Raw genomic sequence first — 487,587 nt, 5'->3', positions numbered from 1 at the left:
AGGCCGGGGTTCTCTGGACTCTGGGTCGGAGCCGGGTGTGCTGAGCTCCGTGGCAGCCTCAGACTGGGCCGCCGGCTGTATCCTGGGCGGTGTCTCGGCAGCAGGCCTTCCCCACCTCCGCGTCTCCCCCGGTGGGGCTGATGCCTCCGTGGGCACGCTGACCTGGAGCCTGCACTGGGCCTCACGGGCGGGCGGGTGGTGCTCCGACCCCTCCCTCTGGGAGCTGGATGGGGTGTCCCCGTCCTCGGCCTCATCACGTGGGAAGCTCTGCAACGACAGTGACCGTCAGCCAGCCATGCTGGGAGTTTTCCGAGCTGGGCCTGGCCAGTGGAGCCGCTGCTTCTGCCTGCTCGAACTTCTCTTCCCAGAAGGGTCAGAGACGTGTGTCTGCTCAGATCCCCACCCGGGAGGAAAGAGACCCATCTGAGGGTGTGAGGTCAGCCTGGCCGGTCGGCTCTGCCCACACTCTCCCCATCCCGCCCAGCCTGCTCTCCCCTGGGGTGTGGACACAACTTGTCCACAGGCTTCTGACCCCACATCTGCCTGGGCTTCCTTGAGGGAGACACAGCCCGAGAAACCCGCATCCCCACACACAGGCAAAGGACCCGGTGTTTCCGGGTGGCATGGGAGAGGTGGCCTGGCCCGGCCTGGGGCTCCCCGTGTTACCTTTCTGTTTCTCCGGGCAAAGGGCCAGAGGCCTCTCGGGGGTGTCCTGAGCCAACGTCGACAGGGTGCCTACGCACACTGCCTGTGAGCTCTCCTGAAGCCCCGGCCTCTGGGCAGGGGCAAACAGCAGAACATCTTGGCAGCAAGTGATCTGGCTGGGGGCTCCTCTCCGCTCTGGAGGCCTGGATACCCGGATTGCGGGTTCTGTTGGGTTCTGTTGCCGGCAGGTGACATCATTTCCTGGGGTTCGTGCTGAGGTCCCTTCCTCAAAACTTCCCAAGGGAATCTCTGGGTTTCTGACTGCTCGACCACCCCCCTTAGGCCATGTGCAGGCACAATGACACCCACACGGCCCAGCCCACAGCCCTGGGGAGGCCTGGGTTCAGCCAGGGCCTGAGCTCCGAGGACCATGCTGCTCTCAGACCAGGCTCCTTCTTCTCATAAGTGGTGTGGCCCTGGACAAGCATATGCCCCTCAGGGTTGCCCCAGTCTCTCCATCTGCAGAGTGGGGGTCATTCTCCCATCTGCTTCCTAGGTCTGTCGGCCTACGAGCAGCTCCATGCCTTTCCACCTGGGGCCGATATCACGTGGAGCTCGTGCGCTGAGACTTCAGAAAGAAAGATTCCATCCAGGGCTGACACAGCACAGAATGGGGCAGAACGAGGCCTGGATGCGCCGTGGAACCCAGGAAAAGGCACTCCCCCTCCTGACTGTTTTGAGACCCCGCATCCAAGTTGGAGGACCGAAAGGAAGACTCGAAGGTCTCCCTCTCTTATAGAAAAGAGTAGCCAACTTTCTGGTCCTCTGTTTCCATTGAGATTCTGTTCAAGGGTCCCAGCTCGGCTTCTGCGGGTGGCTGAGCTTCTAATGGCTCCCTGCGTTCTTGTCTTTTCCTCTCCAAACCTTCCGTCCTTTTCCCCCTTCTGGGGTGGAAGGGCGCTGTCATTGCTTCTACCTTCGAGACAGATTGAGGAAAAGTCTGGACCATCGACTCCTTTCCTCTCTTTGGTTCCGTGTCTCTCTCTGGCTGTGTCCCTCTCTTTTCCTTTCTCAATTCCGTCTGTGTCTTCCTCTTTCTCTCTCGTGTGTGGATGGATGGATGGATGCTAGGGATGCACATGTATATGATTAGATGAGGGTTATGTTTTAGGGATAGGTTAGAGGGAGAGAAAGGCTTTAGGTCAGAGTTGGTCATGGGGGAAGGGTCAAGGGTGGTGGTGGTGTTTCTTGGAATCTGAGTGCTGTGCATTCTTCGTCTCTTTCCATATGAACCCCTTCTCAGATGTCTCTCGTGTTCCGTTTCCTATCTTTTGCATTTGTGAATGCTTAGCCTCTCTGTTGTGAAGAGGTTCCATTGGATGGAAACCCAGTGGTGTACTTCGTTTACCTCTTTCCCTTACTTGAAGAGACCCATTTCGACCTCCGCCCAGCAAATGGCAAGGAGACTCTGATGTTAAGGAGCCTTTGACCTACGCTTCTTTCTAGCTATCTCATGACATCAGTCTTTAGGGTGAGGTTTTTCCCCGATATTGAGGTGGTATGAGATCAAAACCAATAGCGTTCTTCAGATGTAGCTGTCTGGTTTTCCCATGGACATTGATTGAAGAGGCTTTCTTGTTCCCATTTGGATATTCTCCCCGTCTGTGTCAGAGATGAGTTGACCATGGATGCTGGGGTTTGTTTCTGGACCCTCAACTTTATTCCATCGATCTGGATCTGTGTGTGTTGTTGTATTCCCAATAGCATACTGTCCTGCTGCTGCTGCTGCGGCTAAGTCACTTCAGTCGTGTCTGACTCTGCATGACCCCGTGGCCTGCAGCCTACCAGGCTCCTCCGTCCAGGACATTTTCCAGGCAAGAGTACTGGAGTGGGTCGCCATTGCCTCCTCCGATACTCTCCTGAGGATCCTAGTTTGGTCGTCTAATTTCCTTTCACACAACCTTGGATGTCCGTATCGGGGCTTTTTCGTCGGATTGTATTGACAATGTAGGCTCTTTTCTGTTTCCGTACCCCTTTTGCAATTCTTTGTTCGGTGCGAAAATGCATTGGCATTTTGGGAGGAATAGCATGGAAGCTGTGGATTGCCATGTGGGGCTGTGACATGATTTTCCCTATAGGAATTCTTTCAAGCCCTGAGCACAGCTTCTCTTTCCAGTGATTGGTGTGGGCTTGATCTTCCTCCTTCCATCTCTCGCCGTTTTGTGAGAACAGGTCCATCCTTCCCTTCTGGGGTAGATGGACTCGTGGGTATCACTTCAGTGAATGGCATTGTCAGTGGGGGTGATAATTCCCTTCTCATTGGAAGACTTTGCTGTGAGTATTAGAAATGCAAGTGACTTCTCTTCCCCTTCCTCCCTGTCCATGTCTCAGAGCCACCGGGAAACAGAGGCCTCATCCACGGTCACACAGGCCTGAGGGGGTGCAACTAGACTGTTGTTTCTTCAGGCCCTCAGTGCTGGACATCATCCGGGATACTCTGTGTGTGTCTTCCTCCGTCTGGTGTCCCTTCAGACCTTTCCCTAGTTTTCACAGGCTTGTTGTGTTGGCGTTCTTTGTCTGTTTGGAGACACATCCTTGATAAGCTTTGTGTTTCCACTCATTCGTCTCGCGATGTATGACCTGTCTTTTGCTTTTGTAATGAGGTCTTTCCCACAGTAGATATCTTTGATTTTGCAAAGTCCACTGTATTCTCTGGGTTTTTTTTGTGGACTGCCTTTTAGTTTTGTGTGTGAAGACTCAAAGCACGTGTCCGGTTTCTGCTCATTGTTCTTCTAGATTTGTGACAAGTTTTCATGGAAAGTTTGTCTAGGGATAACTGGAAGTGAACTCGGTGTAAGGTGTCAAGTCTCCATCTCCATTCATGTCATCCCCTGCAGTTTCCAATTCCCTGTTCCTGAGTGGTTTTGGAGATCTTGTGGAAGGTTGGTTGCACTGGAGTTTGCATTTCCACCTTGATTCGATTCACACTGTTCTGCCCTCAGGGACACTGTCAAGGGGGAGTGAGGAGCAGCCTGCACTTCCAGCAGTGACCACACGGTGGGGCGAGTGCTGCTCTCCCCTCTGGGAGCCCCAGGCCACAGGCATCCCAGTGAGGAGCCAGCTCTGTGCTCAGCTGAAAGGAGTTAGTCTCTCAGGAGCCTCGGAGCCCTTGCCTTTGGATCACCCAGGGTGGGCATTTACTGGGACAGAAAAAATTGCCCTGAATTCCATGGACGGAAGAGCCTGGCTGTGTAGAGTTGGTGAGTTGCCGTGAATCAGACACAACTGAGGACACAAAAATTCAATAGATTAAAACACATTTTGGGGGTGGGGGGGAGTGAAAGTGGGTGATGTGGGTTTTTTTGTCTTATATAATAGCCAAGGGAAATCTAGTTTAAACCTAAATTCACATAGATGGGAAAGGTATAGCTCTCCGTCACCCTATTTAAAAAAAAAAAAACTACTAAACTTTTCTGAAAGTTTATTTAGTAGCTTCCTTGAGCAGTTTATTGTGGAGCATTTTTTTTTCTGTGACATTGGCCTCATTAAAAATTATGGTTTGCCTTTAGTGGATAATTTTGTTCATTGGTTTCTTAGAGAACCTTGGTTATCTTTGAGTTTCCTGGGGAGTATGGTCACATGACCTGGCCCTGGCCAATCGGTGCGTTCCACCTCCCTGGCCACTGTGATTGGCTCCGGGCTGGGGCAGTGCCCAATCGGGGCCCAGGGCCGGGCCTCACGTTGGAAGCCAGGGGAAGACGAGCTCTCGTCCTGCTGGGGTAGGGGAAGGGGTGGGGCCGGGGCAGGTCAGGCTCCAGCAGTGGGAGGGGCTTGAGGTCCGCCTGCGGCAGTTGGTGACGTTCCTGCTCCCCTCAGGGCAGAGCCGCCGGCCTGAGAATGAGGGCGCTGCTGAGCTCAGGGGCTGGGATGGCCCGTTGCTGCTGTGGTCCCAGAGCTCCCCCCGAGACCTGAGGGAAGCCGTCTGCCCGTGAGTCCTCTCCCGCTTGTCTGTCAGCTTGTTTGAAGCATGCTGGGTTTTCTGCCCAGCTGGCTAAGGGGAGTCCCTGGAAATGCAAGGGTGTGGGTTTTGGCAGACTTCAGGGAAGACATGCCAGATGAGCCTGGGAGACTCCAGCTTAAGCTGGATTCAGGAGATATCTCTTCGGGCCAGCTAGTAATTGTAGGATAAGCCTAATGAGTCTTCACAGGATGAAGAGAGTAACGTGCCAAGGTAGCAATCGATGTCCTCATTCGAGAGGATGAAGCTGGTGCTCAGAGAAGGGGGGAACTTGGCCACAGCAAGGAGGTGTGCAACCAGACAGAACCCCCCAGATCCGGCCATTGGAGCTCAGGGAGGCCACTGGTGTGGCTTGTCCCTGTGGCAGGGCCCGAGGCAGGCAGCCCACCCTGATTCCTGCGGGGGCCTGACTTGGGAAGTGCCATCTGGTAGCTTTGAGACTCACCAAACCAAATTGCACTGGAGAGAGGAGGGACACCTTCCTTCATCCACCCCCCACCCCCGCCGGATTCCCACATACCCTGACCCCTTTCTCTCGATTTCGGAGCCATTTCCAGAGTCCCGCTCATATGACCTCATTTGAAGTGCACTGTGGACGGGCTGCCATCTGCAGCTGCTACCACAGCAGCCAAGGGCTTTAGCTCCCGACTACCTCCCTTCCTTTGGAACTTGGGGGCCCTCTACTCCCCACTTGCACACCACAGACCTTTGCTGAGGATTGTGGGGACCCTCACTCAGTTTGCAGCACGTTGTAGCCATCCCTGTCCTCCCTTGAAACTCAGCTTGTGAGCTCCTTTGGAGCAGCGTGGCCCACCTGGCTGCAACGGAAGAGACACAGCTGACAGTGAAACAACAGCTTAGATCTGAGAGCCGGAAAGCTCTGTCAAAAGGGACCTCCCTCTTCACACCGTAGAGGCTGTAGGAGCCGCCAGGCTTTCGGAACCAGTGCTGGGGCCAAAATGACTCCACAGCTGTTTTCCTTCCTGGGGAGGGTTCTGGCTCGAGTGGGAATGGCTCAAGTCTCCTAAGGTTCTGAAAGCCCACTGTGTGCAGATTCACGGTACACAGAGAGGAAAAGGTGGAGTCCTACCCTGGAGGTGGTCACAGCTCACGGATGAGCCAGGCAGGCAGGCAGGCAGGGCATGAGAACACCTGAGCTGCCTTCATGAGTGAATGGTGTGGGGGCAGAGGAAGAGAAGCCGGTCTGCTCCCTCGTGTGGTGCCCAGGGCAGGTTGTCCCCAGAGGAAACCCTTACGACGGTGAGGACTATCACTGCTGTTTCCCAAGGGGTTCCGTCGGTGCGTGTCTTCCCCGGAGCGGTCAGGCCGTCTCTCAAGTACACTGGCCATGGGCATTGCCTCTCCTTGGAACTTCCCATGTGTTTCTCTTTTTTATGGAACAGTGATTTTCTAGAGTGGTTCTGGGCCACAAGGATGTTGGGTCATTTTCTAGCCTTCTGTCATGAAGAACGCTTTCCTGGGCATGGGGGTGGTTTGTTGTTCCAGCTCCCTTTCTTGGCTTCTTTTGGGAGCTGGTGCAACAAGAGGAGCTCAGCCTCTGCCTTCTGGCTGAGATGTCACCCTTCAAACAGCAATGCCTGCCTGGAGATAATGATGGCAGTTGCCAAAAGGGCTTCGTTTGGCACATGGTATCTTGAAAGGACGTACACCGTCCTTTCAGCTATCAAAGGCTAGTTCAAATGACATAAAAATGAGAACTCTCCAATGGAGTCTTACAGTAGGTGGAGAGTCCGAAAAACACTCCTTCAGTCATTTCGCTGAGAGTCACTGATTGGGGACACCAAGAATATAGGAAGGAATGCAGAAAGAAAAGATGAAATTGTGTTCAGGATCGGGGGGAGGGATGAACAGGGCGTGCTTGCCTTGAATCCAGGCTTTGTTGGGGGGTGGGGCATAAAGATGGAACGGGTCTGAAACTACAAAGTGGTGATGGTAACACAGTATCACCAGAGTTACACAACAGTGTTCCCAGATTGCAACAATGATGAAACAGTTTACTAATCCCAACTTAACCAACAAAAATACAGGAAACCATACAAAAAATAAAACATCACCAGAAAGGTGGAAACAAACCACATGCAAAGCAGTTCAGGGGAAAGGAACTCCATGTCCCCTGGGGGCAGACCGAGTTGCCGGCATCCACGGTGAGCAGACAGGGATGGAGGCTGCAGAGCCGACCGCTCCCCTGGACGTGGTGTTTCCGGTAAGGGCTCTGGGTCTCTGTCCAGAGCGGGGGCTCTTTCTCCCTGCAGGGCTGGGTGAGTCATCGTGGGCGTCTGGGTGTTGCGCGGGAGCCAGGGCAGGCTCTCCCTGCCGAGGCGGTGACTCTTCCTCTGCCTCGGGTTCTCTTGCCAAAGCCCGAGCAGGTAGAGGTGCACGTGGAGGTGGAGGTTCTCGCTGAGGGGGTGGGACATCAGTGCCTGGGGCTGGGGGTCCTGCAGGCACGGAGATCCGATCTGCCCGGTGTGCTGGCCAGTACCCAGCTGGCCTGGTGTCTCTGCGAGGGCAAGTCTCGCTTCTCCATCTGCCCTCGGTGGATCCCTGGGTCCTGCACCTGGAGCCACCACCTCTTTAGGGACAGGTCTGGGAAGTGGAGCCTGGTTCCAGTTGGAGGCCAGTGCTAGAGCTGGGGGAGAAGCAAAGTTTGCCCACAGGCCAGCCTTGGCATGTGCGTACCCCGGGACAGAAACCTTCCAAGAGGTTCCCAAAGAATACCCAGCGTCAGATGTCTTTTGGGACTGAAGTGTGCAAGATGGGGGGCGGGGGGTGTGAGGCCAGCGCTTGCTGCAGGCCCAGCAGCAGCTTTCGAGGACTCGTCCCTGTGTAGCTCAGCACCCCTCCCCACACACTCCCGTGCACCAGCCCCAGCGTCCTCACCTCTGTGCTCTGGCGTGCTGGGCTCCAGGTCCTCCTGGTGCCTCAGAGGCCGGGGTTCTCTGGACTCTGGGTCGGAGCCGGGTGTGCTGAGCTCCGTGGCAGCCTCAGACTGGGCCGCCGGCTGTATCCTGGGCGGTGTCTCGGCAGCAGGCCTTCCCCACCTCCGCGTCTCCCCCGGTGGGGCTGATGCCTCCGTGGGCACGCTGACCTGGAGCCTGCACTGGGCCTCACGGGCGGGGGGGTGGTGCTCCGACCCCTCCCTCTGGGAGCTGGATGGGGTGTCCCCGTCCTCGGCCTCATCACGTGGGAAGCTCTGCAACGACAGTGACCGTCAGCCAGCCATGCTGGGAGTTTTCCGAGCTGGGCCTGGCCAGTGGAGCCGCTGCTTCTGCCTGCTCGAACTTCTCTTCCCAGAAGGGTCAGAGACGTGTGTCTGCTCAGATCCCCACCCGGGAGGAAAGAGACCCATCTGAGGGTGTGAGGTCAGCCTGGCCGGTCGGCGCTGCCCACACTCTCCCCATCCCGCCCAGCCTGCTCTCCCCTGGGGTGTGGACACAACTTGTCCACAGGCTTCTGACCCCACATCCGCCTGGGCTTCCTTGAGGGAGACACAGCCCGAGAAACCCGCATCCCCCCACACAGGCAAAGGACCCGGTGTTTCCGGGTGGCATGGGAGAGGTGGCCTGGCCCGGCCTGGGGCTCCCCGTGTTACCTTTCTGTTTCTCCGGGCAAAGGGCCAGAGGCCTCTCGGGGGTGTCCTGAGCCAACGTCGACAGGGTGCCCACGCACACTGCCTGTGAGCTCTCCTGAGGCCCCGGCCTCTGGGCAGGGGCAAACAGCAGAACATCTTGGCAGCAAGTGATCTGGCTGGGGGCTCCTCTCCGCTCTGGAGGCCTGGATACCCGGATTGCGGGTTCTGTTGGGTTCTGTTGCCGGCAGGTGACATCATTTCCTGGGGTTCGTGCTGAGGTCCCTTCCTCAAAACTTCCCAAGGGAATCTCTGGGTTTCTGACTGCTCGACCACCCCCCTTAGGCCATGTGCAGGCACAATGACACCCACACGGCCCAGCCCACAGCCCTGGGGAGGCCTGGGTTCAGCCAGGGCCTGAGCTCCGAGGACCATGCTGCTCTCAGACCAGGCTCCTTCTTCTCATAAGTGGTGTGGCCCTGGACAAGCATATGCCCCTCAGGGTTGCCCCAGTCTCTCCATCTGCAGAGTGGGGGTCATTCTCCCATCTGCTTCCTAGGTCTGTCGGCCTACGAGCAGCTCCATGCCTTTCCACCTGGGGCCGATATCACGTGGAGCTCGTGTGCTGAGACTTCAGAAAGAAAGATTCCATCCAGGGCTGACACAGCACAGAATGGGGCAGAACGAGGCCTGGATGCGCCGTGGAACCCAGGAAAAGGCACTCCCCCTCCTGACTGTTTTGAGACCCCGCATCCAAGTTGGAGGACCGAAAGGAAGACTCGAAGGTCTCCCTCTCTTATAGAAAAGAGTAGCCAACTTTCTGGTCCTCTGTTTCCATTGAGATTCTGTTCAAGGGTCCCAGCTCGGCTTCTGCGGGTGGCTGAGCTTCTAATGGCTCCCTGCGTTCTTGTCTTTTCCTCTCCAAACCTTCCGTCCTTTTCCCCCTTCTGGGGTGGAAGGGCGCTGTCATTGCTTCTACCTTCGAGACAGATTGAGGAAAAGTCTGGACCATCGACTCCTTTCCTCTCTTTGGTTCCGTGTCTCTCTCTGGCTGTGTCCCTCTCTTTTCCTTTCTCAATTCCGTCTGTGTCTTCCTCTTTCTCTCTCGTGTGTGGATGGATGGATGGATGCTAGGGATGCACATGTATATGATTAGATGAGGGTTATGTTTTAGGGATAGGTTAGAGGGAGAGAAAGGCTTTAGGTCAGAGTTGGTCATGGGGGAAGGGTCAAGGGTGGTGGTGGTGTTTCTTGGAATCTGAGTGCTGTGCATTCTTCGTCTCTTTCCATATGAACCCCTTCTCAGATGTCTCTCGTGTTCCGTTTCCTATCTTTTGCATTTGTGAATGCTTAGCCTCTCTGTTGTGAAGAGGTTCCATTGGATGGAAACCCAGTGGTGTACTTCGTTTACCTCTTTCCCTTACTTGAAGAGACCCATTTCGACCTCCGCCCAGCAAATGGCAAGGAGACTCTGATGTTAAGGAGCCTTTGACCTACGCTTCTTTCTAGCTATCTCATGACCTCAGTCTTTAGGGTGAGGTTTTTCCCCGATATTGAGGTGGTATGAGATCAAAACCAATAGCGTTCTTCAGATGTAGCTGTCTGGTTTTCCCATGGACATTGATTGAAGAGGCTTTCTTGTTCCCATTTGGATATTCTCCCCGTCTGTGTCAGAGATGAGTTGACCATGGATGCTGGGGTTTGTTTCTGGACCCTCAACTTTATTCCATCGATCTGGATCTGTGTGTGTTGTTGTATTCCCAATAGCATACTGTCCTGCTGCTGCTGCTGCGGCTAAGTCACTTCAGTCGTGTCTGACTCTGCATGACCCCATGGCCTGCAGCCTACCAGGCTCCTCCGTCCAGGACATTTTCCAGGCAAGAGTACTGGAGTGGGTCGCCATTGCCTTCTCCGATACTCTCCTGAGGATCCTAGTTTGGTCGTCTAATTTCCTTTCACACAACCTTGGATGTCCGTATCGGGGCTTTTTCGTCGGATTGTATTGACAATGTAGGCTCTTTTCTGTTTCCGTACCCCTTTTGCAATTCTTTGTTCGGTGCGAAAATGCATTGGCATTTTGGGAGGAATAGCATGGAAGCTGTGGATTGCCATGTGGGGCTGTGACATGATTTTCCCAATAGGAATTCTTTCAAGCCCTGAGCACAGCTTCTCTTTCCAGTGATTGGTGTGGGCTTGATCTTCCTCCTTCCATCTCTCGCCGTTTTGTGAGAACAGGTCCATCCTTCCCTTCTGGGGTAGATGGACTCGTGGGTATCACTTCAGTGAATGGCATTGGCAGTGGGTGTGATAATTCCCTTCTCATTGGAAGACTTTGCTGTGAGTATTAGAAATGCAAGTGACTTCTCTTCCCCTTCCTCCCTGTCCATGTCTCAGAGCCACCGGGAAACAGAGGCCTCATCCACGGTCACACAGGCCTGAGGGGGTGCAACTAGACTGTTGTTTCTTCAGGCCCTCAGTGCTGGACATCATCCGGGATACTCTGTGTGTGTCTTCCTCCGTCTGGTGTCCCTTCAGACCTTTCCCTAGTTTTCACAGGCTTGTTGTGTTGGCGTTCTTTGTCTGTTTGGAGACACATCCTTGATAAGCTTTGTGTTTCCACTCATTCGTCTCGCGATGTATGACCTGTCTTTTGCTTTTGTCATGAGGTTTTCCCACAGTAGATATCTTTGATTTTGCAAAGTCCACTGTATTCTCTGGGTTTTTTTGTGGACTGCCTTTTAGTTTTGTGTGTGAAGACTCAAAGCACGTGTCCGGTTTCTGCTCATTGTTCTTCTAGATTTGTGACAAGTTTTCATGGAAAGTTTGTCTAGGGATAACTGGAAGTGAACTCGGTGTAAGGTGTCAAGTCTCCATCTCCATTCATGTCATCCCCTGCAGTTTCCAATTCCCTGTTCCTGAGTGGTTTTGGAGACCTTGTGGGAAGGTTGGTTGCATTGGAGTTTGCATTTCCACCTTGATTCGATTCACACTGTTCTGCCCTCAGGGACACTGTCAAGGGGGAGTGAGGAGCAGCCTGCATTTCCAGCAGTGACCACACGGTGGGGCGAGTGCTGCTCTCCCCTCTGGGAGCCCCAGGCCACAGGCATCCCAGTGAGGAGCCAGCTCTGTGCTCAGCTGAAAGGAGTTAGTCTCTCAGGAGCCTCGGAGCCCTTGCCTTTGGATCACCCAGGGTGGGCATTTACTGGGACAGAAAAAATTGCCCTGAATTCCATGGACGGAAGAGCCTGGCTGTGTAGAGTTGGTGAGTTGCCGTGAATCAGACACAACTGAGGACACAAAAATTCAATAGATTAAAACACATTTTGGGGGTGGGGGGGAGTGAAAGTGGGTGATGTGGGTTTTTTTGTCTTATATAATAGCCAAGGGAAATCTAGTTTAAACCTAAATTCACATAGATGGGAAAGGTATAGCTCTCCGTCACCCTATTTAAAAAAAAAAAAAAAAACTACTAAACTTTTCTGAAAGTTTATTTAGTAGCTTCCTTGAGCAGTTTATTGTGGAGCATTTTTTTTTTTTCTGTGACATTGTCCTCATTAAAAATTAAGGTTTGCCTTTACTGGATAATTTTGTTCATTGGTTTCTTAGAGAACCTTGGTTATCTTTGAGTTTCCTGGGGAGTATGGTCACATGACCTGGCCCTGGCCAATCGGTGCGTTCCACCTCCCTGGCCACTGTGATTGGCTCCGGGCTGGGGCAGTGCCCAATCGGGGCCCAGGGCCGGGCCTCACGTTGGAAGCCAGGGGAAGACGAGCTCTCGTCCTGCTGGGGTAGGGGAAGGGGTGGGGCCGGGGGAGGTCAGGCTCCAGCAGTGGGAGGGGCTTGAGGTCCGCCTGCGGCAGTTGGTGACGTTCCTGCTCCCCTCAGGGCAGAGCCGCCGGCCTGAGAATGAGGGCGCTGCTGAGCTCAGGTGCTGGGATGGCCCGTTGCTGCTGTGGTCCCAGAGCTCCCCCCGAGACCTGAGGGAAGCCGTCTGCCCGTGAGTCCTCTCCCGCTTGTCTGTCAGCTTGTTTGAAGCATGCTGGGTTTTCTGCCCAGCTGGCTAAGGGGAGTCCCTGGAAATGCAAGGGTGTGGGTTTTGGCAGACTTCAGGGAAGACATGCCAGATGAGCCTGGGAGACTCCAGCTTAAGCTGGATTCAGGAGATATCTCTTCGGGCCAGCTAGTAATTGTAGGATAAGCCTAATGAGTCTTCACAGGATGAAGAGAGTAACGTGCCAAGGTAGCAATCGATGTCCTCATTCGAGAGGATGAAGCTGGTGCTCAGAGAAGGGGGGAACTTGGCCACAGCAAGGAGGTGTGCAACCAGACAGAACCCCCCAGATCCGGCCATTGGAGCTCAGGGAGGCCACTGGTGTGGCTTGTCCCTGTGGCAGGGCCCGAGGCAGGCAGCCCACCCTGATTCCTGCGGGGGCCTGACTTGGGAAGTGCCATCTGGTAGCTTTGAGACTCACCAAACCAAATTGCACTGGAGAGAGGAGGGACACCTTCCTTCATCCACCCCCCACCCCCGCCGGATTCCCACATACCCTGACCCCTTTCTCTCGATTTCGGAGCCATTTCCAGAGTCCCGCTCATATGACCTCATTTGAAGTGCACTGTGGACGGGCTGCCATCTGCAGCTGCTACCACAGCAGCCAAGGGCTTTAGCTCCCGACTACCTCCCTTCCTTTGGAACTTGGGGGCCCTCTACTCCCCACTTGCACACCACAGACCTTTGCTGAGGATTGTGGGGACCCTCACTCAGTTTGCAGCACGTTGTAGCCATCCCTGTCCTCCCTTGAAACTCAGCTTGTGAGCTCCTTTGGAGCAGCGTGGCCCACCGGGCTGCAACGGAAGAGACACAGCTGACAGTGAAACAACAGCTTAGATCTGAGAGCCGGAAAGCTCTGTCAAAAGGGACCTCCCTCTTCACACCGTAGAGGCTGTAGGAGCCGCCAGGCTTTCGGAACCAGTGCTGGGGCCAAAATGACTCCACAGCTGTTTTCCTTCCTGGGGAGGGTTCTGGCTCGAGTGGGAATGGCTCAAGTCTCCTAAGGTTCTGAAAGCCCACTGTGTGCAGATTCACGGTACACAGAGAGGAAAAGGTGGAGTCCTACCCTGGAGGTGGTCACAGCTCACGGATGAGCCAGGCAGGCAGGCAGGCAGGGCATGAGAACACCTGAGCTGCCTTCATGAGTGAATGGTGTGGGGGCAGAGGAAGAGAAGCCGGTCTGCTCCCTCGTGTGGTGCCCAGGGCAGGTTGTCCCCAGAGGAAACCCTTACGACGGTGAGGACTATCACTGCTGTTTCCCAAGGGGTTCCGTCGGTGCGTGTCTTCCCCGGAGCGGTCAGGCCGTCTCTCAAGTACACTGGCCATGGGCATTGCCTCTCCTTGGAACTTCCCATGTGTTTCTCTTTTTTATGGAACAGTGATTTTCTAGAGTGGTTCTGGGCCACAAGGATGTTGGGTCATTTTCTAGCCTTCTGTCATGAAGAACGCTTTCCTGGGCATGGGGGTGGTTTGTTGTTCCAGCTCCCTTTCTTGGCTTCTTTTGGGAGCTGGTGCAACAAGAGGAGCTCAGCCTCTGCCTTCTGGCTGAGATGTCACCCTTCAAACAGCAATGCCTGCCTGGAGATAATGATGGCAGTTGCCAAAAGGGCTTCGTTTGGCACATGGTATCTTGAAAGGACGTACACCGTCCTTTCAGCTATCAAAGGCTAGTTCAAATGACATAAAAATGAGAACTCTCCAATGGAGTCTTACAGTAGGTGGAGAGTCCGAAAAACACTCCTTCAGTCATTTCGCTGAGAGTCACTGATTGGGGACACCAAGAATATAGGAAGGAATGCAGAAAGAAAAGATGAAATTGTGTTCAGGATCGGGGGGAGGGATGAACAGGGCGTGCTTGCCTTGAATCCAGGCTTTGTTGGGGGGTGGGGCATAAAGATGGAACGGGTCTGAAACTACAAAGTGGTGATGGTAACACAGTATCACCAGAGTTACACAACAGTGTTCCCAGATTGCAACAATGATGAAACAGTTTACTAATCCCAACTTAACCAACAAAAATACAGGAAACCATACAAAAAATAAAACATCACCAGAAAGGTGGAAACAAACCACATGCAAAGCAGTTCAGGGGAAAGGAACTCCATGTCCCCTGGGGGCAGACCGAGTTGCCGGCATCCACGGTGAGCAGACAGGGATGGAGGCTGCAGAGCCGACCGCTCCCCTGGACGTGGTGTTTCCGGTAAGGGCTCTGGGTCTCTGTCCAGAGCGGGGGCTCTTTCTCCCTGCAGGGCTGGGTGAGTCATCGTGGGCGTCTGGGTGTTGCGCGGGAGCCAGGGCAGGCTCTCCCTGCCGAGGCGGTGACTCTTCCTCTGCCTCGGGTTCTCTTGCCAAAGCCCGAGCAGGTAGAGGTGCACGTGGAGGTGGAGGTTCTCGCTGAGGGGGTGGGACATCAGTGCCTGGGGCTGGGGGTCCTGCAGGCACGGAGATCCGATCTGCCCGGTGTGCTGGCCAGTACCCAGCTGGCCTGGTGTCTCTGCGAGGGCAAGTCTCGCTTCTCCATCTGCCCTCGGTGGATCCCTGGGTCCTGCACCTGGAGCCACCACCTCTTTAGGGACAGGTCTGGGAAGTGGAGCCTGGTTCCAGTTGGAGGCCAGTGCTAGAGCTGGGGGAGAAGCAAAGTTTGCCCACAGGCCAGCCTTGGCATGTGCGTACCCCGGGACAGAAACCTTCCAAGAGGTTCCCAAAGAATACCCAGCGTCAGATGTCTTTTGGGACTGAAGTGTGCAAGATGGGGGGCGGGGGGTGTGAGGCCAGCGCTTGCTGCAGGCCCAGCAGCAGCTTTCGAGGACTCGTCCCTGTGTAGCTCAGCACCCCTCCCCACACACTCCCGTGCACCAGCCCCAGCGTCCTCACCTCTGTGCTCTGGCGTGCTGGGCTCCAGGTCCTCCTGGTGCCTCAGAGGCCGGGGTTCTCTGGACTCTGGGTCGGAGCCGGGTGTGCTGAGCTCCGTGGCAGCCTCAGACTGGGCCGCCGGCTGTATCCTGGGCGGTGTCTCGGCAGCAGGCCTTCCCCACCTCCGCGTCTCCCCCGGTGGGGCTGATGCCTCCGTGGGCACGCTGACCTGGAGCCTGCACTGGGCCTCACGGGCGGGCGGGTGGTGCTCCGACCCCTCCCTCTGGGAGCTGGATGGGGTGTCCCCGTCCTCGGCCTCATCACGTGGGAAGCTCTGCAACGACAGTGACCGTCAGCCAGCCATGCTGGGAGTTTTCCGAGCTGGGCCTGGCCAGTGGAGCCGCTGCTTCTGCCTGCTCGAACTTCTCTTCCCAGAAGGGTCAGAGACGTGTGTCTGCTCAGATCCCCACCCGGGAGGAAAGAGACCCATCTGAGGGTGTGAGGTCAGCCTGGCCGGTCGGCTCTGCCCACACTCTCCCCATCCCGCCCAGCCTGCTCTCCCCTGGGGTGTGGACACAACTTGTCCACAGGCTTCTGACCCCACATCTGCCTGGGCTTCCTTGAGGGAGACACAGCCCGAGAAACCCGCATCCCCACACACAGGCAAAGGACCCGGTGTTTCCGGGTGGCATGGGAGAGGTGGCCTGGCCCGGCCTGGGGCTCCCCGTGTTACCTTTCTGTTTCTCCGGGCAAAGGGCCAGAGGCCTCTCGGGGGTGTCCTGAGCCAACGTCGACAGGGTGCCCACGCACACTGCCTGTGAGCTCTCCTGAGGCCCCGGCCTCTGGGCAGGGGCAAACAGCAGAACATCTTGGCAGCAAGTGATCTGGCTGGGGGCTCCTCTCCGCTCTGGAGGCCTGGATACCCGGATTGCGGGTTCTGTTGGGTTCTGTTGCCGGCAGGTGACATCATTTCCTGGGGTTCGTGCTGAGGTCCCTTCCTCAAAACTTCCCAAGGGAATCTCTGGGTTTCTGACTGCTCGACCACCCCCCTTAGGCCATGTGCAGGCACAATGACACCCACACGGCCCAGCCCACAGCCCTGGGGAGGCCTGGGTTCAGCCAGGGCCTGAGCTCCGAGGACCATGCTGCTCTCAGACCAGGCTCCTTCTTCTCATAAGTGGTGTGGCCCTGGACAAGCATATGCCCCTCAGGGTTGCCCCAGTCTCTCCATCTGCAGAGTGGGGGTCATTCTCCCATCTGCTTCCTAGGTCTGTCGGCCTACGAGCAGCTCCATGCCTTTCCACCTGGGGCCGATATCACGTGGAGCTCGTGCGCTGAGACTTCAGAAAGAAAGATTCCATCCAGGGCTGACACAGCACAGAATGGGGCAGAACGAGGCCTGGATGCGCCGTGGAACCCAGGAAAAGGCACTCCCCCTCCTGACTGTTTTGAGACCCCGCATCCAAGTTGGAGGACCGAAAGGAAGACTCGAAGGTCTCCCTCTCTTATAGAAAAGAGTAGCCAACTTTCTGGTCCTCTGTTTCCATTGAGATTCTGTTCAAGGGTCCCAGCTCGGCTTCTGCGGGTGGCTGAGCTTCTAATGGCTCCCTGCGTTCTTGTCTTTTCCTCTCCAAACCTTCCGTCCTTTTCCCCCTTCTGGGGTGGAAGGGCGCTGTCATTGCTTCTACCTTCGAGACAGATTGAGGAAAAGTCTGGACCATCGACTCCTTTCCTCTCTTTGGTTCCGTGTCTCTCTCTGGCTGTGTCCCTCTCTTTTCCTTTCTCAATTCCGTCTGTGTCTTCCTCTTTCTCTCTCGTGTGTGGATGGATGGATGGATGCTAGGGATGCACATGTATATGATTAGATGAGGGTTATGTTTTAGGGATAGGTTAGAGGGAGAGAAAGGCTTTAGGTCAGAGTTGGTCATGGGGGAAGGGTCAAGGGTGGTGGTGGTGTTTCTTGGAATCTGAGTGCTGTGCATTCTTCGTCTCTTTCCATATGAACCCCTTCTCAGATGTCTCTCGTGTTCCGTTTCCTATCTTTTGCATTTGTGAATGCTTAGCCTCTCTGTTGTGAAGAGGTTCCATTGGATGGAAACCCAGTGGTGTACTTCGTTTACCTCTTTCCCTTACTTGAAGAGACCCATTTCGACCTCCGCCCAGCAAATGGCAAGGAGACTCTGATGTTAAGGAGCCTTTGACCTACGCTTCTTTCTAGCTATCTCATGACATCAGTCTTTAGGGTGAGGTTTTTCCCCGATATTGAGGTGGTATGAGATCAAAACCAATAGCGTTCTTCAGATGTAGCTGTCTGGTTTTCCCATGGACATTGATTGAAGAGGCTTTCTTGTTCCCATTTGGATATTCTCCCCGTCTGTGTCAGAGATGAGTTGACCATGGATGCTGGGGTTTGTTTCTGGACCCTCAACTTTATTCCATCGATCTGGATCTGTGTGTGTTGTTGTATTCCCAATAGCATACTGTCCTGCTGCTGCTGCTGCGGCTAAGTCACTTCAGTCGTGTCTGACTCTGCATGACCCCGTGGCCTGCAGCCTACCAGGCTCCTCCGTCCAGGACATTTTCCAGGCAAGAGTACTGGAGTGGGTCGCCATTGCCTCCTCCGATACTCTCCTGAGGATCCTAGTTTGGTCGTCTAATTTCCTTTCACACAACCTTGGATGTCCGTATCGGGGCTTTTTCGTCGGATTGTATTGACAATGTAGGCTCTTTTCTGTTTCCGTACCCCTTTTGCAATTCTTTGTTCGGTGCGAAAATGCATTGGCATTTTGGGAGGAATAGCATGGAAGCTGTGGATTGCCATGTGGGGCTGTGACATGATTTTCCCTATAGGAATTCTTTCAAGCCCTGAGCACAGCTTCTCTTTCCAGTGATTGGTGTGGGCTTGATCTTCCTCCTTCCATCTCTCGCCGTTTTGTGAGAACAGGTCCATCCTTCCCTTCTGGGGTAGATGGACTCGTGGGTATCACTTCAGTGAATGGCATTGTCAGTGGGGGTGATAATTCCCTTCTCATTGGAAGACTTTGCTGTGAGTATTAGAAATGCAAGTGACTTCTCTTCCCCTTCCTCCCTGTCCATGTCTCAGAGCCACCGGGAAACAGAGGCCTCATCCACGGTCACACAGGCCTGAGGGGGTGCAACTAGACTGTTGTTTCTTCAGGCCCTCAGTGCTGGACATCATCCGGGATACTCTGTGTGTGTCTTCCTCCGTCTGGTGTCCCTTCAGACCTTTCCCTAGTTTTCACAGGCTTGTTGTGTTGGCGTTCTTTGTCTGTTTGGAGACACATCCTTGATAAGCTTTGTGTTTCCACTCATTCGTCTCGCGATGTATGACCTGTCTTTTGCTTTTGTAATGAGGTCTTTCCCACAGTAGATATCTTTGATTTTGCAAAGTCCACTGTATTCTCTGGGTTTTTTTTGTGGACTGCCTTTTAGTTTTGTGTGTGAAGACTCAAAGCACGTGTCCGGTTTCTGCTCATTGTTCTTCTAGATTTGTGACAAGTTTTCATGGAAAGTTTGTCTAGGGATAACTGGAAGTGAACTCGGTGTAAGGTGTCAAGTCTCCATCTCCATTCATGTCATCCCCTGCAGTTTCCAATTCCCTGTTCCTGAGTGGTTTTGGAGATCTTGTGGAAGGTTGGTTGCACTGGAGTTTGCATTTCCACCTTGATTCGATTCACACTGTTCTGCCCTCAGGGACACTGTCAAGGGGGAGTGAGGAGCAGCCTGCACTTCCAGCAGTGACCACACGGTGGGGCGAGTGCTGCTCTCCCCTCTGGGAGCCCCAGGCCACAGGCATCCCAGTGAGGAGCCAGCTCTGTGCTCAGCTGAAAGGAGTTAGTCTCTCAGGAGCCTCGGAGCCCTTGCCTTTGGATCACCCAGGGTGGGCATTTACTGGGACAGAAAAAATTGCCCTGAATTCCATGGACGGAAGAGCCTGGCTGTGTAGAGTTGGTGAGTTGCCGTGAATCAGACACAACTGAGGACACAAAAATTCAATAGATTAAAACACATTTTGGGGGTGGGGGGGAGTGAAAGTGGGTGATGTGGGTTTTTTTGTCTTATATAATAGCCAAGGGAAATCTAGTTTAAACCTAAATTCACATAGATGGGAAAGGTATAGCTCTCCGTCACCCTATTTAAAAAAAAAAAAAACTACTAAACTTTTCTGAAAGTTTATTTAGTAGCTTCCTTGAGCAGTTTATTGTGGAGCATTTTTTTTTCTGTGACATTGGCCTCATTAAAAATTATGGTTTGCCTTTAGTGGATAATTTTGTTCATTGGTTTCTTAGAGAACCTTGGTTATCTTTGAGTTTCCTGGGGAGTATGGTCACATGACCTGGCCCTGGCCAATCGGTGCGTTCCACCTCCCTGGCCACTGTGATTGGCTCCGGGCTGGGGCAGTGCCCAATCGGGGCCCAGGGCCGGGCCTCACGTTGGAAGCCAGGGGAAGACGAGCTCTCGTCCTGCTGGGGTAGGGGAAGGGGTGGGGCCGGGGCAGGTCAGGCTCCAGCAGTGGGAGGGGCTTGAGGTCCGCCTGCGGCAGTTGGTGACGTTCCTGCTCCCCTCAGGGCAGAGCCGCCGGCCTGAGAATGAGGGCGCTGCTGAGCTCAGGGGCTGGGATGGCCCGTTGCTGCTGTGGTCCCAGAGCTCCCCCCGAGACCTGAGGGAAGCCGTCTGCCCGTGAGTCCTCTCCCGCTTGTCTGTCAGCTTGTTTGAAGCATGCTGGGTTTTCTGCCCAGCTGGCTAAGGGGAGTCCCTGGAAATGCAAGGGTGTGGGTTTTGGCAGACTTCAGGGAAGACATGCCAGATGAGCCTGGGAGACTCCAGCTTAAGCTGGATTCAGGAGATATCTCTTCGGGCCAGCTAGTAATTGTAGGATAAGCCTAATGAGTCTTCACAGGATGAAGAGAGTAACGTGCCAAGGTAGCAATCGATGTCCTCATTCGAGAGGATGAAGCTGGTGCTCAGAGAAGGGGGGAACTTGGCCACAGCAAGGAGGTGTGCAACCAGACAGAACCCCCCAGATCCGGCCATTGGAGCTCAGGGAGGCCACTGGTGTGGCTTGTCCCTGTGGCAGGGCCCGAGGCAGGCAGCCCACCCTGATTCCTGCGGGGGCCTGACTTGGGAAGTGCCATCTGGTAGCTTTGAGACTCACCAAACCAAATTGCACTGGAGAGAGGAGGGACACCTTCCTTCATCCACCCCCCACCCCCGCCGGATTCCCACATACCCTGACCCCTTTCTCTCGATTTCGGAGCCATTTCCAGAGTCCCGCTCATATGACCTCATTTGAAGTGCACTGTGGACGGGCTGCCATCTGCAGCTGCTACCACAGCAGCCAAGGGCTTTAGCTCCCGACTACCTCCCTTCCTTTGGAACTTGGGGGCCCTCTACTCCCCACTTGCACACCACAGACCTTTGCTGAGGATTGTGGGGACCCTCACTCAGTTTGCAGCACGTTGTAGCCATCCCTGTCCTCCCTTGAAACTCAGCTTGTGAGCTCCTTTGGAGCAGCGTGGCCCACCTGGCTGCAACGGAAGAGACACAGCTGACAGTGAAACAACAGCTTAGATCTGAGAGCCGGAAAGCTCTGTCAAAAGGGACCTCCCTCTTCACACCGTAGAGGCTGTAGGAGCCGCCAGGCTTTCGGAACCAGTGCTGGGGCCAAAATGACTCCACAGCTGTTTTCCTTCCTGGGGAGGGTTCTGGCTCGAGTGGGAATGGCTCAAGTCTCCTAAGGTTCTGAAAGCCCACTGTGTGCAGATTCACGGTACACAGAGAGGAAAAGGTGGAGTCCTACCCTGGAGGTGGTCACAGCTCACGGATGAGCCAGGCAGGCAGGCAGGCAGGGCATGAGAACACCTGAGCTGCCTTCATGAGTGAATGGTGTGGGGGCAGAGGAAGAGAAGCCGGTCTGCTCCCTCGTGTGGTGCCCAGGGCAGGTTGTCCCCAGAGGAAACCCTTACGACGGTGAGGACTATCACTGCTGTTTCCCAAGGGGTTCCGTCGGTGCGTGTCTTCCCCGGAGCGGTCAGGCCGTCTCTCAAGTACACTGGCCATGGGCATTGCCTCTCCTTGGAACTTCCCATGTGTTTCTCTTTTTTATGGAACAGTGATTTTCTAGAGTGGTTCTGGGCCACAAGGATGTTGGGTCATTTTCTAGCCTTCTGTCATGAAGAACGCTTTCCTGGGCATGGGGGTGGTTTGTTGTTCCAGCTCCCTTTCTTGGCTTCTTTTGGGAGCTGGTGCAACAAGAGGAGCTCAGCCTCTGCCTTCTGGCTGAGATGTCACCCTTCAAACAGCAATGCCTGCCTGGAGATAATGATGGCAGTTGCCAAAAGGGCTTCGTTTGGCACATGGTATCTTGAAAGGACGTACACCGTCCTTTCAGCTATCAAAGGCTAGTTCAAATGACATAAAAATGAGAACTCTCCAATGGAGTCTTACAGTAGGTGGAGAGTCCGAAAAACACTCCTTCAGTCATTTCGCTGAGAGTCACTGATTGGGGACACCAAGAATATAGGAAGGAATGCAGAAAGAAAAGATGAAATTGTGTTCAGGATCGGGGGGAGGGATGAACAGGGCGTGCTTGCCTTGAATCCAGGCTTTGTTGGGGGGTGGGGCATAAAGATGGAACGGGTCTGAAACTACAAAGTGGTGATGGTAACACAGTATCACCAGAGTTACACAACAGTGTTCCCAGATTGCAACAATGATGAAACAGTTTACTAATCCCAACTTAACCAACAAAAATACAGGAAACCATACAAAAAATAAAACATCACCAGAAAGGTGGAAACAAACCACATGCAAAGCAGTTCAGGGGAAAGGAACTCCATGTCCCCTGGGGGCAGACCGAGTTGCCGGCATCCACGGTGAGCAGACAGGGATGGAGGCTGCAGAGCCGACCGCTCCCCTGGACGTGGTGTTTCCGGTAAGGGCTCTGGGTCTCTGTCCAGAGCGGGGGCTCTTTCTCCCTGCAGGGCTGGGTGAGTCATCGTGGGCGTCTGGGTGTTGCGCGGGAGCCAGGGCAGGCTCTCCCTGCCGAGGCGGTGACTCTTCCTCTGCCTCGGGTTCTCTTGCCAAAGCCCGAGCAGGTAGAGGTGCACGTGGAGGTGGAGGTTCTCGCTGAGGGGGTGGGACATCAGTGCCTGGGGCTGGGGGTCCTGCAGGCACGGAGATCCGATCTGCCCGGTGTGCTGGCCAGTACCCAGCTGGCCTGGTGTCTCTGCGAGGGCAAGTCTCGCTTCTCCATCTGCCCTCGGTGGATCCCTGGGTCCTGCACCTGGAGCCACCACCTCTTTAGGGACAGGTCTGGGAAGTGGAGCCTGGTTCCAGTTGGAGGCCAGTGCTAGAGCTGGGGGAGAAGCAAAGTTTGCCCACAGGCCAGCCTTGGCATGTGCGTACCCCGGGACAGAAACCTTCCAAGAGGTTCCCAAAGAATACCCAGCGTCAGATGTCTTTTGGGACTGAAGTGTGCAAGATGGGGGGCGGGGGGTGTGAGGCCAGCGCTTGCTGCAGGCCCAGCAGCAGCTTTCGAGGACTCGTCCCTGTGTAGCTCAGCACCCCTCCCCACACACTCCCGTGCACCAGCCCCAGCGTCCTCACCTCTGTGCTCTGGCGTGCTGGGCTCCAGGTCCTCCTGGTGCCTCAGAGGCCGGGGTTCTCTGGACTCTGGGTCGGAGCCGGGTGTGCTGAGCTCCGTGGCAGCCTCAGACTGGGCCGCCGGCTGTATCCTGGGCGGTGTCTCGGCAGCAGGCCTTCCCCACCTCCGCGTCTCCCCCGGTGGGGCTGATGCCTCCGTGGGCACGCTGACCTGGAGCCTGCACTGGGCCTCACGGGCGGGGGGGTGGTGCTCCGACCCCTCCCTCTGGGAGCTGGATGGGGTGTCCCCGTCCTCGGCCTCATCACGTGGGAAGCTCTGCAACGACAGTGACCGTCAGCCAGCCATGCTGGGAGTTTTCCGAGCTGGGCCTGGCCAGTGGAGCCGCTGCTTCTGCCTGCTCGAACTTCTCTTCCCAGAAGGGTCAGAGACGTGTGTCTGCTCAGATCCCCACCCGGGAGGAAAGAGACCCATCTGAGGGTGTGAGGTCAGCCTGGCCGGTCGGCGCTGCCCACACTCTCCCCATCCCGCCCAGCCTGCTCTCCCCTGGGGTGTGGACACAACTTGTCCACAGGCTTCTGACCCCACATCCGCCTGGGCTTCCTTGAGGGAGACACAGCCCGAGAAACCCGCATCCCCCCACACAGGCAAAGGACCCGGTGTTTCCGGGTGGCATGGGAGAGGTGGCCTGGCCCGGCCTGGGGCTCCCCGTGTTACCTTTCTGTTTCTCCGGGCAAAGGGCCAGAGGCCTCTCGGGGGTGTCCTGAGCCAACGTCGACAGGGTGCCCACGCACACTGCCTGTGAGCTCTCCTGAGGCCCCGGCCTCTGGGCAGGGGCAAACAGCAGAACATCTTGGCAGCAAGTGATCTGGCTGGGGGCTCCTCTCCGCTCTGGAGGCCTGGATACCCGGATTGCGGGTTCTGTTGGGTTCTGTTGCCGGCAGGTGACATCATTTCCTGGGGTTCGTGCTGAGGTCCCTTCCTCAAAACTTCCCAAGGGAATCTCTGGGTTTCTGACTGCTCGACCACCCCCCTTAGGCCATGTGCAGGCACAATGACACCCACACGGCCCAGCCCACAGCCCTGGGGAGGCCTGGGTTCAGCCAGGGCCTGAGCTCCGAGGACCATGCTGCTCTCAGACCAGGCTCCTTCTTCTCATAAGTGGTGTGGCCCTGGACAAGCATATGCCCCTCAGGGTTGCCCCAGTCTCTCCATCTGCAGAGTGGGGGTCATTCTCCCATCTGCTTCCTAGGTCTGTCGGCCTACGAGCAGCTCCATGCCTTTCCACCTGGGGCCGATATCACGTGGAGCTCGTGTGCTGAGACTTCAGAAAGAAAGATTCCATCCAGGGCTGACACAGCACAGAATGGGGCAGAACGAGGCCTGGATGCGCCGTGGAACCCAGGAAAAGGCACTCCCCCTCCTGACTGTTTTGAGACCCCGCATCCAAGTTGGAGGACCGAAAGGAAGACTCGAAGGTCTCCCTCTCTTATAGAAAAGAGTAGCCAACTTTCTGGTCCTCTGTTTCCATTGAGATTCTGTTCAAGGGTCCCAGCTCGGCTTCTGCGGGTGGCTGAGCTTCTAATGGCTCCCTGCGTTCTTGTCTTTTCCTCTCCAAACCTTCCGTCCTTTTCCCCCTTCTGGGGTGGAAGGGCGCTGTCATTGCTTCTACCTTCGAGACAGATTGAGGAAAAGTCTGGACCATCGACTCCTTTCCTCTCTTTGGTTCCGTGTCTCTCTCTGGCTGTGTCCCTCTCTTTTCCTTTCTCAATTCCGTCTGTGTCTTCCTCTTTCTCTCTCGTGTGTGGATGGATGGATGGATGCTAGGGATGCACATGTATATGATTAGATGAGGGTTATGTTTTAGGGATAGGTTAGAGGGAGAGAAAGGCTTTAGGTCAGAGTTGGTCATGGGGGAAGGGTCAAGGGTGGTGGTGGTGTTTCTTGGAATCTGAGTGCTGTGCATTCTTCGTCTCTTTCCATATGAACCCCTTCTCAGATGTCTCTCGTGTTCCGTTTCCTATCTTTTGCATTTGTGAATGCTTAGCCTCTCTGTTGTGAAGAGGTTCCATTGGATGGAAACCCAGTGGTGTACTTCGTTTACCTCTTTCCCTTACTTGAAGAGACCCATTTCGACCTCCGCCCAGCAAATGGCAAGGAGACTCTGATGTTAAGGAGCCTTTGACCTACGCTTCTTTCTAGCTATCTCATGACATCAGTCTTTAGGGTGAGGTTTTTCCCCGATATTGAGGTGGTATGAGATCAAAACCAATAGCGTTCTTCAGATGTAGCTGTCTGGTTTTCCCATGGACATTGATTGAAGAGGCTTTCTTGTTCCCATTTGGATATTCTCCCCGTCTGTGTCAGAGATGAGTTGACCATGGATGCTGGGGTTTGTTTCTGGACCCTCAACTTTATTCCATCGATCTGGATCTGTGTGTGTTGTTGTATTCCCAATAGCATACTGTCCTGCTGCTGCTGCTGCGGCTAAGTCACTTCAGTCGTGTCTGACTCTGCATGACCCCATGGCCTGCAGCCTACCAGGCTCCTCCGTCCAGGACATTTTCCAGGCAAGAGTACTGGAGTGGGTCGCCATTGCCTTCTCCGATACTCTCCTGAGGATCCTAGTTTGGTCGTCTAATTTCCTTTCACACAACCTTGGATGTCCGTATCGGGGCTTTTTCGTCGGATTGTATTGACAATGTAGGCTCTTTTCTGTTTCCGTACCCCTTTTGCAATTCTTTGTTCGGTGCGAAAATGCATTGGCATTTTGGGAGGAATAGCATGGAAGCTGTGGATTGCCATGTGGGGCTGTGACATGATTTTCCCAATAGGAATTCTTTCAAGCCCTGAGCACAGCTTCTCTTTCCAGTGATTGGTGTGGGCTTGATCTTCCTCCTTCCATCTCTCGCCGTTTTGTGAGAACAGGTCCATCCTTCCCTTCTGGGGTAGATGGACTCGTGGGTATCACTTCAGTGAATGGCATTGGCAGTGGGGGTGATAATTCCCTTCTCATTGGAAGACTTTGCTGTGAGTATTAGAAATGCAAGTGACTTCTCTTCCCCTTCCTCCCTGTCCATGTCTCAGAGCCACCGGGAAACAGAGGCCTCATCCACGGTCACACAGGCCTGAGGGGGTGCAACTAGACTGTTGTTTCTTCAGGCCCTCAGTGCTGGACATCATCCGGGATACTCTGTGTGTGTCTTCCTCCGTCTGGTGTCCCTTCAGACCTTTCCCTAGTTTTCACAGGCTTGTTGTGTTGGCGTTCTTTGTCTGTTTGGAGACACATCCTTGATAAGCTTTGTGTTTCCACTCATTCGTCTCGCGATGTATGACCTGTCTTTTGCTTTTGTCATGAGGTTTTCCCACAGTAGATATCTTTGATTTTGCAAAGTCCACTGTATTCTCTGGGTTTTTTTTGTGGACTGCCTTTTAGTTTTGTGTGTGAAGACTCAAAGCACGTGTCCGGTTTCTGCTCATTGTTCTTCTAGATTTGTGACAAGTTTTCATGGAAAGTTTGTCTAGGGATAACTGGAAGTGAACTCGGTGTAAGGTGTCAAGTCTCCATCTCCATTCATGTCATCCCCTGCAGTTTCCAATTCCCTGTTCCTGAGTGGTTTTGGAGACCTTGTGGGAAGGTTGGTTGCATTGGAGTTTGCATTTCCACCTTGATTCGATTCACACTGTTCTGCCCTCAGGGACACTGTCAAGGGGGAGTGAGGAGCAGCCTGCATTTCCAGCAGTGACCACACGGTGGGGCGAGTGCTGCTCTCCCCTCTGGGAGCCCCAGGCCACAGGCATCCCAGTGAGGAGCCAGCTCTGTGCTCAGCTGAAAGGAGTTAGTCTCTCAGGAGCCTCGGAGCCCTTGCCTTTGGATCACCCAGGGTGGGCATTTACTGGGACAGAAAAAATTGCCCTGAATTCCATGGACGGAAGAGCCTGGCTGTGTAGAGTTGGTGAGTTGCCGTGAATCAGACACAACTGAGGACACAAAAATTCAATAGATTAAAACACATTTTGGGGGTGGGGGGGAGTGAAAGTGGGTGATGTGGGTTTTTTTGTCTTATATAATAGCCAAGGGAAATCTAGTTTAAACCTAAATTCACATAGATGGGAAAGGTATAGCGCTCCGTCAACCTATTTAAAAAAAAAAAAAAAAACTACTAAACTTTTCTGAAAGTTTATTTAGTAGCTTCCTTGAGCAGTTTATTGTGGAGCATTTATTTTTTTTCTGTGACATTGGCCTCATTAAAAATTAAGGTTTGCCTTTACTGGATAATTTTGTTCATTGGTTTCTTAGAGAACCTTGGTAATCTTTGAGTTTCCTGGGGAGTATTGTCACATGACCTGGCCCTGGCCAATCGGTGCGTTCCACCTCCCTGGCCACTGTGATTGGCTCCGGGCTGGGGCAGTGCCCAATCGGGGCCCAGGGCCGGGCCTCACGTTGGAAGCCAGGGGAAGACGAGCTCTCGTCCTGCTGGGGTAGGGGAAGGGGTGGGGCCGGGGCAGGTCAGGCTCCAGCAGTGGGAGGGGCTTGAGGTCCGCCTGCGGCAGTTGGTGACGTTCCTGCTCCCCTCAGGGCAGAGCCGCCGGCCTGAGAATGAGGGCGCTGCTGAGCCCAGGGGCTGGGATGGCCCGTTGCTGCTGTGGTCCCAGAGCTCCACCCGAGACCTGAGGGAAGCCGTCTGCCCGTGAGTCCTCTCCCGCTTGTCTGTCAGCTTGTTTGAAGCATGCTGGGTTTTCTGCCCAGCTGGCTAAGGGGAGTCCCTGGAAATGCAAGGGTGTGGGTTTTGGCAGACTTCAGGGAAGACATGCCAGATGAGCCTGGGAGACTCCAGCTTAAGCTGGATTCAGGAGATATCTCTTCGGGCCAGCTAGTAATTGTAGGATAAGCCTAATGAGTCTTCACAGGATGAAGAGAGTAACGTGCCAAGGTAGCAATCGATGTCCTCATTCGAGAGGATGAAGCTGGTGCTCAGAGAAGGGGGGAACTTGGCCACAGCAAGGAGGTGTGCACCCAGACAGAACCCCCCAGATCCGGCCATTGGAGCTCAGGGAGGCCACTGGTGTGGCTTGTCCCTGTGGCAGGGCCCGAGGCAGGCAGCCCACCCTGATTCCTGCGGGGGCCTGACTTGGGAAGTGCCATCTGGTAGCTTTGAGACTCACCAAACCAAATTGCACTGGAGAGAGGAGGGACACCTTCCTTCATCCACCCCCCACCCCCGCCGGATTCCCACATACCCTGACCCCTTTCTCTCGATTTCGGAGCCATTTCCAGAGTCCCGCTCATATGACCTCATTTGAAGTGCACTGTGGACGGGCTGCCATCTGCAGCTGCTACCACAGCAGCCAAGGGCTTTAGCTCCCGACTACCTCCCTTCCTTTGGAACTTGGGGGCCCTCTACTCCCCACTTGCACACCACAGACCTTTGCTGAGAATTGTGGGGACCCTCACTCAGTTTGCAGCACGTTGTAGCCATCCCTGTCCTCCCTTGAAACTCAGCTTGTGAGCTCCTTTGGAGCAGCGTGGCCCACCTGGCTGCAACGGAAGAGACACAGCTGACAGTGAAACAACAGCTTAGATCTGAGAGCCGGAAAGCTCTGTCAAAAGGGACCTCCCTCTTCACACCGTAGAGGCTGTAGGAGCCGCCAGGCTTTCGGAACCAGTGCTGGGGCCAAAATGACTCCACAGCTGTTTTCCTTCCTGGGGAGGGTTCTGGCTCGAGTGGGAATGGCTCAAGTCTCCTAAGGTTCTGAAAGCCCACTGTGTGCAGATTCACGGTACACAGAGAGGAAAAGGTGGAGTCCTAGCCTGGAGGTGGTCACAGCTCACGGATGAGCCAGGCAGGCAGGCAGGCAGGGCATGAGAACACCTGAGCTGCCTTCATGAGTGAATGGTGTGGGGGCAGAGGAAGAGAAGCCGGTCTGCTCCCTCGTGTGGTGCCCAGGGCAGGTTGTCCCCAGAGGAAACCCTTACGACGGTGAGGACTATCACTGCTGTTTCCCAAGGGGTTCCGTCGGTGCGTGTCTTCCCCGGAGCGGTCAGGCCGTCTCTCAAGTACACTGGCCATGGGCATTGCCTCTCCTTGGAACTTCCCATGTGTTTCTCTTTTTTATGGAACAGTGATTTTCTAGAGTGGTTCTGGGCCACAAGGATGTTGGGTCATTTTCTAGCCTTCTGTCATGAAGAACGCTTTCCTGGGCATGGGGGTGGTTTGTTGTTCCAGCTCCCTTTCTTGGCTTCTTTTGGGAGCTGGTGCAACAAGAGGAGCTCAGCCTCTGCCTTCTGGCTGAGATGTCACCCTTCAAACAGCAATGCCTGCCTGGAGATAATGATGGCAGTTGCCAAAAGGGCTTCGTTTGGCACATGGTATCTTGAAAGGACGTACACCGTCCTTTCAGCTATCAAAGGCTAGTTCAAATGACATAAAAATGAGAACTCTCCAATGGAGTCTTACAGTAGGTGGAGAGTCTGAAAAACACTCCTTCAGTCATTTCGCTGAGAGTCACTGATTGGGGACACCAAGAATATAGGAAGGAATGCAGAAAGAAAAGATGAAATTGTGTTCAGGATCGGGGGGAGGGATGAACAGGGCGTGCTTGCCTTGAATCCAGGCTTTGTTGGGGGGTGGGGCATAAAGATGGAACGGGTCTGAAACTACAAAGTGGTGATGGTAACACAGTATCACCAGAGTTACACAACAGTGTTCCCAGATTGCAACAATGATGAAAAAGTTTACTAATCCCAACTTAACCAACAAAAATACAGGAAACCATACAAAAAATAAAACATCACCAGAAAGGTGGAAACAAACCACATGCAAAGCAGTTCAGGGGAAAGGAACTCCATGTCCCCTGGGGGCAGACCGAGTTGCCGGCATCCACGGTGAGCAGACAGGGATGGAGGCTGCAGAGCCGACCGCTCCCCTGGACGTGGTGTTTCCGGTAAGGGCTCTGGGTCTCTGTCCAGAGCGGGGGCTCTTTCTCCCTGCAGGGCTGGGTGAGTCATCGTGGGCGTCTGGGTGTTGCGCGGGAGCCAGGGCAGGCTCTCCCTGCCGAGGCGGTGACTCTTCCTCTGCCTCGGGTTCTCTTGCCAAAGCCCGAGCAGGTAGAGGTGCACGTGGAGGTGGAGGTTCTCGCTGAGGGGGTGGGACATCAGTGCCTGGGGCTGGGGGTCCTGCAGGCACGGAGATCCGATCTGCCCGGTGTGCTGGCCAGTACCCAGCTGGCCTGGTGTCTCTGCGAGGGCAAGTCTCGCTTCTCCATCTGCCCTCGGTGGATCCCTGGGTCCTGCACCTGGAGCCACCACCTCTTTAGGGACAGGTCTGGGAAGTGGAGCCTGGTTCCAGTTGGAGGCCAGTGCTAGAGCTGGGGGAGAAGCAAAGTTTGCCCACAGGCCAGCCTTGGCATGTGCGTACCCCGGGACAGAAACCTTCCAAGAGGTTCCCAAAGAATACCCAGCGTCAGATGTCTTTTGGGACTGAAGTGTGCAAGATGGGGGGCGGGGGGTGTGAGGCCAGCGCTTGCTGCAGGCCCAGCAGCAGCTTTCGAGGACTCGTCCCTGTGTAGCTCAGCACCCCTCCCCACACACTCCCGTGCACCAGCCCCAGCGTCCTCACCTCTGTGCTCTGGCGTGCTGGGCTCCAGGTCCTCCTGGTGCCTCAGAGGCCGGGGTTCTCTGGACTCTGGGTCGGAGCCGGGTGTGCTGAGCTCCGTGGCAGCCTCAGACTGGGCCGCCGGCTGTATCCTGGGCGGTGTCTCGGCAGCAGGCCTTCCCCACCTCCGCGTCTCCCCCGGTGGGGCTGATGCCTCCGTGGGCACGCTGACCTGGAGCCTGCACTGGGCCTCACGGGCGGGGGGGTGGTGCTCCGACCCCTCCCTCTGGGAGCTGGATGGGGTGTCCCCGTCCTCGGCCTCATCACGTGGGAAGCTCTGCAACGACAGTGACCGTCAGCCAGCCATGCTGGGAGTTTTCCGAGCTGGGCCTGGCCAGTGGAGCCGCTGCTTCTGCCTGCTCGAACTTCTCTTCCCAGAAGGGTCAGAGACGTGTGTCTGCTCAGATCCCCACCCGGGAGGAAAGAGACCCATCTGAGGGTGTGAGGTCAGCCTGGCCGGTCGGCGCTGCCCACACTCTCCCCATCCCGCCCAGCCTGCTCTCCCCTGGGGTGTGGACACAACTTGTCCACAGGCTTCTGACCCCACATCCGCCTGGGCTTCCTTGAGGGAGACACAGCCCGAGAAACCCGCATCCCCACACACAGGCAAAGGACCCGGTGTTTCCGGGTGGCATGGGAGAGGTGGCCTGGCCCGGCCTGGGGCTCCCCGTGTTACCTTTCTGTTTCTCCGGGCAAAGGGCCAGAGGCCTCTCGGGGGTGTCCTGAGCCAACGTCGACAGGGTGCCCACGCACACTGCCTGTGAGCTCTCCTGAGGCCCCGGCCTCTGGGCAGGGGCAAACAGCAGAACATCTTGGCAGCAAGTGATCTGGCTGGGGGCTCCTCTCCGCTCTGGAGGCCTGGATACCCGGATTGCGGGTTCTGTTGGGTTCTGTTGCCGGCAGGTGACATCATTTCCTGGGGTTCGTGCTGAGGTCCCTTCCTCAAAACTTCCCAAGGGAATCTCTGGGTTTCTGACTGCTCGACCACCCCCCTTAGGCCATGTGCAGGCACAATGACACCCACACGGCCCAGCCCACAGCCCTGGGGAGGCCTGGGTTCAGCCAGGGCCTGAGCTCCGAGGACCATGCTGCTCTCAGACCAGGCTCCTTCTTCTCATAAGTGGTGTGGCCCTGGACAAGCATATGCCCCTCAGGGTTGCCCCAGTCTCTCCATCTGCAGAGTGGGGGTCATTCTCCCATCTGCTTCCTAGGTCTGTCGGCCTACGAGCAGCTCCATGCCTTTCCACCTGGGGCCGATATCACGTGGAGCTCGTGCGCTGAGACTTCAGAAAGAAAGATTCCATCCAGGGCTGACACAGCACAGAATGGGGCAGAACGAGGCCTGGATGCGCCGTGGAACCCAGGAAAAGGCACTCCCCCTCCTGACTGTTTTGAGACCCCGCATCCAAGTTGGAGGACCGAAAGGAAGACTCGAAGGTCTCCCTCTCTTATAGAAAAGAGTAGCCAACTTTCTGGTCCTCTGTTTCCATTGAGATTCTGTTCAAGGGTCCCAGCTCGGCTTCTGCGGGTGGCTGAGCTTCTAATGGCTCCCTGCGTTCTTGTCTTTTCCTCTCCAAACCTTCCGTCCTTTTCCCCCTTCTGGGGTGGAAGGGCGCTGTCATTGCTTCTACCTTCGAGACAGATTGAGGAAAAGTCTGGACCATCGACTCCTTTCCTCTCTTTGGTTCCGTGTCTCTCTCTGGCTGTGTCCCTCTCTTTTCCTTTCTCAATTCCGTCTGTGTCTTCCTCTTTCTCTCTCGTGTGTGGATGGATGGATGGATGCTAGGGATGCACATGTATATGATTAGATGAGGGTTATGTTTTAGGGATAGGTTAGAGGGAGAGAAAGGCTTTAGGTCAGAGTTGGTCATGGGGGAAGGGTCAAGGGTGGTGGTGGTGTTTCTTGGAATCTGAGTGCTGTGCATTCTTCGTCTCTTTCCATATGAACCCCTTCTCAGATACACCACTTGCAAGGAGTCTCTCGTGTTCCGTTTCCTATCTTTTGCATTTGTGAATGCTTAGCTTCTCCGTTGTGAAGAGGTTCCATTGGATGGAAACCCAGTGGTGTACTTCGTTTACCTCTTTCCCTTACTTGAAGAGACCCATTTCGACCTCCGCCCAGCAAATGGCAAGGAGACTCTGATGTTAAGGAGCCTTTGACCTACGCTTCTTTCTAGCTATCTCATGACATCAGTCTTTAGGGTGAGGTTTTTCCCCGATATTGAGGTGGTATGAGATCAAAACCAATAGCGTTCTTCAGATGTAGCTGTCTGGTTTTCCCATGGACATTGATTGAAGAGGCTTTCTTGTTCCCATTTGGATATTCTCCCCGTCTGTGTCAGAGATGAGTTGACCATGGATGCTGGGGTTTGTTTCTGGACCCTCAACTTTATTCCATCGATCTGGATCTGTGTGTGTTGTTGTATTCCCAATAGCATACTGTCCTGCTGCTGCTGCTGCGGCTAAGTCACTTCAGTCGTGTCTGACTCTGCATGACCCCGTGGCCTGCAGCCTACCAGGCTCCTCCGTCCAGGACATTTTCCAGGCAAGAGTACTGGAGTGGGTCGCCATTGCCTCCTCCGATACTCTCCTGAGGATCCTAGTTTGGTCGTCTAATTTCCTTTCACACAACCTTGGATGTCCGTATCGGGGCTTTTTCGTCGGATTGTATTGACAATGTAGGCTCTTTTCTGTTTCCGTACCCCTTTTGCAATTCTTTGTTCGGTGCGAAAATGCATTGGCATTTTGGGAGGAATAGCATGGAAGCTGTGGATTGCCATGTGGGGCTGTGACATGATTTTCCCAGTAGGAATTCTTTCAAGCCCTGAGCACAGCTTCTCTTTCCAGTGATTGGTGTGGGCTTGATCTTCCTCCTTCCATCTCTCGCCGTTTTGTGAGAACAGGTCCATCCTTCCCTTCTGGGGTAGATGGACTCGTGGGTATCACTTCAGTGAATGGCATTGTCAGTGGGGGTGATAATTCCCTTCTCATTGGAAGACTTTGCTGTGAGTATTAGAAATGCAAGTGACTTCTCTTCCCCTTCCTCCCTGTCCATGTCTCAGAGCCACCGGGAAACAGAGGCCTCATCCACGGTCACACAGGCCTGAGGGGGTGCAACTAGACTGTTGTTTCTTCAGGCCCTCAGTGCTGGACATCATCCGGGATACTCTGTGTGTGTCTTCCTCCGTCTGGTGTCCCTTCAGACCTTTCCCTAGTTTTCACAGGCTTGTTGTGTTGGCGTTCTTTGTCTGTTTGGAGACACATCCTTGATAAGCTTTGTGTTTCCACTCATTCGTCTCGCGATGTATGACCTGTCTTTTGCTTTTGTAATGAGGTCTTTCCCACAGTAGATATCTTTGATTTTGCAAAGTCCACTGTATTCTCTGGGTTTTTTTTGTGGACTGCCTTTTAGTTTTGTGTGTGAAGACTCAAAGCACGTGTCCGGTTTCTGCTCATTGTTCTTCTAGATTTGTGACAAGTTTTCATGGAAAGTTTGTCTAGGGATAACTGGAAGTGAACTCGGTGTAAGGTGTCAAGTCTCCATCTCCATTCATGTCATCCCCTGCAGTTTCCAATTCCCTGTTCCTGAGTGGTTTTGGAGATCTTGTGGGAAGGTTGGTTGCATTGGAGTTTGCCTTTCCACCTTGATTCGATTCACACTGTTCTGCCCTCAGGGACACTGTCAAGGGGGAGTGAGGAGCAGCCTGCACTTCCAGCAGTGACCACACGGTGGGGCGAGTGCTGCTCTCCCCTCTGGGAGCCCCAGGCCACAGGCATCCCAGTGAGGAGCCAGCTCTGTGCTCAGCTGAAAGGAGTTAGTCTCTCAGGAGCCTCGGAGCCCTTGCCTTTGGATCACCCAGGGTGGGCATTTACTGGGACAGAAAAAATTGCCCTGAATTCCATGGACGGAAGAGCCTGGCTGTGTAGAGTTGGTGAGTTGCCGTGAATCAGACACAACTGAGGACACAAAAATTCAATAGATTAAAACACATTTTGGGGGTGGGGGGGAGTGAAAGTGGGTGATGTGGGTTTTTTTGTCTTATATAATAGCCAAGGGAAATCTAGTTTAAACCTAAATTCACATAGATGGGAAAGGTATAGCTCTCCGTCACCCTATTTAAAAAAAAAAAAAAAACTACTAAACTTTTCTGAAAGTTTATTTAGTAGCTTCCTTGAGCAGTTTATTGTGGAGCATTTTTTTTTCTGTGACATTGGCCTCATTAAAAATTATGGTTTGCCTTTAGTGGATAATTTTGTTCATTGGTTTCTTAGAGAACCTTGGTAATCTTTGAGTTTCCTGGGGAGTATGGTCACATGACCTGGCCCTGGCCAATCGGTGCGTTCCACCTCCCTGGCCACTGTGATTGGCTCCGGGCTGGGGCAGTGCCCAATCGGGGCCCAGGGCCGGGCCTCACGTTGGAAGCCAGGGGAAGACGAGCTCTCGTCCTGCTGGGGTAGGGGAAGGGGTGGGGCCGGGGGAGGTCAGGCTCCAGCAGTGGGAGGGGCTTGAGGTCCGCCTGCGGCAGTTGGTGACGTTCCTGCTCCCCTCAGGGCAGAGCCGCCGGCCTGAGAATGAGGGCGCTGCTGAGCCCAGGGGCTGGGATGGCCCGTTGCTGCTGTGGTCCCAGAGCTCCACCCGAGACCTGAGGGAAGCCGTCTGCCCGTGAGTCCTCTCCCGCTTGTCTGTCAGCTTGTTTGAAGCATGCTGGGTTTTCTGCCCAGCTGGCTAAGGGGAGTCCCTGGAAATGCAAGGGTGTGGGTTTTGGCAGACTTCAGGGAAGACATGCCAGATGAGCCTGGGAGACTCCAGCTTAAGCTGGATTCAGGAGATATCTCTTCGGGCCAGCTAGTAATTGTAGGATAAGCCTAATGAGTCTTCACAGGATGAAGAGAGTAACGTGCCAAGGTAGCAATTGATGTCCTCATTCGAGAGGATGAAGCTGGTGCTCAGAGAAGGGGGGAACTTGGCCACAGCAAGGAGGTGTGCACCCAGACAGAACCCCCCAGATCCGGCCATTGGAGCTCAGGGAGGCCACTGGTGTGGCTTGTCCCTGTGGCAGGGCCCGAGGCAGGCAGCCCACCCTGATTCCTGCGGGGGCCTGACTTGGGAAGTGCCATCTGGTAGCTTTGAGACTCACCAAACCAAATTGCACTGGAGAGAGGAGGGACACCTTCCTTCATCCACCCCCCACCCCCGCCGGATTCCCACATACCCTGACCCCTTTCTCTCGATTTCGGAGCCATTTCCAGAGTCCCGCTCATATGACCTCATTTGAAGTGCACTGTGGACGGGCTGCCATCTGCAGCTGCTACCACAGCAGCCAAGGGCTTTAGCTCCCGACTACCTCCCTTCCTTTGGAACTTGGGGGCCCTCTACTCCCCGCTTGCACACCACAGACCTTTGCTGAGGATTGTGGGGACCCTCACTCAGTTTGCAGCACGTTGTAGCCATCCCTGTCCTCCCTTGAAACTCAGCTTGTGAGCTCCTTTGGAGCAGCGTGGCCCACCTGGCTGCAACGGAAGAGACACAGCTGACAGTGAAACAACAGCTTAGATCTGAGAGCCGGAAAGCTCTGTCAAAAGGGACCTCCCTCTTCACACCGTAGAGGCTGTAGGAGCCGCCAGGCTTTCGGAACCAGTGCTGGGGCCAAAATGACTCCACAGCTGTTTTCCTTCCTGGGGAGGGTTCTGGCTCGAGCGGGAATGGCTCAAGTCTCCTAAGGTTCTGAAAGCCCACTGTGTGCAGATTCACGGTACACAGAGAGGAAAAGGTGGAGTCCTACCCTGGAGGTGGTCACAGCTCACGGATGAGCCAGGCAGGCAGGCAGGCAGGGCATGAGAACACCTGAGCTGCCTTCATGAGTGAATGGTGTGGGGGCAGAGGAAGAGAAGCCGGTCTGCTCCCTCGTGTGGTGCCCAGGGCAGGTTGTCCCCAGAGGAAACCCTTACGACGGTGAGGACTATCACTGCTGTTTCCCAAGGGGTTCCGTCGGTGCGTGTCTTCCCCGGAGCGGTCAGGCCGTCTCTCAAGTACACTGGCCATGGGCATTGCCTCTCCTTGGAACTTCCCATGTGTTTCTCTTTTTTATGGAACAGTGATTTTCTAGAGTGGTTCTGGGCCACAAGGATGTTGGGTCATTTTCTAGCCTTCTGTCATGAAGAACGCTTTCCTGGGCATGGGGGTGGTTTGTTGTTCCAGCTCCCTTTCTTGGCTTCTTTTGGGAGCTGGTGCAACAAGAGGAGCTCAGCCTCTGCCTTCTGGCTGAGATGTCACCCTTCAAACAGCAATGCCTGCCTGGAGATAATGATGGCAGTTGCCAAAAGGGCTTCGTTTGGCACATGGTATCTTGAAAGGACGTACACCGTCCTTTCAGCTATCAAAGGCTAGTTCAAATGACATAAAAATGAGAACTCTCCAATGGAGTCTTACAGTAGGTGGAGAGTCCGAAAAACACTCCTTCAGTCATTTCGCTGAGAGTCACTGATTGGGGACACCAAGAATATAGGAAGGAATGCAGAAAGAAAAGATGAAATTGTGTTCAGGATCGGGGGGAGGGATGAACAGGGCGTGCTTGCCTTGAATCCAGGCTTTGTTGCGGGGTGGGGCATAAAGATGGAACGGGTCTGAAACTACAAAGTGGTGATGGTAACACAGTATCACCAGAGTTACACAACAGTGTTCCCAGATTGCAACAATGATGAAAAAGTTTACTAATCCCAACTTAACCAACAAAAATACAGGAAACCATACAAAAAATAAAACATCACCAGAAAGGTGGAAACAAACCACATGCAAAGCAGTTCAGGGGAAAGGAACTCCATGTCCCCTGGGGGCAGACCGAGTTGCCGGCATCCACGGTGAGCAGACAGGGATGGAGGCTGCAGAGCCGACCGCTCCCCTGGACGTGGTGTTTCCGGTAAGGGCTCTGGGTCTCTGTCCAGAGCGGGGGCTCTTTCTCCCTGCAGGGCTGGGTGAGTCATCGTGGGCGTCTGGGTGTTGCGCGGGAGCCAGGGCAGGCTCTCCCTGCCGAGGCGGTGACTCTTCCTCTGCCTCGGGTTCTCTTGCTAAAGCCCGAGCAGGTAGAGGTGCACGTGGAGGTGGAGGTTCTCGCTGAGGGGGTGGGACATCAGTGCCTGGGGCTGGGGGTCCTGCAGGCACGGAGATCCGATCTGCCCGGTGTGCTGGCCAGTACCCAGCTGGCCTGGTGTCTCTGCGAGGGCAAGTCTCGCTTCTCCATCTGCCCTCGGTGGATCCCTGGGTCCTGCACCTGGAGCCACCACCTGTGTGGGGACAGGTCTGGGAAGTGGAGCCTGGTTCCAGTTGGAGGCCAGTGCTAGAGCTGGGGGAGAAGCAAAGTTTGCCCACAGGCCAGCCTTGGCATGTGCGTACCCCGGGACAGAAACCTTCCAAGAGGTTCCCAAAGAATACCCAGCGTCAGATGTCTTTTGGGACTGAAGTGTGCAAGATGGGGGGCGGGGGGTGTGAGGCCAGCGCTTGCTGCAGGCCCAGCAGCAGCTTTCGAGGACTCGTCCCTGTGTAGCTCAGCACCCCTCCCCACACACTCCCGTGCACCAGCCCCAGCGTCCTCACCTCTGTGCTGTGGCGTGCTGGGCTCCAGGTCCTCCTGGTGCCTCAGAGGCCGGGGTTCTCTGGACTCTGGGTCGGAGCCGGGTGTGCTGAGCTCCGTGGAAGCCTCAGACTGGGCCGCCGGCTGTATCCTGGGCGGTGTCTCGGCAGCAGGCCTTCCCCACCTCCGCGTCTCCCCCGGTGGGGCTGATGCCTCCGTGGGCACGCTGACCTGGAGCCTGCACTGGGCCTCACGGGCGGGCGGGTGGTGCTCCGACCCCTCCCTCTGGGAGCTGGATGGGGTGTCCCCGTCCTCGGCCTCATCACGTGGGAAGCTCTGCAACGACAGTGACCGTCAGCCAGCCATGCTGGGAGTTTTCCGAGCTGGGCCTGGCCAGTGGAGCCGCTGCTTCTGCCTGCTCGAACTTCTCTTCCCAGAAGGGTCAGAGACGTGTGTCTGCTCAGATCCCCACCCGGGAGGAAAGAGACCCATCTGAGGGTGTGAGGTCAGCCTGGCCGGTCGGCGCTGCCCACACTCTCCCCATCCCGCCCAGCCTGCTCTCCCCTGGGGTGTGGGCACAACTTGTCCACAGGCTTCTGACCCCACATCCGCCTGGGCTTCCTTGAGGGAGACACAGCCCGAGAAACCCGCATCCCCACACACAGGCAAAGGACCCGGTGTTTCCGGGTGGCATGGGAGAGGTGGCCTGGCCCGGCCTGGGGCTCCCCGTGTTACCTTTCTGTTTCTCCGGGCAAAGGGCCAGAGGCCTCTCGGGGGTGTCCTGAGCCAACGTCGACAGGGTGCCCACGCACACTGCCTGTGAGCTCTCCTGAGGCCCCGGCCTCTGGGCAGGGGCAAACAGCAGAACATCTTGGCAGCAAGTGATCTGGCTGGGGGCTCCTCTCCGCTCTGGAGGCCTGGATACCCGGATTGCGGGTTCTGTTGGGTTCTGTTGCCGGCAGGTGACATCATTTCCTGGGGTTCGTGCTGAGGTCCCTTCCTCAAAACTTCCCAAGGGAATCTCTGGGTTTCTGACTGCTCGACCACCCCCCTTAGGCCATGTGCAGGCACAATGACACCCACACGGCCCAGCCCACAGCCCTGGGGAGGCCTGGGTTCAGCCAGGGCCTGAGCTCCGAGGACCATGCTGCTCTCAGACCAGGCTCCTTCTTCTCATAAGTGGTGTGGCCCTGGACAAGCATATGCCCCTCAGGGTTGCCCCAGTCTCTCCATCTGCAGAGTGGGGGTCATTCTCCCATCTGCTTCCTAGGTCTGTCGGCCTACGAGCAGCTCCATGCCTTTCCACCTGGGGCCGATATCACGTGGAGCTCGTGCGCTGAGACTTCAGAAAGAAAGATTCCATCCAGGGCTGACACAGCACAGAATGGGGCAGAACGAGGCCTGGGTGCGCCGTGGAACCCAGGAAAAGGCACTCCCCCTCCTGACTGTTTTGAGACCCCGCATCCAAGTTGGAGGACCGAAAGGAAGACTCGAAGGTCTCCCTCTCTTATAGAAAAGAGTAGCCAACTTTCTGGTCCTCTGTTTCCATTGAGATTCTGTTCAAGGGTCCCAGCTCGGCTTCTGCGGGTGGCTGAGCTTCTAATGGCTCCCTGCGTTCTTGTCTTTTCCTCTCCAAACCTTCCGTCCTTTTCCCCCTTCTGGGGTGGAAGGGCGCTGTCATTGCTTCTACCTTCGAGACAGATTGAGGAATAGTCTGGACCATCGACTCCTTTCCTCTCTTTGGTTCCGTGTCTCTCTCTGGCTGTGTCCCTCTCTTTTCCTTTCTCAATTCCGTCTGTGTCTTCCTCTTTCTCTCTCGTGTGTGGATGGATGGATGGATGCTAGGGATGCACATGTATATGATTAGATGAGGGTTATGTTTTAGGGATAGGTTAGAGGGAGAGAAAGGCTTTAGGTCAGAGTTGGTCATGGGGGAAGGGTCAAGGGTGGTGGTGGTGTTTCTTGGAATCTGAGTGCTGTGCATTCTTCGTCTCTTTCCATATGAACCCCTTCTCAGATGTCTCTCGTGTTCCGTTTCCTATCTTTTGCATTTGTGAATGCTTAGCCTCTCTGTTGTGAAGAGGTTCCATTGGATGGAAACCCAGTGGTGTACTTCGTTTACCTCTTTCCCTTACTTGAAGAGACCCATTTCGACCTCCGCCCAGCAAATGGCAAGGAGACTCTGATGTTAAGGAGCCTTTGACCTACGCTTCTTTCTAGCTATCTCATGACATCAGTCTTTAGGGTGAGGTTTTTCCCCGATATTGAGGTGGTATGAGATCAAAACCAATAGCGTTCTTCAGATGTAGCTGTCTGGTTTTCCCATGGACATTGATTGAAGAGGCTTTCTTGTTCCCATTTGGATATTCTCCCCGTCTGTGTCAGAGATGAGTTGACCATGGATGCTGGGGTTTGTTTCTGGACCCTCAACTTTATTCCATCGATCTGGATCTGTGTGTGTTGTTGTATTCCCAATAGCATACTGTCCTGCTGCTGCTGCTGCGGCTAAGTCACTTCAGTCGTGTCTGACTCTGCATGACCTCGTGGCCTGCAGCCTACCAGGCTCCTCCGTCCAGGACATTTTCCAGGCAAGAGTACTGGAGTGGGTCGCCATTGCCTCCTCCGATACTCTCCTGAGGATCCTAGTTTGGTCGTCTAATTTCCTTTCACACAACCTTGGATGTCCGTATCGGGGCTTTTTCGTCGGATTGTATTGACAATGTAGGCTCTTTTCTGTTTCCGTACCCCTTTTGCAATTCTTTGTTCGGTGCGAAAATGCATTGGCATTTTGGGAGGAATAGCATGGAAGCTGTGGATTGCCATGTGGGGCTGTGACATGATTTTCCCAGTAGGAATTCTTTCAAGCCCTGAGCACAGCTTCTCTTTCCAGTGATTGGTGTGGGCTTGATCTTCCTCCTTCCATCTCTCGCCGTTTTGTGAGAACAGGTCCATCCTTCCCTTCTGGGGTAGATGGACTCGTGGGTATCACTTCAGTGAATGGCATTGTCAGTGGGGGTGATAATTCCCTTCTCATTGGAAGACTTTGCTGTGAGTATTAGAAATGCAAGTGACTTCTCTTCCCCTTCCTCCCTGTCCATGTCTCAGAGCCACCGGGAAACAGAGGCCTCATCCACGGTCACACAGGCCTGAGGGGGTGCAACTAGACTGTTGTTTCTTCAGGCCCTCAGTGCTGGACATCATCCGGGATACTCTGTGTGTGTCTTCCTCCGTCTGGTGTCCCTTCAGACCTTTCCCTAGTTTTCACAGGCTTGTTGTGTTGGCGTTCTTTGTCTGTTTGGAGACACATCCTTGATAAGCTTTGTGTTTCCACTCATTCGTCTCGCGATGTATGACCTGTCTTTTGCTTTTGTAATGAGGTCTTTCCCACAGTAGATATCTTTGATTTTGCAAAGTCCACTGTATTCTCTGGGTTTTTTTTGTGGACTGCCTTTTAGTTTTGTGTGTGAAGACTCAAAGCACGTGTCCGGTTTCTGCTCATTGTTCTTCTAGATTTGTGACAAGTTTTCATGGAAAGTTTGTCTAGGGATAACTGGAAGTGAACTCGGTGTAAGGTGTCAAGTCTCCATCTCCATTCATGTCATCCCCTGCAGTTTCCAATTCCCTGTTCCTGAGTGGTTTTGGAGATCTTGTGGAAGGTTGGTTGCATTGGAGTTTGCATTTCCACCTTGATTCGATTCACACTGTTCTGCCCTCAGGGACACTGTCAAGGGGGAGTGAGGAGCAGCCTGCACTTCCAGCAGTGACCACACGGTGGGGCGAGTGCTGCTCTCCCCTCTGGGAGCCCCAGGCCACAGGCATCCCAGTGAGGAGCCAGCTCTGTGCTCAGCTGAAAGGAGTTAGTCTCTCAGGAGCCTCGGAGCCCTTGCCTTTGGATCACCCAGGGTGGGCATTTACTGGGACAGAAAAAATTGCCCTGAATTCCATGGACGGAAGAGCCTGGCTGTGTAGAGTTGGTGAGTTGCCGTGAATCAGACACAACTGAGGACACAAAAATTCAATAGATTAAAACACATTTTGGGGGTGGGGGGGAGTGAAAGTGGGTGATGTGGGTTTTTTTGTCTTATATAATAGCCAAGGGAAATCTAGTTTAAACCTAAATTCACATAGATGGGAAAGGTATAGCTCTCCGTCACCCTATTTAAAAAAAAAAAAAAACTACTAAACTTTTCTGAAAGTTTATTTAGTAGCTTCCTTGAGCAGTTTACTGTGGAGCATTTTTTTTTCTGTGACATTGGCCTCATTAAAAATTATGGTTTGCCTTTAGTGGATAATTTTGTTCATTGGTTTCTTAGAGAACCTTGGTAATCTTTGAGTTTCCTGGGGAGTATGGTCACATGACCTGGCCCTGGCCAATCGGTGCGTTCCACCTCCCTGGCCACTGTGATTGGCTCCGGGCTGGGGCAGTGCCCAATCGGGGCCCAGGGCCGGGCCTCACGTTGGAAGCCAGGGGAAGACGAGCTCTCGTCCTGCTGGGGTAGGGGAAGGGGTGGGGCCGGGGGAGGTCAGGCTCCAGCAGTGGGAGGGGCTTGAGGTCCGCCTGCGGCAGTTGGTGACGTTCCTGCTCCCCTCAGGGCAGAGCCGCCGGCCTGAGAATGAGGGCGCTGCTGAGCCCAGGGGCTGGGATGGCCCGTTGCTGCTGTGGTCCCAGAGCTCCACCCGAGACCTGAGGGAAGCCGTCTGCCCGTGAGTCCTCTCCCGCTTGTCTGTCAGCTTGTTTGAAGCATGCTGGGTTTTCTGCCCAGCTGGCTAAGGGGAGTCCCTGGAAATGCAAGGGTGTGGGTTTTGGCAGACTTCAGGGAAGACATGCCAGATGAGCCTGGGAGACTCCAGCTTAAGCTGGATTCAGGAGATATCTCTTCGGGCCAGCTAGTAATTGTAGGATAAGCCTAATGAGTCTTCACAGGATGAAGAGAGTAACGTGCCAAGGTAGCAATTGATGTCCTCATTCGAGAGGATGAAGCTGGTGCTCAGAGAAGGGGGGAACTTGGCCACAGCAAGGAGGTGTGCACCCAGACAGAACCCCCCAGATCCGGCCATTGGAGCTCAGGGAGGCCACTGGTGTGGCTTGTCCCTGTGGCAGGGCCCGAGGCAGGCAGCCCACCCTGATTCCTGCGGGGGCCTGACTTGGGAAGTGCCATCTGGTAGCTTTGAGACTCACCAAACCAAATTGCACTGGAGAGAGGAGGGACACCTTCCTTCATCCACCCCCCACCCCCGCCGGATTCCCACATACCCTGACCCCTTTCTCTCGATTTCGGAGCCATTTCCAGAGTCCCGCTCATATGACCTCATTTGAAGTGCACTGTGGACGGGCTGCCATCTGCAGCTGCTACCACAGCAGCCAAGGGCTTTAGCTCCCGACTACCTCCCTTCCTTTGGAACTTGGGGGCCCTCTACTCCCCACTTGCACACCACAGACCTTTGCTGAGGATTGTGGGGACCCTCACTCAGTTTGCAGCACGTTGTAGCCATCCCTGTCCTCCCTTGAAACTCAGCTTGTGAGCTCCTTTGGAGCAGCGTGGCCCACCGGGCTGCAACGGAAGAGACACAGCTGACAGTGAAACAACAGCTTAGATCTGAGAGCCGGAAAGCTCTGTCAAAAGGGACCTCCCTCTTCACACCGTAGAGGCTGTAGGAGCCGCCAGGCTTTCGGAACCAGTGCTGGGGCCAAAATGACTCCACAGCTGTTTTCCTTCCTGGGGAGGGTTCTGGCTCGAGTGGGAATGGCTCAAGTCTCCTAAGGTTCTGAAAGCCCACTGTGTGCAGATTCACGGTACACAGAGAGGAAAAGGTGGAGTCCTACCCTGGAGGTGGTCACAGCTCACGGATGAGCCAGGCAGGCAGGCAGGCAGGGCATGAGAACACCTGAGCTGCCTTCATGAGTGAATGGTGTGGGGGCAGAGGAAGAGAAGCCGGTCTGCTCCCTCGTGTGGTGCCCAGGGCAGGTTGTCCCCAGAGGAAACCCTTACGACGGTGAGGACTATCACTGCTGTTTCCCAAGGGGTTCCGTCGGTGCGTGTCTTCCCCGGAGCGGTCAGGCCGTCTCTCAAGTACACTGGCCATGGGCATTGCCTCTCCTTGGAACTTCCCATGTGTTTCTCTTTTTTATGGAACAGTGATTTTCTAGAGTGGTTCTGGGCCACAAGGATGTTGGGTCATTTTCTAGCCTTCTGTCATGAAGAACGCTTTCCTGGGCATGGGGGTGGTTTGTTGTTCCAGCTCCCTTTCTTGGCTTCTTTTGGGAGCTGGTGCAACAAGAGGAGCTCAGCCTCTGCCTTCTGGCTGAGATGTCACCCTTCAAACAGCAATGCCTGCCTGGAGATAATGATGGCAGTTGCCAAAAGGGCTTCGTTTGGCACATGGTATCTTGAAAGGACGTACACCGTCCTTTCAGCTATCAAAGGCTAGTTCAAATGACATAAAAATGAGAACTCTCCAATGGAGTCTTACAGTAGGTGGAGAGTCCGAAAAACACTCCTTCAGTCATTTCGCTGAGAGTCACTGATTGGGGACACCAAGAATATAGGAAGGAATGCAGAAAGAAAAGATGAAATTGTGTTCAGGATCGGGGGGAGGGATGAACAGGGCGTGCTTGCCTTGAATCCAGGCTTTGTTGGGGGGTGGGGCATAAAGATGGAACGGGTCTGAAACTACAAAGTGGTGATGGTAACACAGTATCACCAGAGTTACACAACAGTGTTCCCAGATTGCAACAATGATGAAACAGTTTACTAATCCCAACTTAACCAACAAAAATACAGGAAACCATACAAAAAATAAAACATCACCAGAAAGGTGGAAACAAACCACATGCAAAGCAGTTCAGGGGAAAGGAACTCCATGTCCCCTGGGGGCAGACCGAGTTGCCGGCATCCACGGTGAGCAGACAGGGATGGAGGCTGCAGAGCCGACCGCTCCCCTGGACGTGGTGTTTCCGGTAAGGGCTCTGGGTCTCTGTCCAGAGCGGGGGCTCTTTCTCCCTGCAGGGCTGGGTGAGTCATCGTGGGCGTCTGGGTGTTGCGCGGGAGCCAGGGCAGGCTCTCCCTGCCGAGGCGGTGACTCTTCCTCTGCCTCGGGTTCTCTTGCCAAAGCCCGAGCAGGTAGAGGTGCACGTGGAGGTGGAGGTTCTCGCTGAGGGGGTGGGACATCAGTGCCTGGGGCTGGGGGTCCTGCAGGCACGGAGATCCGATCTGCCCGGTGTGCTGGCCAGTACCCAGCTGGCCTGGTGTCTCTGCGAGGGCAAGTCTCGCTTCTCCATCTGCCCTCGGTGGATCCCTGGGTCCTGCACCTGGAGCCACCACCTCTTTAGGGACAGGTCTGGGAAGTGGAGCCTGGTTCCAGTTGGAGGCCAGTGCTAGAGCTGGGGGAGAAGCAAAGTTTGCCCACAGGCCAGCCTTGGCATGTGCGTACCCCGGGACAGAAACCTTCCAAGAGGTTCCCAAAGAATACCCAGCGTCAGATGTCTTTTGGGACTGAAGTGTGCAAGATGGGGGGCGGGGGGTGTGAGGCCAGCGCTTGCTGCAGGCCCAGCAGCAGCTTTCGAGGACTCGTCCCTGTGTAGCTCAGCACCCCTCCCCACACACTCCCGTGCACCAGCCCCAGCGTCCTCACCTCTGTGCTCTGGCGTGCTGGGCTCCAGGTCCTCCTGGTGCCTCAGAGGCCGGGGTTCTCTGGACTCTGGGTCGGAGCCGGGTGTGCTGAGCTCCGTGGCAGCCTCAGACTGGGCCGCCGGCTGTATCCTGGGCGGTGTCTCGGCAGCAGGCCTTCCCCACCTCCGCGTCTCCCCCGGTGGGGCTGATGCCTCCGTGGGCACGCTGACCTGGAGCCTGCACTGGGCCTCACGGGCGGGGGGGTGGTGCTCCGACCCCTCCCTCTGGGAGCTGGATGGGGTGTCCCCGTCCTCGGCCTCATCACGTGGGAAGCTCTGCAACGACAGTGACCGTCAGCCAGCCATGCTGGGAGTTTTCCGAGCTGGGCCTGGCCAGTGGAGCCGCTGCTTCTGCCTGCTCGAACTTCTCTTCCCAGAAGGGTCAGAGACGTGTGTCTGCTCAGATCCCCACCCGGGAGGAAAGAGACCCATCTGAGGGTGTGAGGTCAGCCTGGCCGGTCGGCGCTGCCCACACTCTCCCCATCCCGCCCAGCCTGCTCTCCCCTGGGGTGTGGACACAACTTGTCCACAGGCTTCTGACCCCACATCCGCCTGGGCTTCCTTGAGGGAGACACAGCCCGAGAAACCCGCATCCCCACACACAGGCAAAGGACCCGGTGTTTCCGGGTGGCATGGGAGAGGTGGCCTGGCCCGGCCTGGGGCTCCCCGTGTTACCTTTCTGTTTCTCCGGGCAAAGGGCCAGAGGCCTCTCGGGGGTGTCCTGAGCCAACGTCGACAGGGTGCCCACGCACACTGCCTGTGAGCTCTCCTGAGGCCCCGGCCTCTGGGCAGGGGCAAACAGCAGAACATCTTGGCAGCAAGTGATCTGGCTGGGGGCTCCTCTCCGCTCTGGAGGCCTGGATACCCGGATTGCGGGTTCTGTTGGGTTCTGTTGCCGGCAGGTGACATCATTTCCTGGGGTTCGTGCTGAGGTCCCTTCCTCAAAACTTCCCAAGGGAATCTCTGGGTTTCTGACTGCTCGACCACCCCCCTTAGGCCATGTGCAGGCACAATGACACCCACACGGCCCAGCCCACAGCCCTGGGGAGGCCTGGGTTCAGCCAGGGCCTGAGCTCCGAGGACCATGCTGCTCTCAGACCAGGCTCCTTCTTCTCATAAGTGGTGTGGCCCTGGACAAGCATATGCCCCTCAGGGTTGCCCCAGTCTCTCCATCTGCAGAGTGGGGGTCATTCTCCCATCTGCTTCCTAGGTCTGTCGGCCTACGAGCAGCTCCATGCCTTTCCACCTGGGGCCGATATCACGTGGAGCTCGTGCGCTGAGACTTCAGAAAGAAAGATTCCATCCAGGGCTGACACAGCACAGAATGGGGCAGAACGAGGCCTGGATGCGCCGTGGAACCCAGGAAAAGGCACTCCCCCTCCTGACTGTTTTGAGACCCCGCATCCAAGTTGGAGGACCGAAAGGAAGACTCGAAGGTCTCCCTCTCTTATAGAAAAGAGTAGCCAACTTTCTGGTCCTCTGTTTCCATTGAGATTCTGTTCAAGGGTCCCAGCTCGGCTTCTGCGGGTGGCTGAGCTTCTAATGGCTCCCTGCGTTCTTGTCTTTTCCTCTCCAAACCTTCCGTCCTTTTCCCCCTTCTGGGGTGGAAGGGCGCTGTCATTGCTTCTACCTTCGAGACAGATTGAGGAAAAGTCTGGACCATCGACTCCTTTCCTCTCTTTGGTTCCGTGTCTCTCTCTGGCTGTGTCCCTCTCTTTTCCTTTCTCAATTCCGTCTGTGTCTTCCTCTTTCTCTCTCGTGTGTGGATGGATGGATGGATGCTAGGGATGCACATGTATATGATTAGATGAGGGTTATGTTTTAGGGATAGGTTAGAGGGAGAGAAAGGCTTTAGGTCAGAGTTGGTCATGGGGGAAGGGTCAAGGGTGGTGGTGGTGTTTCTTGGAATCTGAGTGCTGTGCATTCTTCGTCTCTTTCCATATGAACCCCTTCTCAGATACACCACTTGCAAGGAGTCTCTCGTGTTCCGTTTCCTATCTTTTGCATTTGTGAATGCTTAGCTTCTCCGTTGTGAAGAGGTTCCATTGGATGGAAACCCAGTGGTGTACTTCGTTTACCTCTTTCCCTTACTTGAAGAGACCCATTTCGACCTCCGCCCAGCAAATGGCAAGGAGACTCTGATGTTAAGGAGCCTTTGACCTACGCTTCTTTCTAGCTATCTCATGACATCAGTCTTTAGGGTGAGGTTTTTCCCCGATATTGAGGTGGTATGAGATCAAAACCAATAGCGTTCTTCAGATGTAGCTGTCTGGTTTTCCCATGGACATTGATTGAAGAGGCTTTCTTGTTCCCATTTGGATATTCTCCCCGTCTGTGTCAGAGATGAGTTGACCATGGATGCTGGGGTTTGTTTCTGGACCCTCAACTTTATTCCATCGATCTGGATCTGTGTGTGTTGTTGTATTCCCAATAGCATACTGTCCTGCTGCTGCTGCTGCGGCTAAGTCACTTCAGTCGTGTCTGACTCTGCATGACCCCGTGGCCTGCAGCCTACCAGGCTCCTCCGTCCAGGACATTTTCCAGGCAAGAGTACTGGAGTGGGTCGCCATTGCCTCCTCCGATACTCTCCTGAGGATCCTAGTTTGGTCGTCTAATTTCCTTTCACACAACCTTGGATGTCCGTATCGGGGCTTTTTCGTCGGATTGTATTGACAATGTAGGCTCTTTTCTGTTTCCGTACCCCTTTTGCAATTCTTTGTTCGGTGCGAAAATGCATTGGCATTTTGGGAGGAATAGCATGGAAGCTGTGGATTGCCATGTGGGGCTGTGACATGATTTTCCCAGTAGGAATTCTTTCAAGCCCTGAGCACAGCTTCTCTTTCCAGTGATTGGTGTGGGCTTGATCTTCCTCCTTCCATCTCTCGCCGTTTTGTGAGAACAGGTCCATCCTTCCCTTCTGGGGTAGATGGACTCGTGGGTATCACTTCAGTGAATGGCATTGTCAGTGGGGGTGATAATTCCCTTCTCATTGGAAGACTTTGCTGTGAGTATTAGAAATGCAAGTGACTTCTCTTCCCCTTCCTCCCTGTCCATGTCTCAGAGCCACCGGGAAACAGAGGCCTCATCCACGGTCACACAGGCCTGAGGGGGTGCAACTAGACTGTTGTTTCTTCAGGCCCTCAGTGCTGGACATCATCCGGGATACTCTGTGTGTGTCTTCCTCCGTCTGGTGTCCCTTCAGACCTTTCCCTAGTTTTCACAGGCTTGTTGTGTTGGCGTTCTTTGTCTGTTTGGAGACACATCCTTGATAAGCTTTGTGTTTCCACTCATTCGTCTCGCGATGTATGACCTGTCTTTTGCTTTTGTAATGAGGTCTTTCCCACAGTAGATATCTTTGATTTTGCAAAGTCCACTGTATTCTCTGGGTTTTTTTTGTGGACTGCCTTTTAGTTTTGTGTGTGAAGACTCAAAGCACGTGTCCGGTTTCTGCTCATTGTTCTTCTAGATTTGTGACAAGTTTTCATGGAAAGTTTGTCTAGGGATAACTGGAAGTGAACTCGGTGTAAGGTGTCAAGTCTCCATCTCCATTCATGTCATCCCCTGCAGTTTCCAATTCCCTGTTCCTGAGTGGTTTTGGAGATCTTGTGGGAAGGTTGGTTGCATTGGAGTTTGCCTTTCCACCTTGATTCGATTCACACTGTTCTGCCCTCAGGGACACTGTCAAGGGGGAGTGAGGAGCAGCCTGCACTTCCAGCAGTGACCACACGGTGGGGCGAGTGCTGCTCTCCCCTCTGGGAGCCCCAGGCCACAGGCATCCCAGTGAGGAGCCAGCTCTGTGCTCAGCTGAAAGGAGTTAGTCTCTCAGGAGCCTCGGAGCCCTTGCCTTTGGATCACCCAGGGTGGGCATTTACTGGGACAGAAAAAATTGCCCTGAATTCCATGGACGGAAGAGCCTGGCTGTGTAGAGTTGGTGAGTTGCCGTGAATCAGACACAACTGAGGACACAAAAATTCAATAGATTAAAACACATTTTGGGGGTGGGGGGGAGTGAAAGTGGGTGATGTGGGTTTTTTTGTCTTATATAATAGCCAAGGGAAATCTAGTTTAAACCTAAATTCACATAGATGGGAAAGGTATAGCTCTCCGTCACCCTATTTAAAAAAAAAAAAAAAACTACTAAACTTTTCTGAAAGTTTATTTAGTAGCTTCCTTGAGCAGTTTATTGTGGAGCATTTTTTTTTCTGTGACATTGGCCTCATTAAAAATTATGGTTTGCCTTTAGTGGATAATTTTGTTCATTGGTTTCTTAGAGAACCTTGGTAATCTTTGAGTTTCCTGGGGAGTATGGTCACATGACCTGGCCCTGGCCAATCGGTGCGTTCCACCTCCCTGGCCACTGTGATTGGCTCCGGGCTGGGGCAGTGCCCAATCGGGGCCCAGGGCCGGGCCTCACGTTGGAAGCCAGGGGAAGACGAGCTCTCGTCCTGCTGGGGTAGGGGAAGGGGTGGGGCCGGGGGAGGTCAGGCTCCAGCAGTGGGAGGGGCTTGAGGTCCGCCTGCGGCAGTTGGTGACGTTCCTGCTCCCCTCAGGGCAGAGCCGCCGGCCTGAGAATGAGGGCGCTGCTGAGCCCAGGGGCTGGGATGGCCCGTTGCTGCTGTGGTCCCAGAGCTCCACCCGAGACCTGAGGGAAGCCGTCTGCCCGTGAGTCCTCTCCCGCTTGTCTGTCAGCTTGTTTGAAGCATGCTGGGTTTTCTGCCCAGCTGGCTAAGGGGAGTCCCTGGAAATGCAAGGGTGTGGGTTTTGGCAGACTTCAGGGAAGACATGCCAGATGAGCCTGGGAGACTCCAGCTTAAGCTGGATTCAGGAGATATCTCTTCGGGCCAGCTAGTAATTGTAGGATAAGCCTAATGAGTCTTCACAGGATGAAGAGAGTAACGTGCCAAGGTAGCAATTGATGTCCTCATTCGAGAGGATGAAGCTGGTGCTCAGAGAAGGGGGGAACTTGGCCACAGCAAGGAGGTGTGCACCCAGACAGAACCCCCCAGATCCGGCCATTGGAGCTCAGGGAGGCCACTGGTGTGGCTTGTCCCTGTGGCAGGGCCCAAGGCAGGCAGCCCACCCTGATTCCTGCGGGGGCCTGACTTGGGAAGTGCCATCTGGTAGCTTTGAGACTCACCAAACCAAATTGCACTGGAGAGAGGAGGGACACCTTCCTTCATCCACCCCCCACCCCCGCCGGATTCCCACATACCCTGACCCCTTTCTCTCGATTTCGGAGCCATTTCCAGAGTCCCGCTCATATGACCTCATTTGAAGTGCACTGTGGACGGGCTGCCATCTGCAGCTGCTACCACAGCAGCCAAGGGCTTTAGCTCCCGACTACCTCCCTTCCTTTGGAACTTGGGGGCCCTCTACTCCCCGCTTGCACACCACAGACCTTTGCTGAGGATTGTGGGGACCCTCACTCAGTTTGCAGCACGTTGTAGCCATCCCTGTCCTCCCTTGAAACTCAGCTTGTGAGCTCCTTTGGAGCAGCGTGGCCCACCTGGCTGCAACGGAAGAGACACAGCTGACAGTGAAACAACAGCTTAGATCTGAGAGCCGGAAAGCTCTGTCAAAAGGGACCTCCCTCTTCACACCGTAGAGGCTGTAGGAGCCGCCAGGCTTTCGGAACCAGTGCTGGGGCCAAAATGACTCCACAGCTGTTTTCCTTCCTGGGGAGGGTTCTGGCTCGAGCGGGAATGGCTCAAGTCTCCTAAGGTTCTGAAAGCCCACTGTGTGCAGATTCACGGTACACAGAGAGGAAAAGGTGGAGTCCTACCCTGGAGGTGGTCACAGCTCACGGATGAGCCAGGCAGGCAGGCAGGCAGGGCATGAGAACACCTGAGCTGCCTTCATGAGTGAATGGTGTGGGGGCAGAGGAAGAGAAGCCGGTCTGCTCCCTCGTGTGGTGCCCAGGGCAGGTTGTCCCCAGAGGAAACCCTTACGACGGTGAGGACTATCACTGCTGTTTCCCAAGGGGTTCCGTCGGTGCGTGTCTTCCCCGGAGCGGTCAGGCCGTCTCTCAAGTACACTGGCCATGGGCATTGCCTCTCCTTGGAACTTCCCATGTGTTTCTCTTTTTTATGGAACAGTGATTTTCTAGAGTGGTTCTGGGCCACAAGGATGTTGGGTCATTTTCTAGCCTTCTGTCATGAAGAACGCTTTCCTGGGCATGGGGGTGGTTTGTTGTTCCAGCTCCCTTTCTTGGCTTCTTTTGGGAGCTGGTGCAACAAGAGGAGCTCAGCCTCTGCCTTCTGGCTGAGATGTCACCCTTCAAACAGCAATGCCTGCCTGGAGATAATGATGGCAGTTGCCAAAAGGGCTTCGTTTGGCACATGGTATCTTGAAAGGACGTACACCGTCCTTTCAGCTATCAAAGGCTAGTTCAAATGACATAAAAATGAGAACTCTCCAATGGAGTCTTACAGTAGGTGGAGAGTCCGAAAAACACTCCTTCAGTCATTTCGCTGAGAGTCACTGATTGGGGACACCAAGAATATAGGAAGGAATGCAGAAAGAAAAGATGAAATTGTGTTCAGGATCGGGGGGAGGGATGAACAGGGCGTGCTTGCCTTGAATCCAGGCTTTGTTGCGGGGTGGGGCATAAAGATGGAACGGGTCTGAAACTACAAAGTGGTGATGGTAACACAGTATCACCAGAGTTACACAACAGTGTTCCCAGATTGCAACAATGATGAAAAAGTTTACTAATCCCAACTTAACCAACAAAAATACAGGAAACCATACAAAAAATAAAACATCACCAGAAAGGTGGAAACAAACCACATGCAAAGCAGTTCAGGGGAAAGGAACTCCATGTCCCCTGGGGGCAGACCGAGTTGCCGGCATCCACGGTGAGCAGACAGGGATGGAGGCTGCAGAGCCGACCGCTCCCCTGGACGTGGTGTTTCCGGTAAGGGCTCTGGGTCTCTGTCCAGAGCGGGGGCTCTTTCTCCCTGCAGGGCTGGGTGAGTCATCGTGGGCGTCTGGGTGTTGCGCGGGAGCCAGGGCAGGCTCTCCCTGCCGAGGCGGTGACTCTTCCTCTGCCTCGGGTTCTCTTGCTAAAGCCCGAGCAGGTAGAGGTGCACGTGGAGGTGGAGGTTCTCGCTGAGGGGGTGGGACATCAGTGCCTGGGGCTGGGGGTCCTGCAGGCACGGAGATCCGATCTGCCCGGTGTGCTGGCCAGTACCCAGCTGGCCTGGTGTCTCTGCGAGGGCAAGTCTCGCTTCTCCATCTGCCCTCGGTGGATCCCTGGGTCCTGCACCTGGAGCCACCACCTGTGTGGGGACAGGTCTGGGAAGTGGAGCCTGGTTCCAGTTGGAGGCCAGTGCTAGAGCTGGGGGAGAAGCAAAGTTTGCCCACAGGCCAGCCTTGGCATGTGCGTACCCCGGGACAGAAACCTTCCAAGAGGTTCCCAAAGAATACCCAGCGTCAGATGTCTTTTGGGACTGAAGTGTGCAAGATGGGGGGCGGGGGGTGTGAGGCCAGCGCTTGCTGCAGGCCCAGCAGCAGCTTTCGAGGACTCGTCCCTGTGTAGCTCAGCACCCCTCCCCACACACTCCCGTGCACCAGCCCCAGCGTCCTCACCTCTGTGCTGTGGCGTGCTGGGCTCCAGGTCCTCCTGGTGCCTCAGAGGCCGGGGTTCTCTGGACTCTGGGTCGGAGCCGGGTGTGCTGAGCTCCGTGGAAGCCTCAGACTGGGCCGCCGGCTGTATCCTGGGCGGTGTCTCGGCAGCAGGCCTTCCCCACCTCCGCGTCTCCCCCGGTGGGGCTGATGCCTCCGTGGGCACGCTGACCTGGAGCCTGCACTGGGCCTCACGGGCGGGCGGGTGGTGCTCCGACCCCTCCCTCTGGGAGCTGGATGGGGTGTCCCCGTCCTCGGCCTCATCACGTGGGAAGCTCTGCAACGACAGTGACCGTCAGCCAGCCATGCTGGGAGTTTTCCGAGCTGGGCCTGGCCAGTGGAGCCGCTGCTTCTGCCTGCTCGAACTTCTCTTCCCAGAAGGGTCAGAGACGTGTGTCTGCTCAGATCCCCACCCGGGAGGAAAGAGACCCATCTGAGGGTGTGAGGTCAGCCTGGCCGGTCGGCGCTGCCCACACTCTCCCCATCCCGCCCAGCCTGCTCTCCCCTGGGGTGTGGGCACAACTTGTCCACAGGCTTCTGACCCCACATCCGCCTGGGCTTCCTTGAGGGAGACACAGCCCGAGAAACCCGCATCCCCACACACAGGCAAAGGACCCGGTGTTTCCGGGTGGCATGGGAGAGGTGGCCTGGCCCGGCCTGGGGCTCCCCGTGTTACCTTTCTGTTTCTCCGGGCAAAGGGCCAGAGGCCTCTCGGGGGTGTCCTGAGCCAACGTCGACAGGGTGCCCACGCACACTGCCTGTGAGCTCTCCTGAGGCCCCGGCCTCTGGGCAGGGGCAAACAGCAGAACATCTTGGCAGCAAGTGATCTGGCTGGGGGCTCCTCTCCGCTCTGGAGGCCTGGATACCCGGATTGCGGGTTCTGTTGGGTTCTGTTGCCGGCAGGTGACATCATTTCCTGGGGTTCGTGCTGAGGTCCCTTCCTCAAAACTTCCCAAGGGAATCTCTGGGTTTCTGACTGCTCGACCACCCCCCTTAGGCCATGTGCAGGCACAATGACACCCACACGGCCCAGCCCACAGCCCTGGGGAGGCCTGGGTTCAGCCAGGGCCTGAGCTCCGAGGACCATGCTGCTCTCAGACCAGGCTCCTTCTTCTCATAAGTGGTGTGGCCCTGGACAAGCATATGCCCCTCAGGGTTGCCCCAGTCTCTCCATCTGCAGAGTGGGGGTCATTCTCCCATCTGCTTCCTAGGTCTGTCGGCCTACGAGCAGCTCCATGCCTTTCCACCTGGGGCCGATATCACGTGGAGCTCGTGCGCTGAGACTTCAGAAAGAAAGATTCCATCCAGGGCTGACACAGCACAGAATGGGGCAGAACGAGGCCTGGGTGCGCCGTGGAACCCAGGAAAAGGCACTCCCCCTCCTGACTGTTTTGAGACCCCGCATCCAAGTTGGAGGACCGAAAGGAAGACTCGAAGGTCTCCCTCTCTTATAGAAAAGAGTAGCCAACTTTCTGGTCCTCTGTTTCCATTGAGATTCTGTTCAAGGGTCCCAGCTCGGCTTCTGCGGGTGGCTGAGCTTCTAATGGCTCCCTGCGTTCTTGTCTTTTCCTCTCCAAACCTTCCGTCCTTTTCCCCCTTCTGGGGTGGAAGGGCGCTGTCATTGCTTCTACCTTCGAGACAGATTGAGGAATAGTCTGGACCATCGACTCCTTTCCTCTCTTTGGTTCCGTGTCTCTCTCTGGCTGTGTCCCTCTCTTTTCCTTTCTCAATTCCGTCTGTGTCTTCCTCTTTCTCTCTCGTGTGTGGATGGATGGATGGATGCTAGGGATGCACATGTATATGATTAGATGAGGGTTATGTTTTAGGGATAGGTTAGAGGGAGAGAAAGGCTTTAGGTCAGAGTTGGTCATGGGGGAAGGGTCAAGGGTGGTGGTGGTGTTTCTTGGAATCTGAGTGCTGTGCATTCTTCGTCTCTTTCCATATGAACCCCTTCTCAGATGTCTCTCGTGTTCCGTTTCCTATCTTTTGCATTTGTGAATGCTTAGCCTCTCTGTTGTGAAGAGGTTCCATTGGATGGAAACCCAGTGGTGTACTTCGTTTACCTCTTTCCCTTACTTGAAGAGACCCATTTCGACCTCCGCCCAGCAAATGGCAAGGAGACTCTGATGTTAAGGAGCCTTTGACCTACGCTTCTTTCTAGCTATCTCATGACATCAGTCTTTAGGGTGAGGTTTTTCCCCGATATTGAGGTGGTATGAGATCAAAACCAATAGCGTTCTTCAGATGTAGCTGTCTGGTTTTCCCATGGACATTGATTGAAGAGGCTTTCTTGTTCCCATTTGGATATTCTCCCCGTCTGTGTCAGAGATGAGTTGACCATGGATGCTGGGGTTTGTTTCTGGACCCTCAACTTTATTCCATCGATCTGGATCTGTGTGTGTTGTTGTATTCCCAATAGCATACTGTCCTGCTGCTGCTGCTGCGGCTAAGTCACTTCAGTCGTGTCTGACTCTGCATGACCTCGTGGCCTGCAGCCTACCAGGCTCCTCCGTCCAGGACATTTTCCAGGCAAGAGTACTGGAGTGGGTCGCCATTGCCTCCTCCGATACTCTCCTGAGGATCCTAGTTTGGTCGTCTAATTTCCTTTCACACAACCTTGGATGTCCGTATCGGGGCTTTTTCGTCGGATTGTATTGACAATGTAGGCTCTTTTCTGTTTCCGTACCCCTTTTGCAATTCTTTGTTCGGTGCGAAAATGCATTGGCATTTTGGGAGGAATAGCATGGAAGCTGTGGATTGCCATGTGGGGCTGTGACATGATTTTCCCAGTAGGAATTCTTTCAAGCCCTGAGCACAGCTTCTCTTTCCAGTGATTGGTGTGGGCTTGATCTTCCTCCTTCCATCTCTCGCCGTTTTGTGAGAACAGGTCCATCCTTCCCTTCTGGGGTAGATGGACTCGTGGGTATCACTTCAGTGAATGGCATTGTCAGTGGGGGTGATAATTCCCTTCTCATTGGAAGACTTTGCTGTGAGTATTAGAAATGCAAGTGACTTCTCTTCCCCTTCCTCCCTGTCCATGTCTCAGAGCCACCGGGAAACAGAGGCCTCATCCACGGTCACACAGGCCTGAGGGGGTGCAACTAGACTGTTGTTTCTTCAGGCCCTCAGTGCTGGACATCATCCGGGATACTCTGTGTGTGTCTTCCTCCGTCTGGTGTCCCTTCAGACCTTTCCCTAGTTTTCACAGGCTTGTTGTGTTGGCGTTCTTTGTCTGTTTGGAGACACATCCTTGATAAGCTTTGTGTTTCCACTCATTCGTCTCGCGATGTATGACCTGTCTTTTGCTTTTGTAATGAGGTCTTTCCCACAGTAGATATCTTTGATTTTGCAAAGTCCACTGTATTCTCTGGGTTTTTTTTGTGGACTGCCTTTTAGTTTTGTGTGTGAAGACTCAAAGCACGTGTCCGGTTTCTGCTCATTGTTCTTCTAGATTTGTGACAAGTTTTCATGGAAAGTTTGTCTAGGGATAACTGGAAGTGAACTCGGTGTAAGGTGTCAAGTCTCCATCTCCATTCATGTCATCCCCTGCAGTTTCCAATTCCCTGTTCCTGAGTGGTTTTGGAGATCTTGTGGAAGGTTGGTTGCATTGGAGTTTGCATTTCCACCTTGATTCGATTCACACTGTTCTGCCCTCAGGGACACTGTCAAGGGGGAGTGAGGAGCAGCCTGCACTTCCAGCAGTGACCACACGGTGGGGCGAGTGCTGCTCTCCCCTCTGGGAGCCCCAGGCCACAGGCATCCCAGTGAGGAGCCAGCTCTGTGCTCAGCTGAAAGGAGTTAGTCTCTCAGGAGCCTCGGAGCCCTTGCCTTTGGATCACCCAGGGTGGGCATTTACTGGGACAGAAAAAATTGCCCTGAATTCCATGGACGGAAGAGCCTGGCTGTGTAGAGTTGGTGAGTTGCCGTGAATCAGACACAACTGAGGACACAAAAATTCAATAGATTAAAACACATTTTGGGGGTGGGGGGGAGTGAAAGTGGGTGATGTGGGTTTTTTTGTCTTATATAATAGCCAAGGGAAATCTAGTTTAAACCTAAATTCACATAGATGGGAAAGGTATAGCTCTCCGTCACCCTATTTAAAAAAAAAAAAAAACTACTAAACTTTTCTGAAAGTTTATTTAGTAGCTTCCTTGAGCAGTTTACTGTGGAGCATTTTTTTTTCTGTGACATTGGCCTCATTAAAAATTATGGTTTGCCTTTAGTGGATAATTTTGTTCATTGGTTTCTTAGAGAACCTTGGTAATCTTTGAGTTTCCTGGGGAGTATGGTCACATGACCTGGCCCTGGCCAATCGGTGCGTTCCACCTCCCTGGCCACTGTGATTGGCTCCGGGCTGGGGCAGTGCCCAATCGGGGCCCAGGGCCGGGCCTCACGTTGGAAGCCAGGGGAAGACGAGCTCTCGTCCTGCTGGGGTAGGGGAAGGGGTGGGGCCGGGGGAGGTCAGGCTCCAGCAGTGGGAGGGGCTTGAGGTCCGCCTGCGGCAGTTGGTGACGTTCCTGCTCCCCTCAGGGCAGAGCCGCCGGCCTGAGAATGAGGGCGCTGCTGAGCCCAGGGGCTGGGATGGCCCGTTGCTGCTGTGGTCCCAGAGCTCCACCCGAGACCTGAGGGAAGCCGTCTGCCCGTGAGTCCTCTCCCGCTTGTCTGTCAGCTTGTTTGAAGCATGCTGGGTTTTCTGCCCAGCTGGCTAAGGGGAGTCCCTGGAAATGCAAGGGTGTGGGTTTTGGCAGACTTCAGGGAAGACATGCCAGATGAGCCTGGGAGACTCCAGCTTAAGCTGGATTCAGGAGATATCTCTTCGGGCCAGCTAGTAATTGTAGGATAAGCCTAATGAGTCTTCACAGGATGAAGAGAGTAACGTGCCAAGGTAGCAATTGATGTCCTCATTCGAGAGGATGAAGCTGGTGCTCAGAGAAGGGGGGAACTTGGCCACAGCAAGGAGGTGTGCACCCAGACAGAACCCCCCAGATCCGGCCATTGGAGCTCAGGGAGGCCACTGGTGTGGCTTGTCCCTGTGGCAGGGCCCGAGGCAGGCAGCCCACCCTGATTCCTGCGGGGGCCTGACTTGGGAAGTGCCATCTGGTAGCTTTGAGACTCACCAAACCAAATTGCACTGGAGAGAGGAGGGACACCTTCCTTCATCCACCCCCCACCCCCGCCGGATTCCCACATACCCTGACCCCTTTCTCTCGATTTCGGAGCCATTTCCAGAGTCCCGCTCATATGACCTCATTTGAAGTGCACTGTGGACGGGCTGCCATCTGCAGCTGCTACCACAGCAGCCAAGGGCTTTAGCTCCCGACTACCTCCCTTCCTTTGGAACTTGGGGGCCCTCTACTCCCCACTTGCACACCACAGACCTTTGCTGAGGATTGTGGGGACCCTCACTCAGTTTGCAGCACGTTGTAGCCATCCCTGTCCTCCCTTGAAACTCAGCTTGTGAGCTCCTTTGGAGCAGCGTGGCCCACCGGGCTGCAACGGAAGAGACACAGCTGACAGTGAAACAACAGCTTAGATCTGAGAGCCGGAAAGCTCTGTCAAAAGGGACCTCCCTCTTCACACCGTAGAGGCTGTAGGAGCCGCCAGGCTTTCGGAACCAGTGCTGGGGCCAAAATGACTCCACAGCTGTTTTCCTTCCTGGGGAGGGTTCTGGCTCGAGTGGGAATGGCTCAAGTCTCCTAAGGTTCTGAAAGCCCACTGTGTGCAGATTCACGGTACACAGAGAGGAAAAGGTGGAGTCCTACCCTGGAGGTGGTCACAGCTCACGGATGAGCCAGGCAGGCAGGCAGGCAGGGCATGAGAACACCTGAGCTGCCTTCATGAGTGAATGGTGTGGGGGCAGAGGAAGAGAAGCCGGTCTGCTCCCTCGTGTGGTGCCCAGGGCAGGTTGTCCCCAGAGGAAACCCTTACGACGGTGAGGACTATCACTGCTGTTTCCCAAGGGGTTCCGTCGGTGCGTGTCTTCCCCGGAGCGGTCAGGCCGTCTCTCAAGTACACTGGCCATGGGCATTGCCTCTCCTTGGAACTTCCCATGTGTTTCTCTTTTTTATGGAACAGTGATTTTCTAGAGTGGTTCTGGGCCACAAGGATGTTGGGTCATTTTCTAGCCTTCTGTCATGAAGAACGCTTTCCTGGGCATGGGGGTGGTTTGTTGTTCCAGCTCCCTTTCTTGGCTTCTTTTGGGAGCTGGTGCAACAAGAGGAGCTCAGCCTCTGCCTTCTGGCTGAGATGTCACCCTTCAAACAGCAATGCCTGCCTGGAGATAATGATGGCAGTTGCCAAAAGGGCTTCGTTTGGCACATGGTATCTTGAAAGGACGTACACCGTCCTTTCAGCTATCAAAGGCTAGTTCAAATGACATAAAAATGAGAACTCTCCAATGGAGTCTTACAGTAGGTGGAGAGTCCGAAAAACACTCCTTCAGTCATTTCGCTGAGAGTCACTGATTGGGGACACCAAGAATATAGGAAGGAATGCAGAAAGAAAAGATGAAATTGTGTTCAGGATCGGGGGGAGGGATGAACAGGGCGTGCTTGCCTTGAATCCAGGCTTTGTTGGGGGGTGGGGCATAAAGATGGAACGGGTCTGAAACTACAAAGTGGTGATGGTAACACAGTATCACCAGAGTTACACAACAGTGTTCCCAGATTGCAACAATGATGAAACAGTTTACTAATCCCAACTTAACCAACAAAAATACAGGAAACCATACAAAAAATAAAACATCACCAGAAAGGTGGAAACAAACCACATGCAAAGCAGTTCAGGGGAAAGGAACTCCATGTCCCCTGGGGGCAGACCGAGTTGCCGGCATCCACGGTGAGCAGACAGGGATGGAGGCTGCAGAGCCGACCGCTCCCCTGGACGTGGTGTTTCCGGTAAGGGCTCTGGGTCTCTGTCCAGAGCGGGGGCTCTTTCTCCCTGCAGGGCTGGGTGAGTCATCGTGGGCGTCTGGGTGTTGCGCGGGAGCCAGGGCAGGCTCTCCCTGCCGAGGCGGTGACTCTTCCTCTGCCTCGGGTTCTCTTGCCAAAGCCCGAGCAGGTAGAGGTGCACGTGGAGGTGGAGGTTCTCGCTGAGGGGGTGGGACATCAGTGCCTGGGGCTGGGGGTCCTGCAGGCACGGAGATCCGATCTGCCCGGTGTGCTGGCCAGTACCCAGCTGGCCTGGTGTCTCTGCGAGGGCAAGTCTCGCTTCTCCATCTGCCCTCGGTGGATCCCTGGGTCCTGCACCTGGAGCCACCACCTCTTTAGGGACAGGTCTGGGAAGTGGAGCCTGGTTCCAGTTGGAGGCCAGTGCTAGAGCTGGGGGAGAAGCAAAGTTTGCCCACAGGCCAGCCTTGGCATGTGCGTACCCCGGGACAGAAACCTTCCAAGAGGTTCCCAAAGAATACCCAGCGTCAGATGTCTTTTGGGACTGAAGTGTGCAAGATGGGGGGCGGGGGGTGTGAGGCCAGCGCTTGCTGCAGGCCCAGCAGCAGCTTTCGAGGACTCGTCCCTGTGTAGCTCAGCACCCCTCCCCACACACTCCCGTGCACCAGCCCCAGCGTCCTCACCTCTGTGCTCTGGCGTGCTGGGCTCCAGGTCCTCCTGGTGCCTCAGAGGCCGGGGTTCTCTGGACTCTGGGTCGGAGCCGGGTGTGCTGAGCTCCGTGGCAGCCTCAGACTGGGCCGCCGGCTGTATCCTGGGCGGTGTCTCGGCAGCAGGCCTTCCCCACCTCCGCGTCTCCCCCGGTGGGGCTGATGCCTCCGTGGGCACGCTGACCTGGAGCCTGCACTGGGCCTCACGGGCGGGGGGGTGGTGCTCCGACCCCTCCCTCTGGGAGCTGGATGGGGTGTCCCCGTCCTCGGCCTCATCACGTGGGAAGCTCTGCAACGACAGTGACCGTCAGCCAGCCATGCTGGGAGTTTTCCGAGCTGGGCCTGGCCAGTGGAGCCGCTGCTTCTGCCTGCTCGAACTTCTCTTCCCAGAAGGGTCAGAGACGTGTGTCTGCTCAGATCCCCACCCGGGAGGAAAGAGACCCATCTGAGGGTGTGAGGTCAGCCTGGCCGGTCGGCGCTGCCCACACTCTCCCCATCCCGCCCAGCCTGCTCTCCCCTGGGGTGTGGACACAACTTGTCCACAGGCTTCTGACCCCACATCCGCCTGGGCTTCCTTGAGGGAGACACAGCCCGAGAAACCCGCATCCCCCCACACAGGCAAAGGACCCGGTGTTTCCGGGTGGCATGGGAGAGGTGGCCTGGCCCGGCCTGGGGCTCCCCGTGTTACCTTTCTGTTTCTCCGGGCAAAGGGCCAGAGGCCTCTCGGGGGTGTCCTGAGCCAACGTCGACAGGGTGCCCACGCACACTGCCTGTGAGCTCTCCTGAGGCCCCGGCCTCTGGGCAGGGGCAAACAGCAGAACATCTTGGCAGCAAGTGATCTGGCTGGGGGCTCCTCTCCGCTCTGGAGGCCTGGATACCCGGATTGCGGGTTCTGTTGGGTTCTGTTGCCGGCAGGTGACATCATTTCCTGGGGTTCGTGCTGAGGTCCCTTCCTCAAAACTTCCCAAGGGAATCTCTGGGTTTCTGACTGCTCGACCACCCCCCTTAGGCCATGTGCAGGCACAATGACACCCACACGGCCCAGCCCACAGCCCTGGGGAGGCCTGGGTTCAGCCAGGGCCTGAGCTCCGAGGACCATGCTGCTCTCAGACCAGGCTCCTTCTTCTCATAAGTGGTGTGGCCCTGGACAAGCATATGCCCCTCAGGGTTGCCCCAGTCTCTCCATCTGCAGAGTGGGGGTCATTCTCCCATCTGCTTCCTAGGTCTGTCGGCCTACGAGCAGCTCCATGCCTTTCCACCTGGGGCCGATATCACGTGGAGCTCGTGTGCTGAGACTTCAGAAAGAAAGATTCCATCCAGGGCTGACACAGCACAGAATGGGGCAGAACGAGGCCTGGATGCGCCGTGGAACCCAGGAAAAGGCACTCCCCCTCCTGACTGTTTTGAGACCCCGCATCCAAGTTGGAGGACCGAAAGGAAGACTCGAAGGTCTCCCTCTCTTATAGAAAAGAGTAGCCAACTTTCTGGTCCTCTGTTTCCATTGAGATTCTGTTCAAGGGTCCCAGCTCGGCTTCTGCGGGTGGCTGAGCTTCTAATGGCTCCCTGCGTTCTTGTCTTTTCCTCTCCAAACCTTCCGTCCTTTTCCCCCTTCTGGGGTGGAAGGGCGCTGTCATTGCTTCTACCTTCGAGACAGATTGAGGAAAAGTCTGGACCATCGACTCCTTTCCTCTCTTTGGTTCCGTGTCTCTCTCTGGCTGTGTCCCTCTCTTTTCCTTTCTCAATTCCGTCTGTGTCTTCCTCTTTCTCTCTCGTGTGTGGATGGATGGATGGATGCTAGGGATGCACATGTATATGATTAGATGAGGGTTATGTTTTAGGGATAGGTTAGAGGGAGAGAAAGGCTTTAGGTCAGAGTTGGTCATGGGGGAAGGGTCAAGGGTGGTGGTGGTGTTTCTTGGAATCTGAGTGCTGTGCATTCTTCGTCTCTTTCCATATGAACCCCTTCTCAGATGTCTCTCGTGTTCCGTTTCCTATCTTTTGCATTTGTGAATGCTTAGCCTCTCTGTTGTGAAGAGGTTCCATTGGATGGAAACCCAGTGGTGTACTTCGTTTACCTCTTTCCCTTACTTGAAGAGACCCATTTCGACCTCCGCCCAGCAAATGGCAAGGAGACTCTGATGTTAAGGAGCCTTTGACCTACGCTTCTTTCTAGCTATCTCATGACCTCAGTCTTTAGGGTGAGGTTTTTCCCCGATATTGAGGTGGTATGAGATCAAAACCAATAGCGTTCTTCAGATGTAGCTGTCTGGTTTTCCCATGGACATTGATTGAAGAGGCTTTCTTGTTCCCATTTGGATATTCTCCCCGTCTGTGTCAGAGATGAGTTGACCATGGATGCTGGGGTTTGTTTCTGGACCCTCAACTTTATTCCATCGATCTGGATCTGTGTGTGTTGTTGTGTTCCCAATAGCATACTGTCCTGCTGCTGCTGCTGCGGCTAAGTCACTTCAGTCGTGTCTGACTCTGCATGACCCCATGGCCTGCAGCCTACCAGGCTCCTCCGTCCAGGACATTTTCCAGGCAAGAGTACTGGAGTGGGTCGCCATTGCCTTCTCCGATACTCTCCTGAGGATCCTAGTTTGGTCGTCTAATTTCCTTTCACACAACCTTGGATGTCCGTATCGGGGCTTTTTCGTCGGATTGTATTGACAATGTAGGCTCTTTTCTGTTTCCGTACCCCTTTTGCAATTCTTTGTTCGGTGCGAAAATGCATTGGCATTTTGGGAGGAATAGCATGGAAGCTGTGGATTGCCATGTGGGGCTGTGACATGATTTTCCCAATAGGAATTCTTTCAAGCCCTGAGCACAGCTTCTCTTTCCAGTGATTGGTGTGGGCTTGATCTTCCTCCTTCCATCTCTCGCCGTTTTGTGAGAACAGGTCCATCCTTCCCTTCTGGGGTAGATGGACTCGTGGGTATCACTTCAGTGAATGGCATTGGCAGTGGGGGTGATAATTCCCTTCTCATTGGAAGACTTTGCTGTGAGTATTAGAAATGCAAGTGACTTCTCTTCCCCTTCCTCCCTGTCCATGTCTCAGAGCCACCGGGAAACAGAGGCCTCATCCACGGTCACACAGGCCTGAGGGGGTGCAACTAGACTGTTGTTTCTTCAGGCCCTCAGTGCTGGACATCATCCGGGATACTCTGTGTGTGTCTTCCTCCGTCTGGTGTCCCTTCAGACCTTTCCCTAGTTTTCACAGGCTTGTTGTGTTGGCGTTCTTTGTCTGTTTGGAGACACATCCTTGATAAGCTTTGTGTTTCCACTCATTCGTCTCGCGATGTATGACCTGTCTTTTGCTTTTGTCATGAGGTTTTCCCACAGTAGATATCTTTGATTTTGCAAAGTCCACTGTATTCTCTGGGTTTTTTTTGTGGACTGCCTTTTAGTTTTGTGTGTGAAGACTCAAAGCACGTGTCCGGTTTCTGCTCATTGTTCTTCTAGATTTGTGACAAGTTTTCATGGAAAGTTTGTCTAGGGATAACTGGAAGTGAACTCGGTGTAAGGTGTCAAGTCTCCATCTCCATTCATGTCATCCCCTGCAGTTTCCAATTCCCTGTTCCTGAGTGGTTTTGGAGACCTTGTGGGAAGGTTGGTTGCATTGGAGTTTGCATTTCCACCTTGATTCGATTCACACTGTTCTGCCCTCAGGGACACTGTCAAGGGGGAGTGAGGAGCAGCCTGCATTTCCAGCAGTGACCACACGGTGGGGCGAGTGCTGCTCTCCCCTCTGGGAGCCCCAGGCCACAGGCATCCCAGTGAGAAGCCAGCTCTGTGCTCAGCTGAAAGGAGTTAGTCTCTCAGGAGCCTCGGAGCCCTTGCCTTTGGATCACCCAGGGTGGGCATTTACTGGGACAGAAAAAATTGCCCTGAATTCCATGGACGGAAGAGCCTGGCTGTGTAGAGTTGGTGAGTTGCCGTGAATCAGACACAACTGAGGACACAAAAATTCAATAGATTAAAACACATTTTGGGGGTGGGGGGGAGTGAAAGTGGGTGATGTGGGTTTTTTTGTCTTATATAATAGCCAAGGGAAATCTAGTTTAAACCTAAATTCACATAGATGGGAAAGGTATAGCTCTCCGTCACCCTATTTAAAAAAAAAAAAAAAAACTACTAAACTTTTCTGAAAGTTTATTTAGTAGCTTCCTTGAGCAGTTTATTGTGGAGCATTTTTTTTTTTTTTCTGTGACATTGGCCTCATTAAAAATTAAGGTTTGCCTTTACTGGATAATTTTGTTCATTGGTTTCTTAGAGAACCTTGGTAATCTTTGAGTTTCCTGGGGAGTATGGTCACATGACCTGGCCCTGGCCAATCGGTGCGTTCCACCTCCCTGGCCACTGTGATTGGCTCCGGGCTGGGGCAGTGCCCAATCGGGGCCCAGGGCCGGGCCTCACGTTGGAAGCCAGGGGAAGACGAGCTCTCGTCCTGCTGGGGTAGGGGAAGGGGTGGGGCCGGGGGAGGTCAGGCTCCAGCAGTGGGAGGGGCTTGAGGTCCGCCTGCGGCAGTTGGTGACGTTCCTGCTCCCCTCAGGGCAGAGCCGCCGGCCTGAGAATGAGGGCGCTGCTGAGCCCAGGGGCTGGGATGGCCCGTTGCTGCTGTGGTCCCAGAGCTCCCCCCGAGACCTGAGGGAAGCCGTCTGCCCGTGAGTCCTCTCCCGCTTGTCTGTCAGCTTGTTTGAAGCATGCTGGGTTTTCTGCCCAGCTGGCTAAGGGGAGTCCCTGGAAATGCAAGGGTGTGGGTTTTGGCAGACTTCAGGGAAGACATGCCAGATGAGCCTGGGAGACTCCAGCTTAAGCTGGATTCAGGAGATATCTCTTCGGGCCAGCTAGTAATTGTAGGATAAGCCTAATGAGTCTTCACAGGATGAAGAGAGTAACGTGCCAAGGTAGCAATCGATGTCCTCATTCGAGAGGATGAAGCTGGTGCTCAGAGAAGGGGGGAACTTGGCCACAGCAAGGAGGTGTGCAACCAGACAGAACCCCCCAGATCCGGCCATTGGAGCTCAGGGAGGCCACTGGTGTGGCTTGTCCCTGTGGCAGGGCCCGAGGCAGGCAGCCCACCCTGATTCCTGCGGGGGCCTGACTTGGGAAGTGCCATCTGGTAGCTTTGAGACTCACCAAACCAAATTGCACTGGAGAGAGGAGGGACACCTTCCTTCATCCACCCCCCACCCCCGCCGGATTCCCACATACCCTGACCCCTTTCTCTCGATTTCGGAGCCATTTCCAGAGTCCCGCTCATATGACCTCATTTGAAGTGCACTGTGGACGGGCTGCCATCTGCAGCTGCTACCACAGCAGCCAAGGGCTTTAGCTCCCGACTACCTCCCTTCCTTTGGAACTTGGGGGCCCTCTACTCCCCACTTGCACACCACAGACCTTTGCTGAGGATTGTGGGGACCCTCACTCAGTTTGCAGCACGTTGTAGCCATCCCTGTCCTCCCTTGAAACTCAGCTTGTGAGCTCCTTTGGAGCAGCGTGGCCCACCGGGCTGCAACGGAAGAGACACAGCTGACAGTGAAACAACAGCTTAGATCTGAGAGCCGGAAAGCTCTGTCAAAAGGGACCTCCCTCTTCACACCGTAGAGGCTGTAGGAGCCGCCAGGCTTTCGGAACCAGTGCTGGGGCCAAAATGACTCCACAGCTGTTTTCCTTCCTGGGGAGGGTTCTGGCTCGAGTGGGAATGGCTCAAGTCTCCTAAGGTTCTGAAAGCCCACTGTGTGCAGATTCACGGTACACAGAGAGGAAAAGGTGGAGTCCTACCCTGGAGGTGGTCACAGCTCACGGATGAGCCAGGCAGGCAGGCAGGCAGGGCATGAGAACACCTGAGCTGCCTTCATGAGTGAATGGTGTGGGGGCAGAGGAAGAGAAGCCGGTCTGCTCCCTCGTGTGGTGCCCAGGGCAGGTTGTCCCCAGAGGAAACCCTTACGACGGTGAGGACTATCACTGCTGTTTCCCAAGGGGTTCCGTCGGTGCGTGTCTTCCCCGGAGCGGTCAGGCCGTCTCTCAAGTACACTGGCCATGGGCATTGCCTCTCCTTGGAACTTCCCATGTGTTTCTCTTTTTTATGGAACAGTGATTTTCTAGAGTGGTTCTGGGCCACAAGGATGTTGGGTCATTTTCTAGCCTTCTGTCATGAAGAACGCTTTCCTGGGCATGGGGGTGGTTTGTTGTTCCAGCTCCCTTTCTTGGCTTCTTTTGGGAGCTGGTGCAACAAGAGGAGCTCAGCCTCTGCCTTCTGGCTGAGATGTCACCCTTCAAACAGCAATGCCTGCCTGGAGATAATGATGGCAGTTGCCAAAAGGGCTTCGTTTGGCACATGGTATCTTGAAAGGACGTACACCGTCCTTTCAGCTATCAAAGGCTAGTTCAAATGACATAAAAATGAGAACTCTCCAATGGAGTCTTACAGTAGGTGGAGAGTCCGAAAAACACTCCTTCAGTCATTTCGCTGAGAGTCACTGATTGGGGACACCAAGAATATAGGAAGGAATGCAGAAAGAAAAGATGAAATTGTGTTCAGGATCGGGGGGAGGGATGAACAGGGCGTGCTTGCCTTGAATCCAGGCTTTGTTGGGGGGTGGGGCATAAAGATGGAACAGGTCTGAAACTACAAAGTGGTGATGGTAACACAGTATCACCAGAGTTACACAACAGTGTTCCCAGATTGCAACAATGATGAAAAAGTTTACTAATCCCAACTTAACCAACAAAAATACAGGAAACCATACAAAAAATAAAACATCACCAGAAAGGTGGAAACAAACCACATGCAAAGCAGTTCAGGGGAAAGGAACTCCATGTCCCCTGGGGGCAGACCGAGTTGCCGGCATCCACGGTGAGCAGACAGGGATGGAGGCTGCAGAGCCGACCGCTCCCCTGGACGTGGTGTTTCCGGTAAGGGCTCTGGGTCTCTGTCCAGAGCGGGGGCTCTTTCTCCCTGCAGGGCTGGGTGAGTCATCGTGGGCGTCTGGGTGTTGCGCGGGAGCCAGGGCAGGCTCTCCCTGCCGAGGCGGTGACTCTTCCTCTGCCTCGGGTTCTCTTGCCAAAGCCCGAGCAGGTAGAGGTGCACGTGGAGGTGGAGGTTCTCGCTGAGGGGGTGGGACATCAGTGCCTGGGGCTGGGGGTCCTGCAGGCACGGAGATCCGATCTGCCCGGTGTGCTGGCCAGTACCCAGCTGGCCTGGTGTCTCTGCGAGGGCAAGTCTCGCTTCTCCATCTGCCCTCGGTGGATCCCTGGGTCCTGCACCTGGAGCCACCACCTCTTTAGGGACAGGTCTGGGAAGTGGAGCCTGGTTCCAGTTGGAGGCCAGTGCTAGAGCTGGGGGAGAAGCAAAGTTTGCCCACAGGCCAGCCTTGGCATGTGCGTACCCCGGGACAGAAACCTTCCAAGAGGTTCCCAAAGAATACCCAGCGTCAGATGTCTTTTGGGACTGAAGTGTGCAAGATGGGGGGCGGGGGGTGTGAGGCCAGCGCTTGCTGCAGGCCCAGCAGCAGCTTTCGAGGACTCGTCCCTGTGTAGCTCAGCACCCCTCCCCACACACTCCCGTGCACCAGCCCCAGCGTCCTCACCTCTGTGCTCTGGCGTGCTGGGCTCCAGGTCCTCCTGGTGCCTCAGTGGCCGGGGTTCTCTGGACTCTGGGTCGGAGCCGGGTGTGCTGAGCTCCGTGGCAGCCTCAGACTGGGCCGCCGGCTGTATCCTGGGCGGTGTCTCGGCAGCAGGCCTTCCCCACCTCCGCGTCTCCCCCGGTGGGGCTGATGCCTCCGTGGGCACGCTGACCTGGAGCCTGCACTGGGCCTCACGGGCGGGCGGGTGGTGCTCCGACCCCTCCCTCTGGGAGCTGGATGGGGTGTCCCCGTCCTCGGCCTCATCACGTGGGAAGCTCTGCAACGACAGTGACCGTCAGCCAGCCATGCTGGGAGTTTTCCGAGCTGGGCCTGGCCAGTGGAGCCGCTGCTTCTGCCTGCTCGAACTTCTCTTCCCAGAAGGGTCAGAGACGTGTGTCTGCTCAGATCCCCACCCGGGAGGAAAGAGACCCATCTGAGGGTGTGAGGTCAGCCTGGCCGGTCGGCTCTGCCCACACTCTCCCCATCCCGCCCAGCCTGCTCTCCCCTGGGGTGTGGACACAACTTGTCCACAGGCTTCTGACCCCACATCTGCCTGGGCTTCCTTGAGGGAGACACAGCCCGAGAAACCCGCATCCCCACACACAGGCAAAGGACCCGGTGTTTCCGGGTGGCATGGGAGAGGTGGCCTGGCCCGGCCTGGGGCTCCCCGTGTTACCTTTCTGTTTCTCCGGGCAAAGGGCCAGAGGCCTCTCGGGGGTGTCCTGAGCCAACGTCGACAGGGTGCCTACGCACACTGCCTGTGAGCTCTCCTGAGGCCCCGGCCTCTGGGCAGGGGCAAACAGCAGAACATCTTGGCAGCAAGTGATCTGGCTGGGGGCTCCTCTCCGCTCTGGAGGCCTGGATACCCGGATTGCGGGTTCTGTTGGGTTCTGTTGCCGGCAGGTGACATCATTTCCTGGGGTTCGTGCTGAGGTCCCTTCCTCAAAACTTCCCAAGGGAATCTCTGGGTTTCTGACTGCTCGACCACCCCCCTTAGGCCATGTGCAGGCACAATGACACCCACACGGCCCAGCCCACAGCCCTGGGGAGGCCTGGGTTCAGCCAGGGCCTGAGCTCCGAGGACCATGCTGCTCTCAGACCAGGCTCCTTCTTCTCATAAGTGGTGTGGCCCTGGACAAGCATATGCCCCTCAGGGTTGCCCCAGTCTCTCCATCTGCAGAGTGGGGGTCATTCTCCCATCTGCTTCCTAGGTCTGTCGGCCTACGAGCAGCTCCATGCCTTTCCACCTGGGGCCGATATCACGTGGAGCTCGTGTGCTGAGACTTCAGAAAGAAAGATTCCATCCAGGGCTGACACAGCACAGAATGGGGCAGAACGAGGCCTGGATGCGCCGTGGAACCCAGGAAAAGGCACTCCCCCTCCTGACTGTTTTGAGACCCCGCATCCAAGTTGGAGGACCGAAAGGAAGACTCGAAGGTCTCCCTCTCTTATAGAAAAGAGTAGCCAACTTTCTGGTCCTCTGTTTCCATTGAGATTCTGTTCAAGGGTCCCAGCTCGGCTTCTGCGGGTGGCTGAGCTTCTAATGGCTCCCTGCGTTCTTGTCTTTTCCTCTCCAAACCTTCCGTCCTTTTCCCCCTTCTGGGGTGGAAGGGCGCTGTCATTGCTTCTACCTTCGAGACAGATTGAGGAAAAGTCTGGACCATCGACTCCTTTCCTCTCTTTGGTTCCGTGTCTCTCTCTGGCTGTGTCCCTCTCTTTTCCTTTCTCAATTCCGTCTGTGTCTTCCTCTTTCTCTCTCGTGTGTGGATGGATGGATGGATGCTAGGGATGCACATGTATATGATTAGATGAGGGTTATGTTTTAGGGATAGGTTAGAGGGAGAGAAAGGCTTTAGGTCAGAGTTGGTCATGGGGGAAGGGTCAAGGGTGGTGGTGGTGTTTCTTGGAATCTGAGTGCTGTGCATTCTTCGTCTCTTTCCATATGAACCCCTTCTCAGATGTCTCTCGTGTTCCGTTTCCTATCTTTTGCATTTGTGAATGCTTAGCCTCTCTGTTGTGAAGAGGTTCCATTGGATGGAAACCCAGTGGTGTACTTCGTTTACCTCTTTCCCTTACTTGAAGAGACCCATTTCGACCTCCGCCCAGCAAATGGCAAGGAGACTCTGATGTTAAGGAGCCTTTGACCTACGCTTCTTTCTAGCTATCTCATGACATCAGTCTTTAGGGTGAGGTTTTTCCCCGATATTGAGGTGGTATGAGATCAAAACCAATAGCGTTCTTCAGATGTAGCTGTCTGGTTTTCCCATGGACATTGATTGAAGAGGCTTTCTTGTTCCCATTTGGATATTCTCCCCGTCTGTGTCAGAGATGAGTTGACCATGGATGCTGGGGTTTGTTTCTGGACCCTCAACTTTATTCCATCGATCTGGATCTGTGTGTGTTGTTGTATTCCCAATAGCATACTGTCCTGCTGCTGCTGCTGCGGCTAAGTCACTTCAGTCGTGTCTGACTCTGCATGACCCCGTGGCCTGCAGCCTACCAGGCTCCTCCGTCCAGGACATTTTCCAGGCAAGAGTACTGGAGTGGGTCGCCATTGCCTCCTCCGATACTCTCCTGAGGATCCTAGTTTGGTCGTCTAATTTCCTTTCACACAACCTTGGATGTCCGTATCGGGGCTTTTTCGTCGGATTGTATTGACAATGTAGGCTCTTTTCTGTTTCCGTACCCCTTTTGCAATTCTTTGTTCGGTGCGAAAATGCATTGGCATTTTGGGAGGAATAGCATGGAAGCTGTGGATTGCCATGTGGGGCTGTGACATGATTTTCCCTATAGGAATTCTTTCAAGCCCTGAGCACAGCTTCTCTTTCCAGTGATTGGTGTGGGCTTGATCTTCCTCCTTCCATCTCTCGCCGTTTTGTGAGAACAGGTCCATCCTTCCCTTCTGGGGTAGATGGACTCGTGGGTATCACTTCAGTGAATGGCATTGGCAGTGGGGGTGATAATTCCCTTCTCATTGGAAGACTTTGCTGTGAGTATTAGAAATGCAAGTGACTTCTCTTCCCCTTCCTCCCTGTCCATGTCTCAGAGCCACCGGGAAACAGAGGCCTCATCCACGGTCACACAGGCCTGAGGGGGTGCAACTAGACTGTTGTTTCTTCAGGCCCTCAGTGCTGGACATCATCCGGGATACTCTGTGTGTGTCTTCCTCCGTCTGGTGTCCCTTCAGACCTTTCCCTAGTTTTCACAGGCTTGTTGTGTTGGCGTTCTTTGTCTGTTTGGAGACACATCCTTGATAAGCTTTGTGTTTCCACTCATTCGTCTCGCGATGTATGACCTGTCTTTTGCTTTTGTAATGAGGTCTTTCCCACAGTAGATATCTTTGATTTTGCAAAGTCCACTGTATTCTCTGGGTTTTTTTTGTGGACTGCCTTTTAGTTTTGTGTGTGAAGACTCAAAGCACGTGTCCGGTTTCTGCTCATTGTTCTTCTAGATTTGTGACAAGTTTTCATGGAAAGTTTGTCTAGGGATAACTGGAAGTGAACTCGGTGTAAGGTGTCAAGTCTCCATCTCCATTCATGTCATCCCCTGCAGTTTCCAATTCCCTGTTCCTGAGTGGTTTTGGAGATCTTGTGGAAGGTTGGTTGCATTGGAGTTTGCATTTCCACCTTGATTCGATTCACACTGTTCTGCCCTCAGGGACACTGTCAAGGGGGAGTGAGGAGCAGCCTGCACTTCCAGCAGTGACCACACGGTGGGGCGAGTGCTGCTCTCCCCTCTGGGAGCCCCAGGCCACAGGCATCCCAGTGAGGAGCCAGCTCTGTGCTCAGCTGAAAGGAGTTAGTCTCTCAGGAGCCTCGGAGCCCTTGCCTTTGGATCACCCAGGGTGGGCATTTACTGGGACAGAAAAAATTGCCCTGAATTCCATGGACGGAAGAGCCTGGCTGTGTAGAGTTGGTGAGTTGCCGTGAATCAGACACAACTGAGGACACAAAAATTCAATAGATTAAAACACATTTTGGGGGTGGGGGGAGTGAAAGTGGGTGATGTGGGTTTTTTTGTCTTATATAATAGCCAAGGGAAATCTAGTTTAAACCTAAATTCACATAGATGGGAAAGGTATAGCTCTCCGTCACCCTATTTAAAAAAAAAAAAAACTACTAAACTTTTCTGAAAGTTTATTTAGTAGCTTCCTTGAGCAGTTTATTGTGGAGCATTTTTTTTTCTGTGACATTGGCCTCATTAAAAATTATGGTTTGCCTTTAGTGGATAATTTTGTTCATTGGTTTCTTAGAGAACCTTGGTAATCTTTGAGTTTCCTGGGGAGTATGGTCACATGACCTGGCCCTGGCCAATCGGTGCGTTCCACCTCCCTGGCCACTGTGATTGGCTCCGGGCTGGGGCAGTGCCCAATCGGGGCCCAGGGCCGGGCCTCACGTTGGAAGCCAGGGGAAGACGAGCTCTCGTCCTGCTGGGGTAGGGGAAGGGGTGGGGCCGGGGGAGGTCAGGCTCCAGCAGTGGGAGGGGCTTGAGGTCCGCCTGCGGCAGTTGGTGACGTTCCTGCTCCCCTCAGGGCAGAGCCGCCGGCCTGAGAATGAGGGCGCTGCTGAGCCCAGGGGCTGGGATGGCCCGTTGCTGCTGTGGTCCCAGAGCTCCACCCGAGACCTGAGGGAAGCCGTCTGCCCGTGAGTCCTCTCCCGCTTGTCTGTCAGCTTGTTTGAAGCATGCTGGGTTTTCTGCCCAGCTGGCTAAGGGGAGTCCCTGGAAATGCAAGGGTGTGGGTTTTGGCAGACTTCAGGGAAGACATGCCAGATGAGCCTGGGAGACTCCAGCTTAAGCTGGATTCAGGAGATATCTCTTCGGGCCAGCTAGTAATTGTAGGATAAGCCTAATGAGTCTTCACAGGATGAAGAGAGTAACGTGCCAAGGTAGCAATCGATGTCCTCATTCGAGAGGATGAAGCTGGTGCTCAGAGAAGGGGGGAACTTGGCCACAGCAAGGAGGTGTGCAACCAGACAGAACCCCCCAGATCCGGCCATTGGAGCTCAGGGAGGCCACTGGTGTGGCTTGTCCCTGTGGCAGGGCCCGAGGCAGGCAGCCCACCCTGATTCCTGCGGGGGCCTGACTTGGGAAGTGCCATCTGGTAGCTTTGAGACTCACCAAACCAAATTGCACTGGAGAGAGGAGGGACACCTTCCTTCATCCACCCCCCACCCCCGCCGGATTCCCACATACCCTGACCCCTTTCTCTCGATTTCGGAGCCATTTCCAGAGTCCCGCTCATATGACCTCATTTGAAGTGCACTGTGGACGGGCTGCCATCTGCAGCTGCTACCACAGCAGCCAAGGGCTTTAGCTCCCGACTACCTCCCTTCCTTTGGAACTTGGGGGCCCTCTACTCCCCACTTGCACACCACAGACCTTTGCTGAGGATTGTGGGGACCCTCACTCAGTTTGCAGCACGTTGTAGCCATCCCTGTCCTCCCTTGAAACTCAGCTTGTGAGCTCCTTTGGAGCAGCGTGGCCCACCTGGCTGCAACGGAAGAGACACAGCTGACAGTGAAACAACAGCTTAGATCTGAGAGCCGGAAAGCTCTGTCAAAAGGGACCTCCCTCTTCACACCGTAGAGGCTGTAGGAGCCGCCAGGCTTTCGGAACCAGTGCTGGGGCCAAAATGACTCCACAGCTGTTTTCCTTCCTGGGGAGGGTTCTGGCTCGAGTGGGAATGGCTCAAGTCTCCTAAGGTTCTGAAAGCCCACTGTGTGCAGATTCACGGTACACAGAGAGGAAAAGGTGGAGTCCTAGCCTGGAGGTGGTCACAGCTCACGGATGAGCCAGGCAGGCAGGCAGGCAGGGCATGAGAACACCTGAGCTGCCTTCATGAGTGAATGGTGTGGGGGCAGAGGAAGAGAAGCCGGTCTGCTCCCTCGTGTGGTGCCCAGGGCAGGTTGTCCCCAGAGGAAACCCTTACGACGGTGAGGACTATCACTGCTGTTTCCCAAGGGGTTCCGTCGGTGCGTGTCTTCCCCGGAGCGGTCAGGCCGTCTCTCAAGTACACTGGCCATGGGCATTGCCTCTCCTTGGAACTTCCCATGTGTTTCTCTTTTTTATGGAACAGTGATTTTCTAGAGTGGTTCTGGGCCACAAGGATGTTGGGTCATTTTCTAGCCTTCTGTCATGAAGAACGCTTTCCTGGGCATGGGGGTGGTTTGTTGTTCCAGCTCCCTTTCTTGGCTTCTTTTGGGAGCTGGTGCAACAAGAGGAGCTCAGCCTCTGCCTTCTGGCTGAGATGTCACCCTTCAAACAGCAATGCCTGCCTGGAGATAATGATGGCAGTTGCCAAAAGGGCTTCGTTTGGCACATGGTATCTTGAAAGGACGTACACCGTCCTTTCAGCTATCAAAGGCTAGTTCAAATGACATAAAAATGAGAACTCTCCAATGGAGTCTTACAGTAGGTGGAGAGTCCGAAAAACACTCCTTCAGTCATTTCGCTGAGAGTCACTGATTGGGGACACCAAGAATATAGGAAGGAATGCAGAAAGAAAAGATGAAATTGTGTTCAGGATCGGGGGGAGGGATGAACAGGGCGTGCTTGCCTTGAATCCAGGCTTTGTTGGGGGGTGGGGCATAAAGATGGAACGGGTCTGAAACTACAAAGTGGTGATGGTAACACAGTATCACCAGAGTTACACAACAGTGTTCCCAGATTGCAACAATGATGAAACAGTTTACTAATCCCAACTTAACCAACAAAAATACAGGAAACCATACAAAAAATAAAACATCACCAGAAAGGTGGAAACAAACCACATGCAAAGCAGTTCAGGGGAAAGGAACTCCATGTCCCCTGGGGGCAGACCGAGTTGCCGGCATCCACGGTGAGCAGACAGGGATGGAGGCTGCAGAGCCGACCGCTCCCCTGGACGTGGTGTTTCCGGTAAGGGCTCTGGGTCTCTGTCCAGAGCGGGGGCTCTTTCTCCCTGCAGGGCTGGGTGAGTCATCGTGGGCGTCTGGGTGTTGCGCGGGAGCCAGGGCAGGCTCTCCCTGCCGAGGCGGTGACTCTTCCTCTGCCTCGGGTTCTCTTGCCAAAGCCCGAGCAGGTAGAGGTGCACGTGGAGGTGGAGGTTCTCGCTGAGGGGGTGGGACATCAGTGCCTGGGGCTGGGGGTCCTGCAGGCACGGAGATCCGATCTGCCCGGTGTGCTGGCCAGTACCCAGCTGGCCTGGTGTCTCTGCGAGGGCAAGTCTCGCTTCTCCATCTGCCCTCGGTGGATCCCTGGGTCCTGCACCTGGAGCCACCACCTCTTTAGGGACAGGTCTGGGAAGTGGAGCCTGGTTCCAGTTGGAGGCCAGTGCTAGAGCTGGGGGAGAAGCAAAGTTTGCCCACAGGCCAGCCTTGGCATGTGCGTACCCCGGGACAGAAACCTTCCAAGAGGTTCCCAAAGAATACCCAGCGTCAGATGTCTTTTGGGACTGAAGTGTGCAAGATGGGGGGCGGGGGGTGTGAGGCCAGCGCTTGCTGCAGGCCCAGCAGCAGCTTTCGAGGACTCGTCCCTGTGTAGCTCAGCACCCCTCCCCACACACTCCCGTGCACCAGCCCCAGCGTCCTCACCTCTGTGCTCTGGCGTGCTGGGCTCCAGGTCCTCCTGGTGCCTCAGAGGCCGGGGTTCTCTGGACTCTGGGTCGGAGCCGGGTGTGCTGAGCTCCGTGGCAGCCTCAGACTGGGCCGCCGGCTGTATCCTGGGCGGTGTCTCGGCAGCAGGCCTTCCCCACCTCCGCGTCTCCCCCGGTGGGGCTGATGCCTCCGTGGGCACGCTGACCTGGAGCCTGCACTGGGCCTCACGGGCGGGCGGGTGGTGCTCCGACCCCTCCCTCTGGGAGCTGGATGGGGTGTCCCCGTCCTCGGCCTCATCACGTGGGAAGCTCTGCAACGACAGTGACCGTCAGCCAGCCATGCTGGGAGTTTTCCGAGCTGGGCCTGGCCAGTGGAGCCGCTGCTTCTGCCTGCTCGAACTTCTCTTCCCAGAAGGGTCAGAGACGTGTGTCTGCTCAGATCCCCACCCGGGAGGAAAGAGACCCATCTGAGGGTGTGAGGTCAGCCTGGCCGGTCGGCGCTGCCCACACTCTCCCCATCCCGCCCAGCCTGCTCTCCCCTGGGGTGTGGACACAACTTGTCCACAGGCTTCTGACCCCACATCCGCCTGGGCTTCCTTGAGGGAGACACAGCCCGAGAAACCCGCATCCCCCCACACAGGCAAAGGACCCGGTGTTTCCGGGTGGCATGGGAGAGGTGGCCTGGCCCGGCCTGGGGCTCCCCGTGTTACCTTTCTGTTTCTCCGGGCAAAGGGCCAGAGGCCTCTCGGGGGTGTCCTGAGCCAACGTCGACAGGGTGCCCACGCACACTGCCTGTGAGCTCTCCTGAGGCCCCGGCCTCTGGGCAGGGGCAAACAGCAGAACATCTTGGCAGCAAGTGATCTGGCTGGGGGCTCCTCTCCGCTCTGGAGGCCTGGATACCCGGATTGCGGGTTCTGTTGGGTTCTGTTGCCGGCAGGTGACATCATTTCCTGGGGTTCGTGCTGAGGTCCCTTCCTCAAAACTTCCCAAGGGAATCTCTGGGTTTCTGACTGCTCGACCACCCCCCTTAGGCCATGTGCAGGCACAATGACACCCACACGGCCCAGCCCACAGCCCTGGGGAGGCCTGGGTTCAGCCAGGGCCTGAGCTCCGAGGACCATGCTGCTCTCAGACCAGGCTCCTTCTTCTCATAAGTGGTGTGGCCCTGGACAAGCATATGCCCCTCAGGGTTGCCCCAGTCTCTCCATCTGCAGAGTGGGGGTCATTCTCCCATCTGCTTCCTAGGTCTGTCGGCCTACGAGCAGCTCCATGCCTTTCCACCTGGGGCCGATATCACGTGGAGCTCGTGCGCTGAGACTTCAGAAAGAAAGATTCCATCCAGGGCTGACACAGCACAGAATGGGGCAGAACGAGGCCTGGGTGCGCCGTGGAACCCAGGAAAAGGCACTCCCCCTCCTGACTGTTTTGAGACCCCGCATCCAAGTTGGAGGACCGAAAGGAAGACTCGAAGGTCTCCCTCTCTTATAGAAAAGAGTAGCCAACTTTCTGGTCCTCTGTTTCCATTGAGATTCTGTTCAAGGGTCCCAGCTCGGCTTCTGCGGGTGGCTGAGCTTCTAATGGCTCCCTGCGTTCTTGTCTTTTCCTCTCCAAACCTTCCGTCCTTTTCCCCCTTCTGGGGTGGAAGGGCGCTGTCATTGCTTCTACCTTCGAGACAGATTGAGGAAAAGTCTGGACCATCGACTCCTTTCCTCTCTTTGGTTCCGTGTCTCTCTCTGGCTGTGTCCCTCTCTTTTCCTTTCTCAATTCCGTCTGTGTCTTCCTCTTTCTCTCTCGTGTGTGGATGGATGGATGGATGCTAGGGATGCACATGTATATGATTAGATGAGGGTTATGTTTTAGGGATAGGTTAGAGGGAGAGAAAGGCTTTAGGTCAGAGTTGGTCATGGGGGAAGGGTCAAGGGTGGTGGTGGTGTTTCTTGGAATCTGAGTGCTGTGCATTCTTCGTCTCTTTCCATATGAACCCCTTCTCAGATGTCTCTCGTGTTCCGTTTCCTATCTTTTGCATTTGTGAATGCTTAGCCTCTCTGTTGTGAAGAGGTTCCATTGGATGGAAACCCAGTGGTGTACTTCGTTTACCTCTTTCCCTTACTTGAAGAGACCCATTTCGACCTCCGCCCAGCAAATGGCAAGGAGACTCTGATGTTAAGGAGCCTTTGACCTACGCTTCTTTCTAGCTATCTCATGACCTCAGTCTTTAGGGTGAGGTTTTTCCCCGATATTGAGGTGGTATGAGATCAAAACCAATAGCGTTCTTCAGATGTAGCTGTCTGGTTTTCCCATGGACATTGATTGAAGAGGCTTTCTTGTTCCCATTTGGATATTCTCCCCGTCTGTGTCAGAGATGAGTTGACCATGGATGCTGGGGTTTGTTTCTGGACCCTCAACTTTATTCCATCGATCTGGATCTGTGTGTGTTGTTGTATTCCCAATAGCATACTGTCCTGCTGCTGCTGCTGCGGCTAAGTCACTTCAGTCGTGTCTGACTCTGCATGACCCCATGGCCTGCAGCCTACCAGGCTCCTCCGTCCAGGACATTTTCCAGGCAAGAGTACTGGAGTGGGTCGCCATTGCCTTCTCCGATACTCTCCTGAGGATCCTAGTTTGGTCGTCTAATTTCCTTTCACACAACCTTGGATGTCCGTATCGGGGCTTTTTCGTCGGATTGTATTGACAATGTAGGCTCTTTTCTGTTTCCGTACCCCTTTTGCAATTCTTTGTTCGGTGCGAAAATGCATTGGCATTTTGGGAGGAATAGCATGGAAGCTGTGGATTGCCATGTGGGGCTGTGACATGATTTTCCCAATAGGAATTCTTTCAAGCCCTGAGCACAGCTTCTCTTTCCAGTGATTGGTGTGGGCTTGATCTTCCTCCTTCCATCTCTCGCCGTTTTGTGAGAACAGGTCCATCCTTCCCTTCTGGGGTAGATGGACTCGTGGGTATCACTTCAGTGAATGGCATTGGCAGTGGGGGTGATAATTCCCTTCTCATTGGAAGACTTTGCTGTGAGTATTAGAAATGCAAGTGACTTCTCTTCCCCTTCCTCCCTGTCCATGTCTCAGAGCCACCGGGAAACAGAGGCCTCATCCACGGTCACACAGGCCTGAGGGGGTGCAACTAGACTGTTGTTTCTTCAGGCCCTCAGTGCTGGACATCATCCGGGATACTCTGTGTGTGTCTTCCTCCGTCTGGTGTCCCTTCAGACCTTTCCCTAGTTTTCACAGGCTTGTTGTGTTGGCGTTCTTTGTCTGTTTGGAGACACATCCTTGATAAGCTTTGTGTTTCCACTCATTCGTCTCGCGATGTATGACCTGTCTTTTGCTTTTGTCATGAGGTTTTCCCACAGTAGATATCTTTGATTTTGCAAAGTCCACTGTATTCTCTGGGTTTTTTTTGTGGACTGCCTTTTAGTTTTGTGTGTGAAGACTCAAAGCACGTGTCCGGTTTCTGCTCATTGTTCTTCTAGATTTGTGACAAGTTTTCATGGAAAGTTTGTCTAGGGATAACTGGAAGTGAACTCGGTGTAAGGTGTCAAGTCTCCATCTCCATTCATGTCATCCCCTGCAGTTTCCAATTCCCTGTTCCTGAGTGGTTTTGGAGACCTTGTGGGAAGGTTGGTTGCATTGGAGTTTGCATTTCCACCTTGATTCGATTCACACTGTTCTGCCCTCAGGGACACTGTCAAGGGGGAGTGAGGAGCAGCCTGCATTTCCAGCAGTGACCACACGGTGGGGCGAGTGCTGCTCTCCCCTCTGGGAGCCCCAGGCCACAGGCATCCCAGTGAGAAGCCAGCTCTGTGCTCAGCTGAAAGGAGTTAGTCTCTCAGGAGCCTCGGAGCCCTTGCCTTTGGATCACCCAGGGTGGGCATTTACTGGGACAGAAAAAATTGCCCTGAATTCCATGGACGGAAGAGCCTGGCTGTGTAGAGTTGGTGAGTTGCCGTGAATCAGACACAACTGAGGACACAAAAATTCAATAGATTAAAACACATTTTGGGGGTGGGGGGGAGTGAAAGTGGGTGATGTGGGTTTTTTTGTCTTATATAATAGCCAAGGGAAATCTAGTTTAAACCTAAATTCACATAGATGGGAAAGGTATAGCTCTCCGTCACCCTATTTAAAAAAAAAAAAAAAAAACTACTAAACTTTTCTGAAAGTTTATTTAGTAGCTTCCTTGAGCAGTTTATTGTGGAGCATTTTTTTTTTTTTCTGTGACATTGGCCTCATTAAAAATTATGGTTTGCCTTTACTGGATAATTTTGTTCATTGGTTTCTTAGAGAACCTTGGTAATCTTTGAGTTTCCTGGGGAGTATGGTCACATGACCTGGCCCTGGCCAATCGGTGCGTTCCACCTCCCTGGCCACTGTGATTGGCTCCGGGCTGGGGCAGTGCCCAATCGGGGCCCAGGGCCGGGCCTCACGTTGGAAGCCAGGGGAAGACGAGCTCTCGTCCTGCTGGGGTAGGGGAAGGGGTGGGGCCGGGGGAGGTCAGGCTCCAGCAGTGGGAGGGGCTTGAGGTCCGCCTGCGGCAGTTGGTGACGTTCCTGCTCCCCTCAGGGCAGAGCCGCCGGCCTGAGAATGAGGGCGCTGCTGAGCTCAGGGGCTGGGATGGCCCGTTGCTGCTGTGGTCCCAGAGCTCCCCCCGAGACCTGAGGGAAGCCGTCTGCCCGTGAGTCCTCTCCCGCTTGTCTGTCAGCTTGTTTGAAGCATGCTGGGTTTTCTGCCCAGCTGGCTAAGGGGAGTCCCTGGAAATGCAAGGGTGTGGGTTTTGGCAGACTTCAGGGAAGACATGCCAGATGAGCCTGGGAGACTCCAGCTTAAGCTGGATTCAGGAGATATCTCTTCGGGCCAGCTAGTAATTGTAGGATAAGCCTAATGAGTCTTCACAGGATGAAGAGAGTAACGTGCCAAGGTAGCAATCGATGTCCTCATTCGAGAGGATGAAGCTGGTGCTCAGAGAAGGGGGGAACTTGGCCACAGCAAGGAGGTGTGCAACCAGACAGAACCCCCCAGATCCGGCCATTGGAGCTCAGGGAGGCCACTGGTGTGGCTTGTCCCTGTGGCAGGGCCCGAGGCAGGCAGCCCACCCTGATTCCTGCGGGGGCCTGACTTGGGAAGTGCCATCTGGTAGCTTTGAGACTCACCAAACCAAATTGCACTGGAGAGAGGAGGGACACCTTCCTTCATCCACCCCCCACCCCCGCCGGATTCCCACATACCCTGACCCCTTTCTCTCGATTTCGGAGCCATTTCCAGAGTCCCGCTCATATGACCTCATTTGAAGTGCACTGTGGACGGGCTGCCATCTGCAGCTGCTACCACAGCAGCCAAGGGCTTTAGCTCCCGACTACCTCCCTTCCTTTGGAACTTGGGGGCCCTCTACTCCCCACTTGCACACCACAGACCTTTGCTGAGGATTGTGGGGACCCTCACTCAGTTTGCAGCACGTTGTAGCCATCCCTGTCCTCCCTTGAAACTCAGCTTGTGAGCTCCTTTGGAGCAGCGTGGCCCACCTGGCTGCAACGGAAGAGACACAGCTGACAGTGAAACAACAGCTTAGATCTGAGAGCCGGAAAGCTCTGTCAAAAGGGACCTCCCTCTTCACACCGTAGAGGCTGTAGGAGCCGCCAGGCTTTCGGAACCAGTGCTGGGGCCAAAATGACTCCACAGCTGTTTTCCTTCCTGGGGAGGGTTCTGGCTCGAGTGGGAATGGCTCAAGTCTCCTAAGGTTCTGAAAGCCCACTGTGTGCAGATTCACGGTACACAGAGAGGAAAAGGTGGAGTCCTACCCTGGAGGTGGTCACAGCTCACGGATGAGCCAGGCAGGCAGGCAGGCAGGGCATGAGAACACCTGAGCTGCCTTCATGAGTGAATGGTGTGGGGGCAGAGGAAGAGAAGCCGGTCTGCTCCCTCGTGTGGTGCCCAGGGCAGGTTGTCCCCAGAGGAAACCCTTACGACGGTGAGGACTATCACTGCTGTTTCCCAAGGGGTTCCGTCGGTGCGTGTCTTCCCCGGAGCGGTCAGGCCGTCTCTCAAGTACACTGGCCATGGGCATTGCCTCTCCTTGGAACTTCCCATGTGTTTCTCTTTTTTATGGAACAGTGATTTTCTAGAGTGGTTCTGGGCCACAAGGATGTTGGGTCATTTTCTAGCCTTCTGTCATGAAGAACGCTTTCCTGGGCATGGGGGTGGTTTGTTGTTCCAGCTCCCTTTCTTGGCTTCTTTTGGGAGCTGGTGCAACAAGAGGAGCTCAGCCTCTGCCTTCTGGCTGAGATGTCACCCTTCAAACAGCAATGCCTGCCTGGAGATAATGATGGCAGTTGCCAAAAGGGCTTCGTTTGGCACATGGTATCTTGAAAGGACGTACACCGTCCTTTCAGCTATCAAAGGCTAGTTCAAATGACATAAAAATGAGAACTCTCCAATGGAGTCTTACAGTAGGTGGAGAGTCCGAAAAACACTCCTTCAGTCATTTCGCTGAGAGTCACTGATTGGGGACACCAAGAATATAGGAAGGAATGCAGAAAGAAAAGATGAAATTGTGTTCAGGATCGGGGGGAGGGATGAACAGGGCGTGCTTGCCTTGAATCCAGGCTTTGTTGGGGGGTGGGGCATAAAGATGGAACGGGTCTGAAACTACAAAGTGGTGATGGTAACACAGTATCACCAGAGTTACACAACAGTGTTCCCAGATTGCAACAATGATGAAACAGTTTACTAATCCCAACTTAACCAACAAAAATACAGGAAACCATACAAAAAATAAAACATCACCAGAAAGGTGGAAACAAACCACATGCAAAGCAGTTCAGGGGAAAGGAACTCCATGTCCCCTGGGGGCAGACCGAGTTGCCGGCATCCACGGTGAGCAGACAGGGATGGAGGCTGCAGAGCCGACCGCTCCCCTGGACGTGGTGTTTCCGGTAAGGGCTCTGGGTCTCTGTCCAGAGCGGGGGCTCTTTCTCCCTGCAGGGCTGGGTGAGTCATCGTGGGCGTCTGGGTGTTGCGCGGGAGCCAGGGCAGGCTCTCCCTGCCGAGGCGGTGACTCTTCCTCTGCCTCGGGTTCTCTTGCCAAAGCCCGAGCAGGTAGAGGTGCACGTGGAGGTGGAGGTTCTCGCTGAGGGGGTGGGACATCAGTGCCTGGGGCTGGGGGTCCTGCAGGCACGGAGATCCGATCTGCCCGGTGTGCTGGCCAGTACCCAGCTGGCCTGGTGTCTCTGCGAGGGCAAGTCTCGCTTCTCCATCTGCCCTCGGTGGATCCCTGGGTCCTGCACCTGGAGCCACCACCTCTTTAGGGACAGGTCTGGGAAGTGGAGCCTGGTTCCAGTTGGAGGCCAGTGCTAGAGCTGGGGGAGAAGCAAAGTTTGCCCACAGGCCAGCCTTGGCATGTGCGTACCCCGGGACAGAAACCTTCCAAGAGGTTCCCAAAGAATACCCAGCGTCAGATGTCTTTTGGGACTGAAGTGTGCAAGATGGGGGGCGGGGGGTGTGAGGCCAGCGCTTGCTGCAGGCCCAGCAGCAGCTTTCGAGGACTCGTCCCTGTGTAGCTCAGCACCCCTCCCCACACACTCCCGTGCACCAGCCCCAGCGTCCTCACCTCTGTGCTCTGGCGTGCTGGGCTCCAGGTCCTCCTGGTGCCTCAGAGGCCGGGGTTCTCTGGACTCTGGGTCGGAGCCGGGTGTGCTGAGCTCCGTGGAAGCCTCAGACTGGGCCGCCGGCTGTATCCTGGGCGGTGTCTCGGCAGCAGGCCTTCCCCACCTCCGCGTCTCCCCCGGTGGGGCTGATGCCTCCGTGGGCACGCTGATCTGGAGCCTGCACTGGGCCTCACGGGCGGGCGGGTGGTGCTCCGACCCCTCCCTCTGGGAGCTGGATGGGGTGTCCCCGTCCTCGGCCTCATCACGTGGGAAGCTCTGCAACGACAGTGACCGTCAGCCAGCCATGCTGGGAGTTTTCCGAGCTGGGCCTGGCCAGTGGAGCCGCTGCTTCTGCCTGCTCGAACTTCTCTTCCCAGAAGGGTCAGAGACGTGTGTCTGCTCAGATCCCCACCCGGGAGGAAAGAGACCCATCTGAGGGTGTGAGGTCAGCCTGGCCGGTCGGCGCTGCCCACACTCTCCCCATCCCGCCCAGCCTGCTCTCCCCTGGGGTGTGGACACAACTTGTCCACAGGCTTCTGACCCCACATCCGCCTGGGCTTCCTTGAGGGAGACACAGCCCGAGAAACCCGCATCCCCACACACAGGCAAAGGACCCGGTGTTTCCGGGTGGCATGGGAGAGGTGGCCTGGCCCGGCCTGGGGCTCCCCGTGTTACCTTTCTGTTTCTCCAGGCAAAGGGCCAGAGGCCTCTCGGGGGTGTCCTGAGCCAACGTCGACAGGGTGCCCACGCACACTGCCTGTGAGCTCTCCTGAGGCCCCGGCCTCTGGGCAGGGGCAAACAGCAGAACATCTTGGCAGCAAGTGATCTGGCTGGGGGCTCCTCTCCGCTCTGGAGGCCTGGATACCCGGATTGCGGGTTCTGTTGGGTTCTGTTGCCGGCAGGTGACATCATTTCCTGGGGTTCGTGCTGAGGTCCCTTCCTCAAAACTTCCCAAGGGAATCTCTGGGTTTCTGACTGCTCGACCACCCCCCTTAGGCCATGTGCAGGCACAATGACACCCACACGGCCCAGCCCACAGCCCTGGGGAGGCCTGGGTTCAGCCAGGGCCTGAGCTCCGAGGACCATGCTGCTCTCAGACCAGGCTCCTTCTTCTCATAAGTGGTGTGGCCCTGGACAAGCATATGCCCCTCAGGGTTGCCCCAGTCTCTCCATCTGCAGAGTGGGGGTCATTCTCCCATCTGCTTCCTAGGTCTGTCGGCCTACGAGCAGCTCCATGCCTTTCCACCTGGGGCCGATATCACGTGGAGCTCGTGCGCTGAGACTTCAGAAAGAAAGATTCCATCCAGGGCTGACACAGCACAGAATGGGGCAGAACGAGGCCTGGATGCGCCGTGGAACCCAGGAAAAGGCACTCCCCCTCCTGACTGTTTTGAGACCCTGCATCCAAGTTGGAGGACCGAAAGGAAGACTCGAAGGTCTCCCTCTCTTATAGAAAAGAGTAGCCAACTTTCTGGTCCTCTGTTTCCATTGAGATTCTGTTCAAGGGTCCCAGCTCGGCTTCTGCGGGTGGCTGAGCTTCTAATGGCTCCCTGCGTTCTTGTCTTTTCCTCTCCAAACCTTCCGTCCTTTTCCCCCTTCTGGGGTGGAAGGGCGCTGTCATTGCTTCTACCTTCGAGACAGATTGAGGAAAAGTCTGGACCATCGACTCCTTTCCTCTCTTTGGTTCCGTGTCTCTCTCTGGCTGTGTCCCTCTCTTTTCCTTTCTCAATTCCGTCTGTGTCTTCCTCTTTCTCTCTCGTGTGTGGATGGATGGATGGATGCTAGGGATGCACATGTATATGATTAGATGAGGGTTATGTTTTAGGGATAGGTTAGAGGGAGAGAAAGGCTTTAGGTCAGAGTTGGTCATGGGGGAAGGGTCAAGGGTGGTGGTGGTGTTTCTTGGAATCGGAGTGCTGTGCATTCTTCATCTCTTTCCATATGAACCCCTCCTCAGATGTCTCTCGTGTTCCGTTTCCTATCTTTTGCATTTGTGAATGCTTAGCCTCTCTGTTGTGAAGAGGTTCCATTGGATGGAAACCCAGTGGTGTACTTCGTTTACCTCTTTCCCTTACTTGAAGAGACCCATTTCGACCTCCGCCCAGCAAATGGCAAGGAGACTCTGATGTTAAGGAGCCTTTGACCTACGCTTCTTTCTAGCTATCTCATGACATCAGTCTTTAGGGTGAGGTTTTTCCCCGATATTGAGGTGGTATGAGATCAAAACCAATAGCGTTCTTCAGATGTAGCTGTCTGGTTTTCCCATGGACATTGATTGAAGAGGCTTTCTTGTTCCCATTTGGATATTCTCCCCGTCTGTGTCAGAGATGAGTTGACCATGGATGCTGGGGTTTGTTTCTGGACCCTCAACTTTATTCCATCGATCTGGATCTGTGTGTGTTGTTGTATTCCCAATAGCATACTGTCCTGCTGCTGCTGCTGCGGCTAAGTCACTTCAGTCGTGTCTGACTCTGCATGACCCCGTGGCCTGCAGCCTACCAGGCTCCTCCGTCCAGGACATTTTCCAGGCAAGAGTACTGGAGTGGGTCGCCATTGCCTTCTCCGATACTCTCCTGAGGATCCTAGTTTGGTCGTCTAATTTCCTTTCACACAACCTTGGATGTCCGTATCGGGGCTTTTTCGTCGGATTGTATTGACAATGTAGGCTCTTTTCTGTTTCCATACCCCTTTTGCAATTCTTTGTTCGGTGCGAAAATGCATTGGCATTTTGGGAGGAATAGCATGGAAGCTGTGGATTGCCATGTGGGGCTGTGACATGATTTTCCCAATAGGAATTCTTTCAAGCCCTGAGCACAGCTTCTCTTTCCAGTGATTGGTGTGGGCTTGATCTTCCTCCTTCCATCTCTCGCCGTTTTGTGAGAACAGGTCCATCCTTCCCTTCTGGGGTAGATGGACTCGTGGGTATCACTTCAGTGAATGGCATTGGCAGTGGGTGTGATAATTCCCTTCTCATTGGAAGACTTTGCTGTGAGTATTAGAAATGCAAGTGACTTCTCTTCCCCTTCCTCCCTGTCCATGTCTCAGAGCCACCGGGAAACAGAGGCCTCATCCACGGTCACACAGGCCTGAGGGGGTGCAACTAGACTGTTGTTTCTTCAGGCCCTCAGTGCTGGACATCATCCGGGATACTCTGTGTGTGTCTTCCTCCGTCTGGTGTCCCTTCAGACCTTTCCCTAGTTTTCACAGGCTTGTTGTGTTGGCGTTCTTTGTCTGTTTGGAGACACATCCTTGATAAGCTTTGTGTTTCCACTCATTCGTCTCGCGATGTATGACCTGTCTTTTGCTTTTGTCATGAGGTTTTCCCACAGTAGATATCTTTGATTTTGCAAAGTCCACTGTATTCTCTGGGTTTTTTTGTGGACTGCCTTTTAGTTTTGTGTGTGAAGACTCAAAGCACGTGTCCGGTTTCTGCTCATTGTTCTTCTAGATTTGTGACAAGTTTTCATGGAAAGTTTGTCTAGGGATAACTGGAAGTGAACTCGGTGTAAGGTGTCAAGTCTCCATCTCCATTCATGTCATCCCCTGCAGTTTCCAATTCCCTGTTCCTGAGTGGTTTTGGAGACCTTGTGGGAAGGTTGGTTGCATTGGAGTTTGCATTTCCACCTTGATTCGATTCACACTGTTCTGCCCTCAGGGACACTGTCAAGGGGGAGTGAGGAGCAGCCTGCATTTCCAGCAGTGACCACACGGTGGGGCGAGTGCTGCTCTCCCCTCTGGGAGCCCCAGGCCACAGGCATCCCAGTGAGGAGCCAGCTCTGTGCTCAGCTGAAAGGAGTTAGTCTCTCAGGAGCCTCGGAGCCCTTGCCTTTGGATCACCCAGGGTGGGCATTTACTGGGACAGAAAAAATTGCCCTGAATTCCATGGACGGAAGAGCCTGGCTGTGTAGAGTTGGTGAGTTGCCGTGAATCAGACACAACTGAGGACACAAAAATTCAATAGATTAAAACACATTTTGGGGGTGGGGGGGAGTGAAAGTGGGTGATGTGGGTTTTTTTGTCTTATATAATAGCCAAGGGAAATCTAGTTTAAACCTAAATTCACATAGATGGGAAAGGTATAGCTCTCCGTCACCCTATTTAAAAAAAAAAAAAAAAAACTACTAAACTTTTCTGAAAGTTTATTTAGTAGCTTCCTTGAGCAGTTTATTGTGGAGCATTTTTTTTTTTCTGTGACATTGTCCTCATTAAAAATTAAGGTTTGCCTTTACTGGATAATTTTGTTCATTGGTTTCTTAGAGAACCTTGGTTATCTTTGAGTTTCCTGGGGAGTATGGTCACATGACCTGGCCCTGGCCAATCGGTGCGTTCCACCTCCCTGGCCACTGTGATTGGCTCCGGGCTGGGGCAGTGCCCAATCGGGGCCCAGGGCCGGGCCTCACGTTGGAAGCCAGGGGAAGACGAGCTCTCGTCCTGCTGGGGTAGGGGAAGGGGTGGGGCCGGGGGAGGTCAGGCTCCAGCAGTGGGAGGGGCTTGAGGTCCGCCTGCGGCAGTTGGTGACGTTCCTGCTCCCCTCAGGGCAGAGCCGCCGGCCTGAGAATGAGGGCGCTGCTGAGCTCAGGGGCTGGGATGGCCCGTTGCTGCTGTGGTCCCAGAGCTCCCCCCGAGACCTGAGGGAAGCCGTCTGCCCGTGAGTCCTCTCCCGCTTGTCTGTCAGCTTGTTTGAAGCATGCTGGGTTTTCTGCCCAGCTGGCTAAGGGGAGTCCCTGGAAATGCAAGGGTGTGGGTTTTGGCAGACTTCAGGGAAGACATGCCAGATGAGCCTGGGAGACTCCAGCTTAAGCTGGATTCAGGAGATATCTCTTCGGGCCAGCTAGTAATTGTAGGATAAGCCTAATGAGTCTTCACAGGATGAAGAGAGTAACGTGCCAAGGTAGCAATCGATGTCCTCATTCGAGAGGATGAAGCTGGTGCTCAGAGAAGGGGGGAACTTGGCCACAGCAAGGAGGTGTGCAACCAGACAGAACCCCCCAGATCCGGCCATTGGAGCTCAGGGAGGCCACTGGTGTGGCTTGTCCCTGTGGCAGGGCCCGAGGCAGGCAGCCCACCCTGATTCCTGCGGGGGCCTGACTTGGGAAGTGCCATCTGGTAGCTTTGAGACTCACCAAACCAAATTGCACTGGAGAGAGGAGGGACACCTTCCTTCATCCACCCCCCACCCCCGCCGGATTCCCACATACCCTGACCCCTTTCTCTCGATTTCGGAGCCATTTCCAGAGTCCCGCTCATATGACCTCATTTGAAGTGCACTGTGGACGGGCTGCCATCTGCAGCTGCTACCACAGCAGCCAAGGGCTTTAGCTCCCGACTACCTCCCTTCCTTTGGAACTTGGGGGCCCTCTACTCCCCACTTGCACACCACAGACCTTTGCTGAGGATTGTGGGGACCCTCACTCAGTTTGCAGCACGTTGTAGCCATCCCTGTCCTCCCTTGAAACTCAGCTTGTGAGCTCCTTTGGAGCAGCGTGGCCCACCGGGCTGCAACGGAAGAGACACAGCTGACAGTGAAACAACAGCTTAGATCTGAGAGCCGGAAAGCTCTGTCAAAAGGGACCTCCCTCTTCACACCGTAGAGGCTGTAGGAGCCGCCAGGCTTTCGGAACCAGTGCTGGGGCCAAAATGACTCCACAGCTGTTTTCCTTCCTGGGGAGGGTTCTGGCTCGAGTGGGAATGGCTCAAGTCTCCTAAGGTTCTGAAAGCCCACTGTGTGCAGATTCACGGTACACAGAGAGGAAAAGGTGGAGTCCTACCCTGGAGGTGGTCACAGCTCACGGATGAGCCAGGCAGGCAGGCAGGCAGGGCATGAGAACACCTGAGCTGCCTTCATGAGTGAATGGTGTGGGGGCAGAGGAAGAGAAGCCGGTCTGCTCCCTCGTGTGGTGCCCAGGGCAGGTTGTCCCCAGAGGAAACCCTTACGACGGTGAGGACTATCACTGCTGTTTCCCAAGGGGTTCCGTCGGTGCGTGTCTTCCCCGGAGCGGTCAGGCCGTCTCTCAAGTACACTGGCCATGGGCATTGCCTCTCCTTGGAACTTCCCATGTGTTTCTCTTTTTTATGGAACAGTGATTTTCTAGAGTGGTTCTGGGCCACAAGGATGTTGGGTCATTTTCTAGCCTTCTGTCATGAAGAACGCTTTCCTGGGCATGGGGGTGGTTTGTTGTTCCAGCTCCCTTTCTTGGCTTCTTTTGGGAGCTGGTGCAACAAGAGGAGCTCAGCCTCTGCCTTCTGGCTGAGATGTCACCCTTCAAACAGCAATGCCTGCCTGGAGATAATGATGGCAGTTGCCAAAAGGGCTTCGTTTGGCACATGGTATCTTGAAAGGACGTACACCGTCCTTTCAGCTATCAAAGGCTAGTTCAAATGACATAAAAATGAGAACTCTCCAATGGAGTCTTACAGTAGGTGGAGAGTCCGAAAAACACTCCTTCAGTCATTTCGCTGAGAGTCACTGATTGGGGACACCAAGAATATAGGAAGGAATGCAGAAAGAAAAGATGAAATTGTGTTCAGGATCGGGGGGAGGGATGAACAGGGCGTGCTTGCCTTGAATCCAGGCTTTGTTGGGGGGTGGGGCATAAAGATGGAACAGGTCTGAAACTACAAAGTGGTGATGGTAACACAGTATCACCAGAGTTACACAACAGTGTTCCCAGATTGCAACAATGATGAAAAAGTTTACTAATCCCAACTTAACCAACAAAAATACAGGAAACCATACAAAAAATAAAACATCACCAGAAAGGTGGAAACAAACCACATGCAAAGCAGTTCAGGGGAAAGGAACTCCATGTCCCCTGGGGGCAGACCGAGTTGCCGGCATCCACGGTGAGCAGACAGGGATGGAGGCTGCAGAGCCGACCGCTCCCCTGGACGTGGTGTTTCCGGTAAGGGCTCTGGGTCTCTGTCCAGAGCGGGGGCTCTTTCTCCCTGCAGGGCTGGGTGAGTCATCGTGGGCGTCTGGGTGTTGCGCGGGAGCCAGGGCAGGCTCTCCCTGCCGAGGCGGTGACTCTTCCTCTGCCTCGGGTTCTCTTGCCAAAGCCCGAGCAGGTAGAGGTGCACGTGGAGGTGGAGGTTCTCGCTGAGGGGGTGGGACATCAGTGCCTGGGGCTGGGGGTCCTGCAGGCACGGAGATCCGATCTGCCCGGTGTGCTGGCCAGTACCCAGCTGGCCTGGTGTCTCTGCGAGGGCAAGTCTCGCTTCTCCATCTGCCCTCGGTGGATCCCTGGGTCCTGCACCTGGAGCCACCACCTCTTTAGGGACAGGTCTGGGAAGTGGAGCCTGGTTCCAGTTGGAGGCCAGTGCTAGAGCTGGGGGAGAAGCAAAGTTTGCCCACAGGCCAGCCTTGGCATGTGCGTACCCCGGGACAGAAACCTTCCAAGAGGTTCCCAAAGAATACCCAGCGTCAGATGTCTTTTGGGACTGAAGTGTGCAAGATGGGGGGCGGGGGGTGTGAGGCCAGCGCTTGCTGCAGGCCCAGCAGCAGCTTTCGAGGACTCGTCCCTGTGTAGCTCAGCACCCCTCCCCACACACTCCCGTGCACCAGCCCCAGCGTCCTCACCTCTGTGCTCTGGCGTGCTGGGCTCCAGGTCCTCCTGGTGCCTCAGAGGCCGGGGTTCTCTGGACTCTGGGTCGGAGCCGGGTGTGCTGAGCTCCGTGGCAGCCTCAGACTGGGCCGCCGGCTGTATCCTGGGCGGTGTCTCGGCAGCAGGCCTTCCCCACCTCCGCGTCTCCCCCGGTGGGGCTGATGCCTCCGTGGGCACGCTGACCTGGAGCCTGCACTGGGCCTCACGGGCGGGCGGGTGGTGCTCCGACCCCTCCCTCTGGGAGCTGGATGGGGTGTCCCCGTCCTCGGCCTCATCACGTGGGAAGCTCTGCAACGACAGTGACCGTCAGCCAGCCATGCTGGGAGTTTTCCGAGCTGGGCCTGGCCAGTGGAGCCGCTGCTTCTGCCTGCTCGAACTTCTCTTCCCAGAAGGGTCAGAGACGTGTGTCTGCTCAGATCCCCACCCGGGAGGAAAGAGACCCATCTGAGGGTGTGAGGTCAGCCTGGCCGGTCGGCTCTGCCCACACTCTCCCCATCCCGCCCAGCCTGCTCTCCCCTGGGGTGTGGACACAACTTGTCCACAGGCTTCTGACCCCACATCTGCCTGGGCTTCCTTGAGGGAGACACAGCCCGAGAAACCCGCATCCCCACACACAGGCAAAGGACCCGGTGTTTCCGGGTGGCATGGGAGAGGTGGCCTGGCCCGGCCTGGGGCTCCCCGTGTTACCTTTCTGTTTCTCCGGGCAAAGGGCCAGAGGCCTCTCGGGGGTGTCCTGAGCCAACGTCGACAGGGTGCCTACGCACACTGCCTGTGAGCTCTCCTGAGGCCCCGGCCTCTGGGCAGGGGCAAACAGCAGAACATCTTGGCAGCAAGTGATCTGGCTGGGGGCTCCTCTCCGCTCTGGAGGCCTGGGTACCCGGATTGCGGGTTCTGTTGGGTTCTGTTGCCGGCAGGTGACATCATTTCCTGGGGTTCGTGCTGAGGTCCCTTCCTCAAAACTTCCCAAGGGAATCTCTGGGTTTCTGACTGCTCGACCACCCCCCTTAGGCCATGTGCAGGCACAATGACACCCACACGGCCCAGCCCACAGCCCTGGGGAGGCCTGGGTTCAGCCAGGGCCTGAGCTCCGAGGACCATGCTGCTCTCAGACCAGGCTCCTTCTTCTCATAAGTGGTGTGGCCCTGGACAAGCATATGCCCCTCAGGGTTGCCCCAGTCTCTCCATCTGCAGAGTGGGGGTCATTCTCCCATCTGCTTCCTAGGTCTGTCGGCCTACGAGCAGCTCCATGCCTTTCCACCTGGGGCCGATATCACGTGGAGCTCGTGTGCTGAGACTTCAGAAAGAAAGATTCCATCCAGGGCTGACACAGCACAGAATGGGGCAGAACGAGGCCTGGATGCGCCGTGGAACCCAGGAAAAGGCACTCCCCCTCCTGACTGTTTTGAGACCCCGCATCCAAGTTGGAGGACCGAAAGGAAGACTCGAAGGTCTCCCTCTCTTATAGAAAAGAGTAGCCAACTTTCTGGTCCTCTGTTTCCATTGAGATTCTGTTCAAGGGTCCCAGCTCGGCTTCTGCGGGTGGCTGAGCTTCTAATGGCTCCCTGCGTTCTTGTCTTTTCCTCTCCAAACCTTCCGTCCTTTTCCCCCTTCTGGGGTGGAAGGGCGCTGTCATTGCTTCTACCTTCGAGACAGATTGAGGAAAAGTCTGGACCATCGACTCCTTTCCTCTCTTTGGTTCCGTGTCTCTCTCTGGCTGTGTCCCTCTCTTTTCCTTTCTCAATTCCGTCTGTGTCTTCCTCTTTCTCTCTCGTGTGTGGATGGATGGATGGATGCTAGGGATGCACATGTATATGATTAGATGAGGGTTATGTTTTAGGGATAGGTTAGAGGGAGAGAAAGGCTTTAGGTCAGAGTTGGTCATGGGGGAAGGGTCAAGGGTGGTGGTGGTGTTTCTTGGAATCTGAGTGCTGTGCATTCTTCGTCTCTTTCCATATGAACCCCTTCTCAGATGTCTCTCGTGTTCCGTTTCCTATCTTTTGCATTTGTGAATGCTTAGCCTCTCTGTTGTGAAGAGGTTCCATTGGATGGAAACCCAGTGGTGTACTTCGTTTACCTCTTTCCCTTACTTGAAGAGACCCATTTCGACCTCCGCCCAGCAAATGGCAAGGAGACTCTGATGTTAAGGAGCCTTTGACCTACGCTTCTTTCTAGCTATCTCATGACATCAGTCTTTAGGGTGAGGTTTTTCCCCGATATTGAGGTGGTATGAGATCAAAACCAATAGCGTTCTTCAGATGTAGCTGTCTGGTTTTCCCATGGACATTGATTGAAGAGGCTTTCTTGTTCCCATTTGGATATTCTCCCCGTCTGTGTCAGAGATGAGTTGACCATGGATGCTGGGGTTTGTTTCTGGACCCTCAACTTTATTCCATCGATCTGGATCTGTGTGTGTTGTTGTATTCCCAATAGCATACTGTCCTGCTGCTGCTGCTGCGGCTAAGTCACTTCAGTCGTGTCTGACTCTGCATGACCCCGTGGCCTGCAGCCTACCAGGCTCCTCCGTCCAGGACATTTTCCAGGCAAGAGTACTGGAGTGGGTCGCCATTGCCTCCTCCGATACTCTCCTGAGGATCCTAGTTTGGTCGTCTAATTTCCTTTCACACAACCTTGGATGTCCGTATCGGGGCTTTTTCGTCGGATTGTATTGACAATGTAGGCTCTTTTCTGTTTCCGTACCCCTTTTGCAATTCTTTGTTCGGTGCGAAAATGCATTGGCATTTTGGGAGGAATAGCATGGAAGCTGTGGATTGCCATGTGGGGCTGTGACATGATTTTCCCTATAGGAATTCTTTCAAGCCCTGAGCACAGCTTCTCTTTCCAGTGATTGGTGTGGGCTTGATCTTCCTCCTTCCATCTCTCGCCGTTTTGTGAGAACAGGTCCATCCTTCCCTTCTGGGGTAGATGGACTCGTGGGTATCACTTCAGTGAATGGCATTGTCAGTGGGGGTGATAATTCCCTTCTCATTGGAAGACTTTGCTGTGAGTATTAGAAATGCAAGTGACTTCTCTTCCCCTTCCTCCCTGTCCATGTCTCAGAGCCACCGGGAAACAGAGGCCTCATCCACGGTCACACAGGCCTGAGGGGGTGCAACTAGACTGTTGTTTCTTCAGGCCCTCAGTGCTGGACATCATCCGGGATACTCTGTGTGTGTCTTCCTCCGTCTGGTGTCCCTTCAGACCTTTCCCTAGTTTTCACAGGCTTGTTGTGTTGGCGTTCTTTGTCTGTTTGGAGACACATCCTTGATAAGCTTTGTGTTTCCACTCATTCGTCTCGCGATGTATGACCTGTCTTTTGCTTTTGTAATGAGGTCTTTCCCACAGTAGATATCTTTGATTTTGCAAAGTCCACTGTATTCTCTGGGTTTTTTTTGTGGACTGCCTTTTAGTTTTGTGTGTGAAGACTCAAAGCACGTGTCCGGTTTCTGCTCATTGTTCTTCTAGATTTGTGACAAGTTTTCATGGAAAGTTTGTCTAGGGATAACTGGAAGTGAACTCGGTGTAAGGTGTCAAGTCTCCATCTCCATTCATGTCATCCCCTGCAGTTTCCAATTCCCTGTTCCTGAGTGGTTTTGGAGATCTTGTGGAAGGTTGGTTGCACTGGAGTTTGCATTTCCACCTTGATTCGATTCACACTGTTCTGCCCTCAGGGACACTGTCAAGGGGGAGTGAGGAGCAGCCTGCACTTCCAGCAGTGACCACACGGTGGGGCGAGTGCTGCTCTCCCCTCTGGGAGCCCCAGGCCACAGGCATCCCAGTGAGGAGCCAGCTCTGTGCTCAGCTGAAAGGAGTTAGTCTCTCAGGAGCCTCGGAGCCCTTGCCTTTGGATCACCCAGGGTGGGCATTTACTGGGACAGAAAAAATTGCCCTGAATTCCATGGACGGAAGAGCCTGGCTGTGTAGAGTTGGTGAGTTGCCGTGAATCAGACACAACTGAGGACACAAAAATTCAATAGATTAAAACACATTTTGGGGGTGGGGGGGAGTGAAAGTGGGTGATGTGGGTTTTTTTGTCTTATATAATAGCCAAGGGAAATCTAGTTTAAACCTAAATTCACATAGATGGGAAAGGTATAGCTCTCCGTCACCCTATTTAAAAAAAAAAAAAAACTACTAAACTTTTCTGAAAGTTTATTTAGTAGCTTCCTTGAGCAGTTTATTGTGGAGCATTTTTTTTTCTGTGACATTGGCCTCATTAAAAATTATGGTTTGCCTTTAGTGGATAATTTTGTTCATTGGTTTCTTAGAGAACCTTGGTAATCTTTGAGTTTCCTGGGGAGTATGGTCACATGACCTGGCCCTGGCCAATCGGTGCGTTCCACCTCCCTGGCCACTGTGATTGGCTCCGGGCTGGGGCAGTGCCCAATCGGGGCCCAGGGCCGGGCCTCACGTTGGAAGCCAGGGGAAGACGAGCTCTCGTCCTGCTGGGGTAGGGGAAGGGGTGGGGCCGGGGGAGGTCAGGCTCCAGCAGTGGGAGGGGCTTGAGGTCCGCCTGCGGCAGTTGGTGACGTTCCTGCTCCCCTCAGGGCAGAGCCGCCGGCCTGAGAATGAGGGCGCTGCTGAGCCCAGGGGCTGGGATGGCCCGTTGCTGCTGTGGTCCCAGAGCTCCACCCGAGACCTGAGGGAAGCCGTCTGCCCGTGAGTCCTCTCCCGCTTGTCTGTCAGCTTGTTTGAAGCATGCTGGGTTTTCTGCCCAGCTGGCTAAGGGGAGTCCCTGGAAATGCAAGGGTGTGGGTTTTGGCAGACTTCAGGGAAGACATGCCAGATGAGCCTGGGAGACTCCAGCTTAAGCTGGATTCAGGAGATATCTCTTCGGGCCAGCTAGTAATTGTAGGATAAGCCTAATGAGTCTTCACAGGATGAAGAGAGTAACGTGCCAAGGTAGCAATCGATGTCCTCATTCGAGAGGATGAAGCTGGTGCTCAGAGAAGGGGGGAACTTGGCCACAGCAAGGAGGTGTGCAACCAGACAGAACCCCCCAGATCCGGCCATTGGAGCTCAGGGAGGCCACTGGTGTGGCTTGTCCCTGTGGCAGGGCCCGAGGCAGGCAGCCCACCCTGATTCCTGCGGGGGCCTGACTTGGGAAGTGCCATCTGGTAGCTTTGAGACTCACCAAACCAAATTGCACTGGAGAGAGGAGGGACACCTTCCTTCATCCACCCCCCACCCCCGCCGGATTCCCACATACCCTGACCCCTTTCTCTCGATTTCGGAGCCATTTCCAGAGTCCCGCTCATATGACCTCATTTGAAGTGCACTGTGGACGGGCTGCCATCTGCAGCTGCTACCACAGCAGCCAAGGGCTTTAGCTCCCGACTACCTCCCTTCCTTTGGAACTTGGGGGCCCTCTACTCCCCACTTGCACACCACAGACCTTTGCTGAGGATTGTGGGGACCCTCACTCAGTTTGCAGCACGTTGTAGCCATCCCTGTCCTCCCTTGAAACTCAGCTTGTGAGCTCCTTTGGAGCAGCGTGGCCCACCTGGCTGCAACGGAAGAGACACAGCTGACAGTGAAACAACAGCTTAGATCTGAGAGCCGGAAAGCTCTGTCAAAAGGGACCTCCCTCTTCACACCGTAGAGGCTGTAGGAGCCGCCAGGCTTTCGGAACCAGTGCTGGGGCCAAAATGACTCCACAGCTGTTTTCCTTCCTGGGGAGGGTTCTGGCTCGAGTGGGAATGGCTCAAGTCTCCTAAGGTTCTGAAAGCCCACTGTGTGCAGATTCACGGTACACAGAGAGGAAAAGGTGGAGTCCTAGCCTGGAGGTGGTCACAGCTCACGGATGAGCCAGGCAGGCAGGCAGGCAGGGCATGAGAACACCTGAGCTGCCTTCATGAGTGAATGGTGTGGGGGCAGAGGAAGAGAAGCCGGTCTGCTCCCTCGTGTGGTGCCCAGGGCAGGTTGTCCCCAGAGGAAACCCTTACGACGGTGAGGACTATCACTGCTGTTTCCCAAGGGGTTCCGTCGGTGCGTGTCTTCCCCGGAGCGGTCAGGCCGTCTCTCAAGTACACTGGCCATGGGCATTGCCTCTCCTTGGAACTTCCCATGTGTTTCTCTTTTTTATGGAACAGTGATTTTCTAGAGTGGTTCTGGGCCACAAGGATGTTGGGTCATTTTCTAGCCTTCTGTCATGAAGAACGCTTTCCTGGGCATGGGGGTGGTTTGTTGTTCCAGCTCCCTTTCTTGGCTTCTTTTGGGAGCTGGTGCAACAAGAGGAGCTCAGCCTCTGCCTTCTGGCTGAGATGTCACCCTTCAAACAGCAATGCCTGCCTGGAGATAATGATGGCAGTTGCCAAAAGGGCTTCGTTTGGCACATGGTATCTTGAAAGGACGTACACCGTCCTTTCAGCTATCAAAGGCTAGTTCAAATGACATAAAAATGAGAACTCTCCAATGGAGTCTTACAGTAGGTGGAGAGTCCGAAAAACACTCCTTCAGTCATTTCGCTGAGAGTCACTGATTGGGGACACCAAGAATATAGGAAGGAATGCAGAAAGAAAAGATGAAATTGTGTTCAGGATCGGGGGGAGGGATGAACAGGGCGTGCTTGCCTTGAATCCAGGCTTTGTTGGGGGGTGGGGCATAAAGATGGAACGGGTCTGAAACTACAAAGTGGTGATGGTAACACAGTATCACCAGAGTTACACAACAGTGTTCCCAGATTGCAACAATGATGAAACAGTTTACTAATCCCAACTTAACCAACAAAAATACAGGAAACCATACAAAAAATAAAACATCACCAGAAAGGTGGAAACAAACCACATGCAAAGCAGTTCAGGGGAAAGGAACTCCATGTCCCCTGGGGGCAGACCGAGTTGCCGGCATCCACGGTGAGCAGACAGGGATGGAGGCTGCAGAGCCGACCGCTCCCCTGGACGTGGTGTTTCCGGTAAGGGCTCTGGGTCTCTGTCCAGAGCGGGGGCTCTTTCTCCCTGCAGGGCTGGGTGAGTCATCGTGGGCGTCTGGGTGTTGCGCGGGAGCCAGGGCAGGCTCTCCCTGCCGAGGCGGTGACTCTTCCTCTGCCTCGGGTTCTCTTGCCAAAGCCCGAGCAGGTAGAGGTGCACGTGGAGGTGGAGGTTCTCGCTGAGGGGGTGGGACATCAGTGCCTGGGGCTGGGGGTCCTGCAGGCACGGAGATCCGATCTGCCCGGTGTGCTGGCCAGTACCCAGCTGGCCTGGTGTCTCTGCGAGGGCAAGTCTCGCTTCTCCATCTGCCCTCGGTGGATCCCTGGGTCCTGCACCTGGAGCCACCACCTCTTTAGGGACAGGTCTGGGAAGTGGAGCCTGGTTCCAGTTGGAGGCCAGTGCTAGAGCTGGGGGAGAAGCAAAGTTTGCCCACAGGCCAGCCTTGGCATGTGCGTACCCCGGGACAGAAACCTTCCAAGAGGTTCCCAAAGAATACCCAGCGTCAGATGTCTTTTGGGACTGAAGTGTGCAAGATGGGGGGCGGGGGGTGTGAGGCCAGCGCTTGCTGCAGGCCCAGCAGCAGCTTTCGAGGACTCGTCCCTGTGTAGCTCAGCACCCCTCCCCACACACTCCCGTGCACCAGCCCCAGCGTCCTCACCTCTGTGCTCTGGCGTGCTGGGCTCCAGGTCCTCCTGGTGCCTCAGAGGCCGGGGTTCTCTGGACTCTGGGTCGGAGCCGGGTGTGCTGAGCTCCGTGGCAGCCTCAGACTGGGCCGCCGGCTGTATCCTGGGCGGTGTCTCGGCAGCAGGCCTTCCCCACCTCCGCGTCTCCCCCGGTGGGGCTGATGCCTCCGTGGGCACGCTGACCTGGAGCCTGCACTGGGCCTCACGGGCGGGCGGGTGGTGCTCCGACCCCTCCCTCTGGGAGCTGGATGGGGTGTCCCCGTCCTCGGCCTCATCACGTGGGAAGCTCTGCAACGACAGTGACCGTCAGCCAGCCATGCTGGGAGTTTTCCGAGCTGGGCCTGGCCAGTGGAGCCGCTGCTTCTGCCTGCTCGAACTTCTCTTCCCAGAAGGGTCAGAGACGTGTGTCTGCTCAGATCCCCACCCGGGAGGAAAGAGACCCATCTGAGGGTGTGAGGTCAGCCTGGCCGGTCGGCGCTGCCCACACTCTCCCCATCCCGCCCAGCCTGCTCTCCCCTGGGGTGTGGACACAACTTGTCCACAGGCTTCTGACCCCACATCCGCCTGGGCTTCCTTGAGGGAGACACAGCCCGAGAAACCCGCATCCCCACACACAGGCAAAGGACCCGGTGTTTCCGGGTGGCATGGGAGAGGTGGCCTGGCCCGGCCTGGGGCTCCCCGTGTTACCTTTCTGTTTCTCCGGGCAAAGGGCCAGAGGCCTCTCGGGGGTGTCCTGAGCCAACGTCGACAGGGTGCCCACGCACACTGCCTGTGAGCTCTCCTGAGGCCCCGGCCTCTGGGCAGGGGCAAACAGCAGAACATCTTGGCAGCAAGTGATCTGGCTGGGGGCTCCTCTCCGCTCTGGAGGCCTGGATACCCGGATTGCGGGTTCTGTTGGGTTCTGTTGCCGGCAGGTGACATCATTTCCTGGGGTTCGTGCTGAGGTCCCTTCCTCAAAACTTCCCAAGGGAATCTCTGGGTTTCTGACTGCTCGACCACCCCCCTTAGGCCATGTGCAGGCACAATGACACCCACACGGCCCAGCCCACAGCCCTGGGGAGGCCTGGGTTCAGCCAGGGCCTGAGCTCCGAGGACCATGCTGCTCTCAGACCAGGCTCCTTCTTCTCATAAGTGGTGTGGCCCTGGACAAGCATATGCCCCTCAGGGTTGCCCCAGTCTCTCCATCTGCAGAGTGGGGGTCATTCTCCCATCTGCTTCCTAGGTCTGTCGGCCTACGAGCAGCTCCATGCCTTTCCACCTGGGGCCGATATCACGTGGAGCTCGTGCGCTGAGACTTCAGAAAGAAAGATTCCATCCAGGGCTGACACAGCACAGAATGGGGCAGAACGAGGCCTGGATGCGCCGTGGAACCCAGGAAAAGGCACTCCCCCTCCTGACTGTTTTGAGACCCCGCATCCAAGTTGGAGGACCGAAAGGAAGACTCGAAGGTCTCCCTCTCTTATAGAAAAGAGTAGCCAACTTTCTGGTCCTCTGTTTCCATTGAGATTCTGTTCAAGGGTCCCAGCTCGGCTTCTGCGGGTGGCTGAGCTTCTAATGGCTCCCTGCGTTCTTGTCTTTTCCTCTCCAAACCTTCCGTCCTTTTCCCCCTTCTGGGGTGGAAGGGCGCTGTCATTGCTTCTACCTTCGAGACAGATTGAGGAAAAGTCTGGACCATCGACTCCTTTCCTCTCTTTGGTTCCGTGTCTCTCTCTGGCTGTGTCCCTCTCTTTTCCTTTCTCAATTCCGTCTGTGTCTTCCTCTTTCTCTCTCGTGTGTGGATGGATGGATGGATGCTAGGGATGCACATGTATATGATTAGATGAGGGTTATGTTTTAGGGATAGGTTAGAGGGAGAGAAAGGCTTTAGGTCAGAGTTGGTCATGGGGGAAGGGTCAAGGGTGGTGGTGGTGTTTCTTGGAATCTGAGTGCTGTGCATTCTTCGTCTCTTTCCATATGAACCCCTTCTCAGATGTCTCTCGTGTTCCGTTTCCTATCTTTTGCATTTGTGAATGCTTAGCCTCTCTGTTGTGAAGAGGTTCCATTGGATGGAAACCCAGTGGTGTACTTCGTTTACCTCTTTCCCTTACTTGAAGAGACCCATTTCGACCTCCGCCCAGCAAATGGCAAGGAGACTCTGATGTTAAGGAGCCTTTGACCTACGCTTCTTTCTAGCTATCTCATGACCTCAGTCTTTAGGGTGAGGTTTTTCCCCGATATTGAGGTGGTATGAGATCAAAACCAATAGCGTTCTTCAGATGTAGCTGTCTGGTTTTCCCATGGACATTGATTGAAGAGGCTTTCTTGTTCCCATTTGGATATTCTCCCCGTCTGTGTCAGAGATGAGTTGACCATGGATGCTGGGGTTTGTTTCTGGACCCTCAACTTTATTCCATCGATCTGGATCTGTGTGTGTTGTTGTATTCCCAATAGCATACTGTCCTGCTGCTGCTGCTGCGGCTAAGTCACTTCAGTCGTGTCTGACTCTGCATGACCCCGTGGCCTGCAGCCTACCAGGCTCCTCCGTCCAGGACATTTTCCAGGCAAGAGTACTGGAGTGGGTCGCCATTGCCTTCTCCGATACTCTCCTGAGGATCCTAGTTTGGTCGTCTAATTTCCTTTCACACAACCTTGGATGTCCGTATCGGGGCTTTTTCGTCGGATTGTATTGACAATGTAGGCTCTTTTCTGTTTCCATACCCCTTTTGCAATTCTTTGTTCGGTGCGAAAATGCATTGGCATTTTGGGAGGAATAGCATGGAAGCTGTGGATTGCCATGTGGGGCTGTGACATGATTTTCCCAATAGGAATTCTTTCAAGCCCTGAGCACAGCTTCTCTTTCCAGTGATTGGTGTGGGCTTGATCTTCCTCCTTCCATCTCTCGCCGTTTTGTGAGAACAGGTCCATCCTTCCCTTCTGGGGTAGATGGACTCGTGGGTATCACTTCAGTGAATGGCATTGGCAGTGGGTGTGATAATTCCCTTCTCATTGGAAGACTTTGCTGTGAGTATTAGAAATGCAAGTGACTTCTCTTCCCCTTCCTCCCTGTCCATGTCTCAGAGCCACCGGGAAACAGAGGCCTCATCCACGGTCACACAGGCCTGAGGGGGTGCAACTAGACTGTTGTTTCTTCAGGCCCTCAGTGCTGGACATCATCCGGGATACTCTGTGTGTGTCTTCCTCCGTCTGGTGTCCCTTCAGACCTTTCCCTAGTTTTCACAGGCTTGTTGTGTTGGCGTTCTTTGTCTGTTTGGAGACACATCCTTGATAAGCTTTGTGTTTCCACTCATTCGTCTCGCGATGTATGACCTGTCTTTTGCTTTTGTCATGAGGTTTTCCCACAGTAGATATCTTTGATTTTGCAAAGTCCACTGTATTCTCTGGGTTTTTTTGTGGACTGCCTTTTAGTTTTGTGTGTGAAGACTCAAAGCACGTGTCCGGTTTCTGCTCATTGTTCTTCTAGATTTGTGACAAGTTTTCATGGAAAGTTTGTCTAGGGATAACTGGAAGTGAACTCGGTGTAAGGTGTCAAGTCTCCATCTCCATTCATGTCATCCCCTGCAGTTTCCAATTCCCTGTTCCTGAGTGGTTTTGGAGACCTTGTGGGAAGGTTGGTTGCATTGGAGTTTGCATTTCCACCTTGATTCGATTCACACTGTTCTGCCCTCAGGGACACTGTCAAGGGGGAGTGAGGAGCAGCCTGCATTTCCAGCAGTGACCACACGGTGGGGCGAGTGCTGCTCTCCCCTCTGGGAGCCCCAGGCCACAGGCATCCCAGTGAGGAGCCAGCTCTGTGCTCAGCTGAAAGGAGTTAGTCTCTCAGGAGCCTCGGAGCCCTTGCCTTTGGATCACCCAGGGTGGGCATTTACTGGGACAGAAAAAATTGCCCTGAATTCCATGGACGGAAGAGCCTGGCTGTGTAGAGTTGGTGAGTTGCCGTGAATCAGACACAACTGAGGACACAAAAATTCAATAGATTAAAACACATTTTGGGGGTGGGGGGGAGTGAAAGTGGGTGATGTGGGTTTTTTTGTCTTATATAATAGCCAAGGGAAATCTAGTTTAAACCTAAATTCACATAGATGGGAAAGGTATAGCTCTCCGTCACCCTATTTAAAAAAAAAAAAAAAAACTACTAAACTTTTCTGAAAGTTTATTTAGTAGCTTCCTTGAGCAGTTTATTGTGGAGCATTTTTTTTTTTTCTGTGACATTGTCCTCATTAAAAATTAAGGTTTGCCTTTACTGGATAATTTTGTTCATTGGTTTCTTAGAGAACCTTGGTTATCTTTGAGTTTCCTGGGGAGTATGGTCACATGACCTGGCCCTGGCCAATCGGTGCGTTCCACCTCCCTGGCCACTGTGATTGGCTCCGGGCTGGGGCAGTGCCCAATCGGGGCCCAGGGCCGGGCCTCACGTTGGAAGCCAGGGGAAGACGAGCTCTCGTCCTGCTGGGGTAGGGGAAGGGGTGGGGCCGGGGGAGGTCAGGCTCCAGCAGTGGGAGGGGCTTGAGGTCCGCCTGCGGCAGTTGGTGACGTTCCTGCTCCCCTCAGGGCAGAGCCGCCGGCCTGAGAATGAGGGCGCTGCTGAGCTCAGGGGCTGGGATGGCCCGTTGCTGCTGTGGTCCCAGAGCTCCCCCCGAGACCTGAGGGAAGCCGTCTGCCCGTGAGTCCTCTCCCGCTTGTCTGTCAGCTTGTTTGAAGCATGCTGGGTTTTCTGCCCAGCTGGCTAAGGGGAGTCCCTGGAAATGCAAGGGTGTGGGTTTTGGCAGACTTCAGGGAAGACATGCCAGATGAGCCTGGGAGACTCCAGCTTAAGCTGGATTCAGGAGATATCTCTTCGGGCCAGCTAGTAATTGTAGGATAAGCCTAATGAGTCTTCACAGGATGAAGAGAGTAACGTGCCAAGGTAGCAATCGATGTCCTCATTCGAGAGGATGAAGCTGGTGCTCAGAGAAGGGGGGAACTTGGCCACAGCAAGGAGGTGTGCAACCAGACAGAACCCCCCAGATCCGGCCATTGGAGCTCAGGGAGGCCACTGGTGTGGCTTGTCCCTGTGGCAGGGCCCGAGGCAGGCAGCCCACCCTGATTCCTGCGGGGGCCTGACTTGGGAAGTGCCATCTGGTAGCTTTGAGACTCACCAAACCAAATTGCACTGGAGAGAGGAGGGACACCTTCCTTCATCCACCCCCCACCCCCGCCGGATTCCCACATACCCTGACCCCTTTCTCTCGATTTCGGAGCCATTTCCAGAGTCCCGCTCATATGACCTCATTTGAAGTGCACTGTGGACGGGCTGCCATCTGCAGCTGCTACCACAGCAGCCAAGGGCTTTAGCTCCCGACTACCTCCCTTCCTTTGGAACTTGGGGGCCCTCTACTCCCCACTTGCACACCACAGACCTTTGCTGAGGATTGTGGGGACCCTCACTCAGTTTGCAGCACGTTGTAGCCATCCCTGTCCTCCCTTGAAACTCAGCTTGTGAGCTCCTTTGGAGCAGCGTGGCCCACCGGGCTGCAACGGAAGAGACACAGCTGACAGTGAAACAACAGCTTAGATCTGAGAGCCGGAAAGCTCTGTCAAAAGGGACCTCCCTCTTCACACCGTAGAGGCTGTAGGAGCCGCCAGGCTTTCGGAACCAGTGCTGGGGCCAAAATGACTCCACAGCTGTTTTCCTTCCTGGGGAGGGTTCTGGCTCGAGTGGGAATGGCTCAAGTCTCCTAAGGTTCTGAAAGCCCACTGTGTGCAGATTCACGGTACACAGAGAGGAAAAGGTGGAGTCCTACCCTGGAGGTGGTCACAGCTCACGGATGAGCCAGGCAGGCAGGCAGGCAGGGCATGAGAACACCTGAGCTGCCTTCATGAGTGAATGGTGTGGGGGCAGAGGAAGAGAAGCCGGTCTGCTCCCTCGTGTGGTGCCCAGGGCAGGTTGTCCCCAGAGGAAACCCTTACGACGGTGAGGACTATCACTGCTGTTTCCCAAGGGGTTCCGTCGGTGCGTGTCTTCCCCGGAGCGGTCAGGCCGTCTCTCAAGTACACTGGCCATGGGCATTGCCTCTCCTTGGAACTTCCCATGTGTTTCTCTTTTTTATGGAACAGTGATTTTCTAGAGTGGTTCTGGGCCACAAGGATGTTGGGTCATTTTCTAGCCTTCTGTCATGAAGAACGCTTTCCTGGGCATGGGGGTGGTTTGTTGTTCCAGCTCCCTTTCTTGGCTTCTTTTGGGAGCTGGTGCAACAAGAGGAGCTCAGCCTCTGCCTTCTGGCTGAGATGTCACCCTTCAAACAGCAATGCCTGCCTGGAGATAATGATGGCAGTTGCCAAAAGGGCTTCGTTTGGCACATGGTATCTTGAAAGGACGTACACCGTCCTTTCAGCTATCAAAGGCTAGTTCAAATGACATAAAAATGAGAACTCTCCAATGGAGTCTTACAGTAGGTGGAGAGTCCGAAAAACACTCCTTCAGTCATTTCGCTGAGAGTCACTGATTGGGGACACCAAGAATATAGGAAGGAATGCAGAAAGAAAAGATGAAATTGTGTTCAGGATCGGGGGGAGGGATGAACAGGGCGTGCTTGCCTTGAATCCAGGCTTTGTTGGGGGGTGGGGCATAAAGATGGAACAGGTCTGAAACTACAAAGTGGTGATGGTAACACAGTATCACCAGAGTTACACAACAGTGTTCCCAGATTGCAACAATGATGAAACAGTTTACTAATCCCAACTTAACCAACAAAAATACAGGAAACCATACAAAAAATAAAACATCACCAGAAAGGTGGAAACAAACCACATGCAAAGCAGTTCAGGGGAAAGGAACTCCATGTCCCCTGGGGGCAGACCGAGTTGCCGGCATCCACGGTGAGCAGACAGGGATGGAGGCTGCAGAGCCGACCGCTCCCCTGGACGTGGTGTTTCCGGTAAGGGCTCTGGGTCTCTGTCCAGAGCGGGGGCTCTTTCTCCCTGCAGGGCTGGGTGAGTCATCGTGGGCGTCTGGGTGTTGCGCGGGAGCCAGGGCAGGCTCTCCCTGCCGAGGCGGTGACTCTTCCTCTGCCTCGGGTTCTCTTGCCAAAGCCCGAGCAGGTAGAGGTGCACGTGGAGGTGGAGGTTCTCGCTGAGGGGGTGGGACATCAGTGCCTGGGGCTGGGGGTCCTGCAGGCACGGAGATCCGATCTGCCCGGTGTGCTGGCCAGTACCCAGCTGGCCTGGTGTCTCTGCGAGGGCAAGTCTCGCTTCTCCATCTGCCCTCGGTGGATCCCTGGGTCCTGCACCTGGAGCCACCACCTCTTTAGGGACAGGTCTGGGAAGTGGAGCCTGGTTCCAGTTGGAGGCCAGTGCTAGAGCTGGGGGAGAAGCAAAGTTTGCCCACAGGCCAGCCTTGGCATGTGCGTACCCCGGGACAGAAACCTTCCAAGAGGTTCCCAAAGAATACCCAGCGTCAGATGTCTTTTGGGACTGAAGTGTGCAAGATGGGGGGCGGGGGGTGTGAGGCCAGCGCTTGCTGCAGGCCCAGCAGCAGCTTTCGAGGACTCGTCCCTGTGTAGCTCAGCACCCCTCCCCACACACTCCCGTGCACCAGCCCCAGCGTCCTCACCTCTGTGCTCTGGCGTGCTGGGCTCCAGGTCCTCCTGGTGCCTCAGAGGCCGGGGTTCTCTGGACTCTGGGTCGGAGCCGGGTGTGCTGAGCTCCGTGGCAGCCTCAGACTGGGCCGCCGGCTGTATCCTGGGCGGTGTCTCGGCAGCAGGCCTTCCCCACCTCCGCGTCTCCCCCGGTGGGGCTGATGCCTCCGTGGGCACGCTGACCTGGAGCCTGCACTGGGCCTCACGGGCGGGCGGGTGGTGCTCCGACCCCTCCCTCTGGGAGCTGGATGGGGTGTCCCCGTCCTCGGCCTCATCACGTGGGAAGCTCTGCAACGACAGTGACCGTCAGCCAGCCATGCTGGGAGTTTTCCGAGCTGGGCCTGGCCAGTGGAGCCGCTGCTTCTGCCTGCTCGAACTTCTCTTCCCAGAAGGGTCAGAGACGTGTGTCTGCTCAGATCCCCACCCGGGAGGAAAGAGACCCATCTGAGGGTGTGAGGTCAGCCTGGCCGGTCGGCTCTGCCCACACTCTCCCCATCCCGCCCAGCCTGCTCTCCCCTGGGGTGTGGACACAACTTGTCCACAGGCTTCTGACCCCACATCTGCCTGGGCTTCCTTGAGGGAGACACAGCCCGAGAAACCCGCATCCCCACACACAGGCAAAGGACCCGGTGTTTCCGGGTGGCATGGGAGAGGTGGCCTGGCCCGGCCTGGGGCTCCCCGTGTTACCTTTCTGTTTCTCCGGGCAAAGGGCCAGAGGCCTCTCGGGGGTGTCCTGAGCCAACGTCGACAGGGTGCCTACGCACACTGCCTGTGAGCTCTCCTGAGGCCCCGGCCTCTGGGCAGGGGCAAACAGCAGAACATCTTGGCAGCAAGTGATCTGGCTGGGGGCTCCTCTCCGCTCTGGAGGCCTGGATACCCGGATTGCGGGTTCTGTTGGGTTCTGTTGCCGGCAGGTGACATCATTTCCTGGGGTTCGTGCTGAGGTCCCTTCCTCAAAACTTCCCAAGGGAATCTCTGGGTTTCTGACTGCTCGACCACCCCCCTTAGGCCATGTGCAGGCACAATGACACCCACACGGCCCAGCCCACAGCCCTGGGGAGGCCTGGGTTCAGCCAGGGCCTGAGCTCCGAGGACCATGCTGCTCTCAGACCAGGCTCCTTCTTCTCATAAGTGGTGTGGCCCTGGACAAGCATATGCCCCTCAGGGTTGCCCCAGTCTCTCCATCTGCAGAGTGGGGGTCATTCTCCCATCTGCTTCCTAGGTCTGTCGGCCTACGAGCAGCTCCATGCCTTTCCACCTGGGGCCGATATCACGTGGAGCTCGTGCGCTGAGACTTCAGAAAGAAAGATTCCATCCAGGGCTGACACAGCACAGAATGGGGCAGAACGAGGCCTGGATGCGCCGTGGAACCCAGGAAAAGGCACTCCCCCTCCTGACTGTTTTGAGACCCCGCATCCAAGTTGGAGGACCGAAAGGAAGACTCGAAGGTCTCCCTCTCTTATAGAAAAGAGTAGCCAACTTTCTGGTCCTCTGTTTCCATTGAGATTCTGTTCAAGGGTCCCAGCTCGGCTTCTGCGGGTGGCTGAGCTTCTAATGGCTCCCTGCGTTCTTGTCTTTTCCTCTCCAAACCTTCCGTCCTTTTCCCCCTTCTGGGGTGGAAGGGCGCTGTCATTGCTTCTACCTTCGAGACAGATTGAGGAAAAGTCTGGACCATCGACTCCTTTCCTCTCTTTGGTTCCGTGTCTCTCTCTGGCTGTGTCCCTCTCTTTTCCTTTCTCAATTCCGTCTGTGTCTTCCTCTTTCTCTCTCGTGTGTGGATGGATGGATGGATGCTAGGGATGCACATGTATATGATTAGATGAGGGTTATGTTTTAGGGATAGGTTAGAGGGAGAGAAAGGCTTTAGGTCAGAGTTGGTCATGGGGGAAGGGTCAAGGGTGGTGGTGGTGTTTCTTGGAATCTGAGTGCTGTGCATTCTTCGTCTCTTTCCATATGAACCCCTTCTCAGATGTCTCTCGTGTTCCGTTTCCTATCTTTTGCATTTGTGAATGCTTAGCCTCTCTGTTGTGAAGAGGTTCCATTGGATGGAAACCCAGTGGTGTACTTCGTTTACCTCTTTCCCTTACTTGAAGAGACCCATTTCGACCTCCGCCCAGCAAATGGCAAGGAGACTCTGATGTTAAGGAGCCTTTGACCTACGCTTCTTTCTAGCTATCTCATGACATCAGTCTTTAGGGTGAGGTTTTTCCCCGATATTGAGGTGGTATGAGATCAAAACCAATAGCGTTCTTCAGATGTAGCTGTCTGGTTTTCCCATGGACATTGATTGAAGAGGCTTTCTTGTTCTCATTTGGATATTCTCCCCGTCTGTGTCAGAGATGAGTTGACCATGGATGCTGGGGTTTGTTTCTGGACCCTCAACTTTATTCCATCGATCTGGATCTGTGTGTGTTGTTGTATTCCCAATAGCATACTGTCCTGCTGCTGCTGCTGCGGCTAAGTCACTTCAGTCGTGTCTGACTCTGCATGACCCCGTGGCCTGCAGCCTACCAGGCTCCTCCGTCCAGGACATTTTCCAGGCAAGAGTACTGGAGTGGGTCGCCATTGCCTCCTCCGATACTCTCCTGAGGATCCTAGTTTGGTCGTCTAATTTCCTTTCACACAACCTTGGATGTCCGTATCGGGGCTTTTTCGTCGGATTGTATTGACAATGTAGGCTCTTTTCTGTTTCCGTACCCCTTTTGCAATTCTTTGTTCGGTGCGAAAATGCATTGGCATTTTGGGAGGAATAGCATGGAAGCTGTGGATTGCCATGTGGGGCTGTGACATGATTTTCCCTATAGGAATTCTTTCAAGCCCTGAGCACAGCTTCTCTTTCCAGTGATTGGTGTGGGCTTGATCTTCCTCCTTCCATCTCTCGCCGTTTTGTGAGAACAGGTCCATCCTTCCCTTCTGGGGTAGATGGACTCGTGGGTATCACTTCAGTGAATGGCATTGTCAGTGGGGGTGATAATTCCCTTCTCATTGGAAGACTTTGCTGTGAGTATTAGAAATGCAAGTGACTTCTCTTCCCCTTCCTCCCTGTCCATGTCTCAGAGCCACCGGGAAACAGAGGCCTCATCCACGGTCACACAGGCCTGAGGGGGTGCAACTAGACTGTTGTTTCTTCAGGCCCTCAGTGCTGGACATCATCCGGGATACTCTGTGTGTGTCTTCCTCCGTCTGGTGTCCCTTCAGACCTTTCCCTAGTTTTCACAGGCTTGTTGTGTTGGCGTTCTTTGTCTGTTTGGAGACACATCCTTGATAAGCTTTGTGTTTCCACTCATTCGTCTCGCGATGTATGACCTGTCTTTTGCTTTTGTAATGAGGTCTTTCCCACAGTAGATATCTTTGATTTTGCAAAGTCCACTGTATTCTCTGGGTTTTTTTTGTGGACTGCCTTTTAGTTTTGTGTGTGAAGACTCAAAGCACGTGTCCGGTTTCTGCTCATTGTTCTTCTAGATTTGTGACAAGTTTTCATGGAAAGTTTGTCTAGGGATAACTGGAAGTGAACTCGGTGTAAGGTGTCAAGTCTCCATCTCCATTCATGTCATCCCCTGCAGTTTCCAATTCCCTGTTCCTGAGTGGTTTTGGAGATCTTGTGGAAGGTTGGTTGCACTGGAGTTTGCATTTCCACCTTGATTCGATTCACACTGTTCTGCCCTCAGGGACACTGTCAAGGGGGAGTGAGGAGCAGCCTGCACTTCCAGCAGTGACCACACGGTGGGGCGAGTGCTGCTCTCCCCTCTGGGAGCCCCAGGCCACAGGCATCCCAGTGAGGAGCCAGCTCTGTGCTCAGCTGAAAGGAGTTAGTCTCTCAGGAGCCTCGGAGCCCTTGCCTTTGGATCACCCAGGGTGGGCATTTACTGGGACAGAAAAAATTGCCCTGAATTCCATGGACGGAAGAGCCTGGCTGTGTAGAGTTGGTGAGTTGCCGTGAATCAGACACAACTGAGGACACAAAAATTCAATAGATTAAAACACATTTTGGGGGTGGGGGGGAGTGAAAGTGGGTGATGTGGGTTTTTTTGTCTTATATAATAGCCAAGGGAAATCTAGTTTAAACCTAAATTCACATAGATGGGAAAGGTATAGCTCTCCGTCACCCTATTTAAAAAAAAAAAAAACTACTAAACTTTTCTGAAAGTTTATTTAGTAGCTTCCTTGAGCAGTTTATTGTGGAGCATTTTTTTTTCTGTGACATTGGCCTCATTAAAAATTATGGTTTGCCTTTAGTGGATAATTTTGTTCATTGGTTTCTTAGAGAACCTTGGTTATCTTTGAGTTTCCTGGGGAGTATGGTCACATGACCTGGCCCTGGCCAATCGGTGCGTTCCACCTCCCTGGCCACTGTGATTGGCTCCGGGCTGGGGCAGTGCCCAATCGGGGCCCAGGGCCGGGCCTCACGTTGGAAGCCAGGGGAAGACGAGCTCTCGTCCTGCTGGGGTAGGGGAAGGGGTGGGGCCGGGGCAGGTCAGGCTCCAGCAGTGGGAGGGGCTTGAGGTCCGCCTGCGGCAGTTGGTGACGTTCCTGCTCCCCTCAGGGCAGAGCCGCCGGCCTGAGAATGAGGGCGCTGCTGAGCTCAGGGGCTGGGATGGCCCGTTGCTGCTGTGGTCCCAGAGCTCCCCCCGAGACCTGAGGGAAGCCGTCTGCCCGTGAGTCCTCTCCCGCTTGTCTGTCAGCTTGTTTGAAGCATGCTGGGTTTTCTGCCCAGCTGGCTAAGGGGAGTCCCTGGAAATGCAAGGGTGTGGGTTTTGGCAGACTTCAGGGAAGACATGCCAGATGAGCCTGGGAGACTCCAGCTTAAGCTGGATTCAGGAGATATCTCTTCGGGCCAGCTAGTAATTGTAGGATAAGCCTAATGAGTCTTCACAGGATGAAGAGAGTAACGTGCCAAGGTAGCAATCGATGTCCTCATTCGAGAGGATGAAGCTGGTGCTCAGAGAAGGGGGGAACTTGGCCACAGCAAGGAGGTGTGCAACCAGACAGAACCCCCCAGATCCGGCCATTGGAGCTCAGGGAGGCCACTGGTGTGGCTTGTCCCTGTGGCAGGGCCCGAGGCAGGCAGCCCACCCTGATTCCTGCGGGGGCCTGACTTGGGAAGTGCCATCTGGTAGCTTTGAGACTCACCAAACCAAATTGCACTGGAGAGAGGAGGGACACCTTCCTTCATCCACCCCCCACCCCCGCCGGATTCCCACATACCCTGACCCCTTTCTCTCGATTTCGGAGCCATTTCCAGAGTCCCGCTCATATGACCTCATTTGAAGTGCACTGTGGACGGGCTGCCATCTGCAGCTGCTACCACAGCAGCCAAGGGCTTTAGCTCCCGACTACCTCCCTTCCTTTGGAACTTGGGGGCCCTCTACTCCCCACTTGCACACCACAGACCTTTGCTGAGGATTGTGGGGACCCTCACTCAGTTTGCAGCACGTTGTAGCCATCCCTGTCCTCCCTTGAAACTCAGCTTGTGAGCTCCTTTGGAGCAGCGTGGCCCACCTGGCTGCAACGGAAGAGACACAGCTGACAGTGAAACAACAGCTTAGATCTGAGAGCCGGAAAGCTCTGTCAAAAGGGACCTCCCTCTTCACACCGTAGAGGCTGTAGGAGCCGCCAGGCTTTCGGAACCAGTGCTGGGGCCAAAATGACTCCACAGCTGTTTTCCTTCCTGGGGAGGGTTCTGGCTCGAGTGGGAATGGCTCAAGTCTCCTAAGGTTCTGAAAGCCCACTGTGTGCAGATTCACGGTACACAGAGAGGAAAAGGTGGAGTCCTACCCTGGAGGTGGTCACAGCTCACGGATGAGCCAGGCAGGCAGGCAGGCAGGGCATGAGAACACCTGAGCTGCCTTCATGAGTGAATGGTGTGGGGGCAGAGGAAGAGAAGCCGGTCTGCTCCCTCGTGTGGTGCCCAGGGCAGGTTGTCCCCAGAGGAAACCCTTACGACGGTGAGGACTATCACTGCTGTTTCCCAAGGGGTTCCGTCGGTGCGTGTCTTCCCCGGAGCGGTCAGGCCGTCTCTCAAGTACACTGGCCATGGGCATTGCCTCTCCTTGGAACTTCCCATGTGTTTCTCTTTTTTATGGAACAGTGATTTTCTAGAGTGGTTCTGGGCCACAAGGATGTTGGGTCATTTTCTAGCCTTCTGTCATGAAGAACGCTTTCCTGGGCATGGGGGTGGTTTGTTGTTCCAGCTCCCTTTCTTGGCTTCTTTTGGGAGCTGGTGCAACAAGAGGAGCTCAGCCTCTGCCTTCTGGCTGAGATGTCACCCTTCAAACAGCAATGCCTGCCTGGAGATAATGATGGCAGTTGCCAAAAGGGCTTCGTTTGGCACATGGTATCTTGAAAGGACGTACACCGTCCTTTCAGCTATCAAAGGCTAGTTCAAATGACATAAAAATGAGAACTCTCCAATGGAGTCTTACAGTAGGTGGAGAGTCCGAAAAACACTCCTTCAGTCATTTCGCTGAGAGTCACTGATTGGGGACACCAAGAATATAGGAAGGAATGCAGAAAGAAAAGATGAAATTGTGTTCAGGATCGGGGGGAGGGATGAACAGGGCGTGCTTGCCTTGAATCCAGGCTTTGTTGGGGGGTGGGGCATAAAGATGGAACGGGTCTGAAACTACAAAGTGGTGATGGTAACACAGTATCACCAGAGTTACACAACAGTGTTCCCAGATTGCAACAATGATGAAACAGTTTACTAATCCCAACTTAACCAACAAAAATACAGGAAACCATACAAAAAATAAAACATCACCAGAAAGGTGGAAACAAACCACATGCAAAGCAGTTCAGGGGAAAGGAACTCCATGTCCCCTGGGGGCAGACCGAGTTGCCGGCATCCACGGTGAGCAGACAGGGATGGAGGCTGCAGAGCCGACCGCTCCCCTGGACGTGGTGTTTCCGGTAAGGGCTCTGGGTCTCTGTCCAGAGCGGGGGCTCTTTCTCCCTGCAGGGCTGGGTGAGTCATCGTGGGCGTCTGGGTGTTGCGCGGGAGCCAGGGCAGGCTCTCCCTGCCGAGGCGGTGACTCTTCCTCTGCCTCGGGTTCTCTTGCCAAAGCCCGAGCAGGTAGAGGTGCACGTGGAGGTGGAGGTTCTCGCTGAGGGGGTGGGACATCAGTGCCTGGGGCTGGGGGTCCTGCAGGCACGGAGATCCGATCTGCCCGGTGTGCTGGCCAGTACCCAGCTGGCCTGGTGTCTCTGCGAGGGCAAGTCTCGCTTCTCCATCTGCCCTCGGTGGATCCCTGGGTCCTGCACCTGGAGCCACCACCTCTTTAGGGACAGGTCTGGGAAGTGGAGCCTGGTTCCAGTTGGAGGCCAGTGCTAGAGCTGGGGGAGAAGCAAAGTTTGCCCACAGGCCAGCCTTGGCATGTGCGTACCCCGGGACAGAAACCTTCCAAGAGGTTCCCAAAGAATACCCAGCGTCAGATGTCTTTTGGGACTGAAGTGTGCAAGATGGGGGGCGGGGGGTGTGAGGCCAGCGCTTGCTGCAGGCCCAGCAGCAGCTTTCGAGGACTCGTCCCTGTGTAGCTCAGCACCCCTCCCCACACACTCCCGTGCACCAGCCCCAGCGTCCTCACCTCTGTGCTCTGGCGTGCTGGGCTCCAGGTCCTCCTGGTGCCTCAGAGGCCGGGGTTCTCTGGACTCTGGGTCGGAGCCGGGTGTGCTGAGCTCCGTGGCAGCCTCAGACTGGGCCGCCGGCTGTATCCTGGGCGGTGTCTCGGCAGCAGGCCTTCCCCACCTCCGCGTCTCCCCCGGTGGGGCTGATGCCTCCGTGGGCACGCTGACCTGGAGCCTGCACTGGGCCTCACGGGCGGGGGGGTGGTGCTCCGACCCCTCCCTCTGGGAGCTGGATGGGGTGTCCCCGTCCTCGGCCTCATCACGTGGGAAGCTCTGCAACGACAGTGACCGTCAGCCAGCCATGCTGGGAGTTTTCCGAGCTGGGCCTGGCCAGTGGAGCCGCTGCTTCTGCCTGCTCGAACTTCTCTTCCCAGAAGGGTCAGAGACGTGTGTCTGCTCAGATCCCCACCCGGGAGGAAAGAGACCCATCTGAGGGTGTGAGGTCAGCCTGGCCGGTCGGCGCTGCCCACACTCTCCCCATCCCGCCCAGCCTGCTCTCCCCTGGGGTGTGGACACAACTTGTCCACAGGCTTCTGACCCCACATCCGCCTGGGCTTCCTTGAGGGAGACACAGCCCGAGAAACCCGCATCCCCCCACACAGGCAAAGGACCCGGTGTTTCCGGGTGGCATGGGAGAGGTGGCCTGGCCCGGCCTGGGGCTCCCCGTGTTACCTTTCTGTTTCTCCGGGCAAAGGGCCAGAGGCCTCTCGGGGGTGTCCTGAGCCAACGTCGACAGGGTGCCCACGCACACTGCCTGTGAGCTCTCCTGAGGCCCCGGCCTCTGGGCAGGGGCAAACAGCAGAACATCTTGGCAGCAAGTGATCTGGCTGGGGGCTCCTCTCCGCTCTGGAGGCCTGGATACCCGGATTGCGGGTTCTGTTGGGTTCTGTTGCCGGCAGGTGACATCATTTCCTGGGGTTCGTGCTGAGGTCCCTTCCTCAAAACTTCCCAAGGGAATCTCTGGGTTTCTGACTGCTCGACCACCCCCCTTAGGCCATGTGCAGGCACAATGACACCCACACGGCCCAGCCCACAGCCCTGGGGAGGCCTGGGTTCAGCCAGGGCCTGAGCTCCGAGGACCATGCTGCTCTCAGACCAGGCTCCTTCTTCTCATAAGTGGTGTGGCCCTGGACAAGCATATGCCCCTCAGGGTTGCCCCAGTCTCTCCATCTGCAGAGTGGGGGTCATTCTCCCATCTGCTTCCTAGGTCTGTCGGCCTACGAGCAGCTCCATGCCTTTCCACCTGGGGCCGATATCACGTGGAGCTCGTGTGCTGAGACTTCAGAAAGAAAGATTCCATCCAGGGCTGACACAGCACAGAATGGGGCAGAACGAGGCCTGGATGCGCCGTGGAACCCAGGAAAAGGCACTCCCCCTCCTGACTGTTTTGAGACCCCGCATCCAAGTTGGAGGACCGAAAGGAAGACTCGAAGGTCTCCCTCTCTTATAGAAAAGAGTAGCCAACTTTCTGGTCCTCTGTTTCCATTGAGATTCTGTTCAAGGGTCCCAGCTCGGCTTCTGCGGGTGGCTGAGCTTCTAATGGCTCCCTGCGTTCTTGTCTTTTCCTCTCCAAACCTTCCGTCCTTTTCCCCCTTCTGGGGTGGAAGGGCGCTGTCATTGCTTCTACCTTCGAGACAGATTGAGGAAAAGTCTGGACCATCGACTCCTTTCCTCTCTTTGGTTCCGTGTCTCTCTCTGGCTGTGTCCCTCTCTTTTCCTTTCTCAATTCCGTCTGTGTCTTCCTCTTTCTCTCTCGTGTGTGGATGGATGGATGGATGCTAGGGATGCACATGTATATGATTAGATGAGGGTTATGTTTTAGGGATAGGTTAGAGGGAGAGAAAGGCTTTAGGTCAGAGTTGGTCATGGGGGAAGGGTCAAGGGTGGTGGTGGTGTTTCTTGGAATCTGAGTGCTGTGCATTCTTCGTCTCTTTCCATATGAACCCCTTCTCAGATGTCTCTCGTGTTCCGTTTCCTATCTTTTGCATTTGTGAATGCTTAGCCTCTCTGTTGTGAAGAGGTTCCATTGGATGGAAACCCAGTGGTGTACTTCGTTTACCTCTTTCCCTTACTTGAAGAGACCCATTTCGACCTCCGCCCAGCAAATGGCAAGGAGACTCTGATGTTAAGGAGCCTTTGACCTACGCTTCTTTCTAGCTATCTCATGACCTCAGTCTTTAGGGTGAGGTTTTTCCCCGATATTGAGGTGGTATGAGATCAAAACCAATAGCGTTCTTCAGATGTAGCTGTCTGGTTTTCCCATGGACATTGATTGAAGAGGCTTTCTTGTTCCCATTTGGATATTCTCCCCGTCTGTGTCAGAGATGAGTTGACCATGGATGCTGGGGTTTGTTTCTGGACCCTCAACTTTATTCCATCGATCTGGATCTGTGTGTGTTGTTGTATTCCCAATAGCATACTGTCCTGCTGCTGCTGCTGCGGCTAAGTCACTTCAGTCGTGTCTGACTCTGCATGACCCCATGGCCTGCAGCCTACCAGGCTCCTCCGTCCAGGACATTTTCCAGGCAAGAGTACTGGAGTGGGTCGCCATTGCCTTCTCCGATACTCTCCTGAGGATCCTAGTTTGGTCGTCTAATTTCCTTTCACACAACCTTGGATGTCCGTATCGGGGCTTTTTCGTCGGATTGTATTGACAATGTAGGCTCTTTTCTGTTTCCGTACCCCTTTTGCAATTCTTTGTTCGGTGCGAAAATGCATTGGCATTTTGGGAGGAATAGCATGGAAGCTGTGGATTGCCATGTGGGGCTGTGACATGATTTTCCCAATAGGAATTCTTTCAAGCCCTGAGCACAGCTTCTCTTTCCAGTGATTGGTGTGGGCTTGATCTTCCTCCTTCCATCTCTCGCCGTTTTGTGAGAACAGGTCCATCCTTCCCTTCTGGGGTAGATGGACTCGTGGGTATCACTTCAGTGAATGGCATTGGCAGTGGGGGTGATAATTCCCTTCTCATTGGAAGACTTTGCTGTGAGTATTAGAAATGCAAGTGACTTCTCTTCCCCTTCCTCCCTGTCCATGTCTCAGAGCCACCGGGAAACAGAGGCCTCATCCACGGTCACACAGGCCTGAGGGGGTGCAACTAGACTGTTGTTTCTTCAGGCCCTCAGTGCTGGACATCATCCGGGATACTCTGTGTGTGTCTTCCTCCGTCTGGTGTCCCTTCAGACCTTTCCCTAGTTTTCACAGGCTTGTTGTGTTGGCGTTCTTTGTCTGTTTGGAGACACATCCTTGATAAGCTTTGTGTTTCCACTCATTCGTCTCGCGATGTATGACCTGTCTTTTGCTTTTGTCATGAGGTTTTCCCACAGTAGATATCTTTGATTTTGCAAAGTCCACTGTATTCTCTGGGTTTTTTTTGTGGACTGCCTTTTAGTTTTGTGTGTGAAGACTCAAAGCACGTGTCCGGTTTCTGCTCATTGTTCTTCTAGATTTGTGACAAGTTTTCATGGAAAGTTTGTCTAGGGATAACTGGAAGTGAACTCGGTGTAAGGTGTCAAGTCTCCATCTCCATTCATGTCATCCCCTGCAGTTTCCAATTCCCTGTTCCTGAGTGGTTTTGGAGACCTTGTGGGAAGGTTGGTTGCATTGGAGTTTGCATTTCCACCTTGATTCGATTCACACTGTTCTGCCCTCAGGGACACTGTCAAGGGGGAGTGAGGAGCAGCCTGCATTTCCAGCAGTGACCACACGGTGGGGCGAGTGCTGCTCTCCCCTCTGGGAGCCCCAGGCCACAGGCATCCCAGTGAGGAGCCAGCTCTGTGCTCAGCTGAAAGGAGTTAGTCTCTCAGGAGCCTCGGAGCCCTTGCCTTTGGATCACCCAGGGTGGGCATTTACTGGGACAGAAAAAATTGCCCTGAATTCCATGGACGGAAGAGCCTGGCTGTGTAGAGTTGGTGAGTTGCCGTGAATCAGACACAACTGAGGACACAAAAATTCAATAGATTAAAACACATTTTGGGGGTGGGGGGGAGTGAAAGTGGGTGATGTGGGTTTTTTTGTCTTATATAATAGCCAAGGGAAATCTAGTTTAAACCTAAATTCACATAGATGGGAAAGGTATAGCGCTCCGTCAACCTATTTAAAAAAAAAAAAAAAACTACTAAACTTTTCTGAAAGTTTATTTAGTAGCTTCCTTGAGCAGTTTATTGTGGAGCATTTATTTTTTTTCTGTGACATTGGCCTCATTAAAAATTAAGGTTTGCCTTTACTGGATAATTTTGTTCATTGGTTTCTTAGAGAACCTTGGTAATCTTTGAGTTTCCTGGGGAGTATTGTCACATGACCTGGCCCTGGCCAATCGGTGCGTTCCACCTCCCTGGCCACTGTGATTGGCTCCGGGCTGGGGCAGTGCCCAATCGGGGCCCAGGGCCGGGCCTCACGTTGGAAGCCAGGGGAAGACGAGCTCTCGTCCTGCTGGGGTAGGGGAAGGGGTGGGGCCGGGGCAGGTCAGGCTCCAGCAGTGGGAGGGGCTTGAGGTCCGCCTGCGGCAGTTGGTGACGTTCCTGCTCCCCTCAGGGCAGAGCCGCCGGCCTGAGAATGAGGGCGCTGCTGAGCCCAGGGGCTGGGATGGCCCGTTGCTGCTGTGGTCCCAGAGCTCCACCCGAGACCTGAGGGAAGCCGTCTGCCCGTGAGTCCTCTCCCGCTTGTCTGTCAGCTTGTTTGAAGCATGCTGGGTTTTCTGCCCAGCTGGCTAAGGGGAGTCCCTGGAAATGCAAGGGTGTGGGTTTTGGCAGACTTCAGGGAAGACATGCCAGATGAGCCTGGGAGACTCCAGCTTAAGCTGGATTCAGGAGATATCTCTTCGGGCCAGCTAGTAATTGTAGGATAAGCCTAATGAGTCTTCACAGGATGAAGAGAGTAACGTGCCAAGGTAGCAATCGATGTCCTCATTCGAGAGGATGAAGCTGGTGCTCAGAGAAGGGGGGAACTTGGCCACAGCAAGGAGGTGTGCACCCAGACAGAACCCCCCAGATCCGGCCATTGGAGCTCAGGGAGGCCACTGGTGTGGCTTGTCCCTGTGGCAGGGCCCGAGGCAGGCAGCCCACCCTGATTCCTGCGGGGGCCTGACTTGGGAAGTGCCATCTGGTAGCTTTGAGACTCACCAAACCAAATTGCACTGGAGAGAGGAGGGACACCTTCCTTCATCCACCCCCCACCCCCGCCGGATTCCCACATACCCTGACCCCTTTCTCTCGATTTCGGAGCCATTTCCAGAGTCCCGCTCATATGACCTCATTTGAAGTGCACTGTGGACGGGCTGCCATCTGCAGCTGCTACCACAGCAGCCAAGGTCTTTAGCTCCCGACTACCTCCCTTCCTTTGGAACTTGGGGGCCCTCTACTCCCCACTTGCACACCACAGACCTTTGCTGAGAATTGTGGGGACCCTCACTCAGTTTGCAGCACGTTGTAGCCATCCCTGTCCTCCCTTGAAACTCAGCTTGTGAGCTCCTTTGGAGCAGCGTGGCCCACCTGGCTGCAACGGAAGAGACACAGCTGACAGTGAAACAACAGCTTAGATCTGAGAGCCGGAAAGCTCTGTCAAAAGGGACCTCCCTCTTCACACCGTAGAGGCTGTAGGAGCCGCCAGGCTTTCGGAACCAGTGCTGGGGCCAAAATGACTCCACAGCTGTTTTCCTTCCTGGGGAGGGTTCTGGCTCGAGTGGGAATGGCTCAAGTCTCCTAAGGTTCTGAAAGCCCACTGTGTGCAGATTCACGGTACACAGAGAGGAAAAGGTGGAGTCCTAGCCTGGAGGTGGTCACAGCTCACGGATGAGCCAGGCAGGCAGGCAGGCAGGGCATGAGAACACCTGAGCTGCCTTCATGAGTGAATGGTGTGGGGGCAGAGGAAGAGAAGCCGGTCTGCTCCCTCGTGTGGTGCCCAGGGCAGGTTGTCCCCAGAGGAAACCCTTACGACGGTGAGGACTATCACTGCTGTTTCCCAAGGGGTTCCGTCGGTGCGTGTCTTCCCCGGAGCGGTCAGGCCGTCTCTCAAGTACACTGGCCATGGGCATTGCCTCTCCTTGGAACTTCCCATGTGTTTCTCTTTTTTATGGAACAGTGATTTTCTAGAGTGGTTCTGGGCCACAAGGATGTTGGGTCATTTTCTAGCCTTCTGTCATGAAGAACGCTTTCCTGGGCATGGGGGTGGTTTGTTGTTCCAGCTCCCTTTCTTGGCTTCTTTTGGGAGCTGGTGCAACAAGAGGAGCTCAGCCTCTGCCTTCTGGCTGAGATGTCACCCTTCAAACAGCAATGCCTGCCTGGAGATAATGATGGCAGTTGCCAAAAGGGCTTCGTTTGGCACATGGTATCTTGAAAGGACGTACACCGTCCTTTCAGCTATCAAAGGCTAGTTCAAATGACATAAAAATGAGAACTCTCCAATGGAGTCTTACAGTAGGTGGAGAGTCCGAAAAACACTCCTTCAGTCATTTCGCTGAGAGTCACTGATTGGGGACACCAAGAATATAGGAAGGAATGCAGAAAGAAAAGATGAAATTGTGTTCAGGATCGGGGGGAGGGATGAACAGGGCGTGCTTGCCTTGAATCCAGGCTTTGTTGGGGGGTGGGGCATAAAGATGGAACGGGTCTGAAACTACAAAGTGGTGATGGTAACACAGTATCACCAGAGTTACACAACAGTGTTCCCAGATTGCAACAATGATGAAAAAGTTTACTAATCCCAACTTAACCAACAAAAATACAGGAAACCATACAAAAAATAAAACATCACCAGAAAGGTGGAAACAAACCACATGCAAAGCAGTTCAGGGGAAAGGAACTCCATGTCCCCTGGGGGCAGACCGAGTTGCCGGCATCCACGGTGAGCAGACAGGGATGGAGGCTGCAGAGCCGACCGCTCCCCTGGACGTGGTGTTTCCGGTAAGGGCTCTGGGTCTCTGTCCAGAGCGGGGGCTCTTTCTCCCTGCAGGGCTGGGTGAGTCATCGTGGGCGTCTGGGTGTTGCGCGGGAGCCAGGGCAGGCTCTCCCTGCCGAGGCGGTGACTCTTCCTCTGCCTCGGGTTCTCTTGCCAAAGCCCGAGCAGGTAGAGGTGCACGTGGAGGTGGAGGTTCTCGCTGAGGGGGTGGGACATCAGTGCCTGGGGCTGGGGGTCCTGCAGGCACGGAGATCCGATCTGCCCGGTGTGCTGGCCAGTACCCAGCTGGCCTGGTGTCTCTGCGAGGGCAAGTCTCGCTTCTCCATCTGCCCTCGGTGGATCCCTGGGTCCTGCACCTGGAGCCACCACCTCTTTAGGGACAGGTCTGGGAAGTGGAGCCTGGTTCCAGTTGGAGGCCAGTGCTAGAGCTGGGGGAGAAGCAAAGTTTGCCCACAGGCCAGCCTTGGCATGTGCGTACCCCGGGACAGAAACCTTCCAAGAGGTTCCCAAAGAATACCCAGCGTCAGATGTCTTTTGGGACTGAAGTGTGCAAGATGGGGGGCGGGGGGTGTGAGGCCAGCGCTTGCTGCAGGCCCAGCAGCAGCTTTCGAGGACTCGTCCCTGTGTAGCTCAGCACCCCTCCCCACACACTCCCGTGCACCAGCCCCAGCGTCCTCACCTCTGTGCTCTGGCGTGCTGGGCTCCAGGTCCTCCTGGTGCCTCAGAGGCCGGGGTTCTCTGGACTCTGGGTCGGAGCCGGGTGTGCTGAGCTCCGTGGCAGCCTCAGACTGGGCCGCCGGCTGTATCCTGGGCGGTGTCTCGGCAGCAGGCCTTCCCCACCTCCGCGTCTCCCCCGGTGGGGCTGATGCCTCCGTGGGCACGCTGACCTGGAGCCTGCACTGGGCCTCACGGGCGGGGGGGTGGTGCTCCGACCCCTCCCTCTGGGAGCTGGATGGGGTGTCCCCGTCCTCGGCCTCATCACGTGGGAAGCTCTGCAACGACAGTGACCGTCAGCCAGCCATGCTGGGAGTTTTCCGAGCTGGGCCTGGCCAGTGGAGCCGCTGCTTCTGCCTGCTCGAACTTCTCTTCCCAGAAGGGTCAGAGACGTGTGTCTGCTCAGATCCCCACCCGGGAGGAAAGAGACCCATCTGAGGGTGTGAGGTCAGCCTGGCCGGTCGGCGCTGCCCACACTCTCCCCATCCCGCCCAGCCTGCTCTCCCCTGGGGTGTGGACACAACTTGTCCACAGGCTTCTGACCCCACATCCGCCTGGGCTTCCTTGAGGGAGACACAGCCCGAGAAACCCGCATCCCCACACACAGGCAAAGGACCCGGTGTTTCCGGGTGGCATGGGAGAGGTGGCCTGGCCCGGCCTGGGGCTCCCCGTGTTACCTTTCTGTTTCTCCGGGCAAAGGGCCAGAGGCCTCTCGGGGGTGTCCTGAGCCAACGTCGACAGGGTGCCCACGCACACTGCCTGTGAGCTCTCCTGAGGCCCCGGCCTCTGGGCAGGGGCAAACAGCAGAACATCTTGGCAGCAAGTGATCTGGCTGGGGGCTCCTCTCCGCTCTGGAGGCCTGGATACCCGGATTGCGGGTTCTGTTGGGTTCTGTTGCCGGCAGGTGACATCATTTCCTGGGGTTCGTGCTGAGGTCCCTTCCTCAAAACTTCCCAAGGGAATCTCTGGGTTTCTGACTGCTCGACCACCCCCCTTAGGCCATGTGCAGGCACAATGACACCCACACGGCCCAGCCCACAGCCCTGGGGAGGCCTGGGTTCAGCCAGGGCCTGAGCTCCGAGGACCATGCTGCTCTCAGACCAGGCTCCTTCTTCTCATAAGTGGTGTGGCCCTGGACAAGCATATGCCCCTCAGGGTTGCCCCAGTCTCTCCATCTGCAGAGTGGGGGTCATTCTCCCATCTGCTTCCTAGGTCTGTCGGCCTACGAGCAGCTCCATGCCTTTCCACCTGGGGCCGATATCACGTGGAGCTCGTGCGCTGAGACTTCAGAAAGAAAGATTCCATCCAGGGCTGACACAGCACAGAATGGGGCAGAACGAGGCCTGGATGCGCCGTGGAACCCAGGAAAAGGCACTCCCCCTCCTGACTGTTTTGAGACCCCGCATCCAAGTTGGAGGACCGAAAGGAAGACTCGAAGGTCTCCCTCTCTTATAGAAAAGAGTAGCCAACTTTCTGGTCCTCTGTTTCCATTGAGATTCTGTTCAAGGGTCCCAGCTCGGCTTCTGCGGGTGGCTGAGCTTCTAATGGCTCCCTGCGTTCTTGTCTTTTCCTCTCGAAACCTTCCGTCCTTTTCCCCCTTCTGGGGTGGAAGGGCGCTGTCATTGCTTCTACCTTCGAGACAGATTGAGGAAAAGTCTGGACCATCGACTCCTTTCCTCTCTTTGGTTCCGTGTCTCTCTCTGGCTGTGTCCCTCTCTTTTCCTTTCTCAATTCCGTCTGTGTCTTCCTCTTTCTCTCTCGTGTGTGGATGGATGGATGGATGCTAGGGATGCACATGTATATGATTAGATGAGGGTTATGTTTTAGGGATAGGTTAGAGGGAGAGAAAGGCTTTAGGTCAGAGTTGGTCATGGGGGAAGGGTCAAGGGTGGTGGTGGTGTTTCTTGGAATCTGAGTGCTGTGCATTCTTTGTCTCTTTCCATATGAACCCCTTCTCAGATACACCACTTGCAAGGAGTCTCTCGTGTTCCGTTTCCTATCTTTTGCATTTGTGAATGCTTAGCCTCTCTGTTGTGAAGAGGTTCCATTGGATGGAAACCCAGTGGTGTACTTCGTTTACCTCTTTCCCTTACTTGAAGAGACCCATTTCGACCTCCGCCCAGCAAATGGCAAGGAGACTGTGATGTTAAGGAGCCTTTGACCTACGCTTCTTTCTAGCTATCTCATGACATCAGTCTTTAGGGTGAGGTTTTTCCCCGATATTGAGGTGGTATGAGATCAAAACCAATAGCGTTCTTCAGATGTAGCTGTCTGGTTTTCCCATGGACATTGATTGAAGAGGCTTTCTTGTTCCCATTTGGATATTCTCCCCGTCTGTGTCAGAGATGAGTTGACCATGGATGCTGGGGTTTGTTTCTGGACCCTCAACTTTATTCCATCGATCTGGATCTGTGTGTGTTGTTGTATTCCCAATAGCATACTGTCCTGCTGCTGCTGCTGCGGCTAAGTCACTTCAGTCGTGTCTGACTCTGCATGACCCCGTGGCCTGCAGCCTACCAGGCTCCTCCGTCCAGGACATTTTCCAGGCAAGAGTACTGGAGTGGGTCGCCATTGCCTTCTCCGATACTCTCCTGAGGATCCTAGTTTGGTCGTCTAATTTCCTTTCACACAACCTTGGATGTCCGTATCGGGGCTTTTTCGTCGGATTGTATTGACAATGTAGGCTCTTTTCTGTTTCCGTACCCCTTTTGCAATTCTTTGTTCGGTGCGAAAATGCATTGGCATTTTGGGAGGAATAGCATGGAAGCTGTGGATTGCCATGTGGGGCTGTGACATGATTTTCCCAATAGGAATTCTTTCAAGCCCTGAGCACAGCTTCTCTTTCCAGTGATTGTTGTGGGCTTGATCTTCCTCCTTCCATCTCTCGCCGTTTTGTGAGAACAGGTCCATCCTTCCCTTCTGGGGTAGATGGACTCGTGGGTATCACTTCAGTGAATGGCATTGGCAGTGGGGGTGATAATTCCCTTCTCATTGGAAGACTTTGCTGTGAGTATTAGAAATGCAAGTGACTTCTCTTCCCCTTCCTCCCTGTCCATGTCTCAGAGCCACCGGGAAACAGAGGCCTCATCCACGGTCACACAGGCCTGAGGGGGTGCAACTAGACTGTTGTTTCTTCAGGCCCTCAGTGCTGGACATCATCCGGGATACTCTGTGTGTGTCTTCCTCCGTCTGGTGTCCCTTCAGACCTTTCCCTAGTTTTCACAGGCTTGTTGTGTTGGCGTTCTTTGTCTGTTTGGAGACACATCCTTGATAAGCTTTGTGTTTCCACTCATTCGTCTCGCGATGTATGACCTGTCTTTTGCTTTTGTCATGAGGTTTTCCCACAGTAGATATCTTTGATTTTGCAAAGTCCACTGTATTCTCTGGGTTTTTTTTGTGGACTGCCTTTTAGTTTTGTGTGTGAAGACTCAAAGCACGTGTCCGGTTTCTGCTCATTGTTCTTCTAGATTTGTGACAAGTTTTCATGGAAAGTTTGTCTAGGGATAACTGGAAGTGAACTCGGTGTAAGGTGTCAAGTCTCCATCTCCATTCATGTCATCCCCTGCAGTTTCCAATTCCCTGTTCCTGAGTGGTTTTGGAGACCTTGTGGGAAGGTTGGTTGCATTGGAGTTTGCATTTCCACCTTGATTCGATTCACACTGTTCTGCCCTCAGGGACACTGTCAAGGGGGAGTGAGGAGCAGCCTGCATTTCCAGCAGTGACCACACGGTGGGGCGAGTGCTGCTCTCCCCTCTGGGAGCCCCAGGCCACAGGCATCCCAGTGAGGAGCCAGCTCTGTGCTCAGCTGAAAGGAGTTAGTCTCTCAGGAGCCTCGGAGCCCTTGCCTTTGGATCACCCAGGGTGGGCATTTACTGGGACAGAAAAAATTGCCCTGAATTCCATGGACGGAAGAGCCTGGCTGTGTAGAGTTGGTGAGTTGCCGTGAATCAGACACAACTGAGGACACAAAAATTCAATAGACTAAAACACATTTTGGGGGTGGGGGGGAGTGAAAGTGGGTGATGTGGGTTTTTTTGTCTTATATAATAGCCAAGGGAAATCTAGTTTAAACCTAAATTCACATAGATGGGAAAGGTATAGCTCTCCGTCAACCTATTTAAAAAAAAAAAAAAAAAACTACTAAACTTTTCTGAAAGTTTATTTAGTAGCTTCCTTGAGCAGTTTATTGTGGAGCATTTTTTTTTTTCTGTGACATTGGCCTCATTAAAAATTAAGGTTTGCCTTTACTGGATAATTTTGTTCATTGGTTTCTTAGAGAACCTTGGTAATCTTTGAGTTTCCTGGGGAGTATGGTCACATGACCTGGCCCTGGCCAATCGGTGCGTTCCACCTCCCTGGCCACTGTGATTGGCTCCGGGCTGGGGCAGTGCCCAATCGGGGCCCAGGGCCGGGCCTCACGTTGGAAGCCAGGGGAAGACGAGCTCTCGTCCTGCTGGGGTAGGGGAAGGGGTGGGGCCGGGGCAGGTCAGGCTCCAGCAGTGGGAGGGGCTTGAGGTCCGCCTGCGGCAGTTGGTGACGTTCCTGCTCCCCTCAGGGCAGAGCCGCCGGCCTGAGAATGAGGGCGCTGCTGAGCCCAGGGGCTGGGATGGCCCGTTGCTGCTGTGGTCCCAGAGCTCCCCCCGAGACCTGAGGGAAGCCGTCTGCCCGTGAGTCCTCTCCCGCTTGTCTGTCAGCTTGTTTGAAGCATGCTGGGTTTTCTGCCCAGCTGGCTAAGGGGAGTCCCTGGAAATGCAAGGGTGTGGGTTTTGGCAGACTTCAGGGAAGACATGCCAGATGAGCCTGGGAGACTCCAGCTTAAGCTGGATTCAGGAGATATCTCTTCGGGCCAGCTAGTAATTGTAGGATAAGCCTAATGAGTCTTCACAGGATGAAGAGAGTAACGTGCCAAGGTAGCAATCGATGTCCTCATTCGAGAGGATGAAGCTGGTGCTCAGAGAAGGGGGAAACTTGGCCACAGCAAGGAGGTGTGCACCCAGACAGAACCCCCCAGATCCGGCCATTGGAGCTCAGGGAGGCCACTGGTGTGGCTTGTCCCTGTGGCAGGGCCCGAGGCAGGCAGCCCACCCTGATTCCTGCGGGGGCCTGACTTGGGAAGTGCCATCTGGTAGCTTTGAGACTCACCAAACCAAATTGCACTGGAGAGAGGAGGGACACCTTCCTTCATCCACCCCCCACCCCCGCCGGATTCCCACATACCCTGACCCCTTTCTCTCGATTTCGGAGCCATTTCCAGAGTCCCGCTCATATGACCTCATTTGAAGTGCACTGTGGACGGGCTGCCATCTGCAGCTGCTACCACAGCAGCCAAGGGCTTTAGCTCCCGACTACCTCCCTTCCTTTGGAACTTGGGGGCCCTCTACTCCCCACTTGCACACCACAGACCTTTGCTGAGAATTGTGGGGACCCTCACTCAGTTTGCAGCACGTTGTAGCCATCCCTGTCCTCCCTTGAAACTCAGCTTGTGAGCTCCTTTGGAGCAGCGTGGCCCACCTGGCTGCAACGGAAGAGACACAGCTGACAGTGAAACAACAGCTTAGATCTGAGAGCCGGAAAGCTCTGTCAAAAGGGACCTCCCTCTTCACACCGTAGAGGCTGTAGGAGCCGCCAGGCTTTCGGAACCAGTGCTGGGGCCAAAATGACTCCACAGCTGTTTTCCTTCCTGGGGAGGGTTCTGGCTCGAGTGGGAATGGCTCAAGTCTCCTAAGGTTCTGAAAGCCCACTGTGTGCAGATTCACGGTACACAGAGAGGAAAAGGTGGAGTCCTAGCCTGGAGGTGGTCACAGCTCACGGATGAGCCAGGCAGGCAGGCAGGCAGGGCATGAGAACACCTGAGCTGCCTTCATGAGTGAATGGTGTGGGGGCAGAGGAAGAGAAGCCGGTCTGCTCCCTCGTGTGGTGCCCAGGGCAGGTTGTCCCCAGAGGAAACCCTTACGACGGTGAGGACTATCACTGCTGTTTCCCAAGGGGTTCCGTCGGTGCGTGTCTTCCCCGGAGCGGTCAGGCCGTCTCTCAAGTACACTGGCCATGGGCATTGCCTCTCCTTGGAACTTCCCATGTGTTTCTCTTTTTTATGGAACAGTGATTTTCTAGAGTGGTTCTGGGCCACAAGGATGTTGGGTCATTTTCTAGCCTTCTGTCATGAAGAACGCTTTCCTGGGCATGGGGGTGGTTTGTTGTTCCAGCTCCCTTTCTTGGCTTCTTTTGGGAGCTGGTGCAACAAGAGGAGCTCAGCCTCTGCCTTCTGGCTGAGATGTCACCCTTCAAACAGCAATGCCTGCCTGGAGATAATGATGGCAGTTGCCAAAAGGGCTTCGTTTGGCACATGGTATCTTGAAAGGACGTACACCGTCCTTTCAGCTATCAAAGGCTAGTTCAAATGACATAAAAATGAGAACTCTCCAATGGAGTCTTACAGTAGGTGGAGAGTCCGAAAAACACTCCTTCAGTCATTTCGCTGAGAGTCACTGATTGGGGACACCAAGAATATAGGAAGGAATGCAGAAAGAAAAGATGAAATTGTGTTCAGGATCGGGGGGAGGGATGAACAGGGCGTGCTTGCCTTGAATCCAGGCTTTGTTGGGGGGTGGGGCATAAAGATGGAACGGGTCTGAAACTACAAAGTGGTGATGGTAACACAGTATCACCAGAGTTACACAACAGTGTTCCCAGATTGCAACAATGATGAAACAGTTTACTAATCCCAACTTAACCAACAAAAATACAGGAAACCATACAAAAAATAAAACATCACCAGAAAGGTGGAAACAAACCACATGCAAAGCAGTTCAGGGGAAAGGAACTCCATGTCCCCTGGGGGCAGACCGAGTTGCCGGCATCCACGGTGAGCAGACAGGGATGGAGGCTGCAGAGCCGACCGCTCCCCTGGACGTGGTGTTTCCGGTAAGGGCTCTGGGTCTCTGTCCAGAGCGGGGGCTCTTTCTCCCTGCAGGGCTGGGTGAGTCATCGTGGGCGTCTGGGTGTTGCGCGGGAGCCAGGGCAGGCTCTCCCTGCCGAGGCGGTGACTCTTCCTCTGCCTCGGGTTCTCTTGCTAAAGCCCGAGCAGGTAGAGGTGCACGTGGAGGTGGAGGTTCTCGCTGAGGGGGTGGGACATCAGTGCCTGGGGCTGGGGGTCCTGCAGGCACGGAGATCCGATCTGCCCGGTGTGCTGGCCAGTACCCAGCTGGCCTGGTGTCTCTGCGAGGGCAAGTCTCGCTTCTCCATCTGCCCTCGGTGGATCCCTGGGTCCTGCACCTGGAGCCACCACCTGTGTGGGGACAGGTCTGGGAAGTGGAGCCTGGTTCCAGTTGGAGGCCAGTGCTAGAGCTGGGGGAGAAGCAAAGTTTGCCCACAGGCCAGCCTTGGCATGTGCGTACCCCGGGACAGAAACCTTCCAAGAGGTTCCCAAAGAATACCCAGCGTCAGATGTCTTTTGGGACTGAAGTGTGCAAGATGGGGGGCGGGGGGTGTGAGGCCAGCGCTTGCTGCAGGCCCAGCAGCAGCTTTCGAGGACTCGTCCCTGTGTAGCTCAGCACCCCTCCCCACACACTCCCGTGCACCAGCCCCAGCGTCCTCACCTCTGTGCTGTGGCGTGCTGGGCTCCAGGTCCTCCTGGTGCCTCAGAGGCCGGGGTTCTCTGGACTCTGGGTCGGAGCCGGGTGTGCTGAGCTCCGTGGAAGCCTCAGACTGGGCCGCCGGCTGTATCCTGGGCGGTGTCTCGGCAGCAGGCCTTCCCCACCTCCGCGTCTCCCCCGGTGGGGCTGATGCCTCCGTGGGCACGCTGACCTGGAGCCTGCACTGGGCCTCACGGGCGGGCGGGTGGTGCTCCGACCCCTCCCTCTGGGAGCTGGATGGGGTGTCCCCGTCCTCGGCCTCATCACGTGGGAAGCTCTGCAACGACAGTGACCGTCAGCCAGCCATGCTGGGAGTTTTCCGAGCTGGGCCTGGCCAGTGGAGCCGCTGCTTCTGCCTGCTCGAACTTCTCTTCCCAGAAGGGTCAGAGACGTGTGTCTGCTCAGATCCCCACCCGGGAGGAAAGAGACCCATCTGAGGGTGTGAGGTCAGCCTGGCCGGTCGGCGCTGCCCACACTCTCCCCATCCCGCCCAGCCTGCTCTCCCCTGGGGTGTGGGCACAACTTGTCCACAGGCTTCTGACCCCACATCCGCCTGGGCTTCCTTGAGGGAGACACAGCCCGAGAAACCCGCATCCCCACACACAGGCAAAGGACCCGGTGTTTCCGGGTGGCATGGGAGAGGTGGCCTGGCCCGGCCTGGGGCTCCCCGTGTTACCTTTCTGTTTCTCCGGGCAAAGGGCCAGAGGCCTCTCGGGGGTGTCCTGAGCCAACGTCGACAGGGTGCCCACGCACACTGCCTGTGAGCTCTCCTGAGGCCCCGGCCTCTGGGCAGGGGCAAACAGCAGAACATCTTGGCAGCAAGTGATCTGGCTGGGGGCTCCTCTCCGCTCTGGAGGCCTGGATACCCGGATTGCGGGTTCTGTTGGGTTCTGTTGCCGGCAGGTGACATCATTTCCTGGGGTTCGTGCTGAGGTCCCTTCCTCAAAACTTCCCAAGGGAATCTCTGGGTTTCTGACTGCTCGACCACCCCCCTTAGGCCATGTGCAGGCACAATGACACCCACACGGCCCAGCCCACAGCCCTGGGGAGGCCTGGGTTCAGCCAGGGCCTGAGCTCCGAGGACCATGCTGCTCTCAGACCAGGCTCCTTCTTCTCATAAGTGGTGTGGCCCTGGACAAGCATATGCCCCTCAGGGTTGCCCCAGTCTCTCCATCTGCAGAGTGGGGGTCATTCTCCCATCTGCTTCCTAGGTCTGTCGGCCTACGAGCAGCTCCATGCCTTTCCACCTGGGGCCGATATCACGTGGAGCTCGTGCGCTGAGACTTCAGAAAGAAAGATTCCATCCAGGGCTGACACAGCACAGAATGGGGCAGAACGAGGCCTGGGTGCGCCGTGGAACCCAGGAAAAGGCACTCCCCCTCCTGACTGTTTTGAGACCCCGCATCCAAGTTGGAGGACCGAAAGGAAGACTCGAAGGTCTCCCTCTCTTATAGAAAAGAGTAGCCAACTTTCTGGTCCTCTGTTTCCATTGAGATTCTGTTCAAGGGTCCCAGCTCGGCTTCTGCGGGTGGCTGAGCTTCTAATGGCTCCCTGCGTTCTTGTCTTTTCCTCTCCAAACCTTCCGTCCTTTTCCCCCTTCTGGGGTGGAAGGGCGCTGTCATTGCTTCTACCTTCGAGACAGATTGAGGAATAGTCTGGACCATCGACTCCTTTCCTCTCTTTGGTTCCGTGTCTCTCTCTGGCTGTGTCCCTCTCTTTTCCTTTCTCAATTCCGTCTGTGTCTTCCTCTTTCTCTCTCGTGTGTGGATGGATGGATGGATGCTAGGGATGCACATGTATATGATTAGATGAGGGTTATGTTTTAGGGATAGGTTAGAGGGAGAGAAAGGCTTTAGGTCAGAGTTGGTCATGGGGGAAGGGTCAAGGGTGGTGGTGGTGTTTCTTGGAATCTGAGTGCTGTGCATTCTTCGTCTCTTTCCATATGAACCCCTTCTCAGATACACCACTTGCAAGGAGTCTCTCGTGTTCCGTTTCCTATCTTTTGCATTTGTGAATGCTTAGCCTCTCTGTTGTGAAGAGGTTCCATTGGATGGAAACCCAGTGGTGTACTTCGTTTACCTCTTTCCCTTACTTGAAGAGACCCATTTCGACCTCCGCCCAGCAAATGGCAAGGAGACTCTGATGTTAAGGAGCCTTTGACCTACGCTTCTTTCTAGCTATCTCATGACCTCAGTCTTTAGGGTGAGGTTTTTCCCCGATATTGAGGTGGTATGAGATCAAAACCAATAGCGTTCTTCAGATGTAGCTGTCTGGTTTTCCCATGGACATTGATTGAAGAGGCTTTCTTGTTCCCATTTGGATATTCTCCCCGTCTGTGTCAGAGATGAGTTGACCATGGATGCTGGGGTTTGTTTCTGGACCCTCAACTTTATTCCATCGATCTGGATCTGTGTGTGTTGTTGTATTCCCAATAGCATACTGTCCTGCTGCTGCTGCTGCGGCTAAGTCACTTCAGTCGTGTCTGACTCTGCATGACCCCATGGCCTGCAGCCTACCAGGCTCCTCCGTCCAGGACATTTTCCAGGCAAGAGTACTGGAGTGGGTCGCCATTGCCTTCTCCGATACTCTCCTGAGGATCCTAGTTTGGTCGTCTAATTTCCTTTCACACAACCTTGGATGTCCGTATCGGGGCTTTTTCGTCGGATTGTATTGACAATGTAGGCTCTTTTCTGTTTCCGTACCCCTTTTGCAATTCTTTGTTCGGTGCGAAAATGCATTGGCATTTTGGGAGGAATAGCATGGAAGCTGTGGATTGCCATGTGGGGCTGTGACATGATTTTCCCAATAGGAATTCTTTCAAGCCCTGAGCACAGCTTCTCTTTCCAGTGATTGGTGTGGGCTTGATCTTCCTCCTTCCATCTCTCGCCGTTTTGTGAGAACAGGTCCATCCTTCCCTTCTGGGGTAGATGGACTCGTGGGTATCACTTCAGTGAATGGCATTGGCAGTGGGGGTGATAATTCCCTTCTCATTGGAAGACTTTGCTGTGAGTATTAGAAATGCAAGTGACTTCTCTTCCCCTTCCTCCCTGTCCATGTCTCAGAGCCACCGGGAAACAGAGGCCTCATCCACGGTCACACAGGCCTGAGGGGGTGCAACTAGACTGTTGTTTCTTCAGGCCCTCAGTGCTGGACATCATCCGGGATACTCTGTGTGTGTCTTCCTCCGTCTGGTGTCCCTTCAGACCTTTCCCTAGTTTTCACAGGCTTGTTGTGTTGGCGTTCTTTGTCTGTTTGGAGACACATCCTTGATAAGCTTTGTGTTTCCACTCATTCGTCTCGCGATGTATGACCTGTCTTTTGCTTTTGTCATGAGGTTTTCCCACAGTAGATATCTTTGATTTTGCAAAGTCCACTGTATTCTCTGGGTTTTTTTTGTGGACTGCCTTTTAGTTTTGTGTGTGAAGACTCAAAGCACGTGTCCGGTTTCTGCTCATTGTTCTTCTAGATTTGTGACAAGTTTTCATGGAAAGTTTGTCTAGGGATAACTGGAAGTGAACTCGGTGTAAGGTGTCAAGTCTCCATCTCCATTCATGTCATCCCCTGCAGTTTCCAATTCCCTGTTCCTGAGTGGTTTTGGAGACCTTGTGGGAAGGTTGGTTGCATTGGAGTTTGCATTTCCACCTTGATTCGATTCACACTGTTCTGCCCTCAGGGACACTGTCAAGGGGGAGTGAGGAGCAGCCTGCATTTCCAGCAGTGACCACACGGTGGGGCGAGTGCTGCTCTCCCCTCTGGGAGCCCCAGGCCACAGGCATCCCAGTGAGGAGCCAGCTCTGTGCTCAGCTGAAAGGAGTTAGTCTCTCAGGAGCCTCGGAGCCCTTGCCTTTGGATCACCCAGGGTGGGCATTTACTGGGACAGAAAAAATTGCCCTGAATTCCATGGACGGAAGAGCCTGGCTGTGTAGAGTTGGTGAGTTGCCGTGAATCAGACACAACTGAGGACACAAAAATTCAATAGATTAAAACACATTTTGGGGGTGGGGGGGAGTGAAAGTGGGTGATGTGGGTTTTTTTGTCTTATATAATAGCCAAGGGAAATCTAGTTTAAACCTAAATTCACATAGATGGGAAAGGTATAGCTCTCCGTCACCCTATTTAAAAAAAAAAAAAAAAAAACTACTAAACTTTTCTGAAAGTTTATTTAGTAGCTTCCTTGAGCAGTTTATTGTGGAGCTTTTTTTTTTTTTCTGTGACATTGTCCTCATTAAAAATTAAGGTTTGCCTTTACTGGATAATTTTGTTCATTGGTTTCTTAGAGAACCTTGGTTATCTTTGAGTTTCCTGGGGAGTATGGTCACATGACCTGGCCCTGGCCAATCGGTGCGTTCCACCTCCCTGGCCACTGTGATTGGCTCCGGGCTGGGGCAGTGCCCAATCGGGGCCCAGGGCCGGGCCTCACGTTGGAAGCCAGGGGAAGACGAGCTCTCGTCCTGCTGGGGTAGGGGAAGGGGTGGGGCCGGGGGAGGTCAGGCTCCAGCAGTGGGAGGGGCTTGAGGTCCGCCTGCGGCAGTTGGTGACGTTCCTGCTCCCCTCAGGGCAGAGCCGCCGGCCTGAGAATGAGGGCGCTGCTGAGCTCAGGGGCTGGGATGGCCCGTTGCTGCTGTGGTCCCAGAGCTCCCCCCGAGACCTGAGGGAAGCCGTCTGCCCGTGAGTCCTCTCCCGCTTGTCTGTCAGCTTGTTTGAAGCATGCTGGGTTTTCTGCCCAGCTGGCTAAGGGGAGTCCCTGGAAATGCAAGGGTGTGGGTTTTGGCAGACTTCAGGGAAGACATGCCAGATGAGCCTGGGAGACTCCAGCTTAAGCTGGATTCAGGAGATATCTCTTCGGGCCAGCTAGTAATTGTAGGATAAGCCTAATGAGTCTTCACAGGATGAAGAGAGTAACGTGCCAAGGTAGCAATCGATGTCCTCATTCGAGAGGATGAAGCTGGTGCTCAGAGAAGGGGGGAACTTGGCCACAGCAAGGAGGTGTGCAACCAGACAGAACCCCCCAGATCCGGCCATTGGAGCTCAGGGAGGCCACTGGTGTGGCTTGTCCCTGTGGCAGGGCCCGAGGCAGGCAGCCCACCCTGATTCCTGCGGGGGCCTGACTTGGGAAGTGCCATCTGGTAGCTTTGAGACTCACCAAACCAAATTGCACTGGAGAGAGGAGGGACACCTTCCTTCATCCACCCCCCACCCCCGCCGGATTCCCACATACCCTGACCCCTTTCTCTCGATTTCGGAGCCATTTCCAGAGTCCCGCTCATATGACCTCATTTGAAGTGCACTGTGGACGGGCTGCCATCTGCAGCTGCTACCACAGCAGCCAAGGGCTTTAGCTCCCGACTACCTCCCTTCCTTTGGAACTTGGGGGCCCTCTACTCCCCACTTGCACACCACAGACCTTTGCTGAGGATTGTGGGGACCCTCACTCAGTTTGCAGCACGTTGTAGCCATCCCTGTCCTCCCTTGAAACTCAGCTTGTGAGCTCCTTTGGAGCAGCGTGGCCCACCTGGCTGCAACGGAAGAGACACAGCTGACAGTGAAACAACAGCTTAGATCTGAGAGCCGGAAAGCTCTGTCAAAAGGGACCTCCCTCTTCACACCGTAGAGGCTGTAGGAGCCGCCAGGCTTTCGGAACCAGTGCTGGGGCCAAAATGACTCCACAGCTGTTTTCCTTCCTGGGGAGGGTTCTGGCTCGAGTGGGAATGGCTCAAGTCTCCTAAGGTTCTGAAAGCCCACTGTGTGCAGATTCACGGTACACAGAGAGGAAAAGGTGGAGTCCTAGCCTGGAGGTGGTCACAGCTCACGGATGAGCCAGGCAGGCAGGCAGGCAGGGCATGAGAACACCTGAGCTGCCTTCATGAGTGAATGGTGTGGGGGCAGAGGAAGAGAAGCCGGTCTGCTCCCTCGTGTGGTGCCCAGGGCAGGTTGTCCCCAGAGGAAACCCTTACGACGGTGAGGACTATCACTGCTGTTTCCCAAGGGGTTCCGTCGGTGCGTGTCTTCCCCGGAGCGGTCAGGCCGTCTCTCAAGTACACTGGCCATGGGCATTGCCTCTCCTTGGAACTTCCCATGTGTTTCTCTTTTTTATGGAACAGTGATTTTCTAGAGTGGTTCTGGGCCACAAGGATGTTGGGTCATTTTCTAGCCTTCTGTCATGAAGAACGCTTTCCTGGGCATGGGGGTGGTTTGTTGTTCCAGCTCCCTTTCTTGGCTTCTTTTGGGAGCTGGTGCAACAAGAGGAGCTCAGCCTCTGCCTTCTGGCTGAGATGTCACCCTTCAAACAGCAATGCCTGCCTGGAGATAATGATGGCAGTTGCCAAAAGGGCTTCGTTTGGCACATGGTATCTTGAAAGGACGTACACCGTCCTTTCAGCTATCAAAGGCTAGTTCAAATGACATAAAAATGAGAACTCTCCAATGGAGTCTTACAGTAGGTGGAGAGTCCGAAAAACACTCCTTCAGTCATTTCGCTGAGAGTCACTGATTGGGGACACCAAGAATATAGGAAGGAATGCAGAAAGAAAAGATGAAATTGTGTTCAGGATCGGGGGGAGGGATGAACAGGGCGTGCTTGCCTTGAATCCAGGCTTTGTTGGGGGGTGGGGCATAAAGATGGAACGGGTCTGAAACTACAAAGTGGTGATGGTAACACAGTATCACCAGAGTTACACAACAGTGTTCCCAGATTGCAACAATGATGAAACAGTTTACTAATCCCAACTTAACCAACAAAAATACAGGAAACCATACAAAAAATAAAACATCACCAGAAAGGTGGAAACAAACCACATGCAAAGCAGTTCAGGGGAAAGGAACTCCATGTCCCCTGGGGGCAGACCGAGTTGCCGGCATCCACGGTGAGCAGACAGGGATGGAGGCTGCAGAGCCGACCGCTCCCCTGGACGTGGTGTTTCCGGTAAGGGCTCTGGGTCTCTGTCCAGAGCGGGGGCTCTTTCTCCCTGCAGGGCTGGGTGAGTCATCGTGGGCGTCTGGGTGTTGCGCGGGAGCCAGGGCAGGCTCTCCCTGCCGAGGCGGTGACTCTTCCTCTGCCTCGGGTTCTCTTGCCAAAGCCCGAGCAGGTAGAGGTGCACGTGGAGGTGGAGGTTCTCGCTGAGGGGGTGGGACATCAGTGCCTGGGGCTGGGGGTCCTGCAGGCACGGAGATCCGATCTGCCCGGTGTGCTGGCCAGTACCCAGCTGGCCTGGTGTCTCTGCGAGGGCAAGTCTCGCTTCTCCATCTGCCCTCGGTGGATCCCTGGGTCCTGCACCTGGAGCCACCACCTCTTTAGGGACAGGTCTGGGAAGTGGAGCCTGGTTCCAGTTGGAGGCCAGTGCTAGAGCTGGGGGAGAAGCAAAGTTTGCCCACAGGCCAGCCTTGGCATGTGCGTACCCCGGGACAGAAACCTTCCAAGAGGTTCCCAAAGAATACCCAGCGTCAGATGTCTTTTGGGACTGAAGTGTGCAAGATGGGGGGCGGGGGGTGTGAGGCCAGCGCTTGCTGCAGGCCCAGCAGCAGCTTTCGAGGACTCGTCCCTGTGTAGCTCAGCACCCCTCCCCACACACTCCCGTGCACCAGCCCCAGCGTCCTCACCTCTGTGCTCTGGCGTGCTGGGCTCCAGGTCCTCCTGGTGCCTCAGAGGCCGGGGTTCTCTGGACTCTGGGTCGGAGCCGGGTGTGCTGAGCTCCGTGGCAGCCTCAGACTGGGCCGCCGGCTGTATCCTGGGCGGTGTCTCGGCAGCAGGCCTTCCCCACCTCCGCGTCTCCCCCGGTGGGGCTGATGCCTCCGTGGGCACGCTGACCTGGAGCCTGCACTGGGCCTCACGGGCGGGGGGGTGGTGCTCCGACCCCTCCCTCTGGGAGCTGGATGGGGTGTCCCCGTCCTCGGCCTCATCACGTGGGAAGCTCTGCAACGACAGTGACCGTCAGCCAGCCATGCTGGGAGTTTTCCGAGCTGGGCCTGGCCAGTGGAGCCGCTGCTTCTGCCTGCTCGAACTTCTCTTCCCAGAAGGGTCAGAGACGTGTGTCTGCTCAGATCCCCACCCGGGAGGAAAGAGACCCATCTGAGGGTGTGAGGTCAGCCTGGCCGGTCGGCGCTGCCCACACTCTCCCCATCCCGCCCAGCCTGCTCTCCCCTGGGGTGTGGACACAACTTGTCCACAGGCTTCTGACCCCACATCCGCCTGGGCTTCCTTGAGGGAGACACAGCCCGAGAAACCCGCATCCCCCCACACAGGCAAAGGACCCGGTGTTTCCGGGTGGCATGGGAGAGGTGGCCTGGCCCGGCCTGGGGCTCCCCGTGTTACCTTTCTGTTTCTCCGGGCAAAGGGCCAGAGGCCTCTCGGGGGTGTCCTGAGCCAACGTCGACAGGGTGCCCACGCACACTGCCTGTGAGCTCTCCTGAGGCCCCGGCCTCTGGGCAGGGGCAAACAGCAGAACATCTTGGCAGCAAGTGATCTGGCTGGGGGCTCCTCTCCGCTCTGGAGGCCTGGATACCCGGATTGCGGGTTCTGTTGGGTTCTGTTGCCGGCAGGTGACATCATTTCCTGGGGTTCGTGCTGAGGTCCCTTCCTCAAAACTTCCCAAGGGAATCTCTGGGTTTCTGACTGCTCGACCACCCCCCTTAGGCCATGTGCAGGCACAATGACACCCACACGGCCCAGCCCACAGCCCTGGGGAGGCCTGGGTTCAGCCAGGGCCTGAGCTCCGAGGACCATGCTGCTCTCAGACCAGGCTCCTTCTTCTCATAAGTGGTGTGGCCCTGGACAAGCATATGCCCCTCAGGGTTGCCCCAGTCTCTCCATCTGCAGAGTGGGGGTCATTCTCCCATCTGCTTCCTAGGTCTGTCGGCCTACGAGCAGCTCCATGCCTTTCCACCTGGGGCCGATATCACGTGGAGCTCGTGTGCTGAGACTTCAGAAAGAAAGATTCCATCCAGGGCTGACACAGCACAGAATGGGGCAGAACGAGGCCTGGATGCGCCGTGGAACCCAGGAAAAGGCACTCCCCCTCCTGACTGTTTTGAGACCCCGCATCCAAGTTGGAGGACCGAAAGGAAGACTCGAAGGTCTCCCTCTCTTATAGAAAAGAGTAGCCAACTTTCTGGTCCTCTGTTTCCATTGAGATTCTGTTCAAGGGTCCCAGCTCGGCTTCTGCGGGTGGCTGAGCTTCTAATGGCTCCCTGCGTTCTTGTCTTTTCCTCTCCAAACCTTCCGTCCTTTTCCCCCTTCTGGGGTGGAAGGGCGCTGTCATTGCTTCTACCTTCGAGACAGATTGAGGAAAAGTCTGGACCATCGACTCCTTTCCTCTCTTTGGTTCCGTGTCTCTCTCTGGCTGTGTCCCTCTCTTTTCCTTTCTCAATTCCGTCTGTGTCTTCCTCTTTCTCTCTCGTGTGTGGATGGATGGATGGATGCTAGGGATGCACATGTATATGATTAGATGAGGGTTATGTTTTAGGGATAGGTTAGAGGGAGAGAAAGGCTTTAGGTCAGAGTTGGTCATGGGGGAAGGGTCAAGGGTGGTGGTGGTGTTTCTTGGAATCTGAGTGCTGTGCATTCTTCGTCTCTTTCCATATGAACCCCTTCTCAGATGTCTCTCGTGTTCCGTTTCCTATCTTTTGCATTTGTGAATGCTTAGCCTCTCTGTTGTGAAGAGGTTCCATTGGATGGAAACCCAGTGGTGTACTTCGTTTACCTCTTTCCCTTACTTGAAGAGACCCATTTCGACCTCCGCCCAGCAAATGGCAAGGAGACTCTGATGTTAAGGAGCCTTTGACCTACGCTTCTTTCTAGCTATCTCATGACCTCAGTCTTTAGGGTGAGGTTTTTCCCCGATATTGAGGTGGTATGAGATCAAAACCAATAGCGTTCTTCAGATGTAGCTGTCTGGTTTTCCCATGGACATTGATTGAAGAGGCTTTCTTGTTCCCATTTGGATATTCTCCCCGTCTGTGTCAGAGATGAGTTGACCATGGATGCTGGGGTTTGTTTCTGGACCCTCAACTTTATTCCATCGATCTGGATCTGTGTGTGTTGTTGTATTCCCAATAGCATACTGTCCTGCTGCTGCTGCTGCGGCTAAGTCACTTCAGTCGTGTCTGACTCTGCATGACCCCATGGCCTGCAGCCTACCAGGCTCCTCCGTCCAGGACATTTTCCAGGCAAGAGTACTGGAGTGGGTCGCCATTGCCTTCTCCGATACTCTCCTGAGGATCCTAGTTTGGTCGTCTAATTTCCTTTCACACAACCTTGGATGTCCGTATCGGGGCTTTTTCGTCGGATTGTATTGACAATGTAGGCTCTTTTCTGTTTCCGTACCCCTTTTGCAATTCTTTGTTCGGTGCGAAAATGCATTGGCATTTTGGGAGGAATAGCATGGAAGCTGTGGATTGCCATGTGGGGCTGTGACATGATTTTCCCAATAGGAATTCTTTCAAGCCCTGAGCACAGCTTCTCTTTCCAGTGATTGGTGTGGGCTTGATCTTCCTCCTTCCATCTCTCGCCGTTTTGTGAGAACAGGTCCATCCTTCCCTTCTGGGGTAGATGGACTCGTGGGTATCACTTCAGTGAATGGCATTGGCAGTGGGGGTGATAATTCCCTTCTCATTGGAAGACTTTGCTGTGAGTATTAGAAATGCAAGTGACTTCTCTTCCCCTTCCTCCCTGTCCATGTCTCAGAGCCACCGGGAAACAGAGGCCTCATCCACGGTCACACAGGCCTGAGGGGGTGCAACTAGACTGTTGTTTCTTCAGGCCCTCAGTGCTGGACATCATCCGGGATACTCTGTGTGTGTCTTCCTCCGTCTGGTGTCCCTTCAGACCTTTCCCTAGTTTTCACAGGCTTGTTGTGTTGGCGTTCTTTGTCTGTTTGGAGACACATCCTTGATAAGCTTTGTGTTTCCACTCATTCGTCTCGCGATGTATGACCTGTCTTTTGCTTTTGTCATGAGGTTTTCCCACAGTAGATATCTTTGATTTTGCAAAGTCCACTGTATTCTCTGGGTTTTTTTTGTGGACTGCCTTTTAGTTTTGTGTGTGAAGACTCAAAGCACGTGTCCGGTTTCTGCTCATTGTTCTTCTAGATTTGTGACAAGTTTTCATGGAAAGTTTGTCTAGGGATAACTGGAAGTGAACTCGGTGTAAGGTGTCAAGTCTCCATCTCCATTCATGTCATCCCCTGCAGTTTCCAATTCCCTGTTCCTGAGTGGTTTTGGAGACCTTGTGGGAAGGTTGGTTGCATTGGAGTTTGCATTTCCACCTTGATTCGATTCACACTGTTCTGCCCTCAGGGACACTGTCAAGGGGGAGTGAGGAGCAGCCTGCATTTCCAGCAGTGACCACACGGTGGGGCGAGTGCTGCTCTCCCCTCTGGGAGCCCCAGGCCACAGGCATCCCAGTGAGGAGCCAGCTCTGTGCTCAGCTGAAAGGAGTTAGTCTCTCAGGAGCCTCGGAGCCCTTGCCTTTGGATCACCCAGGGTGGGCATTTACTGGGACAGAAAAAATTGCCCTGAATTCCATGGACGGAAGAGCCTGGCTGTGTAGAGTTGGTGAGTTGCCGTGAATCAGACACAACTGAGGACACAAAAATTCAATAGATTAAAACACATTTTGGGGGTGGGGGGCAGTGAAAGTGGGTGATGTGGGTTTTTTTGTCTTATATAATAGCCAAGGGAAATCTAGTTTAAACCTAAATTCACATAGATGGGAAAGGTATAGCGCTCCGTCAACCTATTTAAAAAAAAAAAAAAAAACTACTAAACTTTTCTGAAAGTTTATTTAGTAGCTTCCTTGAGCAGTTTATTGTGGAGCATTTATTTTTTTTCTGTGACATTGGCCTCATTAAAAATTAAGGTTTGCCTTTACTGGATAATTTTGTTCATTGGTTTCTTAGAGAACCTTGGTAATCTTTGAGTTTCCTGGGGAGTATTGTCACATGACCTGGCCCTGGCCAATCGGTGCGTTCCACCTCCCTGGCCACTGTGATTGGCTCCGGGCTGGGGCAGTGCCCAATCGGGGCCCAGGGCCGGGCCTCACGTTGGAAGCCAGGGGAAGACGAGCTCTCGTCCTGCTGGGGTAGGGGAAGGGGTGGGGCCGGGGCAGGTCAGGCTCCAGCAGTGGGAGGGGCTTGAGGTCCGCCTGCGGCAGTTGGTGACGTTCCTGCTCCCCTCAGGGCAGAGCCGCCGGCCTGAGAATGAGGGCGCTGCTGAGCCCAGGGGCTGGGATGGCCCGTTGCTGCTGTGGTCCCAGAGCTCCACCCGAGACCTGAGGGAAGCCGTCTGCCCGTGAGTCCTCTCCCGCTTGTCTGTCAGCTTGTTTGAAGCATGCTGGGTTTTCTGCCCAGCTGGCTAAGGGGAGTCCCTGGAAATGCAAGGGTGTGGGTTTTGGCAGACTTCAGGGAAAGACATGCCAGATGAGCCTGGGAGACTCCAGCTTAAGCTGGATTCAGGAGATATCTCTTCGGGCCAGCTAGTAATTGTAGGATAAGCCTAATGAGTCTTCACAGGATGAAGAGAGTAACGTGCCAAGGTAGCAATCGATGTCCTCATTCGAGAGGATGAAGCTGGTGCTCAGAGAAGGGGGGAACTTGGCCACAGCAAGGAGGTGTGCACCCAGACAGAACCCCCCAGATCCGGCCATTGGAGCTCAGGGAGGCCACTGGTGTGGCTTGTCCCTGTGGCAGGGCCCGAGGCAGGCAGCCCACCCTGATTCCTGCGGGGGCCTGACTTGGGAAGTGCCATCTGGTAGCTTTGAGACTCACCAAACCAAATTGCACTGGAGAGAGGAGGGACACCTTCCTTCATCCACCCCCCACCCCCGCCGGATTCCCACATACCCTGACCCCTTTCTCTCGATTTCGGAGCCATTTCCAGAGTCCCGCTCATATGACCTCATTTGAAGTGCACTGTGGACGGGCTGCCATCTGCAGCTGCTACCACAGCAGCCAAGGTCTTTAGCTCCCGACTACCTCCCTTCCTTTGGAACTTGGGGGCCCTCTACTCCCCACTTGCACACCACAGACCTTTGCTGAGAATTGTGGGGACCCTCACTCAGTTTGCAGCACGTTGTAGCCATCCCTGTCCTCCCTTGAAACTCAGCTTGTGAGCTCCTTTGGAGCAGCGTGGCCCACCTGGCTGCAACGGAAGAGACACAGCTGACAGTGAAACAACAGCTTAGATCTGAGAGCCGGAAAGCTCTGTCAAAAGGGACCTCCCTCTTCACACCGTAGAGGCTGTAGGAGCCGCCAGGCTTTCGGAACCAGTGCTGGGGCCAAAATGACTCCACAGCTGTTTTCCTTCCTGGGGAGGGTTCTGGCTCGAGTGGGAATGGCTCAAGTCTCCTAAGGTTCTGAAAGCCCACTGTGTGCAGATTCACGGTACACAGAGAGGAAAAGGTGGAGTCCTAGCCTGGAGGTGGTCACAGCTCACGGATGAGCCAGGCAGGCAGGCAGGCAGGGCATGAGAACACCTGAGCTGCCTTCATGAGTGAATGGTGTGGGGGCAGAGGAAGAGAAGCCGGTCTGCTCCCTCGTGTGGTGCCCAGGGCAGGTTGTCCCCAGAGGAAACCCTTACGACGGTGAGGACTATCACTGCTGTTTCCCAAGGGGTTCCGTCGGTGCGTGTCTTCCCCGGAGCGGTCAGGCCGTCTCTCAAGTACACTGGCCATGGGCATTGCCTCTCCTTGGAACTTCCCATGTGTTTCTCTTTTTTATGGAACAGTGATTTTCTAGAGTGGTTCTGGGCCACAAGGATGTTGGGTCATTTTCTAGCCTTCTGTCATGAAGAACGCTTTCCTGGGCATGGGGGTGGTTTGTTGTTCCAGCTCCCTTTCTTGGCTTCTTTTGGGAGCTGGTGCAACAAGAGGAGCTCAGCCTCTGCCTTCTGGCTGAGATGTCACCCTTCAAACAGCAATGCCTGCCTGGAGATAATGATGGCAGTTGCCAAAAGGGCTTCGTTTGGCACATGGTATCTTGAAAGGACGTACACCGTCCTTTCAGCTATCAAAGGCTAGTTCAAATGACATAAAAATGAGAACTCTCCAATGGAGTCTTACAGTAGGTGGAGAGTCCGAAAAACACTCCTTCAGTCATTTCGCTGAGAGTCACTGATTGGGGACACCAAGAATATAGGAAGGAATGCAGAAAGAAAAGATGAAATTGTGTTCAGGATCGGGGGGAGGGATGAACAGGGCGTGCTTGCCTTGAATCCAGGCTTTGTTGGGGGGTGGGGCATAAAGATGGAACGGGTCTGAAACTACAAAGTGGTGATGGTAACACAGTATCACCAGAGTTACACAACAGTGTTCCCAGATTGCAACAATGATGAAAAAGTTTACTAATCCCAACTTAACCAACAAAAATACAGGAAACCATACAAAAAATAAAACATCACCAGAAAGGTGGAAACAAACCACATGCAAAGCAGTTCAGGGGAAAGGAACTCCATGTCCCCTGGGGGCAGACCGAGTTGCCGGCATCCACGGTGAGCAGACAGGGATGGAGGCTGCAGAGCCGACCGCTCCCCTGGACGTGGTGTTTCCGGTAAGGGCTCTGGGTCTCTGTCCAGAGCGGGGGCTCTTTCTCCCTGCAGGGCTGGGTGAGTCATCGTGGGCGTCTGGGTGTTGCGCGGGAGCCAGGGCAGGCTCTCCCTGCCGAGGCGGTGACTCTTCCTCTGCCTCGGGTTCTCTTGCCAAAGCCCGAGCAGGTAGAGGTGCACGTGGAGGTGGAGGTTCTCGCTGAGGGGGTGGGACATCAGTGCCTGGGGCTGGGGGTCCTGCAGGCACGGAGATCCGATCTGCCCGGTGTGCTGGCCAGTACCCAGCTGGCCTGGTGTCTCTGCGAGGGCAAGTCTCGCTTCTCCATCTGCCCTCGGTGGATCCCTGGGTCCTGCACCTGGAGCCACCACCTGTGTGGGGACAGGTCTGGGAAGTGGAGCCTGGTTCCAGTTGGAGGCCAGTGCTAGAGCTGGGGGAGAAGCAAAGTTTGCCCACAGGCCAGCCTTGGCATGTGCGTACCCCGGGACAGAAACGTTCCAAGAGGTTCCCAAAGAATACCCAGCGTCAGATGTCTTTTGGGACTGAAGTGTGCAAGATGGGGGGCGGGGGGTGTGAGGCCAGCGCTTGCTGCAGGCCCAGCAGCAGCTTTCGAGGACTCGTCCCTGTGTAGCTCAGCACCCCTCCCCACACACTCCCGTGCACCAGCCCCAGCGTCCTCACCTCTGTGCTCTGGCGTGCTGGGCTCCAGGTCCTCCTGGTGCCTCAGAGGCCGGGGTTCTCTGGACTCTGGGTCGGAGCCGGGTGTGCTGAGCTCCGTGGCAGCCTCAGACTGGGCCGCCGGCTGTATCCTGGGCGGTGTCTCGGCAGCAGGCCTTCCCCACCTCCGCGTCTCCCCCGGTGGGGCTGATGCCTCCGTGGGCACGCTGACCTGGAGCCTGCACTGGGCCTCACGGGCGGGGGGGTGGTGCTCCGACCCCTCCCTCTGGGAGCTGGATGGGGTGTCCCCGTCCTCGGCCTCATCACGTGGGAAGCTCTGCAACGACAGTGACCGTCAGCCAGCCATGCTGGGAGTTTTCCGAGCTGGGCCTGGCCAGTGGAGCCGCTGCTTCTGCCTGCTCGAACTTCTCTTCCCAGAAGGGTCAGAGACGTGTGTCTGCTCAGATCCCCACCCGGGAGGAAAGAGACCCATCTGAGGGTGTGAGGTCAGCCTGGCCGGTCGGCGCTGCCCACACTCTCCCCATCCCGCCCAGCCTGCTCTCCCCTGGGGTGTGGACACAACTTGTCCACAGGCTTCTGACCCCACATCCGCCTGGGCTTCCTTGAGGGAGACACAGCCCGAGAAACCCGCATCCCCACACACAGGCAAAGGACCCGGTGTTTCCGGGTGGCATGGGAGAGGTGGCCTGGCCCGGCCTGGGGCTCCCCGTGTTACCTTTCTGTTTCTCCGGGCAAAGGGCCAGAGGCCTCTCGGGGGTGTCCTGAGCCAACGTCGACAGGGTGCCCACGCACACTGCCTGTGAGCTCTCCTGAGGCCCCGGCCTCTGGGCAGGGGCAAACAGCAGAACATCTTGGCAGCAAGTGATCTGGCTGGGGGCTCCTCTCCGCTCTGGAGGCCTGGATACCCGGATTGCGGGTTCTGTTGGGTTCTGTTGCCGGCAGGTGACATCATTTCCTGGGGTTCGTGCTGAGGTCCCTTCCTCAAAACTTCCCAAGGGAATCTCTGGGTTTCTGACTGCTCGACCACCCCCCTTAGGCCATGTGCAGGCACAATGACACCCACACGGCCCAGCCCACAGCCCTGGGGAGGCCTGGGTTCAGCCAGGGCCTGAGCTCCGAGGACCATGCTGCTCTCAGACCAGGCTCCTTCTTCTCATAAGTGGTGTGGCCCTGGACAAGCATATGCCCCTCAGGGTTGCCCCAGTCTCTCCATCTGCAGAGTGGGGGTCATTCTCCCATCTGCTTCCTAGGTCTGTCGGCCTACGAGCAGCTCCATGCCTTTCCACCTGGGGCCGATATCACGTGGAGCTCGTGCGCTGAGACTTCAGAAAGAAAGATTCCATCCAGGGCTGACACAGCACAGAATGGGGCAGAACGAGGCCTGGATGCGCCGTGGAACCCAGGAAAAGGCACTCCCCCTCCTGACTGTTTTGAGACCCCGCATCCAAGTTGGAGGACCGAAAGGAAGACTCGAAGGTCTCCCTCTCTTATAGAAAAGAGTAGCCAACTTTCTGGTCCTCTGTTTCCATTGAGATTCTGTTCAAGGGTCCCAGCTCGGCTTCTGCGGGTGGCTGAGCTTCTAATGGCTCCCTGCGTTCTTGTCTTTTCCTCTCGAAACCTTCCGTCCTTTTCCCCCTTCTGGGGTGGAAGGGCGCTGTCATTGCTTCTACCTTCGAGACAGATTGAGGAAAAGTCTGGACCATCGACTCCTTTCCTCTCTTTGGTTCCGTGTCTCTCTCTGGCTGTGTCCCTCTCTTTTCCTTTCTCAATTCCGTCTGTGTCTTCCTCTTTCTCTCTCGTGTGTGGATGGATGGATGGATGCTAGGGATGCACATGTATATGATTAGATGAGGGTTATGTTTTAGGGATAGGTTAGAGGGAGAGAAAGGCTTTAGGTCAGAGTTGGTCATGGGGGAAGGGTCAAGGGTGGTGGTGGTGTTTCTTGGAATCTGAGTGCTGTGCATTCTTTGTCTCTTTCCATATGAACCCCTTCTCAGATACACCACTTGCAAGGAGTCTCTCGTGTTCCGTTTCCTATCTTTTGCATTTGTGAATGCTTAGCCTCTCTGTTGTGAAGAGGTTCCATTGGATGGAAACCCAGTGGTGTACTTCGTTTACCTCTTTCCCTTACTTGAAGAGACCCATTTCGACCTCCGCCCAGCAAATGGCAAGGAGACTGTGATGTTAAGGAGCCTTTGACCTACGCTTCTTTCTAGCTATCTCATGACATCAGTCTTTAGGGTGAGGTTTTTCCCCGATATTGAGGTGGTATGAGATCAAAACCAATAGCGTTCTTCAGATGTAGCTGTCTGGTTTTCCCATGGACATTGATTGAAGAGGCTTTCTTGTTCCCATTTGGATATTCTCCCCGTCTGTGTCAGAGATGAGTTGACCATGGATGCTGGGGTTTGTTTCTGGACCCTCAACTTTATTCCATCGATCTGGATCTGTGTGTGTTGTTGTATTCCCAATAGCATACTGTCCTGCTGCTGCTGCTGCGGCTAAGTCACTTCAGTCGTGTCTGACTCTGCATGACCCCGTGGCCTGCAGCCTACCAGGCTCCTCCGTCCAGGACATTTTCCAGGCAAGAGTACTGGAGTGGGTCGCCATTGCCTTCTCCGATACTCTCCTGAGGATCCTAGTTTGGTCGTCTAATTTCCTTTCACACAACCTTGGATGTCCGTATCGGGGCTTTTTCGTCGGATTGTATTGACAATGTAGGCTCTTTTCTGTTTCCGTACCCCTTTTGCAATTCTTTGTTCGGTGCGAAAATGCATTGGCATTTTGGGAGGAATAGCATGGAAGCTGTGGATTGCCATGTGGGGCTGTGACATGATTTTCCCAATAGGAATTCTTTCAAGCCCTGAGCACAGCTTCTCTTTCCAGTGATTGGTGTGGGCTTGATCTTCCTCCTTCCATCTCTCGCCGTTTTGTGAGAACAGGTCCATCCTTCCCTTCTGGGGTAGATGGACTCGTGGGTATCACTTCAGTGAATGGCATTGGCAGTGGGGGTGATAATTCCCTTCTCATTGGAAGACTTTGCTGTGAGTATTAGAAATGCAAGTGACTTCTCTTCCCCTTCCTCCCTGTCCATGTCTCAGAGCCACCGGGAAACAGAGGCCTCATCCACGGTCACACAGGCCTGAGGGGGTGCAACTAGACTGTTGTTTCTTCAGGCCCTCAGTGCTGGACATCATCCGGGATACTCTGTGTGTGTCTTCCTCCGTCTGGTGTCCCTTCAGACCTTTCCCTAGTTTTCACAGGCTTGTTGTGTTGGCGTTCTTTGTCTGTTTGGAGACACATCCTTGATAAGCTTTGTGTTTCCACTCATTCGTCTCGCGATGTATGACCTGTCTTTTGCTTTTGTCATGAGGTTTTCCCACAGTAGATATCTTTGATTTTGCAAAGTCCACTGTATTCTCTGGGTTTTTTTTGTGGACTGCCTTTTAGTTTTGTGTGTGAAGACTCAAAGCACGTGTCCGGTTTCTGCTCATTGTTCTTCTAGATTTGTGACAAGTTTTCATGGAAAGTTTGTCTAGGGATAACTGGAAGTGAACTCGGTGTAAGGTGTCAAGTCTCCATCTCCATTCATGTCATCCCCTGCAGTTTCCAATTCCCTGTTCCTGAGTGGTTTTGGAGACCTTGTGGGAAGGTTGGTTGCATTGGAGTTTGCATTTCCACCTTGATTCGATTCACACTGTTCTGCCCTCAGGGACACTGTCAAGGGGGAGTGAGGAGCAGCCTGCATTTCCAGCAGTGACCACACGGTGGGGCGAGTGCTGCTCTCCCCTCTGGGAGCCCCAGGCCACAGGCATCCCAGTGAGGAGCCAGCTCTGTGCTCAGCTGAAAGGAGTTAGTCTCTCAGGAGCCTCGGAGCCCTTGCCTTTGGATCACCCAGGGTGGGCATTTACTGGGACAGAAAAAATTGCCCTGAATTCCATGGACGGAAGAGCCTGGCTGTGTAGAGTTGGTGAGTTGCCGTGAATCAGACACAACTGAGGACACAAAAATTCAATAGACTAAAACACATTTTGGGGGTGGGGGGGAGTGAAAGTGGGTGATGTGGGTTTTTTTGTCTTATATAATAGCCAAGGGAAATCTAGTTTAAACCTAAATTCACATAGATGGGAAAGGTATAGCTCTCCGTCAACCTATTTAAAAAAAAAAAAAAAAACTACTAAACTTTTCTGAAAGTTTATTTAGTAGCTTCCTTGAGCAGTTTATTGTGGAGCATTTTTTTTTTTCTGTGACATTGGCCTCATTAAAAATTAAGGTTTGCCTTTACTGGATAATTTTGTTCATTGGTTTCTTAGAGAACCTTGGTAATCTTTGAGTTTCCTGGGGAGTATGGTCACATGACCTGGCCCTGGCCAATCGGTGCGTTCCACCTCCCTGGCCACTGTGATTGGCTCCGGGCTGGGGCAGTGCCCAATCGGGGCCCAGGGCCGGGCCTCACGTTGGAAGCCAGGGGAAGACGAGCTCTCGTCCTGCTGGGGTAGGGGAAGGGGTGGGGCCGGGGCAGGTCAGGCTCCAGCAGTGGGAGGGGCTTGAGGTCCGCCTGCGGCAGTTGGTGACGTTCCTGCTCCCCTCAGGGCAGAGCCGCCGGCCTGAGAATGAGGGCGCTGCTGAGCCCAGGGGCTGGGATGGCCCGTTGCTGCTGTGGTCCCAGAGCTCCCCCCGAGACCTGAGGGAAGCCGTCTGCCCGTGAGTCCTCTCCCGCTTGTCTGTCAGCTTGTTTGAAGCATGCTGGGTTTTCTGCCCAGCTGGCTAAGGGGAGTCCCTGGAAATGCAAGGGTGTGGGTTTTGGCAGACTTCAGGGAAGACATGCCAGATGAGCCTGGGAGACTCCAGCTTAAGCTGGATTCAGGAGATATCTCTTCGGGCCAGCTAGTAATTGTAGGATAAGCCTAATGAGTCTTCACAGGATGAAGAGAGTAACGTGCCAAGGTAGCAATCGATGTCCTCATTCGAGAGGATGAAGCTGGTGCTCAGAGAAGGGGGAAACTTGGCCACAGCAAGGAGGTGTGCACCCAGACAGAACCCCCCAGATCCGGCCATTGGAGCTCAGGGAGGCCACTGGTGTGGCTTGTCCCTGTGGCAGGGCCCGAGGCAGGCAGCCCACCCTGATTCCTGCGGGGGCCTGACTTGGGAAGTGCCATCTGGTAGCTTTGAGACTCACCAAACCAAATTGCACTGGAGAGAGGAGGGACACCTTCCTTCATCCACCCCCCACCCCCGCCGGATTCCCACATACCCTGACCCCTTTCTCTCGATTTCGGAGCCATTTCCAGAGTCCCGCTCATATGACCTCATTTGAAGTGCACTGTGGACGGGCTGCCATCTGCAGCTGCTACCACAGCAGCCAAGGGCTTTAGCTCCCGACTACCTCCCTTCCTTTGGAACTTGGGGGCCCTCTACTCCCCACTTGCACACCACAGACCTTTGCTGAGAATTGTGGGGACCCTCACTCAGTTTGCAGCACGTTGTAGCCATCCCTGTCCTCCCTTGAAACTCAGCTTGTGAGCTCCTTTGGAGCAGCGTGGCCCACCTGGCTGCAACGGAAGAGACACAGCTGACAGTGAAACAACAGCTTAGATCTGAGAGCCGGAAAGCTCTGTCAAAAGGGACCTCCCTCTTCACACCGTAGAGGCTGTAGGAGCCGCCAGGCTTTCGGAACCAGTGCTGGGGCCAAAATGACTCCACAGCTGTTTTCCTTCCTGGGGAGGGTTCTGGCTCGAGTGGGAATGGCTCAAGTCTCCTAAGGTTCTGAAAGCCCACTGTGTGCAGATTCACGGTACACAGAGAGGAAAAGGTGGAGTCCTAGCCTGGAGGTGGTCACAGCTCACGGATGAGCCAGGCAGGCAGGCAGGCAGGGCATGAGAACACCTGAGCTGCCTTCATGAGTGAATGGTGTGGGGGCAGAGGAAGAGAAGCCGGTCTGCTCCCTCGTGTGGTGCCCAGGGCAGGTTGTCCCCAGAGGAAACCCTTACGACGGTGAGGACTATCACTGCTGTTTCCCAAGGGGTTCCGTCGGTGCGTGTCTTCCCCGGAGCGGTCAGGCCGTCTCTCAAGTACACTGGCCATGGGCATTGCCTCTCCTTGGAACTTCCCATGTGTTTCTCTTTTTTATGGAACAGTGATTTTCTAGAGTGGTTCTGGGCCACAAGGATGTTGGGTCATTTTCTAGCCTTCTGTCATGAAGAACGCTTTCCTGGGCATGGGGGTGGTTTGTTGTTCCAGCTCCCTTTCTTGGCTTCTTTTGGGAGCTGGTGCAACAAGAGGAGCTCAGCCTCTGCCTTCTGGCTGAGATGTCACCCTTCAAACAGCAATGCCTGCCTGGAGATAATGATGGCAGTTGCCAAAAGGGCTTCGTTTGGCACATGGTATCTTGAAAGGACGTACACCGTCCTTTCAGCTATCAAAGGCTAGTTCAAATGACATAAAAATGAGAACTCTCCAATGGAGTCTTACAGTAGGTGGAGAGTCCGAAAAACACTCCTTCAGTCATTTCGCTGAGAGTCACTGATTGGGGACACCAAGAATATAGGAAGGAATGCAGAAAGAAAAGATGAAATTGTGTTCAGGATCGGGGGGAGGGATGAACAGGGCGTGCTTGCCTTGAATCCAGGCTTTGTTGGGGGGTGGGGCATAAAGATGGAACGGGTCTGAAACTACAAAGTGGTGATGGTAACACAGTATCACCAGAGTTACACAACAGTGTTCCCAGATTGCAACAATGATGAAACAGTTTACTAATCCCAACTTAACCAACAAAAATACAGGAAACCATACAAAAAATAAAACATCACCAGAAAGGTGGAAACAAACCACATGCAAAGCAGTTCAGGGGAAAGGAACTCCATGTCCCCTGGGGGCAGACCGAGTTGCCGGCATCCACGGTGAGCAGACAGGGATGGAGGCTGCAGAGCCGACCGCTCCCCTGGACGTGGTGTTTCCGGTAAGGGCTCTGGGTCTCTGTCCAGAGCGGGGGCTCTTTCTCCCTGCAGGGCTGGGTGAGTCATCGTGGGCGTCTGGGTGTTGCGCGGGAGCCAGGGCAGGCTCTCCCTGCCGAGGCGGTGACTCTTCCTCTGCCTCGGGTTCTCTTGCTAAAGCCCGAGCAGGTAGAGGTGCACGTGGAGGTGGAGGTTCTCGCTGAGGGGGTGGGACATCAGTGCCTGGGGCTGGGGGTCCTGCAGGCACGGAGATCCGATCTGCCCGGTGTGCTGGCCAGTACCCAGCTGGCCTGGTGTCTCTGCGAGGGCAAGTCTCGCTTCTCCATCTGCCCTCGGTGGATCCCTGGGTCCTGCACCTGGAGCCACCACCTGTGTGGGGACAGGTCTGGGAAGTGGAGCCTGGTTCCAGTTGGAGGCCAGTGCTAGAGCTGGGGGAGAAGCAAAGTTTGCCCACAGGCCAGCCTTGGCATGTGCGTACCCCGGGACAGAAACGTTCCAAGAGGTTCCCAAAGAATACCCAGCGTCAGATGTCTTTTGGGACTGAAGTGTGCAAGATGGGGGGCGGGGGGTGTGAGGCCAGCGCTTGCTGCAGGCCCAGCAGCAGCTTTCGAGGACTCGTCCCTGTGTAGCTCAGCACCCCTCCCCACACACTCCCGTGCACCAGCCCCAGCGTCCTCACCTCTGTGCTGTGGCGTGCTGGGCTCCAGGTCCTCCTGGTGCCTCAGAGGCCGGGGTTCTCTGGACTCTGGGTCGGAGCCGGGTGTGCTGAGCTCCGTGGAAGCCTCAGACTGGGCCGCCGGCTGTATCCTGGGCGGTGTCTCGGCAGCAGGCCTTCCCCACCTCCGCGTCTCCCCCGGTGGGGCTGATGCCTCCGTGGGCACGCTGACCTGGAGCCTGCACTGGGCCTCACGGGCGGGCGGGTGGTGCTCCGACCCCTCCCTCTGGGAGCTGGATGGGGTGTCCCCGTCCTCGGCCTCATCACGTGGGAAGCTCTGCAACGACAGTGACCGTCAGCCAGCCATGCTGGGAGTTTTCCGAGCTGGGCCTGGCCAGTGGAGCCGCTGCTTCTGCCTGCTCGAACTTCTCTTCCCAGAAGGGTCAGAGACGTGTGTCTGCTCAGATCCCCACCCGGGAGGAAAGAGACCCATCTGAGGGTGTGAGGTCAGCCTGGCCGGTCGGCGCTGCCCACACTCTCCCCATCCCGCCCAGCCTGCTCTCCCCTGGGGTGTGGGCACAACTTGTCCACAGGCTTCTGACCCCACATCCGCCTGGGCTTCCTTGAGGGAGACACAGCCCGAGAAACCCGCATCCCCACACACAGGCAAAGGACCCGGTGTTTCCGGGTGGCATGGGAGAGGTGGCCTGGCCCGGCCTGGGGCTCCCCGTGTTACCTTTCTGTTTCTCCGGGCAAAGGGCCAGAGGCCTCTCGGGGGTGTCCTGAGCCAACGTCGACAGGGTGCCCACGCACACTGCCTGTGAGCTCTCCTGAGGCCCCGGCCTCTGGGCAGGGGCAAACAGCAGAACATCTTGGCAGCAAGTGATCTGGCTGGGGGCTCCTCTCCGCTCTGGAGGCCTGGATACCCGGATTGCGGGTTCTGTTGTGTTCTGTTGCCGGCAGGTGACATCATTTCCTGGGGTTCGTGCTGAGGTCCCTTCCTCAAAACTTCCCAAGGGAATCTCTGGGTTTCTGACTGCTCGACCACCCCCCTTAGGCCATGTGCAGGCACAATGACACCCACACGGCCCAGCCCACAGCCCTGGGGAGGCCTGGGTTCAGCCAGGGCCTGAGCTCCGAGGACCATGCTGCTCTCAGACCAGGCTCCTTCTTCTCATAAGTGGTGTGGCCCTGGACAAGCATATGCCCCTCAGGGTTGCCCCAGTCTCTCCATCTGCAGAGTGGGGGTCATTCTCCCATCTGCTTCCTAGGTCTGTCGGCCTACGAGCAGCTCCATGCCTTTCCACCTGGGGCCGATATCACGTGGAGCTCGTGCGCTGAGACTTCAGAAAGAAAGATTCCATCCAGGGCTGACACAGCACAGAATGGGGCAGAACGAGGCCTGGGTGCGCCGTGGAACCCAGGAAAAGGCACTCCCCCTCCTGACTGTTTTGAGACCCCGCATCCAAGTTGGAGGACCGAAAGGAAGACTCGAAGGTCTCCCTCTCTTATAGAAAAGAGTAGCCAACTTTCTGGTCCTCTGTTTCCATTGAGATTCTGTTCAAGGGTCCCAGCTCGGCTTCTGCGGGTGGCTGAGCTTCTAATGGCTCCCTGCGTTCTTGTCTTTTCCTCTCCAAACCTTCCGTCCTTTTCCCCCTTCTGGGGTGGAAGGGCGCTGTCATTGCTTCTACCTTCGAGACAGATTGAGGAATAGTCTGGACCATCGACTCCTTTCCTCTCTTTGGTTCCGTGTCTCTCTCTGGCTGTGTCCCTCTCTTTTCCTTTCTCAATTCCGTCTGTGTCTTCCTCTTTCTCTCTCGTGTGTGGATGGATGGATGGATGCTAGGGATGCACATGTATATGATTAGATGAGGGTTATGTTTTAGGGATAGGTTAGAGGGAGAGAAAGGCTTTAGGTCAGAGTTGGTCATGGGGGAAGGGTCAAGGGTGGTGGTGGTGTTTCTTGGAATCTGAGTGCTGTGCATTCTTCGTCTCTTTCCATATGAACCCCTTCTCAGATACACCACTTGCAAGGAGTCTCTCGTGTTCCGTTTCCTATCTTTTGCATTTGTGAATGCTTAGCCTCTCTGTTGTGAAGAGGTTCCATTGGATGGAAACCCAGTGGTGTACTTCGTTTACCTCTTTCCCTTACTTGAAGAGACCCATTTCGACCTCCGCCCAGCAAATGGCAAGGAGACTCTGATGTTAAGGAGCCTTTGACCTACGCTTCTTTCTAGCTATCTCATGACATCAGTCTTTAGGGTGAGGTTTTTCCCCGATATTGAGGTGGTATGAGATCAAACCCAATAGCGTTCTTCAGATGTAGCTGTCTGGTTTTCCCATGGACATTGATTGAAGAGGCTTTCTTGTTCCCATTTGGATATTCTCACCGTCTGTGTCAGAGATGAGTTGACCATGGATGCTGGGGTTTGTTTCTGGACCCTCAACTTTATTCCATCGATCTGGATCTGTGTGTGTTGTTGTATTCCCAATAGCATACTGTCCTGCTGCTGCTGCTGCGGCTAAGTCACTTCAGTCGTGTCTGACTCTGCAAGACCCCATGGCCTGTAGCCTACCAGGCTCCTCCGTCCAGGACATTTTCCAGGCAAGAGTACTGGAGTGGGTCGCCATTGCCTTCTCCGATACTCTCCTGAGGATCCTAGTTTGGTCGTCTAATTTCCTTTCACACAACCTTGGATGTCCGTATCGGGGCTTTTTCGTCGGATTGTATTGACAATGTAGGCTCTTTTCTGTTTCCGTACCCCTTTTGCAATTCTTTGTTCGGTGCGAAAATGCATTGGCATTTTGGGAGGAATAGCATGGAAGCTGTGGATTGCCATGTGGGGCCGTGACATGATTTTCCCAGTAGGAATTCTTTCAAGCCCTGAGCACAGCTTCTCTTTCCAGTGATTGGTGTGGGCTTGATCTTCCTCCTTCCATCTCTCGCCGTTTTGTGAGAACAGGTCCATCCTTCCCTTCTGGGGTAGATGGACTCGTGGATATCACTTCAGTGAATGGCATTGTCAGTGGGGGTGATAATTCCCTTCTCATTGGAAGACTTTGCTGTGAGTATTAGAAATGCAAGTGACTTCTCTTCCCCTTCCTCCCTGTCCATGTCTCAGAGCCACCGGGAAACAGAGGCCTCATCCACGGTCACACAGGCCTGAGGGGGTGCAACTAGACTGTTGTTTCTTCAGGCCCTCAGTGCTGGACATCATCCGGGATACTCTGTGTGTGTCTTCCTCCGTCTGGTGTCCCTTCAGACCTTTCCCTAGTTTTCACAGGCTTGTTGTGTTGGCGTTCTTTGTCTGTTTGGAGACACATCCTTGATAAGCTTTGTGTTTCCACTCATTCGTCTCGCGATGTATGACCTGTCTTTTGCTTTTGTAATGAGGTCTTTCCCACAGTAGATATCTTTGATTTTGCAAAGTCCACTGTATTCTCTGGGTTTTTTTTGTGGACTGCCTTTTAGTTTTGTGTGTGAAGACTCAAAGCACGTGTCCGGTTTCTGCTCATTGTTCTTCTAGATTTGTGACAAGTTTTCATGGAAAGTTTGTCTAGGGATAACTGGAAGTGAACTCGGTGTAAGGTGTCAAGTCTCCATCTCCATTCATGTCATCCCCTGCAGTTTCCAATTCCCTGTTCCTGAGTGGTTTTGGAGATCTTGTGGGAAGGTTGGTTGCATTGGAGTTTGCATTTCCACCTTGATTCGATTCACACTGTTCTGCCCTCAGGGACACTGTCAAGGGGGAGTGAGGAGCAGCCTGCACTTCCAGCAGTGACCACACGGTGGGGCGAGTGCTGCTCTCCCCTCTGGGAGCCCCAGGCCACAGGCATCCCAGTGAGGAGCCAGCTCTGTGCTCAGCTGAAAGGAGTTAGTCTCTCAGGAGCCTCGGAGCCCTTGCCTTTGGATCACCCAGGGTGGGCATTTACTGGGACAGAAAAAATTGCCCTGAATTCCATGGACGGAAGAGCCTGGCTGTGTAGAGTTGGTGAGTTGCCGTGAATCAGACACAACTGAGGACACAAAAATTCAATAGATTAAAACACATTTTGGGGGTAGGGGGGAGTGAAAGTGGGTGATGTGGGTTTTTTTGTCTTATATAATAGCCAAGGGAAATCTAGTTTAAACCTAAATTCACATAGATGGGAAAGGTATAGCTCTCCGTCACCCTATTTAAAAAAAAAAAAAAACTACTAAACTTTTCTGAAAGTTTATTTAGTAGCTTCCTTGAGCAGTTTATTGTGGAGCATTTTTTTTTTTCTGTGACATTGGCCTCATTAAAAATTATGGTTTGCCTTTAGTGGATAATTTTGTTCATTGGTTTCTTAGAGAACCTTGGTAATCTTTGAGTTTCCTGGGGAGTATGGTCACATGACCTGGCCCTGGCCAATCGGTGCGTTCCACCTCCCTGGCCACTGTGATTGGCTCCGGGCTGGGGCAGTGCCCAATCGGGGCCCAGGGCCGGGCCTCACGTTGGAAGCCAGGGGAAGACGAGCTCTCGTCCTGCTGGGGTAGGGGAAGGGGTGGGGCCGGGGGAGGTCAGGCTCCAGCAGTGGGAGGGGCTTGAGGTCCGCCTGCGGCAGTTGGTGACGTTCCTGCTCCCCTCAGGGCAGAGCCGCCGGCCTGAGAATGAGGGCGCTGCTGAGCCCAGGGGCTGGGATGGCCCATTGCTGCTGTGGTCCCAGAGCTCCACCCGAGACCTGAGGGAAGCCGTCTGCCCGTGAGTCCTCTCCCGCTTGTCTGTCAGCTTGTTTGAAGCATGCTGGGTTTTCTGCCCAGCTGGCTAAGGGGAGTCCCTGGAAATGCAAGGGTGTGGGTTTTGGCAGACTTCAGGGAAGACATGCCAGATGAGCCTGGGAGACTCCAGCTTAAGCTGGATTCAGGAGATATCTCTTCGGGCCAGCTAGTAATTGTAGGATAAGCCTAATGAGTCTTCACAGGATGAAGAGAATAACGTGCCAAGGTAGCAATTGATGTCCTCATTCGAGAGGATGAAGCTGGTGCTCAGAGAAGGGGGGAACTTGGCCACAGCAAGGAGGTGTGCACCCAGACAGAACCCCCCAGATCCGGCCATTGGAGCTCAGGGAGGCCACTGGTGTGGCTTGTCCCTGTGGCAGGGCCCGAGGCAGGCAGCCCACCCTGATTCCTGCGGGGGCCTGACTTGGGAAGTGCCATCTGGTAGCTTTGAGACTCACCAAACCAAATTGCACTGGAGAGAGGAGGGACACCTTCCTTCATCCACCCCCCACCCCCGCCGGATTCCCACATACCCTGACCCCTTTCTCTCGATTTCGGAGCCATTTCCAGAGTCCCGCTCATATGACCTCATTTGAAGTGCACTGTGGACGGGCTGCCATCTGCAGCTGCTACCACAGCAGCCAAGGGCTTTAGCTCCCGACTACCTCCCTTCCTTTGGAACTTGGGGGCCCTCTACTCCCCACTTGCACACCACAGACCTTTGCTGAGGATTGTGGGGACCCTCACTCAGTTTGCAGCACGTTGTAGCCATCCCTGTCCTCCCTTGAAACTCAGCTTGTGAGCTCCTTTGGAGCAGCGTGGCCCACCTGGCTGCAACGGAAGAGACACAGCTGACAGTGAAACAACAGCTTAGATCTGAGAGCCGGAAAGCTCTGTCAAAAGGGACCTCCCTCTTCACACCGTAGAGGCTGTAGGAGCCGCCAGGCTTTCGGAACCAGTGCTGGGGCCAAAATGACTCCACAGCTGTTTTCCTTCCTGGGGAGGGTTCTGGCTCGAGCGGGAATGGCTCAAGTCTCCTAAGGTTCTGAAAGCCCACTGTGTGCAGATTCACGGTACACAGAGAGGAAAAGGTGGAGTCCTAGCCTGGAGGTGGTCACAGCTCACGGATGAGCCAGGCAGGCAGGCAGGCAGGGCATGAGAACACCTGAGCTGCCTTCATGAGTGAATGGTGTGGGGGCAGAGGAAGAGAAGCCGGTCTGCTCCCTCGTGTGGTGCCCAGGGCAGGTTGTCCCCAGAGGAAACCCTTACGACGGTGAGGACTATCACTGCTGTTTCCCAAGGGGTTCCGTCGGTGCGTGTCTTCCCCGGAGCGGTCAGGCCGTCTCTCAAGTACACTGGCCATGGGCATTGCCTCTCCTTGGAACTTCCCATGTGTTTCTCTTTTTTATGGAACAGTGATTTTCTAGAGTGGTTCTGGGCCACAAGGATGTTGGGTCATTTTCTAGCCTTCTGTCATGAAGAACGCTTTCCTGGGCATGGGGGTGGTTTGTTGTTCCAGCTCCCTTTCTTGGCTTCTTTTGGGAGCTGGTGCAACAAGAGGAGCTCAGCCTCTGCCTTCTGGCTGAGATGTCACCCTTCAAACAGCAATGCCTGCCTGGAGATAATGATGGCAGTTGCCAAAAGGGCTTCGTTTGGCACATGGTATCTTGAAAGGACGTACACCGTCCTTTCAGCTATCAAAGGCTAGTTCAAATGACATAAAAATGAGAACTCTCCAATGGAGTCTTACAGTAGGTGGAGAGTCCGAAAAACACTCCTTCAGTCATTTCGCTGAGAGTCACTGATTGGGGACACCAAGAATATAGGAAGGAATGCAGAAAGAAAAGATGAAATTGTGTTCAGGATCGGGGGGAGGGATGAACAGGGCGTGCTTGCCTTGAATCCAGGCTTTGTTGGGGGGTGGGGCATAAAGATGGAACGGGTCTGAAACTACAAAGTGGTGATGGTAACACAGTATCACCAGAGTTACACAACAGTGTTCCCAGATTGCAACAATGATGAAACAGTTTACTAATCCCAACTTAACCAACAAAAATCCAGGAAACCATACAAAAAATAAAACATCACCAGAAAGGTGGAAACAAACCACATGCAAAGCAGTTCAGGGGAAAGGAACTCCATGTCCCCTGGGGGCAGACCGAGTTGCCGGCATCCACGGTGAGCAGACAGGGATGGAGGCTGCAGAGCCGACCGCTCCCCTGGACGTGGTGTTTCCGGTAAGGGCTCTGGGTCTCTGTCCAGAGCGGGGGCTCTTTCTCCCTGCAGGGCTGGGTGAGTCATCGTGGGCGTCTGGGTGTTGCGCGGGAGCCAGGGCAGGCTCTCCCTGCCGAGGCGGTGACTCTTCCTCTGCCTCGGGTTCTCTTGCCAAAGCCCGAGCAGGTAGAGGTGCACGTGGAGGTGGAGGTTCTCGCTGAGGGGGTGGGACATCAGTGCCTGGGGCTGGGGGTCCTGCAGGCACGGAGATCCGATCTGCCCGGTGTGCTGGCCAGTACCCAGCTGGCCTGGTGTCTCTGCGAGGGCAAGTCTCGCTTCTCCATCTGCCCTCGGTGGATCCCTGGGTCCTGCACCTGGAGCCACCACCTGTGTGGGGACAGGTCTGGGAAGTGGAGCCTGGTTCCAGTTGGAGGCCAGTGCTAGAGCTGGGGGAGAAGCAAAGTTTGCCCACAGGCCAGCCTTGGCATGTGCGTACCCCGGGACAGAAACCTTCCAAGAGGTTCCCAAAGAATACCCAGCGTCAGATGTCTTTTGGGACTGAAGTGTGCAAGATGGGGGGCGGGGGGTGTGAGGCCAGCGCTTGCTGCAGGCCCAGCAGCAGCTTTCGAGGACTCGTCCCTGTGTAGCTCAGCACCCCTCCCCACACACTCCCGTGCACCAGCCCCAGCGTCCTCACCTCTGTGCTGTGGCGTGCTGGGCTCCAGGTCCTCCTGGTGCCTCAGAGGCCGGGGTTCTCTGGACTCTGGGTCGGAGCCGGGTGTGCTGAGCTCCGTGGAAGCCTCAGACTGGGCCGCCGGCTGTATCCTGGGCGGTGTCTCGGCAGCAGGCCTTCCCCACCTCCGCGTCTCCCCCGGTGGGGCTGATGCCTCCGTGGGCACGCTGACCTGGAGCCTGCACTGGGCCTCACGGGCGGGCGGGTGGTGCTCCGACCCCTCCCTCTGGGAGCTGGATGGGGTGTCCCCGTCCTCGGCCTCATCACGTGGGAAGCTCTGCAACGACAGTGACCGTCAGCCAGCCATGCTGGGAGTTTTCCGAGCTGGGCCTGGCCAGTGGAGCCGCCGCTTCTGCCTGCTCGAACTTCTCTTCCCAGAAGGGTCAGAGACGTGTGTCTGCTCAGATCCCCACCCGGGAGGAAAGAGACCCATCTGAGGGTGTGAGGTCAGCCTGGCCGGTCGGCGCTGCCCACACTCTCCCCATCCCGCCCAGCCTGCTCTCCCCTGGGGTGTGGGCACAACTTGTCCACAGGCTTCTGACCCCACATCCGCCTGGGCTTCCTTGAGGGAGACACAGCCCGAGAAACCCGCATCCCCACACACAGGCAAAGGACCCGGTGTTTCCGGGTGGCATGGGAGAGGTGGCCTGGCCCGGCCTGGGGCTCCCCGTGTTACCTTTCTGTTTCTCCGGGCAAAGGGCCAGAGGCCTCTCGGGGGTGTCCTGAGCCAACGTCGACAGGGTGCCCACGCACACTGCCTGTGAGCTCTCCTGAGGCCCCGGCCTCTGGGCAGGGGCAAACAGCAGAACATCTTGGCAGCAAGTGATCTGGCTGGGGGCTCCTCTCCGCTCTGGAGGCCTGGATACCCGGATTGCGGGTTCTGTTGGGTTCTGTTGCCGGCAGGTGACATCATTTCCTGGGGTTCGTGCTGAGGTCCCTTCCTCAAAACTTCCCAAGGGAATCTCTGGGTTTCTGACTGCTCGACCACCCCCCTTAGGCCATGTGCAGGCACAATGACACCCACACGGCCCAGCCCACAGCCCTGGGGAGGCCTGGGTTCAGCCAGGGCCTGAGCTCCGAGGACCATGCTGCTCTCAGACCAGGCTCCTTCTTCTCATAAGTGGTGTGGCCCTGGACAAGCATATGCCCCTCAGGGTTGCCCCAGTCTCTCCATCTGCAGAGTGGGGGTCATTCTCCCATCTGCTTCCTAGGTCTGTCGGCCTACGAGCAGCTCCATGCCTTTCCACCTGGGGCCGATATCACGTGGAGCTCGTGCGCTGAGACTTCAGAAAGAAAGATTCCATCCAGGGCTGACACAGCACAGAATGGGGCAGAACGAGGCCTGGATGCGCCGTGGAACCCAGGAAAAGGCACTCCCCCTCCTGACTGTTTTGAGACCCCGCATCCAAGTTGGAGGACCGAAAGGAAGACTCGAAGGTCTCCCTCTCTTATAGAAAAGAGTAGCCAACTTTCTGGTCCTCTGTTTCCATTGAGATTCTGTTCAAGGGTCCCAGCTCGGCTTCTGCGGGTGGCTGAGCTTCTAATGGCTCCCTGCGTTCTTGTCTTTTCCTCTCCAAACCTTCCGTCCTTTTCCCCCTTCTGGGGTGGAAGGGCGCTGTCATTGCTTCTACCTTCGAGACAGATTGAGGAATAGTCTGGACCATCGACTCCTTTCCTCTCTTTGGTTCCGTGTCTCTCTCTGGCTGTGTCCCTCTCTTTTCCTTTCTCAATTCCGTCTGTGTCTTCCTCTTTCTCTCTCGTGTGTGGATGGATGGATGGATGCTAGGGATGCACATGTATATGATTAGATGAGGGTTATGTTTTAGGGATAGGTTAGAGGGAGAGAAAGGCTTTAGGTCAGAGTTGGTCATGGGGGAAGGGTCAAGGGTGGTGGTGGTGTTTCTTGGAATCTGAGTGCTGTGCATTCTTCGTCTCTTTCCATATGAACCCCTTCTCAGATACACCACTTGCAAGGAGTCTCTCGTGTTCCGTTTCCTATCTTTTGCATTTGTGAATGCTTAGCCTCTCTGTTGTGAATAGGTTCCATTGGATGGAAACCCAGTGGTGTACTTCGTTTACCTCTTTCCCTTACTTGAAGAGACCCATTTCGACCTCCGCCCAGCAAATGGCAAGGAGACTCTGATGTTAAGGAGCCTTTGACCTACGCTTCTTTCTAGCTATCTCATGACATCAGTCTTTAGGGTGAGGTTTTTCCCCGATATTGAGGTGGTATGAGATCAAACCCAATAGCGTTCTTCAGATGTAGCTGTCTGGTTTTCCCATGGACATTGATTGAAGAGGCTTTCTTGTTCCCATTTGGATATTCTCACCGTCTGTGTCAGAGATGAGTTGACCATGGATGCTGGGGTTTGTTTCTGGACCCTCAACTTTATTCCATCGATCTGGATCTGTGTGTGTTGTTGTATTCCCAATAGCATACTGTCCTGCTGCTGCTGCTGCGGCTAAGTCACTTCAGTCGTGTCTGACTCTGCATGACCCCGTGGCCTGCAGCCTACCAGGCTCCTCCGTCCAGGACATTTTCCAGGCAAGAGTACTGGAGTGGGTCGCCATTGCCTCCTCCGATACTCTCCTGAGGATCCTAGTTTGGTCGTCTAATTTCCTTTCACACAACCTTGGATGTCCGTATCGGGGCTTTTTCGTCGGATTGTATTGACAATGTAGGCTCTTTTCTGTTTCCGTACCCCTTTTGCAATTCTTTGTTCGGTGCGAAAATGCATTGGCATTTTGGGAGGAATAGCATGGAAGCTGTGGATTGCCATGTGGGGCTGTGACATGATTTTCCCTATAGGAATTCTTTCAAGCCCTGAGCACAGCTTCTCTTTCCAGTGATTGGTGTGGGCTTGATCTTCCTCCTTCCATCTCTCGCCGTTTTGTGAGAACAGGTCCATCCTTCCCTTCTGGGGTAGATGGACTCGTGGGTATCACTTCAGTGAATGGCATTGTCAGTGGGGGTGATAATTCCCTTCTCATTGGAAGACTTTGCTGTGAGTATTAGAAATGCAAGTGACTTCTCTTCCCCTTCCTCCCTGTCCATGTCTCAGAGCCACCGGGAAACAGAGGCCTCATCCACGGTCACACAGGCCTGAGGGGGTGCAACTAGACTGTTGTTTCTTCAGGCCCTCAGTGCTGGACATCATCCGGGATACTCTGTGTGTGTCTTCCTCCGTCTGGTGTCCCTTCAGACCTTTCCCTAGTTTTCACAGGCTTGTTGTGTTGGCGTTCTTTGTCTGTTTGGAGACACATCCTTGATAAGCTTTGTGTTTCCACTCATTCGTCTCGCGATGTATGACCTGTCTTTTGCTTTTGTAATGAGGTCTTTCCCACAGTAGATATCTTTGATTTTGCAAAGTCCACTGTATTCTCTGGGTTTTTTTTGTGGACTGCCTTTTAGTTTTGTGTGTGAAGACTCAAAGCACGTGTCCGGTTTCTGCTCATTGTTCTTCTAGATTTGTGACAAGTTTTCATGGAAAGTTTGTCTAGGGATAACTGGAAGTGAACTCGGTGTAAGGTGTCAAGTCTCCATCTCCATTCATGTCATCCCCTGCAGTTTCCAATTCCCTGTTCCTGAGTGGTTTTGGAGATCTTGTGGAAGGTTGGTTGCATTGGAGTTTGCATTTCCACCTTGATTCGATTCACACTGTTCTGCCCTCAGGGACACTGTCAAGGGGGAGTGAGGAGCAGCCTGCACTTCCAGCAGTGACCACACGGTGGGGCGAGTGCTGCTCTCCCCTCTGGGAGCCCCAGGCCACAGGCATCCCAGTGAGGAGCCAGCTCTGTGCTCAGCTGAAAGGAGTTAGTCTCTCAGGAGCCTCGGAGCCCTTGCCTTTGGATCACCCAGGGTGGGCATTTACTGGGACAGAAAAAATTGCCCTGAATTCCATGGACGGAAGAGCCTGGCTGTGTAGAGTTGGTGAGTTGCCGTGAATCAGACACAACTGAGGACACAAAAATTCAATAGATTAAAACACATTTTGGGGGTGGGGGGGAGTGAAAGTGGGTGATGTGGGTTTTTTTGTCTTATATAATAGCCAAGGGAAATCTAGTTTAAACCTAAATTCACATAGATGGGAAAGGTATAGCTCTCCGTCACCCTATTTAAAAAAAATAAAAACTACTAAACTTTTCTGAAAGTTTATTTAGTAGCTTCCTTGAGCAGTTTATTGTGGAGCATTTTTTTTTCTGTGACATTGGCCTCATTAAAAATTATGGTTTGCCTTTAGTGGATAATTTTGTTCATTGGTTTCTTAGAGAACCTTGGTAATCTTTGAGTTTCCTGGGGAGTATGGTCACATGACCTGGCCCTGGCCAATCGGTGCGTTCCACCTCCCTGGCCACTGTGATTGGCTCCGGGCTGGGGCAGTGCCCAATCGGGGCCCAGGGCCGGGCCTCACGTTGGAAGCCAGGGGAAGACGAGCTCTCGTCCTGCTGGGGTAGGGGAAGGGGTGGGGCCGGGGGAGGTCAGGCTCCAGCAGTGGGAGGGGCTTGAGGTCCGCCTGCGGCAGTTGGTGACGTTCCTGCTCCCCTCAGGGCAGAGCCGCCGGCCTGAGAATGAGGGCGCTGCTGAGCCCAGGGGCTGGGATGGCCCGTTGCTGCTGTGGTCCCAGAGCTCCACCCGAGACCTGAGGGAAGCCGTCTGCCCGTGAGTCCTCTCCCGCTTGTCTGTCAGCTTGTTTGAAGCATGCTGGGTTTTCTGCCCAGCTGGCTAAGGGGAGTCCCTGGAAATGCAAGGGTGTGGGTTTTGGCAGACTTCAGGGAAGACATGCCAGATGAGCCTGGGAGACTCCAGCTTAAGCTGGATTCAGGAGATATCTCTTCGGGCCAGCTAGTAATTGTAGGATAAGCCTAATGAGTCTTCACAGGATGAAGAGAGTAACGTGCCAAGGTAGCAATCGATGTCCTCATTCGAGAGGATGAAGCTGGTGCTCAGAGAAGGGGGGAACTTGGCCACAGCAAGGAGGTGTGCAACCAGACAGAACCCCCCAGATCCGGCCATTGGAGCTCAGGGAGGCCACTGGTGTGGCTTGTCCCTGTGGCAGGGCCCGAGGCAGGCAGCCCACCCTGATTCCTGCGGGGGCCTGACTTGGGAAGTGCCATCTGGTAGCTTTGAGACTCACCAAACCAAATTGCACTGGAGAGAGGAGGGACACCTTCCTTCATCCACCCCCCACCCCCGCCGGATTCCCACATACCCTGACCCCTTTCTCTCGATTTCGGAGCCATTTCCAGAGTCCCGCTCATATGACCTCATTTGAAGTGCACTGTGGACGGGCTGCCATCTGCAGCTGCTACCACAGCAGCCAAGGGCTTTAGCTCCCGACTACCTCCCTTCCTTTGGAACTTGGGGGCCCTCTACTCCCCACTTGCACACCACAGACCTTTGCTGAGGATTGTGGGGACCCTCACTCAGTTTGCAGCACGTTGTAGCCATCCCTGTCCTCCCTTGAAACTCAGCTTGTGAGCTCCTTTGGAGCAGCGTGGCCCACCTGGCTGCAACGGAAGAGACACAGCTGACAGTGAAACAACAGCTTAGATCTGAGAGCCGGAAAGCTCTGTCAAAAGGGACCTCCCTCTTCACACCGTAGAGGCTGTAGGAGCCGCCAGGCTTTCGGAACCAGTGCTGGGGCCAAAATGACTCCACAGCTGTTTTCCTTCCTGGGGAGGGTTCTGGCTCGAGTGGGAATGGCTCAAGTCTCCTAAGGTTCTGAAAGCCCACTGTGTGCAGATTCACGGTACACAGAGAGGAAAAGGTGGAGTCCTAGCCTGGAGGTGGTCACAGCTCACGGATGAGCCAGGCAGGCAGGCAGGCAGGGCATGAGAACACCTGAGCTGCCTTCATGAGTGAATGGTGTGGGGGCAGAGGAAGAGAAGCCGGTCTGCTCCCTCGTGTGGTGCCCAGGGCAGGTTGTCCCCAGAGGAAACCCTTACGACGGTGAGGACTATCACTGCTGTTTCCCAAGGGGTTCCGTCGGTGCGTGTCTTCCCCGGAGCGGTCAGGCCGTCTCTCAAGTACACTGGCCATGGGCATTGCCTCTCCTTGGAACTTCCCATGTGTTTCTCTTTTTTATGGAACAGTGATTTTCTAGAGTGGTTCTGGGCCACAAGGATGTTGGGTCATTTTCTAGCCTTCTGTCATGAAGAACGCTTTCCTGGGCATGGGGGTGGTTTGTTGTTCCAGCTCCCTTTCTTGGCTTCTTTTGGGAGCTGGTGCAACAAGAGGAGCTCAGCCTCTGCCTTCTGGCTGAGATGTCACCCTTCAAACAGCAATGCCTGCCTGGAGATAATGATGGCAGTTGCCAAAAGGGCTTCGTTTGGCACATGGTATCTTGAAAGGACGTACACCGTCCTTTCAGCTATCAAAGGCTAGTTCAAATGACATAAAAATGAGAACTCTCCAATGGAGTCTTACAGTAGGTGGAGAGTCCGAAAAACACTCCTTCAGTCATTTCGCTGAGAGTCACTGATTGGGGACACCAAGAATATAGGAAGGAATGCAGAAAGAAAAGATGAAATTGTGTTCAGGATCGGGGGGAGGGATGAACAGGGCGTGCTTGCCTTGAATCCAGGCTTTGTTGGGGGGTGGGGCATAAAGATGGAACGGGTCTGAAACTACAAAGTGGTGATGGTAACACAGTATCACCAGAGTTACACAACAGTGTTCCCAGATTGCAACAATGATGAAACAGTTTACTAATCCCAACTTAACCAACAAAAATACAGGAAACCATACAAAAAATAAAACATCACCAGAAAGGTGGAAACAAACCACATGCAAAGCAGTTCAGGGGAAAGGAACTCCATGTCCCCTGGGGGCAGACCGAGTTGCCGGCATCCACGGTGAGCAGACAGGGATGGAGGCTGCAGAGCCGACCGCTCCCCTGGACGTGGTGTTTCCGGTAAGGGCTCTGGGTCTCTGTCCAGAGCGGGGGCTCTTTCTCCCTGCAGGGCTGGGTGAGTCATCGTGGGCGTCTGGGTGTTGCGCGGGAGCCAGGGCAGGCTCTCCCTGCCGAGGCGGTGACTCTTCCTCTGCCTCGGGTTCTCTTGCCAAAGCCCGAGCAGGTAGAGGTGCACGTGGAGGTGGAGGTTCTCGCTGAGGGGGTGGGACATCAGTGCCTGGGGCTGGGGGTCCTGCAGGCACGGAGATCCGATCTGCCCGGTGTGCTGGCCAGTACCCAGCTGGCCTGGTGTCTCTGCGAGGGCAAGTCTCGCTTCTCCATCTGCCCTCGGTGGATCCCTGGGTCCTGCACCTGGAGCCACCACCTGTGTGGGGACAGGTCTGGGAAGTGGAGCCTGGTTCCAGTTGGAGGCCAGTGCTAGAGCTGGGGGAGAAGCAAAGTTTGCCCACAGGCCAGCCTTGGCATGTGCGTACCCCGGGACAGAAACCTTCCAAGAGGTTCCCAAAGAATACCCAGCGTCAGATGTCTTTTGGGACTGAAGTGTGCAAGATGGGGGGCGGGGGGTGTGAGGCCAGCGCTTGCTGCAGGCCCAGCAGCAGCTTTCGAGGACTCGTCCCTGTGTAGCTCAGCACCCCTCCCCACACACTCCCGTGCACCAGCCCCAGCGTCCTCACCTCTGTGCTCTGGCGTGCTGGGCTCCAGGTCCTCCTGGTGCCTCAGAGGCCGGGGTTCTCTGGACTCTGGGTCGGAGCCGGGTGTGCTGAGCTCCGTGGCAGCCTCAGACTGGGCCGCCGGCTGTATCCTGGGCGGTGTCTCGGCAGCAGGCCTTCCCCACCTCCGCGTCTCCCCCGGTGGGGCTGATGCCTCCGTGGGCACGCTGACCTGGAGCCTGCACTGGGCCTCACGGGCGGGCGGGTGGTGCTCCGACCCCTCCCTCTGGGAGCTGGATGGGGTGTCCCCGTCCTCGGCCTCATCACGTGGGAAGCTCTGCAACGACAGTGACCGTCAGCCAGCCATGCTGGGAGTTTTCCGAGCTGGGCCTGGCCAGTGGAGCCGCTGCTTCTGCCTGCTCGAACTTCTCTTCCCAGAAGGGTCAGAGACGTGTGTCTGCTCAGATCCCCACCCGGGAGGAAAGAGACCCATCTGAGGGTGTGAGGTCAGCCTGGCCGGTCGGCGCTGCCCACACTCTCCCCATCCCGCCCAGCCTGCTCTCCCCTGGGGTGTGGACACAACTTGTCCACAGGCTTCTGACCCCACATCCGCCTGGGCTTCCTTGAGGGAGACACAGCCCGAGAAACCCGCATCCCCACACACAGGCAAAGGACCCGGTGTTTCCGGGTGGCATGGGAGAGGTGGCCTGGCCCGGCCTGGGGCTCCCCGTGTTACCTTTCTGTTTCTCCGGGCAAAGGGCCAGAGGCCTCTCGGGGGTGTCCTGAGCCAACGTCGACAGGGTGCCCACGCACACTGCCTGTGAGCTCTCCTGAGGCCCCGGCCTCTGGGCAGGGGCAAACAGCAGAACATCTTGGCAGCAAGTGATCTGGCTGGGGGCTCCTCTCCGCTCTGGAGGCCTGGATACCCGGATTGCGGGTTCTGTTGGGTTCTGTTGCCGGCAGGTGACATCATTTCCTGGGGTTCGTGCTGAGGTCCCTTCCTCAAAACTTCCCAAGGGAATCTCTGGGTTTCTGACTGCTCGACCACCCCCCTTAGGCCATGTGCAGGCACAATGACACCCACACGGCCCAGCCCACAGCCCTGGGGAGGCCTGGGTTCAGCCAGGGCCTGAGCTCCGAGGACCATGCTGCTCTCAGACCAGGCTCCTTCTTCTCATAAGTGGTGTGGCCCTGGACAAGCATATGCCCCTCAGGGTTGCCCCAGTCTCTCCATCTGCAGAGTGGGGGTCATTCTCCCATCTGCTTCCTAGGTCTGTCGGCCTACGAGCAGCTCCATGCCTTTCCACCTGGGGCCGATATCACGTGGAGCTCGTGCGCTGAGACTTCAGAAAGAAAGATTCCATCCAGGGCTGACACAGCACAGAATGGGGCAGAACGAGGCCTGGATGCGCCGTGGAACCCAGGAAAAGGCACTCCCCCTCCTGACTGTTTTGAGACCCCGCATCCAAGTTGGAGGACCGAAAGGAAGACTCGAAGGTCTCCCTCTCTTATAGAAAAGAGTAGCCAACTTTCTGGTCCTCTGTTTCCATTGAGATTCTGTTCAAGGGTCCCAGCTCGGCTTCTGCGGGTGGCTGAGCTTCTAATGGCTCCCTGCGTTCTTGTCTTTTCCTCTCCAAACCTTCCGTCCTTTTCCCCCTTCTGGGGTGGAAGGGCGCTGTCATTGCTTCTACCTTCGAGACAGATTGAGGAATAGTCTGGACCATCGACTCCTTTCCTCTCTTTGGTTCCGTGTCTCTCTCTGGCTGTGTCCCTCTCTTTTCCTTTCTCAATTCCGTCTGTGTCTTCCTCTTTCTCTCTCGTGTGTGGATGGATGGATGGATGCTAGGGATGCACATGTATATGATTAGATGAGGGTTATGTTTTAGGGATAGGTTAGAGGGAGAGAAAGGCTTTAGGTCAGAGTTGGTCATGGGGGAAGGGTCAAGGGTGGTGGTGGTGTTTCTTGGAATCTGAGTGCTGTGCATTCTTCGTCTCTTTCCATATGAACCCCTTCTCAGATGTCTCTCGTGTTCCGTTTCCTATCTTTTGCATTTGTGAATGCTTAGCCTCTCTGTTGTGAAGAGGTTCCATTGGATGGAAACCCAGTGGTGTACTTCGTTTACCTCTTTCCCTTACTTGAAGAGACCCATTTCGACCTCCGCCCAGCAAATGGCAAGGAGACTCTGATGTTAAGGAGCCTTTGACCTACGCTTCTTTCTAGCTATCTCATGACCTCAGTCTTTAGGGTGAGGTTTTTCCCCGATATTGAGGTGGTATGAGATCAAAACCAATAGCGTTCTTCAGATGTAGCTGTCTGGTTTTCCCATGGACATTGATTGAAGAGGCTTTCTTGTTCCCATTTGGATATTCTCCCCGTCTGTGTCAGAGATGAGTTGACCATGGATGCTGGGGTTTGTTTCTGGACCCTCAACTTTATTCCATCGATCTGGATCTGTGTGTGTTGTTGTATTCCCAATAGCATACTGTCCTGCTGCTGCTGCTGCGGCTAAGTCACTTCAGTCGTGTCTGACTCTGCATGACCCCATGGCCTGCAGCCTACCAGGCTCCTCCGTCCAGGACATTTTCCAGGCAACAGTACTGGAGTGGGTCGCCATTGCCTTCTCCGATACTCTCCTGAGGATCCTAGTTTGGTCGTCTAATTTCCTTTCACACAACCTTGGATGTCCGTATCGGGGCTTTTTCGTCGGATTGTATTGACAATGTAGGCTCTTTTCTGTTTCCGTACCCCTTTTGCAATTCTTTGTTCGGTGCGAAAATGCATTGGCATTTTGGGAGGAATAGCATGGAAGCTGTGGATTGCCATGTGGGGCTGTGACATGATTTTCCCAATAGGAATTCTTTCAAGCCCTGAGCACAGCTTCTCTTTCCAGTGATTGGTGTGGGCTTGATCTTCCTCCTTCCATCTCTCGCCGTTTTGTGAGAACAGGTCCATCCTTCCCTTCTGGGGTAGATGGACTCGTGGGTATCACTTCAGTGAATGGCATTGGCAGTGGGGGTGATAATTCCCTTCTCATTGGAAGACTTTGCTGTGAGTATTAGAAATGCAAGTGACTTCTCTTCCCCTTCCTCCCTGTCCATGTCTCAGAGCCACCGGGAAACAGAGGCCTCATCCACGGTCACACAGGCCTGAGGGGGTGCAACTAGACTGTTGTTTCTTCAGGCCCTCAGTGCTGGACATCATCCGGGATACTCTGTGTGTGTCTTCCTCCGTCTGGTGTCCCTTCAGACCTTTCCCTAGTTTTCACAGGCTTGTTGTGTTGGCGTTCTTTGTCTGTTTGGAGACACATCCTTGATAAGCTTTGTGTTTCCACTCATTCGTCTCGCGATGTATGACCTGTCTTTTGCTTTTGTCATGAGGTTTTCCCACAGTAGATATCTTTGATTTTGCAAAGTCCACTGTATTCTCTGGGTTTTTTTTGTGGACTGCCTTTTAGTTTTGTGTGTGAAGACTCAAAGCACGTGTCCGGTTTCTGCTCATTGTTCTTCTAGATTTGTGACAAGTTTTCATGGAAAGTTTGTCTAGGGATAACTGGAAGTGAACTCGGTGTAAGGTGTCAAGTCTCCATCTCCATTCATGTCATCCCCTGCAGTTTCCAATTCCCTGTTCCTGAGTGGTTTTGGAGACCTTGTGGGAAGGTTGGTTGCATTGGAGTTTGCATTTCCACCTTGATTCGATTCACACTGTTCTGCCCTCAGGGACACTGTCAAGGGGGAGTGAGGAGCAGCCTGCATTTCCAGCAGTGACCACACGGTGGGGCGAGTGCTGCTCTCCCCTCTGGGAGCCCCAGGCCACAGGCATCCCAGTGAGAAGCCAGCTCTGTGCTCAGCTGAAAGGAGTTAGTCTCTCAGGAGCCTCGGAGCCCTTGCCTTTGGATCACCCAGGGTGGGCATTTACTGGGACAGAAAAAATTGCCCTGAATTCCATGGACGGAAGAGCCTGGCTGTGTAGAGTTGGTGAGTTGCCGTGAATCAGACACAACTGAGGACACAAAAATTCAATAGATTAAAACACATTTTGGGGGTGGGGGGGAGTGAAAGTGGGTGATGTGGGTTTTTTTGTCTTATATAATAGCCAAGGGAAATCTAGTTTAAACCTAAATTCACATAGATGGGAAAGGTATAGCTCTCCGTCACCCTATTTAAAAAAAAAAAAAAAAAACTACTAAACTTTTCTGAAAGTTTATTTAGTAGCTTCCTTGAGCAGTTTATTGTGGAGCATTTTTTTTTTTTTTTCTGTGACATTGGCCTCATTAAAAATTATGGTTTGCCTTTACTGGATAATTTTGTTCATTGGTTTCTTAGAGAACCTTGGTAATCTTTGAGTTTCCTGGGGAGTATGGTCACATGACCTGGCCCTGGCCAATCGGTGCGTTCCACCTCCCTGGCCACTGTGATTGGCTCCGGGCTGGGGCAGTGCCCAATCGGGGCCCAGGGCCGGGCCTCACGTTGGAAGCCAGGGGAAGACGAGCTCTCGTCCTGCTGGGGTAGGGGAAGGGGTGGGGCCGGGGGAGGTCAGGCTCCAGCAGTGGGAGGGGCTTGAGGTCCGCCTGCGGCAGTTGGTGACGTTCCTGCTCCCCTCAGGGCAGAGCCGCCGGCCTGAGAATGAGGGCGCTGCTGAGCTCAGGGGCTGGGATGGCCCGTTGCTGCTGTGGTCCCAGAGCTCCCCCCGAGACCTGAGGGAAGCCGTCTGCCCGTGAGTCCTCTCCCGCTTGTCTGTCAGCTTGTTTGAAGCATGCTGGGTTTTCTGCCCAGCTGGCTAAGGGGAGTCCCTGGAAATGCAAGGGTGTGGGTTTTGGCAGACTTCAGGGAAGACATGCCAGATGAGCCTGGGAGACTCCAGCTTAAGCTGGATTCAGGAGATATCTCTTCGGGCCAGCTAGTAATTGTAGGATAAGCCTAATGAGTCTTCACAGGATGAAGAGAGTAACGTGCCAAGGTAGCAATCGATGTCCTCATTCGAGAGGATGAAGCTGGTGCTCAGAGAAGGGGGGAACTTGGCCACAGCAAGGAGGTGTGCAACCAGACAGAACCCCCCAGATCCGGCCATTGGAGCTCAGGGAGGCCACTGGTGTGGCTTGTCCCTGTGGCAGGGCCCGAGGCAGGCAGCCCACCCTGATTCCTGCGGGGGCCTGACTTGGGAAGTGCCATCTGGTAGCTTTGAGACTCACCAAACCAAATTGCACTGGAGAGAGGAGGGACACCTTCCTTCATCCACCCCCCACCCCCGCCGGATTCCCACATACCCTGACCCCTTTCTCTCGATTTCGGAGCCATTTCCAGAGTCCCGCTCATATGACCTCATTTGAAGTGCACTGTGGACGGGCTGCCATCTGCAGCTGCTACCACAGCAGCCAAGGGCTTTAGCTCCCGACTACCTCCCTTCCTTTGGAACTTGGGGGCCCTCTACTCCCCACTTGCACACCACAGACCTTTGCTGAGGATTGTGGGGACCCTCACTCAGTTTGCAGCACGTTGTAGCCATCCCTGTCCTCCCTTGAAACTCAGCTTGTGAGCTCCTTTGGAGCAGCGTGGCCCACCTGGCTGCAACGGAAGAGACACAGCTGACAGTGAAACAACAGCTTAGATCTGAGAGCCGGAAAGCTCTGTCAAAAGGGACCTCCCTCTTCACACCGTAGAGGCTGTAGGAGCCGCCAGGCTTTCGGAACCAGTGCTGGGGCCAAAATGACTCCACAGCTGTTTTCCTTCCTGGGGAGGGTTCTGGCTCGAGTGGGAATGGCTCAAGTCTCCTAAGGTTCTGAAAGCCCACTGTGTGCAGATTCACGGTACACAGAGAGGAAAAGGTGGAGTCCTAGCCTGGAGGTGGTCACAGCTCACGGATGAGCCAGGCAGGCAGGCAGGCAGGGCATGAGAACACCTGAGCTGCCTTCATGAGTGAATGGTGTGGGGGCAGAGGAAGAGAAGCCGGTCTGCTCCCTCGTGTGGTGCCCAGGGCAGGTTGTCCCCAGAGGAAACCCTTACGACGGTGAGGACTATCACTGCTGTTTCCCAAGGGGTTCCGTCGGTGCGTGTCTTCCCCGGAGCGGTCAGGCCGTCTCTCAAGTACACTGGCCATGGGCATTGCCTCTCCTTGGAACTTCCCATGTGTTTCTCTTTTTTATGGAACAGTGATTTTCTAGAGTGGTTCTGGGCCACAAGGATGTTGGGTCATTTTCTAGCCTTCTGTCATGAAGAACGCTTTCCTGGGCATGGGGGTGGTTTGTTGTTCCAGCTCCCTTTCTTGGCTTCTTTTGGGAGCTGGTGCAACAAGAGGAGCTCAGCCTCTGCCTTCTGGCTGAGATGTCACCCTTCAAACAGCAATGCCTGCCTGGAGATAATGATGGCAGTTGCCAAAAGGGCTTCGTTTGGCACATGGTATCTTGAAAGGACGTACACCGTCCTTTCAGCTATCAAAGGCTAGTTCAAATGACATAAAAATGAGAACTCTCCAATGGAGTCTTACAGTAGGTGGAGAGTCCGAAAAACACTCCTTCAGTCATTTCGCTGAGAGTCACTGATTGGGGACACCAAGAATATAGGAAGGAATGCAGAAAGAAAAGATGAAATTGTGTTCAGGATCGGGGGGAGGGATGAACAGGGCGTGCTTGCCTTGAATCCAGGCTTTGTTGGGGGGTGGGGCATAAAGATGGAACGGGTCTGAAACTACAAAGTGGTGATGGTAACACAGTATCACCAGAGTTACACAACAGTGTTCCCAGATTGCAACAATGATGAAACAGTTTACTAATCCCAACTTAACCAACAAAAATACAGGAAACCATACAAAAAATAAAACATCACCAGAAAGGTGGAAACAAACCACATGCAAAGCAGTTCAGGGGAAAGGAACTCCATGTCCCCTGGGGGCAGACCGAGTTGCCGGCATCCACGGTGAGCAGACAGGGATGGAGGCTGCAGAGCCGACCGCTCCCCTGGACGTGGTGTTTCCGGTAAGGGCTCTGGGTCTCTGTCCAGAGCGGGGGCTCTTTCTCCCTGCAGGGCTGGGTGAGTCATCGTGGGCGTCTGGGTGTTGCGCGGGAGCCAGGGCAGGCTCTCCCTGCCGAGGCGGTGACTCTTCCTCTGCCTCGGGTTCTCTTGCCAAAGCCCGAGCAGGTAGAGGTGCACGTGGAGGTGGAGGTTCTCGCTGAGGGGGTGGGACATCAGTGCCTGGGGCTGGGGGTCCTGCAGGCACGGAGATCCGATCTGCCCGGTGTGCTGGCCAGTACCCAGCTGGCCTGGTGTCTCTGCGAGGGCAAGTCTCGCTTCTCCATCTGCCCTCGGTGGATCCCTGGGTCCTGCACCTGGAGCCACCACCTCTTTAGGGACAGGTCTGGGAAGTGGAGCCTGGTTCCAGTTGGAGGCCAGTGCTAGAGCTGGGGGAGAAGCAAAGTTTGCCCACAGGCCAGCCTTGGCATGTGCGTACCCCGGGACAGAAACCTTCCAAGAGGTTCCCAAAGAATACCCAGCGTCAGATGTCTTTTGGGACTGAAGTGTGCAAGATGGGGGGCGGGGGGTGTGAGGCCAGCGCTTGCTGCAGGCCCAGCAGCAGCTTTCGAGGACTCGTCCCTGTGTAGCTCAGCACCCCTCCCCACACACTCCCGTGCACCAGCCCCAGCGTCCTCACCTCTGTGCTCTGGCGTGCTGGGCTCCAGGTCCTCCTGGTGCCTCAGAGGCCGGGGTTCTCTGGACTCTGGGTCGGAGCCGGGTGTGCTGAGCTCCGTGGAAGCCTCAGACTGGGCCGCCGGCTGTATCCTGGGCGGTGTCTCGGCAGCAGGCCTTCCCCACCTCCGCGTCTCCCCCGGTGGGGCTGATGCCTCCGTGGGCACGCTGATCTGGAGCCTGCACTGGGCCTCACGGGCGGGCGGGTGGTGCTCCGACCCCTCCCTCTGGGAGCTGGATGGGGTGTCCCCGTCCTCGGCCTCATCACGTGGGAAGCTCTGCAACGACAGTGACCGTCAGCCAGCCATGCTGGGAGTTTTCCGAGCTGGGCCTGGCCAGTGGAGCCGCTGCTTCTGCCTGCTCGAACTTCTCTTCCCAGAAGGGTCAGAGACGTGTGTCTGCTCAGATCCCCACCCGGGAGGAAAGAGACCCATCTGAGGGTGTGAGGTCAGCCTGGCCGGTCGGCGCTGCCCACACTCTCCCCATCCCGCCCAGCCTGCTCTCCCCTGGGGTGTGGACACAACTTGTCCACAGGCTTCTGACCCCACATCCGCCTGGGCTTCCTTGAGGGAGACACAGCCCGAGAAACCCGCATCCCCACACACAGGCAAAGGACCCGGTGTTTCCGGGTGGCATGGGAGAGGTGGCCTGGCCCGGCCTGGGGCTCCCCGTGTTACCTTTCTGTTTCTCCGGGCAAAGGGCCAGAGGCCTCTCGGGGGTGTCCTGAGCCAACGTCGACAGGGTGCCCACGCACACTGCCTGTGAGCTCTCCTGAGGCCCCGGCCTCTGGGCAGGGGCAAACAGCAGAACATCTTGGCAGCAAGTGATCTGGCTGGGGGCTCCTCTCCGCTCTGGAGGCCTGGATACCCGGATTGCGGGTTCTGTTGGGTTCTGTTGCCGGCAGGTGACATCATTTCCTGGGGTTCGTGCTGAGGTCCCTTCCTCAAAACTTCCCAAGGGAATCTCTGGGTTTCTGACTGCTCGACCACCCCCCTTAGGCCATGTGCAGGCACAATGACACCCACACGGCCCAGCCCACAGCCCTGGGGAGGCCTGGGTTCAGCCAGGGCCTGAGCTCCGAGGACCATGCTGCTCTCAGACCAGGCTCCTTCTTCTCATAAGTGGTGTGGCCCTGGACAAGCATATGCCCCTCAGGGTTGCCCCAGTCTCTCCATCTGCAGAGTGGGGGTCATTCTCCCATCTGCTTCCTAGGTCTGTCGGCCTACGAGCAGCTCCATGCCTTTCCACCTGGGGCCGATATCACGTGGAGCTCGTGCGCTGAGACTTCAGAAAGAAAGATTCCATCCAGGGCTGACACAGCACAGAATGGGGCAGAACGAGGCCTGGATGCGCCGTGGAACCCAGGAAAAGGCACTCCCCCTCCTGACTGTTTTGAGACCCTGCATCCAAGTTGGAGGACCGAAAGGAAGACTCGAAGGTCTCCCTCTCTTATAGAAAAGAGTAGCCAACTTTCTGGTCCTCTGTTTCCATTGAGATTCTGTTCAAGGGTCCCAGCTCGGCTTCTGCGGGTGGCTGAGCTTCTAATGGCTCCCTGCGTTCTTGTCTTTTCCTCTCCAAACCTTCCGTCCTTTTCCCCCTTCTGGGGTGGAAGGGCGCTGTCATTGCTTCTACCTTCGAGACAGATTGAGGAAAAGTCTGGACCATCGACTCCTTTCCTCTCTTTGGTTCCGTGTCTCTCTCTGGCTGTGTCCCTCTCTTTTCCTTTCTCAATTCCGTCTGTGTCTTCCTCTTTCTCTCTCGTGTGTGGATGGATGGATGGATGCTAGGGATGCACATGTATATGATTAGATGAGGGTTATGTTTTAGGGATAGGTTAGAGGGAGAGAAAGGCTTTAGGTCAGAGTTGGTCATGGGGGAAGGGTCAAGGGTGGTGGTGGTGTTTCTTGGAATCGGAGTGCTGTGCATTCTTCATCTCTTTCCATATGAACCCCTCCTCAGATGTCTCTCGTGTTCCGTTTCCTATCTTTTGCATTTGTGAATGCTTAGCCTCTCTGTTGTGAAGAGGTTCCATTGGATGGAAACCCAGTGGTGTACTTCGTTTACCTCTTTCCCTTACTTGAAGAGACCCATTTCGACCTCCGCCCAGCAAATGGCAAGGAGACTCTGATGTTAAGGAGCCTTTGACCTACGCTTCTTTCTAGCTATCTCATGACATCAGTCTTTAGGGTGAGGTTTTTCCCCGATATTGAGGTGGTATGAGATCAAAACCAATAGCGTTCTTCAGATGTAGCTGTCTGGTTTTCCCATGGACATTGATTGAAGAGGCTTTCTTGTTCCCATTTGGATATTCTCCCCGTCTGTGTCAGAGATGAGTTGACCATGGATGCTGGGGTTTGTTTCTGGACCCTCAACTTTATTCCATCGATCTGGATCTGTGTGTGTTGTTGTATTCCCAATAGCATACTGTCCTGCTGCTGCTGCTGCGGCTAAGTCACTTCAGTCGTGTCTGACTCTGCATGACCCCGTGGCCTGCAGCCTACCAGGCTCCTCCGTCCAGGACATTTTCCAGGCAAGAGTACTGGAGTGGGTCGCCATTGCCTTCTCCGATACTCTCCTGAGGATCCTAGTTTGGTCGTCTAATTTCCTTTCACACAACCTTGGATGTCCGTATCGGGGCTTTTTCGTCGGATTGTATTGACAATGTAGGCTCTTTTCTGTTTCCATACCCCTTTTGCAATTCTTTGTTCGGTGCGAAAATGCATTGGCATTTTGGGAGGAATAGCATGGAAGCTGTGGATTGCCATGTGGGGCTGTGACATGATTTTCCCAATAGGAATTCTTTCAAGCCCTGAGCACAGCTTCTCTTTCCAGTGATTGGTGTGGGCTTGATCTTCCTCCTTCCATCTCTCGCCGTTTTGTGAGAACAGGTCCATCCTTCCCTTCTGGGGTAGATGGACTCGTGGGTATCACTTCAGTGAATGGCATTGGCAGTGGGGGTGATAATTCCCTTCTCATTGGAAGACTTTGCTGTGAGTATTAGAAATGCAAGTGACTTCTCTTCCCCTTCCTCCCTGTCCATGTCTCAGAGCCACCGGGAAACAGAGGCCTCATCCACGGTCACACAGGCCTGAGGGGGTGCAACTAGACTGTTGTTTCTTCAGGCCCTCAGTGCTGGACATCATCCGGGATACTCTGTGTGTGTCTTCCTCCGTCTGGTGTCCCTTCAGACCTTTCCCTAGTTTTCACAGGCTTGTTGTGTTGGCGTTCTTTGTCTGTTTGGAGACACATCCTTGATAAGCTTTGTGTTTCCACTCATTCGTCTCGCGATGTATGACCTGTCTTTTGCTTTTGTCATGAGGTTTTCCCACAGTAGATATCTTTGATTTTGCAAAGTCCACTGTATTCTCTGGGTTTTTTTTGTGGACTGCCTTTTAGTTTTGTGTGTGAAGACTCAAAGCACGTGTCCGGTTTCTGCTCATTGTTCTTCTAGATTTGTGACAAGTTTTCATGGAAAGTTTGTCTAGGGATAACTGGAAGTGAACTCGGTGTAAGGTGTCAAGTCTCCATCTCCATTCATGTCATCCCCTGCAGTTTCCAATTCCCTGTTCCTGAGTGGTTTTGGAGACCTTGTGGGAAGGTTGGTTGCATTGGAGTTTGCATTTCCACCTTGATTCGATTCACACTGTTCTGCCCTCAGGGACACTGTCAAGGTGGAGTGAGGAGCAGCCTGCATTTCCAGCAGTGACCACACGGTGGGGCGAGTGCTGCTCTCCCCTCTGGGAGCCCCAGGCCACAGGCATCCCAGTGAGGAGCCAGCTCTGTGCTCAGCTGAAAGGAGTTAGTCTCTCAGGAGCCTCGGAGCCCTTGCCTTTGGATCACCCAGGGTGGGCATTTACTGGGACAGAAAAAATTGCCCTGAATTCCATGGACGGAAGAGCCTGGCTGTGTAGAGTTGGTGAGTTGCCGTGAATCAGACACAACTGAGGACACAAAAATTCAATAGATTAAAACACATTTTGGGGGTGGGGGGGAGTGAAAGTGGGTGATGTGGGTTTTTTTGTCTTATATAATAGCCAAGGGAAATCTAGTTTAAACCTAAATTCACATAGATGGGAAAGGTATAGCTCTCCGTCACCCTATTTAAAAAAAAAAAAAAAAAAACTACTAAACTTTTCTGAAAGTTTATTTAGTAGCTTCCTTGAGCAGTTTATTGTGGAGCATTTTTTTTTTTTCTGTGACATTGTCCTCATTAAAAATTAAGGTTTGCCTTTACTGGATAATTTTGTTCATTGGTTTCTTAGAGAACCTTGGTTATCTTTGAGTTTCCTGGGGAGTATGGTCACATGACCTGGCCCTGGCCAATCGGTGCGTTCCACCTCCCTGGCCACTGTGATTGGCTCCGGGCTGGGGCAGTGCCCAATCGGGGCCCAGGGCCGGGCCTCACGTTGGAAGCCAGGGGAAGACGAGCTCTCGTCCTGCTGGGGTAGGGGAAGGGGTGGGGCCGGGGGAGGTCAGGCTCCAGCAGTGGGAGGGGCTTGAGGTCCGCCTGCGGCAGTTGGTGACGTTCCTGCTCCCCTCAGGGCAGAGCCGCCGGCCTGAGAATGAGGGCGCTGCTGAGCTCAGGGGCTGGGATGGCCCGTTGCTGCTGTGGTCCCAGAGCTCCCCCCGAGACCTGAGGGAAGCCGTCTGCCCGTGAGTCCTCTCCCGCTTGTCTGTCAGCTTGTTTGAAGCATGCTGGGTTTTCTGCCCAGCTGGCTAAGGGGAGTCCCTGGAAATGCAAGGGTGTGGGTTTTGGCAGACTTCAGGGAAGACATGCCAGATGAGCCTGGGAGACTCCAGCTTAAGCTGGATTCAGGAGATATCTCTTCGGGCCAGCTAGTAATTGTAGGATAAGCCTAATGAGTCTTCACAGGATGAAGAGAGTAACGTGCCAAGGTAGCAATCGATGTCCTCATTCGAGAGGATGAAGCTGGTGCTCAGAGAAGGGGGGAACTTGGCCACAGCAAGGAGGTGTGCAACCAGACAGAACCCCCCAGATCCGGCCATTGGAGCTCAGGGAGGCCACTGGTGTGGCTTGTCCCTGTGGCAGGGCCCGAGGCAGGCAGCCCACCCTGATTCCTGCGGGGGCCTGACTTGGGAAGTGCCATCTGGTAGCTTTGAGACTCACCAAACCAAATTGCACTGGAGAGAGGAGGGACACCTTCCTTCATCCACCCCCCACCCCCGCCGGATTCCCACATACCCTGACCCCTTTCTCTCGATTTCGGAGCCATTTCCAGAGTCCCGCTCATATGACCTCATTTGAAGTGCACTGTGGACGGGCTGCCATCTGCAGCTGCTACCACAGCAGCCAAGGGCTTTAGCTCCCGACTACCTCCCTTCCTTTGGAACTTGGGGGCCCTCTACTCCCCACTTGCACACCACAGACCTTTGCTGAGGATTGTGGGGACCCTCACTCAGTTTGCAGCACGTTGTAGCCATCCCTGTCCTCCCTTGAAACTCAGCTTGTGAGCTCCTTTGGAGCAGCGTGGCCCACCTGGCTGCAACGGAAGAGACACAGCTGACAGTGAAACAACAGCTTAGATCTGAGAGCCGGAAAGCTCTGTCAAAAGGGACCTCCCTCTTCACACCGTAGAGGCTGTAGGAGCCGCCAGGCTTTCGGAACCAGTGCTGGGGCCAAAATGACTCCACAGCTGTTTTCCTTCCTGGGGAGGGTTCTGGCTCGAGTGGGAATGGCTCAAGTCTCCTAAGGTTCTGAAAGCCCACTGTGTGCAGATTCACGGTACACAGAGAGGAAAAGGTGGAGTCCTAGCCTGGAGGTGGTCACAGCTCACGGATGAGCCAGGCAGGCAGGCAGGCAGGGCATGAGAACACCTGAGCTGCCTTCATGAGTGAATGGTGTGGGGGCAGAGGAAGAGAAGCCGGTCTGCTCCCTCGTGTGGTGCCCAGGGCAGGTTGTCCCCAGAGGAAACCCTTACGACGGTGAGGACTATCACTGCTGTTTCCCAAGGGGTTCCGTCGGTGCGTGTCTTCCCCGGAGCGGTCAGGCCGTCTCTCAAGTACACTGGCCATGGGCATTGCCTCTCCTTGGAACTTCCCATGTGTTTCTCTTTTTTATGGAACAGTGATTTTCTAGAGTGGTTCTGGGCCACAAGGATGTTGGGTCATTTTCTAGCCTTCTGTCATGAAGAACGCTTTCCTGGGCATGGGGGTGGTTTGTTGTTCCAGCTCCCTTTCTTGGCTTCTTTTGGGAGCTGGTGCAACAAGAGGAGCTCAGCCTCTGCCTTCTGGCTGAGATGTCACCCTTCAAACAGCAATGCCTGCCTGGAGATAATGATGGCAGTTGCCAAAAGGGCTTCGTTTGGCACATGGTATCTTGAAAGGACGTACACCGTCCTTTCAGCTATCAAAGGCTAGTTCAAATGACATAAAAATGAGAACTCTCCAATGGAGTCTTACAGTAGGTGGAGAGTCCGAAAAACACTCCTTCAGTCATTTCGCTGAGAGTCACTGATTGGGGACACCAAGAATATAGGAAGGAATGCAGAAAGAAAAGATGAAATTGTGTTCAGGATCGGGGGGAGGGATGAACAGGGCGTGCTTGCCTTGAATCCAGGCTTTGTTGGGGGGTGGGGCATAAAGATGGAACGGGTCTGAAACTACAAAGTGGTGATGGTAACACAGTATCACCAGAGTTACACAACAGTGTTCCCAGATTGCAACAATGATGAAACAGTTTACTAATCCCAACTTAACCAACAAAAATACAGGAAACCATACAAAAAATAAAACATCACCAGAAAGGTGGAAACAAACCACATGCAAAGCAGTTCAGGGGAAAGGAACTCCATGTCCCCTGGGGGCAGACCGAGTTGCCGGCATCCACGGTGAGCAGACAGGGATGGAGGCTGCAGAGCCGACCGCTCCCCTGGACGTGGTGTTTCCGGTAAGGGCTCTGGGTCTCTGTCCAGAGCGGGGGCTCTTTCTCCCTGCAGGGCTGGGTGAGTCATCGTGGGCGTCTGGGTGTTGCGCGGGAGCCAGGGCAGGCTCTCCCTGCCGAGGCGGTGACTCTTCCTCTGCCTCGGGTTCTCTTGCCAAAGCCCGAGCAGGTAGAGGTGCACGTGGAGGTGGAGGTTCTCGCTGAGGGGGTGGGACATCAGTGCCTGGGGCTGGGGGTCCTGCAGGCACGGAGATCCGATCTGCCCGGTGTGCTGGCCAGTACCCAGCTGGCCTGGTGTCTCTGCGAGGGCAAGTCTCGCTTCTCCATCTGCCCTCGGTGGATCCCTGGGTCCTGCACCTGGAGCCACCACCTGTGTGGGGACAGGTCTGGGAAGTGGAGCCTGGTTCCAGTTGGAGGCCAGTGCTAGAGCTGGGGGAGAAGCAAAGTTTGCCCACAGGCCAGCCTTGGCATGTGCGTACCCCGGGACAGAAACCTTCCAAGAGGTTCCCAAAGAATACCCAGCGTCAGATGTCTTTTGGGACTGAAGTGTGCAAGATGGGGGGCGGGGGGTGTGAGGCCAGCGCTTGCTGCAGGCCCAGCAGCAGCTTTCGAGGACTCGTCCCTGTGTAGCTCAGCACCCCTCCCCACACACTCCCGTGCACCAGCCCCAGCGTCCTCACCTCTGTGCTCTGGCGTGCTGGGCTCCAGGTCCTCCTGGTGCCTCAGAGGCCGGGGTTCTCTGGACTCTGGGTCGGAGCCGGGTGTGCTGAGCTCCGTGGAAGCCTCAGACTGGGCCGCCGGCTGTATCCTGGGCGGTGTCTCGGCAGCAGGCCTTCCCCACCTCCGCGTCTCCCCCGGTGGGGCTGATGCCTCCGTGGGCACGCTGATCTGGAGCCTGCACTGGGCCTCACGGGCGGGCGGGTGGTGCTCCGACCCCTCCCTCTGGGAGCTGGATGGGGTGTCCCCGTCCTCGGCCTCATCACGTGGGAAGCTCTGCAACGACAGTGACCGTCAGCCAGCCATGCTGGGAGTTTTCCGAGCTGGGCCTGGCCAGTGGAGCCGCTGCTTCTGCCTGCTCGAACTTCTCTTCCCAGAAGGGTCAGAGACGTGTGTCTGCTCAGATCCCCACCCGGGAGGAAAGAGACCCATCTGAGGGTGTGAGGTCAGCCTGGCCGGTCGGCGCTGCCCACACTCTCCCCATCCCGCCCAGCCTGCTCTCCCCTGGGGTGTGGACACAACTTGTCCACAGGCTTCTGACCCCACATCCGCCTGGGCTTCCTTGAGGGAGACACAGCCCGAGAAACCCGCATCCCCACACACAGGCAAAGGACCCGGTGTTTCCGGGTGGCATGGGAGAGGTGGCCTGGCCCGGCCTGGGGCTCCCCGTGTTACCTTTCTGTTTCTCCGGGCAAAGGGCCAGAGGCCTCTCGGGGGTGTCCTGAGCCAACGTCGACAGGGTGCCCACGCACACTGCCTGTGAGCTCTCCTGAGGCCCCGGCCTCTGGGCAGGGGCAAACAGCAGAACATCTTGGCAGCAAGTGATCTGGCTGGGGGCTCCTCTCCGCTCTGGAGGCCTGGATACCCGGATTGCGGGTTCTGTTGGGTTCTGTTGCCGGCAGGTGACATCATTTCCTGGGGTTCGTGCTGAGGTCCCTTCCTCAAAACTTCCCAAGGGAATCTCTGGGTTTCTGACTGCTCGACCACCCCCCTTAGGCCATGTGCAGGCACAATGACACCCACACGGCCCAGCCCACAGCCCTGGGGAGGCCTGGGTTCAGCCAGGGCCTGAGCTCCGAGGACCATGCTGCTCTCAGACCAGGCTCCTTCTTCTCATAAGTGGTGTGGCCCTGGACAAGCATATGCCCCTCAGGGTTGCCCCAGTCTCTCCATCTGCAGAGTGGGGGTCATTCTCCCATCTGCTTCCTAGGTCTGTCGGCCTACGAGCAGCTCCATGCCTTTCCACCTGGGGCCGATATCACGTGGAGCTCGTGCGCTGAGACTTCAGAAAGAAAGATTCCATCCAGGGCTGACACAGCACAGAATGGGGCAGAACGAGGCCTGGATGCGCCGTGGAACCCAGGAAAAGGCACTCCCCCTCCTGACTGTTTTGAGACCCTGCATCCAAGTTGGAGGACCGAAAGGAAGACTCGAAGGTCTCCCTCTCTTATAGAAAAGAGTAGCCAACTTTCTGGTCCTCTGTTTCCATTGAGATTCTGTTCAAGGGTCCCAGCTCGGCTTCTGCGGGTGGCTGAGCTTCTAATGGCTCCCTGCGTTCTTGTCTTTTCCTCTCCAAACCTTCCGTCCTTTTCCCCCTTCTGGGGTGGAAGGGCGCTGTCATTGCTTCTACCTTCGAGACAGATTGAGGAAAAGTCTGGACCATCGACTCCTTTCCTCTCTTTGGTTCCGTGTCTCTCTCTGGCTGTGTCCCTCTCTTTTCCTTTCTCAATTCCGTCTGTGTCTTCCTCTTTCTCTCTCGTGTGTGGATGGATGGATGGATGCTAGGGATGCACATGTATATGATTAGATGAGGGTTATGTTTTAGGGATAGGTTAGAGGGAGAGAAAGGCTTTAGGTCAGAGTTGGTCATGGGGGAAGGGTCAAGGGTGGTGGTGGTGTTTCTTGGAATCGGAGTGCTGTGCATTCTTCATCTCTTTCCATATGAACCCCTCCTCAGATGTCTCTCGTGTTCCGTTTCCTATCTTTTGCATTTGTGAATGCTTAGCCTCTCTGTTGTGAAGAGGTTCCATTGGATGGAAACCCAGTGGTGTACTTCGTTTACCTCTTTCCCTTACTTGAAGAGACCCATTTCGACCTCCGCCCAGCAAATGGCAAGGAGACTCTGATGTTAAGGAGCCTTTGACCTACGCTTCTTTCTAGCTATCTCATGACATCAGTCTTTAGGGTGAGGTTTTTCCCCGATATTGAGGTGGTATGAGATCAAAACCAATAGCGTTCTTCAGATGTAGCTGTCTGGTTTTCCCATGGACATTGATTGAAGAGGCTTTCTTGTTCCCATTTGGATATTCTCCCCGTCTGTGTCAGAGATGAGTTGACCATGGATGCTGGGGTTTGTTTCTGGACCCTCAACTTTATTCCATCGATCTGGATCTGTGTGTGTTGTTGTATTCCCAATAGCATACTGTCCTGCTGCTGCTGCTGCGGCTAAGTCACTTCAGTCGTGTCTGACTCTGCATGACCCCGTGGCCTGCAGCCTACCAGGCTCCTCCGTCCAGGACATTTTCCAGGCAAGAGTACTGGAGTGGGTCGCCATTGCCTTCTCCGATACTCTCCTGAGGATCCTAGTTTGGTCGTCTAATTTCCTTTCACACAACCTTGGATGTCCGTATCGGGGCTTTTTCGTCGGATTGTATTGACAATGTAGGCTCTTTTCTGTTTCCATACCCCTTTTGCAATTCTTTGTTCGGTGCGAAAATGCATTGGCATTTTGGGAGGAATAGCATGGAAGCTGTGGATTGCCATGTGGGGCTGTGACATGATTTTCCCAATAGGAATTCTTTCAAGCCCTGAGCACAGCTTCTCTTTCCAGTGATTGGTGTGGGCTTGATCTTCCTCCTTCCATCTCTCGCCGTTTTGTGAGAACAGGTCCATCCTTCCCTTCTGGGGTAGATGGACTCGTGGGTATCACTTCAGTGAATGGCATTGGCAGTGGGGGTGATAATTCCCTTCTCATTGGAAGACTTTGCTGTGAGTATTAGAAATGCAAGTGACTTCTCTTCCCCTTCCTCCCTGTCCATGTCTCAGAGCCACCGGGAAACAGAGGCCTCATCCACGGTCACACAGGCCTGAGGGGGTGCAACTAGACTGTTGTTTCTTCAGGCCCTCAGTGCTGGACATCATCCGGGATACTCTGTGTGTGTCTTCCTCCGTCTGGTGTCCCTTCAGACCTTTCCCTAGTTTTCACAGGCTTGTTGTGTTGGCGTTCTTTGTCTGTTTGGAGACACATCCTTGATAAGCTTTGTGTTTCCACTCATTCGTCTCGCGATGTATGACCTGTCTTTTGCTTTTGTCATGAGGTTTTCCCACAGTAGATATCTTTGATTTTGCAAAGTCCACTGTATTCTCTGGGTTTTTTTTGTGGACTGCCTTTTAGTTTTGTGTGTGAAGACTCAAAGCACGTGTCCGGTTTCTGCTCATTGTTCTTCTAGATTTGTGACAAGTTTTCATGGAAAGTTTGTCTAGGGATAACTGGAAGTGAACTCGGTGTAAGGTGTCAAGTCTCCATCTCCATTCATGTCATCCCCTGCAGTTTCCAATTCCCTGTTCCTGAGTGGTTTTGGAGACCTTGTGGGAAGGTTGGTTGCATTGGAGTTTGCATTTCCACCTTGATTCGATTCACACTGTTCTGCCCTCAGGGACACTGTCAAGGGGGAGTGAGGAGCAGCCTGCATTTCCAGCAGTGACCACACGGTGGGGCGAGTGCTGCTCTCCCCTCTGGGAGCCCCAGGCCACAGGCATCCCAGTGAGGAGCCAGCTCTGTGCTCAGCTGAAAGGAGTTAGTCTCTCAGGAGCCTCGGAGCCCTTGCCTTTGGATCACCCAGGGTGGGCATTTACTGGGACAGAAAAAATTGCCCTGAATTCCATGGACGGAAGAGCCTGGCTGTGTAGAGTTGGTGAGTTGCCGTGAATCAGACACAACTGAGGACACAAAAATTCAATAGATTAAAACACATTTTGGGGGTGGGGGGGAGTGAAAGTGGGTGATGTGGGTTTTTTTGTCTTATATAATAGCCAAGGGAAATCTAGTTTAAACCTAAATTCACATAGATGGGAAAGGTATAGCTCTCCGTCACCCTATTTAAAAAAAAAAAAAAAAAAACTACTAAACTTTTCTGAAAGTTTATTTAGTAGCTTCCTTGAGCAGTTTATTGTGGAGCTTTTTTTTTTTTTCTGTGACATTGTCCTCATTAAAAATTAAGGTTTGCCTTTACTGGATAATTTTGTTCATTGGTTTCTTAGAGAACCTTGGTTATCTTTGAGTTTCCTGGGGAGTATGGTCACATGACCTGGCCCTGGCCAATCGGTGCGTTCCACCTCCCTGGCCACTGTGATTGGCTCCGGGCTGGGGCAGTGCCCAATCGGGGCCCAGGGCCGGGCCTCACGTTGGAAGCCAGGGGAAGACGAGCTCTCGTCCTGCTGGGGTAGGGGAAGGGGTGGGGCCGGGGGAGGTCAGGCTCCAGCAGTGGGAGGGGCTTGAGGTCCGCCTGCGGCAGTTGGTGACGTTCCTGCTCCCCTCAGGGCAGAGCCGCCGGCCTGAGAATGAGGGCGCTGCTGAGCTCAGGGGCTGGGATGGCCCGTTGCTGCTGTGGTCCCAGAGCTCCCCCCGAGACCTGAGGGAAGCCGTCTGCCCGTGAGTCCTCTCCCGCTTGTCTGTCAGCTTGTTTGAAGCATGCTGGGTTTTCTGCCCAGCTGGCTAAGGGGAGTCCCTGGAAATGCAAGGGTGTGGGTTTTGGCAGACTTCAGGGAAGACATGCCAGATGAGCCTGGGAGACTCCAGCTTAAGCTGGATTCAGGAGATATCTCTTCGGGCCAGCTAGTAATTGTAGGATAAGCCTAATGAGTCTTCACAGGATGAAGAGAGTAACGTGCCAAGGTAGCAATCGATGTCCTCATTCGAGAGGATGAAGCTGGTGCTCAGAGAAGGGGGGAACTTGGCCACAGCAAGGAGGTGTGCAACCAGACAGAACCCCCCAGATCCGGCCATTGGAGCTCAGGGAGGCCACTGGTGTGGCTTGTCCCTGTGGCAGGGCCCGAGGCAGGCAGCCCACCCTGATTCCTGCGGGGGCCTGACTTGGGAAGTGCCATCTGGTAGCTTTGAGACTCACCAAACCAAATTGCACTGGAGAGAGGAGGGACACCTTCCTTCATCCACCCCCCACCCCCGCCGGATTCCCACATACCCTGACCCCTTTCTCTCGATTTCGGAGCCATTTCCAGAGTCCCGCTCATATGACCTCATTTGAAGTGCACTGTGGACGGGCTGCCATCTGCAGCTGCTACCACAGCAGCCAAGGGCTTTAGCTCCCGACTACCTCCCTTCCTTTGGAACTTGGGGGCCCTCTACTCCCCACTTGCACACCACAGACCTTTGCTGAGGATTGTGGGGACCCTCACTCAGTTTGCAGCACGTTGTAGCCATCCCTGTCCTCCCTTGAAACTCAGCTTGTGAGCTCCTTTGGAGCAGCGTGGCCCACCTGGCTGCAACGGAAGAGACACAGCTGACAGTGAAACAACAGCTTAGATCTGAGAGCCGGAAAGCTCTGTCAAAAGGGACCTCCCTCTTCACACCGTAGAGGCTGTAGGAGCCGCCAGGCTTTCGGAACCAGTGCTGGGGCCAAAATGACTCCACAGCTGTTTTCCTTCCTGGGGAGGGTTCTGGCTCGAGTGGGAATGGCTCAAGTCTCCTAAGGTTCTGAAAGCCCACTGTGTGCAGATTCACGGTACACAGAGAGGAAAAGGTGGAGTCCTACCCTGGAGGTGGTCACAGCTCACGGATGAGCCAGGCAGGCAGGCAGGCAGGGCATGAGAACACCTGAGCTGCCTTCATGAGTGAATGGTGTGGGGGCAGAGGAAGAGAAGCCGGTCTGCTCCCTCGTGTGGTGCCCAGGGCAGGTTGTCCCCAGAGGAAACCCTTACGACGGTGAGGACTATCACTGCTGTTTCCCAAGGGGTTCCGTCGGTGCGTGTCTTCCCCGGAGCGGTCAGGCCGTCTCTCAAGTACACTGGCCATGGGCATTGCCTCTCCTTGGAACTTCCCATGTGTTTCTCTTTTTTATGGAACAGTGATTTTCTAGAGTGGTTCTGGGCCACAAGGATGTTGGGTCATTTTCTAGCCTTCTGTCATGAAGAACGCTTTCCTGGGCATGGGGGTGGTTTGTTGTTCCAGCTCCCTTTCTTGGCTTCTTTTGGGAGCTGGTGCAACAAGAGGAGCTCAGCCTCTGCCTTCTGGCTGAGATGTCACCCTTCAAACAGCAATGCCTGCCTGGAGATAATGATGGCAGTTGCCAAAAGGGCTTCGTTTGGCACATGGTATCTTGAAAGGACGTACACCGTCCTTTCAGCTATCAAAGGCTAGTTCAAATGACATAAAAATGAGAACTCTCCAATGGAGTCTTACAGTAGGTGGAGAGTCCGAAAAACACTCCTTCAGTCATTTCGCTGAGAGTCACTGATTGGGGACACCAAGAATATAGGAAGGAATGCAGAAAGAAAAGATGAAATTGTGTTCAGGATCGGGGGGAGGGATGAACAGGGCGTGCTTGCCTTGAATCCAGGCTTTGTTGGGGGGTGGGGCATAAAGATGGAACGGGTCTGAAACTACAAAGTGGTGATGGTAACACAGTATCACCAGAGTTACACAACAGTGTTCCCAGATTGCAACAATGATGAAACAGTTTACTAATCCCAACTTAACCAACAAAAATACAGGAAACCATACAAAAAATAAAACATCACCAGAAAGGTGGAAACAAACCACATGCAAAGCAGTTCAGGGGAAAGGAACTCCATGTCCCCTGGGGGCAGACCGAGTTGCCAGCATCCACGGTGAGCAGACAGGGATGGAGGCTGCAGAGCCGACCGCTCCCCTGGACGTGGTGTTTCCGGTAAGGGCTCTGGGTCTCTGTCCAGAGCGGGGGCTCTTTCTCCCTGCAGGGCTGGGTGAGTCATCGTGGGCGTCTGGGTGTTGCGCGGGAGCCAGGGCAGGCTCTCCCTGCCGAGGCGGTGACTCTTCCTCTGCCTCGGGTTCTCTTGCTAAAGCCCGAGCAGGTAGAGGTGCACGTGGAGGTGGAGGTTCTCGCTGAGGGGGTGGGACATCAGTGCCTGGGGCTGGGGGTCCTGCAGGCACGGAGATCCGATCTGCCCGGTGTGCTGGCCAGTACCCAGCTGGCCTGGTGTCTCTGCGAGGGCAAGTCTCGCTTCTCCATCTGCCCTCGGTGGATCCCTGGGTCCTGCACCTGGAGCCACCACCTGTGTGGGGACAGGTCTGGGAAGTGGAGCCTGGTTCCAGTTGGAGGCCAGTGCTAGAGCTGGGGGAGAAGCAAAGTTTGCCCACAGGCCAGCCTTGGCATGTGCGTACCCCGGGACAGAAACGTTCCAAGAGGTTCCCAAAGAATACCCAGCGTCAGATGTCTTTTGGGACTGAAGTGTGCAAGATGGGGGGCGGGGGGTGTGAGGCCAGCGCTTGCTGCAGGCCCAGCAGCAGCTTTCGAGGACTCGTCCCTGTGTAGCTCAGCACCCCTCCCCACACACTCCCGTGCACCAGCCCCAGCGTCCTCACCTCTGTGCTGTGGCGTGCTGGGCTCCAGGTCCTCCTGGTGCCTCAGAGGCCGGGGTTCTCTGGACTCTGGGTCGGAGCCGGGTGTGCTGAGCTCCGTGGAAGCCTCAGACTGGGCCGCCGGCTGTATCCTGGGCGGTGTCTCGGCAGCAGGCCTTCCCCACCTCCGCGTCTCCCCCGGTGGGGCTGATGCCTCCGTGGGCACGCTGACCTGGAGCCTGCACTGGGCCTCACGGGCGGGCGGGTGGTGCTCCGACCCCTCCCTCTGGGAGCTGGATGGGGTGTCCCCGTCCTCGGCCTCATCACGTGGGAAGCTCTGCAACGACAGTGACCGTCAGCCAGCCATGCTGGGAGTTTTCCGAGCTGGGCCTGGCCAGTGGAGCCGCTGCTTCTGCCTGCTCGAACTTCTCTTCCCAGAAGGGTCAGAGACGTGTGTCTGCTCAGATCCCCACCCGGGAGGAAAGAGACCCATCTGAGGGTGTGAGGTCAGCCTGGCCGGTCGGCGCTGCCCACACTCTCCCCATCCCGCCCAGCCTGCTCTCCCCTGGGGTGTGGGCACAACTTGTCCACAGGCTTCTGACCCCACATCCGCCTGGGCTTCCTTGAGGGAGACACAGCCCGAGAAACCCGCATCCCCACACACAGGCAAAGGACCCGGTGTTTCCGGGTGGCATGGGAGAGGTGGCCTGGCCCGGCCTGGGGCTCCCCGTGTTACCTTTCTGTTTCTCCGGGCAAAGGGCCAGAGGCCTCTCGGGGGTGTCCTGAGCCAACGTCGACAGGGTGCCCACGCACACTGCCTGTGAGCTCTCCTGAGGCCCCGGCCTCTGGGCAGGGGCAAACAGCAGAACATCTTGGCAGCAAGTGATCTGGCTGGGGGCTCCTCTCCGCTCTGGAGGCCTGGATACCCGGATTGCGGGTTCTGTTGTGTTCTGTTGCCGGCAGGTGACATCATTTCCTGGGGTTCGTGCTGAGGTCCCTTCCTCAAAACTTCCCAAGGGAATCTCTGGGTTTCTGACTGCTCGACCACCCCCCTTAGGCCATGTGCAGGCACAATGACACCCACACGGCCCAGCCCACAGCCCTGGGGAGGCCTGGGTTCAGCCAGGGCCTGAGCTCCGAGGACCATGCTGCTCTCAGACCAGGCTCCTTCTTCTCATAAGTGGTGTGGCCCTGGACAAGCATATGCCCCTCAGGGTTGCCCCAGTCTCTCCATCTGCAGAGTGGGGGTCATTCTCCCATCTGCTTCCTAGGTCTGTCGGCCTACGAGCAGCTCCATGCCTTTCCACCTGGGGCCGATATCACGTGGAGCTCGTGCGCTGAGACTTCAGAAAGAAAGATTCCATCCAGGGCTGACACAGCACAGAATGGGGCAGAACGAGGCCTGGGTGCGCCGTGGAACCCAGGAAAAGGCACTCCCCCTCCTGACTGTTTTGAGACCCCGCATCCAAGTTGGAGGACCGAAAGGAAGACTCGAAGGTCTCCCTCTCTTATAGAAAAGAGTAGCCAACTTTCTGGTCCTCTGTTTCCATTGAGATTCTGTTCAAGGGTCCCAGCTCGGCTTCTGCGGGTGGCTGAGCTTCTAATGGCTCCCTGCGTTCTTGTCTTTTCCTCTCCAAACCTTCCGTCCTTTTCCCCCTTCTGGGGTGGAAGGGCGCTGTCATTGCTTCTACCTTCGAGACAGATTGAGGAATAGTCTGGACCATCGACTCCTTTCCTCTCTTTGGTTCCGTGTCTCTCTCTGGCTGTGTCCCTCTCTTTTCCTTTCTCAATTCCGTCTGTGTCTTCCTCTTTCTCTCTCGTGTGTGGATGGATGGATGGATGCTAGGGATGCACATGTATATGATTAGATGAGGGTTATGTTTTAGGGATAGGTTAGAGGGAGAGAAAGGCTTTAGGTCAGAGTTGGTCATGGGGGAAGGGTCAAGGGTGGTGGTGGTGTTTCTTGGAATCTGAGTGCTGTGCATTCTTCGTCTCTTTCCATATGAACCCCTTCTCAGATACACCACTTGCAAGGAGTCTCTCGTGTTCCGTTTCCTATCTTTTGCATTTGTGAATGCTTAGCCTCTCTGTTGTGAAGAGGTTCCATTGGATGGAAACCCAGTGGTGTACTTCGTTTACCTCTTTCCCTTACTTGAAGAGACCCATTTCGACCTCCGCCCAGCAAATGGCAAGGAGACTCTGATGTTAAGGAGCCTTTGACCTACGCTTCTTTCTAGCTATCTCATGACATCAGTCTTTAGGGTGAGGTTTTTCCCCGATATTGAGGTGGTATGAGATCAAACCCAATAGCGTTCTTCAGATGTAGCTGTCTGGTTTTCCCATGGACATTGATTGAAGAGGCTTTCTTGTTCCCATTTGGATATTCTCACCGTCTGTGTCAGAGATGAGTTGACCATGGATGCTGGGGTTTGTTTCTGGACCCTCAACTTTATTCCATCGATCTGGATCTGTGTGTGTTGTTGTATTCCCAATAGCATACTGTCCTGCTGCTGCTGCTGCGGCTAAGTCACTTCAGTCGTGTCTGACTCTGCAAGACCCCATGGCCTGTAGCCTACCAGGCTCCTCCGTCCAGGACATTTTCCAGGCAAGAGTACTGGAGTGGGTCGCCATTGCCTTCTCCGATACTCTCCTGAGGATCCTAGTTTGGTCGTCTAATTTCCTTTCACACAACCTTGGATGTCCGTATCGGGGCTTTTTCGTCGGATTGTATTGACAATGTAGGCTCTTTTCTGTTTCCGTACCCCTTTTGCAATTCTTTGTTCGGTGCGAAAATGCATTGGCATTTTGGGAGGAATAGCATGGAAGCTGTGGATTGCCATGTGGGGCCGTGACATGATTTTCCCAGTAGGAATTCTTTCAAGCCCTGAGCACAGCTTCTCTTTCCAGTGATTGGTGTGGGCTTGATCTTCCTCCTTCCATCTCTCGCCGTTTTGTGAGAACAGGTCCATCCTTCCCTTCTGGGGTAGATGGACTCGTGGATATCACTTCAGTGAATGGCATTGTCAGTGGGGGTGATAATTCCCTTCTCATTGGAAGACTTTGCTGTGAGTATTAGAAATGCAAGTGACTTCTCTTCCCCTTCCTCCCTGTCCATGTCTCAGAGCCACCGGGAAACAGAGGCCTCATCCACGGTCACACAGGCCTGAGGGGGTGCAACTAGACTGTTGTTTCTTCAGGCCCTCAGTGCTGGACATCATCCGGGATACTCTGTGTGTGTCTTCCTCCGTCTGGTGTCCCTTCAGACCTTTCCCTAGTTTTCACAGGCTTGTTGTGTTGGCGTTCTTTGTCTGTTTGGAGACACATCCTTGATAAGCTTTGTGTTTCCACTCATTCGTCTCGCGATGTATGACCTGTCTTTTGCTTTTGTAATGAGGTCTTTCCCACAGTAGATATCTTTGATTTTGCAAAGTCCACTGTATTCTCTGGGTTTTTTTTGTGGACTGCCTTTTAGTTTTGTGTGTGAAGACTCAAAGCACGTGTCCGGTTTCTGCTCATTGTTCTTCTAGATTTGTGACAAGTTTTCATGGAAAGTTTGTCTAGGGATAACTGGAAGTGAACTCGGTGTAAGGTGTCAAGTCTCCATCTCCATTCATGTCATCCCCTGCAGTTTCCAATTCCCTGTTCCTGAGTGGTTTTGGAGATCTTGTGGGAAGGTTGGTTGCATTGGAGTTTGCATTTCCACCTTGATTCGATTCACACTGTTCTGCCCTCAGGGACACTGTCAAGGGGGAGTGAGGAGCAGCCTGCACTTCCAGCAGTGACCACACGGTGGGGCGAGTGCTGCTCTCCCCTCTGGGAGCCCCAGGCCACAGGCATCCCAGTGAGGAGCCAGCTCTGTGCTCAGCTGAAAGGAGTTAGTCTCTCAGGAGCCTCGGAGCCCTTGCCTTTGGATCACCCAGGGTGGGCATTTACTGGGACAGAAAAAATTGCCCTGAATTCCATGGACGGAAGAGCCTGGCTGTGTAGAGTTGGTGAGTTGCCGTGAATCAGACACAACTGAGGACACAAAAATTCAATAGATTAAAACACATTTTGGGGGTAGGGGGGAGTGAAAGTGGGTGATGTGGGTTTTTTTGTCTTATATAATAGCCAAGGGAAATCTAGTTTAAACCTAAATTCACATAGATGGGAAAGGTATAGCTCTCCGTCACCCTATTTAAAAAAAAAAAAAAACTACTAAACTTTTCTGAAAGTTTATTTAGTAGCTTCCTTGAGCAGTTTATTGTGGAGCATTTTTTTTTTTCTGTGACATTGGCCTCATTAAAAATTATGGTTTGCCTTTAGTGGATAATTTTGTTCATTGGTTTCTTAGAGAACCTTGGTAATCTTTGAGTTTCCTGGGGAGTATGGTCACATGACCTGGCCCTGGCCAATCGGTGCGTTCCACCTCCCTGGCCACTGTGATTGGCTCCGGGCTGGGGCAGTGCCCAATCGGGGCCCAGGGCCGGGCCTCACGTTGGAAGCCAGGGGAAGACGAGCTCTCGTCCTGCTGGGGTAGGGGAAGGGGTGGGGCCGGGGGAGGTCAGGCTCCAGCAGTGGGAGGGGCTTGAGGTCCGCCTGCGGCAGTTGGTGACGTTCCTGCTCCCCTCAGGGCAGAGCCGCCGGCCTGAGAATGAGGGCGCTGCTGAGCCCAGGGGCTGGGATGGCCCATTGCTGCTGTGGTCCCAGAGCTCCACCCGAGACCTGAGGGAAGCCGTCTGCCCGTGAGTCCTCTCCCGCTTGTCTGTCAGCTTGTTTGAAGCATGCTGGGTTTTCTGCCCAGCTGGCTAAGGGGAGTCCCTGGAAATGCAAGGGTGTGGGTTTTGGCAGACTTCAGGGAAGACATGCCAGATGAGCCTGGGAGACTCCAGCTTAAGCTGGATTCAGGAGATATCTCTTCGGGCCAGCTAGTAATTGTAGGATAAGCCTAATGAGTCTTCACAGGATGAAGAGAATAACGTGCCAAGGTAGCAATTGATGTCCTCATTCGAGAGGATGAAGCTGGTGCTCAGAGAAGGGGGGAACTTGGCCACAGCAAGGAGGTGTGCACCCAGACAGAACCCCCCAGATCCGGCCATTGGAGCTCAGGGAGGCCACTGGTGTGGCTTGTCCCTGTGGCAGGGCCCGAGGCAGGCAGCCCACCCTGATTCCTGCGGGGGCCTGACTTGGGAAGTGCCATCTGGTAGCTTTGAGACTCACCAAACCAAATTGCACTGGAGAGAGGAGGGACACCTTCCTTCATCCACCCCCCACCCCCGCCGGATTCCCACATACCCTGACCCCTTTCTCTCGATTTCGGAGCCATTTCCAGAGTCCCGCTCATATGACCTCATTTGAAGTGCACTGTGGACGGGCTGCCATCTGCAGCTGCTACCACAGCAGCCAAGGGCTTTAGCTCCCGACTACCTCCCTTCCTTTGGAACTTGGGGGCCCTCTACTCCCCACTTGCACACCACAGACCTTTGCTGAGGATTGTGGGGACCCTCACTCAGTTTGCAGCACGTTGTAGCCATCCCTGTCCTCCCTTGAAACTCAGCTTGTGAGCTCCTTTGGAGCAGCGTGGCCCACCTGGCTGCAACGGAAGAGACACAGCTGACAGTGAAACAACAGCTTAGATCTGAGAGCCGGAAAGCTCTGTCAAAAGGGACCTCCCTCTTCACACCGTAGAGGCTGTAGGAGCCGCCAGGCTTTCGGAACCAGTGCTGGGGCCAAAATGACTCCACAGCTGTTTTCCTTCCTGGGGAGGGTTCTGGCTCGAGCGGGAATGGCTCAAGTCTCCTAAGGTTCTGAAAGCCCACTGTGTGCAGATTCACGGTACACAGAGAGGAAAAGGTGGAGTCCTAGCCTGGAGGTGGTCACAGCTCACGGATGAGCCAGGCAGGCAGGCAGGCAGGGCATGAGAACACCTGAGCTGCCTTCATGAGTGAATGGTGTGGGGGCAGAGGAAGAGAAGCCGGTCTGCTCCCTCGTGTGGTGCCCAGGGCAGGTTGTCCCCAGAGGAAACCCTTACGACGGTGAGGACTATCACTGCTGTTTCCCAAGGGGTTCCGTCGGTGCGTGTCTTCCCCGGAGCGGTCAGGCCGTCTCTCAAGTACACTGGCCATGGGCATTGCCTCTCCTTGGAACTTCCCATGTGTTTCTCTTTTTTATGGAACAGTGATTTTCTAGAGTGGTTCTGGGCCACAAGGATGTTGGGTCATTTTCTAGCCTTCTGTCATGAAGAACGCTTTCCTGGGCATGGGGGTGGTTTGTTGTTCCAGCTCCCTTTCTTGGCTTCTTTTGGGAGCTGGTGCAACAAGAGGAGCTCAGCCTCTGCCTTCTGGCTGAGATGTCACCCTTCAAACAGCAATGCCTGCCTGGAGATAATGATGGCAGTTGCCAAAAGGGCTTCGTTTGGCACATGGTATCTTGAAAGGACGTACACCGTCCTTTCAGCTATCAAAGGCTAGTTCAAATGACATAAAAATGAGAACTCTCCAATGGAGTCTTACAGTAGGTGGAGAGTCCGAAAAACACTCCTTCAGTCATTTCGCTGAGAGTCACTGATTGGGGACACCAAGAATATAGGAAGGAATGCAGAAAGAAAAGATGAAATTGTGTTCAGGATCGGGGGGAGGGATGAACAGGGCGTGCTTGCCTTGAATCCAGGCTTTGTTGGGGGGTGGGGCATAAAGATGGAACGGGTCTGAAACTACAAAGTGGTGATGGTAACACAGTATCACCAGAGTTACACAACAGTGTTCCCAGATTGCAACAATGATGAAACAGTTTACTAATCCCAACTTAACCAACAAAAATCCAGGAAACCATACAAAAAATAAAACATCACCAGAAAGGTGGAAACAAACCACATGCAAAGCAGTTCAGGGGAAAGGAACTCCATGTCCCCTGGGGGCAGACCGAGTTGCCGGCATCCACGGTGAGCAGACAGGGATGGAGGCTGCAGAGCCGACCGCTCCCCTGGACGTGGTGTTTCCGGTAAGGGCTCTGGGTCTCTGTCCAGAGCGGGGGCTCTTTCTCCCTGCAGGGCTGGGTGAGTCATCGTGGGCGTCTGGGTGTTGCGCGGGAGCCAGGGCAGGCTCTCCCTGCCGAGGCGGTGACTCTTCCTCTGCCTCGGGTTCTCTTGCCAAAGCCCGAGCAGGTAGAGGTGCACGTGGAGGTGGAGGTTCTCGCTGAGGGGGTGGGACATCAGTGCCTGGGGCTGGGGGTCCTGCAGGCACGGAGATCCGATCTGCCCGGTGTGCTGGCCAGTACCCAGCTGGCCTGGTGTCTCTGCGAGGGCAAGTCTCGCTTCTCCATCTGCCCTCGGTGGATCCCTGGGTCCTGCACCTGGAGCCACCACCTGTGTGGGGACAGGTCTGGGAAGTGGAGCCTGGTTCCAGTTGGAGGCCAGTGCTAGAGCTGGGGGAGAAGCAAAGTTTGCCCACAGGCCAGCCTTGGCATGTGCGTACCCCGGGACAGAAACCTTCCAAGAGGTTCCCAAAGAATACCCAGCGTCAGATGTCTTTTGGGACTGAAGTGTGCAAGATGGGGGGCGGGGGGTGTGAGGCCAGCGCTTGCTGCAGGCCCAGCAGCAGCTTTCGAGGACTCGTCCCTGTGTAGCTCAGCACCCCTCCCCACACACTCCCGTGCACCAGCCCCAGCGTCCTCACCTCTGTGCTGTGGCGTGCTGGGCTCCAGGTCCTCCTGGTGCCTCAGAGGCCGGGGTTCTCTGGACTCTGGGTCGGAGCCGGGTGTGCTGAGCTCCGTGGAAGCCTCAGACTGGGCCGCCGGCTGTATCCTGGGCGGTGTCTCGGCAGCAGGCCTTCCCCACCTCCGCGTCTCCCCCGGTGGGGCTGATGCCTCCGTGGGCACGCTGACCTGGAGCCTGCACTGGGCCTCACGGGCGGGCGGGTGGTGCTCCGACCCCTCCCTCTGGGAGCTGGATGGGGTGTCCCCGTCCTCGGCCTCATCACGTGGGAAGCTCTGCAACGACAGTGACCGTCAGCCAGCCATGCTGGGAGTTTTCCGAGCTGGGCCTGGCCAGTGGAGCCGCCGCTTCTGCCTGCTCGAACTTCTCTTCCCAGAAGGGTCAGAGACGTGTGTCTGCTCAGATCCCCACCCGGGAGGAAAGAGACCCATCTGAGGGTGTGAGGTCAGCCTGGCCGGTCGGCGCTGCCCACACTCTCCCCATCCCGCCCAGCCTGCTCTCCCCTGGGGTGTGGGCACAACTTGTCCACAGGCTTCTGACCCCACATCCGCCTGGGCTTCCTTGAGGGAGACACAGCCCGAGAAACCCGCATCCCCACACACAGGCAAAGGACCCGGTGTTTCCGGGTGGCATGGGAGAGGTGGCCTGGCCCGGCCTGGGGCTCCCCGTGTTACCTTTCTGTTTCTCCGGGCAAAGGGCCAGAGGCCTCTCGGGGGTGTCCTGAGCCAACGTCGACAGGGTGCCCACGCACACTGCCTGTGAGCTCTCCTGAGGCCCCGGCCTCTGGGCAGGGGCAAACAGCAGAACATCTTGGCAGCAAGTGATCTGGCTGGGGGCTCCTCTCCGCTCTGGAGGCCTGGATACCCGGATTGCGGGTTCTGTTGGGTTCTGTTGCCGGCAGGTGACATCATTTCCTGGGGTTCGTGCTGAGGTCCCTTCCTCAAAACTTCCCAAGGGAATCTCTGGGTTTCTGACTGCTCGACCACCCCCCTTAGGCCATGTGCAGGCACAATGACACCCACACGGCCCAGCCCACAGCCCTGGGGAGGCCTGGGTTCAGCCAGGGCCTGAGCTCCGAGGACCATGCTGCTCTCAGACCAGGCTCCTTCTTCTCATAAGTGGTGTGGCCCTGGACAAGCATATGCCCCTCAGGGTTGCCCCAGTCTCTCCATCTGCAGAGTGGGGGTCATTCTCCCATCTGCTTCCTAGGTCTGTCGGCCTACGAGCAGCTCCATGCCTTTCCACCTGGGGCCGATATCACGTGGAGCTCGTGCGCTGAGACTTCAGAAAGAAAGATTCCATCCAGGGCTGACACAGCACAGAATGGGGCAGAACGAGGCCTGGATGCGCCGTGGAACCCAGGAAAAGGCACTCCCCCTCCTGACTGTTTTGAGACCCCGCATCCAAGTTGGAGGACCGAAAGGAAGACTCGAAGGTCTCCCTCTCTTATAGAAAAGAGTAGCCAACTTTCTGGTCCTCTGTTTCCATTGAGATTCTGTTCAAGGGTCCCAGCTCGGCTTCTGCGGGTGGCTGAGCTTCTAATGGCTCCCTGCGTTCTTGTCTTTTCCTCTCCAAACCTTCCGTCCTTTTCCCCCTTCTGGGGTGGAAGGGCGCTGTCATTGCTTCTACCTTCGAGACAGATTGAGGAATAGTCTGGACCATCGACTCCTTTCCTCTCTTTGGTTCCGTGTCTCTCTCTGGCTGTGTCCCTCTCTTTTCCTTTCTCAATTCCGTCTGTGTCTTCCTCTTTCTCTCTCGTGTGTGGATGGATGGATGGATGCTAGGGATGCACATGTATATGATTAGATGAGGGTTATGTTTTAGGGATAGGTTAGAGGGAGAGAAAGGCTTTAGGTCAGAGTTGGTCATGGGGGAAGGGTCAAGGGTGGTGGTGGTGTTTCTTGGAATCTGAGTGCTGTGCATTCTTCGTCTCTTTCCATATGAACCCCTTCTCAGATACACCACTTGCAAGGAGTCTCTCGTGTTCCGTTTCCTATCTTTTGCATTTGTGAATGCTTAGCCTCTCTGTTGTGAATAGGTTCCATTGGATGGAAACCCAGTGGTGTACTTCGTTTACCTCTTTCCCTTACTTGAAGAGACCCATTTCGACCTCCGCCCAGCAAATGGCAAGGAGACTCTGATGTTAAGGAGCCTTTGACCTACGCTTCTTTCTAGCTATCTCATGACATCAGTCTTTAGGGTGAGGTTTTTCCCCGATATTGAGGTGGTATGAGATCAAACCCAATAGCGTTCTTCAGATGTAGCTGTCTGGTTTTCCCATGGACATTGATTGAAGAGGCTTTCTTGTTCCCATTTGGATATTCTCACCGTCTGTGTCAGAGATGAGTTGACCATGGATGCTGGGGTTTGTTTCTGGACCCTCAACTTTATTCCATCGATCTGGATCTGTGTGTGTTGTTGTATTCCCAATAGCATACTGTCCTGCTGCTGCTGCTGCGGCTAAGTCACTTCAGTCGTGTCTGACTCTGCATGACCCCGTGGCCTGCAGCCTACCAGGCTCCTCCGTCCAGGACATTTTCCAGGCAAGAGTACTGGAGTGGGTCGCCATTGCCTCCTCCGATACTCTCCTGAGGATCCTAGTTTGGTCGTCTAATTTCCTTTCACACAACCTTGGATGTCCGTATCGGGGCTTTTTCGTCGGATTGTATTGACAATGTAGGCTCTTTTCTGTTTCCGTACCCCTTTTGCAATTCTTTGTTCGGTGCGAAAATGCATTGGCATTTTGGGAGGAATAGCATGGAAGCTGTGGATTGCCATGTGGGGCTGTGACATGATTTTCCCTATAGGAATTCTTTCAAGCCCTGAGCACAGCTTCTCTTTCCAGTGATTGGTGTGGGCTTGATCTTCCTCCTTCCATCTCTCGCCGTTTTGTGAGAACAGGTCCATCCTTCCCTTCTGGGGTAGATGGACTCGTGGGTATCACTTCAGTGAATGGCATTGTCAGTGGGGGTGATAATTCCCTTCTCATTGGAAGACTTTGCTGTGAGTATTAGAAATGCAAGTGACTTCTCTTCCCCTTCCTCCCTGTCCATGTCTCAGAGCCACCGGGAAACAGAGGCCTCATCCACGGTCACACAGGCCTGAGGGGGTGCAACTAGACTGTTGTTTCTTCAGGCCCTCAGTGCTGGACATCATCCGGGATACTCTGTGTGTGTCTTCCTCCGTCTGGTGTCCCTTCAGACCTTTCCCTAGTTTTCACAGGCTTGTTGTGTTGGCGTTCTTTGTCTGTTTGGAGACACATCCTTGATAAGCTTTGTGTTTCCACTCATTCGTCTCGCGATGTATGACCTGTCTTTTGCTTTTGTAATGAGGTCTTTCCCACAGTAGATATCTTTGATTTTGCAAAGTCCACTGTATTCTCTGGGTTTTTTTTGTGGACTGCCTTTTAGTTTTGTGTGTGAAGACTCAAAGCACGTGTCCGGTTTCTGCTCATTGTTCTTCTAGATTTGTGACAAGTTTTCATGGAAAGTTTGTCTAGGGATAACTGGAAGTGAACTCGGTGTAAGGTGTCAAGTCTCCATCTCCATTCATGTCATCCCCTGCAGTTTCCAATTCCCTGTTCCTGAGTGGTTTTGGAGATCTTGTGGAAGGTTGGTTGCATTGGAGTTTGCATTTCCACCTTGATTCGATTCACACTGTTCTGCCCTCAGGGACACTGTCAAGGGGGAGTGAGGAGCAGCCTGCACTTCCAGCAGTGACCACACGGTGGGGCGAGTGCTGCTCTCCCCTCTGGGAGCCCCAGGCCACAGGCATCCCAGTGAGGAGCCAGCTCTGTGCTCAGCTGAAAGGAGTTAGTCTCTCAGGAGCCTCGGAGCCCTTGCCTTTGGATCACCCAGGGTGGGCATTTACTGGGACAGAAAAAATTGCCCTGAATTCCATGGACGGAAGAGCCTGGCTGTGTAGAGTTGGTGAGTTGCCGTGAATCAGACACAACTGAGGACACAAAAATTCAATAGATTAAAACACATTTTGGGGGTGGGGGGGAGTGAAAGTGGGTGATGTGGGTTTTTTTGTCTTATATAATAGCCAAGGGAAATCTAGTTTAAACCTAAATTCACATAGATGGGAAAGGTATAGCTCTCCGTCACCCTATTTAAAAAAAAAAAAAACTACTAAACTTTTCTGAAAGTTTATTTAGTAGCTTCCTTGAGCAGTTTATTGTGGAGCATTTTTTTTTCTGTGACATTGGCCTCATTAAAAATTATGGTTTGCCTTTAGTGGATAATTTTGTTCATTGGTTTCTTAGAGAACCTTGGTAATCTTTGAGTTTCCTGGGGAGTATGGTCACATGACCTGGCCCTGGCCAATCGGTGCGTTCCACCTCCCTGGCCACTGTGATTGGCTCCGGGCTGGGGCAGTGCCCAATCGGGGCCCAGGGCCGGGCCTCACGTTGGAAGCCAGGGGAAGACGAGCTCTCGTCCTGCTGGGGTAGGGGAAGGGGTGGGGCCGGGGGAGGTCAGGCTCCAGCAGTGGGAGGGGCTTGAGGTCCGCCTGCGGCAGTTGGTGACGTTCCTGCTCCCCTCAGGGCAGAGCCGCCGGCCTGAGAATGAGGGCGCTGCTGAGCCCAGGGGCTGGGATGGCCCGTTGCTGCTGTGGTCCCAGAGCTCCACCCGAGACCTGAGGGAAGCCGTCTGCCCGTGAGTCCTCTCCCGCTTGTCTGTCAGCTTGTTTGAAGCATGCTGGGTTTTCTGCCCAGCTGGCTAAGGGGAGTCCCTGGAAATGCAAGGGTGTGGGTTTTGGCAGACTTCAGGGAAGACATGCCAGATGAGCCTGGGAGACTCCAGCTTAAGCTGGATTCAGGAGATATCTCTTCGGGCCAGCTAGTAATTGTAGGATAAGCCTAATGAGTCTTCACAGGATGAAGAGAGTAACGTGCCAAGGTAGCAATCGATGTCCTCATTCGAGAGGATGAAGCTGGTGCTCAGAGAAGGGGGGAACTTGGCCACAGCAAGGAGGTGTGCAACCAGACAGAACCCCCCAGATCCGGCCATTGGAGCTCAGGGAGGCCACTGGTGTGGCTTGTCCCTGTGGCAGGGCCCGAGGCAGGCAGCCCACCCTGATTCCTGCGGGGGCCTGACTTGGGAAGTGCCATCTGGTAGCTTTGAGACTCACCAAACCAAATTGCACTGGAGAGAGGAGGGACACCTTCCTTCATCCACCCCCCACCCCCGCCGGATTCCCACATACCCTGACCCCTTTCTCTCGATTTCGGAGCCATTTCCAGAGTCCCGCTCATATGACCTCATTTGAAGTGCACTGTGGACGGGCTGCCATCTGCAGCTGCTACCACAGCAGCCAAGGGCTTTAGCTCCCGACTACCTCCCTTCCTTTGGAACTTGGGGGCCCTCTACTCCCCACTTGCACACCACAGACCTTTGCTGAGGATTGTGGGGACCCTCACTCAGTTTGCAGCACGTTGTAGCCATCCCTGTCCTCCCTTGAAACTCAGCTTGTGAGCTCCTTTGGAGCAGCGTGGCCCACCTGGCTGCAACGGAAGAGACACAGCTGACAGTGAAACAACAGCTTAGATCTGAGAGCCGGAAAGCTCTGTCAAAAGGGACCTCCCTCTTCACACCGTAGAGGCTGTAGGAGCCGCCAGGCTTTCGGAACCAGTGCTGGGGCCAAAATGACTCCACAGCTGTTTTCCTTCCTGGGGAGGGTTCTGGCTCGAGTGGGAATGGCTCAAGTCTCCTAAGGTTCTGAAAGCCCACTGTGTGCAGATTCACGGTACACAGAGAGGAAAAGGTGGAGTCCTAGCCTGGAGGTGGTCACAGCTCACGGATGAGCCAGGCAGGCAGGCAGGCAGGGCATGAGAACACCTGAGCTGCCTTCATGAGTGAATGGTGTGGGGGCAGAGGAAGAGAAGCCGGTCTGCTCCCTCGTGTGGTGCCCAGGGCAGGTTGTCCCCAGAGGAAACCCTTACGACGGTGAGGACTATCACTGCTGTTTCCCAAGGGGTTCCGTCGGTGCGTGTCTTCCCCGGAGCGGTCAGGCCGTCTCTCAAGTACACTGGCCATGGGCATTGCCTCTCCTTGGAACTTCCCATGTGTTTCTCTTTTTTATGGAACAGTGATTTTCTAGAGTGGTTCTGGGCCACAAGGATGTTGGGTCATTTTCTAGCCTTCTGTCATGAAGAACGCTTTCCTGGGCATGGGGGTGGTTTGTTGTTCCAGCTCCCTTTCTTGGCTTCTTTTGGGAGCTGGTGCAACAAGAGGAGCTCAGCCTCTGCCTTCTGGCTGAGATGTCACCCTTCAAACAGCAATGCCTGCCTGGAGATAATGATGGCAGTTGCCAAAAGGGCTTCGTTTGGCACATGGTATCTTGAAAGGACGTACACCGTCCTTTCAGCTATCAAAGGCTAGTTCAAATGACATAAAAATGAGAACTCTCCAATGGAGTCTTACAGTAGGTGGAGAGTCCGAAAAACACTCCTTCAGTCATTTCGCTGAGAGTCACTGATTGGGGACACCAAGAATATAGGAAGGAATGCAGAAAGAAAAGATGAAATTGTGTTCAGGATCGGGGGGAGGGATGAACAGGGCGTGCTTGCCTTGAATCCAGGCTTTGTTGGGGGGTGGGGCATAAAGATGGAACGGGTCTGAAACTACAAAGTGGTGATGGTAACACAGTATCACCAGAGTTACACAACAGTGTTCCCAGATTGCAACAATGATGAAACAGTTTACTAATCCCAACTTAACCAACAAAAATACAGGAAACCATACAAAAAATAAAACATCACCAGAAAGGTGGAAACAAACCACATGCAAAGCAGTTCAGGGGAAAGGAACTCCATGTCCCCTGGGGGCAGACCGAGTTGCCGGCATCCACGGTGAGCAGACAGGGATGGAGGCTGCAGAGCCGACCGCTCCCCTGGACGTGGTGTTTCCGGTAAGGGCTCTGGGTCTCTGTCCAGAGCGGGGGCTCTTTCTCCCTGCAGGGCTGGGTGAGTCATCGTGGGCGTCTGGGTGTTGCGCGGGAGCCAGGGCAGGCTCTCCCTGCCGAGGCGGTGACTCTTCCTCTGCCTCGGGTTCTCTTGCCAAAGCCCGAGCAGGTAGAGGTGCACGTGGAGGTGGAGGTTCTCGCTGAGGGGGTGGGACATCAGTGCCTGGGGCTGGGGGTCCTGCAGGCACGGAGATCCGATCTGCCCGGTGTGCTGGCCAGTACCCAGCTGGCCTGGTGTCTCTGCGAGGGCAAGTCTCGCTTCTCCATCTGCCCTCGGTGGATCCCTGGGTCCTGCACCTGGAGCCACCACCTGTGTGGGGACAGGTCTGGGAAGTGGAGCCTGGTTCCAGTTGGAGGCCAGTGCTAGAGCTGGGGGAGAAGCAAAGTTTGCCCACAGGCCAGCCTTGGCATGTGCGTACCCCGGGACAGAAACCTTCCAAGAGGTTCCCAAAGAATACCCAGCGTCAGATGTCTTTTGGGACTGAAGTGTGCAAGATGGGGGGCGGGGGGTGTGAGGCCAGCGCTTGCTGCAGGCCCAGCAGCAGCTTTCGAGGACTCGTCCCTGTGTAGCTCAGCACCCCTCCCCACACACTCCCGTGCACCAGCCCCAGCGTCCTCACCTCTGTGCTCTGGCGTGCTGGGCTCCAGGTCCTCCTGGTGCCTCAGAGGCCGGGGTTCTCTGGACTCTGGGTCGGAGCCGGGTGTGCTGAGCTCCGTGGCAGCCTCAGACTGGGCCGCCGGCTGTATCCTGGGCGGTGTCTCGGCAGCAGGCCTTCCCCACCTCCGCGTCTCCCCCGGTGGGGCTGATGCCTCCGTGGGCACGCTGACCTGGAGCCTGCACTGGGCCTCACGGGCGGGCGGGTGGTGCTCCGACCCCTCCCTCTGGGAGCTGGATGGGGTGTCCCCGTCCTCGGCCTCATCACGTGGGAAGCTCTGCAACGACAGTGACCGTCAGCCAGCCATGCTGGGAGTTTTCCGAGCTGGGCCTGGCCAGTGGAGCCGCTGCTTCTGCCTGCTCGAACTTCTCTTCCCAGAAGGGTCAGAGACGTGTGTCTGCTCAGATCCCCACCCGGGAGGAAAGAGACCCATCTGAGGGTGTGAGGTCAGCCTGGCCGGTCGGCGCTGCCCACACTCTCCCCATCCCGCCCAGCCTGCTCTCCCCTGGGGTGTGGACACAACTTGTCCACAGGCTTCTGACCCCACATCCGCCTGGGCTTCCTTGAGGGAGACACAGCCCGAGAAACCCGCATCCCCACACACAGGCAAAGGACCCGGTGTTTCCGGGTGGCATGGGAGAGGTGGCCTGGCCCGGCCTGGGGCTCCCCGTGTTACCTTTCTGTTTCTCCGGGCAAAGGGCCAGAGGCCTCTCGGGGGTGTCCTGAGCCAACGTCGACAGGGTGCCCACGCACACTGCCTGTGAGCTCTCCTGAGGCCCCGGCCTCTGGGCAGGGGCAAACAGCAGAACATCTTGGCAGCAAGTGATCTGGCTGGGGGCTCCTCTCCGCTCTGGAGGCCTGGATACCCGGATTGCGGGTTCTGTTGGGTTCTGTTGCCGGCAGGTGACATCATTTCCTGGGGTTCGTGCTGAGGTCCCTTCCTCAAAACTTCCCAAGGGAATCTCTGGGTTTCTGACTGCTCGACCACCCCCCTTAGGCCATGTGCAGGCACAATGACACCCACACGGCCCAGCCCACAGCCCTGGGGAGGCCTGGGTTCAGCCAGGGCCTGAGCTCCGAGGACCATGCTGCTCTCAGACCAGGCTCCTTCTTCTCATAAGTGGTGTGGCCCTGGACAAGCATATGCCCCTCAGGGTTGCCCCAGTCTCTCCATCTGCAGAGTGGGGGTCATTCTCCCATCTGCTTCCTAGGTCTGTCGGCCTACGAGCAGCTCCATGCCTTTCCACCTGGGGCCGATATCACGTGGAGCTCGTGCGCTGAGACTTCAGAAAGAAAGATTCCATCCAGGGCTGACACAGCACAGAATGGGGCAGAACGAGGCCTGGATGCGCCGTGGAACCCAGGAAAAGGCACTCCCCCTCCTGACTGTTTTGAGACCCCGCATCCAAGTTGGAGGACCGAAAGGAAGACTCGAAGGTCTCCCTCTCTTATAGAAAAGAGTAGCCAACTTTCTGGTCCTCTGTTTCCATTGAGATTCTGTTCAAGGGTCCCAGCTCGGCTTCTGCGGGTGGCTGAGCTTCTAATGGCTCCCTGCGTTCTTGTCTTTTCCTCTCCAAACCTTCCGTCCTTTTCCCCCTTCTGGGGTGGAAGGGCGCTGTCATTGCTTCTACCTTCGAGACAGATTGAGGAATAGTCTGGACCATCGACTCCTTTCCTCTCTTTGGTTCCGTGTCTCTCTCTGGCTGTGTCCCTCTCTTTTCCTTTCTCAATTCCGTCTGTGTCTTCCTCTTTCTCTCTCGTGTGTGGATGGATGGATGGATGCTAGGGATGCACATGTATATGATTAGATGAGGGTTATGTTTTAGGGATAGGTTAGAGGGAGAGAAAGGCTTTAGGTCAGAGTTGGTCATGGGGGAAGGGTCAAGGGTGGTGGTGGTGTTTCTTGGAATCTGAGTGCTGTGCATTCTTCGTCTCTTTCCATATGAACCCCTTCTCAGATGTCTCTCGTGTTCCGTTTCCTATCTTTTGCATTTGTGAATGCTTAGCCTCTCTGTTGTGAAGAGGTTCCATTGGATGGAAACCCAGTGGTGTACTTCGTTTACCTCTTTCCCTTACTTGAAGAGACCCATTTCGACCTCCGCCCAGCAAATGGCAAGGAGACTCTGATGTTAAGGAGCCTTTGACCTACGCTTCTTTCTAGCTATCTCATGACCTCAGTCTTTAGGGTGAGGTTTTTCCCCGATATTGAGGTGGTATGAGATCAAAACCAATAGCGTTCTTCAGATGTAGCTGTCTGGTTTTCCCATGGACATTGATTGAAGAGGCTTTCTTGTTCCCATTTGGATATTCTCCCCGTCTGTGTCAGAGATGAGTTGACCATGGATGCTGGGGTTTGTTTCTGGACCCTCAACTTTATTCCATCGATCTGGATCTGTGTGTGTTGTTGTATTCCCAATAGCATACTGTCCTGCTGCTGCTGCTGCGGCTAAGTCACTTCAGTCGTGTCTGACTCTGCATGACCCCATGGCCTGCAGCCTACCAGGCTCCTCCGTCCAGGACATTTTCCAGGCAACAGTACTGGAGTGGGTCGCCATTGCCTTCTCCGATACTCTCCTGAGGATCCTAGTTTGGTCGTCTAATTTCCTTTCACACAACCTTGGATGTCCGTATCGGGGCTTTTTCGTCGGATTGTATTGACAATGTAGGCTCTTTTCTGTTTCCGTACCCCTTTTGCAATTCTTTGTTCGGTGCGAAAATGCATTGGCATTTTGGGAGGAATAGCATGGAAGCTGTGGATTGCCATGTGGGGCTGTGACATGATTTTCCCAATAGGAATTCTTTCAAGCCCTGAGCACAGCTTCTCTTTCCAGTGATTGGTGTGGGCTTGATCTTCCTCCTTCCATCTCTCGCCGTTTTGTGAGAACAGGTCCATCCTTCCCTTCTGGGGTAGATGGACTCGTGGGTATCACTTCAGTGAATGGCATTGGCAGTGGGGGTGATAATTCCCTTCTCATTGGAAGACTTTGCTGTGAGTATTAGAAATGCAAGTGACTTCTCTTCCCCTTCCTCCCTGTCCATGTCTCAGAGCCACCGGGAAACAGAGGCCTCATCCACGGTCACACAGGCCTGAGGGGGTGCAACTAGACTGTTGTTTCTTCAGGCCCTCAGTGCTGGACATCATCCGGGATACTCTGTGTGTGTCTTCCTCCGTCTGGTGTCCCTTCAGACCTTTCCCTAGTTTTCACAGGCTTGTTGTGTTGGCGTTCTTTGTCTGTTTGGAGACACATCCTTGATAAGCTTTGTGTTTCCACTCATTCGTCTCGCGATGTATGACCTGTCTTTTGCTTTTGTCATGAGGTTTTCCCACAGTAGATATCTTTGATTTTGCAAAGTCCACTGTATTCTCTGGGTTTTTTTTGTGGACTGCCTTTTAGTTTTGTGTGTGAAGACTCAAAGCACGTGTCCGGTTTCTGCTCATTGTTCTTCTAGATTTGTGACAAGTTTTCATGGAAAGTTTGTCTAGGGATAACTGGAAGTGAACTCGGTGTAAGGTGTCAAGTCTCCATCTCCATTCATGTCATCCCCTGCAGTTTCCAATTCCCTGTTCCTGAGTGGTTTTGGAGACCTTGTGGGAAGGTTGGTTGCATTGGAGTTTGCATTTCCACCTTGATTCGATTCACACTGTTCTGCCCTCAGGGACACTGTCAAGGGGGAGTGAGGAGCAGCCTGCATTTCCAGCAGTGACCACACGGTGGGGCGAGTGCTGCTCTCCCCTCTGGGAGCCCCAGGCCACAGGCATCCCAGTGAGAAGCCAGCTCTGTGCTCAGCTGAAAGGAGTTAGTCTCTCAGGAGCCTCGGAGCCCTTGCCTTTGGATCACCCAGGGTGGGCATTTACTGGGACAGAAAAAATTGCCCTGAATTCCATGGACGGAAGAGCCTGGCTGTGTAGAGTTGGTGAGTTGCCGTGAATCAGACACAACTGAGGACACAAAAATTCAATAGATTAAAACACATTTTGGGGGTGGGGGGGAGTGAAAGTGGGTGATGTGGGTTTTTTTGTCTTATATAATAGCCAAGGGAAATCTAGTTTAAACCTAAATTCACATAGATGGGAAAGGTATAGCTCTCCGTCACCCTATTTAAAAAAAAAAAAAAAAAACTACTAAACTTTTCTGAAAGTTTATTTAGTAGCTTCCTTGAGCAGTTTATTGTGGAGCATTTTTTTTTTTTTTTCTGTGACATTGGCCTCATTAAAAATTATGGTTTGCCTTTACTGGATAATTTTGTTCATTGGTTTCTTAGAGAACCTTGGTAATCTTTGAGTTTCCTGGGGAGTATGGTCACATGACCTGGCCCTGGCCAATCGGTGCGTTCCACCTCCCTGGCCACTGTGATTGGCTCCGGGCTGGGGCAGTGCCCAATCGGGGCCCAGGGCCGGGCCTCACGTTGGAAGCCAGGGGAAGACGAGCTCTCGTCCTGCTGGGGTAGGGGAGGGGGTGGGGCCGGGGGAGGTCAGGCTCCAGCAGTGGGAGGGGCTTGAGGTCCGCCTGCGGCAGTTGGTGACGTTCCTGCTCCCCTCAGGGCAGAGCCGCCGGCCTGAGAATGAGGGCGCTGCTGAGCTCAGGGGCTGGGATGGCCCGTTGCTGCTGTGGTCCCAGAGCTCCCCCCGAGACCTGAGGGAAGCCGTCTGCCCGTGAGTCCTCTCCCGCTTGTCTGTCAGCTTGTTTGAAGCATGCTGGGTTTTCTGCCCAGCTGGCTAAGGGGAGTCCCTGGAAATGCAAGGGTGTGGGTTTTGGCAGACTTCAGGGAAGACATGCCAGATGAGCCTGGGAGACTCCAGCTTAAGCTGGATTCAGGAGATATCTCTTCGGGCCAGCTAGTAATTGTAGGATAAGCCTAATGAGTCTTCACAGGATGAAGAGAGTAACGTGCCAAGGTAGCAATCGATGTCCTCATTCGAGAGGATGAAGCTGGTGCTCAGAGAAGGGGGGAACTTGGCCACAGCAAGGAGGTGTGCAACCAGACAGAACCCCCCAGATCCGGCCATTGGAGCTCAGGGAGGCCACTGGTGTGGCTTGTCCCTGTGGCAGGGCCCGAGGCAGGCAGCCCACCCTGATTCCTGCGGGGGCCTGACTTGGGAAGTGCCATCTGGTAGCTTTGAGACTCACCAAACCAAATTGCACTGGAGAGAGGAGGGACACCTTCCTTCATCCACCCCCCACCCCCGCCGGATTCCCACATACCCTGACCCCTTTCTCTCGATTTCGGAGCCATTTCCAGAGTCCCGCTCATATGACCTCATTTGAAGTGCACTGTGGACGGGCTGCCATCTGCAGCTGCTACCACAGCAGCCAAGGGCTTTAGCTCCCGACTACCTCCCTTCCTTTGGAACTTGGGGGCCCTCTACTCCCCACTTGCACACCACAGACCTTTGCTGAGGATTGTGGGGACCCTCACTCAGTTTGCAGCACGTTGTAGCCATCCCTGTCCTCCCTTGAAACTCAGCTTGTGAGCTCCTTTGGAGCAGCGTGGCCCACCTGGCTGCAACGGAAGAGACACAGCTGACAGTGAAACAACAGCTTAGATCTGAGAGCCGGAAAGCTCTGTCAAAAGGGACCTCCCTCTTCACACCGTAGAGGCTGTAGGAGCCGCCAGGCTTTCGGAACCAGTGCTGGGGCCAAAATGACTCCACAGCTGTTTTCCTTCCTGGGGAGGGTTCTGGCTCGAGTGGGAATGGCTCAAGTCTCCTAAGGTTCTGAAAGCCCACTGTGTGCAGATTCACGGTACACAGAGAGGAAAAGGTGGAGTCCTAGCCTGGAGGTGGTCACAGCTCACGGATGAGCCAGGCAGGCAGGCAGGCAGGGCATGAGAACACCTGAGCTGCCTTCATGAGTGAATGGTGTGGGGGCAGAGGAAGAGAAGCCGGTCTGCTCCCTCGTGTGGTGCCCAGGGCAGGTTGTCCCCAGAGGAAACCCTTACGACGGTGAGGACTATCACTGCTGTTTCCCAAGGGGTTCCGTCGGTGCGTGTCTTCCCCGGAGCGGTCAGGCCGTCTCTCAAGTACACTGGCCATGGGCATTGCCTCTCCTTGGAACTTCCCATGTGTTTCTCTTTTTTATGGAACAGTGATTTTCTAGAGTGGTTCTGGGCCACAAGGATGTTGGGTCATTTTCTAGCCTTCTGTCATGAAGAACGCTTTCCTGGGCATGGGGGTGGTTTGTTGTTCCAGCTCCCTTTCTTGGCTTCTTTTGGGAGCTGGTGCAACAAGAGGAGCTCAGCCTCTGCCTTCTGGCTGAGATGTCACCCTTCAAACAGCAATGCCTGCCTGGAGATAATGATGGCAGTTGCCAAAAGGGCTTCGTTTGGCACATGGTATCTTGAAAGGACGTACACCGTCCTTTCAGCTATCAAAGGCTAGTTCAAATGACATAAAAATGAGAACTCTCCAATGGAGTCTTACAGTAGGTGGAGAGTCCGAAAAACACTCCTTCAGTCATTTCGCTGAGAGTCACTGATTGGGGACACCAAGAATATAGGAAGGAATGCAGAAAGAAAAGATGAAATTGTGTTCAGGATCGGGGGGAGGGATGAACAGGGCGTGCTTGCCTTGAATCCAGGCTTTGTTGGGGGGTGGGGCATAAAGATGGAACGGGTCTGAAACTACAAAGTGGTGATGGTAACACAGTATCACCAGAGTTACACAACAGTGTTCCCAGATTGCAACAATGATGAAACAGTTTACTAATCCCAACTTAACCAACAAAAATACAGGAAACCATACAAAAAATAAAACATCACCAGAAAGGTGGAAACAAACCACATGCAAAGCAGTTCAGGGGAAAGGAACTCCATGTCCCCTGGGGGCAGACCGAGTTGCCGGCATCCACGGTGAGCAGACAGGGATGGAGGCTGCAGAGCCGACCGCTCCCCTGGACGTGGTGTTTCCGGTAAGGGCTCTGGGTCTCTGTCCAGAGCGGGGGCTCTTTCTCCCTGCAGGGCTGGGTGAGTCATCGTGGGCGTCTGGGTGTTGCGCGGGAGCCAGGGCAGGCTCTCCCTGCCGAGGCGGTGACTCTTCCTCTGCCTCGGGTTCTCTTGCCAAAGCCCGAGCAGGTAGAGGTGCACGTGGAGGTGGAGGTTCTCGCTGAGGGGGTGGGACATCAGTGCCTGGGGCTGGGGGTCCTGCAGGCACGGAGATCCGATCTGCCCGGTGTGCTGGCCAGTACCCAGCTGGCCTGGTGTCTCTGCGAGGGCAAGTCTCGCTTCTCCATCTGCCCTCGGTGGATCCCTGGGTCCTGCACCTGGAGCCACCACCTGTGTGGGGACAGGTCTGGGAAGTGGAGCCTGGTTCCAGTTGGAGGCCAGTGCTAGAGCTGGGGGAGAAGCAAAGTTTGCCCACAGGCCAGCCTTGGCATGTGCGTACCCCGGGACAGAAACCTTCCAAGAGGTTCCCAAAGAATACCCAGCGTCAGATGTCTTTTGGGACTGAAGTGTGCAAGATGGGGGGCGGGGGGTGTGAGGCCAGTGCTTGCTGCAGGCCCAGCAGCAGCTTTCGAGGACTCGTCCCTGTGTAGCTCAGCACCCCTCCCCACACACTCCCGTGCACCAGCCCCAGCGTCCTCACCTCTGTGCTCTGGCGTGCTGGGCTCCAGGTCCTCCTGGTGCCTCAGAGGCCGGGGTTCTCTGGACTCTGGGTCGGAGCCGGGTGTGCTGAGCTCCGTGGAAGCCTCAGACTGGGCCGCCGGCTGTATCCTGGGCGGTGTCTCGGCAGCAGGCCTTCCCCACCTCCGCGTCTCCCCCGGTGGGGCTGATGCCTCCGTGGGCACGCTGATCTGGAGCCTGCACTGGGCCTCACGGGCGGGCGGGTGGTGCTCCGACCCCTCCCTCTGGGAGCTGGATGGGGTGTCCCCGTCCTCGGCCTCATCACGTGGGAAGCTCTGCAACGACAGTGACCGTCAGCCAGCCATGCTGGGAGTTTTCCGAGCTGGGCCTGGCCAGTGGAGCCGCTGCTTCTGCCTGCTCGAACTTCTCTTCCCAGAAGGGTCAGAGACGTGTGTCTGCTCAGATCCCCACCCGGGAGGAAAGAGACCCATCTGAGGGTGTGAGGTCAGCCTGGCCGGTCGGCGCTGCCCACACTCTCCCCATCCCGCCCAGCCTGCTCTCCCCTGGGGTGTGGACACAACTTGTCCACAGGCTTCTGACCCCACATCCGCCTGGGCTTCCTTGAGGGAGACACAGCCCGAGAAACCCGCATCCCCACACACAGGCAAAGGACCCGGTGTTTCCGGGTGGCATGGGAGAGGTGGCCTGGCCCGGCCTGGGGCTCCCCGTGTTACCTTTCTGTTTCTCCGGGCAAAGGGCCAGAGGCCTCTCGGGGGTGTCCTGAGCCAACGTCGACAGGGTGCCCACGCACACTGCCTGTGAGCTCTCCTGAGGCCCCGGCCTCTGGGCAGGGGCAAACAGCAGAACATCTTGGCAGCAAGTGATCTGGCTGGGGGCTCCTCTCCGCTCTGGAGGCCTGGATACCCGGATTGCGGGTTCTGTTGGGTTCTGTTGCCGGCAGGTGACATCATTTCCTGGGGTTCGTGCTGAGGTCCCTTCCTCAAAACTTCCCAAGGGAATCTCTGGGTTTCTGACTGCTCGACCACCCCCCTTAGGCCATGTGCAGGCACAATGACACCCACACGGCCCAGCCCACAGCCCTGGGGAGGCCTGGGTTCAGCCAGGGCCTGAGCTCCGAGGACCATGCTGCTCTCAGACCAGGCTCCTTCTTCTCATAAGTGGTGTGGCCCTGGACAAGCATATGCCCCTCAGGGTTGCCCCAGTCTCTCCATCTGCAGAGTGGGGGTCATTCTCCCATCTGCTTCCTAGGTCTGTCGGCCTACGAGCAGCTCCATGCCTTTCCACCTGGGGCCGATATCACGTGGAGCTCGTGCGCTGAGACTTCAGAAAGAAAGATTCCATCCAGGGCTGACACAGCACAGAATGGGGCAGAACGAGGCCTGGATGCGCCGTGGAACCCAGGAAAAGGCACTCCCCCTCCTGACTGTTTTGAGACCCCGCATCCAAGTTGGAGGACCGAAAGGAAGACTCGAAGGTCTCCCTCTCTTATAGAAAAGAGTAGCCAACTTTCTGGTCCTCTGTTTCCATTGAGATTCTGTTCAAGGGTCCCAGCTCGGCTTCTGCGGGTGGCTGAGCTTCTAATGGCTCCCTGCGTTCTTGTCTTTTCCTCTCCAAACCTTCCGTCCTTTTCCCCCTTCTGGGGTGGAAGGGCGCTGTCATTGCTTCTACCTTCGAGACAGATTGAGGAAAAGTCTGGACCATCGACTCCTTTCCTCTCTTTGGTTCCGTGTCTCTCTCTGGCTGTGTCCCTCTCTTTTCCTTTCTCAATTCCGTCTGTGTCTTCCTCTTTCTCTCTCGTGTGTGGATGGATGGATGGATGCTAGGGATGCACATGTATATGATTAGATGAGGGTTATGTTTTAGGGATAGGTTAGAGGGAGAGAAAGGCTTTAGGTCAGAGTTGGTCATGGGGGAAGGGTCAAGGGTGGTGGTGGTGTTTCTTGGAATCGGAGTGCTGTGCATTCTTCATCTCTTTCCATATGAACCCCTCCTCAGATGTCTCTCGTGTTCCGTTTCCTATCTTTTGCATTTGTGAATGCTTAGCCTCTCTGTTGTGAAGAGGTTCCATTGGATGGAAACCCAGTGGTGTACTTCGTTTACCTCTTTCCCTTACTTGAAGAGACCCATTTCGACCTCCGCCCAGCAAATGGCAAGGAGACTCTGATGTTAAGGAGCCTTTGACCTACGCTTCTTTCTAGCTATCTCATGACATCAGTCTTTAGGGTGAGGTTTTTCCCCGATATTGAGGTGGTATGAGATCAAAACCAATAGCGTTCTTCAGATGTAGCTGTCTGGTTTTCCCATGGACATTGATTGAAGAGGCTTTCTTGTTCCCATTTGGATATTCTCCCCGTCTGTGTCAGAGATGAGTTGACCATGGATGCTGGGGTTTGTTTCTGGACCCTCAACTTTATTCCATCGATCTGGATCTGTGTGTGTTGTTGTATTCCCAATAGCATACTGTCCTGCTGCTGCTGCTGCGGCTAAGTCACTTCAGTCGTGTCTGACTCTGCATGACCCCGTGGCCTGCAGCCTACCAGGCTCCTCCGTCCAGGACATTTTCCAGGCAAGAGTACTGGAGTGGGTCGCCATTGCCTTCTCCGATACTCTCCTGAGGATCCTAGTTTGGTCGTCTAATTTCCTTTCACACAACCTTGGATGTCCGTATCGGGGCTTTTTCGTCGGATTGTATTGACAATGTAGGCTCTTTTCTGTTTCCATACCCCTTTTGCAATTCTTTGTTCGGTGCGAAAATGCATTGGCATTTTGGGAGGAATAGCATGGAAGCTGTGGATTGCCATGTGGGGCTGTGACATGATTTTCCCAATAGGAATTCTTTCAAGCCCTGAGCACAGCTTCTCTTTCCAGTGATTGGTGTGGGCTTGATCTTCCTCCTTCCATCTCTCGCCGTTTTGTGAGAACAGGTCCATCCTTCCCTTCTGGGGTAGATGGACTCGTGGGTATCACTTCAGTGAATGGCATTGGCAGTGGGGGTGATAATTCCCTTCTCATTGGAAGACTTTGCTGTGAGTATTAGAAATGCAAGTGACTTCTCTTCCCCTTCCTCCCTGTCCATGTCTCAGAGCCACCGGGAAACAGAGGCCTCATCCACGGTCACACAGGCCTGAGGGGGTGCAACTAGACTGTTGTTTCTTCAGGCCCTCAGTGCTGGACATCATCCGGGATACTCTGTGTGTGTCTTCCTCCGTCTGGTGTCCCTTCAGACCTTTCCCTAGTTTTCACAGGCTTGTTGTGTTGGCGTTCTTTGTCTGTTTGGAGACACATCCTTGATAAGCTTTGTGTTTCCACTCATTCGTCTCGCGATGTATGACCTGTCTTTTGCTTTTGTCATGAGGTTTTCCCACAGTAGATATCTTTGATTTTGCAAAGTCCACTGTATTCTCTGGGTTTTTTTTGTGGACTGCCTTTTAGTTTTGTGTGTGAAGACTCAAAGCACGTGTCCGGTTTCTGCTCATTGTTCTTCTAGATTTGTGACAAGTTTTCATGGAAAGTTTGTCTAGGGATAACTGGAAGTGAACTCGGTGTAAGGTGTCAAGTCTCCATCTCCATTCATGTCATCCCCTGCAGTTTCCAATTCCCTGTTCCTGAGTGGTTTTGGAGACCTTGTGGGAAGGTTGGTTGCATTGGAGTTTGCATTTCCACCTTGATTCGATTCACACTGTTCTGCCCTCAGGGACACTGTCAAGGGGGAGTGAGGAGCAGCCTGCATTTCCAGCAGTGACCACACGGTGGGGCGAGTGCTGCTCTCCCCTCTGGGAGCCCCAGGCCACAGGCATCCCAGTGAGGAGCCAGCTCTGTGCTCAGCTGAAAGGAGTTAGTCTCTCAGGAGCCTCGGAGCCCTTGCCTTTGGATCACCCAGGGTGGGCATTTACTGGGACAGAAAAAATTGCCCTGAATTCCATGGACGGAAGAGCCTGGCTGTGTAGAGTTGGTGAGTTGCCGTGAATCAGACACAACTGAGGACACAAAAATTCAATAGATTAAAACACATTTTGGGGGTGGGGGGGAGTGAAAGTGGGTGATGTGGGTTTTTTTGTCTTATATAATAGCCAAGGGAAATCTAGTTTAAACCTAAATTCACATAGATGGGAAAGGTATAGCTCTCCGTCACCCTATTTAAAAAAAAAAAAAAAAAAACTACTAAACTTTTCTGAAAGTTTATTTAGTAGCTTCCTTGAGCAGTTTATTGTGGAGCTTTTTTTTTTTTTCTGTGACATTGTCCTCATTAAAAATTAAGGTTTGCCTTTACTGGATAATTTTGTTCATTGGTTTCTTAGAGAACCTTGGTTATCTTTGAGTTTCCTGGGGAGTATGGTCACATGACCTGGCCCTGGCCAATCGGTGCGTTCCACCTCCCTGGCCACTGTGATTGGCTCCGGGCTGGGGCAGTGCCCAATCGGGGCCCAGGGCCGGGCCTCACGTTGGAAGCCAGGGGAAGACGAGCTCTCGTCCTGCTGGGGTAGGGGAAGGGGTGGGGCCGGGGGAGGTCAGGCTCCAGCAGTGGGAGGGGCTTGAGGTCCGCCTGCGGCAGTTGGTGACGTTCCTGCTCCCCTCAGGGCAGAGCCGCCGGCCTGAGAATGAGGGCGCTGCTGAGCTCAGGGGCTGGGATGGCCCGTTGCTGCTGTGGTCCCAGAGCTCCCCCCGAGACCTGAGGGAAGCCGTCTGCCCGTGAGTCCTCTCCCGCTTGTCTGTCAGCTTGTTTGAAGCATGCTGGGTTTTCTGCCCAGCTGGCTAAGGGGAGTCCCTGGAAATGCAAGGGTGTGGGTTTTGGCAGACTTCAGGGAAGACATGCCAGATGAGCCTGGGAGACTCCAGCTTAAGCTGGATTCAGGAGATATCTCTTCGGGCCAGCTAGTAATTGTAGGATAAGCCTAATGAGTCTTCACAGGATGAAGAGAGTAACGTGCCAAGGTAGCAATCGATGTCCTCATTCGAGAGGATGAAGCTGGTGCTCAGAGAAGGGGGGAACTTGGCCACAGCAAGGAGGTGTGCAACCAGACAGAACCCCCCAGATCCGGCCATTGGAGCTCAGGGAGGCCACTGGTGTGGCTTGTCCCTGTGGCAGGGCCCGAGGCAGGCAGCCCACCCTGATTCCTGCGGGGGCCTGACTTGGGAAGTGCCATCTGGTAGCTTTGAGACTCACCAAACCAAATTGCACTGGAGAGAGGAGGGACACCTTCCTTCATCCACCCCCCACCCCCGCCGGATTCCCACATACCCTGACCCCTTTCTCTCGATTTCGGAGCCATTTCCAGAGTCCCGCTCATATGACCTCATTTGAAGTGCACTGTGGACGGGCTGCCATCTGCAGCTGCTACCACAGCAGCCAAGGGCTTTAGCTCCCGACTACCTCCCTTCCTTTGGAACTTGGGGGCCCTCTACTCCCCACTTGCACACCACAGACCTTTGCTGAGGATTGTGGGGACCCTCACTCAGTTTGCAGCACGTTGTAGCCATCCCTGTCCTCCCTTGAAACTCAGCTTGTGAGCTCCTTTGGAGCAGCGTGGCCCACCTGGCTGCAACGGAAGAGACACAGCTGACAGTGAAACAACAGCTTAGATCTGAGAGCCGGAAAGCTCTGTCAAAAGGGACCTCCCTCTTCACACCGTAGAGGCTGTAGGAGCCGCCAGGCTTTCGGAACCAGTGCTGGGGCCAAAATGACTCCACAGCTGTTTTCCTTCCTGGGGAGGGTTCTGGCTCGAGTGGGAATGGCTCAAGTCTCCTAAGGTTCTGAAAGCCCACTGTGTGCAGATTCACGGTACACAGAGAGGAAAAGGTGGAGTCCTAGCCTGGAGGTGGTCACAGCTCACGGATGAGCCAGGCAGGCAGGCAGGCAGGGCATGAGAACACCTGAGCTGCCTTCATGAGTGAATGGTGTGGGGGCAGAGGAAGAGAAGCCGGTCTGCTCCCTCGTGTGGTGCCCAGGGCAGGTTGTCCCCAGAGGAAACCCTTACGACGGTGAGGACTATCACTGCTGTTTCCCAAGGGGTTCCGTCGGTGCGTGTCTTCCCCGGAGCGGTCAGGCCGTCTCTCAAGTACACTGGCCATGGGCATTGCCTCTCCTTGGAACTTCCCATGTGTTTCTCTTTTTTATGGAACAGTGATTTTCTAGAGTGGTTCTGGGCCACAAGGATGTTGGGTCATTTTCTAGCCTTCTGTCATGAAGAACGCTTTCCTGGGCATGGGGGTGGTTTGTTGTTCCAGCTCCCTTTCTTGGCTTCTTTTGGGAGCTGGTGCAACAAGAGGAGCTCAGCCTCTGCCTTCTGGCTGAGATGTCACCCTTCAAACAGCAATGCCTGCCTGGAGATAATGATGGCAGTTGCCAAAAGGGCTTCGTTTGGCACATGGTATCTTGAAAGGACGTACACCGTCCTTTCAGCTATCAAAGGCTAGTTCAAATGACATAAAAATGAGAACTCTCCAATGGAGTCTTACAGTAGGTGGAGAGTCCGAAAAACACTCCTTCAGTCATTTCGCTGAGAGTCACTGATTGGGGACACCAAGAATATAGGAAGGAATGCAGAAAGAAAAGATGAAATTGTGTTCAGGATCGGGGGGAGGGATGAACAGGGCGTGCTTGCCTTGAATCCAGGCTTTGTTGGGGGGTGGGGCATAAAGATGGAACGGGTCTGAAACTACAAAGTGGTGATGGTAACACAGTATCACCAGAGTTACACAACAGTGTTCCCAGATTGCAACAATGATGAAACAGTTTACTAATCCCAACTTAACCAACAAAAATACAGGAAACCATACAAAAAATAAAACATCACCAGAAAGGTGGAAACAAACCACATGCAAAGCAGTTCAGGGGAAAGGAACTCCATGTCCCCTGGGGGCAGACCGAGTTGCCGGCATCCACGGTGAGCAGACAGGGATGGAGGCTGCAGAGCCGACCGCTCCCCTGGACGTGGTGTTTCCGGTAAGGGCTCTGGGTCTCTGTCCAGAGCGGGGGCTCTTTCTCCCTGCAGGGCTGGGTGAGTCATCGTGGGCGTCTGGGTGTTGCGCGGGAGCCAGGGCAGGCTCTCCCTGCCGAGGCGGTGACTCTTCCTCTGCCTCGGGTTCTCTTGCCAAAGCCCGAGCAGGTAGAGGTGCACGTGGAGGTGGAGGTTCTCGCTGAGGGGGTGGGACATCAGTGCCTGGGGCTGGGGGTCCTGCAGGCACGGAGATCCGATCTGCCCGGTGTGCTGGCCAGTACCCAGCTGGCCTGGTGTCTCTGCGAGGGCAAGTCTCGCTTCTCCATCTGCCCTCGGTGGATCCCTGGGTCCTGCACCTGGAGCCACCACCTCTTTAGGGACAGGTCTGGGAAGTGGAGCCTGGTTCCAGTTGGAGGCCAGTGCTAGAGCTGGGGGAGAAGCAAAGTTTGCCCACAGGCCAGCCTTGGCATGTGCGTACCCCGGGACAGAAACCTTCCAAGAGGTTCCCAAAGAATACCCAGCGTCAGATGTCTTTTGGGACTGAAGTGTGCAAGATGGGGGGCGGGGGGTGTGAGGCCAGCGCTTGCTGCAGGCCCAGCAGCAGCTTTCGAGGACTCGTCCCTGTGTAGCTCAGCACCCCTCCCCACACACTCCCGTGCACCAGCCCCAGCGTCCTCACCTCTGTGCTCTGGCGTGCTGGGCTCCAGGTCCTCCTGGTGCCTCAGAGGCCGGGGTTCTCTGGACTCTGGGTCGGAGCCGGGTGTGCTGAGCTCCGTGGAAGCCTCAGACTGGGCCGCCGGCTGTATCCTGGGCGGTGTCTCGGCAGCAGGCCTTCCCCACCTCCGCGTCTCCCCCGGTGGGGCTGATGCCTCCGTGGGCACGCTGATCTGGAGCCTGCACTGGGCCTCACGGGCGGGCGGGTGGTGCTCCGACCCCTCCCTCTGGGAGCTGGATGGGGTGTCCCCGTCCTCGGCCTCATCACGTGGGAAGCTCTGCAACGACAGTGACCGTCAGCCAGCCATGCTGGGAGTTTTCCGAGCTGGGCCTGGCCAGTGGAGCCGCTGCTTCTGCCTGCTCGAACTTCTCTTCCCAGAAGGGTCAGAGACGTGTGTCTGCTCAGATCCCCACCCGGGAGGAAAGAGACCCATCTGAGGGTGTGAGGTCAGCCTGGCCGGTCGGCGCTGCCCACACTCTCCCCATCCCGCCCAGCCTGCTCTCCCCTGGGGTGTGGACACAACTTGTCCACAGGCTTCTGACCCCACATCCGCCTGGGCTTCCTTGAGGGAGACACAGCCCGAGAAACCCGCATCCCCACACACAGGCAAAGGACCCGGTGTTTCCGGGTGGCATGGGAGAGGTGGCCTGGCCCGGCCTGGGGCTCCCCGTGTTACCTTTCTGTTTCTCCGGGCAAAGGGCCAGAGGCCTCTCGGGGGTGTCCTGAGCCAACGTCGACAGGGTGCCCACGCACACTGCCTGTGAGCTCTCCTGAGGCCCCGGCCTCTGGGCAGGGGCAAACAGCAGAACATCTTGGCAGCAAGTGATCTGGCTGGGGGCTCCTCTCCGCTCTGGAGGCCTGGATACCCGGATTGCGGGTTCTGTTGGGTTCTGTTGCCGGCAGGTGACATCATTTCCTGGGGTTCGTGCTGAGGTCCCTTCCTCAAAACTTCCCAAGGGAATCTCTGGGTTTCTGACTGCTCGACCACCCCCCTTAGGCCATGTGCAGGCACAATGACACCCACACGGCCCAGCCCACAGCCCTGGGGAGGCCTGGGTTCAGCCAGGGCCTGAGCTCCGAGGACCATGCTGCTCTCAGACCAGGCTCCTTCTTCTCATAAGTGGTGTGGCCCTGGACAAGCATATGCCCCTCAGGGTTGCCCCAGTCTCTCCATCTGCAGAGTGGGGGTCATTCTCCCATCTGCTTCCTAGGTCTGTCGGCCTACGAGCAGCTCCATGCCTTTCCACCTGGGGCCGATATCACGTGGAGCTCGTGCGCTGAGACTTCAGAAAGAAAGATTCCATCCAGGGCTGACACAGCACAGAATGGGGCAGAACGAGGCCTGGATGCGCCGTGGAACCCAGGAAAAGGCACTCCCCCTCCTGACTGTTTTGAGACCCCGCATCCAAGTTGGAGGACCGAAAGGAAGACTCGAAGGTCTCCCTCTCTTATAGAAAAGAGTAGCCAACTTTCTGGTCCTCTGTTTCCATTGAGATTCTGTTCAAGGGTCCCAGCTCGGCTTCTGCGGGTGGCTGAGCTTCTAATGGCTCCCTGCGTTCTTGTCTTTTCCTCTCCAAACCTTCCGTCCTTTTCCCCCTTCTGGGGTGGAAGGGCGCTGTCATTGCTTCTACCTTCGAGACAGATTGAGGAAAAGTCTGGACCATCGACTCCTTTCCTCTCTTTGGTTCCGTGTCTCTCTCTGGCTGTGTCCCTCTCTTTTCCTTTCTCAATTCCGTCTGTGTCTTCCTCTTTCTCTCTCGTGTGTGGATGGATGGATGGATGCTAGGGATGCACATGTATATGATTAGATGAGGGTTATGTTTTAGGGATAGGTTAGAGGGAGAGAAAGGCTTTAGGTCAGAGTTGGTCATGGGGGAAGGGTCAAGGGTGGTGGTGGTGTTTCTTGGAATCGGAGTGCTGTGCATTCTTCATCTCTTTCCATATGAACCCCTCCTCAGATGTCTCTCGTGTTCCGTTTCCTATCTTTTGCATTTGTGAATGCTTAGCCTCTCTGTTGTGAAGAGGTTCCATTGGATGGAAACCCAGTGGTGTACTTCGTTTACCTCTTTCCCTTACTTGAAGAGACCCATTTCGACCTCCGCCCAGCAAATGGCAAGGAGACTCTGATGTTAAGGAGCCTTTGACCTACGCTTCTTTCTAGCTATCTCATGACATCAGTCTTTAGGGTGAGGTTTTTCCCCGATATTGAGGTGGTATGAGATCAAAACCAATAGCGTTCTTCAGATGTAGCTGTCTGGTTTTCCCATGGACATTGATTGAAGAGGCTTTCTTGTTCCCATTTGGATATTCTCCCCGTCTGTGTCAGAGATGAGTTGACCATGGATGCTGGGGTTTGTTTCTGGACCCTCAACTTTATTCCATCGATCTGGATCTGTGTGTGTTGTTGTATTCCCAATAGCATACTGTCCTGCTGCTGCTGCTGCGGCTAAGTCACTTCAGTCGTGTCTGACTCTGCATGACCCCGTGGCCTGCAGCCTACCAGGCTCCTCCGTCCAGGACATTTTCCAGGCAAGAGTACTGGAGTGGGTCGCCATTGCCTTCTCCGATACTCTCCTGAGGATCCTAGTTTGGTCGTCTAATTTCCTTTCACACAACCTTGGATGTCCGTATCGGGGCTTTTTCGTCGGATTGTATTGACAATGTAGGCTCTTTTCTGTTTCCATACCCCTTTTGCAATTCTTTGTTCGGTGCGAAAATGCATTGGCATTTTGGGAGGAATAGCATGGAAGCTGTGGATTGCCATGTGGGGCTGTGACATGATTTTCCCAATAGGAATTCTTTCAAGCCCTGAGCACAGCTTCTCTTTCCAGTGATTGGTGTGGGCTTGATCTTCCTCCTTCCATCTCTCGCCGTTTTGTGAGAACAGGTCCATCCTTCCCTTCTGGGGTAGATGGACTCGTGGGTATCACTTCAGTGAATGGCATTGGCAGTGGGGGTGATAATTCCCTTCTCATTGGAAGACTTTGCTGTGAGTATTAGAAATGCAAGTGACTTCTCTTCCCCTTCCTCCCTGTCCATGTCTCAGAGCCACCGGGAAACAGAGGCCTCATCCACGGTCACACAGGCCTGAGGGGGTGCAACTAGACTGTTGTTTCTTCAGGCCCTCAGTGCTGGACATCATCCGGGATACTCTGTGTGTGTCTTCCTCCGTCTGGTGTCCCTTCAGACCTTTCCCTAGTTTTCACAGGCTTGTTGTGTTGGCGTTCTTTGTCTGTTTGGAGACACATCCTTGATAAGCTTTGTGTTTCCACTCATTCGTCTCGCGATGTATGACCTGTCTTTTGCTTTTGTCATGAGGTTTTCCCACAGTAGATATCTTTGATTTTGCAAAGTCCACTGTATTCTCTGGGTTTTTTTTGTGGACTGCCTTTTAGTTTTGTGTGTGAAGACTCAAAGCACGTGTCCGGTTTCTGCTCATTGTTCTTCTAGATTTGTGACAAGTTTTCATGGAAAGTTTGTCTAGGGATAACTGGAAGTGAACTCGGTGTAAGGTGTCAAGTCTCCATCTCCATTCATGTCATCCCCTGCAGTTTCCAATTCCCTGTTCCTGAGTGGTTTTGGAGACCTTGTGGGAAGGTTGGTTGCATTGGAGTTTGCATTTCCACCTTGATTCGATTCACACTGTTCTGCCCTCAGGGACACTGTCAAGGGGGAGTGAGGAGCAGCCTGCATTTCCAGCAGTGACCACACGGTGGGGCGAGTGCTGCTCTCCCCTCTGGGAGCCCCAGGCCACAGGCATCCCAGTGAGGAGCCAGCTCTGTGCTCAGCTGAAAGGAGTTAGTCTCTCAGGAGCCTCGGAGCCCTTGCCTTTGGATCACCCAGGGTGGGCATTTACTGGGACAGAAAAAATTGCCCTGAATTCCATGGACGGAAGAGCCTGGCTGTGTAGAGTTGGTGAGTTGCCGTGAATCAGACACAACTGAGGACACAAAAATTCAATAGATTAAAACACATTTTGGGGGTGGGGGGGAGTGAAAGTGGGTGATGTGGGTTTTTTTGTCTTATATAATAGCCAAGGGAAATCTAGTTTAAACCTAAATTCACATAGATGGGAAAGGTATAGCTCTCCGTCACCCTATTTAAAAAAAAAAAAAAAAAAACTACTAAACTTTTCTGAAAGTTTATTTAGTAGCTTCCTTGAGCAGTTTATTGTGGAGCTTTTTTTTTTTTTCTGTGACATTGTCCTCATTAAAAATTAAGGTTTGCCTTTACTGGATAATTTTGTTCATTGGTTTCTTAGAGAACCTTGGTTATCTTTGAGTTTCCTGGGGAGTATGGTCACATGACCTGGCCCTGGCCAATCGGTGCGTTCCACCTCCCTGGCCACTGTGATTGGCTCCGGGCTGGGGCAGTGCCCAATCGGGGCCCAGGGCCGGGCCTCACGTTGGAAGCCAGGGGAAGACGAGCTCTCGTCCTGCTGGGGTAGGGGAAGGGGTGGGGCCGGGGGAGGTCAGGCTCCAGCAGTGGGAGGGGCTTGAGGTCCGCCTGCGGCAGTTGGTGACGTTCCTGCTCCCCTCAGGGCAGAGCCGCCGGCCTGAGAATGAGGGCGCTGCTGAGCTCAGGGGCTGGGATGGCCCGTTGCTGCTGTGGTCCCAGAGCTCCCCCCGAGACCTGAGGGAAGCCGTCTGCCCGTGAGTCCTCTCCCGCTTGTCTGTCAGCTTGTTTGAAGCATGCTGGGTTTTCTGCCCAGCTGGCTAAGGGGAGTCCCTGGAAATGCAAGGGTGTGGGTTTTGGCAGACTTCAGGGAAGACATGCCAGATGAGCCTGGGAGACTCCAGCTTAAGCTGGATTCAGGAGATATCTCTTCGGGCCAGCTAGTAATTGTAGGATAAGCCTAATGAGTCTTCACAGGATGAAGAGAGTAACGTGCCAAGGTAGCAATCGATGTCCTCATTCGAGAGGATGAAGCTGGTGCTCAGAGAAGGGGGGAACTTGGCCACAGCAAGGAGGTGTGCAACCAGACAGAACCCCCCAGATCCGGCCATTGGAGCTCAGGGAGGCCACTGGTGTGGCTTGTCCCTGTGGCAGGGCCCGAGGCAGGCAGCCCACCCTGATTCCTGCGGGGGCCTGACTTGGGAAGTGCCATCTGGTAGCTTTGAGACTCACCAAACCAAATTGCACTGGAGAGAGGAGGGACACCTTCCTTCATCCACCCCCCACCCCCGCCGGATTCCCACATACCCTGACCCCTTTCTCTCGATTTCGGAGCCATTTCCAGAGTCCCGCTCATATGACCTCATTTGAAGTGCACTGTGGACGGGCTGCCATCTGCAGCTGCTACCACAGCAGCCAAGGGCTTTAGCTCCCGACTACCTCCCTTCCTTTGGAACTTGGGGGCCCTCTACTCCCCACTTGCACACCACAGACCTTTGCTGAGGATTGTGGGGACCCTCACTCAGTTTGCAGCACGTTGTAGCCATCCCTGTCCTCCCTTGAAACTCAGCTTGTGAGCTCCTTTGGAGCAGCGTGGCCCACCTGGCTGCAACGGAAGAGACACAGCTGACAGTGAAACAACAGCTTAGATCTGAGAGCCGGAAAGCTCTGTCAAAAGGGACCTCCCTCTTCACACCGTAGAGGCTGTAGGAGCCGCCAGGCTTTCGGAACCAGTGCTGGGGCCAAAATGACTCCACAGCTGTTTTCCTTCCTGGGGAGGGTTCTGGCTCGAGTGGGAATGGCTCAAGTCTCCTAAGGTTCTGAAAGCCCACTGTGTGCAGATTCACGGTACACAGAGAGGAAAAGGTGGAGTCCTACCCTGGAGGTGGTCACAGCTCACGGATGAGCCAGGCAGGCAGGCAGGCAGGGCATGAGAACACCTGAGCTGCCTTCATGAGTGAATGGTGTGGGGGCAGAGGAAGAGAAGCCGGTCTGCTCCCTCGTGTGGTGCCCAGGGCAGGTTGTCCCCAGAGGAAACCCTTACGACGGTGAGGACTATCACTGCTGTTTCCCAAGGGGTTCCGTCGGTGCGTGTCTTCCCCGGAGCGGTCAGGCCGTCTCTCAAGTACACTGGCCATGGGCATTGCCTCTCCTTGGAACTTCCCATGTGTTTCTCTTTTTTATGGAACAGTGATTTTCTAGAGTGGTTCTGGGCCACAAGGATGTTGGGTCATTTTCTAGCCTTCTGTCATGAAGAACGCTTTCCTGGGCATGGGGGTGGTTTGTTGTTCCAGCTCCCTTTCTTGGCTTCTTTTGGGAGCTGGTGCAACAAGAGGAGCTCAGCCTCTGCCTTCTGGCTGAGATGTCACCCTTCAAACAGCAATGCCTGCCTGGAGATAATGATGGCAGTTGCCAAAAGGGCTTCGTTTGGCACATGGTATCTTGAAAGGACGTACACCGTCCTTTCAGCTATCAAAGGCTAGTTCAAATGACATAAAAATGAGAACTCTCCAATGGAGTCTTACAGTAGGTGGAGAGTCCGAAAAACACTCCTTCAGTCATTTCGCTGAGAGTCACTGATTGGGGACACCAAGAATATAGGAAGGAATGCAGAAAGAAAAGATGAAATTGTGTTCAGGATCGGGGGGAGGGATGAACAGGGCGTGCTTGCCTTGAATCCAGGCTTTGTTGGGGGGTGGGGCATAAAGATGGAACGGGTCTGAAACTACAAAGTGGTGATGGTAACACAGTATCACCAGAGTTACACAACAGTGTTCCCAGATTGCAACAATGATGAAACAGTTTACTAATCCCAACTTAACCAACAAAAATACAGGAAACCATACAAAAAATAAAACATCACCAGAAAGGTGGAAACAAACCACATGCAAAGCAGTTCAGGGGAAAGGAACTCCATGTCCCCTGGGGGCAGACCGAGTTGCCGGCATCCACGGTGAGCAGACAGGGATGGAGGCTGCAGAGCCGACCGCTCCCCTGGACGTGGTGTTTCCGGTAAGGGCTCTGGGTCTCTGTCCAGAGCGGGGGCTCTTTCTCCCTGCAGGGCTGGGTGAGTCATCGTGGGCGTCTGGGTGTTGCGCGGGAGCCAGGGCAGGCTCTCCCTGCCGAGGCGGTGACTCTTCCTCTGCCTCGGGTTCTCTTGCCAAAGCCCGAGCAGGTAGAGGTGCACGTGGAGGTGGAGGTTCTCGCTGAGGGGGTGGGACATCAGTGCCTGGGGCTGGGGGTCCTGCAGGCACGGAGATCCGATCTGCCCGGTGTGCTGGCCAGTACCCAGCTGGCCTGGTGTCTCTGCGAGGGCAAGTCTCGCTTCTCCATCTGCCCTCGGTGGATCCCTGGGTCCTGCACCTGGAGCCACCACCTCTTTAGGGACAGGTCTGGGAAGTGGAGCCTGGTTCCAGTTGGAGGCCAGTGCTAGAGCTGGGGGAGAAGCAAAGTTTGCCCACAGGCCAGCCTTGGCATGTGCGTACCCCGGGACAGAAACCTTCCAAGAGGTTCCCAAAGAATACCCAGCGTCAGATGTCTTTTGGGACTGAAGTGTGCAAGATGGGGGGCGGGGGGTGTGAGGCCAGCGCTTGCTGCAGGCCCAGCAGCAGCTTTCGAGGACTCGTCCCTGTGTAGCTCAGCACCCCTCCCCACACACTCCCGTGCACCAGCCCCAGCGTCCTCACCTCTGTGCTCTGGCGTGCTGGGCTCCAGGTCCTCCTGGTGCCTCAGAGTCCGGGGTTCTCTGGACTCTGGGTCGGAGCCGGGTGTGCTGAGCTCCGTGGCAGCCTCAGACTGGGCCGCCGGCTGTATCCTGGGCGGTGTCTCGGCAGCAGGCCTTCCCCACCTCCGCGTCTCCCCCGGTGGGGCTGATGCCTCCGTGGGCACGCTGACCTGGAGCCTGCACTGGGCCTCACGGGCGGGGGGGTGGTGCTCCGACCCCTCCCTCTGGGAGCTGGATGGGGTGTCCCCGTCCTCGGCCTCATCACGTGGGAAGCTCTGCAACGACAGTGACCGTCAGCCAGCCATGCTGGGAGTTTTCCGAGCTGGGCCTGGCCAGTGGAGCCGCTGCTTCTGCCTGCTCGAACTTCTCTTCCCAGAAGGGTCAGAGACGTGTGTCTGCTCAGATCCCCACCCGGGAGGAAAGAGACCCATCTGAGGGTGTGAGGTCAGCCTGGCCGGTCGGCGCTGCCCACACTCTCCCCATCCCGCCCAGCCTGCTCTCCCCTGGGGTGTGGACACAACTTGTCCACAGGCTTCTGACCCCACATCCGCCTGGGCTTCCTTGAGGGAGACACAGCCCGAGAAACCCGCATCCCCACACACAGGCAAAGGACCCGGTGTTTCCGGGTGGCATGGGAGAGGTGGCCTGGCCCGGCCTGGGGCTCCCCGTGTTACCTTTCTGTTTCTCCGGGCAAAGGGCCAGAGGCCTCTCGGGGGTGTCCTGAGCCAACGTCGACAGGGTGCCCACGCACACTGCCTGTGAGCTCTCCTGAGGCCCCGGCCTCTGGGCAGGGGCAAACAGCAGAACATCTTGGCAGCAAGTGATCTGGCTGGGGGCTCCTCTCCGCTCTGGAGGCCTGGATACCCGGATTGCGGGTTCTGTTGGGTTCTGTTGCCGGCAGGTGACATCATTTCCTGGGGTTCGTGCTGAGGTCCCTTCCTCAAAACTTCCCAAGGGAATCTCTGGGTTTCTGACTGCTCGACCACCCCCCTTAGGCCATGTGCAGGCACAATGACACCCACACGGCCCAGCCCACAGCCCTGGGGAGGCCTGGGTTCAGCCAGGGCCTGAGCTCCGAGGACCATGCTGCTCTCAGACCAGGCTCCTTCTTCTCATAAGTGGTGTGGCCCTGGACAAGCATATGCCCCTCAGGGTTGCCCCAGTCTCTCCATCTGCAGAGTGGGGGTCATTCTCCCATCTGCTTCCTAGGTCTGTCGGCCTACGAGCAGCTCCATGCCTTTCCACCTGGGGCCGATATCACGTGGAGCTCGTGCGCTGAGACTTCAGAAAGAAAGATTCCATCCAGGGCTGACACAGCACAGAATGGGGCAGAACGAGGCCTGGATGCGCCGTGGAACCCAGGAAAAGGCACTCCCCCTCCTGACTGTTTTGAGACCCCGCATCCAAGTTGGAGGACCGAAAGGAAGACTCGAAGGTCTCCCTCTCTTATAGAAAAGAGTAGCCAACTTTCTGGTCCTCTGTTTCCATTGAGATTCTGTTCAAGGGTCCCAGCTCGGCTTCTGCGGGTGGCTGAGCTTCTAATGGCTCCCTGCGTTCTTGTCTTTTCCTCTCCAAACCTTCCGTCCTTTTCCCCCTTCTGGGGTGGAAGGGCGCTGTCATTGCTTCTACCTTCGAGACAGATTGAGGAAAAGTCTGGACCATCGACTCCTTTCCTCTCTTTGGTTCCGTGTCTCTCTCTGGCTGTGTCCCTCTCTTTTCCTTTCTCAATTCCGTCTGTGTCTTCCTCTTTCTCTCTCGTGTGTGGATGGATGGATGGATGCTAGGGATGCACATGTATATGATTAGATGAGGGTTATGTTTTAGGGATAGGTTAGAGGGAGAGAAAGGCTTTAGGTCAGAGTTGGTCATGGGGGAAGGGTCAAGGGTGGTGGTGGTGTTTCTTGGAATCTGAGTGCTGTGCATTCTTCATCTCTTTCCATATGAACCCCTTCTCAGATGTCTCTCGTGTTCCGTTTCCTATCTTTTGCATTTGTGAATGCTTAGCCTCTCTGTTGTGAAGAGGTTCCATTGGATGGAAACCCAGTGGTGTACTTCGTTTACCTCTTTCCCTTACTTGAAGAGACCCATTTCGACCTCCGCCCAGCAAATGGCAAGGAGACTCTGATGTTAAGGAGCCTTTGACCTACGCTTCTTTCTAGCTATCTCATGACCTCAGTCTTTAGGGTGAGGTTTTTCCCCGATATTGAGGTGGTATGAGATCAAAACCAATAGCGTTCTTCAGATGTAGCTGTCTGGTTTTCCCATGGACATTGATTGAAGAGGCTTTCTTGTTCCCATTTGGATATTCTCCCCGTCTGTGTCAGAGATGAGTTGACCATGGATGCTGGGGTTTGTTTCTGGACCCTCAACTTTATTCCATCGATCTGGATCTGTGTGTGTTGTTGTATTCCCAATAGCATACTGTCCTGCTGCTGCTGCTGCGGCTAAGTCACTTCAGTCGTGTCTGACTCTGCATGACCCCATGGCCTGCAGCCTACCAGGCTCCTCCGTCCAGGACATTTTCCAGGCAACAGTACTGGAGTGGGTCGCCATTGCCTTCTCCGATACTCTCCTGAGGATCCTAGTTTGGTCTTCTAATTTCCTTTCACACAACCTTGGATGTCCGTATCGGGGCTTTTTCGTCGGATTGTATTGACAATGTAGGCTCTTTTCTGTTTCCGTACCCCTTTTGCAATTCTTTGTTCGGTGTGAAAATGCATTGGCATTTTGGGAGGAATAGCATGGAAGCTGTGGATTGCCATGTGGGGCTGTGACATGATTTTCCCAATAGGAATTCTTTCAAGCCCTGAGCACAGCTTCTCTTTCCAGTGATTGGTGTGGGCTTGATCTTCCTCCTTCCATCTCTCGCCGTTTTGTGAGAACAGGTCCATCCTTCCCTTCTGGGGTAGATGGACTCGTGGGTATCACTTCAGTGAATGGCATTGGCAGTGGGGGTGATAATTCCCTTCTCATTGGAAGACTTTGCTGTGAGTATTAGAAATGCAAGTGACTTCTCTTCCCCTTCCTCCCTGTCCATGTCTCAGAGCCACCGGGAAACAGAGGCCTCATCCACGGTCCCACAGGCCTGAGGGGGTGCAACTAGACTGTTGTTTCTTCAGGCCCTCAGTGCTGGACATCATCCGGGATACTCTGTGTGTGTCTTCCTCCGTCTGGTGTCCCTTCAGACCTTTCCCTAGTTTTCACAGGCTTGTTGTGTTGGCGTTCTTTGTCTGTTTGGAGACACATCCTTGATAAGCTTTGTGTTTCCACTCATTCGTCTCGCGATGTATGACCTGTCTTTTGCTTTTGTCATGAGGTTTTCCCACAGTAGATATCTTTGATTTTGCAAAGTCCACTGTATTCTCTGGGTTTTTTTTGTGGACTGCCTTTTAGTTTTGTGTGTGAAGACTCAAAGCACGTGTCCGGTTTCTGCTCATTGTTCTTCTAGATTTGTGACAAGTTTTCATGGAAAGTTTGTCTAGGGATAACTGGAAGTGAACTCGGTGTAAGGTGTCAAGTCTCCATCTCCATTCATGTCATCCCCTGCAGTTTCCAATTCCCTGTTCCTGAGTGGTTTTGGAGACCTTGTGGGAAGGTTGGTTGCATTGGAGTTTGCATTTCCACCTTGATTCGATTCACACTGTTCTGCCCTCAGGGACACTGTCAAGGGGGAGTGAGGAGCAGCCTGCATTTCCAGCAGTGACCACACGGTGGGGCGAGTGCTGCTCTCCCCTCTGGGAGCCCCAGGCCACAGGCATCCCAGTGAGGAGCCAGCTCTGTGCTCAGCTGAAAGGAGTTAGTCTCTCAGGAGCCTCGGAGCCCTTGCCTTTGGATCACCCAGGGTGGGCATTTACTGGGACAGAAAAAATTGCCCTGAATTCCATGGACGGAAGAGCCTGGCTGTGTAGAGTTGGTGAGTTGCCGTGAATCAGACACAACTGAGGACACAAAAATTCAATAGATTAAAACACATTTTGGGGGTGGGGGGGAGTGAAAGTGGGTGATGTGGGTTTTTTTGTCTTATATAATAGCCAAGGGAAATCTAGTTTAAACCTAAATTCACATAGATGGGAAAGGTATAGCTCTCCGTCACCCTATTTAAAAAAAAAAAAAAAAAAACTACTAAACTTTTCTGAAAGTTTATTTAGTAGCTTCCTTGAGCAGTTTATTGTGGAGCATTTTTTTTTTTTCTGTGACATTGTCCTCATTAAAAATTAAGGTTTGCCTTTACTGGATAATTTTGTTCATTGGTTTCTTAGAGAACCTTGGTTATCTTTGAGTTTCCTGGGGAGTATGGTCACATGACCTGGCCCTGGCCAATCGGTGCGTTCCACCTCCCTGGCCACTGTGATTGGCTCCGGGCTGGGGCAGTGCCCAATCGGGGCCCAGGGCCGGGCCTCACGTTGGAAGCCAGGGGAAGACGAGCTCTCGTCCTGCTGGGGTAGGGGAAGGGGTGGGGCCGGGGCAGGTCAGGCTCCAGCAGTGGGAGGGGCTTGAGGTCCGCCTGCGGCAGTTGGTGACGTTCCTGCTCCCCTCAGGGCAGAGCCGCCGGCCTGAGAATGAGGGCGCTGCTGAGCTCAGGGGCTGGGATGGCCCGTTGCTGCTGTGGTCCCAGAGCTCCCCCCGAGACCTGAGGGAAGCCGTCTGCCCGTGAGTCCTCTCCCGCTTGTCTGTCAGCTTGTTTGAAGCATGCTGGGTTTTCTGCCCAGCTGGCTAAGGGGAGTCCCTGGAAATGCAAGGGTGTGGGTTTTGGCAGACTTCAGGGAAGACATGCCAGATGAGCCTGGGAGACTCCAGCTTAAGCTGGATTCAGGAGATATCTCTTCGGGCCAGCTAGTAATTGTAGGATAAGCCTAATGAGTCTTCACAGGATGAAGAGAGTAACGTGCCAAGGTAGCAATCGATGTCCTCATTCGAGAGGATGAAGCTGGTGCTCAGAGAAGGGGGGAACTTGGCCACAGCAAGGAGGTGTGCAACCAGACAGAACCCCCCAGATCCGGCCATTGGAGCTCAGGGAGGCCACTGGTGTGGCTTGTCCCTGTGGCAGGGCCCGAGGCAGGCAGCCCACCCTGATTCCTGCGGGGGCCTGACTTGGGAAGTGCCATCTGGTAGCTTTGAGACTCACCAAACCAAATTGCACTGGAGAGAGGAGGGACACCTTCCTTCATCCACCCCCCACCCCCGCCGGATTCCCACATACCCTGACCCCTTTCTCTCGATTTCGGAGCCATTTCCAGAGTCCCGCTCATATGACCTCATTTGAAGTGCACTGTGGACGGGCTGCCATCTGCAGCTGCTACCACAGCAGCCAAGGGCTTTAGCTCCCGACTACCTCCCTTCCTTTGGAACTTGGGGGCCCTCTACTCCCCACTTGCACACCACAGACCTTTGCTGAGGATTGTGGGGACCCTCACTCAGTTTGCAGCACGTTGTAGCCATCCCTGTCCTCCCTTGAAACTCAGCTTGTGAGCTCCTTTGGAGCAGCGTGGCCCACCTGGCTGCAACGGAAGAGACACAGCTGACAGTGAAACAACAGCTTAGATCTGAGAGCCGGAAAGCTCTGTCAAAAGGGACCTCCCTCTTCACACCGTAGAGGCTGTAGGAGCCGCCAGGCTTTCGGAACCAGTGCTGGGGCCAAAATGACTCCACAGCTGTTTTCCTTCCTGGGGAGGGTTCTGGCTCGAGCGGGAATGGCTCAAGTCTCCTAAGGTTCTGAAAGCCCACTGTGTGCAGATTCACGGTACACAGAGAGGAAAAGGTGGAGTCCTAGCCTGGAGGTGGTCACAGCTCACGGATGAGCCAGGCAGGCAGGCAGGCAGGGCATGAGAACACCTGAGCTGCCTTCATGAGTGAATGGTGTGGGGGCAGAGGAAGAGAAGCCGGTCTGCTCCCTCGTGTGGTGCCCAGGGCAGGTTGTCCCCAGAGGAAACCCTTACGACGGTGAGGACTATCACTGCTGTTTCCCAAGGGGTTCCGTCGGTGCGTGTCTTCCCCGGAGCGGTCAGGCCGTCTCTCAAGTACACTGGCCATGGGCATTGCCTCTCCTTGGAACTTCCCATGTGTTTCTCTTTTTTATGGAACAGTGATTTTCTAGAGTGGTTCTGGGCCACAAGGATGTTGGGTCATTTTCTAGCCTTCTGTCATGAAGAACGCTTTCCTGGGCATGGGGGTGGTTTGTTGTTCCAGCTCCCTTTCTTGGCTTCTTTTGGGAGCTGGTGCAACAAGAGGAGCTCAGCCTCTGCCTTCTGGCTGAGATGTCACCCTTCAAACAGCAATGCCTGCCTGGAGATAATGATGGCAGTTGCCAAAAGGGCTTCGTTTGGCACATGGTATCTTGAAAGGACGTACACCGTCCTTTCAGCTATCAAAGGCTAGTTCAAATGACATAAAAATGAGAACTCTCCAATGGAGTCTTACAGTAGGTGGAGAGTCCGAAAAACACTCCTTCAGTCATTTCGCTGAGAGTCACTGATTGGGGACACCAAGAATATAGGAAGGAATGCAGAAAGAAAAGATGAAATTGTGTTCAGGATCGGGGGGAGGGATGAACAGGGCGTGCTTGCCTTGAATCCAGGCTTTGTTGGGGGGTGGGGCATAAAGATGGAACGGGTCTGAAACTACAAAGTGGTGATGGTAACACAGTATCACCAGAGTTACACAACAGTGTTCCCAGATTGCAACAATGATGAAACAGTTTACTAATCCCAACTTAACCAACAAAAATACAGGAAACCATACAAAAAATAAAACATCACCAGAAAGGTGGAAACAAACCACATGCAAAGCAGTTCAGGGGAAAGGAACTCCATGTCCCCTGGGGGCAGACCGAGTTGCCGGCATCCACGGTGAGCAGACAGGGATGGAGGCTGCAGAGCCGACCGCTCCCCTGGACGTGGTGTTTCCGGTAAGGGCTCTGGGTCTCTGTCCAGAGCGGGGGCTCTTTCTCCCTGCAGGGCTGGGTGAGTCATCGTGGGCGTCTGGGTGTTGCGCGGGAGCCAGGGCAGGCTCTCCCTGCCGAGGCGGTGACTCTTCCTCTGCCTCGGGTTCTCTTGCCAAAGCCTGAGCAGGTAGAGGTGCACGTGGAGGTGGAGGTTCTCGCTGAGGGGGTGGGACATCAGTGCCTGGGGCTGGGGGTCCTGCAGGCACGGAGATCCGATCTGCCCGGTGTGCTGGCCAGTACCCAGCTGGCCTGGTGTCTCTGCGAGGGCAAGTCTCGCTTCTCCATCTGCCCTCGGTGGATCCCTGGGTCCTGCACCTGGAGCCACCACCTCTTTAGGGACAGGTCTGGGAAGTGGAGCCTGGTTCCAGTTGGAGGCCAGTGCTAGAGCTGGGGGAGAAGCAAAGTTTGCCCACAGGCCAGCCTTGGCATGTGCGTACCCCGGGACAGAAACCTTCCAAGAGGTTCCCAAAGAATACCCAGCGTCAGATGTCTTTTGGGACTGAAGTGTGCAAGATGGGGGGCGGGGGGTGTGAGGCCAGCGCTTGCTGCAGGCCCAGCAGCAGCTTTCGAGGACTCGTCCCTGTGTAGCTCAGCACCCCTCCCCACACACTCCCGTGCACCAGCCCCAGCGTCCTCACCTCTGTGCTCTGGCGTGCTGGGCTCCAGGTCCTCCTGGTGCCTCAGAGTCCGGGGTTCTCTGGACTCTGGGTCGGAGCCGGGTGTGCTGAGCTCCGTGGCAGCCTCAGACTGGGCCGCCGGCTGTATCCTGGGCGGTGTCTCGGCAGCAGGCCTTCCCCACCTCCGCGTCTCCCCCGGTGGGGCTGATGCCTCCGTGGGCACGCTGACCTGGAGCCTGCACTGGGCCTCACGGGCGGGGGGGTGGTGCTCCGACCCCTCCCTCTGGGAGCTGGATGGGGTGTCCCCGTCCTCGGCCTCATCACGTGGGAAGCTCTGCAACGACAGTGACCGTCAGCCAGCCATGCTGGGAGTTTTCCGAGCTGGGCCTGGCCAGTGGAGCCGCTGCTTCTGCCTGCTCGAACTTCTCTTCCCAGAAGGGTCAGAGACGTGTGTCTGCTCAGATCCCCACCCGGGAGGAAAGAGACCCATCTGAGGGTGTGAGGTCAGCCTGGCCGGTCGGCGCTGCCCACACTCTCCCCATCCCGCCCAGCCTGCTCTCCCCTGGGGTGTGGACACAACTTGTCCACAGGCTTCTGACCCCACATCCGCCTGGGCTTCCTTGAGGGAGACACAGCCCGAGAAACCCGCATCCCCCCACACAGGCAAAGGACCCGGTGTTTCCGGGTGGCATGGGAGAGGTGGCCTGGCCCGGCCTGGGGCTCCCCGTGTTACCTTTCTGTTTCTCCGGGCAAAGGGCCAGAGGCCTCTCGGGGGTGTCCTGAGCCAACGTCGACAGGGTGCCCACGCACACTGCCTGTGAGCTCTCCTGAGGCCCCGGCCTCTGGGCAGGGGCAAACAGCAGAACATCTTGGCAGCAAGTGATCTGGCTGGGGGCTCCTCTCCGCTCTGGAGGCCTGGATACCCGGATTGCGGGTTCTGTTGGGTTCTGTTGCCGGCAGGTGACATCATTTCCTGGGGTTCGTGCTGAGGTCCCTTCCTCAAAACTTCCCAAGGGAATCTCTGGGTTTCTGACTGCTCGACCACCCCCCTTAGGCCATGTGCAGGCACAATGACACCCACACGGCCCAGCCCACAGCCCTGGGGAGGCCTGGGTTCAGCCAGGGCCTGAGCTCCGAGGACCATGCTGCTCTCAGACCAGGCTCCTTCTTCTCATAAGTGGTGTGGCCCTGGACAAGCATATGCCCCTCAGGGTTGCCCCAGTCTCTCCATCTGCAGAGTGGGGGTCATTCTCCCATCTGCTTCCTAGGTCTGTCGGCCTACGAGCAGCTCCATGCCTTTCCACCTGGGGCCGATATCACGTGGAGCTCGTGCGCTGAGACTTCAGAAAGAAAGATTCCATCCAGGGCTGACACAGCACAGAATGGGGCAGAACGAGGCCTGGATGCGCCGTGGAACCCAGGAAAAGGCACTCCCCCTCCTGACTGTTTTGAGACCCCGCATCCAAGTTGGAGGACCGAAAGGAAGACTCGAAGGTCTCCCTCTCTTATAGAAAAGAGTAGCCAACTTTCTGGTCCTCTGTTTCCATTGAGATTCTGTTCAAGGGTCCCAGCTCGGCTTCTGCGGGTGGCTGAGCTTCTAATGGCTCCCTGCGTTCTTGTCTTTTCCTCTCCAAACCTTCCGTCCTTTTCCCCCTTCTGGGGTGGAAGGGCGCTGTCATTGCTTCTACCTTCGAGACAGATTGAGGAAAAGTCTGGACCATCGACTCCTTTCCTCTCTTTGGTTCCGTGTCTCTCTCTGGCTGTGTCCCTCTCTTTTCCTTTCTCAATTCCGTCTGTGTCTTCCTCTTTCTCTCTCGTGTGTGGATGGATGGATGGATGCTAGGGATGCACATGTATATGATTAGATGAGGGTTATGTTTTAGGGATAGGTTAGAGGGAGAGAAAGGCTTTAGGTCAGAGTTGGTCATGGGGGAAGGGTCAAGGGTGGTGGTGGTGTTTCTTGGAATCTGAGTGCTGTGCATTCTTCGTCTCTTTCCATATGAACCCCTTCTCAGATGTCTCTCGTGTTCCGTTTCCTATCTTTTGCATTTGTGAATGCTTAGCCTCTCTGTTGTGAAGAGGTTCCATTGGATGGAAACCCAGTGGTGTACTTCGTTTACCTCTTTCCCTTACTTGAAGAGACCCATTTCGACCTCCGCCCAGCAAATGGCAAGGAGACTCTGATGTTAAGGAGCCTTTGACCTACGCTTCTTTCTAGCTATCTCATGACCTCAGTCTTTAGGGTGAGGTTTTTCCCCGATATTGAGGTGGTATGAGATCAAAACCAATAGCGTTCTTCAGATGTAGCTGTCTGGTTTTCCCATGGACATTGATTGAAGAGGCTTTCTTGTTCCCATTTGGATATTCTCCCCGTCTGTGTCAGAGATGAGTTGACCATGGATGCTGGGGTTTGTTTCTGGACCCTCAACTTTATTCCATCGATCTGGATCTGTGTGTGTTGTTGTATTCCCAATAGCATACTGTCCTGCTGCTGCTGCTGCGGCTAAGTCACTTCAGTCGTGTCTGACTCTGCATGACCCCATGGCCTGCAGCCTACCAGGCTCCTCCGTCCAGGACATTTTCCAGGCAACAGTACTGGAGTGGGTCGCCATTGCCTTCTCCGATACTCTCCTGAGGATCCTAGTTTGGTCGTCTAATTTCCTTTCACACAACCTTGGATGTCCGTATCGGGGCTTTTTCGTCGGATTGTATTGACAATGTAGGCTCTTTTCTGTTTCCGTACCCCTTTTGCAATTCTTTGTTCGGTGTGAAAATGCATTGGCATTTTGGGAGGAATAGCATGGAAGCTGTGGATTGCCATGTGGGGCTGTGACATGATTTTCCCAATAGGAATTCTTTCAAGCCCTGAGCACAGCTTCTCTTTCCAGTGATTGGTGTGGGCTTGATCTTCCTCCTTCCATCTCTCGCCGTTTTGTGAGAACAGGTCCATCCTTCCCTTCTGGGGTAGATGGACTCGTGGGTATCACTTCAGTGAATGGCATTGTCAGTGGGGGTGATAATTCCCTTCTCATTGGAAGACTTTGCTGTGAGTATTAGAAATGCAAGTGACTTCTCTTCCCCTTCCTCCCTGTCCATGTCTCAGAGCCACCGGGAAACAGAGGCCTCATCCACGGTCACACAGGCCTGAGGGGGTGCAACTAGACTGTTGTTTCTTCAGGCCCTCAGTGCTGGACATCATCCGGGATACTCTGTGTGTGTCTTCCTCCGTCTGGTGTCCCTTCAGACCTTTCCCTAGTTTTCACAGGCTTGTTGTGTTGGCGTTCTTTGTCTGTTTGGAGACACATCCTTGATAAGCTTTGTGTTTCCACTCATTCGTCTCGCGATGTATGACCTGTCTTTTGCTTTTGTCATGAGGTTTTCCCACAGTAGATATCTTTGATTTTGCAAAGTCCACTGTATTCTCTGGGTTTTTTTTGTGAACTGCCTTTTAGTTTTGTGTGTGAAGACTCAAAGCACGTGTCCGGTTTCTGCTCATTGTTCTTCTAGATTTGTGACAAGTTTTCATGGAAAGTTTGTCTAGGGATAACTGGAAGTGAACTCGGTGTAAGGTGTCAAGTCTCCATCTCCATTCATGTCATCCCCTGCAGTTTCCAATTCCCTGTTCCTGAGTGGTTTTGGAGACCTTGTGGGAAGGTTGGTTGCATTGGAGTTTGCATTTCCACCTTGATTCGATTCACACTGTTCTGCCCTCAGGGACACTGTCAAGGGGGAGTGAGGAGCAGCCTGCATTTCCAGCAGTGACCACACGGTGGGGCGAGTGCTGCTCTCCCCTCTGGGAGCCCCAGGCCACAGGCATCCCAGTGAGGAGCCAGCTCTGTGCTCAGCTGAAAGGAGTTAGTCTCTCAGGAGCCTCGGAGCCCTTGCCTTTGGATCACCCAGGGTGGGCATTTACTGGGACAGAAAAAATTGCCCTGAATTCCATGGACGGAAGAGCCTGGCTGTGTAGAGTTGGTGAGTTGCCGTGAATCAGACACAACTGAGGACACAAAAATTCAATAGATTAAAACACATTTTGGGGGTGGGGGGGAGTGAAAGTGGGTGATGTGGGTTTTTTTGTCTTATATAATAGCCAAGGGAAATCTAGTTTAAACCTAAATTCACATAGATGGGAAAGGTATAGCTCTCCGTCACCCTATTTAAAAAAAAAAAAAAAACTACTAAACTTTTCTGAATGTTTATTTAGTAGCTTCCTTGAGCAGTTTATTGTGGAGCATTTTTTTTTTTTCTGTGACATTGTCCTCATTAAAAATTAAGGTTTGCCTTTACTGGATAATTTTGTTCATTGGTTTCTTAGAGAACCTTGGTTATCTTTGAGTTTCCTGGGGAGTATGGTCACATGACCTGGCCCTGGCCAATCGGTGCGTTCCACCTCCCTGGCCACTGTGATTGGCTCCGGGCTGGGGCAGTGCCCAATCGGGGCCCAGGGCCGGGCCTCACGTTGGAAGCCAGGGGAAGACGAGCTCTCGTCCTGCTGGGGTAGGGGAAGGGGTGGGGCCGGGGCAGGTCAGGCTCCAGCAGTGGGAGGGGCTTGAGGTCCGCCTGCGGCAGTTGGTGACGTTCCTGCTCCCCTCAGGGCAGAGCCGCCGGCCTGAGAATGAGGGCGCTGCTGAGCTCAGGGGCTGGGATGGCCCGTTGCTGCTGTGGTCCCAGAGCTCCCCCCGAGACCTGAGGGAAGCCGTCTGCCCGTGAGTCCTCTCCCGCTTGTCTGTCAGCTTGTTTGAAGCATGCTGGGTTTTCTGCCCAGCTGGCTAAGGGGAGTCCCTGGAAATGCAAGGGTGTGGGTTTTGGCAGACTTCAGGGAAGACATGCCAGATGAGCCTGGGAGACTCCAGCTTAAGCTGGATTCAGGAGATATCTCTTCGGGCCAGCTAGTAATTGTAGGATAAGCCTAATGAGTCTTCACAGGATGAAGAGAGTAACGTGCCAAGGTAGCAATCGATGTCCTCATTCGAGAGGATGAAGCTGGTGCTCAGAGAAGGGGGGAACTTGGCCACAGCAAGGAGGTGTGCAACCAGACAGAACCCCCCAGATCCGGCCATTGGAGCTCAGGGAGGCCACTGGTGTGGCTTGTCCCTGTGGCAGGGCCCGAGGCAGGCAGCCCACCCTGATTCCTGCGGGGGCCTGACTTGGGAAGTGCCATCTGGTAGCTTTGAGACTCACCAAACCAAATTGCACTGGAGAGAGGAGGGACACCTTCCTTCATCCACCCCCCACCCCCGCCGGATTCCCACATACCCTGACCCCTTTCTCTCGATTTCGGAGCCATTTCCAGAGTCCCGCTCATATGACCTCATTTGAAGTGCACTGTGGACGGGCTGCCATCTGCAGCTGCTACCACAGCAGCCAAGGGCTTTAGCTCCCGACTACCTCCCTTCCTTTGGAACTTGGGGGCCCTCTACTCCCCACTTGCACACCACAGACCTTTGCTGAGGATTGTGGGGACCCTCACTCAGTTTGCAGCACGTTGTAGCCATCCCTGTCCTCCCTTGAAACTCAGCTTGTGAGCTCCTTTGGAGCAGCGTGGCCCACCTGGCTGCAACGGAAGAGACACAGCTGACAGTGAAACAACAGCTTAGATCTGAGAGCCGGAAAGCTCTGTCAAAAGGGACCTCCCTCTTCACACCGTAGAGGCTGTAGGAGCCGCCAGGCTTTCGGAACCAGTGCTGGGGCCAAAATGACTCCACAGCTGTTTTCCTTCCTGGGGAGGGTTCTGGCTCGAGCGGGAATGGCTCAAGTCTCCTAAGGTTCTGAAAGCCCACTGTGTGCAGATTCACGGTACACAGAGAGGAAAAGGTGGAGTCCTAGCCTGGAGGTGGTCACAGCTCACGGATGAGCCAGGCAGGCAGGCAGGCAGGGCATGAGAACACCTGAGCTGCCTTCATGAGTGAATGGTGTGGGGGCAGAGGAAGAGAAGCCGGTCTGCTCCCTCGTGTGGTGCCCAGGGCAGGTTGTCCCCAGAGGAAACCCTTACGACGGTGAGGACTATCACTGCTGTTTCCCAAGGGGTTCCGTCGGTGCGTGTCTTCCCCGGAGCGGTCAGGCCGTCTCTCAAGTACACTGGCCATGGGCATTGCCTCTCCTTGGAACTTCCCATGTGTTTCTCTTTTTTATGGAACAGTGATTTTCTAGAGTGGTTCTGGGCCACAAGGATGTTGGGTCATTTTCTAGCCTTCTGTCATGAAGAACGCTTTCCTGGGCATGGGGGTGGTTTGTTGTTCCAGCTCCCTTTCTTGGCTTCTTTTGGGAGCTGGTGCAACAAGAGGAGCTCAGCCTCTGCCTTCTGGCTGAGATGTCACCCTTCAAACAGCAATGCCTGCCTGGAGATAATGATGGCAGTTGCCAAAAGGGCTTCGTTTGGCACATGGTATCTTGAAAGGACGTACACCGTCCTTTCAGCTATCAAAGGCTAGTTCAAATGACATAAAAATGAGAACTCTCCAATGGAGTCTTACAGTAGGTGGAGAGTCCGAAAAACACTCCTTCAGTCATTTCGCTGAGAGTCACTGATTGGGGACACCAAGAATATAGGAAGGAATGCAGAAAGAAAAGATGAAATTGTGTTCAGGATCGGGGGGAGGGATGAACAGGGCGTGCTTGCCTTGAATCCAGGCTTTGTTGGGGGGTGGGGCATAAAGATGGAACGGGTCTGAAACTACAAAGTGGTGATGGTAACACAGTATCACCAGAGTTACACAACAGTGTTCCCAGATTGCAACAATGATGAAACAGTTTACTAATCCCAACTTAACCAACAAAAATACAGGAAACCATACAAAAAATAAAACATCACCAGAAAGGTGGAAACAAACCACATGCAAAGCAGTTCAGGGGAAAGGAACTCCATGTCCCCTGGGGGCAGACCGAGTTGCCGGCATCCACGGTGAGCAGACAGGGATGGAGGCTGCAGAGCCGACCGCTCCCCTGGACGTGGTGTTTCCGGTAAGGGCTCTGGGTCTCTGTCCAGAGCGGGGGCTCTTTCTCCCTGCAGGGCTGGGTGAGTCATCGTGGGCGTCTGGGTGTTGCGCGGGAGCCAGGGCAGGCTCTCCCTGCCGAGGCGGTGACTCTTCCTCTGCCTCGGGTTCTCTTGCCAAAGCCCGAGCAGGTAGAGGTGCACGTGGAGGTGGAGGTTCTCGCTGAGGGGGTGGGACATCAGTGCCTGGGGCTGGGGGTCCTGCAGGCACGGAGATCCGATCTGCCCGGTGTGCTGGCCAGTACCCAGCTGGCCTGGTGTCTCTGCGAGGGCAAGTCTCGCTTCTCCATCTGCCCTCGGTGGATCCCTGGGTCCTGCACCTGGAGCCACCACCTCTTTAGGGACAGGTCTGGGAAGTGGAGCCTGGTTCCAGTTGGAGGCCAGTGCTAGAGCTGGGGGAGAAGCAAAGTTTGCCCACAGGCCAGCCTTGGCATGTGCGTACCCCGGGACAGAAACCTTCCAAGAGGTTCCCAAAGAATACCCAGCGTCAGATGTCTTTTGGGACTGAAGTGTGCAAGATGGGGGGCGGGGGGTGTGAGGCCAGCGCTTGCTGCAGGCCCAGCAGCAGCTTTCGAGGACTCGTCCCTGTGTAGCTCAGCACCCCTCCCCACACACTCCCGTGCACCAGCCCCAGCGTCCTCACCTCTGTGCTCTGGCGTGCTGGGCTCCAGGTCCTCCTGGTGCCTCAGAGGCCGGGGTTCTCTGGACTCTGGGTCGGAGCCGGGTGTGCTGAGCTCCGTGGCAGCCTCAGACTGGGCCGCCGGCTGTATCCTGGGCGGTGTCTCGGCAGCAGGCCTTCCCCACCTCCGCGTCTCCCCCGGTGGGGCTGATGCCTCCGTGGGCACGCTGACCTGGAGCCTGCACTGGGCCTCACGGGCGGGGGGGTGGTGCTCCGACCCCTCCCTCTGGGAGCTGGATGGGGTGTCCCCGTCCTCGGCCTCATCACGTGGGAAGCTCTTCAACGACAGTGACCGTCAGCCAGCCATGCTGGGAGTTTTCCGAGCTGGGCCTGGCCAGTGGAGCCGCTGCTTCTGCCTGCTCGAACTTCTCTTCCCAGAAGGGTCAGAGACGTGTGTCTGCTCAGATCCCCACCCGGGAGGAAAGAGACCCATCTGAGGGTGTGAGGTCAGCCTGGCCGGTCGGCGCTGCCCACACTCTCCCCATCCCGCCCAGCCTGCTCTCCCCTGGGGTGTGGACACAACTTGTCCACAGGCTTCTGACCCCACATCCGCCTGGGCTTCCTTGAGGGAGACACAGCCCGAGAAACCCGCATCCCCCCACACAGGCAAAGGACCCGGTGTTTCCGGGTGGCATGGGAGAGGTGGCCTAGCCCGGCCTGGGGCTCCCCGTGTTACCTTTCTGTTTCTCCGGGCAAAGGGCCAGAGGCCTCTCGGGGGTGTCCTGAGCCAACGTCGACAGGGTGCCCACGCACACTGCCTGTGAGCTCTCCTGAGGCCCCGGCCTCTGGGCAGGGGCAAACAGCAGAACATCTTGGCAGCAAGTGATCTGGCTGGGGGCTCCTCTCCGCTCTGGAGGCCTGGATACCCGGATTGCGGGTTCTGTTGGGTTCTGTTGCCGGCAGGTGACATCATTTCCTGGGGTTCGTGCTGAGGTCCCTTCCTCAAAACTTCCCAAGGGAATCTCTGGGTTTCTGACTGCTCGACCACCCCCCTTAGGCCATGTGCAGGCACAATGACACCCACACGGCCCAGCCCACAGCCCTGGGGAGGCCTGGGTTCAGCCAGGGCCTGAGCTCCGAGGACCATGCTGCTCTCAGACCAGGCTCCTTCTTCTCATAAGTGGTGTGGCCCTGGACAAGCATATGCCCCTCAGGGTTGCCCCAGTCTCTCCATCTGCAGAGTGGGGGTCATTCTCCCATCTGCTTCCTAGGTCTGTCGGCCTACGAGCAGCTCCATGCCTTTCCACCTGGGGCCGATATCACGTGGAGCTCGTGCGCTGAGACTTCAGAAAGAAAGATTCCATCCAGGGCTGACACAGCACAGAATGGGGCAGAACGAGGCCTGGATGCGCCGTGGAACCCAGGAAAAGGCACTCCCCCTCCTGACTGTTTTGAGACCCCGCATCCAAGTTGGAGGACCGAAAGGAAGACTCGAAGGTCTCCCTCTCTTATAGAAAAGAGTAGCCAACTTTCTGGTCCTCTGTTTCCATTGAGATTCTGTTCAAGGGTCCCAGCTCGGCTTCTGCGGGTGGCTGAGCTTCTAATGGCTCCCTGCGTTCTTGTCTTTTCCTCTCCAAACCTTCCGTCCTTTTCCCCCTTCTGGGGTGGAAGGGCGCTGTCATTGCTTCTACCTTCGAGACAGATTGAGGAAAAGTCTGGACCATCGACTCCTTTCCTCTCTTTGGTTCCGTGTCTCTCTCTGGCTGTGTCCCTCTCTTTTCCTTTCTCAATTCCGTCTGTGTCTTCCTCTTTCTCTCTCGTGTGTGGATGGATGGATGGATGCTAGGGATGCACATGTATATGATTAGATGAGGGTTATGTTTTAGGGATAGGTTAGAGGGAGAGAAAGGCTTTAGGTCAGAGTTGGTCATGGGGGAAGGGTCAAGGGTGGTGGTGGTGTTTCTTGGAATCTGAGTGCTGTGCATTCTTCGTCTCTTTCCATATGAACCCCTTCTCAGATGTCTCTCGTGTTCCGTTTCCTATCTTTTGCATTTGTGAATGCTTAGCCTCTCTGTTGTGAAGAGGTTCCATTGGATGGAAACCCAGTGGTGTACTTCGTTTACCTCTTTCCCTTACTTGAAGAGACCCATTTCGACCTCCGCCCAGCAAATGGCAAGGAGACTCTGATGTTAAGGAGCCTTTGACCTACGCTTCTTTCTAGCTATCTCATGACCTCAGTCTTTAGGGTGAGGTTTTTCCCCGATATTGAGGTGGTATGAGATCAAAACCAATAGCGTTCTTCAGATGTAGCTGTCTGGTTTTCCCATGGACATTGATTGAAGAGGCTTTCTTGTTCCCATTTGGATATTCTCCCCGTCTTTGTCAGAGATGAGTTGACCATGGATGCTGGGGTTTGTTTCTGGACCCTCAACTTTATTCCATCGATCTGGATCTGTGTGTGTTGTTGTATTCCCAATAGCATACTGTCCTGCTGCTGCTGCTGCGGCTAAGTCACTTCAGTCGTGTCTGACTCTGCATGACCCCATGGCCTGCAGCCTACCAGGCTCCTCCGTCCAGGACATTTTCCAGGCAAGAGTACTGGAGTGGGTCGCCATTGCCTTCTCCGATACTCTCCTGAGGATCCTAGTTTGGTCGTCTAATTTCCTTTCACACAACCTTGGATGTCCGTATCGGGGCTTTTTCGTCGGATTGTATTGACAATGTAGGCTCTTTTCTGTTTCCGTACCCCTTTTGCAATTCTTTGTTCGGTGCGAAAATGCATTGGCATTTTGGGAGGAATAGCATGGAAGCTGTGGATTGCCATGTGGGGCTGTGACATGATTTTCCCAATAGGAATTCTTTCAAGCCCTGAGCACAGCTTCTCTTTCCAGTGATTGGTGTGGGCTTGATCTTCCTCCTTCCATCTCTCGCCGTTTTGTGAGAACAGGTCCATCCTTCCCTTCTGGGGTAGATGGACTCGTGGGTATCACTTCAGTGAATGGCATTGGCAGTGGGGGTGATAATTCCCTTCTCATTGGAAGACTTTGCTGTGAGTATTAGAAATGCAAGTGACTTCTCTTCCCCTTCCTCCCTGTCCATGTCTCAGAGCCACCGGGAAACAGAGGCCTCATCCACGGTCACACAGGCCTGAGGGGGTGCAACTAGACTGTTGTTTCTTCAGGCCCTCAGTGCTGGACATCATCCGGGATACTCTGTGTGTGTCTTCCTCCGTCTGGTGTCCCTTCAGACCTTTCCCTAGTTTTCACAGGCTTGTTGTGTTGGCGTTCTTTGTCTGTTTGGAGACACATCCTTGATAAGCTTTGTGTTTCCACTCATTCGTCTCGCGATGTATGACCTGTCTTTTGCTTTTGTCATGAGGTTTTCCCACAGTAGATATCTTTGATTTTGCAAAGTCCACTGTATTCTCTGGGTTTTTTTTGTGGACTGCCTTTTAGTTTTGTGTGTGAAGACTCAAAGCACGTGTCCGGTTTCTGCTCATTGTTCTTCTAGATTTGTGACAAGTTTTCATGGAAAGTTTGTCTAGGGATAACTGGAAGTGAACTCGGTGTAAGGTGTCAAGTCTCCATCTCCATTCATGTCATCCCCTGCAGTTTCCAATTCCCTGTTCCTGAGTGGTTTTGGAGACCTTGTGGGAAGGTTGGTTGCATTGGAGTTTGCATTTCCACCTTGATTCGATTCACACTGTTCTGCCCTCAGGGACACTGTCAAGGGGGAGTGAGGAGCAGCCTGCATTTCCAGCAGTGACCACACGGTGGGGCGAGTGCTGCTCTCCCCTCTGGGAGCCCCAGGCCACAGGCATCCCAGTGAGGAGCCAGCTCTGTGCTCAGCTGAAAGGAGTTAGTCTCTCAGGAGCCTCGGAGCCCTTGCCTTTGGATCACCCAGGGTGGGCATTTACTGGGACAGAAAAAATTGCCCTGAATTCCATGGACGGAAGAGCCTGGCTGTGTAGAGTTGGTGAGTTGCCGTGAATCAGACACAACTGAGGACACAAAAATTCAATAGATTAAAACACATTTTGGGGGTGGGGGGGAGTGAAAGTGGGTGATGTGGGTTTTTTTGTCTTATATAATAGCCAAGGGAAATCTAGTTTAAACCTAAATTCACATAGATGGGAAAGGTATAGCTCTCCGTCACCCTATTTAAAAAAAAAAAAAAAACTACTAAACTTTTCTGAATGTTTATTTAGTAGCTTCCTTGAGCAGTTTATTGTGGAGCATTTTTTTTTTTTCTGTGACATTGTCCTCATTAAAAATTAAGGTTTGCCTTTACTGGATAATTTTGTTCATTGGTTTCTTAGAGAACCTTGGTTATCTTTGAGTTTCCTGGGGAGTATGGTCACATGACCTGGCCCTGGCCAATCGGTGCGTTCCACCTCCCTGGCCACTGTGATTGGCTCCGGGCTGGGGCAGTGCCCAATCGGGGCCCAGGGCCGGGCCTCACGTTGGAAGCCAGGGGAAGACGAGCTCTCGTCCTGCTGGGGTAGGGGAAGGGGTGGGGCCGGGGCAGGTCAGGCTCCAGCAGTGGGAGGGGCTTGAGGTCCGCCTGCGGCAGTTGGTGACGTTCCTGCTCCCCTCAGGGCAGAGCCGCCGGCCTGAGAATGAGGGCGCTGCTGAGCTCAGGGGCTGGGATGGCCCGTTGCTGCTGTGGTCCCAGAGCTCCCCCCGAGACCTGAGGGAAGCCGTCTGCCCGTGAGTCCTCTCCCGCTTGTCTGTCAGCTTGTTTGAAGCATGCTGGGTTTTCTGCCCAGCTGGCTAAGGGGAGTCCCTGGAAATGCAAGGGTGTGGGTTTTGGCAGACTTCAGGGAAGACATGCCAGATGAGCCTGGGAGACTCCAGCTTAAGCTGGATTCAGGAGATATCTCTTCGGGCCAGCTAGTAATTGTAGGATAAGCCTAATGAGTCTTCACAGGATGAAGAGAGTAACGTGCCAAGGTAGCAATCGATGTCCTCATTCGAGAGGATGAAGCTGGTGCTCAGAGAAGGGGGGAACTTGGCCACAGCAAGGAGGTGTGCAACCAGACAGAACCCCCCAGATCCGGCCATTGGAGCTCAGGGAGGCCACTGGTGTGGCTTGTCCCTGTGGCAGGGCCCGAGGCAGGCAGCCCACCCTGATTCCTGCGGGGGCCTGACTTGGGAAGTGCCATCTGGTAGCTTTGAGACTCACCAAACCAAATTGCACTGGAGAGAGGAGGGACACCTTCCTTCATCCACCCCCCACCCCCGCCGGATTCCCACATACCCTGACCCCTTTCTCTCGATTTCGGAGCCATTTCCAGAGTCCCGCTCATATGACCTCATTTGAAGTGCACTGTGGACGGGCTGCCATCTGCAGCTGCTACCACAGCAGCCAAGGGCTTTAGCTCCCGACTACCTCCCTTCCTTTGGAACTTGGGGGCCCTCTACTCCCCACTTGCACACCACAGACCTTTGCTGAGGATTGTGGGGACCCTCACTCAGTTTGCAGCACGTTGTAGCCATCCCTGTCCTCCCTTGAAACTCAGCTTGTGAGCTCCTTTGGAGCAGCGTGGCCCACCTGGCTGCAACGGAAGAGACACAGCTGACAGTGAAACAACAGCTTAGATCTGAGAGCCGGAAAGCTCTGTCAAAAGGGACCTCCCTCTTCACACCGTAGAGGCTGTAGGAGCCGCCAGGCTTTCGGAACCAGTGCTGGGGCCAAAATGACTCCACAGCTGTTTTCCTTCCTGGGGAGGGTTCTGGCTCGAGCGGGAATGGCTCAAGTCTCCTAAGGTTCTGAAAGCCCACTGTGTGCAGATTCACGGTACACAGAGAGGAAAAGGTGGAGTCCTAGCCTGGAGGTGGTCACAGCTCACGGATGAGCCAGGCAGGCAGGCAGGCAGGGCATGAGAACACCTGAGCTGCCTTCATGAGTGAATGGTGTGGGGGCAGAGGAAGAGAAGCCGGTCTGCTCCCTCGTGTGGTGCCCAGGGCAGGTTGTCCCCAGAGGAAACCCTTACGACGGTGAGGACTATCACTGCTGTTTCCCAAGGGGTTCCGTCGGTGCGTGTCTTCCCCGGAGCGGTCAGGCCGTCTCTCAAGTACACTGGCCATGGGCATTGCCTCTCCTTGGAACTTCCCATGTGTTTCTCTTTTTTATGGAACAGTGATTTTCTAGAGTGGTTCTGGGCCACAAGGATGTTGGGTCATTTTCTAGCCTTCTGTCATGAAGAACGCTTTCCTGGGCATGGGGGTGGTTTGTTGTTCCAGCTCCCTTTCTTGGCTTCTTTTGGGAGCTGGTGCAACAAGAGGAGCTCAGCCTCTGCCTTCTGGCTGAGATGTCACCCTTCAAACAGCAATGCCTGCCTGGAGATAATGATGGCAGTTGCCAAAAGGGCTTCGTTTGGCACATGGTATCTTGAAAGGACGTACACCGTCCTTTCAGCTATCAAAGGCTAGTTCAAATGACATAAAAATGAGAACTCTCCAATGGAGTCTTACAGTAGGTGGAGAGTCCGAAAAACACTCCTTCAGTCATTTCGCTGAGAGTCACTGATTGGGGACACCAAGAATATAGGAAGGAATGCAGAAAGAAAAGATGAAATTGTGTTCAGGATCGGGGGGAGGGATGAACAGGGCGTGCTTGCCTTGAATCCAGGCTTTGTTGGGGGGTGGGGCATAAAGATGGAACGGGTCTGAAACTACAAAGTGGTGATGGTAACACAGTATCACCAGAGTTACACAACAGTGTTCCCAGATTGCAACAATGATGAAACAGTTTACTAATCCCAACTTAACCAACAAAAATACAGGAAACCATACAAAAAATAAAACATCACCAGAAAGGTGGAAACAAACCACATGCAAAGCAGTTCAGGGGAAAGGAACTCCATGTCCCCTGGGGGCAGACCGAGTTGCCGGCATCCACGGTGAGCAGACAGGGATGGAGGCTGCAGAGCCGACCGCTCCCCTGGACGTGGTGTTTCCGGTAAGGGCTCTGGGTCTCTGTCCAGAGCGGGGGCTCTTTCTCCCTGCAGGGCTGGGTGAGTCATCGTGGGCGTCTGGGTGTTGCGCGGGAGCCAGGGCAGGCTCTCCCTGCCGAGGCGGTGACTCTTCCTCTGCCTCGGGTTCTCTTGCCAAAGCCCGAGCAGGTAGAGGTGCACGTGGAGGTGGAGGTTCTCGCTGAGGGGGTGGGACATCAGTGCCTGGGGCTGGGGGTCCTGCAGGCACGGAGATCCGATCTGCCCGGTGTGCTGGCCAGTACCCAGCTGGCCTGGTGTCTCTGCGAGGGCAAGTCTCGCTTCTCCATCTGCCCTCGGTGGATCCCTGGGTCCTGCACCTGGAGCCACCACCTCTTTAGGGACAGGTCTGGGAAGTGGAGCCTGGTTCCAGTTGGAGGCCAGTGCTAGAGCTGGGGGAGAAGCAAAGTTTGCCCACAGGCCAGCCTTGGCATGTGCGTACCCCGGGACAGAAACCTTCCAAGAGGTTCCCAAAGAATACCCAGCGTCAGATGTCTTTTGGGACTGAAGTGTGCAAGATGGGGGGCGGGGGGTGTGAGGCCAGCGCTTGCTGCAGGCCCAGCAGCAGCTTTCGAGGACTCGTCCCTGTGTAGCTCAGCACCCCTCCCCACACACTCCCGTGCACCAGCCCCAGCGTCCTCACCTCTGTGCTCTGGCGTGCTGGGCTCCAGGTCCTCCTGGTGCCTCAGAGGCCGGGGTTCTCTGGACTCTGGGTCGGAGCCGGGTGTGCTGAGCTCCGTGGCAGCCTCAGACTGGGCCGCCGGCTGTATCCTGGGCGGTGTCTCGGCAGCAGGCCTTCCCCACCTCCGCGTCTCCCCCGGTGGGGCTGATGCCTCCGTGGGCACGCTGACCTGGAGCCTGCACTGGGCCTCACGGGCGGGGGGGTGGTGCTCCGACCCCTCCCTCTGGGAGCTGGATGGGGTGTCCCCGTCCTCGGCCTCATCACGTGGGAAGCTCTTCAACGACAGTGACCGTCAGCCAGCCATGCTGGGAGTTTTCCGAGCTGGGCCTGGCCAGTGGAGCCGCTGCTTCTGCCTGCTCGAACTTCTCTTCCCAGAAGGGTCAGAGACGTGTGTCTGCTCAGATCCCCACCCGGGAGGAAAGAGACCCATCTGAGGGTGTGAGGTCAGCCTGGCCGGTCGGCGCTGCCCACACTCTCCCCATCCCGCCCAGCCTGCTCTCCCCTGGGGTGTGGACACAACTTGTCCACAGGCTTCTGACCCCACATCCGCCTGGGCTTCCTTGAGGGAGACACAGCCCGAGAAACCCGCATCCCCCCACACAGGCAAAGGACCCGGTGTTTCCGGGTGGCATGGGAGAGGTGGCCTAGCCCGGCCTGGGGCTCCCCGTGTTACCTTTCTGTTTCTCCGGGCAAAGGGCCAGAGGCCTCTCGGGGGTGTCCTGAGCCAACGTCGACAGGGTGCCCACGCACACTGCCTGTGAGCTCTCCTGAGGCCCCGGCCTCTGGGCAGGGGCAAACAGCAGAACATCTTGGCAGCAAGTGATCTGGCTGGGGGCTCCTCTCCGCTCTGGAGGCCTGGATACCCGGATTGCGGGTTCTGTTGGGTTCTGTTGCCGGCAGGTGACATCATTTCCTGGGGTTCGTGCTGAGGTCCCTTCCTCAAAACTTCCCAAGGGAATCTCTGGGTTTCTGACTGCTCGACCACCCCCCTTAGGCCATGTGCAGGCACAATGACACCCACACGGCCCAGCCCACAGCCCTGGGGAGGCCTGGGTTCAGCCAGGGCCTGAGCTCCGAGGACCATGCTGCTCTCAGACCAGGCTCCTTCTTCTCATAAGTGGTGTGGCCCTGGACAAGCATATGCCCCTCAGGGTTGCCCCAGTCTCTCCATCTGCAGAGTGGGGGTCATTCTCCCATCTGCTTCCTAGGTCTGTCGGCCTACGAGCAGCTCCATGCCTTTCCACCTGGGGCCGATATCACGTGGAGCTCGTGCGCTGAGACTTCAGAAAGAAAGATTCCATCCAGGGCTGACACAGCACAGAATGGGGCAGAACGAGGCCTGGATGCGCCGTGGAACCCAGGAAAAGGCACTCCCCCTCCTGACTGTTTTGAGACCCCGCATCCAAGTTGGAGGACCGAAAGGAAGACTCGAAGGTCTCCCTCTCTTATAGAAAAGAGTAGCCAACTTTCTGGTCCTCTGTTTCCATTGAGATTCTGTTCAAGGGTCCCAGCTCGGCTTCTGCGGGTGGCTGAGCTTCTAATGGCTCCCTGCGTTCTTGTCTTTTCCTCTCCAAACCTTCCGTCCTTTTCCCCCTTCTGGGGTGGAAGGGCGCTGTCATTGCTTCTACCTTCGAGACAGATTGAGGAAAAGTCTGGACCATCGACTCCTTTCCTCTCTTTGGTTCCGTGTCTCTCTCTGGCTGTGTCCCTCTCTTTTCCTTTCTCAATTCCGTCTGTGTCTTCCTCTTTCTCTCTCGTGTGTGGATGGATGGATGGATGCTAGGGATGCACATGTATATGATTAGATGAGGGTTATGTTTTAGGGATAGGTTAGAGGGAGAGAAAGGCTTTAGGTCAGAGTTGGTCATGGGGGAAGGGTCAAGGGTGGTGGTGGTGTTTCTTGGAATCTGAGTGCTGTGCATTCTTCGTCTCTTTCCATATGAACCCCTTCTCAGATGTCTCTCGTGTTCCGTTTCCTATCTTTTGCATTTGTGAATGCTTAGCCTCTCTGTTGTGAAGAGGTTCCATTGGATGGAAACCCAGTGGTGTACTTCGTTTACCTCTTTCCCTTACTTGAAGAGACCCATTTCGACCTCCGCCCAGCAAATGGCAAGGAGACTCTGATGTTAAGGAGCCTTTGACCTACGCTTCTTTCTAGCTATCTCATGACCTCAGTCTTTAGGGTGAGGTTTTTCCCCGATATTGAGGTGGTATGAGATCAAAACCAATAGCGTTCTTCAGATGTAGCTGTCTGGTTTTCCCATGGACATTGATTGAAGAGGCTTTCTTGTTCCCATTTGGATATTCTCCCCGTCTTTGTCAGAGATGAGTTGACCATGGATGCTGGGGTTTGTTTCTGGACCCTCAACTTTATTCCATCGATCTGGATCTGTGTGTGTTGTTGTATTCCCAATAGCATACTGTCCTGCTGCTGCTGCTGCGGCTAAGTCACTTCAGTCGTGTCTGACTCTGCATGACCCCATGGCCTGCAGCCTACCAGGCTCCTCCGTCCAGGACATTTTCCAGGCAAGAGTACTGGAGTGGGTCGCCATTGCCTTCTCCGATACTCTCCTGAGGATCCTAGTTTGGTCGTCTAATTTCCTTTCACACAACCTTGGATGTCCGTATCGGGGCTTTTTCGTCGGATTGTATTGACAATGTAGGCTCTTTTCTGTTTCCGTACCCCTTTTGCAATTCTTTGTTCGGTGCGAAAATGCATTGGCATTTTGGGAGGAATAGCATGGAAGCTGTGGATTGCCATGTGGGGCTGTGACATGATTTTCCCAATAGGAATTCTTTCAAGCCCTGAGCACAGCTTCTCTTTCCAGTGATTGGTGTGGGCTTGATCTTCCTCCTTCCATCTCTCGCCGTTTTGTGAGAACAGGTCCATCCTTCCCTTCTGGGGTAGATGGACTCGTGGGTATCACTTCAGTGAATGGCATTGGCAGTGGGGGTGATAATTCCCTTCTCATTGGAAGACTTTGCTGTGAGTATTAGAAATGCAAGTGACTTCTCTTCCCCTTCCTCCCTGTCCATGTCTCAGAGCCACCGGGAAACAGAGGCCTCATCCACGGTCACACAGGCCTGAGGGGGTGCAACTAGACTGTTGTTTCTTCAGGCCCTCAGTGCTGGACATCATCCGGGATACTCTGTGTGTGTCTTCCTCCGTCTGGTGTCCCTTCAGACCTTTCCCTAGTTTTCACAGGCTTGTTGTGTTGGCGTTCTTTGTCTGTTTGGAGACACATCCTTGATAAGCTTTGTGTTTCCACTCATTCGTCTCGCGATGTATGACCTGTCTTTTGCTTTTGTCATGAGGTTTTCCCACAGTAGATATCTTTGATTTTGCAAAGTCCACTGTATTCTCTGGGTTTTTTTTGTGGACTGCCTTTTAGTTTTGTGTGTGAAGACTCAAAGCACGTGTCCGGTTTCTGCTCATTGTTCTTCTAGATTTGTGACAAGTTTTCATGGAAAGTTTGTCTAGGGATAACTGGAAGTGAACTCGGTGTAAGGTGTCAAGTCTCCATCTCCATTCATGTCATCCCCTGCAGTTTCCAATTCCCTGTTCCTGAGTGGTTTTGGAGACCTTGTGGGAAGGTTGGTTGCATTGGAGTTTGCATTTCCACCTTGATTCGATTCACACTGTTCTGCCCTCAGGGACACTGTCAAGGGGGATTGAGGAGCAGCCTGCATTTCCAGCAGTGACCACACGGTGGGGCGAGTGCTGCTCTCCCCTCTGGGAGCCCCAGGCCACAGGCATCCCAGTGAGGAGCCAGCTCTGTGCTCAGCTGAAAGGAGTTAGTCTCTCAGGAGCCTCGGAGCCCTTGCCTTTGGATCACCCAGGGTGGGCATTTACTGGGACAGAAAAAATTGCCCTGAATTCCATGGACGGAAGAGCCTGGCTGTGTAGAGTTGGTGAGTTGCCGTGAATCAGACACAACTGAGGACACAAAAATTCAATAGATTAAAACACATTTTGGGGGTGGGGGGGAGTGAAAGTGGGTGATGTGGGTTTTTTTGTCTTATATAATAGCCAAGGGAAATCTAGTTTAAACCTAAATTCACATAGATGGGAAAGGTATAGCGCTCCGTCAACCTATTTAAAAAAAAAAAAAAAAACTACTAAACTTTTCTGAAAGTTTATTTAGTAGCTTCCTTGAGCAGTTTATTGTGGAGCATTTATTTTTTTTCTGTGACATTGGCCTCATTAAAAATTAAGGTTTGCCTTTACTGGATAATTTTGTTCATTGGTTTCTTAGAGAACCTTGGTAATCTTTGAGTTTCCTGGGGAGTATTGTCACATGACCTGGCCCTGGCCAATCGGTGCGTTCCACCTCCCTGGCCACTGTGATTGGCTCCGGGCTGGGGCAGTGCCCAATCGGGGCCCAGGGCCGGGCCTCACGTTGGAAGCCAGGGGAAGACGAGCTCTCGTCCTGCTGGGGTAGGGGAAGTGGTGGGGCCGGGGCAGGTCAGGCTCCAGCAGTGGGAGGGGCTTGAGGTCCGCCTGCGGCAGTTGGTGACGTTCCTGCTCCCCTCAGGGCAGAGCCGCCGGCCTGAGAATGAGGGCGCTGCTGAGCCCAGGGGCTGGGATGGCCCGTTGCTGCTGTGGTCCCAGAGCTCCCCCCGAGACCTGAGGGAAGCCGTCTGCCCGTGAGTCCTCTCCCGCTTGTCTGTCAGCTTGTTTGAAGCATGCTGGGTTTTCTGCCCAGCTGGCTAAGGGGAGTCCCTGGAAATGCAAGGGTGTGGGTTTTGGCAGACTTCAGGGAAGACATGCCAGATGAGCCTGGGAGACTCCAGCTTAAGCTGGATTCAGGAGATATCTCTTCGGGCCAGCTAGTAATTGTAGGATAAGCCTAATGAGTCTTCACAGGATGAAGAGAGTAACGTGCCAAGGTAGCAATCGATGTCCTCATTCGAGAGGATGAAGCTGGTGCTCAGAGAAGGGGGGAACTTGGCCACAGCAAGGAGGTGTGCACCCAGACAGAACCCCCCAGATCCGGCCATTGGAGCTCAGGGAGGCCACTGGTGTGGCTTGTCCCTGTGGCAGGGCCCGAGGCAGGCAGCCCACCCTGATTCCTGCGGGGGCCTGACTTGGGAAGTGCCATCTGGTAGCTTTGAGACTCACCAAACCAAATTGCACTGGAGAGAGGAGGGACACCTTCCTTCATCCACCCCCCACCCCCGCCGGATTCCCACATACCCTGACCCCTTTCTCTCGATTTCGGAGCCATTTCCAGAGTCCCGCTCATATGACCTCATTTGAAGTGCACTGTGGACGGGCTGCCATCTGCAGCTGCTACCACAGCAGCCAAGGTCTTTAGCTCCCGACTACCTCCCTTCCTTTGGAACTTGGGGGCCCTCTACTCCCCACTTGCACACCACAGACCTTTGCTGAGAATTGTGGGGACCCTCACTCAGTTTGCAGCACGTTGTAGCCATCCCTGTCCTCCCTTGAAACTCAGCTTGTGAGCTCCTTTGGAGCAGCGTGGCCCACCTGGCTGCAACGGAAGAGACACAGCTGACAGTGAAACAACAGCTTAGATCTGAGAGCCGGAAAGCTCTGTCAAAAGGGACCTCCCTCTTCACACCGTAGAGGCTGTAGGAGCCGCCAGGCTTTCGGAACCAGTGCTGGGGCCAAAATGACTCCACAGCTGTTTTCCTTCCTGGGGAGGGTTCTGGCTCGAGTGGGAATGGCTCAAGTCTCCTAAGGTTCTGAAAGCCCACTGTGTGCAGATTCACGGTACACAGAGAGGAAAAGGTGGAGTCCTAGCCTGGAGGTGGTCACAGCTCACGGATGAGCCAGGCAGGCAGGCAGGCAGGGCATGAGAACACCTGAGCTGCCTTCATGAGTGAATGGTGTGGGGGCAGAGGAAGAGAAGCCGGTCTGCTCCCTCGTGTGGTGCCCAGGGCAGGTTGTCCCCAGAGGAAACCCTTACGACGGTGAGGACTATCACTGCTGTTTCCCAAGGGGTTCCGTCGGTGCGTGTCTTCCCCAGAGCGGTCAGGCCGTCTCTCAAGTACACTGGCCATGGGCATTGCCTCTCCTTGGAACTTCCCATGTGTTTCTCTTTTTTATGGAACAGTGATTTTCTAGAGTGGTTCTGGGCCACAAGGATGTTGGGTCATTTTCTAGCCTTCTGTCATGAAGAACGCTTTCCTGGGCATGGGGGTGGTTTGTTGTTCCAGCTCCCTTTCTTGGCTTCTTTTGGGAGCTGGTGCAACAAGAGGAGCTCAGCCTCTGCCTTCTGGCTGAGATGTCACCCTTCAAACAGCAATGCCTGCCTGGAGATAATGATGGCAGTTGCCAAAAGGGCTTCGTTTGGCACATGGTATCTTGAAAGGACGTACACCGTCCTTTCAGCTATCAAAGGCTAGTTCAAATGACATAAAAATGAGAACTCTCCAATGGAGTCTTACAGTAGGTGGAGAGTCCGAAAAACACTCCTTCAGTCATTTCGCTGAGAGTCACTGATTGGGGACACCAAGAATATAGGAAGGAATGCAGAAAGAAAAGATGAAATTGTGTTCAGGATCGGGGGGAGGGATGAACAGGGCGTGCTTGCCTTGAATCCAGGCTTTGTTGGGGGGTGGGGCATAAAGATGGAACGGGTCTGAAACTACAAAGTGGTGATGGTAACACAGTATCACCAGAGTTACACAACAGTGTTCCCAGATTGCAACAATGATGAAAAAGTTTACTAATCCCAACTTAACCAACAAAAATACAGGAAACCATACAAAAAATAAAACATCACCAGAAAGGTGGAAACAAACCACATGCAAAGCAGTTCAGGGGAAAGGAACTCCATGTCCCCTGGGGGCAGACCGAGTTGCCGGCATCCACGGTGAGCAGACAGGGATGGAGGCTGCAGAGCCGACCGCTCCCCTGGACGTGGTGTTTCCGGTAAGGGCTCTGGGTCTCTGTCCAGAGCGGGGGCTCTTTCTCCCTGCAGGGCTGGGTGAGTCATCGTGGGCGTCTGGGTGTTGCGCGGGAGCCAGGGCAGGCTCTCCCTGCCGAGGCGGTGACTCTTCCTCTGCCTCGGGTTCTCTTGCCAAAGCCCGAGCAGGTAGAGGTGCACGTGGAGGTGGAGGTTCTCGCTGAGGGGGTGGGACATCAGTGCCTGGGGCTGGGGGTCCTGCAGGCACGGAGATCCGATCTGCCCGGTGTGCTGGCCAGTACCCAGCTGGCCTGGTGTCTCTGCGAGGGCAAGTCTCGCTTCTCCATCTGCCCTCGGTGGATCCCTGGGTCCTGCACCTGGAGCCACCACCTCTTTAGGGACAGGTCTGGGAAGTGGAGCCTGGTTCCAGTTGGAGGCCAGTGCTAGAGCTGGGGGAGAAGCAAAGTTTGCCCACAGGCCAGCCTTGGCATGTGCGTACCCCGGGACAGAAACCTTCCAAGAGGTTCCCAAAGAATACCCAGCGTCAGATGTCTTTTGGGACTGAAGTGTGCAAGATGGGGGGCGGGGGGTGTGAGGCCAGCGCTTGCTGCAGGCCCAGCAGCAGCTTTCGAGGACTCGTCCCTGTGTAGCTCAGCACCCCTCCCCACACACTCCCGTGCACCAGCCCCAGCGTCCTCACCTCTGTGCTCTGGCGTGCTGGGCTCCAGGTCCTCCTGGTGCCTCAGAGGCCGGGGTTCTCTGGACTCTGGGTCGGAGCCGGGTGTGCTGAGCTCCGTGGCAGCCTCAGACTGGGCCGCCGGCTGTATCCTGGGCGGTGTCTCGGCAGCAGGCCTTCCCCACCTCCGCGTCTCCTCCGGTGGGGCTGATGCCTCCGTGGGCACGCTGACCTGGAGCCTGCACTGGGCCTCACGGGCGGGGGGGTGGTGCTCCGACCCCTCCCTCTGGGAGCTGGATGGGGTGTCCCCGTCCTCGGCCTCATCACGTGGGAAGCTCTGCAACGACAGTGACCGTCAGCCAGCCATGCTGGGAGTTTTCCGAGCTGGGCCTGGCCAGTGGAGCCGCTGCTTCTGCCTGCTCGAACTTCTCTTCCCAGAAGGGTCAGAGACGTGTGTCTGCTCAGATCCCCACCCGGGAGGAAAGAGACCCATCTGAGGGTGTGAGGTCAGCCTGGCCGGTCGGCGCTGCCCACACTCTCCCCATCCCGCCCAGCCTGCTCTCCCCTGGGGTGTGGACACAACTTGTCCACAGGCTTCTGACCCCACATCCGCCTGGGCTTCCTTGAGGGAGACACAGCCCGAGAAACCCGCATCCCCACACACAGGCAAAGGACCCGGTGTTTCCGGGTGGCATGGGAGAGGTGGCCTGGCCCGGCCTGGGGCTCCCCGTGTTACCTTTCTGTTTCTCCGGGCAAAGGGCCAGAGGCCTCTCGGGGGTGTCCTGAGCCAACGTCGACAGGGTGCCCACGCACACTGCCTGTGAGCTCTCCTGAGGCCCCGGCCTCTGGGCAGGGGCAAACAGCAGAACATCTTGGCAGCAAGTGATCTGGCTGGGGGCTCCTCTCCGCTCTGGAGGCCTGGATACCCGGATTGCGGGTTCTGTTGGGTTCTGTTGCCGGCAGGTGACATCATTTCCTGGGGTTCGTGCTGAGGTCCCTTCCTCAAAACTTCCCAAGGGAATCTCTGGGTTTCTGACTGCTCGACCACCCCCCTTAGGCCATGTGCAGGCACAATGACACCCACACGGCCCAGCCCACAGCCCTGGGGAGGCCTGGGTTCAGCCAGGGCCTGAGCTCCGAGGACCATGCTGCTCTCAGACCAGGCTCCTTCTTCTCATAAGTGGTGTGGCCCTGGACAAGCATATGCCCCTCAGGGTTGCCCCAGTCTCTCCATCTGCAGAGTGGGGGTCATTCTCCCATCTGCTTCCTAGGTCTGTCGGCCTACGAGCAGCTCCATGCCTTTCCACCTGGGGCCGATATCACGTGGAGCTCGTGCGCTGAGACTTCAGAAAGAAAGATTCCATCCAGGGCTGACACAGCACAGAATGGGGCAGAACGAGGCCTGGATGCGCCGTGGAACCCAGGAAAAGGCACTCCCCCTCCTGACTGTTTTGAGACCCCGCATCCAAGTTGGAGGACCGAAAGGAAGACTCGAAGGTCTCCCTCTCTTATAGAAAAGAGTAGCCAAATTTCTGGTCCTCTGTTTCCATTGAGATTCTGTTCAAGGGTCCCAGCTCGGCTTCTGCGGGTGGCTGAGCTTCTAATGGCTCCCTGCGTTCTTGTCTTTTCCTCTCCAAACCTTCCGTCCTTTTCCCCCTTCTGGGGTGGAAGGGCGCTGTCATTGCTTCTACCTTCGAGACAGATTGAGGAAAAGTCTGGACCATCGACTCCTTTCCTCTCTTTGGTTCCGTGTCTCTCTCTGGCTGTGTCCCTCTCTTTTCCTTTCTCAATTCCGTCTGTGTCTTCCTCTTTCTCTCTCGTGTGTGGATGGATGGATGGATGCTAGGGATGCACATGTATATGATTAGATGAGGGTTATGTTTTAGGGATAGGTTAGAGGGAGAGAAAGGCTTTAGGTCAGAGTTGGTCATGGGGGAAGGGTCAAGGGTGGTGGTGGTGTTTCTTGGAATCTGAGTGCTGTGCATTCTTTGTCTCTTTCCATATGAACCCCTTCTCAGATACACCACTTGCAAGGAGTCTCTCGTGTTCCGTTTCCTATCTTTTGCATTTGTGAATGCTTAGCCTCTCTGTTGTGAAGAGGTTCCATTGGATGGAAACCCAGTGGTGTACTTCGTTTACCTCTTTCCCTTACTTGAAGAGACCCATTTCGACCTCCGCCCAGCAAATGGCAAGGAGACTGTGATGTTAAGGAGCCTTTGACCTACGCTTCTTTCTAGCTATCTCATGACATCAGTCTTTAGGGTGAGGTTTTTCCCCGATATTGAGGTGGTATGAGATCAAAACCAATAGCGTTCTTCAGATGTAGCTGTCTGGTTTTCCCATGGACATTGATTGAAGAGGCTTTCTTGTTCCCATTTGGATATTCTCCCCGTCTGTGTCAGAGATGAGTTGACCATGGATGCTGGGGTTTGTTTCTGGACCCTCAACTTTATTCCATCGATCTGGATCTGTGTGTGTTGTTGTATTCCCAATAGCATACTGTCCTGCTGCTGCTGCTGCGGCTAAGTCACTTCAGTCGTGTCTGACTCTGCATGACCCCGTGGCCTGCAGCCTACCAGGCTCCTCCGTCCAGGACATTTTCCAGGCAAGAGTACTGGAGTGGGTCGCCATTGCCTTCTCCGATACTCTCCTGAGGATCCTAGTTTGGTCGTCTAATTTCCTTTCACACAACCTTGGATGTCCGTATCGGGGCTTTTTCGTCGGATTGTATTGACAATGTAGGCTCTTTTCTGTTTCCGTACCCCTTTTGCAATTCTTTGTTCGGTGCGAAAATGCATTGGCATTTTGGGAGGAATAGCATGGAAGCTGTGGATTGCCATGTGGGGCTGTGACATGATTTTCCCAATAGGAATTCTTTCAAGCCCTGAGCACAGCTTCTCTTTCCAGTGATTGGTGTGGGCTTGATCTTCCTCCTTCCATCTCTCGCCGTTTTGTGAGAACAGGTCCATCCTTCCCTTCTGGGGTAGATGGACTCGTGGGTATCACTTCAGTGAATGGCATTGGCAGTGGGGGTGATAATTCCCTTCTCATTGGAAGACTTTGCTGTGAGTATTAGAAATGCAAGTGACTTCTCTTCCCCTTCCTCCCTGTCCATGTCTCAGAGCCACCGGGAAACAGAGGCCTCATCCACGGTCACACAGGCCTGAGGGGGTGCAACTAGACTGTTGTTTCTTCAGGCCCTCAGTGCTGGACATCATCCGGGATACTCTGTGTGTGTCTTCCTCCGTCTGGTGTCCCTTCAGACCTTTCCCTAGTTTTCACAGGCTTGTTGTGTTGGCGTTCTTTGTCTGTTTGGAGACACATCCTTGATAAGCTTTGTGTTTCCACTCATTCGTCTCGCGATGTATGACCTGTCTTTTGCTTTTGTCATGAGGTTTTCCCACAGTAGATATCTTTGATTTTGCAAAGTCCACTGTATTCTCTGGGTTTTTTTTGTGGACTGCCTTTTAGTTTTGTGTGTGAAGACTCAAAGCACGTGTCCGGTTTCTGCTCATTGTTCTTCTAGATTTGTGACAAGTTTTCATGGAAAGTTTGTCTAGGGATAACTGGAAGTGAACTCGGTGTAAGGTGTCAAGTCTCCATCTCCATTCATGTCATCCCCTGCAGTTTCCAATTCCCTGTTCCTGAGTGGTTTTGGAGACCTTGTGGGAAGGTTGGTTGCATTGGAGTTTGCATTTCCACCTTGATTCGATTCACACTGTTCTGCCCTCAGGGACACTGTCAAGGGGGAGTGAGGAGCAGCCTGCATTTCCAGCAGTGACCACACGGTGGGGCGAGTGCTGCTCTCCCCTCTGGGAGCCCCAGGCCACAGGCATCCCAGTGAGGAGCCAGCTCTGTGCTCAGCTGAAAGGAGTTAGTCTCTCAGGAGCCTCGGAGCCCTTGCCTTTGGATCACCCAGGGTGGGCATTTACTGGGACAGAAAAAATTGCCCTGAATTCCATGGACGGAAGAGCCTGGCTGTGTAGAGTTGGTGAGTTGCCGTGAATCAGACACAACTGAGGACACAAAAATTCAATAGACTAAAACACATTTTGGGGGTGGGGGGGAGTGAAAGTGGGTGATGTGGGTTTTTTTGTCTTATATAATAGCCAAGGGAAATCTAGTTTAAACCTAAATTCACATAGATGGGAAAGGTATAGCTCTCCGTCAACCTATTTAAAAAAAAAAAAAAAAACTACTAAACTTTTCTGAAAGTTTATTTAGTAGCTTCCTTGAGCAGTTTATTGTGGAGCATTTTTTTTTTCTGTGACATTGGCCTCATTAAAAATTAAGGTTTGCCTTTACTGGATAATTTTGTTCATTGGTTTCTTAGAGAACCTTGGTAATCTTTGAGTTTCCTGGGGAGTATGGTCACATGACCTGGCCCTGGCCAATCGGTGCGTTCCACCTCCCTGGCCACTGTGATTGGCTCCGGGCTGGGGCAGTGCCCAATCGGGGCCCAGGGCCGGGCCTCACGTTGGAAGCCAGGGGAAGACGAGCTCTCGTCCTGCTGGGGTAGGGGAAGGGGTGGGGCCGGGGCAGGTCAGGCTCCAGCAGTGGGAGGGGCTTGAGGTCCGCCTGCGGCAGTTGGTGACGTTCCTGCTCCCCTCAGGGCAGAGCCGCCGGCCTGAGAATGAGGGCGCTGCTGAGCCCAGGGGCTGGGATGGCCCGTTGCTGCTGTGGTCCCAGAGCTCCCCCCGAGACCTGAGGGAAGCCGTCTGCCCGTGAGTCCTCTCCCGCTTGTCTGTCAGCTTGTTTGAAGCATGCTGGGTTTTCTGCCCAGCTGGCTAAGGGGAGTCCCTGGAAATGCAAGGGTGTGGGTTTTGGCAGACTTCAGGGAAGACATGCCAGATGAGCCTGGGAGACTCCAGCTTAAGCTGGATTCAGGAGATATCTCTTCGGGCCAGCTTGTAATTGTAGGATAAGCCTAATGAGTCTTCACAGGATGAAGAGAGTAACGTGCCAAGGTAGCAATCGATGTCCTCATTCGAGAGGATGAAGCTGGTGCTCAGAGAAGGGGGAAACTTGGCCACAGCAAGGAGGTGTGCAACCAGACAGAACCCCCCAGATCCGGCCATTGGAGCTCAGGGAGGCCACTGGTGTGGCTTGTCCCTGTGGCAGGGCCCGAGGCAGGCAGCCCACCCTGATTCCTGCGGGGGCCTGACTTGGGAAGTGCCATCTGGTAGCTTTGAGACTCACCAAACCAAATTGCACTGGAGAGAGGAGGGACACCTTCCTTCATCCACCCCCCACCCCCGCCGGATTCCCACATACCCTGACCCCTTTCTCTCGATTTCGGAGCCATTTCCAGAGTCCCGCTCATATGACCTCATTTGAAGTGCACTGTGGACGGGCTGCCATCTGCAGCTGCTACCACAGCAGCCAAGGGCTTTAGCTCCCGACTACCTCCCTTCCTTTGGAACTTGGGGGCCCTCTACTCCCCACTTGCACACCACAGACCTTTGCTGAGGATTGTGGGGACCCTCACTCAGTTTGCAGCACGTTGTAGCCATCCCTGTCCTCCCTTGAAACTCAGCTTGTGAGCTCCTTTGGAGCAGCGTGGCCCACCTGGCTGCAACGGAAGAGACACAGCTGACAGTGAAACAACAGCTTAGATCTGAGAGCCGGAAAGCTCTGTCAAAAGGGACCTCCCTCTTCACACCGTAGAGGCTGTAGGAGCCGCCAGGCTTTCGGAACCAGTGCTGGGGCCAAAATGACTCCACAGCTGTTTTCCTTCCTGGGGAGGGTTCTGGCTCGAGTGGGAATGGCTCAAGTCTCCTAAGGTTCTGAAAGCCCACTGTGTGCAGATTCACGGTACACAGAGAGGAAAAGGTGGAGTCCTAGCCTGGAGGTGGTCACAGCTCACGGATGAGCCAGGCAGGCAGGCAGGCAGGGCATGAGAACACCTGAGCTGCCTTCATGAGTGAATGGTGTGGGGGCAGAGGAAGAGAAGCCGGTCTGCTCCCTCGTGTGGTGCCCAGGGCAGGTTGTCCCCAGAGGAAACCCTTACGACGGTGAGGACTATCACTGCTGTTTCCCAAGGGGTTCCGTCGGTGCGTGTCTTCCCCGGAGCGGTCAGGCCGTCTCTCAAGTACACTGGCCATGGGCATTGCCTCTCCTTGGAACTTCCCATGTGTTTCTCTTTTTTATGGAACAGTGATTTTCTAGAGTGGTTCTGGGCCACAAGGATGTTGGGTCATTTTCTAGCCTTCTGTCATGAAGAACGCTTTCCTGGGCATGGGGGTGGTTTGTTGTTCCAGCTCCCTTTCTTGGCTTCTTTTGGGAGCTGGTGCAACAAGAGGAGCTCAGCCTCTGCCTTCTGGCTGAGATGTCACCCTTCAAACAGCAATGCCTGCCTGGAGATAATGATGGCAGTTGCCAAAAGGGCTTCGTTTGGCACATGGTATCTTGAAAGGACGTACACCGTCCTTTCAGCTATCAAAGGCTAGTTCAAATGACATAAAAATGAGAACTCTCCAATGGAGTCTTACAGTAGGTGGAGAGTCCGAAAAACACTCCTTCAGTCATTTCGCTGAGAGTCACTGATTGGGGACACCAAGAATATAGGAAGGAATGCAGAAAGAAAAGATGAAATTGTGTTCAGGATCGGGGGGAGGGATGAACAGGGCGTGCTTGCCTTGAATCCAGGCTTTGTTGGGGGGTGGGGCATAAAGATGGAACGGGTCTGAAACTACAAAGTGGTGATGGTAACACAGTATCACCAGAGTTACACAACAGTGTTCCCAGATTGCAACAATGATGAAACAGTTTACTAATCCCAACTTAACCAACAAAAATACAGGAAACCATACAAAAAATAAAACATCACCAGAAAGGTGGAAACAAACCACATGCAAAGCAGTTCAGGGGAAAGGAACTCCATGTCCCCTGGGGGCAGACCGAGTTGCCGGCATCCACGGTGAGCAGACAGGGATGGAGGCTGCAGAGCCGACCGCTCCCCTGGACGTGGTGTTTCCGGTAAGGGCTCTGGGTCTCTGTCCAGAGCGGGGGCTCTTTCTCCCTGCAGGGCTGGGTGAGTCATCGTGGGCGTCTGGGTGTTGCGCGGGAGCCAGGGCAGGCTCTCCCTGCCGAGGCGGTGACTCTTCCTCTGCCTCGGGTTCTCTTGCTAAAGCCCGAGCAGGTAGAGGTGCACGTGGAGGTGGAGGTTCTCGCTGAGGGGGTGGGACATCAGTGCCTGGGGCTGGGGGTCCTGCAGGCACGGAGATCCGATCTGCCCGGTGTGCTGGCCAGTACCCAGCTGGCCTGGTGTCTCTGCGAGGGCAAGTCTCGCTTCTCCATCTGCCCTCGGTGGATCCCTGGGTCCTGCACCTGGAGCCACCACCTGTGTGGGGACAGGTCTGGGAAGTGGAGCCTGGTTCCAGTTGGAGGCCAGTGCTAGAGCTGGGGGAGAAGCAAAGTTTGCCCACAGGCCAGCCTTGGCATGTGCGTACCCCGGGACAGAAACCTTCCAAGAGGTTCCCAAAGAATACCCAGCGTCAGATGTCTTTTGGGACTGAAGTGTGCAAGATGGGGGGCGGGGGGTGTGAGGCCAGCGCTTGCTGCAGGCCCAGCAGCAGCTTTCGAGGACTCGTCCCTGTGTAGCTCAGCACCCCTCCCCACACACTCCCGTGCACCAGCCCCAGCGTCCTCACCTCTGTGCTGTGGCGTGCTGGGCTCCAGGTCCTCCTGGTGCCTCAGAGGCCGGGGTTCTCTGGACTCTGGGTCGGAGCCGGGTGTGCTGAGCTCCGTGGAAGCCTCAGACTGGGCCGCCGGCTGTATCCTGGGCGGTGTCTCGGCAGCAGGCCTTCCCCACCTCCGCGTCTCCCCCGGTGGGGCTGATGCCTCCGTGGGCACGCTGACCTGGAGCCTGCACTGGGCCTCACGGGCGGGCGGGTGGTGCTCCGACCCCTCCCTCTGGGAGCTGGATGGGGTGTCCCCGTCCTCGGCCTCATCACGTGGGAAGCTCTGCAACGACAGTGACCGTCAGCCAGCCATGCTGGGAGTTTTCCGAGCTGGGCCTGGCCAGTGGAGCCGCTGCTTCTGCCTGCTCGAACTTCTCTTCCCAGAAGGGTCAGAGACGTGTGTCTGCTCAGATCCCCACCCGGGAGGAAAGAGACCCATCTGAGGGTGTGAGGTCAGCCTGGCCGGTCGGCGCTGCCCACACTCTCCCCATCCCGCCCAGCCTGCTCTCCCCTGGGGTGTGGGCACAACTTGTCCACAGGCTTCTGACCCCACATCCGCCTGGGCTTCCTTGAGGGAGACACAGCCCGAGAAACCCGCATCCCCACACACAGGCAAAGGACCCGGTGTTTCCGGGTGGCATGGGAGAGGTGGCCTGGCCCGGCCTGGGGCTCCCCGTGTTACCTTTCTGTTTCTCCGGGCAAAGGGCCAGAGGCCTCTCGGGGGTGTCCTGAGCCAACGTCGACAGGGTGCCCACGCACACTGCCTGTGAGCTCTCCTGAGGCCCCGGCCTCTGGGCAGGGGCAAACAGCAGAACATCTTGGCAGCAAGTGATCTGGCTGGGGGCTCCTCTCCGCTCTGGAGGCCTGGATACCCGGATTGCGGGTTCTGTTGGGTTCTGTTGCCGGCAGGTGACATCATTTCCTGGGGTTCGTGCTGAGGTCCCTTCCTCAAAACTTCCCAAGGGAATCTCTGGGTTTCTGACTGCTCGACCACCCCCCTTAGGCCATGTGCAGGCACAATGACACCCACACGGCCCAGCCCACAGCCCTGGGGAGGCCTGGGTTCAGCCAGGGCCTGAGCTCCGAGGACCATGCTGCTCTCAGACCAGGCTCCTTCTTCTCATAAGTGGTGTGGCCCTGGACAAGCATATGCCCCTCAGGGTTGCCCCAGTCTCTCCATCTGCAGAGTGGGGGTCATTCTCCCATCTGCTTCCTAGGTCTGTCGGCCTACGAGCAGCTCCATGCCTTTCCACCTGGGGCCGATATCACGTGGAGCTCGTGCGCTGAGACTTCAGAAAGAAAGATTCCATCCAGGGCTGACACAGCACAGAATGGGGCAGAACGAGGCCTGGGTGCGCCGTGGAACCCAGGAAAAGGCACTCCCCCTCCTGACTGTTTTGAGACCCCGCATCCAAGTTGGAGGACCGAAAGGAAGACTCGAAGGTCTCCCTCTCTTATAGAAAAGAGTAGCCAACTTTCTGGTCCTCTGTTTCCATTGAGATTCTGTTCAAGGGTCCCAGCTCGGCTTCTGCGGGTGGCTGAGCTTCTAATGGCTCCCTGCGTTCTTGTCTTTTCCTCTCCAAACCTTCCGTCCTTTTCCCCCTTCTGGGGTGGAAGGGCGCTGTCATTGCTTCTACCTTCGAGACAGATTGAGGAATAGTCTGGACCATCGACTCCTTTCCTCTCTTTGGTTCCGTGTCTCTCTCTGGCTGTGTCCCTCTCTTTTCCTTTCTCAATTCCGTCTGTGTCTTCCTCTTTCTCTCTCGTGTGTGGATGGATGGATGGATGCTAGGGATGCACATGTATATGATTAGATGAGGGTTATGTTTTAGGGATAGGTTAGAGGGAGAGAAAGGCTTTAGGTCAGAGTTGGTCATGGGGGAAGGGTCAAGGGTGGTGGTGGTGTTTCTTGGAATCTGAGTGCTGTGCATTCTTCGTCTCTTTCCATATGAACCCCTTCTCAGATACACCACTTGCAAGGAGTCTCTCGTGTTCCGTTTCCTATCTTTTGCATTTGTGAATGCTTAGCCTCTCTGTTGTGAAGAGGTTCCATTGGATGGAAACCCAGTGGTGTACTTCGTTTACCTCTTTCCCTTACTTGAAGAGACCCATTTCGACCTCCGCCCAGCAAATGGCAAGGAGACTCTGATGTTAAGGAGCCTTTGACCTACGCTTCTTTCTAGCTATCTCATGACATCAGTCTTTAGGGTGAGGTTTTTCCCCGATATTGAGGTGGTATGAGATCAAACCCAATAGCGTTCTTCAGATGTAGCTGTCTGGTTTTCCCATGGACATTGATTGAAGAGGCTTTCTTGTTCCCATTTGGATATTCTCACCGTCTGTGTCAGAGATGAGTTGACCATGGATGCTGGGGTTTGTTTCTGGACCCTCAACTTTATTCCATCGATCTGGATCTGTGTGTGTTGTTGTATTCCCAATAGCATACTGTCCTGCTGCTGCTGCTGCGGCTAAGTCACTTCAGTCGTGTCTGACTCTGCAAGACCCCATGGCCTGTAGCCTACCAGGCTCCTCCGTCCAGGACATTTTCCAGGCAAGAGTACTGGAGTGGGTCGCCATTGCCTTCTCCGATACTCTCCTGAGGATCCTAGTTTGGTCGTCTAATTTCCTTTCACACAACCTTGGATGTCCGTATCGGGGCTTTTTCGTCGGATTGTATTGACAATGTAGGCTCTTTTCTGTTTCCGTACCCCTTTTGCAATTCTTTGTTCGGTGCGAAAATGCATTGGCATTTTGGGAGGAATAGCATGGAAGCTGTGGATTGCCATGTGGGGCCGTGACATGATTTTCCCAGTAGGAATTCTTTCAAGCCCTGAGCACAGCTTCTCTTTCCAGTGATTGGTGTGGGCTTGATCTTCCTCCTTCCATCTCTCGCCGTTTTGTGAGAACAGGTCCATCCTTCCCTTCTGGGGTAGATGGACTCGTGGATATCACTTCAGTGAATGGCATTGTCAGTGGGGGTGATAATTCCCTTCTCATTGGAAGACTTTGCTGTGAGTATTAGAAATGCAAGTGACTTCTCTTCCCCTTCCTCCCTGTCCATGTCTCAGAGCCACCGGGAAACAGAGGCCTCATCCACGGTCACACAGGCCTGAGGGGGTGCAACTAGACTGTTGTTTCTTCAGGCCCTCAGTGCTGGACATCATCCGGGATACTCTGTGTGTGTCTTCCTCCGTCTGGTGTCCCTTCAGACCTTTCCCTAGTTTTCACAGGCTTGTTGTGTTGGCGTTCTTTGTCTGTTTGGAGACACATCCTTGATAAGCTTTGTGTTTCCACTCATTCGTCTCGCGATGTATGACCTGTCTTTTGCTTTTGTAATGAGGTCTTTCCCACAGTAGATATCTTTGATTTTGCAAAGTCCACTGTATTCTCTGGGTTTTTTTTGTGGACTGCCTTTTAGTTTTGTGTGTGAAGACTCAAAGCACGTGTCCGGTTTCTGCTCATTGTTCTTCTAGATTTGTGACAAGTTTTCATGGAAAGTTTGTCTAGGGATAACTGGAAGTGAACTCGGTGTAAGGTGTCAAGTCTCCATCTCCATTCATGTCATCCCCTGCAGTTTCCAATTCCCTGTTCCTGAGTGGTTTTGGAGACCTTGTGGGAAGGTTGGTTGCATTGGAGTTTGCATTTCCACCTTGATTCGATTCACACTGTTCTGCCCTCAGGGACACTGTCAAGGGGGAGTGAGGAGCAGCCTGCACTTCCAGCAGTGACCACACGGTGGGGCGAGTGCTGCTCTCCCCTCTGGGAGCCCCAGGCCACAGGCATCCCAGTGAGGAGCCAGCTCTGTGCTCAGCTGAAAGGAGTTAGTCTCTCAGGAGCCTCGGAGCCCTTGCCTTTGGATCACCCAGGGTGGGCATTTACTGGGACAGAAAAAATTGCCCTGAATTCCATGGACGGAAGAGCCTGGCTGTGTAGAGTTGGTGAGTTGCCGTGAATCAGACACAACTGAGGACACAAAAATTCAATAGATTAAAACACATTTTGGGGGTAGGGGGGAGTGAAAGTGGGTGATGTGGGTTTTTTTGTCTTATATAATAGCCAAGGGAAATCTAGTTTAAACCTAAATTCACATAGATGGGAAAGGTATAGCTCTCCGTCACCCTATTTAAAAAAAAAAAAAAACTACTAAACTTTTCTGAAAGTTTATTTAGTAGCTTCCTTGAGCAGTTTATTGTGGAGCATTTTTTTTTTTCTGTGACATTGGCCTCATTAAAAATTATGGTTTGCCTTTAGTGGATAATTTTGTTCATTGGTTTCTTAGAGAACCTTGGTAATCTTTGAGTTTCCTGGGGAGTATGGTCACATGACCTGGCCCTGGCCAATCGGTGCGTTCCACCTCCCTGGCCACTGTGATTGGCTCCGGGCTGGGGCAGTGCCCAATCGGGGCCCAGGGCCGGGCCTCACGTTGGAAGCCAGGGGAAGACGAGCTCTCGTCCTGCTGGGGTAGGGGAAGGGGTGGGGCCGGGGGAGGTCAGGCTCCAGCAGTGGGAGGGGCTTGAGGTCCGCCTGCGGCAGTTGGTGACGTTCCTGCTCCCCTCAGGGCAGAGCCGCCGGCCTGAGAATGAGGGCGCTGCTGAGCCCAGGGGCTGGGATGGCCCGTTGCTGCTGTGGTCCCAGAGCTCCACCCGAGACCTGAGGGAAGCCGTCTGCCCGTGAGTCCTCTCCCGCTTGTCTGTCAGCTTGTTTGAAGCATGCTGGGTTTTCTGCCCAGCTGGCTAAGGGGAGTCCCTGGAAATGCAAGGGTGTGGGTTTTGGCAGACTTCAGGGAAGACATGCCAGATGAGCCTGGGAGACTCCAGCTTAAGCTGGATTCAGGAGATATCTCTTCGGGCCAGCTAGTAATTGTAGGATAAGCCTAATGAGTCTTCACAGGATGAAGAGAGTAACGTGCCAAGGTAGCAATCGATGTCCTCATTCGAGAGGATGAAGCTGGTGCTCAGAGAAGGGGGGAACTTGGCCACAGCAAGGAGGTGTGCACCCAGACAGAACCCCCCAGATCCGGCCATTGGAGCTCAGGGAGGCCACTGGTGTGGCTTGTCCCTGTGGCAGGGCCCGAGGCAGGCAGCCCACCCTGATTCCTGCGGGGGCCTGACTTGGGAAGTGCCATCTGGTAGCTTTGAGACTCACCAAACCAAATTGCACTGGAGAGAGGAGGGACACCTTCCTTCATCCACCCCCCACCCCCGCCGGATTCCCACATACCCTGACCCCTTTCTCTCGATTTCGGAGCCATTTCCAGAGTCCCGCTCATATGACCTCATTTGAAGTGCACTGTGGACGGGCTGCCATCTGCAGCTGCTACCACAGCAGCCAAGGGCTTTAGCTCCCGACTACCTCCCTTCCTTTGGAACTTGGGGGCCCTCTACTCCCCACTTGCACACCACAGACCTTTGCTGAGGATTGTGGGGACCCTCACTCAGTTTGCAGCACGTTGTAGCCATCCCTGTCCTCCCTTGAAACTCAGCTTGTGAGCTCCTTTGGAGCAGCGTGGCCCACCTGGCTGCAACGGAAGAGACACAGCTGACAGTGAAACAACAGCTTAGATCTGAGAGCCGGAAAGCTCTGTCAAAAGGGACCTCCCTCTTCACACCGTAGAGGCTGTAGGAGCCGCCAGGCTTTCGGAACCAGTGCTGGGGCCAAAATGACTCCACAGCTGTTTTCCTTCCTGGGGAGGGTTCTGGCTCGAGCGGGAATGGCTCAAGTCTCCTAAGGTTCTGAAAGCCCACTGTGTGCAGATTCACGGTACACAGAGAGGAAAAGGTGGAGTCCTAGCCTGGAGGTGGTCACAGCTCACGGATGAGCCAGGCAGGCAGGCAGGCAGGGCATGAGAACACCTGAGCTGCCTTCATGAGTGAATGGTGTGGGGGCAGAGGAAGAGAAGCCGGTCTGCTCCCTCGTGTGGTGCCCAGGGCAGGTTGTCCCCAGAGGAAACCCTTACGACGGTGAGGACTATCACTGCTGTTTCCCAAGGGGTTCCGTCGGTGCGTGTCTTCCCCGGAGCGGTCAGGCCGTCTCTCAAGTACACTGGCCATGGGCATTGCCTCTCCTTGGAACTTCCCATGTGTTTCTCTTTTTTATGGAACAGTGATTTTCTAGAGTGGTTCTGGGCCACAAGGATGTTGGGTCATTTTCTAGCCTTCTGTCATGAAGAACGCTTTCCTGGGCATGGGGGTGGTTTGTTGTTCCAGCTCCCTTTCTTGGCTTCTTTTGGGAGCTGGTGCAACAAGAGGAGCTCAGCCTCTGCCTTCTGGCTGAGATGTCACCCTTCAAACAGCAATGCCTGCCTGGAGATAATGATGGCAGTTGCCAAAAGGGCTTCGTTTGGCACATGGTATCTTGAAAGGACGTACACCGTCCTTTCAGCTATCAAAGGCTAGTTCAAATGACATAAAAATGAGAACTCTCCAATGGAGTCTTACAGTAGGTGGAGAGTCCGAAAAACACTCCTTCAGTCATTTCGCTGAGAGTCACTGATTGGGGACACCAAGAATATAGGAAGGAATGCAGAAAGAAAAGATGAAATTGTGTTCAGGATCGGGGGGAGGGATGAACAGGGCGTGCTTGCCTTGAATCCAGGCTTTGTTGGGGGGTGGGGCATAAAGATGGAACGGGTCTGAAACTACAAAGTGGTGATGGTAACACAGTATCACCAGAGTTACACAACAGTGTTCCCAGATTGCAACAATGATGAAACAGTTTACTAATCCCAACTTAACCAACAAAAATACAGGAAACCATACAAAAAATAAAACATCACCAGAAAGGTGGAAACAAACCACATGCAAAGCAGTTCAGGGGAAAGGAACTCCATGTCCCCTGGGGGCAGACCGAGTTGCCGGCATCCACGGTGAGCAGACAGGGATGGAGGCTGCAGAGCCGACCGCTCCCCTGGACGTGGTGTTTCCGGTAAGGGCTCTGGGTCTCTGTCCAGAGCGGGGGCTCTTTCTCCCTGCAGGGCTGGGTGAGTCATCGTGGGCGTCTGGGTGTTGCGCGGGAGCCAGGGCAGGCTCTCCCTGCCGAGGCGGTGACTCTTCCTCTGCCTCGGGTTCTCTTGCCAAAGCCCGAGCAGGTAGAGGTGCACGTGGAGGTGGAGGTTCTCGCTGAGGGGGTGGGACATCAGTGCCTGGGGCTGGGGGTCCTGCAGGCACGGAGATCCGATCTGCCCGGTGTGCTGGCCAGTACCCAGCTGGCCTGGTGTCTCTGCGAGGGCAAGTCTCGCTTCTCCATCTGCCCTCGGTGGATCCCTGGGTCCTGCACCTGGAGCCACCACCTCTTTAGGGACAGGTCTGGGAAGTGGAGCCTGGTTCCAGTTGGAGGCCAGTGCTAGAGCTGGGGGAGAAGCAAAGTTTGCCCACAGGCCAGCCTTGGCATGTGCGTACCCCGGGACAGAAACCTTCCAAGAGGTTCCCAAAGAATACCCAGCGTCAGATGTCTTTTGGGACTGAAGTGTGCAAGATGGGGGGCGGGGGGTGTGAGGCCAGCGCTTGCTGCAGGCCCAGCAGCAGCTTTCGAGGACTCGTCCCTGTGTAGCTCAGCACCCCTCCCCACACACTCCCGTGCACCAGCCCCAGCGTCCTCACCTCTGTGCTCTGGCGTGCTGGGCTCCAGGTCCTCCTGGTGCCTCAGAGGCCGGGGTTCTCTGGACTCTGGGTCGGAGCCGGGTGTGCTGAGCTCCGTGGCAGCCTCAGACTGGGCCGCCGGCTGTATCCTGGGCGGTGTCTCGGCAGCAGGCCTTCCCCACCTCCGCGTCTCCCCCGGTGGGGCTGATGCCTCCGTGGGCACGCTGACCTGGAGCCTGCACTGGGCCTCACGGGCGGGCGGGTGGTGCTCCGACCCCTCCCTCTGGGAGCTGGATGGGGTGTCCCCGTCCTCGGCCTCATCACGTGGGAAGCTCTGCAACGACAGTGACCGTCAGCCAGCCATGCTGGGAGTTTTCCGAGCTGGGCCTGGCCAGTGGAGCCGCTGCTTCTGCCTGCTCGAACTTCTCTTCCCAGAAGGGTCAGAGACGTGTGTCTGCTCAGATCCCCACCCGGGAGGAAAGAGACCCATCTGAGGGTGTGAGGTCAGCCTGGCCGGTCGGCGCTGCCCACACTCTCCCCATCCCGCCCAGCCTGCTCTCCCCTGGGGTGTGGACACAACTTGTCCACAGGCTTCTGACCCCACATCCGCCTGGGCTTCCTTGAGGGAGACACAGCCCGAGAAACCCGCATCCCCACACACAGGCAAAGGACCCGGTGTTTCCGGGTGGCATGGGAGAGGTGGCCTGGCCCGGCCTGGGGCTCCCCGTGTTACCTTTCTGTTTCTCCGGGCAAAGGGCCAGAGGCCTCTCGGGGGTGTCCTGAGCCAACGTCGACAGGGTGCCCACGCACACTGCCTGTGAGCTCTCCTGAGGCCCCGGCCTCTGGGCAGGGGCAAACAGCAGAACATCTTGGCAGCAAGTGATCTGGCTGGGGGCTCCTCTCCGCTCTGGAGGCCTGGATACCCGGATTGCGGGTTCTGTTGGGTTCTGTTGCCGGCAGGTGACATCATTTCCTGGGGTTCGTGCTGAGGTCCCTTCCTCAAAACTTCCCAAGGGAATCTCTGGGTTTCTGACTGCTCGACCACCCCCCTTAGGCCATGTGCAGGCACAATGACACCCACACGGCCCAGCCCACAGCCCTGGGGAGGCCTGGGTTCAGCCAGGGCCTGAGCTCCGAGGACCATGCTGCTCTCAGACCAGGCTCCTTCTTCTCATAAGTGGTGTGGCCCTGGACAAGCATATGCCCCTCAGGGTTGCCCCAGTCTCTCCATCTGCAGAGTGGGGGTCATTCTCCCATCTGCTTCCTAGGTCTGTCGGCCTACGAGCAGCTCCATGCCTTTCCACCTGGGGCCGATATCACGTGGAGCTCGTGTGCTGAGACTTCAGAAAGAAAGATTCCATCCAGGGCTGACACAGCACAGAATGGGGCAGAACGAGGCCTGGGTGCGCCGTGGAACCCAGGAAAAGGCACTCCCCCTCCTGACTGTTTTGAGACCCCGCATCCAAGTTGGAGGACCGAAAGGAAGACTCGAAGGTCTCCCTCTCTTATAGAAAAGAGTAGCCAACTTTCTGGTCCTCTGTTTCCATTGAGATTCTGTTCAAGGGTCCCAGCTCGGCTTCTGCGGGTGGCTGAGCTTCTAATGGCTCCCTGCGTTCTTGTCTTTTCCTCTCCAAACCTTCCGTCCTTTTCCCCCTTCTGGGGTGGAAGGGCGCTGTCATTGCTTCTACCTTCGAGACAGATTGAGGAAAAGTCTGGACCATCGACTCCTTTCCTCTCTTTGGTTCCGTGTCTCTCTCTGGCTGTGTCCCTCTCTTTTCCTTTCTCAATTCCGTCTGTGTCTTCCTCTTTCTCTCTCGTGTGTGGATGGATGGATGGATGCTAGGGATGCACATGTATATGATTAGATGAGGGTTATGTTTTAGGGATAGGTTAGAGGGAGAGAAAGGCTTTAGGTCAGAGTTGGTCATGGGGGAAGGGTCAAGGGTGGTGGTGGTGTTTCTTGGAATCTGAGTGCTGTGCATTCTTCGTCTCTTTCCATATGAACCCCTTCTCAGATGTCTCTCGTGTTCCGTTTCCTATCTTTTGCATTTGTGAATGCTTAGCCTCTCTGTTGTGAAGAGGTTCCATTGGATGGAAACCCAGTGGTGTACTTCGTTTACCTCTTTCCCTTACTTGAAGAGACCCATTTCGACCTCCGCCCAGCAAATGGCAAGGAGACTCTGATGTTAAGGAGCCTTTGACCTACGCTTCTTTCTAGCTATCTCATGACATCAGTCTTTAGGGTGAGGTTTTTCCCCGATATTGAGGTGGTATGAGATCAAAACCAATAGCGTTCTTCAGATGTAGCTGTCTGGTTTTCCCATGGACATTGATTGAAGAGGCTTTCTTGTTCCCATTTGGATATTCTCCCCGTCTGTGTCAGAGATGAGTTGACCATGGATGCTGGGGTTTGTTTCTGGACCCTCAACTTTATTCCATCGATCTGGATCTGTGTGTGTTGTTGTGTTCCCAATAGCATACTGTCCTGCTGCTGCTGCTGCGGCTAAGTCACTTCAGTCGTGTCTGACTCTGCATGACCCCGTGGCCTGCAGCCTACCAGGCTCCTCCGTCCAGGACATTTTCCAGGCAAGAGTACTGGAGTGGGTCGCCATTGCCTCCTCCGATACTCTCCTGAGGATCCTAGTTTGGTCGTCTAATTTCCTTTCACACAACCTTGGATGTCCGTATCGGGGCTTTTTCGTCGGATTGTATTGACAATGTAGGCTCTTTTCTGTTTCCGTACCCCTTTTGCAATTCTTTGTTCGGTGCGAAAATGCATTGGCATTTTGGGAGGAATAGCATGGAAGCTGTGGATTGCCATGTGGGGCTGTGACATGATTTTCCCTATAGGAATTCTTTCAAGCCCTGAGCACAGCTTCTCTTTCCAGTGATTGGTGTGGGCTTGATCTTCCTCCTTCCATCTCTCGCCGTTTTGTGAGAACAGGTCCATCCTTCCCTTCTGGGGTAGATGGACTCGTGGGTATCACTTCAGTGAATGGCATTGTCAGTGGGTGTGATAATTCCCTTCTCATTGGAAGACTTTGCTGTGAGTATTAGAAATGCAAGTGACTTCTCTTCCCCTTCCTCCCTGTCCATGTCTCAGAGCCACCGGGAAACAGAGGCCTCATCCACGGTCACACAGGCCTGAGGGGGTGCAACTAGACTGTTGTTTCTTCAGGCCCTCAGTGCTGGACATCATCCGGGATACTCTGTGTGTGTCTTCCTCCGTCTGGTGTCCCTTCAGACCTTTCCCTAGTTTTCACAGGCTTGTTGTGTTGGCGTTCTTTGTCTGTTTGGAGACACATCCTTGATAAGCTTTGTGTTTCCACTCATTCGTCTCGCGATGTATGACCTGTCTTTTGCTTTTGTAATGAGGTCTTTCCCACAGTAGATATCTTTGATTTTGCAAAGTCCACTGTATTCTCTGGGTTTTTTTTGTGGACTGCCTTTTAGTTTTGTGTGTGAAGACTCAAAGCACGTGTCCGGTTTCTGCTCATTGTTCTTCTAGATTTGTGACAAGTTTTCATGGAAAGTTTGTCTAGGGATAACTGGAAGTGAACTCGGTGTAAGGTGTCAAGTCTCCATCTCCATTCATGTCATCCCCTGCAGTTTCCAATTCCCTGTTCCTGAGTGGTTTTGGAGACCTTGTGGGAAGGTTGGTTGCATTGGAGTTTGCATTTCCACCTTGATTCGATTCACACTGTTCTGCCCTCAGGGACACTGTCAAGGGGGAGTGAGGAGCAGCCTGCATTTCCAGCAGTGACCACACGGTGGGGCGAGTGCTGCTCTCCCCTCTGGGAGCCCCAGGCCACAGGCATCCCAGTGAGAAGCCAGCTCTGTGCTCAGCTGAAAGGAGTTAGTCTCTCAGGAGCCTCGGAGCCCTTGCCTTTGGATCACCCAGGGTGGGCATTTACTGGGACAGAAAAAATTGCCCTGAATTCCATGGACGGAAGAGCCTGGCTGTGTAGAGTTGGTGAGTTGCCGTGAATCAGACACAACTGAGGACACAAAAATTCAATAGATTAAAACACATTTTGGGGGTGGGGGGGAGTGAAAGTGGGTGATGTGGGTTTTTTTGTCTTATATAATAGCCAAGGGAAATCTAGTTTAAACCTAAATTCACATAGATGGGAAAGGTATAGCTCTCCGTCACCCTATTTAAAAAAAAAAAAAAAAAAACTACTAAACTTTTCTGAAAGTTTATTTAGTAGCTTCCTTGAGCAGTTTATTGTGGAGCATTTTTTTTTTTTTTCTGTGACATTGGCCTCATTAAAAATTATGGTTTGCCTTTACTGGATAATTTTGTTCATTGGTTTCTTAGAGAACCTTGTTAATCTTTGAGTTTCCTGGGGAGTATGGTCACATGACCTGGCCCTGGCCAATCGGTGCGTTCCACCTCCCTGGCCACTGTGATTGGCTCCGGGCTGGGGCAGTGCCCAATCGGGGCCCAGGGCCGGGCCTCACGTTGGAAGCCAGGGGAAGACGAGCTCTCGTCCTGCTGGGGTAGGGGAAGGGGTGGGGCCGGGGGAGGTCAGGCTCCAGCAGTGGGAGGGGCTTGAGGTCCGCCTGCGGCAGTTGGTGACGTTCCTGCTCCCCTCAGGGCAGAGCCGCCGGCCTGAGAATGAGGGCGCTGCTGAGCTCAGGGGCTGGGATGGCCCGTTGCTGCTGTGGTCCCAGAGCTCCCCCCGAGACCTGAGGGAAGCCGTCTGCCCGTGAGTCCTCTCCCGCTTGTCTGTCAGCTTGTTTGAAGCATGCTGGGTTTTCTGCCCAGCTGGCTAAGGGGAGTCCCTGGAAATGCAAGGGTGTGGGTTTTGGCAGACTTCAGGGAAGACATGCCAGATGAGCTCACTGCCTGTGAGCTCTCCTGAGGCCCCGGCCTCTGGGCAGGGGCAAACAGCAGAACATCTTGGCAGCAAGTGATCTGGCTGGGGGCTCCTCTCCGCTCTGGAGGCCTGGATACCCGGATTGCGGGTTCTGTTGGGTTCTGTTGCCGGCAGGTGACATCATTTCCTGGGGTTCGTGCTGAGGTCCCTTCCTCAAAACTTCCCAAGGGAATCTCTGGGTTTCTGACTGCTCGACCACCCCCCTTAGGCCATGTGCAGGCACAATGACACCCACACGGCCCAGCCCACAGCCCTGGGGAGGCCTGGGTTCAGCCAGGGCCTGAGCTCCGAGGACCATGCTGCTCTCAGACCAGGCTCCTTCTTCTCATAAGTGGTGTGGCCCTGGACAAGCATATGCCCCTCAGGGTTGCCCCAGTCTCTCCATCTGCAGAGTGGGGGTCATTCTCCCATCTGCTTCCTAGGTCTGTCGGCCTACGAGCAGCTCCATGCCTTTCCACCTGGGGCCGATATCACGTGGAGCTCGTGCGCTGAGACTTCAGAAAGAAAGATTCCATCCAGGGCTGACACAGCACAGAATGGGGCAGAACGAGGCCTGGGTGCGCCGTGGAACCCAGGAAAAGGCACTCCCCCTCCTGACTGTTTTGAGACCCCGCATCCAAGTTGGAGGACCGAAAGGAAGACTCGAAGGTCTCCCTCTCTTATAGAAAAGAGTAGCCAACTTTCTGGTCCTCTGTTTCCATTGAGATTCTGTTCAAGGGTCCCAGCTCGGCTTCTGCGGGTGGCTGAGCTTCTAATGGCTCCCTGCGTTCTTGTCTTTTCCTCTCCAAACCTTCCGTCCTTTTCCCCCTTCTGGGGTGGAAGGGCGCTGTCATTGCTTCTACCTTCGAGACAGATTGAGGAAAAGTCTGGACCATCGACTCCTTTCCTCTCTTTGGTTCCGTGTCTCTCTCTGGCTGTGTCCCTCTCTTTTCCTTTCTCAATTCCGTCTGTGTCTTCCTCTTTCTCTCTCGTGTGTGGATGGATGGATGGATGCTAGGGATGCACATGTATATGATTAGATGAGGGTTATGTTTTAGGGATAGGTTAGAGGGAGAGAAAGGCTTTAGGTCAGAGTTGGTCATGGGGGAAGGGTCAAGGGTGGTGGTGGTGTTTCTTGGAATCTGAGTGCTGTGCATTCTTCGTCTCTTTCCATATGAACCCCTTCTCAGATGTCTCTCGTGTTCCGTTTCCTATCTTTTGCATTTGTGAATGCTTAGCCTCTCTGTTGTGAAGAGGTTCCATTGGATGGAAACCCAGTGGTGTACTTCGTTTACCTCTTTCCCTTACTTGAAGAGACCCATTTCGACCTCCGCCCAGCAAATGGCAAGGAGACTCTGATGTTAAGGAGCCTTTGACCTACGCTTCTTTCTAGCTATCTCATGACCTCAGTCTTTAGGGTGAGGTTTTTCCCCGATATTGAGGTGGTATGAGATCAAAACCAATAGCGTTCTTCAGATGTAGCTGTCTGGTTTTCCCATGGACATTGATTGAAGAGGCTTTCTTGTTCCCATTTGGATATTCTCCCCGTCTGTGTCAGAGATGAGTTGACCATGGATGCTGGGGTTTGTTTCTGGACCCTCAACTTTATTCCATCGATCTGGATCTGTGTGTGTTGTTGTATTCCCAATAGCATACTGTCCTGCTGCTGCTGCTGCGGCTAAGTCACTTCAGTCGTGTCTGACTCTGCATGACCCCATGGCCTGCAGCCTACCAGGCTCCTCCGTCCAGGACATTTTCCAGGCAAGAGTACTGGAGTGGGTCGCCATTGCCTTCTCCGATACTCTCCTGAGGATCCTAGTTTGGTCGTCTAATTTCCTTTCACACAACCTTGGATGTCCGTATCGGGGCTTTTTCGTCGGATTGTATTGACAATGTAGGCTCTTTTCTGTTTCCGTACCCCTTTTGCAATTCTTTGTTCGGTGCGAAAATGCATTGGCATTTTGGGAGGAATAGCATGGAAGCTGTGGATTGCCATGTGGGGCTGTGACATGATTTTCCCAATAGGAATTCTTTCAAGCCCTGAGCACAGCTTCTCTTTCCAGTGATTGGTGTGGGCTTGATCTTCCTCCTTCCATCTCTCGCCGTTTTGTGAGAACAGGTCCATCCTTCCCTTCTGGGGTAGATGGACTCGTGGGTATCACTTCAGTGAATGGCATTGGCAGTGGGGGTGATAATTCCCTTCTCATTGGAAGACTTTGCTGTGAGTATTAGAAATGCAAGTGACTTCTCTTCCCCTTCCTCCCTGTCCATGTCTCAGAGCCACCGGGAAACAGAGGCCTCATCCACGGTCACACAGGCCTGAGGGGGTGCAACTAGACTGTTGTTTCTTCAGGCCCTCAGTGCTGGACATCATCCGGGATACTCTGTGTGTGTCTTCCTCCGTCTGGTGTCCCTTCAGACCTTTCCCTAGTTTTCACAGGCTTGTTGTGTTGGCGTTCTTTGTCTGTTTGGAGACACATCCTTGATAAGCTTTGTGTTTCCACTCATTCGTCTCGCGATGTATGACCTGTCTTTTGCTTTTGTCATGAGGTTTTCCCACAGTAGATATCTTTGATTTTGCAAAGTCCACTGTATTCTCTGGGTTTTTTTTGTGGACTGCCTTTTAGTTTTGTGTGTGAAGACTCAAAGCACGTGTCCGGTTTCTGCTCATTGTTCTTCTAGATTTGTGACAAGTTTTCATGGAAAGTTTGTCTAGGGATAACTGGAAGTGAACTCGGTGTAAGGTGTCAAGTCTCCATCTCCATTCATGTCATCCCCTGCAGTTTCCAATTCCCTGTTCCTGAGTGGTTTTGGAGACCTTGTGGGAAGGTTGGTTGCATTGGAGTTTGCATTTCCACCTTGATTCGATTCACACTGTTCTGCCCTCAGGGACACTGTCAAGGGGGAGTGAGGAGCAGCCTGCATTTCCAGCAGTGACCACACGGTGGGGCGAGTGCTGCTCTCCCCTCTGGGAGCCCCAGGCCACAGGCATCCCAGTGAGAAGCCAGCTCTGTGCTCAGCTGAAAGGAGTTAGTCTCTCAGGAGCCTCGGAGCCCTTGCCTTTGGATCACCCAGGGTGGGCATTTACTGGGACAGAAAAAATTGCCCTGAATTCCATGGACGGAAGAGCCTGGCTGTGTAGAGTTGGTGAGTTGCCGTGAATCAGACACAACTGAGGACACAAAAATTCAATAGATTAAAACACATTTTGGGGGTGGGGGGGAGTGAAAGTGGGTGATGTGGGTTTTTTTGTCTTATATAATAGCCAAGGGAAATCTAGTTTAAACCTAAATTCACATAGATGGGAAAGGTATAGCTCTCCGTCACCCTATTTAAAAAAAAAAAAAAAAACTACTAAACTTTTCTGAAAGTTTATTTAGTAGCTTCCTTGAGCAGTTTATTGTGGAGCATTTTTTTTTTTTTTCTGTGACATTGGCCTCATTAAAAATTATGGTTTGCCTTTACTGGATAATTTTGTTCATTGGTTTCTTAGAGAACCTTGGTAATCTTTGAGTTTCCTGGGGAGTATGGTCACATGACCTGGCCCTGGCCAATCGGTGCGTTCCACCTCCCTGGCCACTGTGATTGGCTCCGGGCTGGGGCAGTGCCCAATCGGGGCCCAGGGCCGGGCCTCACGTTGGAAGCCAGGGGAAGACGAGCTCTCGTCCTGCTGGGGTAGGGGAAGGGGTGGGGCCGGGGGAGGTCAGGCTCCAGCAGTGGGAGGGGCTTGAGGTCCGCCTGCGGCAGTTGGTGACGTTCCTGCTCCCCTCAGGGCAGAGCCGCCGGCCTGAGAATGAGGGCGCTGCTGAGCTCAGGGGCTGGGATGGCCCGTTGCTGCTGTGGTCCCAGAGCTCCCCCCGAGACCTGAGGGAAGCCGTCTGCCCGTGAGTCCTCTCCCGCTTGTCTGTCAGCTTGTTTGAAGCATGCTGGGTTTTCTGCCCAGCTTGGCTAAGGGGAGTCCCTGGAAATGCAAGGGTGTGGGTTTTGGCAGACTTCAGGGAAGACATGCCAGATGAGCCTGGGAGACTCCAGCTTAAGCTGGATTCAGGAGATATCTCTTCGGGCCAGCTAGTAATTGTAGGATAAGCCTAATGAGTCTTCACAGGATGAAGAGAGTAACGTGCCAAGGTAGCAATCGATGTCCTCATTCGAGAGGATGAAGCTGGTGCTCAGAGAAGGGGGGAACTTGGCCACAGCAAGGAGGTGTGCAACCAGACAGAACCCCCCAGATCCGGCCATTGGAGCTCAGGGAGGCCACTGGTGTGGCTTGTCCCTGTGGCAGGGCCCGAGGCAGGCAGCCCACCCTGATTCCTGCGGGGGCCTGACTTGGGAAGTGCCATCTGGTAGCTTTGAGACTCACCAAACCAAATTGCACTGGAGAGAGGAGGGACACCTTCCTTCATCCACCCCCCACCCCCGCCGGATTCCCACATACCCTGACCCCTTTCTCTCGATTTCGGAGCCATTTCCAGAGTCCCGCTCATATGACCTCATTTGAAGTGCACTGTGGACGGGCTGCCATCTGCAGCTGCTACCACAGCAGCCAAGGGCTTTAGCTCCCGACTACCTCCCTTCCTTTGGAACTTGGGGGCCCTCTACTCCCCACTTGCACACCACAGACCTTTGCTGAGGATTGTGGGGACCCTCACTCAGTTTGCAGCACGTTGTAGCCATCCCTGTCCTCCCTTGAAACTCAGCTTGTGAGCTCCTTTGGAGCAGCGTGGCCCACCTGGCTGCAACGGAAGAGACACAGCTGACTGTGAAACAACAGCTTAGATCTGAGAGCCGGAAAGCTCTGTCAAAAGGGACCTCCCTCTTCACACCGTAGAGGCTGTAGGAGCCGCCAGGCTTTCGGAACCAGTGCTGGGGCCAAAATGACTCCACAGCTGTTTTCCTTCCTGGGGAGGGTTCTGGCTCGAGTGGGAATGGCTCAAGTCTCCTAAGGTTCTGAAAGCCCACTGTGTGCAGATTCACGGTACACAGAGAGGAAAAGGTGGAGTCCTAGCCTGGAGGTGGTCACAGCTCACGGATGAGCCAGGCAGGCAGGCAGGCAGGGCATGAGAACACCTGAGCTGCCTTCATGAGTGAATGGTGTGGGGGCAGAGGAAGAGAAGCCGGTCTGCTCCCTCGTGTGGTGCCCAGGGCAGGTTGTCCCCAGAGGAAACCCTTACGACGGTGAGGACTATCACTGCTGTTTCCCAAGGGGTTCCGTCGGTGCGTGTCTTCCCCGGAGCGGTCAGGCCGTCTCTCAAGTACACTGGCCATGGGCATTGCCTCTCCTTGGAACTTCCCATGTGTTTCTCTTTTTTATGGAACAGTGATTTTCTAGAGTGGTTCTGGGCCACAAGGATGTTGGGTCATTTTCTAGCCTTCTGTCATGAAGAACGCTTTCCTGGGCATGGGGGTGGTTTGTTGTTCCAGCTCCCTTTCTTGGCTTCTTTTGGGAGCTGGTGCAACAAGAGGAGCTCAGCCTCTGCCTTCTGGCTGAGATGTCACCCTTCAAACAGCAATGCCTGCCTGGAGATAATGATGGCAGTTGCCAAAAGGGCTTCGTTTGGCACATGGTATCTTGAAAGGACGTACACCGTCCTTTCAGCTATCAAAGGCTAGTTCAAATGACATAAAAATGAGAACTCTCCAATGGAGTCTTACAGTAGGTGGAGAGTCCGAAAAACACTCCTTCAGTCATTTCGCTGAGAGTCACTGATTGGGGACACCAAGAATATAGGAAGGAATGCAGAAAGAAAAGATGAAATTGTGTTCAGGATCGGGGGGAGGGATGAACAGGGCGTGCTTGCCTTGAATCCAGGCTTTGTTGGGGGGTGGGGCATAAAGATGGAACGGGTCTGAAACTACAAAGTGGTGATGGTAACACAGTATCACCAGAGTTACACAACAGTGTTCCCAGATTGCAACAATGATGAAACAGTTTACTAATCCCAACTTAACCAACAAAAATACAGGAAACCATACAAAAAATAAAACATCACCAGAAAGGTGGAAACAAACCACATGCAAAGCAGTTCAGGGGAAAGGAACTCCATGTCCCCTGGGGGCAGACCGAGTTGCCGGCATCCACGGTGAGCAGACAGGGATGGAGGCTGCAGAGCCGACCGCTCCCCTGGACGTGGTGTTTCCGGTAAGGGCTCTGGGTCTCTGTCCAGAGCGGGGGCTCTTTCTCCCTGCAGGGCTGGGTGAGTCATCGTGGGCGTCTGGGTGTTGCGCGGGAGCCAGGGCAGGCTCTCCCTGCCGAGGCGGTGACTCTTCCTCTGCCTCGGGTTCTCTTGCCAAAGCCCGAGCAGGTAGAGGTGCACGTGGAGGTGGAGGTTCTCGCTGAGGGGGTGGGACATCAGTGCCTGGGGCTGGGGGTCCTGCAGGCACGGAGATCCGATCTGCCCGGTGTGCTGGCCAGTACCCAGCTGGCCTGGTGTCTCTGCGAGGGCAAGTCTCGCTTCTCCATCTGCCCTCGGTGGATCCCTGGGTCCTGCACCTGGAGCCACCACCTCTTTAGGGACAGGTCTGGGAAGTGGAGCCTGGTTCCAGTTGGAGGCCAGTGCTAGAGCTGGGGGAGAAGCAAAGTTTGCCCACAGGCCAGCCTTGGCATGTGCGTACCCCGGGACAGAAACCTTCCAAGAGGTTCCCAAAGAATACCCAGCGTCAGATGTCTTTTGGGACTGAAGTGTGCAAGATGGGGGGCGGGGGGTGTGAGGCCAGCGCTTGCTGCAGGCCCAGCAGCAGCTTTCGAGGACTCGTCCCTGTGTAGCTCAGCACCCCTCCCCACACACTCCCGTGCACCAGCCCCAGCGTCCTCACCTCTGTGCTCTGGTGTGCTGGGCTCCAGGTCCTCCTGGTGCCTCAGAGGCCGGGGTTCTCTGGACTCTGGGTCGGAGCCGGGTGTGCTGAGCTCCGTGGCAGCCTCAGACTGGGCCGCCGGCTGTATCCTGGGCGGTGTCTCGGCAGCAGGCCTTCCCCACCTCCGCGTCTCCCCCGGTGGGGCTGATGCCTCCGTGGGCACGCTGACCTGGAGCCTGCACTGGGCCTCACGGGCGGGCGGGTGGTGCTCCGACCCCTCCCTCTGGGAGCTGGATGGGGTGTCCCCGTCCTCGGCCTCATCACGTGGGAAGCTCTGCAACGACAGTGACCGTCAGCCAGCCATGCTGGGAGTTTTCCGAGCTGGGCCTGGCCAGTGGAGCCGCTGCTTCTGCCTGCTCGAACTTCTCTTCCCAGAAGGGTCAGAGACGTGTGTCTGCTCAGATCCCCACCCGGGAGGAAAGAGACCCATCTGAGGGTGTGAGGTCAGCCTGGCCGGTCGGCGCTGCCCACACTCTCCCCATCCCGCCCAGCCTGCTCTCCCCTGGGGTGTGGACACAACTTGTCCACAGGCTTCTGACCCCACATCCGCCTGGGCTTCCTTGAGGGAGACACAGCCCGAGAAACCCGCATCCCCACACACAGGCAAAGGACCCGGTGTTTCCGGGTGGCATGGGAGAGGTGGCCTGGCCCGGCCTGGGGCTCCCCGTGTTACCTTTCTGTTTCTCCGGGCAAAGGGCCAGAGGCCTCTCGGGGGTGTCCTGAGCCAACGTCGACAGGGTGCCCACGCACACTGCCTGTGAGCTCTCCTGAGGCCCCGGCCTCTGGGCAGGGGCAAACAGCAGAACATCTTGGCAGCAAGTGATCTGGCTGGGGGCTCCTCTCCGCTCTGGAGGCCTGGATACCCGGATTGCGGGTTCTGTTGGGTTCTGTTGCCGGCAGGTGACATCATTTCCTGGGGTTCGTGCTGAGGTCCCTTCCTCAAAACTTCCCAAGGGAATCTCTGGGTTTCTGACTGCTCGACCACCCCCCTTAGGCCATGTGCAGGCACAATGACACCCACACGGCCCAGCCCACAGCCCTGGGGAGGCCTGGGTTCAGCCAGGGCCTGAGCTCCGAGGACCATGCTGCTCTCAGACCAGGCTCCTTCTTCTCATAAGTGGTGTGGCCCTGGACAAGCATATGCCCCTCAGGGTTGCCCCAGTCTCTCCATCTGCAGAGTGGGGGTCATTCTCCCATCTGCTTCCTAGGTCTGTCGGCCTACGAGCAGCTCCATGCCTTTCCACCTGGGGCCGATATCACGTGGAGCTCGTGCGCTGAGACTTCAGAAAGAAAGATTCCATCCAGGGCTGACACAGCACAGAATGGGGCAGAACGAGGCCTGGGTGCGCCGTGGAACCCAGGAAAAGGCACTCCCCCTCCTGACTGTTTTGAGACCCCGCATCCAAGTTGGAGGACCGAAAGGAAGACTCGAAGGTCTCCCTCTCTTATAGAAAAGAGTAGCCAACTTTCTGGTCCTCTGTTTCCATTGAGATTCTGTTCAAGGGTCCCAGCTCGGCTTCTGCGGGTGGCTGAGCTTCTAATGGCTCCCTGCGTTCTTGTCTTTTCCTCTCCAAACCTTCCGTCCTTTTCCCCCTTCTGGGGTGGAAGGGCGCTGTCATTGCTTCTACCTTCGAGACAGATTGAGGAAAAGTCTGGACCATCGACTCCTTTCCTCTCTTTGGTTCCGTGTCTCTCTCTGGCTGTGTCCCTCTCTTTTCCTTTCTCAATTCCGTCTGTGTCTTCCTCTTTCTCTCTCGTGTGTGGATGGATGGATGGATGCTAGGGATGCACATGTATATGATTAGATGAGGGTTATGTTTTAGGGATAGGTTAGAGGGAGAGAAAGGCTTTAGGTCAGAGTTGGTCATGGGGGAAGGGTCAAGGGTGGTGGTGGTGTTTCTTGGAATCTGAGTGCTGTGCATTCTTCGTCTCTTTCCATATGAACCCCTTCTCAGATGTCTCTCGTGTTCCGTTTCCTATCTTTTGCATTTGTGAATGCTTAGCCTCTCTGTTGTGAAGAGGTTCCATTGGATGGAAACCCAGTGGTGTACTTCGTTTACCTCTTTCCCTTACTTGAAGAGACCCATTTCGACCTCCGCCCAGCAAATGGCAAGGAGACTCTGATGTTAAGGAGCCTTTGACCTACGCTTCTTTCTAGCTATCTCATGACCTCAGTCTTTAGGGTGAGGTTTTTCCCCGATATTGAGGTGGTATGAGATCAAAACCAATAGCGTTCTTCAGATGTAGCTGTCTGGTTTTCCCATGGACATTGATTGAAGAGGCTTTCTTGTTCCCATTTGGATATTCTCCCCGTCTGTGTCAGAGATGAGTTGACCATGGATGCTGGGGTTTGTTTCTGGACCCTCAACTTTATTCCATCGATCTGGATCTGTGTGTGTTGTTGTATTCCCAATAGCATACTGTCCTGCTGCTGCTGCTGCGGCTAAGTCACTTCAGTCGTGTCTGACTCTGCATGACCCCATGGCCTGCAGCCTACCAGGCTCCTCCGTCCAGGACATTTTCCAGGCAAGAGTACTGGAGTGGGTCGCCATTGCCTTCTCCGATACTCTCCTGAGGATCCTAGTTTGGTCGTCTAATTTCCTTTCACACAACCTTGGATGTCCGTATCGGGGCTTTTTCGTCGGATTGTATTGACAATGTAGGCTCTTTTCTGTTTCCGTACCCCTTTTGCAATTCTTTGTTCGGTGCGAAAATGCATTGGCATTTTGGGAGGAATAGCATGGAAGCTGTGGATTGCCATGTGGGGCTGTGACATGATTTTCCCAATAGGAATTCTTTCAAGCCCTGAGCACAGCTTCTCTTTCCAGTGATTGGTGTGGGCTTGATCTTCCTCCTTCCATCTCTCGCCGTTTTGTGAGAACAGGTCCATCCTTCCCTTCTGGGGTAGATGGACTCGTGGGTATCACTTCAGTGAATGGCATTGGCAGTGGGGGTGATAATTCCCTTCTCATTGGAAGACTTTGCTGTGAGTATTAGAAATGCAAGTGACTTCTCTTCCCCTTCCTCCCTGTCCATGTCTCAGAGCCACCGGGAAACAGAGGCCTCATCCACGGTCACACAGGCCTGAGGGGGTGCAACTAGACTGTTGTTTCTTCAGGCCCTCAGTGCTGGACATCATCCGGGATACTCTGTGTGTGTCTTCCTCCGTCTGGTGTCCCTTCAGACCTTTCCCTAGTTTTCACAGGCTTGTTGTGTTGGCGTTCTTTGTCTGTTTGGAGACACATCCTTGATAAGCTTTGTGTTTCCACTCATTCGTCTCGCGATGTATGACCTGTCTTTTGCTTTTGTCATGAGGTTTTCCCACAGTAGATATCTTTGATTTTGCAAAGTCCACTGTATTCTCTGGGTTTTTTTTGTGGACTGCCTTTTAGTTTTGTGTGTGAAGACTCAAAGCACGTGTCCGGTTTCTGCTCATTGTTCTTCTAGATTTGTGACAAGTTTTCATGGAAAGTTTGTCTAGGGATAACTGGAAGTGAACTCGGTGTAAGGTGTCAAGTCTCCATCTCCATTCATGTCATCCCCTGCAGTTTCCAATTCCCTGTTCCTGAGTGGTTTTGGAGACCTTGTGGGAAGGTTGGTTGCATTGGAGTTTGCATTTCCACCTTGATTCGATTCACACTGTTCTGCCCTCAGGGACACTGTCAAGGGGGAGTGAGGAGCAGCCTGCATTTCCAGCAGTGACCACACGGTGGGGCGAGTGCTGCTCTCCCCTCTGGGAGCCCCAGGCCACAGGCATCCCAGTGAGAAGCCAGCTCTGTGCTCAGCTGAAAGGAGTTAGTCTCTCAGGAGCCTCGGAGCCCTTGCCTTTGGATCACCCAGGGTGGGCATTTACTGGGACAGAAAAAATTGCCCTGAATTCCATGGACGGAAGAGCCTGGCTGTGTAGAGTTGGTGAGTTGCCGTGAATCAGACACAACTGAGGACACAAAAATTCAATAGATTAAAACACATTTTGGGGGTGGGGGGGAGTGAAAGTGGGTGATGTGGGTTTTTTTGTCTTATATAATAGCCAAGGGAAATCTAGTTTAAACCTAAATTCACATAGATGGGAAAGGTATAGCTCTCCGTCACCCTATTTAAAAAAAAAAAAAAAAAACTACTAAACTTTTCTGAAAGTTTATTTAGTAGCTTCCTTGAGCAGTTTATTGTGGAGCATTTTTTTTTTTTTTCTGTGACATTGGCCTCATTAAAAATTATGGTTTGCCTTTACTGGATAATTTTGTTCATTGGTTTCTTAGAGAACCTTGGTAATCTTTGAGTTTCCTGGGGAGTATGGTCACATGACCTGGCCCTGGCCAATCGGTGCGTTCCACCTCCCTGGCCACTGTGATTGGCTCCGGGCTGGGGCAGTGCCCAATCGGGGCCCAGGGCCGGGCCTCACGTTGGAAGCCAGGGGAAGACGAGCTCTCGTCCTGCTGGGGTAGGGGAAGGGGTGGGGCCGGGGGAGGTCAGGCTCCAGCAGTGGGAGGGGCTTGAGGTCCGCCTGCGGCAGTTGGTGACGTTCCTGCTCCCCTCAGGGCAGAGCCGCCGGCCTGAGAATGAGGGCGCTGCTGAGCTCAGGGGCTGGGATGGCCCGTTGCTGCTGTGGTCCCAGAGCTCCCCCCGAGACCTGAGGGAAGCCGTCTGCCCGTGAGTCCTCTCCCGCTTGTCTGTCAGCTTGTTTGAAGCATGCTGGGTTTTCTGCCCAGCTTGGCTAAGGGGAGTCCCTGGAAATGCAAGGGTGTGGGTTTTGGCAGACTTCAGGGAAGACATGCCAGATGAGCCTGGGAGACTCCAGCTTAAGCTGGATTCAGGAGATATCTCTTCGGGCCAGCTAGTAATTGTAGGATAAGCCTAATGAGTCTTCACAGGATGAAGAGAGTAACGTGCCAAGGTAGCAATCGATGTCCTCATTCGAGAGGATGAAGCTGGTGCTCAGAGAAGGGGGGAACTTGGCCACAGCAAGGAGGTGTGCAACCAGACAGAACCCCCCAGATCCGGCCATTGGAGCTCAGGGAGGCCACTGGTGTGGCTTGTCCCTGTGGCAGGGCCCGAGGCAGGCAGCCCACCCTGATTCCTGCGGGGGCCTGACTTGGGAAGTGCCATCTGGTAGCTTTGAGACTCACCAAACCAAATTGCACTGGAGAGAGGAGGGACACCTTCCTTCATCCACCCCCCACCCCCGCCGGATTCCCACATACCCTGACCCCTTTCTCTCGATTTCGGAGCCATTTCCAGAGTCCCGCTCATATGACCTCATTTGAAGTGCACTGTGGACGGGCTGCCATCTGCAGCTGCTACCACAGCAGCCAAGGGCTTTAGCTCCCGACTACCTCCCTTCCTTTGGAACTTGGGGGCCCTCTACTCCCCACTTGCACACCACAGACCTTTGCTGAGGATTGTGGGGACCCTCACTCAGTTTGCAGCACGTTGTAGCCATCCCTGTCCTCCCTTGAAACTCAGCTTGTGAGCTCCTTTGGAGCAGCGTGGCCCACCTGGCTGCAACGGAAGAGACACAGCTGACTGTGAAACAACAGCTTAGATCTGAGAGCCGGAAAGCTCTGTCAAAAGGGACCTCCCTCTTCACACCGTAGAGGCTGTAGGAGCCGCCAGGCTTTCGGAACCAGTGCTGGGGCCAAAATGACTCCACAGCTGTTTTCCTTCCTGGGGAGGGTTCTGGCTCGAGTGGGAATGGCTCAAGTCTCCTAAGGTTCTGAAAGCCCACTGTGTGCAGATTCACGGTACACAGAGAGGAAAAGGTGGAGTCCTAGCCTGGAGGTGGTCACAGCTCACGGATGAGCCAGGCAGGCAGGCAGGCAGGGCATGAGAACACCTGAGCTGCCTTCATGAGTGAATGGTGTGGGGGCAGAGGAAGAGAAGCCGGTCTGCTCCCTCGTGTGGTGCCCAGGGCAGGTTGTCCCCAGAGGAAACCCTTACGACGGTGAGGACTATCACTGCTGTTTCCCAAGGGGTTCCGTCGGTGCGTGTCTTCCCCGGAGCGGTCAGGCCGTCTCTCAAGTACACTGGCCATGGGCATTGCCTCTCCTTGGAACTTCCCATGTGTTTCTCTTTTTTATGGAACAGTGATTTTCTAGAGTGGTTCTGGGCCACAAGGATGTTGGGTCATTTTCTAGCCTTCTGTCATGAAGAACGCTTTCCTGGGCATGGGGGTGGTTTGTTGTTCCAGCTCCCTTTCTTGGCTTCTTTTGGGAGCTGGTGCAACAAGAGGAGCTCAGCCTCTGCCTTCTGGCTGAGATGTCACCCTTCAAACAGCAATGCCTGCCTGGAGATAATGATGGCAGTTGCCAAAAGGGCTTCGTTTGGCACATGGTATCTTGAAAGGACGTACACCGTCCTTTCAGCTATCAAAGGCTAGTTCAAATGACATAAAAATGAGAACTCTCCAATGGAGTCTTACAGTAGGTGGAGAGTCCGAAAAACACTCCTTCAGTCATTTCGCTGAGAGTCACTGATTGGGGACACCAAGAATATAGGAAGGAATGCAGAAAGAAAAGATGAAATTGTGTTCAGGATCGGGGGGAGGGATGAACAGGGCGTGCTTGCCTTGAATCCAGGCTTTGTTGGGGGGTGGGGCATAAAGATGGAACGGGTCTGAAACTACAAAGTGGTGATGGTAACACAGTATCACCAGAGTTACACAACAGTGTTCCCAGATTGCAACAATGATGAAACAGTTTACTAATCCCAACTTAACCAACAAAAATACAGGAAACCATACAAAAAATAAAACATCACCAGAAAGGTGGAAACAAACCACATGCAAAGCAGTTCAGGGGAAAGGAACTCCATGTCCCCTGGGGGCAGACCGAGTTGCCGGCATCCACGGTGAGCAGACAGGGATGGAGGCTGCAGAGCCGACCGCTCCCCTGGACGTGGTGTTTCCGGTAAGGGCTCTGGGTCTCTGTCCAGAGCGGGGGCTCTTTCTCCCTGCAGGGCTGGGTGAGTCATCGTGGGCGTCTGGGTGTTGCGCGGGAGCCAGGGCAGGCTCTCCCTGCCGAGGCGGTGACTCTTCCTCTGCCTCGGGTTCTCTTGCCAAAGCCCGAGCAGGTAGAGGTGCACGTGGAGGTGGAGGTTCTCGCTGAGGGGGTGGGACATCAGTGCCTGGGGCTGGGGGTCCTGCAGGCACGGAGATCCGATCTGCCCGGTGTGCTGGCCAGTACCCAGCTGGCCTGGTGTCTCTGCGAGGGCAAGTCTCGCTTCTCCATCTGCCCTCGGTGGATCCCTGGGTCCTGCACCTGGAGCCACCACCTCTTTAGGGACAGGTCTGGGAAGTGGAGCCTGGTTCCAGTTGGAGGCCAGTGCTAGAGCTGGGGGAGAAGCAAAGTTTGCCCACAGGCCAGCCTTGGCATGTGCGTACCCCGGGACAGAAACCTTCCAAGAGGTTCCCAAAGAATACCCAGCGTCAGATGTCTTTTGGGACTGAAGTGTGCAAGATGGGGGGCGGGGGGTGTGAGGCCAGCGCTTGCTGCAGGCCCAGCAGCAGCTTTCGAGGACTCGTCCCTGTGTAGCTCAGCACCCCTCCCCACACACTCCCGTGCACCAGCCCCAGCGTCCTCACCTCTGTGCTCTGGTGTGCTGGGCTCCAGGTCCTCCTGGTGCCTCAGAGGCCGGGGTTCTCTGGACTCTGGGTCGGAGCCGGGTGTGCTGAGCTCCGTGGCAGCCTCAGACTGGGCCGCCGGCTGTATCCTGGGCGGTGTCTCGGCAGCAGGCCTTCCCCACCTCCGCGTCTCCCCCGGTGGGGCTGATGCCTCCGTGGGCACGCTGACCTGGAGCCTGCACTGGGCCTCACGGGCGGGCGGGTGGTGCTCCGACCCCTCCCTCTGGGAGCTGGATGGGGTGTCCCCGTCCTCGGCCTCATCACGTGGGAAGCTCTGCAACGACAGTGACCGTCAGCCAGCCATGCTGGGAGTTTTCCGAGCTGGGCCTGGCCAGTGGAGCCGCTGCTTCTGCCTGCTCGAACTTCTCTTCCCAGAAGGGTCAGAGACGTGTGTCTGCTCAGATCCCCACCCGGGAGGAAAGAGACCCATCTGAGGGTGTGAGGTCAGCCTGGCCGGTCGGCGCTGCCCACACTCTCCCCATCCCGCCCAGCCTGCTCTCCCCTGGGGTGTGGACACAACTTGTCCACAGGCTTCTGACCCCACATCCGCCTGGGCTTCCTTGAGGGAGACACAGCCCGAGAAACCCGCATCCCCACACACAGGCAAAGGACCCGGTGTTTCCGGGTGGCATGGGAGAGGTGGCCTGGCCCGGCCTGGGGCTCCCCGTGTTACCTTTCTGTTTCTCCGGGCAAAGGGCCAGAGGCCTCTCGGGGGTGTCCTGAGCCAACGTCGACAGGGTGCCCACGCACACTGCCTGTGAGCTCTCCTGAGGCCCCGGCCTCTGGGCAGGGGCAAACAGCAGAACATCTTGGCAGCAAGTGATCTGGCTGGGGGCTCCTCTCCGCTCTGGAGGCCTGGATACCCGGATTGCGGGTTCTGTTGGGTTCTGTTGCCGGCAGGTGACATCATTTCCTGGGGTTCGTGCTGAGGTCCCTTCCTCAAAACTTCCCAAGGGAATCTCTGGGTTTCTGACTGCTCGACCACCCCCCTTAGGCCATGTGCAGGCACAATGACACCCACACGGCCCAGCCCACAGCCCTGGGGAGGCCTGGGTTCAGCCAGGGCCTGAGCTCCGAGGACCATGCTGCTCTCAGACCAGGCTCCTTCTTCTCATAAGTGGTGTGGCCCTGGACAAGCATATGCCCCTCAGGGTTGCCCCAGTCTCTCCATCTGCAGAGTGGGGGTCATTCTCCCATCTGCTTCCTAGGTCTGTCGGCCTACGAGCAGCTCCATGCCTTTCCACCTGGGGCCGATATCACGTGGAGCTCGTGCGCTGAGACTTCAGAAAGAAAGATTCCATCCAGGGCTGACACAGCACAGAATGGGGCAGAACGAGGCCTGGGTGCGCCGTGGAACCCAGGAAAAGGCACTCCCCCTCCTGACTGTTTTGAGACCCCGCATCCAAGTTGGAGGACCGAAAGGAAGACTCGAAGGTCTCCCTCTCTTATAGAAAAGAGTAGCCAACTTTCTGGTCCTCTGTTTCCATTGAGATTCTGTTCAAGGGTCCCAGCTCGGCTTCTGCGGGTGGCTGAGCTTCTAATGGCTCCCTGCGTTCTTGTCTTTTCCTCTCCAAACCTTCCGTCCTTTTCCCCCTTCTGGGGTGGAAGGGCGCTGTCATTGCTTCTACCTTCGAGACAGATTGAGGAAAAGTCTGGACCATCGACTCCTTTCCTCTCTTTGGTTCCGTGTCTCTCTCTGGCTGTGTCCCTCTCTTTTCCTTTCTCAATTCCGTCTGTGTCTTCCTCTTTCTCTCTCGTGTGTGGATGGATGGATGGATGCTAGGGATGCACATGTATATGATTAGATGAGGGTTATGTTTTAGGGATAGGTTAGAGGGAGAGAAAGGCTTTAGGTCAGAGTTGGTCATGGGGGAAGGGTCAAGGGTGGTGGTGGTGTTTCTTGGAATCTGAGTGCTGTGCATTCTTCGTCTCTTTCCATATGAACCCCTTCTCAGATGTCTCTCGTGTTCCGTTTCCTATCTTTTGCATTTGTGAATGCTTAGCCTCTCTGTTGTGAAGAGGTTCCATTGGATGGAAACCCAGTGGTGTACTTCGTTTACCTCTTTCCCTTACTTGAAGAGACCCATTTCGACCTCCGCCCAGCAAATGGCAAGGAGACTCTGATGTTAAGGAGCCTTTGACCTACGCTTCTTTCTAGCTATCTCATGACCTCAGTCTTTAGGGTGAGGTTTTTCCCCGATATTGAGGTGGTATGAGATCAAAACCAATAGCGTTCTTCAGATGTAGCTGTCTGGTTTTCCCATGGACATTGATTGAAGAGGCTTTCTTGTTCCCATTTGGATATTCTCCCCGTCTGTGTCAGAGATGAGTTGACCATGGATGCTGGGGTTTGTTTCTGGACCCTCAACTTTATTCCATCGATCTGGATCTGTGTGTGTTGTTGTATTCCCAATAGCATACTGTCCTGCTGCTGCTGCTGCGGCTAAGTCACTTCAGTCGTGTCTGACTCTGCATGACCCCATGGCCTGCAGCCTACCAGGCTCCTCCGTCCAGGACATTTTCCAGGCAAGAGTACTGGAGTGGGTCGCCATTGCCTTCTCCGATACTCTCCTGAGGATCCTAGTTTGGTCGTCTAATTTCCTTTCACACAACCTTGGATGTCCGTATCGGGGCTTTTTCGTCGGATTGTATTGACAATGTAGGCTCTTTTCTGTTTCCGTACCCCTTTTGCAATTCTTTGTTCGGTGCGAAAATGCATTGGCATTTTGGGAGGAATAGCATGGAAGCTGTGGATTGCCATGTGGGGCTGTGACATGATTTTCCCAATAGGAATTCTTTCAAGCCCTGAGCACAGCTTCTCTTTCCAGTGATTGGTGTGGGCTTGATCTTCCTCCTTCCATCTCTCGCCGTTTTGTGAGAACAGGTCCATCCTTCCCTTCTGGGGTAGATGGACTCGTGGGTATCACTTCAGTGAATGGCATTGGCAGTGGGGGTGATAATTCCCTTCTCATTGGAAGACTTTGCTGTGAGTATTAGAAATGCAAGTGACTTCTCTTCCCCTTCCTCCCTGTCCATGTCTCAGAGCCACCGGGAAACAGAGGCCTCATCCACGGTCACACAGGCCTGAGGGGGTGCAACTAGACTGTTGTTTCTTCAGGCCCTCAGTGCTGGACATCATCCGGGATACTCTGTGTGTGTCTTCCTCCGTCTGGTGTCCCTTCAGACCTTTCCCTAGTTTTCACAGGCTTGTTGTGTTGGCGTTCTTTGTCTGTTTGGAGACACATCCTTGATAAGCTTTGTGTTTCCACTCATTCGTCTCGCGATGTATGACCTGTCTTTTGCTTTTGTCATGAGGTTTTCCCACAGTAGATATCTTTGATTTTGCAAAGTCCACTGTATTCTCTGGGTTTTTTTTGTGGACTGCCTTTTAGTTTTGTGTGTGAAGACTCAAAGCACGTGTCCGGTTTCTGCTCATTGTTCTTCTAGATTTGTGACAAGTTTTCATGGAAAGTTTGTCTAGGGATAACTGGAAGTGAACTCGGTGTAAGGTGTCAAGTCTCCATCTCCATTCATGTCATCCCCTGCAGTTTCCAATTCCCTGTTCCTGAGTGGTTTTGGAGACCTTGTGGGAAGGTTGGTTGCATTGGAGTTTGCATTTCCACCTTGATTCGATTCACACTGTTCTGCCCTCAGGGACACTGTCAAGGGGGAGTGAGGAGCAGCCTGCATTTCCAGCAGTGACCACACGGTGGGGCGAGTGCTGCTCTCCCCTCTGGGAGCCCCAGGCCACAGGCATCCCAGTGAGAAGCCAGCTCTGTGCTCAGCTGAAAGGAGTTAGTCTCTCAGGAGCCTCGGAGCCCTTGCCTTTGGATCACCCAGGGTGGGCATTTACTGGGACAGAAAAAATTGCCCTGAATTCCATGGACGGAAGAGCCTGGCTGTGTAGAGTTGGTGAGTTGCCGTGAATCAGACACAACTGAGGACACAAAAATTCAATAGATTAAAACACATTTTGGGGGTGGGGGGGAGTGAAAGTGGGTGATGTGGGTTTTTTTGTCTTATATAATAGCCAAGGGAAATCTAGTTTAAACCTAAATTCACATAGATGGGAAAGGTATAGCTCTCCGTCACCCTATTTAAAAAAAAAAAAAAAAAACTACTAAACTTTTCTGAAAGTTTATTTAGTAGCTTCCTTGAGCAGTTTATTGTGGAGCATTTTTTTTTTTTTTCTGTGACATTGGCCTCATTAAAAATTATGGTTTGCCTTTACTGGATAATTTTGTTCATTGGTTTCTTAGAGAACCTTGGTAATCTTTGAGTTTCCTGGGGAGTATGGTCACATGACCTGGCCCTGGCCAATCGGTGCGTTCCACCTCCCTGGCCACTGTGATTGGCTCCGGGCTGGGGCAGTGCCCAATCGGGGCCCAGGGCCGGGCCTCACGTTGGAAGCCAGGGGAAGACGAGCTCTCGTCCTGCTGGGGTAGGGGAAGGGGTGGGGCCGGGGGAGGTCAGGCTCCAGCAGTGGGAGGGGCTTGAGGTCCGCCTGCGGCAGTTGGTGACGTTCCTGCTCCCCTCAGGGCAGAGCCGCCGGCCTGAGAATGAGGGCGCTGCTGAGCTCAGGGGCTGGGATGGCCCGTTGCTGCTGTGGTCCCAGAGCTCCCCCCGAGACCTGAGGGAAGCCGTCTGCCCGTGAGTCCTCTCCCGCTTGTCTGTCAGCTTGTTTGAAGCATGCTGGGTTTTCTGCCCAGCTTGGCTAAGGGGAGTCCCTGGAAATGCAAGGGTGTGGGTTTTGGCAGACTTCAGGGAAGACATGCCAGATGAGCCTGGGAGACTCCAGCTTAAGCTGGATTCAGGAGATATCTCTTCGGGCCAGCTAGTAATTGTAGGATAAGCCTAATGAGTCTTCACAGGATGAAGAGAGTAACGTGCCAAGGTAGCAATCGATGTCCTCATTCGAGAGGATGAAGCTGGTGCTCAGAGAAGGGGGGAACTTGGCCACAGCAAGGAGGTGTGCAACCAGACAGAACCCCCCAGATCCGGCCATTGGAGCTCAGGGAGGCCACTGGTGTGGCTTGTCCCTGTGGCAGGGCCCGAGGCAGGCAGCCCACCCTGATTCCTGCGGGGGCCTGACTTGGGAAGTGCCATCTGGTAGCTTTGAGACTCACCAAACCAAATTGCACTGGAGAGAGGAGGGACACCTTCCTTCATCCACCCCCCACCCCCGCCGGATTCCCACATACCCTGACCCCTTTCTCTCGATTTCGGAGCCATTTCCAGAGTCCCGCTCATATGACCTCATTTGAAGTGCACTGTGGACGGGCTGCCATCTGCAGCTGCTACCACAGCAGCCAAGGGCTTTAGCTCCCGACTACCTCCCTTCCTTTGGAACTTGGGGGCCCTCTACTCCCCACTTGCACACCACAGACCTTTGCTGAGGATTGTGGGGACCCTCACTCAGTTTGCAGCACGTTGTAGCCATCCCTGTCCTCCCTTGAAACTCAGCTTGTGAGCTCCTTTGGAGCAGCGTGGCCCACCTGGCTGCAACGGAAGAGACACAGCTGACTGTGAAACAACAGCTTAGATCTGAGAGCCGGAAAGCTCTGTCAAAAGGGACCTCCCTCTTCACACCGTAGAGGCTGTAGGAGCCGCCAGGCTTTCGGAACCAGTGCTGGGGCCAAAATGACTCCACAGCTGTTTTCCTTCCTGGGGAGGGTTCTGGCTCGAGTGGGAATGGCTCAAGTCTCCTAAGGTTCTGAAAGCCCACTGTGTGCAGATTCACGGTACACAGAGAGGAAAAGGTGGAGTCCTAGCCTGGAGGTGGTCACAGCTCACGGATGAGCCAGGCAGGCAGGCAGGCAGGGCATGAGAACACCTGAGCTGCCTTCATGAGTGAATGGTGTGGGGGCAGAGGAAGAGAAGCCGGTCTGCTCCCTCGTGTGGTGCCCAGGGCAGGTTGTCCCCAGAGGAAACCCTTACGACGGTGAGGACTATCACTGCTGTTTCCCAAGGGGTTCCGTCGGTGCGTGTCTTCCCCGGAGCGGTCAGGCCGTCTCTCAAGTACACTGGCCATGGGCATTGCCTCTCCTTGGAACTTCCCATGTGTTTCTCTTTTTTATGGAACAGTGATTTTCTAGAGTGGTTCTGGGCCACAAGGATGTTGGGTCATTTTCTAGCCTTCTGTCATGAAGAACGCTTTCCTGGGCATGGGGGTGGTTTGTTGTTCCAGCTCCCTTTCTTGGCTTCTTTTGGGAGCTGGTGCAACAAGAGGAGCTCAGCCTCTGCCTTCTGGCTGAGATGTCACCCTTCAAACAGCAATGCCTGCCTGGAGATAATGATGGCAGTTGCCAAAAGGGCTTCGTTTGGCACATGGTATCTTGAAAGGACGTACACCGTCCTTTCAGCTATCAAAGGCTAGTTCAAATGACATAAAAATGAGAACTCTCCAATGGAGTCTTACAGTAGGTGGAGAGTCCGAAAAACACTCCTTCAGTCATTTCGCTGAGAGTCACTGATTGGGGACACCAAGAATATAGGAAGGAATGCAGAAAGAAAAGATGAAATTGTGTTCAGGATCGGGGGGAGGGATGAACAGGGCGTGCTTGCCTTGAATCCAGGCTTTGTTGGGGGGTGGGGCATAAAGATGGAACGGGTCTGAAACTACAAAGTGGTGATGGTAACACAGTATCACCAGAGTTACACAACAGTGTTCCCAGATTGCAACAATGATGAAACAGTTTACTAATCCCAACTTAACCAACAAAAATACAGGAAACCATACAAAAAATAAAACATCACCAGAAAGGTGGAAACAAACCACATGCAAAGCAGTTCAGGGGAAAGGAACTCCATGTCCCCTGGGGGCAGACCGAGTTGCCGGCATCCACGGTGAGCAGACAGGGATGGAGGCTGCAGAGCCGACCGCTCCCCTGGACGTGGTGTTTCCGGTAAGGGCTCTGGGTCTCTGTCCAGAGCGGGGGCTCTTTCTCCCTGCAGGGCTGGGTGAGTCATCGTGGGCGTCTGGGTGTTGCGCGGGAGCCAGGGCAGGCTCTCCCTGCCGAGGCGGTGACTCTTCCTCTGCCTCGGGTTCTCTTGCCAAAGCCCGAGCAGGTAGAGGTGCACGTGGAGGTGGAGGTTCTCGCTGAGGGGGTGGGACATCAGTGCCTGGGGCTGGGGGTCCTGCAGGCACGGAGATCCGATCTGCCCGGTGTGCTGGCCAGTACCCAGCTGGCCTGGTGTCTCTGCGAGGGCAAGTCTCGCTTCTCCATCTGCCCTCGGTGGATCCCTGGGTCCTGCACCTGGAGCCACCACCTCTTTAGGGACAGGTCTGGGAAGTGGAGCCTGGTTCCAGTTGGAGGCCAGTGCTAGAGCTGGGGGAGAAGCAAAGTTTGCCCACAGGCCAGCCTTGGCATGTGCGTACCCCGGGACAGAAACCTTCCAAGAGGTTCCCAAAGAATACCCAGCGTCAGATGTCTTTTGGGACTGAAGTGTGCAAGATGGGGGGCGGGGGGTGTGAGGCCAGCGCTTGCTGCAGGCCCAGCAGCAGCTTTCGAGGACTCGTCCCTGTGTAGCTCAGCACCCCTCCCCACACACTCCCGTGCACCAGCCCCAGCGTCCTCACCTCTGTGCTCTGGCGTGCTGGGCTCCAGGTCCTCCTGGTGCCTCAGAGGCCGGGGTTCTCTGGACTCTGGGTCGGAGCCGGGTGTGCTGAGCTCCGTGGCAGCCTCAGACTGGGCCGCCGGCTGTATCCTGGGCGGTGTCTCGGCAGCAGGCCTTCCCCACCTCCGCGTCTCCCCCGGTGGGGCTGATGCCTCCGTGGGCACGCTGACCTGGAGCCTGCACTGGGCCTCACGGGCGGGGGGGTGGTGCTCCGACCCCTCCCTCTGGGAGCTGGATGGGGTGTCCCCGTCCTCGGCCTCATCACGTGGGAAGCTCTGCAACGACAGTGACCGTCAGCCAGCCATGCTGGGAGTTTTCCGAGCTGGGCCTGGCCAGTGGAGCCGCTGCTTCTGCCTGCTCGAACTTCTCTTCCCAGAAGGGTCAGAGACGTGTGTCTGCTCAGATCCCCACCCGGGAGGAAAGAGACCCATCTGAGGGTGTGAGGTCAGCCTGGCCGGTCGGCGCTGCCCACACTCTCCCCATCCCGCCCAGCCTGCTCTCCCCTGGGGTGTGGACACAACTTGTCCACAGGCTTCTGACCCCACATCCGCCTGGGCTTCCTTGAGGGAGACACAGCCCGAGAAACCCGCATCCCCACACACAGGCAAAGGACCCGGTGTTTCCGGGTGGCATGGGAGAGGTGGCCTGGCCCGGCCTGGGGCTCCCCGTGTTACCTTTCTGTTTCTCCGGGCAAAGGGCCAGAGGCCTCTCGGGGGTGTCCTGAGCCAACGTCGACAGGGTGCCCACGCACACTGCCTGTGAGCTCTCCTGAGGCCCCGGCCTCTGGGCAGGGGCAAACAGCAGAACATCTTGGCAGCAAGTGATCTGGCTGGGGGCTCCTCTCCGCTCTGGAGGCCTGGATACCCGGATTGCGGGTTCTGTTGGGTTCTGTTGCCGGCAGGTGACATCATTTCCTGGGGTTCGTGCTGAGGTCCCTTCCTCAAAACTTCCCAAGGGAATCTCTGGGTTTCTGACTGCTCGACCACCCCCCTTAGGCCATGTGCAGGCACAATGACACCCACACGGCCCAGCCCACAGCCCTGGGGAGGCCTGGGTTCAGCCAGGGCCTGAGCTCCGAGGACCATGCTGCTCTCAGACCAGGCTCCTTCTTCTCATAAGTGGTGTGGCCCTGGACAAGCATATGCCCCTCAGGGTTGCCCCAGTCTCTCCATCTGCAGAGTGGGGGTCATTCTCCCATCTGCTTCCTAGGTCTGTCGGCCTACGAGCAGCTCCATGCCTTTCCACCTGGGGCCGATATCACGTGGAGCTCGTGCGCTGAGACTTCAGAAAGAAAGATTCCATCCAGGGCTGACACAGCACAGAATGGGGCAGAACGAGGCCTGGGTGCGCCGTGGAACCCAGGAAAAGGCACTCCCCCTCCTGACTGTTTTGAGACCCCGCATCCAAGTTGGAGGACCGAAAGGAAGACTCGAAGGTCTCCCTCTCTTATAGAAAAGAGTAGCCAACTTTCTGGTCCTCTGTTTCCATTGAGATTCTGTTCAAGGGTCCCAGCTCGGCTTCTGCGGGTGGCTGAGCTTCTAATGGCTCCCTGCGTTCTTGTCTTTTCCTCTCCAAACCTTCCGTCCTTTTCCCCCTTCTGGGGTGGAAGGGCGCTGTCATTGCTTCTACCTTCGAGACAGATTGAGGAAAAGTCTGGACCATCGACTCCTTTCCTCTCTTTGGTTCCGTGTCTCTCTCTGGCTGTGTCCCTCTCTTTTCCTTTCTCAATTCCGTCTGTGTCTTCCTCTTTCTCTCTCGTGTGTGGATGGATGGATGGATGCTAGGGATGCACATGTATATGATTAGATGAGGGTTATGTTTTAGGGATAGGTTAGAGGGAGAGAAAGGCTTTAGGTCAGAGTTGGTCATGGGGGAAGGGTCAAGGGTGGTGGTGGTGTTTCTTGGAATCTGAGTGCTGTGCATTCTTCGTCTCTTTCCATATGAACCCCTTCTCAGATGTCTCTCGTGTTCCGTTTCCTATCTTTTGCATTTGTGAATGCTTAGCCTCTCTGTTGTGAAGAGGTTCCATTGGATGGAAACCCAGTGGTGTACTTCGTTTACCTCTTTCCCTTACTTGAAGAGACCCATTTCGACCTCCGCCCAGCAAATGGCAAGGAGACTCTGATGTTAAGGAGCCTTTGACCTACGCTTCTTTCTAGCTATCTCATGACCTCAGTCTTTAGGGTGAGGTTTTTCCCCGATATTGAGGTGGTATGAGATCAAAACCAATAGCGTTCTTCAGATGTAGCTGTCTGGTTTTCCCATGGACATTGATTGAAGAGGCTTTCTTGTTCCCATTTGGATATTCTCCCCGTCTGTGTCAGAGATGAGTTGACCATGGATGCTGGGGTTTGTTTCTGGACCCTCAACTTTATTCCATCGATCTGGATCTGTGTGTGTTGTTGTATTCCCAATAGCATACTGTCCTGCTGCTGCTGCTGCGGCTAAGTCACTTCAGTCGTGTCTGACTCTGCATGACCCCATGGCCTGCAGCCTACCAGGCTCCTCCGTCCAGGACATTTTCCAGGCAAGAGTACTGGAGTGGGTCGCCATTGCCTTCTCCGATACTCTCCTGAGGATCCTAGTTTGGTCGTCTAATTTCCTTTCACACAACCTTGGATGTCCGTATCGGGGCTTTTTCGTCGGATTGTATTGACAATGTAGGCTCTTTTCTGTTTCCGTACCCCTTTTGCAATTCTTTGTTCGGTGCGAAAATGCATTGGCATTTTGGGAGGAATAGCATGGAAGCTGTGGATTGCCATGTGGGGCTGTGACATGATTTTCCCAATAGGAATTCTTTCAAGCCCTGAGCACAGCTTCTCTTTCCAGTGATTGGTGTGGGCTTGATCTTCCTCCTTCCATCTCTCGCCGTTTTGTGAGAACAGGTCCATCCTTCCCTTCTGGGGTAGATGGACTCGTGGGTATCACTTCAGTGAATGGCATTGGCAGTGGGGGTGATAATTCCCTTCTCATTGGAAGACTTTGCTGTGAGTATTAGAAATGCAAGTGACTTCTCTTCCCCTTCCTCCCTGTCCATGTCTCAGAGCCACCGGGAAACAGAGGCCTCATCCACGGTCACACAGGCCTGAGGGGGTGCAACTAGACTGTTGTTTCTTCAGGCCCTCAGTGCTGGACATCATCCGGGATACTCTGTGTGTGTCTTCCTCCGTCTGGTGTCCCTTCAGACCTTTCCCTAGTTTTCACAGGCTTGTTGTGTTGGCGTTCTTTGTCTGTTTGGAGACACATCCTTGATAAGCTTTGTGTTTCCACTCATTCGTCTCGCGATGTATGACCTGTCTTTTGCTTTTGTCATGAGGTTTTCCCACAGTAGATATCTTTGATTTTGCAAAGTCCACTGTATTCTCTGGGTTTTTTTTGTGGACTGCCTTTTAGTTTTGTGTGTGAAGACTCAAAGCACGTGTCCGGTTTCTGCTCATTGTTCTTCTAGATTTGTGACAAGTTTTCATGGAAAGTTTGTCTAGGGATAACTGGAAGTGAACTCGGTGTAAGGTGTCAAGTCTCCATCTCCATTCATGTCATCCCCTGCAGTTTCCAATTCCCTGTTCCTGAGTGGTTTTGGAGACCTTGTGGGAAGGTTGGTTGCATTGGAGTTTGCATTTCCACCTTGATTCGATTCACACTGTTCTGCCCTCAGGGACACTGTCAAGGGGGAGTGAGGAGCAGCCTGCATTTCCAGCAGTGACCACACGGTGGGGCGAGTGCTGCTCTCCCCTCTGGGAGCCCCAGGCCACAGGCATCCCAGTGAGAAGCCAGCTCTGTGCTCAGCTGAAAGGAGTTAGTCTCTCAGGAGCCTCGGAGCCCTTGCCTTTGGATCACCCAGGGTGGGCATTTACTGGGACAGAAAAAATTGCCCTGAATTCCATGGACGGAAGAGCCTGGCTGTGTAGAGTTGGTGAGTTGCCGTGAATCAGACACAACTGAGGACACAAAAATTCAATAGATTAAAACACATTTTGGGGGTGGGGGGGAGTGAAAGTGGGTGATGTGGGTTTTTTTGTCTTATATAATAGCCAAGGGAAATCTAGTTTAAACCTAAATTCACATAGATGGGAAAGGTATAGCTCTCCGTCACCCTATTTAAAAAAAAAAAAAAAAAAACTACTAAACTTTTCTGAAAGTTTATTTAGTAGCTTCCTTGAGCAGTTTATTGTGGAGCATTTTTTTTTTTTTTCTGTGACATTGGCCTCATTAAAAATTATGGTTTGCCTTTACTGGATAATTTTGTTCATTGGTTTCTTAGAGAACCTTGGTAATCTTTGAGTTTCCTGGGGAGTATGGTCACATGACCTGGCCCTGGCCAATCGGTGCGTTCCACCTCCCTGGCCACTGTGATTGGCTCCGGGCTGGGGCAGTGCCCAATCGGGGCCCAGGGCCGGGCCTCACGTTGGAAGCCAGGGGAAGACGAGCTCTCGTCCTGCTGGGGTAGGGGAAGGGGTGGGGCCGGGGGAGGTCAGGCTCCAGCAGTGGGAGGGGCTTGAGGTCCGCCTGCGGCAGTTGGTGACGTTCCTGCTCCCCTCAGGGCAGAGCCGCCGGCCTGAGAATGAGGGCGCTGCTGAGCTCAGGGGCTGGGATGGCCCGTTGCTGCTGTGGTCCCAGAGCTCCCCCCGAGACCTGAGGGAAGCCGTCTGCCCGTGAGTCCTCTCCCGCTTGTCTGTCAGCTTGTTTGAAGCATGCTGGGTTTTCTGCCCAGCTGGCTAAGGGGAGTCCCTGGAAATGCAAGGGTGTGGGTTTTGGCAGACTTCAGGGAAGACATGCCAGATGAGCCTGGGAGACTCCAGCTTAAGCTGGATTCAGGAGATATCTCTTCGGGCCAGCTAGTAATTGTAGGATAAGCCTAATGAGTCTTCACAGGATGAAGAGAGTAACGTGCCAAGGTAGCAATCGATGTCCTCATTCGAGAGGATGAAGCTGGTGCTCAGAGAAGGGGGGAACTTGGCCACAGCAAGGAGGTGTGCACCCAGACAGAACCCCCCAGATCCGGCCATTGGAGCTCAGGGAGGCCACTGGTGTGGCTTGTCCCTGTGGCAGGGCCCGAGGCAGGCAGCCCACCCTGATTCCTGCGGGGGCCTGACTTGGGAAGTGCCATCTGGTAGCTTTGAGACTCACCAAACCAAATTGCACTGGAGAGAGGAGGGACACCTTCCTTCATCCACCCCCCACCCCCGCCGGATTCCCACATACCCTGACCCCTTTCTCTCGATTTCGGAGCCATTTCCAGAGTCCCGCTCATATGACCTCATTTGAAGTGCACTGTGGACGGGCTGCCATCTGCAGCTGCTACCACAGCAGCCAAGGGCTTTAGCTCCCGACTACCTCCCTTCCTTTGGAACTTGGGGGCCCTCTACTCCCCACTTGCACACCACAGACCTTTGCTGAGGATTGTGGGGACCCTCACTCAGTTTGCAGCACGTTGTAGCCATCCCTGTCCTCCCTTGAAACTCAGCTTGTGAGCTCCTTTGGAGCAGCGTGGCCCACCTGGCTGCAACGGAAGAGACACAGCTGACAGTGAAACAACAGCTTAGATCTGAGAGCCGGAAAGCTCTGTCAAAAGGGACCTCCCTCTTCACACCGTAGAGGCTGTAGGAGCCGCCAGGCTTTCGGAACCAGTGCTGGGGCCAAAATGACTCCACAGCTGTTTTCCTTCCTGGGGAGGGTTCTGGCTCGAGTGGGAATGGCTCAAGTCTCCTAAGGTTCTGAAAGCCCACTGTGTGCAGATTCACGGTACACAGAGAGGAAAAGGTGGAGTCCTACCCTGGAGGTGGTCACAGCTCACGGATGAGCCAGGCAGGCAGGCAGGCAGGGCATGAGAACACCTGAGCTGCCTTCATGAGTGAATGGTGTGGGGGCAGAGGAAGAGAAGCCGGTCTGCTCCCTCGTGTGGTGCCCAGGGCAGGTTGTCCCCAGAGGAAACCCTTACGACGGTGAGGACTATCACTGCTGTTTCCCAAGGGGTTCCGTCGGTGCGTGTCTTCCCCGGAGCGGTCAGGCCGTCTCTCAAGTACACTGGCCATGGGCATTGCCTCTCCTTGGAACTTCCCATGTGTTTCTCTTTTTTATGGAACAGTGATTTTCTAGAGTGGTTCTGGGCCACAAGGATGTTGGGTCATTTTCTAGCCTTCTGTCATGAAGAACGCTTTCCTGGGCATGGGGGTGGTTTGTTGTTCCAGCTCCCTTTCTTGGCTTCTTTTGGGAGCTGGTGCAACAAGAGGAGCTCAGCCTCTGCCTTCTGGCTGAGATGTCACCCTTCAAACAGCAATGCCTGCCTGGAGATAATGATGGCAGTTGCCAAAAGGGCTTCGTTTGGCACATGGTATCTTGAAAGGACGTACACCGTCCTTTCAGCTATCAAAGGCTAGTTCAAATGACATAAAAATGAGAACTCTCCAATGGAGTCTTACAGTAGGTGGAGAGTCCGAAAAACACTCCTTCAGTCATTTCGCTGAGAGTCACTGATTGGGGACACCAAGAATATAGGAAGGAATGCAGAAAGAAAAGATGAAATTGTGTTCAGGATCGGGGGGAGGGATGAACAGGGCGTGCTTGCCTTGAATCCAGGCTTTGTTGGGGGGTGGGGCATAAAGATGGAACGGGTCTGAAACTACAAAGTGGTGATGGTAACACAGTATCACCAGAGTTACACAACAGTGTTCCCAGATTGCAACAATGATGAAACAGTTTACTAATCCCAACTTAACCAACAAAAATACAGGAAACCATACAAAAAATAAAACATCACCAGAAAGGTGGAAACAAACCACATGCAAAGCAGTTCAGGGGAAAGGAACTCCATGTCCCCTGGGGGCAGACCGAGTTGCCGGCATCCACGGTGAGCAGACAGGGATGGAGGCTGCAGAGCCGACCGCTCCCCTGGACGTGGTGTTTCCGGTAAGGGCTCTGGGTCTCTGTCCAGAGCGGGGGCTCTTTCTCCCTGCAGGGCTGGGTGAGTCATCGTGGGCGTCTGGGTGTTGCGCGGGAGCCAGGGCAGGCTCTCCCTGCCGAGGCGGTGACTCTTCCTCTGCCTCGGGTTCTCTTGCCAAAGCCCGAGCAGGTAGAGGTGCACGTGGAGGTGGAGGTTCTCGCTGAGGGGGTGGGACATCAGTGCCTGCTGCTGGGGGTCCTGCAGGCACGGAGATCCGATCTGCCCGGTGTGCTGGCCAGTACCCAGCTGGCCTGGTGTCTCTGCGAGGGCAAGTCTCGCTTCTCCATCTGCCCTCGGTGGATCCCTGGGTCCTGCACCTGGAGCCACCACCTCTTTAGGGACAGGTCTGGGAAGTGGAGCCTGGTTCCAGTTGGAGGCCAGTGCTAGAGCTGGGGGAGAAGCAAAGTTTGCCCACAGGCCAGCCTTGGCATGTGCGTACCCCGGGACAGAAACCTTCCAAGAGGTTCCCAAAGAATACCCAGCGTCAGATGTCTTTTGGGACTGAAGTGTGCAAGATGGGGGGCGGGGGGTGTGAGGCCAGCGCTTGCTGCAGGCCCAGCAGCAGCTTTCGAGGACTCGTCCCTGTGTAGCTCAGCACCCCTCCCCACACACTCCCGTGCACCAGCCCCAGCGTCCTCACCTCTGTGCTCTGGCGTGCTGGGCTCCAGGTCCTCCTGGTGCCTCAGAGGCCGGGGTTCTCTGGACTCTGGGTCGGAGCCGGGTGTGCTGAGCTCCGTGGCAGCCTCAGACTGGGCCGCCGGCTGTATCCTGGGCGGTGTCTCGGCAGCAGGCCTTCCCCACCTCCGCGTCTCCCCCGGTGGGGCTGATGCCTCCGTGGGCACGCTGACCTGGAGCCTGCACTGGGCCTCACGGGCGGGCGGGTGGTGCTCCGACCCCTCCCTCTGGGAGCTGGATGGGGTGTCCCCGTCCTCGGCCTCATCACGTGGGAAGCTCTGCAACGACAGTGACCGTCAGCCAGCCATGCTGGGAGTTTTCCGAGCTGGGCCTGGCCAGTGGAGCCGCTGCTTCTGCCTGCTCGAACTTCTCTTCCCAGAAGGGTCAGAGACGTGTGTCTGCTCAGATCCCCACCCGGGAGGAAAGAGACCCATCTGAGGGTGTGAGGTCAGCCTGGCCGGTCGGCGCTGCCCACACTCTCCCCATCCCGCCCAGCCTGCTCTCCCCTGGGGTGTGGACACAACTTGTCCACAGGCTTCTGACCCCACATCCGCCTGGGCTTCCTTGAGGGAGACACAGCCCGAGAAACCCGCATCCCCACACACAGGCAAAGGACCCGGTGTTTCCGGGTGGCATGGGAGAGGTGGCCTGGCCCGGCCTGGGGCTCCCCGTGTTACCTTTCTGTTTCTCCGGGCAAAGGGCCAGAGGCCTCTCGGGGGTGTCCTGAGCCAACGTCGACAGGGTGCCCACGCACACTGCCTGTGAGCTCTCCTGAGGCCCCGGCCTCTGGGCAGGGGCAAACAGCAGAACATCTTGGCAGCAAGTGATCTGGCTGGGGGCTCCTCTCCGCTCTGGAGGCCTGGATACCCGGATTGCGGGTTCTGTTGGGTTCTGTTGCCGGCAGGTGACATCATTTCCTGGGGTTCGTGCTGAGGTCCCTTCCTCAAAACTTCCCAAGGGAATCTCTGGGTTTCTGACTGCTCGACCACCCCCCTTAGGCCATGTGCAGGCACAATGACACCCACACGGCCCAGCCCACAGCCCTGGGGAGGCCTGGGTTCAGCCAGGGCCTGAGCTCCGAGGACCATGCTGCTCTCAGACCAGGCTCCTTCTTCTCATAAGTGGTGTGGCCCTGGACAAGCATATGCCCCTCAGGGTTGCCCCAGTCTCTCCATCTGCAGAGTGGGGGTCATTCTCCCATCTGCTTCCTAGGTCTGTCGGCCTACGAGCAGCTCCATGCCTTTCCACCTGGGGCCGATATCACGTGGAGCTCGTGCGCTGAGACTTCAGAAAGAAAGATTCCATCCAGGGCTGACACAGCACAGAATGGGGCAGAACGAGGCCTGGGTGCGCCGTGGAACCCAGGAAAAGGCACTCCCCCTCCTGACTGTTTTGAGACCCCGCATCCAAGTTGGAGGACCGAAAGGAAGACTCGAAGGTCTCCCTCTCTTATAGAAAAGAGTAGCCAACTTTCTGGTCCTCTGTTTCCATTGAGATTCTGTTCAAGGGTCCCAGCTCGGCTTCTGCGGGTGGCTGAGCTTCTAATGGCTCCCTGCGTTCTTGTCTTTTCCTCTCCAAACCTTCCGTCCTTTTCCCCCTTCTGGGGTGGAAGGGCGCTGTCATTGCTTCTACCTTCGAGACAGATTGAGGAAAAGTCTGGACCATCGACTCCTTTCCTCTCTTTGGTTCCGTGTCTCTCTCTGGCTGTGTCCCTCTCTTTTCCTTTCTCAATTCCGTCTGTGTCTTCCTCTTTCTCTCTCGTGTGTGGATGGATGGATGGATGCTAGGGATGCACATGTATATGATTAGATGAGGGTTATGTTTTAGGGATAGGTTAGAGGGAGAGAAAGGCTTTAGGTCAGAGTTGGTCATGGGGGAAGGGTCAAGGGTGGTGGTGGTGTTTCTTGGAATCTGAGTGCTGTGCATTCTTCGTCTCTTTCCATATGAACCCCTTCTCAGATGTCTCTCGTGTTCCGTTTCCTATCTTTTGCATTTGTGAATGCTTAGCCTCTCTGTTGTGAAGAGGTTCCATTGGATGGAAACCCAGTGGTGTACTTCGTTTACCTCTTTCCCTTACTTGAAGAGACCCATTTCGACCTCCGCCCAGCAAATGGCAAGGAGACTCTGATGTTAAGGAGCCTTTGACCTACGCTTCTTTCTAGCTATCTCATGACCTCAGTCTTTAGGGTGAGGTTTTTCCCCGATATTGAGGTGGTATGAGATCAAAACCAATAGCGTTCTTCAGATGTAGCTGTCTGGTTTTCCCATGGACATTGATTGAAGAGGCTTTCTTGTTCCCATTTGGATATTCTCCCCGTCTGTGTCAGAGATGAGTTGACCATGGATGCTGGGGTTTGTTTCTGGACCCTCAACTTTATTCCATCGATCTGGATCTGTGTGTGTTGTTGTATTCCCAATAGCATACTGTCCTGCTGCTGCTGCTGCGGCTAAGTCACTTCAGTCGTGTCTGACTCTGCATGACCCCATGGCCTGCAGCCTACCAGGCTCCTCCGTCCAGGACATTTTCCAGGCAAGAGTACTGGAGTGGGTCGCCATTGCCTTCTCCGATACTCTCCTGAGGATCCTAGTTTGGTCGTCTAATTTCCTTTCACACAACCTTGGATGTCCGTATCGGGGCTTTTTCGTCGGATTGTATTGACAATGTAGGCTCTTTTCTGTTTCCGTACCCCTTTTGCAATTCTTTGTTCGGTGCGAAAATGCATTGGCATTTTGGGAGGAATAGCATGGAAGCTGTGGATTGCCATGTGGGGCTGTGACATGATTTTCCCAATAGGAATTCTTTCAAGCCCTGAGCACAGCTTCTCTTTCCAGTGATTGGTGTGGGCTTGATCTTCCTCCTTCCATCTCTCGCCGTTTTGTGAGAACAGGTCCATCCTTCCCTTCTGGGGTAGATGGACTCGTGGGTATCACTTCAGTGAATGGCATTGGCAGTGGGGGTGATAATTCCCTTCTCATTGGAAGACTTTGCTGTGAGTATTAGAAATGCAAGTGACTTCTCTTCCCCTTCCTCCCTGTCCATGTCTCAGAGCCACCGGGAAACAGAGGCCTCATCCACGGTCACACAGGCCTGAGGGGGTGCAACTAGACTGTTGTTTCTTCAGGCCCTCAGTGCTGGACATCATCCGGGATACTCTGTGTGTGTCTTCCTCCGTCTGGTGTCCCTTCAGACCTTTCCCTAGTTTTCACAGGCTTGTTGTGTTGGCGTTCTTTGTCTGTTTGGAGACACATCCTTGATAAGCTTTGTGTTTCCACTCATTCGTCTCGCGATGTATGACCTGTCTTTTGCTTTTGTCATGAGGTTTTCCCACAGTAGATATCTTTGATTTTGCAAAGTCCACTGTATTCTCTGGGTTTTTTTTGTGGACTGCCTTTTAGTTTTGTGTGTGAAGACTCAAAGCACGTGTCCGGTTTCTGCTCATTGTTCTTCTAGATTTGTGACAAGTTTTCATGGAAAGTTTGTCTAGGGATAACTGGAAGTGAACTCGGTGTAAGGTGTCAAGTCTCCATCTCCATTCATGTCATCCCCTGCAGTTTCCAATTCCCTGTTCCTGAGTGGTTTTGGAGACCTTGTGGGAAGGTTGGTTGCATTGGAGTTTGCATTTCCACCTTGATTCGATTCACACTGTTCTGCCCTCAGGGACACTGTCAAGGGGGAGTGAGGAGCAGCCTGCATTTCCAGCAGTGACCACACGGTGGGGCGAGTGCTGCTCTCCCCTCTGGGAGCCCCAGGCCACAGGCATCCCAGTGAGAAGCCAGCTCTGTGCTCAGCTGAAAGGAGTTAGTCTCTCAGGAGCCTCGGAGCCCTTGCCTTTGGATCACCCAGGGTGGGCATTTACTGGGACAGAAAAAATTGCCCTGAATTCCATGGACGGAAGAGCCTGGCTGTGTAGAGTTGGTGAGTTGCCGTGAATCAGACACAACTGAGGACACAAAAATTCAATAGATTAAAACACATTTTGGGGGTGGGGGGGAGTGAAAGTGGGTGATGTGGGTTTTTTTGTCTTATATAATAGCCAAGGGAAATCTAGTTTAAACCTAAATTCACATAGATGGGAAAGGTATAGCTCTCCGTCACCCTATTTAAAAAAAAAAAAAAAAAAACTACTAAACTTTTCTGAAAGTTTATTTAGTAGCTTCCTTGAGCAGTTTATTGTGGAGCATTTTTTTTTTTTTCTGTGACATTGGCCTCATTAAAAATTATGGTTTGCCTTTACTGGATAATTTTGTTCATTGGTTTCTTAGAGAACCTTGGTAATCTTTGAGTTTCCTGGGGAGTATGGTCACATGACCTGGCCCTGGCCAATCGGTGCGTTCCACCTCCCTGGCCACTGTGATTGGCTCCGGGCTGGGGCAGTGCCCAATCGGGGCCCAGGGCCGGGCCTCACGTTGGAAGCCAGGGGAAGACGAGCTCTCGTCCTGCTGGGGTAGGGGAAGGGGTGGGGCCGGGGGAGGTCAGGCTCCAGCAGTGGGAGGGGCTTGAGGTCCGCCTGCGGCAGTTGGTGACGTTCCTGCTCCCCTCAGGGCAGAGCCGCCGGCCTGAGAATGAGGGCGCTGCTGAGCTCAGGGGCTGGGATGGCCCGTTGCTGCTGTGGTCCCAGAGCTCCCCCCGAGACCTGAGGGAAGCCGTCTGCCCGTGAGTCCTCTCCCGCTTGTCTGTCAGCTTGTTTGAAGCATGCTGGGTTTTCTGCCCAGCTGGCTAAGGGGAGTCCCTGGAAATGCAAGGGTGTGGGTTTTGGCAGACTTCAGGGAAGACATGCCAGATGAGCCTGGGAGACTCCAGCTTAAGCTGGATTCAGGAGATATCTCTTCGGGCCAGCTAGTAATTGTAGGATAAGCCTAATGAGTCTTCACAGGATGAAGAGAGTAACGTGCCAAGGTAGCAATCGATGTCCTCATTCGAGAGGATGAAGCTGGTGCTCAGAGAAGGGGGGAACTTGGCCACAGCAAGGAGGTGTGCACCCAGACAGAACCCCCCAGATCCGGCCATTGGAGCTCAGGGAGGCCACTGGTGTGGCTTGTCCCTGTGGCAGGGCCCGAGGCAGGCAGCCCACCCTGATTCCTGCGGGGGCCTGACTTGGGAAGTGCCATCTGGTAGCTTTGAGACTCACCAAACCAAATTGCACTGGAGAGAGGAGGGACACCTTCCTTCATCCACCCCCCACCCCCGCCGGATTCCCACATACCCTGACCCCTTTCTCTCGATTTCGGAGCCATTTCCAGAGTCCCGCTCATATGACCTCATTTGAAGTGCACTGTGGACGGGCTGCCATCTGCAGCTGCTACCACAGCAGCCAAGGGCTTTAGCTCCCGACTACCTCCCTTCCTTTGGAACTTGGGGGCCCTCTACTCCCCACTTGCACACCACAGACCTTTGCTGAGGATTGTGGGGACCCTCACTCAGTTTGCAGCACGTTGTAGCCATCCCTGTCCTCCCTTGAAACTCAGCTTGTGAGCTCCTTTGGAGCAGCGTGGCCCACCTGGCTGCAACGGAAGAGACACAGCTGACAGTGAAACAACAGCTTAGATCTGAGAGCCGGAAAGCTCTGTCAAAAGGGACCTCCCTCTTCACACCGTAGAGGCTGTAGGAGCCGCCAGGCTTTCGGAACCAGTGCTGGGGCCAAAATGACTCCACAGCTGTTTTCCTTCCTGGGGAGGGTTCTGGCTCGAGTGGGAATGGCTCAAGTCTCCTAAGGTTCTGAAAGCCCACTGTGTGCAGATTCACGGTACACAGAGAGGAAAAGGTGGAGTCCTACCCTGGAGGTGGTCACAGCTCACGGATGAGCCAGGCAGGCAGGCAGGCAGGGCATGAGAACACCTGAGCTGCCTTCATGAGTGAATGGTGTGGGGGCAGAGGAAGAGAAGCCGGTCTGCTCCCTCGTGTGGTGCCCAGGGCAGGTTGTCCCCAGAGGAAACCCTTACGACGGTGAGGACTATCACTGCTGTTTCCCAAGGGGTTCCGTCGGTGCGTGTCTTCCCCGGAGCGGTCAGGCCGTCTCTCAAGTACACTGGCCATGGGCATTGCCTCTCCTTGGAACTTCCCATGTGTTTCTCTTTTTTATGGAACAGTGATTTTCTAGAGTGGTTCTGGGCCACAAGGATGTTGGGTCATTTTCTAGCCTTCTGTCATGAAGAACGCTTTCCTGGGCATGGGGGTGGTTTGTTGTTCCAGCTCCCTTTCTTGGCTTCTTTTGGGAGCTGGTGCAACAAGAGGAGCTCAGCCTCTGCCTTCTGGCTGAGATGTCACCCTTCAAACAGCAATGCCTGCCTGGAGATAATGATGGCAGTTGCCAAAAGGGCTTCGTTTGGCACATGGTATCTTGAAAGGACGTACACCGTCCTTTCAGCTATCAAAGGCTAGTTCAAATGACATAAAAATGAGAACTCTCCAATGGAGTCTTACAGTAGGTGGAGAGTCCGAAAAACACTCCTTCAGTCATTTCGCTGAGAGTCACTGATTGGGGACACCAAGAATATAGGAAGGAATGCAGAAAGAAAAGATGAAATTGTGTTCAGGATCGGGGGGAGGGATGAACAGGGCGTGCTTGCCTTGAATCCAGGCTTTGTTGGGGGGTGGGGCATAAAGATGGAACGGGTCTGAAACTACAAAGTGGTGATGGTAACACAGTATCACCAGAGTTACACAACAGTGTTCCCAGATTGCAACAATGATGAAACAGTTTACTAATCCCAACTTAACCAACAAAAATACAGGAAACCATACAAAAAATAAAACATCACCAGAAAGGTGGAAACAAACCACATGCAAAGCAGTTCAGGGGAAAGGAACTCCATGTCCCCTGGGGGCAGACCGAGTTGCCGGCATCCACGGTGAGCAGACAGGGATGGAGGCTGCAGAGCCGACCGCTCCCCTGGACGTGGTGTTTCCGGTAAGGGCTCTGGGTCTCTGTCCAGAGCGGGGGCTCTTTCTCCCTGCAGGGCTGGGTGAGTCATCGTGGGCGTCTGGGTGTTGCGCGGGAGCCAGGGCAGGCTCTCCCTGCCGAGGCGGTGACTCTTCCTCTGCCTCGGGTTCTCTTGCCAAAGCCCGAGCAGGTAGAGGTGCACGTGGAGGTGGAGGTTCTCGCTGAGGGGGTGGGACATCAGTGCCTGGGGCTGGGGGTCCTGCAGGCACGGAGATCCGATCTGCCCGGTGTGCTGGCCAGTACCCAGCTGGCCTGGTGTCTCTGCGAGGGCAAGTCTCGCTTCTCCATCTGCCCTCGGTGGATCCCTGGGTCCTGCACCTGGAGCCACCACCTCTTTAGGGACAGGTCTGGGAAGTGGAGCCTGGTTCCAGTTGGAGGCCAGTGCTAGAGCTGGGGGAGAAGCAAAGTTTGCCCACAGGCCAGCCTTGGCATGTGCGTACCCCGGGACAGAAACCTTCCAAGAGGTTCCCAAAGAATACCCAGCGTCAGATGTCTTTTGGGACTGAAGTGTGCAAGATGGGGGGCGGGGGGTGTGAGGCCAGCGCTTGCTGCAGGCCCAGCAGCAGCTTTCGAGGACTCGTCCCTGTGTAGCTCAGCACCCCTCCCCACACACTCCCGTGCACCAGCCCCAGCGTCCTCACCTCTGTGCTCTGGCGTGCTGGGCTCCAGGTCCTCCTGGTGCCTCAGAGGCCGGGGTTCTCTGGACTCTGGGTCGGAGCCGGGTGTGCTGAGCTCCGTGGCAGCCTCAGACTGGGCCGCCGGCTGTATCCTGGGCGGTGTCTCGGCAGCAGGCCTTCCCCACCTCCGCGTCTCCCCCGGTGGGGCTGATGCCTCCGTGGGCACGCTGACCTGGAGCCTGCACTGGGCCTCACGGGCGGGCGGGTGGTGCTCCGACCCCTCCCTCTGGGAGCTGGATGGGGTGTCCCCGTCCTCGGCCTCATCACGTGGGAAGCTCTGCAACGACAGTGACCGTCAGCCAGCCATGCTGGGAGTTTTCCGAGCTGGGCCTGGCCAGTGGAGCCGCTGCTTCTGCCTGCTCGAACTTCTCTTCCCAGAAGGGTCAGAGACGTGTGTCTGCTCAGATCCCCACCCGGGAGGAAAGAGACCCATCTGAGGGTGTGAGGTCAGCCTGGCCGGTCGGCGCTGCCCACACTCTCCCCATCCCGCCCAGCCTGCTCTCCCCTGGGGTGTGGACACAACTTGTCCACAGGCTTCTGACCCCACATCCGCCTGGGCTTCCTTGAGGGAGACACAGCCCGAGAAACCCGCATCCCCACACACAGGCAAAGGACCCGGTGTTTCCGGGTGGCATGGGAGAGGTGGCCTGGCCCGGCCTGGGGCTCCCCGTGTTACCTTTCTGTTTCTCCGGGCAAAGGGCCAGAGGCCTCTCGGGGGTGTCCTGAGCCAACGTCGACAGGGTGCCCACGCACACTGCCTGTGAGCTCTCCTGAGGCCCCGGCCTCTGGGCAGGGGCAAACAGCAGAACATCTTGGCAGCAAGTGATCTGGCTGGGGGCTCCTCTCCGCTCTGGAGGCCTGGATACCCGGATTGCGGGTTCTGTTGGGTTCTGTTGCCGGCAGGTGACATCATTTCCTGGGGTTCGTGCTGAGGTCCCTTCCTCAAAACTTCCCAAGGGAATCTCTGGGTTTCTGACTGCTCGACCACCCCCCTTAGGCCATGTGCAGGCACAATGACACCCACACGGCCCAGCCCACAGCCCTGGGGAGGCCTGGGTTCAGCCAGGGCCTGAGCTCCGAGGACCATGCTGCTCTCAGACCAGGCTCCTTCTTCTCATAAGTGGTGTGGCCCTGGACAAGCATATGCCCCTCAGGGTTGCCCCAGTCTCTCCATCTGCAGAGTGGGGGTCATTCTCCCATCTGCTTCCTAGGTCTGTCGGCCTACGAGCAGCTCCATGCCTTTCCACCTGGGGCCGATATCACGTGGAGCTCGTGCGCTGAGACTTCAGAAAGAAAGATTCCATCCAGGGCTGACACAGCACAGAATGGGGCAGAACGAGGCCTGGATGCGCCGTGGAACCCAGGAAAAGGCACTCCCCCTCCTGACTGTTTTGAGACCCCGCATCCAAGTTGGAGGACCGAAAGGAAGACTCGAAGGTCTCCCTCTCTTACAGAAAAGAGTAGCCAACTTTCTGGTCCTCTGTTTCCATTGAGATTCTGTTCAAGGGTCCCAGCTCGGCTTCTGCGGGTGGCTGAGCTTCTAATGGCTCCCTGCGTTCTTGTCTTTTCCTCTCCAAACCTTCCGTCCTTTTCCCCCTTCTGGGGTGGAAGGGCGCTGTCATTGCTTCTACCTTCGAGACAGATTGAGGAAAAGTCTGGACCATCGACTCCTTTCCTCTCTTTGGTTCCGTGTCTCTCTCTGGCTGTGTCCCTCTCTTTTCCTTTCTCAATTCCGTCTGTGTCTTCCTCTTTCTCTCTCGTGTGTGGATGGATGGATGGATGCTAGGGATGCACATGTATATGATTAGATGAGGGTTATGTTTTAGGGATAGGTTAGAGGGAGAGAAAGGCTTTAGGTCAGAGTTGGTCATGGGGGAAGGGTCAAGGGTGGTGGTGGTGTTTCTTGGAATCTGAGTGCTGTGCATTCTTCATCTCTTTCCATATGAACCCCTTCTCAGATGTCTCTCGTGTTCCGTTTCCTATCTTTTGCATTTGTGAATGCTTAGCCTCTCTGTTGTGAAGAGGTTCCATTGGATGGAAACCCAGTGGTGTACTTCGTTTACCTCTTTCCCTTACTTGAAGAGACCCATTTCGACCTCCGCCCAGCAAATGGCAAGGAGACTCTGATGTTAAGGAGCCTTTGACCTACGCTTCTTTCTAGCTATCTCATGACCTCAGTCTTTAGGGTGAGGTTTTTCCCCGATATTGAGGTGGTATGAGATCAAACCCAATAGCGTTCTTCAGATGTAGCTGTCTGGTTTTCCCATGGACATTGATTGAAGAGGCTTTCTTGTTCCCATTTGGATATTCTCCCCGTCTGTGTCAGAGATGAGTTGACCATGGATGCTGGGGTTTGTTTCTGGACCCTCAACTTTATTCCATCGATCTGGATCTGTGTGTGTTGTTGTATTCCCAATAGCATACTGTCCTGCTGCTGCTGCTGCGGCTAAGTCACTTCAGTCGTGTCTGACTCTGCATGACCCCATGGCCTGCAGCCTACCAGGCTCCTCCGTCCAGGACATTTTCCAGGCAACAGTACTGGAGTGGGTCGCCATTGCCTTCTCCGATACTCTCCTGAGGATCCTAGTTTGGTCGTCTAATTTCCTTTCACACAACCTTGGATGTCCGTATCGGGGCTTTTTCGTCGGATTGTATTGACAATGTAGGCTCTTTTCTGTTTCCGTACCCCTTTTGCAATTCTTTGTTCGGTGTGAAAATGCATTGGCATTTTGGGAGGAATAGCATGGAAGCTGTGGATTGCCATGTGGGGCTGTGACATGATTTTCCCAATAGGAATTTTTTCAAGCCCTGAGCACAGCTTCTCTTTCCAGTGATTGGTGTGGGCTTGATCTTCCTCCTTCCATCTCTCGCCGTTTTGTGAGAACAGGTCCATCCTTCCCTTCTGGGGTAGATGGACTCGTGGGTATCACTTCAGTGAATGGCATTGTCAGTGGGGGTGATAATTCCCTTCTCATTGGAAGACTTTGCTGTGAGTATTAGAAATGCAAGTGACTTCTCTTCCCCTTCCTCCCTGTCCATGTCTCAGAGCCACCGGGAAACAGAGGCCTCATCCACGGTCACACAGGCCTGAGGGGGTGCAACTAGACTGTTGTTTCTTCAGGCCCTCAGTGCTGGACATCATCCGGGATACTCTGTGTGTGTCTTCCTCCGTCTGGTGTCCCTTCAGACCTTTCCCTAGTTTTCACAGGCTTGTTGTGTTGGCGTTCTTTGTCTGTTTGGAGACACATCCTTGATAAGCTTTGTGTTTCCACTCATTCGTCTCGCGATGTATGACCTGTCTTTTGCTTTTGTCATGAGGTTTTCCCACAGTAGATATCTTTGATTTTGCAAAGTCCACTGTATTCTCTGGGTTTTTTTTGTGGACTGCCTTTTAGTTTTGTGTGTGAAGACTCAAAGCACGTGTCCGGTTTCTGCTCATTGTTCTTCTAGATTTGTGACAAGTTTTCATGGAAAGTTTGTCTAGGGATAACTGGAAGTGAACTCGGTGTAAGGTGTCAAGTCTCCATCTCCATTCATGTCATCCCCTGCAGTTTCCAATTCCCTGTTCCTGAGTGGTTTTGGAGACCTTGTGGGAAGGTTGGTTGCATTGGAGTTTGCATTTCCACCTTGATTCGATTCACACTGTTCTGCCCTCAGGGACACTGTCAAGGGGGAGTGAGGAGCAGCCTGCATTTCCAGCAGTGACCACACGGTGGGGCGAGTGCTGCTCTCCCCTCTGGGAGCCCCAGGCCACAGGCATCCCAGTGAGGAGCCAGCTCTGTGCTCAGCTGAAAGGAGTTAGTCTCTCAGGAGCCTCGGAGCCCTTGCCTTTGGATCACCCAGGGTGGGCATTTACTGGGACAGAAAAAATTGCCCTGAATTCCATGGATGGAAGAGCCTGGCTGTGTAGAGTTGGTGAGTTGCCGTGAATCAGACACAACTGAGGACACAAAAATTCAATAGATTAAAACACATTTTGGGGGTGGGGGGGAGTGAAAGTGGGTGATGTGGGTTTTTTTGTCTTATATAATAGCCAAGGGAAATCTAGTTTAAACCTAAATTCACATAGATGGGAAAGGTATAGCTCTCCGTCAACCTATTTAAAAAAAAAAAAAAAACTACTAAACTTTTCTGAAAGTTTATTTAGTAGCTTCCTTGAGCAGTTTATTGTGGAGCATTTTTTTTTTTTTCTGTGACATTGTCCTCATTAAAAATTAAGGTTTGCCTTTACTGGATAATTTTGTTCATTGGTTTCTTAGAGAACCTTGGTTATCTTTGAGTTTCCTGGGGAGTATGGTCACATGACCTGGCCCTGGCCAATCGGTGCGTTCCACCTCCCTGGCCACTGTGATTGGCTCCGGGCTGGGGCAGTGCCCAATCGGGGCCCAGGGCCGGGCCTCACGTTGGAAGCCAGGGGAAGACGAGCTCTCGTCCTGCTGGGGTAGGGGAAGGGGTGGGGCCGGGGCAGGTCAGGCTCCAGCAGTGGGAGGGGCTTGAGGTCCGCCTGCGGCAGTTGGTGACGTTCCTGCTCCCCTCAGGGCAGAGCCGCCGGCCTGAGAATGAGGGCGCTGCTGAGCTCAGGGGCTGGGATGGCCCGTTGCTGCTGTGGTCCCAGAGCTCCCCCCGAGACCTGAGGGAAGCCGTCTGCCCGTGAGTCCTCTCCCGCTTGTCTGTCAGCTTGTTTGAAGCATGCTGGGTTTTCTGCCCAGCTGGCTAAGGGGAGTCCCTGGAAATGCAAGGGTGTGGGTTTTGGCAGACTTCAGGGAAGACATGCCAGATGAGCCTGGGAGACTCCAGCTTAAGCTGGATTCAGGAGATATCTCTTCGGGCCAGCTAGTAATTGTAGGATAAGCCTAATGAGTCTTCACAGGATGAAGAGAGTAACGTGCCAAGGTAGCAATCGATGTCCTCATTCGAGAGGATGAAGCTGGTGCTCAGAGAAGGGGGGAACTTGGCCACAGCAAGGAGGTGTGCAACCAGACAGAACCCCCCAGATCCGGCCATTGGAGCTCAGGGAGGCCACTGGTGTGGCTTGTCCCTGTGGCAGGGCCCGAGGCAGGCAGCCCACCCTGATTCCTGCGGGGGCCTGACTTGGGAAGTGCCATCTGGTAGCTTTGAGACTCACCAAACCAAATTGCACTGGAGAGAGGAGGGACACCTTCCTTCATCCACCCCCCACCCCCGCCGGATTCCCACATACCCTGACCCCTTTCTCTCGATTTCGGAGCCATTTCCAGAGTCCCGCTCATATGACCTCATTTGAAGTGCACTGTGGACGGGCTGCCATCTGCAGCTGCTACCACAGCAGCCAAGGGCTTTAGCTCCCGACTACCTCCCTTCCTTTGGAACTTGGGGGCCCTCTACTCCCCACTTGCACACCACAGACCTTTGCTGAGGATTGTGGGGACCCTCACTCAGTTTGCAGCACGTTGTAGCCATCCCTGTCCTCCCTTGAAACTCAGCTTGTGAGCTCCTTTGGAGCAGCGTGGCCCACCTGGCTGCAACGGAAGAGACACAGCTGACAGTGAAACAACAGCTTAGATCTGAGAGCCGGAAAGCTCTGTCAAAAGGGACCTCCCTCTTCACACCGTAGAGGCTGTAGGAGCCGCCAGGCTTTCGGAACCAGTGCTGGGGCCAAAATGACTCCACAGCTGTTTTCCTTCCTGGGGAGGGTTCTGGCTCGAGTGGGAATGGCTCAAGTCTCCTAAGGTTCTGAAAGCCCACTGTGTGCAGATTCACGGTACACAGAGAGGAAAAGGTGGAGTCCTAGCCTGGAGGTGGTCACAGCTCACGGATGAGCCAGGCAGGCAGGCAGGCAGGGCATGAGAACACCTGAGCTGCCTTCATGAGTGAATGGTGTGGGGGCAGAGGAAGAGAAGCCGGTCTGCTCCCTCGTGTGGTGCCCAGGGCAGGTTGTCCCCAGAGGAAACCCTTACGACGGTGAGGACTATCACTGCTGTTTCCCAAGGGGTTCCGTCGGTGCGTGTCTTCCCCGGAGCGGTCAGGCCGTCTCTCAAGTACACTGGCCATGGGCATTGCCTCTCCTTGGAACTTCCCATGTGTTTCTCTTTTTTATGGAACAGTGATTTTCTAGAGTGGTTCTGGGCCACAAGGATGTTGGGTCATTTTCTAGCCTTCTGTCATGAAGAACGCTTTCCTGGGCATGGGGGTGGTTTGTTGTTCCAGCTCCCTTTCTTGGCTTCTTTTGGGAGCTGGTGCAACAAGAGGAGCTCAGCCTCTGCCTTCTGGCTGAGATGTCACCCTTCAAACAGCAATGCCTGCCTGGAGATAATGATGGCAGTTGCCAAAAGGGCTTCGTTTGGCACATGGTATCTTGAAAGGACGTACACCGTCCTTTCAGCTATCAAAGGCTAGTTCAAATGACATAAAAATGAGAACTCTCCAATGGAGTCTTACAGTAGGTGGAGAGTCCGAAAAACACTCCTTCAGTCATTTCGCTGAGAGTCACTGATTGGGGACACCAAGAATATAGGAAGGAATGCAGAAAGAAAAGATGAAATTGTGTTCAGGATCGGGGGGAGGGATGAACAGGGCGTGCTTGCCTTGAATCCAGGCTTTGTTGGGGGGTGGGGCATAAAGATGGAACGGGTCTGAAACTACAAAGTGGTGATGGTAACACAGTATCACCAGAGTTACACAACAGTGTTCCCAGATTGCAACAATGATGAAACAGTTTACTAATCCCAACTTAACCAACAAAAATACAGGAAACCATACAAAAAATAAAACATCACCAGAAAGGTGGAAACAAACCACATGCAAAGCAGTTCAGGGGAAAGGAACTCCATGTCCCCTGGGGGCAGACCGAGTTGCCGGCATCCACGGTGAGCAGACAGGGATGGAGGCTGCAGAGCCGACCGCTCCCCTGGACGTGGTGTTTCCGGTAAGGGCTCTGGGTCTCTGTCCAGAGCGGGGGCTCTTTCTCCCTGCAGGGCTGGGTGAGTCATCGTGGGCGTCTGGGTGTTGCGCGGGAGCCAGGGCAGGCTCTCCCTGCCGAGGCGGTGACTCTTCCTCTGCCTCGGGTTCTCTTGCCAAAGCCCGAGCAGGTAGAGGTGCACGTGGAGGTGGAGGTTCTCGCTGAGGGGGTGGGACATCAGTGCCTGGGGCTGGGGGTCCTGCAGGCACGGAGATCCGATCTGCCCGGTGTGCTGGCCAGTACCCAGCTGGCCTGGTGTCTCTGCGAGGGCAAGTCTCGCTTCTCCATCTGCCCTCGGTGGATCCCTGGGTCCTGCACCTGGAGCCACCACCTCTTTAGGGACAGGTCTGGGAAGTGGAGCCTGGTTCCAGTTGGAGGCCAGTGCTAGAGCTGGGGGAGAAGCAAAGTTTGCCCACAGGCCAGCCTTGGCATGTGCGTACCCCGGGACAGAAACCTTCCAAGAGGTTCCCAAAGAATACCCAGCGTCAGATGTCTTTTGGGACTGAAGTGTGCAAGATGGGGGGCGGGGGGTGTGAGGCCAGCGCTTGCTGCAGGCCCAGCAGCAGCTTTCGAGGACTCGTCCCTGTGTAGCTCAGCACCCCTCCCCACACACTCCCGTGCACCAGCCCCAGCGTCCTCACCTCTGTGCTCTGGCGTGCTGGGCTCCAGGTCCTCCTGGTGCCTCAGAGGCCGGGGTTCTCTGGACTCTGGGTCGGAGCCGGGTGTGCTGAGCTCCGTGGCAGCCTCAGACTGGGCCGCCGGCTGTATCCTGGGCGGTGTCTCGGCAGCAGGCCTTCCCCACCTCCGCGTCTCCCCCGGTGGGGCTGATGCCTCCGTGGGCACGCTGACCTGGAGCCTGCACTGGGCCTCACGGGCGGGGGGGTGGTGCTCCGACCCCTCCCTCTGGGAGCTGGATGGGGTGTCCCCGTCCTCGGCCTCATCACGTGGGAAGCTCTGCAACGACAGTGACCGTCAGCCAGCCATGCTGGGAGTTTTCCGAGCTGGGCCTGGCCAGTGGAGCCGCTGCTTCTGCCTGCTCGAACTTCTCTTCCCAGAAGGGTCAGAGACGTGTGTCTGCTCAGATCCCCACCCGGGAGGAAAGAGACCCATCTGAGGGTGTGAGGTCAGCCTGGCCGGTCGGCGCTGCCCACACTCTCCCCATCCCGCCCAGCCTGCTCTCCCCTGGGGTGTGGACACAACTTGTCCACAGGCTTCTGACCCCACATCCGCCTGGGCTTCCTTGAGGGAGACACAGCCCGAGAAACCCGCATCCCCCCACACAGGCAAAGGACCCGGTGTTTCCGGGTGGCATGGGAGAGGTGGCCTGGCCCGGCCTGGGGCTCCCCGTGTTACCTTTCTGTTTCTCCGGGCAAAGGGCCAGAGGCCTCTCGGGGGTGTCCTGAGCCAACGTCGACAGGGTGCCCACGCACACTGCCTGTGAGCTCTCCTGAGGCCCCGGCCTCTGGGCAGGGGCAAACAGCAGAACATCTTGGCAGCAAGTGATCTGGCTGGGGGCTCCTCTCCGCTCTGGAGGCCTGGATACCCGGATTGCGGGTTCTGTTGGGTTCTGTTGCCGGCAGGTGACATCATTTCCTGGGGTTCGTGCTGAGGTCCCTTCCTCAAAACTTCCCAAGGGAATCTCTGGGTTTCTGACTGCTCGACCACCCCCCTTAGGCCATGTGCAGGCACAATGACACCCACACGGCCCAGCCCACAGCCCTGGGGAGGCCTGGGTTCAGCCAGGGCCTGAGCTCCGAGGACCATGCTGCTCTCAGACCAGGCTCCTTCTTCTCATAAGTGGTGTGGCCCTGGACAAGCATATGCCCCTCAGGGTTGCCCCAGTCTCTCCATCTGCAGAGTGGGGGTCATTCTCCCATCTGCTTCCTAGGTCTGTCGGCCTACGAGCAGCTCCATGCCTTTCCACCTGGGGCCGATATCACGTGGAGCTCGTGCGCTGAGACTTCAGAAAGAAAGATTCCATCCAGGGCTGACACAGCACAGAATGGGGCAGAACGAGGCCTGGATGCGCCGTGGAACCCAGGAAAAGGCACTCCCCCTCCTGACTGTTTTGAGACCCCGCATCCAAGTTGGAGGACCGAAAGGAAGACTCGAAGGTCTCCCTCTCTTATAGAAAAGAGTAGCCAACTTTCTGGTCCTCTGTTTCCATTGAGATTCTGTTCAAGGGTCCCAGCTCGGCTTCTGCGGGTGGCTGAGCTTCTAATGGCTCCCTGCGTTCTTGTCTTTTCCTCTCCAAACCTTCCGTCCTTTTCCCCCTTCTGGGGTGGAAGGGCGCTGTCATTGCTTCTACCTTCGAGACAGATTGAGGAAAAGTCTGGACCATCGACTCCTTTCCTCTCTTTGGTTCCGTGTCTCTCTCTGGCTGTGTCCCTCTCTTTTCCTTTCTCAATTCCGTCTGTGTCTTCCTCTTTCTCTCTCGTGTGTGGATGGATGGATGGATGCTAGGGATGCACATGTATATGATTAGATGAGGGTTATGTTTTAGGGATAGGTTAGAGGGAGAGAAAGGCTTTAGGTCAGAGTTGGTCATGGGGGAAGGGTCAAGGGTGGTGGTGGTGTTTCTTGGAATCTGAGTGCTGTGCATTCTTTGTCTCTTTCCATATGAACCCCTTCTCAGATACACCACTTGCAAGGAGTCTCTCGTGTTCCGTTTCCTATCTTTTGCATTTGTGAATGCTTAGCCTCTCTGTTGTGAAGAGGTTCCATTGGATGGAAACCCAGTGGTGTACTTCGTTTACCTCTTTCCCTTACTTGAAGAGACCCATTTCGACCTCCGCCCAGCAAATGGCAAGGAGACTGTGATGTTAAGGAGCCTTTGACCTACGCTTCTTTCTAGCTATCTCATGACATCAGTCTTTAGGGTGAGGTTTTTCCCCGATATTGAGGTGGTATGAGATCAAAACCAATAGCGTTCTTCAGATGTAGCTGTCTGGTTTTCCCATGGACATTGATTGAAGAGGCTTTCTTGTTCCCATTTGGATATTCTCCCCGTCTGTGTCAGAGATGAGTTGACCATGGATGCTGGGGTTTGTTTCTGGACCCTCAACTTTATTCCATCGATCTGGATCTGTGTGTGTTGTTGTATTCCCAATAGCATACTGTCCTGCTGCTGCTGCTGCGGCTAAGTCACTTCAGTCGTGTCTGACTCTGCATGACCCCGTGGCCTGCAGCCTACCAGGCTCCTCCGTCCAGGACATTTTCCAGGCAAGAGTACTGGAGTGGGTCGCCATTGCCTTCTCCGATACTCTCCTGAGGATCCTAGTTTGGTCGTCTAATTTCCTTTCACACAACCTTGGATGTCCGTATCGGGGCTTTTTCGTCGGATTGTATTGACAATGTAGGCTCTTTTCTGTTTCCGTACCCCTTTTGCAATTCTTTGTTCGGTGCGAAAATGCATTGGCATTTTGGGAGGAATAGCATGGAAGCTGTGGATTGCCATGTGGGGCTGTGACATGATTTTCCCAATAGGAATTCTTTCAAGCCCTGAGCACAGCTTCTCTTTCCAGTGATTGGTGTGGGCTTGATCTTCCTCCTTCCATCTCTCGCCGTTTTGTGAGAACAGGTCCATCCTTCCCTTCTGGGGTAGATGGACTCGTGGGTATCACTTCAGTGAATGGCATTGGCAGTGGGGGTGATAATTCCCTTCTCATTGGAAGACTTTGCTGTGAGTATTAGAAATGCAAGTGACTTCTCTTCCCCTTCCTCCCTGTCCATGTCTCAGAGCCACCGGGAAACAGAGGCCTCATCCACGGTCACACAGGCCTGAGGGGGTGCAACTAGACTGTTGTTTCTTCAGGCCCTCAGTGCTGGACATCATCCGGGATACTCTGTGTGTGTCTTCCTCCGTCTGGTGTCCCTTCAGACCTTTCCCTAGTTTTCACAGGCTTGTTGTGTTGGCGTTCTTTGTCTGTTTGGAGACACATCCTTGATAAGCTTTGTGTTTCCACTCATTCGTCTCGCGATGTATGACCTGTCTTTTGCTTTTGTCATGAGGTTTTCCCACAGTAGATATCTTTGATTTTGCAAAGTCCACTGTATTCTCTGGGTTTTTTTTGTGGACTGCCTTTTAGTTTTGTGTGTGAAGACTCAAAGCACGTGTCCGGTTTCTGCTCATTGTTCTTCTAGATTTGTGACAAGTTTTCATGGAAAGTTTGTCTAGGGATAACTGGAAGTGAACTCGGTGTAAGGTGTCAAGTCTCCATCTCCATTCATGTCATCCCCTGCAGTTTCCAATTCCCTGTTCCTGAGTGGTTTTGGAGACCTTGTGGGAAGGTTGGTTGCATTGGAGTTTGCATTTCCACCTTGATTCGATTCACACTGTTCTGCCCTCAGGGACACTGTCAAGGGGGAGTGAGGAGCAGCCTGCATTTCCAGCAGTGACCACACGGTGGGGCGAGTGCTGCTCTCCCCTCTGGGAGCCCCAGGCCACAGGCATCCCAGTGAGGAGCCAGCTCTGTGCTCAGCTGAAAGGAGTTAGTCTCTCAGGAGCCTCGGAGCCCTTGCCTTTGGATCACCCAGGGTGGGCATTTACTGGGACAGAAAAAATTGCCCTGAATTCCATGGACGGAAGAGCCTGGCTGTGTAGAGTTGGTGAGTTGCCGTGAATCAGACACAACTGAGGACACAAAAATTCAATAGACTAAAACACATTTTGGGGGTGGGGGGGAGTGAAAGTGGGTGATGTGGGTTTTTTTGTCTTATATAATAGCCAAGGGAAATCTAGTTTAAACCTAAATTCACATAGATGGGAAAGGTATAGCTCTCCGTCACCCTATTTAAAAAAAAAAAAAACTACTAAACTTTTCTGAAAGTTTATTTAGTAGCTTCCTTGAGCAGTTTATTGTGGAGCATTTTTTTTTTTCTGTGACATTGGCCTCATTAAAAATTATGGTTTGCCTTTAGTGGATAATTTTGTTCATTGGTTTCTTAGAGAACCTTGGTAATCTTTGAGTTTCCTGGGGAGTATGGTCACATGACCTGGCCCTGGCCAATCGGTGCGTTCCACCTCCCTGGCCACTGTGATTGGCTCCGGGCTGGGGCAGTGCCCAATCGGGGCCCAGGGCCGGGCCTCACGTTGGAAGCCAGGGGAAGACGAGCTCTCGTCCTGCTGGGGTAGGGGAAGGGGTGGGGCCGGGGGAGGTCAGGCTCCAGCAGTGGGAGGGGCTTGAGGTCCGCCTGCGGCAGTTGGTGACGTTCCTGCTCCCCTCAGGGCAGAGCCGCCGGCCTGAGAATGAGGGCGCTGCTGAGCCCAGGGGCTGGGATGGCCCGTTGCTGCTGTGGTCCCAGAGCTCCACCCGAGACCTGAGGGAAGCCGTCTGCCCGTGAGTCCTCTCCCGCTTGTCTGTCAGCTTGTTTGAAGCATGCTGGGTTTTCTGCCCAGCTGGCTAAGGGGAGTCCCTGGAAATGCAAGGGTGTGGGTTTTGGCAGACTTCAGGGAAGACATGCCAGATGAGCCTGGGAGACTCCAGCTTAAGCTGGATTCAGGAGATATCTCTTCGGGCCAGCTAGTAATTGTAGGATAAGCCTAATGAGTCTTCACAGGATGAAGAGAGTAACGTGCCAAGGTAGCAATTGATGTCCTCATTCGAGAGGATGAAGCTGGTGCTCAGAGAAGGGGGGAACTTGGCCACAGCAAGGAGGTGTGCACCCAGACAGAACCCCCCAGATCCGGCCATTGGAGCTCAGGGAGGCCACTGGTGTGGCTTGTCCCTGTGGCAGGGCCCGAGGCAGGCAGCCCACCCTGATTCCTGCGGGGGCCTGACTTGGGAAGTGCCATCTGGTAGCTTTGAGACTCACCAAACCAAATTGCACTGGAGAGAGGAGGGACACCTTCCTTCATCCACCCCCCACCCCCGCCGGATTCCCACATACCCTGACCCCTTTCTCTCGATTTCGGAGCCATTTCCAGAGTCCCGCTCATATGACCTCATTTGAAGTGCACTGTGGACGGGCTGCCATCTGCAGCTGCTACCACAGCAGCCAAGGGCTTTAGCTCCCGACTACCTCCCTTCCTTTGGAACTTGGGGGCCCTCTACTCCCCACTTGCACACCACAGACCTTTGCTGAGGATTGTGGGGACCCTCACTCAGTTTGCAGCACGTTGTAGCCATCCCTGTCCTCCCTTGAAACTCAGCTTGTGAGCTCCTTTGGAGCAGCGTGGCCCACCTGGCTGCAACGGAAGAGACACAGCTGACAGTGAAACAACAGCTTAGATCTGAGAGCCGGAAAGCTCTGTCAAAAGGGACCTCCCTCTTCACACCGTAGAGGCTGTAGGAGCCGCCAGGCTTTCGGAACCAGTGCTGGGGCCAAAATGACTCCACAGCTGTTTTCCTTCCTGGGGAGGGTTCTGGCTCGAGCGGGAATGGCTCAAGTCTCCTAAGGTTCTGAAAGCCCACTGTGTGCAGATTCACGGTACACAGAGAGGAAAAGGTGGAGTCCTAGCCTGGAGGTGGTCACAGCTCACGGATGAGCCAGGCAGGCAGGCAGGCAGGGCATGAGAACACCTGAGCTGCCTTCATGAGTGAATGGTGTGGGGGCAGAGGAAGAGAAGCCGGTCTGCTCCCTCGTGTGGTGCCCAGGGCAGGTTGTCCCCAGAGGAAACCCTTACGACGGTGAGGACTATCACTGCTGTTTCCCAAGGGGTTCCGTCGGTGCGTGTCTTCCCCGGAGCGGTCAGGCCGTCTCTCAAGTACACTGGCCATGGGCATTGCCTCTCCTTGGAACTTCCCATGTGTTTCTCTTTTTTATGGAACAGTGATTTTCTAGAGTGGTTCTGGGCCACAAGGATGTTGGGTCATTTTCTAGCCTTCTGTCATGAAGAACGCTTTCCTGGGCATGGGGGTGGTTTGTTGTTCCAGCTCCCTTTCTTGGCTTCTTTTGGGAGCTGGTGCAACAAGAGGAGCTCAGCCTCTGCCTTCTGGCTGAGATGTCACCCTTCAAACAGCAATGCCTGCCTGGAGATAATGATGGCAGTTGCCAAAAGGGCTTCGTTTGGCACATGGTATCTTGAAAGGACGTACACCGTCCTTTCAGCTATCAAAGGCTAGTTCAAATGACATAAAAATGAGAACTCTCCAATGGAGTCTTACAGTAGGTGGAGAGTCCGAAAAACACTCCTTCAGTCATTTCGCTGAGAGTCACTGATTGGGGACACCAAGAATATAGGAAGGAATGCAGAAAGAAAAGATGAAATTGTGTTCAGGATCGGGGGGAGGGATGAACAGGGCGTGCTTGCCTTGAATCCAGGCTTTGTTGGGGGGTGGGGCATAAAGATGGAACGGGTCTGAAACTACAAAGTGGTGATGGTAACACAGTATCACCAGAGTTACACAACAGTGTTCCCAGATTGCAACAATGATGAAACAGTTTACTAATCCCAACTTAACCAACAAAAATACAGGAAACCATACAAAAAATAAAACATCACCAGAAAGGTGGAAACAAACCACATGCAAAGCAGTTCAGGGGAAAGGAACTCCATGTCCCCTGGGGGCAGACCGAGTTGCCGGCATCCACGGTGAGCAGACAGGGATGGAGGCTGCAGAGCCGACCGCTCCCCTGGACGTGGTGTTTCCGGTAAGGGCTCTGGGTCTCTGTCCAGAGCGGGGGCTCTTTCTCCCTGCAGGGCTGGGTGAGTCATCGTGGGCGTCTGGGTGTTGCGCGGGAGCCAGGGCAGGCTCTCCCTGCCGAGGCGGTGACTCTTCCTCTGCCTCGGGTTCTCTTGCCAAAGCCCGAGCAGGTAGAGGTGCACGTGGAGGTGGAGGTTCTCGCTGAGGGGGTGGGACATCAGTGCCTGGGGCTGGGGGTCCTGCAGGCACGGAGATCCGATCTGCCCGGTGTGCTGGCCAGTACCCAGCTGGCCTGGTGTCTCTGCGAGGGCAAGTCTCGCTTCTCCATCTGCCCTCGGTGGATCCCTGGGTCCTGCACCTGGAGCCACCACCTGTGTGGGGACAGGTCTGGGAAGTGGAGCCTGGTTCCAGTTGGAGGCCAGTGCTAGAGCTGGGGGAGAAGCAAAGTTTGCCCACAGGCCAGCCTTGGCATGTGCGTACCCCGGGACAGAAACCTTCCAAGAGGTTCCCAAAGAATACCCAGCGTCAGATGTCTTTTGGGACTGAAGTGTGCAAGATGGGGGGCGGGGGGTGTGAGGCCAGCGCTTGCTGCAGGCCCAGCAGCAGCTTTCGAGGACTCGTCCCTGTGTAGCTCAGCACCCCTCCCCACACACTCCCGTGCACCAGCCCCAGCGTCCTCACCTCTGTGCTGTGGCGTGCTGGGCTCCAGGTCCTCCTGGTGCCTCAGAGGCCGGGGTTCTCTGGACTCTGGGTCGGAGCCGGGTGTGCTGAGCTCCGTGGAAGCCTCAGACTGGGCCGCCGGCTGTATCCTGGGCGGTGTCTCGGCAGCAGGCCTTCCCCACCTCCGCGTCTCCCCCGGTGGGGCTGATGCCTCCGTGGGCACGCTGACCTGGAGCCTGCACTGGGCCTCACGGGCGGGCGGGTGGTGCTCCGACCCCTCCCTCTGGGAGCTGGATGGGGTGTCCCCGTCCTCGGCCTCATCACGTGGGAAGCTCTGCAACGACAGTGACCGTCAGCCAGCCATGCTGGGAGTTTTCCGAGCTGGGCCTGGCCAGTGGAGCCGCTGCTTCTGCCTGCTCGAACTTCTCTTCCCAGAAGGGTCAGAGACGTGTGTCTGCTCAGATCCCCACCCGGGAGGAAAGAGACCCATCTGAGGGTGTGAGGTCAGCCTGGCCGGTCGGCGCTGCCCACACTCTCCCCATCCCGCCCAGCCTGCTCTCCCCTGGGGTGTGGGCACAACTTGTCCACAGGCTTCTGACCCCACATCCGCCTGGGCTTCCTTGAGGGAGACACAGCCCGAGAAACCCGCATCCCCACACACAGGCAAAGGACCCGGTGTTTCCGGGTGGCATGGGAGAGGTGGCCTGGCCCGGCCTGGGGCTCCCCGTGTTACCTTTCTGTTTCTCCGGGCAAAGGGCCAGAGGCCTCTCGGGGGTGTCCTGAGCCAACGTCGACAGGGTGCCCACGCACACTGCCTGTGAGCTCTCCTGAGGCCCCGGCCTCTGGGCAGGGGCAAACAGCAGAACATCTTGGCAGCAAGTGATCTGGCTGGGGGCTCCTCTCCGCTCTGGAGGCCTGGATACCCGGATTGCGGGTTCTGTTGGGTTCTGTTGCCGGCAGGTGACATCATTTCCTGGGGTTCGTGCTGAGGTCCCTTCCTCAAAACTTCCCAAGGGAATCTCTGGGTTTCTGACTGCTCGACCACCCCCCTTAGGCCATGTGCAGGCACAATGACACCCACACGGCCCAGCCCACAGCCCTGGGGAGGCCTGGGTTCAGCCAGGGCCTGAGCTCCGAGGACCATGCTGCTCTCAGACCAGGCTCCTTCTTCTCATAAGTGGTGTGGCCCTGGACAAGCATATGCCCCTCAGGGTTGCCCCAGTCTCTCCATCTGCAGAGTGGGGGTCATTCTCCCATCTGCTTCCTAGGTCTGTCGGCCTACGAGCAGCTCCATGCCTTTCCACCTGGGGCCGATATCACGTGGAGCTCGTGCGCTGAGACTTCAGAAAGAAAGATTCCATCCAGGGCTGACACAGCACAGAATGGGGCAGAACGAGGCCTGGATGCGCCGTGGAACCCAGGAAAAGGCACTCCCCCTCCTGACTGTTTTGAGACCCCGCATCCAAGTTGGAGGACCGAAAGGAAGACTCGAAGGTCTCCCTCTCTTATAGAAAAGAGTAGCCAACTTTCTGGTCCTCTGTTTCCATTGAGATTCTGTTCAAGGGTCCCAGCTCGGCTTCTGCGGGTGGCTGAGCTTCTAATGGCTCCCTGCGTTCTTGTCTTTTCCTCTCCAAACCTTCCGTCCTTTTCCCCCTTCTGGGGTGGAAGGGCGCTGTCATTGCTTCTACCTTCGAGACAGATTGAGGAATAGTCTGGACCATCGACTCCTTTCCTCTCTTTGGTTCCGTGTCTCTCTCTGGCTGTGTCCCTCTCTTTTCCTTTCTCAATTCCGTCTGTGTCTTCCTCTTTCTCTCTCGTGTGTGGATGGATGGATGGATGCTAGGGATGCACATGTATATGATTAGATGAGGGTTATGTTTTAGGGATAGGTTAGAGGGAGAGAAAGGCTTTAGGTCAGAGTTGGTCATGGGGGAAGGGTCAAGGGTGGTGGTGGTGTTTCTTGGAATCTGAGTGCTGTGCATTCTTCGTCTCTTTCCATATGAACCCCTTCTCAGATACACCACTTGCAAGGAGTCTCTCGTGTTCCGTTTCCTATCTTTTGCATTTGTGAATGCTTAGCCTCTCTGTTGTGAAGAGGTTCCATTGGATGGAAACCCAGTGGTGTACTTCGTTTACCTCTTTCCCTTACTTGAAGAGACCCATTTCGACCTCCGCCCAGCAAATGGCAAGGAGACTCTGATGTTAAGGAGCCTTTGACCTACGCTTCTTTCTAGCTATCTCATGACATCAGTCTTTAGGGTGAGGTTTTTCCCCGATATTGAGGTGGTATGAGATCAAACCCAATAGCGTTCTTCAGATGTAGCTGTCTGGTTTTCCCATGGACATTGATTGAAGAGGCTTTCTTGTTCCCATTTGGATATTCTCACCGTCTGTGTCAGAGATGAGTTGACCATGGATGCTGGGGTTTGTTTCTGGACCCTCAACTTTATTCCATCGATCTGGATCTGTGTGTGTTGTTGTATTCCCAATAGCATACTGTCCTGCTGCTGCTGCTGCGGCTAAGTCACTTCAGTCGTGTCTGACTCTGCAAGACCCCATGGCCTGTAGCCTACCAGGCTCCTCCGTCCAGGACATTTTCCAGGCAAGAGTACTGGAGTGGGTCGCCATTGCCTTCTCCGATACTCTCCTGAGGATCCTAGTTTGGTCGTCTAATTTCCTTTCACACAACCTTGGATGTCCGTATCGGGGCTTTTTCGTCGGATTGTATTGACAATGTAGGCTCTTTTCTGTTTCCGTACCCCTTTTGCAATTCTTTGTTCGGTGCGAAAATGCATTGGCATTTTGGGAGGAATAGCATGGAAGCTGTGGATTGCCATGTGGGGCTGTGACATGATTTTCCCAGTAGGAATTCTTTCAAGCCCTGAGCACAGCTTCTCTTTCCAGTGATTGGTGTGGGCTTGATCTTCCTCCTTCCATCTCTCGCCGTTTTGTGAGAACAGGTCCATCCTTCCCTTCTGGGGTAGATGGACTCGTGGATATCACTTCAGTGAATGGCATTGTCAGTGGGGGTGATAATTCCCTTCTCATTGGAAGACTTTGCTGTGAGTATTAGAAATGCAAGTGACTTCTCTTCCCCTTCCTCCCTGTCCATGTCTCAGAGCCACCGGGAAACAGAGGCCTCATCCACGGTCACACAGGCCTGAGGGGGTGCAACTAGACTGTTGTTTCTTCAGGCCCTCAGTGCTGGACATCATCCGGGATACTCTGTGTGTGTCTTCCTCCGTCTGGTGTCCCTTCAGACCTTTCCCTAGTTTTCACAGGCTTGTTGTGTTGGCGTTCTTTGTCTGTTTGGAGACACATCCTTGATAAGCTTTGTGTTTCCACTCATTCGTCTCGCGATGTATGACCTGTCTTTTGCTTTTGTCATGAGGTCTTTCCCACAGTAGATATCTTTGATTTTGCAAAGTCCACTGTATTCTCTGGGTTTTTTTTGTGGACTGCCTTTTAGTTTTGTGTGTGAAGACTCAAAGCACGTGTCCGGTTTCTGCTCATTGTTCTTCTAGATTTGTGACAAGTTTTCATGGAAAGTTTGTCTAGGGATAACTGGAAGTGAACTCGGTGTAAGGTGTCAAGTCTCCATCTCCATTCATGTCATCCCCTGCAGTTTCCAATTCCCTGTTCCTGAGTGGTTTTGGAGATCTTGTGGGAAGGTTGGTTGCATTGGAGTTTGCATTTCCACCTTGATTCGATTCACACTGTTCTGCCCTCAGGGACACTGTCAAGGGGGAGTGAGGAGCAGCCTGCACTTCCAGCAGTGACCACACGGTGGGGCGAGTGCTGCTCTCCCCTCTGGGAGCCCCAGGCCACAGGCATCCCAGTGAGGAGCCAGCTCTGTGCTCAGCTGAAAGGAGTTAGTCTCTCAGGAGCCTCGGAGCCCTTGCCTTTGGATCACCCAGGGTGGGCATTTACTGGGACAGAAAAAATTGCCCTGAATTCCATGGACGGAAGAGCCTGGCTGTGTAGAGTTGGTGAGTTGCCGTGAATCAGACACAACTGAGGACACAAAAATTCAATAGATTAAAACACATTTTGGGGGTGGGGGGGAGTGAAAGTGGGTGATGTGGGTTTTTTTGTCTTATATAATAGCCAAGGGAAATCTAGTTTAAACCTAAATTCACATAGATGGGAAAGGTATAGCTCTCCGTCACCCTATTTAAAAAAAAAAAAAACTACTAAACTTTTCTGAAAGTTTATTTAGTAGCTTCCTTGAGCAGTTTATTGTGGAGCATTTTTTTTTTCTGTGACATTGGCCTCATTAAAAATTATGGTTTGCCTTTAGTGGATAATTTTGTTCATTGGTTTCTTAGAGAACCTTGGTAATCTTTGAGTTTCCTGGGGAGTATGGTCACATGACCTGGCCCTGGCCAATCGGTGCGTTCCACCTCCCTGGCCACTGTGATTGGCTCCGGGCTGGGGCAGTGCCCAATCGGGGCCCAGGGCCGGGCCTCACGTTGGAAGCCAGGGGAAGACGAGCTCTCGTCCTGCTGGGGTAGGGGAAGGGGTGGGGCCGGGGGAGGTCAGGCTCCAGCAGTGGGAGGGGCTTGAGGTCCGCCTGCGGCAGTTGGTGACGTTCCTGCTCCCCTCAGGGCAGAGCCGCCGGCCTGAGAATGAGGGCGCTGCTGAGCCCAGGGGCTGGGATGGCCCGTTGCTGCTGTGGTCCCAGAGCTCCACCCGAGACCTGAGGGAAGCCGTCTGCCCGTGAGTCCTCTCCCGCTTGTCTGTCAGCTTGTTTGAAGCATGCTGGGTTTTCTGCCCAGCTGGCTAAGGGGAGTCCCTGGAAATGCAAGGGTGTGGGTTTTGGCAGACTTCAGGGAAGACATGCCAGATGAGCCTGGGAGACTCCAGCTTAAGCTGGATTCAGGAGATATCTCTTCGGGCCAGCTAGTAATTGTAGGATAAGCCTAATGAGTCTTCACAGGATGAAGAGAGTAACGTGCCAAGGTAGCAATTGATGTCCTCATTCGAGAGGATGAAGCTGGTGCTCAGAGAAGGGGGGAACTTGGCCACAGCAAGGAGGTGTGCACCCAGACAGAACCCCCCAGATCCGGCCATTGGAGCTCAGGGAGGCCACTGGTGTGGCTTGTCCCTGTGGCAGGGCCCGAGGCAGGCAGCCCACCCTGATTCCTGCGGGGGCCTGACTTGGGAAGTGCCATCTGGTAGCTTTGAGACTCACCAAACCAAATTGCACTGGAGAGAGGAGGGACACCTTCCTTCATCCACCCCCCACCCCCGCCGGATTCCCACATACCCTGACCCCTTTCTCTCGATTTCGGAGCCATTTCCAGAGTCCCGCTCATATGACCTCATTTGAAGTGCACTGTGGACGGGCTGCCATCTGCAGCTGCTACCACAGCAGCCAAGGGCTTTAGCTCCCGACTACCTCCCTTCCTTTGGAACTTGGGGGCCCTCTACTCCCCACTTGCACACCACAGACCTTTGCTGAGGATTGTGGGGACCCTCACTCAGTTTGCAGCACGTTGTAGCCATCCCTGTCCTCCCTTGAAACTCAGCTTGTGAGCTCCTTTGGAGCAGCGTGGCCCACCTGGCTGCAACGGAAGACACAGCTGACAGTGAAACAACAGCTTAGATCTGAGAGCCGGAAAGCTCTGTCAAAAGGGACCTCCCTCTTCACACCGTAGAGGCTGTAGGAGCCGCCAGGCTTTCGGAACCAGTGCTGGGGCCAAAATGACTCCACAGCTGTTTTCCTTCCTGGGGAGGGTTCTGGCTCGAGCGGGAATGGCTCAAGTCTCCTAAGGTTCTGAAAGCCCACTGTGTGCAGATTCACGGTACACAGAGAGGAAAAGGTGGAGTCCTAGCCTGGAGGTGGTCACAGCTCACGGATGAGCCAGGCAGGCAGGCAGGCAGGGCATGAGAACACCTGAGCTGCCTTCATGAGTGAATGGTGTGGGGGCAGAGGAAGAGAAGCCGGTCTGCTCCCTCGTGTGGTGCCCAGGGCAGGTTGTCCCCAGAGGAAACCCTTACGACGGTGAGGACTATCACTGCTGTTTCCCAAGGGGTTCCGTCGGTGCGTGTCTTCCCCGGAGCGGTCAGGCCGTCTCTCAAGTACACTGGCCATGGGCATTGCCTCTCCTTGGAACTTCCCATGTGTTTCTCTTTTTTATGGAACAGTGATTTTCTAGAGTGGTTCTGGGCCACAAGGATGTTGGGTCATTTTCTAGCCTTCTGTCATGAAGAACGCTTTCCTGGGCATGGGGGTGGTTTGTTGTTCCAGCTCCCTTTCTTGGCTTCTTTTGGGAGCTGGTGCAACAAGAGGAGCTCAGCCTCTGCCTTCTGGCTGAGATGTCACCCTTCAAACAGCAATGCCTGCCTGGAGATAATGATGGCAGTTGCCAAAAGGGCTTCGTTTGGCACATGGTATCTTGAAAGGACGTACACCGTCCTTTCAGCTATCAAAGGCTAGTTCAAATGACATAAAAATGAGAACTCTCCAATGGAGTCTTACAGTAGGTGGAGAGTCCGAAAAACACTCCTTCAGTCATTTCGCTGAGAGTCACTGATTGGGGACACCAAGAATATAGGAAGGAATGCAGAAAGAAAAGATGAAATTGTGTTCAGGATCGGGGGGAGGGATGAACAGGGCGTGCTTGCCTTGAATCCAGGCTTTGTTGGGGGGTGGGGCATAAAGATGGAACGGGTCTGAAACTACAAAGTGGTGATGGTAACACAGTATCACCAGAGTTACACAACAGTGTTCCCAGATTGCAACAATGATGAAACAGTTTACTAATCCCAACTTAACCAACAAATATACAGGAAACCATACAAAAAATAAAACATCACCAGAAAGGTGGAAACAAACCACATGCAAAGCAGTTCAGGGGAAAGGAACTCCATGTCCCCTGGGGGCAGACCGAGTTGCCGGCATCCACGGTGAGCAGACAGGGATGGAGGCTGCAGAGCCGACCGCTCCCCTGGACGTGGTGTTTCCGGTAAGGGCTCTGGGTCTCTGTCCAGAGCGGGGGCTCTTTCTCCCTGCAGGGCTGGGTGAGTCATCGTGGGCGTCTGGGTGTTGCGCGGGAGCCAGGGCAGGCTCTCCCTGCCGAGGCGGTGACTCTTCCTCTGCCTCGGGTTCTCTTGCCAAAGCCCGAGCAGGTAGAGGTGCACGTGGAGGTGGAGGTTCTCGCTGAGGGGGTGGGACATCAGTGCCTGGGGCTGGGGGTCCTGCAGGCACGGAGATCCGATCTGCCCGGTGTGCTGGCCAGTACCCAGCTGGCCTGGTGTCTCTGCGAGGGCAAGTCTCGCTTCTCCATCTGCCCTCGGTGGATCCCTGGGTCCTGCACCTGGAGCCACCACCTGTGTGGGGACAGGTCTGGGAAGGGGAGCCTGGTTCCAGTTGGAGGCCAGTGCTAGAGCTGGGGGAGAAGCAAAGTTTGCCCACAGGCCAGCCTTGGCATGTGCGTACCCCGGGACAGAAACCTTCCAAGAGGTTCCCAAAGAATACCCAGCGTCAGATGTCTTTTGGGACTGAAGTGTGCAAGATGGGGGGCGGGGGGTGTGAGGCCAGCGCTTGCTGCAGGCCCAGCAGCAGCTTTCGAGGACTCGTCCCTGTGTAGCTCAGCACCCCTCCCCACACACTCCCGTGCACCAGCCCCAGCGTCCTCACCTCTGTGCTGTGGCGTGCTGGGCTCCAGGTCCTCCTGGTGCCTCAGAGGCCGGGGTTCTCTGGACTCTGGGTCGGAGCCGGGTGTGCTGAGCTCCGTGGAAGCCTCAGACTGGGCCGCCGGCTGTATCCTGGGCGGTGTCTCGGCAGCAGGCCTTCCCCACCTCCGCGTCTCCCCCGGTGGGGCTGATGCCTCCGTGGGCACGCTGACCTGGAGCCTGCACTGGGCCTCACGGGCGGGCGGGTGGTGCTCCGACCCCTCCCTCTGGGAGCTGGATGGGGTGTCCCCGTCCTCGGCCTCATCACGTGGGAAGCTCTGCAACGACAGTGACCGTCAGCCAGCCATGCTGGGAGTTTTCCGAGCTGGGCCTGGCCAGTGGAGCCGCTGCTTCTGCCTGCTCGAACTTCTCTTCCCAGAAGGGTCAGAGACGTGTGTCTGCTCAGATCCCCACCCGGGAGGAAAGAGACCCATCTGAGGGTGTGAGGTCAGCCTGGCCGGTCGGCGCTGCCCACACTCTCCCCATCCCGCCCAGCCTGCTCTCCCCTGGGGTGTGGGCACAACTTGTCCACAGGCTTCTGACCCCACATCCGCCTGGGCTTCCTTGAGGGAGACACAGCCCGAGAAACCCGCATCCCCACACACAGGCAAAGGACCCGGTGTTTCCGGGTGGCATGGGAGAGGTGGCCTGGCCCGGCCTGGGGCTCCCCGTGTTACCTTTCTGTTTCTCCGGGCAAAGGGCCAGAGGCCTCTCGGGGGTGTCCTGAGCCAACGTCGACAGGGTGCCCACGCACACTGCCTGTGAGCTCTCCTGAGGCCCCGGCCTCTGGGCAGGGGCAAACAGCAGAACATCTTGGCAGCAAGTGATCTGGCTGGGGGCTCCTCTCCGCTCTGGAGGCCTGGATACCCGGATTGCGGGTTCTGTTGGGTTCTGTTGCCGGCAGGTGACATCATTTCCTGGGGTTCGTGCTGAGGTCCCTTCCTCAAAACTTCCCAAGGGAATCTCTGGGTTTCTGACTGCTCGACCACCCCCCTTAGGCCATGTGCAGGCACAATGACACCCACACGGCCCAGCCCACAGCCCTGGGGAGGCCTGGGTTCAGCCAGGGCCTGAGCTCCGAGGACCATGCTGCTCTCAGACCAGGCTCCTTCTTCTCATAAGTGGTGTGGCCCTGGACAAGCATATGCCCCTCAGGGTTGCCCCAGTCTCTCCATCTGCAGAGTGGGGGTCATTCTCCCATCTGCTTCCTAGGTCTGTCGGCCTACGAGCAGCTCCATGCCTTTCCACCTGGGGCCGATATCACGTGGAGCTCGTGCGCTGAGACTTCAGAAAGAAAGATTCCATCCAGGGCTGACACAGCACAGAATGGGGCAGAACGAGGCCTGGATGCGCCGTGGAACCCAGGAAAAGGCACTCCCCCTCCTGACTGTTTTGAGACCCCGCATCCAAGTTGGAGGACCGAAAGGAAGACTCGAAGGTCTCCCTCTCTTATAGAAAAGAGTAGCCAACTTTCTGGTCCTCTGTTTCCATTGAGATTCTGTTCAAGGGTCCCAGCTCGGCTTCTGCGGGTGGCTGAGCTTCTAATGGCTCCCTGCGTTCTTGTCTTTTCCTCTCCAAACCTTCCGTCCTTTTCCCCCTTCTGGGGTGGAAGGGCGCTGTCATTGCTTCTACCTTCGAGACAGATTGAGGAATAGTCTGGACCATCGACTCCTTTCCTCTCTTTGGTTCCGTGTCTCTCTCTGGCTGTGTCCCTCTCTTTTCCTTTCTCAATTCCGTCTGTGTCTTCCTCTTTCTCTCTCGTGTGTGGATGGATGGATGGATGCTAGGGATGCACATGTATATGATTAGATGAGGGTTATGTTTTAGGGATAGGTTAGAGGGAGAGAAAGGCTTTAGGTCAGAGTTGGTCATGGGGGAAGGGTCAAGGGTGGTGGTGGTGTTTCTTGGAATCTGAGTGCTGTGCATTCTTCGTCTCTTTCCATATGAACCCCTTCTCAGATACACCACTTGCAAGGAGTCTCTCGTGTTCCGTTTCCTATCTTTTGCATTTGTGAATGCTTAGCCTCTCTGTTGTGAATAGGTTCCATTGGATGGAAACCCAGTGGTGTACTTCGTTTACCTCTTTCCCTTACTTGAAGAGACCCATTTCGACCTCCGCCCAGCAAATGGCAAGGAGACTCTGATGTTAAGGAGCCTTTGATCTACGCTTCTTTCTAGCTATCTCATGACATCAGTCTTTAGGGTGAGGTTTTTCCCCGATATTGAGGTGGTATGAGATCAAACCCAATAGCGTTCTTCAGATGTAGCTGTCTGGTTTTCCCATGGACATTGATTGAAGAGGCTTTCTTGTTCCCATTTGGATATTCTCACCGTCTGTGTCAGAGATGAGTTGACCATGGATGCTGGGGTTTGTTTCTGGACCCTCAACTTTATTCCATCGATCTGGATCTGTGTGTGTTGTTGTATTCCCAATAGCATACTGTCCTGCTGCTGCTGCTGCGGCTAAGTCACTTCAGTCGTGTCTGACTCTGCAAGACCCCATGGCCTGTAGCCTACCAGGCTCCTCCGTCCAGGACATTTTCCAGGCAAGAGTACTGGAGTGGGTCGCCATTGCCTTCTCCGATACTCTCCTGAGGATCCTAGTTTGGTCGTCTAATTTCCTTTCACACAACCTTGGATGTCCGTATCGGGGCTTTTTCGTCGGATTGTATTGACAATGTAGGCTCTTTTCTGTTTCCGTACCCCTTTTGCAATTCTTTGTTCGGTGCGAAAATGCATTGGCATTTTGGGAGGAATAGCATGGAAGCTGTGGATTGCCATGTGGGGCTGTGACATGATTTTCCCAGTAGGAATTCTTTCAAGCCCTGAGCACAGCTTCTCTTTCCAGTGATTGGTGTGGGCTTGATCTTCCTCCTTCCATCTCTCGCCGTTTTGTGAGAACAGGTCCATCCTTCCCTTCTGGGGTAGATGGACTCGTGGATATCACTTCAGTGAATGGCATTGTCAGTGGGGGTGATAATTCCCTTCTCATTGGAAGACTTTGCTGTGAGTATTAGAAATGCAAGTGACTTCTCTTCCCCTTCCTCCCTGTCCATGTCTCAGAGCCACCGGGAAACAGAGGCCTCATCCACGGTCACACAGGCCTGAGGGGGTGCAACTAGACTGTTGTTTCTTCAGGCCCTCAGTGCTGGACATCATCCGGGATACTCTGTGTGTGTCTTCCTCCGTCTGGTGTCCCTTCAGACCTTTCCCTAGTTTTCACAGGCTTGTTGTGTTGGCGTTCTTTGTCTGTTTGGAGACACATCCTTGATAAGCTTTGTGTTTCCACTCATTCGTCTCGCGATGTATGACCTGTCTTTTGCTTTTGTCATGAGGTCTTTCCCACAGTAGATATCTTTGATTTTGCAAAGTCCACTGTATTCTCTGGGTTTTTTTTGTGGACTGCCTTTTAGTTTTGTGTGTGAAGACTCAAAGCACGTGTCCGGTTTCTGCTCATTGTTCTTCTAGATTTGTGACAAGTTTTCATGGAAAGTTTGTCTAGGGATAACTGGAAGTGAACTCGGTGTAAGGTGTCAAGTCTCCATCTCCATTCATGTCATCCCCTGCAGTTTCCAATTCCCTGTTCCTGAGTGGTTTTGGAGATCTTGTGGGAAGGTTGGTTGCATTGGAGTTTGCATTTCCACCTTGATTCGATTCACACTGTTCTGCCCTCAGGGACACTGTCAAGGGGGAGTGAGGAGCAGCCTGCACTTCCAGCAGTGACCACACGGTGGGGCGAGTGCTGCTCTCCCCTCTGGGAGCCCCAGGCCACAGGCATCCCAGTGAGGAGCCAGCTCTGTGCTCAGCTGAAAGGAGTTAGTCTCTCAGGAGCCTCGGAGCCCTTGCCTTTGGATCACCCAGGGTGGGCATTTACTGGGACAGAAAAAATTGCCCTGAATTCCATGGACGGAAGAGCCTGGCTGTGTAGAGTTGGTGAGTTGCCGTGAATCAGACACAACTGAGGACACAAAAATTCAATAGATTAAAACACATTTTGGGGGTGGGGGGGAGTGAAAGTGGGTGATGTGGGTTTTTTTGTCTTATATAATAGCCAAGGGAAATCTAGTTTAAACCTAAATTCACATAGATGGGAAAGGTATAGCTCTCCGTCACCCTATTTAAAAAAAAAAAAAAACTACTAAACTTTTCTGAAAGTTTATTTAGTAGCTTCCTTGAGCAGTTTATTGTGGAGCATTTTCTTTTTCTGTGACATTGGCCTCATTAAAAATTATGGTTTGCCTTTAGTGGATAATTTTGTTCATTGGTTTCTTAGAGAACCTTGGTAATCTTTGAGTTTCCTGGGGAGTATGGTCACATGACCTGGCCCTGGCCAATCGGTGCGTTCCACCTCCCTGGCCACTGTGATTGGCTCCGGGCTGGGGCAGTGCCCAATCGGGGCCCAGGGCCGGGCCTCACGTTGGAAGCCAGGGGAAGACGAGCTCTCGTCCTGCTGGGGTAGGGGAAGGGGTGGGGCCGGGGGAGGTCAGGCTCCAGCAGTGGGAGGGGCTTGAGGTCCGCCTGCGGCAGTTGGTGACGTTCCTGCTCCCCTCAGGGCAGAGCCGCCGGCCTGAGAATGAGGGCGCTGCTGAGCCCAGGGGCTGGGATGGCCCGTTGCTGCTGTGGTCCCAGAGCTCCACCCGAGACCTGAGGGAAGCCGTCTGCCCGTGAGTCCTCTCCCGCTTGTCTGTCAGCTTGTTTGAAGCATGCTGGGTTTTCTGCCCAGCTGGCTAAGGGGAGTCCCTGGAAATGCAAGGGTGTGGGTTTTGGCAGACTTCAGGGAAGACATGCCAGATGAGCCTGGGAGACTCCAGCTTAAGCTGGATTCAGGAGATATCTCTTCGGGCCAGCTAGTAATTGTAGGATAAGCCTAATGAGTCTTCACAGGATGAAGAGAGTAACGTGCCAAGGTAGCAATTGATGTCCTCATTCGAGAGGATGAAGCTGGTGCTCAGAGAAGGGGGGAACTTGGCCACAGCAAGGAGGTGTGCACCCAGACAGAACCCCCCAGATCCGGCCATTGGAGCTCAGGGAGGCCACTGGTGTGGCTTGTCCCTGTGGCAGGGCCCGAGGCAGGCAGCCCACCCTGATTCCTGCGGGGGCCTGACTTGGGAAGTGCCATCTGGTAGCTTTGAGACTCACCAAACCAAATTGCACTGGAGAGAGGAGGGACACCTTCCTTCATCCACCCCCCACCCCCGCCGGATTCCCACATACCCTGACCCCTTTCTCTCGATTTCGGAGCCATTTCCAGAGTCCCGCTCATATGACCTCATTTGAAGTGCACTGTGGACGGGCTGCCATCTGCAGCTGCTACCACAGCAGCCAAGGGCTTTAGCTCCCGACTACCTCCCTTCCTTTGGAACTTGGGGGCCCTCTACTCCCCACTTGCACACCACAGACCTTTGCTGAGGATTGTGGGGACCCTCACTCAGTTTGCAGCACGTTGTAGCCATCCCTGTCCTCCCTTGAAACTCAGCTTGTGAGCTCCTTTGGAGCAGCGTGGCCCACCTGGCTGCAACGGAAGAGACACAGCTGACAGTGAAACAACAGCTTAGATCTGAGAGCCGGAAAGCTCTGTCAAAAGGGACCTCCCTCTTCACACCGTAGAGGCTGTAGGAGCCGCCAGGCTTTCGGAACCAGTGCTGGGGCCAAAATGACTCCACAGCTGTTTTCCTTCCTGGGGAGGGTTCTGGCTCGAGCGGGAATGGCTCAAGTCTCCTAAGGTTCTGAAAGCCCACTGTGTGCAGATTCACGGTACACAGAGAGGAAAAGGTGGAGTCCTAGCCTGGAGGTGGTCACAGCTCACGGATGAGCCAGGCAGGCAGGCAGGCAGGGCATGAGAACACCTGAGCTGCCTTCATGAGTGAATGGTGTGGGGGCAGAGGAAGAGAAGCCGGTCTGCTCCCTCGTGTGGTGCCCAGGGCAGGTTGTCCCCAGAGGAAACCCTTACGACGGTGAGGACTATCACTGCTGTTTCCCAAGGGGTTCCGTCGGTGCGTGTCTTCCCCGGAGCGGTCAGGCCGTCTCTCAAGTACACTGGCCATGGGCATTGCCTCTCCTTGGAACTTCCCATGTGTTTCTCTTTTTTATGGAACAGTGATTTTCTAGAGTGGTTCTGGGCCACAAGGATGTTGGGTCATTTTCTAGCCTTCTGTCATGAAGAACGCTTTCCTGGGCATGGGGGTGGTTTGTTGTTCCAGCTCCCTTTCTTGGCTTCTTTTGGGAGCTGGTGCAACAAGAGGAGCTCAGCCTCTGCCTTCTGGCTGAGATGTCACCCTTCAAACAGCAATGCCTGCCTGGAGATAATGATGGCAGTTGCCAAAAGGGCTTCGTTTGGCACATGGTATCTTGAAAGGACGTACACCGTCCTTTCAGCTATCAAAGGCTAGTTCAAATGACATAAAAATGAGAACTCTCCAATGGAGTCTTACAGTAGGTGGAGAGTCCGAAAAACACTCCTTCAGTCATTTCGCTGAGAGTCACTGATTGGGGACACCAAGAATATAGGAAGGAATGCAGAAAGAAAAGATGAAATTGTGTTCAGGATCGGGGGGAGGGATGAACAGGGCGTGCTTGCCTTGAATCCAGGCTTTGTTGGGGGGTGGGGCATAAAGATGGAACGGGTCTGAAACTACAAAGTGGTGATGGTAACACAGTATCACCAGAGTTACACAACAGTGTTCCCAGATTGCAACAATGATGAAACAGTTTACTAATCCCAACTTAACCAACAAAAATACAGGAAACCATACAAAAAATAAAACATCACCAGAAAGGTGGAAACAAACCACATGCAAAGCAGTTCAGGGGAAAGGAACTCCATGTCCCCTGGGGGCAGACCGAGTTGCCGGCATCCACGGTGAGCAGACAGGGATGGAGGCTGCAGAGCCGACCGCTCCCCTGGACGTGGTGTTTCCGGTAAGGGCTCTGGGTCTCTGTCCAGAGCGGGGGCTCTTTCTCCCTGCAGGGCTGGGTGAGTCATCGTGGGCGTCTGGGTGTTGCGCGGGAGCCAGGGCAGGCTCTCCCTGCCGAGGCGGTGACTCTTCCTCTGCCTCGGGTTCTCTTGCCAAAGCCCGAGCAGGTAGAGGTGCACGTGGAGGTGGAGGTTCTCGCTGAGGGGGTGGGACATCAGTGCCTGGGGCTGGGGGTCCTGCAGGCACGGAGATCCGATCTGCCCGGTGTGCTGGCCAGTACCCAGCTGGCCTGGTGTCTCTGCGAGGGCAAGTCTCGCTTCTCCATCTGCCCTCGGTGGATCCCTGGGTCCTGCACCTGGAGCCACCACCTCTTTAGGGACAGGTCTGGGAAGTGGAGCCTGGTTCCAGTTGGAGGCCAGTGCTAGAGCTGGGGGAGAAGCAAAGTTTGCCCACAGGCCAGCCTTGGCATGTGCGTACCCCGGGACAGAAACCTTCCAAGAGGTTCCCAAAGAATACCCAGCGTCAGATGTCTTTTGGGACTGAAGTGTGCAAGATGGGGGGCGGGGGGTGTGAGGCCAGCGCTTGCTGCAGGCCCAGCAGCAGCTTTCGAGGACTCGTCCCTGTGTAGCTCAGCACCCCTCCCCACACACTCCCGTGCACCAGCCCCAGCGTCCTCACCTCTGTGCTCTGGCGTGCTGGGCTCCAGGTCCTCCTGGTGCCTCAGAGGCCGGGGTTCTCTGGACTCTGGGTCGGAGCCGGGTGTGCTGAGCTCCGTGGCAGCCTCAGACTGGGCCGCCGGCTGTATCCTGGGCGGTGTCTCGGCAGCAGGCCTTCCCCACCTCCGCGTCTCCCCCGGTGGGGCTGATGCCTCCGTGGGCACGCTGACCTGGAGCCTGCACTGGGCCTCACGGGCGGGGGGGTGGTGCTCCGACCCCTCCCTCTGGGAGCTGGATGGGGTGTCCCCGTCCTCGGCCTCATCACGTGGGAAGCTCTGCAACGACAGTGACCGTCAGCCAGCCATGCTGGGAGTTTTCCGAGCTGGGCCTGGCCAGTGGAGCCGCTGCTTCTGCCTGCTCGAACTTCTCTTCCCAGAAGGGTCAGAGACGTGTGTCTGCTCAGATCCCCACCCGGGAGGAAAGAGACCCATCTGAGGGTGTGAGGTCAGCCTGGCCGGTCGGCGCTGCCCACACTCTCCCCATCCCGCCCAGCCTGCTCTCCCCTGGGGTGTGGACACAACTTGTCCACAGGCTTCTGACCCCACATCCGCCTGGGCTTCCTTGAGGGAGACACAGCCCGAGAAACCCGCATCCCCACACACAGGCAAAGGACCCGGTGTTTCCGGGTGGCATGGGAGAGGTGGCCTGGCCCGGCCTGGGGCTCCCCGTGTTACCTTTCTGTTTCTCCGGGCAAAGGGCCAGAGGCCTCTCGGGGGTGTCCTGAGCCAACGTCGACAGGGTGCCCACGCACACTGCCTGTGAGCTCTCCTGAGGCCCCGGCCTCTGGGCAGGGGCAAACAGCAGAACATCTTGGCAGCAAGTGATCTGGCTGGGGGCTCCTCTCCGCTCTGGAGGCCTGGATACGGTTAGGGATAGGGTGTCAGGTTAGTGCTTGGGTTAGGGTTAGGGTGTCGTGTTAGGTTTAGGGAGTCAGGTTAGTGTGTCGGGTTAGCGTGTTGAATTAGCATGTCGTGTTATGGTGTCGGGTTACGGTTAGGGTGTTGGGTTAGGGTTAGGCTTAGGGTGTCGAGTTAGGGTTAGGGTGTCAGATTAAGGTGTCGGGTTGGGGTCAGTTTTATGGTTAGGGTGTCTGGTTAGTGTTAGGGTTATGGTTATGGTTATGGTTATGGTGAGAGTTACGGCTTGCGTTAGGTTTAGGATGTCCGGTTAGCGTGTCGGGTTAGGGTTAGCGTGTCAGGTAAGGGTTAGGGTTAGGGTTTAGGTGTCGGTTATGTTGTTGGGTTAGGGTGTCAGGTTAGCGTGTCAGATTAGCGTTAGTGTGTCGTGTAAGGCTCAGGGTGAGGGTTAGGGTTTCGGGTTTCTGTGTCGGGTTAGGGTTAATGTTAGGGTGTCTGGTGTCGTGTTAGGGTTAGGGTTAGTGTTTGGGTTTGGGTGTCAGGTTCGGTTTAGGGATAGAGTGTCTGGTGTTGGGTTAGGGTTAAGGTTAGGGATATGGTTAGGGTTAGGGTTAGGGTGTCGTGTAAGGCTTAGGGTGAGGGTTAGGGTTAGGGTTGGCTGTCGGGTTAGGTTTAGCGTTAGAGTGTCTGGTGTCTTGTTAGGGTTAGGGTTAGGATTAGGGTGTCGCGTTAGCGTTAGGATTTGGATAAGTGTGTCGGTTTAGGGATAGTGTGTCAAGTTAGGCTTAGGGTTAGGGTTAGGGTTAGGGTTTGGTTTTCAGCTTAGGGTTAGGGATAGGGTGTCTGGTGTCAGGTTAGGGTTAGGGTTAGGGTTAGGGTTAGGGTTAGGGTTAGGGTTAAAAATAGGGATAGGGTTAGCGTTAAGATTAGGGTTATGGTTTCTGGTGTCGGGATAGGGTTAGGGTTAGTGTGTCATGTTAGGGTTAGGGTTAGAGTTAGGGTCAGGGATAGGGATAGGGATAGGGTTAGTGTTAGGGTTAGGGTTAGGTATAAGGTTAGGTTTAGCGTTAGGGTTAAGGTTAGGTATAGGGTTAGGGTTTAGGTGTCGTGTTAGCGTTAGGGTGTCTCATGTCGTGTTGGGGTTAGGGTTATGGTGTCAGATTAGGGTGTTGGATTAGGGCCAGGGTTAGGGGTAGGGTGTCGAGTCAGTTTGTCGGGTTTGGGTGTCGGGTTAGGGTTAGGGTGTCTGGTTTCGGGTTAGGGTTAGGGATAGGTTTTGAGTTAGGGTTAGGGTAGCGTGTTTGGGCTTTGGTTAGGGTTAGGGTTTCGGGTTAGGTTGTCAGGTTCGGGTGTCGTGTAAGGCTTAGGGAGAGGGTTAAGGTTAGGATTTGGGTGTCGGGTTAGGGTGTCTGGTGTCATGTTAGGGTTAGTGTTAGGTGTCGTGTTAGGGTTAGGGTGTGGGTATATGGTTAGGGTGTCAAGTTAGGTTTAAGGTTAGGGATAGGGATAGGGTTAGGGTTAAGGTTAGGGTTTGGGTGTCGGGTTAGGGTTAGGGTGTCTGGTTTCGGGTTAGGGTTAGGGATAGGTTTTGAGTTAGGTTTAGGGTAGCATGTTTCGGCTTGGTTTAGGGTTAGGGTGTCGGGTTAGGTTGTCAGGTTAGGGTGTCGTGTAAGGCTTAGGGAGAGGGTTAAGTTTAGGATTTGGGTGTCGGTTTAGGGTGTCTGGTGTCATGTTAGTGTTAGGGTTAGGTGTCGTGTTAGGGTTAGGGTATGGGTATAGGTTTAGGGTGTCAAGTTAGTTTTAGGGTTAGGGATAGGGATAGGGTTAGGGTTAAGGTTAGGGTTTCGGTGTCGGGTTAGGGTTAGCGTGTCTGGTGTCGGGTTACGGTTAGGGTAAGTGTTAGGGTTTGGGTTAGGGTTTTGGTGTCGGGTTAGGGTTAGGAGTGGTGTGTCTGGTGTCGGGTTAGGTTTAGGGTTATGGTGTAGTGTTATGGTTAGTGTTAGGTATAGAGAGAGGGTTAGGGTTAGGGTTAGGGATAGGGTTAGGTTTAGGGTTAGGGATAAGGTTAGGTATAGTGTTAGGGTTTGGGTGTCGTGTGAGGGTTAGGGTTAGGTTTAGGGTGTCCGATTATTGTAAGGTTAGTGTTAGGGTTCGGGTTAGGGTTAGGGTGGTGGGTTAGGGCTTGGATTTTCATTAAGGTGACGGGTTAGGGTGTCAGATTTGTGTTAGGGTGTCGGGCTACCGTTAGGCTTAGGGTGTCGGGTTAGCGTGTCGGGTTAGCGTTAGGGTGTCAGATTAGAGTGTCGTATTCGGGTCAGGGTTAGGGTTAGGGTGTCCGGTTAGTGTTACGGTTAGGATTAGTGTTAGGGTTAAGTTTAGGGTTAGGGTTACAAATAGGGATAGGGTTAGGGTTTGGGTGTCATGTTAGGGTTAGAGTGTCTCGTGTTGTGTAGGGGTTAGGGTTAGGGTTAGAGTGTTCAGTTAGTGTTAGATTAGGGTTAGGGATAGGGTGGCGGGTTAGGGCTTGGATTAGGGTTAGGGTGTCAGGTTAGTGTCTCGGATTGGTGTTAGGGTGTCAGATTAGGGTGTCGGGTTACGGTTAGGCTTAGGGTGTCGGGATAGGGTTAGGGTGTCAGATTAGGGTGTCAGATTAGGGTCAGGGTTAGTTAGGGTGTCCGGTTAGTGTTAGGGTTAGTGTTAGAGTTAGGGTTCCAAATAGGGATAGGGTTAGGGTTAGGGTTAGGATTACTGTTAGGGTTAGGGATAGGGTTAGGTTTACGAATAGGGATCGGGTTAGGGTTAGGGTTAGGGTTAGGGATTAGGGTAGGGTTAGGGTTATGGATAGGGTTAGGGTTACGGATAGGTTTAGAGATAGGGTGTCATGTTACAGTGTCTGGTAAGGGTCAGGTTTCGGCTTAGGGTGTCGGGTTCTGTTGTCAGGTTAGGGCTTGAGTTAGGGTTAGGGTGTCGTGTTAGGGTTAGGTTTAGTCTTAGGGTTAGGGTTAGGTTGAAAGTTAGGGTGTCGTGTTAGGGTGTCGTGTTAGGGTGTCGTGTTAGGGTTAGCGTTAGGGTTTGGGTGTCTTTTTAGGGTTAGGGTTAGTGTGTATGGTGTCGGGTTAGAGTTAGGGTTAGTGTGTGAGGTTAGGGTTAGGGTGAGAGTGTTGGGTTAAGGTTAGGGTGTCGAGATAGGGTTAGGGTTAGGGTTTCGTGTTAGGTTTAGGTTTAGGACTAGGGTTAGGGTGTTGGGTTAGGTTGTTGGGTTCGGGTGTCGGGTTAGCGTGTCGGTTTAGGCTTAGGGTTTCGTGTAAGGCTTAGTTTGAGGGTTAGGTTTAGGGTTAGGGTGTTGCATTAGGGGTAGAGTTAGGTTTAGGGTGTCTGTTTAGGGTTATGGTGTCGAGTTAGGGTTAGGGTTAGTGATAGCGATAGGTTTTGGTTTAGGGTTAGAGTGTCAAGTTAGGGTTAGGGATAGGTTTAGCGTAAGGTTTAGTGTTTGGGTGTCATGTTAAGGTTAGGGTTAGGGTGTCTGGTGTCGGGTTAGGGTTAGGGTTAGTGTGTCGGGTTAGGGTTAGGGTGTCGGGTGTTGGTTAGGTTTTCGGTTTAGGGTTAGGGTGTTGGATTAGGGTTAGGGTTAGGTTTAGGGTGTCGGGTTAGGGTTAGATTGTCTCGTGAGAGTTAGGGTGTCAAGTGACGGTTAGGGCTAGGGTTAGGGTTACGATTAGGTTTATGATTAGGTTTATGGTTAGGGTTAGGGTTTGGGTGTCTGGTTAGGGTGTCTGGTGTTTGGGTTAGGGTTAGGGTTAGGGTTAAGTTTAGGGATAGTGTTTCAGTTTAGGTTGTCATGTAAGGCTCAGGGTTGGGGTTAGTTTCAGGGTTAGGGTGTCGCATTAGGGTTGGGGTGTCGTGTTAGGTTTAGGGTTATGGTTAGGATTAGTGTTACGGATAGAGATAGGGTTAGGGTTAGTGTTAGGGTTATGGGTAGAGTTAGGGTTAGGGTTCGGGTTAGGGTTAGGGTGTCTGGTGCCATGTTATTGTTAATGTTAGGTCTCGCGTTAGGGTTAGGGTGTCGGTATAGGGTTAGGGTGTCGAGTTAGGGTTAGGGTTAGGGATAGGGTTAGGGTTACAAATAGGGATGGGGTTAGGGTTAGGGTTATGGTGTCTGGTGTCGGGATAGGGTTAGGGTTAGTGTGTCATGTTAGGGTTAGTGTTAGGGTTCGTGTTAGTGTTAGGGTGTCGGTTTAGGTCTTGGTTTAGGGATAGGGTGTCGGGTCAGTTTGTCGGGTTTGGGTGTCGGGTTAGGGTTAGGGTGTCTGGTTTCGGGTTAAGGTTAGGGATAGGTTTTGAGTTAGGGATAGGGTAGCGTGTTTGGGCTTTGGTTAGGGTTAGTGTTTGGGGTTAGGTTGTCAGGTTAAGGTATCGTGTAAGGCTTAGGGAGAGGGTTAAGGTTAGGATTTGTGTGTCGGGTTAGGGTGTCTGGTGTCATGTTAGGGTTAGGGTTAGGTGTCGTGTTAGGGTTAGGGTGTGGGTATAGGGTTAGGGTGTCAAGTTAGGTTTAGGGTTAGGGATAGGGATAGGGTTAGGGTTAAGGTTAGGGTTTGGGTGTCGGGTTAGGGTTAGGGTGTCTGGTGTCGGGTTACGGTTAGGGTAAGTGTTAGGGTTTGGGTTAGAGTTTGGGTGTCGGGTTAGGGTTAGGATTGGGGTGTCTGGTGTCGGGTTAGGGTTAGGCTTATGGTGTAGTGTTATGGTTAGTGTTAGGTATAGGGAGAGGGTTAGGGTTAGGGTTAGGGATAGGGTTAGGTTTAGGGTTAGGGATAAGGTTATGTATAGGGTTAGGGTTTGGGTGTCGTGTAAGGGCTCGGGTGTCTCGTGTCGTGTTGGGGTTAGGGTTAGGATTAGGGTGTCCGATTATTGTTAGGTTAGGGTTAGGGTTCGGGTTAGGGTTAGGGTGGCGGTTTAGGGCTTGGATTTTCATTAAGGGGACGGGTTAGGGTGTCAGATTTGTGTTAGGGTGTCGGGTTACCGTTAGGCTTAGGGTGTCGTGTTAGGGTGTCGGGTTAGCGTTAGGATGTCAGATTAGGGTGTCGGATTAGGGTCAGTTTTAGGGTTAGGGTGTCCGGTTAGTGTTAGTTTTAGGGTCAGGGTTAGGGTTAAGTTTACGGTTAGGGTTACAAATAGGGATAGGGTTAGGGTTTGGGTCTCATGTTAGGGTTAGAGTGTCTCGTGTCGTGTAGGGGTTGGGGTTAGTGTTAGAGTGTTCAGTTAGTGTTAGATTAGAGTTAGGGTTCGCGTTAGGGTTAGGGTTAGGGTGGCGGGTTAGGGCTTGGAGTAGGGTTAGGGTGTCAGGTTAGTGTCTCGGATTGGTGTTAGGGTGTCAGATTAGGGTGTCGGGTTACGGTTAGGGTTAGGGTGTCGGGTTAGGGTTAGGGTGTCAGATTAGGGTGTCGGATTAGTGTCAGGGTTAGTGTTAGGGTGTCCGGTTAGTGTTACTTTAGTGTTAGAGTTAGGGTTAAGTTTAGGGTTAGGGTTACAAATAGGGATAGGGTTCGGGTTAGGGTTAGGGTTACTGTTAGGGTTAGGGATACGGTTAGGGTTACGAATACGGTTAGGGTTAGGGTTAGGGTTAGGGTTAGGGTTATGGATAGGGTTAGGGTTACGGATAGGTTTATAGTTAGGGTGTCATGTTACAGTGTCTGGTAAAGATCAGGGTTCGTGTTAGGGTGTCGGGTTCTGGTGTCAGTTTAGGGCTTGAGTTAGGGTTAGGGTGTCATGTTAGGGTTAGGTTTAGGCTTCGGGTGTCGGGTTAGGTTTAAAGTTAGGGTGTCGTGTTAGGGTTAGGGTTAGGGGTTGGGTGTCTTGTTAGGGTTAGGGTTAGTGTTTATGGTGTTGGGTTAGAGTTAGGGTTAGGGTTAGGGTTAGGGTTAGGGTGTCGGGTTAGGGTTAGGGTGTCGGGTGTTGGTTAGGTTTTTGGGTTAGGGTTAGGGTGTTGGATTAGGGTTAGGGTTAGGTTTAGGGTGTCGGGTTAGGGTTAGAGTGTCTCGTGAGTGTTAGGGTGTCAAGTGACGGTGAGGGCTAGGGTTAGGGTTATGATTAGGTTTATGATTAGGTTTAGGGTTAGGGTTAGGGTTTGGGTGTCTGGTTAGGGTGTCTGTTGTTTGGGTTAGGGTTAGGGTTAGGGTTAAGTTTAGGGATAGTGTTTCAGTTTAGTTTGTCATGTAAGGCTCAGGGTTAGGGTTAGGGTTTCGGGTTAGGGTTAGTTTCAGGGTTAGGCTGTCGCATTAGGGTTGGGGTGTCGTGTTAGGTTTAGGGTTATGGTTAGGATTAGTGTTACGGATACAGATAGGATTAAGGTTAGTGTTAGGGTTACGGGTAGAGTTAGGGTTAGGGTTCGGGTTAGGGTTAGGGTGTCTGGTGCCATGTTATTGTTAATGTTAGGTCTCGCGTTAGGGTTAGGGTGTCGGTATAGGGTTAGGGTGTCGAGTTAGGGTTAGGGTTAGGGATAGGGTTAGAGTTAGGGTTAGGGTTAGGGTTCGGGATAGGGTTAGGGTAAGAGATACGGTTAGGTTAGGGTTAGGTTTAGAGTTAGGGTTAGGGATAAGGTTAGGGTTGGTTTTAGTGCTAGGGTTAGCGTTACAGTTAGGGTTAGGGTTAGGGTGGTGGGATAGGGCTTGTGTCAGCCTTATGGATTCGGATTAGGGTGTCGGGATAGCGTGTCGTGTTAAGGTTACGGTGACAGGTAAGGCTTAGGGTGAGGGCTGGGTTAGGATTTGGGTGTCGAGTAAGGATTAGGGTTAGGTTGACTGGTGTCGGGTTAGGTTTAGGTTTAGGGTGTCAGGTTATGGTGTCAGGTTAGGGGTAGGGTGTCGCATGAGTGTTAGGGTGTCAAGTTACGGTTACGTGTAGGGTTTGGGTTACGGTTGGGTTAGGGTCAGGTCAGGGTGTCAGGTAAGGGTCAGGGTTAGGTTTAGGCTCTCGGGTTAAGGTGTCGGGTTAGGGTTTGGGTTAGTGTTAGGGTGTCATGTTAGGGTTAGGGTTAGGTTTAGGGTGTCACGTTAGGGTTAGGGTTAGGGTGTCGTGTTAGGTTTAGGGTTAGGGAGTCGGGTTAGGGTGTTGAATTACCATGTCGTGTTATGGTGTCGGGTTACAATTAGGGTGTTGGGTTAGGGTTAGGCTTAGGGTGTCGGGTTAGGGTTAGGGTGTCAGATTAGGATGTCGGATTAGTGTCAGGGTTAGTGTTAGGGTGTCCGGTTAGTGTTAGTGTTAGTGTTAGAGTTAGGGTTAAGTTTAGGGTTAGGGTTACAAATAGGGATAGGGTTCGGGTTAGGGTTAGGGTTACTGTTAGGGTTAGGGATAGGGTTAGGGTTACGAATAGGGATCGGGTTAGGGTTAGGGTTAGGGATTAGTGTTAGGGTTAGGGTTATGGATAGGGTTAGGGTTACGGATAGGTTTAGAGTTAGGGTGTCATGTTACAGTGTCTGGTAAGGGTCAGGGTTCGTGTTAGGGTGTTGGGTTCTGGTGTCAGTTTAGGGCTTGAGTTAGGGTTAGGGTGTCATGTTAGGGTTAGGGTTAGGCTTCGGGTGTCGGGTTAGGTTTGAAGTTAGGGTGTCGTGTTAGGGTGTCGTGTTAGGGTTAGGGTTAGGGTTTGGGTGTCTTGTTAAGGTTACGGTTAGTGTGTATAGTGTTGGGTTAGCGTTAGGGTTAGTGTGTCAGGTTAGGGTTAGGGTGAGAGTGTTGGGTTAAGGTTAGGTTGTCGAGATAGGGTTAGGGTTAGGGTTTCGTGTTAGGTTTAGGGTTAGGACTAGGGTTAGGGTGTTGGGTTAGGTTGTTGGGTTCGGGTGTCAGGTTAGCGTGTCGGGTTAGGCTTAGGGTTTCGTGTAAGGCTTAGTTTGAGGGTTAGGTTTAGGGTTAGGGTGTTGCATTAGGGGTAGAGTTAGGTTTAGGGTGTCTGTTTAAGGTTATGTTGTCGAGTTAGGGTTAGGGTTAGTGATAGCGATAGGTTTTGGTTTAGGGTTAGGTTTAGGGTTAGAGTGTCAAGTTAGGGTTAGGGATAGGTTTAGCGTAAGGTTTAGTGTTTGGGTGTCATGTTAGGGTTAGGCTTAGGGTGTCGGGTTAGGGTTAGGGTGTCACATTAGGGTGTCGGTTTGGGGTCAGTGTTAGGGTTAGGGTGTCTGGTTAGTGTTAGGGTTATTGTTATGGTTATGGTTATGGTGAGGGTTAAGGCTTGGGTTAGGTTTCGGATGTCCAGTTAGCGTGTTGGGTTAGGGTTAGGGTGTCAGGTAAGGGTTAGGGTTAGGGTTTAGGTGTCGGTTACGTTGTTGGTTTAGGGTGTCAGGTTTGCATGTCAGATTAGCGTTAGTGTGTCGTGTAAGGCTGAGGGTGAGGGTTAGGGTTTCGGGTTTCTGTGTCGGGTTAGGGTTAATGTTAGGGTGTCTGGTGTCGTGTTAGGGTTAGGGTTAGGGTTAGGGTTTGGGTGTCACGTTAGGGTTAGGGATAGAGTGTCTGGTGTCGGGTTAGAGTTAAGGTTAGGGATATGGTTAGGGTTAGCGTTAGGGTGTCATGTAAGACTTAGGGTGAGGGTTAGGGTTAGGGTTGGCTGTCGGGTTAAGTTTAGCGTTAGAGTGTCTGGTGTCTTGTTAGGGTTAGGGTTAGGATTAGGGTGTCGCGTTAGCGTTAGGATTTGGATAAGTGTGTCGGTTTAGGGATAGGGTGTGGAGTTAGGCTTAGGGTTAGGGTTAGGGTTAGGGTTTGGTTGTCAGGTTAGGGTTAGGGATAGGGTGTCTGGTGTCAGGTTAGGGTTAGGGTTAGGGATAGGGTTCGGGTTACAATAGGGATAGGGATAGGGTTAGGGTTAGGGTTACGGTGTCTGGTGTCGGGATAGGGTTAGGGTTAGGGATAGGGTTCGGGTTACAAATAGGGATAGGGATAGGGTTAGGGTTAGGGTTACGGTGTCTGGTGTCGGGATAGGGTTAGGGTTAGTGTGTCATGTTAGGGTTAGGGTTAGGGTTAGGGATAGGGATAGGGATAGGGTTAGTGTTAGGGTTAGTGTTAGTGTTAGGGTTAGGGATAGGGTTACGTTTAGGGTTAGGGTTAAGGTTAGGTATAGGGTTCGGATTTAGGTGTCGTTTTAGGGTTAGGGTGTCTCATGTCGTGTTGGGTTAGGGTTAGGGTGTCAGATTAGGGTGTCGGATTAGGGCCAGGGTTAGGGGTAGGGTGTCCGGTTAGTGTTAAGTTTAGTGTTAGGGTTATGGTTAAGTTTAGGGTTAGTGTTACAAATTGGGATAGGGTTAGGGTTAGGGTTACGGTGTCTGGTGTCTGGAGAGGGTTAGGGTTAGTGTGTCACGTTAGGGTTAGGGTAAGGGTTAGGGTTAGTGTTACGGATAGAGATAGGGTTACGGTTAGGGTTAGGGTTAGGGTTCGTGTTAGGGTTAGGGTGTCGGTTTAGGGCTTGGGTTAGGGATAGTGTGTCGAGTCAATTCGTCAGGTTTGGGTGTCGGGTTAGGGTTAGGGTGTCTGGTTTCGGGTTAGGGTTAGGGATAGGTTTTGAGTTAGGGTTAGGGTAGCGTGTTTGGGCTTGGGTTAGGGTTAGGGTGTCGGGTTAGGTTGTCAGGTTAGGGTGTCGTGTAAGGCTTAGGGAGAGGGTTAAGGTTAGGATTTGTGTGTCGGGTTAGGGTGCCTGGTGTCATGTTAGGGTTAGTGTTAGGTGTCGTGTTAGGGTTAGGGTGTGGGTATAGGGTTAGGGTGTCAAGTTAGGTTTAGGGTTAGGGATAGGGATAGGGTTAGGGTTAAGGTTAGGGTTTGGGTGTCGGGTTAGGGTTAGGGTGTCTGGTGTCGGGTTACGGTTAGGGTAAGTGTTAGGGTTTGGGTTAGAGTTTGGGTGTCGGGTTAGGGTTAGGATTGGGGTGTCTGGTGTCGGGTTAGGGTTAGGGTTATGGTGTAGTGTTATGGTTAGTGTTAGGTATAGGGAGAGGGTTAGGGTTAGGGTTAGGGATAGGGTTAGGTTTAGGGTTAGGGATAAGGTTAGGTATAAGGTTAGGGTTTGGGTGTCGTGTGAGGGCTCGGGTGTCTCGTGTCGTGTTGGGGTTAGGGTTAGGATTAGGGTGTCTGATTATTGTAAGGTTAGGGTTAGGTTTCGGGTTAGGGTTAGGGTGGTGGGTTAGGGCTTGGATTTTCATTAAGGTGACGGGTTAGGGTGTCAGATTTGTGTTAGGGTGTCGGGTTACCGTTAGGCTTAGGGTGTCGGGTTAGCGTTAGGGTGTCAGATTAGGGTGTCGGATTCGGGTCAGGGTTAGGGTTAGGGTGTCCGGTTAGTGTTACGGTTAGGATTAGGGTTAGGGTTAAGTTTAGGGTTAGGGTTACAAATAGGGATAGGGTTAGGGTTTGGGTGTCATGTTATGGTTATACTGTCTCGTGTCGTGTAGGGGTTAGGGTTAGGGTTAGAGTGTTCAGTTAGTGTTATATTAGGGTTAGGGTTAGGGTTCGGGTTAGGGTTAGGGTGGCGGGTTAGGGCTTGGATTAGGGTTAGGGTGTCAGGTTAGTGTCTCGGATTGGTGTTAGGGTGTCAGATTAGGGTGTCGGGTTACGGTTAGGCTTAGGGTGTCGGGTTAGGGTTAGGGTGTCAGATTAGGGTCAGGGTTAGTTAGGGTGTCCGGTTAGTGTTAGGGTTAGTGTTAGAGTTAGGGTTCCAAATAGGGATAGGGTTAGGGTTAGGGTTAGGATTACTGTTAGGGTTAGGGATAGGGTTAGGTTTACGAATAGGGATCGGGTTAGGGTTAGGGTTAGGGTTAGGGATTAGGGTTAGGGTTAGGGTTATGGATAGGGTTAGGGTTACGGATAGGTTTAGAGATAGGGTGTCATGTTACAGTGTCTGTTAAGGGTCAGGTTTGGGGTTAGGGTGTCGGGTTTTGGTGTCAGGTTAGGGCTTGAGTTAGGGATACGGTGTCGTGTTAGGGTTAGGGTTAGGCTTCGGGTGTCGGGTTAGGTTGAAAGTTAGGGTGTCGTGTTAGGGTGTCGTGTTAGGGTTATGGTTAGGGTTTGGGTGTCTTGTTAGGGTTAGGGTTAGTGTGTATGGTGTCGGGTTAGAGTTAGGGTTAGTGTGTCAGGTTAGGGTTAGGGTGAGAGTGTAGGGTTAAGGTTAGGGTGTCGAGATAGGGTTAGGGTTAGGGTTTCGTGTTAGGTTTAGGGTTAGGACTAGGGTTAGGGTGTTGGGTTAGGTTGTTGGGTTCGGGTGTCGGGTTAGCGTGTCGGGTTAGGCTTAGGGTTTCGTGTAAGGCTTAGTTTGAGGGTTAGGTTTAGGGTTAGGTTGTTGCATTAGGGGTAGAGTTAGGTTTAGGGTGTCTGTTTAGGGTTATGGTGTCGAGTTAGGGTTAGGGTTAGTGATAGCGATAGGTTTTGGTTTACGGTTAGAGTGTCAAGTTAGGGTTAGGGATAGGTTTAGTGTAAGGTTTAGTGTTTGGGTGTCATGTTAGGGTTAGGGTTAGGGTGTCTGGTGTCGGGTTAGGATTAGGGTTAGTGTGTCGGGTTAGGGTTAGGGTGTCGGGTGTTGGTTAGGTTTTCGGGTTAGGGTTAGGGTGTTGGATTAGGGTTAGGGTTAGGTTTAGGGTGTCGGGTTAGGGTTAGAGTGTCTCGTGAGTGTTAGGGTGTCAAGTGACGGTTAGGGCTAGGGTTAGGTTTATGATTAGGTTTATGGTTAGGTTTAGGGTTAGGGTTAGGGTTTGGGTGTCTGGTTAGGGTGTCTGGTGTTTGGGTTAGGGTTAGGGTTAGAGTTAAGTTTAGGGGTAGTGTTTCAGTTTAGTTTGTCATGTAAGGCTCAGGGTTAGGGTTAGGGTTTCGGGTTAGGGTTAGTTTCAGGGTTAGGCTGTCGCATTAGGGTTGGGGTGTCGTGTTAGGTTTAGGGTTATGGTTAGGATTAGTGTTACGGATACAGATAGGGTTAAGGTTAGTGTTAGGGTTACGGGTAGAGTTAGGGTTAGGGTTCGGGTTAGGGTTAGGGTGTCTGGTGCCATGTTATTGTTAATGTTAGGTCTCGCATTAGGGTTAGGGTGTCGGTATAGGGTTAGGGTGTCGAGTTAGGGTTAGGGTTAGGGATAGGGTTAGAGTTAGGGTTAGGGTTAGGGTTCGGGATAGGGTTAGGGTAAGAGATACGGTTAGGTTAGGGTTAGGTTTAGAGTTAGGGTTAGGGATAAGGTTAGGGTTGGTTTTAGTGCTAGGGTTAGCGTTACAGTTAGGGTTAGGGTTAGGGTGGTGGGATAGGGCTTGTGTCAGCCTTATGGATTCGGATTAGGGTGTCGGGATAGCGTGTCGTGTTAAGGTTAGGGTGACAGGTAAGGCTTAGGGTGAGGGCTGGGTTAGGATTTGGGTGTCGAGTAAGGATTAGGGTTAGGTTGACTGGTGTCGGGTTAGGTTTAGGTTTAGGGTGTCAGGTTATGGTGTCGGGTTAGGGGTAGGGTGTCGCATGAGTGTTAGGGTGTCAAGTTACGGTTACATCTAGGGTTTGGGTTACGGTTGGGTTAGGGTCAGGTCAGGGTGTCAGGTAAGGGTCAGGGTTAGGTTTAGGCTGTCGGGTTAAGGTGTCGGGTTAGGGCTTGGGTTAGCGTTAGGGTGTCATGTTAGGGTTAGGGTTAGGTTTAGGGTGTCACGTTAGGGTTAGGGTTAGGGTGTCGTGTTAGGTTTAGGGTTAGGGAGTCGGGTTAGGGTGTTGAATTAGCATGTCGTGTTATGGTGTCGGGTTACAGTTAGGGTGTTGGGTTAGGGTTAGGCTTAGGGTGTCGGGTTAGGGTTAGGGTGTCAGATTAGGATGTCGGATTAGTGTCAGGGTTAGTGTTAGGGTGTCCGGTTAGTGTTAGTGTTAGTGTTAGAGTTAGGGTTAAGTTTAGGGTTAGGGGTACAAATAGGGATAGGGTTCGGGTTAGGGTTAGGGTTACTGTTAGGGTTAGGGATAGGGTTAGGGTTACGAATAGGGATCGGGTTAGGGTTAGGGTTAGGGATTAGTGTTAGGGTTAGGGTTATGGATAGGGTTAGGGTTACGGATAGGTTTAGAGTTAGGGTGTCATGTTACAGTGTCTGGTAAGGGTCAGGGTTCGTGTTAGGGTGTCGGGTTCTGGTGTCAGTTTAGGGCTTGAGTTAGGGTTAGGGTGTCATGTTAGGGTTAGGGTTAGGGTTCGGGTTTCGGGTTTGGTTTAAAGTTAGGGTGTCGTGTTAGGGTGTCGTGTTAGGGTTAGGGTTAGGGTTTGGGTGTCTTGTTAGGGTTAGGGTTAGTGTGTATAGTGTTGGGTTAGAGTTAGGGTTAGTGTGTCAGGTTAGGGTTAGGGTGAGAGTGTTGGGTTAAGGTTAGGGTGTCGAGATAGGGTTAGGGTTAGGGTTTCGTGTTAGGTTTAGGGTTAGGACTAGGGTTAGGGTGTTGGGTTAGGTTGTTGGGTTCGGGTGTCAGGTTAGCGTGTCGGGTTAGGCTTAGGGTTTCATGTAAGGCTTAGTTTGAGGGTTAGGTTTAGGGTTAGGGTGTTGCATTAGGGGTAGAGTTAGGTTTAGGGTGTCTGTTTAAGGTTATGGTGTTGAGTTAGGGTTAGGGTTAGTGATAGCGATAGGTTTTGGTTTAGGGTTAGGTTTAGGGTTAGAGTGTCAAGTTAGGGTTAGGGATAGGTTTAGCGTAAGGTTTAGTGTTTGGGTGTCATGTTAGGGTTAGGCTTAGGGTGTCGGGTTAGGGTTAGGGTGTCACATTAGGGTGTCGGGTTGGGGTCAGTGTTAGGGTTAGGGTGTCTGGTTAGTGTTAGGGTTATTGTTATGGTTATGGTTATGGTGAGGGTTAAGGCTTGGGTTAGGTTTAGGATGTCCGGTTAGCGTGTTGGGTTAGGGTTAGGGTTAGGGTGTCAGGTAAGGGTTAGGGTTAGGGTTTAGTTGTCGGTTACGTTGTCGGTTTAGGGTGTCAGGTTAGCATGTCAGATTAGCGTTAGTGTGTCGTGTAAGGCTGAGGGTGAGGGTTAGGGTTTCGGGTTTCTGTGTCGGGTTAGGGTTAATGTTAGGGTGTCTGGTGTCGTGTTAGGGTTAGGGTTAGGGTTAGGGTTTGGGTGTCAGGTTAGGGTTAGGGATAGAGTGTCTGGTGTCGGGTTAGGGTTAAGGTTAGGGATATGGTTAGGGTTAGCGTTAGGGTGTCGTGTAAGACTTAGGGTGAGGGTTAGGGTTAGGGTTGGCTGTCGGGTTAAGTTTAGCGTTAGAGTGTCTGGTGTCTTGTTAGGGTTAGGGTTAGGATTAGGGTGTCGCGTTAGCGTTAGGATTTGGATAAGTGTGTCGGTTTAGGGATAGGGTGTCGAGTTAGGCTTAGGCTTAGGGTTTGGTTGTCAGGTTAGGGTTAGGGATAGGGTGTCTGGTGTCAGGTTAGGGTTAGGGTTAGGGTTAGGGATAGGGTTCGGGTTACAAATAGGGATAGGGATAGGGTTAGGGTTAGGGTTACGGTGTCTGGTGTCGGGATAGGGTTAGGGTTAGTGTGTCATGTTAGGGTTAGGGTTAGGGTTAGGGTTAGGGATAGGGATAGGGTTAGTGTTAGGGTTAGTGTTAGGGTTAGGGTTAGGGATAGGGTTACGTTTAGGGTTAGGGTTAAGGTTAGGTATAGGGTTCGGATTTAGGTGTCGTTTTAGGGTTAGGGTGTCTCATGTCGTGTTGGGGTTAGGGTTAGGGTGTCAGATTAGGGTGTCGGATTAGGGCCAGGGTTAGGGGTAGGGTGTCCGGTTAGTGTTAAGTTTAGTGTTAGGGTTATGGTTAAGTTTAGGGTTAGTGTTACAAATTGGGATAGGGTTAGGGTTAGGGTTACGGTGTCTGGTGTCTGGAGAGGGTTAGGGTTAGTGTGTCACGTTAGGGTTAGGGTAAGGGTTAGGGTTAGTGTTACGGATAGAGATAGGGTTACGGTTAGGGTTAGGGTTAGGGTTCGTGTTAGGGTTAGGGTGTCGGTTTAGGGCTTGGGTTAGGGATAGTGTGTCGAGTCAATTTGTCAGGTTTGGGTGTCGGGTTAGGGTTAGGGTGTCTGGTTTCGGGTTAGGGTTAGGGATAGGTTTTGAGTTAGGGTTAGGGTAGCGTGTTTGGGCTTGGGTTAGGGTTAGGGTGTCGGGTTAGGTTGTCAGGTTAGGGTGTCGTGTAAGGCTTAGGGAGAGGGTTAAGGTTAGGATTTGTGTGTCGGGTTAGGGTGTCTGGTGTCATGTTAGGGTTAGTGTTAGGTGTCGTGTTAGGGTTAGGGTGTGGGTATAGGGTTAGGGTGTCAAGTTAGGTTTAGGGTTAGGGATAGGGATAGGGTTAGGGTTAAGGTTAGGGTTTGGGTGTCGGGTTAGGGTTAGGGTGTCTGGTGTCGGGTTACGGTTAGGGTAAGTGTTAGGGTTTGGGTTAGAGTTTGGGTGTCGGGTTAGGGTTAGGATTGGGGTGTCTGGTGTCGGGTTAGGGTTAGGGTTATGGTGTAGTGTTATGGTTAGTGTTAGGTATAGGGAGAGGGTTAGGGTTAGGGTTAGGGATAGGGTTAGGTTTAGGGTTAGGGATAAGGTTAGGTATAAGGTTAGGGTTTGGGTGTCGTGTGAGGGCTCGGGTGTCTCGTGTCGTGTTGGGGTTAGGGTTAGGATTAGGGTGTCCGATTATTGTAAGGTTAGGGTTAGGTTTCGGGTTAGGGTTAGGGTGGCGGGTTAGGGCTTGGATTTTCATTAAGGTGACGGGTTAGGGTGTCAGATTTGTGTTAGGGTGTCGGGTTACCGTTAGGCTTAGGGTGTCGGGTTAGCGTTAGGGTGTCAGATTAGGGTGTCGGATTCGGGTCAGGGTTAGGGTTAGGGTGTCCGGTTAGTGTTACAGTTAGGATTAGGGTTAGGGTTAAGTTTAGGGTTAGGGTTACAAATAGGGATAGGGTTAGGGTTTGGGTGTCATGTTATGGTTATACTGTCTCGTGTCGTGTAGGGCTTAGGGTTAGGGTTAGAGTGTTCAGTTAGTGTTATATTAGGGTTAGGGTTAGGGTTCGGGTTAGGGTTAGGGTGGCGGGTTAGGGCTTGGATTAGGGTTAGGGTGTCAGGTTAGTGTCTCGGATTGGTGTTAGGGTGTCAGATTAGGGTGTCGGGTTACGGTTAGGCTTAGGGTGTCGGGTTAGGGTTAGGGTGTCAGATTAGGGTCAGGGTTAGTTAGGGTGTCCGGTTAGTGTTAGGGTTAGTGTTAGAGTTAGGGTTCCAAATAGGGATAGGGTTAGGGTTAGGGTTAGGATTACTGTTAGGGTTAGGGATAGGGTTAGGTTTACGAATAGGGATCGGGTTAGGGTTAGGGTTAGGGTTAGGGATTAGGGTTAGGGTTAGGGTTATGGATAGGGTTAGGGTTACGGATAGGTTTAGAGATAGGGTGTCATGTTACAGTGTCTGTTAAGGGTCAGGTTTGGGGTTAGGGTGTCGGGTTTTGGTGTCAGGTTAGGGCTTGAGTTAGGGATACGGTGTCGTGTTAGGGTTAGGGTTAGGCTTCGGGTGTCGGGTTAGGTTGAAAGTTAGGGTGTCGTGTTAGGGTGTCGTGTTAGGGTTATGGTTAGGGTTTGGGTGTCTTGTTAGGGTTAGGGTTAGTGTGTATGGTGTCGGGTTAGAGTTAGGGTTAGTGTGTCAGGTTAGGGTTAGGGTGAGAGTGTAGGGTTAAGGTTAGGGTGTCGAGATAGGGTTAGGGTTAGGGTTTCGTGTTAGGTTTAGGGTTAGGACTAGGGTTAGGATGTTGGGTTAGGTTGTTGGGTTCGGGTGTCAGGTTAGCGTGTCGGGTTAGGCTTAGGGTTTCGTGTAAGGCTTAGTTTGAGGGTTAGGTTTAGGGTTAGGGTGTTGCATTAGGGGTAGAGTTAGGTTTAGGGTGTCTGTTTAAGGTTATGGTGTTGAGTTAGGGTTAGGGTTAGTGATAGCGATAGGTTTTGGTTTAGGGTTAGGTTTAGGGTTAGAGTGTCAAGTTAGGGTTAGGGATAGGTTTAGCGTAAGGTTTAGTGTTTGGGTTTCAGGTTAGGGTTAGGCTTAGGGTGTCAGGTTAGGGTTAGGGTGTCACATTAGGGTGTCGGGTTGGGGTCAGTGTTAGGGTTAGGGTGTCTGGTTAGTGTTAGGGTTATTGTTATGGTTATGGTTATGGTGAGGGTTAAGGCTTGGGTTAGGTTTAGGATGTCCGGTTAGCGTGTTGGGTTAGGGTTAGGGTTAGGGTGTCAGGTAAGGGTTAGGGTTAGGGTTTAGTTGTCGGTTACGTTGTCGGTTTAGGGTGTCAGGTTAGCATGTCAGATTAGCGTTAGTGTGTCGTGTAAGGCTGAGGGTGAGGGTTAGGGTTTCGGGTTTCTGTGTCGGGTTAGGGTTAATGTTAGGGTGTCTGGTGTCGTGTTAGGGTTAGGGTTAGGGTTAGGGTTTGGGTGTCAGGTTAGGGTTAGGGATAGAGTGTCTGGTGTCGGGTTAGGGTTAAGGTTAGGGATATGGTTAGGGTTAGCGTTAGGGTGTCGTGTAAGACTTAGGGTGAGGGTTAGGGTTAGGGTTGGCTGTCGGGTTAAGTTTAGCGTTAGAGTGTCTGGTGTCTTGTTAGGGTTAGGGTTAGGATTAGGGTGTCGCGTTAGCGTTAGGATTTGGATAAGTGTGTCGGTTTAGGGATAGGGTGTCGAGTTAGGCTTAGGGTTAGGGTTTGGTTGTCAGGTTAGGGTTAGGGATAGGGTGTCTGGTGTCAGGTTAGGGTTAGGGTTAGGGTTAGGGATAGGGTTCGGGTTACAAATAGGGATAGGGATAGGGTTAGGGTTAGGGTTACGGTGTCTGGTGTCGGGATAGGGTTAGGGTTAGTGTGTCATGTTATGGTTAGGGTTAGGGTTAGGGTTAGGGATAGGGATAGGGTTAGTGTTAGGGTTAGTGTTAGGGTTAGGGTTAGGGATAGGGTTACGTTTAGGGTTAGGGTTAAGGTTAGGTATAGGGTTCGGATTTAGGTGTCGTTTTAGGGTTAGGGTGTCTCATGTCGTGTTGGGGTTAGGGTTAGGGTGTCAGATTAGGGTGTCGGATTAGGGCCAGGGTTAGGGGTAGGGTGTCCGGTTAGTGTTAAGTTTAGTGTTAGGGTTATGGTTAAGTTTAGGGTTAGTGTTACAAATTGGGATAGGGTTAGGGTTAGGGTTACGGTGTCTGGTGTCTGGAGAGGGTTAGGGTTAGTGTGTCACGTTAGGGTTAGGGTAAGGGTTAGGGTTAGTGTTACGGATAGAGATAGGGTTACGGTTAGGGTTAGGGTTAGGGTTCGTGTTAGGGTTAGGGTGTCGGTTTAGGGCTTGGGTTAGGGATAGTGTGTCGAGTCAATTTGTCAGGTTTGGGTGTCGGGTTAGGGTTAGGGTGTCTGGTTTCGGGTTAGGGTTAGGGATAGGTTTTGAGTTAGGGTTAGGGTAGCGTGTTTGGGCTTGGGTTAGGGTTAGGGTGTCGGGTTAGGTTGTCAGGTTAGGGTGTCGTGTAAGGCTTAGGGAGAGGGTTAAGGTTAGGATTTGTGTGTCGGGTTAGGGTGCCTGGTGTCATGTTAGGGTTAGTGTTAGGTGTCGTGTTAGGGTTAGGGTGTGGGTATAGGGTTAGGGTGTCAAGTTAGGTTTAGGGTTAGGGATAGGGATAGGGTTAGGGTTAAGGTTAGGGTTTGGGTGTCGGGTTAGGGTTAGGGTGTCTGGTGTCGGGTTACGGTTAGGGTAAGTGTTAGGGTTTGGGTTAGAGTTTGGGTGTCGGGTTAGGGTTAGGATTGGGGTGTCTGGTGTCGGGTTAGGGTTAGGGTTATGGTGTAGTGTTATGGTTAGTGTTAGGTATAGGGAGAGGGTTAGGGTTAGGGTTAGGGATAGGGTTAGGTTTAGGGTTAGGGATAAGGTTAGGTATAAGGTTAGGGTTTGGGTGTCGTGTGAGGGCTCGGGTGTCTCGTGTCGTGTTGGGGTTAGGGTTAGGATTAGGGTGTCTGATTATTGTAAGGTTAGGGTTAGGTTTCGGGTTAGGGTTAGGGTGGCGGGTTAGGGCTTGGATTTTCATTAAGGTGACGGGTTAGGGTGTCAGATTTGTGTTAGGGTGTCGGGTTACCGTTAGGCTTAGGGTGTCGGGTTAGCGTTAGGGTGTCAGATTAGGGTGTCGGATTCGGGTCAGGGTTAGGGTTAGGGTGTCCGGTTAGTGTTACGGTTAGGATTAGGGTTAGGGTTAAGTTTAGGGTTAGGGTTACAAATAGGGATAGGGTTAGGGTTTGGGTGTCATGTTATGGTTATACTGTCTCGTGTCGTGTAGGGCTTAGGGTTAGGGTTAGAGTGTTCAGTTAGTGTTATATTAGGGTTAGGGTTAGGGTTCGGGTTAGGGTTAGGGTGGCGGGTTAGGGCTTGGATTAGGGTTAGGGTGTCAGGTTAGTGTCTCGGATTGGTGTTAGGGTGTCAGATTAGGGTGTCGGGTTACGGTTAGGCTTAGGGTGTCGGGTTAGGGTTAGGGTGTCAGATTAGGGTCAGGGTTAGTTAGGGTGTCCGGTTAGTGTTAGGGTTAGTGTTAGAGTTAGGGTTCCAAATAGGGATAGGGTTAGGGTTAGGGTTAGGATTACTGTTAGGGTTAGGGATAGGGTTAGGTTTACGAATAGGGATCGGGTTAGGGTTAGGGTTAGGGTTAGGGATTAGGGTTAGGGTTAGGGTTATGGATAGGGTTAGGGTTACGGATAGGTTTAGAGATAGGGTGTCATGTTACAGTGTCTGTTAAGGGTCAGGTTTGGGGTTAGGGTGTCGGGTTTTGGTGTCAGGTTAGGGCTTGAGTTAGGGATACGGTGTCGTGTTAGGGTTAGGGTTAGGCTTCGGGTGTCGGGTTAGGTTGAAAGTTAGGGTGTCGTGTTAGGGTTAGGGTTAGGGTTAGGGTTAGGGTTTGGGTGTCTCGTTAGGGTTAGGGTTAGTGTGTATGGTGTCGGGTTAGAGTTAGGGTTAGTGTGTCAGGTTAGGGTTAGGGTGAGAGTGTAGGGTTAAGGTTAGGGTGTCGAGATAGGGTTAGGGTTAGGGTTTCGTGTTAGGTTTAGGGTTAGGACTAGGGTTAGGGTGTTGGGTTAGGTTGTTGGGTTCGGGTGTCGGGTTAGCGTGTCGGGTTAGGCTTAGGGTTTCGTGTAAGGCTTAGTTTGAGGGTTAGGTTTAGGGTTAGGTTGTTGCATTAGGGGTAGAGTTAGGTTTAGGGTGTCTGTTTAGGGTTATGGTGTCGAGTTAGGGTTAGGGTTAGTGATAGCGATAGGTTTTGGTTTACGGTTAGAGTGTCAAGTTAGGGTTAGGGATAGGTTTAGTGTAAGGTTTAGTGTTTGGGTGTCATGTTAGGGTTAGGGTTAGGGTGTCTGGTGTCGGGTTAGGATTAGGGTTAGTGTGTCGGGTTAGGGTTAGGGTGTCGGGTGTTGGTTAGGTTTTCGGGTTAGGGTTAGGGTGTTGGATTAGGGTTAGGGTTAGGTTTAGGGTGTCGGGTTAGGGTTAGAGTGTCTCGTGAGTGTTAGGGTGTCAAGTGACGGTTAGGGCTAGGGTTAGGGTTATGATTAGGTTTATGATTAGGTTTAGGGTTAGGGTTAGGGTTTGGGTGTCTGGTTAGGGTGTCTGGTGTTTGGGTTAGGGTTAGGGTTAGGGTTAAGTTTAGGGATAGTGTTTCAGTTTAGTTTGTCATGTAAGGCTCAGGGTTAGGGTTAGGGTTTCGGGTTAGGGTTAGTTTCAGGGTTAGGCTGTCGCATTAGGGTTGGGGTGTCGTGTTAGGTTTAGGGTTATGGTTAGGATTAGTGTTACGGATACAGATAGGGTTAAGGTTAGTGTTAGGGTTACGGGTAGAGTTAGGGTTAGGGTTCGGGTTAGGGTTAGGGTGTCTGGTGCCATGTTATTGTTAATGTTAGGTCTCGCGTTAGGGTTAGGGTGTCGGTATAGGGTTAGGGTGTCGAGTTAGGGTTAGGGTTAGGGATAGGGTTAGAGTTAGGGTTAGGGTTAGGGTTCGGGATAGGGTTAGGGTAAGAGATACGGTTAGGTTAGGGTTAGGTTTAGAGTTAGGGTTAGGGATAAGGTTAGGGTTGGTTTTAGTGCTAGGGTTAGCGTTACAGTTAGGGTTAGGGTTAGGGTGGTGGGATAGGGCTTGTGTCAGCCTTATGGATTCGGATTAGGGTGTCGGGATAGCGTGTCGTGTTAAGGTTAGGGTGACAGGTAAGGCTTAGGGTGAGGGCTGGGTTAGGATTTGGGTGTCAAGTAAGGATTAGGGTTAGGTTGACTGGTGTCGGGTTAGGTTTAGGTTTAGGGAGTCAGGTTATGGTGTTGGGTTAGGGGTAGGGTGTCGCATGAGTGTTAGGGTGTCAAGTTTCGGTTACGTCTAGGGTTTGGGTTACGGTTGGGTTAGGGTCAGGTCAGGGTGTCAGGTAAGGGTCAGGGTTAGGTTTAGGCTGTCGGGTTAAGGTGTCGGGTTAGGGCTTGGGTTAGCGTTAGGGTGTCATGTTAGGGTTAGGGTTAGGTTTAGGGTGTCACATTAGGGTTAGGGTTAGGGTGTCGTGTTAGGTTTAGGGTTAGGGAGTCGGGTTAGGGTGTTGAATTAGCATGTCGTGTTATGGTGTCGGGTTACAGTTAGGGTGTTGGGTTAGGGTTAGGCTTAGGGTGTCGGGTTAGGGATAGGGTGTCAGATTAGGATGTCGGATTAGTGTCAGGGTTAGTGTTAGGGTGTCCGGTTAGTGTTAGTGTTAGTGTTAGAGTTAGGGTTAAGTTTAGGGTTAGGGTTACAAATAGGGATAGGGTTCGGGTTAGGGTTAGGGTTACTGTTAGGGTTAGGGATAGGGTTAGGGTTACGAATAGGGATCGGGTTAGGGTTAGGGTTAGGGATTAGTGTTAGGGTTAGGGTTATGGATAGGGTTAGGGTTACGGATAGGTTTAGAGTTAGGGTGTCATGTTACAGTGTCTGGTAAGGGTCAGGGTTCGTGTTAGGGTGTCGGGTTCTGGTGTCAGTTTAGGGCTTGAGTTAGGGTTAGGGTGTCATGTTAGGGTTAGGGTTAGGCTTCGGGTGTCGGGTTAGGTTTAAAGTTAGGGTGTCGTGTTAGGGTGTCGTGTTAGGGTTAGGGTTAGGGTTTGGGTGTCTTGTTAGGGTTAGGGTTAGTGTGTATAGTGTTGGGTTAGAGTTAGGGTTAGTGTGTCAGGTTAGGGTTAGGGTGAGAGTGTTGGGTTAAGGTTAGGGTGTCGAGATAGGGTTAGGGTTAGGGTTTCGTGTTAGGTTTAGGGTTAGGACTAGTGTTAGGGTGTTGGGTTAGGTTGTTGGGTTCGGGTGTCAGGTTAGCGTCTCAGGTTAGGCTTAGGGTTTCGTGTAAGGCTTAGTTTGAGGGTTAGGTTTAGGGTTAGGGTGTTGCATTAGGGGTAGAGTTAGGTTTAGGGTGTCTGTTTAAGGTTATGGTGTCGAGTTAGGGTTAGGGTTAGTGATAGCGATAGGTTTTGGTTTAGGGTTAGGTTTAGGGTTAGAGTGTCAAGTTAGGGTTAGGGATAGGTTTAGCGTAAGGTTTAGTGTTTGGGTGTCATGTTAGGGTTAGGCTTAGGGTGTCGGGTTAGGTTTAGGGTGTCACATTAGGGTGTGGGGTTGGGGTCAGTGTTAGGGTTAGGGTGTCTGGTTAGCGTTAGGGTTATTGTTATGGTTATGGTTATGGTGAGGGTTAAGGCTTGGGTTAGGTTTAGGATGTCCGGTTAGCGTGTTGGGTTAGGGTTAGGGTGTCAGGTAAGGGTTAGGGTTAGGGTTTAGGTGTCGGTTATGTTGTCGGTTTAGGGTGTCAGGTTAGCATGTCAGATTAGCGTTAGTGTGTCGTGTAAGGCTGAGGGTGAGGGTTAGGGTTTCGGGTTTCTGTGTCGGGTTAGGGTTAATGTTAGGGTGTCTGGTGTCGTGTTAGGGTTAGGGTTAGGGTTAGGGATATGGTTAGGGTTAGCGTTAGGGTGTCGTGTAAGACTTAGGGTGAGGGTTAGGGTTAGGGTTGGCTGTCGGGTTAAGTTTAGCGTTAGAGTGTCTGGTGTCTTGTTAGGGTTAGGGTTAGGATTAGGGTGTCGCGTTAGCGTTAGGATTTGGATAAGTGTGTCGGTTTAGGGATAGGGTGTCGAGTTAGGCTTAGGCTTAGGGTTAGGGTTAGGGTTTGGTTGTCAGGTTAGGGTTAGGGATAGGGTGTCTGGTGTCAGGTTAGGGTTAGGGTTAGGGTTAGGGATAGGGTTCGGGTTACAAATAGGGATAGGGATAGGGTTAGGGTTAGGGTTACGGTGTCTGGTGTCGGGATAGGGTTAGGGTTAGTGTGTCATGTTAGGGTTAGGGTTAGGGTTAGGGTTAGGGATAGGGATAGGGTTAGTGTTAGGGTTAGTGTTAGGGTTAGGGTTAGGGATAGGGTTACGTTTAGGGTTAGGGTTAAGGTTAGGTATAGGGTTCGGATTTAGGTGTCGTTTTAGGGTTAGGGTGTCTCATGTCGTGTTGGGGTTAGGGTTAGGGTGTCAGATTAGGGTGTCGGATTAGGGCCAGGGTTAGGGGTAGGGTGTCCGGTTAGTGTTAAGTTTAGTGTTAGGGTTATGGTTAAGTTTAGGGTTAGTGTTACAAATTGGGATAGGGTTAGGGTTAGGGTTACGGTGTCTGGTGTCTGGAGAGGGTTAGGGTTAGTGTGTCACGTTAGGGTTAGGGTAAGGGTTAGGGTTAGTGTTACGGATAGAGATAGGGTTACGGTTAGGGTTAGGGTTAGGGTTCGTGTTAGGGTTAGGGTGTCGGTTTAGGGCTTGGGTTAGGGATAGTGTGTCGAGTCAATTTGTCAGGTTTGGGTGTCGGGTTAGGGTTAGGGTGTCTGGTTTCGGGTTAGGGTTAGGGATAGGTTTTGAGTTAGGGTTAGGGTAGCGTGTTTGGGCTTGGGTTAGGGTTAGGGTGTCGGGTTAGGTTGTCAGGTTAGGGTGTCGTGTAAGGCTTAGGGAGAGGGTTAAGGTTAGGATTTGTGTGTCGGGTTAGGGTGCCTGGTGTCATGTTAGGGTTAGTGTTAGGTGTCGTGTTAGGGTTAGGGTGTGGGTATAGGGTTAGGGTGTCAAGTTAGGTTTAGGGTTAGGGATAGGGATAGGGTTAGGGTTAAGGTTAGGGTTTGGGTGTCGGGTTAGGGTTAGGGTGTCTGGTGTCGGGTTACGGTTAGGGTAAGTGTTAGGGTTTGGGTTAGAGTTTGGGTGTCGGGTTAGGGTTAGGATTGGGGTGTCTGGTGTCGGGTTAGGGTTAGGGTTATGGTGTAGTGTTATGGTTAGTGTTAGGTATAGGGAGAGGGTTAGGGTTAGGGTTAGGGATAGGGTTAGGTTTAGGGTTAGGGATAAGGTTAGGTATAAGGTTAGGGTTTGGGTGTCGTGTGAGGGCTCGGGTGTCTCGTGTCGTGTTGGGGTTAGGGTTAGGATTAGGGTGTCCGATTATTGTAAGGTTAGGGTTAGGTTTCGGGTTAGGGTTAGGGTGGCGGGTTAGGGCTTGGATTTTCATTAAGGTGACGGGTTAGGGTGTCAGATTTGTGTTAGGGTGTCGGGTTACCGTTAGGCTTAGGGTGTCGGGTTAGCGTTAGGGTGTCAGATTAGGGTGTCGGATTCGGGTCAGGGTTAGGGTTAGGGTGTCCGGTTAGTGTTACGGTTAGGATTAGGGTTAGGGTTAAGTTTAGGGTTAGGGTTACAAATAGGGATAGGGTTAGGGTTTGGGTGTCATGTTATGGTTATACTGTCTCGTGTCGTGTAGGGCTTAGGGTTAGGGTTAGAGTGTTCAGTTAGTGTTATATTAGGGTTAGGGTTAGGGTTCGGGTTAGGGTTAGGGTGGCGGGTTAGGGCTTGGATTAGGGTTAGGGTGTCAGGTTAGTGTCTCGGATTGGTGTTAGGGTGTCAGATTAGGGTGTCGGGTTACGGTTAGGCTTAGGGTGTCGGGTTAGGGTTAGGGTGTCAGATTAGGGTCAGGGTTAGTTAGGGTGTCCGGTTAGTGTTAGGGTTAGTGTTAGAGTTAGGGTTCCAAATAGGGATAGGGTTAGGGTTAGGGTTAGGATTACTGTTAGGGTTAGGGATAGGGTTAGGTTTACGAATAGGGATCGGGTTAGGGTTAGGGTTAGGGTTAGGGATTAGGGTTAGGGTTAGGGTTATGGATAGGGTTAGGGTTACGGATAGGTTTAGAGATAGGGTGTCATGTTACAGTGTCTGTTAAGGGTCAGGTTTGGGGTTAGGGTGTCGGGTTTTGGTGTCAGGTTAGGGCTTGAGTTAGGGATACGGTGTCGTGTTAGGGTTAGGGTTAGGCTTCGGGTGTCGGGTTAGGTTGAAAGTTAGGGTGTCGTGTTAGGGTGTCGTGTTAGGGTTATGGTTAGGGTTTGGGTGTCTTGTTAGGGTTAGGGTTAGTGTGTATGGTGTCGGGTTAGAGTTAGGGTTAGTGTGTCAGGTTAGGGTTAGGGTGAGAGTGTAGGGTTAAGGTTAGGGTGTCGAGATAGGGTTAGGGTTAGGGTTTCGTGTTAGGTTTAGGGTTAGGACTAGGGTTAGGATGTTGGGTTAGGTTGTTGGGTTCGGGTGTCGGGTTAGCGTGTCGGGTTAGGCTTAGGGTTTCGTGTAAGGCTTAGTTTGAGGGTTAGGTTTAGGGTTAGGTTGTTGCATTAGGGGTAGAGTTAGGTTTAGGGTGTCTGTTTAGGGTTATGGTGTCGAGTTAGGGTTAGGGTTAGTGATAGTGATAGGTTTTGGTTTACGGTTAGAGTGTCAAGTTAGGGTTAGGGATAGGTTTAGTGTAAGGTTTAGTGTTTGGGTGTCATGTTAGGGTTAGGGTTAGGGTGTCTGGTGTCGGGTTAGGATTAGGGTTAGTGTGTCGGGTTAGGGTTAGGGTGTCGGGTGTTGGTTAGGTTTTCGGGTTAGGGTTAGGGTGTTGGATTAGGGTTAGGGTTAGGTTTAGGGTGTCGGGTTACAGTTAGAGTGTCTCGTGAGTGTTAGGGTGTCAAGTGACGGTTAGGGCTAGGGTTAGGGTTATGATTAGGTTTATGATTAGGTTTAGGGTTAGGGTTAGGGTTTGGGTGTCTGGTTAGGGTGTCTGGTGTTTGGGTTAGGGTTAGGGTTAGGGTTAAGTTTAGGGATAGTGTTTCAGTTTAGTTTGTCATGTAAGGCTCAGGGTTAGGGTTAGGGTTTCGGGTTAGGGTTAGTTTCAGGGTTAGGCTGTCGCATTAGGGTTGGGGTGTCGTGTTAGGTTTAGGGTTATGGTTAGGATTAGTGTTACGGATACAGATAGGGTTAAGGTTAGTGTTAGGGTTACGGGTAGAGTTAGGGTTAGGGTTCGGGTTAGGGTTAGGGTGTCTGGTGCCATGTTATTGTTAATGTTAGGTCTCGCGTTAGGGTTAGGGTGTCGGTATAGGGTTAGGGTGTCGAGTTAGGGTTAGGGTTAGGGATAGGGTTAGAGTTAGGGTTAGGGTTAGGGTTCGGGATAGGGTTAGGGTAAGAGATACGGTTAGGTTAGGGTTAGGTTTAGAGTTAGGGTTAGGGATAAGGTTAGGGTTGGTTTTAGTGCTAGGGTTAGCGTTACAGTTAGGGTTAGGGTTAGGGTGGTGGGATAGGGCTTGTGTCAGCCTTATGGATTCGGATTAGGGTGTCGGGATAGCGTGTCGTGTTAAGGTTAGGGTGACAGGTAAGGCTTAGGGTGAGGGCTGGGTTAGGATTTGGATGTCAAGTAAGGATTAGGGTTAGGTTGACTGGTGTCGGGTTAGGTTTAGGTTTAGGGTGTCAGGTTATGGTGTCGGGTTAGGGGTAGGGTGTCGCATGAGTGTTAGGGTGTCAAGTTACGGTTACATCTAGGGTTTGGGTTACGGTTGGGTTAGGGTCAGGTCAGGGTGTCAGGTAAGGGTCAGGGTTAGGTTTAGGCTGTCGGGTTAAGGTGTCGGGTTAGGGCTTGGGTTAGCGTTAGGGTGTCATGTTAGGGTTAGGGTTAGGTTTAGGGTGTCACGTTAGGGTTAGGGTTAGGGTGTCGTGTTAGGTTTAGGGTTAGGGAGTCGGGTTAGGGTGTTGAATTAGCATGTCGTGTTATGGTGTCGGGTTACAGTTAGGGTGTTGGGTTAGGGTTAGGCTTAGGGTGTCGGGTTAGGGTTAGGGTGTCAGATTAGGATGTCGGATTAGTGTCAGGGTTAGTGTTAGGGTGTCCGGTTAGTGTTAGTGTTAGTGTTAGAGTTAGGGTTAAGTTTAGGGTTAGGGTTACAAATAGGGATAGGGTTCGGGTTAGGGTTAGGGTTACTGTTAGGGTTAGGGATAGGGTTAGGGTTACGAATAGGGATCGGGTTAGGGTTAGGGCTAGGGATTAGTGTTAGGGTTAGGGTTATGGATAGGGTTAGGGTTACGGATAGGTTTAGAGTTAGGGTGTCATGTTACAGTGTCTGGTAAGGGTCAGGGTTCGTGTTAGGGTGTCGGGTTCTGGTGTCAGTTTAGGGCTTGAGTTAGGGTTAGGGTGTCATGTTAGGGTTAGGGTTAGGCTTCGGGTGTCGGGTTAGGTTTAAAGTTAGGGTGTCGTGTTAGGGTGTCGTGTTAGGGTTAGGGTTAGGGTTTGGGTGTCTTGTTAGGGTTAGGGTTAGTGTGTATAGTGTTGGGTTAGAGTTAGGGTTAGTGTGTCAGGTTAGGGTTAGGGTGAGAGTGTTGGGTTAAGGTTAGGGTGTCGAGATAGGGTTAGGGTTAGGGTTTCATGTTAGGTTTAGGGTTAGGACTAGGGTTAGGGTGTTGGGTTAGGTTGTTGGGTTCGGGTGTCAGGTTAGCGTGTCGGGTTAGGCTTAGGGTTTCGTGTAAGGCTTAGTTTGAGGGTTAGGTTTAGGGTTAGGGTGTTGCATTAGGGGTAGAGTTAGGTTTAGGGTGTCTGTTTAAGGTTATGGTGTCGAGTTAGGGTTAGGGTTAGTGATAGCGATAGGTTTTGGTTTAGGGTTAGGTTTAGGGTTAGAGTGTCAAGTTAGGGTTAGGGATAGGTTTAGCGTAAGGTTTAGTGTTTGGGTGTCATGTTAGGGTTAGGCTTAGGGTGTCGGGTTAGGTTTAGGGTGTCACATTAGGGTGTCGGTTTGGGGTCAGTGTTAGGGTTAGGGTGTCTGGTTAGCGTTAGGGTTATTGTTATGGTTATGGTTATCGTGAGGGTTAAGGCTTGGGTTAGGTTTAGGATGTCCGGTTAGCGTGTTGGGTTAGGGTTAGGGTGTCAGGTAAGGGTTAGGGTGTCAGGTAAGGGTTAGGGTTAGGGTTTAGGTGTCGGTTATGTTGTCGGTTTAGGGTGTCAGGTTAGCATGTCAGATTAGCGTTAGTGTGTCGTGTAAGGCTGAGGGTGAGGGTTAGGGTTTCGGGTTTCTGTGTCGGGTTAGGGTTAATGTTAGGGTGTCTGGTGTCGTGTTAGGGTTAGGGTTAGGGTTAGGGTTTGGGTGTCAGGTTAGGGTTAGGGATAGAGTGTCTGGTGTCGGGTTAGGGTTAAGGTTAGGGATATGGTTAGGGTTAGCGTTAGGGTGTCGTGTAAGACTTAGGGTGAGGGTTAGGGTTAGGGTTGGCTGTCGGGTTAAGTTTAGCGTTAGAGTGTCTGGTGTCTTGTTAGGGTTAGGGTTAGGATTAGGGTGTCGCGTTAGCGTTAGGATTTGGATAAGTGTGTCGGTTTAGGGATAGGGTGTCGAGTTAGGCTTAGGGTTAGGGTTAGGGTTAGGGTTTGGTTGTCAGGTTAGGGTTAGGGATAGGGTGTCTGGTGTCAGGTTAGGGTTAGGGTTAGGGTTAGGGATAGGGTTCGGGTTACAAATAGGGATAGGGATAGGGTTAGGGTTAGGGTTACGGTGTCTGGTGTCGGGATAGGGTTAGGGTTAGTGTGTCATGTTATGGTTAGGGTTAGGGTTAGGGTTAGGGATAGGGATAGGGTTAGTGTTAGGGTTAGTGTTAGGGTTAGGGTTAGGGATAGGGTTACGTTTAGGGTTAGGGTTAAGGTTAGGTATAGGGTTCGGATTTAGGTGTCGTTTTAGGGTTAGGGTGTCTCATGTCGTGTTGGGGTTAGGGTTAGGGTGTCAGATTAGGGTGTCGGATTAGGGCCAGGGTTAGGGGTAGGGTGTCCGGTTAGTGTTAAGTTTAGTGTTAGGGTTATGGTTAAGTTTAGGGTTAGTGTTACAAATTGGGATAGGGTTAGGGTTAGGGTTACGGTGTCTGGTGTCTGGAGAGGGTTAGGGTTAGTGTGTCACGTTAGGGTTAGGGTAAGGGTTAGGGTTAGTGTTACGGATAGAGATAGGGTTACGGTTAGGGTTAGGGTTAGGGTTCGTGTTAGGGTTAGGGTGTCAGTTTAGGGCTTGAGTTAGGGATAGTGTGTCGAGTCAATTTGTCAGGTTTGGTGTCGGGTTAGGGTTAGGGTGTCTGGTTTCGGGTTAGGGTTAGGGATAGGTTTTGAGTTAGGGTTAGGGTAGCGTGTTTGGGCTTGGGTTAGGGTTAGGGTGTCGGGTTAGGTTGTCAGGTTAGGGTGTCGTGTAAGGCTTAGGGAGAGGGTTAAGGTTAGGATTTGTGTGTCGGGTTAGGGTGTCTGGTGTCATGTTAGGGTTAGTGTTAGGTGTCGTGTTAGGGTTAGGGTGTGGGTATAGGGTTAGGGTGTCAAGTTAGGTTTAGGGTTAGGGATAGGGATAGGGTTAGGGTTAAGGTTAGGGTTTGGGTGTCGGGTTAGGGTTAGGGTGTCTGGTGTCGGGTTACGGTTAGGGTAAGTGTTAGGGTTTGGGTTAGAGTTTGGGTGTCGGGTTAGGGTTAGGATTGGGGTGTCTGGTGTCGGGTTAGGGTTAGGGTTATGGTGTAGTGTTATGGTTAGTGTTAGGTATAGGGAGAGGGTTAGGGTTAGGGTTAGGGATAGGGTTAGGTTTAGGGTTAGGGATAAGGTTAGGTATAAGGTTAGGGTTTGGGTGTCGTGTGAGGGCTCGGGTGTCTCGTGTCGTGTTGGGGTTAGGGTTAGGATTAGGGTGTCCGATTATTGTAAGGTTAGGGTTAGGTTTCGGGTTAGGGTTAGGGTGGCGGGTTAGGGCTTGGATTTTCATTAAGGTGACGGGTTAGGGTGTCAGATTTGTGTTAGGGTGTCGGGTTACCGTTAGGCTTAGGGTGTCGGGTTAGCGTTAGGGTGTCAGATTAGGGTGTCGGATTCGGGTCAGGGTTAGGGTTAGGGTGTCCGGTTAGTGTTACGGTTAGGATTAGGGTTAGGGTTAAGTTTAGGGTTAGGGTTACAAATAGGGATAGGGTTAGGGTTTGGGTGTCATGTTATGGTTATACTGTCTCGTGTCGTGTAGGGCTTAGGGTTAGGGTTAGAGTGTTCAGTTAGTGTTATATTAGGGTTAGGGTTAGGGTTCGGGTTAGGGTTAGGGTGGCGGGTTAGGGCTTGGATTAGGGTTAGGGTGTCAGGTTAGTGTCTCGGATTGGTGTTAGGGTGTCAGATTAGGGTGTCGGGTTACGGTTAGGCTTAGGGTGTCGGGTTAGGGTTAGGGTGTCAGATTAGGGTCAGGGTTAGTTAGGGTGTCCGGTTAGTGTTAGGGTTAGTGTTAGAGTTAGGGTTCCAAATAGGGATAGGGTTAGGGTTAGGGTTAGGATTACTGTTAGGGTTAGGGATAGGGTTAGGTTTACGAATAGGGATCGGGTTAGGGTTAGGGTTAGGGTTAGGGATTAGGGTTAGGGTTAGGGTTATGGATAGGGTTAGGGTTACGGATAGGTTTAGAGATAGGGTGTCATGTTACAGTGTCTGTTAAGGGTCAGGTTTGGGGTTAGGGTGTCGGGTTTTGGTGTCAGGTTAGGGCTTGAGTTAGGGATACGGTGTCGTGTTAGGGTTAGGGTTAGGCTTCGGGTGTCGGGTTAGGTTGAAAGTTAGGGTGTCGTGTTAGGGTGTCGTGTTAGGGTTAGGGTTAGGGTTTGGGTGTCTTGTTAGGGTTAGGGTTAGTGTGTATGGTGTCGGGTTAGAGTTAGGGTTAGTGTGTCAGGTTAGGGTTAGGGTGAGAGTGTAGGGTTAAGGTTAGGGTGTCGAGATAGGGTTAGGGTTAGGGTTTCGTGTTAGGTTTAGGGTTAGGACTAGGGTTAGGGTGTTGGGTTAGGTTGTTGGGTTCGGGTGTCGGGTTAGCGTGTCGGGTTAGGCTTAGGGTTTCGTGTAAGGCTTAGTTTGAGGGTTAGGTTTAGGTTTAGGTTGTTGCATTAGGGGTAGAGTTAGGTTTAGGGTGTCTGTTTAGGGTTATGGTGTCGAGTTAGGGTTAGGGTTAGTGATAGTGATAGGTTTTGGTTTACGGTTAGAGTGTCAAGTTAGGGTTAGGGATAGGTTTAGTGTAAGGTTTAGTGTTTGGGTGTCATGTTAGGGTTAGGGTTAGGGTGTCTGGTGTCGGGTTAGGATTAGGGTTAGTGTGTCGGGTTAGGGTTAGGGTGTCGGGTGTTGGTTAGGTTTTCGGGTTAGGGTTAGGGTGTTGGATTAGGGTTAGGGTTAGGTTTAGGGTGTCGGGTTACAGTTAGAGTGTCTCGTGAGTGTTAGGGTGTCAAGTGACGGTTAGGGCTAGGGTTAGGGTTATGATTAGGTTTATGATTAGGTTTAGGGTTAGGGTTAGGGTTTGGGTGTCTGGTTAGGGTGTCTGGTGTTTGGGTTAGGGTTAGGGTTAGGGTTAAGTTTAGGGATAGTGTTTCAGTTTAGTTTGTCATGTAAGGCTCAGGGTTAGGGTTAGGGTTTCGGGTTAGGGTTAGTTTCAGGGTTAGGCTGTCGCATTAGGGTTGGGGTGTCGTGTTAGGTTTAGGGTTATGGTTAGGATTAGTGTTACGGATACAGATAGGGTTAAGGTTAGTGTTAGGGTTACGGGTAGAGTTAGGGTTAGGGTTCGGGTTAGGGTTAGGGTGTCTGGTGCCATGTTATTGTTAATGTTAGGTCTCGCGTTAGGGTTAGGGTGTCGGTATAGGGTTAGGGTGTCGAGTTAGGGTTAGGGTTAGGGATAGGGTTAGAGTTAGGGTTAGGGTTAGGGTTCGGGATAGGGTTAGGGTAAGAGATACGGTTAGGTTAGGGTTAGGTTTAGAGTTAGGGTTAGGGATAAGGTTAGGGTTGGTTTTAGTGCTAGGGTTAGCGTTACAGTTAGGGTTAGGGTTAGGGTGGTGGGATAGGGCTTGTGTCAGCCTTATGGATTCGGATTAGGGTGTCGGGATAGCGTGTCGTGTTAAGGTTAGGGTGACAGGTAAGGCTTAGGGTGAGGGCTGGGTTAGGATTTGGATGTCAAGTAAGGATTAGGGTTAGGTTGACTGGTGTCGGGTTAGGTTTAGGTTTAGGGTGTCAGGTTATGGTGTCGGGTTAGGGGTAGGGTGTCGCATGAGTGTTAGGGTGTCAAGTTACGGTTACATCTAGGGTTTGGGTTACGGTTGGGTTAGGGTCAGGTCAGGGTGTCAGGTAAGGGTCAGGGTTAGGTTTAGGCTGTCGGGTTAAGGTGTCGGGTTAGGGCTTGGGTTAGCGTTAGGGTGTCATGTTAGGGTTAGGGTTAGGTTTAGGGTGTCACGTTAGGGTTAGGGTTAGGGTGTCGTGTTAGGTTTAGGGTTAGGGAGTCGGGTTAGGGTGTTGAATTAGCATGTCGTGTTATGGTGTCGGGTTACAGTTAGGGTGTTGGGTTAGGGTTAGGCTTAGGGTGTCGGGTTAGGGTTAGGGTGTCAGATTAGGATGTCGGATTAGTGTCAGGGTTAGTGTTAGGGTGTCCGGTTAGTGTTAGTGTTAGTGTTAGAGTTAGGGTTAAGTTTAGGGTTAGGGTTACAAATAGGGATAGGGTTCGGGTTAGGGTTAGGGTTACTGTTAGGGTTAGGGATAGGGTTAGGGTTACGAATAGGGATCGGGTTAGGGTTAGGGCTAGGGATTAGTGTTAGGGTTAGGGTTATGGATAGGGTTAGGGTTACGGATAGGTTTAGAGTTAGGGTGTCATGTTACAGTGTCTGGTAAGGGTCAGGGTTCGTGTTAGGGTGTCGGGTTCTGGTGTCAGTTTAGGGCTTGAGTTAGGGTTAGGGTGTCATGTTAGGGTTAGGGTTAGGCTTCGGGTGTCGGGTTAGGTTTAAAGTTAGGGTGTCGTGTTAGGGTGTCGTGTTAGGGTTAGGGTTAGGGTTTGGGTGTCTTGTTAGGGTTAGGGTTAGTGTGTATAGTGTTGGGTTAGAGTTAGGGTTAGTGTGTCAGGTTAGGGTTAGGGTGAGAGTGTTGGGTTAAGGTTAGGGTGTCGAGATAGGGTTAGGGTTAGGGTTTCATGTTAGGTTTAGGGTTAGGACTAGGGTTAGGGTGTTGGGTTAGGTTGTTGGGTTCGGGTGTCAGGTTAGCGTGTCGGGTTAGGCTTAGGGTTTCGTGTAAGGCTTAGTTTGAGGGTTAGGTTTAGGGTTAGGGTGTTGCATTAGGGGTAGAGTTAGGTTTAGGGTGTCTGTTTAAGGTTATGGTGTCGAGTTAGGGTTAGGGTTAGTGATAGCGATAGGTTTTGGTTTAGGGTTAGGTTTAGGGTTAGAGTGTCAAGTTAGGGTTAGGGATAGGTTTAGCGTAAGGTTTAGTGTTTGGGTGTCATGTTAGGGTTAGGCTTAGGGTGTCGGGTTAGGTTTAGGGTGTCACATTAGGGTGTCGGTTTGGGGTCAGTGTTAGGGTTAGGGTGTCTGGTTAGCGTTAGGGTTATTGTTATGGTTATGGTTATCGTGAGGGTTAAGGCTTGGGTTAGGTTTAGGATGTCCGGTTAGCGTGTTGGGTTAGGGTTAGGGTGTCAGGTAAGGGTTAGGGTTAGGGTTTAGGTGTCGGTTATGTTGTCGGTTTAGGGTGTCAGGTTAGCATGTCAGATTAGCGTTAGTGTGTCGTGTAAGGCTGAGGGTGAGGGTTAGGGTTTCGGGTTTCTGTGTCGGGTTAGGGTTAATGTTAGGGTGTCTGGTGTCGTGTTAGGGTTAGGGTTAGGGTTAGGGTTTGGGTGTCAGGTTAGGGTTAGGGATAGAGTGTCTGGTGTCGGGTTAGGGTTAAGGTTAGGGATATGGTTAGGGTTAGCGTTAGGGTGTCGTGTAAGACTTAGGGTGAGGGTTAGGGTTAGGGTTGGCTGTCGGGTTAAGTTTAGCGTTAGAGTGTCTGGTGTCTTGTTAGGGTTAGGGTTAGGATTAGGGTGTCGCGTTAGCGTTAGGATTTGGATAAGTGTGTCGGTTTAGGGATAGGGTGTCGAGTTAGGCTTAGGGTTAGGGTTAGGGTTAGGGTTTGGTTGTCAGGTTAGGGTTAGGGATAGGGTGTCTGGTGTCAGGTTAGGGTTAGGGTTAGGGTTAGGGATAGGGTTCGGGTTACAAATAGGGATAGGGATAGGGTTAGGGTTAGGGTTACGGTGTCTGGTGTCGGGATAGGGTTAGGGTTAGTGTGTCATGTTATGGTTAGGGTTAGGGTTAGGGTTAGGGATAGGGATAGGGTTAGTGTTAGGGTTAGGGTTAGGGATAGGGTTACGTTTAGGGTTAGGGTTAAGGTTAGGTATAGGGTTCGGATTTAGGTGTCGTTTTAGGGTTAGGGTGTCTCATGTCGTGTTGGGGTTAGGGTTAGGGTGTCAGATTAGGGTGTCGGATTAGGGCCAGGGTTAGGGGTAGGGTGTCCGGTTAGTGTTAAGTTTAGTGTTAGGGTTATGGTTAAGTTTAGGGTTAGTGTTACAAATTGGGATAGGGTTAGGGTTAGGGTTACGGTGTCTGGTGTCTGGAGAGGGTTAGGGTTAGTGTGTCACGTTAGGGTTAGGGTAAGGGTTAGGGTTAGTGTTACGGATAGAGATAGGGTTACGGTTAGGGTTAGGGTTAGGGTTCGTGTTAGGGTTAGGGTGTCAGTTTAGGGCTTGAGTTAGGGATAGTGTGTCGAGTCAATTTGTCAGGTTTGGTGTCGGGTTAGGGTTAGGGTGTCTGGTTTCGGGTTAGGGTTAGGGATAGGTTTTGAGTTAGGGTTAGGGTAGCGTGTTTGGGCTTGGGTTAGGGTTAGGGTGTCGGGTTAGGTTGTCAGGTTAGGGTGTCGTGTAAGGCTTAGGGAGAGGGTTAAGGTTAGGATTTGTGTGTCGGGTTAGGGTGTCTGGTGTCATGTTAGGGTTAGTGTTAGGTGTCGTGTTAGGGTTAGGGTGTGGGTATAGGGTTAGGGTGTCAAGTTAGGTTTAGGGTTAGGGATAGGGATAGGGTTAGGGTTAAGGTTAGGGTTTGGGTGTCGGGTTAGGGTTAGGGTGTCTGGTGTCGGGTTACGGTTAGGGTAAGTGTTAGGGTTTGGGTTAGAGTTTGGGTGTCGGGTTAGGGTTAGGATTGGGGTGTCTGGTGTCGGGTTAGGGTTAGGGTTATGGTGTAGTGTTATGGTTAGTGTTAGGTATAGGGAGAGGGTTAGGGTTAGGGTTAGGGATAGGGTTAGGTTTAGGGTTAGGGATAAGGTTAGGTATAAGGTTAGGGTTTGGGTGTCGTGTGAGGGCTCGGGTGTCTCGTGTCGTGTTGGGGTTAGGGTTAGGATTAGGGTGTCCGATTATTGTAAGGTTAGGGTTAGGTTTCGGGTTAGGGTTAGGGTGGCGGGTTAGGGCTTGGATTTTCATTAAGGTGACGGGTTAGGGTGTCAGATTTGTGTTAGGGTGTCGGGTTACCGTTAGGCTTAGGGTGTCGGGTTAGCGTTAGGGTGTCAGATTAGGGTGTCGGATTCGGGTCAGGGTTAGGGTTAGGGTGTCCGGTTAGTGTTACGGTTAGGATTAGGGTTAGGGTTAAGTTTAGGGTTAGGGTTACAAATAGGGATAGGGTTAGGGTTTGGGTGTCATGTTATGGTTATACTGTCTCGTGTCGTGTAGGGCTTAGGGTTAGGGTTAGAGTGTTCAGTTAGTGTTATATTAGGGTTAGGGTTAGGGTTCGGGTTAGGGTTAGGGTGGCGGGTTAGGGCTTGGATTAGGGTTAGGGTGTCAGGTTAGTGTCTCGGATTGGTGTTAGGGTGTCAGATTAGGGTGTCGGGTTACGGTTAGGCTTAGGGTGTCGGGTTAGGGTTAGGGTGTCAGATTAGGGTCAGGGTTAGTTAGGGTGTCCGGTTAGTGTTAGGGTTAGTGTTAGAGTTAGGGTTCCAAATAGGGATAGGGTTAGGGTTAGGGTTAGGATTACTGTTAGGGTTAGGGATAGGGTTAGGTTTACGAATAGGGATCGGGTTAGGGTTAGGGTTAGGGTTAGGGATTAGGGTTAGGGTTAGGGTTATGGATAGGGTTAGGGTTACGGATAGGTTTAGAGATAGGGTGTCATGTTACAGTGTCTGTTAAGGGTCAGGTTTGGGGTTAGGGTGTCGGGTTTTGGTGTCAGGTTAGGGCTTGAGTTAGGGATACGGTGTCGTGTTAGGGTTAGGGTTAGGCTTCGGGTGTCGGGTTAGGTTGAAAGTTAGGGTGTCGTGTTAGGGTGTCGTGTTAGGGTTAGGGTTAGGGTTTGGGTGTCTTGTTAGGGTTAGGGTTAGTGTGTATGGTGTCGGGTTAGAGTTAGGGTTAGTGTGTCAGGTTAGGGTTAGGGTGAGAGTGTAGGGTTAAGGTTAGGGTGTCGAGATAGGGTTAGGGTTAGGGTTTCGTGTTAGGTTTAGGGTTAGGACTAGGGTTAGGGTGTTGGGTTAGGTTGTTGGGTTCGGGTGTCGGGTTAGCGTGTCGGGTTAGGCTTAGGGTTTCGTGTAAGGCTTAGTTTGAGGGTTAGGTTTAGGTTTAGGTTGTTGCATTAGGGGTAGAGTTAGGTTTAGGGTGTCTGTTTAGGGTTATGGTGTCGAGTTAGGGTTAGGGTTAGTGATAGTGATAGGTTTTGGTTTACGGTTAGAGTGTCAAGTTAGGGTTAGGGATAGGTTTAGTGTAAGGTTTAGTGTTTGGGTGTCATGTTAGGGTTAGGGTTAGGGTGTCTGGTGTCGGGTTAGGATTAGGGTTAGTGTGTCGGGTTAGGGTTAGGGTGTCGGGTGTTGGTTAGGTTTTCGGGTTAGGGTTAGGGTGTTGGATTAGGGTTAGGGTTAGGTTTAGGGTGTCGGGTTACAGTTAGAGTGTCTCGTGAGTGTTAGGGTGTCAAGTGACGGTTAGGGCTAGGGTTAGGGTTATGATTAGGTTTATGATTAGGTTTAGGGTTAGGGTTAGGGTTTGGGTGTCTGGTTAGGGTGTCTGGTGTTTGGGTTAGGGTTAGGGTTAGGGTTAAGTTTAGGGATAGTGTTTCAGTTTAGTTTGTCATGTAAGGCTCAGGGTTAGGGTTAGGGTTTCGGGTTAGGGTTAGTTTCAGGGTTAGGCTGTCGCATTAGGGTTGGGGTGTCGTGTTAGGTTTAGGGTTATGGTTAGGATTAGTGTTACGGATACAGATAGGGTTAAGGTTAGTGTTAGGGTTACGGGTAGAGTTAGGGTTAGGGTTCGGGTTAGGGTTAGGGTGTCTGGTGCCATGTTATTGTTAATGTTAGGTCTCGCGTTAGGGTTAGGGTGTCGGTATAGGGTTAGGGTGTCGAGTTAGGGTTAGGGTTAGGGATAGGGTTAGAGTTAGGGTTAGGGTTAGGGTTCGGGATAGGGTTAGGGTAAGAGATACGGTTAGGTTAGGGTTAGGTTTAGAGTTAGGGTTAGGGATAAGGTTAGGGTTGGTTTTAGTGCTAGGGTTAGCGTTACAGTTAGGGTTAGGGTTAGGGTGGTGGGATAGGGCTTGTGTCAGCCTTATGGATTCGGATTAGGGTGTCGGGATAGCGTGTCGTGTTAAGGTTAGGGTGACAGGTAAGGCTTAGGGTGAGGGCTGGGTTAGGATTTGGATGTCAAGTAAGGATTAGGGTTAGGTTGACTGGTGTCGGGTTAGGTTTAGGTTTAGGGTGTCAGGTTATGGTGTCGGGTTAGGGGTAGGGTGTCGCATGAGTGTTAGGGTGTCAAGTTACGGTTACATCTAGGGTTTGGGTTACGGTTGGGTTAGGGTCAGGTCAGGGTGTCAGGTAAGGGTCAGGGTTAGGTTTAGGCTGTCGGGTTAAGGTGTCGGGTTAGGGCTTGGGTTAGCGTTAGGGTGTCATGTTAGGGTTAGGGTTAGGTTTAGGGTGTCACGTTAGGGTTAGGGTTAGGGTGTCGTGTTAGGTTTAGGGTTAGGGAGTCGGGTTAGGGTGTTGAATTAGCATGTCGTGTTATGGTGTCGGGTTACAGTTAGGGTGTTGGGTTAGGGTTAGGCTTAGGGTGTCGGGTTAGGGTTAGGGTGTCAGATTAGGATGTCGGATTAGTGTCAGGGTTAGTGTTAGGGTGTCCGGTTAGTGTTAGTGTTAGTGTTAGAGTTAGGGTTAAGTTTAGGGTTAGGGTTACAAATAGGGATAGGGTTCGGGTTAGGGTTAGGGTTACTGTTAGGGTTAGGGATAGGGTTAGGGTTACGAATAGGGATCGGGTTAGGGTTAGGGCTAGGGATTAGTGTTAGGGTTAGGGTTATGGATAGGGTTAGGGTTACGGATAGGTTTAGAGTTAGGGTGTCATGTTACAGTGTCTGGTAAGGGTCAGGGTTCGTGTTAGGGTGTCGGGTTCTGGTGTCAGTTTAGGGCTTGAGTTAGGGTTAGGGTGTCATGTTAGGGTTAGGGTTAGGCTTCGGGTGTCGGGTTAGGTTTAAAGTTAGGGTGTCGTGTTAGGGTGTCGTGTTAGGGTTAGGGTTAGGGTTTGGGTGTCTTGTTAGGGTTAGGGTTAGTGTGTATAGTGTTGGGTTAGAGTTAGGGTTAGTGTGTCAGGTTAGGGTTAGGGTGAGAGTGTTGGGTTAAGGTTAGGGTGTCGAGATAGGGTTAGGGTTAGGGTTTCATGTTAGGTTTAGGGTTAGGACTAGGGTTAGGGTGTTGGGTTAGGTTGTTGGGTTCGGGTGTCAGGTTAGCGTGTCGGGTTAGGCTTAGGGTTTCGTGTAAGGCTTAGTTTGAGGGTTAGGTTTAGGGTTAGGGTGTTGCATTAGGGGTAGAGTTAGGTTTAGGGTGTCTGTTTAAGGTTATGGTGTCGAGTTAGGGTTAGGGTTAGTGATAGCGATAGGTTTTGGTTTAGGGTTAGGTTTAGGGTTAGAGTGTCAAGTTAGGGTTAGGGATAGGTTTAGCGTAAGGTTTAGTGTTTGGGTGTCATGTTAGGGTTAGGCTTAGGGTGTCGGGTTAGGTTTAGGGTGTCACATTAGGGTGTCGGTTTGGGGTCAGTGTTAGGGTTAGGGTGTCTGGTTAGCGTTAGGGTTATTGTTATGGTTATGGTTATCGTGAGGGTTAAGGCTTGGGTTAGGTTTAGGATGTCCGGTTAGCGTGTTGGGTTAGGGTTAGGGTGTCAGGTAAGGGTTAGGGTTAGGGTTTAGGTGTCGGTTATGTTGTCGGTTTAGGGTGTCAGGTTAGCATGTCAGATTAGCGTTAGTGTGTCGTGTAAGGCTGAGGGTGAGGGTTAGGGTTTCGGGTTTCTGTGTCGGGTTAGGGTTAATGTTAGGGTGTCTGGTGTCGTGTTAGGGTTAGGGTTAGGGTTAGGGTTTGGGTGTCAGGTTAGGGTTAGGGATAGAGTGTCTGGTGTCGGGTTAGGGTTAAGGTTAGGGATATGGTTAGGGTTAGCGTTAGGGTGTCGTGTAAGACTTAGGGTGAGGGTTAGGGTTAGGGTTGGCTGTCGGGTTAAGTTTAGCGTTAGAGTGTCTGGTGTCTTGTTAGGGTTAGGGTTAGGATTAGGGTGTCGCGTTAGCGTTAGGATTTGGATAAGTGTGTCGGTTTAGGGATAGGGTGTCGAGTTAGGCTTAGGGTTAGGGTTAGGGTTAGGGTTTGGTTGTCAGGTTAGGGTTAGGGATAGGGTGTCTGGTGTCAGGTTAGGGTTAGGGTTAGGGTTAGGGATAGGGTTCGGGTTACAAATAGGGATAGGGATAGGGTTAGGGTTAGGGTTACGGTGTCTGGTGTCGGGATAGGGTTAGGGTTAGTGTGTCATGTTATGGTTAGGGTTAGGGTTAGGGTTAGGATTAGGGATAGGGATAGGGTTAGTGTTAGGGTTAGGGTTAGGGATAGGGTTACGTTTAGGGTTAGGGTTAAGGTTAGGTATAGGGTTCGGATTTAGGTGTCGTTTTAGGGTTAGGGTGTCTCATGTCGTTTTGGGGTTAGGGTTAGGGTGTCAGATTAGGGTGTCGGATTAGGGCCAGGGTTAGGGGTAGGGTGTCCGGTTAGTGTTAAGTTTAGTGTTAGGGTTATGGTTAAGTTTAGGGTTAGTGTTACAAATTGGGATAGGGTTAGGGTTAGGGTTACGGTGTCTGGTGTCTGGAGAGGGTTAGGGTTAGTGTGTCACGTTAGGGTTAGGGTAAGGGTTAGGGTTAGTGTTACGGATAGAGATAGGGTTACGGTTAGGGTTAGGGTTAGGGTTCGTGTTAGGGTTAGGGTGTCAGTTTAGGGCTTGAGTTAGGGATAGTGTGTCGAGTCAATTTGTCAGGTTTGGTGTCGGGTTAGGGTTAGGGTGTCTGGTTTCGGGTTAGGGTTAGGGATAGGTTTTGAGTTAGGGTTAGGGTAGCGTGTTTGGGCTTGGGTTAGGGTTAGGGTGTCGGGTTAGGTTGTCAGGTTAGGGTGTCGTGTAAGGCTTAGGGAGAGGGTTAAGGTTAGGATTTGTGTGTCGGGTTAGGGTGTCTGGTGTCATGTTAGGGTTAGTGTTAGGTGTCGTGTTAGGGTTAGGGTGTGGGTATAGGGTTAGGGTGTCAAGTTAGGTTTAGGGTTAGGGATAGGGATAGGGTTAGGGTTAAGGTTAGGGTTTGGGTGTCGGGTTAGGGTTAGGGTGTCTGGTGTCGGGTTACGGTTAGGGTAAGTGTTAGGGTTTGGGTTAGAGTTTGGGTGTCGGGTTAGGGTTAGGATTGGGGTGTCTGGTGTCGGGTTAGGGTTAGGGTTATGGTGTAGTGTTATGGTTAGTGTTAGGTATAGGGAGAGGGTTAGGGTTAGGGTTAGGGATAGGGTTAGGTTTAGGGTTAGGGATAAGGTTAGGTATAAGGTTAGGGTTTGGGTGTCGTGTGAGGGCTCGGGTGTCTCGTGTCGTGTTGGGGTTAGGGTTAGGATTAGGGTGTCCGATTATTGTAAGGTTAGGGTTAGGTTTCGGGTTAGGGTTAGGGTGGCGGGTTAGGGCTTGGATTTTCATTAAGGTGACGGGTTAGGGTGTCAGATTTGTGTTAGGGTGTCGGGTTACCGTTAGGCTTAGGGTGTCGGGTTAGCGTTAGGGTGTCAGATTAGGGTGTCGGATTCGGGTCAGGGTTAGGGTTAGGGTGTCCGGTTAGTGTTACGGTTAGGATTAGGGTTAGGGTTAAGTTTAGGGTTAGGGTTACAAATAGGGATAGGGTTAGGGTTTGGGTGTCATGTTATGGTTATACTGTCTCGTGTCGTGTAGGGCTTAGGGTTAGGGTTAGAGTGTTCAGTTAGTGTTATATTAGGGTTAGGGTTAGGGTTCGGGTTAGGGTTAGGGTGGCGGGTTAGGGCTTGGATTAGGGTTAGGGTGTCAGGTTAGTGTCTCGGATTGGTGTTAGGGTGTCAGATTAGGGTGTCGGGTTACGGTTAGGCTTAGGGTGTCGGGTTAGGGTTAGGGTGTCAGATTAGGGTCAGGGTTAGTTAGGGTGTCCGGTTAGTGTTAGGGTTAGTGTTAGAGTTAGGGTTCCAAATAGGGATAGGGTTAGGGTTAGGGTTAGGATTACTGTTAGGGTTAGGGATAGGGTTAGGTTTACGAATAGGGATCGGGTTAGGGTTAGGGTTAGGGTTAGGGATTAGGGTTAGGGTTAGGGTTATGGATAGGGTTAGGGTTACGGATAGGTTTAGAGATAGGGTGTCATGTTACAGTGTCTGTTAAGGGTCAGGTTTGGGGTTAGGGTGTCGGGTTTTGGTGTCAGGTTAGGGCTTGAGTTAGGGATACGGTGTCGTGTTAGGGTTAGGGTTAGGCTTCGGGTGTCGGGTTAGGTTGAAAGTTAGGGTGTCGTGTTAGGGTGTCGTGTTAGGGTTAGGGTTAGGGTTTGGGTGTCTTGTTAGGGTTAGGGTTAGTGTGTATGGTGTCGGGTTAGAGTTAGGGTTAGTGTGTCAGGTTAGGGTTAGGGTGAGAGTGTAGGGTTAAGGTTAGGGTGTCGAGATAGGGTTAGGGTTAGGGTTTCGTGTTAGGTTTAGGGTTAGGACTAGGGTTAGGGTGTTGGGTTAGGTTGTTGGGTTCGGGTGTCGGGTTAGCGTGTCGGGTTAGGCTTAGGGTTTCGTGTAAGGCTTAGTTTGAGGGTTAGGTTTAGGTTTAGGTTGTTGCATTAGGGGTAGAGTTAGGTTTAGGGTGTCTGTTTAGGGTTATGGTGTCGAGTTAGGGTTAGGGTTAGTGATAGTGATAGGTTTTGGTTTACGGTTAGAGTGTCAAGTTAGGGTTAGGGATAGGTTTAGTGTAAGGTTTAGTGTTTGGGTGTCATGTTAGGGTTAGGGTTAGGGTGTCTGGTGTCGGGTTAGGATTAGGGTTAGTGTGTCGGGTTAGGGTTAGGGTGTCGGGTGTTGGTTAGGTTTTCGGGTTAGGGTTAGGGTGTTGGATTAGGGTTAGGGTTAGGTTTAGGGTGTCGGGTTACAGTTAGAGTGTCTCGTGAGTGTTAGGGTGTCAAGTGACGGTTAGGGCTAGGGTTAGGGTTATGATTAGGTTTATGATTAGGTTTAGGGTTAGGGTTAGGGTTTGGGTGTCTGGTTAGGGTGTCTGGTGTTTGGGTTAGGGTTAGGGTTAGGGTTAAGTTTAGGGATAGTGTTTCAGTTTAGTTTGTCATGTAAGGCTCAGGGTTAGGGTTAGGGTTTCGGGTTAGGGTTAGTTTCAGGGTTAGGCTGTCGCATTAGGGTTGGGGTGTCGTGTTAGGTTTAGGGTTATGGTTAGGATTAGTGTTACGGATACAGATAGGGTTAAGGTTAGTGTTAGGGTTACGGGTAGAGTTAGGGTTAGGGTTCGGGTTAGGGTTAGGGTGTCTGGTGCCATGTTATTGTTAATGTTAGGTCTCGCGTTAGGGTTAGGGTGTCGGTATAGGGTTAGGGTGTCGAGTTAGGGTTAGGGTTAGGGATAGGGTTAGAGTTAGGGTTAGGGTTAGGGTTCGGGATAGGGTTAGGGTAAGAGATACGGTTAGGTTAGGGTTAGGTTTAGAGTTAGGGTTAGGGATAAGGTTAGGGTTGGTTTTAGTGCTAGGGTTAGCGTTACAGTTAGGGTTAGGGTTAGGGTGGTGGGATAGGGCTTGTGTCAGCCTTATGGATTCGGATTAGGGTGTCGGGATAGCGTGTCGTGTTAAGGTTAGGGTGACAGGTAAGGCTTAGGGTGAGGGCTGGGTTAGGATTTGGATGTCAAGTAAGGATTAGGGTTAGGTTGACTGGTGTCGGGTTAGGTTTAGGTTTAGGGTGTCAGGTTATGGTGTCGGGTTAGGGGTAGGGTGTCGCATGAGTGTTAGGGTGTCAAGTTACGGTTACATCTAGGGTTTGGGTTACGGTTGGGTTAGGGTCAGGTCAGGGTGTCAGGTAAGGGTCAGGGTTAGGTTTAGGCTGTCGGGTTAAGGTGTCGGGTTAGGGCTTGGGTTAGCGTTAGGGTGTCATGTTAGGGTTAGGGTTAGGTTTAGGGTGTCACGTTAGGGTTAGGGTTAGGGTGTCGTGTTAGGTTTAGGGTTAGGGAGTCGGGTTAGGGTGTTGAATTAGCATGTCGTGTTATGGTGTCGGGTTACAGTTAGGGTGTTGGGTTAGGGTTAGGCTTAGGGTGTCGGGTTAGGGTTAGGGTGTCAGATTAGGATGTCGGATTAGTGTCAGGGTTAGTGTTAGGGTGTCCGGTTAGTGTTAGTGTTAGTGTTAGAGTTAGGGTTAAGTTTAGGGTTAGGGTTACAAATAGGGATAGGGTTCGGGTTAGGGTTAGGGTTACTGTTAGGGTTAGGGATAGGGTTAGGGTTACGAATAGGGATCGGGTTAGGGTTAGGGCTAGGGATTAGTGTTAGGGTTAGGGTTATGGATAGGGTTAGGGTTACGGATAGGTTTAGAGTTAGGGTGTCATGTTACAGTGTCTGGTAAGGGTCAGGGTTCGTGTTAGGGTGTCGGGTTCTGGTGTCAGTTTAGGGCTTGAGTTAGGGTTAGGGTGTCATGTTAGGGTTAGGGTTAGGCTTCGGGTGTCGGGTTAGGTTTAAAGTTAGGGTGTCGTGTTAGGGTGTCGTGTTAGGGTTAGGGTTAGGGTTTGGGTGTCTTGTTAGGGTTAGGGTTAGTGTGTATAGTGTTGGGTTAGAGTTAGGGTTAGTGTGTCAGGTTAGGGTTAGGGTGAGAGTGTTGGGTTAAGGTTAGGGTGTCGAGATAGGGTTAGGGTTAGGGTTTCATGTTAGGTTTAGGGTTAGGACTAGGGTTAGGGTGTTGGGTTAGGTTGTTGGGTTCGGGTGTCAGGTTAGCGTGTCGGGTTAGGCTTAGGGTTTCGTGTAAGGCTTAGTTTGAGGGTTAGGTTTAGGGTTAGGGTGTTGCATTAGGGGTAGAGTTAGGTTTAGGGTGTCTGTTTAAGGTTATGGTGTCGAGTTAGGGTTAGGGTTAGTGATAGCGATAGGTTTTGGTTTAGGGTTAGGTTTAGGGTTAGAGTGTCAAGTTAGGGTTAGGGATAGGTTTAGCGTAAGGTTTAGTGTTTGGGTGTCATGTTAGGGTTAGGCTTAGGGTGTCGGGTTAGGTTTAGGGTGTCACATTAGGGTGTCGGTTTGGGGTCAGTGTTAGGGTTAGGGTGTCTGGTTAGCGTTAGGGTTATTGTTATGGTTATGGTTATCGTGAGGGTTAAGGCTTGGGTTAGGTTTAGGATGTCCGGTTAGCGTGTTGGGTTAGGGTTAGGGTGTCAGGTAAGGGTTAGGGTTAGGGTTTAGGTGTCGGTTATGTTGTCGGTTTAGAGTGTCAGGTTAGCATGTCAGATTAGCGTTAGTGTGTCGTGTAAGGCTGAGGGTGAGGGTTAGGGTTTCGGGTTTCTGTGTCGGGTTAGGGTTAATGTTAGGGTGTCTGGTGTCGTGTTAGGGTTAGGGTTAGGGTTAGGGTTTGGGTGTCAGGTTAGGGTTAGGGATAGAGTGTCTGGTGTCGGGTTAGGGTTAAGGTTAGGGATATGGTTAGGGTTAGCGTTAGGGTGTCGTGTAAGACTTAGGGTGAGGGTTAGGGTTAGGGTTGGCTGTCGGGTTAAGTTTAGCGTTAGAGTGTCTGGTGTCTTGTTAGGGTTAGGGTTAGGATTAGGGTGTCGCGTTAGCGTTAGGATTTGGATAAGTGTGTCGGTTTAGGGATAGGGTGTCGAGTTAGGCTTAGGGTTAGGGTTAGGGTTAGGGTTTGGTTGTCAGGTTAGGGTTAGGGATAGGGTGTCTGGTGTCAGGTTAGGGTTAGGGTTAGGGTTAGGGATAGGGTTCGGGTTACAAATAGGGATAGGGATAGGGTTAGGGTTAGGGTTACGGTGTCTGGTGTCGGGATAGGGTTAGGGTTAGTGTGTCATGTTATTGTTAGGGTTAGGGTTAGGGTTAGGGATAGGGATAGGGTTAGTGTTAGGGTTAGTGTTAGGGTTAGGGTTAGGGATAGGGTTACGTTTAGGGTTAGGGTTAAGGTTAGGTATAGGGTTCGGATTTAGGTGTCGTTTTAGGGTTAGGGTGTCTCATGTCGTGTTGGGGTTAGGGTTAGGGTGTCAGATTAGGGTGTCGGATTAGGGCCAGGGTTAGGGGTAGGGTGTCCGGTTAGTGTTAAGTTTAGTGTTAGGGTTATGGTTAAGTTTAGGGTTAGTGTTACAAATTGGGATAGGGTTAGGGTTAGGGTTACGGTGTCTGGTGTCTGGAGAGGGTTAGGGTTAGTGTGTCACGTTAGGGTTAGGGTAAGGGTTAGGGTTAGTGTTACGGATAGAGATAGGGTTACGGTTAGGGTTAGGGTTAGGGTTCGTGTTAGGGTTAGGGTGTCAGTTTAGGGCTTGAGTTAGGGATAGTGTGTCGAGTCAATTTGTCAGGTTTGGTGTCGGGTTATGGTTAGGGTGTCTGGTTTCGGGTTAGGGTTAGGGATAGGTTTTGAGTTAGGGTTAGGGTAGCGTGTTTGGGCTTGGGTTAGGGTTAGGGTGTCGGGTTAGGTTGTCAGGTTAGGGTGTCGTGTAAGGCTTAGGGAGAGGGTTAAGGTTAGGATTTGTGTGTCGGGTTAGGGTGTCTGGTGTCATGTTAGGGTTAGTGTTAGGTGTCGTGTTAGGGTTAGGGTGTGGGTATAGGGTTAGGGTGTCAAGTTAGGTTTAGGGTTAGGGATAGGGATAGGGTTAGGGTTAAGGTTAGGGTTTGGGTGTCGGGTTAGGGTTAGGGTGTCTGGTGTCGGGTTACGGTTAGGGTAAGTGTTAGGGTTTGGGTTAGAGTTTGGGTGTCGGGTTAGGGTTAGGATTGGGGTGTCTGGTGTCGGGTTAGGGTTAGGGTTATGGTGTAGTGTTATGGTTAGTGTTAGGTATAGGGAGAGGGTTAGGGTTAGGGTTAGGGATAGGGTTAGGTTTAGGGTTAGGGATAAGGTTAGATATAAGGTTAGGGTTTGGGTGTCGTGTGAGGGCTCGGGTGTCTCGTGTCGTGTTGGGGTTAGGGTTAGGGTTAGGGTGTCCGATTATTGTAAGGTTAGGGTTAGGTTTCGGGTTAGGGTTAGGGTGGCGGGTTAGGGCTTGGATTTTCATTAAGGTGACGGGTTAGGGTGTCAGATTTGTGTTAGGGTGTCGGGTTACCGTTAGGCTTAGGGTGTCGGGTTAGCGTTAGGGTGTCAGATTAGGGTGTCGGATTCGGGTCAGGGTTAGGGTTAGGGTGTCCGGTTAGTGTTACGGTTAGGATTAGGGTTAGGGTTAAGTTTAGGGTTAGGGTTACAAATAGGGATAGGGTTAGGGTTTGGGTGTCATGTTATGGTTATACTGTCTCGTGTCGTGTAGGGGTTAGGGTTAGGGTTAGAGTGTTCAGTTAGTGTTATATTAGGGTTAGGGTTAGGGTTCGGGTTAGGGTTAGGGTGGCGGGTTAGGGCTTGGATTAGGGTTAGGGTGTCAGGTTAGTGTCTCGGATTGGTGTTAGGGTGTCAGATTAGGGTGTCGGGTTACGGTTAGGCTTAGGGTGTCGGGTTAGGGTTAGGGTGTCAGATTAGGGTCAGGGTTAGTTAGGGTGTCCGGTTAGTGTTAGGGTTAGTGTTAGAGTTAGGGTTCCAAATAGGGATAGGGTTAGGGTTAGGGTTAGGATTACTGTTAGGGTTAGGGATAGGGTTAGGTTTACGAATAGGGATCGGGTTAGGGTTAGGGTTAGGGTTAGGGATTAGGGTTAGGGTTAGGGTTATGGATAGGGTTAGGGTTACGGATAGGTTTAGAGATAGGGTGTCATGTTACAGTGTCTGTTAAGGGTCAGGTTTGGGGTTAGGGTGTCGGGTTTTGGTGTCAGGTTAGGGCTTGAGTTAGGGATACGGTGTCGTGTTAGGGTTAGGGTTAGGCTTCGGGTGTCGGGTTAGGTTGAAAGTTAGGGTGTCGTGTTAGGGTGTCGTGTTAGGGTTAGGGTTAGGGTTTGGGTGTCTTGTTAGGGTTAGGGTTAGTGTGTATGGTGTCGGGTTAGAGTTAGGGTTAGTGTGTCAGGTTAGGGTTAGGGTGAGAGTGTAGGGTTAAGGTTAGGGTGTCGAGATAGGGTTAGGGTTAGGGTTTCGTGTTAGGTTTAGGGTTAGGACTAGGGTTAGGGTGTTGGGTTAGGTTGTTGGGTTCGGGTGTCGGGTTAGCGTGTCGGGTTAGGCTTAGGGTTTCGTGTAAGGCTTAGTTTGAGGGTTAGGTTTAGGTTTAGGTTGTTGCATTAGGGGTAGAGTTAGGTTTAGGGTGTCTGTTTAGGGTTATGGTGTCGAGTTAGGGTTAGGGTTAGTGATAGCGATAGGTTTTGGTTTACGGTTAGAGTGTCAAGTTAGGGTTAGGGATAGGTTTAGTGTAAGGTTTAGTGTTTGGGTGTCATGTTAGGGTTAGGGTTAGGGTGTCTGGTGTCGGGTTAGGATTAGGGTTAGTGTGTCGGGTTAGGGTTAGGGTGTCGGGTGTTGGTTAGGTTTTCGGGTTAGGGTTAGGGTGTTGGATTAGGGTTAGGGTTAGGTTTAGGGTGTCGGGTTAGAGTTAGAGTGTCTCGTGAGTGTTAGGGTGTCAAGTGACGGTTAGGGCTAGGGTTAGGGTTATGATTAGGTTTATGATTAGGTTTAGGGTTAGGGTTAGGGTTTGGGTGTCTGGTTAGGGTGTCTGGTGTTTGGGTTAGGGTTAGGGTTAGGGTTAAGTTTAGGGATAGTGTTTCAGTTTAGTTTGTCATGTAAGGCTCAGGGTTAGGGTTAGGGTTTCGGGTTAGGGTTAGTTTCAGGGTTAGGCTGTCGCATTAGGGTTGGGGTGTCGTGTTAGGTTTAGGGTTATGGTTAGGATTAGTGTTACGGATACAGATAGGGTTAAGGTTAGTGTTAGGGTTACGGGTAGAGTTAGGGTTAGGGTTCAGGTTAGGGTTAGGGTGTCTGGTGCCATGTTATTGTTAATGTTAGGTCTCGCGTTAGGGTTAGGGTGTCGGTATAGGGTTAGGGTGTCGAGTTAGGGTTAGGGTTAGGGATAGGGTTAGAGTTAGGGTTAGGGTTAGGGTTCGGGATAGGGTTAGGGTAAGAGATACGGTTAGGTTAGGGTTAGGTTTAGAGTTAGGGTTAGGGATAAGGTTAGGGTTGGTTTTAGTGCTAGGGTTAGCGTTACAGTTAGGGTTAGGGTTAGGGTGGTGGGATAGGGCTTGTGTCAGCCTTATGGATTCGGATTAGGGTGTCGGGATAGCGTGTCGTGTTAAGGTTAGGGTGACAGGTAAGGCTTAGGGTGAGGGCTGGGTTAGGATTTGGGTGTCGAGTAAGGATTAGGGTTAGGTTGACTGGTGTCGGGTTAGGTTTAGGTTTAGGGAGTCAGGTTATGGTGTCGGGTTAGGGGTAGGGTGTCGCATGAGTGTTAGGGTGTCAAGTTACGGTTACGTCTAGGGTTTGGGTTACGGTTGGGTTAGGGTCAGGTCAGGGTGTCAGGTAAGGGTCAGGGTTAGGTTTAGGCTGTCGGGTTAAGGTGTCGGGTTAGGGCTTGGGTTAGCGTTAGGGTGTCATGTTAGGGTTAGGGTTAGGTTTAGGGTGTCACGTTAGTGTTAGAGTTAGGGTTAGGGTGTCGTGTTAGGTTTAGGGTTAGGGAGTCGGGTTAGGGTGTTGAATTAGCATGTCGTGTTATGGTGTCGGGTTACAGTTAGGGTGTTGGGTTAGGGTTAGGCTTAGGGTGTCGGGTTAGGGTTAGGGTGTCAGATTAGGGTGTCGGGTTGTGGTCAGTGTTAGGGTTAGGGTGTCTGGTTAGTGTCAGGGTTATGTTTATGGTTATGGTTATGGGTATGGTGAGGGTTACAGCTTCGGTTAGTTTTAGGATGTCCGGTTAGCGTGTCGGGTTAGGGTTAGGGTGTTAGGTAAGGGTTAGGGTTAGGGTTTATGTGTCGGTTATGTTGTCGGGTTAGGGTGTCAGGTTAACATGTCAGATTAGCGTTAGTGTGTCATGTAAGCCTCAGGGTGAGGGTTAGGGTTTCGGGTTTCTCTGTCGGGTTAGGGTTAATGTTAGGGTGTCTGGTGTCGTGTTAGGGTTAGGGTTAGGGTTTGGGTGTCACGTTAGGGTTAGGGATAGAGTGTCTGGTGTCGGGTTAGGGTTAAGGTTAGGGATATGGTTAGGGTTAGGATTAGGGTGTCGTGTAAGGCTTAAGGTGAGGGTTAGGGTTAGGGTTGGCTTTCGGGTTAAGTTTAGCATTAGAGTGTCTGGTGTCTTGTTAGGGTTAGGGTTAGGATTAGGGCGTCGCGTTAGCATTAGGATTTGGATAAGTGTGTCGGTTTAGGGATAGGGTGTCGAGTTAGGCTTAGGGTTAGGGTTAGGGTTTGGTTGTCAGGTTAGGGTTAGGGATAGGGTGTCTGGTGTCAGGTTAGGGTTAGGGTTAGGGATAGGGTTAGGGTTACAAATAGGGATAGGGTTAGGGTTAGGGTTATGGTGTCTGGTGTCGGGATAGGGTTAGGGTTAGTGTGTCATGTTAGGGTTAGTGTTAGGGTTCGTGTTAGCCTTAGGGTGTCGGTTTAGGTTTTGGGTTAGGGATAGGGTGTCGGGTCAGTTTGTCGGGTTTGGGTGTCGAGTTAGGGTTAGGGTGGTGGGTTAGGGCTTGGATTAGGGTTAGGGTATCAGGTTAGTATCTCGGATTGGTGTTAGGATGTCAGATTAGGGTGTCGGGTTACGGTTAGGTTTAGGGTGTCGGGTTATGGTTAGGTTGTCAGATTAGGGTGTCGGATTAGGGTCAGTGTTAGTGTTAGGGTGTCCTGTTAGTGTTAGGGTTAGTGTTAGAGTTAGGGTTAAGTTTAGGGTTAGGGTTACAAATAGGGATAGGATTAGGCTTAGGGTTAGGTTTACTGTTAGGGTTAGGGATAGGGTTAGGGTTACGAATAGGGATCGGGTTAGGGTTAGGGTTAGGGATTAAGGTTAGGGTTAGGGTTATGGATAGGGTTAGGGTTACGGATAGGATTAGAGTTAGGGTGTCATGTTACAGTGTCTGGTAAGGGTCAGGGTTCGTGTTAGGGTGTCGGGTTCTGGTGTCAGGTTAGGGCTTGAGTTAGGGTTACGGTGTCGTGTTAGGGTTAGGGTTAGGGTTTGGGTGTCTTGTTAGGGTTAGGGTTAGTGTGTATGGTGTTGGGTTAGAGTTAGGGTTATTGTGTCAGGTTAGGGTTAGGGTGAGAGTGTTGGGTTAAGGTTAGGGTGTCGAGATAGGGTTAGGGTTAGGGTTTCGTGTTAGGTTTAGGGTTAGGGCTAGGGTTAGGTTGTTGGGTTAGGTTGTTGGGTTCGGGTGTCAGGTTAGCGTGTCGGGTTAGGCTTAGGGTTTCGTGTAAAGGCTTAGTTTGAGGGTTAGGTTTAGGGTTAGGGTGTTGCATTAAGGGTAGAGTTAGGTTTAGGGTGTCTGTTTATGGTTATGGTGTCGAGTAAGGGTTAGGGTTAGTGATAGTGATAGGTTTTGGTTTAGGGTTAGGTTTAGGGTTAGAGTGTCAAGTTAGGGTTAGGGATAGGTTTAGCGTAAGTTTTAGTGTTTGGGTGTCATGTTAGGGTTAGGCTTAGGGTGTCGGGTTAGGGTTAGGGTGTCACATTAGGGTGTCGGGTTGGGGTCAGTGTTAGGGTTAGGGTGTCTGGTTAGTGTTAGGGTTATTGTTATGGTTATGGTTATCGTGAGGGTTAAGGCTTGGGTTAGGTTTAGGATGTCCGGTTAGCGTGTTGGGTTAGGGTTAGGGTGTCAGGTAAGGGTTAGGGTTAGGGTTTAGGTGTCGGTTATGTTGTCGGTTTAGGGTGTCAGGTTAGCATGTCAGATTAGCGTTAGTGTGTCGTGTAAGGCTGAGGGTGAGGGTTAGGGTTTCGGGTTTCTGTGTCGGGTTAGGGTTAATGTTAGGGTGTCTGGTGTCGGGTTAGGGTTAAGGTTAGGGATATGGTTAGGGTTAGCGTTAGGGTGTCGTGTAAGACTTAGGGTGAGGGTTAGGGTTAGGGTTGGCTGTCGGGTTAAGTTTAGCGTTAGAGTGTCTGGTGTCTTGTTAGGGTTAGGGTTAGGATTAGGGTGTCGCGTTAGCGTTAGGATTTGGATAAGTGTGTCGGTTTAGGGATAGGGTGTCGAGTTAGGCTTAGGGTTAGGGTTAGGGTTAGGGTTTGGTTGTCAGGTTAGGGTTAGGGATAGCGTGTCTGGTGTCAGGTTAGGGTTAGGGTTAGGGTTAGGGATAGGGTTAGGGTTACAAATAGGGATAGGGATAGGGTTAGGGTTAGGGTTACGGTGTCTGGTGTCGGGATAGGGTTAGGGTTAGTGTGTCATGTTATGGTTAGGGTTAGGGTTAGGGTTAGGGATAGGGATAGGGTTAGTGTTAGGGTTAGGGTTAGGGATAGGGTTACGTTTAGGGTTAGGGTTAAGGTTAGGTATAGGGTTCGGATTTAGGTGTCGTTTTAGGGTTAGGGTGTCTCATGTCGTGTTGGGGTTAGGGTTAGGGTGTCAGATTAGGGTGTCGGATTAGGGCCAGGGTTAGGGGTAGGGTGTCCGGTTAGTGTTAAGTTTAGTGTTAGGGTTATGGTTAAGTTTAGGGTTAGTGTTACAAATTGGGATAGGGTTAGGGTTAGGGTTACGGTGTCTGGTGTCTGGAGAGGGTTAGGGTTAGTGTGTCACGTTAGGGTTAGGGTAAGGGTTAGGGTTAGTGTTACGGATAGAGATAGGGTTACGGTTAGGGTTAGGGTTAGGGTTCGTGTTAGGGTTAGGGTGTCGGTTTAGGGCTTGGGTTAGGGATAGTGTGTCGAGTCAATTTGTCAGGTTTGGGTGTCGGGTTAGGGTTAGGGTGTCTGGTTTCGGGTTAGGGTTAGGGATAGGTTTTGAGTTAGGGTTAGGGTAGCGTGTTTGGGCTTGGGTTAGGGTTAGGGTGTCGGGTTAGGTTGTCAGGTTAGGGTGTCGTGTAAGGCTTAGGGAGAGGGTTAAGGTTAGGATTTGTGTGTCGGGTTAGGGTGTCTGGTGTCATGTTAGGGTTAGTGTTAGGTGTCGTGTTAGGGCTAGGGTGTGGGTATAGGGTTAGGGTGTCAAGTTAGGTTTAGGGTTAGGGATAGGGGTAGGGTTAGGGTTAAGGTTAGGGTTTGGGTGTCGGGTTAGGGTTAGGGTGTCTGGTGTCGGGTTACGGTTAGGGTAAGTGTTAGGGTTTGGGTTAGAGTTTGGGTGTCGGGTTAGGGTTAGGATTGGGGTGTCTGGTGTCGGGTTAGGGTTAGGGTTATGGTGTAGTGTTATGGTTAGTGTTAGGTATAGGGAGAGGGTTAGGGTTAGGGTAAGGTATAGGGTTAGGTTTGGGGTTAGGGATAAGGTTAGGTATAAGGTTAGGGTTTGGGTGTCGTGTGAGGGCTCGGGTGTCTCGTGTCGTGTTGGGGTTAGGGTTAGGATTAGGGTGTCCGATTATTGTAAGGTTAGGGTTAGGTTTCGGGTTAGGGTTAGGGTGGCGGGTTAGGGCTTGGATTTTCATTAAGGTGACGGGTTAGGGTGTCAGATTTGTGTTAGGGTGTCGGGTTACCGTTAGGCTTAGGGTGTCGGGTTAGCGTTAGGGTGTCAGATTAGGGTGTCGGATTAGGGTCAGGGTTAGGGATAGGGTGTCCGGTTATTGTTAGGGTTAGGATTAGGGTTAGGGTTAAGTTTACGGTTAGGGTTACAAATAAGGATAGGGTTAGGGTTTGGGTCTCATGTTAGGGTTAGAGTGCCTCGTGTCGTGTAGGGGTTAGGGTTAGGGTTAGAGTGTTCAGTTAGTGTTAGATTAGGGTTAGGGTTAGGGTTCGGTTTAGGGTTAGGGTGGCAGGTTACCGCTTCGATTAGGGTTAGGGTGTCAGGTTAGTGTCTTGGATTGGTGTTAGGGTGTCAGATTAGGGTGTCGGGTTCCGGTTAGGGTTAGGGTGTCGGGTTAGGGTTAGGGTGTCAGATTAGGGTGTCGGATTAGTGTCAGGGTTAGTGTTAGGGTGTCCGGTTAGTGTTAGTGTTAGTGTTAGAGTTAGGGTTAAGTTTAGGGTTAGGGTTACAAATAGGGATAGGGTTCGGGTTAGGGTTAGGGTTACTGTTAGGGTTAGGGATAGGGTTAGGGTTACGAATAGGGATCGGGTTAGGGTTATGGATAGGGTTAGGGTTACGGATAGGTTTAGAGTTAGGATGTCATGTTACAATGTCTGGTAAGGGTCAGGGTTCATGTTAGGGTGTCGGGTTGTGGTGTCAGGTTAGGTCTTGAGTTAGGGTTAGGGTGTCGTGTTAGGGTTAGGGTTAGGCTTAGGGTGTCCGGTTAGGTTTAAAGTTAGGGTGTCGTGTTATGGTTAGGGTTAGGGTTAGGGTTTCGTGTAAGGCTTAGTTTGAGGGTTAGGTTTAGGGTTAGGGTGTTGCATTAGGGGTAGAGTTAGGTTTAGGGTGTCTGTTTAAGGTTATGGTGTCGAGTTAGGGTTAGGGTTATTGATAGCGATAGGTTTTGGTTTAGGGTTAGGTTTAGGGTTAGAGTGTCAAGTTAGGGTTAGGGATAGGTTTAGCGTAAGGTTTAGCGTTTGGGTGTCATGTTAGGGTTATTCTTAGGGTGTCTGGTGTCGGGGTAGGGTTAGGGTTAGTGTGTCGTGTTAGGGTTAGGGTGTCGGGTGTTGGTTAGGTTTTCGGGTTAGGGTTAGCGTGTTGGATTAGGGTTAGGGTTAGGTTTAGGGTGTCGGGTTAGGGTTAGAGTGTCTCGTGAGTGTTAGGGTGTCAAGTGACGGTTAGGGCTAGGGTTAGGGTTACGATTAGGTTTATGATTAGGTTTAGGGTTAGGGTTAGGGTTTGGGTGTCTGGTTAGGGTGTCTGGTGTTTGGGTTAGGGTTAGGGTTAGGGTTAAGTTTAGGGATAGTGTTTCAGTTTAACATGTCATGTAAGGCTCAGGGTTAGGGTTAGGGTTTCGGGTTAGGGTTAGTTTCAGGGTTAGGGTGTCGCATTAGGGTTGGGGTGTCGTGTTAGGTTTAGGGTTATGGTTAGGATTAGTGTTACGGATACAGATAGGGTTAGGGTTAGTGTTAGGGTTACGGGTAGAGTAGGGTTCGGGTTCGGGTTAGGGTTAGGGTGTCTGGTGCCATGTTATTGTTAATGTTAGGTCTCGCGTTAGGGTTAGGGTGTCAGTATAGGGTTAGGGTGTCGAGTTAGGGTTAGGGTTAGGGATAGGGTTAGAGTTAGGGTTAGGGTTAGGGTTCGGGATAGGGTTAGGGTAAGAGATACAGTTAGGTTAGGGTTAGGTTTAGAGTTAGGGTTAGGGATAAGGTTAGGGTTGGTTTTAGTGCTAGGGTTAGCGTTACAGTTAGGGTTAGGGTTAGGGTGGTGGGATAGGGCTTGTGTCAGCCTTATGGATTCGGATTAGGGTGTCGGGATAGCGTGTCGTGTTAAGGTTAGGGTGACAGGTAAGGCTTAGGGTGAGGGCTGGGTTAGGATTTGGGTGTCGAGTAAGGATTAGGGTTAGGTTGACTGGTGTCGGGTTAGGGTTAGGTTTAGGGTGTCAGGTTATGGTGTCGGGTTAGGGCTAGGGTGTCGCATGAGTGTTAGGGTGTCAAGTTACGGTTACGTCTAGGGTTTGGGTTACGGTTGGGTTAGGGTCAGGTCAGGGTGTCAGGTAAGGGTCAGGGTTAGGTTTAGGCTGTCGGGTTAAGGTGTCGGGTTAGGGCTTGGGTTAGCGTTAGGGTGTCGTGTTAGGGTTAGGGTTGGGGTTAGGGTTCGGATTTGGGTGTCTTGTTAGGGTTAGGGTTAGTGTGTATGGTGTCGGGTTAGAGTTAGGGTTAGTGTGTCAGGTTAGGGTTAGGGTGAGAGTGTTGGGTTAAGGATAGGGTGTCGAGATAGGGTTAGGGTTAGGGTTTCGTGTTAGGTTTAGGGTTAGGACTAGGGTTAGGGTGTTGGGTTAGGTTGTTGGGTTCGGGTGTCAGGTTAGCGTGTCGGGTTAGGCTTAGGGTTTCGTGTAAGGCTTAGTTTGAGGGTTAGGTTTAGGGTTAGGTTGTTGCATTAGGGGTAGAGTTAGGTTTAGGGTGTCTGTTTAGGGTTATGGTGTCGAGTTAGGGTTAGGGTTAGTGATAGCGATAGGTTTTGGTTTAGGGTTAGAGTGTCAAGTTAGGGTTAGGGATAGGTTTAGTGTAAGGTTTAGTGTTTGGGTGTCATATTAGGGTTAGGGTTAGGGTGTCGGGTTAGGATTAGAATGTCTCGTGAGTGTTAGGGTGTCAAGGGACGGTTAGGCCTAGGGTTAGGGTTATGATTAGGTTTATGATTAGGTTTAGGGTTAGGGGTAGGGTTTGGGTGTCTGGTTAGGGTGTCTGGTGTTTGGGTTAGGGTTGGGGTTAGTGTTAAGTTTAGGGATAGTGTTTCAGTTTAGGATGTCATGTAAGGGACAGGGTTAGGGTTAGGGTTTCAGGTTAGGGTTAGTTTCAGGGTTAGGGTGTCGCATTAGGGTTAGGGTGTCGTGTTAGGTTTAGGGTTACGGTTAGGGTTAGTGTTACGGATAGAGATAGGGTTAGGGTTACGGTTAGAGTTAGGGTTGGGTTCGGGTTCGGGTTAGGGTGACTGGTGCCATGTTATTGTTAATGTTAGGTCTCGCGTTAGGGTTAGGGTGTCGGTATAGGGTTAGGGTGTCGAGTTAGGGTTAGGGTTAGGGTTAGGGTTCGGGATAGGGTTAGGGTAAGGGTTACGGTTAGGTTAGGGTTAGGTTTAGAGTAAGGGTTAGGGTTAGGGAAGGGTTAGTGTTAGGGATAAGGTTAAGGTTGTTTTTAGGGCTAGGGTTAGTGTTACAGTTAGTGTTAGGGTTAGGGTGGTGGGATAGGGCTTGTGTCAGCCTTATGGATTCGGGTTAGGGTGTCGGGATAGCGTGTCGTGTTAAGGTTAGGGTGACAGGTAAGGCTTAGGGTGAGGGCTGGGTTAGGATTTGGGTGTCAAGTAAGGATTAGGGTTAGGTTGACTGGTGTCGGGTTAGGGTTAGGTTTAGGGTGTCAGGTTATGGTGTTAGGGTTAGGGTTAGGGTTAGGGTTAGGGATAGGGTTAGGTTTAGGGTTAGGGTTAAGGTTAGGTATAGGGTTAGGGTTTAGGTGTCGTTTTAGGGTTAGGGTGTCTCATGTCGTGTTGGGGTTAGGGTTAGGGTGTCAGATTAGGGTGTTGGATTAGGGCCAGGGTTAGGGGTAGGGTGTCCGGCTTAGTGTTAAGGTTAGTGTTAGGGTTAGGGTTAAGTTTAGGGTTAGTGTTACAAATTGGGATAGGGTTAGGGTTAGGGTTAGGGTTACGGTGTCTGGTGTCTGGATAGGGTTAGGGTTAGTATGTCACGTTAGGGTTACGGTTAGGGTTAGTGTTACGGATAGAGATAGGATTACGGTTAGTTTTGGGGTTTCGGTTAGGGTTCGTGTTAGGGTTCGTGTTAGGGTTAGGGTGTCGGTTTAGGGCTTGGGTTAGGGATAGGGTGTCGGGTCAGTTTGTCGGGTTTGGGTGTCGGGTTAGGGTTAGGGATAGGTTTTGAGTTAGGGTTAGGGTAGCATGTTTCGGCTTGGGTTAGGGTTAGGTGTCGGGTTAGGTTGTCAGGTTAAGGTGTCGTGTAAGGCTTAGGGAGAGGGTTAAGGTTAGGATTTGGGTGTTGGGTTAGGGTGTCTGGTGTCATGTTAGTGTTAGGGTTAGGTGTCGTGTTAGGGTTAGGGTGTGGGTATAGGGTTAGGGTGTCAAGTTAGGTTTAGGGTTAGGGATAGGGATAGGGCTAGGGTTAAGGTTAGGGTTTGGGTGTCGGGTTAGGTTTAGGGTGTCTGGTGTCGGGTTACGGTTAGGGTAAGTGTTAGGGTTTGGGTTAGAGTTTGGGTGTCGGGTTAGGGTTAGGATTGGGGTGTCTGGTGTCGGGTTAGGGTTAGGGTTATGGTGTAGTGTTTTGGTTAGTGTTAGGTATAGGGAGAGGGTTAGCGTTAGTGTTAGGGATAGGGTTAGGTTTAGGGTTAGGGATAAGGTTAGGTATAGGGTTAGGGTTTGGGTGTCGTGTGAGGGCTCGGGTGTCTCGTGTCGTGTTGGGGTTAGGGTTAGGATTAGGGTGTCCGATTATTGTAAGGTTAGGGTTAGGGTTTGGGTTAGGGTTAGGGTGGCGGGTTAGGGCTTGGATTTTCATTAAGGTGACGGGTTAGGGTGTCAGATTTGTGTTAGGGTGTCAGGTTACCGTTAGGCTTAGGTTGTCGGGTTAGGGTGTCGGGTTAGCGTTAGGGTGTCAGATTAGGGTGTCGGATTCGGGTCAGGGTTAGGGTTAGGGTGTCCAGTTAGTGTTATGTTTTGGATTAGGGTTAGGGTTAAGTTTAGGGTTAGGGTTACAAATAGGGATAGGGTTAGGGTTTGGGTGTCATGTTAGGGTTATACTGTCTCGTGTCATGTAGGGGTTAGGGTTAGGGTTAGAGTGTTCAGTTAGTGTTATATTAGGGTTAGGGTTAGGGTTCGGGTTAGGGTTAGGGTGGCGGCTTAGGGCTTGGATTAGGGTTAGGGTGTCAGGTTAGTGTCTCGGACTGGTGTTAGGGTGTCAGATTAGGGTGTCGGGTTACGTTTAGGCTTAGGGTGTCGAGTTACGGTTAGGGTGTCAGATTAGGGTCAGGGTTAGTTAGGGTGTCCGGTTAGTGTTAGGGTTAGTGTTTTAGTTAGGGTTACAAATAGGGATAGGGTTAGGGTTAGGGTTAGGATTACTGTTAGGGTTAGGGATAGGGTTAGGTTTACGAATAGGGATCGGGTTAGGGTTAGGGTTAGGGTTAGGGATTAGGGTTAGGGTTAGGGTTATGGATAGGGTTAGGGTTATGGATAGGTTTAGAGATAGGGTTAGGGTTAGGGTTAGGGTTAAGTTTAGGGATAGTGTTTCAGTTTAGGTTGTCAGGTAAGGCTCAGGGTTAGGGTTAGGGTTTCGGGTTAGGGTTAGTTTCAGGGTTAGGGTGTCGCATTAGGGTTGGGGTGTCGTGTTAGGTTTAGGGTTATGGTTAGGATTAGTGTTACGGATAGAGATAGGGTTAGGGTTAGTGTTAGGGTTACGGGTAGAGTTAGGGTTCGGGTTCGGGTTAGGGTTAGGGTGTCTGGTGCCATGTTACTGTTAATGTTAGGTCTCGCGTTAGGGTTAGGGTGTCGGTATAGGGTTAGGGTGTCGAGTTAGGGTTAGGGTTAGGGATAGGGTTAGGGTTAGGGTTAGGGTTAGGGTTCGGGATAGGGTTAGGGTAAGAGATACGGTTAGGTTAGGGTTAGGTTTAGAGTTAGGGTTAGGGATAAGGTTAGGGTTGGTTTTAGTGCTAGGGTTAGCGTTACAGTTAGGGTTAGGGTTAGGGTGGTGGGATAGGGCTTGTGTCAGCCTTATGGATTCGGATTAGGGTGTCGGGATAGCGTGTCGTGTTAAGGTTAGGGTGACAGGTAAGGCTTAGGGTGAGGGCTGGGTTAGGATTTGGGTGTCGAGTAAGGATTAGGGTTAGGTTGACTGGTGTCGGGTTAGGGTTAGGTTTAGGGTGTCAGGTTATGGTGTCGGGTTAGGTGTAGGGTGTCGCATGAGTGTTAGGGTGTCAAGTTACGGTTACGTCTAGGGTTTGGGTTACGGTTGGGTTAGGGTCAGGTCAGGGTGTCAGGTAAGGGTCAGGGTTAGGTTTAGGCTGTCGGGTTAAGGTGTCAGGTTAGGGCTTGGGTTAGCGTTAGGGTGTCGTGTTAGGGTTAGGGTTAGGCTTAGGGTGTCACGTTAGGGTTAGGGTTAGGGTGTCGTGTTAGGTTTAGGGTTAGGGAGTCAGGTTAGGGTGTTGAATTAGCATGTCGTGTTATGGTGTCGGGTTACGGTTAGGGTGTTGGTTTAGGGTTAGGCTTAGGGTGTCGGGTTAGGGTTAGGGTGTCAGATTAGGGTGTCGGGTTGTGGTCAGTGTTAGGGTTAGGGTGTCTGGTTAGTGTCAGGGTTATGGTTATGGTTATGGTTATGGTTATGGTGAGGGTTACAGCTTCGGTTAGGTTTAGGATGTCCGGTGAGCATGTCGGGTTAGGGTTAGGGTGTTAGGTAAGGGTTAGGGTTAGGGTTTAGGTGTTGGTTATGTTGTCGGGTTAGGGTGTCAGGTTAACATGTCAGATTAGCGTTAGTGTGTCATGTAAGGCTCAGGGTGAGGGTTAGGGTTTCGGGTTTCTGTGTCGGGTTAGGGTTAATGTTAGGGTGTCTGGTGTCGTGTTAGGGTTAGGGTTAGGGTTTGGGTGTCAGGTTAGGGTTAGGGATAGAGTGTCTGGTGTCGGGTTAGGGTTAAGGTTAGGGTTAGGGTTAGGTTTAGGGTGTCGTGTAAGGCTGAAGGTGAGGGTGAGAGTTAGGGTTGGCTGTCGGGTTAAGTTTAGCATTAGAGTGTCTGGTGTCTTGTTAGGGTTAGGGTTAGGATTAGGGTGTCGCGTTAGCGTTAGGATTTGGATAAGTGTGTCGGTTTAAGGATAGGGTGTCGAGTTAGGCTTAGGGTTAGGGTTAGGGTTTGGTTGTCAGGTTAGGGTTAGGGATAGGGTGTCTGGTGTCAGGTTAGGGTTAGGGTTAGGGATAGGGTTAGGGTTACAAATAGGGATAGGGTTAGGGTTATGGTTATGGTGTCTGGTGTCGGGATAGAGCTAGGGTTAGTGTGTCATGTTAGGGTTAGTGTTAGGGTTCGTGTTAGCATTAGGGTGTCGGTTTAGGGCTTGGGTTAGGGATAGGGTGTCGGGTCAGTTTGTCGGGTTTGGGTGTCGGGTTAGGGTTAGGGTGTCTGGTTTCGGGTTAGGGTTAGGGATAGGTTTTGAGTTAGGGATAGGGTAGCGTGTTTCGGCTTTGGTTAGGGTTAGGGTTTCGGGTTAGGTTGTCAGGTTAGGGTGTCGTGTAAGGCTTAGGGAGAGGGTTAAGGTTAGGATTTGTGTGTCGGATTAGGGTGTCTGGTGTCATGTTAGGGTTAGGGTTAGGTGTCGTGTTAGGGTTAGGGTGTGGGTATCGGGTTAGGGTGTCAAGTTAGGTTTAGGGTTAGGGATAGGGATAGGGTTAGGGTTAAGGTTAGGGTTTGGTATCGGGTTAGGGTTAGGGTGTCTGGTGTCGGATTAGGGTTAGGGTAAGTGTTAGGGTTTGGGTTAGGGTTTGGGTGTCGGCTTAGGGTTAGGATTGGGGTGTCTGGTGTCGGGTTAGGGTTAGGGTTATGGTGTAGTGTTATGGTTAGTGTTAGGTATAGGGAGAGGGTTAGGGTTAGGGTTAGGGATAGGGTTAGGTTTAGGGTTAGGGATAAGGTTATGTATAGGGTTAGGGTTTGGGTGTCGTGTAAGGGCTCGGGTGTCTCGTGTCGTGTTGGGGTTAGGGTTAGGATTAGGGTGTCCGATTATTGTTAGGTTAGGGTTAGGGTTCGGGTTAGGGTGGCGGGTTAGGGCTTGGATTTTCATTAAGGTGACGGGTTAGGGTGTCAGATTTGTGTTAGGGTGTCGGGTTACCGTTAGGCTTAGGGTGTCGGGTAAGGGTGTCGGGTTACCGTTAGGGTGTCAGATTAGGGTGTAGGATTAGGGTCAGTTTTAGGGTTAGGGTGTCCGGTTAGTGTTAGGTTTAGGGTCAGGGTTAGGGTTAAGTTTACGGTTAGGGTTACCAATAGGGATAGGGTTAGGGTTTGGGTCTCATGTTAGGGTTAGAGTGTCTCGTGTCGTGTAGGGGTTGGGGTTAGGGTTAGAGTGTTCAGTTAGTGTTAGATTAGGGTTAGGGTTAGGGTTCTGGTTAGGGTTAGGGTGGCGGGTTAGGGCTTGGATTAGGGTTAGGGTGTCAGGTTAGTGTCTCAGATTGGTGTTAGGGTGTCAGATTAGGGTGTCGGGTTACGGTTAGGCTTAGGGTGTCAGATTAGGATCACGGTTAGTGTTAGGGTGTCCAGTTAGTGTTAGGCTTAGTGTTAGAGTTAGGGTTAAGTTTAGGGTTAGGGTTACAAATAGGGATAGGGTTCGGATTAGGGTTAGGGTTACTGTTAGGGTTAGGGATAGGGTTAGGTTTACAAATAGGGATCGGGTTAGGGTTATGGATAGGGTTAGGGTTACGGATAGGTTTAGAGTTAGGATGTCATGTTACAATGTCTGGTAAGGGTCAGGGTTCATGTTAGGGTGTCGGGTTGTGGTGTCAGGTTAGCGTTTGAGTTAGGCTTAGAGTGTCGGGTTAGGTTTAAAGTTAGGGTGTCGTGTTATGGTTAGGGATAGGGTTAGGGTTAGGGTTTGGGTGTCTTGTTAGGGTTAGGGTTAGTGTGTATGGTGTCGGGGTAGAGTTAGGGTTAGTGTGTCAGGTTAGGGTTAGGGTGAGAGTGTTGGGTTAAGGTTAGGGTGTCGAGATAGGGTTAGGGTTAGGGTTTCGTGTTAGGTTTAGGGTTAGGACTAGGGTTAGGGTGTTGGGTTAGGTTGTTGGGTTCGGGTGTCGGGTTAGGCTTAGGGTTTCGTGTAAGGCTTACTTTGAGGGTTAGGTTTAGGGTTAGGTTGTTGCATTAGGGGTAGAGTTAGGTTTAGGGTGTCTGTTTAGGGTTATGGTGTCGAGTTAGGGTTAGGGTTAGTGATAGCGATAGGTTTTGGTTTAGGGTTAGAGTGTCAAGTTAGGGTTAGGGATAGGTTTAGCGTAAGGTTTAGTGTTTGGGTGTCATGTTAGGGTTAGGCTTAGGGTGTCTGGTGTCAGGTTAGGGTTAGGGTTAGTGTGTCGGGTTAGGGTTAGGGTGTCGGGTGTTGGTTAGGTTTTCGGGTTAGGGTTAGGGTGTTGGATTAGGGTTAGGGTTAGGTTTAGGGTGTCGGGTTAGGGTTAGAGTGTCTCGTGAGTGTTAGGGTGTCAAGTGACGGTTAGGGCTAGGATTAGGGTTACGATTAGGTTTATGATTAGGTTTAGGGTTAGGGTTAGGGTTTGGGTGTCTGGTTAGGGTGTCTGGTGTTTGGGTTAGGGTTAGCGTTAGAGTTAAGTTTAGGGATAGTGTTTCAGTTTAGGTTGTCAGGTAAGGCTCAGGGTTAGGGTTAGGGTTTCGGGTTAGGGTTAGTTTCAGGGTTAGGGTGTCACATTAGGGTTAGGGTTAGGGTTAGGGTTAGGGTTAGGGTTAGGATTAGTGTTACGGATAGAGATAGGGTTAGGGTTAGTGTTAGGGTTACGGGTAGAGTTAGGGTTCGGGTTCGGGTTAGGGTTAGGGTGTCTGGTGCCATGTTATTGTTAATGTTAGGTCTCGCGTTAGGGTTAGGGTGTCGGTATAGGGTTAGGGTGTCGAGTTAGGGTTAGGGTTAGGGATAGGGTTAGAGTTAGGATTAGGGTTAGGGTTCGGGATAGGGTTAGGGTAAGAGATACGGTTAGGTTAGGGTTAGGTTTAGAGTTAGGGTTAGGGATAAGGTTAGGGTTGGTTTTAGTGCTAGGGTTAGCGTTACAGTTAAGGTTAGGGTTAGGGTGGTGGGATAGGGCTTGTGTCAGCCTTATGGATTCGGATTAGGGTGTCGGGATAGCGTGTCGTGTTAAGGTTAGGGTGACAGGTAAGGCTTAGGGTGAGGGCTGAGTTAGGATTTGGGTGTCGAGTAAGGATTAGGGTTAGGTTGACTGGTGTCGGGTTAGGGTTAGGTTTAGGGTGTCAGGTTATGGTGTCGGGTTAGGGGTAGGGTGTCGCATGAGTGTTAGGGTGTCAAGTTACGGTTACGTCTAGGGTTTGGGTTACGGTTGGGTTAGGGTCAGGTCAGGGTGTCAGGTAAGGGTCAGGGTTAGGTTTAGGCTGTCGGGTTAAGGTGTCGGGTTAGGGCTTGGGTTAGCGTTAGGGTGTCGTGTTAGGGTTAGGGTTAGGTTTAGGGTGTCACGTTAGGGTTAGGGTTAGGGTGTCGTGTTAGGTTTAGGGTTAGGGAGTCGGGTTAGGGTGTTGAATTAGCATGTCGTGTTATGTTGTCGGGTTACGGTTAGGGTGTTGGTTTAGGGTTAGGCTTAGGGTGTCGGGTTAGGGTTAGGGTGTCAGATTAGGGTGTCGGGTTGTGGTCAGTGTTAGGGTTAGGGTGTCTGGTTAGTGTCAGGGTTATGGTTATGGTTATGGTGAGGGTTACAGCTTCGGTTAGGTTTAGGATGTCCGGTTAGCGTGTCGGGTTAGGGTTAGGGTGTTAGGTAAGGGTTAGGGTTAGGGTTTAGGTGTCGGTTATGTTGTCGGGTTAGGGTGTCAGGTTAACATGTCAGATTAGCGTTAGTGTGTCATGCAAGGCTCAGGGTGAGGGTTAGGGTTTCGGGTTTCTGTGTCGGGTTAGGGTTAATGTTAGGGTGTCTGGTGTCGTGTTAGGGTTAGGGTTAGGGTTTGGGTTAGGGTTTGGGTGTCAGGTTAGGGTTAGGGATAGAGTGTCTGGTGTCGGGTTAGGGTTAAGGTTAGGGATATGGTTAGGGTTAGGGTTAGGGTGTCGTGTAAGGCTTAAGGTGAGGGTTAGGGTTAGGGTTGGCTGTCGGGTTAAGTTTAGCATTAGAGTGTCTGGTGTCTTGTTAGGGTTAGTGTTAGGATTAGGGTGTCGCGTTAGCGTTAGGATTTGGATAAGTGTGTCGGTTTAGGGATAGGTTGTCGAGTTAGGCTTAGGGTTAGGGTTAGGGTTTGGTTGTCAGGTTAGGGTTAGGGATAGGGTGTCTGGTGTCAGGTTAGGGTTAGGGTTAGGGTTATGGATAGGGTTAGGGTTACAAATAGGGATAGGGTTAGGGTTAGGGTTATGGTGTCTGGTGTCGGGATAGGGTTAGGGTTAGTGTGTCATGTTAGGGTTAGGGTTAGGGTTCGTGTTAGGGTTAGGGTGTCGGTTTAGGGCTTGGGTTAGGGATAGGGTGTCGGGTCAGTTTGTCGGGTTTGGGTGTCGGGTTAGGGTTAGGGTGTCTGGTTTCGGGTTAGGGTTAGGGATAGGTTTTGAGTTAGGGATAGGGTAGCGTGTTTCGGCTTTGGTTAGGGTTAGGGTTTCGGGTTAGGTTGTCAGGTTAGGGTGTCATGTAAGGCGTAGGGAGAGGGTTAAGGTTAGGATTTGTGTGTCCGGTTAGGGTGTCTGGTGTCATGTTAGGGTTAGGGTTAGGTGTCGTGTTAGGGTTAGGGTGTGGGTATCGGGTTAGGGTGTCAAGTTAGGTTTAGGGTTAGGGATAGGGATAGGGTTAGGGTTAAGGTTAGGGTTTGGGTGTCGGGTTAGGGTTAGGGTGTCTGGTGTCGGGTTAGGGTTAGGGTAAGTGTTAGGGTTTGGGTTAGGGTTTGGGTGTCGGGTTAGGGTTAGGATTGGGGTGTCTGGTGTCGGGTTAGGGTTAGGGTTATGGTTTAGTGTTATGGTTAGTGTTAGGTATAGGGAGAGGGTTAGGGTTAGGGTTAGGGATAGGGTTAGGTTTAGGGTTAGGGATAAGGTTATGTATAGGGTTAGGGTTTGGGTGTCGTGTAAGGGCTCGGGTGTCTCGTGTCGTGTTGGGGTTAGGGTTAGGATTAGGGTGTCCGATTATTGTTAGGTTAGGGTTAGGGTTCGGGTTAGGGTTAGGGTGGCGGGTTAGGGCTTGGATTTTCATTAAGGTGACGGGTTAGGGTGTCAGATTTGTGTTAGGGTGTCGGGTTACCGTTAGGCTTAGGGTGTCGGGTTAGGGTGTCGGGTTAGCGTTGGGGTGTCAGATTAGGGTGTCGGATTAGGGTCAGTTTTAGGGTTAGGGTGTCCGGTTAGTGTTAGGTTTAGGGTCAGGGTTAGGGTTAAGTTTACGGTTAGGGTTACAAATAGGGATAGGGTTAGGGTTTGGGTCTCATGTTAGGGTTAGAGTGTCTCGTGTCGTGTAGGGGTTGGGGTTAGGGTTAGAGTGTTCAGTTAGTGTTAGATTAGGGTTAGGGTTAGGGTTCTGGTTAGGGTTAGGGTGGCGGGTTAGGGCTTGGATTAGGGTTAGGGTGTCAGGTTAGTGTCTCGGATTGGTGTTAGGGTGTCAGATTAGGGTGTCGGGTTACGGTTAGGCTTAGGGTGTCGGATTAGGATCAGGGTTAGTGTTAGGGTGCCCAGTTAGTGTTAGGCTTAGTGTTAGAGTTAGGGTTAAGTTTAGGGTTAGGGTTACAAATAGGGATAGGGTTCAGATTAGGGTTAGGGTTACTGTTAGGGTTAGGGATAGGGTTAGGGTTACGAATAGGGATCGGGTTAGGGTTATGGATAGGGTTAGGGTTACGGATAGGTTTAGAGTTAGGATGTCATGTTACAATGTCTGGTAAGGGTCAGGGTTCATGTTAGGGTGTCGGGTTGTGGTGTCAGGTTAGGGCTTGAGTTAGGGTTAGGGTGTCGTGTTAGAGTTAGGGTTAGGCTTAGGGTGTCGGGTTAGGTTTAAAGTTAGGGTGTCGTGTTATGGTTATGGTTAGGGTTAGGGTTAGGGTTTGGGTGTCTTGTTAGGGTTAGGGTTAGTGTGTATGGTGTCGGGGTAGAGTTAGGGTTAGTGTGTCAGGTTAGGGTTAGGGTGAGAGTGTTGGGTTAAGGTTACGGTGTCGAGATAGGGTTAGGGTTAGGGTTTCGTGTTAGGTTTAGGGTTAGGACTAGGGTTAGGGTGTTGCGTTAGGTTGTTGGGTTCGCGTGTCGGGTTAGGCTTAGGGTTTCGTGTAAGGCTTAGTTTGAGGGTTAGGTTTAGGGTTAGGTTGTTGCATTAGGGGTAGAGTTAGGTTTAGGGTGTCTGTTTAGGGTTATGGTGTCGAGTTAGGGTTAGGGTTAGTGATAGCGATAGGTTTTGGTTTAGGGTTAGAGTGTCAAGTTAGGGTTAGGGATAGGTTTAGCGTAAGGTTTAGTGTTTGGGTGTCATGTTAGGGTTAGGCTTAGGGTGTCTGGTGTCGGGTTAGGGTTAGGGTTAGTGTGTCGGGTTAGGGTTAGGGTGTCGGCTGTTGGTTAGGTTTTCGGGTTAGGGTTAGGGTGTTGGATTAGGGTTAGGGTTAGGTTTAGGGTGTCGGGTTAGGGTTAGAGTGTCTCGTGAGTGTTAGGGTGTCAAGTGACGGTTAGGGCTAGGATTAGGGTTACAATTAGGTTTATGATTAGGTTTAGGGTTAGGGTTAGGGTTTGGGTGTCTGGTTAGGGTGTCTGGTGTTTGGGTTAGGGTTAGCGTTAGAGTTAAGTTTAGGGATAGTGTTTCAGTTTAGGTTGTCAGGTAAGGCTCAGGGTTAGGGTTAGGGTTTCGGGTTAGGGTTAGTTTCAGGGTTAGGGTGTCGCATTAGGGTTAGGGTTAGGGTTAGGGTTAGGGTTAGGGTTAGGATTAGTGTTACGGATAGAGATAGGGTTAGGGTTAGTGTTAGGGTTACGGGTAGAGTTAGGGTTCGGTTTCGGGTTAGGGTTAGGGTGTCTGGTGCCATGTTATTGTTAATGTTAGGTCTCGCGTTAGGGTTAGGGTGTCGGTATAGGGTTAGGGTGTCGAGTTAGGGTTAGGGATAGGGTTAGAGTTAGGATTAGGGTTAGGGTTCGGGATAGGGTTAGGGTAAGAGATACGGTTAGGTTAGGGTTAGGTTTAGAGTTAGGGTTAGGGATAAGGTTAGGGTTGGTTTTAGTGCTAGGGTTAGCGTTACAGTTAGGGTTAGGGTTAGGGTGGTGGGATAGGGCTTGTGTCAGCCTTATGGATTCGGATTAGGGTGTCGGGATAGCGTGTCGTGTTAAGGTTAGGGTGACAGGTAAGGCTTAGGGTGAGGGCTGAGTTAGGATTTGGGTGTCGAGTAAGGATTAGGGTTAGGTTGACTGGTGTCGGGTTAGGGTTAGGTTTAGGGTGTCAGGTTATGGTGTCGGGTTAGGGGTAGGGTGTCGCATGAGTGTTAGGGTGTCAAGTTACGGTTACGTCTAGGGTTTGGGTTACGGTTGGGTTAGGGTCAGGTCAGGGTGTCAGGTAAGGGTCAGGGTTAGGTTTAGGCTGTCGGGTTAAGGTGTCGGGTTAGGGCTTGGGTTAGCGTTAGGGTGTCGTGTTAGGGTTAGGGTTAGGTTTAGGGTGTCACGTTAGGGTTAGGGTTAGGGTGTCGTGTTAGGTTTAGGGTTAGGGAGTCGGGTTAGGGTGTTGAATTAGCATGTCGTGTTATGGTGTCGGGTTACGGTTAGGGTGTTGGTTTAGGGTTAGGCTTAGGGTGTCGGGTTAGGGTTAGGGTGTCAGATGAGGGTGTCGGGTTGTGGTCAGTGTTAGGGTTAGGGTGTCTGGTTAGTGTCAGGGTTATGGTTATGGTTATGGTGAGGGTTACAGCTTCGGTTAGGTTTAGGATGTCCGGTTAGCGTGTCGGGTTAGGGTTAGGGTGTTAGGTAAGGGTTAGGGTTAGGGTTTAGGTGCCGGTTATGTTGTCGGGTTAGGGTGTCAGGTTAACATGTCAGATTAGCGTTAGTGTGTCATGCAAGGCTCAGGGTGAGGGTTAGGGTTTCGGGTTTCTGTGTCGGGTTAGGGTTAATGTTAGGGTGTCTGGTGTCGTGGTAGGGTTAGGGTTAGGGTTTGGGTTAGGGTTTGGTTGTCAGGTTAGGGTTAGGGATAGAGTGTCTGGTGTCGGGTTAGGGTTAAGGTTAGGGATATGGTTAGGGTTAGGGTTAGGGTGTCGTGTAAGGCTTAAGGTGAGGGTTAGGGTTAGGGTTGGCTGTCGGGTTAAGTTTAGCATTAGAGTGTCTGGTGTCTTGTTAGGGTTAGTGTTAGGATTAGGGTGTCGCGTTAGCGTTAGGATTTGGATAAGTGTGTCGGTTTAGGGATAGGGTGTCGAGTTAGGCTTAGGGTTAGGGTTAGGGTTTGGTTGTCAGGTTAGGGTTAGGGATAGGGTGTCTGGTGTCAGGTTAGGGTTAGGGTTAGGGTTATGGATAGGGTTAGGGTTACAAATAGGGATAGGGTTAGGGTTAGGGTTATGGTGTCTGGTGTCGGGATAGGGTTAGGGTTAGTGTGTCATGTTAGGGTTAGTGTTAGGGTTCGTGTTAGGGTTAGGGTGTCGGTTTAGGGCTTGGGTTAGGGATAGGGTGTCGGGTCAGTTTGTCGGGTTTGGGTGTCGGGTTAGGGTTAGGGTGTCTGGTTTCGGGTTAGGGTTAGGGATAGGTTTTGAGTTAGGGATAGGGTAGCGTGTTTCGGCTTTGGTTAGGGTTAGGGTTTCGGGTTAGGTTGTCAGGTTAGGGTGTCGTGTAAGGCTTAGGGAGAGGGTTAAGGTTAGGATTTGTGTGTCGGGTTAGGGTGTCTGGTGTCATGTTAGGGTTAGGGTTAGGTGTCGTGTTAGGGTTAGGGTGTGGGTATCGGGTTAGGGTGTCAAGTTAGGTTTAGGGTTAGGGATAGGTATAGGGTTAGGGTTAAGGTTAGGGTTTGGGTGTCGGGTTAGGGTTAGGGTGTCTGGTGTCGGGTTAGGGTTAGGGTAAGTGTTAGGGTTTGGGTGTCGGGTTAGGGTTAGGATTGGGGTGTCTGGTGTCGGGTTAGGGATAGGGTTATGGTGTAGTGTTATGGTTAGTGTTAGGTATAGGGAGAGGGTTAGGGTTAGGGTTAGGGATAGGGTTAGGTTTAGGGTTAGGGATAAGGTTATGTATAGGGTTAGGGTTTGGTGTCGTGTAAGGGCTCGGGTGTCTCGTGTCGTGTTGGGGTTAGGGTTAGGATTAGGGTGTCCGATTATTGTTACGTTAGGGTTAGGGTTCGGGTTAGGGTTAGGGTGGCGGGTTAGGGCTTGGATTTTCATTAAGGTGACGGGTTAGGGTGTCAGATTTGTGTTAGGGTGTCGGGTTACCGTTAGGCTTAGGGTGTCGGGTTAGGGTGTCGGGTTAGCGTTGGGGTGTCAGATTAGGGTGTCGGATTAGGGTCAGTTTTAGGGTTAGGGTGTCCGGTTAGTGTTAGCTTTAGGGTCAGGGTTAGGGTTAAGTTTACGGTTACGGTTACAAATAGGGAGAGGGTTAGGGTTTGGGTCTCATGTTAGGGTTAGAGTGTCTCGTGTCGTGTAGGGGTTGGGGTTAGGGTTAGAGTGTTCAGTTAGTGTTAGATTAGGGTTAGGGTTAGGGTTCTGGTTAGGGTTAGGGTGGCGGGTTAGGGCTTGGATTAGGGTTAGGGTGTCAGGTTAGTGTCTCGGATTGGTGTTAGGGTGTCAGATTAGGGTGTCGGGTTACGGTTAGGCTTAGGGTGTCGGATTAGGATCAGGGTTAGTGTTAGGGTGTCCAGTTAGTGTTAGGCTTAGTGTTAGAGTTAGGGTTAAGTTTAGGGTTAGGGTTACAAATAGGGATAGGGTTCGGATTAGGGTTAGGGTTACTGTTAGGGTTAGGGATAGGGTTAGGGTTACGAATAGGGATCGGGTTAGGGTTATGGATAGGGTTAGGGTTACGGATAGGTTTAGAGTTAGGATGTCATGTTACAATGTCTGGTAAGGGTCAGGGTTCATGTTAGGGTGTCGGGTTGTGGTGTCAGGTTAGGGCTTGAGTTAGGGTTAGGGTGTCGTGTTAGAGTTAGGGTTAGGCTTAGGGTGTCGGGTTAGGTTTAAAGTTAGGGTGTCGTGTTATGGTTATGGTTAGGGTTAGGGTTAGGGTTTGGGTGTCTTGTTAGGGTTAGGGTTAGTGTGTATGGTGTCGGGGTAGAGTTAGGGTTAGTGTGTCAGGTTAGGGTTAGGGTGAGAGTGTTGGGTTAAGGTTAGGGTGTCGAGATAGGGTTAGGGTTAGGGTTTCGTGTTAGGTTTAGGGTTAGGACTAGGGTTAGGGTGTTGCGTTAGGTTGTTGGGTTCGCGTGTGGGGTTAGGCTTAGGGTTTCGTGTAAGGCTTACTTTGAGGGTTAGGTTTAGGGTTAGGTTGTTGCATTAGGGGTAGTGTTAGGTTTAGGGTGTCTGTTTAGGGTTATGGTGTCGAGTTAGGGTTAGGGTTAGTGATAGCGATAGGTTTTGGTTTAGGGTTAGAGTGTCAAGTTAGGGTTAGGGATAGGTTTAGCGTAAGGTTTAGTGTTTGGGTGTCATGTTAGGGTTAGGCTTAGGGTGTCTGGTGTCGGGTTAGGGTTAGGGTTAGTGTGTCGGGTTAGGGTTAGGGTGTCGGGTGTTGGTTAGGTTTTCGGGTTAGGGTTAGGGTGTTGGATTAGGGTTAGGGTTAGGTTTAGGGTGTCGGGTTAGGGTTAGAGTGTCTCGTGAGTGTTAGGGTGTCAAGTGACGGTTAGGGCTAGGATTAGGGTTATGATTAGGTTTATGATTAGGTTTAGGGTTAGGGTTAGGGTTTGGGTGTCTGGTTAGGGTGTCTGGTGTTTGGGTTAGGGTTAGCGTTAGAGTTAAGTTTAGGGATAGTGTTTCAGTTTAGGTTGTCAGGTACGGCTCAGGGTTAGGGTTAGGGTTTCGGGTTAGGGTTAGTTTCAGGGTTAGGGTGTCGCATTAGGGTTAGGGTTAGGGTTAGGGTTAGGATTAGTGTTACGGATAGAGATAGGGTTAGGGTTAGTGTTAGGGTTACGGGTAGAGTTAGGGTTCGGGTTCGGGTTAGGGTTAGGGTGTCTGGTGCCATGTTATTGTTAATGTTAGGTCTCGCGTTAGGGTTAGGGTGTCGGTATAGGGTTAGGGTGTCGAGTTAGGGTTAGGGTTAGGGATAGGGTTAGAGTTAGGATTAGGGTTAGGGTTCGGGATAGGGTTAGGGTAAGAGATACGGTTAGGTTAGGGTTAGGTTTAGAGTTAGGGTTAGGGATAAGGTTAGGGTTGGTTTTAGTGCTAGGGTTAGCGTTACAGTTAGGGTTAGGGTTAGGGTGGTGGGATAGGGCTTGTGTCAGCCTCATGGATTCGGATTAGGGTGTCGGGATAGCGTGTCGTGTTAAGGTTAGGGTGACAGGTAAGGCTTAGGGTGAGGGCTGAGTTAGGATTTGGGTGTCGAGTAAGGATTAGGGTTAGGTTGACTGGTGTCGGGTTAGGGTTAGGTTTAGGGTGTCAGGTTATGGTGTCGGGTTAGGGGTAGGGTGTCGCATGAGTGTTAGGGTGTCAAGTTACGGTTACGTCTAGGGTTTGGGTTACGGTTGGGTTAGGGTCAGGTCAGGGTGTCAGGTAAGGGTCAGGGTTAGGTTTAGGCTGTCGGGTTAAGGTGTCGGGTTAGGGCTTGGGTTAGCGTTAGGGTGTCGTGTTAGGGTTAGGTTTAGGGTGTCACGTTAGGGTTAGGGTTAGGGTGTCGTGTTAGGTTTAGGGTTAGGGAGTCGGGTTAGGGTGTTGAATTAGCATGTCGTGTTATGTTGTCGGGTTACGGTTAGGGTGTTGGTTTAGGGTTAGGCTTAGGGTGTCGGGTTAGGGTTAGGGTGTCAGATGAGGGTGTCGGGTTGTGGTCAGTGTTAGGGTTAGGGTGTCTGGTTAGTGTCAGGGTTATGGTTATGGTTATGGTGAGGGTTACAGCTTCGGTTAGGTTTAGGATGTCCGGTTAGCGTGTCGGGTTAGGGTTAGGGTGTTAGGTAAGGGTTAGGGTTAGGGTTTAGGTGCCGGTTATGTTGTCGGGTTAGGGTGTCAGGTTAACATGTCAGATTAGCGTTAGTGTGTCATGCAAGGCTCAGGGTGAGGGTTAGGGTTTCGGGTTTCTGTGTCGGGTTAGGGTTAATGTTAGGGTGTCTGGTGTCGTGTTAGGGTTAGGGTTAGGGTTTGGGTTAGGGTTTGGGTGTCAGGTTAGGGTTAGGGATAGAGTGTCTGGTGTCGGGTTAGGGTTAAGGTTAGGGATATGGTTAGGGTTAGGGTTAGGGTGTCGTGTAAGGCTTAAGGTGAGGGTTAGGGTTAGGGTTGGCTGTCGGGTTAAGTTTAGCATTAGAGTGTCTGGTGTCTTGTTAGGGTTAGTGTTAGGATTAGGGTGTCGCGTTAGCGTTAGGATTTGGATAAGTGTGTCGGTTTAGGGATAGGGTGTCGAGTTAGGCTTAGGGTTAGGGTTAGGGTTTGGTTGTCAGGTTAGGGTTAGGGATAGGGTGTCTGGTGTCAGGTTAGGGTTAGGGTTAGGGTTATGGATAGGGTTAGGGTTACAAATAGGGATAGGGTTAGGGTTAGGGTTATGGTGTCTGGTGTCGGGATAGGGTTAGGGTTAGTGTGTCATGTTAGGGTTAGTGTTAGGGTTCGTGTTAGGGTTAGGGTGTCGGTTTAGGGCTTGGGTTAGGGATAGGGTGTCGGGTCAGTTTGTCGGGTTTGGGTATCGGGTTAGGGTTAGGGTGTCTGGTTTCGGGTTAGGGTTAGGGATAGGTTTTGAGTTAGGGATAGGGTAGCGTGTTTCGGCTTTGGTTAGGGTTAGGGTTTCGGGTTAGGTTGTCAGGTTAGGGTGTCGTGTAAGGCGTAGGGAGCGGGTTAAGGTTAGGATTAGTGTGTCGGGTTAGGGTGTCTGGTGTCATGTTAGGGTTAGGGTTAGGTGTCGTGTTAGGGTTAGGGTGTGGGTATAGGGTTAGGGTGTCAAGTTAGGTTTAGGGTTAGGGATAGGTATAGGGTTAGGGTTAAGGTTAGGGTTTGGGTGTCGGGTTAGGGTTAGGGTGTCTGGTGTCGGGTTAGGGTTAGGGTAAGTGTTAGGGTTTGGGTTAGGGTTTGGGTGTCGGGTTAGGGTTAGGATTGGGGTGTCTGGTGTCGGGTTAGGGTTAGGGTTATGGTGTAGTGTTATGGTTAGTGTTAGGTATAGGGAGAGGGTTAGGGTTAGGGTTAGGGATAGGGTTAGGTTTAGGGTTAGGGATAAGGTTATGTATAGGGTTAGGGTTTGGGTGTCGTGTAAGGGCTCGGGTGTCTCGTGTCGTGTTGGGCTTAGGGTTAGGATTAGGGTGTCCGATTACTGTTAGGTTAGGGTTAGGGTTCGGGTTAGGGTTAGGGTGGCGGGTTAGGGCTTAGATTTTCATTAAGGTGATGGGTTAGGGTGTCAGATTTGTGTTAGGGTGTCGGGTTATCCTTAGGCTTAGGGTGTCGGGTTAGGGTGTCGGGTTAGCGTTGGGGTGTCAGATTAGGGTGTCGGATTAGGGTCAGTTTTAGGGTTAGGGTGTCCGGTTAGTGTTAGGTTTAGGGTCAGGGTTAGGGTTAAGTTTACGGTTAGGGTTACCAATAGGGATAGGGTTAGGGTTTGGGTCTCATGTTAGGGTTAGAGTGTCTCGTGTCGTGTAGGGGTTGGGGTTAGGGTTAGAGTGTTCAGTTAGTGTTAGATTAGGGTTAGGGTTAGGGTTCTGGTTAGGGTTAGGGTGGCGGGTTAGGGCTTGGATTAGGGTTAGGGTGTCAGGTTAGTGTCTCGGATTGGTGTTAGGGTGTCAGATTAGGGTGTCGGGTTACGGTTAGGCTTAGGGTGTCGGATTAGGATCAGGGTTAGTGTTAGGGTGTCCAGTTAGTGTTAGGCTTAGTGTTAGAGTTAGGGTTAAGTTTAGGGTTAGGGTTACAAATAGGGATAGGGTTCGGATTAGGGTTAGGGTTACTGTTAGGGTTAGGGATAGGGTTAGGGTTACGAATAGGGATCGGGTTAGGGTTATGGATAGGGTTAGGGTTACGGATAGGTTTAGAGTTAGGATGTCATGTTACAATGTCTGGTAAGGGTCAGGGTTCATGTTAGGGTGTCGGGTTGTGGTGTCAGGTTAGGGCTTGAGTTAGGGTTAGGGTGTCGTGTTAGGGTTAGGGTTAGGCTTAGGGTGTCGGGTTAGGTTTAAAGTTAGGGTGTCGTGTTATGGTTATGGTTAGGGTTAGGGTTAGGGTTTGGGTGTCTTGTTAGGGTTAGGGTTAGTGTGTATGGTGTCGGGGTAGAGTTAGGGTTAGTGTGTCAGGTTAGGGTTAGGGTGAGAGTGTTGGGTTAAGGTTAGGGTGTCGAGATAGGGTTAGGGTTAGGGTTTCGTGTTAGGTTTAGGGTTAGGACTAGGGTTAGGGTGTTGCGTTAGGTTGTTGGGTTCGCGTGTCGGGTTAGGCTTAGGGTTTCGTGTAAGGCTTACTTTGAGGGTTAGGTTTAGGGTTAGGTTGTTGCATTAGGGGTAGAGTTAGGTTTAGGGTGTCTGTTTAGGGTTATGGTGTCGAGTTAGGGTTAGGGTTAGTGATAGCGATAGGTTTTGGTTTAGGGTTAGAGTGTCAAGTTAGGGTTAGGGATAGGTTTAGCGTAAGGTTTAGTGTTTGGGTGTCATGTTAGGGTTAGGCTTAGGGTGTCTGGTGTCGGGTTAGGGTTAGGGTTAGTGTGTCGGGTTAGGGTTAGGGTGTCGGCTGTTGGTTAGGTTTTCGGGTTAGGGTTAGGGTGTTGGATTAGGGTTAGGGTTAGGTTTAGGGTGTCGGGTTAGGGTTAGAGTGTCTCGTGAGTGTTAGGGTGTCAAGTGACGGTTAGGGCTAGGATTAGGGTTACGATTAGGTTTATGATTAGGTTTAGGGTTAGGGTTAGGGTTTGGGTGTCTGGTTAGGGTGTCTGGTGTTTGGGTTAGGGTTAGCGTTAGAGTTAAGTTTAGGGATAGTGTTTCAGTTTAGGTTGTCAGGTAAGGCTCAGGGTTAGGGTTAGGGTTTCGGGTTAGGGTTAGTTTCAGGGTTAGGGTGTCGCATTAGGGTTAGGGTTAGGGTTAGGGTTAGGGTTAGGATTAGTGTTACGGATAGAGATAGGGTTAGGGTTAGTGTTAGGGTTACGGGTAGAGTTAGGGTTCGGGTTCGGGTTAGGGTTAGGGTGTCTGGTGCCATGTTATTGTTAATGTTAGGTCTCGCGTTAGGGTTAGGGTGTCGGTATAGGGTTAGGGTGTCGAGTTAGGGTTAGGGTTAGGGATAGGGTTAGAGTTAGGATTAGGGTTAGGGTTCGGGATAGGGTTAGGGTAAGAGATACGGTTAGGTTAGGGTTAGGTTTAGAGTTAGGGTTAGGGATAAGGTTAGGGTTGGTTTTAGTGCTAGGGTTAGCGTTACAGTTAGGGTTAGGGTTAGGGTGGTGGGATAGGGCTTGTGTCAGCCTTATGGATTCGGATTAGGGTGTCGGGATAGCGTGTCGTGTTAAGGTTAGGGTGACAGGTAAGGCTTAGGGTGAGGGCTGAGTTAGGATTTGGGTGTCGAGTAAGGATTAGGGTTAGGTTGACTGGTGTCGGGTTAGGGTTAGGTTTAGGGTGTCAGGTTATGGTGTCGGGTTAGGGGTAGGGTGTCGCATGAGTGTTAGGGTGTCAAGTTACGGTTACGTCTAGGGTTTGGGTTACGGTTGGGTTAGGGTCAGGTCAGGGTGTCAGGTAAGGGTCAGGGTTAGGTTTAGGCTGTCGGGTTAAGGTGTCGGGTTAGGGCTTGGGTTAGCGTTAGGGTGTCGTGTTAGGGTTAGGGTTAGGTTTAGGGTGTCACGTTAGGGTTAGGGTTAGGGTGTCGTGTTAGGTTTAGGGTTAGGGAGTCGGGTTAGGGTGTTGAATTAGCATGTCGTGTTATGGTGTCGGGTTACGGTTAGGGTGTTGGTTTAGGGTTAGGCTTAGGGTGTCGGGTTAGGGTTAGGGAGTCAGATGAGGGTGTCGGGTTGTGGTCAGTGTTAGGGTTAGGGTGTCTGGTTAGTGTCAGGGTTATGGTTATGGTTATGGTGAGGGTTACAGCTTCGGTTAGGTTTAGGATGTCCAGTTAGCGTGTCGGGTTAGGGTTAGGGTGTTAGGTAAGGGTTAGGGTTAGGGTTTAGGTGTCGGTTATGTTGTCGGGTTAGGGTGTCAGGTTAACATGTCAGATTAGCGTTAGTGTGTCATGCAAGGCTCAGGGTGAGGGTTAGGGTTTCGGGTTTCTGTGTCGGGTTAGGGTTAATGTTAGGGTGTCTGGTGTCGTGGTAGGGTTAGGGTTAGGGTTTGGGTTAGGGTTTGGGTGTCAGGTTAGGGTTAGGGATAGAGTGTCTGGTGTCGGGTTAGGGTTAAGGTTAGGGATATGGTTAGGGTTAGGGTTAGGGTGTCGTGTAAGGCTTAAGGTGAGGGTTAGGGTTAGGGTTGGCTGTCGGGTTAAGTTTAGCATTAGAGTGTCTGGTGTCTTGTTAGGGTTAGTGTTAGGATTAGGGTGTCGCGTTAGCGTTAGGATTTGGATAAGTGTGTCGTTTTAGGGATAGGGTGTCGAGTTAGGCTTAGGGTTAGGGTTAGGGTTTGGTTGTCAGGTTAGGGTTAGGGATAGGGTGTCTGGTGTCAGGTTAGGGTTAGGGTTAGGGTTATGGATAGGGTTAGGGTTACAAATAGGGATAGGGTTAGGGTTAGGGTTATGGTGTCTGGTGTCGGGATAGGGTTAGGGTTAGTGTGTCATGTTAGGGTTAGTGTTAGGGTTCGTGTTAGGGTTAGGGTGTCGGTTTAGGGCTTGGGTTAGGGATAGGGTGTCGGGTCAGTTTGTCGGGTTTGGGTGTCGGGTTAGGGTTAGGGTGTCTGGTTTCGGGTTAGGGTTAGGGATAGGTTTTGAGTTAGGGATAGGGTAGCGTGTTTCGGCTTTGGTTAGGGTTAGGGTTTCGGGTTAGGTTGTCAGGTTAGGGTGTCGTGTAAGGCTTAGGGAGAGGGTTAAGGTTAGGATTTGTGTGTCGGGTTAGGGTGTCTGGTGTCATGTTAGGTTTAGGGTTAGGTGTCGTGTTAGGGTTAGGGTGTGGGTATCGGGTTAGGGTGTCAAGTTAGGTTTAGGGTTAGGGATAGGTATAGGGTTAGGGTTAAGGTTAGGGTTTGGGTGTCGGGTTAGGGTTAGGGTGTCTGGTGTCGGGTTAGGGTTAGGGTAAGTGTTAGGGTTTGGGTTAGGGTTTGGGTGTCGGCTTAGGGTTAGGATTGGGGTGTCTGGTGTCGGGTTAGGGTTAGGGTTATGGTGTAGTGTTATGGTTAGTGTTAGGTATAGGGAGAGGGTTAGGGTTAGGGTTAGGGATAGGGTTAGGTTTAGGGTTAGGGATAAGGTTATGTATAGGGTTAGGGTTTGGGTGTCGTGTAAGGGCTCGGGTGTCTCGTGTCGTGTTGGGGTTAGGGTTAGGATTAGGGTGTCCGATTATTGTTAGGTTAGGGTTAGGGTTCGGGTTAGGGTTAGGGTGGCGGGTTAGGGCTTGGATTTTCATTAAGGTGACGGGTTAGGGTGTCAGATTTGTGTTAGGGTGTCGGGTTACCGTTAGGCTTAGGATGTCGGGTTAGGGTGTCGGGTTAGCGTTGGGGTGTCAGATTAGGGTGTCGGATTAGGGTCAGTTTTAGGGTTAGGGTGTCCGGTTAGTGTTAGGTTTAGGGTCAGGGTTAGGGTTAAGTTTACGGTTAGGGTTACCAATAGGGATAGGGTTAGGGTTTGGGTCTCATGTTAGGGTTAGAGTGTCTCGTGTCGTGTAGGGGTTGGGGTTAGGGTTAGAGTGTTCAGTTAGTGTTAGATTAGGGTTAGGGTTAGGGTTCTGGTTAGGGTTAGGGTGGCGGGTTAGGGCTTGGATTAGGGTTAGGGTGTCAGGTTAGTGTCTCGGATTGGTGTTAGGGTGTCAGATTAGGGTGTCGGGTTACGGTTAGGCTTAGGGTGTCGGGTTAGGGTTAGGGTGTCAGATTAGGATCAGGGTTAGTGTTAGGGTGTCCAGTTAGTGTTAGGCTTAGTGTTAGAGTTAGGGTTAAGTTTAGGGTTAGGGTTACAAATAGGGATAGGGTTCGGATTAGGGTTAGGGTTACTGTTAGGGTTAGGGATAGGGTTAGGGTTACGAATAGGGATCGGGTTAGGGTTATGGATAGGGTTAGGGTTACGGATAGGTTTAGAGTTAGGATGTCATGTTACAATGTCTGGTAAGGGTCAGGGTTCATGTTAGGGTGTCGGGTTGTGGTGTCAGGTTAGGGCTTGAGTTAGGGTTAGGGTGTCGTATTAGGGTTAGGGTTAGGCTTAGGGTGTCGGGTTAGGTTTAAAGTTAGGGTGTCGTGTTATGGTTATGGTTAGGGTTAGGGTTAGGGTTTGGGTGTCTTGTTAGGGTTAGGGTTAGTGTGTATGGTGTCGGGGTAGAGTTAGGGTTAGTGTGTCAGGTTAGGGTTAGGGTGAGAGTGTTGGGTTAAGGTTAGGGTGTCGAGATAGGGTTAGGGTTAGGGTTTCGTGTTAGGTTTAGGGTTAGGACTAGGGTTAGGGTGTTGGGTTAGGTTGTTGGGTTCGGGTGTCAGGTTAGCGTGTCGGTTTAGGCTTAGGGTTTCGTGTAAGGCTTAGTTTGAGGGTTAGGTTTAGGGTTAGGTTGTTGCATTAGGGGTAGAGTTACGTTTAGGGTGTCTGTTTAGGGTTATGGTGTCGAGTTAGGGTTAGGGTTAGTGATAGCGATAGGTTTTGGTTTAGGGTTAGGTTTAGGGTTAGAGTGTCAAGTTAGGGTTAGGGATAGGTTTAGCGTAAGGTTTAGTGTTTGGGTGTCATGTTAGGGTTAGGCTTAGGGTGTCGGGTTATGGTTAGGGTGTCACATTAGGGTGTCGGGATGGGGTCAGTGTTAGGGTTAGGGTTTCTGGTTAGTGTTAGGGTTATTGTTATGGTTATGTTTATGGTGAGGGTTAAGGCTTGGGTTAAGTTTAGGATGTCCGGTTAGCGTGTTGGGTTAGGGTTAGGGTGTCAGGTAAGGGTTAGGGTTAGGGTTTAGGTGTCGGTTATGTTGTCGGTTTAGGGTGTCAGGTTAGCATGTCAGATTAGCGTTAGTGCGTCGTGTAAGGCTGAGGGTGAGGGTTAGGGTTTCGGGTTTCTGTGTCGGGTTAGGGTTAATGTTAGGGTGTCTGGTGTCGTGTTAGGGTTAGGGTTAGGGTTTGGGTGTCAGGTTAGGGTTAGGGATAGAGTGTCTGGTGTCGGGTTAGGGTTAAGGTTAGGGATATGGTTAGGGTTAGCGTTAGGGTGTCGTGTAAGACTTAGGGTGAGGGTTAGGGTTAGGGTTGGCTGTCGGGTTAAGTTTAGCGTTAGAGTGTCTGGTGTCTTGTTAGGGTTAGGGTTAGGATTAGGGTGTCGCGTTAGCGTTAGGATTTGGATAAGTGTGTCGGTTTAGGGATAGGGTGTGGAGTTAGGCTTAAGGTTAGGGTTAGGGTTAGGGTTTGGTTGTCAGGTTAGGGATAGGGTGTCTGGTGTCAGGTTAGGGTTAGGGTTAGGGTTAGGGATAGGGTTCGGGTTACAAATAGGGATAGGGATAGGGTTAGGGTTAGGGTTACGGTGTCTGGTGTCGGGATAGGGTTAGGGTTAGTGTGTCATGTTAGGGTTAGGGTTAGGGTTAGGGTTTGGTTGTCAGGTTAGGGTTAGGGATAGGGTGTCTGGTGTCAGGTTAGGGTTAGGGTTAGAGTTACGGATAGGGTTAGGGTTCCAAATAGGGATAGGGATAGGGTTAGGGTTAGGGTTACGGTGTCTGGTGTCGCGATAGGGTTAGGGTTAGTGTGTCATGTTAGGGTTAGGGTTAGGGTTAGGGTTAGGGATAGGGATAGGGTTAGTGTTAGGGTTAGTGTTAGGGTTAGGGTTAGGGATAGGGTTACGTTTAGGGTTAGGGTTAAGGTTAGGTATAGGGTTCGGATTTAGGTGTCGTTTTAGGGTTAGGGTGTCTCATGTCGTGTTGGGGTTAGGGTTAGGGTGTCAGATTAGGGTGTCGGATTAGGGCCAGGGTTAGGGGTAGGGTGTCCGGTTAGTGTTAAGTTTAGTGTTAGGGTTATGGTTAAGTTTAGGGTTAGTGTTACAAATTGGGATAGGGTTAGGGTTACGGTGTCTGGTGTCTGGAGAAGGTTAGGGTTAGTGTGTCACGTTAGGGTTAGGGTAAGGGTTAGGGTTAGTGTTACGGATAGAGATAGGGTTACGGTTAGGGTTAGGGTTAGGGTTCGTGTTAGGGTTAGGGTGTCGGTTTAGGGCTTGGGTTAGGGATAGTGTGTCGAGTCAATTTGTCAGGTTTGGGTGTCGGGTTAGGGTTAGGGTGTCTGGTTTCGGGTTAGGGTTAGGGATAGGTTTTGAGTTAGGGTTAGGGTAGCGTGTTTGGGCTTGGATTAGGGTTAGGGTGTCGGGTTAGGTTGTCAGGTTAGGGTGTCGTGTAAGGCTTAGGGAGAGGGTTAAGGTTAGGATTTGTGTGTCGGGTTAGGGTGTCTGGTGTCATGTTAGGGTTAGTGTTAGGTGTCGTGTTAGGGTTAGGGTGTGGGTATAGGGTTAGGGTGTCAAGTTAGGTTTAGGGTTAGGGATAGGGATAGGGTTAGGGTTAAGGTTAGGGTTTGGGTGTCGGGTTAGGGTTAGGGTGTCTGGTGTCGGGTTACGGTTAGGGTAAGTGTTAGGGTTTGGGTTAGAGTTTGGGTGTCGGGTTAGGGTTAGGATTGGGGTGTCTGGTGTCGGGTTAGGGTTAGGGTTATGGTGTAGTGTTATGGTTAGTGTTAGGTATAGGGAGAGGGTTAGGGTTAGGGTTAGGGATAGGGTTAGGTTTAGGGTTAGGGATAAGGTTAGGTATAAGGTTAGGGTTTGGGTGTCGTGTGAGGGCTCGGGTGTCTCGTGTCGTGTTGGGGTTAGGGTTAGGATTAGGGTGTCCGATTATTGTAAGGTTAGGGTTAGGTTTCGGGTTAGGGTTAGGGTGGCGGGTTAGGGCTTGGATTTTCATTAAGGTGACGGGTTAGGGTGTCAGATTTGTGTTAGGGTGTCGGGTTACCGTTAGGCTTAGGGTGTCGGGTTAGCGTTAGGGTGTCAGATTAGGGTGTCGGATTCGGGTCAGGGTTAGGGTTAGGGTGTCCGGTTAGTGTTACGGTTAGGATTAGGGTTAGGGTTAAGTTTAGGGTTAGGGTTACAAATAGGGATAGGGTTAGGGTTTGGGTGTCATGTTATGGTTATACTGTCTCGTGTCGTGTAGGGGTTAGGGTTAGGGTTAGAGTGTTCAGTTAGTGTTATATTAGGGTTAGGGTTAGGGTTCGGGTTAGGGTTAGGGTGGCGGGTTAGGGCTTGGATTAGGGTTAGGGTGTCAGGTTAGTGTCTCGGATTGGTGTTAGGGTGTCAGATTAGGGTGTCGGGTTACGGTTAGGCTTAGGGTGTCGGGTTAGGGTTAGGGTGTCAGATTAGGGTCAGGGTTAGTTAGGGTGTCCGGTTAGTGTTAGGGATAGTGTTAGAGTTAGGGTTCCAAATAGGGATAGGGTTAGGGTTAGGGTTAGGATTACTGTTAGGGTTAGGGATAGGGTTAGGTTTACGAATAGGGATCGGGTTAGGGTTAGGGTTAGGGTTAGGGATTAGGGTTAGGGTTAGGGTTATGGATAGGCTTAGGGTTATGGATAGGTTTAGAGATAGGGTGTCATGTTGCAGTGTCTGTTAAGGGTCAGGTTTGGGGTTAGGGTGTCGGGTTTTGGTGTCAGGTTAGGGCTTGAGTTAGGGATACGGTGTCGTGTTAGGGTTAGGGTTAGGCTTCGGGTGTCGGGTTAGGTTGAAAGTTAGGGTGTCGTGTTAGGGTGTCGTGTTAGGGTTAGGGTTAGGGTTTGGGTGTCTTGTTAGGGTTAGGGTTAGTGTGTATGGTGTCGGGTTAGAGTTAGGGTTAGTGTGTCAGGTTAGGGTTAGGGTGAGAGTGTAGGGTTAAGGTTAGGGTGTCGAGATAGGGTTAGGGTTAGGGTTTCGTGTTAGGTTTAGGGTTAGGACTAGGGTTAGGGTGTTGGGTTAGGTTGTTGGGTTCGGGTGTCAGGTTAGCGTGTCGGTTTAGGCTTAGGGTTTCGTGTAAGGCTTAGTTTGAGGGTTAGGTTTAGGGTTAGGTTGTTGCATTAGGGGTAGAGTTAGGTTTAGGGTGTCTGTTTAGGGTTATGGTGTCGAGTTAGGGTTAGGGTTAGTGATAGCGATAGGTTTTGGTGTAGGGTTAGGTTTAGGGTTAGAGTGTCAAGTTAGGGTTAGGGATAGGTTTAGCGTAAGGTTTAGTGTTTGGGTGTCATGTTAGGGTTAGGCTTAGGGTGTCGGGTTATGGTTAGGGTGTCACATTAGGGTGTCGGGATGGGGTCAGTGTTAGGGTTAGGGTGTCTGGTTAGTGTTAGGGTTATTGTTATGGTTATGTTTATGGTGAGGGTTAAGGCTTGGGTTAAGTTTAGGATGTCCGGTTAGCGTGTTGGGTTAGGGTTAGGGTGTCAGGTAAGGGTTAGGGTTAGGGTTTAGGTGTCAGTTATGTTGTCGGTTTAGGGTGTCAGGTTAGCATGTCAGATTAGCGTTAGTGCGTCGTGTAAGGCTGAGGGTGAGGGTTAGGGTTTCGGGTTTCTGTGTCGGGTTAGGGTTAATGTTAGGGTGTCTGGTGTCGTGTTAGGGTTAGGGTTAGGGTTTGGGTGTCAGGTTAGGGTTAGGGATAGAGTGTCTGGTGTCGGGTTAGGGTTAAGGTTAGGGATATGGTTAGGGTTAGCGTTAGGGTGTCGTGTAAGACTTAGGGTGAGGGTTAGGGTTAGGGTTGGCTGTCGGGTTAAGTTTAGCGTTAGAGTGTCTGGTGTCTTGTTAGGGTTAGGGTTAGGATTAGGGTGTCGCGTTAGCGTTAGGATTTGGATAAGTGTGTCGGTTTAGGGATAGGGTGTCGAGTTAGGCTTAAGGTTAGGGTTAGGGTTAGGGTTTGGTTGTCAGGTTCGGGATAGGGTGTCTGGTGTCAGGTTAGGGTTAGGGTTAGGGTTAGGGATAGGGTTCGGGTTACAAATAGGGATAGGGATAGGGTTAGGGTTAGGGTTACGGTGTCTGGTGTCGGGATAGGGTTAGGGTTAGTGTGTCATGTTAGGGTTAGGGTTAGGGTTAGGGTTTGGTTGTCAGGTTAGGGTTAGGGATAGGGTGTCTGGTGTCAGGTTAGGGTTAGGGTTAGAGTTACGGATAGGGTTAGGGTTCCAAATAGGGATAGGGATAGGGTTAGGGTTAGGGTTACGGTGTCTGGTGTCGCGATAGGGTTAGGGTTAGTGTGTCATGTTAGGGTTAGGGTTAGGGATAGGGATAGGGTTAGTGTTAGGGTTAGTGTTAGGGTTAGGGTTAGGGATAGGGTTACGTTTAGGGTTAGGGTTAAGGTTAGGTATAGGGTTCGGATTTAGGTGTCGTTTTAGGGTTAGGGTGTCTCATGTCGTGTTGGGGTTAGGGTTAGGGTGTCAGATTAGGGTGTCGGTTTAGGGCCAGGGTTAGGGGTAGGGTGTCCGGTTAGTGTTAAGTTTAGTGTTAGGGTTATGGTTAAGTTTAGGGTTAGTGTTACAAATTGGGATAGGGTTAGGGTTACGGTGTCTGGTGTCTGGAGAGGGTTAGGGTTAGTGTGTCACGTTAGGGTTAGGGTAAGGGTTAGGGTTAGTGTTACGGATAGAGATAGGGTTACGGTTAGGGTTAGGGTTAGGGTTCGTGTTAGGGTTAGGGTGTCGGTTTAGGGCTTGGGTTAGGGATAGTGTGTCGAGTCAATTTGTCAGGTTTGGGTGTCGGGTTAGGGTTAGGGTGTCTGGTTTCGGGTTAGGGTTAGGGATAGGTTTTGAGTTAGGGTTAGGGTAGCGTGTTTGGGCTTGGGTTAGGGTTAGGGTGTCGGGTTAGGTTGTCAGGTTAGGGTGTCGTGTAAGGCTTAGGGAGAGGGTTAAGGTTAGGATTTGTGTGTCGGGTTAGGGTGCCTGGTGTCATGTTAGGGTTAGTGTTAGGTGTCGTGTTAGGGTTAGGGTGTGGGTATAGGGTTAGGGTGTCAAGTTAGGTTTAGGGTTAGGGATAGGGATAGGGTTAGGGTTAAGGTTAGGGTTTGGGTGTCGGGTTAGGGTTAGGGTGTCTGGTGTCGGGTTACGGTTAGGGTAAGTGTTAGGGTTTGGGTTAGAGTTTGGGTGTCGGGTTAGGGTTAGGATTGGGGTGTCTGGTGTCGGGTTAGGGTTAGGGTTATGGTGTAGTGTTATGGTTAGTGTTAGGTATAGGGAGAGGGTTAGGGTTAGGGTTAGGGATAGGGTTAGGTTTAGGGTTAGGGATAAGGTTAGGTATAAGGTTAGGGTTTCTGTGTCGTGTGAGGGCTCGGGTGTCTCGTGTCGTGTTGGGGTTAGGGTTAGGATTAGGGTGTCCGATTATTGTAAGGTTAGGGTTAGGTTTCGGGTTAGGGTTAGGGTGGCGGGTTAGGGCTTGGATTTTCATTAAGGTGACGGGTTAGGGTGTCAGATTTGTGTTAGGGTGTCGGGTTACCGTTAGGCTTAGGGTGTCGGGTTAGCGTTAGGGTGTCAGATTAGGGTGTCGGATTCGGGTCAGGGTTAGGGTTAGGGTGTCCGGTTAGTGTTACGGTTAGGATTAGGGTTAGGGTTAAGTTTAGGGTTAGGGTTACAAATAGGGATAGGGTTAGGGTTTGGGTGTCATGTTATGGTTATACTGTCTCGTGTCGTGTAGGGGTTAGGGTTAGGGTTAGAGTGTTCAGTTAGTGTTATATTAGGGTTAGGGTTAGGGTTCGGGTTAGGGTTAGGGTGGCGGGTTAGGGCTTGGATTAGGGTTAGGGTGTCAGGTTAGTGTCTCGGATTGGTGTTAGGGTGTCAGATTAGGGTGTCGGGTTACGGTTAGGCTTAGGGTGTCGGGTTAGGGTTAGGGTGTCAGATTAGGGTCAGGGTTAGTTAGGGTGTCCGGTTAGTGTTAGGGTTAGTGTTAGAGTTAGGGTTCCAAATAGGGATAGGGTTAGGGTTAGGGTTAGGATTACTGTTAGGGTTAGGGATAGGGTTAGGTTTACGAATAGGGATCGGGTTAGGGTTAGGGTTAGGGTTAGGGATTAGGGTTAGGGTTAGGGTTATGGATAGGCTTAGGGTTATGGATAGGTTTAGAGATAGGGTGTCATGTTGCAGTGTCTGTTAAGGGTCAGGTTTGGGGTTAGGGTGTCGGGTTTTGGTGTCAGGTTAGGGCTTGAGTTAGGGATACGGTGTCGTGTTAGGGTTAGGGTTAGGCTTCGGGTGTCGGGTTAGGTTGAAAGTTAGGGTGTCGTGTTAGGGTGTCGTGTTAGGGTTAGGGTTAGGGTTTGGGTGTCTTGTTAGGGTTAGGGTTAGTGTGTATGGTGTCGGGTTAGAGTTAGGGTTAGTGTGTCAGGTTAGGGTTAGGGTGAGAGTGTAGGGTTAAGGTTAGGGTGTCGAGATAGGGTTAGGGTTAGGGTTTCGTGTTAGGTTTAGGGTTAGGACTAGGGTTAGGGTGTTGGGTTAGGTTGTTGGGTTCGGGTGTCAGGTTAGCGTGTCGGTTTAGGCTTAGGGTTTCGTGTAAGGCTTAGTTTGAGGGTTAGGTTTAGGGTTAGGTTGTTGCATTAGGGGTAGAGTTAGGTTTAGGGTGTCTGTTTAGGGTTATGGTGTCGAGTTAGGGTTAGCGTTAGTGATAGCGATAGGTTTTGGTTTAGGGTTAGGTTTAGGGTTAGAGTGTCAAGTTAGGGTTATGGATAGGTTTAGCGTAAGGTTTAGTGTTTGGGTGTCATGTTAGGGTTAGGCTTAGGGTGTCGGGTTAGGGTTAGGGTGTCACATTAGGGTGTCGGGTTGGGGTCAGTGTTAGGGTTAGGGTGTCTGGTTAGTGTTAGGGTTATTGTTATGGTTATGTTTATGGTGAGGGTTAAGGCTTGGGTTAGGTTTAGGATGTCCGGTTAGCGTGTTGGGTTAGGGTTAGGGTGTCAGGTAAGGGTTAGGGTTAGGGTTTAGGTGTCGGTTATGTTGTCGGTTTAGGGTGTCAGGTTAGCATGTCAGATTAGCGTTAGTGTGTCGTGTAAGGCTGAGGGTGAGGGTTAGGGTTTCGGGTTTCTGTGTCAGGTTAGGGTTAATGTTAGGGTGTCTGGTGTCGTGTTAGGGTTAGGGTTAGGGTTTGGGTGTCAGGTTAGGGTTAGGGATAGAATGTCTGGTGTCGGGTTAGGGTTAAGGTTAGGGATATGGTTAGGGTTAGCGTTAGGGTGTCGTGTAAGACTTAGGGTGAGGGTTAGGGTTAGGGTTGGCTGTCGGGTTAAGTTTAGCGTTAGAGTGTCTGGTGTCTTGTTAGGGTTAGGGTTAGGATTAGGGTGTCGCGTTAGCGTTAGGATTTGGATAAGTGTGTCGGTTTAGGGATAGGGTGTCGAGTTAGGCTTAAGGTTAGGGTTTGGGTTAGGGTTTGGTTGTCAGGTTAGGGTTAGGGATAGGGTGTCTGGTGTCAGGTTAGGGTTAGGGTTAGGGTTACGGATAGGGTTAGGGTTACAAATAGGGATAGGGATAGGGTTAGGGTTAGGGTTACGGTGTCTGGTGTCTGGAGAGGGTTAGGGTTAGGGTGTCACGTTAGGGTTAGGGTAAGGGTTAGGGTTAGTGTTACGGATAGAGATAGGGTTACGGTTAGGGTTAGGGTTAGGGTTCGTGTTAGGGTTAGGGTGTCGGTTTAGGGCTTGGGATAGGGATAGGGTGTCGGGTCAGTTTGTCGGGTTTGGGTGTCGGGTTAGGGTTAGGGTGTCTGGTTTCGGGTTAGGGTTAGGGATAGGTTTTGAGTTAGGGTTAGGGTAGCGTGTTTGGGCTTGGGTTAGGGTTAGGGTGTCGGGTTAGGTTGTCAGGTTAGGGTGTCGTGTAAGGGTTAGGGAGAGGGTTAAGGTTAGGATTTGTGTGTCGGGTTAGGGTGCCTGGTGTCATGTTAGGGTTAGTGTTAGGTGTCGTGTTAGGGTTAGGGTGTGGGTATAGGGTTAGGGTGTCAAGTTAGGTTTAGGGTTAGGGATAGGGATAGGGTTAGGGTTAAGGTTAGGGTTTGGGTGTCGGGTTAGGGTTAGGGTGTCTGGTGTCGGGTTAGGGTTAGGGTAAGTGTTAGGGTTTGGGTTAGGGTTTGGGTGTCGGGTTAGGGTTAGGATTGGGGTGTCTGGTGTCGGGTTAGGGTTAGGGTTATGGTGTAGTGTTATGGTTAGTGTTAGGTATAGGGAGAGGGTTAGGGTTAGGGTTAGGGATAGGGTTAGGTTTAGGGTTAGGGATAAGGTTATGTATAGGGTTAGGGTTTGGGTGTCGTGTAAGGGCTCGGGTGTCTCGTGTCGTGTTGGGGTTAGGGTTAGGATTAGGGTGTCCGATTATTGTTAGGTTAGGGTTAGGGTTCGGGTTAGGGTTAGGGTGGCGGGTTAGGGCTTGGATTTTCATTAAGGTGACGGGTTAGGGTGTCAGATTTGTGTTAGGGTGTCGGGTTACCGTTAGGCTTAGGATGTCGGGTTAGGGTGTCGGGTTAGCGTTGGGGTGTCAGATTAGGGTGTCGGATTAGGGTCAGTTTTAGGGTTAGGGTGTCCGGTTAGTGTTAGGTTTAGGGTCAGGGTTAGCGTTAAGTTTACGGTTAGGGTTACCAATAGGGATAGGGTTAGGGTTTGGGTCTCATGTTATGGTTAGAGTGTCTCGTGTCGTGTAGGGGTTGGGGTTAGGGTTAGAGTGTTCAGTTAGTGTTAGATTAGGGTTAGGGTTAGGGTTCTGGTTAGGGTTAGGGTGGCGGGTTAGGGCTTGGATTAGGGTTAGGGTGTCAGGTTAGTGTCTCGGATTGGTGTTAGGGTGTCAGATTAGGGTGTCGGGTTACGGTTAGGCTTAGGGTGTCGGGTTAGGGTTAGGGTGTCAGATTAGGATCAGGGTTAGTGTTAGGGTGTCCAGTTAGTGTTAGGCTTAGTGTTAGAGTTAGGGTTAAGTTTAGGGTTAGGGTTACAAATAGGGATAGGGTTCGGATTAGGGTTAGGGTTACTGTTAGGGTTAGGGATAGGGTTAGGGTTACGAATAGGGATCGGGTTAGGGTTATGGATAGGGTTAGGGTTACGGATAGGTTTAGAGTTAGGATGTCATGTTACAATGTCTGGTAAGGGTCAGGGTTCATGTTAGGGTGTCGGGTTGTGGTGTCAGGTTAGGGCTTGAGTTAGGGTTAGGGTGTCGTGTTAGGGTTAGGGTTAGGCTTAGGGTGTCGGGTTAGGTTTAAAGTTAGGGTGTCGTGTTATGGTTATGGTTAGGGTTAGGGTTAGGGTTTGGGTGTCTTGTTAGGGTTAGGGTTAGTGTGTATGGTGTCGGGGTAGAGTTAGGGTTAGTGTGTCAGGTTAGGGTTAGGGTGAGAGTGTTGGGTTAAGGTTAGGGTGTCGAGATAGGGTTAGGGTTAGGGTTTCGTGTTAGGTTTAGGGTTAGGACTAGGGTTAGGGTGTTGCGTTAGGTTGTTGGGTTCGCGTGTGGGGTTAGGCTTAGGGTTTCGTGTAAGGCTTACTTTGAGGGTTAGGTTTAGGGTTAGGTTGTTGCATTAGGGGTAGAGTTAGGTTTAGGGTGTCTGTTTAGGGTTATGGTGTCGAGTTAGGGTTAGGGATAGTGATAGCGATAGGTTTTGTTTTAGGGTTAGGTTTAGGGTTAGAGTGTCAAGTTAGGGTTAGGGATAGGTTTAGCGTAAGGTTTAGTGTTTGGGTGTCATGTTAGGGTTAGGCTTAGGGTGTCGGGTTATGGTTAGGGTGTCACATTAGGGTGTCGGGATGGGGTCAGTGTTAGGGTTAGGGTGTCTGGTTAGTGGTAGGGTTATTGTTATGGTTATGTTTATGGTGAGGGTTAAGGCTTGGGTTAAGATTAGGATGTCCGGTTAGCGTGTTGGGTTAGGGTTAGGGTGTCAGGTAAGGGTTAGGGTTAGGGTTTAGGTGTCGGTTATGTTGTCGGTTTAGGGTGTCAGGTTAGCATGTCAGATTAGCGTTAGTGCGTCGTGTAAGGCTGAGGGTGAGGGTTAGGGTTTCGGGTTTCTGTGTCGGGTTAGGGTTAATGTTAGGGTGTCTGGTGTCGTGTTAGGGTTAGGGTTAGGGTTTGGGTGTCAGGTTAGGGTTAGGGATAGAGTGTCTGGTGTCGGGTTAGGGTTAAGGTTAGGGATATGGTTAGGGTTAGCGTTAGGGTGTCGTGTAAGACTTAGGGTGAGGGTTAGGGTTAGGGTTGGCTGTCGGGTTAAGTTTAGCGTTAGAGTGTCTGGTGTCTTGTTAGGGTTAGGGTTAGGATTAGGGTGTCGCGTTAGCGTTAGGATTTGGATAAGTGTGTCGGTTTAGGGATAGGGTGTCGAGTTAGGCTTAAGGTTAGGGTTAGGGTTAGGGTTTGGTTGTCAGGTTAGGGATAGGGTGTCTGGTGTCAGGTTAGGGTTAGGGTTAGGGTTAGGGATAGGGTTCGGGTTACAAATAGGGATAGGGATAGGGTTAGGGTTAGGGTTACGGTGTCTGGTGTCGGGATAGGGTTAGGGTTAGTGTGTCATGTTAGGGTTAGGGTTAGGGTTAGGGTTTGGTTGTCAGGTTAGGGTTAGGGATAGGGTGTCTGGTGTCAGGTTAGGGTTAGGGTTAGAGTTACGGATAGGGTTAGGGTTCCAAATAGGGATAGGGATAGGGTTAGGGTTAGGGTTACGGTGTCTGGTGTCGCGATAGGGTTAGGGTTAGTGTGTCATGTTAGGGTTAGGGTTAGGGATAGGGATAGGGTTAGTGTTAGGGTTAGTGTTAGGGTTAGGGTTAGGGATAGGGTTACGTTTAGGGTTAGGGTTAAGGTTAGGTATAGGGTTCGGATTTAGGTGTCGTTTTAGGGTTAGGGTGTCTCATGTCGTGTTGGGGTTAGGGTTAGGGTGTCAGATTAGGGTGTCGGATTAGGGCCAGGGTTAGGGGTAGGGTGTCCGGTTAGTGTTAAGTTTAGTGTTAGGGTTATGGTTAAGTTTAGGGTTAGTGTTACAAATTGGGATAGGGTTAGGGTTACGGTGTCTGGTGTCTGGAGAGGGTTAGGGTTAGTGTGTCACGTTAGGGTTAGGGTAAGGGTTAGGGTTAGTGTTACGGATAGAGATAGGGTTACGGTTAGGGTTAGGGTTAGGGTTCGTGTTAGGGTTAGGGTGTCGGTTTAGGGCTTGGGTTAGGGATAGTGTGTCGAGTCAATTTGTCAGGTTTGGGTGTCGGGTTAGGGTTAGGGTGTCTGGTTTCGGGTTAGGGTTAGGGATAGGTTTTGAGTTAGGGTTAGGGTAGCGTGTTTGGGCTTGGGTTAGGGTTAGGGTGTCGGGTTAGGTTGTCAGGTTAGGGTGTCGTGTAAGGCTTAGGGAGAGGGTTAAGGTTAGGATTTGTGTGTCGGGTTAGGGTGCCTGGTGTCATGTTAGGGTTAGTGTTAGGTGTCGTGTTAGGGTTAGGGTGTGGGTATAGGGTTAGGGTGTCAAGTTAGGTTTAGGGTTAGGGATAGGGATAGGGTTAGGGTTTGGGTGTCGGGTTAGGGTTAGGGTGTCTGGTGTCGGGTTACGGTTAGGGTAAGTGTTAGGGTTTGGGTTAGAGTTTGGGTGTCGGGTTAGGGTTAGGATTGGGGTGTCTGGTGTCGGGTTAGGGTTAGGGTTATGGTGTAGTGTTATGGTTAGTGTTAGGTATAGGGAGAGGGTTAGGGTTAGGGTTAGGGATAGGGTTAGGTTTAGGGTTAGGGATAAGGTTAGGTATAAGGTTAGGGTTTGGGTGTCGTGTGAGGGCTCGGGTGTCTCGTGTCGTGTTGGGGTTAGGGTTAGGATTAGGGTGTCCGATTATTGTAAGGTTAGGGTTAGGTTTCGGGTTAGGGTTAGGGTGGCGGGTTAGGGCTTGGATTTTCATTAAGGTGACGGGTTAGGGTGTCAGATTTGTGTTAGGGTGTCGGGTTACCGTTAGGCTTAGGGTGTCGGGTTAGCGTTAGGGTGTCAGATTAGGGTGTCGGATTCGGGTCACGGTTAGGGTTAGGGTGTCCGGTTAGTGTTACGGTTAGGATTAGGGTTAGGGTTAAGTTTAGGGTTAGGGTTACAAATAGGGATAGGGTTAGGGTTTGGGTGTCATGTTATGGTTATACTGTCTCGTGTCGTGTAGGGGTTAGGGTTAGGGTTAGAGTGTTCAGTTAGTGTTATATTAGGGTTAGGGTTAGGGTTCGGGTTAGGGTGGCGGGTTAGGGCTTGGATTAGGGTTAGGGTGTCAGGTTAGTGTCTCGGATTGGTGTTAGGGTGTCAGATTAGGGTGTCGGGTTACGGTTAGGCTTAGGGTGTCGGGTTAGGGTTAGGGTGTCAGATTAGGGTCAGGGTTAGTTAGGGTGTCCGGTTAGTGTTAGGGTTAGTGTTAGAGTTAGGGTTCCAAATAGGGATAGGGTTAGGGTTAGGGTTAGGATTACTGTTAGGGTTAGGGATAGGGTTAGGTTTACGAATAGGGATCGGGTTAGGGTTAGGGTTAGGGTTAGGGATTAGGGTTAGGGTTAGGGTTATGGATAGGCTTAGGGTTATGGATAGGTTTAGAGATAGGGTGTCATGTTGCAGTGTCTGTTAAGGGTCAGGTTTGGGGTTAGGGTGTCGGGTTTTGGTGTCAGGTTAGGGCTTGAGTTAGGGATACGGTGTCGTGTTAGGGTTAGGGTTAGGCTTCGGGTGTCGGGTTAGGTTGAAAGTTAGGGTGTCGTGTTAGGGTGTCGTGTTAGGGTTAGGGTTAGGGTTTGGGTGTCTTGTTAGGGTTAGGGTTAGTGTGTATGGTGTCGGGTTAGAGTTAGGGTTAGTGTGTCAGGTTAGGGTTAGGGTGAGAGTGTAGGGTTAAGGTTAGGGTGTCGAGATAGGGTTAGGGTTAGGGTTTCGTGTTAGGTTTAGGGTTAGGACTAGGGTTAGGGTGTTGGGTTAGGTTGTTGGGTTCGGGTGTCAGGTTAGCGTGTCGGTTTAGGCTTAGGGTTTCGTGTAAGGCTTAGTTTGAGGGTTAGGTTTAGGGTTAGGTTGTTGCATTAGGGGTAGAGTTAGGTTTAGGGTGTCTGTTTAGGGTTATGGTGTCGAGTTAGGGTTAGCGTTAGTGATAGCGATAGGTTTTGGTTTAGGGTTAGGTTTAGGGTTAGAGTGTCAAGTTAGGGTTATGGATAGGTTTAGCGTAAGGTTTAGTGTTTGGGTGTCATGTTAGGGTTAGGCTTAGGGTGTCGGGTTAGGGTTAGGGTGTCACATTAGGGTGTCGGGTTGGGGTCAGTGTTAGGGTTAGGGTGTCTGGTTAGTGTTAGGGTTATTGTTATGGTTATGTTTATGGTGAGGGTTAAGGCTTGGGTTAGGTTTAGGATGTCCGGTTAGCGTGTTGGGTTAGGGTTAGGGTGTCAGGTAAGGGTTAGGGTTAGGGTTTAGGTGTCGGTTATGTTGTCGGTTTAGGGTGTCAGGTTAGCATGTCAGATTAGCGTTAGTGTGTCGTGTAAGGCTGAGGGTGAGGGTTAGGGTTTCGGGTTTCTGTGTCAGGTTAGGGTTAATGTTAGGGTGTCTGGTGTCGTGTTAGGGTTAGGGTTAGGGTTTGGGTGTCAGGTTAGGGTTAGGGATAGAATGTCTGGTGTCGGGTTAGGGTTAAGGTTAGGGATATGGTTAGGGTTAGCGTTAGGGTGTCGTGTAAGACTTAGGGTGAGGGTTAGGGTTAGGGTTGGCTGTCGGGTTAAGTTTAGCGTTAGAGTGTCTGGTGTCTTGTTAGGGTTAGGGTTAGGATTAGGGTGTCGCGTTAGCGTTAGGATTTGGATAAGTGTGTCGGTTTAGGGATAGGGTGTCGAGTTAGGCTTAAGGTTAGGGTTTGGGTTAGGGTTTGGTTGTCAGGTTAGGGTTAGGGATAGGGTGTCTGGTGTCAGGTTAGGGTTAGGGTTAGGGTTACGGATAGGGTTAGGGTTACAAATAGGGATAGGGATAGGGTTAGGGTTAGGGTTACGGTGTCTGGTGTCTGGAGAGGGTTAGGGTTAGGGTGTCACGTTAGGGTTAGGGTAAGGGTTAGGGTTAGTGTTACGGATAGAGATAGGGTTACGGTTAGGGTTAGGGTTAGGGTTCGTGTTAGGGTTAGGGTGTCGGTTTAGGGCTTGGGTTAGGGATAGGGTGTCGGGTCAGTTTGTCGGGTTTGGGTGTCGGGTTAGGGTTAGGGTGTCTGGTTTCGGGTTAGGGTTAGGGATAGGTTTTGAGTTAGGGTTAGGGTAGCGTGTTTGGGCTTGGGTTAGGGTTAGGGTGTCGGGTTAGGTTGTCAGGTTAGGGTGTCGTGTAAGGGTTAGGGAGAGGGTTAAGGTTAGGATTTGTGTGTCGGGTTAGGGTGCCTGGTGTCATGTTAGGGTTAGTGTTAGGTGTCGTGTTAGGGTTAGGGTGTGGGTATAGGGTTAGGGTGTCAAGTTAGGTTTAGGGTTAGGGATAGGGATAGGGTTAGGGTTAAGGTTAGGGTTTGGGTGTCGGGTTAGGGTTAGGGTGTCTGGTGTCGGGTTAGGGTTAGGGTAAGTGTTAGGGTTTGGGTTAGGGTTTGGGTGTCGGGTTAGGGTTAGGATTGGGGTGTCTGGTGTCGGGTTAGGGTTAGGGTTATGGTGTAGTGTTATGGTTAGTGTTAGGTATAGGGAGAGGGTTAGGGTTAGGGTTAGGGATAGGGTTAGGTTTAGGGTTAGGGATAAGGTTATGTATAGGGTTAGGGTTTGGGTGTCGTGTAAGGGCTCGGGTGTCTCGTGTCGTGTTGGGGTTAGGGTTAGGATTAGGGTGTCCGATTATTGTTAGGTTAGGGTTAGGGTTCGGGTTAGGGTTAGGGTGGCGGGTTAGGGCTTGGATTTTCATTAAGGTGACGGGTTAGGGTGTCAGATTTGTGTTAGGGTGTCGGGTTACCGTTAGGCTTAGGATGTCGGGTTAGGGTGTCGGGTTAGCGTTGGGGTGTCAGATTAGGGTGTCGGATTAGGGTCAGTTTTAGGGTTAGGGTGTCCGGTTAGTGTTAGGTTTAGGGTCAGGGTTAGGGTTAAGTTTACGGTTAGGGTTACCAATAGGGATAGAGTTAGGGTTTGGGTCTCATGTTAGGGTTAGAGTGTCTCGTGTCGTGTAGGGGTTGGGGTTAGGGTTAGAGTGTTCAGTTAGTGTTAGATTAGGGTTAGGGTTAGGGTTCTGGTTAGGGTTAGGGTGGCGGGTTAGGGCTTGGATTAGGGTTAGGGTGTCAGGTTAGTGTCTCGGATTGGTGTTAGGGTGTCAGATTAGGGTGTCGGGTTACGGTTAGGCTTAGGGTGTCGGGTTAGGGTTAGGGTGTCAGATTAGGATCAGGGTTAGTGTTAGGGTGTCCAGTTAGTGTTAGGCTTAGTGTTAGAGTTAGGGTTAAGTTTAGGGTTAGGGTTACAAATAGGGATAGGGTTCGGATTAGGGTTAGGGTTACTGTTAGGGTTAGGGATAGGGTTAGGGTTACGAATAGGGATCGGGTTAGGGTTATGGATAGGGTTAGGGTTACGGATAGGTTTAGAGTTAGGATGTCATGTTACAATGTCTGGTAAGGGTCAGGGTTCATGTTAGGGTGTCGGGTTGTGGTGTCAGGTTAGGGCTTGAGTTAGGGTTAGGGTGTCGTGTTAGGGTTAGGGTTAGGCTTAGGGTGTCGGGTTAGGTTTAAAGTTAGGGTGTCGTGTTATGGTTATGGTTAGGGTTAGGGTTAGGGTTTGGGTGTCTTGTTAGGGTTAGGGTTAGTGTGTATGGTGTCGGGGTAGAGTTAGGGTTAGTGTGTCAGGTTAGGGTTAGGGTGAGAGTGTTGGGTTAAGGTTAGGGTGTCGAGATAGGGTTAGGGTTAGGGTTTCGTGTTAGGTTTAGGGTTAGGACTAGGGTTAGGGTGTTGCGTTAGGTTGTTGGGTTCGCGTGTGGGGTTAGGCTTAGGGTTTCGTGTAAGGCTTACTTTGAGGGTTAGGTTTAGGGTTAGGTTGTTGCATTAGGGGTAGAGTTAGGTTTAGGGTGTCTGTTTAGGGTTATGGTGTCGAGTTAGGGTTAGGGTTAGTGATAGCGATAGGTTTTGGTTTAGGGTTAGAGTGTCAAGTTAGGGTTAGGGATAGGTTTAGCGTAAGGTTTAGTGTTTGGGTGTCATGTTAGGGTTAGGCTTAGGGTGTCTGGTGTCGGGTTAGGGTTAGCGTTAGTGTGTCGGGTTAGGGTTAGGGTGTCGGGTGTTGGTTAGGTTTTCGGGTTAGGGTTAGGGTGTTGGATTAGGGTTAGGGTTAGGTTTAGGGTGTCGGGTTAGGGTTAGAGTGTCTCGTGAGTGTTAGGGTGTCAAGTGACGGTTAGGGCTAGGATTAGGGTTACAATTAGGTTTATGATTAGGTTTAGGGTTAGGGTTAGGGTTTGGGTGTCTGGTTAGGGTGTCTGGTGTTTGGGTTAGGGTTAGCGTTAGAGTTAAGTTTAGGGATAGTGTTTCAGTTTAGGTTGTCAGGTAAGGCTCAGGGTTAGGGTTAGGGTTTCGGGTTAGGGTTAGTTTCAGGGTTAGGGTGTCGCATTAGGGTTAGGGTTAGGGTTAGGGTTAGGGTTAGTGTTACGGATAGAGATAGGGTTAGGGTTAGTGTTAGGGTTACGGGTAGAGTTAGGGTTCGGGTTCGGGTTAGGGTTAGGGTGTCTGGTGCCATGTTATTGTTAATGTTAGGTCTCGCGTTAGGGTTAGGGTGTCGGTATAGGGTTAGGGTGTCGAGTTAGGGTTAGGGTTAGGGATAGGGTTAGAGTTAGGATTAGGGTTAGGGTTCGGGATAGGGTTAGGGTAAGAGATACGGTTAGGTTAGGGTTAGGTTTAGAGTTAGGGTTAGGGATAAGGTTAGGGTTGGTTTTAGTGCTAGGGTTAGCGTTACAGTTAGGGTTAGGGTTAGGGTGGTGGGATAGGGCTTGTGTCAGCCTTATGGATTCGGATTAGGGTGTCGGGATAGCGTGTCGTGTTAAGGTTAGGGTGACAGGTAAGGCTTAGGGTGAGGGCTGAGTTAGGATTTGGGTGTCGAGTAAGGATTAGGGTTAGGTTGACTGGTGTCGGGTTAGGGTTAGGTTTAGGGTGTCAGGTTATGGTGTCGGGTTAGGGGTAGGGTGTCGCATGAGTGTTAGGGTGTCAAGTTACGGTTACGTCTAGGGTTTGGGTTACGGTTGGGTTAGGGTCAGGTCAGGGTGTCAGGTAAGGGTCAGGGTTAGGTTTAGGCTGTCGGGTTAAGGTGTCGGGTTAGGGCTTGGGTTAGCGTTAGGGTGTCGTGTTAGGGTTAGGGTTAGGTTTAGGGTGTCACGTTAGGGTTAGGGTTAGGGTGTCGTGTTAGGTTTAGGGTTAGGGAGTCGGGTTAGGGTGTTGAATTAGCATGTCGTGTTATGGTGTCGGGTTACGGTTAGGGTGTTGGTTTAGGGTTAGGCTTAGGGTGTCGGGTTAGGGTTAGGGTGTCAGATGAGGGTGTCGGGTTGTGGTCAGTGTTAGGGTTAGGGTGTCTGGTTAGTGTCAGGGTTATGGTTATGGTTATGGTGAGGGTTACAGCTTCGGTTAGGTTTAGGATGTCCGGTTAGCGTGTCGGGTTAGGGTTTGGGTGTTAGGTAAGGGTTAGGGTTAGGGTTTAGGTGTCGGTTATGTTGTCGGGTTAGGGTGTCAGGTTAACATGTCAGATTAGCGTTAGTGTGTCATGCAAGGCTCAGGGTGAGGGTTAGGGTTTCGGGTTTCTGTGTCGGGTTAGGGTTAATGTTAGGGTGTCTGGTGTCGTGGTAGGGTTAGGGTTAGGGTTTGGGTTAGGGTTTGGGTGTCAGGTTAGGGTTAGGGATAGAGTGTCTGGTGTCGGGTTAGGGTTAAGGTTAGGGATATGGTTAGGGTTAGGGTTAGGGTGTCGTGTAAGGCTTAAGGTGAGGGTTAGGGTTAGGGTTGGCTGTCGGGTTAAGTTTAGCATTAGAGTGTCTGGTGTCTTGTTAGGGTTAGTGTTAGGATTAGGGTGTCGCGTTAGCGTTAGGATTTGGATAAGTGTGTCGGTTTAGGGATAGGGTGTCGAGTTAGGCTTAGGGTTAGGGTTAGGGTTTGGTTGTCAGGTTAGGGTTAGGGATAGGGTGTCTGGTGTCAGGTTAGGGTTAGGGTTAGGGTTATGGATAGGGTTAGGGTTACAAATAGGGATAGGGTTAGGGTTAGGGTTATGGTGTCTGGTGTCGGGATAGGGTTAGGGTTAGTGTGTCATGTTAGGGTTAGTGTTAGGGTTCGTGTTAGGGTTAGGGTGTCGGTTTAGGGCTTGGGTTAGGGATAGGGTGTCGGGTCAGTTGGTCGGGTTTGGGTGTCGGGTTAGGGTTAGGGTGTCTGGTTTCGGGTTAGGGTTAGGGATAGGTTTTGAGTTAGGGATAGGGTAGCGTGTTTCGGCTTTGGTTAGGGTTAGGGTTTCGGGTTAGGTTGTCAGGATAGGGTGTCGTGTAAGGCTTAGGGAGAGGGTTAAGGTTAGGATTTGTGTGTCGGGTTAGGGTGTCTGGTGTCATGTTAGGGTTAGGGTTAGGTGTCGTGTTAGGGTTAGGTTGTGAGTATCGGGTTAGGGTGTCAAGTTAGGTTTAGGGTTAGGGATAGGGATAGGGTTAGGGTTAAGGTTAGGGTTTGGGTGTCGGGTTAGGGTTAGGGTGTCTGGTGTCGGGTTAGGGTTAGGGTAAGTGTTAGGGTTTGGGTTAGGGTTTGGGTGTCGGGTTAGGGTTAGGATTGGGGTGTCTGGTGTCGGGTTAGGGTTAGGGTTATGGTGTAGTGTTATGGTTAGTGTTAGGTATAGGGAGAGGGTTAGGGTTAGGGTTAGGGATAGGGTTAGGTTTAGGGTTAGGGATAAGGTTATGTATAGGGTTAGGGTTTGGGTGTCGTGTAAGGGCTCGGGTGTCTCGTGTCGTGTTGGGGTTAGGGTTAGGATTAGGGTGTCCGATTATTGTTAGGTTAGGGTTAGGGTTCGGGTTAGGGTTAGGGTGGCGGGTTAGGGCTTGGATTTTCATTAAGGTGACGGGTTAGGGTGTCAGATTTGTGTTAGGGTGTCGGGTTACCGTTAGGCTTAGGATGTCGGGTTAGGGTGTCGGGTTAGCGTTGGGGTGTCAGATTAGGGTGTCGGATTAGGGTCAGTTTTAGGGTTAGGGTGTCTGGTTAGTGTTAGGTTTAGGGTCAGGGTTAGGGTTAAGTTTACGGTTAGGGTTACCAATAGGGATAGGGTTAGGGTTTGGGTCTCATGTTAGGGTTAGAGTGTCTCGTGTCGTGTAGGGGTTGGGGTTAGGGTTAGAGTGTTCAGTTAGTGTTAGATTAGGGTTATGGTTAGGGTTCTGGTTAGGGTTAGGGTGCGGGTTAGGGCTTGGATTAGGGTTAGGGTGTCAGGTTAGTGTCTCGGATTGGTGTTAGGGTGTCAGATTAGGGTGTCGGGTTACGGTTAGGGTATGGTGTCGGATTAGGATCAGGGTTAGTGTTAGGGTGTCCAGTTAGTGTTAGGCTTAGTGTTAGAGTTAGGGTTAAGTTTAGGGTTAGGGTTACAAATAGGGATAGGGTTCGGATTAGGGTTAGGGTTACTGTTAGGGTTAGGGATAGGGTTAGGGTTACGAATAGGGATCGGGTTAGGGTTATGGATAGGGTTAGGGTTACGGATAGGTTTAGAGTTAGGATGTCATGTTACAATGTCTGGTAAGGGTCAGGGTTCATGTTAGGGTGTCGGGTTGTGGTGTCAGGTTAGGGCTTGAGTTAGGGTTAGGGTGTCGTGTTAGGGTTAGGGTTAGGCTTAGGGTGTCGGGTTAGGTTTAAAGTTAGGGTGTCGTGTTATGGTTATGGTTAGGGTTAGGGTTAGGGTTTGGGTGTCTTGTTAGGGTTAGGGTTAGTGTGTATGGTGTCGGGGTAGAGTTAGGGTTAGTGTGTCAGGTTAGGGTTAGGGTGAGAGTGTTGGGTTAAGGTTAGGGTGTCGAGATAGGGTTAGGGTTAGGGTTTCGTGTTAGGTTTAGGGTTAGGACTAGGGTTAGGGTGTTGCGTTAGGTTGTTGGGTTCGCGTGTGGGGTTAGGCTTAGGGTTTCGTGTAAGGCTTACTTTGAGGGTTAGGTTTAGGGTTAGGTTGTTGCATTAGGGGTAGAGTTAGGTTTAGGGTGTCTGTTTAGGGTTATGGTGTCGAGTTAGGGTTAGGGTTAGTGATAGCGATAGGTTTTGGTTTAGGGTTAGAGTGTCAAGTTAGGGTTAGGGATAGGTTTAGCGTAAGGTTTAGTGTTTGGGTGTCATGTTAGGGTTAGGCTTAGGGTGTCTGGTGTCGGGTTAGGGTTAGCGTTAGTGTGTCGGGTTAGGGTTAGGGTGTCGGGTGTTGGTTAGGTTTTCGGGTTAGGGTTAGGGTGTTGGATTAGGGTTAGGGTTAGGTTTAGGGTGTCGGGTTAGGGTTAGAGTGTCTCGTGAGTGTTAGGGTGTCAAGTGACGGTTAGGGCTAGGATTAGGGTTACAATTAGGTTTATGATTAGGTTTAGGGTTAGGGTTAGGGTTTGGGTGTCTGGTTAGGGTGTCTGGTGTTTGGGTTAGGGTTAGCGTTAGAGTTAAGTTTAGGGATAGTGTTTCAGTTTAGGTTGTCAGGTAAGGCTCAGGGTTAGGGTTAGGGTTTCGGGTTAGGGTTAGTTTCAGGGTTAGGGTGTCGCATTAGGGTTAGGGTTAGGGTTAGGGTTAGGGTTAGTGTTACGGATAGAGATAGGGTTAGGGTTAGTGTTAGGGTTACGGGTAGAGTTAGGGTTCGGGTTCGGGTTAGGGTTAGGGTGTCTGGTGCCATGTTATTGTTAATGTTAGGTCTCGCGTTAGGGTTAGGGTGTCGGTATAGGGTTAGGGTGTCGAGTTAGGGTTAGGGTTAGGGATAGGGTTAGAGTTAGGATTAGGGTTAGGGTTCGGGATAGGGTTAGGGTAAGAGATACGGTTAGGTTAGGGTTAGGTTTAGAGTTAGGGTTAGGGATAAGGTTAGGGTTGGTTTTAGTGCTAGGGTTAGCGTTACAGTTAGGGTTAGGGTTAGGGTGGTGGGATAGGGCTTGTGTCAGCCTTATGGATTCGGATTAGGGTGTCGGGATAGCGTGTCGTGTTAAGGTTAGGGTGACAGGTAAGGCTTAGGGTGAGGGCTGAGTTAGGATTTGGGTGTCGAGTAAGGATTAGGGTTAGGTTGACTGGTGTCGGGTTAGGGTTAGGTTTAGGGTGTCAGGTTATGGTGTCGGGTTAGGGGTAGGGTGTCGCATGAGTGTTAGGGTGTCAAGTTACGGTTACGTCTAGGGTTTGGGTTACGGTTGGGTTAGGGTCAGGTCAGGGTGTCAGGTAAGGGTCAGGGTTAGGTTTAGGCTGTCGGGTTAAGGTGTCGGGTTAGGGCTTGGGTTAGCGTTAGGGTGTCGTGTTAGGGTTAGGGTTAGGTTTAGGGTGTCACGTTAGGGTTAGGGTTAGGGTGTCGTGTTAGGTTTAGGGTTAGGGAGTCGGGTTAGGGTGTTGAATTAGCATGTCGTGTTATGGTGTCGGGTTACGGTTAGGGTGTTGGTTTAGGGTTAGGCTTAGGGTGTCGGGTTAGGGTTAGGGTGTCAGATGAGGGTGTCGGGTTGTGGTCAGTGTTAGGGTTAGGGTGTCTGGTTAGTGTCAGGGTTATGGTTATGGTTATGGTGAGGGTTACAGCTTCGGTTAGGTTTAGGATGTCCGGTTAGCGTGTCGGGTTAGGGTTTGGGTGTTAGGTAAGGGTTAGGGTTAGGGTTTAGGTGTCGGTTATGTTGTCGGGTTAGGGTGTCAGGTTAACATGTCAGATTAGCGTTAGTGTGTCATGCAAGGCTCAGGGTGAGGGTTAGGGTTTCGGGTTTCTGTGTCGGGTTAGGGTTAATGTTAGGGTGTCTGGTGTCGTGGTAGGGTTAGGGTTAGGGTTTGGGTTAGGGTTTGGGTGTCAGGTTAGGGTTAGGGATAGAGTGTCTGGTGTCGGGTTAGGGTTAAGGTTAGGGATATGGTTAGGGTTAGGGTTAGGGTGTCGTGTAAGGCTTAAGGTGAGGGTTAGGGTTAGGGTTGGCTGTCGGGTTAAGTTTAGCATTAGAGTGTCTGGTGTCTTGTTAGGGTTAGTGTTAGGATTAGGGTGTCGCGTTAGCGTTAGGATTTGGATAAGTGTGTCGGTTTAGGGATAGGGTGTCGAGTTAGGCTTAGGGTTAGGGTTAGGGTTTGGTTGTCAGGTTAGGGTTAGGGATAGGGTGTCTGGTGTCAGGTTAGGGTTAGGGTTAGGGTTATGGATAGGGTTAGGTTACAAATAGGGATAGGGTTAGGGTTAGGGTTATGGTGTCTGGTGTCGGGATAGAGTTAGGGTTAGTGTGTCATGTTAGGGTTAGTGTTAGGGTTCGTGTTAGGGTTAGGGTGTCGGTTTAGGGCTTGGGTTAGGGATAGGGTGTCGGGTCAGTTGGTCGGGTTTGGGTGTCGGGTTAGGGTTAGGGTGTCTGGTTTCGGGTTAGGGTTAGGGATAGGTTTTGAGTTAGGGATAGGGTAGCGTGTTTCGGCTTTGGTTAGGGTTAGGGTTTCGGGTTAGGTTGTCAGGATAGGGTGTCGTGTAAGGCTTAGGGAGAGGGTTAAGGTTAGGATTTGTGTGTCGGGTTAGGGTGTCTGGTGTCATGTTAGGGTTAGGGTTAGGTGTCGTGTTAGGGTTAGGTTGTGAGTATCGGGTTAGGGTGTCAAGTTAGGTTTAGGGTTAGGGATAGGGATAGGGTTAGGGTTAAGGTTAGGGTTTGGGTGTCGGGTTAGGGTTAGGGTGTCTGGTGTCGGGTTAGGGTTAGGGTAAGTGTTAGGGTTTGGGTTAGGGTTTGGGTGTCGGGTTAGGGTTAGGATTGGGGTGTCTGGTGTCGGGTTAGGGTTAGGGTTATGGTGTAGTGTTATGGTTAGTGTTAGGTATAGGGAGAGGGTTAGGGTTAGGGTTAGGGATAGGGTTAGGTTTAGGGTTAGGGATAAGGTTATGTATAGGGTTAGGGTTTGGGTGTCGTGTAAGGGCTCGGGTGTCTCGTGTCGTGTTGGGGTTAGGGTTAGGATTAGGGTGTCCGATTATTGTTAGGTTAGGGTTAGGGTTCGGGTTAGGGTTAGGGTGGCGGGTTAGGGCTTGGATTTTCATTAAGGTGACGGGTTAGGGTGTCAGATTTGTGTTAGGGTGTCGGGTTACCGTTAGGCTTAGGATGTCGGGTTAGGGTGTCGGGTTAGCGTTGGGGTGTCAGATTAGGGTGTCGGATTAGGGTCAGTTTTAGGGTTAGGGTGTCTGGTTAGTGTTAGGTTTAGGGTCAGGGTTAGGGTTAAGTTTACGGTTAGGGTTACCAATAGGGATAGGGTTAGGGTTTGGGTCTCATGTTAGGGTTAGAGTGTCTCGTGTCGTGTAGGGGTTGGGGTTAGGGTTAGAGTGTTCAGTTAGTGTTAGATTAGGGTTATGGTTAGGGTTCTGGTTAGGGTTAGGGTGCGGGTTAGGGCTTGGATTAGGGTTAGGGTGTCAGGTTAGTGTCTCGGATTGGTGTTAGGGTGTCAGATTAGGGTGTCGGGTTACGGTTAGGGTATGGTGTCGGATTAGGATCAGGGTTAGTGTTAGGGTGTCCAGTTAGTGTTAGGCTTAGTGTTAGAGTTAGGGTTAAGTTTAGGGTTAGGGTTACAAATAGGGATAGGGTTCGGATTAGGGTTAGGGTTACTGTTAGGGTTAGGGATAGGGTTAGGGTTACGAATAGGGATCGGGTTAGGGTTATGGATAGGGTTAGGGTTACGGATAGGTTTAGAGTTAGGATGTCATGTTACAATGTCTGGTAAGGGTCAGGGTTCATGTTAGGGTGTCGGGTTGTGGTGTCAGGTTAGGGCTTGAGTTAGGGTTAGGGTGTCGTGTTAGGGTTAGGGTTAGGCTTAGGGTGTCGGGTTAGGTTTAAAGTTAGGGTGTCGTGTTATGGTTATGGTTAGGGTTAGGGTTAGGGTTTGGGTGTCTTGTTAGGGTTAGGGTTAGTGTGTATGGTGTCGGGGTAGAGTTAGGGTTAGTGTGTCAGGTTAGGGTTAGGGTGAGAGTGTTGGGTTAAGGTTAGGGTGTCGAGATAGGGTTAGGGTTAGGGTTTCGTGTTAGGTTTAGGGTTAGGACTAGGGTTAGGGTGTTGCGTTAGGTTGTTGGGTTCGCGTGTGGGGTTAGGCTTAGGGTTTCGTGTAAGGCTTACTTTGAGGGTTAGGTTTAGGGTTAGGTTGTTGCATTAGGGGTAGAGTTAGGTTTAGGGTGTCTGTTTAGGGTTATGGTGTCGAGTTAGGGTTAGGGATAGTGATAGCGATAGGTTTTGTTTTAGGGTTAGGTTTAGGGTTAGAGTGTCAAGTTAGGGTTAGGGATAGGTTTAGCGTAAGGTTTAGTGTTTGGGTGTCATGTTAGGGTTAGGCTTAGGGTGTCGGGTTATGGTTAGGGTGTCACATTAGGGTGTCGGGATGGGGTCAGTGTTAGGGTTAGGGTGTCTGGTTAGTGGTAGGGTTATTGTTATGGTTATGTTTATGGTGAGGGTTAAGGCTTGGGTTAAGTTTAGGATGTCCGGTTAGCGTGTTGGGTTAGGGTTAGGGTGTCAGGTAAGGGTTAGGGTTAGGGTTTAGGTGTCGGTTATGTTGTCGGTTTAGGGTGTCAGGTTAGCATGTCAGATTAGCGTTAGTGCGTCGTGTAAGGCTGAGGGTGAGGGTTAGGGTTTCGGGTTTCTGTGTCGGGTTAGGGTTAATGTTAGGGTGTCTGGTGTCGTGTTAGGGTTAGGGTTAGGGTTTGGGTGTCAGGTTAGGGTTAGGGATAGAGTGTCTGGTGTCGGGTTAGGGTTAAGGTTAGGGATATGGTTAGGGTTAGCGTTAGGGTGTCGTGTAAGACTTAGGGTGAGGGTTAGGGTTAGGGTTGGCTGTCGGGTTAAGTTTAGCGTTAGAGTGTCTGGTGTCTTGTTAGGGTTAGGGTTAGGATTAGGGTGTCGCGTTAGCGTTAGGATTTGGATAAGTGTGTCGGTTTAGGGATAGGGTGTCGAGTTAGGCTTAAGGTTAGGGTTAGGGTTAGGGTTTGGTTGTCAGGTTAGGGATAGGGTGTCTGGTGTCAGGTTAGGGTTAGGGTTAGGGTTAGGGATAGGGTTCGGGTTACAAATAGGGATAGGGATAGGGTTAGGGTTAGGGTTACGGTGTCTGGTGTCGGGATAGGGTTAGGGTTAGTGTGTCATGTTAGGGTTAGGGTTAGGGTTAGGGTTTGGTTGTCAGGTTAGGGTTAGGGATAGGGTGTCTGGTGTCAGGTTAGGGTTAGGGTTAGAGTTACGGATAGGGTTAGGGTTCCAAATAGGGATAGGGATAGGGTTAGGGTTAGGGTTACGGTGTCTGGTGTCGCGATAGGGTTAGGGTTAGTGTGTCATGTTAGGGTTAGGGTTAGGGATAGGGATAGGGTTAGTGTTAGGGTTAGTGTTAGGGTTAGGGTTAGGGATAGGGTTACGTTTAGGGTTAGGGTTAAGGTTAGGTATAGGGTTCGGATTTAGGTGTCGTTTTAGGGTTAGGGTGTCTCATGTCGTGTTGGGGTTAGGGTTAGGGTGTCAGATTAGGGTGTCGGATTAGGGCCAGGGTTAGGGGTAGGGTGTCCGGTTAGTGTTAAGTTTAGTGTTAGGGTTATGGTTAAGTTTAGGGTTAGTGTTACAAATTGGGATATGGTTAGGGTTACGGTGTCTGGTGTCTGGAGAGGGTTAGGGTTAGTGTGTCACGTTAGGGTTAGGGTAAGGGTTAGGGTTAGTGTTACGGATAGAGATAGGGTTACGGTTAGGGTTAGGGTTAGGGTTCGTGTTAGGGTTAGGGTGTCGGTTTAGGGCTTGGGTTAGGGATAGTGTGTCGAGTCAATTTGTCAGGTTTGGGTGTCGGGTTAGGGTTAGGGTGTCTGGTTTCGGGTTAGGGTTAGGGATAGGTTTTGAGTTAGGGTTAGGGTAGCGTGTTTGGGCTTGGGTTAGGGTTAGGGTGTCGGGTTAGGTTGTCAGGTTAGGGTGTCGTGTAAGGCTTAGGGAGAGGGTTAAGGTTAGGATTTGTGTGTCGGGTTAGGGTGCCTGGTGTCATGTTAGGGTTAGTGTTAGGTGTCGTGTTAGGGTTAGGGTGTGGGTATAGGGTTAGGGTGTCAAGTTAGGTTTAGGGTTAGGGATAGGGATAGGGTTAGGGTTTGGGTGTCGGGTTAGGGTTAGGGTGTCTGGTGTCGGGTTACGGTTAGGGTAAGTGTTAGGGTTTGGGTTAGAGTTTGGGTGTCGGGTTAGGGTTAGGATTGGGGTGTCTGGTGTCGGGTTAGGGTTAGGGTTATGGTGTAGTGTTATGGTTAGTGTTAGGTATAGGGAGAGGGTTAGGGTTAGGGTTAGGGATAGGGTTATGTTTAGGGTTAGGGATAAGGTTAGGTATAAGGTTAGGGTTTGGGTGTCGTGTGAGGGCTCGGGTGTCTCGTGTCGTGTTGGGGTTAGGGTTAGGATTAGGGTGTCCGATTATTGTAAGGTTAGGGTTAGGTTTCGGGTTAGGGTTAGGGTGGCGGGTTAGGGCTTGGATTTTCATTAAGGTGACGGGTTAGGGTGTCAGATTTGTGTTAGGGTGTCGGGTTACCGTTAGGCTTAGGGTGTCGGGTTAGCGTTAGGGTGTCAGATTAGGGTGTCGGATTCGGGTCAGGGTTAGGGTTAGGGTGTCCGGTTAGTGTTACGGTTAGGATTAGGGTTAGGGTTAAGTTTAGGGTTAGGGTTACAAATAGGGATAGGGTTAGGGTTTGGGTGTCATGTTATGGTTATACTGTCTCGTGTCGTGTAGGGGTTAGGGTTAGGGTTAGAGTGTTCAGTTAGTGTTATATTAGGGTTAGGGTTAGGGTTCGGGTTAGGGTGGCGGGTTAGGGCTTGGATTAGGGTTAGGGTGTCAGGTTAGTGTCTCGGATTGGTGTTAGGGTGTCAGATTAGGGTGTCGGGTTACGGTTAGGCTTAGGGTGTCGGGTTAGGGTTAGGGTGTCAGATTAGGGTCAGGGTTAGTTAGGGTGTCCGGTTAGTGTTAGGGTTAGTGTTAGAGTTAGGGTTCCAAATAGGGATAGGGTTAGGGTTAGGGTTAGGATTACTGTTAGGGTTAGGGATAGGGTTAGGTTTACGAATAGGGATCGGGTTAGGGTTAGGGTTAGGGTTAGGGATTAGGGTTAGGGTTAGGGTTATGGATAGGCTTAGGGTTATGGATAGGTTTAGAGATAGGGTGTCATGTTGCAGTGTCTGTTAAGGGTCAGGTTTGGGGTTAGGGTGTCGGGTTTTGGTGTCAGGTTAGGGCTTGAGTTAGGGATACGGTGTCGTGTTAGGGTTAGGGTTAGGCTTCGGGTGTCGGGTTAGGTTGAAAGTTAGGGTGTCGTGTTAGGGTGTCGTGTTAGGGTTAGGGTTAGGGTTTGGGTGTCTTGTTAGGGTTAGGGTTAGTGTGTATGGTGTCGGGTTAGAGTTAGGGTTAGTGTGTCAGGTTAGGGTTAGGGTGAGAGTGTAGGGTTAAGGTTAGGGTGTCGAGATAGGGTTAGGGTTAGGGTTTCGTGTTAGGTTTAGGGTTAGGACTAGGGTTAGGGTGTTGGGTTAGGTTGTTGGGTTCGGGTGTCAGGTTAGCGTGTCGGTTTAGGCTTAGGGTTTCGTGTAAGGCTTAGTTTGAGGGTTAGGTTTAGGGTTAGGTTGTTGCATTAGGGGTAGAGTTAGGTTTAGGGTGTCTGTTTAGGGTTATGGTGTCGAGTTAGGGTTAGCGTTAGTGATAGCGATAGGTTTTGGTTTAGGGTTAGGTTTAGGGTTAGAGTGTCAAGTTAGGGTTATGGATAGGTTTAGCGTAAGGTTTAGTGTTTGGGTGTCATGTTAGGGTTAGGCTTAGGGTGTCGGGTTAGGGTTAGGGTGTCACATTAGGGTGTCGGGTTGGGGTCAGTGTTAGGGTTAGGGTGTCTGGTTAGTGTTAGGGTTATTGTTATGGTTATGTTTATGGTGAGGGTTAAGGCTTGGGTTAGGTTTAGGATGTCCGGTTAGCGTGTTGGGTTAGGGTTAGGGTGTCAGGTAAGGGTTAGGGTTAGGGTTTAGGTGTCGGTTATGTTGTCGGTTTAGGGTGTCAGGTTAGCATGTCAGATTAGCGTTAGTGTGTCGTGTAAGGCTGAGGGTGAGGGTTAGGGTTTCGGGTTTCTGTGTCAGGTTAGGGTTAATGTTAGGGTGTCTGGTGTCGTGTTAGGGTTAGGGTTAGGGTTTGGGTGTCAGGTTAGGGTTAGGGATAGAATGTCTGGTGTCGGGTTAGGGTTAAGGTTAGGGATATGGTTAGGGTTAGCGTTAGGGTGTCGTGTAAGACTTAGGGTGAGGGTTAGGGTTAGGGTTGGCTGTCGGGTTAAGTTTAGCGTTAGAGTGTCTGGTGTCTTGTTAGGGTTAGGGTTAGGATTAGGGTGTCGCGTTAGCGTTAGGATTTGGATAAGTGTGTCGGTTTAGGGATAGGGTGTCGAGTTAGGCTTAAGGTTAGGGTTTGGGTTAGGGTTTGGTTGTCAGGTTAGGGTTAGGGATAGGGTGTCTGGTGTCAGGTTAGGGTTAGGGTTAGGGTTACGGATAGGGTTCGGGTTACAAATAGGGATAGGGATAGGGTTAGGGTTAGGGTTACGGTGTCTGGTGTCTGGAGAGGGTTAGGGTTAGGGTGTCACGTTAGGGTTAGGGTAAGGGTTAGGGTTAGTGTTACGGATAGAGATAGGGTTACGGTTAGGGTTAGGGTTAGGGTTCGTGTTAGGGTTAGGGTGTCGGTTTAGGGCTTGGGTTAGGGATAGGGTGTCGGGTCAGTTTGTCGGGTTTGGGTGTCGGGTTAGGGTTAGGGTGTCTGGTTTCGGGTTAGGGTTAGCGTTAGTGTGTCGGGTTAGGGTTAGGGTGTCGGGTGTTGGTTAGGTTTTCGGGTTAGGGTTAGGGTGTTGGATTAGGGTTAGGGTTAGGTTTAGGGTGTCGGGTTAGGGTTAGAGTGTCTCGTGAGTGTTAGGGTGTCAAGTGACGGTTAGGGCTAGGATTAGGGTTACAATTAGGTTTATGATTAGGTTTAGGGTTAGGGTTAGGGTTTGGGTGTCTGGTTAGGGTGTCTGGTGTTTGGGTTAGGGTTAGCGTTAGAGTTAAGTTTAGGGATAGTGTTTCAGTTTAGGTTGTCAGGTAAGGCTCAGGGTTAGGGTTAGGGTTTCGGGTTAGGGTTAGTTTCAGGGTTAGGGTGTCGCATTAGGGTTAGGGTTAGGGTTAGGGTTAGGGTTAGTGTTACGGATAGAGATAGGGTTAGGGTTAGTGTTAGGGTTACGGGTAGAGTTAGGGTTCGGGTTCGGGTTAGGGTTAGGGTGTCTGGTGCCATGTTATTGTTAATGTTAGGTCTCGCGTTAGGGTTAGGGTGTCGGTATAGGGTTAGGGTGTCGAGTTAGGGTTAGGGTTAGGGATAGGGTTAGAGTTAGGATTAGGGTTAGGGTTCGGGATAGGGTTAGGGTAAGAGATACGGTTAGGTTAGGGTTAGGTTTAGAGTTAGGGTTAGGGATAAGGTTAGGGTTGGTTTTAGTGCTAGGGTTAGCGTTACAGTTAGGGTTAGGGTTAGGGTGGTGGGATAGGGCTTGTGTCAGCCTTATGGATTCGGATTAGGGTGTCGGGATAGCGTGTCGTGTTAAGGTTAGGGTGACAGGTAAGGCTTAGGGTGAGGGCTGAGTTAGGATTTGGGTGTCGAGTAAGGATTAGGGTTAGGTTGACTGGTGTCGGGTTAGGGTTAGGTTTAGGGTGTCAGGTTATGGTGTCGGGTTAGGGGTAGGGTGTCGCATGAGTGTTAGGGTGTCAAGTTACGGTTACGTCTAGGGTTTGGGTTACGGTTGGGTTAGGGTCAGGTCAGGGTGTCAGGTAAGGGTCAGGGTTAGGTTTAGGCTGTCGGGTTAAGGTGTCGGGTTAGGGCTTCGGTTAGCGTTAGGGTGTCGTGTTAGGGTTAGGGTTAGGTTTAGGGTGTCACGTTAGGGTTAGGGTTAGGGTGTCGTGTTAGGTTTAGGGTTAGGGAGTCGGGTTAGGGTGTTGAATTAGCATGTCGTGTTATGGTGTCGGGTTACGGTTAGGGTGTTGGTTTAGGGTTAGGCTTAGGGTGTCGGGTTAGGGTTAGGGTGTCAGATGAGGGTGTCGGGTTGTGGTCAGTGTTAGGGTTAGGGTGTCTGGTTAGTGTCAGGGTTATGGTTATGGTTATGGTGAGGGTTACAGCTTCGGTTAGGTTTAGGATGTCCGGTTAGCGTGTCGGGTTAGGGTTTGGGTGTTAGGTAAGGGTTAGGGTTAGGGTTTAGGTGTCGGTTATGTTGTCGGGTTAGGGTGTCAGGTTAACATGTCAGATTAGCGTTAGTGTGTCATGCAAGGCTCAGGGTGAGGGTTAGGGTTTCGGGTTTCTGTGTCGGGTTAGGGTTAATGTTAGGGTGTCTGGTGTCGTGGTAGGGTTAGGGTTAGGGTTTGGGTTAGGGTTTGGGTGTCAGGTTAGGGTTAGGGATAGAGTGTCTGGTGTCGGGTTAGGGTTAAGGTTAGGGATATGGTTAGGGTTAGGGTTAGGGTGTCGTGTAAGGCTTAAGGTGAGGGTTAGGGTTAGGGTTGGCTGTCGGGTTAAGTTTAGCATTAGAGTGTCTGGTGTCTTGTTAGGGTTAGTGTTAGGATTAGGGTGTCGCGTTAGCGTTAGGATTTGGATAAGTGTGTCGGTTTAGGGATAGGGTGTCGAGTTAGGCTTAGGGTTAGGGTTAGGGTTTGGTTGTCAGGTTAGGGTTAGGGATAGGGTGTCTGGTGTCAGGTTAGGGTTAGGGTTAGGGTTATGGATAGGGTTAGGTTACAAATAGGGATAGGGTTAGGGTTAGGGTTATGGTGTCTGGTGTCGGGATAGAGTTAGGGTTAGTGTGTCATGTTAGGGTTAGTGTTAGGGTTCGTGTTAGGGTTAGGGTGTCGGTTTAGGGCTTGGGTTAGGGATAGGGTGTCGGGTCAGTTGGTCGGGTTTGGGTGTCGGGTTAGGGTTAGGGTGTCTGGTTTCGGGTTAGGGTTAGGGATAGGTTTTGAGTTAGGGATAGGGTAGCGTGTTTCGGCTTTGGTTAGGGTTAGGGTTTCGGGTTAGGTTGTCAGGATAGGGTGTCGTGTAAGGCTTAGGGAGAGGGTTAAGGTTAGGATTTGTGTGTCGGGTTAGGGTGTCTGGTGTCATGTTAGGGTTAGGGTTAGGTGTCGTGTTAGGGTTAGGTTGTGAGTATCGGGTTAGGGTGTCAAGTTAGGTTTAGGGTTAGGGATAGGGATAGGGTTAGGGTTAAGGTTAGGGTTTGGGTGTCGGGTTAGGGTTAGGGTGTCTGGTGTCGGGTTAGGGTTAGGGTAAGTGTTAGGGTTTGGGTTAGGGTTTGGGTGTCGGGTTAGGGTTAGGATTGGGGTGTCTGGTGTCGGGTTAGGGTTAGGGTTATGGTGTAGTGTTATGGTTAGTGTTAGGTATAGGGAGAGGGTTAGGGTTAGGGTTAGGGATAGGGTTAGGTTTAGGGTTAGGGATAAGGTTATGTATAGGGTTAGGGTTTGGGTGTCGTGTAAGGGCTCGGGTGTCTCGTGTCGTGTTGGGGTTAGGGTTAGGATTAGGGTGTCCGATTATTGTTAGGTTAGGGTTAGGGTTCGGGTTAGGGTTAGGGTGGCGGGTTAGGGCTTGGATTTTCATTAAGGTGACGGGTTAGGGTGTCAGATTTGTGTTAGGGTGTCGGGTTACCGTTAGGCTTAGGATGTCGGGTTAGGGTGTCGGGTTAGCGTTGGGGTGTCAGATTAGGGTGTCGGATTAGGGTCAGTTTTAGGGTTAGGGTGTCTGGTTAGTGTTAGGTTTAGGGTCAGGGTTAGGGTTAAGTTTACGGTTAGGGTTACCAATAGGGATAGGGTTAGGGTTTGGGTCTCATGTTAGGGTTAGAGTGTCTCGTGTCGTGTAGGGGTTGGGGTTAGGGTTAGAGTGTTCAGTTAGTGTTAGATTAGGGTTATGGTTAGGGTTCTGGTTAGGGTTAGGGTGCGGGTTAGGGCTTGGATTAGGGTTAGGGTGTCAGGTTAGTGTCTCGGATTGGTGTTAGGGTGTCAGATTAGGGTGTCGGGTTACGGTTAGGGTATGGTGTCGGATTAGGATCAGGGTTAGTGTTAGGGTGTCCAGTTAGTGTTAGGCTTAGTGTTAGAGTTAGGGTTAAGTTTAGGGTTAGGGTTACAAATAGGGATAGGGTTCGGATTAGGGTTAGGGTTACTGTTAGGGTTAGGGATAGGGTTAGGGTTACGAATAGGGATCGGGTTAGGGTTATGGATAGGGTTAGGGTTACGGATAGGTTTAGAGTTAGGATGTCATGTTACAATGTCTGGTAAGGGTCAGGGTTCATGTTAGGGTGTCGGGTTGTGGTGTCAGGTTAGGGCTTGAGTTAGGGTTAGGGTGTCGTGTTAGGGTTAGGGTTAGGCTTAGGGTGTCGGGTTAGGTTTAAAGTTAGGGTGTCGTGTTATGGTTATGGTTAGGGTTAGGGTTAGGGTTTGGGTGTCTTGTTAGGGTTAGGGTTAGTGTGTATGGTGTCGGGGTAGAGTTAGGGTTAGTGTGTCAGGTTAGGGTTAGGGTGAGAGTGTTGGGTTAAGGTTAGGGTGTCGAGATAGGGTTAGGGTTAGGGTTTCGTGTTAGGTTTAGGGTTAGGACTAGGGTTAGGGTGTTGCGTTAGGTTGTTGGGTTCGCGTGTGGGGTTAGGCTTAGGGTTTCGTGTAAGGCTTACTTTGAGGGTTAGGTTTAGGGTTAGGTTGTTGCATTAGGGGTAGAGTTAGGTTTAGGGTGTCTGTTTAGGGTTATGGTGTCGAGTTAGGGTTAGGGATAGTGATAGCGATAGGTTTTGTTTTAGGGTTAGGTTTAGGGTTAGAGTGTCAAGTTAGGGTTAGGGATAGGTTTAGCGTAAGGTTTAGTGTTTGGGTGTCATGTTAGGGTTAGGCTTAGGGTGTCGGGTTATGGTTAGGGTGTCACATTAGGGTGTCGGGATGGGGTCAGTGTTAGGGTTAGGGTGTCTGGTTAGTGGTAGGGTTATTGTTATGGTTATGTTTATGGTGAGGGTTAAGGCTTGGGTTAAGTTTAGGATGTCCGGTTAGCGTGTTGGGTTAGGGTTAGGGTGTCAGGTAAGGGTTAGGGTTAGGGTTTAGGTGTCGGTTATGTTGTCGGTTTAGGGTGTCAGGTTAGCATGTCAGATTAGCGTTAGTGCGTCGTGTAAGGCTGAGGGTGAGGGTTAGGGTTTCGGGTTTCTGTGTCGGGTTAGGGTTAATGTTAGGGTGTCTGGTGTCGTGTTAGGGTTAGGGTTAGGGTTTGGGTGTCAGGTTAGGGTTAGGGATAGAGTGTCTGGTGTCGGGTTAGGGTTAAGGTTAGGGATATGGTTAGGGTTAGCGTTAGGGTGTCGTGTAAGACTTAGGGTGAGGGTTAGGGTTAGGGTTGGCTGTCGGGTTAAGTTTAGCGTTAGAGTGTCTGGTGTCTTGTTAGGGTTAGGGTTAGGATTAGGGTGTCGCGTTAGCGTTAGGATTTGGATAAGTGTGTCGGTTTAGGGATAGGGTGTCGAGTTAGGCTTAAGGTTAGGGTTAGGGTTAGGGTTTGGTTGTCAGGTTAGGGATAGGGTGTCTGGTGTCAGGTTAGGGTTAGGGTTAGGGTTAGGGATAGGGTTCGGGTTACAAATAGGGATAGGGATAGGGTTAGGGTTAGGGTTACGGTGTCTGGTGTCGGGATAGGGTTAGGGTTAGTGTGTCATGTTAGGGTTAGGGTTAGGGTTAGGGTTTGGTTGTCAGGTTAGGGTTAGGGATAGGGTGTCTGGTGTCAGGTTAGGGTTAGGGTTAGAGTTACGGATAGGGTTAGGGTTCCAAATAGGGATAGGGATAGGGTTAGGGTTAGGGTTACGGTGTCTGGTGTCGCGATAGGGTTAGGGTTAGTGTGTCATGTTAGGGTTAGGGTTAGGGATAGGGATAGGGTTAGTGTTAGGGTTAGTGTTAGGGTTAGGGTTAGGGATAGGGTTACGTTTAGGGTTAGGGTTAAGGTTAGGTATAGGGTTCGGATTTAGGTGTCGTTTTAGGGTTAGGGTGTCTCATGTCGTGTTGGGGTTAGGGTTAGGGTGTCAGATTAGGGTGTCGGATTAGGGCCAGGGTTAGGGGTAGGGTGTCCGGTTAGTGTTAAGTTTAGTGTTAGGGTTATGGTTAAGTTTAGGGTTAGTGTTACAAATTGGGATATGGTTAGGGTTACGGTGTCTGGTGTCTGGAGAGGGTTAGGGTTAGTGTGTCACGTTAGGGTTAGGGTAAGGGTTAGGGTTAGTGTTACGGATAGAGATAGGGTTACGGTTAGGGTTAGGGTTAGGGTTCGTGTTAGGGTTAGGGTGTCGGTTTAGGGCTTGGGTTAGGGATAGTGTGTCGAGTCAATTTGTCAGGTTTGGGTGTCGGGTTAGGGTTAGGGTGTCTGGTTTCGGGTTAGGGTTAGGGATAGGTTTTGAGTTAGGGTTAGGGTAGCGTGTTTGGGCTTGGGTTAGGGTTAGGGTGTCGGGTTAGGTTGTCAGGTTAGGGTGTCGTGTAAGGCTTAGGGAGAGGGTTAAGGTTAGGATTTGTGTGTCGGGTTAGGGTGCCTGGTGTCATGTTAGGGTTAGTGTTAGGTGTCGTGTTAGGGTTAGGGTGTGGGTATAGGGTTAGGGTGTCAAGTTAGGTTTAGGGTTAGGGATAGGGATAGGGTTAGGGTTTGGGTGTCGGGTTAGGGTTAGGGTGTCTGGTGTCGGGTTACGGTTAGGGTAAGTGTTAGGGTTTGGGTTAGAGTTTGGGTGTCGGGTTAGGGTTAGGATTGGGGTGTCTGGTGTCGGGTTAGGGTTAGGGTTATGGTGTAGTGTTATGGTTAGTGTTAGGTATAGGGAGAGGGTTAGGGTTAGGGTTAGGGATAGGGTTATGTTTAGGGTTAGGGATAAGGTTAGGTATAAGGTTAGGGTTTGGGTGTCGTGTGAGGGCTCGGGTGTCTCGTGTCGTGTTGGGGTTAGGGTTAGGATTAGGGTGTCCGATTATTGTAAGGTTAGGGTTAGGTTTCGGGTTAGGGTTAGGGTGGCGGGTTAGGGCTTGGATTTTCATTAAGGTGACGGGTTAGGGTGTCAGATTTGTGTTAGGGTGTCGGGTTACCGTTAGGCTTAGGGTGTCGGGTTAGCGTTAGGGTGTCAGATTAGGGTGTCGGATTCGGGTCAGGGTTAGGGTTAGGGTGTCCGGTTAGTGTTACGGTTAGGATTAGGGTTAGGGTTAAGTTTAGGGTTAGGGTTACAAATAGGGATAGGGTTAGGGTTTGGGTGTCATGTTATGGTTATACTGTCTCGTGTCGTGTAGGGGTTAGGGTTAGGGTTAGAGTGTTCAGTTAGTGTTATATTAGGGTTAGGGTTAGGGTTCGGGTTAGGGTGGCGGGTTAGGGCTTGGATTAGGGTTAGGGTGTCAGGTTAGTGTCTCGGATTGGTGTTAGGGTGTCAGATTAGGGTGTCGGGTTACGGTTAGGCTTAGGGTGTCGGGTTAGGGTTAGGGTGTCAGATTAGGGTCAGGGTTAGTTAGGGTGTCCGGTTAGTGTTAGGGTTAGTGTTAGAGTTAGGGTTCCAAATAGGGATAGGGTTAGGGTTAGGGTTAGGATTACTGTTAGGGTTAGGGATAGGGTTAGGTTTACGAATAGGGATCGGGTTAGGGTTAGGGTTAGGGTTAGGGATTAGGGTTAGGGTTAGGGTTATGGATAGGCTTAGGGTTATGGATAGGTTTAGAGATAGGGTGTCATGTTGCAGTGTCTGTTAAGGGTCAGGTTTGGGGTTAGGGTGTCGGGTTTTGGTGTCAGGTTAGGGCTTGAGTTAGGGATACGGTGTCGTGTTAGGGTTAGGGTTAGGCTTCGGGTGTCGGGTTAGGTTGAAAGTTAGGGTGTCGTGTTAGGGTGTCGTGTTAGGGTTAGGGTTAGGGTTTGGGTGTCTTGTTAGGGTTAGGGTTAGTGTGTATGGTGTCGGGTTAGAGTTAGGGTTAGTGTGTCAGGTTAGGGTTAGGGTGAGAGTGTAGGGTTAAGGTTAGGGTGTCGAGATAGGGTTAGGGTTAGGGTTTCGTGTTAGGTTTAGGGTTAGGACTAGGGTTAGGGTGTTGGGTTAGGTTGTTGGGTTCGGGTGTCAGGTTAGCGTGTCGGTTTAGGCTTAGGGTTTCGTGTAAGGCTTAGTTTGAGGGTTAGGTTTAGGGTTAGGTTGTTGCATTAGGGGTAGAGTTAGGTTTAGGGTGTCTGTTTAGGGTTATGGTGTCGAGTTAGGGTTAGCGTTAGTGATAGCGATAGGTTTTGGTTTAGGGTTAGGTTTAGGGTTAGAGTGTCAAGTTAGGGTTATGGATAGGTTTAGCGTAAGGTTTAGTGTTTGGGTGTCATGTTAGGGTTAGGCTTAGGGTGTCGGGTTAGGGTTAGGGTGTCACATTAGGGTGTCGGGTTGGGGTCAGTGTTAGGGTTAGGGTGTCTGGTTAGTGTTAGGGTTATTGTTATGGTTATGTTTATGGTGAGGGTTAAGGCTTGGGTTAGGTTTAGGATGTCCGGTTAGCGTGTTGGGTTAGGGTTAGGGTGTCAGGTAAGGGTTAGGGTTAGGGTTTAGGTGTCGGTTATGTTGTCGGTTTAGGGTGTCAGGTTAGCATGTCAGATTAGCGTTAGTGTGTCGTGTAAGGCTGAGGGTGAGGGTTAGGGTTTCGGGTTTCTGTGTCAGGTTAGGGTTAATGTTAGGGTGTCTGGTGTCGTGTTAGGGTTAGGGTTAGGGTTTGGGTGTCAGGTTAGGGTTAGGGATAGAATGTCTGGTGTCGGGTTAGGGTTAAGGTTAGGGATATGGTTAGGGTTAGCGTTAGGGTGTCGTGTAAGACTTAGGGTGAGGGTTAGGGTTAGGGTTGGCTGTCGGGTTAAGTTTAGCGTTAGAGTGTCTGGTGTCTTGTTAGGGTTAGGGTTAGGATTAGGGTGTCGCGTTAGCGTTAGGATTTGGATAAGTGTGTCGGTTTAGGGATAGGGTGTCGAGTTAGGCTTAAGGTTAGGGTTTGGGTTAGGGTTTGGTTGTCAGGTTAGGGTTAGGGATAGGGTGTCTGGTGTCAGGTTAGGGTTAGGGTTAGGGTTACGGATAGGGTTCGGGTTACAAATAGGGATAGGGATAGGGTTAGGGTTAGGGTTACGGTGTCTGGTGTCTGGAGAGGGTTAGGGTTAGGGTGTCACGTTAGGGTTAGGGTAAGGGTTAGGGTTAGTGTTACGGATAGAGATAGGGTTACGGTTAGGGTTAGGGTTAGGGTTCGTGTTAGGGTTAGGGTGTCGGTTTAGGGCTTGGGTTAGGGATAGGGTGTCGGGTCAGTTTGTCGGGTTTGGGTGTCGGGTTAGGGTTAGGGTGTCTGGTTTCGGGTTAGGGTTAGCGTTAGTGTGTCGGGTTAGGGTTAGGGTGTCGGGTGTTGGTTAGGTTTTCGGGTTAGGGTTAGGGTGTTGGATTAGGGTTAGGGTTAGGTTTAGGGTGTCGGGTTAGGGTTAGAGTGTCTCGTGAGTGTTAGGGTGTCAAGTGACGGTTAGGGCTAGGATTAGGGTTACAATTAGGTTTATGATTAGGTTTAGGGTTAGGGTTAGGGTTTGGGTGTCTGGTTAGGGTGTCTGGTGTTTGGGTTAGGGTTAGCGTTAGAGTTAAGTTTAGGGATAGTGTTTCAGTTTAGGTTGTCAGGTAAGGCTCAGGGTTAGGGTTAGGGTTTCGGGTTAGGGTTAGTTTCAGGGTTAGGGTGTCGCATTAGGGTTAGGGTTAGGGTTAGGGTTAGGGTTAGTGTTACGGATAGAGATAGGGTTAGGGTTAGTGTTAGGGTTACGGGTAGAGTTAGGGTTCGGGTTCGGGTTAGGGTTAGGGTGTCTGGTGCCATGTTATTGTTAATGTTAGGTCTCGCGTTAGGGTTAGGGTGTCGGTATAGGGTTAGGGTGTCGAGTTAGGGTTAGGGTTAGGGATAGGGTTAGAGTTAGGATTAGGGTTAGGGTTCGGGATAGGGTTAGGGTAAGAGATACGGTTAGGTTAGGGTTAGGTTTAGAGTTAGGGTTAGGGATAAGGTTAGGGTTGGTTTTAGTGCTAGGGTTAGCGTTACAGTTAGGGTTAGGGTTAGGGTGGTGGGATAGGGCTTGTGTCAGCCTTATGGATTCGGATTAGGGTGTCGGGATAGCGTGTCGTGTTAAGGTTAGGGTGACAGGTAAGGCTTAGGGTGAGGGCTGAGTTAGGATTTGGGTGTCGAGTAAGGATTAGGGTTAGGTTGACTGGTGTCGGGTTAGGGTTAGGTTTAGGGTGTCAGGTTATGGTGTCGGGTTAGGGGTAGGGTGTCGCATGAGTGTTAGGGTGTCAAGTTACGGTTACGTCTAGGGTTTGGGTTACGGTTGGGTTAGGGTCAGGTCAGGGTGTCAGGTAAGGGTCAGGGTTAGGTTTAGGCTGTCGGGTTAAGGTGTCGGGTTAGGGCTTCGGTTAGCGTTAGGGTGTCGTGTTAGGGTTAGGGTTAGGTTTAGGGTGTCACGTTAGGGTTAGGGTTAGGGTGTCGTGTTAGGTTTAGGGTTAGGGAGTCGGGTTAGGGTGTTGAATTAGCATGTCGTGTTATGGTGTCGGGTTACGGTTAGGGTGTTGGTTTAGGGTTAGGCTTAGGGTGTCGGGTTAGGGTTAGGGTGTCAGATGAGGGTGTCGGGTTGTGGTCAGTGTTAGGGTTAGGGTGTCTGGTTAGTGTCAGGGTTATGGTTATGGTTATGGTGAGGGTTACAGCTTCGGTTAGGTTTAGGATGTCCGGTTAGCGTGTCGGGTTAGGGTTTGGGTGTTAGGTAAGGGTTAGGGTTAGGGTTTAGGTGTCGGTTATGTTGTCGGGTTAGGGTGTCAGGTTAACATGTCAGATTAGCGTTAGTGTGTCATGCAAGGCTCAGGGTGAGGGTTAGGGTTTCGGGTTTCTGTGTCGGGTTAGGGTTAATGTTAGGGTGTCTGGTGTCGTGGTAGGGTTAGGGTTAGGGTTTGGGTTAGGGTTTGGGTGTCAGGTTAGGGTTAGGGATAGAGTGTCTGGTGTCGGGTTAGGGTTAAGGTTAGGGATATGGTTAGGGTTAGGGTTAGGGTGTCGTGTAAGGCTTAAGGTGAGGGTTAGGGTTAGGGTTGGCTGTCGGGTTAAGTTTAGCATTAGAGTGTCTGGTGTCTTGTTAGGGTTAGTGTTAGGATTAGGGTGTCGCGTTAGCGTTAGGATTTGGATAAGTGTGTCGGTTTAGGGATAGGGTGTCGAGTTAGGCTTAGGGTTAGGGTTAGGGTTTGGTTGTCAGGTTAGGGTTAGGGATAGGGTGTCTGGTGTCAGGTTAGGGTTAGGGTTAGGGTTATGGATAGGGTTAGGGTTACAAATAGGGATAGGGTTAGGGTTAGGGTTATGGTGTCTGGTGTCGGGATAGGGTTAGGGTTAGTGTGTCATGTTAGGGTTAGTGTTAGGGTTCGTGTTAGGGTTAGGGTGTCGGTTTAGGGCTTGGGTTAGGGATAGGGTGTCGGGTCAGTTGGTCGGGTTTGGGTGTCGGGTTAGGGTTAGGGTGTCTGGTTTCGGGTTAGGGTTAGGGATAGGTTTTGAGTTAGGGATAGGGTAGCGTGTTTCGGCTTTGGTTAGGGTTAGGGTTTCGGGTTAGGTTGTCAGGATAGGGTGTCGTGTAAGGCTTAGGGAGAGGGTTAAGGTTAGGATTTGTGTGTCGGGTTAGGGTGTCTGGTGTCATGTTAGGGTTAGGGTTAGGTGTCGTGTTAGGGTTAGGTTGTGAGTATCGGGTTAGGGTGTCAAGTTAGGTTTAGGGTTAGGGATAGGGATAGGGTTAGGGTTAAGGTTAGGGTTTGGGTGTCGGGTTAGGGTTAGGGTGTCTGGTGTCGGGTTAGGGTTAGGGTAAGTGTTAGGGTTTGGGTTAGGGTTTGGGTGTCGGGTTAGGGTTAGGATTGGGGTGTCTGGTGTCGGGTTAGGGTTAGGGTTATGGTGTAGTGTTATGGTTAGTGTTAGGTATAGGGAGAGGGTTAGGGTTAGGGTTAGGGATAGGGTTAGGTTTAGGGTTAGGGATAAGGTTATGTATAGGGTTAGGGTTTGGGTGTCGTGTAAGGGCTCGGGTGTCTCGTGTCGTGTTGGGGTTAGGGTTAGGATTAGGGTGTCCGATTATTGTTAGGTTAGGGTTAGGGTTCGGGTTAGGGTTAGGGTGGCGGGTTAGGGCTTGGATTTTCATTAAGGTGACGGGTTAGGGTGTCAGATTTGTGTTAGGGTGTCGGGTTACCGTTAGGCTTAGGATGTCGGGTTAGGGTGTCGGGTTAGCGTTGGGGTGTCAGATTAGGGTGTCGGATTAGGGTCAGTTTTAGGGTTAGGGTGTCTGGTTAGTGTTAGGTTTAGGGTCAGGGTTAGGGTTAAGTTTACGGTTAGGGTTACCAATAGGGATAGGGTTAGGGTTTGGGTCTCATGTTAGGGTTAGAGTGTCTCGTGTCGTGTAGGGGTTGGGGTTAGGGTTAGAGTGTTCAGTTAGTGTTAGATTAGGGTTATGGTTAGGGTTCTGGTTAGGGTTAGGGTGCGGGTTAGGGCTTGGATTAGGGTTAGGGTGTCAGGTTAGTGTCTCGGATTGGTGTTAGGGTGTCAGATTAGGGTGTCGGGTTACGGTTAGGGTATGGTGTCGGATTAGGATCAGGGTTAGTGTTAGGGTGTCCAGTTAGTGTTAGGCTTAGTGTTAGAGTTAGGGTTAAGTTTAGGGTTAGGGTTACAAATAGGGATAGGGTTCGGATTAGGGTTAGGGTTACTGTTAGGGTTAGGGATAGGGTTAGGGTTACGAATAGGGATCGGGTTAGGGTTATGGATAGGGTTAGGGTTACGGATAGGTTTAGAGTTAGGATGTCATGTTACAATGTCTGGTAAGGGTCAGGGTTCATGTTAGGGTGTCGGGTTGTGGTGTCAGGTTAGGGCTTGAGTTAGGGTTAGGGTGTCGTGTTACGGTTAGGGTTAGGTTTAGGGTGTCGGGTTAGGTTTAAAGTTAGGGTGTCGTGTTATGGTTATGGTTAGGGTTAGGGTTAGGGTTTGGGTGTCTTGTTAGGGTTAGGGTTAGTGTGTATGGTGTCGGGGTAGAGTTAGGGTTAGTGTGTCAGGTTAGGGTTAGGGTGAGAGTGTTGGGTTAAGGTTAGGGTGTCGAGATAGGGTTAGGGTTAGGGTTTCGTGTTAGGTTTAGGGTTAGGACTAGGGTTAGGGTGTTGGGTTAGGTTGTTGGGTTCGGGTGTCGGGTTAGGCTTAGGGTTTCGTGTAAGGCTTAGTTTGAGGGTTAGGTTTAGGGTTAGGTTGTTGCATTAGGGGTAGAGGTAGGTTTAGGGTGTCTGTTTAGGGTTATGGTGTCGAGTTAGGGTTAGGGTTAGTGATAGCGATAGGTTTTGGTTTAAGGTTAGAGTGTCAAGTTAGGGTTAGGGATAGGTTTAGCGTAAGGTTTAGTGTTTGGGTGTCATGTTAGGGTTAGGCTTAGGGTGTCTGGTGTCGGGTTAGGGTTAGGGTTAGTGTGTCGGGTTAGGGTTAGGGTGTCGGGTGTTGGTTAGGTTTTCGGGTTAGGGTTAGGGTGTTGGATTAGGGTTAGGGTTAGGTTTAGGGTGTCGGGTTAGGGTTAGAGTGTCTCGTGAGTGTTAGGGTGTCAAGTGACGGTTAGGGCTAGGATTAGGGTTACGATTAGGTTTATGATTAGGTTTAGGGTTAGGGTTAGGGTTTGGGTGTCTGGTTAGGGTGTCTGGTGTTTGGGATAGGGTTAGGGTTAGAGTTAAGTTTAGGGATAGTGTTTCAGTTTAGGTTGTCAGGTAAGGCTCAGGGTTAGGGTTAGGGTTTCGGGTTAGGGTTAGTTTCAGGGTTAGGGTGTAGCATTAGGGTTGGGGTGTCGTGTTAGGTTTAGGGTTATGGTTAGGATTAGTGTTACGGATAGGGATAGGGTTAGGGTTAGTGTTAGGGTTACGGGTAGAGTTAGGGTTCGGGTTCGGGTTAGGGTTAGGGTGTCTGGTGCCATGTTATTGTTAATGTTAGGTCTCGCGTTAGGGTTAGGGTGTCGGTATAGGGTTAGGGTGTCGAGTTAGGGTTAGGGTTAGGGATAGGGTTAGTGTTAGGGTTAGTGTTAGGGTTAGGGTTAGGGATAGGGTTACGTTTAGGGTTAGGGTTAAGGTTAGGTATAGGGTTCGGATTTAGGTGTCGTTTTAGGGTTAGGGTGTCTCATGTCGTGTTGGGGTTAGGGTTAGGGTGTCAGATTAGGGTGTCGGATTAGGGCCAGGGTTAGGGGTAGGGTGTCCGGTTAGTGTTAAGTTTAGTGTTAGGGTTATGGTTAAGTTTAGGGTTAGTGTTACAAATTGGGATAGGTTTAGGGTTAGGGTTACGGTGTCTGGTGTCTGGAGAGGGTTAGGGTTAGTGTGTCACGTTAGGGTTAGGGTAAGGGTTAGGGTTAGTGTTACGGATAGAGATAGGGTTACGGTTAGGGTTAGGGTTAGGGTTCGTGTTAGGGTTAGGGTGTCGGTTTAGGGCTTGGGTTAGGGATAGTGTGTCGAGTCAATTTGTCAGGTTTGGTTGTCGGGTTAGGGTTAGGGTGTCTGGTTTCGGGTTAGGGTTAGGGATAGGTTTTGAGTTAGGGTTAGGGTAGCGTGTTTGGGCTTGGGTTAGGGTTAGGGTGTCGGGTTAGGTTGTCAGGTTAGGGTGTCGTGTAAGGCTTAGGGAGAGGGTTAAGGTTAGGATTTGTGTGTCGGGTTAGGGTGCCTGGTGTCATGTTAGGGTTAGTGTTAGGTGTCGTGTTAGGGTTAGGGTGTGGGTATAGGGTTAGGGTGTCAAGTTAGGTTTAGGGTTAGGGATAGGGATAGGGTTAGGCTTAAGGTTAGGGTTTGGGTGTCGGGTTAGGGTTAGGGTGTCTGGTGTCGGGTTACGGTTAGGGTAAGTGTTAGGGTTTGGGTTAGAGTTTGGGTGTCGGGTTAGGGTTAGGATTGGGGTGTCTGGTGTCGGGTTAGGGTTAGGGTTATGGTGTAGTGTTATGGTTAGTGTTAGGTATAGGGAGAGGGTTAGGGTTAGGGTTAGGGATAGGGTTAGGTTTAGGGTTAGGGATAAGGTTAGGTATAAGGTTAGGGTTTGGGTGTCGTGTGAGGGCTCGGGTGTCTCGTGTCGTGTTGGGGTTAGGGTTAGGATTAGGGTGTCCGATTATTGTAAGGTTAGGGTTAGGTTTCGGGTTAGGGTTAGGGTGGCGGGTTAGGGCTTGGATTTTCATTAAGGTGACGGGTTAGGGTGTCAGATTTGTGTTAGGGTGTCGGGTTACCGTTAGGCTTAGGGTGTCGGGTTAGCGTTAGGGTGTCAGATTAGGGTGTCGGATTCGGGTCAGGGTTAGGGTTAGGGTGTCCGGTTAGTGTTACGGTTAGGATTAGGGTTAGGGTTAAGTTTAGGGTTAGGGTTACAAATAGGGATAGGGTTAGGGTTTGGGTGTCATGTTATGGTTATACTGTCTCGTGTCGTGTAGGGGTTAGGGTTAGGGTTAGAGTGTTCAGTTAGTGTTATATTAGGGTTAGGGTTAGGGTTCGGGTTAGGGTTAGGGTGGCGGGTTAGGGCTTGGATTAGGGTTAGGGTGTCAGGTTAGTGTCTCGGATTGGTGTTAGGGTGTCAGATTAGGGTGTCGGGTTACGGTTAGGCTTAGGGTGTCGGGTTAGGGTTAGGGTGTCAGATTAGGGTCAGGGTTAGTTAGGGTGTCCGGTTAGTGTTAGGGTTAGTGTTAGAGTTAGGGTTCCAAATAGGGATAGGGTTAGGGTTAGGGTTAGGATTACTGTTAGGGTTAGGGATAGGGTTAGGTTTACGAATAGGGATCGGGTTAGGGTTAGGGTTAGGGTTAGGGATTAGGGTTAGGGTTAGGGTTATGGATAGGCTTAGGGTTATGGATAGGTTTAGAGATAGGGTGTCATGTTGCAGTGTCTGTTAAGGGTCAGGTTTGGGGTTAGGGTGTCGGGTTTTGGTGTCAGGTTAGGGCTTGAGTTAGGGATACGGTGTCGTGTTAGGGTTAGGGTTAGGCTTCGGGTGTCGGGTTAGGTTGAAAGTTAGGGTGTCGTGTTAGGGTGTCGTGTTAGGGTTAGGGTTAGGGTTTGGGTGTCTTGTTAGGGTTAGGGTTAGTGTGTATGGTGTCGGGTTAGAGTTAGGGTTAGTGTGTCAGGTTAGGGTTAGGGTGAGAGTGTAGGGTTAAGGTTAGGGTGTCGAGATAGGGTTAGGGTTAGGGTTTCGTGTTAGGTTTAGGGTTAGGACTAGGGTTAGGGTGTTGGGTTAGGTTGTTGGGTTCGGGTGTCAGGTTAGCGTGTCGGTTTAGGCTTAGGGTTTCGTGTAAGGCTTAGTTTGAGGGTTAGGTTTAGGGTTAGGTTGTTGCATTAGGGGTAGAGTTAGGTTTAGGGTGTCTGTTTAGGGTTATGGTGTCGAGTTAGGGTTAGCGTTAGTGATAGCGATAGGTTTTGGTTTAGGGTTAGGTTTAGGGTTAGAGTGTCAAGTTAGGGTTATGGATAGGTTTAGCGTAAGGTTTAGTGTTTGGGTGTCATGTTAGGGTTAGGCTTAGGGTGTCGGGTTAGGGTTAGGGTGTCACATTAGGGTGTCGGGTTGGGGTCAGTGTTAGGGTTAGGGTGTCTGGTTAGTGTTAGGGTTATTGTTATGGTTATGTTTATGGTGAGGGTTAAGGCTTGGGTTAGGTTTAGGATGTCCGGTTAGCGTGTTGGGTTAGGGTTAGGGTGTCAGGTAAGGGTTAGGGTTAGGGTTTAGGTGTCGGTTATGTTGTCGGTTTAGGGTGTCAGGTTAGCATGTCAGATTAGCGTTAGTGTGTCGTGTAAGGCTGAGGGTGAGGGTTAGGGTTTCGGGTTTCTGTGTCGGGTTAGGGTTAATGTTAGGGTGTCTGGTGTCGTGTTAGGGTTAGGGTTAGGGTTTGGGTGTCAGGTTAGGGTTAGGGATAGAGTGTCTGGTGTCGGGTTAGGGTTAAGGTTAGGGATATGGTTAGGGTTAGCGTTAGGGTGTCGTGTAAGACTTAGGGTGAGGGTTAGGGTTAGGGTTGGCTGTCGGGTTAAGTTTAGCGTTAGAGTGTCTGGTGTCTTGTTAGGGTTAGGGTTAGGATTAGGGTGTCGCGTTAGCGTTAGGATTTGGATAAGTGTGTCGGTTTAGGGATAGGGTGTCGAGTTAGGCTTAAGGTTAGGGTTTGGGTTAGGGTTTGGTTGTCAGGTTAGGGTTAGGGATAGGGTGTCTGGTGTCAGGTTAGGGTTAGGGTTAGGGTTACGGATAGGGTTAGGGTTACAAATAGGGATAGGGATAGGGTTAGGGTTAGGGTTACGGTGTCTGGTGTCTGGAGAGGGTTAGGGTTAGGGTGTCACGTTAGGGTTAGGGTAAGGGTTAGGGTTAGTGTTACGGATAGAGATAGGGTTACGGTTAGGGTTAGGGTTAGGGTTCGTGTTAGGGTTAGGGTGTCGGTTTAGGGCTTGGGTTAGGGATAGGGTGTCGAGTCAGTTTGTCGGGTTTGGGTGTCGGGTTAGGGTTAGGGTGTCTGGTTTCGGGTTAGGGTTAGGGATAGGTTTTGAGTTAGGGTTAGGGTAGCGTGTTTGGGCTTGGGTTAGGGTTAGGGTGTCGGGTTAGGTTGTCAGGTTAGGGTGTCGTGTAAGGGTTAGGGAGAGGGTTAAGGTTAGGATTTGTGTGTCGGGTTAGGGTGCCTGGTGTCATGTTAGGGTTAGTGTTAGGTGTCGTGTTAGGGTTAGGGTGTGGGTATAGGGTTAGGGTGTCAAGTTAGGTTTAGGGTTAGGGATAGGGATAGGGTTAGGGTTAAGGTTAGGGTTTGGGTGTCGGGTTAGGGTTAGGGTGTCTGGTGTCGGGTTAGGGTTAGGGTAAGTGTTAGGGTTTGGGTTAGGGTTTGGGTGTCGGGTTAGGGTTAGGATTGGGGTGTCTGGTGTCGGGTTAGGGTTAGGGTTATGGTGTAGTGTTATGGTTAGTGTTAGGTATAGGGAGAGGGTTAGGGTTAGGGTTAGGGATAGGGTTAGGTTTAGGGTTAGGGATAAGGTTATGTATAGGGTTAGGGTTTGGGTGTCGTGTAAGGGCTCGGGTGTCTTGTGTCGTGTTGGGGTTAGGGTTAGGATTAGGGTGTCCGATTATTGTTAGGTTAGGGTTAGGGTTCGGGTTAGGGTTAGGGTGGCGGGTTAGGGCTTGGATTTTCATTAAGGTGACGGGTTAGGGTGTCAGATTTGTGTTAGGGTGTCGGGTTACCGTTAGGCTTAGGATGTCGGGTTAGGGTGTCGGGTTAGCGTTGGGGTGTCAGATTAGGGTGTCGGATTAGGGTCAGTTTTAGGGTTAGGGTGTCCGGTTAGTGTTAGGTTTAGGGTCAGGGTTAGGGTTAAGTTTACGGTTAGGGTTACCAATAGGGATAGTGTTAGGGTTTGGGTCTCATGTTAGGGTTAGAGTGTCTCGTGTCGTGTAGGGGTTGGGGTTAGGGTTAGAGTGTTCAGTTAGTGTTAGATTAGGGTTAGGGTTAGGGTTCTGGTTAGGGTTAGGGTGGCGGGTTAGGGCTTGGATTAGGGTTAGGGTGTCAGGTTAGTGTCTCGGATTGGTGTTAGGGTGTCAGATTAGGGTGTCGGGTTACGGTTAGGCTTAGGGTGTCGGGTTAGGGTTAGGGTGTCAGATTAGGATCAGGGTTAGGGTTAGGGTGTCCAGTTAGTGTTAGGCTTAGTGTTAGAGTTAGGGTTAAGTTTAGGGTTAGGGTTACAAATAGGGATAGGGTTTGGATTAGGGTTAGGGTTACTGTTAGGGTTAGGGATAGGGTTAGGGTTACGAATAGGGATCGGGTTAGGGTTATGGATAGGGTTAGGGTTACGGATAGGTTTAGAGTTAGGATGTCATGTTACAATGTCTGGTAAGGGTCAGGGTTCATGTTAGGGTGTCGGGTTGTGGTGTCAGGTTAGGGCTTGAGTTAGGGTTAGGGTGTCGTGTTAGGGTTAGGGTTAGGCTTAGGGTGTCGGGTTAGGTTTAAAGTTAGGGTGTCGTGTTATGGTTATGGTTATGGTTAGGGTTAGGGTTTGGGTGTCTTGTTAGGGTTAGGGTTAGTGTGTATGGTGTCGGGGTAGAGTTAGGGTTAGTGTGTCAGGTTAGGGTTAGGGTGAGAGTGTTGGGTTAAGGTTAGGGTGTCGAGATAGGGTTAGGGTTAGGGTTTCGTGTTAGGTTTAGGGTTAGGACTAGGGTTAGGGTGTTGCGTTAGGTTGTTGGGTTCGCGTGTGGGGTTAGGCTTAGGGTTTCGTGTAAGGCTTACTTTGAGGGTTAGGTTTAGGGTTAGGTTGTTGCATTAGGGGTAGAGTTAGGTTTAGGGTGTCTGTTTAGGGTTATGGTGTCGAGTTAGGGTTAGGGTTAGTGATAGCGATAGGTTTTGGTTTAGGGTTAGAGTGTCAAGTTAGGGTTAGGGATAGGTTTAGCGTAAGGTTTAGTGTTTGGGTGTCATGTTAGGGTTAGGCTTAGGGTGTCTGGTGTCGGGTTAGGGTTAGCGTTAGTGTGTCTGGTTAGGGTTAGGGTGTCGGGTGTTGGTTAGGTTTTCGGGTTAGGGTTAGGGTGTTGGATTAGGGTTAGGGTTAGGTTTAGGGTGTCGGGTTAGGGTTAGAGTGTCTCGTGAGTGTTAGGGTGTCAAGTGACGGTTAGGGCTAGGATTAGGGTTACAATTAGGTTTATGATTAGGTTTAGGGTTAGGGTTAGGGTTTGGGTGTCTGGTTAGGGTGTCTGGTGTTTGGGTTAGGGTTAGCGTTAGAGTTAAGTTTAGGGATAGTGTTTCAGTTTAGGTTGTCAGGTAAGGCTCAGGGTTAGGGTTAGGGTTTCGGGTTAGGGTTAGTTTCAGGGTTAGGGTGTCGCATTAGGGTTAGGGTTAGGGTTAGGGTTAGGGTTAGGGTTAGTGTTACAGATAGAGATAGGGTTAGGGTTAGTGTTAGGGTTACGGGTAGAGTTAGGGTTCGGGTTCGGGTTAGGGTTAGGGTGTCTGGTGCCATGTTATTGTTAATGTTAGGTCTCGCGTTAGGGTTAGGGTGTCGGTATAGGGTTAGGGTGTCGAGTTAGGGTTAGGGTTAGGGATAGGGTTAGAGTTAGGATTAGGGTTAGGGTTCGGGATAGGGTTAGGGTAAGAGATACGGTTAGGTTAGGGTTAGGTTTAGAGTTAGGGTTAGGGATAAGGTTAGGGTTGGTTTTAGTGCTAGGGTTAGCGTTACAGTTAGGGTTAGGGTTAGGGTGGTGGGATAGGGCTTGTGTCAGCCTTATGGATTCGGATTAGGGTGTCGGGATAGCGTGTCGTGTTAAGGTTAGGGTGACAGGTAAGGCTTAGGGTGAGGGCTGAGTTAGGATTTGGGTGTCGAGTAAGGATTAGGGTTAGGTTGACTGGTGTCGGGTTAGGGTTAGGTTTAGGGTGTCAGGTTATGGTGTCGGGTTAGGGGTAGGGTGTCGCATGAGTGTTAGGGTGTCAAGTTACGGTTACGTCTAGGGTTTGGGTTACGGTTGGGTTAGGGTCAGGTCAGGGTGTCAGGTAAGGGTCAGGGTTAGGTTTAGGCTGTCGGGTTAAGGTGTCGGGTTAGGGCTTGGGTTAGCGTTAGGGTGTCGTGTTAGGGTTAGGGTTAGGTTTAGGGTGTCACGTTAGGGTTAGGGTTAGGGTGTCGGGTTAGGTTTAGGGTTAGGGAGTCGGGTTAGGGTGTTGAATTAGCATGTCGTGTTATGGTGTCGGGTTACGGTTAGGGTGTTGGTTTAGGGTTAGGCTTAGGGTGTCGGGTTAGGGTTAGGGTGTCAGATGAGGGTGTCGGGTTGTGGTCAGTGTTAGGGTTAGGGTGTCTGGTTAGTGTCAGGGTTATGGTTATGGTTATGGTGAGGGTTACAGCTTCGGTTAGGTTTAGGATGTCCGGTTAGCGTGTCGGGTTAGGGTTAGGGTGTTAGGTAAGGGTTAGGGTTAGGGTTTAGGTGTCGGTTATGTTGTTGGGTTAGGGTGTCAGGTTAACATGTCAGATTAGCGTTAGTGTGTCATGCAAGGCTCAGGGTGAGGGTTCGGGTTTCGGGTTTCTGTGTCGGGTTAGGGTTAATGTTAGGGTGTCTGGTGTCGTGGTAGGGTTAGGGTTAGGGTTTGGGTTAGGGTTTGGGTGTCAGGTTAGGGTTAGGGATAGAGTGTCTGGTGTCGGGTTAGGGTTAAGGTTAGGGATATGGTTAGGGTTAGGGTTAGGGTGTCGTGTAAGGCTTAAGGTGAGGGTTAGGGTTAGGGTTGGCTGTCGGGTTAAGTTTAGCATTAGAGTGTCTGGTGTCTTGTTAGGGTTAGTGTTAGGATTAGGGTGTCGCGTTAGCGTTAGGATTTGGATAAGTGTGTCGGTTTAGGGATAGGGTGTCGAGTTAGGCTTAGGGTTAGGGTTAGCGTTTGGTTGTCAGGTTAGGGTTAGGGATAGGGTGTCTGGTGTCAGGTTAGGGTTAGGGTTAGGGTTATGGATAGGGTTAGGGTTACAAATAGGGATAGGGTTAGGGTTAGGGTTATGGTGTCTGGTGTCGGGATAGGGTTAGGGTTAGTGTGTCATGTTAGGGTTAGTGTTAGGGTTCGTGTTAGGGTTAGGGTGTCGGTTTAGGGCTTGGGTTAGGGATAGGGTGTCGGGTCAGTTGGTCGGGTTTGGGTGTCGGGTTAGGGTTAGGGTGTCTGGTTTCGGGTTAGGGTTAGGGATAGGTTTTGAGTTAGGGATAGGGTAGCGTGTTTCGGCTTTGGTTAGGGTTAGGGTTTCGGGTTAGGTTGTCAGGATAGGGTGTCGTGTAAGGCTTAGGGAGAGGGTTAAGGTTAGGATTTGTGTGTCGGGTTAGGGTGTCTGGTGTCATGTTAGGGTTAGGGTTAGGTGTCGTGTTAGGGTTAGGTTGTGAGTATCGGGTTAGGGTGTCAAGTTAGGTTTAGGGTTAGGGATAGGGATAGGGTTAGGGTTAAGGTTAGGGTTTGGGTGTCGGGTTAGGGTGAGGGTGTCTGGTGTCGGGTTAGGGTTAGGGTAAGTGTTAGGGTTTGGGTTAGGGTTTGGGTGTCGGGTTAGGGTTAGGATTGGGGTGTCTGGTGTCGGGTTAGGGTTAGGGTTATGGTGTAGTGTTATGGTTAGTGTTAGGTATAGGGAGAGGGTTAGGGTTAGGGTTAGGGATAGGGTTAGGTTTAGGGTTAGGGATAAGGTTATGTATAGGGTTAGGGTTTTGGTGTCGTGTAAGGGCTCGGGTGTCTCGTGTCGTGTTGGGGTTAGGGTTAGGATTAGGGTGTCCGATTATTGTTAGGTTAGGGTTAGGGTTCGGGTTAGGGTTAGGGTGGTGGGTTAGGGCTTGGATTTTCATTAAGGTGACGGGTTAGGGTGTCAGATTTGTGTTAGGGTGTCGGGTTACCGTTAGGCTTAGGATGTCGGGTTAGGGTGTCGGGTTAGCGTTGGGGTGTCAGATTAGGGTGTCGGATTAGGGTCAGTTTTAGGGTTAGGGTGTCCGGTTAGTGTTAGGTTTAGGGTCAGGGTTAGGGTTAAGTTTACGGTTAGGGTTACCAATAGGGATAGGGTTAGGGTTTGGGTCTCATGTTAGGGTTAGAGTGTCTCGTGTCGTGTAGGGGTTGGGGTTAGGGTTAGAGTGTTCAGTTAGTGTTAGATTAGGGTTAGGGTTAGGGTTCTGGTTAGGGTTAGGGTGCGGGTTAGGGCTTGGATTAGGGTTAGGGTGTCAGGTTAGTGTCTCGGATTGGTGTTAGGGTGTCAGATTAGGGTGTCGGGTTACGGTTAGGGTATGGTGTCGGATTAGGATCAGGGTTAGTGTTAGGGTGTCCAGTTAGTGTTAGGCTTAGTGTTAGAGTTAGGGTTAAGTTTAGGGTTAGGGTTACAAATAGGGATAGGGTTCGGATTAGGGTTAGGGTTACTGTTAGGGTTAGGGATAGGGTTAGGGTTACGAATAGGGATCGGGTTAGGGTTATGGATAGGGTTAGGGTTACGGATAGGTTTAGAGTTAGGATGTCATGTTACAATGTCTGGTAAGGGTCAGGGTTCATGTAAGGGTGTCGGGTTGTGGTGTCAGGTTAGGGCTTGAGTTAGGGTTAGGGTGTCGTGTTACGGTTAGGGTTAGGTTTAGGGTGTCGGGTTAGGTTTAAAGTTAGGGTGTCGTGTTATGTTTATGGTTCGGGTTAGGGTTAGGGTTTGGGTGTCTTGTTAGGGTTAGGGTTAGTGTGTATGGTGTCGGGGTAGAGTTAGGGTTAGTGTGTCAGGTTAGGGTTAGGGTGAGAGTGTTGGGTTAAGGTTAGGGTGTCGAGATAGGGTTAGGGTTAGGGTTTCGTGTTAGGTTTAGGGTTAGGACTAGGGTTAGGGTGTTGGGTTAGGTTGTTGGGTTCGGGTGTCGGGTTAGGCTTAGGGTTTCGTGTAAGGCTTAGTTTGAGGGTTAGGTTTAGGGTTAGGTTGTTGCATTAGGGGTAGAGTTAGGTTTAGGGTGTCTGTTTAGGGTTATGGTGTCGAGTTAGGGTTAGGGTTAGTGATAGCGATAGGTTTTGGTTTAAGGTTAGAGTGTCAAGTTAGGGTTAGGGATAGGTTTAGCGTAAGGTTTAGTGTTTGGGTGTCATGTTAGGGTTAGGCTTAGGGTGTCTGGTGTCGGGTTAGGGTTAGGGTTAGTGTGTCGGGTTAGGGTTAGGGTGTCGGGTGTTGGTTAGGTTTTCGGGTTAGGGTTAGGGTGTTGGATTAAGGTTAGGGTTAGGTTTAGGGTGTCGGGTTAGGGTTAGAGTGTCTCGTGAGTGTTAGGGTGTCAAGTGACGGTTAGGGCTAGGATTAGGGTTACGATTAGGTTTATGATTAGGTTTAGGGTTAGGGTTAGGGTTTGGGTGTCTGGTTAGGGTGTCTGGTGTTTGGGATAGGGTTAGGGTTAGAGTTAAGTTTAGGGATAGTGTTTCAGTTTAGGTTGTCAGGTAAGGCTCAGGGTTAGGGTTAGGGTTTCGGGTTAGGGTTAGTTTCAGGGTTAGGGTGTAGCATTAGGGTTGGGGTGTCCTGTTAGGTTTAGGGTTATGGTTAGGATTAGTGTTACGGATAGGGATAGGGTTAGGGTTAGTGTTAGGGTTACGGGTAGAGTTAGGGTTCGGGTTCGGGTTAGGGTTAGGGTGTCTGGTGCCATGTTATTGTTAATGTTAGGTCTCGCGTTAGGGTTAGGGTGTCGGTATAGGGTTAGGGTGTCGAGTTAGGGTTAGGGTTAGGGATAGGGTTAGAGTTAGGGTTAGGGTTAGGGTTCGGGATAGGGTTAGGGTAAGAGATACGGTTAGGTTAGGGTTAGGTTTAGAGTTAGGGTTAGGGATAAGGTTAGGGTTGGTTTTAGTGCTAGGATTAGCGTTACAGTTAGGGTTAGGGTTAGGGTGGTGGGATAGGGCTTGTGTCAGCCTTATGGATTCGGATTAGGGTGTCGGGATAGCGTGTCGTGTTAAGGTTAGGGTGACAGGTAAGGCTTAGGGTGAGGGCTGGGTTAGGATTTGGGTGTCGAGTAAGGATTAGGGTTAGGTTGACTGGTGTCGGGTTAGGGTTAGGTTTAGGGTGTCAGGTTATGGTGTCGGGTTAGGGGTAGGGTGTCGCATGAGTGTTAGGGTGTCAAGTTACGGTTACGTCTAGGGTTTGGGTTACGGTTGGGTTAGGGTCAGGTCAGGGTGTCAGGTAAGGGTCAGGGTTAGGTTTAGGCTGTCGGGTTAAGGTGTCGGGTTAGGGCTTGGGTTAGCGTTAGGGTGTCGTGTTAGGGTTAGGGTTAGGTTTAGGGTGTTGGTTTAGGGTTAGGCTTAGGGTGTCGGGTTAGGGTTAGGGTGTCAGATGAGGGTGTCGGGTTGTGGTCAGTGTTAGGGTTAGGGTGTCTGGTTAGTGTCAGGGTTATGGTTATGGTTATGGTTATGGTTATGGTTATGGTGAGGGTTACAGCTTCGGTTAGGTTTAGGATGTCCGGTTAGCGTGTCGGGTTAGGGTTAGGGTGTTAGGTAAGGGTTAGGGTTAGGGTTTAGGTGTCGGTTATGTTGTCGGGTTAGGGTGTCAGGTTAACATGTCAGATTAGCGTTAGTGTGTCATGCAAGGCTCAGGGTGAGGGTTAGGGTTTCGGGTTTCTGTGTCGGGATAGGGTTAATGTTAGGGTGTCTGGTGTCGTGTTAGGGTTAGGGTTAGGGTTAGGGTTTGGGTGTCAGGTTAGGGTTAGGGATAGAGTGTCTGGTGTCGGGTTAGGGTTAAGGTTAGGGATATGGTTAGGGTTAGCGTTAGGGTGTCGTGTAAGACTTAGGGTGAGGGTTAGGGTTATTGTTGGCTGTCGGGTTAAGTTTAGCGTTAGAGTGTCTGGTGTCTTGTTAGGGTTAGTGTTAGGATTAGGGTGTCGCGTTAGCGTTAGGATTTGGATAAGTGTGTCGGTTTAGGGATAGGGTGTCGAGTTAGGCTTAGGCTTAGGGTTAGGTTTAGGGTTTGGTTGTCAGGTTAGGGTTAGGGATAGGGTGTCTGGTGTCAGGTTAGGGTTAGGGTCAGGGTTAGGGATAGGGTTCGGGTTACAAATAGGGATAGGGATAGTGTTAGGGTTAGGGTTACGGTGTCTGGTGTCGGGATAGGGTTAGGGTTAGTGTGTCATGTTAGGGTTAGGGTTAGGGTTAGGGTTAGGGATAGGGATAGGGTTAGTGTTAGGGTTAGGGTTAGGGATAGGGTTACGTTTAGGGTTAGGGTTAAGGTTAGGTATAGGGTTCGGATTTAGGTGTCGTTTTAGGGTTAGGGTGTCTCATGTCGTGTTGGGGTTAGGGTTAGGGTGTCAGATTAGGGTGTCGGATTAGGGCCAGGGTTAGGGGTAGGGTGTCCGGTTAGTGTTAAGTTTAGTGTTAGGGTTATGGTTAAGTTTAGGGTTAGTGTTACAAATTGGGATAGGGTTAGGGTTAGGGTTACGGTGTCTGGTGTCTGGAGAGGGTTAGGGTTAGTGTGTCACGTTAGGGTTAGGGTAAGGGTTAGGGTTAGTGTTACGGATAGAGATAGGGTTACGGTTAGGGTTAGGGTTAGGGTTCGTGTTAGGGTTAGGGTGTCGGTTTAGGGCTTGGGTTAGGGATAGTGTGTCGAGTCAATTTGTCAGGTTTGGGTGTCGGGTTAGGGTTAGGGTGTCTGGTTTCGGGTTAGGGTTAGGGATAGGTTTTGAGTTAGGGTTAGGGTAGCGTGTTTGGGCTTGGGTTAGGGTTAGGGTGTCGGGTTAGGTTGTCAGGTTAGGGTGTCGTGTAAGGCTTAGGGAGAGGGTTAAGGTTAGGATTTGTGTGTCGGGTTAGGGTGTCTGGTGTCATGTTAGGGTTATTGTTAGGTGTCGTGTTAGGGTTAGGGTGTGGGTATAGGGTTAGGGTGTCAAGTTAGGTTTAGGGTTAGGGATAGGGATAGGGTTAGGGTTAAGGTTAGGGTTTGGGTGTCAGGTTAGGGTTAGGGTGTCTGGTGTCGGGTTATGGTTAGGGTAAGTGTTAGGGTTTGGGTTAGAGTTTGGGTGTCGGGTTAGGGTTAGGATTGGGGTGTCTGGTGTCGGGTTAGGGTTAGGGTTATGGTGTAGTGTTATGGTTAGTGTTAGGTATAGGGAGAGGGTTAGGGTTAGGGTTAGGTTTAGGGTTAGGGATAAGGTTAGGTATAAGGTTAGGGTTTGGGTGTCGTGTGAGGGCTCGGGTGTCTCGTGTCGTGTTGGGGTTAGGGTTAGGATTAGGGTGTCCGATTATTGTAAGGTTAGGGTTAGGTTTCGGGTTAGGGTTAGGGTGGCGGGTTAGGGCTTGGATTTTCATTAAGGTGACGGGTTAGGGTGTCAGATTTGTGTTAGGGTGTCGGGTTACCGTTAGGCTTAGGGTGTCGGGTTAGCGTTAGGGTGTCAGATTAGGGTGTCGGATTCGGGTCAGGGTTAGGGTTAGGGTGTCCGGTTAGTGTTACGGTTAGGATTAGGGTTAGGGTTAAGTTTAGGGTTAGGGTTACAAATAGGGATAGGGTTAGGGTTTGGGTGTCATGTTATGGTTATACTGTCTCGTGTCGTGTAGGGGTTAGGGTTAGGGTTAGAGTGTTCAGTTAGTGTTATATTAGGGTTAGGGTTAGGGTTCGGGTTAGGGTTAGGGTGGCGGGTTAGGGCTTGGATTAGGGTTAGGGTGTCAGGTTAGTGTCTCGGATTGGTGTTAGGGTGTCAGATTAGGGTGTCGGGTTACGGTTAGGCTTAGGGTGTCGGGTTAGGGTTAGGGTGTCAGATTAGGGTCAGGGTTAGTTAGGGTGTCCGGTTAGTGTTAGGGTTAGTGTTAGAGTTAGGGTTCCAAATAGGGATAGGGTTAGGGTTAGGGTTATTATTACTGTTAGGGTTAGGGATAGGGTTAGGTTTACGAATAGGGATCGGGTTAGGGTTAGGGTTAGGGTTAGGGATTAGGGTTAGGGTTAGGGTTATGGATAGGCTTAGGGTTATGGATAGGTTTAGAGATAGGGTGTCATGTTGCAGTGTCTGTTAAGGGTCAGGTTTGGGGTTAGGGTGTCGGGTTTTGGTGTCAGGTTAGGGCTTGAGTTAGGGATACGGTGTCGTGTTAGGGTTAGGGTTAGGCTTCGGGTGTCGGGTTAGGTTGAAAGTTAGGGTGTCGTGTTAGGGTGTCGTGTTAGGGTTAGGGTTAGGGTTTGGGTGTCTTGTTAGGGTTAGGGTTAGTGTGTATGGTGTCGGGTTAGAGTTAGGGTTAGTGTGTCAGGTTAGGGTTAGGGTGAGAGTGTAGGGTTAAGGTTAGGGTGTCGAGATAGGGTTAGGGTTAGGGTTTCGTGTTAGGTTTAGGGTTAGGACTAGGGTTAGGGTGTTGGGTTAGGTTGTTGGGTTCGGGTGTCAGGTTAGCGTGTCGGTTTAGGCTTAGGGTTTCGTGTAAGGCTTAGTTTGAGGGTTAGGTTTAGGGTTAGGTTGTTGCATTAGGGGTAGAGTTAGGTTTAGGGTGTCTGTTTAGGGTTATGGTGTCGAGTTAGGGTTAGCGTTAGTGATAGCGATAGGTTTTGGTTTAGGGTTAGGTTTAGGGTTAGAGTGTCAAGTTAGGGTTATGGATAGGTTTAGCGTAAGGTTTAGTGTTTGGGTGTCATGTTAGGGTTAGGCTTAGGGTGTCGGGTTAGGGTTAGGGTGTCACATTAGGGTGTCGGGTTGGGGTCAGTGTTAGGGTTAGGGTGTCTGGTTAGTGTTAGGGTTATTGTTATGGTTATGTTTATGGTGAGGGTTAAGGCTTGGGTTAGGTTTAGGATGTCCGGTTAGCGTGTTGGGTTAGGGTTAGGGTGTCAGGTAAGGGTTAGGGTTAGGGTTTAGGTGTCGGTTATGTTGTCGGTTTAGGGTGTCAGGTTAGCATGTCAGATTAGCGTTAGTGTGTCGTGTAAGGCTGAGGGTGAGGGTTAGGGTTTCGGGTTTCTGTGTCGGGTTAGGGTTAATGTTAGGGTGTCTGGTGTCGTGTTAGGGTTAGGGTTAGGGTTTGGGTGTCAGGTTAGGGTTAGGGATAGAGTGTCTGGTGTCGGGTTAGGGTTAAGGTTAGGGATATGGTTAGGGTTAGCGTTAGGGTGTCGTGTAAGACTTAGGGTGAGGGTTAGGGTTAGGGTTGGCTGTCGGGTTAAGTTTAGCGTTAGAGTGTCTGGTGTCTTGTTAGGGTTAGGGTTAGGATTAGGGTGTCGCGTTAGCGTTAGGATTTGGATAAGTGTGTCGGTTTAGGGATAGGGTGTCGAGTTAGGCTTAAGGTTAGGGTTTGGGTTAGGGTTTGGTTGTCAGGTTAGGGTTAGGGATAGGGTGTCTGGTGTCAGGTTAGGGTTAGGGTTAGGGTTACGGATAGGGTTAGGGTTACAAATAGGGATAGGGATAGGGTTAGGGTTAGGGTTACGGTGTCTGGTGTCTGGAGAGGGTTAGGGTTAGGGTGTCACGTTAGGGTTAGGGTAAGGGTTAGGGTTAGTGTTACGGATAGAGATAGGGTTACGGTTAGGGTTAGGGTTAGGGTTCGTGTTAGGGTTAGGGTGTCGGTTTAGGGCTTGGGTTAGGGATAGTGTGTTGAGTCAATTGGTCAGGTTTGGGTGTCGGGTTAGGGTTAGGGTGTCTGGTTTCGGGTTAGGGTTAGGGATAGGTTTTGAGTTAGGGTTAGGGTAGCGTGTTTGGGCTTGGGTTAGGGTTAGGGTGTCGGGTTAGGTTGTCAGGTTAGGGTGTCGTGTAAGGGTTAGGGAGAGGGTTAAGGTTAGGATTTGTGTGTCGGGTTAGGGTGCCTGGTGTCATGTTAGGGTTAGTGTTAGGTGTCGTGTTAGGGTTAGGGTGTGGGTATAGGGTTAGGGTGTCAAGTGAGGTTTAGGGTTAGGGATAGGGATAGGGTTAGGGTTAAGGTTAGGGTTTGGGTGTCGTGTTAGGGTTAGGGTGTCTGGTGTCGGGTTACGGTTAGGGTAAGTGTTAGGGTTTGGGTTAGAGTTTGGGTGTCGGGTTAGGGTTAGGATTGGGGTGTCTGGTGTCGGGTTAGGGTTAGGGTTATGGTGTAGTGTTATGGTTAGTGTTAGGTATAGGGAGAGGGTTAGGGTTAGGGTTAGGGATAGGGTTAGGTTTAGGGTTAGGGATAAGGTTAGGTATAAGGTTAGGGTTTGGGTGTCGTGTGAGGGCTCGGGTGTCTCGTGTCGTGTTGGGGTTAGGGTTAGGATTAGGGTGTCCGATTATTGTAAGGTTAGGGTTAGGTTTCGGGTTAGGGTTAGGGTGGCGGGTTAGGGCTTGGATTTTCATTAAGGTGACGGGTTAGGGTGTCAGATTTGTGTTAGGGTGTCGGGTTACCGTTAGGCTTAGGGTGTCGGGTTAGCGTTAGGGTGTCAGATTAGGGTGTCGGATTCGGGTCAGGGTTAGAGTTAGGGTGTCCGGTTAGTGTTACGGTTAGGATTAGGGTTAGGGTTAAGTTTAGGGTTAGGGTTACAAATAGGGATAGGGTTAGGGATTGGGTGTCATGTTATGGTTATACTGTCTCGTGTCGTGTAGGGGTTAGGGTTAGGGTTAGAGTGTTCAGTTAGTGTTATATTAGGGTTAGGGTTAGGGTTCGGGTTAGGGTTAGGGTGGCGGGTTAGGGCTTGGATTAGGGTTAGGGTGTCAGGTTAGTGTCTCGGATTGGTGATAGGGTGTCAGATTAGGGTGTCGGGTTACGGTTAGGCTTAGGGTGTCGGGTTAGGGTTAGGGTGTCAGATTAGGGTCAGGGTTAGTTAGGGTGTCCGGTTAGTGTTAGGGTTAGTGTTAGAGTTAGGGTTCCAAATAGGGATAGGGTTAGGGTTAGGGTTAGGATTACTGTTAGGGTTAGGGATAGGGTTAGGTTTACGAATAGGGATCGGGTTAGGGTTAGGGTTAGGGTTAGGGATTAGGGTTAGGGTTAGGGTTATGGATAGGGTTAGGGTTATGGATAGGTTTAGAGATAGGGTGTCATGTTACAGTGTCTGTTAAGGGTCAGGTTTCGGGTTAGGGTGTCGGGTTTTGGTGTCAGGTTAGGGCTTGAGTTAGGCATACGGTGTCGTGTTAGGGTTAGGGTTAGGCTTCGGGTGTCGGGTTAGGTTGAAAGTTAGGGTGTCGTGTTAGGGTGTCGTGTTAGGGTTAGGGTTAGGGTTTGGGTGTCTTGTTAGGGTTAGGGTTAGTGTGTATGGTGTCGGGTTAGAGTTAGGGTTAGTGTGTCAGGTTAGGGTTAGGGTGAGAGTGTAGGGTTAAGGTTAGGGTGTCGAGATAGGGTTAGGGTTAGGGTTTCGTGTTAGGTTTAGGGTTAGGACTAGGGTTAGGGTGTTGGGTTAGGTTGTTGGGTTCGGGTGTCAGGTTAGCGTGTCGGTTTAGGCTTAGGGTTTCGTGTAAGGCTTAGTTTGAGGGTTAGGTTTAGGGTTAGGTTGTTGCATTAGGGGTAGAGTTAGGTTTAGGGTGTCTGTTTAGGGTTATGGTGTCGAGTTAGGGTTAGGGTTAGTGATAGCGATAGGTTTTGGTTTAGGGTTAGGTTTAGGGTTAGAGTGTCAAGTTAGGGTTAGGGATAGGTTTAGCGTAAGGTTTAGTGTTTGGGTGTCATGTTAGGGTTAGGCTTAGGGTGTCGGGTTAGGGTTAGGGTGTCACATTAGGGTGTCGGGTTGGGGTCAGTGTTAGGGTTAGGGTGTCTGGTTAGTGTTAGGGTTATTGTTATGGTTATGTTTATGGTGAGGGTTAAGGCTTGGGTTAGGATTAGCATGTCCGGTTAGCGTGTTGGGTTAGGGTTAGGGTGTCAGGTAAGGGTTAGGGTTAGGGTTTAGGTGTCGGTTATGTTGTCGGTTTAGGGTGTCAGGTTAGCATGTCAGATTAGCGTTAGTGTGTCGTGTAAGGCTGAGGGTGAGGGTTAGGGTTTCGGGTTTCTGTGTCGGGTTAGGGTTAATGTTAGGGTGTCTGGTGTCGTGTTAGGGTTAGGGTTAGGGTTTGGGTGTCAGGTTAGGGTTAGGGATAGAGTGTCTGGTGTCGGGTTAGGGTTAAGGTTAGGGATATGGTTAGGGTTAGCGTTAGGGTGTCGTGTAAGACTTAGGGTGAGGGTTAGGGTTAGGGTTGGTTGTCGGGTTAAGTTTAGCGTTAGAGTGTCTGGTGTCTTGTTAGGGTTAGGGTTAGGATTAGGGTGTCGCGTTAGCGTTAGGATTTGGATAAGTGTGTCGGTTTAGGGATAGGGTGTCGAGTTAGGCTTAGGCTTAGGGTTAGGGTTAGGGTTTGGTTGTCAGGTTAGGGTTAGGGATAGGGTGTCTGGTGTCAGGTTAGGGTTAGGGTTAGGGTTAGGGATAGGGTTCGGGTTACAAATAGGGATAGGGATAGGGTTAGGGTTAGGGTTACGGTGTCTGGTGTCGGGATAGGGTTAGGGTTAGTGTGTCATGTTAGGGTTAGGGTTAGGGTTTGGTTGTCAGGTTAGGGTTAGGGATAGGGTGTCTGGTGTCAGGTTAGGGTTAGGGTTAGTGTTACGGATAGGGTTAGGTTTCCAAATAGGGATAGGGATAGGGTTAGGGTTAGGGTTACGGTGTCTGGTGTCGGGATAGGTTAGGGTTAGTGTGTCATGTTAGGGTTAGGGTTAGGGTTAGGGTTAGGGTTAGGGATAGGGATAGGGTTAGTGTTAGGGTTAGTGTTAGGGTTAGGGTTAGGGATAGGGTTACGTTTAGGGTTAGGGTTAAGGTTAGGTATAGGGTTCGGATTTAGGTGTCGTTTTAGGGTTAGGGTGTCTCATGTCGTGTTGGGGTTAGGGTTAGGGTGTCAGATTAGGGTGTCGGATTAGGGCCAGGGTTAGGGGTAGGGTGTCCGGTTAGTGTTAAGTTTAGTGTTAGGGTTATGGTTAAGTTTAGGGTTAGTGTTACAAATTGGGATAGGTTTAGGGTTAGGGTTACGGTGTCTGGTGTCTGGAGAGGGTTAGGGTTAGTGTGTCACGTTAGGGTTAGGGTAAGGGTTAGGGTTAGTGTTACGGATAGAGATAGGGTTACGGTTAGGGTTAGGGTTAGGGTTCGTGTTAGGGTTAGGGTGTCGGTTTAGGGCTTGGGTTAGGGATAGTGTGTCGAGTCAATTTGTCAGGTTTGGTTGTCGGGTTAGGGTTAGGGTGTCTGGTTTCGGGTTAGGGTTAGGGATAGGTTTTGAGTTAGGGTTAGGGTAGCGTGTTTGGGCTTGGGTTAGGGTTAGGGTGTCGGGTTAGGTTGTCAGGTTAGGGTGTCGTGTAAGGCTTAGGGAGAGGGTTAAGGTTAGGATTTGTGTGTCGGGTTAGGGTGCCTGGTGTCATGTTAGGGTTAGTGTTAGGTGTCGTGTTAGGGTTAGGGTGTGGGTATAGGGTTAGGGTGTCAAGTTAGGTTTAGGGTTAGGGATAGGGATAGGGTTAGGCTTAAGGTTAGGGTTTGGGTGTCGGGTTAGGGTTAGGGTGTCTGGTGTCGGGTTACGGTTAGGGTAAGTGTTAGGGTTTGGGTTAGAGTTTGGGTGTCGGGTTAGGGTTAGGATTGGGGTGTCTGGTGTCGGGTTAGGGTTAGGGTTATGGTGTAGTGTTATGGTTAGTGTTAGGTATAGGGAGAGGGTTAGGGTTAGGGTTAGGGATAGGGTTAGGTTTAGGGTTAGGGATAAGGTTAGGTATAAGGTTAGGGTTTGGGTGTCGTGTGACGGCTCGGGTGTCTCGTGTCGTGTTGGGGTTAGGGTTAGGATTAGGGTGTCCGATTATTGTAAGGTTAGGGTTAGGTTTCGGGTTAGGGTTAGGGTGGCGGGTTAGGGCTTGGATTTTCATTAAGGTGACGGGTTAGGGTGTCAGATTTGTGTTAGGGTGTCGGGTAACCGTTAGGCTTAGGGTGTCGGGTTAGCGTTAGGGTGTCAGATTAGGGTGTCGGATTCGGGTCAGGGTTAGGGTTAGGGTGTCCGGTTAGTGTTACGGTTAGGATTAGGGTTAGGGTTAAGTTTAGGGTTAGGGTTACAAATAGGGATAGGGTGAGGGTTTGGGTGTCATGTTATGGTTATACTGTCTCGTGTCGTGTAGGGGTTAGGGTTAGGGTTA

The 487,587-nt window shown here is 53.0% G+C and overlaps 30 protein-coding genes and 27 long non-coding RNA genes across 63 annotated transcripts; 26 read left to right on the top strand and 31 right to left on the bottom strand.

The window, feature by feature from the left end:
* Positions 1-6,558: 6,558 nt before the first annotated feature.
* Positions 6,559-8,851, bottom strand: LOC145527473 (uncharacterized). The gene is made up of 3 exons (XM_081545536.1): positions 8,274-8,851; positions 7,562-7,874; positions 6,559-7,310 (listed from the first exon to the last, which is right to left on the bottom strand). The coding sequence occupies exons 1-3, from the start codon at positions 8,682-8,684 to the stop codon at positions 6,682-6,684; spliced, it is 1,353 nt and encodes a 450-aa protein (XP_081401662.1). The 5' UTR covers positions 8,685-8,851; the 3' UTR covers positions 6,559-6,681.
* A 3,253-nt stretch (positions 8,852-12,104) lies between these two features.
* Positions 12,105-44,803, top strand: LOC145527627 (uncharacterized). 2 transcript variants are annotated; one of them, XR_014069793.1, is made up of 10 exons: positions 12,105-12,246; positions 16,422-16,647; positions 18,868-19,125; positions 27,357-27,468; positions 31,644-31,869; positions 34,107-34,364; positions 34,984-35,095; positions 39,271-39,496; positions 41,717-41,974; positions 42,593-44,803. It is a non-coding gene; the product is annotated as an uncharacterized LOC145527627 (long non-coding RNA). The 2 variants fall into 2 exon arrangements; XR_014069794.1 differs by lacking the exons at positions 12,105-12,246; positions 16,422-16,647; positions 18,868-19,125 and adding exons at positions 19,713-19,854; positions 24,030-24,255; positions 26,476-26,733.
* Positions 14,172-16,576, bottom strand: LOC145527481 (uncharacterized). Its single transcript, XM_081545548.1, has 3 exons — positions 15,887-16,576; positions 15,175-15,487; positions 14,172-14,923 (listed from the first exon to the last, which is right to left on the bottom strand). The coding sequence occupies exons 1-3, from the start codon at positions 16,295-16,297 to the stop codon at positions 14,295-14,297; spliced, it is 1,353 nt and encodes a 450-aa protein (XP_081401674.1). The 5' UTR covers positions 16,298-16,576; the 3' UTR covers positions 14,172-14,294.
* Positions 21,780-23,664, bottom strand: LOC145527519 (uncharacterized). The gene is made up of 3 exons (XM_081545614.1): positions 23,495-23,664; positions 22,783-23,095; positions 21,780-22,531 (listed from the first exon to the last, which is right to left on the bottom strand). Exons 1-3 carry the CDS (start codon positions 23,627-23,629, stop codon positions 21,903-21,905), a joined length of 1,077 nt encoding a protein of 358 aa, XP_081401740.1. The 5' UTR covers positions 23,630-23,664; the 3' UTR covers positions 21,780-21,902.
* Positions 27,347-29,567, bottom strand: LOC145527670 (uncharacterized). Its single transcript, XR_014069843.1, has 2 exons — positions 27,991-29,567; positions 27,347-27,938 (listed from the first exon to the last, which is right to left on the bottom strand). It is a non-coding gene; the product is annotated as an uncharacterized LOC145527670 (long non-coding RNA).
* On the bottom strand, positions 37,120-42,276 carry LOC145527564 (uncharacterized). The gene is made up of 3 exons (XM_081545668.1): positions 38,736-42,276; positions 38,024-38,336; positions 37,120-37,772 (listed from the first exon to the last, which is right to left on the bottom strand). The coding sequence occupies exons 1-3, from the start codon at positions 39,144-39,146 to the stop codon at positions 37,498-37,500; spliced, it is 999 nt and encodes a 332-aa protein (XP_081401794.1). The 5' UTR covers positions 39,147-42,276; the 3' UTR covers positions 37,120-37,497.
* Positions 44,630-46,755, bottom strand: LOC145527474 (uncharacterized). The gene is made up of 3 exons (XM_081545537.1): positions 46,345-46,755; positions 45,633-45,945; positions 44,630-45,381 (listed from the first exon to the last, which is right to left on the bottom strand). The coding sequence occupies exons 1-3, from the start codon at positions 46,753-46,755 to the stop codon at positions 44,753-44,755; spliced, it is 1,353 nt and encodes a 450-aa protein (XP_081401663.1). The 3' UTR covers positions 44,630-44,752.
* Positions 45,375-52,404, top strand: LOC145527657 (uncharacterized). The gene is made up of 3 exons (XR_014069829.1): positions 45,375-47,105; positions 49,343-49,600; positions 50,220-52,404. It is a non-coding gene; the product is annotated as an uncharacterized LOC145527657 (long non-coding RNA).
* Positions 52,356-57,512, bottom strand: LOC145527561 (uncharacterized). Its single transcript, XM_081545665.1, has 3 exons — positions 53,972-57,512; positions 53,260-53,572; positions 52,356-53,008 (listed from the first exon to the last, which is right to left on the bottom strand). The coding sequence occupies exons 1-3, from the start codon at positions 54,380-54,382 to the stop codon at positions 52,734-52,736; spliced, it is 999 nt and encodes a 332-aa protein (XP_081401791.1). The 5' UTR covers positions 54,383-57,512; the 3' UTR covers positions 52,356-52,733.
* Positions 57,513-59,812: 2,300 nt separating this feature from the next.
* Positions 59,813-67,629, top strand: LOC145527633 (uncharacterized). Of its 2 annotated transcripts, XR_014069801.1 has the most exons (3): positions 59,813-62,341; positions 64,562-64,819; positions 65,445-67,629. It is a non-coding gene; the product is annotated as an uncharacterized LOC145527633 (long non-coding RNA). The 2 variants fall into 2 exon arrangements; XR_014069800.1 differs by having other exon boundaries at positions 62,341-64,819.
* On the bottom strand, positions 59,866-61,750 carry LOC145527522 (uncharacterized). Its single transcript, XM_081545617.1, has 3 exons — positions 61,581-61,750; positions 60,869-61,181; positions 59,866-60,617 (listed from the first exon to the last, which is right to left on the bottom strand). The coding sequence occupies exons 1-3, from the start codon at positions 61,713-61,715 to the stop codon at positions 59,989-59,991; spliced, it is 1,077 nt and encodes a 358-aa protein (XP_081401743.1). The 5' UTR covers positions 61,716-61,750; the 3' UTR covers positions 59,866-59,988.
* Positions 67,630-71,553: 3,924 nt separating the features above from the next.
* On the top strand, positions 71,554-75,262 carry LOC145527659 (uncharacterized). Its single transcript, XR_014069831.1, has 2 exons — positions 71,554-72,435; positions 73,052-75,262. It is a non-coding gene; the product is annotated as an uncharacterized LOC145527659 (long non-coding RNA).
* LOC145527534 (uncharacterized) lies at positions 75,089-76,981 on the bottom strand. Its single transcript, XM_081545632.1, has 3 exons — positions 76,804-76,981; positions 76,092-76,404; positions 75,089-75,840 (listed from the first exon to the last, which is right to left on the bottom strand). The coding sequence occupies exons 1-3, from the start codon at positions 76,936-76,938 to the stop codon at positions 75,212-75,214; spliced, it is 1,077 nt and encodes a 358-aa protein (XP_081401758.1). The 5' UTR covers positions 76,939-76,981; the 3' UTR covers positions 75,089-75,211.
* A 141-nt stretch (positions 76,982-77,122) lies between these two features.
* Positions 77,123-82,852, top strand: LOC145527624 (uncharacterized). Its single transcript, XR_014069789.1, has 3 exons — positions 77,123-77,564; positions 79,785-80,042; positions 80,668-82,852. It is a non-coding gene; the product is annotated as an uncharacterized LOC145527624 (long non-coding RNA).
* On the bottom strand, positions 82,804-84,617 carry LOC145527543 (uncharacterized). Its single transcript, XM_081545643.1, has 3 exons — positions 84,420-84,617; positions 83,708-84,020; positions 82,804-83,456 (listed from the first exon to the last, which is right to left on the bottom strand). The coding sequence occupies exons 1-3, from the start codon at positions 84,552-84,554 to the stop codon at positions 82,828-82,830; spliced, it is 1,077 nt and encodes a 358-aa protein (XP_081401769.1). The 5' UTR covers positions 84,555-84,617; the 3' UTR covers positions 82,804-82,827.
* A 337-nt stretch (positions 84,618-84,954) lies between these two features.
* On the top strand, positions 84,955-90,465 carry LOC145527631 (uncharacterized). The gene is made up of 3 exons (XR_014069798.1): positions 84,955-85,180; positions 87,400-87,657; positions 88,281-90,465. It is a non-coding gene; the product is annotated as an uncharacterized LOC145527631 (long non-coding RNA).
* Positions 90,466-93,001: 2,536 nt separating this feature from the next.
* Positions 93,002-98,100, top strand: LOC145527619 (uncharacterized). Its single transcript, XR_014069783.1, has 2 exons — positions 93,002-95,271; positions 95,890-98,100. It is a non-coding gene; the product is annotated as an uncharacterized LOC145527619 (long non-coding RNA).
* On the bottom strand, positions 97,927-99,819 carry LOC145527535 (uncharacterized). Its single transcript, XM_081545633.1, has 3 exons — positions 99,642-99,819; positions 98,930-99,242; positions 97,927-98,678 (listed from the first exon to the last, which is right to left on the bottom strand). The coding sequence occupies exons 1-3, from the start codon at positions 99,774-99,776 to the stop codon at positions 98,050-98,052; spliced, it is 1,077 nt and encodes a 358-aa protein (XP_081401759.1). The 5' UTR covers positions 99,777-99,819; the 3' UTR covers positions 97,927-98,049.
* A 357-nt stretch (positions 99,820-100,176) lies between these two features.
* LOC145527642 (uncharacterized) lies at positions 100,177-105,687 on the top strand. 2 transcript variants are annotated; one of them, XR_014069813.1, is made up of 3 exons: positions 100,177-100,402; positions 102,622-102,879; positions 103,503-105,687. It is a non-coding gene; the product is annotated as an uncharacterized LOC145527642 (long non-coding RNA). The 2 variants fall into 2 exon arrangements; XR_014069812.1 differs by lacking the exon at positions 100,177-100,402 and having other exon boundaries at positions 101,236-102,879.
* Positions 105,688-106,422: 735 nt separating this feature from the next.
* LOC145527665 (uncharacterized) lies at positions 106,423-113,321 on the top strand. The gene is made up of 3 exons (XR_014069837.1): positions 106,423-108,015; positions 110,236-110,493; positions 111,111-113,321. It is a non-coding gene; the product is annotated as an uncharacterized LOC145527665 (long non-coding RNA).
* LOC145527472 (uncharacterized) lies at positions 113,148-115,329 on the bottom strand. Its single transcript, XM_081545535.1, has 3 exons — positions 114,863-115,329; positions 114,151-114,463; positions 113,148-113,899 (listed from the first exon to the last, which is right to left on the bottom strand). The coding sequence occupies exons 1-3, from the start codon at positions 115,271-115,273 to the stop codon at positions 113,271-113,273; spliced, it is 1,353 nt and encodes a 450-aa protein (XP_081401661.1). The 5' UTR covers positions 115,274-115,329; the 3' UTR covers positions 113,148-113,270.
* LOC145527644 (uncharacterized) lies at positions 114,866-128,538 on the top strand. 2 transcript variants are annotated; one of them, XR_014069816.1, is made up of 6 exons: positions 114,866-115,623; positions 117,844-118,101; positions 118,724-118,835; positions 123,011-123,236; positions 125,473-125,730; positions 126,354-128,538. It is a non-coding gene; the product is annotated as an uncharacterized LOC145527644 (long non-coding RNA). The 2 variants fall into 2 exon arrangements; XR_014069815.1 differs by lacking the exons at positions 114,866-115,623; positions 117,844-118,101; positions 118,724-118,835 and having other exon boundaries at positions 119,184-123,236.
* On the bottom strand, positions 128,490-133,225 carry LOC145527560 (uncharacterized). Its single transcript, XM_081545664.1, has 3 exons — positions 130,106-133,225; positions 129,394-129,706; positions 128,490-129,142 (listed from the first exon to the last, which is right to left on the bottom strand). The coding sequence occupies exons 1-3, from the start codon at positions 130,514-130,516 to the stop codon at positions 128,868-128,870; spliced, it is 999 nt and encodes a 332-aa protein (XP_081401790.1). The 5' UTR covers positions 130,517-133,225; the 3' UTR covers positions 128,490-128,867.
* LOC145527660 (uncharacterized) lies at positions 130,201-133,677 on the top strand. Its single transcript, XR_014069832.1, has 2 exons — positions 130,201-130,866; positions 133,103-133,677. It is a non-coding gene; the product is annotated as an uncharacterized LOC145527660 (long non-coding RNA).
* A 314-nt stretch (positions 133,678-133,991) lies between these two features.
* Positions 133,992-146,154, top strand: LOC145527617 (uncharacterized). Its single transcript, XR_014069780.1, has 4 exons — positions 133,992-138,498; positions 140,719-140,976; positions 141,600-145,122; positions 145,888-146,154. It is a non-coding gene; the product is annotated as an uncharacterized LOC145527617 (long non-coding RNA).
* On the bottom strand, positions 136,023-138,204 carry LOC145527470 (uncharacterized). The gene is made up of 3 exons (XM_081545532.1): positions 137,738-138,204; positions 137,026-137,338; positions 136,023-136,774 (listed from the first exon to the last, which is right to left on the bottom strand). Exons 1-3 carry the CDS (start codon positions 138,146-138,148, stop codon positions 136,146-136,148), a joined length of 1,353 nt encoding a protein of 450 aa, XP_081401658.1. The 5' UTR covers positions 138,149-138,204; the 3' UTR covers positions 136,023-136,145.
* Positions 146,155-146,505: 351 nt separating the features above from the next.
* On the top strand, positions 146,506-151,440 carry LOC145527620 (uncharacterized). Its single transcript, XR_014069784.1, has 2 exons — positions 146,506-148,607; positions 149,230-151,440. It is a non-coding gene; the product is annotated as an uncharacterized LOC145527620 (long non-coding RNA).
* On the bottom strand, positions 151,366-153,167 carry LOC145527603 (uncharacterized). The gene is made up of 3 exons (XM_081545723.1): positions 152,982-153,167; positions 152,270-152,582; positions 151,366-152,018 (listed from the first exon to the last, which is right to left on the bottom strand). Exons 1-3 carry the CDS (start codon positions 153,114-153,116, stop codon positions 151,744-151,746), a joined length of 723 nt encoding a protein of 240 aa, XP_081401849.1. The 5' UTR covers positions 153,117-153,167; the 3' UTR covers positions 151,366-151,743.
* A 3,690-nt stretch (positions 153,168-156,857) lies between these two features.
* LOC145527661 (uncharacterized) lies at positions 156,858-166,692 on the top strand. The gene is made up of 2 exons (XR_014069833.1): positions 156,858-156,969; positions 164,482-166,692. It is a non-coding gene; the product is annotated as an uncharacterized LOC145527661 (long non-coding RNA).
* Positions 158,994-160,795, bottom strand: LOC145527525 (uncharacterized). Of its 2 annotated transcripts, none has more exons than XM_081545621.1 (3): positions 160,610-160,795; positions 159,898-160,210; positions 158,994-159,646 (listed from the first exon to the last, which is right to left on the bottom strand). In XM_081545621.1, the coding sequence occupies exons 1-3, from the start codon at positions 160,742-160,744 to the stop codon at positions 159,018-159,020; spliced, it is 1,077 nt and encodes a 358-aa protein (XP_081401747.1). In that variant the 5' UTR covers positions 160,745-160,795; the 3' UTR covers positions 158,994-159,017. The 2 variants fall into 2 exon arrangements, with proteins under 2 accessions (XP_081401747.1, XP_081401748.1); XM_081545622.1 differs by having other exon boundaries at positions 158,994-159,587; positions 160,610-160,786.
* Positions 166,693-173,231: 6,539 nt separating the features above from the next.
* On the top strand, positions 173,232-179,409 carry LOC145527672 (uncharacterized). The gene is made up of 2 exons (XR_014069845.1): positions 173,232-176,612; positions 178,833-179,409. It is a non-coding gene; the product is annotated as an uncharacterized LOC145527672 (long non-coding RNA).
* LOC145527662 (uncharacterized) lies at positions 174,137-176,027 on the bottom strand. Its single transcript, XR_014069834.1, has 2 exons — positions 175,852-176,027; positions 174,137-175,452 (listed from the first exon to the last, which is right to left on the bottom strand). It is a non-coding gene; the product is annotated as an uncharacterized LOC145527662 (long non-coding RNA).
* A 289-nt stretch (positions 179,410-179,698) lies between the features above and the next one.
* Positions 179,699-212,412, top strand: LOC145527618 (uncharacterized). Of its 2 annotated transcripts, XR_014069782.1 has the most exons (13): positions 179,699-179,827; positions 184,003-184,228; positions 186,449-186,706; positions 187,332-187,443; positions 191,619-191,844; positions 194,082-194,339; positions 194,960-195,071; positions 199,247-199,472; positions 201,709-201,966; positions 202,584-202,695; positions 206,871-207,096; positions 209,317-209,574; positions 210,202-212,412. It is a non-coding gene; the product is annotated as an uncharacterized LOC145527618 (long non-coding RNA). The 2 variants fall into 2 exon arrangements; XR_014069781.1 differs by lacking the exons at positions 179,699-179,827; positions 186,449-186,706; positions 187,332-187,443; ... (2 more) ...; positions 209,317-209,574; positions 210,202-212,412 and having other exon boundaries at positions 202,584-204,794.
* LOC145527598 (uncharacterized) lies at positions 189,468-191,431 on the bottom strand. The gene is made up of 3 exons (XM_081545717.1): positions 191,084-191,431; positions 190,372-190,684; positions 189,468-190,120 (listed from the first exon to the last, which is right to left on the bottom strand). Exons 1-3 carry the CDS (start codon positions 191,318-191,320, stop codon positions 189,846-189,848), a joined length of 825 nt encoding a protein of 274 aa, XP_081401843.1. The 5' UTR covers positions 191,321-191,431; the 3' UTR covers positions 189,468-189,845.
* Positions 197,096-198,904, bottom strand: LOC145527526 (uncharacterized). Its single transcript, XM_081545623.1, has 3 exons — positions 198,712-198,904; positions 198,000-198,312; positions 197,096-197,748 (listed from the first exon to the last, which is right to left on the bottom strand). Exons 1-3 carry the CDS (start codon positions 198,844-198,846, stop codon positions 197,120-197,122), a joined length of 1,077 nt encoding a protein of 358 aa, XP_081401749.1. The 5' UTR covers positions 198,847-198,904; the 3' UTR covers positions 197,096-197,119.
* Positions 212,334-217,392, bottom strand: LOC145527578 (uncharacterized). Its single transcript, XM_081545686.1, has 2 exons — positions 213,954-217,392; positions 212,334-213,554 (listed from the first exon to the last, which is right to left on the bottom strand). The coding sequence occupies exons 1-2, from the start codon at positions 214,362-214,364 to the stop codon at positions 212,985-212,987; spliced, it is 981 nt and encodes a 326-aa protein (XP_081401812.1). The 5' UTR covers positions 214,365-217,392; the 3' UTR covers positions 212,334-212,984.
* LOC145527652 (uncharacterized) lies at positions 216,619-220,028 on the top strand. The gene is made up of 2 exons (XR_014069824.1): positions 216,619-217,192; positions 217,818-220,028. It is a non-coding gene; the product is annotated as an uncharacterized LOC145527652 (long non-coding RNA).
* Positions 220,029-221,889: 1,861 nt separating this feature from the next.
* LOC145527664 (uncharacterized) lies at positions 221,890-227,618 on the top strand. Its single transcript, XR_014069836.1, has 3 exons — positions 221,890-222,330; positions 224,551-224,808; positions 225,434-227,618. It is a non-coding gene; the product is annotated as an uncharacterized LOC145527664 (long non-coding RNA).
* Positions 227,619-230,347: 2,729 nt separating this feature from the next.
* LOC145527647 (uncharacterized) lies at positions 230,348-235,260 on the top strand. The gene is made up of 2 exons (XR_014069819.1): positions 230,348-232,424; positions 233,050-235,260. It is a non-coding gene; the product is annotated as an uncharacterized LOC145527647 (long non-coding RNA).
* On the bottom strand, positions 233,626-236,971 carry LOC145527537 (uncharacterized). The gene is made up of 3 exons (XM_081545636.1): positions 236,802-236,971; positions 236,090-236,402; positions 233,626-235,838 (listed from the first exon to the last, which is right to left on the bottom strand). The coding sequence occupies exons 1-3, from the start codon at positions 236,934-236,936 to the stop codon at positions 235,210-235,212; spliced, it is 1,077 nt and encodes a 358-aa protein (XP_081401762.1). The 5' UTR covers positions 236,937-236,971; the 3' UTR covers positions 233,626-235,209.
* A 992-nt stretch (positions 236,972-237,963) lies between these two features.
* On the top strand, positions 237,964-242,873 carry LOC145527640 (uncharacterized). Its single transcript, XR_014069810.1, has 2 exons — positions 237,964-240,040; positions 240,663-242,873. It is a non-coding gene; the product is annotated as an uncharacterized LOC145527640 (long non-coding RNA).
* LOC145527471 (uncharacterized) lies at positions 242,799-244,992 on the bottom strand. The gene is made up of 3 exons (XM_081545534.1): positions 244,415-244,992; positions 243,703-244,015; positions 242,799-243,451 (listed from the first exon to the last, which is right to left on the bottom strand). Exons 1-3 carry the CDS (start codon positions 244,823-244,825, stop codon positions 242,823-242,825), a joined length of 1,353 nt encoding a protein of 450 aa, XP_081401660.1. The 5' UTR covers positions 244,826-244,992; the 3' UTR covers positions 242,799-242,822.
* Positions 244,993-250,407: 5,415 nt separating this feature from the next.
* LOC145527518 (uncharacterized) lies at positions 250,408-252,197 on the bottom strand. The gene is made up of 3 exons (XM_081545613.1): positions 252,028-252,197; positions 251,316-251,628; positions 250,408-251,064 (listed from the first exon to the last, which is right to left on the bottom strand). The coding sequence occupies exons 1-3, from the start codon at positions 252,160-252,162 to the stop codon at positions 250,436-250,438; spliced, it is 1,077 nt and encodes a 358-aa protein (XP_081401739.1). The 5' UTR covers positions 252,163-252,197; the 3' UTR covers positions 250,408-250,435.
* Positions 252,198-255,710: 3,513 nt separating this feature from the next.
* On the top strand, positions 255,711-258,074 carry LOC145527645 (uncharacterized). Its single transcript, XR_014069817.1, has 2 exons — positions 255,711-255,792; positions 255,890-258,074. It is a non-coding gene; the product is annotated as an uncharacterized LOC145527645 (long non-coding RNA).
* A 4,553-nt stretch (positions 258,075-262,627) lies between these two features.
* LOC145527635 (uncharacterized) lies at positions 262,628-265,728 on the top strand. Its single transcript, XR_014069803.1, has 2 exons — positions 262,628-262,896; positions 263,518-265,728. It is a non-coding gene; the product is annotated as an uncharacterized LOC145527635 (long non-coding RNA).
* LOC145527597 (uncharacterized) lies at positions 265,654-267,623 on the bottom strand. The gene is made up of 3 exons (XM_081545716.1): positions 267,270-267,623; positions 266,558-266,870; positions 265,654-266,306 (listed from the first exon to the last, which is right to left on the bottom strand). The coding sequence occupies exons 1-3, from the start codon at positions 267,504-267,506 to the stop codon at positions 266,032-266,034; spliced, it is 825 nt and encodes a 274-aa protein (XP_081401842.1). The 5' UTR covers positions 267,507-267,623; the 3' UTR covers positions 265,654-266,031.
* Positions 267,624-267,811: 188 nt separating this feature from the next.
* On the top strand, positions 267,812-284,984 carry LOC145527636 (uncharacterized). The gene is made up of 9 exons (XR_014069804.1): positions 267,812-268,030; positions 270,268-270,525; positions 271,146-271,257; positions 275,433-275,658; positions 277,880-278,137; positions 278,765-278,876; positions 279,470-279,695; positions 281,916-282,173; positions 282,799-284,984. It is a non-coding gene; the product is annotated as an uncharacterized LOC145527636 (long non-coding RNA).
* Positions 273,183-275,075, bottom strand: LOC145527532 (uncharacterized). Its single transcript, XM_081545630.1, has 3 exons — positions 274,898-275,075; positions 274,186-274,498; positions 273,183-273,934 (listed from the first exon to the last, which is right to left on the bottom strand). Exons 1-3 carry the CDS (start codon positions 275,030-275,032, stop codon positions 273,306-273,308), a joined length of 1,077 nt encoding a protein of 358 aa, XP_081401756.1. The 5' UTR covers positions 275,033-275,075; the 3' UTR covers positions 273,183-273,305.
* A 1,302-nt stretch (positions 284,985-286,286) lies between the features above and the next one.
* On the top strand, positions 286,287-290,108 carry LOC145527668 (uncharacterized). The gene is made up of 2 exons (XR_014069841.1): positions 286,287-287,312; positions 289,533-290,108. It is a non-coding gene; the product is annotated as an uncharacterized LOC145527668 (long non-coding RNA).
* Positions 290,109-292,590: 2,482 nt separating this feature from the next.
* On the top strand, positions 292,591-300,220 carry LOC145527654 (uncharacterized). The gene is made up of 3 exons (XR_014069826.1): positions 292,591-294,930; positions 297,151-297,408; positions 298,035-300,220. It is a non-coding gene; the product is annotated as an uncharacterized LOC145527654 (long non-coding RNA).
* On the bottom strand, positions 300,073-305,226 carry LOC145527476 (uncharacterized). The gene is made up of 3 exons (XM_081545539.1): positions 301,788-305,226; positions 301,076-301,388; positions 300,073-300,824 (listed from the first exon to the last, which is right to left on the bottom strand). Exons 1-3 carry the CDS (start codon positions 302,196-302,198, stop codon positions 300,196-300,198), a joined length of 1,353 nt encoding a protein of 450 aa, XP_081401665.1. The 5' UTR covers positions 302,199-305,226; the 3' UTR covers positions 300,073-300,195.
* On the top strand, positions 304,769-338,345 carry LOC145527594 (uncharacterized). The gene is made up of 10 exons (XM_081545713.1): positions 304,769-305,026; positions 305,654-305,765; positions 309,941-310,166; positions 312,387-312,644; positions 313,271-313,382; positions 317,558-317,783; positions 320,004-320,261; positions 320,885-320,996; positions 328,362-328,622; positions 336,137-338,345. Exons 6-10 carry the CDS (start codon positions 317,582-317,584, stop codon positions 336,153-336,155), a joined length of 852 nt encoding a protein of 283 aa, XP_081401839.1. The 5' UTR covers positions 304,769-305,026; positions 305,654-305,765; positions 309,941-310,166; positions 312,387-312,644; positions 313,271-313,382; positions 317,558-317,581; the 3' UTR covers positions 336,156-338,345.
* LOC145527530 (uncharacterized) lies at positions 315,407-317,200 on the bottom strand. The gene is made up of 3 exons (XM_081545628.1): positions 317,023-317,200; positions 316,311-316,623; positions 315,407-316,059 (listed from the first exon to the last, which is right to left on the bottom strand). The coding sequence occupies exons 1-3, from the start codon at positions 317,155-317,157 to the stop codon at positions 315,431-315,433; spliced, it is 1,077 nt and encodes a 358-aa protein (XP_081401754.1). The 5' UTR covers positions 317,158-317,200; the 3' UTR covers positions 315,407-315,430.
* On the bottom strand, positions 322,922-324,806 carry LOC145527517 (uncharacterized). Its single transcript, XM_081545612.1, has 3 exons — positions 324,637-324,806; positions 323,925-324,237; positions 322,922-323,673 (listed from the first exon to the last, which is right to left on the bottom strand). Exons 1-3 carry the CDS (start codon positions 324,769-324,771, stop codon positions 323,045-323,047), a joined length of 1,077 nt encoding a protein of 358 aa, XP_081401738.1. The 5' UTR covers positions 324,772-324,806; the 3' UTR covers positions 322,922-323,044.
* LOC145527505 (uncharacterized) lies at positions 330,647-332,455 on the bottom strand. Its single transcript, XM_081545592.1, has 3 exons — positions 332,263-332,455; positions 331,551-331,863; positions 330,647-331,299 (listed from the first exon to the last, which is right to left on the bottom strand). The coding sequence occupies exons 1-3, from the start codon at positions 332,395-332,397 to the stop codon at positions 330,671-330,673; spliced, it is 1,077 nt and encodes a 358-aa protein (XP_081401718.1). The 5' UTR covers positions 332,398-332,455; the 3' UTR covers positions 330,647-330,670.
* Positions 336,136-343,338, bottom strand: LOC145527488 (uncharacterized). The gene is made up of 3 exons (XM_081545557.1): positions 339,887-343,338; positions 339,175-339,487; positions 336,136-338,864 (listed from the first exon to the last, which is right to left on the bottom strand). Exons 1-3 carry the CDS (start codon positions 340,295-340,297, stop codon positions 338,386-338,388), a joined length of 1,203 nt encoding a protein of 400 aa, XP_081401683.1. The 5' UTR covers positions 340,298-343,338; the 3' UTR covers positions 336,136-338,385.
* Positions 343,339-345,798: 2,460 nt separating this feature from the next.
* LOC145527516 (uncharacterized) lies at positions 345,799-347,683 on the bottom strand. The gene is made up of 3 exons (XM_081545610.1): positions 347,514-347,683; positions 346,802-347,114; positions 345,799-346,550 (listed from the first exon to the last, which is right to left on the bottom strand). The coding sequence occupies exons 1-3, from the start codon at positions 347,646-347,648 to the stop codon at positions 345,922-345,924; spliced, it is 1,077 nt and encodes a 358-aa protein (XP_081401736.1). The 5' UTR covers positions 347,649-347,683; the 3' UTR covers positions 345,799-345,921.
* Positions 347,684-487,587: the final 139,904 nt, after the last annotated feature.

The sequence above is a fragment of the Giraffa tippelskirchi genome, chromosome 11, assembly GCF_054371585.1.
Source record: "Giraffa tippelskirchi isolate mGirTip1 chromosome 11, T2T-mGirTip1v1.2.pri, whole genome shotgun sequence".
NCBI lineage: Eukaryota > Metazoa > Chordata > Mammalia > Artiodactyla > Giraffidae > Giraffa > Giraffa tippelskirchi.
This window is presented reverse-complemented; position numbering and strand designations above follow the sequence as displayed.

Excerpts from the sequence above, each read along its gene's own strand:
- LOC145527473 (XM_081545536.1), bottom strand. The coding sequence starts at position 8,684 with ATGGTCCTCGGAGCTCAGGCCCTGGCTGAACCCAGGCCTCCCCAGGGC. Across the intron at positions 7,875-8,273 it reads TTGCCCGGAGAAACAGAAAG|AGCTTCCCACGTGATGAGGC; the intron begins GTAACACGGGGA and ends CTGTCGTTGCAG. Across the intron at positions 7,311-7,561 it reads CAGCACGCCAGAGCACAGAG|CTCTAGCACTGGCCTCCAAC; the intron begins GTGAGGACGCTG and ends CTTCTCCCCCAG.
- LOC145527481 (XM_081545548.1), bottom strand. The coding sequence starts at position 16,297 with ATGGTCCTCGGAGCTCAGGCCCTGGCTGAACCCAGGCCTCCCCAGGGC. Across the intron at positions 15,488-15,886 it reads TTGCCCGGAGAAACAGAAAG|AGCTTCCCACGTGATGAGGC; the intron begins GTAACACGGGGA and ends CTGTCGTTGCAG. Across the intron at positions 14,924-15,174 it reads CAGCACGCCAGAGCACAGAG|CTCTAGCACTGGCCTCCAAC; the intron begins GTGAGGACGCTG and ends CTTCTCCCCCAG.
- LOC145527519 (XM_081545614.1), bottom strand. The coding sequence starts at position 23,629 with ATGTTCTGCTGTTTGCCCCTGCCCAGAGGCCGGGGCCTCAGGAGAGCT. Across the intron at positions 23,096-23,494 it reads TTGCCCGGAGAAACAGAAAG|AGCTTCCCACGTGATGAGGC; the intron begins GTAACACGGGGA and ends CTGTCGTTGCAG. Across the intron at positions 22,532-22,782 it reads CAGCACGCCAGAGCACAGAG|CTCTAGCACTGGCCTCCAAC; the intron begins GTGAGGACGCTG and ends CTTCTCCCCCAG.
- LOC145527564 (XM_081545668.1), bottom strand. The coding sequence starts at position 39,146 with ATGGTCCTCGGAGCTCAGGCCCTGGCTGAACCCAGGCCTCCCCAGGGC. Across the intron at positions 38,337-38,735 it reads TTGCCCGGAGAAACAGAAAG|AGCTTCCCACGTGATGAGGC; the intron begins GTAACACGGGGA and ends CTGTCGTTGCAG. Across the intron at positions 37,773-38,023 it reads CAGCACGCCACAGCACAGAG|CTCTAGCACTGGCCTCCAAC; the intron begins GTGAGGACGCTG and ends CTTCTCCCCCAG.
- LOC145527474 (XM_081545537.1), bottom strand. The coding sequence starts at position 46,755 with ATGGTCCTCGGAGCTCAGGCCCTGGCTGAACCCAGGCCTCCCCAGGGC. Across the intron at positions 45,946-46,344 it reads TTGCCCGGAGAAACAGAAAG|AGCTTCCCACGTGATGAGGC; the intron begins GTAACACGGGGA and ends CTGTCGTTGCAG. Across the intron at positions 45,382-45,632 it reads CAGCACGCCAGAGCACAGAG|CTCTAGCACTGGCCTCCAAC; the intron begins GTGAGGACGCTG and ends CTTCTCCCCCAG.
- LOC145527561 (XM_081545665.1), bottom strand. The coding sequence starts at position 54,382 with ATGGTCCTCGGAGCTCAGGCCCTGGCTGAACCCAGGCCTCCCCAGGGC. Across the intron at positions 53,573-53,971 it reads TTGCCCGGAGAAACAGAAAG|AGCTTCCCACGTGATGAGGC; the intron begins GTAACACGGGGA and ends CTGTCGTTGCAG. Across the intron at positions 53,009-53,259 it reads CAGCACGCCACAGCACAGAG|CTCTAGCACTGGCCTCCAAC; the intron begins GTGAGGACGCTG and ends CTTCTCCCCCAG.
- LOC145527522 (XM_081545617.1), bottom strand. The coding sequence starts at position 61,715 with ATGTTCTGCTGTTTGCCCCTGCCCAGAGGCCGGGGCCTCAGGAGAGCT. Across the intron at positions 61,182-61,580 it reads TTGCCCGGAGAAACAGAAAG|AGCTTCCCACGTGATGAGGC; the intron begins GTAACACGGGGA and ends CTGTCGTTGCAG. Across the intron at positions 60,618-60,868 it reads CAGCACGCCAGAGCACAGAG|CTCTAGCACTGGCCTCCAAC; the intron begins GTGAGGACGCTG and ends CTTCTCCCCCAG.
- LOC145527534 (XM_081545632.1), bottom strand. The coding sequence starts at position 76,938 with ATGTTCTGCTGTTTGCCCCTGCCCAGAGGCCGGGGCCTCAGGAGAGCT. Across the intron at positions 76,405-76,803 it reads TTGCCCGGAGAAACAGAAAG|AGCTTCCCACGTGATGAGGC; the intron begins GTAACACGGGGA and ends CTGTCGTTGCAG. Across the intron at positions 75,841-76,091 it reads CAGCACGCCAGAGCACAGAG|CTCTAGCACTGGCCTCCAAC; the intron begins GTGAGGACGCTG and ends CTTCTCCCCCAG.
- LOC145527543 (XM_081545643.1), bottom strand. The coding sequence starts at position 84,554 with ATGTTCTGCTGTTTGCCCCTGCCCAGAGGCCGGGGCCTCAGGAGAGCT. Across the intron at positions 84,021-84,419 it reads TTGCCTGGAGAAACAGAAAG|AGCTTCCCACGTGATGAGGC; the intron begins GTAACACGGGGA and ends CTGTCGTTGCAG. Across the intron at positions 83,457-83,707 it reads CAGCACGCCAGAGCACAGAG|CTCTAGCACTGGCCTCCAAC; the intron begins GTGAGGACGCTG and ends CTTCTCCCCCAG.
- LOC145527535 (XM_081545633.1), bottom strand. The coding sequence starts at position 99,776 with ATGTTCTGCTGTTTGCCCCTGCCCAGAGGCCGGGGCCTCAGGAGAGCT. Across the intron at positions 99,243-99,641 it reads TTGCCCGGAGAAACAGAAAG|AGCTTCCCACGTGATGAGGC; the intron begins GTAACACGGGGA and ends CTGTCGTTGCAG. Across the intron at positions 98,679-98,929 it reads CAGCACGCCAGAGCACAGAG|CTCTAGCACTGGCCTCCAAC; the intron begins GTGAGGACGCTG and ends CTTCTCCCCCAG.
- LOC145527472 (XM_081545535.1), bottom strand. The coding sequence starts at position 115,273 with ATGGTCCTCGGAGCTCAGGCCCTGGCTGAACCCAGGCCTCCCCAGGGC. Across the intron at positions 114,464-114,862 it reads TTGCCCGGAGAAACAGAAAG|AGCTTCCCACGTGATGAGGC; the intron begins GTAACACGGGGA and ends CTGTCGTTGCAG. Across the intron at positions 113,900-114,150 it reads CAGCACGCCAGAGCACAGAG|CTCTAGCACTGGCCTCCAAC; the intron begins GTGAGGACGCTG and ends CTTCTCCCCCAG.
- LOC145527560 (XM_081545664.1), bottom strand. The coding sequence starts at position 130,516 with ATGGTCCTCGGAGCTCAGGCCCTGGCTGAACCCAGGCCTCCCCAGGGC. Across the intron at positions 129,707-130,105 it reads TTGCCCGGAGAAACAGAAAG|AGCTTCCCACGTGATGAGGC; the intron begins GTAACACGGGGA and ends CTGTCGTTGCAG. Across the intron at positions 129,143-129,393 it reads CAGCACGCCACAGCACAGAG|CTCTAGCACTGGCCTCCAAC; the intron begins GTGAGGACGCTG and ends CTTCTCCCCCAG.
- LOC145527470 (XM_081545532.1), bottom strand. The coding sequence starts at position 138,148 with ATGGTCCTCGGAGCTCAGGCCCTGGCTGAACCCAGGCCTCCCCAGGGC. Across the intron at positions 137,339-137,737 it reads TTGCCCGGAGAAACAGAAAG|AGCTTCCCACGTGATGAGGC; the intron begins GTAACACGGGGA and ends CTGTCGTTGCAG. Across the intron at positions 136,775-137,025 it reads CAGCACGCCAGAGCACAGAG|CTCTAGCACTGGCCTCCAAC; the intron begins GTGAGGACGCTG and ends CTTCTCCCCCAG.
- LOC145527603 (XM_081545723.1), bottom strand. The coding sequence starts at position 153,116 with ATGTTCTGCTGTTTGCCCCTGCCCAGAGGCCGGGGCCTCAGGAGAGCT. Across the intron at positions 152,583-152,981 it reads TTGCCCGGAGAAACAGAAAG|AGCTTCCCACGTGATGAGGC; the intron begins GTAACACGGGGA and ends CTGTCGTTGCAG. Across the intron at positions 152,019-152,269 it reads CAGCACGCCACAGCACAGAG|CTCTAGCACTGGCCTCCAAC; the intron begins GTGAGGACGCTG and ends CTTCTCCCCCAG.
- LOC145527525 (XM_081545621.1), bottom strand. The coding sequence starts at position 160,744 with ATGTTCTGCTGTTTGCCCCTGCCCAGAGGCCGGGGCCTCAGGAGAGCT. Across the intron at positions 160,211-160,609 it reads TTGCCCGGAGAAACAGAAAG|AGCTTCCCACGTGATGAGGC; the intron begins GTAACACGGGGA and ends CTGTCGTTGCAG. Across the intron at positions 159,647-159,897 it reads CAGCACGCCACAGCACAGAG|CTCTAGCACTGGCCTCCAAC; the intron begins GTGAGGACGCTG and ends CTTCTCCCCCAG.
- LOC145527598 (XM_081545717.1), bottom strand. The coding sequence starts at position 191,320 with ATGATGTCACCTGCCGGCAACAGAACACAACAGAACCCGCAATCCGGG. Across the intron at positions 190,685-191,083 it reads TTGCCCGGAGAAACAGAAAG|AGCTTCCCACGTGATGAGGC; the intron begins GTAACACGGGGA and ends CTGTCGTTGCAG. Across the intron at positions 190,121-190,371 it reads CAGCACGCCACAGCACAGAG|CTCTAGCACTGGCCTCCAAC; the intron begins GTGAGGACGCTG and ends CTTCTCCCCCAG.
- LOC145527526 (XM_081545623.1), bottom strand. The coding sequence starts at position 198,846 with ATGTTCTGCTGTTTGCCCCTGCCCAGAGGCCGGGGCCTCAGGAGAGCT. Across the intron at positions 198,313-198,711 it reads TTGCCCGGAGAAACAGAAAG|AGCTTCCCACGTGATGAGGC; the intron begins GTAACACGGGGA and ends CTGTCGTTGCAG. Across the intron at positions 197,749-197,999 it reads CAGCACGCCACAGCACAGAG|CTCTAGCACTGGCCTCCAAC; the intron begins GTGAGGACGCTG and ends CTTCTCCCCCAG.
- LOC145527578 (XM_081545686.1), bottom strand. The coding sequence starts at position 214,364 with ATGGTCCTCGGAGCTCAGGCCCTGGCTGAACCCAGGCCTCCCCAGGGC. Across the intron at positions 213,555-213,953 it reads TTGCCCGGAGAAACAGAAAG|AGCTTCCCACGTGATGAGGC; the intron begins GTAACACGGGGA and ends CTGTCGTTGCAG.
- LOC145527537 (XM_081545636.1), bottom strand. The coding sequence starts at position 236,936 with ATGTTCTGCTGTTTGCCCCTGCCCAGAGGCCGGGGCCTCAGGAGAGCT. Across the intron at positions 236,403-236,801 it reads TTGCCCGGAGAAACAGAAAG|AGCTTCCCACGTGATGAGGC; the intron begins GTAACACGGGGA and ends CTGTCGTTGCAG. Across the intron at positions 235,839-236,089 it reads CAGCACGCCAGAGCACAGAG|CTCTAGCACTGGCCTCCAAC; the intron begins GTGAGGACGCTG and ends CTTCTCCCCCAG.
- LOC145527471 (XM_081545534.1), bottom strand. The coding sequence starts at position 244,825 with ATGGTCCTCGGAGCTCAGGCCCTGGCTGAACCCAGGCCTCCCCAGGGC. Across the intron at positions 244,016-244,414 it reads TTGCCCGGAGAAACAGAAAG|AGCTTCCCACGTGATGAGGC; the intron begins GTAACACGGGGA and ends CTGTCGTTGAAG. Across the intron at positions 243,452-243,702 it reads CAGCACGCCAGAGCACAGAG|CTCTAGCACTGGCCTCCAAC; the intron begins GTGAGGACGCTG and ends CTTCTCCCCCAG.
- LOC145527518 (XM_081545613.1), bottom strand. The coding sequence starts at position 252,162 with ATGTTCTGCTGTTTGCCCCTGCCCAGAGGCCGGGGCCTCAGGAGAGCT. Across the intron at positions 251,629-252,027 it reads TTGCCCGGAGAAACAGAAAG|AGCTTCCCACGTGATGAGGC; the intron begins GTAACACGGGGA and ends CTGTCGTTGAAG. Across the intron at positions 251,065-251,315 it reads CAGCACGCCAGAGCACAGAG|CTCTAGCACTGGCCTCCAAC; the intron begins GTGAGGACGCTG and ends CTTCTCCCCCAG.
- LOC145527597 (XM_081545716.1), bottom strand. The coding sequence starts at position 267,506 with ATGATGTCACCTGCCGGCAACAGAACCCAACAGAACCCGCAATCCGGG. Across the intron at positions 266,871-267,269 it reads TTGCCCGGAGAAACAGAAAG|AGCTTCCCACGTGATGAGGC; the intron begins GTAACACGGGGA and ends CTGTCGTTGCAG. Across the intron at positions 266,307-266,557 it reads CAGCACGCCACAGCACAGAG|CTCTAGCACTGGCCTCCAAC; the intron begins GTGAGGACGCTG and ends CTTCTCCCCCAG.
- LOC145527532 (XM_081545630.1), bottom strand. The coding sequence starts at position 275,032 with ATGTTCTGCTGTTTGCCCCTGCCCAGAGGCCGGGGCCTCAGGAGAGCT. Across the intron at positions 274,499-274,897 it reads TTGCCCGGAGAAACAGAAAG|AGCTTCCCACGTGATGAGGC; the intron begins GTAACACGGGGA and ends CTGTCGTTGCAG. Across the intron at positions 273,935-274,185 it reads CAGCACGCCAGAGCACAGAG|CTCTAGCACTGGCCTCCAAC; the intron begins GTGAGGACGCTG and ends CTTCTCCCCCAG.
- LOC145527476 (XM_081545539.1), bottom strand. The coding sequence starts at position 302,198 with ATGGTCCTCGGAGCTCAGGCCCTGGCTGAACCCAGGCCTCCCCAGGGC. Across the intron at positions 301,389-301,787 it reads TTGCCCGGAGAAACAGAAAG|AGCTTCCCACGTGATGAGGC; the intron begins GTAACACGGGGA and ends CTGTCGTTGCAG. Across the intron at positions 300,825-301,075 it reads CAGCACGCCAGAGCACAGAG|CTCTAGCACTGGCCTCCAAC; the intron begins GTGAGGACGCTG and ends CTTCTCCCCCAG.
- LOC145527530 (XM_081545628.1), bottom strand. The coding sequence starts at position 317,157 with ATGTTCTGCTGTTTGCCCCTGCCCAGAGGCCGGGGCCTCAGGAGAGCT. Across the intron at positions 316,624-317,022 it reads TTGCCCGGAGAAACAGAAAG|AGCTTCCCACGTGATGAGGC; the intron begins GTAACACGGGGA and ends CTGTCGTTGCAG. Across the intron at positions 316,060-316,310 it reads CAGCACGCCAGAGCACAGAG|CTCTAGCACTGGCCTCCAAC; the intron begins GTGAGGACGCTG and ends CTTCTCCCCCAG.
- LOC145527594 (XM_081545713.1), top strand. The coding sequence starts at position 317,582 with ATGCCTTTCCACCTGGGGCCGATATCACGTGGAGCTCGTGCGCTGAGA. Across the intron at positions 317,784-320,003 it reads ACCGAAAGGAAGACTCGAAG|GGACACTGTCAAGGGGGAGT; the intron begins GTCTCCCTCTCT and ends TTCTGCCCTCAG. Across the intron at positions 320,262-320,884 it reads AGCCTGGCTGTGTAGAGTTG|GGCAGAGCCGCCGGCCTGAG; the intron begins GTGAGTTGCCGT and ends TGCTCCCCTCAG.
- LOC145527517 (XM_081545612.1), bottom strand. The coding sequence starts at position 324,771 with ATGTTCTGCTGTTTGCCCCTGCCCAGAGGCCGGGGCCTCAGGAGAGCT. Across the intron at positions 324,238-324,636 it reads TTGCCCGGAGAAACAGAAAG|AGCTTCCCACGTGATGAGGC; the intron begins GTAACACGGGGA and ends CTGTCGTTGCAG. Across the intron at positions 323,674-323,924 it reads CAGCACGCCAGAGCACAGAG|CTCTAGCACTGGCCTCCAAC; the intron begins GTGAGGACGCTG and ends CTTCTCCCCCAG.
- LOC145527505 (XM_081545592.1), bottom strand. The coding sequence starts at position 332,397 with ATGTTCTGCTGTTTGCCCCTGCCCAGAGGCCGGGGCCTCAGGAGAGCT. Across the intron at positions 331,864-332,262 it reads TTGCCCGGAGAAACAGAAAG|AGCTTCCCACGTGATGAGGC; the intron begins GTAACACGGGGA and ends CTGTCGTTGCAG. Across the intron at positions 331,300-331,550 it reads CAGCACGCCACAGCACAGAG|CTCTAGCACTGGCCTCCAAC; the intron begins GTGAGGACGCTG and ends CTTCTCCCCCAG.
- LOC145527488 (XM_081545557.1), bottom strand. The coding sequence starts at position 340,297 with ATGGTCCTCGGAGCTCAGGCCCTGGCTGAACCCAGGCCTCCCCAGGGC. Across the intron at positions 339,488-339,886 it reads TTGCCCGGAGAAACAGAAAG|AGCTTCCCACGTGATGAGGC; the intron begins GTAACACGGGGA and ends CTGTCGTTGCAG. Across the intron at positions 338,865-339,174 it reads CAGCACGCCACAGCACAGAG|GTGGTGGCTCCAGGTGCAGG; the intron begins GTGAGGACGCTG and ends GTCCCCACACAG.
- LOC145527516 (XM_081545610.1), bottom strand. The coding sequence starts at position 347,648 with ATGTTCTGCTGTTTGCCCCTGCCCAGAGGCCGGGGCCTCAGGAGAGCT. Across the intron at positions 347,115-347,513 it reads TTGCCCGGAGAAACAGAAAG|AGCTTCCCACGTGATGAGGC; the intron begins GTAACACGGGGA and ends CTGTCGTTGCAG. Across the intron at positions 346,551-346,801 it reads CAGCACGCCAGAGCACAGAG|CTCTAGCACTGGCCTCCAAC; the intron begins GTGAGGACGCTG and ends CTTCTCCCCCAG.